This window comes from Theropithecus gelada, chromosome 4 (genome assembly GCF_003255815.1).
Source record: "Theropithecus gelada isolate Dixy chromosome 4, Tgel_1.0, whole genome shotgun sequence".
Taxonomy (NCBI): Eukaryota; Metazoa; Chordata; class Mammalia; order Primates; family Cercopithecidae; genus Theropithecus; species Theropithecus gelada.
In genome coordinates this window covers 81745784-82295592 of record NC_037671.1, presented here as the reverse complement: position 1 = coordinate 82295592, position 549809 = coordinate 81745784, and the positions used below count along the sequence as shown (strand labels likewise).

Sequence of the window (549809 nt, the reverse complement as noted above, 5' to 3'; positions counted from 1 at the left end):
GTGGCACATATACACCATGGAATACTATGCAGCCATAAAAAAGGATGAGTTTGCGTCCTTTGTAGGGACATGGATGCAGCTGGAAACCATCATTCTTAGCAAACTATCACAAGAACAGAAAACCAAACACCACATGTTCTCACTCATAGGTGGGAACTGAACAATGAGATCACTTGGACTCAGGAAGGGGAACATCACACACCGGGGCCTATCATGGGGAGGGGGGAGGGGGGAGGGATTGCATTGGGAGTTATACCTGATGTAAATGACGAGTTGATGGGTGCAGCAGACCAACATGGCACAAGTATACATATGTAACAAACCTGCACGTTATGCACATGTACCCTACAACTTAAAGTATAATAATAATAAATAAATTAAAAAAAAATCCAATGTTTTGAAAAGATGGATAATATAGCACAGGTTTTTGTGCCAAAAACTCCAGTAGAAAAAGCAGTGATGCAGCATAGAGATGGAATAATTACAGGAGTGAAGCCTTTGAAAAGGTGAGATGGGATAGGATCCTGAGCAAACAGGATGGCCTTAATAATGGTAGGAAAATTTCTTCTCTTATAACAAGAGGGAAGGCAGAAGTTGTGGGGAAAAAAAAAAAAAGATGCAGATGGGTTAGTGGAATTTATATTAGAATGATGAAGTAGTTTTTACCGTTCTGCATCTACTTCTTTTGAAATTCAAGATTAGATTATCAACAAAGTGTGACAGAGGAACAGGTGTGCAAGAGTGAGGAGAAAGAAGATGTAAAATTGTCCTCTCTGAGAATAGTAAGTTAAATTTGCTAAGACATCATAGTGGGTGGTAAACGTCACAAGAGAAGAGTGCCAGTTGGAAATTTGCAGCCATAAATAGTAAGTAAATCTTATCAACACTTTTTGTGATTTTTCTAAAACAATACTTTTGCCAATCAGTAGCAGTAGGCATCTCTATTACCTAGATAGTATTCTTGAAAAACCACCTTCTGCTCAAGGAAACAGGTTAGAAAAATGACTCATTTTAGGTCTGGGGCAGAAAACTTTCAAAATAGACCTGACATTTGATCATAACAGAGCAAGGAAGCCATCAAAACCTTCTATAGTCATGTCAAAAGGACTCAGGGGACAGCATGAAGAGTCTTCCACTTGCTCAAGATGAAATAATATGAATATCAATAAGGAAAATAACTATAATGGATTGAAACACATCAAATATGTTTAAATCCATGAGTTCAAATTGATCAAAAAACAAAAAAAACAAAAAAAACCCAACAACAAAACCATACACACAACAACAACTAAGTGGAAACTTCTGAAGAAATCTAGTTAACCAGCTTTTTAATTTAAAAACTGATAAAGAAAATCGAGCGTTTTTTCTTTTTCTATATCAGCCATGTCTTTGGATACCCATAGATGTGGTGAAATTTCTTTTTAAAGGGGTGTTCCAGTAAATAAATAATGAATGATATAATTGGAATATCACCATTTTGTAATTCCAGATTAATTCATGAACTTAGACATTTAGCAAAATAAGCTACTAACATCACAAAAAGGAATACCAAATATGGTGTGCCTTCTGATAACATCAAACCATGAAATGTCTTGTCCAAAAAAATTGAACATGAATCTGATTATGCTTCTAGATTCAATTTTCTATTACCAATTTTCCAAGAATACAGAAGAAAGATTAACATGTTAATCTATATGGTAGGGATTTAATTAGCCAAATCCATATTAAGGGAAACTCTACCAAATTAAACAATAGTGCCTACGGAAGGTTTATGATTTGGTGATATAAAACAATACATTAACTATAAAGGAAGTGATACCATAAAAGTGAGGATAGTGGTTACACTTAGAAAGGAAGAGTCTTTGGGAGAAAACATGTGGATAGGTTTTGGGTAGCTGGCAAGATTCTGTTTAAATGAATATTATGTAGAAAGGTGGTTGTCTTATAACAATTCATTAAGCTGTATGTGGTTCTTTATATCTGAGTTATATTTAACGATACTAGAGGAAAACTTTTAAATGAGGATAAGGCATTTACATATTTTAAATTCTATTAATTTAATTTGTGAAGTTACTTGTTAAGCTTTTGTAGGAAATGGGAGGGACAAACAGTGTTAAAGACTTGAGAATAAATAACAGAGTTGCAAACGGCAACTAAGATCACAAATCAAAGAAATCAAGTGAGCTCTACATGAAAGAGCTGCTCAGCATTAGTCGGTCACTTCAGCCATCTCTAACACATGTTCTCATCTTCGTGTTGAACATGGATTAAGTGGAATATACATTGAAAATGCCTGTTTACAGATGCTTCATGTTGCTTTTCAAAGTGCTTTTATGTATATTATATCATGACAGATTCTAAATGAATTTGTGAGTGGAACTGATAATGCTATCTAAATTCTCTGTACATAAAAATAGTGAATGTTTATTAATTTAAAAAATTTTAAAATATCTAAGAAAACAAACTTCCCTTTACTGTAGATGTCAATATATTATTTCAAGTAATTTTTCCCTTACTTATAAGAGTTCCTGCCCCTTATTTAAGGAAATAATGTTCACCAGTTTGATAAAAATTGAGATATATTAAATTGTTGTTTGAGAAAATGTTTAAGATATTCATGATAGTTTGACAGGCCTGAAGTAAATGTAAACTACTCCTTTTTTTTTTTTTTTTTTTTTTTCCTGCCAGAGGTCTCTTTATTAGTATCCACGATCGAGGGCATATTGCTTCGGTTCTTAATGCATGGCCAGAAGATGTCATCAAGGTAAGTTATCATGTTTTTCCATTATGGCAAATTTTTTCTTTTTTCTGTCCCATAAAACGGTTTAAAACATACTGACAATTCTCATGATAATAGGTAGCATTCATTAGCTTTTCTAGTGAATATCACCTAATTTATATCCTTTTGATTTTTACATAGTGGGTTAATTATATTCTGATGCCATTTAGATACTAAGTTTTCCTATTATTTCTATCTAATTTCTTAGTACCTCCATTCTAAGTAATGATAAATGTTGAATATGTGAGAGCATCTGAATTTCTTTAAGCAAACCCTTAAATTCTATCTGTTGTGTTTAATTATCCACTAGGAGGAATCCAAGTAGGCAAGAAAAAAAGTCTGTTAATTCATTTCTTTTATTATTATGACCTTAAGTAGCTCATTTGACTTCCCTCTGTAAGTGAGCTAATGAAAATAAAAGTAATAATAGTACCTGACATTTGGTAGCATTCCGAATGAGACTTTTTACATGGATTAGCTCTTATAATAATAATAATTGATTGAGGAAAGAAAGGCGCAGATGGGTTACAAAGTAGCCTAAGATAGTGGTGGGAACTCCATACAGGCCCCAGAGCTGGCCTCTGAGTCCCTGTTCTTAGACACAGGGCTATGCCATCTTCCTTGTCTAAGGGAGTTGAGAAGTGTTTGTTCTCCCTTTGGTTCCCTCTTTCCTTTCTGTTGAGTGCCTAGCAACTTTGTGGTATCTTTTAGTACCAGGATGGAATAAATCAATGCCTTTTGGTGGTACAAAGGCACTTCAGGTATAACTTCTGAATGTAAGTCCACTAATGATCTTTTTAAAATTATTTTAATTTTTTTTGAGACAAAGTCCCACTGTGTTGCTCAGTCTGGTCTTGAACTTCTGACCTCAAGCAGTCCTCCTGCCTGAGCTTCCCAAAGTATTGAAACTATAGGTGTGAGCTACCATGCCTGGGTGATCTTTCCTATTTGAGATATTGTGGCTATAATGGATTAATTTGGTTCTGTAGGCCTCATGCTAGGAAAACTTGTAAATTAAAGTGGTTTTTGTTATTTCCAACGTCCTCAATTTTCTTTCTTTCTTTCTTTTTTTTTTTTTTTTTTTTTGCTTTCTCCACCTAAGTTGCTTCCTCAGCTTTTCTGCTATCAACAAGACCATGTTATCCAGATTCTGGTCTTAGAAACTACCCTAAGAAACATCTTAATTCTATAAAGCATAAATGTCTGGTCACCTAAGGATGTTTACTTTTAATCAGGATCTAAAGGAGATTTAAAGAATTAACAAGTTGGCTAGAAGTGGTGGCTCAGGCCTGTGATCCCAACACTTTGGGAGGCTGAGGTGGGTGGGAAGATTGCTTGAGCTCAGGAGTTTGAGACTAGCCTGGGCAACATAGTGAGACTCCATTTCTAGAAAAAATTTAAATATTAGCTGGAATGGTGGTGCATGCCTGTAGTCTCAGTTACTTGGGAGGCTGAGGTAGGAGGATCACTTGAACCCAGGAGTTCGATTCTGCAATGGGCTATGATCACACCACTACACTCTAGCCTGGGCAACAGATTGAGACCCTGTCTCAGAAAAAAAAAACAAAAAACAAAAAAGAATTAACAAGTCAATATAGGAAATAATTCTGCAGTAGAGAGTTCTAGTCAATATCCCTGTAATCGTAACAGCTAGGCAGAAAGCTATCACACCATGTTTCTTGTTTTTCCAACTAGCTGATCTCTACATCTTTAACTTTATTCATAGGCTACTTTTATCCTTTGGACTCTTAATATTGGGCCCTTACTGATGTTCTTATCCCTAACTATGCCCTCTTTTATTTAAAAGTCTTAGTGTAGTGCCTGGCACATAGTAGGTACTTAGTAAATGGCAGCTATTGACTGTAAAAGAATGCTGAAGATAGATAAGTACATCTTATATGGTCTCTCACTATATACTTGAAAGTACCCATGAAATAAAGTCAATTATTAGGCAAAATATAATCAAACCATGTGGTATTATAAGTGCCTTATTTATTCATTCTGAGGATATTATTATTTAGAGAAGGCTGGAATAGTTAAAAAAACTTTTATAGCAAAGTCGGAACTTAAATCCAACCTTTGATAGTTAGAAAGGGAAAAACATACTATTCTAAGAAGGGAACAGATGAATGTAGGTATCAAGTTCAGTAAGAGAATGGGGTGTTTTTAGACAATAAGAAAATTCACTGGCCTGACTAAAGCTGAATTAATATTGGAATATAGTGGAATTAAGATTGTTTAAGGGGTAATCAAATTATAAAAGGTTTTGAAATTCAGAAAAAGATTTAGATTTGAACAAATAGAATGTCATATTTAACAAAGAAATCACTTTGTATTAGTAATATTTGAACAAGGTTCACTGGAAACATTTTGGAGTAGTTTCAGGAAAGCAGGAAAAGATGCAAAGCTTCTGCATTTAGGTAGGCTATAAGAGGATGGGCCTTGGGAAATTAAATGAAGGGATGAAGATAGGACACATGGAGAGTATCTTTGTGTGTTCAGCAGAAATCTGCATATTTCATACAGAAGTTTCTATTCAGGTAATGCCTAGATAATAATTTGTATAGTGTGGTGAAGATTTAATTTCTGAGAAATGGACATCACTGATAGAATTGTAGTTGTCTTACTGACATTAATCCTGCAGTTGTGACTTAATGATTGTATAGAAAACATCCAACTGCTTCATTTTTCTGAAGCAGGAGATAAAGTAGGTTAAAAAAAAAAAAAAAGCAAGAGAATATTAATTTAGTGATAAACTACTTAAGTGACAAAACTTTTTTTCTTTGAGAGAATTGTTTTACTGTTAAAATCTACTCTTTTATATGGAAGTATTTATGAATTAATGCCATAAATGTACATTTGTAATAAAGCATAAATATCAAATGTCTCAAAACATATTTTAAAAACTTCTCAAACTACTACACATATAAATGTTCATGTATATGTATATAATTAAATAATATAAATAACTCTGAGAGAAGAACTTAGGGAATAAAAGTTATGAAGAAATAAGAAATAATGAACCTTTTTTTTTTTTTTTTTTTTGAGACAGTTTCACTCTTTTTGCCTAGGCTGGAATGCAATGGTGCAATCTCTGCTCACTGCAACCTCTGCCTTGCAGGTTCAAGCAATTCTCCTGCCTCAGCCTCCCGAGTAGCTGGGAGGCTACTCACCACCACACCCGGCTAATTTTTGTATTTTTAGTAGAAACGGGGTTTCACCATGTTGGTCAGGCTGGTCTCGAACTCCTGACCTCAGGTGATCCGCCTGCCTCAGCCTCCCAAAGTGTGCTGGGGTTACAAGCGTGAGCTACTGCAAGTGGACTGCTTTTTTTTTTTTTTTTTTTTTCATGTTCAAGACATATATTTAGTTTAACATAGATGAGCTATCAAAAATAAGTGAAAAGGTATGCCACTTGAAATTCCTTTTTCAGAATTTTGAAACCAAATAACACCTCTCTGTGTTTAAACACTTTCGATGAAATTTGGAAAGCATTTTATAAATTATTATTCAGGTCATAACTAAGCTAAGCTAAATGACTAAGCTAACTAAGCTAAATGACAATATTACTTTTCTTATAAAACATATCATTAAAAATATTTGTAAGTATAGGCAGGCCAAATGGACTTTACCTATGTAAAGATCACATTCATAAAAGTTATATATTATCAATGATATGTAAAAGTACCTCTATTTGTGGTAATGCAATAAATAAAACTGTCTGTTAAATACACTTTAGAAGTATTAGGACTTTGAAAATTTGGCCTTAATTTAATTTAAAAAACAAAGTTATAGTTCTCTGCAGTATTTATCTTTTTTACCTTAAATCAGGGCTAAGTTAACCCAGTAGTATCGGATTGCTTCCTCCAAAAGAGCATCACATATTGATCCATTGCTATTTGACATGAAAAATCTTCCAAAGACAAATGTATAGAATATGCAAAAATGATTTTCACCTACCTCCCAAATGTATTTGCTTTTAAGATAGTTTTGCAAGAGCTGAATAATATAGGTGAACAGGAAATTAAATAAAATATCTTAGAAATATATTTTAAAATATATTCTGCAATGTGGTATGGTGAAAAGAGCACTGTACTAGGAATTAACATATGTGGGTTTCTGGTTCTTTGATATTAACCAAGTAAATCACCTTAGCGAAATTATTTCAGTTCTCTGATTTTTCAGTTTCCTAATTTATAAAATAAGAGGAATAGATGGAATATACTTTAGATTTCTCTTTACTTCTAAAATGCTATGATGTTAGCTCTGATGAAATAATAGTAATAATAGCTATAAATTTTTAAGAATTTGTAATGTACCAGGTACTGTGGTAAGTTCTTTATATATCATGATTTCATTTTATGTAATCATAGTTTTATTCAATTTACTAATATTTGTTGATTGTTTACTGTGTGCCAAATGCTGTACTAGGTGCTGATGTACAGTGGTAAGCAAAAAGACCCAGTTCCCAATTTTATACAGCTACTCAGAAAAGTACATTTATTACTCCCAATTTACCAATAAGAAACAGAAGCTTAAAATTCACCCAAGGCCAAATAACTGACATTTTCCCACATTTCTCTGAATATGATGAGTGTAGCAGTTTGTAGACTAATAAATTGTGTTTCATAAGATTGGTTTTGTTTAAATTCATATAATTGACATGAATCAGAAAGATATTCAATAATGATATCAGATTGGTTTTGTTTAAATTCATATAATTGACATGATCACAAAGATGTTCAATAATGATATCAAATTACATCGAATTAAAATCTCCACATGATTAAAGTATATGCTTCATAAATATTCAAGTTAATTAGAAATAAACTAAGCAGGCTGGGCGCGGTGGTGACACATGCCTATAATCCCAGCACTTTGGGAGACTGGGACGGGTGGATCACGAGGTCAGGAGTTTGAGACCAGCCTGGCCAACACAGTGAAACCCTGTCTCTACTACAAATACAAAAATTAGCTGGGCATGGTGGTGAGCGCCTGTAATGCCAGCTACTCGGGAGGCTGAGACAGGAGAATTGCCTGAACCTAGGCGGCAGAGGTTGCAGTGAGCTGAGATCGCGCCACTCCTCTCCAGCCTGGGCTACAGAGCAAGACTCTGTCTCGGAAAAAAGAAAAAGAAAAAGAAAAAGAAAGAAGGAGGGAGGGAGGGAGGAAGCAGACAAAATTCATTAAATCTAGTGGAAAATGTTCAGGTAAGAGAAGTAACAGACTGTACTGGACATGTTTCAAAGATATCAAGTGATTATAGGAGTTAAGGAGAATGGGTCAGATTGTTGTAAAAATAGGAGGATAGTGCCAGGATGCATAAACTAAAGATCAGAGCATTTAGGGCAGAGGTGTAACCTCCTCAATCTCTTCAGTAACTATGCAGTAATTTACTAAGGACACTCTTGCTCAAAACCACCTTCTTTTGGTTCCTGGTGTGAGCTCTTATTTCCTTATGCTTTACCTACTTGCTCCTCTTGATTGAAAACTTAAGTTATTTGGTATGTTTGAATCTTTATGTGCACGCATGCCCTTCTTTTTTCAGTAACCTAATTAAGCATATTTATAAATCAAGTTCATTTCTTCACCTTATTCTTCCACAATTACAATTTATAAAATCTTTTTCATATATATTCAATTTATGTTTTTTTAACAGCTTAATATTTCACTAGTAGTTACTTCAGAAGTAGAGTCAGAAATTGTGTCTCAGGATTTGTGAAAACCTGTTAATAGGTAATTTTTCTTTTTCTTCTAGGCCATTGTGGTGACTGATGGAGAGCGTATTCTTGGCTTGGGAGACCTTGGCTGTAATGGCATGGGCATCCCTGTGGGTAAATTGGCTCTATATACAGCTTGTGGAGGGATGAATCCTCAAAAATGTCTGCCTGTCATTCTGGATGTGGGAACCGAAAATGAGGTAATTTATTTACGTCTATAAGGCAGCTATGTACCTTTAAAAATGGCATAAATCCTTGCATTTTGAACTTATTCCAGGAACTTCATAAAACTCATTCTTTTTTGTCTGGTTCTCTCTCTCTCTCTCCAAATCTCCCTTTAGTATTATTAAAAAAAATTACTTCTCCTGTTCTCCTTTTCCCATCTTTATAATGTGATTAATCTTTTATCTGCTTCCCTAGTGCCTTATGTTGCTTTGATATGTATTTTCACCGTTATTCTATAGAGTATATGTTTTACTTTAAGACAATAGTTTTAAAAATTATTTTTTTATTATATAGGAACTAATCCCATGGAATTTATTAAATTAATCAGTCTGAAGTATTCTTGTTTTAAAAACTATATTGAACCTAAAGTAGATCATTTGGAGTTTAACTTTTCTCATTCATGACTTTATATTTTAGAATCTTAAAGTCATATGTTAAGTACTACTTTTTTGCTCATCCTTTACTGCTAATATTTAGGATTAGTTAGCTAACTAGATACTAGAAGTTAAATGTAGAATTCTCTGAAATAGAAATGAAAGATAATAGTCAGTTAAGGATGAACATTTAAAAAGTTATTTACAAATTTCAGACCTAGGTCCCAAGCAGATATATCATCAAATAAGACCATAACACAAATACGTACATGCATTATGTTTATTTTCTTTGTCTCCTTCTAAAACAATTGAAGTTAAAACTTTTGATCTGTAAGTAATGTGAAATATATTTTTGCATGAACAAAAATATATTTACAATAGTGACTTAAACAGTTATGTTTTTTAACATACACATAAAAAGTTATAATATTTAACTTGATCTGTGCATGAATGCTCACTTAACCTTTATCAAAGGATACATTTTGATAAAAATACATTGCTTATCTGGCATTTTCTTTTCTGATACCAATAGGAATGGCTTAGAAATTATCAAAGCTGGCTTCTTGACCTCTTTAAACAATTGTCCTAAAATTGTGTGTATACATTGAACATTAACATTTCGTCTTTAAGCCAGGAGAGTTGGTGTGTACCTACAGTCCTAGCTACTCAGGAGGCTGGAAGGGTAGGAGGATTGCTTGAACTCAGGAGGTTCAGGATGCAGTGAGCCATGATCATGCAATTGGACTACAGCCTGGGCTACAGAGTGAGAGCCTGCTCTAAAAAATTTAAATTAAAATAAAATAAATATATTTCTACTTTATTTTAAAAATATATTTTAAAAATTGTTCTGTGATAAGTTGCATTGACATAAAATAGTTAATTTCTTATTTTTGATTTTTTTTTGTTTGTTTTTTGTTTTTTAAGAAGGAGTCTCACTCTGTCACCCAGGCTGGAGTGCAGTGGCGTGATCTCCACTTACTGCAACCTCTGCCTCCCAGGTTCAAGCGATTCTCCTGCCTCAGCCTCCCAAGTAGCTGGGACTACACGCACGTGCCACCATTCTTGGCTATTTTTTTCTATTTTTAGTAGAGAGGGGGTTTCACCGTGTTAGCCAGGATGGTCTCGATCTCCCGACCTCCTGATCCATCCACCTCACCCTCCTAAAGTGCTGGGATTACAGGCGTGAGCCACTGCACCCGACCTATTTGTTTTTATTTTCTTTAAGACAGGATCTCACTGCCGTTGCCTAGGCTAGAGTGCACTATCATGATCATGGTTCACTGCAGCATCAATCTCCCATGCTCAGGTGATTCTGCCACCTCAGCCTCCCAAGTAGCTAGGACTACAGGTACATGCCACCACAACTGGGTAATTTTTTGTTTACATTGAAATCAAATTTTAAAAATCACAAAAATAGGTAATACATCTTAAAAATTCTGTGGAGAAATGAGGAGGAATATATAATGACAAAACAGACGTGCAAAAATGTTAGAATTTGGCTTTCTTTTTTTTTTTTTTTTGTAAGAGATAGGATGTTGCACTGCCACCCAGGCTGTAATGCAGTGGCAATATCATAGCTCATTGCAGCCTTAAACTCCTGAGCCCAAGTGGTCCTCCTGCCTCAGCCTTTCAAGTAGCTTAGATTTCAGGTGTGCACCACTACACCCAGCTAATTTTTTTAACTGTTTTTGTTTTGTTTTGTTTTGTTTTTTTGTTTTTTAAGACGGGTTCTTGCTATGTAAGTTGCCCAGACTGGTTTTGAACTCCTGGTCTCAAATAATCCTCCTACTTCACTGGGATAACAGTGAAGTTTTAAACAGTTTTAACCCTGTGCCATTTATTGAGTTTGTTTGTATAATGTGGACATTATAAAAGGCTGTGCACTAGTGAAACTGTAACACTAGGACTCTTGCATTGATTGTATTATATGAAAGAATTAATTTCATGAGCGAGATTGTTTTATATTAAAGAATTGATTTCATGAAAGTAGGTCTTAAAATTGCCAAATTGATGGTTGTCTTCAATTTTCTACATTATCTCTGTTTAGTGTATGTTTCTTTCCTCTTTTGGTATTCATTGCTTTTATGTTATTACATTTCTATCCAGTATCTTACTTCCTCAGCCTGAAGAACCCATCCACCTATCCTTCACGAAATTTCTTAGTTTACCCAACTGTAGATCTAGCTTTTTCTCTCTCTCTTTTTTTTTTTAAATTAAGACATGTCTGGTTCATACTACATTTCAGAATTTTTAAGCTGATAATTAGAAAATAATCTGATTATCTAAATGAATCTACTGTTAAAATGCTGTGTATTATTTCTAGAGATTTTGCTTACTGCCATTGGACTTTCAGGAATATTGAGGGAAGAAAATTAAGTGAATGGTGAAACTTTAACTCTTTGACAGGTCACCGGAGAATACCTTTGTCACTTTGAGAGTGACAGAGGTCTTTGAGAGACCTTTCTGAAACTCCTCAAATTGCATTTGGTATTATACCAATATTGAGTACCTACTCATTATGTTAAGTGAAATAAACCAGGCACAGAAAGACAAATATCCCATGTTCTCACACCCGAGCTAAAAAAGTTGATCTCATGGAGGTAAAGAGAAGAACGATAGGTGCCAAAGACTGGGAAGGGTGTGTATATGTCAGGGTAGGGAGTGGGAGGATGAAGAGAGGTTGTTAATGGGTACAAATATGTCAATTGAAGAAATAAGTTCTAATGTTTGATAGTAGAGTAGGGTGACTACATTTACCAACACTGTATTGTATATTTCAAAATAGCTAGAAGAGAGGACTTGAAATGCTATCAACACATTGAAATGATACTCAAGGTGGCTGGGCGCGGTGGCTCATACCTGTAATCCCAGAACTTTGGCAGGCCAAGGCGGGCGGATCACCTGAGGTTGGGAGTTTGAGACCAGCCTGAGCAATATAGAGAAAACCTGTCTCTACTAAAAATACAAAATTAGCTGGGCATGGTGGTACATGCCTGTAATCCCACCAACTTGGGAGGCTGAGGCAGTAGAACTGCTTGAACCCGATGGCAGAGGTTGCAGTGAGCTGAGATCATGCCATTGTACTCCAGCCTGGGCAACAAGAGCAAAACTCTGTCTCAAAAAAAGAAAAGAAAAGAAAAGAAATAATACTCAAGATGATGGACTCCCTGAATACCCTGACTTGATCATTACACATTCCATGCATGTAACAAAGTATCACATGTACTCCATAAAAATATACAAATTTATCTATCAATAAACAATTTTTTAAAAAGTATTGAATATCTGCTATCCATCAAAGCCTAAGCAAAACCTAGATAATATTGGCGTAAAAAATGTAAGATTTTGCCAGCAGGATGCTCTGAATCTAGAAGAGGAGATACACATGTAACTAGTTTCAGTATGTATTAATTGCTTTCTTTGGTAAAGGCATTTGAAGGCGTTTAGCAAACCAATTCTCTGACAATTATTATATACTCTTGTTATCGGTGAACAAAGAATTGGACAAAACATACAAAGCAAGGAAAGAATGAAGCAAGAAAAGCAGAGATTTATTGAAAATGAAAGCATACTCCACAGAGTGGGAATGGGCCTGAGCAGCCACTCAAGGACCTGGATACAGAATCTTCTCAGGTCCGAATACCCCCTAGAGGTTTCCCATTGGCCAATTGGTGTTCACCCCATTTAAATGAAGTGGTGGCCTGCAATCAGTCTGATTGGTTGCTTTCTGCAACCAATCAGAGACTGAAGTGAAGTTACAAAGGTCACATTCCTAGCAAACATCTGATTGGTTGTGGAAAGTAACCAATGGGAGGATAAAGTAAAGTTACAAAACTGCGTTTCTATGCAAATGAAGGCTTGGCCCACAGTCAGTCTGATTGGTTGTGGACAGCAACCGATCAGAGGCTGAAGTGAAGTTACAAAGTTACGCTCCTGTGCAAACGTCTGATTAATTGCAAAAACCAACCAATCAGAGGTACTTTGAATTTCTCATCTGTCAGCAGAAAAGGTAGGGGTTTGCAAAGGGAGTAGCCTCTGGTCATTTTGTTACTTAGGCATAGAAAGTTAGGGTTTTCCTTTCAATTTAGTTCTAGGAAGTCAGTGCAAAACGGCCTTAGGTTCCCTGCCTCCAGACCCTATTCTCCAGCCTCATTCTTATTCTTAAACTCTGTATTACTGTTATTTTGTTGCATCTTGTCCTTTTAAATAAATCATATTTTGGGAATCTAATTGTTAAAATGTATACTAGCAAATGATCAACTAGACTTCTTATTCTAAAAGGAGAGTAAATTATTTGTTCCCTTTATAAAATATAGTTTAGCTCTACCCAGAGTTAGTTAAACTACAAAATTTACAGGTATACATACTCTTCAAGACTGCCCTCATTTCTGCCATCAACTGCAAGTTCAAGAGCTTCCCACAACCAACTTCAGGCTTGATAATTTGCTAAGACTCAAAAAACTCACTGAAAGCTATTGTACTCACAGTTACAGTGTATTATGGGTGAAAGATAACACATTAAAATCACACAAAAGAAGAGATGTATAGGGAAGAGTCTAGAAGAGTCCCAAATGGGAAGCGTCCACTTTCCTGTAAAATCAGGACATGTTACCCTCCCAGTACAGATATGAAATATCAACATGTGTCCCACTGTTCAGAGTTTTATTGGGGCTCCATTACCTAGTCATGATTGATTGATTGATTGTCCAGGTGGTTGAACTCAGCCTCCAGGTTGGCCTATACTATATGACGCAAAGGCCCTACCCCAGATCACATGGTTAGTCTTTCTGCAATGGCCAGTCTTCACCCGGTGACTCTCAGTTATGGTCGCTAAGCTACTAGATAAAAGGATTAGGCCCTATTTAAACTGGTTGAATGCTTGTAAACTGTCACGAGTCCATCCACAGAATAAATAAAAGTATAAGAGATAAACAGACAAAAAGGAAAACAGATGTAAATTTTATTGTTAAGCAGAATTAAGTTTTAAGCTCAGATAAGATTAAGGATTTGATCATCAAGCTTTTAAGGAAATATAGTTCCTATGCTATATAAACTGTCCCAGAGCGTATTACAATTGACAGCTTAACATTTCAGTTTTTAAAAAGAGCATAACCTTGATATCCAAACCTGGTAAAAAAAATTAGCACATAATAAGAAATTGCTAAGCAGTCTCATATTTACCACTGCTCCCAGTTTCACCACTTACTAGTGGTGTTTCTGTGTTTGGCTCATGTAAAATGAGTAATTACCTCATAGAGCTGTCATGGTTTAATACATTTAGAATGCTTAAAATTGTGACTGGCATTTTGTGAGCACTTAGTAAATGTTACCTCACATTAATATAGATGTAGAAGCAAAAGTTCTTTATAAAATATTGGCAAGTAAGATCTTGCAGAATATTTTAATGTTGAAATAATGTTTGAAATCTATTCAAACCATTAGCTACATCATAATTAATGGTGATATATTAGAGGCATTATTTTAAAAGACAGGACACCTGTTATCACGGCTGTTCTCTTTTTTATCATTCAGAAAATTCTAGCCTGTGTAATAAGACAGTAAAACAAAGGGGATATAACTGACAGGAAAAGACAAAATTATCATTATTTATAGGGAGTATGTTTATTACTGAAACCCAAGAAAACCAACTAAAAAATATTGTGGTCAAATTATAGCACTCAGTAAAGTGGCTGCTTTAAAACAAATATTGAAAACTTAATAGCTTTTCTATGTACTTGTAATAACCAGTTAAAAATTAACTCATTCACAATAGCAACAATATTCTATTCTGCTATTCTGCTAATGTTATATAGTATTTGACATTTTTAAGCAAAGAAATAGTTACATATTATTTGGTTAATCAGAAGAATTAATTTTGGGGCAAGTATTTTTTTTTCCAAAAACTGATCAAGGTATGCTGCATTTATTAAGCAAAATATGTTTTCATCTTTGACTCAATTTGCCCTTAATTTTATTGACTTTTGAGCTACACATATCAACTGTATTCCATTAGCAATACAGTACTTTTCAGGGTAAAAATAGAAGCTGTGTAAGATTCTGGATTAACTTTTCTGTTGCTTAAAATAGATAGAAATACTCCAACACATAACTTTCTGTTTGAGCTCTTGGAGTGAAGATATGTTAGAAAATTGTAGCCTGTAAAACATCCTAATCTAAATTTTTATTGTCTTTAACTCATAATGTGTGGTGAAGAATAGAAAAATATTTGGAATCAACTGAGTTGCCACTCATAATGTTCTCATTTTATTCATTCTGACATTTTGTTTTTTGTATTTATTCTTTCACTGCTGCTTTACTGAGAAGACAGAAGGAAAACTTAATTATGACTGAGTCTATGAGTTCGTTTAAAATGTAATGGTGTTTTTATGTAGTGACAGTTTCACATGTGGAAAACTGATTTTAGTCAAAATGTTCCTGTAGTAATACTTTTTAATCTTAATTGCTTTTTTGAATCTCTGCATAGTTTTACACTTCATAATAAAAATATAGAAACTACTTGATAATAACACTTAGTTTCTTATCCAGAATAACCTAGCAAATTTTAATAAAAGTAAATCCCCTTTTAATACAAATTATAACTGTTTTCCTCTTTTATCATACCTACGTGTACTGGATAGTAATGAAAATAGAAACGGAATTAGCTGCCAGTTAATAAGACACTCTTCACTTGCCATAAAGATACACTTGCCTGACTGCTTTTAAGCTTCTGCAGCTTTCAACTAAAGGAAATTTGAGGAACTAAGACACCAAAACAGAAGTACACAGAAGTACTTGGCTAAAAAATATTGTTATTCTTTTATTTTTATTTTTTATTTTAATAGCTTTAAGGGTACAAGTGGTTTTTGGTTACACGGATGAATTATATAGTGGTGAACTCTGAGCTTTTAGTGTACCCGTCACCTGAAAAACATTGTACCCAATAGATAATTTTTTATTCTTTACCCACCTCCTACCCTCCTCCCATCTGAGTCTCCAGTGTCCATTATACTGCTTTGTATGCTCCTATGTACCCATAGCTAAGCTTCCATTTATAAGTGAGAATATGCGGTATTTGCTTTTCCATTGCTGAGTTATTTCATTTAGGTTAATAGCCTCCAGTTTCATCCAAGTTGCTGCAAAGGACATTGTTTTATCCTTTCTTACGGCTGAGTGGTATACTATGATATATATGTGAAAACTTTCTTTATCCACTCATTGGTTGATGGGCACTTGAGGTTGATTTCATATCTTCACAATTGTAGATTGTGCTGTGATAAACACACGTGTGCAGGTGTCTTTTTGATATAATGGCTTCTTTTCCTTTGGGTAGATACCTGGTAGTGGAATTGCTGGATTGAATAATAGATCTACTTTTTGTTCTTTGAGAAATATCCATATTGTTTTCCATAGACGATGTTCTAATTTACATTCCCAATAACAATGTATAAGTTTTCCCTTTTCACCACATGGTGCCAACATCTATTGTTTTTTTGACTTTAAAATAATGGCCATTTTGATTTTGTTAAGGTCGAAAATACTCTTATTCTTTAAGTTAATAATACTAAGTATTAAATTAGGTAGGGTGTTTGTGTTTATATTTTCATCTCATCTTTCATCTATTTATTTCACAGTCCACATTTTCTTTAATTGTGAAGCAGTTACTATATAAAATTTACTTGTTACCTGAGGTAAATTTTCTTTAGAGCATATCATGTTTGATTCCTTCTCTCTTTTTTTTTTTTTTGCTGTTGCCAAATATTTCCATAGAAATTATGTTGATTATATGTCTATTTTTTCTTGTATATGACTAATATTGAGGCTTGCTATTTGACTAAAAATAATTTGAGTAGAAGTTCTTTGTGTTCCCTTCATGCTTCTTTGGACATTATTGTGTCTTAAAGAACCTTTTCATGTGTTATATGGTATATTCGTTTTTTAGGGTTATTGTAACATAGTGCCATAGACTAGGTGGCTTAACTGACAGAAATTTATTTTCTCACAGTTCTGGGGGCTGGAAGTCCAAGATCAAGGTGTTTGTAGGATTGGTTTCTTCTGTGGTTTGTGTCCTTGACTTACAGATGTCCATCTTCCTCTGGTGTCTTAATATAGTTTTTCTTCCGTGTATGTCTGTATCCTAATTTTCTCTATTTTTTTTTTTAATTTGAGATGGAGTCTCATCTGTTGCCCAGGCTGGAGTGCAGTGGCATGATCTTGGCTCACTGCAACCTCCTCCTCCCAGGTTCAAGTAATTCTCTGCCTCAGCCTCCCAAGTAGCTGGGATTACAGGCACCCGCCACCACGCCCGACTAATTTTTGTATTTTTAGTAGAGATGGGGTTTCACCATCTTGGCCAGGCTGATCTTAAACTCTGAACCTCATGATCCACTTGCCTCGACCTCGCAAAGTGCTGTGCTGGGATTACAGACGTGAGCCTCCGCACCTGGCCAATTTTCTCTTCTTAAAAGGACCAGTCATATTGGATTAGGACCCACTCTAATGACCTCATTTAACTTAATTACCTCTTTAAACACTCTGTCTCCAAATACATCACATTCTGAGGTACTGGGGTTAGGGATTCAACATATGAATTTGGGGGCAACACTATTCAACCCATAGCACATGGTCAGTCCTCAAGAGGTCATGGGCAGAACGAGTAGGAGAATGTCATTTCTGCATAGTTATTCTTTCCTTATTAAACCATTGCTCCAGGTCTCAGCTTTTCTGTGTCTAGTTTTATGGTTAGTCTGGCCTCTGATTGATGTGTACAGTGTACCCTAATATAGAATCCTTATTGGAGGTTGAACTGGCAAAGTTGAAGAGAGATCTTTCCCATTTAGACAGTTCCCCTGCGTGTTCCAGAAAGTAGTCTTCATCTTTGGCATGAACCGGCTATGTTGGAAAGAAACTGAATGAAGGAAAACCCTTATAGACTTTGTGTATCTTCCAGCCTGTCTACAGAATCTGATGTTGACACTAAAGTGTGGCCTGTGTTTGTTTTCTATTGCAGCTGTAACAAATTGTTACAAACTTAGTGACTTAAAACAACATAAATGCATTTTCCCTATAGATGTGTAGGTCACAAGGCCAACAGTCTCAAAAGGTTAAAGTTACGAAAGGTGTCAGTATGGCCATATTCCATTTCTTGGCCATTTCCGGCTCCTAGATTGCCTGCATTCCTTGGTTCATGGCCCCCTTTATTCATTTTCAAAGCCAGTAATATAGCAGCATTTCTCTGGCCTGCTTCCATCTTACATCTCTTTCTCTGACTTCAGCCAGGAAAAGTTTTCACTTTTAAGGACTCACCCTTAGTCACATCTGTAAAGTCTCTTTTAGCACATAAGATAACATATTCACAGTTCTCAGGGATTAGAGTGTGGGCATTTTTGGGGTAGGGAGGGGAGTCATTATTTTGCTTATCACGTGGTACCAACTATAGTATCATCATCTGTCCTTCAGCCCGCCTTCACTTCTACCCTTTATCCTTTTATATTGCTTGCCACTTCGGACAAGTGGTCCTGTATTGGAATGAATACCAGTTCATTACCATCATTAGTAAAGCCAGGGGAGAGAAGAAAATTCTCAACTCCCAGAATTTTGGTTTGGAGTTTCATTTGCTTGCTCTTTGTGGTCTCATTTTGCCCCATCCTCTCTAAATTAGAAGATCATAATAGGTTTTATCAAGAATTTATTTATCTATTTCCTGAGACACTACACTAGTGCCTTGGGAAAGAGAATGGAGTCTTTCTGTAGTTTGATTTTATACACACTATAACTAGCAGGAACTCCTTGAAATTTTGAGGTAAATTTTAGAAATACTTATTGTATAGAACAAAACAGAAAATTTATTTGAATGAGACAGAAACCTAGTAGGAAGTAGAATGGTTTTATTTTAACTTAGTAATACAAGTTCGAAATAACTTAACAATACCAGTTCCTCACCACTTCAGAATTATCAGGGGCATGTGTTAAGAATGCAGAATTTTGCACCACACTCCAGACATACTGAATCACAACTAAATTTTAATCATTTTTATTTCTAGCACTTTTTAACAGTCATGCCAGCTCATATGCATGCTGACATTTTAGTGGTACTGGTTTTAGACTCACCTGAATGTGATGGTTACTTTGCTTATTCTTGTTGATAACACGAGCCAACAAAATAGCAAAACTTATATATCTTTATAGAATCCGTAACAAAAGAGGAGAAATGGTAACAAAGAAAATAATTTTCTGTAGATTATAAATAAAGTTTAAAAATAAATGCTAAAATGAGGAATAGTTACATTCGTATAGAAGATAAAGCTGTATAATGTTCTTAATATTTAAAGAATACTTTCAGGTCGGTAAGAGAATATTAGACTAGGCTCAGTGACTCACATCTGTAATCCCAACACTTTGGGAGGAGACTAGGCTCAGTGACTCACATTTGTAATCCCAACACTTTGGGAGGCTGAGGTAGGAGAATCACTTGGGCCCAGGATTTGATAGTGATTAGTATTAACTTCAAATAAATGGATGCTTCAGTTATAAACTCTGAAGGGTCCAGAATTGAGATAATGTTAACAGTAAGATAATTAGTATAATTACCAACATATACCCTCCTTATCTCCTTTTTTGAGCTCTCTTATATTTCCATATGTCTTGTTCCTTACTTTTTCCCCAATCTTTTTCCTTTTGTCAGGCTTGTAAATTTTCATAAGTCTTCAGTGGCACCACATGCATTTAATGTAACACCTTGTGCTAAAGAAGTTCCACCCTTTTTTAAGTGCTTGCTTAATACCAAGTGTTTATTCTCTAACAGTGATCTATTGAGTGTTCGCTCCTGACAATAAGAAGTTTTTAATCCAGTAAATTAATATCACTTCTGTACCAGTCTACTTTGTCTGTGGAACCATTATCAAAATGGAATAATGTTGTTAAATTGCTTTTTGTAGATACTAATTTTTTTGTCAGTCAAATCTTTGAGAATGCAGTCATTATTCAAGCCTTAATTATCTTAATTAAAATTATGAAATTAAAAAAACTTAATTTTTGACAGGGACGTTATTATGATTGGAAGAATTTTTTTTTATACTTCGAGTTCTGGGATACATGTGCAGAACATGCAGGTTTGTTACATAGGTATACACGTGCCATGGTGGTTTGTTATACCCATCAACCTGTCATCCACGTTAGGTATTTACTAATGCTATCCCTCCCCTTGCCTTCCACCCCCTGACAGGCCCCGCTGTGTGATGTTCCCCTCCCTGTGTCCATGTGTTCTCATTGTTCAACTCCCACTTATGAGTGAGAACATGCGGTGTTTGGTTTTCTGTTCCTGTGTTAGTTTGCTGAGAATGATGGTTTCCAGCTTCATCCAAGTCCCTGCAAAGGACGTGAACTCATTATTTTTTATGGCTACATAGTACTCCATGGTGTATATGCGCCACATTTTCTTTATCCAGTCTAACATTGATGGGCATTTGGATTGGTTCCAAGTCTTTGCTATTGTGAACAGTGCTTCAATAAACATATGTATGCATGTGTCTTTATCGTAGAATGATTTATAATCCTTTGGGTATATACCCAGTAATGGGATTGCTGGGTCAAATGATTTTTCTGTTTCTAGATCCTTGAGGAGTCACCACACTGTCTTCCACAGTGGTTGAACTAATTTACACTCCCACCAACAGTGTAAAAACATTTCTATTTCTCCATGTCCTCTCCAGCATCTGTTGTTTCCTGACTTTTTAACAATTGCCATTCTTACTGGCATGAGATGATATCTCATTGTGGTTTTGATTGGCATTTCTCTAATGAACAGTTATGATGAGCTTTTTTTATGTTTTTTGGCCACATACGTGCCTTCTTTTGAAAATGTCTGTTCATATCCTTTTTCAACTTTCTGATGGAGTGTTTTGTTTTTTTTTTTTCTTGTAAATTTAAGTTCCTTGTAGATTCTGGATATTATCCCCTTGCCAGATGGACAGATTGCAAAAATTTCTCCCATTCTGTAGGTTGCCTGTTCACTCAGATGCTAGTTTCTTTTGCTGTGCAGAAGCTCTTTAGTTTAATTAGATCCCACTTGTCAATTTTGCTTTTGTTACCATTGCTTTTGGTGTTTTAGTCATGAAATATTTGCCCATGCCTATGGCCTAAATGGTATTCCCAAGGTTTTTTTCTAGGGCTTTTATGGTTTTAGGTCTTATGTTTAAATCTTTAATCCATATTGAGTTAATTTTTGTATAAGTTGTAAGGAAAAGGGTCCAGTTTCAGTTTTCTGCATATGGCTAGCCAGTTTTCCCAACACCATTTATTAAATAGGGAATCCTTTCCCCATTGCTTGTTTTTGTCAGATTTGTCATATAGCTGTAGATGTGTTGTGTTATTTCTGAGGCCTCCGTTCTATTCCATTGGTCTATATATCTGTTTTGGTACCAATACCATGCTGTTTTGGTTACTGAAGCCTTGTAGTATAATTTGAAGTCAGGTAGCTTGATGCCTCCGGCTTTTTGTTTTGTTTTGTTTTGCTTAGGATTGTCTGGGCTATATGGGCTCTTTTTTGGTTCCATATGAAATTTAAAGTAGTTTTTTTCTAATTTGATGAAGGAGGTCAATGGTAGTTTGATGGGAATGACATTGAATCTATAAATTACTTTGGGCACTATGGTGATTTTCACAATATTGATTCTTCCTATCCATGAGCATGGAATGTTCTTCCATTTGTTTATGTCCTCTCTTACTTCCCTAAGCAGTGGTTTGTAGTTCTTGAAGAGGTTCTTCACATCCCTTGTTAGCTGTATTCCTAGGTATTTGATTCTCTTGGTAGCAATTGTGAATGAGAGTTCGCTCATGATTTGACTCTTTATTTGCCTATTATTGGTGTATAGGAAGGCTTGTGATTTTTACATATTGATTTTGTATCCTGAGATTTTGCTGAAGTTGCTTATCAACTTAATGAGTTTTTGTGCTGAGACAATGGATTTTATCATGTCATCTGCAAAGAGAGACAGTTTGACTTCCTCTTTTCCTATTTGAATACCTTTTATTTCTTTCTCTTGCCTGATTGCCCTGGCCAGACCTTCCAATACTGTGTTGAATAGGAGTGGTAAGAGAGGGCATCCTTGTCTTGTGCCAGTTTTGAAAGGGAATGCGTCCAGCTTTTGTCCATTCAGTATGATATTGTCCACCGGTTTGGCATAAATAGCTCTTATTATTTTGAGATATGTTTCATCAATATCTAGTTTATTGAGCATTTTTAGCATGAAGGGGTGTTGAATTTTATCGAAGGCCTTTTCTGCATCTATTGAGGTAATCATGTGGTTTTTGTTATTGGTTCTGTTTATGTGATGGATTACATTTATTGATTTGCATATGTTGAACCAGCCTTGCATCCCAGGGATGAAGGGATGAAGCCATCTTGATCATGGCGAATAAGCTTTTTGATGTGCTGCTGTATTCGGTTTGCAAGTATTTTATTGAGGATTTTTGCGTCAATGTTCATCAGGGATATTGGCCTGAAATTTTCTTGTTTTGTTGTGTCTCTGCCAAGTTTTGGTATCAGGACAATGCTGATCTGATAAAATGAGTTAGAGAGGAGCCCCTCTTTTTCTATTGTTTGGAATAGTTTCAGAAGGAGTGGTACCAGCTCCTAGTAGAATTTGGCTGTAATCTGTCTCCCTGGGCTGTTGTTGTTGTTGTTGTTGTTGTTGTTGTTGTTGTTAGACCATAATGACTACCTCAATTTCAGAACCTGTTATTGGTCTATTCGGGGATTCAACTTCTTCCTACTTTAGTCTTGGGAGGGTGTTTGTGTCCAGGAATTTATCCATTTCTTCTAGATATTCTAGTTTATTTGGTAGTTTATTTGTAGTGGTGTTTGCAGTATTCTCTGATGTTAGTTTGTATTTCTGTGGGATCAATGGTGATCTCCCCTTTATCATTTTTTATTGTTTCTATTTGATTCTTCTCTCTTTTCTTCTTTATTAGTCTGGCTAGCAGTCTATTTTGTTAATCTTTTCAAAAAACCAGCTCCTGGATTCATCTATTTTTTAAGGATTTTTCATGTCTTTATCTCCTTCGGTTCTGCTCTGATCTTAGTTATTTCTCATCTTCTGCTAGCTTTTGAATTTGTTTGCTCTTGCTTCTCTAGTTCTTTTAATTGTGATGTTAAGGTGTCAATTTTAGATCTTTCCCCCTTTCTCTTGTAGGCATTTAGTGCTATAACTTTCCCTCTAAATACGGCTTTAGCTGTGTCCCAGAGATTCTAGTACATTGTGTCTTTGCTCTCAGTGGTTTCAAAGAACTTATTTATTTCTGTCTTAATTTCATTACTTACCAAGTAGTCGTTCAGGAACAGGTTGTTCAGTTTCCATGTAGTTGTGTGGTTTTGAGTGAGTTTATTAATCCTGAGTTGTAATTTGATTGTACTGTGGTCTGAGTGAGTGTTTATTATGATTTCCTTTCTTTTGCATGTGCTGAGGAGTGTTTTCCCTCTAATTGTGGGGTCAATTTTAGAATAAGTGCCGTGTGGTGCTGAGAAGAATGTATATTCTGTTGATTTGGAGTGGAGAGTTCTGTAGATATCTATTAGGTCCGCTTGGTCCAGAGCTGAGTTCAAGTCCTGAATATCTGTGTTAATTTTCTGTCTTGTTGATCTGTCTCATATTGACAGTGGGTGTTAAAGTCTCCCACTATTATTTTATGGGAGTCTATGTCTCTTTGTAGGTCTCTATGAACTTGCTTTATGAATCTGGGTGCTCCTGTATTGGTGCACATGTATTTAGGATAGTTAGCTCTTCTTGTTGAATTGATCCCTTTACCATTATGTAATGGCCTTCTTTGTCTCTTTTGATCTTTGTTGGTTTAAAGTCTGTTTTATCGGAGACCAGGATTGCAATCCCTGGTTTTGTTTTTGTTTTTGTTTTTTTGCTTTCCATTTGCTTGGTAAATCTTCCTCCATCCCTTTATTTTGAGCCTATGTGTGTCTTTGCATGTGAGATAAGTCTCCTGAATACAGCACACTGATGGGTATTGACTATCCAGTTTACCAGTCTGTCTTTTAATTGGGGCATTTAGCCCATTTACATTTAAGGTTAATATTGTTATGTTTGAATTTGATCCTGTCATTATTATGCTAGCTGGTTATTTTGCCCACTAGTTGATGCAGTTTCCTCAAAATGTCAATGATCTTTACATTTTGGTTTGTTTTTGCAGTGCCTGCACTGGTTTTTCCTTTCCATATTCAGTACTTCCTTCAGGAGCTCTTGTAAGGCAGGCCTGGTGGTGACAAAATCCCTCAGCATTTGCTTGTCTGTAAAGATTTTATTTATCCTTTACTTATGAAGCCTAGCTTGGCTCAATATGAAATTCTGGGTTGAAAATTCTTTTCTTTAAGAATGTTGATTATTGGCCCCCACTCTCTTCTGGCTTATAGGATTTCTGCAGAGAGATCCGCTGTTAGTCTGATGGGCTTCCCTTTGTGGATAATCCGACCTTTCTCTCTCACTGCCCTTAAATTTTTTTCTTCATTTCAACCATGGTGGATCTGACGATTATGCATCTTGGGGTTGCTCTTGTCGAGGAGTATCTTTGTGGTGTTCTCTGTATTTCCTGAATTTGAATGTTGACCTGTCTTGATAGGTTGGTGAAGTTCTCCTGGATAATATCCTGAAGTGTGTTTTCCAACTTGTTTCCATTCTCCCTCTCACTTTCAGGTACACCAACCAAATGTCGGTTTGGTCTTTTCACATAGTCCCATATTTCCGGGAGGGTTTGTTCATTCCTTTTCAGTCTTTTTTCTCTAATCTTGTCTTCACACTTTATTTCCTTAAGTTGATCTTCAATCTCTGATATCCTTTCTTCTACTTGATTGATTCAGCTATTGATACTTGTGTATGCTTCATGAAGTTCTCATGCTGTGTTTTTCAGGTCCATCAGGTCATTTATGTTCTTCTCTAAATTGGTTATTCTAGTTAGCAATTCCTCTGACCTTTTATCAAGGTTCTTAGCTTCCTTGCATTGAGTTAGCACATGCTCCTTTAGCTCGGAGGAGTTTGTTATTACCCATCTTCTGAAGCCTACTTTTGTCAATTAGTCAAACTCATTCTCTGTCCAGTTTTGTTCCCTTGCTGGTGAGGAGTTGTGATCCTTTGGAGAAGAAGAGATATTCTGGTTTTTTGAATTTTCAGCCTTTTTGTGCTGGTTTTTGCTCATCTTCATGGATTTATCTACCTTTAGTCTTGGCTGTTGGTGACCTTTGGATGGAGTTTTTGCATGGTCATCCTTTTTGTTGATGTTCATGCTCTTTCTTTCTGTTTGTTAGTTTTCCTTCTAAGAGTCAATCTCCTCTTCTGCAGGTCTGCTGGAGTTTGCTGGAGGTCCACTCCAGTCTCTGTTTGCCTTGGTGTCACCAGCGGAGGCTGCAGAACAGCAAAGATTGCTGCCTGTTCCTTCCTCTGCAAGCTTCCCCTGAGAGGGGCACCTGCCAGATGCCAGCTGGAGCTCTCCTGTATGAGGTGTCTGTTGACCCCTGCTGGGAGGTGTCTCTCCGTCAGGAGGCACAAGAGTCAGGGACCCACTTGAAGAGGCAGTCTGTTTCTTAGCAGAGCTCGAATGCTGTGCTGGGAGATCTGCTGCTCTCTTCAGAGGCAGCAGGCAGGAATGTTTAAGTCTGCTGAAGCTGTGCCCACAGCTGCCCCTTTCCTCAGGTGTTCTGTCCCAGGGAGATAGGAGTTTTATCTATAAGCCCCTGACTGGGGCTGCTGCCCTTCTTTCAGAGATGCCCTGTCCAGAGAGGAGGAATCTAGAGAGGCAGTTTGGCTACAGTGGCTTTGTGGTGCTGCAGTGGGCTTCACCCAGTCCAAACTTCCCAGTGGCTTTATTTACACTGTGAGGGGAAAACTGCCTACTCAAGCCTCAGTAATGATGGACATCCCTCCCTACACCAAGCTCGAGTGTCCCAGGTCAGACTACTGTGCTGGAGCAAGAATTTCAAGACGGTGGATCTTAGTTTGCTGGACTCCATGGGGATGGAATCTGCTGAGCAAGACCACTTGGCTCCTTGGCTTCAGCCCCCTTTTCAGGGGTGTGAATAGTTCTGTCTCGCTGGCATTCCAGGTGCCACTGGGGTATGGAATAAAACTCCTGCAGCTAGCTTGGTGCCTGCCCAAATAACTGCCCAGTGTTGTGCTTGAAACCCGGGCCCTTGTGGTGCAAGCACCCAAGGGAATCTGCTGGTCTGTGGGTTGTGAAGACCATGGGAAAAGTATTGTATCTGGGCCAGAGTGCATGGTCCCTCAGGGCAGGGTCCCTCACAGCTTCCCTTGGCGAGGGGAGGGAGTTCCCCAACCCCTTGTGCTTCCCGGGTGAGGCGATGCCCCACCCTGCTTCTCCTTGCCCTCTGTGGGCTGTACCCACTGTCTAACCAGTCCCAGTGACATGAACTGGGTACCTCAATTGGAAATGCAGAAATCACCCACCTTCTGCATTGGTCTTGCTGCGAGCTGCAGACCGGAGCTGTTCCTATTTGGTCATCTTACCCGGGAATCGAGAACTTTTTAACTTTCTGATTTACTTCAAAATCTCTGTCTTGTTCATAAATCTTTGTAATTGACTACATTGTAGTCAGACTTCTTTATGGTGTATACTTTAATCATTAACATGGGAAAGGAGGGAGAAAAGAGAAGGAGAAACATGTAACATTTTTTTCTCAATTTTGTTATTTTTCTAATTCACATTTTAGAAGTCTAAATATATTCTAGACGTGTAGAAAGTATTTTAATTCTGGCAGTCATTAGTAGCACATTGGCACTTCAACCTCAGCTGCTCAGAAGCCTGCCAGTAGATTGTTTAGAGTTTTTATGCCTTAAGGAACAGCTGCACTTTATAGCAGCACTTGGTTTCAGTTTTTACATTTCATCTGAAATACATTTATGTGATATAACTTGTTAACTTTCAGCTAGCTGGAAATCCTTAACTCTTCTTATGCAATACATTATACATAGGATATACTGGCCAAACCAAAACAATTTCATAATGACAGAGAGTGACATTACTAATTACAACAGGACAACAAGTGTGAAGAAAGGCTATCATTTCTATTGGCTTTAAGTAAACTCCTCTTCAGATTATTCTTAACATCCGAAGGTTTAACCTTCTTAACATCACCATCTCAGTGGCTTAAAACAATTACTGTTTTATTAATGTTTATGATTCTGTGGGCTGGCAGTTTGGACTGGAATGGCTAGGAAGGCTAGGATGCCTGGCACAGCTGGGCCTTTCTCCACATCGGTTCTCATTCTTCAGAAATTGGTCACATTCCACATGCAAAATGTGCTCATCACCATCCTAGGATTTCAAAAGTTTCATCCCACTAATAGCAGCAGGTCCAAAGTTCAAGATATTGTCATCTAAATCTGGTCTAGATGCAAATGACGTTTCTTGGGTTTTGCTCCTTGGTGGAACTCATTTCTGTGTTCCCACACATCAAACATACAATGGTGAGGCAGGGACAGAATAACCACCATCAACATTCTCATTCAAAGCTGGAGGAGTAGGAATCATATGGCTCTAAATAGTACATAGCAATTCTGAAATCTCACGGGACACATGTTGCCAGGCCACCTACATGGGGAAGAGAAGGGAATATTCTTTGAGTAGGGCCCATTCAGTTTCCTCAGGGTGGTTCTGTAGTTCATGGTTCTTTTTTAGGCTTTTGGTTTTGCCCTCTGGGTTCTTGGCTCTGTCCTCTGAGATATCCTTCCTCTTTCATAAGAAATGATCTGTATTAGCAGCTGAATAACTTTCTCAGTCTGCTTACTGACTACAGAAAATTGAGGACCCAGATAATTAATTTTCATTTTGAAGTGTCTCAATCTTAATAATCCAAGATAGTACCATGCCCTTAAAAACTCTTTAGGCCCTCTCTGTATCAGATTATAGTCTACTCAATGTGACAGAGGCTCCATTCGCAATTCTTTTCAAAATAGGCTCCTTCCTATATTGGCTGGCATGTCGGAATGTTATTCGACCAGTTCCTTTTGTCTAGTTAAGGTGATCTATTAGTCTTCACTTTAAATCATTCAGAGATTTCTGAAAAAGTTATTAAAACCACATACTTAATTTGATCTTTGAAGACCTTATTTTACTATGCACATCTTTTACCAGCAAATCCTGTGTCCTATATTCCTTCAGTTTTGCTCACAAACTGAACATTTTCTTCTCTAGCTCTTCTCTGTTTTAGACCTTATTATATAGCCACAAGAAACCAAGTCAGCATTCTGCCTGGAAATCTCATTAGCCAGATTCACAAATTCATTATTTCAATTTTCTCTATTCTAGGTTACTGAAGGTGTCACTTTGGTCTTATTTATTTATTTATTTATTTACTTATTTTTGCAGGTTATTCCCAATTTAAGTCTTTTTGAGTTTCTTTCCGCAATATTTTGTATTTTCCAGTGTGCAGGTCTTACACGTATTTTCTTAAATATGTCCCTATGAATTTTGCATTTTGGGCTGGTATTATAAATAGAGTTGTATATTTTGTTTCATTTTTAACTGTCCATTGCAAGTACAATTGATTTGTGTATATTTACTTTATAACCTGTGATTATGTTAAGTTCATGTATTTTTTTCTACTGGGATTTTTTTTGGTAGATTTCTTAGTATTTTCTATGTACACAATCGTGTGTACAAATAAAAGAGGTTTTGTTTCTTTTTTTTTTTCAAACTATATTTCTTTCTTTTTCTTGCCTTATTGTAATAGCTAGGGTCTCCAGTATAGTGTTGAGTAGAAGCGATGAGGGTAAATATCCTTGTCTTGTTCCCTATCTTAAGTGTAGAGCACTCAGTCTTTCACTGCTAAATATGCTACTAGATGTGGGTTTTTCATAGATGTCCTTTATTGCATTGAGGAAGTTCCTTTCTGCTTCTAGTTTACTGAGATTTTGTTATGAATGGGTATGTTATATTGTATTTAAATTATATCTCAATTTCAAAACTGATTTAATAAAAGTGATATTACATATTATATATACCAAAACTTATACAGGGCAACGTTCTTAGTTTAAGAAACAACTTAAACTGTGTAAAGTTAAAAAGTTTAAGAAAACAGTAGTAAAGGCTAAAAATATTTATTTTAAAGTCTGTTAACTACCATAGTAAAGGTAAAATAAAACTGTTGTTTGATGGTTTTGCTTTTGGAAGTGTAAAATTAAGAAAGGAATTGCTATCTTTCCATTCTTTAAGCTAGTATTTCAAAACTAAATGTTATTTCTCTGTGTGATTGCCTTTGTCTGTAAAATCTCAATTGAACTTTTCTAATTAACACAAGTGAAATATTTTAATTTTCTTTTGTTTTCCTCAGAATAGTCTAGAATGTTAACATTTAGGAATTATTTTTCTTTCCTTTTTTTTTTTTTTTATTGCGACAGAGTCTCCTTCTGTCACCTAGGCTGCAGTACAGTGGTGTGATCTCGGCTCACTGCAACCTCCACCTCCCAGGTTCAAGTAATTCTCCTGCCTCAGCCTCCCAAGTAGCTGGGACTACAGGTGCGCACCACCACACCTGGCTAATTTTTGTATTTTTAGTAGAGACGGAGTTTCACTGTGTTAGCCAGGATGGTCTTGATCTCCTGACCTCATGATTGGCCTGCCTCGGCCTCCCAAAGTGTTGGGATTACAGGTGTGAGCCACTGCTCCTGGGCAGGAATTATTTTTCTTATTTGGTGTATAAATACTACAATATATTCTATGTAACATTAAGTAATTACCCTGTAGGTTAAATTCTGAATCAGTATGGTAAGATTTTATTTCTATTTTTATCCCTTTTATACAGATTAAGAAACTAAGGCTCAATAAATGACTTGGTTATAGTTATTTCTCTTTTTATGGTACTTTTTAAAATAGGAGTTACTTAAAGATCCACTCTACATTGGACTACGGCAGAGAAGAGTAAGAGGTTCTGAATATGATGATTTTTTGGACGAATTCATGGAGTCGGTTTCTTCCAAGTATGTATCTTTATTTTATCTATATTTTAGTCAGTAACAATAACGTGACAGACTATTAAAAAATCAAAGATTTATGCAATATGGTTTAATAATTAGAAGTAATTTGAATGCATATATCCTATCTATTTCCTCATAACTGTTAACGGACAAATGATAATATCATGTGTCTATCCAGAAAAGATTATCTCCGTTGCTATCCCTGAATCTACTTTTTTTTTACAAGAATCTTTAGAACCTGTGGCTGTTGAAATGCATAATTATGGTAAAGGAGACAGTGACCAGTGACTAAATTACCTGTACACCTTTTTATGTTTATTGACAATCTATACTTTCTGGTTGATGGTGAAATCTGATCTTCAGTCATCTTTGTGGCTGATATTTGACTCTTTTATGGTCAACCACCAGCCACAAAGGAAAAGCAGAAAAAGAGGTGGGGATTGAGCATGAGTTGGTAGAGTCCACAGGGGTCCAGAATGGAGCAAGAACAGGGCAGTCCATCATGATCCACACATATCTGATTAAAACTATATTTGATTAAAATGCAGTACTATATAGGTTGAGTGTCTCTTATCCAAATCACCTGAAACCATTAGTGTTTATGCAGATTTTGAAATATTTGCATATATATAATGAGATGGTACCCATATCTAAACACAAAATTTATTTATGTTTCTTATAAATCGTATACACATAGCCTAAAGGTAATTTATGCAAAAGTTTAAATAATTTTGTGTGTAAAACCAAGTTTATGTACATTGAACCATCAGAGGCAAAGATGTCACTATCTCAGCTACCCATGTGGACAGTGTATGGTTGTTTGGCATCACCATTATCCCTGGCTCTGAATTTTATATGCTACCAATAAGCACTCATTTTTTTGCACTTATCACACATAAATCCTTAACAGCAAAAAACATAGTTAATATACCATTAATGCAATGAAAAACATAATGTATTCAGGGTAACTTGCGGCATCATATCAGCGCTCAAAAAGTTTCAGATTTTGGAGCATTTTGGATTTTGGATTTTTTGGATTAGGGATGCTCAACCTGTATTTTCATCTTTTCAAGTAAACATTTGATTGTGGGCCAGATGCTATAGTAAATTTTTCCATTTTTTTTTCCAGAAAAGAGGCTCCCTCCATAATTTAGTAATATATTCGAAGAGAATTTTATCACACTGACAGTCATCCCTTGGTTACTGTATAACCACAGAAACCACATGCTATTTAAAAACACATATGTTGCCTTGGTTTTTCTTAGAAATAAAGTCATCACTAGAATTAACTGTAACTAGAGATGCACTTCTGGTTTCTTTTTATTATAATGTTTATTTTTAAGAAGTTGTATCCAACAGCAGAAAGTGCTTTCATCAGCTTGCACAACATTTAGAATGCATTTAACCTCTCATTACTCAAGGTTTTAATGCTGAGTACATTTGTCAATTAGTATGGACTACATTTTAGAACCACATGCTTGATTTATTTATTGTAATTATTTAACCTATTTCATTAAACTATACTTATTTATAGAAATAGTTGAGAAACTCTGCAGTTTTTTTGAGGTCACATAATACAGTTAATTTCTAATAGCTTTTCATATTTAAAGTGGCTTATCTTGTGAAACGCTCATGTAAGGTTTTGAAATTATCCAACTTCTCAGTAGCACCATTAATCAAGAGATTGTATAGATAATAGTGTAAGGCTGTATAAAAGGAATGGAAATGCAATCTGGAATAAAGTCTATCTAAATGAGACAACTTTAATAAACAGACACTGCTAACAAGTTAGGTACACGTAAGTGCTGATGAAATAAGGGGAGAAGGAATTTTTATTATTGGGAACCAATGAAAAGCTTTTGGGAAAAAATGAGATATGAGTGAATTTTGAATATTTTGTGTCAATCCAGAATCAGGAAAACTGTTGTTTTTTTAATGTGGAATTGAGGAGTTACCTAAGTTCTTTGTAAGGAAACAGGGATTGACAAGTGTCAACAATAATTTTAAATGTAGAGATCACCTATAAATCAGGGGTTGTAGTTCCAGAGAAAAATGCGAAAGACTAAAAAAAAACCTCTGTCATAACATTGTTTCAGGAAAATGATTTAGATGTGAAACCTAACACTACCCAATTAAATTGAGAAGTTGTACTGAAGATAAACCCAAGATTATTTTTAAAAGAAACATAACTTAAATTCAAAGTGGGAAATGATTGTTACAGGTTACCTAGACATCAGACTCTGAGATAGAGTTTATTAAGGAGTACCCTTGGGCTGGGCACAGTGGCTCACACCTGTAATCCCAGCACTTTGGGAGGCCGAGGCAAGCGGATCACTTAAGGCCAGGAGTTGGATACCAGCCTGGCCAACATGGCGAAACCCTGTCTCTACTAACAAATACAGAAACATTAGCCAGGCATGGTGGTGTATGCCCGTAATCCCAGCTACTTGGAGGCTGAAACACTAGAATTACCTGAACCTAGGAGGTGGAGGTTGCAGTTAGCCAAGATCACACCACCGCACTCCAGCCTGGGCAACAGAGCAAGACTCTTTCTTAAAAAATAATGATAATAATAATGGAGTACCTTTGGGATAAACCTCTTTGGAAGAAAGGGCGTAGTACAGAAGTTATAGTGCAACATGGACCCACCAACAGCCATGGATAACTTAGTTGGGACCACCCCTGCATGCTGTTTAGATACTTACATGGACATTAATTTCTGCCCATCAACCTCCCCCTCTTTCTCCTTCAATGCCCATCAACCTCCCCCTCTTCCTCCTTCAATGCTATGTTGGTTTTTTTATTTGCCATCTTGGTAGGTTTGGGGTAGAGCAGCTTCAAATTCTTCCTCTTGGTCTTCTCCACAATGAGGATTTGATGAGAGTCTTGTGGCACTTACCAAGTCTGTCTTTTCTGATTACACATTTAGGGTCTGAGGAATCACCACTAGGTGGATCTGTGGTCACAGTGGACCTATTTTGAGCCAGACTTTGGCTGGGGCTCCATTTATTACTGGCTCCTATAAGCCTCTACTCTAAAAGGGAAAGGGGAACAGCATTTTGATGCTTCAGGTCACCAGGTATCAGTGTCAACTGTGTGCTCATTAGTCCTCAAACATTTGGATAGTCCTTCTCCAGTGCCCAGTTACTTGGATAAAGGACTGTAGTTCCCTGTGGATAAATATTGGGGGGATTATTATCCTGTACTCTTGTCATGGTGTTAAAAGGTTCTTTCTTCTGGGAACTAGGCCTCTTCTTCAGTTTGTGGGTTCTGGGTCTAAAAATTAACTCAGGTTTGGAAGCTGAGCAAGAGATTGTGACTTCACTGGGGCAGCTACACTCAACTGTGTGGTCATTCATCTTTGGTTTCTTTTGATGGTAAATATTGAGTAGTAGCTTTGTTAGCTCTCTGTTTTGCCTCTAGGGATGCAAGATTCCATTAATTATCTCAATAATGTTTTGTGGGTTAGCCAGCCACACACACACACACACACACACACCACTTTTGCCGCTCTTATGATAATTGTGTCTACCTGGCTTCTGATGGTTAAGCATTCTCACTTGGTCTCAGCATCCTCATTGCTATCAGTCAGCCTGGTTATATATCATCCTTTTCTTCTGTCACTCCTGACCTTCAGGGGAGAACCACCTCTGAGATTTTTAGTAATATTGGTGTCTTCTCATTGGCATATTCCTTATGGCTTTGGGAAATGGTGTGTTTTCTGGGTCTTCCTGTGGTATATATTCATCTTAAGGATTTTCTGGCTTTTACCTCGTATCTATATACCAGACTGCCCAGTTCTCTGAGCCTTGCAATCCCCTCTTCTGCCATCTGCCACAGCATTCCTGGCATTTCAGTCATATGAGTATCAGCCATTAATTTGTCCATATTTCTAGGAACCATCCTAGTAGTGAGTTTGGACCATCTTCTGGGATTCTTGCCCATGTTAAATCCTGCATCTCAAGAGAGTGCCTGCAAATCAGTAAGCTCTGCCTTTTCTTAGGTTCCAGCCCTTTTAATCAAACACCCTCAACATTTAATTCTACATGTATTCTCCTGGCTAATACAAACTATCTAGGTCTTGTGGCTCCTTTGGGGTAAAGTCTCTTTCTTTCTTTATTAACTCTAGTGTGTCCCAGATAGGTTATATTGTGATAAAACCTTAGTTATTGGCCCAGGGATCTGCAGGGGAGGCAGAGGTAGATGGTAGTTAAGGGGCACATGTTATCTTATAGGGATGAAATCTCTATCCTTATTGTCCCAAGAAAGAAGGGGAAGGCCACTTTGTGAGATTAGAAAGCTCTGGGGGAATCTGGGGATTCAGGATTTCAGAAGACATCAAGCCAGACATCCCATTCCATGTGGCAAATTCCCATTCTTTTCTAACTAGGATTCTGACTTAGCAGATCTGCTTTCATTGAGTTTGGGAGCGTGAATATTCTGATGATTAAGCCCTGTTTCTGGACATCAACTTTCTTTACCCAACAGCTACAGAAGCTGAGAACATCTTTGTATTTACAAAGAAGGCCCTCTGGCTTTCTTCTTGGCAGTTACTTTCTCTGAGCTTTTTGTGTTTTTTCCATTGTCCTTATAGTTACTACTTCTCTCGTATTTCTCAAACATCTGAAATACCATTCTAACTAAGATGTTCCCTTCCCAACATCTCAGCTCACCTCTGGTGAGTTTTAATAGTTGGACTGCTACCTTGGACCGGGTGTGTGCTCCATCTTCTACCAGTGGTGGGGTCCTCATTACCACTGTGGCAGTGAGTTAACTAGCACCAAAGCCCCGTCTTATTACCAGCTTTCTCAGACTATTCCAAGATTAGGTTACCTGGGAGGCACATTTGGAAATGAAGTTTAGTGTTTAAGAAGTTTTTAAGAAGTGCCCTTGAGACTAAACTCTGTGGAAGAAACAGCAAAGGAAGCAGGAATGGGCAGAGGGAGAAGTTGAGCTGCCTGCAGGCACGATGACAGCTTTCCCTGATCCTGTGGGGAACTCTGAAGCTACAGTGGCTTTTCAGAGTTGTTACCAGCTGGGCTGAGATGGTCAAGGCTTTATATTCCTGCATCAGTTAGTCCCTGGATGTAGGTCACTCTGGGGAAGAGCGTAGGTCATGGTCTATGGTGAAAGGACTCTGCAGCTGAGGCAACCCCCAGGACAACAGTGGGGGATCTGAGAGGCATATTATGATATTCAATGTAATTACTGAATTCGGAAAGTAATGATTAATTAGCTTGGATATTAATTAGCATCTCTAGTGGAGTAGCACAAATCCATTTCCTAGTACTGGCCTGTCCAATAAATGTATCAATTGGGCCTAGTAATTCTACGTCTGAGTATATAGGTTAAGAAAATACTTTAAGAATACAGGTAAAGGAAAAATTTGAAGCCCAACATACAGAATTTCTTCTCTTTGCTTCCAGGATAGCACACTCCCCTTGCTTTCCTCCTACCTCGCTGATTGTTACTTTGTACTTTTCCTCAGTTTATTCCTTTTCATCTTCCCCACTCCCTGCCACCTATATGCATTAAAATGCTTCGGGGCTTGAAGCTTGAAACTTTTCTTTTTGCTATTTATCTCTACTTCCTTGATAATCTCATCAAGTCATACATCTTTATATTTGTGACTCCCAAATCTTTATCTCTAACCTGTACCTCTTCTCTGAACTTCAGAATCCTGTGGTAAAACTCTTCCTTGACATTTCTACTTAGATCTGTAATAGACATAGCATTGTAACACGTCCAGACTTGGACTCCCAATCTCCCACTCACCCCCAGCCCTGCTCCTGTTGCAGCCTTTCCCATCTCAGTAAATGGCAGCCCCATTCTTCCTGTTCCTGCGACTAAAAATGTTGGAATTACCACTTTGTACCCAGGCCACCTGCAAAACTTAGTAGCTTTAACTTCAGAATGTATCCAGAATCTAACCTTTTCTCATTGCCAGTATCATTACTTCTCTTATCTGAACCTCTTTTCCCTGGATTATTGTAACAATTTTTTAACTGTTAGTGAAATTCTGCTTCCTCCTTTATTGCCCTTTAGCCTGAAAATTCTATTTCACTGCTTCCTCCTTTATTGACCTTTAGTCTGTCCTCAACTCAAAAGCTGTGATGATTCTGAGTTAGGTAATTTCTCTGCTCAAAACCCCAGGAAAGCTTATCATTTTATTCAGAATAAAAACCAGTTCTTGCAATAGCATAAAAGGCCCTGGGACTTCTGGCTTCCTGTTACCTTTCTCACTTTATCTCCTGCTAGTTTACCCCTCCCTTGCCCAATTTGTTGTGACTTGTTTGCTATTTTTCTAATTCAAACTAGGTCAAAGCTTGCCTTTCTGTCTACTTCTCATCTTTACCATACCTGCCTCTGCCCAGTTTTCCACATGACTAGCTCTCTCACCTCCTTTAACATTTCGTCAGATAGCCTTTTCTCAGTAAGGCCTTCTTTGTCCAACCTATGTAAAATTTTACCCTCAGTCCACTTTCTTCTTTTCATACCTTTATAAATAGCTGACATATTTTATATTTAATTATTTATGTTCTGTCTCTATTCATGTACTGTTAAGTTCTATGAAAGCAGGGAGTTTTCTTTTTCTTCCACTGCCATATCCCTAGTTTCTAAAAAGTTATCTAGTATGTGATAAGTACTCAATAAATATTTGTTAAATAAATGATAGAATTTGATTTGTTTTGTTTATATAGCTTAAAATGAAAGGTATGAATGGAAGAACTTATTAAAGAATTTCTTTTCATGTGATTGAATTTCAGGAAATATTAAAGCTCTTAAATATGTGTGTTTGTTTTCATAGTTGTACTTCTTATAGTATCCTTTTTTTTACAGAATCAGTTGCCCCTGAAAATTAAAGAAATGTAGAGGCAACTTCAGCTTTACTGCCTAAAATTCTCTATATTAGAATTTCGTTAATTATTATTAACTAAATGAGAACAAAAACTTTACCTCAAGTAAGCTTTAAAGAACTAATATTAAATTTTTAAAATGGAATAACTAATATTCAACAGACTGTATTTTAAATTTTTTTCTTTTTTATTTTAAATGACAAAAATTAAAAGTTATTGGGAAGCACTAAGAATGGCCATACACATGGTTATTATACTACACCCTCCTTCAACCTTGGCTGCCATCACAAATTGTTCTGTGATCTGTCACATAAAGTTTAAGAGAAATAATCTTAGTCTGAAGCCATATCATCTGCCATTTGCTGCCAGGTGTGATAATGGGGTTTTCATAAAATTATGCTTTTTTTTGCTGAGTATGGTTGAACAAAAGTCTTGGCTGTATGCCTGAAACAGACCAGACTAGTCAGAGAAGCTATCAAGTTGGTAATCGTCCTTGAGGGTCACATATCAGATTTCAAGATATATAGCCCCTGAATTGTCATGGCCAGATATACTAAATTTATTTTTTTAATTATTAATATCCTCTTTTCTAAAGAAGGCATCAGATATGTAAATTAATATGTACTCTTCACCCTTACTCGGGGTTGCAGTTAGACAGAGTTTCCCCAACTCTACACTAAATCCTTGGCTTCCTAACAGGGAAGGGCCTTTTTCTACTGCCCTCTTCTTTCTGCCATTTCTTCTGCAGTTAATATCATGGCTGACTTTCTGTGCTACGTTTTTCCACCCATTCTAATCATTGCTTTTTATGCCTGATCATTTTTTAGATGATGAGGATGTATTTATAACTTAGGTGATTTTATCTATAAGTCTGTGAGGCTCTTTAGATTCCAGCTGTCACTTTGATCAGCATGAATTACTTTGCTTTTCATAAGAAATTTAATGAAATCATATGATTATATGGGATACCACCTGCTATTCTTCCTTGTGGACCCAAGGTGAAATAACCCACTGAAAAAAATAAAATGCAAAGAATGTCTGTCAATGTGAAAAAAATCAGCAGTCATGTTACTAGGGAACATGACTCAAATCAGGTTTCTGACTCAGAATTTTTTTCCATTTTCCCATCCAAAGAAAGATCAGATTCACAATTAACTATAGCCATATTTTCCTTAAGATCCCAACTATTTCTATTTATACCATTCTCTCTACTTTTTTTTCAAGTGAATAAAAACTGGTGGGTCATGAAAGAATTAGAAATCTAAAGGTATGCATTATGTGTATGTATGTATAAATACATGTGCACTTATATTCCATAATGGATTTAAAGTGGATATATACTTCAGTATTTTGATATTTGATTTACATCCCTGTCAGTATCCCAGTCCAACCTTGGAGAAGCCAGAACTTTAGCAAGTCAAGTTTACTGTTTCTTTCTGAACATGGTTTACAACTCTTCTTTTTAGATACTTTTTGTGCCTAATTCCATTTTTTTCTAATCAATTGCATAAATTCCACCATTCCTTTAATATGGATATAAATGTTTTACACTGTTTTTATTCTGGTTACATGAGTCTTGTGCTTGCATTATTTCATTTAGCCCTATTTTCCCTACTAGAATATAAGCTGTGTTAGAAACAGTACTGTATTATCAAGGGATTGCTTTTTTCTGACTATCCCATATTATATTTTACCCTATAGTAGGCATAAAATAACTGCTGTTGAAAGCATTGTTTAAGCATTGAGTCTAATGTTCCTGAAACTACAGTGACATATATCTGAAGTAAAGTTAGCTCCCCAACATAAACTAGAGAAAGTCACAATTTTCCAAATAAAGGGTCTCTGCCTATAGTAAACTAGAGATTTGAGTTTTAATTATGTAGGTACATTTATGTTTTAGGTTGTAATTTTATCTAAAGAAAATAAACATTTTAATCAATTCCTGTTGTATCCATTGTCACCTATCTTTTTCTCTTGGAATTTGTAAACATTGACATTTATATAGAGAAAGGCCTTAATATTTTATCTGAATTTATTAAAGCTAAATTGTTAGATTATTAAAGATAATCATTATGATTTGAAAATAATCTGTATACCATGTTTCTTTTCTGTATCTCTCTCTTTTTATTCTCTTTTTTTTTCTTTATTATTATTATTATTATTATTATTATACTTTAAGTTCTAGGGTACATGTGCATAACGTGCAGGTTTGTTACATATGTATACTTGTCTTAACTTTCATTTAGCAAGATTAAGCCCAGTTTCTTAAAAGCTTGTGCTTCTTATTGTTTTCCATCTGTATTCCTACATGTAATAAATTAGAAAATAAGAATGATACATCTGCTCATTGGTAACATAAAATAGGAGACTTAATGTGATTTCTTCCGTTATAGATTAACCTAAAAACAAAACAAAAAATGCTATCAATAGCAATATCTTGTAGGTTAAAATAAGATCTTTTGTTTATAATAGTTTTTTCTTGCCATCCTTAATTTACATGTATTTATAGACTAAGGTAAAGCAGTTTACTTTTCCTTTCTAAAGACCATCTATGTGGCTGGTTTGGGGAAATCTTATAACAATATTAGAATGAAGTACATATATTTTCATTATTAGAGATTAAAGATGCTGAAAGGAAAAGAATAATTAAAGAGGCAAAGTTAGAAAATTGGTTTAGGGGTAAGGTCAGAAATTAAGGGTACTGTTTTGGTTCTCTACGAAATTGAAACCCTAATTGCAACTTATATCGTATCTGGACCTAACGTTAGTATTGACAGTCAGTGCATTTCAGTTAATGAAAGCCAAAGTCCTTATAATGACCCTCAAGACCTGATATGGCCCCCTTCCTCACCTCTGTGATGCGCTCACTTTCCTGCACCCACATTCTCCATGCTACCTGTACTGTCATTGAACTCTCAAGGCATGTTTCTAACTTAGAATATTTTCACTTGCTTTTCCCTCTGTTTAAAATATTCTTCTCCCAGAAATGTGTTTGGTTAAGAACTTAATCTTTTTCATATATTAGCTCAAATCTTAACCTTCTTCTGAGTTTTACCCTGACTACCCTATGTAATACTGAAACCTGTCCCATCTTCTCCCCACCCAGGCTCTCCTGATCACCCTTGTTTTGATCTACTTTTCCTTTTTTAAAATATCACTTATTACCATTATTCATTTATTATGTTTATGCTTATTGTGTGTTTCTTCCACTAGAAGGTATACTCTCAAGGACAGGGATCTACTTTGTTCATTTTATGTATCAATGCTTGGCACAGAGTAAATAAACAATAAATACTTGTTGAACTGAATTGAGATACTCAAAGGCAGGCCATGTAAGACAATGTGAGTGGTTTTGCAGAAATCTTTCACCATTACTAGAAAATTATTTCATTTAAACATGCCTTATTTTTATTGAATTACTAGCATCATTTTTATGTGGAAAGGAGAGCCATCAGCACATGGTTAGTGATGAATGCCCGATTGTCTCCGGTCCCAGGAGCAGATTATCCCTCAAGGAATTAGAAGTTAGTTCTAAAGTTAGCATGTTACATAGAGTAATCTAATGACACTTAATGCAAGTTGGTAGTAAATATTGTTTGAGCTGATATATGTCAAAGTCTCATTATTTAAAGCTACAACAAAATTTGTGTAAAATTTGCCATAATCAAAATGTAAAAACAAAATAATCATTCCTATTGCCAAGATGATCACATTCTGGCTAACTCAGTTTTCCATGATTTGACTGTTACTGTTATTTCACTAACTATAAAGTAAGCCAGAATTAACACAGTTTGCCATGTTTTTGATTTAACTATGATGTAGTGATTAATTCTCAAGAGTGTTTTTCTTTGTGGTATCCACAGATGGTGACCCACTTTTTTCATATCCTCATTAAAATAATATCATATTCCACATATACATGGTAAAAATGCCACATTTGTGAATAGAAAACAAACAAAAAAAGCAACTGTTAAATTTTTCTTGACCAATATTGTTAGATTGGGATGTGTAGAAATTTAGATGGAAAGAAAGGCTCATCCTACTGAGCACATGTTGGAATGGTGTTTGTTGCCTGGGACAGGTTTGCAGTCCATTTCTTCAGAGGTGTCATAGAATGACATTTCCTAATTCAGTTAATTTGCCATAGTTTGGAGCCTGACTCTCAGCTCAGGAAGTTTAGAAATCTAATTTTGACAGCTTGCAAAACCCATATCTCAGGTGCATGTGATAAGTAAAACCTGCACTTTGGAGTCAATCCTCAGCTCCACCAACTAGTACATTTGTAACCTTGGAAAAATTACTTACCTTCCCCAACGCTTAATTTTCTTGCCTGTAAATTGGGGGAAATAGTAGTAGTACCTTCAATAGTACCTTTAGACAGTTGTTATGATGATTGAGAGAAAATATATAAAACAAATTACTTTTATCAAGTGCTATAAATAGTAACTATAATTTTTATTTTTCAGGAAGGATTACTAGGGTCAATAATTTAGTTAAAAGGTATAGGCTGGCACATTTGGCTTAATATTAAATGGAGCATTTAATAGTTAGAATTGTCCCCAAATAAAATAATGTATATGAAAGTACTTGTGCATAAAAATTACTCAGAGGTTGTTATTCCTTATTGTTTCTGTTGTTAATATTATTTATGAACTCGCCATCACTCTAAGAACATGGACAGATGTGCTTAAAGATATAAATATTTCTACTTTCATGTGAGATGATGGATTAGAATGAAATGTCTCTAAAGTATTCCAACTTTAGGATTCTATGAAAGTGCTAAAAAAATCGTACTTTGTTTCAACATTCAGGACTGGTTGTTTCATAAAATTCAGTGATTCAACCATGCTTGTGATCATTATGAGTCAGTTGAAATTGATCATCACAATATATTTGACCCAGAGGAATAAACTTCTCTTTCAACATTGTAAATTATTTTGTTTTGCATAACAAAACAACTTTAATAAACTTCAGTAAACTTTAGCTTTCCCTTGCTACCCAAAGTTTATTTCATAAAGAGCTCAAGGGACAATTAGCAAAGTAAATAATTCAAAAGAAAAAAAAGTTCACAAAAAGTTTTTATTTGCCTTGCATCCTATACCCTGTGCTACATATTAATTGTACAATTAGCTTCAAAGTAAGTTTGTAGTAAAAATTACTTTCACAATAAAAAAGGTACATAGATACAAGCAACTATCAAATTAACTTTGCAAAGAATAAGATGTGGGTTTACATAAGCCGTTTATGCCAATTGACTAGACCAGTTCTCAACTCTCTTTTGTTGAAACATCTGTATCAGTATCATCTGATTGTATTCTAAAGCAGATATGGAAATAATTTATTCTCCTTGGGTCTCTTCTATGACCCCATTATTGTCCTGTGCATTTATCTTAAGAGCAGATTCATTATTAAATCTATCCAGACAATTCATCTATCATGTCCTTGATCCATTTCCATAACCATAACCCAGTTTCTATAACCATAACCCAACTTGACCTTTTTATATCTTTACACCATGTCGGTAACTTCTGATTTTCTTTAGGATCACATTAATAAGTATTCAGGAACTTACCTTTACCCCGCTATTGACTGTATTCACCTACATATAAATACCTTTGTGATCTGGCCCATGCACTTCACTTTCCTGTCTTGCCATCCTCCACCCTTCCGTGTATCCTTTACACCATTGTATAAATAAATAGTTTTAGTTGCCTGCGCATGTCATTGTTCTGTCACACTTCTCCTCTGTATAAACTGCTCCTTCTTCCCCTACTGCTTTTGCTTATTTAATTCATGTTTATCTTTCATCACTCTAAATATCTAGACTGGATTAGAGAAGTTTTCTGTATAGTATCCTAGCATCTATACACTAAAATAGCATGCATCACACTGTATTGTAATTATATTTATTTATTTGTCTTAGCATTAAGTCATCAATATATTAGAGGTCAGGGCCTCGTTCTTTTCTGTCTTCCTTTATAATATATGTTGTTACTGTGATACTTCGTTTTAATAACTTGCAGTTCAGGAGTACATGTGCAGGTTTGTTATATAGATAACCTTGTATGATGGGGGTTTGTTGTACAGATTATTTCATCACCCAGGAACTAAGCATAGTACTCGTTAGTTACTTTTTTTGCTCCTCTACCTCCTCCTACCCTCCTCCTCTAAGTAAGCTGCAGTGTCTGTTTTTCCCTTCTTTGTGTTCACATATTCTTATAATTTAGCTTCCACTTATAAGTGAGAACATGTGGTAATTTGTTTTCTGTTCTTGCATTAGTTTGCTGAGGATAATGGCCTCCAGCTCCATCCATGTTCCTACAAAGGCCATAATCTCATTCTTTTTTAAGGCTGCATAGTATTTCATGGTGCTTATGTACCACATTTTCTTTATCCAGTCTTCTATTGATGGGCCTTTAGGTTGATTCCATATCTTTGCTATTTTGAATAGTGCTGGAGTGAACACACATGTGCATGTGTCTTTGTGGTACATTGATTTATATTCCTTTGGGTACATACACAGTAATGGGATTGCTGGGTCGAATGGTAGTTATGTTTTTCGCTCTATGAGGAATCTCCACACAGCTTTCCACAACATGTGAACTAATTTACACTCCCATCAGCAATGTATAAGTGTTTCCTTTGCTCTGAAACTACACCAGGATCTGTGTTTTTTGATGTTTGATTAATAGCCATTCTGACTGGTGTGAGATGGTTATCTCATTATGGCTTTGACTTGCATTTTTCTAATGATCAGTGATATTGAACTTTTTTCTTATGTTCATTGGCCGCATATATATCTTCTTTTGAAAAGTATTTGTTGGCTGGGCATGGTGGCTCGCGCCTGTAATCCCAGCACTTTGGGAGGCCGAGGTGGGTGGATCACCTGAGGTCAGGAGTTCAAGACCAGCCTGGCCTACATGGTGAAATTCCGTCTCCAGTAAAAATACAAAGATTAGCCAGGCATGATGGTGGGTGCCTGTAATCCCAGCTATTCGGGAAGCTGAGGCAGGAGAATTGCTTGAGCCCAGGAGGTGGAGGTTGCAGTGAGCTGAGCTGAGATCGTACCATTGCACTCTAGCCTGGGCAACTAAGCACAACTCCATCTCAAAAGAAAAGAAAAGAAAAATATTTGTTGATGTCCTTTGCCTACTTTTAAGTGGGATTGTTTTTTGTTTGTAGATTTAAGTTCCCTATAGATAATGGATGTTAGACCTTGTCAAATGCATAGTTTACAAATATTTTCTCCCATTCTGTAGGTTCTTTGTTTACTCTGTTGATAGTTTCTTTTGCTATGGAGAAGCTCTTTAGTTTAGTTAGATCCTATTTATAAAGTTTTGCTTTTGTTGTGATTGCTTTTGGCATCTTTGTCATGAAATCTTTGCCAGATCCTATGCTCAGAATGATATTTCCTACGTTATTTTCCAGGGTTTTTATGGTTTGGGGTTTTATATTTTAGTCTTTATTGAGGTGATTCTTGTATATGGTGTAAAGGAGTCTCAGTTCAATCTGTATATGGCTAACCAGTTATCTCAGCACCATTTATTGAATAGGGAGTCCTCTCCCCACTGCTTGTTTTTGTCAGCTTTATTGAAGATTAGATGATTGCCTGATACCAAAACCTGGCAGAGAACCAACAGAAAAAGAAAACTTCAGGCCAATATCCCTGATGAACATTGATGCAAAAATCCTTGATAAAATATTGGCAAACCAAATCCAGCAGCACATCAAAAAGCTTATCCACCACAATCAAGTCGTTTTCCTCCCTTTCATCCCTGGGATGCAAGGTTGGTTCAACATACACAAATCAATAAATGAAATCCATCACATAAACAGAACTAAAGACAAAAACTGCGTGATTATCTTAATAGAAGCAGAACAGGCCTTCGATAAGATTTGACATCCTTTCATGTTAAAAACTCTCAGTAAACTAGGTATTGATGTCACATATCTCAAAATAATAAGAGCCGTTTATGACAGACCCACAGCGCATATCATACTGAATGGGCAAAAGCTGATTACCCTTGAAAACTGGCACAAGTCAAGGATGCCCTCTCTCACCACTCTTATTCGACTTAGTATTGAAAGTTCTGTTCAGGACAATCAGGCACGAGAAAAAAATAAAGAGTATTAAAATGGGAGGAGAGAAAGTCAAATTATCTCTGCTTGCAAACAACATAATCCTATACTTAGAAAATCCCAAAGTCTCAGCCCAAAAGCTCCTTAAGCTGATAAGCAACTTCAGCAAAGTCTTAGGATGCAAAATCAGTATGCAAAATTCATAAGCATTCCTATACACCAAAAATAGACAGAATGCCAAATCATGAATGAACTCCCATTCGCAGTTGCTACAAAGAGAATAAAATATCTAGGAATACAGCTAACAAGGGAAGTGAAGGACCTCTTCAAGAAGAATTACAAACCACTGCTCAAGGAGGTAAGAGAGGACACAGACAAATGAAAAAACCTTCTATGCTCATGGATAGAAAGAATCAATATTGTGAAAATGGTCATACTGCCCAAAGTAATTTATAGATTCAATGCTATTCCCATTAAACTACCATTGACAGTCTTCACAGAACTAGAAAAAGCTACTTTAAAATTCATGTGGAACCAAAAAAAGAGCCTGCATAGCCAAGAAAATCCTAAGCAGAAAGAACAAAGCTGGAGGCATTACACTACCCTACTTCAAACTATACACAAGGCTACAGTAACCAAAACAGCATGGTACTAGTGGAAAAAAAAAAAAAAAAAAACCAACAAAAACAGACACATAGACCAATGGAACAGAATAGAGATCTCAGAAATAAGACCACACATCTCTAACCATCTGATCTTCAATAAACCTGACAAAAACAAGCAATGGGGAAAGGATTCCCTGTTTAATAAATGGTTCTGGGAAAACTGGCTAGCCAGATGCCGAAAACTGAAACTGGACCCCTTCCTTACACTTTATACAAAATTTAACTCAAGATGGATTAAAGACTTAAATGTAAAACACAAAACTATAAAAACCCTAGAAGAAAACCTAGGTAATACCATTCAGGACATAGGCATGGACAAAGATTTCATGACAGAAACATCAAAAGCAATTGCAACAAAAGCAAAAATTGACAAATGGGATCTAATTGAACTAAAAAGCTTCTGCACAGCAAAAGAAACTATCATCAGAGTAAACAGACAGCCTACAGAATGGGGAAAATTTTTGCAATCTCTCCATCTGAGAAAGGTCTAATATCCAGAATCTTCAAGGAACTTAAACAAATTTACAAAAAAACAAAAAAACAAAACAAAACAAAAAATGCACAACCCCATCAAAAAGTGGGCAAAGGACATGAACAGACACTTCTCAAAAGAAGACATTTATGTGGTCAACAAACAAATGAAACAAAGCTCAACATCACTTATTGTTAGAGAAATGCAAATCAAAACCACAAAGAGATACCATCTCATACCTGTCAGAATGGTGATTATTAAAAAGTCAAGAAACAATAGATGCTGGTGAGGCTGTGGAGAAACAGGAACTCTTTTACACGGTTGGTGGGAATGTAAACTAGTTCAACTATTGTGGAAGACAATGTGATGTTTCCTCAAAGATCTAGAACCAGAAAAGCCATTTGACCCAACAATCCCATTACTGGGTTTATACTCAAAACAATATAAATCTTTCTATTATAAAGATACATGCAAGCATATGTTCATTGCAGCACTATTCACAATAACAAAGATAGTGAATCAACCCAAATGTCCATCAATGATAGACTGGATAAAGAAAATGTGATACATATACACCATGGAATACTATGCAGCCATAAAAAGGAATGAGATCATGTCCTTTGCAGGGACATGGATGAAGCTGGAAGCCATTATCCTCAGCAAACTTACACAGGAACTCATAAGTGGGAGATGAACAATGAGAACACGTGGACACAGGGAAGGGAGGAACACACACTGGGACCTGTCAGGGGTGCGGGGGCAGGGAGAGCATCAGGATAAACAGCTAATGCATGCAGGGCTTAATACTTAGGTGATGGGTTGATAGGTGTAGCAAACCACCATGGCACATGTTTACCTATGTAACAAACCTGCACATCCATCACATGTATCCTGGAACTTAAAATAATATTTTTTAAAAAAGATTAGATGGTCACAAGTGTGCAGCCTTATTTCTGGACTCTCTACACTGTTCCAGTAGTCTCTTTGTTTGCTTAGGATTGCCTTGGCTATTCAGGCTTTTTCATGGTTCCGTATGAACTTTACAATAGCTTTTTCTAGTTATGTGGAGAATGTAATTAATAGTTTGATCGGAATAGCGTTTAACCTCTAAATTGTTGGGCAGTATGGCCATTTTAATGATATTGATTCTTCCTCTTCACGGGCATGGAATGTTTTTCTTTTTGTTTGTGTTGCCTCTGATTTCCTTCCGCAGTGTTTTGTAGTTGTTAATATAGAGCTCTTTCAACTCTGGTTAGCTATATTGCTAGGGTTTTTAAATTCATTTTATGGCAATTGTGAATGGGATTGAGTTCCTGATCTGGCTTTCAGCTTGGCTGCTGTTGGTGTATTTTTATGTGCAGGTACTTTTATATCCCTTAGGTAGCAAGGGAGAGCTAAAGTTTATTGACGTATATTAATGTTATTTTCTTATGCAAAAGAAAGTAATTTAAAATGTTGAATGAGGAGTCTATTCCTCTGAGTTAAATATGTTGTGATGATCAATTTCAACTGACTCATAATGATCACAGGTATCACTGAATCACTGAATTTTATGATACAACCAGTCTTGAATGTTGAAACAAAATACAACTTTTTAGCACTTTAATAGAACTCTGAAGTTGGAACACCTTAGAGATGTTTAATACAGGTGATTTTTATGCATTGATTTTGTATCATGAAACTTAGCTGAAGTTGTTTATCAAATGAAGGAGCTTTTGGACTGAGAAAATGGGGTTTACTAGATATAGAATCATGTCATCTGCAAACAGGGACAGTTTGACTTCCTTTCTTCCTAATTGGATGCCTTTATTTCTTTTTCTTGCCTGATTGCTCTGGCCAAGACTTTCAATACTATGTTGAATAGGACTAGCGAGAGAGGATATCCTTGTCTTATGCCAGTTTTCAAGGGGAATGTTCCCAGCTTTTACTCATTCAGCATGATGTTGGCGGTTGGTTTGTCATAAATGGCTCTTATTATTTTTAGGCATGTTCCTTCAATACATAGTTTATTGAGCATTTTTAACATGAAGGGATGTTGAATTTTATCGAAAGCCTTTCTGCATATATTGAGATAATCATGTGTTTTATCTTTAGTTCTGTTTATGTGATGAATCACATTTATTGATGTGTGCATGTTGAACCAACTTTGTATCACAGGGATGAAGCTTACTTGATCGTAGTGGAGTAACTTTTTGATGTGCCGCTGGATTCAGTTTGCAAGTCTTTTTTTCTTTTCTTTTCTTTTCTTTTTTTTTTTTTTTTTTTTGAGTATTTTTGCATCAGTGTTAATCAGGGATATTGGTTTGAAGTTTTTGTTGTTGTTGTGTCTCTGCCAGGTTTTGGTATCAGGATGATGCTGGCATCATAGAATGAGGAGGAGACTCTCCTCAATTTTTTGGAATAGTTCCAGTAGGAGTGGTACCAGCTCTTCTTTGTACATTTGATAGAATTTATCTGTGAATCTTTCAGTTCCTGGGCTTTTTTGAGGGTGGTAGGCTATTTATTACTGATTCAATTTTGGTGCTCATTAATGGTCTGTTCAGGGGTTCAGTTTCTTCCTGGTTTAGTCTTGGGGGGGTTTATATGTCCAGGAATTTATCCATCTCTTCAAAGTTTTCTAGTTTGGGTGCATAAAGGTGTTCATAATAGTCTCTAGTGGTTATTTGTGTTTCTGTGGGGTCAGTGTTGACATCCCCTTTGTTGCTTCTAATTGTGTTTATTTGGATCTTATCTCTTTTCTTCTTTATTAATCTAGCTAGCAGCCTATCTGTCTTATTAATTTTTTTCAAAGAACCACTCCTGGATTTGTTAATCTTTTGAATAGTTTTTCATGTCTTAATTTCCTTCAGTTCAGCTCTGATTTTGGTTATTTCTTGTCTTCTTCTAGCTTTGGGGTTGGTTTATGGAGGCTGGAGAATTGCTCGAACCCAGGAGGCAGAGATGGCAGTGATCTGAGATTGTGCCATTGCACTCCAGCCTGGGCAACAAGACTGAAACTTCCATGTTAAAGAAAAAAAAAATAGATTTCTTGAATTGGATTTCAGTGTTCTTCCAACTCTCAATGATCTTCATTCCTATCCATATTCTGAGTTATATTTCTGTCATTTCGGTCATCTCAGCCTGGTTAAGAATCCTTGCTGGAAAACTCTGTGGTCATTTGGAGGACAGAAAATACTCTGGCCATTTGAGTTGCTCAAGTTCTTGCTCTTTTTTTTCTCATCTCTGTGTTTGAGTGTTCCTTTAACTGCCATGTAGATTGAGTACAGTCAGTAGAATTCTTTTCTAGATGTCTCTAGAGGGCTGAGCCTTTGTGCAGAGTCTTTATTTCTAGCTGTCTTCTTGTCTTTGATTTCACATGGGGGTATGTTACCAAAGTATTTTTTGGTGTTGAAGTTTTGGAGTGTGATCCAGTAGGGGGCACTTAAGCATAATGGTCAGTAGGTAGGCTCTTAATCACGTGGCTCCTCTATATTTACCCACAGCTGCAGCCGTGCTCCCTCTTAATGCTCTGAAGGTGGGTTCCTCTCCTATTTGAATGCTGGCTACAGATTGCAACTTGGCACTCTGGGACTGCACGCCACAGCTCTGGAGCAATCTCAGTGTTTATGTTCCCTCTCCGACTTGGAAACAGCAATGGTTGTTTCTGAGGGTCTTTCACTTCCCCTTTTCTTCTGGAGCTCTACCCCAGAGAGATGTGGCGCTGCAACATATCAGTGTAATTGGCCTGGGATAGGGAGACTGCGTTGCCTATTGATGAGCAGGGGGTAACTGTGGGAGACAGATTGGCCTCCCCTCCTTAGGGTAACTGCAGCTTGCTGGAGATGTGGATGAGGCATGAGATTGGCCTCCCCTCCTTAGGGTAACTGCAGCTTGCTGGAAATGTGGATGAGGCACTTAGGGTCTTTGCTCCTTACCAAGTCTGAGGACAACAGGGGCAGTACCGCTGCAGAGGCAGTGGCAGAAGGGCTTTTAGTTGCCCCTGGGTGCTCCACGTCCAAGAATTGTTTAGCTGCTGGGAGTGTTCAGCCAGGGCTTGGGCAGCTGCAATGCTGGCCTGAGCAGGGGACTCTGCTTGTTTGGGAGCAGGGGATCGAGGGCTCATCAGGAGGAGAGACCGCTGTCCTCTCTGTTTGGTGACCGTGGGTGCTGCAAGCTTGGATAGAATACTTATTAGGTGGTCAACAACTGGTTGTTCAATGAGGGCTGAGGTAAAATCTTAGAGTTGGAATGTCAGAGATGGTGTGTCTGAAAACTCTGTAACCTTAAGGGAATTGGATGATTACCTGAAATTAATTCAGAATTCTGGATGAAATCGTGTTTCTTTTTTCCTATGGATTTACAGTGTAAAATTAGCAGTTCTTAATAAATGAGCAAAGCATACATAGAGTAGTTGTATATTTGTCTAGTGTTTTTGGAAAAGTATTGTGTATGTGTTTCAGTGGCATAAGAATTTCTTGCATAGAAAGTAAAAGTTTAGCCTCATGCATGTCCCATACTTAATATATAATTTAATATGCAAACATTTATGTTGTTTTCGGGTTACAAATAGTTGAGGATAATACCAACCTTAGCCCTATTTTAGTTTTCTTATTTAAACTCTGGATTAGACTATAACTGTAGTCTCTGCCTAGAAGTATTTATAGCTAATATTAATCTCAAATGCACACAGATAGTAAATAGATGCTACAACTAAATGCAAAAGAAGAATTAAAATGAGTATAGTAGCTCACTTCAGTAATATTTTTTATAAAACTGACTCTGGAGAATTTTTATGTTAGAGATGTCATTTGGAAATAGGAATTGGGCAAAAGAGAAATTGAGGAGATACCCTGAAACGAAGGCAAATGTAGTGAAACAACTGAGTCAGAAGCAGATATATTATGACAGCTCCTTTCACTTAGTTCATTTCACCCCTTTCTCCATCCCACACATTTATGCAATTGATTTCCTGGGCAAAATTCATTTCTATTCTATTCAGTTTATTTTTTTTTTGTCCTGGTTAAAGTGTTAGGCACGACTGAATCTTCAGTTTCAGTAAAACATACCTAAATACCTAAATAAAAATTTTGCCTATGGGAAATTGTAGTATTATTTCACTCATATGCAATATCTAAAGTAGGCAAAATCATAGAAACAGAAAGTAGAAACAGAAACTAGAAAGTGGTTGCCAAAAGCTGGGGGAAGAGAGGAGGGAGAATTAGTATGGGTATAGAGTTTCAGTTTTGCAGGATGAAAAAGTTCTAGAGATCTGTTGTACAATGTTGTGGATATACTTAACATTCCTGAACTGTACACTTAAAAATGATTACGATGGAGGTAGCTTCCAAGATGACCGAATAGGAACAGCTCCGGTGTGCAGCTCACAGTGAGATCGATGCAGAATATGGGTGATTTCTGCATTTCCAACTGAGGTACCTGGTTCATCTCATTGGGACTGGTTGGACAGTGGGTGCAGCCCATAGAGGGTGAGCCGAAGCAGGGTGGGGTGTCACCTCACCCGGGAAGTGCAAGGGGTCAGGGGATTTCTCTTTCCTAGCCAAGGGAAGCTGTGAGTGTCTGTACCTGGAAGAGTGGTATGCTCCTGCACAAATACTGTGCTTTTCCCACGATATTCACAACTGGCAGACCAGGAGATCCCCTCCCATGCCTGGCTAGGTGGGTCCCACACCCATGGAGCCTTGCTCACTGCTAGCACAGCAGTCTGAGATAGACCTGGGACACTGAAGCTTGGTTTGGGGAGGGGCGTCTGCCATTGTTGAGGCTTGAGTAGGCAGTTCTGTGCTCACAGTGTAAGCAGAGCGGCAGGGAACCTCAAACTAGGCAGAGTCCACCACAGCTCAGCAAGGCCTATTGCCTCTCTAGGTTCCACCTCTGGGGGCAGGGCATATATGAACAAAAGGCAGCAGACAGCTTCTCCAGACTTAAATGTCCCTGCCTGACAGCTCTGAAGACAGCAGTGGTTCTCTTAGCACGGCATTTGAGCTCCGAGAACAGACAAACTGCCTCCTCAATTGGGTCCCTGACCCCTGTGTAGCCTGACTGGGAGATACCGCCCAGTATGGGCCGACAGACACCTCATACAGGTGGGTGCCCCTCTGGGATGAAGCTTCCAGAGGAAGAATTAGGCAGCAATATTTGCTGTTCTGCAGCTTCTGCTGGTGATACCTAGGCAAACAGGGTATGGAGGGTACCTCCAGCAAACTGCAATGTAACTACAACTGAGGGGCCTGTTAGAAGGAAAACTAACAAACAGAAAGGAATAGCATCAACATCAACAAAAGGACATCCACACCAAAACCTCATTCATAGGTCCCACCATCAATGACCAAAAGTAGATAAAACCACAAAGATGGGTAGAAACCAAAGATGGAATTTTCAAGGCTGAAAATTCCAAAACCCATAACACCTCTTCTCCAAAGGGACACAACTCCTTGCCAGCAAGGGAACAAAACTGGATGGAGAATGAGTTTGATGAATTGACAGGAGTAGACTTCAGAAGGTCAGTAATAACAAACTTATCTGAGCTAAAGGAGCATGTTCTAATCCATTGCAAGGAAGCTAAAAACCTTGAAAAAATATTACATGAATGGCTAACTAGAATTACCAGTGTAGAGAAGAGCTGAAATGATGGAGCTGAAAACCACACTACAAGAACTTCATGAAGCATACACAAGCTTCGGTAGCCAATTCGATCAAGTGGAAGAAAGGATATGAGTGATTGAAGATCAAATTAATGAAATAAAGCAAGAAGACAAGATTAGAGAAAAAAGAGTGAAAAGAAACGAACAAATCCTCCAAAAAATATGGGACTATGTGAAAAGACCAAATCTACATTTGAGTGGTGTACCTGAAAGTGACAGGGAGAGTGGAACCAAGTTGGAAACACTCTTCAGGATATTATCCAGGAGAACTTCTCCAACCTAGCAAGGCAGGCCAATATTCAAAATCAGGAAATACAGAGAACACCACAAAGATATTCCTCAAGAAGAGCAACCCCAAGACACATAATTGTCAGATTCACCAAGGTTGAAATGAAGGAGAAAATGTTAAGGGCAGTGACAGAGAAAGGTTGGGTTACCCACAAAGGGAAGCCCATCAGACTAACAGTGGATCTCTCTGTAGAAACCCTACAAACCAGAAGAGTTTAGGGGCCAATATTCAACATTCTTAAAGAATTGTCAACCCAGAATTTCATATCCAGCCAAACTAAGCTTCATAAGTGAAGGAGAAATAAAATCCTTTACAGAAAAGCAAATGCTGAGAGATTTTGTCACCACCAGGCCTGCCTTACAAGAGCTTCTGAAGAAAGCACTAAACATGGATAGGAACAGCTGGTACCAGCCACTGCAAAAACAGGCCAAATTGTAAAGACCATTGACGCTAAGAAGAAACTGCATCAATTAATGGGTGAAATAACCAGCTAGCATCATAATGACAGTATCAAATTTACACATAACAATTTTAACCTTAAATGTAAATGGACTAAATGCCCCCAATTAAAAGACAGACTGGCAAATTGGATAAAGAGTCAAGACCCGTTGACATACTGTATTCAGGAGACCCATCTTACATGCAAAGACACACGTAGGTTCAAATAAAGGGATGGAGGAAGATCTATAAAGCAAATGGAAAGAAAAAAAAAAAAAAAAGCAGGGGTTGCAATCCTGGTCTCTGATAAAACAGACTTTAAACCAACAAAGATCAAAAGAGACAAAGAATGCCATTACATAATGGTAAAGGGATCAATTGAACAAGAAGAGCTAACTATCCTAAATATATATACACCCAATACAGGAACACCCAGATTCATAAGGTAAGTTCTTAGAGACCTACAAAGAGACCTAGACTCCCACACAATAATGGTGGGAGACTTTAACACCCCACTGTCAATATTAGATCAACAAGACAGAAAATTAACAAGGACATCCAGGACTTGAACTCAGCTCTGGACCAAGCAGACTTAACAGACATCTACAGAACTCTCCACCCTGAATCAACAGAATATACATTCTTCTCAGCACCACATCACACTTATTCTAAAATTGACCACATAATGGGAAGTAAAACACTTCTCAGTAAATATAAAAGAACAGAAATCACAACAAACTGTCTCTCACACCACAGTGCTATCAAATTAGAACTCAGGATTAAGAATCACACTCAAAACCGCACAACTACATGGAAACTGAACAACCTGCTCCTGAATGACTACTGGGTACATAACGAAATGAAGGCAGAAATAAAGATGTTCTTTCAAACCAATGAGAACACAGACACAACATACCAGATTCTCTGGGACACATTTAAAGCAGTGTGTAGAAGGAAATTTATAGCATTAAATGCCCACAAGAGAAAGCAGGAGAGAAAAAAGTCCACAGCCAAATTCTACCAGAGGTACAAAGAGGAGCTGTTACTATTCCTTTTGAAACTATTCTGATCAATGGGAAAAGAGGGAATCTTCCCTAACTCATTTTATGAGGCCAGCATCATCCTGATACTAAAGCCCGGCAGAGAAACTACAACAACAAAAAAGAGAATTTCAGGCCAATATCCCTGATGAGCATTGATGTGAAAATCCTCAATAAAATACTGGCAAACTGAATCCAGCAGCACATCAAAAAGCCTATGCACCACGATCAAGTCGACTTCATCCCTGGGATGCAAGACTGGTTCAACATATGCAAATCAATAAACGAAATCCATCATATAAACAGAACCAATGACAAAAACCACATGATTATCTCAATAGATGCAGAAAAGGCCTTTGACAAAATTCAACAGCCCATCATGCGAAAAACTCTCAATAAACTAGGTATTGATGGAATGTATCTCAACATAATAAGGGCTATTTATGACAAAACCACAACCAATATCATACTGAATGGGCAAAAACTGGAAGCTTTCCCTTTGAAAACTGGCACAAGACAAGGATGCCCTCTCTCACCACTTCGATTCAACGTAGTATTAGAAGTTCTGGCCAGGGCAATCAGTCAAGAGAAAACAATAAGGGGTATTCAAATAGGAAGAGAGGAATTCAAATTGTCTCTGTTTGCAGATGACATGATTGTATATTTAGAAAACCCCATCATCTCAGCCCCAAATTTCCTTAAGCTGATAAGCAACTTCAGCAAAGTATCAGGATACAAAATCAGTGTGCAAAAATAACAAGTATTCCTATACACCAATAACAGACAAACACAGAGCCATGAGTGAACTCCCGTTCACAATTGCTACTCAGAGAATAAAATACCTAGGAATACAACTTACAAGGGATGTGAAGGGCCTCTTCAAGGAAAACTACAAACCACTGCTCAAGAAAATAAGAGAGGGCACAAACAAATGGAAAAACATTCCATGCTCATGGATAGGAAGAATAAATATCATGAAAATGGCCTTACTGCCAAAGTAATGTATAGATTCAATGCTATCCCCATCAAGCTACCACTGACTTCCTTCACAGAATTAGAAAAAAACTACTTCAAATTTCATTTGGAACCAAAAGAGTCCACATAGCCAAGACAATCCTGGGCAAGAAGAACAAAGCTGAAGGCATCACACTACCTGACTTCAAACTTTACGACAAGGCTACAATAACCAAAACAGCATGGTACTGGTACCAAAACAAATATATAGACCGATGAAACAGAACAGAGGCCTCAGAAATAACACCACACATCTACCACCATCTGATCTTTGACAAACCTGACACACACAAGCAATGGGGAAAAGATTCCCTATTTAATAAATAGTGTTGGGAAAACTGGGTAGCCATATGCAGAAAACTGAAATTGGACCCCTTCCTCACATCTTATACAAAAATCAACTCAAGATGGATCAGAGACTTAAGTGTAAGACCTAGGACCATAAAAATCCTAGAAGAAAACCTAGGCAATACCATTCAGGACATAGGCATGGGCAAAGACTTCGTGTCTAAAACACCAAAAGCAATGGTAACAAAAGCCAAAATTGACAAATTTGATCTAATTAAACTGAAGGGCTTCTGCACAGACAGCAAAAGAAACTATTATCAGAGTGAACAGGTGACCTACAGAATGGAAGAAAATTTTTGCAATCTATCCATCTGAGAAAGGGCTAATATCTAGAATCTACAAAAACAAATTTACAAGAAAAAAGCAAACAACCCCATTAAAAAATGGGCAAAGGATATGAACAGACACTTCTCAGAAGAAGACATATATGCAGCCAACAGACATATGAAAAAATGCTCATCATAACTGGTCATTAGAGGAATGCAAATCAAAACCACAATGAAATACCATCTCACTCCAGTTAGAATGGCAATCATTAAAAAGTCAGGAAACAACAGATGCTGGAGAGGGTGTGGAGAAATAGGAATGCTTTTACACTATTGTTGGGAGTGTAAATTAGTTCAACCATTGTGGAAGGCAGTGTGGCGATTCCTCAAGGATCCAGAACTAGAAATACCATTTGACCCAGCAATCCCATTACTGGGCATATACCCAAAGGATTATACATCATTCTACGATAAAGACACATGCACATGTATGTTTATTGCTGCACTATTCATAATGGCAAAGACTTGCAACCAACCGAAATGTCCATCAATGATACACTGGATTAAGAAAATGTGGCACATATATGCTCTGGAATACTATGCAGCCATAAAAATAGGATGAGTTCATGTCCTTTGCAGGGACATGAATGAAGCTGGAAACCATCATTCTCAGCAAACTATCACAAGATCAGAAAACCAAACACCACATGTTCTCACTCATAAGTGGGAGCCAAACAATGGGAGTACACGGACACAGGGAGGGGAACATCACACACCGGGGCCTGTAGCAGGTATGGGACTAGGGGAGGGAGAACATTTGGAGAAATACCTAATGTAGGTGACAGGTTGATGGGCACAGCAAACCACCATAGCATGTGTATTCCTATGTAACAAAACTGTACGTTCTGCACATGTAACCCAGAACTTAAAGTATAATTATAAAAAAAGATTATGATAAGATTAGTGTTACATATTTTTTACCATAATAAAAATGTTTTTAGTATTCACTGATGAAAATTTTCATAAAAACAGTTTCTAAAGGATTGTTGAAATATTCAGTGTTATATACTAACCTGTTTTATTATTTTTACAGTTCATATAAAGTGCTTGGACTAGTGCCTATAGTAAGTGCTTAATAATATTATGATTGAATACATAACATCTACTTTCCAAAGCAATTTGATGCTTTCTTTTTAAGCTGTTTTTACTGAAAGGGTACTTGCACTGTAACTCAAAATGATCTGATGTAGTTCATAAGGGCTATTTATAGTCATAGAGCACTGTGAGGCTACAAGGAAAATTTTAATATAAATATACATTCTTCAGGAATATTTTATGCTTTGTAACGACTAATTTTCCTTGAAATAGCCAGCCTGCTCCTGTGTTTATCACTTGTTTGTGTTTTTCTCTTAAATGTTATAAATGCAAAAGAATTGCTTTCAAGTATGCCTTTTATATACTGCTGACTACTCATAAATATTAGGTATTAAAAAGGATATTTTCTTCTAATTTAGATATTATGAGAAGGTAACTTAATTTGAATTCATTGTTGCTTAATATTTAAAAATATCTTTTTAAGTGTAAGAATAAATAATTGATATGTATTCAAATATTAGCATGGATTGAATCTTCAGGAATTGAAGAATGATTTTAACTATTGACATCAAGAGAGAAAAATAGAAAAGTGAAGGAAGCATTTTTTTTCTCATTTTGACTATGACACATCAAAATACCCACCTGGTCTCTTCCATCAGTGTTAATAACAAGAGTCACAGCTAGTACATTTGTTAGTTATGTTCCACGCCTAGTTCTAAATGCTTTAAATTATTTTTATTCTCAAAACAACTAGGAGATACTTACAATTATTTATCTTAATTTTTCAGGGTAAGAAAACAGAGGCACAGAGTAACTTAGTATAGCTCCAATCAGAAAGTGGCAGTCTGAGACTGAAATCCAGACTCTCTGGCTCCAGAGCCCATACTTTTAATCAGTACACGACACTCCTGTCTTATTTAAAGAAATCTAATTCAGATATGTCAAGTGCAAACAGGATGGCATCTCTAGTACATTCTGAATGGGTGAAAATAGAAATGACAATGACTGTATGCTTTTGGCTGAATTTTAAACATGAAGATAAGCTGTACCCAAACAACTGTAAAAAACAACTATGGAAAACTCGGTTATTCAGTTGAAAATTATGCATTCTCCTCTTTTCCTAAACATAACTTCCCTAAAAAAGACAGAACAGTTTGATAATCTTTTATCGTACTTGAAATTCAAACAAATGGGAAATTTATGTGAATTCAATAGAAGACTCATTCAATGACATTCCAAATCCTGCTATTTCTTGTACACTTCAGGTGCACTCCCACCTCAGGGTCTTTGCTTTTGCTGTTCTCTTGAACCTAAAAACTCTTCTAGGTGTCTCCATGCCTTTCTTTATCCCTCTCTCCTCTTCTGCAAGTCTTTACTAACTTGTCACCTTCTCAGTGAAGACTTCCCTTCAACATTTGCATATCTCACAGTGGCTTTCTCCTTCTTCCTTCTTTACAGCACATATCACCTTATAACATGGTATATAGTTTACTTATTCTTATTTATTATCTGTCTTCAACAAGTACAATAAAAACTCTATAAAGGTAGGGATTTTTTTTTTTTTTTGTCTATTTTGTTTACTGCAATATCCCCAGAGTCTGATTGCAAGTAAGCACTCACTATAATTTGTTAAATGTATTCACTTTATCTCTGGTTTCAAAGTAGTTTACATTAAGATTTATCTGACAGTCTAGTAGAATTAAGGCTTTTATGCTTTTAGATGCAGGCAAAAGAACAAAAGAGAGAAAAACCAATCCATTTTGTTTTGAATAGTCCCTAATACACATACATTTTCAATAACTGTTAAATATATATTATACTCTCCTGGTTAAGGTTGTTGTATTAATCAGTTTTATAATATATTATACCCTCATTCACTTATTTTCAGTCTAATGTTAAGAAAAGACAAAACAGGAAAACAGATCATCATATCAAAAGATACCTGCACTCATATGTTTATCGCAGTGCTATTCACAATGGAAAAATCATAGAATCAATCTAAGTGTCCATCAACAGATGATTGGATTTTTAAATGTGATAAATATATACCATGGAATACTATGCAGAGAGATTATTTACTTCTTCTTTTCCTATTTGGATGCCTTTTATTTCTTTCTATTGCCTGGTTGATCTGGCTAGGACTTGCAGTACTATGTTGGATAGGAGTGGTGAGAGTGAGCATCATTGTCTTGTTCCTGTTTTTAAGGAGAATGCTTTCAGCTTTTGCCAGTTTAATATGATATTGGCTGTAAGTTTGTCTTAGATGGCTCTTATTATTTTTAGGTGTGTTCATTCTATGCCTAGTTTGTTGAGGTTTTTTATAATGAAGGGATGTTGGATTTTATTGAAAGTTTTTTCTGCATCTATTGAGATGATCATATGGTTTTTGTTTTTAAATCTGTTTATGTATTCCAAGAATAAATCCTCCTTGATCATGATGTATTAACTTTTTATGTGCTGCTGGATTTGGTTTGCTAGTATTTTGTTGAGCATTTTTGCATATGTGCTTATCAGTGATACTGGTCTGTAGTTTTATTGTTGTGTCTTTGCCAGGTTTTGGTAGAAGGATGATGCTGGCTTCATAGAATGAGTTAAGGAGGATTGCTTGCTCCTTGATTTTTTTGGAATAATTTCAGTAGAATATGGACCAGCTTTTCTTTGTACATCTGGTAGAATTTGACTGTGAATCCATTTGCTCTGGGTTTGGGGGGGATTTTTTTGGTTGGTAGGGTTTTTATTGCTAATTCAATTTTGGAAGTTAATATGGTCTTATTAGGGTTGCAACTTTTTCCTGATTCAATCTTGGGAGGTTGTGTGTTTCTGGGAATGAATCTATTTGCATAGAGGTGTTCATAATAGTCTCTGAGAATCTTCTGTGTTTCTGTGGAATTGGTTGCAATGTCACCTTTGTTGTTTTTGATTGTGCTTATTTGGTTCTTCTTGCTTTTTCCTTGTTAATCCAGCTAGCAGTCTATTGATCTCGTTCCCTCTTTCAAAAAAACAACTTTTGATGTCATTGATTTTTTGTATGGAATTTTGGGTCTCAATTTCATTCACTTTTGCTCTGATTTTAGTTATTTATTTTCTTCTACTAGCTTTAGGGTTAGTTTGTTCTTGTTTCCCTAGTTCCTCTAGGCATGATGTTAGATTGTTAATTTGAGATCTTTCCAAATTTTGATGTGGCAAGATTAGGGAAATTTTCTTGAATTATTCCCTCAAATCTATTTTTCACGTTGTTTACTTTTTCTCCTTTTCTCTCAGGAATGCCAATAATTCCTAGATTTGGTTGCTTTATATAATCACATATTTCTTTAAGATTTTCTTAATGTTTGGGGATTTTTTGTTTGTTTTTTCGTTTTTGTTTTTTACTTCAAGTTCTGGGATACATGTGCAGAACGTGCAGGTTTGTTACATAGGTATACATGTGCCATGGTGGTTTGCTGCACCTATCAACCCATCATCTAGATTTTAAGCCCTGGATGCATTAGGTATTTGTCCTAATGTTCTCCCTCTCTTTTCCCCCTACCCACTGAGAGGTCCTGGTGTGGGATGTTCCCCTCCCTGTGTCCATGTGGTCTCATTGTTCAATTCCCACTTATGAGTGAGAAAATGCAGTGTTTGGGTTTTCTGTTCCTGTGTTAATTTTCTGAGAAAGATGGTTTCCAGCTTCATCCATGCCCCTGCAAAGGACATGAACTCATCATTTTTTTATGACTGCATAGTAATCCATGTTGTATATGTGCCACATTTTCTTTATTCAGTCTGTCATTGACGGACATTTGGGTTGGTTGCATGTCTTTGCTATTGTGAATAGTGCTGCAGCAAACATACATGTACATGTGTCTTTAGAGTAGAATGATTTATAGTCTTTTGGATATATACCCAGTAATGGGATTGCTGGGTCAAATGGTATTTCTGGTTCTAGATCCTTGAGGAATCGCCACACTGTCTTCCACAATAGTTGAACTAATTTATACTCCCACCAACAGGATAAAGTGTTCCTATTTCTCCACATCCTCTCCAACATTTGCTGTTTCCTGACTTTTTAATGATCGCCATTCTAACTGGAGTGAGATGGTATTGTGGTTTTGATTTGCATTTCTCTAATGACCAGTGATGATGAGCTTTTTTCATGTTTGTTGGCCACATAAATATCTTCTTTTGAGAAGTGTCTGTTCATATCCTTTGCCCACTTTTTGATGGATTTGTTTGTTTTTTCCTTGTAAATTTGTTTAAGTTCTTTGTAGATTCTGGATATAGCCCTTTGTCAGATGGATAGATTGCAAAATTTTCTCCTATTCTGTAGGTTGCCTGTTCACTCTGATAATAGTTTCTTTTGCTGTGCAGAAGCCCTTCAGTTTAATTAGATCCCATTTGTCAATTTTGCTTTCATTGCAATTGCTTTTGGTGCTTTAGTCATGAATTATTTGCCCATGCCTGTGTCCTGAATGGTATTGCCTAGGTTTTCTTCTAGGGTTTTTATGGTTTTAAGTTTTACATTTATCTTTTTTCTTTATTTGTCTGCCTTGATTAGTTCAAAAGACTAGTCATCAAGTTCTGAAATTCCTTGTTCTACAGGGCCTAGGCTATTGATGAAACTTTCAATTATATTTAGAAATTCCTTAAGTGAGGTTTTCAATTCCAGAAGCTCTGATTTTTTTTTTTTTTTTTTTTTTAAGTTGTATTATCTCTTCCTTCATTTTCTGGATTTTCTTATAAGTTTCTTTGTGCTGACTGAGAAAATTTGGTGTTTAGTTTTCTATTTTTTCTCTCTTTTCTCTTTCTCTCTCTCTCTCTCTTTTTTTTTTTTTTTTTTTTTTAAATTTTTTTAGACAGACTCTTACTCTGTCACCTAGGCTGGAGTGCAGTGGCACAATATTGGCTTATTGCAACTTCTGCTTCCCAGATTCAGGTGATTCTCATACCTCAGCCTCCTGAGTAGCTGGAATTACAGGCTCCCACTGCCACACTTGGCTAATTGTTGTATTTTTAGTAGAGACGGGGTTTCACCATCTTAGCCAGGCTGGTCTTGAACTCCCGACCTCTAGTGATCTGCCCACATTTGCCTCCCAAAGTGCTGGGATTACAGGCGTGAGCCACCATGCCTGGCCAGAAGTTTGGGTTGATTTCCAACCTTGTTTTGACATTTTCTTTTTTTTTAATTATTATTATACTTTAAGTTCTAGGGTACATGTGCACAGCATGCAGGTTTGTTACATATGTATACATGTGCCATGTTGGTGTGCTGCACCCATCAATTCGTCATTTACATTAGTTGTATCTCCTAATGCTATCCCTCCCCCGTCCTTCCACCCCATGACAGGCCCCGGTGTGTGATATTCCCCACCATGTATCCAAGTGTTCTCATTGTTCAGTTCCCACCTGTGAGTGAGAACATGCAGTGTTTGGTTTTCTGTCCTAGGGATAGTTTGCTGAGAATGATGGTTTCCAGCTGCATCCATGTCCCTACAAAGGACGTGAACTCATCCTTTTTTATGGCTGCATAGTATTCCATGGTGTATATGTGCCACATGTTCTTAATCCAGTCTGTCACTGATGGACATTTGGGTTGATTCCAAGTCTTTGCTATTGTGAATAGTGCTGCAATAAACATACGTGTGCATGTGTCTTTATAGCAGCATGATTTATAATCCTTTGGGTATATACCCAGTAATGGGATGACTGGGTCAAATGGTATTTCTAGTTGTAGCTCCTTGAGGAATCGCCACACTGTCTTCCACAATTGTTGAACTAGTCTCCAGTCCCACCAACAGTGTAAAAGTGTTCCTGTTTCTCCACATCCTCTCCAGCACCTGTTGTTTCCTGACTTTTTAATGATTGCCATTCTAACTGGTGTGAGATGGTATCACATTGTGGTTTTGATTTGCATTTCTCTGATGGCCAGTGATGATGAGCATTTTTTCATGTGTCTGTTGGCTGCATAAATGTCTTCTTTTGAGAAGTGTCTGTTCATATCCTTCACCCAATTTTTGATGGCGTTGTTTGATTTTTTCTTTTAAATTTGTTTGACTTCTTTGTAGGTTCTGGATATTAGCCCTTTGTCAGATGAGTAGATTGCAAAAATTTTCTTCCATTCTGTAGGTTGCCTGTTCACTGTGATGGTAGTTTCTTTTGCTGTGCAGAAGCTCTTTAATTAGATTCCATTTGTTAATTTTGGCTTTTGTTGCCATTGCTTTTGGTGTTTTAGACATGAAGCCCTTGCCCATACATATGTCCTAAATTGTATTGCCTAGGTTTTCTGCTAGGGTTTTTATGCTTTTAGTTCTAACATTTAAGTCTCTAATCCATCTTGAATTAATTTTTGTATAAGGTGTAAGGAAGGGATCCAGTTTCAGCTTTCTACATATGGCTAGCCAGTTTTCCCAGCACCATTTATTAAATAGAGAATCCTTTCCCCATTTCTTCTATCAGGTTTTTCAAAGATCAGATGGTTGTAGATGTGTGGTATTATTTCTGAGGGCTGTGTTCTGTTCCGTTGGTCTATATCTTTGTTTTGGTACCAGTACCATGCTGTTTTGGTTACTGTAGCCTTGTAGTATAGTTTGAAGTCAGGTAGCATGATGCCTCCAGCTTTGTTCTTTTGGTTTAGGATTGTCTTGTCAATAAGCCCTGAAGTAAAAATTAGTTTAGATAATGTAAGAGGATATAGAAAGAGTACCTAATAAGTAATGTTGTTGGATGAGTTATCAGAGATGATGTCTCACTTATCTCTTCTGGCTTTTGTAGAAAGAATGATTTAGTAGTAATTGTTCTTTTTTAAGTGCCAAGCCACATGAAATTAAGATTTGAGGCATATTTTTGCTCACTTTATTCATTTTCATTCCCTATAGACCCATGATGTTTTTAAAAGTTATATTAAACATCCATAAAATTTTACCATGGCATAAGTCTTCCTAAATGTGCATATATATTTGAAAAGCTTTGAAGTATTTTTTCACAAGGGAATAGTTTATGTTCAAAGACTTGGATAGCTATCCTAAACACCTTTAATGTGCTAGATATATGATCTTTTCTTAGCATGCTCTTCAATATTTTTGTAAAGTTAGATACAGAACTGCAAAACAATATAGTAGACTTCATTTTATTTGTGAGATGGTTGTTAAAGCAAGTTGACAATAATAAAAATGATTTTATTAGTCCTCAACAGGGATTAAATATTCTCCCTTTTAATGTCAATTAGTTTATTCCTTCAACAAATATTGAGTATTTGCCATATGGCAGCTTTTGTTCTAGGCACTGCAGATACAAATATATTATTATGAATATATTCAGACTCACCTGCACAGCTATGTTATGTCAACTAATACCTAATTATATGTTCATGGTGAGGCAAAGGCTATAAAATTCTGACACATTTCCACCTGTTTAGCTACTGTAGTTGTTGGAACAATTCTTTTAATTTTATGGACAGCATATTTTTTTATTTACCATCTGCCAAAACATGGACAGCAAAAAGAGCAGTTAGTGGAGACACAATGTGAAATATATGTAGCTCCAAAAGAGAAGTTTAGCAGATATTTCAAGTAAGAAGTTAATTCATTTAAGGAGAAACAAATACTAACCCGAGGTTCATTTTCTCTCTGGTTTTAGCCTATCAATTGTATACTTGTTTTTAAAAAATGTTTAGTGGTTGCCCCAGAGTTTATAGTATACATTTATAACAAATCCAAGTGTACTTTTAGATAATACTATGCTGCTTCGTGAATACTGCAGATACCATATAACCGAGTATTTCCAGTTCTTCCCTGCTGACGGTTGTAACATTGCTTTCATTTGTTTCACTTGTCCATAAACTATAATTATGGCATATATTGTTGCTGTTATATTTTTGAAAAAATATGGTTATATGGTTATTTGTTAGGTCAGTTGAGAAAAAGAAAAATATTTTGTTTTACCTTAATTTATTTCTTCTCTAATGCTCTTCCTTTCTTTATGTGGATATAATATCCTACGTAATTCCTGACTTATATAATTTTCTTTTTAATCTTTTAATATTACTTGCAAGGCAGGTCTATTGACAAGAAATGTCTTCATTTTTTGTCTGAGAAAGTCTCTATTTCTCCTACAGTATATCAGTATATTACATGATGCAGAATTGTAGGTTGTTGGGGTTTCTTTTCACAACTTGAAATATTTAACCCCACAGTCTTCTTGCTTGTTTGGTTTCTGAGGAGAAGTTTCATGTAATCCTTATTCTTCTTCCTGTGGAGAGTTTTCTTCAAACTTCTTTCAAGATTTTCTTCTTCTCTTTAATTTTCTACACTTTAACTCTGATATGCCTATGTATAGATACTTTGGTATTTATACAGCATGATGTTCTTTGAGCTTCCTGGATCTGTGCCTTGGTTTCTGTCATTAATTTTGTAAAATTCTCAGCCATCATTACTTCAAATACTTACTTCTTTCTTCTCTTTCTGGTATTCGCATTGTGATTATTTTACAACTTTTGTAACTGTCACACAATTCTTGGCTATTCTGTTACTTTTTTTCTCTCTCTCTCTTTTTTTCTCTTTGCATTTCAATTTTGGAAGTTTCTGTTGACATTTCTTTGAGCACACAAATGCTTTCCTTGTGGTGTCTGGTCTACTGATGAGCCCATCAAAGGCAGTCTTTATTTCTGGTACTGTTACTTTGATTTCTATCATTACCTTTTGATTCTTAGAGTTTCTATTGCTCTGCTTAGATCACTTAGCATATTAATCATAGTTATTTCAAATTCCCAGTCTGTTTATTCCAAAATTTCCACCATATCTGAATCTCATACTGATGCTTGCTTTGTGTTTTTGGACCATATTTCTTGCCTTTTAGGATGCCTTGTAATTTTGTTGACAATTGGACATGATATGTGGGGTAAAAGGAACTTAAGGGAGATATATCTTTAATGTGCTGGTTTTTGTTTATCTGGCTAGGAGTTAAGCTGTGTTTAATGTTTGCTGTAGCTGTAGTATTAGAGGCTAAAATTTCTTCAGTGTCGTTTCTATCTAACCTCTCATCTTTGGATTTTTCCAGAGTCTTCTGAAATAGACTTTGAGGCTAGAATTTGTTTTACTGTAATCTGCTGTTGTTCTACCGGCGCCCTGTTGGGGCAGTGATAGGGTGTGTGGGAAGGGGATGTTTACTATAGTCCTATGATTGGCTGTCAGTTTTTTAGTGACCCTGAGTTTTGAGTATTTCCTTTCCTCCATTTGAAAGCCCAGGGAGGACTGTAGTTGGATATTTCCCCTCCCCCAGTTTAGATAGGCTTTGGTGAACCCCATTAAGTTAGGATCTGGCAAAATAATTTCTCTCAAGGATAGGTCCTATTAAGAAGAACAGAATGCTCCTGCATTTTAAAAAAAATGATTACTAGGCTGGGCACAGTGGCTCATGCCTGTAATTCTCGTGCTTTTGGAGGCTGAGGTGGGAGGATTGCTTGAGCCCAGGAGTTCAAGACCAGCCTGGGCAATGTAGGAGGACCCTCATATCTACAAGAAATTAAAAAAAAAAAAAAAGACTCTAGCCAGGCACCAGGCATGGTGGCAAGCAACCATAATCACAGTTAGTTGAGAGGCTGAGGCAGGAGGATCACTTGAGCCCAGGAGTTCTAGGTTACAGTGAGCTATGACTGTGCCCCTGTACTCTAGCCTGGGTGACAGAGCAAGACCGCCTCTCTAAAAATAAAATAAATGTAAACAGTCAAATTTTTAAAATGGTTACCATTCTCTCCCCACTTGCTGGAAGCACAAGGGGGGCTTTTCCTCAAATCTTCAGTCAAAACCTAATGAAGCTCCTGGAGACAAAACTTATGAAAGTGTGGAGGCCCTCATAAGACTGGACCTCCTAGTAGTTTTTAATTTGTAAGTTAGTATACACTGAGTCTCCAGCAATTCATTAATTACAGTTTAAAGCTTTGCTACTGATACTGGCTCTTGCTGCAGGGTTCTGCTTCTGGGCTTCTGCTCAAGGCCGTGATTCTCTGTATTTGCCTGTCTTTCTAGTTTTGGGGGCAACCTAATGCATCATGATGGATTGAGTTGTTAACTTGTAGTTTGTTCAGCATTTTTCTTGTGAGATGGGAGTAACAGTTTCCAAGCTTTTTACATGTAAGAACCAGAATCTCTGAGCCTAGATTCAGAATTCTAGGGTTCAAATGGCAGGTGGTCCAAGAAGATAAGCAAGCTTTGTGGCACACTGAGTTGAATTCCAAATCTTGCTTTTTTTTTTTTCTTTTTCTTTCTTTCTTTTTTTCTTTTCTTTTCTTTTTTTTTTTTTTTTTGGAGATACAGTCTCACTATTGCCCAAGCTGGAGTTCAATGGTGCGATCTCAGCTCTCTGCAACCTCCACCTCCCGGGTTCAAGCGATTCTCCTGCCTCAGCCTCCCATGTAGCTGGGATTACAGCCATGTGCCACCACGCCAGGCTAATTTTTGTATTTTTAGTAGTAACGGGGTTTCACCGTGTTGGCCAGGCTGGTCTCGAGCTCCTGACCTCAAGTGCTCTGCCCGCCTCAGCCTGCCAAAGTGCTGGGATTACAGGCGTGAGCCACCAAACCTGGCCCCAAGTCTTATTTTTGTTCTTAGTTTTAGTTTGATAATCTAAGCTGTAGGTTAGAGTGTACTATAGGAATCCGTTCCCCATGTTGTGTTACCTTAAACAAAACGGTATTCTAACTATTCTGCCATAACCCTGAGTCTCTCATCTTCCTTGGCCTGTGGCTCTCCATGACATAGAGCCAACATACCTGTAGTGGACATTGGTTTTCAGTTGTGTTTTCTGCTCATGTAAAATTACTGGTTCATTCTGATTAAACTGGGGGTGCTGAGGCTAGGCCTGCTGGGGAATTTATACCCAGATTCAAAAGCCATTGAGTTTCATGTTATAAAAGAAGTTGTGTAGTTAAGGGGTCAGCATTACACAACATACAGGCAGTAAATATAAGAATGTAAATATTCTCTTTATAAAAGACACATAACGGATATGTAAGTACCCAGGCTTGTTTTGTTTGGTTCACAAAATATATTAAAAGTTTATTTAAGAGAATGTTTGGCCGGGCGTGGTGGCTCACGCCTGTAATCCCAGCACTTTGGAAGGCTGAGATGGGCGGATCACGAGGTCAGGAGATCGAGACCATCCTGACTAACATGGTGAAACCCTGTCTCTACTAAAAATACAAAAAATTAGCCAGGTGCAGTGGCGGGCGCCTGTAGTCCCAGCTACTCGGGAGGCTGAGGCAGGAGAATCACGTGAACCCGGGAGGCGGAGCTTGCAGTGAGCCGAGATTGCGCCACTGCACTCCACCCTGGGAGACAGAGCGAGACTCCGTCTCAAAAAAAAAAAAAAAAAAAGAGAGAATGTTTATTGCTGTTTTTTTCTTCTAAAGAAATGCCATCTTACACATTCATCAATTGTTAAATATTTCTTTGAGGTGGGATGCGGTTTACTTTAATACAGATGGCTGGCTGGCTTAAGACAGTATGCTTAAATTCAGTTTTAAAATCTTAACCACTTAACAGTTTATTGCAGAGCTACAGAACTGCAGTGTAGCATATAAGTTATTAGTCTCTTTCTTATAGCAATTTGTTATCAGTGACAGAACTTTTTGTAAGTAAATCAGTGATAATTCTAAATGACCAGGGAACCTGAAACTGTGATTATTAGGTTATCTTAATAACCAATAAGAAAAATTAAAATTGTTCTATGACCTTTAAATTTTTTTTGTCAAAACATTAAAAGCTCTCTTAATGTTGGTTATAAGTATATTGGGAAATGAAAAAATAGTAAAACTAATTTTTTTTTAGTATATTGTAATTGTGAACATCAGAAACATTCAGAATTAAAGTTTTATTTCTTTGTAAAAACTTTTCAAGGGTAGTTTGAACCCTTCTTGACTTGTTTTCATTGTATGGAGCAAGAGGTTTTTTATGCCTTGGCAAATTATCATACTCCTTTCCAAATGTGGATAAGCTGTCCACTTTTGATGTGTGCATTTTTAATGTCATGGAATATCTGAGAGGTCTTTTAATGTGAAGGTCTTCGCTGGCATCACTGCTCCTGGGACATTGTCATGCTTTGCATCACAACTACTTTCCTGAGTTTATAAAGTTCTCCTGGGTATGAATTTCACAGCAGAATCTTTATTTGCACCAGCAGTTCACCAGATAGCTTAACATTATCAATTCATGCTGACTTTTGAAACAAAGAAATCAGCCTTTACTGGAGGTTAGAGATTCATCTTCAGTCTTCTTGTAATTACTGTTTTCAATTACTGTATTCAGAGTTGGTGCTTGGACCTAAATGCTAGCCAACTGCATCGTGAATTTGTTTTATTATACAGTCTTCAATGCAAAAAAGTCAGTGCTTCCTTTCAACCCTAGGTGACTTTCTGTATGTTGCGCAGATTAAACTAAAAAAATGTCCGCCGGGGCGCTGTGGCTCACACCTGTAATCCCAGCACTTTGGGAGGCCGAGGCGGGCGGATTACGAGGTCAGGAGATCGAGACCATCCTGGCTAACACGGTGAAACCTCGTCTCTACTAAAAGTACAACAAAATTAGCCGGACGTGGTGGCGGGCGCCTGCAGTCCCAGCTACTCCTGAGGCTGAGGCAGGAGAATGGCGTGAACCCGGGAGGCGGAGCTTGCAGTGAGCCAAGATCGCGCCACTGTACTCCAGCCTGGGCGACACACCAAGACTCCGTCAAAAACAAAAAACAAAAAACAAAAAAAAAGTCAAAACTATTGTACCTAATTTTCAAAATATTCACTGGACTTTTCAATATGGTTTATACTATAGCTTCATGTAGTGGTAGGTTTTTTTTTTATTGTTTGTTTGTTTGAGATGGAGCCTCACTCTGTCCCCCCAGGCTGGAGTGCAGTAGCACGATCTAGGCTCACTGCAACCTCCAACTCCCAGGTTCCAGCGATTCTCTTGCCTCAGCCCGTGTAGCTGGGATTACTGGCTCCTGGCACCACATCCGGCTAATTTTTGTATTTTTAGTAGAGACTGGGTTTCACCGTGTTGTCCAGGCTGGTCTCGAACTCCTTACTTCTTGTGATCCGCCCACCTCGGCCTTCCAAAGTTCTAGGATTACAGGCATGAGCCACTGAGCCCGGCCAGTTTTTGTCCTATCTTAACTTTGCTGTTACTATTTTAAAATCTTCTAGTCACATCTAATTTCACTTCCAGTGTCACTTTTCATTTCTTCGTTGTACTTTCCTGGGGCATTTTTGGAAATTTTCTCTTTTGATTAAATATTTTTGTAAAATATCGCTGGGAGTTTATTACTTGGAGACAACACAATTACATACTTTGCTGTCTGTACATGAGCTGACTAGCAGACATATGATGAAAAATCAGTAATAGGCTCTGAAAAGAAGTGACGTAATTCGTCACTGATCGTAATGTGCATCTCTTACTTATGTAGTGATTTGTAAATAGCAGCAAGCACTTCTGGTTTGGTATATTTTCCATATCAGATTTCAAAATGTAAATCAATTGCTTACTTGTTGGTTTTAAGTCCCAGTATATGTCTTATACTCTGAAATAAACACTTCTAGATGTATTTTATGTTGATGCTTAGTGGTTGTTTAAATGGCCTTCTATCCTGGAATTAAACTACAAAGATTCTCACTTATATTCAACAAAAGCAATGGACACTAAATAGAACTGAAACAACCTTTTATGAATCCTTTGAAAAAAAAGGTTTTTAGTAAATTTCTGCTAAATTAACTATTATAGGTTCATCTATAATATACTATTTATATGTTTACATAAAGAGAAATTACTACCAAAAGATCAAATCCTTCAATTTTTTTTTAATGTTCCCTAGAGTTGAAGAGATGGAGCATTTTTATAAGCTCCTGTGCTTCCTTTTTTTCATCTATCCACTGCTTAACTTCAGGCAGTATTTTTATCAAATATGTTCTTTTTCTCTATTATCATGGCCCAAGATACATGTTCCATTTATTCTTTTTAATTTAACCGTGGGCATGAACACTTATCAATATGGTAAGAGAAATCAGAATGGAAATTTAAAAAATCAGGTAGCAAGCATAAAATAGTTTCATATTATTATTCTCCATATTTCATTGTTAGCAGAGCATTAGGTGACAATATTTGAGTATTAGCACATCAGAGGAAAGGAGCCAGATTTTGGAAAGGTAGCAGTGAAGGTCAGGGATACGAGTTTGAAAAAAGAAGGGATTAATAGGGCCAAACATAGGGAATCAAGCAAGATAAGCATTTAACAGTTTCCACTGAAAACTCACTTTTACACTATAAAAGTAGGATACTTTCACGTGAAGGGGTTAAAAGGCACTTAACCAAATAACTGAAAAGGTCAGTGGAGCACTGGTGAGTATAGTTACAAAGACTTGGCAGAATAAGACTTAACTGAAGCAGCAGAGATGGTGTCATATAACGTTCGTTTCATAACACATAACATGAAGTAGATTCTTGTCAGCTGACACAAAATCTTCTTTCTAAAATGGTAATGATTTTACCTGATTTGTCACTGTAAAATCAATCATCTGAATCTATTAGTATAATTATATTTCAGGAGTTTAAAGGAAAATCAACCTATTTTTTATATGTAAAAAATACTTCATCGCAGAAGAAAACTTTCTTTTTAATCATGGAATGTTGCTTTAGTTCATGGAATAAGACTTAAGTTTAGGATTTTTGTTGGAACGTAAGTGTTGAGTTAGGTGGTTGATTGTTTTAGAACCTTTTAAAAGCTTTTTAAATCTTTGTTTAAAAGTTTTTTAAAAAACAAGTTTTAAAAGAACTTGGAGAGCAGTTTTTAAACCAAGGTTCTTATGAAGCCAACCTAGAAAAAACAGCATTCCTGTATATTTTTAGTCAATTGTTTATCTTTATTGTTTTATACAAGATTTGCTCATAGTCATATTAAAACCTTCTTATTTTATGTCTTCTTAAAAGGGATAATTTGAAATTCTCAAATTCTCATTTTAGAAAGTAATATTACAGTTTTATATGGTGTCTTTTGCCTATACTCTTTTTTTTTTTTTTTTTTTTTTTTTTGAGACGGAGTCTCACTCTGTCACCCAGGCTGGAGTACAGTGGCACTACATTGGCTCACTGCAACCTCTGTCTCCTGGGTTCAAGCAATTATCCTGCCTCAGCCTCCCAAGTAGCTGGGATTACAGGTGCCCGCCACCATGCCCGGCTAATTTTTTTATATTTTTAGTAGAGACGGAGTTTCACCATGTTGACCAGGCTGGTCTTGAACTCCTGACCTCTGGTGATCCACCTGCCTCAGCTTCCCAAAGTGCTGGGATTGCAGGCGTGAGCGACCACGCCCGGCCCTTTTGCCTATATTCTAAGGAGCTATTAGTTGCTTTTAGAGAATTAGTTTACATGTAAAGATTAATTCTATAAATACTCATGTAAATATTAGTATAAATATATACACATATAAATATTATCTGCATATACAACTACTAAATCTATAAAAGAGACTAATTCTGTGAACATGATATGTATGTCCTCAGTTTTAGAGGAAGCTTTATTTTGCATTTAGTTGTTTGAATCTAATCCTTGGACTTAGGGAGTAAGTGGCTTACTGCATTGCCTTTCCAATCACCCCTAAAAGAAAAAAGCACAGCTTTCCTGAAGTATAGAACCATGAGAATATTTGCAAGCATAATATGTAAGTCTCCCCAACTTTAACCTGAGTATCCTTTGTTTCAACTTCTTCTCTTTCATATGGTTTTTAAAAATATTACATACCTCAATTTTAAGGCCTGGAATGTTGTTTTTAGATAGAATTAAAGTATGTTACACACAAATTATCTTCTGTAACACTTGAAATTGGTGCCTTTAAAGACTTAATACATACCAATATGGAAATTCAAGATAGCACATTATATTTCAGAAAAAAAAAATTCTTCTCTGTTAGGATTTGATGACAGTGTTTAGACTTTTCTATGTCTATTTACAGTAAAATTTTCTAGATTCGTTCATTTGGTAGCCCTGTTAAGGATATTTCATAGTCATATCTTCAGGATCCTTTAATATATCAGGTAAGTTGGTTTAATGATGGCCACGTTTTAAAATGAGCACAAAAAAAATAGACTGAGTAGTATTTGATAGCAAAACAGGGTAACTGTAGTCACCTGTGCATTTTGTGCATGAAAATTTGAAATGCAAAATTGTGCAGTTTTAAATAACTAAGAGAGTGTAATTGGATTGTTTGTAACACAAAGGATAAATGCTTGAGGGGATGGATACCTCATCTTCCATGATGTGATTATTATGCACTGCGTGCCTGGATCAAAATATCTCATGTGCCCCGTAAATACATACACCTACTATGTACCCACAATTTTTTCAAAAAGTAATAAAAAATAAAATGTTGCCCTTACTGTCTTAACATTTTTATTATGAATTTGAATATTTTTACTTGAAGTTATAACTTCCTATGTCTTTACATTCCTTGGTATGTGGAGAATTTGGAATGTCCCATACTTAATATTTTGATTTGCCACCAGGATTGCTCTGAATCTGTATTCTCCTTTATTGCCAAGTTTCTTCTTAACTGGGGGTTTGAAAATAAAAACTTTAACCTTTTTTTCTGGATACCACAGAACCCACAATATGTTACTGTTATCAGCTTACAGAAAAACGCAATGACTAATATGTGACTAATGACTGATGTAGTTGATACGAGAAAGACTAATCATATCAATGACTAATATAGGTTCATATGAGAAAGAGCAATGGGGACCTCTTTATTCCACATATGCTTATTATTCAACATTGCCAAATTTCAAAAAACCAATTGCAGCCTCCATGTGACTCAGTTGTAGCCACATTCTCCCCTTTTCCATTAAACTGCCACACAGTTCTTTTCACTTATGACCTGATAGAGCCACTCCAGGAAAAGAGAAAATTGTTTTCAGACTATTCGTGTCTGTAAATTGTCATTTAACTTACTTTGTTTTTAAATTTTTATCCCTTTCAAATTTTCTGGAGCTTTGTGAAGTTACTTATTACTTAATAATCCTATCTTTGGAAAGAGTTAGTGCTGTATCAACAAGTAATCCTGAGGTAGGAATAGTCCCAAATTATGGGCCCATTCATCTTGAGATCTTTTCATTTTATATTACCGGAAAGTAAAAGCAGCTTTCCTGACATTGTAGTGTGGGTTTTCTAGTTAGATTTTTTTTTTTAACTCCTTCGCCTAGACACAACTTTACTTCATTTGAAATTAAATTTTTTTTGGTTTTGATTATAAATTCATATTGTTTGTTTAAATTTTCCCCTCCTAAAATGACATTCTTATGTTATTTATTAGTGTGGAACAGTCGTGAATCATTTCCTTTTTATTATAAACTGTTGAACAACTTAGAACTTTTCTTACTCTGTTTTAAGAATAGCATGTGTAGAGTCTTTTCAGTAATCTTTTCCACTCTTTTGGAGTGTGAAAAGGTATTTTCTAGTAAAATAAGAATGAGAAAGTCCACATATTATGCATCCTCTTTTCAGAGATTATTAGTTTATAGAAGCATGTTAGGGTTTAGATAACTTGAATGCTGAGTAAAGAAACTCCTTTGTTGTGCTTTGCCAAGTGTTTCCAAAATCAGTTAGTCAGGATTGCTATTTTTGCAAAATCCCAGTTAATGCCCTCCATTAGCATGCAGCTACTGCATGCAGTAGTGTGCAGTTCTGAGAAACCCAGTTTCTTGGGTGTTTCTAATCACTATAGGATACGGTGATCACTTTTGCCAGAGAAAAGTATAATAATTAAATAGGATTTGTCCTATAGAAATATCAAAAAAAATTTTTTTGAGAAGGCTTTAGGGAGAAAAGAGATTTTTAAGTAGAGTAGGTCATTTAACAAGAAATCTGGGACCTGATTTGTTCTGCAGTTTAGCTAACAACTTCAAAAAGAAAAGGAATGAAGAGTGGCAATTTAGAACATATAGAATGTAAAAAGAAGATATGGTCTGATAAGAAATATGTTTTTAAATGTGTATGTCTTAGAAAAATCAAATAGGAATTTATTATGCAAATCGACTGAAGTATGGTAATATCATTCATTTTACTTACATGAGTACAGGTCACCCCACCCCTTGCCCCAGAACCATTTTTTGGTGTACTATGTTTTTTCCCATTAGATGGATTAAAGAATGAGATATATGATATATTTGTAAAAAAGCATTACAGAGACCTATAAATCCGGACCTCTGGGTCTATATGTCACAAGAAGTTTTGGAACAATACAGAGGTTATTTTTCTTGCTACAGAGTAATATAGAATTTTGGAATGAGACAAAGATATTTTTAAAAGTTAATGAAGACTTTTATTTTTATAAACACCTACATATTCCAGAAGTTTACATTTGGCCAGCCTCCTAGTTTAAAAACTGAAGATAGGCACTAGAATCTCATTGTAATAAATCTGTTTGGGTCATTTTGGAAGACTTAATGCTCTTCCAAATTCTCATTAACCTAGTCTCCAAGGACAAGAGCACAACCAGAATGCATTAGTTACTGAACTTCTATCCCAATCTCTTTTTATAGATAGATTCTTTTAGGCCTGTAATTATTTCAAATTTTATAAAATTATTGATGTAAAAAGGGGGAACAGTTGGGTATACCTGAAAAAATGCATTTCAGGAGGGAAAGCCAATTAACCAGTTTAGAAAACTGGCTGTATTTTGACTTGTGCATTGTCTTAGTAACGTTTTATGTTATTGTTTGACTACTTCGTAATACCTCCCCTAAAATAAACTAACAGAACAGTCTCAAGATTTGTATATTATGACATCTGAATATGGTGTACTTTGTGATAGAAAAGGCATATAATCAAAGCCTCCCAAGAATATTTCTGAAATGTCACAATTAATATTCCTTAATGTTACTTGTATATACACTTTATTATATATGTGTTGTATATGTATTATATACTTGCATATACAGTTTATTATAGGAAAAAACAACACAAATGATAGAGGAACAAGATTTAGAATATAAATGAATCAACTGAAAGGTAATTAGACTGGAACTGTTTATTAGCACTGAGTATTTCATTTGGGATCATATTACCTTTCCCCACATGCTATAGTAACACTTACTTAAATATACACAGATATCTAAGGAAAGGACCAGTAAATATTCCTGGGTCATTGTTTACTCATTTATGGTTTCATGCACCACCAAGCTTACTCGCAGCTCTTGTGATAAACAACAAAATCCCACTGGGCAAACAATAACTAATGTTTAGTGAATCCTTATTATGTGCCAGAGTTTGTTCCAAGGGCTTGTATTAATTTAACCTCTCAAAAGTGTGAGCCGGCTACAGTGGCTCACGCCTATAACCCCAGCACTTTGGGAGGCTGAGGCTGGCAGATTGCTTGAGCTCAGGAGTTCAAGACCAGCCTTGGCAACATGGTGAAACCCCATCTCTACTAAAAATACAATAATAATAGTAATAACTAGGCATGGTGGTGCACGCCTGTGGTCCCAGCTACTTATGGGGCTAAGGCTGGAGGATCGCTTGAGCCCAGGAGGTGGAGACTGCAGTGAGCTGAGATTGCACCACTGCACTCCAACCTGGGTGACAAAGTGAGACTGTCTCAAAAAAGTTTAATCTCCAACACTAGAAAGCAGATCAGTGACTTTCTGGGGCCCTTGCTGGACTGGGGATTGACTGAGGTGGGCCACAAGAGAACTTTTGGGGATGTGAATATTCTATACCTTACCTTTGTAAAGGTGAGACATAAGATACATTTATCAGAACTTACCTAATTGTATACTTAATAGGGGTACTTTTATTTTATGTAAATAATACATCATTTAAATTAATTTAAAAGAAAGCCAGGCACAGAAAAAGTCTTACCCTTAAATAAAACTACTATAGTACCTTATTGTTTATCTAGGCAACTTCATAGATTTTATTATTAATATTTAGATTTCCCAAGCATTTTCTTTATAGGATTTGTCCCATATAAATATCAATTTTCTTATTTTTGAGAAGGCCTTAGGCAGAAAAGAGACGAGTAGATCATTTAACAAGAAATCTGGGACCTGATCTGTTCTGCAGTTTAGCTAACCACTCCAAAAAGAAAAAGAATGAAAAGTGGCAATTTAGAACATACAGAATGTAAAAGCAGATGTATTTTCTTTATAGAACATACCACTTTTGTTCAGTTTTCATTATTCAGTATAAACTCTAATGGAGTATGAAAAAAAGAATGTGACACTTGAATTGGTCACTTAGGCTGTCTGAGTGAGGAGAATGTTGGACCTATTGGCTTTTAATAAAAGACGATCAAATGTCATCTATCTGTGTTCTTGTTCTGCTAATATTTTTCAATGGATATCACATATACGTAATATCTGTGTTTAAATATTAAAAGAAAACAATATATGAGAGATTTATTCAGTATTTCTTTTGACCTTATTAGTCTATTAGTTTCAGAAGTGAGAATGGAATTCTAATGCATTTGCAAACATGAACCATAATTATCTGTTTCAGAAGTTACTTATGTTTCTTGCACATCTCTGGAAAATAGTTGGACCAGAATACTCCTATCTGGAAAATGCAAAGTTTATACATCTTGTCATGTATGCCTCATTAAGAGACATAGTTTTATTTAGACATTTTTCATCAGAGAGGCTAAAACTGTTCTCCTCTGACTGGACTGCACTGAGAGCAAAATTATCAGATTTTTATTTCCTCACTTTGACTAATCAAGTTACTGACAGGGTCAGGCTTTTTCAAAACCTGAATATTTTGTTAGTAATCAGTGGCCTTATTTGATCTCTGTTGAGTATCCTTTTTCCAATTCTTTTTATTGATTTAGAATTGCACAAGGAATTCTTAGAGGGGCAGTGGAGAGACTTGAGATGTTAACCCAAAAGGCTCAATTTGTTTGTAATCATCTGCTGGATTATTGGGTTCCTTTTAGTAAGTATTGTTTTAGGCACAGAAATTTCTTGTGTTGGTTTATGTTTCTCAGTGATACCGGAATAAAATCATTAGTTTAAAAATGATAAATTGTTGAGCTTCCATACATCCCTATGTATGTTAGTAAACTCAGTAAACTACCAAAATTACCCTTCCTACATGATAAACTACCTACAATATAGCTTTGTTAATCAGATTATGGAAGTTTGTCAATTTGGCAGAGACGAAGTTGCATTCTTGAAAAATTAGGCTGAAATATAAAAATACTTGTTAATTCAAAAAAGTTCGAGAGTCATTCATAAATGGTTTAATGTGAAAAGAAGTCCAAATGATTATTAGGACTATATAGATGGCCTCATGTTTTGTCCCTAAAAATTGTTAGGAATTAAGCAGAGACTCTGCCAGTAGAATTCTAATTTTAGTAGTATGTCAGAATACATCAACTAATTATTGCACTATTTTAAGGGTGGGTAGAGGTTGGCATGCAGGTAATTGTACCCATACTGGTACCAATGGAAACAATTCTAAAACAGTTTGGGCTTAAATATATTCAATACCACTGGATGTATGACGGCTTACTTCACGACGTCCTCAGTATATGAGAGGAAAAGAGCTTATTTATAAAACAGGGAACATAATATTTTGGCATTTTATTAGTATTAGACAATAATATTGCCATAAGAAACACTATTAATTTGGAATTATAAATAGACATAACTCAGCACATGTTACTGATAGGTGAGTGCTAATTATGGGAGATGGTTAGTATTCAGACTTTGACATTATTCCAGGTGATTGTGCCAGAGAAGCTAGATTTGTACTTTACATTGGATTTGTGCTTTCAGCTATTTCTAAATGTACCATTCTGATTATTCTTGAATAATGTGCATGGATTTCCATTACTCTGTGGTCTAAGAATGGATATTAGCTTTCAAAGTTTTTATTTTAAGCAGTTATACATGCACATTCCTTTTTTAATTTTTATTTTGATTTTGAGATTTCACTACAAAATTGTTTGTTTTTTTAAAAACACAGACCTGAATGATTGTTATCTTTTTCTAAGTAGTACTCTGGAATGCTGTACAATGATAACTGCTAATGTTCATAATACTTTTGGAATGCCTCTTTGAAGATTATGTATAGAACCTACAAGCAATTTTTTTAAGTATCATAATGGTGACATTTCAGGAAAAATCCTTTCAGGTGGATATTAACTTTTGAGAATAATCAGAATGAGAATATTGATCCAATTAGTATTCATATTCAATAATAGTTCACAAAATACTTGTTCAAATCTGTTATTGCCAGTAAAGAAAAAGGATAGAAAATTACCTACAAGACATAACTATCAAGCAATAAAATTGATTTTAAATTCACCTTGTAGTTGAAAGTAGTTGAGCAGTTGCAGCATCATTGCATAAATATATAGTCTAAAAGTGTGCATGGAAAGATAAATAACATTCATATTCATTTGAATACAGGCATACCCCAAAGATATTGCAGCTTTGGTTCCAGACAACCACAATAAAACAAATATTACAGTAAAGCAAGTCACATGAATTTTTTGGCTTCTCAGTGAATATAAAAGTTATGTTTAAGGCCAGGCCCGGTGACTCATGCCTGTAATCCCAACACTTTGGGAGGCCGAGGCGGATGAATAGTTTGAGCTGAGGAGTTTGCGATCAACCTGGGCAATGTAGTGAGCTCTTGTCTCTACAAAACATTAAAAGAAAAATTAGCCAGGCACGGCGGCACACTCCTGTGGTCCCAGCCACTAGGGAGGCTGTGGTGGGAAGATTACTTGACCCTGGGATGTTGAGGCTGCGGTGAGTTGTGATCATGCCGCTGCACTCCAGCCTGGATGATGGAGTGAGACCCTGTCTCAAAAAAAAAAAAAAAGAAAAGAAAAGAAACTTGTGTTTACACTATACTGTAGCATATTAAGTATGCAATAGCATTATGTTTAAAAATTTGTATACCCTAATTAAGAAATAATTTTATTGCTATTAAATGTGAATGATCATCTGAGCCTTCAGAGAGTCATAATCTTTTTGCTGGTGGAGGGTCTTGCCTTGATGTTGACAGCTGCTGACTGATTAGAATGGTGGTTACTGAAAGTTGGGTGAGTGTGGTAATTTCTGAAAATAGGACAATAATGGAATTTGCAACATCAGTTGACTCTTCCTTTCATGAGAGATTTCTCTGTAGCATACAATGCTGTTTGACGGCATTATATGCACGGTAGAACTTCTTTCAATATTGGAGTCAATCCTTTCAAACCAGGTTGTTCCTTTATCAACTGAGTTTATGTGATATTCCAAATCTAAATATTCTAAATTATTGTCATTTCAACACTATTCATAGCGTCTTCACCAGAAGTAAATTTCATCTCAAAAAAACACTTTCTTTGCTCATCCATAAGAAACAATTCTTCAGTCATTCAGGTTTTATCATGAGATTGCAGCAATTCAGTCCCATCTTCAGGCTCCACTTCTAATTCTAGTACTACTTGTTATTTCCACCACATCTGCAGTGACTTCCTCTGCTAAAGTCTTGAATCCCTCAGAGTCATCCATGAGAATTGGAATTAGCTTCTTGCAAACTCCCGTTAATGTTGATGTTTTGACCTCCTTCCATGAATCGCGAATGTTCTTAGTGACGTCTAGAATGGTGAACCCTTTCCAGAGGTTTTCAATTTACTTTGCCCAAATTCATAAGAGGAATTATGGTCTAGGGTAGCAATAGCTTTAGGAAGTGCATTTTCTATATAATAAGACTTGAAAGTTTAAATTGCCTCTCTATGCATGGGCTGCAGAATAGATGTTGTGTTTGCAGGCATGAAAACATTGTTCTTGTACATCTCCATCAGAGCTCTTCAGCTGGCTAGGTGCATTGTCAATAAGCAGCAATAATTTGAAAGGAATCTTATTTTTCTGAGCAGTAGGTCTCGGTAGTGGACTTAAGATATTCAGTAAACCATGCTGTAAAGAGATACGTTATCACTCAGGCTGTGTTGTGTCATTCACAGAGCACAGACAGAGTCTATTTAGCATAATTCTTAAGGGATCTATGTTTTTCAAAATGGTAAATGAGTATTGGCTTCAGATTAACGTCACCAGCTGCATTAGACCTTAACAAGGGTCCTATTCTTTGAAGCTTTGAAGCCAGGCGTTGACTTCTCCTCTCTAGCTATGAAAGCCCTAGATGGCATTCTCTTTCTACAGAAGGCTATTTTGTCTCCATTTTTAATCTGCTCTTTAATGTAACCACCTTGATTTATGAGCTTAGGTAGATCTTCTCGATAACTTGCTGCTGCTTCTACATCAGTACTTTCTGCTTCACCTTGCATGTTATGTTATGTTGTGTTATGTTATGTTATGTTATGTTATTAGAGACAACTTTTTTCCTTAAACTTCACAGATCAGACTCTGCTAGCATCAAATTTTTCTTCTGCAGTTTCCTTACCTTTCCCAGCCTTTATAGAACTGAAGAGAATTAGGGCCTTGCTATGGATTAGGCTTTGGCTTAAGGAGATGTTGTGACTGGTTTAATCTATCCAGATCACTCAAACTTCCTCCCTATCAGCAAAAAAGACTTTTTTTTTTTTTGCTTTCTTATCATTTATCTGGTCAATAGTGTAGCACTTTTAATTTACTTCAAGAATTTTTCCTTTGCGTCCACAACTTGGCTAACTGCCTGGTACAACAGGTCTAACTTTTGTCCTGTCTCAGCTTTCAATATTCTTTTCTCACTAAACTTAGCCATTTCAAGCTTTTGATTTAAAGAGATGTGTGACTCTTCCTTTGACTTGAACACTTAAAGGTTATTGTGGGGTGTTACTTGGCCTAATTTCAATAGTGTTGTGTCTCAGGGAATAGGGAGGTTTGGGGAGAAGCAGAGAGTCATGGGTATGGCCAGTCAGTGGAGCAGTCAGAACATATACAACATTTATTGATTAAGTTTGCCATCTTGTATGCAATTATAGTGGTAACATGAAAGATCATTGATCACAGATCAACATAACACATATAATAATAATGCAAAAGTTTGAAATATTATGAGCATTACCAAAATGTGACAGAGACACAAAGTGAGCACATTCTGTTGGAAAAATATGGTCCCAATAGAGTTGCTCGACAAGGGTTGCCACAAATCTTCAATTTGTAAAAAAAATTGCAGTATCTTCAAAGTGCAGTAAAGCAAAGCACAATAAAATGAGATGTGCCGGTAATAAATTCTGATAAACTTATCTGAAAATATTTTGTATTCTTACAGTATGAAATAAGATAGAAGGTATCTTACATTACAGAAAAAGTCTACTCTACCATAAGAGGCTATTGGACTTATTTCTTCTGGATTTTTCTCTTAGATAGCAATACTCACTAGCATATATTTTTTTGAACCTTGGGTGTTTTTTAACCTTCCTGATCATTAGTTATTGCTAAATGGTCTCTGAGGACATTTCTAGATCTAAAATTTTATGACTGTAATATTCTTCAGTAAAATAATGTACAATTCTCTTTTCTGCTGAATATGTGACCCTTAGTGTTTTGTAGAAGTTGCTGGCTTTTAGAAATAAACAGTTTGATTCAGACTAAATGGAGAAAAAGACACAGATTTAGTGATTCAAACTACAGAAGTAAATGACATGATTGAGGTTGGAGATGAGGTATTTACTGGAACATGCATCTGAGGAGACCTTTAATTCTCTATTGTAAGTTTGCAGATGGAGTTTATAAAAGCATTTTCTAAATTTCGGCATCCCTTATATGAAGGCATTTTAGGCATAATGAATGGTACAAACTGGAAATAGAAGATAAGAATACAGTGGTATGTTGAAGCACAGATAAGTCCTTTAGAGCCAAAACTTCTCTGAGGATTTGAGCCTGTACCCACGCTGCCTTCAGCTCAGAGGCCATGATGTTCCCTCTTTCGCATATTCATCTCCCCATGCTGCAACTCTGCAGTCCATCAGATGGCCTGTGCACGTAATTAGAAAGTTGCTTCACATTATTGTTATACTCGGTTGCCTATTAAAATGTAAAAATAACATGTCATTTGTCTCTTTTCATGTATGCCTCACGTATTTCATGCTTTTTCTTTTCTTTTCTTTTTTTTTTTTTTTGCGATGGATTCTCACTCTGTTGCCTAGGCTGGAGTGCAGTGGTGCCTTCTCAGCTCACTGCAACCTCCGCCTCCTGGGTTCACATGGTTCTCCTGCCTCAGCCTCCCGAGTAGCTGGTATTACAGGCGCCCACCACCACACCTAGCTAATTTTTGTATTTTTAGTAGAGACGGGGTTTCATCAGGTTGGCCAGGCTGGTCTCGAACTCCTGACCTCAGGTGATCCATCTGCCTCGGCCTCCCAAAGTGCTGGGATTACAGGTGTGAGCCACCACACCACGCCTGTGCTTCTTCATACTTCATGTTTTGTGCTTTATCTTCCCTAAACCAGACTCCCAACACTCTTCTTCTCAGATCTTTGTACTGTTTACCTGGAAACCCACACTTAAACAACAGGCTCCTTTACCTCCTCACTTCCTCGCTGGATGTTCCCTTTACCACCTTGCTTTCCTGAGAAATGGCTCTCTGAACATGGGAACAGGCAAAGAGTTCATGACAAAGATACCAAAAGCAATCACAACAAAAGCAAAATGTACAAATGGGATTTAATTAAACTAAAGAGCTTTTTCACAGCAAAAAAATATATATATCTCAACAGAGTAAACAAAGAACCTACAGAATGGGAGAAAATATTTGCAAACTATGCATTTCACAAAGGTCTAATATCCAGAATCTTGAGGAACTTAAACAAATCTACAAGAAAAAAACAACCCCATTAAAAAGTAGGCAAAGGACATGAAGAGACGCTTTTCAAAAGAACATACATACGGCCAATAAGCATATGAAAAAAGCTCAATATCACTGATCATTAGAGAAATGCAAATCCAAACCATAATGAGATACCGTGTCACACCAGTCAGAATGGCTATTATTAAAAAGTCAAAAAATAACAGATCCTGGCAACGGTGTGAAGCAAAGGAAATGCTTATACACAGCTGGTGGGAGTATAAATTAGTTCAGCCATTGTGGAAGCACTATGGAGATTCCTCAAAGAAATAAAAGCAGAAGTACCATTTGACCCAGCAATCCCATTAGTGGGTATATACCCCAAAGAACACAAATCATTTTACCACAAAGATACATGCACACATTTTTTGGCTTATTGGAGCACTATTCACAATAGCAAAGACGTGGAATCAACCTAAATGCCCATCAATGATACACTGGATAAAGAAAATGTGGTACTTATACACCATGGAATGCTATGCAACCATAAAATAGAATGAGATCACATCCTTTGCAGGAACATGGATGGAGCTGGAGGCCATTATCCCTAGCAAACTAATGCAGGAACAGAAAACCAAGTACTATATGTTCTCGCTTATAGGTGGGAGCTAAAATGATGAGAGCACTTGAACACAAAGAGGGGCACAACGGACACTGGGGCCTAGTGTCCATGTGTTCTCATCTCCACCCCAGAGGCTGGAGGATCAGAGGAGGAAGAGGAGCAGAAACAGTAACTGTTGTGTACTAGGCTTAGCTTCTGGGTGATAAAATAATCTGTACAACAAACCCCCATGACATGAATTTACCTATAAAACTACCTTGCACATGTACCCCTGAACCTAAAATAAAAGTTTAAAAACAACAACAACAAAATAATAAAATCACAAGGGAAAAGGTTTCACAAATTTTGGAGACAAGGAGGATTTTAAAAATTCTTTTTAGTAAAATATACTAAATAGCAACTTTAGTTATAAACGGAGCTTCAAAGTTTGTTGAATTTTAAGGAACTCAGAATCTCTTAGGTTTGCTATTTTTTTTTTTTTTTTTGAAAAGCAGAAAACACCTAAACACAATGATTCCATTTTGCTTGTGATTTTTTTTTTTGTCCTTGCTATAAATGTTGTGTGATTTTTGATACTATAGATACTTTTACAGAAAAAAAATACTAAATAAAAATGGTTGGAAATACCGTTTTAATTATTTATCTCTCATTCTAAAAGAAAAAAGATTCATAGTGTAACGTTTCTTCAAGTCCTTGGTATCATTTTGGAAACAGAGTTATTTCTTTGAAAGGTCAGCAGCAGAGATATAAATTTAGAAGTCATTTGTGTAAAACATGATTGTCATATCCTTAAGAATACAAGAAACTTGAGGGGATGACTATATGGGGGAAAAGAATGAATGATTATGGCTGAATCTTTATCATTTCTGCTGTCATAAAGAATAAGAAGTAACAGTAAAATATAATAAAAGGAAGGGTAAGAAAAATGAAAGGACTGTCTAAATGTTACAAAATAATACAGAAGTAAAGTAGTAGGAACAAAAGCCATATTGCTATGAAAGAAGTTAACACATCCATCTTCTTTATTGTTACCTGCAAGGAAGAATTGAATTCCAATGGTTCTTGGCCAGAGATAACTTGTGTCAACTTCAGATTACTTATTCTAGCATTCAAGACCATTCATAATCTGAAATTCAGCAACCAATACTGATCTTCTAAAGTCCTTGAAGCTAATGTTTGTCATCTCCCCAGTACAGATTTTGAGACCACTATTCTATGATTGATTCTTTACTCCACTCTTTTCCTTATTTGAGTTCTACCAAGGCCCCATCTTAAGCCTCACCTAATTCATGTTGTTTTCCCTCAGTGCTTTAGTGATCAGTGTGCCACTGCTTTTGTTTTTAATCTGAACCTCCTTTAAGTTATTTATTTGCATCCTTTTGTCTTCGCAATGAGACTGTTTCCCAGTGAGCATTTCCAGGGCAAGATCCATGTTTCTTATTTGCTGCTTAATTCATTGAGCACTCTCAAGCTTCAATACATTATCAAAAATGAGTAATTTGGAATAAGCTATCCCTAAGGTACTCATCAGAGCTAAAGTGCACTAGATCTTGAATGTTCCTTATGTAGTAAATCCTATAAAACATTTTACTATATCTCAGGAAAAATTAAAGCATACTTGGTTAACCTTGTTACAGCAAATTCTTGATCATTTATAATCAAAGAAAGGTTCATGTTCTCACCAATATCTGTTCATATATTTCCTATAATAAAAGGACCTGGTATGTTGAATGCATACAAATGCTGTTTTGCTATTAATAGTTTTGTGATAAAATTATAACACCCTTATTTTATCAGTGCAATCTTTTCAGATGTAAATATCTATTCATTTCATTGACTTGATAACTCTGTTGGTGCTCAGTATATATAGCAGTGGGCCCTGTGGTTCAGTCCAGACCTTACCACCTATTAGCAGTATGAACTCATCCATGGCTTTTAATCTTACTGAGTTCATTTCTTTATCTGTTAAATGGATAATAACGCTGCCTTCTTCACTGGGTTGCTGACAGAATTGAGATAATCCATGTAAAGTATGAAGCCTAGTGCCTGACACACAGTGCTAGATATAGTGATTAGTCACTGCAATAAGGTATTTGTCAGATTTAACAATGCCACAAGAGCAAAATCTCTGCAGTTTCTACATGTTAATTTTATGGGTGCTATTTCTGTTAACTTTTAAAACTATTTGCACCTAGTATTTTATGTGGTATTTTGATCATAAAATAGTAGGTTCTTTTCATAGTTATGTAGAATTGAATTGGCTAACTTTTCAGTGTTCCACTACTTATAATTTTATAGTGACAAAGTGGGTTCAAATTGGAACTAACTATCCCTTACGTGGCTTTCTTTTATTATATGATGCAAGATGTTTGTATCACAAAATAAATTCAGAATGCCTGTCTCTAAATCTTTAGGAGTCAAATCAGAGTTAACTACCAGGTAGAGAAAAGTCATGAAACTAAAACTGATATATAGTTTCTAAGGGATACTTCTAAAATAAACTTTTTTAAATGATAAGGTATCCCGTACACCATTTTACTACCTATGCCTATTCCCAGATTTCACTTAAGAAACATTATAAATTTGTAGCCTGACCACATTGTGTCCTAAACATTGAAGGCAAACCATATTGTAGGATTTCATTGTAACCACAGAGAAATTGTAACAAGCGCAAAACCGCAGAACCAAGTAAGTAGTAGATCCGGGAATAGAATTGAGAAGGCTCTGATTCCTCCTCACATACTGAGACCACAGGGTTCTGCTCCTTCTGAACGTAATGACAGCTCATCCAATGTTTCTAGACCATCGGTATATGATACATTAGGAGCAAACCATACAGCACTCTCCAAAGGCTCACAGTCTTTACTTTCTAAAGGCCTGCTTGGAAACCAGAGAAGTAGGAGGAGCCATTACAAGCACCTCATGATTATTGACTGATATTTGTGTTTGGGGTACTTAGTTGCTATGACGAAGTTTGCTTCTCTGCTAGGTTATAAAAATGTGATTTGTAACCATAGAAATGGTTTTACCAGTTTCTAGTAACATTTTTATAATTAGTAATACAGCTAGCTAAAGTGTTTCCTTGGAGGATGAATGGCATCATACATAAAAGGAGTAGAAAAAGTTTATGTTCCCTTCAAGAATTGACCCCACTATCCCATTTTACTTTTAAATTGTTGCTTCTTTTTGTCTTTAGTGATTTACAGAGCACTGAAATGGTTGTTTTAAATATTTTGTCTTGCAATATTGTTGCTGTTTGGGGAATGAATTTGCCAACCTCTTCACTGTGTCATGCTAGAAGTAGACTTATTTTTATTACTATTTTATATGGATAAAAATTGCTTGTATTTCCCAACATTTTACCATTTTATTATACATAGACCTTTTAAACTGGTATTATTTTTGTTCTTTCTGAAATATGCCTTTTAGAAGTTTCTTTAGTAAAAGTATTTTGATTTTTATTTATCTAAAGATGTCTTAATTTTATTTATTTTTAATTTATTTTTATTATTATACTTTAAGTTCTGGGGTGCATGTGCCAAATGTGCAGGTTTGTTACATAGGTATACATGTGCCACGGTGGTTTGCTGCACCCATAAACCCATCGTCTACATTAGGTATTTCTCCTAATGTTATCCCTCCCCTAGCCCCCACCCCCAAACAGGTCCTGGTGTGTGATGTTCCCCTCCCTGTGTCCATGTGTTCTCATTGTTAACTCCTACTTATGAGTGAGAACATGCTGTGTTTGGTTTTCTCTTCTTGTAATAGTTTGCTGAGAATGATGGTTTCCAGCTTCATCCATGTCCTGGCAAAGGGTATGAACTCATACTTTTTATGGCTGCATAGTATTCCATGGTGTATATGTGCCACATTTTCTTTATCCAGTCTATCATTGATGGGCATTTGGGTTGGTTCCAAGTCTTTGCTATTGTGAATAGTCCTAGAATAAACATACATGTGCATGTGTCTTTATAGTAGAATGGTTTATAATCCTTTGGTTATATACCCAGTAGTGGGATTGCTGGGTCAAATGGGATTTCTGATTCTAAATCCTTGAGGAATTGTCACACTGTCTTCCACAATGGTTGAACTAATTTACACTCCCACTAACAGTGTGAAAGCGTTCCTATTTCTCCACATCCTTTGCAGCGTCTTGTTTCCTGACTTTTTAATGATCACCATTCTAACTGGCGTGAGATGGTATCTCATTGTGGTTTTGATTTACATTTCTCTAATGACCAGTGATGATGAGCTTTTTTTTCACATGTTTGCTGGCTGCATAAACCTTACTGTTGAAGAATAGCTTTGTCTAGGATGACAGTTATTTTCTCTTAGCCCTTTGAGTATATTATTTACCTGCCTGTGGCTTCTATTGTTACTATTAAATAATTTTAAAAAATCTGTAGATTTTTAAATGGCTATAGAGTACTTATGTGCCAGTCATTGCATTGAGCACTTAATGTTTATCACTTCATTTAATCCTGCTAACAACCTTATGGTAATAGGCTGTTACTATTCTCATTTTTCTGATAGGAAATCAGAGGCACAGAACAGTTAAGGATGCACAGTATATAAGGAGGACTAGATTGATCCCAGGAGCTCTGACTCCAGAGCCTATGCTCTGTAATAAACCAGTATGACAGCCAAGTAAATACTTGTAAACCAGTATGACAGCTTGTAAACCAGTATGACAGCCAAGTAAATACTTAAAAAGAAGGATAAAAGATGGTTAATAGTACTAAATATTAAAATTACTATAAAGCTATAGGAATTAAAGCAGGGAGGTATTCTTTTCTTTATAGATTAGTAAGATAATCATTACTGTTAGACTATATTACTGAGCAGTACCGATGTGGTATACCTGTGTGCCTGTGTCCTCATCTATTAGATGAGAATAATAATAGTATTTACTTCATAGAGTGGTTGTGAAGAGTAAGTGTGCATGTGTAATATCTTATAAAGGAAAACGTATTTGTTGTCATCAGCAGTAGTAGAATAAAATAAGAAAGCACAGAAACAGACCCTACTATGTATCAGAATATAGTATCTAAATATAGGTGATGAGGAGAAGGATGGACTGTTAAATAAATGGTGCTGGCATAGTTGGGTGATTATACAGAAAACAGAAATTTTGGTATAGCTTGCTTTTTTAAAATCTATGGCCTAACAGTAAAAGTATACCAGATTTAGAGGTTAACTATTTTCTAAATCTGTAATATAATTAGAAGAAATTTTCATTAATAGTTAAATAAATATATGTAGAGGAGACTGTTGTAAGCATTTCATCAAAGGAGAAACCATAAATAGAAGGACTGAAAGATCTAACCACATAAAAATTTAAAATTTATTTGTGAAAACAATTAGGAACACTGTCTAAATAATTAATGGTACAGTGTACTACATTAGAAAAACTATTTGCAACATATGTAACAGAAGGTACTATTTTTATGAAATAACAAAGAAAACAACTATAACAATAGAAAAATGAGGGGATTTAGGATCTCCTTCAAACATTTATCATTTCTTTATGTTGGGAACATTCTGAATCTTCTCTTCCAGCTATTTTGAAATATACCTGATTTTATCATTACATATTGATGCATATATCAAAACGTCGTATGTACCCAACAGATATGTACAACTATTATGTATCCATAATAATTAAAAATTTCAAAGATAGCAGTTTAATTAGAAAAGGAAAATCAAAGAAAGTGATGCTGCTTAAAGACATAACCTAAAATAAGAAATGTGTTTTTATACCAGCACCAAAGATGGATAAAAGAAGCTGGTGACTCTAGACTTTTATGGGCATAATAAAGTAATAAAAATGAAAAAAAAACAATAGAAAAATGAACAAATGAACATATAATCTTCCAGAAAGAATTACAAATGACGAATAGACAGATAAAGATGCTAGGCTACACTAGTAATAAAAATAAATAAATAAAAAGTTAATACCAGCTTTCACCTATGACTTTTATAGTAATTTAGAAAGATAGTCTACCCAGGATAAATATATAATTATATATAAATTAACATAATTGAAGGGAAATAACGGACTTACAGAGTTTTTTTTTTTTTATTGTATCAGAAGGAAAAGAAAGAAAACTCATCTGCCTTGTGATATCAGGGGGTAGTGGTTTGAGACTGTCCTTGAATTAGAATGTTGACAAGAAGTGAGAAATGATTGCAAGGTTTAACATTCTCTGTTATGAGACGTTTGACATCAGGGGGAAGAAGCATAAGTAACTATAGCTTTGATTTTGTCATAGTCAAGGGAGGTGGTTTTAAAATCAGGTAGTCCTGAAAATGCTTGGGGACAGGAAGGGACCAGTGGTAAAGGAGAAATCGGAGTTGTTAGTATAGAGAGGTGCAGTTGATTCAGTAAGGTCCATAGGGAGGTTCAAAACAAGGAAGCAAAAATCCTTCTCACAAGTTGAGGAAGAAAATAGAAATAAAAGTACAAAATATTTTAATGTAGGGGGAAACTGAGAAGGTTAATATTATTCTCTCTAGCATTGATCTTAGTGACGTAGTGACTGGTAAGAGACTTGGGAGAACAGGAGAATAAAAGAAGGTTTGTGAAAGCTGCTGCTGTGGTCTAATCATTACTGTTACATGTTAAGTTGTGTATGTTGAAATGTAGTTGCCATTGTGAAAGTATTAAGAGATGGGGCCTTTTGAGAAGTGATTATTAAGCCATGAGGCCCCATCCTTCATGAATGTTTTATCAGTGCCGTTATAAAAGAGACTGAAGAAAGCATGTTTACCCCTTCTCCCATGCAAAGATGTAACAAAAAGGCACTATCCATGGGGAAAAGACCCTCACCAGACACGGAATCTGCTGACACCTTAATCTTGGACTTTCAGCCTCCAGAGCTGTGAACAATAGATTTTTATTGTTTATAAATTACCCGGGCTGAGGTATTTTGTGATTGCACCTGCTTTGGAGATTGTGTTGTGGACCAGTGACAGATGAAAACAAATATTTCAGGATATTATTGAGATCCTGGCTGAGATTCAATAGCATTGATTTATGTGCTATCTTAATAGAAAAGGAGATTCGGAATGATGGAGAACAAGGGGACAAGGGTGTCTAAGGAGACAGCCAATACACTATTTCGATAACTGTCTTTGCATACAGAGATGAAGCTAGATGGGAGAAATGGAAGGGCCACAATGAAGATCTGACTGTATCTTTCACTACACCCTTACATTTACTACCACGTTATAGCCAAACACGGCTTTTAAACCATTTTTTTTAAATTTATTTATTATTATTATACTTTAAGTTGTAGGGTACATGTGCATAACGTGCAGGTTTGTTACATATGTATACTTGTGCCATGTTGGTCTGCTGCACCCATCAACTCGTCATTTACATCAGGTATAACTCCCAACGCAATCCCTCCCCCCTCCCCCCTCCCCATGATAGGCCCCGGTGTGTGATGTTCCCCTTCCTGAGTCCAAGTGATCTCATTGTTCAGTTCCCACCTATGAGTGAGAACATGCGGTGTTTGGTTTTCTGTTCTTGTGATAGTTTGCTAAGAATGATTAAACCATTTTTTTAAACACTTTTTCTTTTTTATCTTTCACCTCAGTTATTTTGCTTCTGTTTTTCCTCAGCTTATAAAACCCTACATCTCTACTTTTGAAATTATAACTATTCATTAAAACTCAGTTCATTGGTTGCTTTGTCTTTGATCACAGCCAGAAGTGATATCTGTCCTCGGAACACCTATCATTCCTTGTTTATACCACTTTTATCTTACTTTTTATTTACTTCAAAAATTTTTGTTTCTACTAAAAGTTAAATTCCTTAAGGAAAGGGAACATATTTTGGTCATTTTGTGTTATTTCACGGTGCCAACACAATGCCTTTTCTGTAGTAAGCATGTAGTAAATATTTGTTGAACAGATATTATATTACATATTTATACTTAAGCAGCAAGACAGAACCTTTAAAAGGAAATATGTTTTCCTATTTCTATGGGCTAATTTTAAAAGTTTATTTTTAAATAGCATTTTATTAGCCTCTTCTAATATGAATGTTTGTGTCCTGTAGGTACGGCATGAATTGCCTTATTCAGTTTGAAGACTTTGCCAATGTGAATGCGTTTCGTCTCCTGAACAAGTATCGAAACCAGTATTGCACATTCAATGATGATATTCAAGGTAACAACATTTTCACTGCATATGGATCAATAACATGTCAGAAATTAGTTCATAATTTTAATAATGATTCAAATTCAATCAATATATGCTGAGTACCTTTCAAATTCCAGGAAGTATGCTTGCTGATGTCATGTACTATTTCTCATCTAGTTGCATATATTTGAGAAAAGTACTCTCTGACTCTATAATATACCATATTATCCATTAGCTAGAAAATAAGCTCCAAGAAATCTGACAAAATCCCTGGTGATTATGGCTAAACAAAGAAGGAAATGTATGAGACCATATTATTCATTGTTTAAAAATAAAAGTGAATATACTTCTCTCTTCAGACTATCTTAGGCACAATTTTTATGCTTTACCCCAGCAGGAGCTGCATTTTACTATTTGTCTTTGATTGTAGATGCTTGGCTACCTGCTTTTGTCTAAGTTGCCAAATTTTTTCCTCTTTAAGTTCTAGTTTTTTAATCCTCTCCAGATCCATGCAGAGCCCACCCCCAATACACATGTCTTACTATGAGAATCTTAGGGATTCTGTTTCATTATTGGAAGGTAGGGGGAAAGCACAGGTAGATGTGCTGAGGAGAAATACCATAAAGAGTTTTTGCAACTTGAAATAAGATTGCAAATGGCTTCCATTTCACTAATTCCAATGAATGTTTTTCATGTTTATCTTACTTGAATTTTCAGCAGCATTCCACATTGTTGACTCACCTTGTTTCTTGAAATACTCTTTTTTGTTGGCTTCCATGTCACGGCATTCTGCTGATTTCTTCTTACCTCTTTGGCTGTTTGCCTTTCCTTTTTCCTCTGCAAGTTCATCCTTTCCTGTCTAGCTATTAAATGACAAAACACTTCATTTTTAAATGACCTGCTCAGTGCCAGGTCCTTTTCTTTTTGTTCTGCTTTATGTTCTTAGGTATATACTCCAAGTCCACACATTCAGTTAGCAAATTTATATTGCCAGTCCAGACTTCTTCGTATTCCAGGTCTATATACCCATGTCTTTATTTAAAATCTCCTCTTAGGCACCTGCAACCCCAACACTTTGGGAGGCCAAGTCAGGCAGATCGCTTGAGCATAGGAGTTCGAGACCATCCTGGGCAACATGGCAAAACTCTGTCTCTATAAGAAAATATAAAAATTAGCCTGGCATGATGGTGTGTGCCTGTAGTCCCAGCTACTCGGGAGGCTGAGGTGGGAAGGATTGGATCCCTTGAGCCCAGGAAGTCGAAGCTGCAGTAAGCCATGCTCATGCCACTGCACTCCAGCCTGTGTGACAGAGCGAGGCCCTGTCTCAAACAACAACAGCAGCAGCAGCAATAACAACAAAACTCCTGTTGGGTATCTCAGTTATCTCATACTTAACCTAGTCCCAAATCAAACTCTCATTTCCCCACCAAACCTGACCTTCTTCCAGTGTTCTCATTTTCAGTGAATTGCTGATAGCTCCCTCTTCAGCTTTCCCACCAAATACAGTCTGTCACTAAACCTTTCTCATTTCCTGTCATCAAAATCTGTGTTTTTCATAGAGTTCTCCTCATCACCCTAGTGTAAATTACTATCATCTAAGTAATCTATACACATTTACTCTTGTTTCCCTTTCTTATATGTTTTCTGCATAATATCTCTACAGTTTGTCAGATGTAGATCTAAGTGCTGAGGTTTTTGTGGTGAACAGAGATAATTTTCTTTTGCTATAGAAATCTGATCTTATTATTTCTTCCTCAAAATAATTTGATGGATTTTCATTGTACTTAGGATGATGGGTTTTCATTGTACTTAGGATAAAGATGAAAATCCTGAATGTGGTCAAAATGCGTGATCTGACCCCTGTTTCTCTCTTCAGCCATTCTAGCCACACATCCCTTCTCAGGTCCTGAAATGAGCCAAGTTTCCTCCTATTTAAGGGTCTAGCCAAATGTTGATCTCTCCTTCTAGAATACCCTTTCTTCCCCTCTTCTAATCTCATCTCAGTTATGACATTCGTCAGTAAACCCTTCTGAATTTCTGGGTCTGGGTCAATTCCACCTCATAGGCTGCCATAGCAGTAATTATTTTTCTTTTTTCCTTATCATAGTAGCATTTTTACATATTTATGCAATTTTTTTTTGAGACAGAGTCTTGCTCTATTGCCCAGGCTGGAGTGCAGTGGTGCGATCTTGGCTCACTGCAACTTCTGCTCCTGGGTTCCAGTGATTCTCTTGCCTCAGCTTCCTGAGTAACTGGGATTACAGATGCATGCCACTGTGCCTGGCTAATTTTTGTATTTTTAGTAGAGATGGGTTTTCGCCACATTGGCCAGGCTGGTCTTGAATGCCTGAACTCAAGTGATCTGCCCACCTCAGCCTCCCAAAGTGGTGGGATTACAGGCATAAGCCACCATGCCTGACCTATTTATGCAATTAAAAAAAAATTAGTATCTCCATCCCAACTAAATTTTAAGCTCTGTGAAGGCAGGGAATATGACTATTTTGCTCATCACTGTATCATTAACTTGTCATTAACACAGCCCCAAGCCCACAGAAAGTATTTAATATTAGTGGAACGAATCAATGTAATATGTCTAAAGCAGGAGTTGGCAAACTACAGCCTGTGAGCCAAATCTAGCCCACTGCCTGTTTTTGTGAAGTTTATTGCAACATAGCCATGCCCACTTGTTTATATATTGTTTACAGTGGCTTTCATGCCATAATAGCAGAATTAAGTCTGGGATAGACACTGAATGGCACACAAGCCCTAAAATATTTACTCTCTTGCCTTCTATGAAAAGAGTTTGCCAACTTTTGATCTAAAGAATTAAACATGAAGGAGTTGGGAGAGTTGTACTAAGGAGTTGGTAGGTTGGCTCGGGTAGGTTTGCATTTGGAAAGATTACACTGTCTTCAGTCTAGAGAACAGGACTGAATTGGAGAACAGGACTGAATTTGAAGGCTATTGCTGAAATCCATGATGATGGCATCTTGCTCTAAGAAAGTGCTAGTGAAGTTAGAAGTAGACAGATAATTAGTTGTTGATAGTGAAGGTGAAGAAGGATCTAAGGATGGAGCCTAGGTTTTTGCCTTGAAGAACTAGAAGAATGGCAAGGCAGAAACTGAAATGGATAAAGTAGGAAACACTCTTACATGTAGATGTTAAGAGCATGGACTATAGAGTCATACTGATTTGCTTCGCCCTTTACTAGCTATGGACTTTGACCAATCTACATAACTTCTCTGTGTTTAATTTCTTACCTGTGGCAGAAAGTTACATAACAGCTTCTATTTTTTTCTTTGAAACAATAGATCAGAAGTTTGAGGAAAACAAAAAATATATGTAATAGTCTCCAATTTTTCTTTGAAATAACAGGATTGGAAGTTTGGGGAAAATTAAAAGAAAAAACAGATCGGAAAGAACTATTGTAGAGAACTAGAGAGCCAACGGATTATGAAACATAAAAGGATTCAGTCAGCGGACACTGCAGATTTAGTTGAAATTAATATCGTAAATGTATCATGATGCTGGCTGAGCAGCTTGAATTCAACAGTTCAGGAAGAGGCAAGGCCACAGTGAACAGCTGGATTCATCTATGTTAGATATTTTATTGTATTTGTGCAAAGAAAGGACAATGGGATAAGAGCTAAGGTTAAAGTGATGACCATGACACTGAGCTGGATAGAGAAGGAAGTGAAGATAAAAAGACTGTTAGATGGGGGAAAGGCCTTGACATTCCAGTAGGGTTGAAGCATGGGTATAATAAGGATGATTGAATAAGAGACCTGGGAAGATAGGAGACTGTAGATCACGAGTAAAGTATTCTAATATAGTACTTTCAAGGATTGGTTCTTGGCAAGCACCAAGATGAAATTTAGAAGGAAGTCAGCCAAAGTGGAATAAAGGTGAATGCTACTGGAAATGAGATGATCAAAGAAAATTTAAATGTAAAATGGGGATGATAATGTTTCTCTCATGGAGTTTACATTGCGGACAAAATAATTATTTGTAGAAATATCCTATAAACTGAAAGGTACTTTATAAATAATAATTTTTAGGCCAGGCACAGTGGCTCACACCTGTAATCCCAGCACTTTGGGAGGCCAAGGAGGGCGGATCACGAAGTCAGGAGTTCGAGGCCAGCCTGGCCAATATGGTGAAGCCTCGTCTCTACTAAAAATACAAAAATTAGCAGGGCATGGTGGCGCATACCTGTAGTCCCAGCTACTAGGGAGGCTGAGGCAGAAGAATCACTTGAACCCGGGGGCAGAGGTTTCAGTGAGCCAAGATCGTGCTTTGCAGTGTAGCCTGGGCAATAGAGTGAGACTCCATCTCAAAAAAAAAAAAAGAAAAAGAAAAAAGAAAAAATATATACATAAAATAATTTTTTAAATTCACTGTGCTTAAATATTTAGTATTGCAGCTATATACATTTAACGACTTTAAAAATCCCGAGTCTTTATTTCTTTTGACATACATGAAAGTAACTGGTCAAATCTTTCTTTTCCCCAAATTCTTTGTGATGTTAATAACATTGTTCCTTCAGTGCCAACTTTCATGACAAAACCTGCTTAAGTTATATAAACTGTATTTTATTCTTTTTTTATTAAATTTCTTTTTGAGTATTTATAAAAAGTGGATATTTATGGGATTTCAGAAATGGAATAATCTGGAAATTTCCAGGTGTTAAGAATTGTGAGCTATAGAAAGACAGCCTGATTTTAGTGTTATTTGCATTAGTCTATTTTCACACTGCTACAGAGAATTTTCCTGAGACTGGGTAATTTATATAAAGGAAAGAGGTTTAATTGACTCACACTTTCTTATGGCTGGGGAGGCCTCAGGAAACTTACAATCATGGTAGAAGGCAAAGGGGAAGCAAGCACCTTCTTCACAAGGCAACATGAGAGAAGGAAGAACTTCCAACCACTTATAAAACCATTAGGTCTCCTGAGAACTCACTATCACAAGAACAGCATGGGTGAAACCGCACCCTGATCCAATCACCTCCCTCCTTCAACACATGGGGACTACAGGTCCCTCCCTCAACATGTGGAGATTACAACTCAAGATGAGATTTGGGTGGGGACACAGAGCCAAACCGTATCAGTATTGCATACTAACTTGAAGATACCATGTATAGTAATGATAAAGTGCCTCTGGTACTACAAATACATACTTTGTAGACCAGTGTTTTTAAGTCACTTGTCAATTCATTTTGCAGTGTTCTCTAAAACAGCCGCCCGTAAACTGTTGAACAAAACTATAGAATTCCTTTAATATTGTATATCTTCTGATTTTGTGGGTCTCATGTAAATGTCCATACAAAGTTAAAGACCAGTATTAAATAATTTCAAATCATCATGCAGAGTTAATAGGAAACAGAGTTCAGTTTAAGAAAACGAATGCTAAATTCAAATTATCAAACAAAACAAGCAATTAGGGTCAGGATTTCTATCCATCAAGGCCAGGAATTTAGAGGTCAGGCTCTGGGGTACATCAGAATTAAAGTCTGGAGCACAGGATATCAGAAGCAGGAGCCAAGCCTAGGTCAAGAGCTGTGCATGAAGGAGCCCTGAGGATCCATAGCAGAATATTCCCCCCAAGCAGTTCACCACAGTAGAGGCATTAAATAACTAGTTTTTCACTATGACTAATTTGGCCTAAAATATAATCTGCACATATAGAGTCTATTTATTTCCATATATGAATTTTAAACTATTAATGCCTTAGGAAACAAAAAGATAAGTTTGAGAAAAATATGTCTAATCTGTGACTAGAGAAAACCTTTGGCAAGTTATTGGGGTTCTGACTAGAAATGACCAAACCATTTTGTGAGCGTCATATAAAATTGTGCCTTTATGACACATTTTCTCCGTATGGTTCTTTTTTACCTTTTTAACCTTATATTCTTACCATTATGCCCACAGATGTAATACTTTCCTCTCTGCAGGCACAGAAATTGCATTCCAGTGCCAACAAAAATAATTATCTAACCATTACAGCCTTACCATGTAAATAAATGTGTTTACACTGGACGCTTGGGTGGACTCTTTTCTTTCTTTCTTTTTTTTTTTTTTAACAGATGTGTCATTTAAAGATATGATTTATGAAAAGTATTTGATGAAAATTACATATACTTAGAATTCTACTAAGTTAGTTATCTAAAATAACCTTAAATAATATAGATTTTGGTTCAAAATGTATTTTAGACATGAATGCATTCTCATTATAAATTATTTTAAACTGGAAAAAATGCACAAATTGAATCTATTAAGAAATTGGCCATGCCGGGCGCGGTGGCTCAAGCCTGTAATCCCAGCACTTTGGGAGGCCGAGGCGGGTGGATCACGAGGTCAGGAGATCGAGACTATCCTGGCTAACATGGTGAAACCCCGTCTCTACTAAAAATACAAAAAACTAGCCGGGCGTGGTGGTGGGCGCCTGTAGTCTCAGCTACTTGGGAGGCTGAGGCGGGAGAATGGCGTGAACCTGGGAGGCGGAGCTTGCAGTGAGGAGATCACGCCACTGCACTCCAGCCTGGGAGACACAGCGAAACTCCGTCTCAAAAAAAAAAAAAAAAAAAAAAAAAAAAAAAAAAAAAAAAAAAAAAAAGAAATTGGCCATGTAATTATATAATCTGAAGACAATCAGAATTCAGCAAATTCAGACTGAAAAAAATAAGGTTTCAAGCTCTAGTCATTTAAAGTAAGTTAAAAAAGAAATTTTTCTTTTCCTAATAGCCTCTGGAATGGCTACTCTGTAACATGACACTCTAAATATTGCACATATAAATTTTTGCCATAATAAACTAGTTTGACTGTTAGTATTTTTTAAAAATACATTTAATATATTAGGCTACATTGTTGTAAATATAGTGAAATCTTATACTGAATGCTTTGATAATTGAAAAGATCAAAATCACAAAAGAATGCCATGGCCAGTAAACATATTTTTGGAGTTTAGCCTTACTATTAAGTTTTAAAAAAATTATTGAACAGCAAGTGAGAAACTGATTTTCTGTAACTTCAACTTCTTTCTCTCTATTGCCTTCTTCCCCTTAGTCTATGACCATAGACCGTATTTAAATTGCTTTAAGTCTTAAAATTATTGCCTCAATTCTAATTTCTTCCCTCCAGCAACCCATGTCCTTCTTCCCTTAAAAACTTAAAAATAAGATATTTCCTTCAACTTTGTTTCCCTCCCACCCCATCTCCATCCTCATCCCATTCTTCCTTTTCTTATCTAAGCTTCTCCAAGGAGTACTCCACACCTGCTCTCCCTGTTCTTCACCTTTTATTTCTTCCTCAGAATACTGCCATACATCCTCAGCCCTAACATGCATGCCACTAAAAACAGCTCTCTGATAGGTCACAAGTGATGTGATTGCAAGATCCAATAGCAATTTTTCATTTCCTTTCTTGATTGACCTTTGTTCTTTGTCACTACTTCTCTCTGTTTTCAGGTAACTATATGCTCTCTTACTTTCTCTTACCTCTTTGACCATTTTTTTTCTGTCATCTTCCCCATATCACATTTTTCTGCCTTCTATTCCTTAAATGCCCATGTTCATTTAGGTTCTGTCCTTTAGTCACTCACTCTGAATAATGTTATCATTCCTCATGATCTCAATGCAACTACGTTTTAAAATTCTAAATATTTATCTGTGGCGCAGATTATATGTAACTATTTCTTGATGTTGCCACCAGAGTAACACATAACAGGAAGCACAAGCTTTGTGCAAAAGCTCAAAATTGAACCTCCTAAATCGTTTACATACCCCCAGCCTCAAATCTCTCAAACCCATCACCCACCACTATTCACTGAACCATCTGCTACCTATAATATTATATATAGCCATATATACCTATAGGTACTATTAGTATATAGTAGAAGGCCCTACATGATCTGACCCCAAAACTTCTCTAGCCTCATATGACTTTGCATTCTAATAATTTGTGTTTGCTTCAGCAGCACTGCACTACTCACAGTTTCACATGTGTTTTATGTTCTCTCTCCTTTTATGTTTTGGAAGGCTGGTTATACAGATGGAGCTTGTATTCTGAATCTTTACTGTAAGGTGACTTGGTTGGGCCATTTCCTTAGGTAATCTTCCTTTTCAGTCTCTTTGGATTCTTTCTCTTACACTGCTGAGATTCCACAGAAAAGATTTTTCCAATCTCTCTCCTGATACTACCTTTCTGCCAGTGTTCTTTGAGTTAAGTAGGAGAAGACTGGAGGGTCTCTGTATTGAGTATGTAAACTTTCAATTAATCTTGTTTCCAATACGGCATCCTTGTCCTCAATTATGCCTGGTGTCTTATATTCCAGTGACCCTTTCCAGAAAATGAGCCTCAAGCTTTCTTTCAAACTTCCAGAGTGTGGGGAAGTTGGCTATCTTCTAGAAGGAGAGGGAAGCAGATCTGGGTTTTAACTGATATATATATATATTTTAATTTTGAGACAGTGTCTTTTTCTGTTGCCCAGGCTGGAGTGCAGCAGTGCAGTCATAGCTCACTGCAGCCTCAAACTCCTGGGTTCAAGTGATCCTACTGCCTCAGCCTCCCAGGTAGCTAGGAATTCAGGCATGGACCGTCACACCCAGCTAATTTTTTAAAAAAGTTTTTTGGGGGTAGAGATGGGTCTCTCTATGTTGCCCAGGCTGATCTCAAACTCCTGGATTCAAGCAATCCTCCTGCCTTGGCCTCCCTAAGTCCTGAGGTTACAGGGCATAAACCTCTGCTCCCCAGCCTTCTTAGCAGATTTTTGACCAGCTTCCTATTTTCACCCTCTCCCTTAAACCACTTCCAGAGGCATTTGGTGCTGCCTATACCTGGGTTCTTGAGAGTTTTGCTATATCAGTCTGGTCACTTATTCCCCACTGCTGGCCAACAATTCAGCTTTCTCAAGTCTGCTAAGTCAGTTTGCCATTTGCTCATTTAGAAGCCTGTCAGCTTCTAAAATATTGTTGCTACCCTTTTCTCTTAGTCTTTTTAATTTTTTTTCTTTTCAAAAAAGCAGTTTTCTATTGTTTAGTAGAGTTTTTTTGGGAAAGGAATACTAATTGTGTGTTCAATTTTCCATTTTTTACAGGGAGTCATCCCTGCCTCCATGTCTTTGCATATGCTTTTCCTACTCATTGTGTCCTCCTGTCTGAGGTTCTGAAACTCTTACATTAATCTTTCAATACTGTGTTCAGGGAGTATGCACTCTCAATGCCTTGACCTTTGCCTAAATTCACCCCTCCCCCTGCTACTTCTAGTTCTTGTATTTTACCCAATCTATTTAGTAGCACACGAGGATTATAATTATTTGATTACATATTGATTTTCCTTACTAAATAGATACGTAATTTTTTTTTTTTTTGACACGGAGTCTGGCTCTGTCTCCCAGGCTGGAGTGCAGTGGCGCAATCTGGGCTCACTGCAAGCTCCGCCTCCCAGGTTCACGCCATTCTTCTGCCTCAGCCTCCCATGTAACTGGGACTACAGGTGCCCACCACCACGCCCGGCTAATTTTGTTTTGTATTTTTAGTAGAGATGGGGTTTCATCGTGTTAGCCAGGATGGTCTCGATCTCCTGGCCTCGTGATCCACCCGTCTCAGCCTCCCAAAGTGCTGGGATTACAGGCGTGAGCCACCGCGCCCGGCCTTATATATGTAATTTTAACTGGATTTCACAAATTATTGCATTAGTAGAGGCTATTCTTTGATAAAAGGTGAGACTTTTATTTAACAACCATATGTTGTTATGTTTATGTTTATGTTAAAGTTATGTTTCTAAAATGTTAAGAAAGATTCGATCTGTTTAGTATCTTGCTAACAGGGTTAAGTCCTCTTTAAAACTGATAGTACAGGTGGGGCTCGGTGGCTCACGCCTGTAATCCCAGCACTTTGGGAGGCTGAGGTGGGCAGATCACCTGAGGTCAGGGGTGTGAGACCAGCCTGGCCAACATGGCAAAATGCTGTCTCTACTGAAAATACAAAAGTTAGCTAGGCATGGTGGTGGTCACCTGTAATCCTAGCTAGTCGGGCAGCTGAGGCAGAAGAATTGCTTGAATCTAGGAGGCGGAGGCTGCAGTGAGCCAAGATCGTGCCACTGCACTACAGCATGGGCGACAGAGCGAGAGACGCCAGCTCAAAATAAAAATAAATAAATAAATAAAACTGATAGTACGAAGATAAACCTAAGCACACATTCTGTCTGATTTATAAAAAGCTTAGTTTTAAATCCTAAAGTAAAAGTTATTATGGAATAATTTATTGTAAAAATTTACAGTTTTATTAAATTTCAGTTTTCTACATGTATTCCCTTCTCTGCAATGAAATTTAAATCAAGGTAGTACCAGGCCATGTACAAGAATCATGTTCAAGTTAAATTTTTGATAGTGCTAAAAATATCTTTCTGATTTTATTAATTCTATAAATGGAAGATTAGTGTTTACATTATTTTCTCAGGAAATATGAAATACATCTTTAGGCTGGGTGCGGTGGCTCACACCTGTAATCCCAGCACTTTGGGAGGCCGAGGCAGGCAGATCACGAGGTCAGGAGATCGAGACCATCCTGGCTAACATGGTGAAACCCCGACTCTACTAAAAATACAAAAAATTAGCCGGACGTGGTGGCAGGCACCTGTAGTCCCAGCTACTCGGGAGGCTGAGGCAGGAGAATGGCATGAACTCGGGAGGTGGAGCTTGCAGTGAGCAGAGATGGTGTCACTGCACTCCAGTCTGGACGACAGAGCAAGACCCTGTCTCAAAAAAAAAAAAAAAAATTGAAATATATCTTTAAATATAATGTGTGAACTTAACACATTTTGAGTTTTGAGTGATCTAGCATAACCAGATGAAAATAAGGCACCAAATAGTTAGGATATTTTAGATTATTTTGTGTCTGACTGTAAATGTCCAATTCTATGTAAATAAAAATAATAATACAAATACAGTGACTGCTGATGATGCTTCAACTTTGATGCTTCAACTGGTTAAATCTTATAGAAACCCTTAAAATCATAGAATCTCACAGTTGGAAGAGAGCTTAGAGTTCCTCAGATCCAAACTTCTGGCCAGTTTACTTCAAAAGAACCCAAGACAGAGATAGCTTGAGCTACTATTTCTGAATAACTTCTTATTTAGTAAGTGGATATCTATACCTCTCTTTCTAATTTAAATTCTCTTTCATCTGTTTTATTACTCTAGTGAATATATCTTGCATGGGGAAAATATCATTCTAATCATGTCATGATATATTCTCTACATACACTAGCCATATTTTTGCATAGATTTTCACTTTAAATAATGTATAGAAGAGTGACTTTTTCATAATATATGACTTAGCACAGTTCATAATTATTGCAGTAGTGACTCTAAATTGCATGCATTTTATTTTTGTAGTACACATTGTGATCCTAAATAAAAGACACATATGGGATAAACAGGCCTTTAACAATTATTATTTATTGTGTTCTTATTTATGACTACCTAATTATGCAAGAAAGAAAGATTGAATAGAACAAATTTACTGATAGTGAAATGTTGAATATCTTTGATACTTGACATCCTTAATGCTTCATCATTGTGTCACTCATCAAACCTAGTCTAATCTTTGTTTTAACCATAATGTTAAATAAGGGTATTTAATGTTTAGCTAGGCTTTACTACCCAGCTGAGTGATGTAGGAAACATTGTAAGTAGAACATTAACTTAGAGGAGTAAAGTATAGATACAGCTGGAAAGTGCCGCAAGAAGCTGCTGCTTTATTTCAGGCATAAGCCATAAAGAAGTTGATCTGTGTAATTACACTCAAAGCAAGAGAACTGCTCTGTGATCTGTGAATGCTTATATGGTAAAGTAATATAATTGGAACTGGTGAAGTTTTTATGCCTATGAGACATGATGAGGAAAATACAATTTTTATCTTAAAGAAATTAGTTTTGTCTAGCACCTTTGGGATCCACAGTGATTGCCATAGGTAAAAAGTCTATTAAATAATGCAATATAATTAGATTTTAATTGCTATTAACATTAAATTCCAAATGTATCAAAAATATGAGCACCAATACCATCATCAGCAATAATTTACTATGTGCCTTCTGTGTGTGAAGGGGATAAATAGATTTCAAAACCTCAAGAGTAATTACATGGCAGAATCTAATAGCACGTATCACTCTTTTATATCATAAAGTAAAACTACTTTACATATGAGGAAACTATCTATTTGATGTATACAATAATTTCTCTAAATTCTTTCAGCTAGTCAGAGGGTTGTTGAACTGGAATCTGAAGAATCCAGATCCCATCCTTTCATTGATTATGTCACTAAGATAAGTCACAGAATCTTCTTTTAGGGAAGTTTTCAAGAATAGTAGTAAGCTGCTATCTTAAAATATTGATGTCAGTAGCCTGAGAATTTTACCTCATATGCAAGCATGGGATAAGACAAACACAGGTTTCTCTTCTGTACCAGCTAACTTGTTTTATGATTATTTCAAGATGTGAATAAAAGCTTGGAAATTGGCAGAATCTGTTTGAGGATTACTCAAGGATATTTATAACTTGTTTCAGGAACAGCATCTGTTGCAGTTGCAGGTCTCCTTGCAGCTCTTCGAATAACCAAGAACAAACTGTCTGATCAAACAATACTATTCCAAGGAGCTGGAGAGGTATTTGCCTTGTATAATACTTATGTTCTCCTAAACTAACATATAATTAGTGTTAATTGCTCATTAACTCAAGATTTGAGGTATTCTTTCAAACTTTTAGTATATTATGACTGTAGGCTTTATGGAAGATTCCCAAATTAAGTATTGAGACATATTAATCATTCACAGGATAATTTAGTACAGAAGTATTGAGATATTTTTCACAGTTTTAAATTTGTAGTATTATCAAATGTTGCCATAGGTATTTGTTATGCATATCTAAGGTGCCATACAGGAAAAGTTTCCAGTGTATGTGTATATATACAAGCCTTTAAGTATTTAAGCTGGTTTATCTGATACTGGCTTTTAGAATACTCCAGTGTTACAAATACAAATTTTTAAAATTTGACTCACAATTCAGTGTGTACATATGTAACTACATATGTGTTTTTAAGCAAAAATATTTCGAATTAGGGATTTATAGTACATTATTACTGTTCACATGCAAAAATCCCAAAATATTTTAAATTGTCGGAAAGAGACTGCAGCAAGACCAAATTATGCTTTGTTATTATTTGCTTAATTTAATAATCTGAAAGAAGAAAACTAGACTCCTATAATAATAATAATACACCACCAAAATAGAAATTAAAATATTAGTTGAGTTTGAGTTTCTTAAGGGAAAACTGCCAAAATCTCTTTAGAATTATAGAATGTAAGTAATAGAGAAATATTTTGTGGCTGTATATATATATATATATATATATATGTATGTCTGTATTTCAAGAAACTTTAAATTTTCAAGTTGAATATGATTATGAACAAAACAGTATATTACACTGGTAGATATTTGTTTATGTTGTGTTGGTTTTCATTTTGCTTGTTTTTAGATAAAACAAAATATGTGAAGTTAGAACTCAAATGCCAAGATACAAATATGTGAAAGTATTCAGAATGAAATCACAAATTCACTTTCACATTGAAATAAAAATCAAGACTAACTGACAGCTCATTAACATTTGAGTTCTCTATTTTGTGGATTATTACATGCTGTATTTAACTTTAGTAAACGTCTTTGAATTTTCAAAGGGTTTGATGAATGGATAGACCAGTTCTTGATACTCAACTAGGCAGAAGAATTCATGGTTGGATGATTCAAAACCAGCACTTGTTTGTCCCTGAAAAGATATTGGAAATTTCACAGATAATTATAAAATTTACCAAATACCAAGGAAGTTGATTCCTTTAATCTTTCAGTAAATTTCACAGCACTTTTGGTATCCAAATTAGAAGAGTAAGTAGATGCTTGGAAACACTTTTTTTTTTTTTTTTGTCAGTTTCATTCTGTTGCCTAATTGGTCAAGTTCCCATCCAAATGACCAGGCTTCTTTCTTCAAATTCAATTAGAGGAGCTTGAACCTAACAATAAACAATACAGTTCAATGAGCAAGGTTGACCAGTTCATTATTTTAAATTCAGTATTTTTTCTTGGAGCAAATCTTGGTTGTATTAACAGGATTAAATACACTGACAATCAAGGATATCACCAGTTTATCTGTGGCCAAATAGGAAGCCACATAATAGTGGTTCTGTTGTAGTAAAAAGGGTAAATAATTGCTATTTGGCTTAACCTAAATGTGACAAAAATATTTTGTTCCCACCAACAAAGACAAAATGGGGTGAAATGTAACCCTTAATAAGATATCATGTAGAACAACTTTAAAATTTTTTCTTTTCATCACTGAGGCTGCCCTAGGGATTGCACACCTGATTGTGATGGCCATGGAAAAAGAAGGTTTACCAAAAGAGAAAGCCATCAAAAAGATATGGCTGGTTGATTCAAAAGGATTAATAGTTAAGGTAAGAATTTTTCATTTTTAACCAGAATAAAAATCAATATGCCATTCTGGATGACCATCTCAAAGACTACTCTGTTTCTACAACCTCCCTTTACACTGTGTTAAAGAATAACCATTAAATACAAATGATCGTGTCATACAGTAATACTGATACTTTCCTGAATAAAGAAGAAAACTATGGCTTAGGAACAGATTCCATCTGCAGTGTGAGTCAGCTCCTTACACCCCTTTGAATTGACAGTCCATTTGAATTAGTTTCTCTTTCTTTCTCTCTCTCTCTCTCTCTCTTTTGAGATAGGGTCTCACTCTATCACTCAGGCTAGAGTGCAGTGATGCCATCATTGTCACTGTAGCCTTGACTTCCTGGGCTCAAGTGATCTCTACCCCCACCTCAGCCTTCTGAGCAGTTGGGACCACAGGATGCCGTATCCGGCTGTTTAAAAAAAAAAAAAAAAAAAATTGTAGAGACAAGCTCTCACTATGTTTCCCAAGCTGGTCTCAAACTCCTGAGCCCAAGTGATCCTCCTGCCTCAGCCTCCCAAAGTGCTGGGATTTACTGGCATGAACCACTGCACATGGCCAGTGTAGTTTTAAATTTAGCAATTTGATAATGATACAGATGAAACACCTAGATATAGCACTTTTTATTGAGAGTTGGTGATCAAATTGTACATTAGCTAGAAAGAAGTGAGGAAAAAATGAAACAGCTACTCTTTACCTGCTACTTTCTCTCAATGAAATTCTTAAGGGTTTGAATGGGGATTCCTGAGAGAAAACTTTGATAAATAGCTTGTTTGAATATTATCTTACCTGAGCTTGAGTTTCTCCATCTTTAATAGAGATAATAGTACCTACTTCATAGTATTATTGTGAGAACTAAATAAAATTAGGTTTGTGGCCATATTGCTATATAGTTATAAGGCATTACTAATACTTGTGCCACCTGTGCATATCAATCATTCTTTAAACTGCTAGAAAAAAGTACATATAAATCCCCTTCCTATGTGAAGATGAATGACTAGGAATAACTAATGATAAGCAGTGTCTTCTGGAATTTAGTATAGAAATAAATGTGAATGTGTACATACAGACTTTCTGGAAAGCTGTTTTATGTGTATTCAGAGCCTTTAAAAGTTTATATTTTTGAGCCACTAATTTCCATTCAGAGAATCTATCCCATGGAGATAGAGATATATACAGTGTTTTATGTATGAGGATGTTATTGCAGCATTATTTACAATAATGATACAGTTTATCACACATTAATTATAATAGTGATATGTTATACTTACCTAAATAAAGGATGATTGTCAAATGAATTGTGGAATAGCCGCATTAATATATTGTATAGACTTAAAATTGTTTTCAAAGAGCAATAAATGACATGGTAAAGGATTCATAATATAATGTTAGGTGAAAAAAACAAATACCATAGTATATATTACTTTTTATTTAAAATATAGCTGTATATAAAAGTCATAGAAGGAAATATATCAAATTCGTATTACCTTAAAACATTATTTCTAATGTCTTTATATATTTTGAATTCTTAGTAATCTTTTCCTTTAAAGGTAGAAAAATACTTCTTTTTAAAATTCAGTATACATAGATATATTTTTCTTTAAATGAAGAAAAAACATATGCATAACTTTTTGTAGCAAATATGTATATATAAAGACAGAGACCTTCAGTATGGATTTCTTGGCTGAAAAATTGCTATTGCTTTGAAGCATCAGCATAACTATAAAAATTTGTACACTGTCATCATGTGACAGATTGTGGGCATGAAATAAGAACGTTTACTGAATAAAATCACCTATGGATTGGGTGTTGTTCTAGACGCTGGGGATTCAATAAAGCCCTTGATCTCAGGAAGCTCATAGTCTAGTGAGAACAATTCAATCCATGAGTTACAGAACTAGAACCATATGAAAGTGTTATAAAAAATATGTTCATGGTGTCAGGGTGCACAGGAAATGATGCTCCCAACCGCACTAAGGAAAAAGATGGGAATACTGAGGAAGATATCAAGACAAGGTGTCTTTTAAGCTAAGTTGGAAAGGAAGAGTTAGGAGTTTATCTAAGAGTTAGGGTCTCCATAGATATCTTGAATTTCGTATATACAAAACTGAAACGAAGTATGATGACAAGTTCACTGAGAGATCTTGATAGAAGCTAAATATGGTGTCTTTCGTCTCTTTGTATCTTCAAAGTTCTATACAATGTGTAGTACATACCTGACAACAAATATTTTGTTAATAAATGAGTTAATAAGTGGCTTTACAGACAGGAGAACCAGCATGTACAAAATAAAATATTTTGGTATAAGGGACATTTATAGATTAGAAAAATATTTTGGTATAAGGGACATTTATAGATTAGAAAGGAAGCAGATGACAAGAGATGAAGGACTTTCCGAACCCCGAAGATGAGCAATTGAAGAAACCTGTGCAGGGGGGTTTGCCTCTCCTTGACTCTGATGGCATTGTGGAGGATGGATTGCAATGAGGGGAAACTGAGAAAAAGAACTAGTTACAAAGCTGTTGCAGTAATCCAGATAGAAATTAATTGGGGCGTGACCATGGAGGTGAGTGAAAGAAACTTAATTCAGTAGGTATTTAAGAAATAGAAGTGACATACTGAGTAACTGATGAAATATGGAAAGAGGAGTAGGGTAGAGTGGAGGAAGGAGTCTAGGTGGACTTGTTGGGGGTCTAGTAAGGAATGAAGAACAGACCAATTTAAGTGAAGTAACAGGATCAGTTTCACACATAGTAAGTTTAAGGTGCCTGTGGAGACCTCACACAGAGATGTCCCATTGGCAGTTGGAGATAAGGGACTGATACAGAGGAGAAGGGTCTGGGTTGGAGGTAGGGATCTGGGGGTCATCATCATGTGAATAGTAGGAATAGTAGGAGCTGTGGAGAAAGCTACACAAATTGTTCTCCTTAGGGATATAAAATATTCAAGAGTCCAAAAAGTGGAAGTCTATGTGGTTTTATTTTATTGTCTCTGATGACATTTTTACCTGAAATCTGTGTAAAAATATATATATTTTAGCATCTCGAATAATTTTAACACACATTTACTGAGCTGAGATTCCAGAGTCCATGGATATAATACTTGAAATAACTGTGAAGTTGTTGGCTAGACCTAGTCAGTCTCTCTTACTTCATGTCTTTTACTTGCCAAAATAAAGAAGTTCATATATTCTGCTTGCCAAGATAAAGTTACATTTTAAAAGGTTGTTATATATTTAACAGCTTGTACACTATTTAATATAAAAGACACATATTAAGTTTCAATCACTTTTTCTTTCATGCTTTTAAACAGTCAAAATCCTTATATTGACTTTTGTTGCAGAACTGTCTTAGAATAACCAGTAAATTAGTGTAATCCTGTTTTCAAATTTACATGATTCTTTTGTGTTTTTTGTCCTTCATTCTTAGTGCTTTTACATCTCCTGAGAACCAATAATAATCATTTTATTAATTTTATTAACTTGTAATTGTTTATAAAATGTAAAAATACCATAAAGTTTTAAATAAAAAATTTTCTTGGTGAAACTCCACTTTTTAAAAACAGCACCTCAAAAACTAAAATATGAACTGTGAAATCAGCTCATCTTTGAAGTTATATCATCATCACACTAGATAATTATTATTCCAGTGTATTTTCTCTTTCAAGTTTCAGCATCACAGCCATAGCATTTTCCATCATTTACCCCATATCCATATGTGCAGTGGAAAGAGTTAATGCTATAGAATACCAATATTGTAAATAATTCATCCATATCACTAAGGTTAATTGAAGTCAATTACTTGGTTATGAATCATACTCAAATATCTTTATACTTTAGTATATAGTACTAAATATAAGATACCTTAGTTTTTATAGTGGGAAATAATTTATATAGTAATTGTGTCAACTAATATTAATACATTTTAATGTAAAATTAATACTTAGTTTTAGAAAACCTTCCAAAATAAAAATTAAAGTAGGAATAAAGACAGTGAAAAGAGGATGAAAAGGGAACGTTGCTAAGTATTTGCATTTTGCAGTGATGATTTAGAGCATTTTCAGGGAGGCTAAGAAGCCACAAAACAAACCAGGTTTACTCTTTGTCTTAAATAATTATTTTCACTCTCACTAATAAACCAAATTAATGCTAAGACAAAACATCAAAATAAAAAGTAGGATATTAAGAGACCTTATGAAGGATAGATTTCATCTAACCCAGAATGAAGCTGTAAACTGGCTTGAATTTTGTTTTTATTTTTATTTTATTTTATTTTGTTTTGTTTTAAATAATTTTGCTCCACTGTATTTTTCTGATTTATAGTTAAATGGTTAGCTCTTGTAGAAAGAGATGGTCAACAAAGGTATATTGTATGTTATAAAGGTAGTTTTGACAATATAGTTATTTCATTCCTGAGAGTATAATCTACAGGTTGAGGGCTTGAAACTACAGACTATGTAGTTTAATAACCACATACATAATACACTGTGGTTTAATAAAAAAGTCTAACTCCAAAGAGACTATGTAAGCTGGTAAAAAGTTTCTGGCTTGATTATTTTCTCCCTCTTTTTCATTTCATATAGAGTATGATCAATGCATGTAGACATTAAAAAGAACAGAGGCCAAAGATTATATGCATGAGTCTTAGAAAATTATGAACATTGATTTTTAACATACAAAATTAAATACTGATGGAGTTCACCGCCTACTATCTTAAATTAAAAACACCCCATGTGCCTTACTATACTTTTGTCACATAATTTATCTTTGCTTAATCTGTCCTGAGATGATGAAACACAGCTCTGGACTCTTAGCAAGTGCACATACCTGATTTACAACAATTGCAGTGAAATGCTACTGACTATGTGCTGAGAAAACCCTGTCTACAGATCCAAAGAAGGGCCGGGTTCAACTCTGGTAAACTAATGACATGCCAGCAAAAATAGGCCAGTATATTGGGGGTAGGTAGTCCAACTGGGGCTTGTGGAAGAGTTTCTCTAGTCCCTGTATGTAGGAAGGAATAAATATTTATCACTGGTAATCTAGAATTAGTTTACTTATACCTATCCCGGGCTGTGGAATGATAGCCCAAAATCTTGGCAACCTTTGCCCCCGTTCTCCTCCCTACACCCACTACAAACATAGGTGCTTTTGAAAAGATGGTAATTCAATGTGGTTATATCTTCTACGATATAGTAAGAATCATCATAATATAAAGGAATAGGGGAGATTAAAGTAATAATGTCACAAATAAAGTTTCAGCTATCCATAATATGTTTGAGGTAATTAGAGACTCTTGAAAAAAAGAGAGAGAGAAAAGACGCATCATAGAATTTGGGATTTCTGAGGTAAGAGGTGCCCACATGCACTTTGCCAAAAGAAGGCAAAAAGATTTCAGCAAGGGATTCTGAAAAGGGAGAATAAAGGGAAAAGACATCTCATCTCCATACCAGCTGAAGTTATTGGCATAAAGAATATGTATTCCCAATCAGATTTTGAAAAATAGAGAAAAATAAGCCATTAGTCTAGAAAATAGAAGTCCAAAGGTACAGGGAGTTGCCTCAGTATTACCGGATTTAGAAAAGGTTGTCACATTCCAGTAGTTTCTTTAAACTAGATCATCAAATTAATTTTGAAAATGATAGAGAACACACTTGGGAGACCTTGTGTGTGTGTGTCTTGATTCTTCTGTTTTGCCAAGTAAGACCTTCAGTATTGCTAGTATTACCATTTCATGATTCCTGGCCTGTTTTCAGCATTCTTTCAGCATTTGTAAGTCATACCAGGAATCAAGCCTTTGAAGGTGTTGCCGTGGGTAATTTATGCTTCTTAGTAGATGGAATGTCTTCTGGCTAAGTTCTGGCTTCAGTGTCTAGGAGCTGCCAGTGCGTATACTATGATTAATAAAGATGTTTATGATTAAGCATGTATCTTTTTCTTTTCATATATATTCATCTGTCTTCTTTATTATTTGTTTCCCATTCTAGGCAATTTAAATAGTTTTCATTATATCTCAGTTTGTCAGCCAAAAAATCTGTGACTTCCAATTTATCTTATTCTATAGCTTTTCTTCTTTAGACTCATTATTGTATACTTTTTTGAAAACGTAGCACATAACCTTTTAAAAATGCATGTGGTAGGGATATCATAGATCATTCAGTACACTGATTCTCAAAACTGGCTAATCATTTCTTTTTTTTATTTTTATTTTCTGAGACGGAGTCTCACTCTGTCACCTTGGCTGGAGTGCAGTGGCGTGATCTCGGCCCACTGCAAGCTCCACCTCCCAGGTTCACGCCATTCTCCTGCCTCAGCCTCCTGAGTAGCTGGGACTGCAGGCGCCTGCCACCACGCCCAGCTAATTTTTTGTGGTTTTTTTAGTAGAGACAGGGTTTCATCATGTTAGCCAGGATGGTCTCAATCTCCTGACCTCATGATCTGCCCGTCTCAGTCTCCCAAAGTGCTGGGATTATAGGCGTGAGCCACCGTGCCTGGCCTACAGCAGACTTTTAATAGGAGAAAATATACCAAAACTTTAAGTGCTGGAATTACGATTTTTTTCTTCTTCACAAAAATTGTAATTGCAACAACAACTAGCATCGAGCTCTTATTATAAACCAGGTACAGTCCTGAGTGTTTTACATATATTACATTTCATTTACACCACAAACAACCTGATGAGGTAGAAATTCTTATTATCCTTATTTACAGATGAGGATACAAGCACAAAGAGGTTCATATGTTGCAAATTTTTTTATAATTCAGTATATTGCTTTTAAAAACAGAGCCTGGCATGGTGACTCACGCCTATAATCCTAGTGACTCAGGAGGCTGAAGCGAAAAGATCACTCCTGAGGCCAGGAGTTCAAGACAAGCCTGGGCAATATAGCAAGACCCCCATCTCTTTAAAAAATGATAAATTAGCCAAGCATGGTGGTGCATACCTATAGTTCCAGCTACTAGAGAGGCTTAGGTGGGAGGATCCCTTGACCCCAGGAGTTCAAGGCTACAGTGACCTCTGATCCACGGCACTCCAACTTGGGTGACAAAGTGAGACCTCATCTCAAACAAACAAACAAAAAAAACAGAAATAAAATGATAATAACCCTTTAAAGCAAGAAAATTGTACCATCTTCATTATTAACAACTTGCAAAAACTATGACATACTATTTGTTAAGTTTTTGCCCAGGGTGATTCTGTGCTATATTGAAAAGGCTTTGAGTTCCAGTACAATCTCTTGCCTTGAGCAAGTCCCTTAAAGCCTCTGAATCTGTTTCCACATATGTAAAATGACTATGCTTATACTTGTCCTGCTTCTCAGAATTGTTGAGGGGATCAAATGAAATATGTGAAAACAACTTGTAAGTCATCAAGTACCATATAAAATTAGGCAGTAATTTATTATGTAGTCAGATCTTTAAAATTTGCAGCCAGAATATTATAATTAGATGTTTACTAGATAACACATGGCATATTCATAATTGGAACATTAAAAACAAAAACATAGAAAACAAATACTGAGAATATCTAACATTGACATAAATATGGCTTCAAATTCTTTTCTGAGTCAGTGGCATAAATCGGTAGTGCTACAGCTGAAGCCAACTCAAGATTCTGAGACCTGCTATAAAACACAATGTGTGGCAAACAATATTCTCTAAATGACATTTTGCATTGCCATTTGTTAATGCTAGTTCTCACATATCTGTAAAATTAGGGTTTTTAATATCAGTTAAATGAAGGACTTTGTTTTGTTCACTGTTACATCTCCATTGCCTAGAACATTGACATATAAATGTTTGTTGAAAGAATGAATGAAATAACATTCTGACAATTGAAGAGACTTTAAGAATAGCTGTAACACATCATACATAAAAATGTTAAGCACAAATGTTTGTAATATATATACTGAAATTTCTTTGACCCGCACATGTTTGACAGATTCTTAATTTTTTCTCATTTGCTTTACTTAGGGACGTGCTTCCTTAACACAAGAGAAAGAGAAGTTTGCCCACGAACATGAAGAAATGAAGAACTTAGAAGCCATTGTTCAAGAAATAAAACCAACTGCCCTCATAGGTAACCTTTTTCTCCTCCCCCTTCCCCCCCGCCCCTTATTTTGACTTGATTGGTTTTATTTACTACCAATTTTTGAGGTATAATTTAGTCTTTTTGAAATTCTACCCCTTTGAATTCAAAAAACTACACATTCGCTCAAGCGACAGTACCCTGTAGAGACCTAGATTTTTCACTTTAGTCCTGTCTTCTTTCTCTTACTGATCTGAGCTGAAGTGTGTGGCCCCCTCCTCTAAGTGTCAGCCTGCTAATACCTGGCACATTCAGCACTTTTGTAGGCTTGATTACTCCAGATAGACAGTGGTTCTCAAATAAGAGGGATTTTTGCCCTGCAGGAAACATTTGGCAATGTCTGGAAGCTTTTAGTTGTCTTAACTAGGGTCGCGGGGTTGGAAGGGGAGTAAAGGGAGGGGCTATTGACATCTAGCCGATAGAGGCGGTGGAAGGATTCTACTAAATATCCTGCAGTGCACTGCACAGCCCCTGTGACAAGGAATTATCCAGCCTAAAATGTTAATACTGCTGAGGTTGAGAAACTCTGAGGTAGATAAGACCCTCTTGGAAGACAGGGATCACATCTGACAAATCTTTATATTCCTTATAGCACTTAATACCGTACTTACACATTGCATGTGCACTGCAAGACTTTAAAGTGGTTTTAAAAACTCAAAGGAATTTATGAATCTTTATGTCGTGCATATATAATTTTGGTTTTTACCTTGTATTATACTCCATTCCAACAAGCTCTTGTGAAACAGATGACAATGTTGAAAATAATGATGATAACTATAATAAAACAAGTACTTATTCCATGACAGGAATTTTACTAAGTGTTTAATATTGTTTTTACAAAATATATTCTGTCAATAATCTTATTGTTTTTCATTTCCATTATGCTAATTGCTTTATTCTTCTGTTAAAGTTATTTCAATGGGTGGTACTTTACTTTTGCCATTGAATCAGATGGTTGTCTTAAGTGATAGCATTAGTTTATAAAACTTAATTGCTTTATAGCCTGACAGACTGAAATATACTCATAGAATTGCTTATAAAGAAAGTATACATATTGGATACAAATTTCCAAGTGATTGGTCACTAACTCAATGTATTATAGGAGCCAAATCTTATCTTTAATTTTTAATAGGTATTTGTAGATTTGTGACCCTAAGGATTGTAAGGATTGTTGGCATTAACAAACGTGCCTCTTTTTGTCACTATAATACAAATAGTCTATACAGCATTTTGTTTAGGATCTATTAGAAAATGACATGACAGATATCATTGATTTGGGGCATGGTCTTCTTGTGTCAATTAACCAATGATAGTGTTAATTACCAGCTTCATTTTTCTTCATTAGGAGTTGCTGCAATTGGTGGTGCATTCTCAGAACAAATTCTCAAAGATATGGCTGCCTTCAATGAACGGCCTATTATTTTTGCTTTGAGTAATCCAACTAGCAAAGCAGAATGTTCTGCAGAGCAGTGCTACAGAATAACCAAGGTAAAGTAAAACTATAACTGATACTTGAATAATCACATTTTTATTCATTATAGGGAGGCCTAGGATATCTCAGGTGCTTACTGTTTAAGTTTAAAAATTATACAAGAAAAGCACACAGATCAGAGGGATAAGAACTATTTCCTTTTCTAGAATGTTGTATATATCCTCTTCTTCAACAAAATAAAATACATATTTTAATGTTTTACTGATAATTTTCCATAAACGATTTGGAAATATCTAAGATTTACACATAAAAGTTAAATAGAAAGGAAGATACTTGTTTCTAGAGGCTTATTAAAATAGCTTTTAACTAGCTATTCCCAAACACTGAAGCGTACAATGTAAAACCACAACCTTATTTTTGCTTTGCTAAATCCTGGGTTTGGGTTTTGGTACTATGGGTGGAACATTTGGGCAACTATCTTGACATGCAGCCAGATTGGGATAGGCGTCCTCAATGCTTCAATATTTTACTGTGATTCATTTTATACCATGTTTGTACTAATATATATTTGGCTGATATGCTGAAAGGAACCTTTTTCCCTTAAAAGACTTTAAAATATCATTACAACAAAATAGAGGTTGAGTCATATCTATCTAAAATGTTTATTTTGGAAATAAATCCAAAATGAACTAGAGAGGTAAACATGAAAGCTATGTCACTCTGCACTAACTGGAACTTAATGGCTCTATTTTAATCATATATCCTTAAATGCTCAATACTAGAATTAATGATTTTTTTTTTTTTTTTTGCAAGGAGCCACTCCATTATGTATCCCTCTTATTTGGGATGGCATCAATGTTCTCACTAATTTTAATTTTTATCTCATCTCTAGATTGGGGAATTTGCCCCACATTATTCAGTAGTCCTTAAATCCTTAAAGGAAAAAAAAAGTCCTTTGAGCAACAACGAAATTTTAGCATCATGCCTTGCACATATGTGGCATATAATAAACAAGTATTTAATTAATTATTTTGTCTTAATATCTCTCAACAGGCCTCAAGGGTTAAGAGACTTATCTATAATACACATAAACAAAATTAGCCAAATTTATGTAGTTGTGTTTTAAACTTTGAATGTGTCTGATATAAATGTAGGCTTCAAGTCTTTCTTATCATCTTGCCTAATAGTCTATGTTTTTCTACATAAAACATTGAAAATTATTTTGAGGATGAAAATTTAGACACTGGTTTGGCTAAAGGATTAGAGAAAAAGGAAAGGTCTGCCTGTTGCTGGATGTGAGTTTCTGCTACTGCAGGCACAGGTGAAGATAGGAAAGGTTAAATTACAATATACAAAAAGACTATTGAACCATAAAAATACAATCCGAAAATGGTATGGGGGATTTCCTTCACTATGTTAATAACATATATATGAGAATATTTAGCTAGCTACAGTACTATCATTTATTTAATGACATTTCTCCTTAAAATATGGTGATTCTAGAAAGGCAGGAAGAGTGGGAGTGAAGGAGGAGGGGGAGATATATAATGTTACAGGCCTCTTTCTCAAATATAATTTTCCGAAACCTTTATATATGAAGTAATAATTTAGCTACATTAGAAAGTTGTTTATAACAAAATGTTTTATCTGCTAAAGAGCTTAAGGTATCAAGTTTGTCTGAAAACAAAACCGAATTCTGTGCAAAACATAAGTGTCTTATAAATAGCTAGATGAGAATTTCTGTTTTTCTGCCTCATCTATTTTCATCTTTTTATGTCTCAAAGAAGGTTGAATTTTTATGTTATACAACTTTAAGAACAACTAAAAGGTATATTATGACATTTGCTAAAAACAGGTTAATATTAATATCATTATTTAGACTCTAGATCCAAGAGATATGAAAGTTAAAACCCATTGTGTCATCATTTAAACTGTGCCTTGGGGATTTGATGCTTTAGACTTTTCAAATAGATTTCTTAGACTGTGACGCTTTATTTTTTGAGGGTTTCTGATTCCTACTTTGAAGCCTAAATACTCTCAACTAGATATCCACTCTCACCATCACAGACAAATATTGTTTTGATTAGCAATATGAAATGCGGCACCTAACAGGCCCTTAGTTAATTACTTTTTTTTTTTTTTTTTTTTTTTTTGAGATGGAGTCTCACTCTGTCACCCAGGCTGGAGTGCAATGGCATGATCTCGGCTCACTGCAGCCTCCGCCTCCCAGGTTCAAGCGATTCTCCTGCCTCACCCTCCTGAGTAGCTGGGATTACAGGCGCTCACCATCACATCCCACTAATTTTTGTATTTTTAGTAGAGATGGGGTTTCTTCATGTTGGCCAGGCTGGTCTCCAACTCCTGACTTCAAGTGATCCGCCCTCCTTGGCCTCCCAAAGTGCTGGGATTACGGGCATGAGCCACCATGCCCGTCCAAGTTAATGCCTTTTTAAAGCAAGCAATAAATGAGATTCTTCAAAACAATTATGACAAAATATTAATACTAGGCAAAATGAAGACAATTGTTGAAAAATACTGATAACTTAATCTTCCTCTTCCTTGCCAATTCTACTCCTGCCAATGAGTTTGTTTCCTATGTGATTCTCCACATAACTCTTTATTTTATTTTATTTTTTGAGCTGGAGTCTTGCTTTGTCGCCCAGGCTGGAGTGCAGTGGTGTGAGTTCACTGCAACCTCTGCCTCTTGAGTTCAAGCGATTCTCCTGCCTCAGCCTCTCGAGGAGCTGGGCTTACAGGGACCCACCACCACTCCCCAGCTACTTTTTGTATTTTTAGTAGAGATGGAGTTTCACCATGTTGGCCAGGCTGGTCTCAAACTCCTGACTTCAAGTGATCTGTCCCTGTTGGCCTCCCAAAGTGCTGGGATTACAGGCATGAGCCACTGTGCCCAGCCCACACAACTCTTTACAATATAGAAATATGTATGATTTTCCCAGTTTTTATTTTGGAAATGTGTTGATTCCTAAAGCCCAACCTAAAATATCATCATTTTCAATACTTAAATATTAGCCCATCATTTTTTATCTTCAGATGTCTATCGTTGGAAGCCTATGTAAAAATGGTTGATGAGCCTATGGGTTGAACCACTGCGGAGAATAGAGTGATAGTCTTAGGGCATACTGTACTTTGCATGCTCCTCCTGGATGTAAAGAGTAAGACAGAGAATAGTAATAATCACCCATTCCAGAACTGGTTGTACAACATCACAAAAGCTTGTCCAGACTTATTAGCAAGTTGATAAAAAACTAGACTTCTTTCTAAGTAGTTATAATTTAGGCTATGGGATAGTTCTGTTATAATACATTTGTTTTAAAATATTCTGCTTCTTTTAAAAGTGAGTTGTATGTGTCTTTGTTGTAGGGACGTGCAATTTTTGCCAGTGGCAGTCCTTTTGATCCAGTCACTCTTCCAAATGGACAGACCCTATATCCTGGCCAAGGCAACAATTCCTATGTGTTCCCTGGAGTTGCTCTTGGTGTTGTGGCGTGTGGATTGAGGCACATCACTGATAAGATTTTCCTCACTACTGCTGAGGTATTGTAAAATCCTCTAAGTTTACCAAGGGTTTAAAATACCAAGTGTGCTCAGCCTAGGTTGTCTAATGTTTTCTTTATCTAGCATCTCAGCTTACTCTCTGAAAGAAGTAAAGTCTGAAGAAGAGGAAATCTTTCCCAGTGGAGAATAAGGGGTGGGTAGCATGTTCCTACTGACTCACAAACAAAAGGTTCTTCTTCAGTAGACATTAGAAAAATTGTGTTTTTGATTTCTTAAGAGGAACATTTTTGTGTCTTCACACATCAGATCAAGTTCTGTGACAGTGATGAGACAATTAAAAATATTGTTTCCAGGGCTGTATGTGGTAGCTCATGCCCGTAATTCCAGCACTCTGGGAGGCTGAGGCAGGTGGATCACTTGAGCCCAGGAGTTCTAGGCCAGCTTGGCCAACATGGTGAAACTTCATCTCTACTAAAAATACAAACATTAGCCGGGCGTGGTGGTGCATGCCTGTGATCCCCCGACCCAAGAGGCTGAGGCAGGGGAACTGCTTGAACCTAGGAGGCGGAGGTTGCAGTGAGCTGAGATCACGCTACTGCACTGCATCCTGGGCTACAGAGCTAGACTGTTACCTTAAAAAAGCAGAAAAAAGAATTGTTTCCAAATGATGATTAAGTGGTAAATATTTCCCTGTTGAGAAATATACAGTGCTTAATAATGAATGGCATTTTGAAGGTTTAAAGTGGAAGTCTGATATGGTATAGTGAACATGTTTATCACTCAGGGTTCAGTACAGGAAACAGAAACCACCCTAGTATTTAAGCGGAAGTTAAATCAAAATAGGAAATTAGTTGTTTATAAAATCATTAAAAGAATAGGAGAAGTGAGCTCTATCTGGGCCTTGAGGAAAGATTCTCAGAACATCACAAAGCAGGCCCACTGGGGAATCTTGTACTGTCATGAACTGTGAAAGATCTGAAATTTTACTCTACTTGCAAGCTAACAAGTTAGCCACAATTTCATAGATATTGACAGAAAACATGAAACTTTTAGGTCAGAGACAAAGGGCTTTGATACTTCCTAGCACAAGAGATATCATGAGCTGTATGTTCCTATCAGCTTCCCTCCCCATCCCAAGCCTCAGCAGGATGATACAGTGATTGGGCATATATTTGTAATCATGAGCTTTTGGTAATCGGAATGTTCATCAGGTTGATATATTTTCAGATTTGAACAGGTTACCATTTGTGGATGAGAAACTTGAGTGAATTTCTTCTCTTACGATTAAACCTTTGCAGCTGAACTGATCCAAAGAACTTGATTGATAATCAAATATTTTTATCCTGCAAATATTCTTTCCATTGTGAAGAGGAACCCCAAGAATATAGACAAAGATTCTTATGTTACTGATGTGATCTAAAGGAACATAATATTGGTGGCTAGCGCCTGGCGTCATTCTATGAGAACAGATGCTTGGAAGCAACAATGTACTCCTGTCGTTTTCTTCACTGTATTAAAAAGCGTTCCAGCTGATGTCTCAGGTTTTCTTTAACTCAGAAAATCTTGTTAAACATAAATGGATGTCTGATTACTAAGAGAGCTTGTAAAAGTTGTTTTTGCATTAAGGAAAATGTAATCATTGTCTTTTAGAATAGCCACATCAGAGTTTTGGTTATTTGTAGTAGTCAGTGTTTTCTTTCCTAAATAACTCCAGCACCCTCTAGTGACAAATTCCATGAAAAATATTTTCAATTTACTCTCCAAGAAAAGTAATAATCACTACCCAAAAACAGTTTGAAGGAAAAAAAAAAAATGTGGTGTTATCAACATACCACATCACTAATTCTTATCATAGCTAGTGATCTCTCTGGCTGTATCTTTTGGCCTTTCTACTGGTTTTCTCTTAGGCTTCAACACAATATTCTGTTTTTATATCATCTCAATTATGTCCCCACTCATTATTTTCTTTGTCTCCTTTTCATCTCCCTCTTAAGAGGTTTTTTTCTAGTGTTCATTTTTTGTTAGCAGTTTTTTCTTCTCTTTTTCTTATGCTTTCGAAGATCTCATTCATTCATTTATTTCTGTTATCTTCATTCTAGCAGTGGCCAAATCTGTGTATCTCTATTCTCATCTTTTTCCGTATCTCCAGTTGCCTGTTGGGTAATTCCACAGACACGCCCTGCTGTGTCCTTAAACACAACATTCTGAAAGCCTTACTTATCTTTCCTCACTCCCAGCATTCACATTTTTATTAGTGATACCCCCTTTCCAAGCAGGCAGCAAAGCTTAGAAGCTTGACATTCTTTTCAGTCTCCCTCATCCCATAGCCTTCAAACACACCATGCATATGTATGCCTGTGTAACTGCTTTATCTCTTATCCTGCCTGGAAAGACCTGAGAATTATTCTCCAATGAGCTAAGCTTGTCCTTTATGGTGCTGCTTAAATCCCACCACATCCTGGGATCTTTTTGTGACAAGTCTAGCTCATCTTGATCTTTCTCCTTAGTCATGGCTGTCTTTATTACACACTTTGACATTTAATTTTATTTCTGGTTATGATACACTCGTGAGAGCTTCCTATTGTAAAAGATTAGGTGTTGCCTTTATAACTAAATTGTAGATTATCGTTGTTTTTTTTTTTCTTTTGAGACGGAGTCTCGCTCTGTCACCAGGCTGGAGTGCAGTGGTGTGATCTTGGCCCACTGCAACCTCCAGCTCCCTGGTTCAAGCAATTCTCCTGCCTCAGCCTCCCAATTATCTGGGATTAAAGGCACATGCCACCACACCCAGCTAATGTTTGTATTTTTAGTAGAGACGGGGTTTCACCATGTTGGCCAGACTGGTCTCGATCTCTTGACCTTGTGATCTGCCCGTCTTGGCCTCCCACGGTGCTGGGATTACAGGTATGAGCTACCGTGCCCGGCCTGTAGATTATCTTTTTTAAAGACAGAGAGTCTTCCATATACTTCTTTTAAAACTTCAGTAGCATCTAGCACAATGCTAGGCACAAAGCAGAAAATTAGTAAATACTTTCTGAATAGGATTAAATAGAACTACTCATGTATCTTAGCAAGAAGAATAAATACAATACCACAGACATTCACTACCAGATGGCCCCAAAAAGAAGAAAAGTACTTCTTGTCTACATTATATTTTGTAGTTAACAAGAGTAATATGTAGGAGATATATCTGAATTTTTTGTTTTGCAACCACAAATTTAATAACTGTTAGAATTATTGTCAAAATACTAGTTGGATCTCTTATGGAACTGGAAATGTCATGGGTTAGTACCAATCTCAAAGAATATTTCTGGACATTTTTATATCATGAAGGGGTTTTTGGCTTTCCTGGCACTGTAGACAGTCTTCTGGACCTCTAGTGATCAGCCCTTCTGTCCCTGTGTGGTCTATAGTGTATCCTGGGAATAGACCCCTCACCTCCTGTTCATACCTGGGAGACAAATCTCAGCCTCCTATCTTCACACCACTCCTCCTGAATCATGGGCTGGTGTCTTCTCATCTGCCCTGCTCCCCTCCTTTCTGATATCTTCTCAGAGGACCCTTTAGATAATCATCATGGACAATAGTATCTAGAGGAACCTTTTCCTTGCTTAAGATAATTGGAAATCCAACTGCCATAACAATGTCAGAACAAAATAGAGAGAGATTATTTTAAATTAGCCACAATGTCATTAGAGAGAGACAACCAAAGCACATCAAAGGCAGCAAAGTTTTTTAATAAATGATTTAATTAATGAGAGCCAGGCTAGGACTCTTGTATGCCCCCTCCTTTTCCCCCTAGAATCAATTCCTTACATTTAGTGCATCTCCCCATGGTCACCTGTTTGCTACTTGATTTTCTTTCACAATTCTTTGGCTCCTTCTTTGTTTGACAGTCACACATGGAGAGTAAGGATTCAGAATGATTCTTCTTTACTTGGCTATCCTGTGACTGTCTTCAGTCTCTTTAGAATAACATTTGTGACCGGGCGCGGTGGCTCAAGCCTGTAATCCCAGCACTTTGGGAGGCCGAGGCGGGTGGATCATGAGGTCAGGAGATCGAGACTATACTGGCTAACATGGTGAAACCCCGTCTCTACTAAAAATACAAAAAAAAAAAAAAAAACTAGCTGGGCGTGGTGGCAGGCGCCTGTAGTCCCAGCTACTTGGGAGGCTGAGGCGGGAGAATGGCGTGAACCCAGGAGGCGGAGCTTGCAGTGAGCCGAGATCGCGCCACTGCACTCCAGCCTGGGAGACACAGCGAGACTCCATCTCAAAAAAAAATAAATAAATAAATAAAGAATAACATTTGTGTGGCATCCTAGAGAAGAAACAATGACATTGAATGCCAGCAGTGTGCAGGTGGTTATGGGTGGAATACACATATTGTGTCGTATAAATAGTTGAAACAACTTGAAGTTGATTCGTTATAGAACTTGCCCCCAAATCAAATAGCTAACAATCTATACACTGTAGAACCAGATCTGACACCAAAAGTTATTTTGCTTCCATTTGGCTATGTGGGCTGCCTATTAGTTCTGTTTTAAAACAAAATAACTGGCCAGGCATGGTGGCTCACGTCTGTAATCCCAGCACTTTGGAAGGCCGAGGCAGGTGGATCGCTTGAGCTCAGGAGTTTGAGACCAGCCTGGCCAACATGGTGAAACCCTGTCTCTGCTAAAAAATACACACACACACACAAAATAAATAAATAAAAAATAAAATTAGCTGGGCATGATGGCACACCCCTGTAGTCTCAGCTACTCAGGAGTCTGAGGCGGAGAATCACCCAAGCCCAGGGAGACGGAGGGTTGCAGTGAGCCAAAACCATGCCACTGCATTCCAGCCTAGGCAATCTGAGTGAGAGCCTGTTCCACATACATACATACATACGTAAAACAAAATAGCTAGGTTTCATTGAATACTTTTCTGACAGACACTGTGGTAAATTGTTTGCTGGCATTTATTTAATCCTTATGAATTAGGAACTATTATTAGTCCTATATTACTGATGATAAAACCTAGGCCTAAAAAGGTTAATTAATTTGCCCAAATGCAAACAGATAGTAATTGATGGAATTAGAATTCAAACATAGGTCTACCTCACACCAGAGCCTGAGCTTTCAACCACCATGCTCTGACATCTTTGTAACATTGTGCTATTCATTTTTTTTCTATCCAATTAAATAACGCTACCTGACACCCAGAAAAGTTGTTGCTTAACATCTAAGAAACTGTTATTTAAATCTGCCACATCTCCTTTGCAGAACAAGAATTAACAAAAATTTTTAAAAGTTTCAATTCAGTGGAGCAATTAATATAAAATGGTTTTATTTTGCCCCAGTTATTGTTTTAAATCATTCTCCACCAGCTCTCCCTCTTGTTTCTCTTAGTGACATTTTGATAAGAGCCCATAACTTTCAGTTCACCCATTCTTTTAATATTCTTTTAATTAAATACCTAACATATGCTAGGTATTATTCTGAGTGCTGGGAATATATCAGTGAACAATAATTAAACATCTGTGCAGTTCAAAATGTTATATCCAATTCAAATGTCCTGTGCTCTCCTTGCAGTAGGAGAGGCCTGCAGTAGCAGGTAGAGAAAACCCATCTGTTCTTTCACTCTTTCTCTGATGCTAGCACTTTGAGCAATTTGTGGGTAAATGTTTGGCTCGACTCTGAGAAACCTCCTCCCTCTTTTTGTTAAGGCCTACTTCTTAAATGTGTTGGAGACAAGAAGGAAGAGCATGGAAAAGGGCAAACATCTCTTTTATTAACTCAATTATTAACTCCTCTAATCCTCTCTTGCAAGGTCTAAATCTGGCCCTCTGATGTAGGATGTCTGGCTTCAGCTTAGCTTCCTTATACTTCTTCAGGTCTCCAGGGATGCAGGGGCCACCGCTGCTGTGGCCACTTGACCTTGGAAACTCATGTACCCATACCAGATCCACTGATGGGAATGCAGACAGCTTACAGCCACCCTGTCTGTCTGGCTCTCCCTTTCCCATTCTCTTCTCTGCTTAAGTACACATATCTATAACTGCTCAAGCTGAGTAGGGGAACACAATGCCCCCAAGTCTTTCCTTGAGGACACCATCAGCCTTTAAGAAGGAGTAGCATGCACCAAGAAGAGGCGAGGAAAAAGCCACTACATTACCCAGTAGGCCAAACCATGGTTCCAGCAAATTTCCCTGCCTCTCACCAGCTCAGTCTTCTGGAAGGGGATGGCTGTGGTTGTGAGGTTGGCAGGGCTGATTCCACTTCTGAGCTAGATGGCAAGCCCCACTTATTTGGTGACTTCCTGATAGTGTGGAATAGTTAATGTCTCTTTGTCCTAAAATTTGGGACCCTCACCACTTCTAGGGCAAACATCCTATTAAAAAGGCAAGAAATTAATGAGTTAAATGATGAGTTTATTATAAAATTGTGGTCAACACTCTACAATTATATGTTATAATATTTTGTATAATATATAGAGCAATACTAATCAAACAAATAGTTATACTAGTAACTTTACCTCCCTCTCCCTTCCCCCATCTTACCTCTGCCTAATTGTCCCTGGTCAGAAGTCCTTAGTCACTGATAGGATTTAACTCCAGACTCCTTTTTTGGCATTGATAATGCTCCAGTCCTTATTTCTGTACCCAGACCCTCTGTTCCCCCAGGTCAGCACACTTGGGTGTGCTGAGTCCAGCTCACACACATCTCTGCCTTTGGTCTCTGGTGTGTTTTTGTTTGTTTGTTTGTTTGTTTTTTTGTTTTTGTGTGTTTTTATTTTTTTGTCTGGAATGCCTACCTGCTTTCTGTTTGTCTAACTCCAGGCTTTCTTGTAGGTTTGCTTTTCAAGCCACTGTGCACTATGAGGCCTTCCAGAACTGCTCTTTCTTGGGATTTCTTAGCACCCATATTTCACCTTTAGCCTAAGCCGTCTTCTCTTTCAGCGTTCTCTTTTTCTTCCCATACTCTGTTTCACTAAATTATACATCTCTCAAGGACAATAACACTTTGTTTTAGCTTCTCTGTAGTGTTATGCTTGTTCAGTTCATATATATTTGCTGATGGCAAAAAATAATATTTTGGAAATAATTTCATGATTTAAAAATCTAAAAGATATTAAGATATACTGAAAAATAAATATTTGATTATTTAAAATGTTACAAAAGAGGAAGGTTTCATACTCCCTCTCTGCAACCACATTTTCATGGAACAAAGGCCCAGGTATAAACTGTTTTAGATTTGCCCCCATCTAGAAATTTAATCAAAGTCTTAGAACTGGAGAGAACATCAGGGTTACTGAGTCTCCCTCTATGCCTTAGGTTTCAATACAAAATTTATCACTGTTTGATTTGGAACTAGGGAATGGTTTGGGGACAGCAAATATTGAGGCTAATTAGGTGATTTAGATAATCCAGAGTCTGTGTAAAATTAAAATCCTACTTGTAGTGAGACTCTGAACTAGCTTTCTCAGCCTTTTGCTCTACCTCCTGCACAAGAATATGACTCAGAGTTGGGAGTAATGGTGTGCTCAACCTCGGATAGCTGTCCTCCTCTGCTTTTAAGAATCCATTTTCATTACTCTATCATCTGCCTCTTTCTTTCTTTTCTTTTCCCTTGTTCCCCTAATGTATCAGTTGGAAAGTATCTAGCATTTCATGGTACAATAGAAAAGGAAGTGGACTAAAAGGAAACCTAGATTCTATTCCCATCTTTTTCACCAATTGTGTGATCTCACACCTCTCTGGGCTTAGTTTCTTTGTTGATAGAAGTGGGGACGAAATTAGATAATCATATTAATGTAACTGGTTTTTGTATGGACCATTATATGTAACCATTTACTTAGTTATTTGCATACCTGCCACATTGTATCGTGTGAAGTATCAACACTTTTTTTCTTTCTTTTTTTTCATAAGGTTATAGCTCAGCAAGTGTCAGATAAACACTTGGAAGAGGGTCGGCTTTATCCTCCTTTGAATACCATTAGAGATGTTTCTCTGAAAATTGCAGAAAAGGTAAAACCACCCTTGTTCAAGCTTCATTATTTTTCCTTCCTTCTCTTGCTAAATATGCATTTTTAAATGTTAAAAATCTGCTTCCTTGAAATGTATATCTGTATCACCTCACTATGTCAGAAGTCAGAGAAATGAGGCACATTGACACTGTAGAACTTAGGAGCTACATTTGCTCCTCAGAGAAGAATGGAAATATTGAGCTGAATAATTAATTTCCCTCTCTACCATTGTTTTTTCTTCTAAAATTTAAATAATTCATTAGGGGTTTCTGTCAGCCAGATTTCTCCCACTTCACCTTTTTAAAGTTATTCTTTTCTATATCACATTAGTCATAATTACCAAAATATTACAGATATGGTAGAGTAACATTTAGACCTTGAACCACCATCCATATCCATGTCACTATGATATATGGCATCATAAATGACAGATCACAACTGATAATACTGGGTGGAAGGCAAAATAAAGAGGGCAAAGAACTTGAAAGCCGTTGGGGTGGCAGATGAGCTGCTGAAGGAGTTTGCCAAGAAGAACCCAAAGACAGAGAAATTTTCTGTAACTAAACTGGAAGATAAGTGAACTTTTTTTTTTACAGTGTAATTGTATTAGTTTTCTTGGGCTGGGATAACTACATACCACTGTTATGTAGTAACTATTTTTAAGTATTTAAGCCACAGACTGTGAGGCTTAAACAACAGAAAACTGTTTTCTCATAATTCTGGGAGCTGGAAGTCTAAGAAAAAGATGTCCGCAGGTTTGGTTTCCTCTGAGGCCTCCCTCCTTGGCCGGCAGATGGCTGCCCTCTTTCTGTGTCCCCGTGTGGCCTTTTCTCTGTGTGTGTACACCCTTGTGTGTCCAAATTTCCCCTTCTCATAAGGACACCTGTCAAACTGGATTATAGACCATTCTAATGGTCTCATTTTAACTTAATAGTCTCCTTAAAGGTCGTATTTCTAAATACACTCACATTCTGAGGTACTAGTGGTTGGGGCTTCAACAATGAATTTGGGGTGGGAGGAACACAATTTAGCCATGACAGTAGTTACATGTTTAAATTGGTGTTTCTCTACCTCAGTGTTGTGGACATTTTGGGTCAGTAAGAGTCGTGGGGCTGTCCTGGGCATTGTACAGTCTTTAGCAGCATTCCTGGCCTCTGCCCACTAGATGTCAGTAGCATCTGCTCAGTTGTATCAACCAAAGCTGTTTCCAGACATTGCCAGGCATCCCCTTGGGGGCCAGATTGCTCACGATTGAAAATCACTAGCTTAAGCTATTAGCAAGTTATCTGAACAACACCATTTAAGAGTCACATATCATTATTTATCTTGTTGACTGAAGGTAGAGTCTTAGAAAAAGAAGTAATTCTCCAAAAACCTTTACATAATAATGTGCTTGGTTATCTATTTATGAAAAAGTATGTTCATATATTCTACTAATATGTATCTGCTAATTTTTAAGTAGTTTAAATTATTAATATACTGAATAGCATATCATCATTTTAAGTTCATTTTAGAGATTTAAATGCAAAGGAGTTAGCTTATGATTTTAGCTTATGATTTTAGTTAGCAAGGGACAGCAAGGGAGTGCCAAAAGATTCAGATATCACACCTAGAATAATGGAAGAATACAGAGTGCATACACAGAAACTGGGAAATTAGAACAAAGAACCAACCAACTTCAGAGAGGAAGATATGTAAGTGGACTGCAAGTTTGAGGTATCAATGGCACATTCAAATGTACCATTTTATCAAGTAGATAGAAATGACTGAAACTTAAAGAAAGGCTAGATTAAAGACCTGGGCATCTTCTGCATGTGGTAACTGGTGAATGTCTAGGAATGGATGGAGTTGCCAAGAAAGCAAGTATGGAAAGGAAAGAAAAATGAGGATAGAATATAGTTTATTATTCTGTCTAGAAGACAGAAGAAAGATGCCAGTTCAGAAGAGAAGTGGTCAGGATTTTAAGAAGAGACTCCAAACTGAGCATGTCAAGAATTAGGAAAGAGATAACTTCAGAATGGGAGTGGAAATTGTGACCAACACAGCCAAATCCTGGAGAGAAAAACTGATGCAGACTTTTATTTGGTACTTAACAAGTTATCAGAGACTTTTACAAAAGAAATTTCAAGATGTAGAAGAGGTTCAGAAGTCAGAGAATTAGGAAAGCAATAAAAGACAAGCCACTCTATCAGAGAGTTTGGCATTGACAGGACAGAGAAAGTGAAGATTTCACTGAGAGACGGGGTTATTTCTATGGTATATCTGGGAGCAGAAAGAGGAGATGAATTTCCACATAGTCTATGTCAGTAATGAAACAATGTGTTTTGTTATAAAATTAACATAGCCATCTTAAACAGGCCCAAGGGATCTTTTTGGGGTGATGAAAATATTCTAAAACTGAATGTGGTGATATGGTTGCACAGCTCAGTAAATGTACAAAAATAATTTAGTTGTACACTTAAAATGCTTGAATTTTGAGTGAATTATATCTCAACAAATCTGTTTAAAAAGTAATAATACCACATTATAGGCACTTTGGAAAACAAATAGAGAAAAGGAAAATAATCAATATCCTACTTTTCTAATGTAAGCATTAGTTTTTCCTGTGTTTGTTTTGTGTCTTTCATTTGTTTATTTTCTAACATTATTATAATTATAAAGTAAGTATACATATTGTTTCCTGCTTTTTCATAGACATTTCATAATACAGCACTGTATTCATAACCTTAATTGTTCATAAATGCATAGTTTTACATTGAGATGAGATACTTAATCATTCTAATATTTTTTGAAATCAGACTTATCAAAATAAGTCAGTCATATAAATATTATTTTAAGAACTGGTGTGAATTAGACTGGGCATGGTTGCTCATACCTGTAATCCCAGCACTTCGGGAGGCCAAGGCAGGTGGATCACCTCAGGTCAGGACTTTGAGACCAGCCTGGCCAACATGGCGAAACTCCTCTTCTAAAAAAGTACAAAAATTAGCCGGGTGTAGTGGTGGGAGCCTGTTATCCCAACTACTTGGGAGGCTGAGGCAGGAGAATTGCTTGGTTTTTGTTTTGGTTTTGGTTTGTTTTGTTTTTGAGATGGAGTTTCACTCTTGTTGCCCAGGCTGGAGTACAACGGTGTGATCTTGGCTCACGGCAAACTCTGTCTCCTGGGTTCAAGTTATTCGCCTGCCTCAGTCTCCCGAGTAGCTGGGGTTCCAGGCGTGCACCACCATGCCTGACTAATTTTGTATCTTTAGTAGAGATGGGGTTTCTCCATGTTGGTCAGGCTGGTCTTGAACTTCTGACCTCAGGTGATCCACCTACCTCGGCCTCCCAAAGTGCTGGGATTACAGGCATGAGCCACTGCGCCCAGCCGGAGAATCGCTTGAACCCGGGAGAAGGAGGTTGCAGTGAGCTGAGATCATGCCACTGCACTCCAACCTGGGTGACAGAGTAAGACTCCATCTCAAAAACAAACAAACAAACAAAAACTGGTGTGAATTAAATAGTATATATGAAGCGATTAATTTTGATGAGGAGAATCCATTTAAGAAAGTAGGGAAAAAGAAGATGTATGAAGGTACTGAGGAGATAGTTTGAGTTGGTCAAAAGGGAAATTAAGATCATTTTCTCTGAGTAGTTGAAATTTTCTCCTGCGATATGATGTGATGATGTGATTCTCCAGTGAGTGATGAGAGTCAAATGGAAACTTGAAGACGTGGGAAGGTTTAGAATTGCTTTTTGGGAACCACGAGAGGAAGTTTTAAGAAAAGAGAGAAAAAAGTATAATGTGCAGACTAGAAAAAAACATAGCACCACAAAAAGTTTACTGCATGGTTCTAGGATGCACAGCCACAAAAGGAGAAAGCCAGCTCTGAGGGGTCCCCAGACAAGGGACTAGAATTATGCATGAAACATAGGACATGATGACAGGAGATTCTGTGACACTGGCAAAGAGTGCTGATCCTGACTGTGGTGTCCAGATGATTAGCTGAGCAGGATCACGAGACCCTGGGGTACAGGAAGAGATTTTGTAGGAGGCTGTGGTCAGAATAAGGATTCTTGAAAATTCAAGGTTCAAGTTTAGCAGGACTAGTTAGATATTTATTTCAAGTTAATTGTCAGTTAGGTCATGACAATACTTTGAACACTGGCTTCTCTGAGAAGTCCAGATGTGATAGTATTTGAATTAGTCTCACCTATTCACACTTTCTTTAGTTGCTGGTGTCATTTTTCTATCTCACTATATGATTTATAATTGCATTTTCATCTTACATCTTCATTGCTTATATGTGCTTTTATTATAAAACACTTAACGTTTTTGCAAACATAAGATATACAGTGCTTTTGAAATGGATACAAACTTCCACTCACATGGGCTCACCATTATCTGTATTTATTAAAATAATTAATATTCTTTTCTTATATCTAGATTGTGAAAGACGCATACCAAGAAAAGACAGCCACAGTTTATCCCGAACCTCAAAACAAAGAAGCATTTGTCCGCTCCCAGATGTACAGTACTGATTATGACCAGATTCTACCTGATTGTTATTCTTGGCCTGAAGAGGTCCAGAAAATACAGACCAAAGTTGACCAGTAGGATAATAACAAACGTTTCTAACTCTATTAATGAGGTCTTTAAACCTTTCATAATTTTTAAAGGTTGGAATCTTTTATAATGACTGATAAAATGCTTAGATTAAGATTTTACTTTAACAGTCTAAAAATTGATAGAAGAATAACGATATAAATTGGGATAAACATCACATGAGACAATTTTGCTTCACTTTGCCTTCTGGTTATTTACGGTTTCTATCTGAATTATTCTGCCTACATTCTCTTTAAAAGCTATTGTACCTACTACTGAGATACTCATCGTTTTTATACAGGAAGCTAATGGGAAGACCAAAATTAGTAATAAATTGATATAACCAACATTAAAACCCATAATTATTTTGTTGACCATTTTGTTAAAATCTACTTTTCAAAAAAAAAAAAAAAAGGTAGAAATGAATCTAGGCATAGGCGAACTTTTGCTAAGCAGAAATAACATTACTTTGTTGCCTAGAGAAAGATAACTTCTCAGGTATTTTTATTCCAGTCCTAGATCATACATGTTCTTTTGTGCAACCGAATTTTAACACTTCTAAGAAAGAGAAAGATCACTGCTGTTTACAATGCCTTGTACAGCCTTACATTTTAATATTTTTTTGTCATTGTTACATCTCATAGAGTAAAGCTCTTATTACCTTGATCCTGAGTCAGAAATCCCACCTGAAAGCACCTTTTTTTCCCCTTGATCAAGCATCCTATCCTTCAGCTACCATACTGTTGCTACAAGGACTTTGTGGACTGTGGCCCCTGTCCAGAGGTTGGCACCTTCAGTTCAGCACAGCCTGAACAGTGAGAAGGTCTGAAAGGAGAGTATATAGTTAAGATCCTTGAGAAAGGGCTGCCTGAGGAACTGACCTCTTAAAGATCTCAGGAGTCAGACAATTTAGGTTCCTACTGGAGTTACCTGCCAGAATGGCCTCTTAATTAACTCAGGTAACTAAGAACTAACTGTGTTATAATCATCTCACTTTTCCCTGAATTTGGAGAAAGTATTATAATTAAGTTCCCAGTATCAGAAATTGTCCTTACATAAGATTAAAATATCTTGATGACCAATACCATTCTATGAGAAAGAGTAGTTATATGCCCAGGCTGTATTAATTCACTTCAGAAACTAATGTTTGAAGTAATGGAAAAAATTTTAAGTTATAAAACTAAGGTGCAATGACATTTGCTATTTATTTGTAGAATTATTTGAAGAATTTTGTTTTCGAAGTAATGCTTTAAGGAGTATAAGATGTTCAAGATAAATTATACTATAAAATGATTTTATTGAAAGTTGAAGGTTACACATATTGTTTTAGGTATAAGCAGAAGAGGTTAAGGTATTTCTAAAGGTAACTTATAGTCAAGAGTTTCCTCAAAATAGTTATTTGGAGAAGAATCAGAATGTTTAGGTATTTCTTGTCTGTTTCTATGTTGTCTTATAGCTCTAACTAAATGTGTTTACCTATGCAAAAGATTTATTAAAGCATAGAAAAGGTGAATGAATAAAATATAAAATAATTGTCCTTTTTTCTTAAAATGTTACATTGTAATGCTGGGTCTTGGGGTCATATGATTATGTATGATGAATTTCTAAAATATTCTAATAACTGCTAATTTCAGTAGGAACATCATTCATTCAAAACATATGTGGTTGGGCACAGTGGCTCACGCCTGTAATCCTAGCACTTTGGGAATGTGAGATGGGCAGATCACCTGAGGTCAGGAGTTCAAGACTAGCCTGGCCAACGTGGTGAAACCCTGTCTCTACTAAAAACTACAAAAATTAGCTGGGCTTGATGGCTCATGTCTGTCATCCAGCTACTTGGGAGGCTGAGGCATGAGAATCGCTTGAACTGGACATTGCAGTCAACCAAGATTGTGGTACTGCACTCCAGCCTGGGGGACGGAGTAACCCTCTGTCTCAGGAAGAAAAAAAACAAAAACAAAACAAAACAAAACAAAATATGTAATCACGTATTCTGAATACTGTGATATGTGAGCCACTTCCTTGTCCTCAGGGAAAGATAATGAAATAAGCATTAGATAGTTACTTACTAAGTGTCAAGTATCCCACATACATTATTTTAATGTAGTCTCCTCACTTTCCTTATGAAGTTGATATTTTAAGTAACTGGTCAAGTCCACAGAACTAATAAATGAAGAAAGTAAGCTTTATATCCATGTTCATCTTTCTTTATAGTTTGTTCTCCTTTCCCTAGGCTACAGTCTAGAACAGCACTGTCCCATGTGTAATTTTAAATTTTGTAGTAGCTTCATTAAAAAAAGACACAGGTGGAATTCATGGTATTAATATATTTTTTTAAACCAATATATCCAAAATATTATCACTTCAACATGTAATCGACATAAAATTATTAAGATAGTTTATTTTGTTCATACTGTCTTCAATGTCCAGCACGTATTTTACACTTACATTTTAATTCAGTTCAGACTAGCCACAGGTCTCAGTAGCTACATCTGGCGAGTGACACCGTATTGGACAGTGCAGGTTTAGAAGAGACAGTTATATACCAATAGCTGTAAGACTGCATCTCCATGAGAGAAGTGAAGTAGAAGTCTGAGGGAAATGTTTACTCAAAAATATTTTGGTAAATAATGCCTCAATAAAGTAGATAAAAAACTAATTTGCGCCAGCCTGTCTTCATAAGCCAGCCATGCATATTAGGAAGGGAGCACAGCCCCAGAACAAGAAAATTATTTAACAATTTTTTATAGAACGCTCACTTCGCTATTAACCAAAGAAATGTAAAATGCTACTGGAGCACACATGGAACAAATAAATTATATAGTGAGAAGGAGATGTCAGGGAAGAGGATATAACAACATTAATGTTAAGAAAATTAGACAAAAAGAAAAATGGAAAAAAACAGATAACTTTATCACAAAAACAGAAGAATTAAATGTACATTCTAAATGTAAAAAATAAATTATCTGAAATTAAGAATTCATCAGACAGATGGCTTAACGCTGACTAGAGGTCATAGAGGAAAGGATTAATGACCTCAAAGGCAGGTCGTTAGAAATTACCTACATTTTTTTAACTTTTATCTTAGGTTTGGACTTACATGCAAAGGTCATTATATAGGTAAACTTGTGTCATGGGGGGTTTGTTGTATGGATTATTTCATCACCCAGGTATTAAGCCTAGTACCCAGTAGTTACTCTTTCTGCTTCTCTCCCACCTCCCGCCCTCCACTGTCAAATAGACCTCAATGTCTGTTGTTCCCTTCTTTGTGTTCATGAGTTCTCATCATTTAGCTCCCACTTATAAGTGAAGATATGTGGTATTTGGTTTTCTGTTCCTGTGCTAGTTTGCTAAGGAAAATAGCCTCCAGCTCCATCCCTGTTCCCACAAAAGACATGTTCTCATTCTTTTTTTATGCTGCATAGTATTCTATGGAGTTCATCTAACACCTTCTCTTTATCTGATCTGGCATTAATGGGCATTTAGGTTGATTCCATGTCTTTGGTATTGTGAATAGTGTTGCAGTGAGCATTTGAGTGTGTGTGTGTGTGTCTTTATGGTAGAATGATTTATATTCCTCTGGGTATATACCCAGTAATAGGATTACTGGGTTGAATGGCAGTTCTACTTTTAGCTCTTTGAGGAATCGCCATACTGCTTTCTACAATCGTTGAACTAATTTGCACTCTCACCAACAGTGTGTAAGTGTTCCCTTTTCTCCACAACCTTGCCAACACTTGTTTGTTTGTTTGACTTTTTAATAATAGCCAGAATGTCACGAAGCCATTCTGACTGGTGTCACAATGAAATGGTATCTCATTATGGTTTTTGATTTGCATTTCTTTAACGATCAGTGATATTGAGCCTTTTTTCATGTTTGTTGGCTGCACATATGTCTTCTTTTGAAAAGAGCCTGTTCATGTCCTTTACCCACTTTTTAATAGGGTTGTTTTTTTCTTGTGATTTTGTTTAAGGTCCATATAGATGCTGGATATTAGACCTTTGTCAGATGCAAGTTTGCAAATATTTTCTCCCATTCCGTAGGTTGTCTGTTTTCTCTGCTGATAGTTTCTTTTGCTGTGCAGAAGCTAAATTTAATTAGATCTTGTTTGTCAATTTCTGCTTTTGTTGCAGTTGCTTTTGGTGTCTTTGTCATGAAATTTTTGCCTGTTCCTATGTCAAGGATGGTAATGCCTAGGTTGTCTTCCAGGATTTTCACAGTTTTGGATTTTACATTTAAGTCTTCAATCCACCTTGAGTTGATTTTTGTATATGGTATAAGGAAGGGGTCTAGCTTCAACATTCTACATGTGGCTAGCCAGTTATCCCAACACCATTTATTGAATAGGGAGTCTTTTCTCCGTTGCTTGCTTTTGTTAGCTTTGTCAAAGACCAGATGGTCGTAAGTGTGTGGCCTTATTTTTGGGTTCTCTATTCTGTTCCATTGGAATATGTGTCTGTTTTTGTACCAGTACCATTCTGTTTTGGTTACTGTAGCCCTGTGATATAGTTTGAAGTTGGATAATGTGATCCCTCCAACTTTGTTCTTTTTGCTTCATATTGCCTTGGCTATTCTGGCTCTGTTTTGTTTCCATGTGAATTTTAAAATAGTCTTTTCTAGTTCTGTCAAGAATGTCATTGGCAGTTTGATCAGAATATTATTGAATCTGTAAATTGCTTTGGACAATATGATCATTTTAATGATATTGATTCTTCCTATCTTTGAGCATGGGATGCTTTTCCATTTGTTTTTGTCTTCTCTGATTGCCTTGAGCAGTATTTTTCAGTTCTCCTTTAGAGATCTTTCACTTCTCTGATTTAGCTGTATTCCTAGGTATTGTATTATTTTTGCGGCAATTGTGAATGGGATTGCATTCCCAATTTGACTCTTGGTTTGGCTGCTGGTGATGCATAGGAATGCTAGTGATTTTTGTACATTGATTTTGCACCCTGAAACTTGGCTGAAGTTGCTTATCAGCTGAAGGAGATTTTGGGCCAAGACTATGTGGTTTTCTAGATATAGAATCATGTCCTCTGAAAACAGGGATAGTTTGACTTCCTCTCTTCCTATTTGGATGCCCTTCATTTCTTTCCCTTGCCACTTGCTTTGGCCAGGACTTCCAGTGCTTTCTTGGATAGGAGTGGTGAGGGAGAGAATCCTTGTCTTGTGCTGGTTTTCAAGAGGAATGCTTCCAGCTTTTGCCTATTCGGTATGATGTTGGCTGTGGGTTTGTCATAGAGGGCTATTATTATTTTGAGGTATGTTCCTTCAATATCTAGTTTACTGAAAGTTTTTAACATGAAGGTATGTTGAGTTATATCAAAAGCTTTTTCTGCACCTATTGAGATAATCCTACGTTTTTTGTCTAACATAAACAGAAAATTTCCAAATGGAAGCAAAAAGAATGAGCAAGAAAGGAAAAAAAGAGAGAGATGTTGGCTAAAATTAGGTGGTATAATATATGTGCTATTGGGTCCTGTAAGGAAAGAAAAGAGATACTGGAGTACAAATATTTGAAGAGATAATGGAAAGGAATTTTCTCAAATTAATGAAAAGCATCAACTGCATGCTATTGCACTCTAGCCTGGGCAACAAGAACAAAACTCTGTCTCAAAAAAAAAAAAAAAAAAAAAAAAAGAAAGAAAGAAAGAAAAAGGAAAAAAAAGCTAATGGAAGAAATAGAATAATTTTAAAATACTTGATTAATGCAAAAGAAAGATAAAGGAGGAACAAAGAATATAAGAGCGTAACTCCTGGGATAAATATAAAACTAATAGCAAGATGGTAGACATAAACCCAACTTTGTTGGTAATTATGTTAAATGCAAGTGAACTAAACACTCTATTAGCAAAAATTGTCAGACTGGATTTTTTTAAAGATCCAATTATATGCTGTTTATATATTTCTTGTTGTTATTATAGAGATGAGGTCTCACTATATTGCCCAAGCTGGTCTCAAACTCCTGAGCACAAGTGATCCTCCTGCCTCAGCCTCCCAAACTGCTGGGATTACAGGCATGAGGCATCATGCCCAGCCTACAATTATATGCTGTTTATAAGAGACATACTTTAAATATAATTATGACACAAAAAGTTTTATGGTAAAAGGATGGCAAAAGATATCTCATACAAAGAGTAAGCCCAAGAAAGCCGGTGTGGCTCTATTAATATCAGAGAAGTATACACTTCATGGCAAGGCATATTACCAGAGATAGTGATAAATGGGTCAGTCATTAAAGACACAATTCTTTCTATGCTTTTAAGAAAACATCTTCAAAATACATGGAAAACAATGGCAGAAATAAATGGTAAAATATACACATTCACCATAATAGCTGGATATTTTAACTCACCTCTCTTCATAATTGAAAAATTATGATCCATAAATAATTAAGTCAATCTGCAGCCAGGCACAGTGGCTCACACCTGTAATCCCAGCACTTTGGGAGGTCAGAGGTTCAAGACCAGCCTGGCCAACATGGTGGAACCCCATCTCCACTAAAAAAAAAAAAAAAAAGACAAATTTGTTGGGTGTGGTAGCCCAGCCACTCTGGAGGCTGAGCCAGGAGAATCACTTGAACCTGGAAAACGGAGGTTGTAGTGAGCCAAGCTCATACCACTACATTCCAGCCCAGGTGACAGAGCAAGACTCTGTCTCGGAAAAAAAAAAAAAAATTAAGTCAATTTGTAAAAGAAAAGCAAAGGGGGAATTACTCTATAGATAGTTGCATATACATCAAAGTCATGGTAATATACAGGACAATGGAATGGAATAGGAAACTCACAGGAATATGAGTTACCAGGTGATACAGTTTGACTGTGTCCCCACCTGAATCTCATCTTGTAGTTCCCATAATCCCCACATGGAGTAGGAAGGACAGGTAGGAGGTAATTGAATCATGGGAACAGTTACCTCCATGCAGTTCTCATGACAGTGAGTGAGTTCTCAAAAGATCTGATGGTTTTATAAGGGGTTTTTCCCCCACTTCGCTCTGCACTTCTCCTTGCTGCTGCCATGTGAAGAAGAACGTATTTGCTTCCCCCTCCTCCATGATCCTAAGTTTCCTGAGGCCTCCCAGCCATGCTGAATTGTGAGTCAATTAAACCTCTTTCCTTTATAAATTGCCTCGTCTCGGATATGTCATTATTAGTAGAGTGAGAACAGACTAATACACCAAGCTAGCACAAAAATCAATAGATAAAGAACAGAATGCTTGGTAAAAGGACTGGAAAAACTGGCCCACAACATGGAGAAAATTAAAACTAGAACCCTACCTTACCCTATGTGAAAAGGTAGACTCCAGATCGATTAGAGACCTAGGTATGAATGGTCAAAATATAAAATTAATGAAAATTAATGTAGCAAAATATGCTTGGAACCTCATAAACACAACTATGTGGTAAAATGGGATATATTATCTAAGGAAGGGAAGGTTTAGGTGAATCACATGGCTGCTGCCATAAAACAGTGTAAAGGACAAGGAATTCCAGGACTGTGAGTTGGGGTGGTTGCTTCTAGTAGGGATGGATACATAAAGAAATATAATTTAGGCTTGAGTCTAAAATCCTCAGCTCAAAAATTTTAGACTGAATTCTCAATCTAAAAACCAGGAAAAGTCCCATGTTTTGCTAACAAAATATTTTCTCTCTTTCTAGTTATTAATGCTGAAATAATTGAAAACCAAGGTCATACTTAATCTTGCTGGTTGCCAAATTATATTAATACCATGAGTTAAACTGACATCCTCATTAGGCCTCTTATGTAAAACGTAAAGAGTATGGACCAAGAAACAGTAGGACCTTGATTTGGAATGGGGAAGGGGATTTGAAGGACTCATAATATCCTAAACTAGAGAGAACAATAGTCCAGGTTTCAGAACTGAAAGTCCTGTGTCCCAGGAAACCCCTCAGTCCCAGGAAAACTGGGATAGTTGACATGTTCTCCTCTGCTAATCAAAGCAGGAGCTCTTCCTGTCTAAAGAGGTTGTTACTGCCTTGCTAGAAGATCCTATAATGACTTCACCTGAGGTATTGGTTACCTTGTAAAGGGAAACCAATTTGCCTACGCTTCTCCTCCATTATTCTCATTATTTCTATACACCCCAAATCAGATTCCAGCATGAGAGGGGCTGTGGTGGCTAGAATTTAAAAGGCAAATCCAGAAGGAGGAGACTTATGCCAAAAAAAAAAAAAAAAAAAAAATCTAGACTTTGCTCATATATATTGGCAAAAACCCAGAGAAAAATGTGTGAGATTCTCAGAACATTACACTGACAAGGAGAACCATAATTTTGGATAGGGCAGAAATGATTGATAGGGTACACTTGCCACAGATTCTGGATTCTGTGTGCTGCCTTGAGCAGTTGGGGGTGATTCTACTTGTTGGTTCAGTTAGTTGAGTGAAACATGAACTTAATAATGGTCCACATTAAATGAAATTGAGAATGCAAATATTCCTTAAATAATATAAAGCCATTCAAAGATTTATAAAGATAGGAATGTTGGAGTGGATTTGTTGTGTGCAATCTGACTGTCCTAATCTATTAATCCCCTAAGTCTCCTTGGAGGACCTATCAATGACACTCCTTTCACTAAGGCCTTGAGAGAAATAACACTGGTGAGGGGAGTAGCAGCATCTATGAAAATCATTTTAATGATGCTTCTCTTTAAGCTAGGAAGGCTTGTGGAAAATGTTATGGTTAAAAGGGGTTCCCGATTTCAATGGAAACATCAGACTCTTGGGGTTGATACAGGCTTAATAACATTTAGTAGCAATTAACAACTGCAGACAAGGTGAAAATAGTGATTGTAATAGGAGTAGGTCCAGTGTAATCAGGAGTTCAGCCCACAGAAATATTGGTTTTGGATAACCCAGGGCCTCCTGGCCTGAAATGCTATTCAAAAAATTAACGAGGTGGCATACGTACTAACCAAGAAAAATTGATACCATTGTATAAAACTGATACAGCCATGCCAGTAAATACCAGCTATATCCCAGCCTGGCCTAGGACCAAATACATTGGCAACAACATAGGTCCTACTTGATATATATAACAATAGCAGAAAAGCCTGACTGGAGCCACCAAGATACAGTGTCACCAAATTGCCACAAATAGATACGAGTGAAAGACCCCTAAAGATGCAGAACTCTATAATTATATCATAAATGTGTTCCCAAATCTTCCTTTGAGGCTCCCATTTGCTAAGATAACAATGTACTGCAGAAAGGAAACCATTAGGCCTTTTGGAGGTCATCTGGGAGCAGCTCTGAAAAAATATAAATTTCTCGGGTCTCTGAAACCATTGTGGTCTATGGAACAAACTATATGTTATAGGAATAAACCCATCCCCCAGTTATTTTTCCAGTGAAGAGTTATAATTTATTTCTTCATCCTCTGTGGCAATATACTCACACTGGATCCCTGATCCATAAAAAGAGGGTTATTGTATTAGGAAGTATGAAGAGATTTGCAGAGATGAGTCCCACCATCAAAAGCTTTAAAAGCAGCAGGAGTGTGACTCTTATCATGTCTTGCTTTAGCATGATCTTTGGCATACGTAGGAGGAGACAGATGGGTCTCTAAGAATGACTTCACAGGCCAGGATCAGTGGCTCACGCCTGTAATCCCCACACTTTGGGAGGCTGAGATGGGCGGATCACTTGAGGCCAGGATTTGAGACCAGCCTGGCCAACATGGTGAAAAAACATCTCTACTAAAAATACAAAAATTAGCCGGGTGTGGTGGCATATGCCTGTAATCCCATCTACTCTGGAGGCTGAGGCATGAGACTCACTTGAATCTGGACGGCAGAGGTTGCTGTGAGCTGAAATTGGGCCACTGCACTCCAGCCTGAGTGACAGAGCGAGAAAGCGAGACTCCGCCTCAAAAAAATAGAATGACTGCACATATTCCGAAACTTAATCAGATGGTGATTCCAACTGCAGCTGCTGTCAGATAAGTTCTTTTTCTTGGAGAAAATCAGAAAGTAGCTGGCTATTGATTTGGTCAATGCTTTTTTGTTTTTCCTTTATTCCAGTAAGAGTACTTGAAGCATTTACTGTATCTCAGTAAGCAGCAGTGTAGATTGTCTTTTTCCAATGTTACATTAACTTTCTATGTCAGAATATCAGTCTTGATATCAGACCTTTGATCAGCTTACCACTGTACAGGGCAGCATGCTGTATGCCTCCAGGTGAGATTCTGATAGGACCTGGAGAATGGAGTCATGTTTCCTGGATGCCTGGTAAGATGTGTCATCCCAGAGAGTGAATGATAAATCCCATGAAAGCACAGAGTCTGCAGCCAAGTTTTGGAGAGGTGCAGTGTCTGGTACATGCTGGGATTTCCCCTTCATCATGAGGAACAAATTGTGTACTTTATTCCTTCTGTAACTAAGGAGAACTCTCAGTGATTGGTGGGTGACATGGTTTGGCTGTGCCCCTATCCAAATCTCACTTTGAATAGTAATAATCCCCACGTGTCAAGGACGGGACCAGGTGGAGATAATTGAATCATAGGGGTGGTTTTCCCCATACTGTTCTCGTGGTAGTGAATAAGTGTCACGAGCTCTGATGGCTTCATAAAGGGGACTTCCCCTACACAAGATCTCTTGCCTGCCCCTATGTAAGATGTCTCTATGCTCTTCTTTCATCTTCTGCCATGATTGTGAGGCCTCCCCAGCCATGTGGAACTGTGAGTCCATTAAACCTCTTTCCTTTATAAACTACCCAGTCTAGGGTATGTCTTTATTAGCAGCATGAGAATGAACTAATACAGTGGGCTTATTTAAATTCTGTGTACCCAGCTCGAATTCATTCGTGGATTGACCCAAATGCATCTACTTTTGACTGGGATTAGAAAGAGAGGTCTCTCTGGCTGGTCCAGGCTGTGGTGAAATTAGTTCTACCATGTGGACCTTATGAAGGAAAGCCAGTGGGCTCAGAGTTTCTGTGGCAAATCAGGATTATGTATAAAATCAGGAAGTGTGAGCAACACTGTGCCCTCTTCAGACAGTAACTATTCTTTTAACTTACTACTGGGCTACTTCAGATAAAAGCAAGTGAAAAAAACCTATTCAAAAAGGTTCCGTGAAGGCTGCAGACAGACACCATGAGAGCCTTCTCAAGTTCTGAGAGGGGATGGATGGCATATAAGCAGTTATATGTGAATGCTCAAGTTCACAGGCAATGTATGTTTGATTTAATAAGGAATGTTTTAGAGGTCCCTGTGTCATGGTCTGCCAACTCATCTGACCAACTCAATTCACTATGCAGGTGTCCTCAGCTCTTAGCCTGGTAAGAGTTTACCAATAAGGAATGAAAAGCAAAGAACATACTTGACGATATGCCTGATTTAATTCAGCAAACTTTAAAAAGACACTGCAACTTTTATAAATGAGCACATTTTCCAAATAACCATTTAAGAATATAATATACAGAATATACAGATTCTTAAGTTACAAGCAATAGAGACTGATTCTGATTTCCAACAACAAAAGGAAAGATGCTGGGTCATTCAAAGGAAATGCCAAACAGCTGAGCATTCAGTAGGCTAGAATAAGGTGGCACTAGAGGTTTAAGCAGCAAGAGCTCACAGCCATCTCTCCAGGAGGCTGCCAGAGGACAACTGAATTCCTATCACTTTCTCCTCCCAAATCACAGGGAAGGGGCAGTTTCCCAAAATAAGCAGTGTGTGTAGGGGGAGGGGGTTGGGGAATGCTGGACTTTTATTATGTGCTCATATCAGGCTATGCAAACAACCAGCAGACTCCTATACATACAAAGTTGAGTTTTGAATTATACATGTACTTTTTTTTTTCTATAAAACCTACACTTCCCCATAATACTATCTGCATTAATACTCCTGATAGGAAAAAAGTATTGCAGAATGCTCAAATTAGGCTTATAAAAGTAGGTTCTGAAAAATCTCAGCAATAGCTCCAGAAGCACTAGAGTTCATAATCTAGAATGTATTCCCTTTTCTTTACACTTATCTTTATGTAGCTACTTTTGCTTATGTAATCAGGAAAAACACCTCTATGAGGTATGTTGATGGCACATATTGATTCATTTGGATGGAGTTACATCTGTTGAAGGCCTAAAACTTGTAAATGCTAATTATACTTACTGATAGCTTTGTGGAGACTGTGGGGAAAAATATTCCTATACTTTGTTGTTTTTAGTGCTGGCAAACATTAAGACATGATTCTTTGGCAATGTAAGTCCTATTTCTTCCCTTTGCATATACGCAAAGTGTCAGGCTCCAGCCTGAGTTCCAGCACAACCCAGGCTAGGATGGAAACATGAATGGCAAGCTGGAGGACCTGGCGGGGCAGGCCCACAGCGAGTGTTGAAGATCTGAGTTGTGCCCTGAGAGGAAACTCACTGTGACCTAAGAAGAAAGAGGCAGTACAAAGTGGACCCAGTTCTAAGGCCTCCTGGGGATAGGGCCTCCTGGTCCATCATGTCCTCTCCATAGCCCAAGGACACGGCTGCATCCATGGTACAGAGGGTAAAACCAGAAGATAGTTTCATCAGAAGTTCTATAGGCTCCCCAGCACAAGCAGCACTGTCTGACATCTAACAGGATGTGTTACAGAATGGGGAGTGAGGTGTTTCCCTCCATCTTCCTAAATCCCAGCACCCAGCTTTGGCATCTGGAGGGGACCCAGAAGGAGAATGGGATGCCTCCCGGGAAAGGGCAGCAGTAGCTGACTACAGAAACAGGGAAAGCTGCTGAGGCTGCTCAGGACATCTTTTAGCACATGAGACTCACAGAAATACTTGGGGCGGGATGGAGAATGAAAAGGCTTGGCAAGAGCTACTTAAATAGGCGTTAGTTTTTAATCATTAAAATAAACTCTCATTTTGAAAAGCCTGGTGAAGCCTGTGGAGCTTGGAATTTTCAGAGGAGATGGCAGTAACATCACCAGACTGTAGAATTATATATATATATATGTTTTTCCCAATAAGGTAATGATGCAGATATCCACACTGGTACCCTCAACACTCTCTTGCCCTGTATAGTAATGCATACTGGCACACAGGCAAAGGTTGGATTGAAACGGGAATACTTTATAGACAAGGACCCATGTATTTATCTTTTCTGGATAAGAATTAAACTAATACTGGTATCAGGATTGCTAGTATCATTAACTGATATAAACAGCCAGAACATGTAGCATTGTGGGTCATCTTTTAACTCCTGGGACTTCATTTCTCTGAGTCCTTTGCCACTGCTATTAGGAGCTAGTTTTACTAAAATACTCAAAATATGAGTTTAAAGTAAGAAATGAAGTAAACAGGCTGGGTGCAGTGGCTCACACCTGTAATCCCAGCACTTTGGAAGGCCGAGGCGGGTGGATCACATCACGAGGTTAAGAGATCGAGACCATCCTGGCCAACATGATGAAACCCTGTCTTTACTAAAAATATAAAAATTAGCTGGGCATGGTGGTGCATGCCTGTAGTCCCAGCTACTTGGGAGGCTGAGGCAGGAGAATCACTTCAACCTAGGAAGCGGAGGATGCAGTGAGCCGAGATCGTGCCACTGTACTCCAGCCTGGCGACGAAGTCAGAGTCCATCTTAAAAAAGTAAACATGTCCTTCCTGTTCTCATTTTAAACTTGATTTAGACTTCCAATAATGAAAGACAAGTGGGTGTGTCACATGTATGCTAGCAATGTGAAACAAATGCTAATCATATTTTTCAATTCGTAACTGCAGTTTGATTTTTGATGTTAGCTATGGGCTTTGGATCACCCTTCAATCAAATCAGCTTCACAAGTTAAATGGATTGTTTTTATTAATTTACAATGAAATAGTTTTTGAATGACTTAACACAAGAACCTAGAGATAACATCACAATTGCACTGTTATAAAGTTTAAAGGCCTATTCATTTCACTATCAGTTGAAATTCATTACCAGGTGAAAATTTGGGAGCTGGGTTTTGCACTGAGGATGCTACACAGCCACCAGCCTTTTTATTTTGCTCTTAATAACAGAAATACCGACTTAGTGAAATTACAAGCATAGGCCTCTCAATAGCTTTTTACGAGTCTGAACTTTTGCTTTCAATACCAAATAGTATCTGAAAAACATGCTCACTTTTGTGCTTCTTGAGAAATTCTAAGAACTGGCCCAGATTCATGTGATAGTCATTCCTTAATCCATAGTCACCATGGGCCTCAAGGAGTAATTCTTCAAAAGAATGGAAAAGGCGCAGGTCCTCACCATTTCCTTCTGTCTCCACGCTTTCGGCATGCTTACAAGAAATGTGCTTCCAATTGGGGTACCTAATTGTGTGCCAGAACTCCTCACAGTGCTCTTTGAAACCCTCTACACAAATTATACCAGGCTTTCCTGTCATGCAAAATCCAGTCACATCTAACCTTTTCCCAACATCCAAAATCTTTTTCCTTAGGTCCTGCTGATATATATGGTGACTGTAGATCCACATTCGGAGGAATGTGTTCTTGACTGGCTTTGCTTGTGTAGATGGTTCATACACAAGCTTTCTGCTCAGGAAATAAGATGCACTGTTGTCCTGTAGCCACTGGATTGCTGCACATACGCAGAGCTCACCTGGATCAAAAGTCCCTATGTAAGAAGTGAGACCTTTGTTGAGAAGTAGCTGCTGATGTCTGTCAAGTTCAGATGACCGTCCAAACAGCTGCAATGCTACATAGGGGTAGCTGTGAGGCATGGTCACTTGCAAATCAATTTTCACCTTAAAATGAAAATCAAATAGATTTAAATACCATAACATCCCATAAGCTAGTTTATCAATAGCAACTGCATGATTTTGAGAAATGTTATTGCTACTATTAAATGACAGCTGTGTACCAGGTACTTTACATACACAATTGCTTCCTTTTATGCATTAATTATTTCAATATTTATTGAACAACTACATGTGCCAGGTGCCCTTGTGCTGGGATAAATAAGTGAATAAGCCAGACACTACTTTTGCTCTTCATGAAGTCCAGAGCCTAGTGAAGGAGACACACATTAAACAAATAATTACACATAGCAAGTATTTAATTTCAATTGTGAGAAGCATTACCATGGAAAAGTGGAGGGTTCCATTGAAGTGTGTAACCAGCGGGACAGAATCCAGTCTGGGGAACCAGGAAGTTTCCTGACAACTGAAGGATGAGTAGGAAATAGCTACAACAGTGGTTCTCAAATGCCCAGTCCGCGTGTTACCTATGCTATGCTAATGTTGCTGGAGATAAATGGATCAGAAGATGGAGGTAAATTCATTTTTAGTCTTTAGATTTTTCCATCCGTATTTGCTTTCTGTGTTGTGCCATAAAAAAATCCACTCATTTACTCCTTAAAAGCCAGTTTTGTTACAGGAGATATTTAGATTTATGAAAATCATGATACATGTGCAAGGTAGTCCAACTGGATGAGTGAACAAAATAATAACGGCATAAGACTGCAAGATAGCTTCAATAAAAACTCCAGGTATATTTGTTAAAAAGGTGTGTATGTTTACATAAAATTCAAGATATTTACTGAAGACAATTTACAGAACATTCCATATCTTTCAAACAAGGTAATATGCACCCGGAATATTTCTATCTTTCCTTGACAGAAAGCTGTTCCAGATGTTTCAGTTAAAAACTGGGCACCTGGCAAACACTTAAATCAGGGCACCTACCTTGGGCTCCTCAATCTGGAGCGTAATTACAAATTCGATTTTTGGCGGCAGCGCCTCCCTTGTGCCTTCCAAATACCTCTTTATATTCGTCAGGGCATTTACATCTTCAAGTTTTACTTCTCCTTGGTTAGGAAACATAGAAAACAGCATTTCCATCTCCAGTAGCTGAAGCTGAAGGCTTTCTTTCACTGAAGCAGACATGTTGCCTCGCAATCAACCTGCCTGGAAACCTCACAAGGCTCAGGGACGCTGGGTTTGTCAATGCCAGCCGGTGTCCAGCGAAATTTCCCGAAGGTCCCTTTACGTGGAAGCAATTCTGCAGGAACGCTTTGCACCGAGAGCTAGGGGCACAAACCGGACACTTACACTCTTCTTTATTTCCTGACTTCAAAATCTAGTATGCACAACATCCCCTAAAACACTCCGTTAAAACCCATATTCTGCGTACCCGGGCTCCGGGCTCCCGCCTCCCGCACCCCGCACTAGATAGGGGAATCTGCACTTTCAACAGGTGTTTGGAATTGTCCCGCTGCAGGTGGCAGGCAGACACTTGCAGCCGCTCTGCAAGCCTGAATTCTAGGAAAGGCTGGGGCCCGGCTTCCAATCCCACCCGGGGCTCGGGCTTGGGCGGAGCCAGACGCTGCGGCGAGAGAGGCTGCAGTGCCGGCGGGATGGGCTCCGGGTTCCCCAGCCCTGGTGTTACCCCCAGCGCCAGTCGCCACCCCTGGGTCTCGGACTCGCGGACCGCCCCCCCTCGCCACGCCGGGGTGGCCTTTTCGCTTGGGCCGCATCCCAGGGCTCCGGACGCTTACGATTCACTGGCCTGTGCCCCGAGGGACCCAGGATGAGGGTAGGGGGTGTCTCAGAGGTCATTAAATAAAAGATGTTTACAGCGAGCTGGGGGAAGGGGGTACCGGGGGAGACTGCGGCCGGAGAAGGCTTCCCGGATTCAAAGGTTTGGGAGATGACCTCGACGTCGGAGGGGGGATGCGGGCCGCCGGCGGCGCTCACTGTGGGCGAGGTCGCCCTGTCCGAGGCCCAGCGACGGGGCTGATACCCCACCCCCGCCCCTAGCCAAGACCACTAGGAACCCCGGCTTCCCAGGAACGCAGGGTCTGCCGCCCCCAGATGCCCGGATTTGGAGGCGGAGGCTGCGTCTCCGCGGCTGCAGTGCTCTGAGGGCCCGCGACCCTCGGCCCCAACCCCCGGGCCACCGCTGGGGCCTCACCCTTCCTGGTCATTCAATGGAAACAGCCCCAGAGCCCGCTCGGAACCGCAGCCGCAGTTCCTCAGGCGCGAGCTGCGCGCGCCCGGCGGCGAGGCGGGGGCGGGGCCGGCGGACCTTCCTCCGTCGTGATTGGCCGGGGGGCGCGGCGACAAGCCGGAAGCCACGCAGGGCCACGTCTACGGTTCTGAGGACTGGGTCTGGCTGCTGCAGACGTTGTCGCTTCGGCGTTTCTCCGCTGCGTGTAGGTGTAGGGGGCTTCCTGACCGAGGTAAGCTGGGCCCGAGGCTCGGAGTTGAGAAGGGAAACTACCGGTCGGCAAGGGCTCGGTGGGAGCGGGACAGGTCAGATTCTCGGCCGGACGGAGGGTCTAGCGGGCCGGCGCGACTGACCGAGCGGCGGAGCGCGCAGGACACACCTTCAGGGCCCTGCGCCCCGCGAGCGGGCTGCTCTCGGGCCCGGCTGCGGGTCTCCTGCCTGGGCTCTGGTCCGTGGACCTAGGCGAGCACCTCAGGGTGGAGTGCCAGGTAATTCGAGGGTAGGCGGGAGAGAGGCACTAAGGAGGTTTGAAGATTGAATGGAGAGTAGGGGGATACTCTTAACTTTTTGAGTGGACTCTGGATTTGGCAAATGTGCTTTCAATAAAGGCATTCGCAGACGCGTTGAAAGTAGTTGTAGGACCTGAAACGCATATTATCTGGACCTTTTTTTTTTTTTTAAATGGCTTTTTGGAGTTAACAGGACTGGTTTACACCCTTATGAATAATCATGACACGTAACTGACTGCTCAGTTTTTACAAATATGTATTTATCCTTAGGAAAGAGATTTGACCACTGTCTTGAACTAAATTAGCTTGCCGAATGCCAGCTTTTTCCAACTGGACAAAAGTAACTGTTTTTCACCATTTCTTGTAAGTTCTGTTCATTGAAGCAATGAAGGACAATAAAGAAAACAAGATTATGAGGCTAGCAGCTGGAGGACTGCTCCTCATCTCTGGGCTAATTGGGAATTAATTGACCCAGGAAATGTATAATGTATATGGACTGCTGAAGGAAAACTACGGACTGAGGTTGGAAACCCCAAGTTCCACTTAATGGGAGTATCCCAGAGAAAGCAGTATTAGTGGGCTAAGGGCCGATGTTTTTGTTCTTGTTGTTTGTTTGTTTTGAGAGGGAGTCTCGCCCTGTCGCCCAGGCTGAAGTGCAGTGGCGCGATCTCTGCTTACTGCGACCTCCACCTCCTGGGTTCAGGCGATTCTCCTGCCTTAGCCTCCCGAGTAGCTGGGACTACAAGCGCGCGCCACCACGACAAGCTACTTTTTGTATTTTTAGTAGAGACGGGGGTTTCACCATATTGGTCAGGCTGGTCTTGAACTCCTGACCTCGTGATTCGCCCGCCTTGGCCTCCCAAAATGCTGGGATTACAGGTGTGAGTCACCGCACCTGGTCTGTTTGGTTTGTTTTGTTTTGAGACAAGAGTCTCCCTTTGTCACCCAGGCAGGAGTGCAGTGGCGCGATCTCAGATCTCAGCTCATTGCAACCTCCACCTCCCGGGTTCAAGAGATTCTCCTGCCTCAGCCTACCTAGTAGCTGGGATTTCAGGCGCCCGCCAACACGCCCGACTAATTTTTTTTTGTATTTATAGTAGAGAGGCGGTTTCACCATGTTGGCCAGGCTAGTTTCAAACTCCTGACCTCAGGTGATCCGCCTGCCTCGGCCTCCCAAAGTGCTAAGATGACAGGTGTGAGCCACCGCTCCCGGCTGATGTTTTATTTTTTAAAGTAAAGGAGAAAGGTGGCATTCTTTAGGAAGAAGATATTGCTAGTTTTAGAGCAACATCGTAGAAGGGTGTCCCGATTGTCCTTAAGAAAATGGAAAAAGATCTGGGTAGTCTTGGAGAAGAAACTGTTGCCTTTTGCTTTTCCTTTGAGGATATGTCTCTGTAGTTTCGGAGAAATAGCAAAAGAACCACAAAGATTTCTCAGATATTTGGGGATATGTAGTTCCAGTCCACTCAAGAATCTGACTTTAGGCCTCAATCCATCACCAGCTATCTATGTTAATTTAGGTTAGTTTCCCCTTTTGTAAAAGGAAATGATCTTTGAGCTCATTGGAGTCTCTGAATAGGTGTAAAATCTTCATTTTAGTTGAGAGTGGACCAATTTAAGTGTGCCCGGGTCCGGGAATAGTCCTGGAGCTAAAATGGGAGGAGAGTGGGGACAATCTGTTATCTGCCCTGAGTCTGCCCAGGAGTGGACAATACAAGTTGGGCAAGATCTTCTAGGTAATTCTAACCCACAGGACTTACTCTCCTGCCCATTGCTCTGTCAAACATAGGGTTCTTTGAGGAGGTTCAGACTGAGACAGACCTATTTGTTTGGGGTGGCAGTTTTTGAAGCAAATGGTTTCTTGAGAGGTTACTTGTTATGCCTGAAACAGTATTTCTTAATTTTGTAGACATGGATTTAGGTGCTATTACAAAATACTCAGCATTACATGCCAAGCCCAATGGACTGATTCTTCAATACGGGACTGCTGGATTTCGAACGAAGGCAGAACATCTTGATCATGTCATGTTTCGCATGGGATTATTAGCTGTCCTGAGGTCAAAACAGACAAAATCCACTATAGGAGTCATGGTAACAGCGTCCCACAATCCTGAGGTAATGGGTTTAGTGCCCTGATAAAGCAGACCCTTATTTACAATACCAAGCCTTAGTGTCTGAGCAGTTTGACCTAAAGTACAAATTCTAATTCTAGGAATGTGCCTTCTCTTTTTTTTTGAGACGGAGTCTCGGCGGGAGTGCAGTGGCCGGATCTCAGCTCACTGCAAGCTCCGCCTCCCGGGTTTACGCCATTCTCCTGCCTCAGCCTCCCGAGTAGCTGGGACTACAGGCGCCCGCCACCTCACCCGGCTAGTTTTTTGTATTTTTTTTTTTTAGTAGAGACGGGGTTTCACCCTGCTAGCCAGGATGGTCTCGATCTCCTGACCTCGTGATCCGCCCGTCTCGGCCTCCCAAAGTGCTGGGATTACAGGCTTGAGCCACCGCACCCGGCTTGTGCCTTCTCATTTATATGTGCTTTGGATGTGAAACCACTTTATTTATTTATTTATTTATTTTTAAGAGCGTGATCATTAAGCTCATGATTCCTAAGGGTGTGGAAAGAATGAAAAGATACTGTCTTTTTTTTGGAGTGTTCATATTAGAGAAATAACAATGTTCTTCCAAATTTATTGATTTAAGACATGTTTGGTAATTGAAAATTGTTTCCTTTGTTAACTTAGCAGTGATTAAAGATATTGGGGATGGGTGAGGGAGGGTAAAGATTTGAAAAGAAACTTTTTGAACATTTTCAGACAGGTTTTTATAGCTCGGCAATAATTTCTTGTTCTGAATGAACAAACAGGTGAGCTTTGGCAGAATATTGATGATGCCTGATGGTTCTAGTCTTTGTGACAGATTTTAATCAAAGTATTCTTTTTGACACAATTATTTTTTCAGCTTTATTGTGGTATAAGTGATAAATAAAAATTGTATATATTCAAGTCATACAACACCATGTTTTGATATGTGTATACACTGTGAAATGATTAATACTATCAGGCTAATTAACATATACATTACCTCACATAGTTACCTTGTTTTGTGGTGAGAATACTTAAGATGTACTCTCAACACATTTTCAATATATATTATTATGAACTGTAGTCACCATGCTGTACATTAACATCTTCCAGAACTTATTCATCTTATAACTGCAAGTTTATGCTCATTGGCTAGCATCTCCCCATTTCCCTTACCCTCTAGCCACCACCATACTACTCTCTGTTTCTGTGAGTTCCACTTTTTTACATAACACATGTATGTTATGATCCTGCGGTATTTGTCTTCATGTGTCTGCTTATTTAACTTAGCATAATGTCTTCCAGATTCAACCATGATGCAAATGTCACTATTTCTTTTTTAAGGCTGAATAATATTCTGTTGTGTATATATATACCACATTTTCTTCATCCATTTATCTGTTTATGTGCACTTAGGTTGTTTCTATATCTTAGCCAACCTTTTGACACAATGTAATTGTTCTGTATTGTCTGTAGACCATTAATACAGGGTTTGAATAATATGCTTCTATTTGATTGCTTGGGGTGTGGGATTTTTGCCTTTGTAGCTAAATCAGCAGCAAGTTAAAGTGGTGTAGGTCTGTGAAGGATTGTAACCTCCTCTTCCCCTAAACAAGGGCATTGTTTGTCCAAATATGTGATCACTATAAATGTGTAAATGTCTAAATATGTAAATCACCATAATTGATTGACCGATCGACTTCTAGGAAAAGCCCCACATTTATTGCTAGTTCCAGAGGCATTCTCAAAATGATTCTCGTTTCTTTCAGGTGACATTCACTGTGAACTACATTTTCTTTCTAGGAATTTGAGCAGAACAGTGTTGGGAGGCAGTTTTCACTTTCTGTCCCACCTGCTGGTTGACAAGCTGGCTAGTGTGTTCTTGGAGTTCCAAGTCATAGTGAGAAGGATCTCTGTGTGCCCTTATTCTGCTCCACTTGTGCCCTAGTCAGTTTATTGATAGTGAATGCACAGATCACAGCCTTTTACAAAGGCTAGTGTGGCATAGTGTTTTTAGGCGAGTCGGATAGACTTGCTTGTTTTAATCAGTACTGACATTTATTAGCTGTATGGTCATAAGCAAATTACCTAACCTCTCTGAAGCTCAGTTTTCTCAAAGTAAGATTGGACTAAAAATAGGATTATTAGTTTAATTGATTTATGTGTGTCATGAGGATTTAATGAGGTAATAGATACATGAAATATCAGTATTAATATTTGGTGTTTATTGTTGAAGCTGCTCAGCCATCACTGTCTTTGGTTGAAGGGAAACAGCTTTTGCATTCTACTCTCAACTCAGCCTCATGAGTATGCACAGATTGCTTGTTTGTTTTTCTTTTAAGGAAGACAATGGTGTAAAATTGGTTGATCCTTTGGGTGAAATGTTGGCACCATCCTGGGAGGAACATGCCACCTGTTTAGCAAACGCTGAGGAACAAGATATGCAGAGAGTGCTTATTGACATCAGCGAGAAAGAAGCTGTGAATCTGCAACAAGATGCCTTTGTAGTTATTGGTAGAGATACCAGGTGATGATAAGAGTTACTGGTTAAAAAAAAAAAAAAAAAAAAAAAGCTTTGGGAACGTGATATAAACGATTGTATCAGTTTTAATCCAAGACAAATGGAAAGAAGTAAAGTGGAACTACCCTGAGTTGCATGTCTACCTGCATGACCTTTTTAGTAGGATGTGGTAGCTAAGTCACAACTGCAGCTTGGGGTTTGGAGTCTGACTCTGGTTTGAAACCCTACTCCAAAACCCAAGCTGCAGAATAATATATGGAAAATACTTCCTGACACAAGAGAAGCACTGAATAAATGTCTCCCACTCCCTCTGTAGGTTTTTTTTCTTCCCTACAGAGTCATAACACATGATTTGAACTCATTATTTTTAAAGATTTACTTTGTAATCTGTGTTACTATTGTTTCAAATATTTATATGATTTTTCCATGCTGGAGCTCACTGAAAAGTATAATTATTATTTCGCAGCTTTTGCCTTCCTTAACAAAAATGTATTTTTGTAAAATATTAGATGAAAAGTATACTTTGCAACAGTAGCATTTCCTTTTGCATAAGATCTGATTTTAACCTGAGATTCTTTCAAAAGGAAATTTCTACTCAGTCTCCAATACCTGGACTGGTTTTTCTTACCCTCTGTTGTGTTACCAGAGGGTTTTCCAGATACCGATGATAGTAGCAGAAATAGCCAAGTAACTTATGTTCTGAAGTACGTTATCCCACCACAGTAAAGCCATCCCACATGTATTTGGTTCTTAACTATTAACTAATCTAAGTGATAAAACATCTTTTCCCACAAGGCAGTTTTTTTTTTTTTTAATTTTTTTTGACATGGAGTCTTGTTCTGTCACCAGGCTGGAGTGCAGTGGCACAATCTTGGTTCATTGCACCCTCCACCTGCCGAGGTCAAGTGATTCTCCTGCCTCAGCCTCCCAAGTACCTGGGACCACAGGCGTGTGCCACCACACCCAGCTAATTTTTGTATTTTTTAGTAGAGATGGCGTTTCACCATGTTGACCAGGATGGTCTCGATCTCGTGATGCACCCACCTCGGCCTCCCAAAGTGCTGGTATCACAGGTGTGAGTCACTGTGTCTGGCCAAGGCAGTTTTTTAATCTGTTTTATTTTCAGATAGATAATTTGTTCTGACTTTACAAAATGGAAAACAGGTTCTTTATCCTTGGTGGCTTAATACAAGAACTGTCTTATACATACTGTGTATATTCCATGTTTATTGTTACTGTTCTTAGAGTTCAGACATGTTGCTATAGTCAAACTTGAAAAGGTATTTGGGTATGGTGTGGTTAAGAGTGTCCTTTATTTTATAAATTCATTTAAAAGCCAAAATTTTTCCAAGAACTAAATTGCGAAAGGTTATTGGAAAATGCTTCTAATTTACCAGTATCTTCAGAGTTTATAGCTTTCAGTTCAGATACAAGGAACTTATTATTTTGAAATTTGTGACATGTAATTTTGGCATTTGCTTGCAGAACCAGCAACCCTGCCAGTTTCCGGATGGGATATATTATTTTCTTCCTTTTCTTTCCTAGGCCCAGCAGTGAGAAACTTTCACAATCCGTAATAGATGGTGTGACTGTTCTGGGAGGTCAATTCCATGGTATGTAGTTATCCTGAGTTGGAAATTAAACAATCTTTAAAAAACTTCTATTTACAAAAGTAATGTATATTTATTTAGAAAATTGTGAAAATACAGATGAACAAAAAAATATTTAAAAAATGAACTCCTGGATACAAAAATACTAACTTTAAAAATAATCTTCCAGGTCGTTTCTGGGCAGGCATGTTTTGTTTTACCTATGGCAGTACTATAGGAGATTATAGGTGGGAAATTCTGAACAAATACAACTTCCTTCACTTTGGTAAGGCTGAATTTCCTCAAATAAAAACCTTTTTAAGTACTTGAAGATGATCATTCTGGGGAGCTTTGTCAATATTAGGTTTTCACTAATAGCTGGTCTCCTGTGAAATCAGCTGTTACCTGTCAAGTAGTGATGGGCAATATCTTTGACAGGTAGTTCTTTATGTTATATCAAATGACAGAGAATTAAATGAAACAACACACTAGGATCCCCTTCTCACACTTTGTCTATTGTGAAGGCACTGCCTCCACTATGTTTTGAGGTGAATATTTTCCTGGTGTGAGATCTTTCTCATTAAAACAAACATCCACTCTTGACCTTTGAAACCTCCTTTGACTGAGTTCTGACTGTGTTCCCTTCCTGCACAGTCAGTCTGGCCTCTGTTGAGGGCTTGCTCTGCTTACCTTGTCTGTTTTCTCCTCTTCTGTCATTCTTCAGCCTTCTGCAGGTGAGTCTCTATCCTTACCTCTCCGTGAAATAAATGTCTCCCCAGCCCACCCCTGGCATCCATCTGCATTGTTATTGCCAAATCTTGTGGATATTGTAAAGTAGGGATTCTTAACCAGGGACCTCTGTGGCATGTCTGGGACTGCTGCAGAGGACCTGTGGATCTCATGATACGATGTACAGAGTGTTGTCCGCAGAAGCGCTTTCCCTGGGAGTGTACAAGTACCTCTGCTCAGATACTCAGAGGGGGCTGTGATCTAAAAATAATTTTAATAATTTATGCTTTAAAGTTCTTACAGTTGAAGTCTTTGTAGCTTTCCATAATGTTAAAGCTCTTTCTTTGAGCTTCTACTTGGCCACTATTCCATATTGGTCTTCTCTGTTGGCTCCTCTTCTGTCTCTTTCGGGGAGGACATTCCTCGGGACTTTCTTTCATTCTGCATGATTTCTGAATGATTATCTCTACTGCTATAGCTTGAGCTACCTTATTTATTTATTTATTTATTGTTTGAGATGGAGTCTCACTCTGTCGCCAGGCTGGAGTGCAGTGGCTCTATCTCAGCTCACTGCAACGTCTGACTCCCTGGTTCAAGTGATTCTCCTGCCTCAGCCTCCTGAGTAGCTGGGATTACAGGCATGTGCCACCACACCTGGCTAATTTTTGTATAAGTAGAGATGGGGTTTCATCATGTTGGCCAGACTGGTCTCGATCTTCTGACCTTGTGATCCGCCTACCTTGGCCTCCCAAAGTGCTGGGATTACAGGCATGAGCTACTGTGCCTGGCCTCATTCATTTATTAATTCATCAAACATGTTTTACTACCTGCTGTGTACCTCCCTCTAGTAGTCTGTTTCTGTTTCACTGTGTATCACAACCCATAGTAAGAAACCCATTATGTGTCATGACATGTCAATGTGTGCTTGTATGTATAACTGAAATAATAGTTTGAATAAACAATGCTCTTCCTTCCTACATGACATGCAATCATCTGTTTAAAATGCACAAATGCTGGTTTGTGTCTCAGTAAATTCCATGGCCCATTGGCAGGCTGTGGCCTGCAATTTGTAAAGCATTGGTCTGAATGGTGTCCTCCCTTAGGTGGCCTGCTTCTATCTCGTGTTCACCTTGCCCCAAACTATTCTTTCTGTCATCCCCAGAATGCTTGTCTTTTTCAGCATTTTCATTCTATCTCTAGAACGATCACTCTTCTAGTGTTTTAGTCTAGAAAATGTTGAGGGTAATTTTTTAAAGCTTTCCTTCATTTCTCTCTTCAGCTTAGTGTATTTCAGGAAATGAAAAAAGGTTAATGTAGGGAGAATGGGGGTTAGGAGAAGAGTAGGGAGGTAAGGTGGGCTAATTCATACGAAACCTTGGAGGTCATGGCAAGAACCTGGGCTCTATTCCAGATGCAGTGGGACTCCATTGAAGGATTTTATGCAAGAGAGTGATATGATCACATTTTCATTTAAGCCAGTCCCTCTGTTTGTCTTAGAGAGAAGGGAAAGGAGAGTTGTAAGAAGGAAAGAGACCAGCTAGGCCACTCTTGAAAAATTAGTATTGCATTCAAAGGATTTTGTGGTATATGGGGAGAACAGAACTGTGAAGAACACATTCTAGGTTTCTGAGTTGATGAGTTGGATAGATAATCCTTTTCATTGGGTACATAAACTAGTCATTTAGTAAATGTTTCTTTGGTAATTTTGATATTGGTCATAAAATTATTTTGTTTCTTCCTTTAGCATGTCTTTTAGAATAATGGGTTCCTCTAGTAAACACTTTCATTAAGCTAACCTAAGCTCTTATTTGCATTTTTTGAGCTTCTCCATCTCCTCCCATCTCATCATTATACCAGAGCTAAGGTTGCCTTCATAAGGTACCATTTCTATTAAATCACTTCAGGGCTCAAGAATTTAAAGTGACTCCTTTTTGCCTCCAGTCAAATTGTTGTGTTTGAGGTTCAGGTCCAACTGACAGGTTTAGTCACTGAATATTTACTTATTGGTTACTGGTCCAGTTTGCTATCCATTTTTCTTTGTTTTTTGCTCATGGTGCTTTTCTTATAAGTTAGCTATGTTTAACTGTAAGCTGGTTTTCTTTCTTTTTTTTTTGAAAATTACGGGATGTTTTTGAGGTTTACAATGAAAGTACAGTCCTTTGGTAAAATTTAGTCTTTGGCTTCTGCTGGGTACCTGGGGCACTGGCTGGGTTCACTTTAAATTGATTCATGACAGGCCGGGCATGGTGGCTCACACCTGTAATCCCAGCATTTTGGGAGGCCGAGGTGGGTGGATCATTTGAGGTCAGGAGTTTGAGACCAGTCTGGCCAACATGGTGAAATCCTGTCTGTACTAAAAATACAAAAATTAGCCAGGTGTGGTGGTAGGCACCTGTAATCCCAGCTACTTGGGAGGCTGAGGCAGGAGAATCCCTTGAGCCTGGGAGGTAGAGGTTGTAGTGAGCTGAGATTGTGCCAGTGCCCTCCAGCCTGAGCGATACGGCGAAACTCCATCTCAGAAAAAAAAAATCATGGCAAAGTTCCTTTGTACTCCTGCGGTTATGTATATTTGGGCAGGATATTCATGCGAGGGCCTGTGCTTGGTAATAGCTCTTCAAGAATGGGTTTTCCCCTCTTCCCTGCTTAGTGTTAAGATAACTGTTGTGGGAGTGGTGACATGGGGTGATTAATTTCTGACTCATCCTCACACTGAAGGTATAGTTCTTTGGGATTTCAGCTTCATGAGAGTCTTCTACTGGGTTCTGCATCTTAGATCACCGTGGGCTTTTTTTGCTCTGAAAACCGTAGCTCAATTTCTAGTTTAGAGGAATTAATTCAGAACAAAACTGACTTCCAGACTAGCTTAGATCTTGAAGTTCTTGCCTTCAGGTATGTTTCGGCCTGATAATTCTGTAACTTGTCAGCACTGTAGTTCTTTTTAAAAGGAGATTTTTGTCTTTTATCTAGCATTTTAGTTGTTTCCAGGAGGACGATTCATCTGAATTATGTAGTTTGCAATGTTACTGGAAACAGAACTCAATTATTACTTGTCTATATTGCTTTATATTTACATTATTACCTGTTTATATGTAGTGATTTTTTTTTGGCTACTAATGGTCATTTATATTTCTTTTTAAGATCATTTTTATGTTTTCTAAGATGTCTGAGATGACAAAAAAGGATTTGTCACCCTGAAATTCCTACGTATGAATGCATTTAAACTTTTTTCTCTTTGTTAAGAAATGTGGTGAATTGCTTTTTGTATTTCTACGACAGATTATGGCTTGTTAACAACACCCCAGCTGCACTACATGGTGTACTGTCGAAACACGGGTGGCCGATATGGAAAGGCAACTATAGAAGGTTACTACCAGAAACTCTCTAAGGCTTTTGTGGAACTCACCAAACAGGTGAAAAGTTTATTGAACATGGTTAGAGTTCAAACAAATGAATAAAGTAACATAGTCTACTGAACAGATTATCTTTTTGTCATACCTCCTCCTTCCTTTTCCAAAAATGCTGCATATCTCCTTTTTTGTTTTGCTCTAGGGCTGCTCAAGGTTCTGGTCTATGTATCCTGCTAACTTACATTGGTGTTTACTTGGCAAAGCACGTAGTACATTCTGAGATCCTTTGGGGAAGAAAACATGGTGGGGGTCTTGACGATGGTTATCATAAGTATTCATTCAGATGAATTTGATCTTAGTTAATGTAGGTGCTATTGGCTTAATACCTGAGGCATCTACTATTGAGATTTTCTTCTAGGTATATTGGCTTGTTAAATGTGGAGAGATTTGAGAAGTATAATTCATTTGATCAACAAATACTGAGTGTATGTCCTTACCAGGCACAATTAACTAAAAGCCCTTGCTCTCATAGAACTTAAAATTTGGGGTGAGGATAGCTGGGAGAGGAGACAATTAGAAAAAAAACAAATCTGCCTGATGATGTTACTACTATAAAAAGGATGACATGTCATTACTGCCCATTTGTCTGTGTGCTTATTCTTGCATTTGAATGGCTGCCTTGTAATATTACTTTTAAGGGACCCTGTTAATTGAGACTAAATTTTAATAAAGCTCTATGCTATCAGTTGTTCAATCAGCGAAACTCTTCTATTGTTCCAGGTGTTTTTAAATTTTACTTTAGTGTTTTATAATTTTAAAAATTGATAAAATTAATTATAATTGATAAAATATAAAAATTAAAATAGATGAGTTAACTGAATATTTACATATGCACATATGTATATATGCTTTATATTTCACATTTATTTTTATAACTTGAAATTTTTCTTCCATGTGTCTTTTTCCTTTGTAGGCTTCCTGCAGTGGAGATGAATACAGATCACTTAAGGTCGACTGTGCAAATGGCATAGGGGCCCTGAAGCTAAGGGAAATGGAACACTACTTCTCACAGGGCTTGTCAGTTCAGCTGTTTAATGATGGGTCCAAGGGGAAACTCAATCATTTATGTGGAGCTGACTTTGTGAAAAGTCATCAGAAACCTCCACAGGGTATGTCATACTAGCACTGTAAAAATTTGTTTTTAATGCTCTTTGAGGCCAATCTCACTTATAAACGAAGGTGGTAAAGTGAGTTAAGAATCATGCAGCTAGTCCTGGCTCTGCCACATTTAGACACTGAGAAATCTTCCCATTCTCAGAGCAATTGAAACATGGTCTGCTCTCTCTGCCTGTAAATGACACCACTCCTCATAGTCTACAGGAAATCAGGTGGGGAAAGCAAAGTCAGGAAATGGCATTCTAGAGCAGTGGTTCTCAAACTGGCATGCGTCAGAATCACTTTGAGGGCTTCTTAGCACACAGATTCCTGGGCTCCACTTCTGAGTTTCTGGAGGTCTGGCATAGGATTTGCATATGATAGAAATTTGCTTTTTTTTTTTTTTTTTTGAGACAGAGTCTCGCTCTGTCACCCAGGCTGGAGTGCAGTGGCCGGATCTCAGCTCACTGCAGGCTCCGCCTCCTGGGTTTAGCCATTCTCCTGCCTTAGCCTCCCGAGTAGCTGGGACTACAGGCGCCCGCCACCGCGCCTGGGTAGTTTTTTGTATTTTTTAGTATAGACGGGGTTTCACCGTGTTAGCCAGGATGGTCTCGATCTCCTGACCTCGTGATCCGCCCGTCTCGGCCTCCCAAAGTGCTGGGATTACAGGCTTGAGCCACCGCGCCTGGCCTAGAAATTTGCATTTCTATCAAGTTTGCAGGCTTTGTTCACGGTGCTTGTCTGGGGATCCCTTTTGGAGAATCAGATCTAGAGGGTAGCATAGTAAGTATTATTAGATACCTTGTCTGAATTAGATATACTATGGAAAGCGAATGTAACTGCTTATACAGTTGTTAGTAATCAGTGTTTTCCACTCAGTGCAGAGTAGGAGGAGGAACTTTTCTTCAGATTTTAGTTGTAGTAAGAGGTGTTCTGGATTTATCTGCATTATAGACCCTACATTATTTGCTTAGGACAAACCTGACTTGCAGTTATGTTTTGTTTGGCTGCATTTATGTGTTTGTCTGTGTGCCACTGTTTAAAAATTCCGTGACTTCTCTTACATATTGGAATCTCTAGCATCTCTTTACCAAAATCAGAAAATGTTCACACATGGCATTAGTCCACTGCAGTCAGATAGATGCTGCCCCCCTTAAATAGGACATGCATTCTAGAACTCTACAGACTTCATCATCCAGTTGCCTCATTCATTCATGTTATTATGCCTTACTTAATAAGCATTTAAAATGTCAGTGTAGTCAACCAATTTGAGCTCCTTTTCATTAAATTGCTTGTTTTGACATTTACTTGACAGTTCAGTTCTGCCACTTATTTATCCACTTATTAAATACTGAGCTCTTACTCTCTATGCTCTAGGCTTTGGGACTACAGTATGAACAAAACCATAGTCCTTGCTTTCCTGAAGCTTGCATCATGTCCTTTCGTCAATCTTATGATCCCATCCGTGACAAAAGCCTTTTACTTCTTAGTTGCCTCATGTTGGATTTGTCACTCTGCTGCTGTCATGGCTAAGGAATAGCCAAATTTTCTAATAAATTTGATGCTACAATTGCTGAGATTTCAGCAACTTTATGTAAATTTCATAAGCCAGTTATCTCTCAAAGTTATAATTCTTTGCTCTTAATTACCAGTGTTTCTTTTTATTGGTGGTATGAACAAATAAAAATCATTTCTGTAGAATTAAAGCACATACCTCATCTAGTGCTGATTATTTTTTCTATGTAAAGGAGATCACGGTGCTAGGTAAATTACATTCAGAAATGTAGCTTTCAAAAAAATTTTATGGGATACCTGTCTAGCCAAACCAACCTGCTTATAAAATGGAATTTTATAATAGTAGCATAGCAAATTTCAGCATAGGTTTTGAATGCTCCTTTTTTCACTTTGCAGTGAAAGAATTTGACCTGTAAAAATCACTAATAAACTATGTACTATTTAAAGATTATAGTTAAAGATTAAGACATTGATTTTTAGGAGGATAATTTTAAGAGAAAATTCTAAAACTCTTTATAATAAATTCTTAGACTGAAATGCATGTAAATTATCCTGTGTGCTAGGAATGGAAATTAAGTCCAATGAAAGATGCTGTTCTTTTGATGGAGATGCAGACAGAATTGTTTATTACTACCATGATGCAGATGGCCACTTTCATCTCATAGATGGAGACAAGATAGCAACGTTAATTAGCAGTTTCCTTAAAGAGCTCCTGGTGGAGGTATGGTTGGGGGATTGGCTACCCTCTAAAACAAGACTTAGTGAAATAGTTCCATATTTTATTGTTATTTGTCAGAAAGGCAAAATTTATGACAAATTCTTTACATTAATGGGCAGAAAATTCAAAAAAGAGCAGTGGTAATACCCAGTCATTTGAACATTTGAGGCTTTGGAACTTGAAGGTACTCTTTTCTTCCTTATACTGGCCGAGTTTTGTGATTTGAAGCTTTAGGAAGTTTTGCTTCCATCATAATTGAAACTTTGATGAGAGTTCTGTGGTCACTCCATAAAAGCCCTAAATTCTAAGAGGAAGTCTCATCATCTGATATATTAACTGATTATGATAAGCTTAGTAATGTGAGATTTGTTTCATTTTGCTATATTAGAAATAAATCTCAGGCTAGCTTTAAGTACACAACATAACTGGAAATTTCCAGGCTGGAGTGCAGGGGCGCGATCTCGGCTCATTGCAACCTCCGCCTCCTGGGCTCAAGCAATTCTTCTGCCTCAGCCTCCCAAGTAGCTAGGATTACAGGTGCATGCCACCACACCTGGCTAATTTTTGTATTTTTAGTAGAGATGGGGTTTCACTATGGTGGCCAGGCTGGTCTCGAACTCTTGACCTCAGTTGATCCACCCACCTTGGCCTCCCAAAGTGCTGGGATTACAGGCATGAGCCACTGTGCCTGGCCAGATACTTTTATTTAAAAAATTAAAGAGGTGAAGATCAGGAGATACAGGCTTCTTAAAAGAGGATTTCTCATAGAATTGCTTTAAATAGTGCTCAAATGTATTTTAGGCTTTTTTCCTGGTATACATGTGAATTTTCAGTCAGACATTTATGGCATAAACTAAGGCACAACTAAACTGACTGATAATTTTGTTAGCCTTTAGAACTCTCATTATATTTGTTTTCGTAGACGATACTTTTGATGGCAAGTTAAGTATTACTGTTTTTGTCTAGATTGGAGAAAGTTTGAATATTGGTGTTGTACAAACTGCATATGCAAATGGAAGTTCAACACGGTATCTTGAAGAAGTTATGAAGGTATTGAACCATTTTTGTTTTCTGGTAGTTTGTGAATTAATATCATGTATCTTGAAGTTATGAAGGTATTGAACCATTTTTGTTTTCTGGTAGCTTCTTAATTAGTATCATGTTTCTGTGAGGAAGATACTGCCTTCATAAAAGTGATTATGTTGTAGTGCATGAAGCTGAGCTGCTGTTCATGTAAAGGTAAAGAGAAATAAATAAGAAAAAATTTAGTTTCCTTGATGAAAAAAGGAAAACTTCTTTCCTTTTCTTGGAGTTTTCCTTTAGAAAACTTGTGAATTCTTTCTCTGCACCTTTGTAATGAATGTAAATCTTTCTAAAGGCCTAATAAGCCAGTTTTACAGCTCAGGAATATTTTTGTTTAAGGTCCTAGAGTCACCAACTTCAAATATAAACATCAAGGAAGATAGCTCACCTATCTCCCAGTCGCAGGAGAGTTTAACTTAGGTGTTTGGGTCCAATTTGTAACTATCTACCTGTCACAGAGGTACGAAAAGTTTTATTACTCCCTTAGAGAAGGGCGGTTAACACAGGTGGCCATCCCTATTACCAGGTAAGTTTAGGATAGACATGTGTGACAAATGGTGTTGTCAAGTTTTCCTGTTTGAGGACTAGTGTTAAAGAAAAAATAATTCATAACACTTGTTAAAATGGTAAAGCAGACTTGATTCAGGACTGTTGTGATAGGTACAGGGACTAATGTGATGGAGTTTTGCAGTGATAGGAGAAAGATTGGGCTCAACTCCAAATATAGTAAGGAAAAGTGGGGTTTTATAGCCAAGGAGCAGGGTGTGTAGGGGCAGGTGGTGGTCAGTGGATGAAAAATTACTGAGAGGAAACATGAGGGTAAGTGGGTGGTATTTTGGCTAAACTGATCTAACAGGACTTTTGCTGAAGGTAGGCCAGCGCGGTCACATACTATCTGGGGGATGGTGGAGAATAAGAACTCAGATCAGATGTCCCGAGTGGTCATATATCAGGATGAGGGATTCTCGCTAAGCTCACTTAGCATGACTCTTATTAAAATCGGGCTATTGGAAGACAAGCCTAAGGACAACGCCTAGTCAGGCTTAGGTGAGCCTGACTAAAGTTTGGTCAAGGAGAGAATTTTTGTCATTAGCCATCTTTTATCTTTGGAAATTGGATTGGAATGTGTCTGCTGGTTATATTAAAGAGTGAGCATTTATCTTTGCTATCTCTTAGCAAATTAGCTTGTGATTGAACATCAGTTTGGCTTAATACTTATTCAGTAATAAAACTGTTTCTTGCCCTTTTTTTTTGGAGAGGTTTTCTGGAGTGGTGGGAGATTTCTGTTTCTAATTATTTCTCTGGTGTCCACCAGATGACCACCCTTGGCACCACACTGCTTGATCGGAGAGTTACCAGGGTTCATGGACAAAACTGGAAGCCTGTTTGCCTATATTTTCTCATTAACGAGCAGTTCTCCAACTTTTTTGTACCTCGTTTCAAGTTCTGGCATTTATACTACTTTTAGTTACCTTTCCATTCTCTAGAAAGCAGGAATTATAAAGTCAGATTCCTGCAGAATTTGGACAGGTAAAGTGAATGAGGGCAGCAGGTGGCTAAAAACAGGGAAGTGTGCCAGATGATGTCAACTGTAGTCACACACTTCAAGAGAAGCAGGAAATCTGAATTTTCATGTGAATTTCCAACTTTTTAAAAAAGAAACAGTGTCTGACTGAAAATTTACATGTATACCAGGAAAAAAGCCTAAAAAAGAAACAGTGGCTGAGCAAAACGAAATATATCTTGAGGCTGCTAGTTTATGACCTGATTTTAATGTATGGTTATAATAAGCTCATTCAAGGGATTCCATCTGGGACCCATTTGCCTGCCTGTCACAGGGATTGGGTTATTTCACAGTACTTGGGTTATTGCTTTAGTATTTTCATTTTCTGTCTTAAACATTTATTACAGATAAAATAACCTAGTTTAAGAAACTGTTACTTCTCAACTCACTGTCTTCCAGATGAAATATTTTTAGCTCTTGCCATTCCTGAGGTCTCCTACATCCAATCGAATGCTGATCTTTCTTTTGCAGTTTTTCTACTATCAGTCTTTCCTTAACCATTCTTAAAGCTCCCTCAGATCCATCCATTCTTGACTTTCCCTATTCACTGTTGCTGATCCAGCCACTATTTCTTACTGGGATTAGTCCTAGAAGCCTCCTGATTCCATTTCTTAACCTTCTCATTGAACTTGCCGCTGTTTGTAAACGAAGTTTTATTGGAATAGAGCTATGTTGATTTGTTTATGTATGGTCTGTGGCTGCTTTTGCACTGTAATGGCAGAATAATTGTGACAGAGACCATATGGCCTGCAAAGCCTAAAATACTTACTGTCTGGCCTGTTACAGAAAAAACTTGCAATTCTGCTCTAAGCTATTCTCCACACTGTAGCTAAACAGCTTTCTAAAACTGTTAGGTCATGTCACGCCCCCACTTGTAATCTTTCGTGTCTTATAAGGAGACCCTCATCTCTCTCACCGTGCTTTACCCCTGGACACGTGCTTCCAGAGTGTGTTCACACTCCCATTGTATACATACCATTTTGTATTTTAATGCTTAATCGTCTTCCTCACTGGACTCGGCCCCAGTATGTTTTGATCCCCTTTGTGTCTCTGGGATACTCGGTATGCAGGGAACATTTGACATCTGAGTAATTGCTGTATTTCTTTAAATACATGTGTTATAGGTACCTGTCTATTGCACTAAGACTGGTGTAAAACATTTGCACCACAAGGCTCAAGAGTTTGACATTGGAGTTTATTTTGAAGCAAATGGGCATGGCACTGTAAGTTCTCTTAATTACAGTTGGCCTTAGGTGGCACTTTTCTTTATAATGAGATTTCTGTATCTGGGAGGTAATAATAGGTAATATTGTACTTTGTTGAAATAATTGGATGTGACAAAAAGATCCTTTGGTTATCTCATATATTGATGTATTATGAAACTGTGATACTCTTTTACTTGGTAATGATTCTTCTTTCAATGTGAAGAGATACACTAAGGTGTTTTGAATAGTTTTTTTTTTTTTAACTTTACAGTTCTTAATTTTGTTATAAGCATGTTGTCTATGCACTTTTCGGCTGGTCATAGGAGAGGAAAAGAAAAATTCAGTCGCTATGGTGAATTGCAAAGTGTTGGAAAGTTGATAATTAATAAGAAATGAAAATGAATTTAAGGTAACTAGTGATAGGCATATAAAATGTTTCAATTTATATTTTACATAAAATTACATTTTAAAGTGTATCGTTTTTTGTAGATTCATAATTTCAGAATATTTTAAAAATGTTTTTATACTCACCTCATTTAATGAATGCACTTGAGGTGGCTATCAGAACATTTGAATCTAAGCCGAATAATTTTCCTCATTAATTTAAATTGGCTTTTAGAGGGCATAAATATAAAAAGGGGAAAAATAAGTTCCTGCAAAATGCAATTAAGATATAACTTTAGTGATCTAATGGAGAAGTTGGTAAATTATTTTCTAAAGGGTAGACAGTAAATATTTTTGGATTTTCAGGCCATAAGGTCTCTGTTACAGCTGCTCAACTCTGCTGATCTAGCTTAAATGAATGGGTGTGGTTGTGTTCCATTAAAACTTCACAAAAACAGGTGACTAGCCTGTGCCTTATTTTATCAAGAAAAATGTATTTCATCAAGTAGTTGAGCATAGTATGCTAATCTTGCTCAGTATTAGGCCTCTAGAAGGCAATAAAAAAGATGGGTAAGGTATTTCCAAATGAGGTAAGACTCTTGAGGAGCATGATGAATTATATATTGTAATGACTATCCATCATATTATTTGCCATATTTTGATAAATACTAGGAACTCTTAATTTTGCCTAGCTCATACCCTTAAGTTTTAGAATAAAACTGTACTAGTCGCAATGAATTATTTCCTTCAAAGTATAAAGGATACAGACAGGCTCTAAGTAACCTGGTTGCACAGAAATGACTTAGCTGGTTGAAGGGAAAACATGAACTTATTGTGTGTGTTCGCCTCTTGTCAAGGTGGTGTTTTCTTTGTAATCAGATGTTTAAATTTTTATAGCCAGTTATATAATCCACAAATAAAATTTTTCCCCTAGTACTATCCTCTGGGTTTTAATGTGATCTTACATTAATTTCATACATTTTAAGGCTGCCACTATTTTTCCCCTCAGTTTCTCCAGATTGACAAGGAGGGAAAAGTGGGTTAGCTAGAATAATAGTATTTATGACTAGGTTTTGGATAGTGTTTTGAGACTGATTTTATATGCTTTTGCTGCAGGCACTGTTTAGTACAGCTGTTGAAATGAAGATAAAACAATCAGCAGAACAACTGGAAGATAAGAAAAGAAAAGCTGCTAAGATGCTTGAAAACATTATTGACTTGTTTAACCAGGTCAGAACTGATGGGGCAGTGGACTCTTGGTTACCTTTACTTTATTCAGAAGATGGATAGAACAGAGTGTGGGTGCATACAAAATTAGAGACGTCCTGGCCTGGTGGCTTCCTTGCAATAGTGGTATATTCAGTTGAGATTTATAATGAAATGGAATGACAGAACATTTTTTAATATGCTTCCCTTCCCCTACATCTTATGATGGGAAATTTCAAGTATATTGAGTAGCTTCTACGTAGGATCACAGATTCAGCTACTCAGTGTATACATACATATTATTATTTTTTTTTAACCAAACCTTGAGGAAATTAAGTAAAAATAACTGGTTGTCAGGCCAGGTGCGGTGGCTCATGCCTGTAATCCCGGCACTTTGGGAGACCGAGGCGGCAGATTAGGAAGTCAGGAGATCGAGACCATCCTGGCTAACAGGGTGACTATTTCGTCTCTACTAAAAATACAATTAGCTGGGCATGGTGGTGGGCACCTGTAGTCCCAACTACTCTGGAGGCTGAGGCAGGAGAATGGCATGAACCCGGGAGACAGAGCTTGCAGTGAGCCGAGATCGTGCCACTGCATTCCAGCCTGGGCGACAGACAAAAAGAAAAAAAAAAATAACTAGTTGTCTCATTGACAAAGGACATACATGTGGGTTAGTTGGGATTGGGGTTGGAGTGTCGTTTGGCAGTGGAAAAGCAGTACTCAGGGTAGAGGAAAGCGATTCAGTTATTTGACTGTCTTGCACACATTGGACACTTTATATACCTTACTGTGTAATCCTTGCAGTAACACAGGGAGAGGTGTTACTGTAATTCCCTTTTATAAGTGAAGAAACAGAGATCTGTCTTCAGTCATATCTTATACCGAAGCTCATATTTCTCCATTTTATCTTGATGCTTTCTATCATTGTGGGGTAATATCTCAAAAGGGATGTAATTATAAAGAAAAATGAGTGATGGAATGTTAGGCTGAGCCTTAGAGTTATCCAGTCTAATTTCATTTTATAGATAAGGAGTACTAAAGGCAAGTTTCTCAAGAGCTAGTTTCAGTATTCTGTGTTACACCTTTCATTGTCTTCCATGGAGATCTCCATCTCATTGTTCATATTTATCCATCCACAAAAACACTTCAGTTAATCATGCTGCATGTGAGAAAGCATAGGATATAGGCTGAGTATCTCTTATCCAAAATGCTTGGGACTAGAAGTGTTTTGGGTTCCAGATTCACTGGATTTTGGGATATTTGCATATATATAATGTGACATCTTGGGTGTGGCACTCAAGTCGAAAACACTAAATTCTTTTGTTTCATATATGTTACATACGATTAAAGGTTTTATAGAATACTGCAAATTTAGTGCATGAAACAAAGTTTGTGTCTACTGAACCATCAGAAAGCAAAGGTGTCACTCTCAGCCATCCATTGCACAATCTGTGGTTGTTTGGCATCACCATCATTCCTGACTCTGAATTTATATGCTGTCAATAAGCAACATTTTTTATACTTATTCACACACAAGTATTTAATAGTAAAAAATATGATACATATCTGGCATGCATGGAAACGATATATCATAGCTGAAGGAGGCTGAAAGAGTCTTTTTCCCTTGGGGATGCTGAATGAACTGTGGGCCTGCCTTTAGTGGGGTTTTTTGTTTTATTTTGAGATGGAGTCTTGCTTTATTGCCCACGCTGGAGTGTAGTGGCGCAGTCTTGGCTCACTGCAACCTCTGCCTCCCGGGCTCAAGCAGTTCTTCCTCAGCCTCCTGAGTAGCTGGGATTACAGGTGCCCACTACCACACCTTGCTAATTTTTATATTTTTAGTAGAGATGGAGTTTTACTGTGTTGGCCAGGCTGGTTTTGAATTCCTGACAGTGAGGTCAGGAGTGCATTTGTTTTTTTATTAAGAGACAAGGTCTTGCTGTGTTGCCCAGGCTGGAGTGCACTGGATGTTCACAGGCATTATCACAGCACGCTGCAGCCTCAAACTCCTAGCTTCAAGTAATCATCCCATCTCAGCCTCCTGAGTAGCTGGGACTGTAGGTGTGTGCCACCACACCTGGCAGTTGTATACCCACATGACTGACCTATCACAGAAGGCCAGGTGTGGAATTTTTCACTTGTGACGTTATTTTGGCCCTCAACATGTTTCAGATTAAGGATGTTCAACCTGTACTGTGATTGGTTTTCTAAGAAAAACATCCATTTCCAAGATTTGCTTGTGTTAAGTGGTTTCTTCCATTTGTTTCCCCATTTTGCAGGCAGCTGGTGATGCTATTTCTGACATGCTGGTGATTGAGGCAATCTTGGCTCTGAAGGGCTTGACTGTGCAACAGTGGGATGCTCTCTATACAGATCTTCCAAACAGACAACTTAAAGTTCAGGTGTGAGAGAAACTTTAAAATAACTTTTTTGAATATTAGCTAAGTAAAACCTATTATACCAATTCTATGTCTCACTGACAAATGTTTCCTATTTCATTCTATACATACACACATGATACACAGAAAATAAGGCCTTGTGGGCCGGGTGCAGTGGCTCATGCCTGAAATCCCAGCACTTTGGGACGCCAAGGTGGGCAGATCATGAGGTCAAGGGATTGAGACCAGCCTGGACAACATGGTGAAACCCTGTCTCTACTAAAAATACAAAAATTAGCTGGGCGTGATGGCGCACACCTGTAGTTCCAGCTACTCAGGAGGCTGAGGCAGGAGAATCACTTGAACCCGGGAGGTGGAGGTTGCAGTGAGCCGAGATCATGCCATTGTACTCCGGCCTGGCGACAGAGTGAGATGCTATCTCAAAAAAAAGAAGGTCTTATGATATCTAACGGTATTATCTTACAGCTGAAAAAAATTATAGAGTAACTAAGTTCATTTACTTAACATTCTATTGTTTGAGAAGTATTTGGTTTCCAACTTTATTATATATTAAATAATATGAATGACTGCATCACATTTTTAAAGAGATTTTATTATGGAGAATTAAAAACAGATATAAATGTAGAGAAACAACATAATGAACTTTGTGTACCCAGCTTCAGCAGATTTCAGTTATTGCCCTATACATTCTCCATACCCCCTCCCAATACTCTTTTGGGTATTTTATTTAGAGACGAGGTCTCACTGTGTTGCCCAGGCTGGTCTCGAACTCCTGAGCTTGACTGATCCTTTTCCCTTGGCCTCCCAAAGTGCTAGGATTACAGGTGTGAGCCACTGCGCCTGGCCCCAACATTATTTTGAAGCGAAACTCAGATCCCCTGTCTTTTTTTTTTTTTTTTTTGAGACAGAGTCTGGCTCTGTCGCCCAGGCTGGAGTGCAGTGGCCGGATCTCAGCTCACTGCAAGCTCCGCCTCCTGGGTTTACGCCATTCTCCTGCCTCAGCCTCCCGAGTAGCTGGTACTACAGGTGCCCGCCACATCGTCCGGCTAGTTTTCTGTGTTTTTTTGAGTAGAGACGGGGTTTCAACGTGTTAGCCAGGATGGTCTCGATCTCCTGACCTCGTGATCCGCCCATCTCGGCCTCCCAAAGTGCTGGGATTACAGGCTTGAGCCACCGCGCCCGGCCTCCCCTGTCATTTCAAGTGAAAGTACTTACTCTGCATTATGTTTAGTTCACAGAATACTTCCTGAGGGAGAGAATTCAGATAAATTGCTCACTGATTTCTGTACATGTTTATGTCAGTTTACACATTCACCAACAGAATCTGTGAAAGACAATTGGAGGTACTAAAAAATGGCTGTTGATTGTTCTGATTATTTTTGGCATATTTTAAGAGATTCTTATCGGCCTTCTTATATAATGGGCTACCACTTATCCTGTTTTTATGTGTGATATGGGACTTAAAGTCATGTCGTATTTACTGGCCATTATCTTAGTGGTAACTCTAAGCATTTGTGGAAATATTTTTTGTCAAAGGTAATTCTTTATAGATTGAAGAAAAAGAAGAGTTGTACAAATGTTGAAATTAATTACCCTGATCTGGGAGAAATAAGAAATTTTAATGTAATTTTATATTTAGTCTGGCACTTTTCGTAGAATTTATGTTTAACAGGTTAAGCTTCTGAAAGGAAGTGTAATATGTAACAAATATGAAATGCTTGCACTTAGGTTGCAGACAGGAGAGTTATTAGCACTACCAATGCCGAAAGACAAGCAGTTACACCCCCAGGATTACAGGAGGCAATCAATGACCTGGTGAAGAAGTACAAGCTTTCCCGAGCTTTTGTCCGGCCCTCTGGTACAGAAGATGTCGTCCGAGTATATGCAGAAGCAGACTCACAAGTAAGCTGGGATAGTTCTATTGAAAAAGAGCCTAATATTAGGTGATACAGAGGCAAACTATTTTAATAGTTTTTAGAATCTCACTATGATGATTAGGCTTTATTTTGTTGAGCCTTTTAGGTTCACATTAAGCTACAAAATTATTTTCACCAGCAGTAATTATAAAATTGAACAAAATTAGACCCACTCAGTTTATTTCCCCAAATATTTTTGACTTATTCTAGACTTCTGAAAGTATCATATTTTTAACCATGGCAGGAATAACTAATAAATACTTAGTTTATGCACTATAAGGTAGATGATCCTTTTCTTTTAAAAATATAATCTTGTGACATTATGAAAACAACCAGCTTTATAGTTCATTTCTAAGTCCACTGATAGCATTCTGAACTCTTGATTTGTTTTTCAAAATATTTCCTTTAAATGACAGCTTTACTTTGGTGCCTGTTTCCCTGATAGGGGTCAAGACCTGTGGTCTGGATTTTTATTATTTGGCCTCTTCACATACTCCTTAAAGTATCTGCAAAGCCACGGCAGACTAAGCGTGCTGAATAGGGAATCAGGAGGAGACATTTGGCAGCTTTCTTCCAGAAGCTTAAGCCATCTTAGAGTCTAATGAATATCCATGATGGATGAGGAGATGGCAACAGAGGCAGTAATACTTACTTACTGTTAGGCCAATTGTGGACTAAGGTTTTATTGAATTTTTTCAGTTTTGGAATGATAGCTATTTTTATAATCTGAATTGATTAAAAACTTACCTTTAGAAGAATTTCATCTGTTTTCCATTTATTTAAGGGCCTTGGAATTTGTTACTGAAAGATGAAAAAAGATTTTCATTGGAATTTGTTAGTGAAACAAAATCAAGAATCACCCCTCTCTTCCCCAGAATTCCAAGTAACATGGTCTTGCCCATGTTAGACACATGCTATGTCTTTCTCATCCAATCTCTTTTAATGTAATTTGCAGGAAAGTGCAGATCACCTTGCACATGAAGTGAGCTTGGCAGTATTTCAGCTGGCTGGAGGAATTGGAGAAAGACCCCAACCAGGTTTCTGAAGATAATTTTCATATTCTTGAGAAACTGGACTTTTTACAAGTCTTTACAAAACTGTCAATAATAATGGCCCTACTAAGAGATTTATAATCATAATGTTTACAATGCAGCGTACTGGATTGTCTCTAGATCTGATTGTTTTTCTTAAACACTACCAGAATAATTCTTTGTGAATAGGTAAGCCTTACACTTGTTAAAGAAATTTACCTCTAATTTCAGGCTCACTAATATAAAATACTGGGGCTTAAGTATACAAGTCAGTCACTAACTGTACAGTTTTATGTGGGGAACAATTCATGCAGACTACTGGAAAATTAAATCTTATTACCAACTCCTTGTGATATCTTTGCCATCACCATCACATGAGCAAGATGATGTTTTGCAGCATCCCCCATTGCTGATACAAATGGAGAGGGCAGAGAAGACTTTATACAACTAGTTTTTCCATTGCAGAGTTTTAAGAAAGATTGTTAGATGACTTACCTATATGACTAATCTATATGACTAATGCCATCAGGAACTCAGAGGTGTGAAGAGGGGGTTGTCCATCCCTCTTCCATACTGAGACTTATAAGGATGCATGGTCCAGCCTTCAGTTATTCTTCACTGCTCTTGGTGAAGGTATGTGGGAAAAAAACTAATTATAATACGTTTTCCAGCCTCCGATGGAGAAGGAACACCACACTGATACCAGAACATGGTTACTAAAGAAAAGAGAAAAATCCCCAACCAATCTTAATTAAACCAAGCCTGAAACCAATGGAAAAAAAAAATGGGTAGTGTATATTTTGCAGGTTTAAGACAACTCAGGACAATAAAAACAATGGACTTTACATGTGTGTATATATATAGCTCTCTTAGGCACCATAATCAGTATGAGCCAACAATATTTAAACTTGATTCAGGCCACATTCAGACATTTGCTCTTATATACAAATATTTAAATTAAATACAACCTGAAATGTGTTCTGTTACATACAAAAAAGGAAAAACTATACAATGCAGAGCAGTGTATGTGTTTTAAATAATTACATTTACATATAAGTTAAATGGAACCACCGGTGGTGCTCAAGTTTTTATCATCCCTTCCAGAAAATCTTTTTCTACCATCTCTTCTATTTTTTGCCTGGCTTTGCTGGAACATGGTTTGTGGTTCTCCAGTTTCATGTCCTTATTAGGGAAGACGTTTGAGTAGAGGATAGGACTCCCTGAGTGTCCTCCACATCGGCTTGTGACTTTGCTGTTGAAAACTTGACTGAGCACATTGAAGAACGGCAGGAGCTGCTCCATGCTGCGCACGGTGCAGATGGTGAGCAGCAATTGCCCTGGCTCCCAACCCAACGTTCTCCCTGAGTTGTCTTCCTCTGGATTTTTCTGCAGAAAACAAAAAGTGAACTGGTATTAACAGACAGTGTGGTTAGAAAAATTAAGAAGATATAAACATTGGCAGCTGGTCAAGAAATGAATACAAATGACATTACGTTTCTACTCCTGACCTGATCAAAACCCTTGGTGCTTCTGAGACCTTTTACTGCCATTTCTTAGTTTTATATGGAGCAGTCTTAACACTGTAGTAATAGTTCCCAACTAGAATGCACAGATAAGCTTAGTTAACAGAAATCGCTTTGAACAGGAATAGAGTCAAACATAAAAGTTTTATGTTGTGCTTTGTATTTACTCAAAAAGCTCCCAGGTTTCTGAACCCTCACTACTGTAACCAAGGACTAGGTCACAAAATGACTACAGAAAAAAGGAACAAAGTGCTCTATACATTTTATATCCCCTTTTATTATAAATAGTTAATTCCCTTTTATCTAGATAGCCTAAATTTGCCATGATGGTAGCAGTATCCAAAGTGAATAATTACTGTCAATACTGCATCACAGAGAAAGGAAGGTATCCCTCAGGAGAGACACTGCTCTCTCCTTCTGGGTTGTGCTAAACAACAGGGAGGAAAGCTGGACCTGGAGTCAAAGGAATTGGTTTAGTGTGCTGGCTCTGCCATACTTAACGACATCCTTGGGCAAGATACACAAAGGTTCCTCACTTATAAAATGGGACAATCTAAACTAACTTTTAGTAGAGAAGTCAAATGAGAAGGTATGTGAAAACTCTGCCAACTAAATATAAACACAAATAATTTGTGTATTAAGAGGGTAGTTTGAGAAGCCACCTGAATTACACAAACATAGCTACAGACATCATTCTGTCTAGAGAAAGATATGAGAGAACTGAGGTTGGTTGAACTTGGGCAGAATCACAGACACAATACCACACTAAATAAAGATAATGAAAATAAGCAATGAACTAGACAGAAGAAAGAAATCATGAAGACTTAGGAAGAAGAATTACAATCTGTCATATTAACAAATGGAGTTTGCCTTCTAAGATCAGATGTTGCTCAGAAACTTTCATTGTTTACCTAATAATTTAGTATCACTAGTTTCTTAGTGGGTCAAGCAGATACAAAATCCAGCTTATTTTCTTCTATGTGCTCTCAAGCTTGTTGCTTATTTTACAGTAAAATCCTGAAAAAGGAAATTAGGTTGGTGCAAACGTAATTGCGGTTTTTGCATTGTTGAAATTTGCAGTTTTATATTGGAATACATTCTTAAATAAATGTGGTTATGTTATACATCATTTTAAGCACATTTCTCACTTTTTTTTTGCTAATGACTTACTTGCTGTTTGTTTTAGACTGTGGAAATGATGTTAGACAAAAAATCAAATTTGAGTGATTTTCTGAGTTCAAAATAGGTTATAAAGCAGCAGAGACAACACACAACATCAATAATGCATTTGGTCCAGGAACTGCTGACGAACATACAGTGCCGAAACAGTGCTGTGATGGTTCAAGAAGTTTTGCAAAGGAGACTAGAGCCTTCAGGATGAGGAGTGCAGTGGCCAGCCATCGGAAATTGATAATGATCAATTGAGAGCATCATTGAAGCTAATCCTCTTACAACTGTAAGAGTTGCCCAAGAACTCAACGTTGACCATTTTATGGTCGTTCGGCATTTGAAGCAAATTGGAAAAGTGAAAAAGCTCAAGAAATGGGTGCCTCATGAGCTGAGTGAAAAAAATACTAAAAATCGTCGTTTTGAAGTGTCATCTTCTTTATTCTATGCAACAATAATGAACCATTTCTCGATCGGATTGTGACGTGTGCCAAAAGGTGGATTTTATACGAAAACAGGCGATGACCAGCACAGTGGCTGGACTGAGAAGCAACTCCAAAGCACTTCCCAAAGCCAAACTTGCACCAAAAAATGGTCATCGTCATTGTTTGGTGGTCTGCTGCCAGTCTGATCCACTACAGCTTTCTGAATCCATGTGAAACCATTACATCTGATAAGTATGCTCAGCAAATCAATGAGATGCCCCAAAAACTGCAATGCCTGCAGCCGGCATTGGCCACCAGAAAGGGTCCAATTCTTTTCCATCACAACAGTGGACCGCACGTCGCACAACCAACGCTTCAAAAGTTGAACTAATTGGGCTATGAAGTTTTGCCTCATCTGCCATATTCACCTGACCTCTTGCCAACCAACTACCACTTCTTTAGGCATCTCAGCAACGTTTTGCAGGGAAACTGCTTCCACAACTAGCAGGATGCAGAAAATGCTTTCCAAGAGTTCATCAAATTTGGAAGCATGGGTTGTTATGCTACAGGAATAAACAAACATTTCTCATTGGCAAAAATGTGTTGATTGTAATGGTTCCTATATTGTTTTAATAAAGATTTGTTTGAACCTAGTTATAATGATTTAAAATTCATGGTCCCAAACCGCAATTACTTTTGCACCAAACTAAAAATATATGTTAAAATGGAAGAGTCCAGGAGCAAACCAAGAAAAGATCACCTACTTCTTCATCATCTCTGGTCAAAAACCAAAAAACTTAACAGCTATCACTTAAGTTTGCTTCCTAGCAATTATTTAGGTTCCAGTCTAGATTATAGGATATATAAAACTATCTTTCTTTCTTTCTTAACTATGACACTGGCACCAATGAGAGTCCTGTGACTGACTTTCACATTTCCACCATTACTCAATTACTGGTACCATACCACCTCTAATCCCCTAAATCAAACTGCAATTCAGCAATAAAAGGCATACAGAGATGACTTTGTCATGAAGGGAAATGAATACCCTTGCACCCTCTATATAGCAAACTTCCAAATGTAAGAGAACTATGGGGTAACCTTTTGTTTATATTCCTACCAAGATGAGCCTTTAAGAGAAGGACTTATTACGCTCTTGACCGAGAAGAATACACTTGATTCAGAGTTTCTGATGCTCTTAATGAGAACTATCTGTGTCTCAATATTAAATAAAGTCAAACATTTCCATACAAATGATTTCTCCTTTGACTTCACCAGTCTACGCTTGAAAAAGACTTCCTTCCTGTTTACCTCTCTTGTACTTGTTGACATTCAGACCTGGGTTTGTGTCTCAATATTTGGCAACTTTTCCTGCCATATCATAAGCATGAAACAGCCACCCTCACCTGATTCTTGGCCATCTCCAATCCCTCCAAAATCACTGTCTTAAAGTCCTCCTCCTTGTCCTGTGGAAGGAAAGAGGAGAACTCACAGCCTTTGTTCCAGTGAAAAGTATGCTTGGCCATGAAGACCTTGTTTAAGGTGATTTGGACGGGAAGATGCCTTTCAATCAAAATAGTTTTATTCTGTGGGACAAGTTTTGGGCAAAAGACTGTCATATTTATTATTTAAAGGAGGGGGGGTCTTATAAAAATTCTCATTACAATGAAATGCAGGCATAACAGAAAAGGACATGTGCCTGGGGTCATATTTGCTTCTGGATTTGTCATGATTACTTGCCCAAACTCTGAGATATCAAAGTGAAAAGTACCGAAGTCCTATCCTGAACTCAGGACCCAGCTTACATCCTCATCTCTGTCCTTTTATTAAGCTCCTACAGAAGCAACTAGGAATTTAAGTCAAGTTTCTCATGTAAATTCCTTCCAGCAAAATCTCTTTAATCACTTTCTTCATTCCATTTCTGTAGTTAACGGAATTCAGTTTAAGAGCTGCTGCCTGATTAGGAGGACTCCAGAAGACTGGAAAATTTCTGAGCACTCAAAGCACACACTGCATACTAGATCTCACCAAATAACCTAGCTGACTCCCAAATTGTACAATTTGATTTTGAAATTTGTTGAATGTAAAAGAAAATTTGACAAAAGGTTAATAACAAAGGCCCAATGGCGAGCATACCAGTTTCACTGCTGGTAGGTTCTTGGGCAAAGATCTGTAATAAATTAGCATGATGCATACTGAAAGATAAAAAGTATATAAGACACAATATTTTACACATTTTATTTTCCTACACTTTTTAATGGTATAATATGTTTTAAGTAAATTCCCACTTTTCCCCTTAAATAATTTCTCTAAGAAGATGCTTTATATTAATGAGTCAGAGCCAGTTTAATTTTGAGCACTGTTTTAAAAACTGCAGGTTGGGGGGGTCTGGCAATCTGTACTTAGCATCATCACTGTGAACTACAAAAAGGAAAATATCTCACATGTTAAGGGCAAGAACTGTTTTGTGAAACTTTAGATTCGGTTATATAGCTGTATTCGATCAGGATAAGGAATGCATTTCTGAATGTAGGTTATAATCAGAAAGTGAAAAATACTTAGAAAATGAATTTTAGCATATATATTTTATTTCATACAGATAAACAGAATGAATGCTAATGATTATTTCCTTTATTCTGACCGAGGTTCTAGCTTGATTTCAATGAAATCTGACTCATATTTTACAAATTTAAAATGTATAATCTTCTTACCCATTGATTAGTTCTGTTGAAACAACTCTGACACGTTCTAAAAATCCCTCTTGTATTGCATTTTTCTCAATCAACTCATACTTTTGTTTCTCATCATGGCGTTAAGATGAACATTGTATTACATTCTCAAGTTTTTGACATGAAGATTGTTCAGGACTACAGTCTTAAGTACTCACATGTATGGTTCCAAGGTGTTTCTTTTTTGAGGGGAAAATATTTTAAGGTAGATGTTATTAATGTACAAAAGCCTTCCTTTTTCTTCTCTTCAAAAAAAAGAATAACCGCATATTCCTTTAAAATACTGCAGTATGTTTTCTAATGTCTGGAAATATGAGGCTTACAGACATTAATTCTTAAAACCAGGGATTTGTTTTCAAAATAGCTCAACTTGATAACGTTCTCAGTTTCCCAGGAAGTATTTAATAAATACCTGACTAATGCAACATGTAGTGATGTAAAACAAAACAATCACAAAAGAATGCGATACCTTTGCTCTTTTCCGAAGAAGTTTTGCTAGTCGTACCACGTAAGGTTTAAATTCTCGTTGATGTATACCCTGCCTTCTGACTTCCAAACCTGAATCATCTGAGGCTTCTGGAATAAAGGCCCATCGGTACCTATGTATAGAATAATGACATCAGCATCAGTAAGACAGACTTTGTGCCATCTAAGATTAGATGGCATAATGCAGTAGAAAGATCATGACCCCACTGCTTATAAAAATTCAAATGCCAGATGTGCCACTTGTAGCCTGGTCACTTTGGGTATGTTTCTTAACCTCTCTGAGCCTTCATCAGTAAATAAAGATACTACTACCTCATAAGGTTGTAAGGAATAAATACGAAACTTGTAGTCATCATTACTTTTTTCATGAGCACAAAGCAAGTACTCAACAAATGTTTGTTTCCTTATTAGCGAATAGGCAAAATGTTCTTAAAAGGAACATGTTTTCATTTAGCTTATCTCTGTACTGTAACATAACAGTGTGGCAAAGACTTGATTTTTCAACATATTTTTCAACTAGGTCAAATGTTCCCTAGTTGCACAGTAAAGGAATAAAAAACTGAACGAATTTAAGAAAAGTAGGGCTTTCTTTGCACTTCTCTTGAATTTTTATAATTTTGTCTTTCATAAGTAATATCCGACCATGGGAAAAATTCAAACCGTATAAATGGGCATACCAAAGAAAGGTAGTCTCCCCTCCCTGCATAGGATCCATCAATGTTGTCAGCTTCGTAAGTCCTTCCCGAGAGTTTATGCCCAAAAGAGTACATATTTACACAACCCTCTCCTTTAAAAAAACATGATCGCTGCCTGTTTTGATTTAATTATACATGTAGGATATATATATTTGATATTAATTTCATATCTTGGAGGTAATTCTGCATCATATAAAACTTCATTCTTTTTAACAGCAACATAGTAGTACACCAAAGCCAATGTCCTAGATTGTCCAATTTCTTGCACTTACAAAGTACCACGATGGATACCCTTATGTAATGCTTATTTATTTTTGTGCACATCTGAGAATATAGAGGCAGGATAAATCCTCAGATGTAGCAGAATTATAGGCTTAAAGAGAATATATATTTTAAATTTTGGTAAATATAATCTCTGAACAATTGGACAATATCAGTGTATACTTCCAACAAGAATAAGAATGCTTCTGTTACTAAAAGTAAAAGGAAAGCAACTTTCAGATCTTTACCATTCTGATGGTTATCCATAATTTTAATTGGAAACTCAGGAGAACAACTGAGCAGCTTTTCCTATGTTTAGAAACCATCCTATAAATTATTAACTGTGTTGCTCATTGGCCCATTTTTCTACCAGATTATTTTTATATATTACGCATTTTAGACTTTTGTCATATACACTGAAAATATCTTTTGCCAATTCATTGCTATCTCTCAAACTTTATAGTTACATGGATACTTTTAAATTTATATATAGGAAACTTATGAAATACTTTGAACTTTCCAAATATGGATCATGGTAAGATATTACTCTTTCAAGATAATTATGAAAATCTTCACATTTTCTACTTTAAAGATTTTTATTTTTAGAAAGATACAAGGTTTTAAAAAAACTAACTAATATAATGGCATGTTTCCTTCCCTTTTGTAGTAACATCTTGACAAGTAAAGAGATAAACTTATTTTGGTTCTTGTCATGGAAGATAAAGAGTCAGTATCATGAGCATACTATTTAATGTCCCTCCAAAAGCACCTGAGAATAGTTATCACTTTTGTGAAGGTAAGTGTCTTGGTTAATATTGGCCACTTTCCTACCATTCTGTTTAGTATTCTTTTCTGGAATTCCTTAGGAGTAACATCTGTGTAACAGATACCCAACAACTGAAATTCATCAAAAAGTAGATATATATGGTTTTCAAGTAGAAGAGAAAATTAAAGGAACTAGAATGACTCTAAAAAAGTAATCTCTAGTTCTTATCATTAAATTTAATGAAAAGTAAGCTTGTAAAATAGCAAATTTTGGAGCATGTCCAAATAAAAAACAGAAAAAGCTCAGTAGCATACTCTTTATCCTATTATTTCCATTCCAGAAGAAAAATAAGACACAATATTATAAATTAATACGTTTTTGATCTCGTGGATAAATTCTCATACTACCTTAACTACATTTTGATAATGTTACATAGATTACCCATTATTTTTAAAATTTATATATGAAAAACCATAATTAAATAAATATTTTTGCCACTTAAGAAGGCATTGTGAGCATTAACTTTTATCAACTTTTCCCCTATTTCTTTCAGTTCAATTCATTATCATCTAAGATAAAACTGCCTCCTTCATTCTAGTCTTGCCCATCTCCAGTCCATTCTCCACACTACACAGCCAAAATAACCGTTCTAAAATTCAAGCCTAATAACATCACTTCTTTCCCAGCAATACTGATCTCTCCACACTTCAGACGTATCACGTCTGCAGCTGCCTCTATCTTCCTTCACTCTCCCAGCTGTCATTCTTCACCACCTCAGGTTAAGACTCCCCTGAGGGCCTTCTCTGACCTTCAGAGCTAGTAGGGATCTCTGCTATGTGGCCTCAGTGTGTCTTGTACATGAGCTACCATAGTATCAGTATGTCTCCTTCCCTGGACTTGAAGCATGTGAGTTATGTACCCCATTGTCTCACATCTGGAGGTACTCAATCTGTTGACTGAATAGTCTGTTAATATATCCACATTGACCATTTACTTCCAATAACTGTGCTGTGCCAAAATAATTACATTTTAGTAAAAATTATGAATACTTCAACTTACACAAACATCTTTTTAATTAGTCATAGATGTCAGTGACCAAAGCAAATGCACTTTCAAAAATATCCATTTAATATCCTTGCTTTTACTTACATCTGAAACTGAGGAAGGTTTTCAGAGGGCAATGCGAGAGCCAAATCCAAAAATTTGCAAGCAGAGAGATAGAGGTTTAACCACCGCTGGCTGTTATATGAAGTAGAGAAGCCATTACCTCCTGTGTACGTTGTCTCCAGACCAGCCACAGAGGGCCCTGAAGTCCTGTAAGCAGGAGACAGACTGTCAGCAGCTGGACCCATTTACTCACAGGAATTCCTAGAAAGATCTAAAAGTGCCAGCCAATATTTTTCATAATCATCCTGAGATAAATGTGCCAGTAATTGCTAAGCAAGGTCATGATGAAATGTCACCATTTTCAAATCAAAAATTTACTTTTCTTCTTTAAGAATGTAAAAACAGTACATAGACTGGGTGCAGTGGCTTATGCCTGTAATCCCAGCATTTTGGGACGCCAAGGCGGGTGGAACGTTTTGAGCCGAGGAGTTTGAGACCAGCCTGGGCAACATGATGAAACCCTGTCTCTACAAAAAATAAAAAAACAAACAAACAAACAAAACCCCCCCCAAAAAAACCCTAGCCAGGCATGGTGGCACACACCTGTGGTCTCAGCTGCTCGGGAGGCTGAGGTGGGAGAATCACCTCAGCCTGGGAGGTCAAGGCTGCAATGAGCCAGGATCACACCACTGCATTCCAGCCTGGGTGAAAAGAGTGAGGCCCTGTCTAAAAAAAAAGTAGTACATAACTTGTATTACATTCAAGAAATATAAAAACTGTAAAAGCAAGAAACTTCTTTACTCAGTTTCTGCAAAGATGAGAAAGTTCTCTATAATAATAAACAGTTATTAGTACAGGAGATCCTTTTTATAAATCTACTACTGAAGAAGAAAATATATTCAAGAAACTTGGTCTTAAAGGAACTTTTCAATTTACAAATTTGTGTAAATAAAAGATTATATTTAGTCATACATTAATAAACTGGCTCTATTAAAAAGAGTAAAAGTACATTAAATTGGGACCATCTGGAAGATCTGCACATATGGATAGCCTGGTTCCAGGTTACCTACCATAACAGAGTTGGCTATATATTGCAATATTTCAGAGACCAGATCTGACTTACCAAAACCAGCCTGACTCATGCAGCTGAAACAATACTGTACTGCTTTAAATTAAATTTGTGTCTAGAGGCCCAAGGCAATGAATGCTGATGGCTTAATCCAATCTAAAGTGCTTAAGGAATAAGTGAAATTACATTATATCCAAATGTAATCAATTACATAATAATATATAAGTATTCAAAAAAATACTATCTATATTATCCTAGATGCTGAGTAATATTCTGAATAATTTCAGGATATTAAAAAATGGACAAGAATATATTTAAATTACATATTACCGTGAAATATCTTCATCAGCAGTGAGTTCCTGCTCCATCAGTAAAAATACTTGTACCTGAAAATGGTGAAATAAGTGAAATAAATGTTAAATGTTTAAACTGGATATTTAATCCTTTCAAGTTATCTTTAAGTTGTATTTTCATTAACACAAAAATTTTAGAATACGTTTTCAGAATCTTTTAAATTATAGTTAGTTTCTGAAGGTAAAACTGCAAATTTAGCCACATAGAGCTAAATCTTGGTGAAATTGCTTGCTAATCATTTGGTGAAATCCAGTGAGATGAAGGCGAGCTTTTGTTTTTAGTGATTATGGAACAGAGTTACAGTTATTAAAAAAGGAAAAATAGGCCAGGTGTGGTGGCTCATGCCTGTAATCCCAGCACTTTGGGAGGCTGTGGTGGGCAGATCACAAGGTCAGGAGATCAAGACCATCCTGGCTAACACTCTGAAACCCCATCTCTACTAAAAATACAAAACAAAATTAGCTGGGCATGGTGGCAGGCACCTGTAGTCCCACCTACTTGGGAGGCTGAGGCAGGAGAATGGCCTGAACCCAGGAGGCGGAGCTTGCAGTGACCTGAGATCGCGCCACTGCACTCCAGCCTGGGCGACAGAGCGAGACTCCATCTCAAAAAAAAAAAAAAAAGGAAAAATAAAAGAAATATTAAAGCAATTATATTTGCAGGGAAACTATAAAGCTAGATTTACAGAGAGATAGATTCCTTTTCCTTTCTTTACCCATTCCTCTTTCCTAACTCCCCAAATCATTCTGATGAGGATGAGGATGAGGATGACTGGGTATGGTTTGAGGAGGGGAACAGAAGGGTATAGGTGGGACCTGAGAAGGTTTTACTGTTTGATAGGTTACAAAATCTCTGTGAAAGTCTCTCTGAAGCAAGTTTAACTGGGGTAGGTGCTGCACTTCAAGAGTGAGTATATGTAATATGTCAGAGCAGTTAAATCCAGCTCGGCCATCTCGATCACTAGAGGTATTGCTACAGCTATTGTAAATAGGTCCAGCTGCTATTGTCAGGACGGTAGGCCTTGACAGAGTTAAAAATGTAGTGTAGTACAGACTAAACACTAAACCAGATCCAAGAAAGTAATCATTCACAAGGAGCTGGCCATCCATCTGTGTTGCCTATTTGTAAATTTAAGCTGTATGGAAATGGAATCTGACTTGTTTTACTATTTTCAACTGTAAAAAAGTATCAGTAACTGGTTTACCTACAGCTCAATTCTCTCCCAATATTTGTTGTGTCTAGTAAGCACATGGAAACTAATCACTGTTTTATCATTTAGATTTATAACCTGACTGAATTAAAATTAACTCACAAGTTCTGTAATCATGGTAGGCCAGAGTGAGGTAAGATGTTGGGGAGACATTCTTAAAAGTAATACTCTGAAAAACAGGAACACTTGAGAATGGAGAGTTGGCACCTGTGGCAAACGAAGACTCTCAACCAATCTCTCTGAAAGAAATGCAAAGCGTTTTCAGTAACTAAATAATCTTTATCACATAAAACTTTCTATATCATCTGGTCCAGTACTCTCAAACTATCTGTAGTAAAGGATAAACTTAAACAAAATTCCAAACTGTTGGAGATATTTTCATAAAATAATGAATAAGAAAACTCCAATTTAACAAAGATACATAGAATACAAATGTCATTTTCTTATTAAGCAGATTCTGTCAAATAGCAAATCAAAGTTTAAAATGTTTACTCTAAATTTTTGTACTTATGGATGGGATAACAGACTGGTTACTGGTTCATGGACCATACTTTCAGTAGCACTGATCTAGTCAAACAAAAAAAAAAAATTATAGGGACAAATAGTGTACATTTTGTATATCTGAAATTAGGAATCATTTGTCTTCTGGGAGAAAAGAAAATTCTCCCTAGAGAGTGACAACTATCATGTTCCCATGTTGGCTCCTGAGGCTAGAGGCTTTAGAGTACGCTGACTCGAGCAGCAAATAATTCTGTTCTGGATAAATCCCCATTGTGGAGCTATTTGATGGTACAGGGTGATGATGTGTGTACTGATAACCTTCTGGACACAGAAGGTCACCAAACCCGCTTAATGAAGTTACCAAAAATATTACATAATCCCCCTTGCAGTTCCCAAATTACAGATCTCCAGGTATTACTTCTAGCCACAATTTCCTGGCTTTACCTTGTATTTTGGTCTTCTCAGAGTACACAAATTCTTGTCGACAAGGAGAACATGCTAACATGCCTGCCTGCAGCAAAATCATCTTATACCTCATCTTCAAACATGAATTCCTAAGAAATTTGAACTAAACAATAAAATAGAGACCACATTTAGGCAAGTCCTACAACTCAGTGATGATTTCTTTTAGATGCTGGCATTGATAATTTTCGTTGTTTCAGTAGAAAAATTTCTAATTCCCAATTGATCTACACTTGATATATTTTACCCAACTTAGAATTTAGAGAAGTATTTTCTAAGGAACCAAAATCCTATAGTTAGAGAAGATAAAGGGTTTTTCATTTTTTACCTTGTATATCTGGAAGATATTTCTGGTACTGGTCAATTTCACTGCTAAAAATAGCAAATGCTAATCTTTTAAGAAGCATGGCTCTCTGTTCTAGCTCCACATCACGGTTTGCAAAGAGATTAAGTGAACTGCTTTGAGCCACTGCTACGCGTGCTGAAAAAGCAAGTGAAAGAGACTGTGACACTGTCATTTGAAGAAAGATTATTCTGTTGTTTTAAAAATAGCTATATGCTCTATGACATCCAAAACTGAGAGGAGCTTGGGGTACAAAACTTGATGCCCCTCTCTGGGGCAGACAGGCTGGCAAACAGATCCAGCATACGTAAGCCAGAGGACCAAAATGGTAGGAGTTTTGATGGAGAGGGGAAAATTTAGAACTGCAGGTTTTAGAAGGTAAAACCACTAATAATACCATTTATATAAAACCCTGAGGAAACCCTTTAATATTTGAGGCCATCTGCTTAAATCCTTCTTGTTACTTTAAAAATACTTTCTGGTATAGCCTTGCCTACGTACCTCTCCTTCCTCAAGTCATTACTCACCCTCGACTCATTCTGCTGTAGCCACATTGTCTTGTTTGTCATTCCCACAATGCACCCAGTGTGCTTGCATCCCAAGACTTTTGCAATTTATTTGTATTTTTCTTCGAGATGGTATCTTGCTCTGTCACCCAGGCTGAAGTGCAGTGGGCACAATCATGGCTCACTGCAGCCTCAACCATCTGGGCTCAAGCAATCCTCCTGCCTCCTGCGTAGCTGAGACTACAGGTACATCCCACATTTGGCCAATTAAAAATTTTTTTTTGTAGAGCTGGGGTCTCGCTATTTTGTCCAGGTTGGTCTCAAACTCCTGGCCTCAAACAATTCTACTGCCTTGGCCTGTCAAAGTGCTAGGATTACAGGTGTGAGCCACTGCACCCAGCCAACCTTTGTAATTTTTGTTCCCTATTCCTGCAATATTTTGACCCTAGGCCTTCTCATGGTTGGCTTCTTTAGTTTCACCTTGTATATGAGCTGTTTAGCTGTTATTTAAAATCCATCACACATTGCCCTATTTTATTTCCTTCACAACTTTTAAAATTTGATTAAGGTTAGTGCAATGAGGGGCCCACTGTTGTCTTTTAATAAACATTTGTTGAATGGATTAATCTGAACCTTAAAACAATCCTATGAAGATAAAACAGATATTCTGCCCTTTTTCCAAATAAGAAAACTGTAGCTTTGGCTAAAGAATTTGTTAAAAAATACTACAGAATCATACAGTGTCACTGCTATTTAAGTTTGATAACTTTCAAACGTTTTTTAAAACTCTTTTTTTCAGATGAAATTCTAAATGGAATCCTAAACTATAAAACCAATCAAGATAAGAGTAGAAAGAGGGGGTGTGGGGTGATTCTGCCCTTCTTGGCACCTTTCTTCCTTCAGATGAAATAAACAGAGCCCCAGATATTTAAAGTGACTTGTCTGATAAGGTGGATTCAACTGCCTGCCTTTTTCACTTCACCATCTGTCAGTTTCTCATTCACTGAATAATTATTTATTGAGTGCTATTATGTGCTGGGTATGATGCTGTGTGATGAGGAAATAATTAGACATGGCCCCTTCCTTCCACTAGTAGCTGCAAAAGGACAAATAGTTTTACTTATTATTTATCACTTAAGTTGTCCTCTGTAAATTTTAAGATTATATTCCCATGGCATATAGAAAGTAGTGTGCTTTCTCTAGAGCATATATCCCCACCGACCCTTGACAGAGAGCTCATTCAGTAGTCTCCTAGTCTCCAGAAAAGAGTAAAAGTAAACAGAAAGAAGCAATCATGTACAGGAAAGAACTTGGATTGTCATCCCATAATACTCACTCATCAAATCTCTAAATGTTGTTTTATCATGTGTCATCAGATTGTCCATAATTGCTCTCCAACTGAAAGAGATAAGGATTACATGTAATTAAGATTATGTTGTTACTGTTAAAGAACAGTATTCTAACTTTCCAGGGGAGTAGCTGATGTCAACAGACTGTGAGGTGCATTATCATACTGAATACAAACAAGAGGACAACTTACTGATTAACACAAGAGGCATCCATCTGAAAGAAACTGGGATCCATAAAGAGGTCAAAAGCTTCTTTTTTCCAAGCTCTCCTTGTGTACTGATACCCACTAAGACTGCTGAGCAGCTGGACACAAGCTCGATAACTAGGGGCATTATGTGCACTACAAGGAAGAAAAACCACCTTAACCTATATGTCCTAACTTTAATCATCCTATCAAGTTATACATAAATGTTCACATTTGCCTAAGACAGTGACATGAAGATATGAAATAAAAAGCACCATAAGAAAAATATTATATGCATTTTAAAAAAATAATTATAATTCAAGGTAAAAATGTCATTTTGTAATAATTCTAGAAATGGCAATAAGGAACAGAACTTGTTTCTAGCAGGCGATGAATTAATTAAAAAAACTATTTAAATAATAATAGTACCTGTGATTTCTGAGGTAGGGCACAACATAATGCATAATATTTACAAGTAAAGGAATAACCCGCTCCTTTTCATCACTATAGAAAACCATATCCAAAAGATGAGCCAAAACCTATAAAAACAAAAAATGAAGAGTAACATATGAGGTGAAACTGATGTCATCCCAAGGTACTGATTTTCAGTTTGTTAGAAAACCTAGACTACCTAAAATTAGAAAAATCTAAAATTAAATCTTCCTGAATCATTTTTATGTTAATAAGTTTTTCCACCATCTGGTTTTTTGTACATTGTTACTATAGGATATAAATATGGGCAAATCTTGCCATTTCCAACTGAGATAGGGAAGTACAAAAAAGAAAAGAGTTCAAGAACCTTCTGTGACAGTGAGTAAACAGTGAATTTAGTACTAGAAACCACAGTATTCTTTTATCCCTAACAGCTAAAATGTAGTTTAGAAAAAAAAAACAAACAATTTAACTGGACTGTTGAAATTCCAAAACTGTCAATCAACAGCTATTTGGCCATAGTCTTATTGTTCGGATCTTGTAAAGGTCACTATCCACATCTGCAAAGAGGAAACAAAATGGCACGTGTATAATAGGATATAAAAAAGAGCCTGTCAGACAATGTACATAGAAATGTTTGGTAAATTGTAAAATACATTATAGTGGCAGGCTTTAGATCACCTTCACTTCTCCCCATGTTGGGCGCGGTGGCTCATGCCTGTAACCTCAGCACTTTGGGAAGCCGAGGTGGGCAGATTACCTGAGGTCAGGAGTTCGAGGCCAGCCTGGCCAACTTGGTGAAACCCTGTCTCTCTTAAAAATACAAAAATTAGCTGGGTGTGGTAGTGCACACCCATAGTCTCAACTACTTAGGAGGCTGAGGGAGGAGAATAGCTTCAGCCCGGGAGGTGGAGGTTGCAGTGAGCCGAGATCACACCACTTGACTCCAGCCTGGGCAACAAGAGTGAAACTTCATCTCAAAAAAAAAAAAAGGACATGGAGAAGGGGAGCAATATCTAAATTTATCACTAACGTTTGGCAAACTAAATAATCCAAATACATAAAAGGCCAAAACTTTGTATTTGTTAATTCTATATAGTGATTTCTAGAAGCACAAAATAGTTTCTCAAATTATAAATTTCTCTATAAAAATTACTTGCTAATTTTTAATAATGAAACAGTCTACTTGAGAGTTCATGTGAAAAAGCTTAATATTTACCTCAGAGAGTAATGTCAATGCATGGACACTATATACAGAAGGAGTTATGTTTGCAGTTTCCATTGCAGGTGATAACATATCTATAAGAGAAAATTAAAGATATGGCTAGTTCCCACTGAAAACAAAGTTTATATGTGTATATGTGTGTGTATGTGTGTGTATATACATGTATATATGTACGTGTATATATAATTCCCACTGAAAAAAAGTTATTTGTTATACACGAGAAAAGGGATAAATTTGTGGTACTTATAGTGCTAGGCAAAATGATTTCTTAGTAAATATATGCCTGCTTACAGATAATAAACCTAAATGAATACCTTCAACATCAGATTCCAAATTGGTTCCATCTACCATTATTTTGGGAGAAGGCTTAACTTCAAGATTTCGTCGCAGCCACGTTGTTTGTTCCAGAGAAGAACCAGCAATTACACCAATTGCATCCACTATTTTGTGAGTTACATCCTAAAAAATTAAGAACTACATATGTACACACGTGCACACTAGTTATGAACTTCTGTAGTTTATATTTCTGATCATAGATATTTTACAATAGACATTACTGATTCCCATAGAATGTTCAGAGTTGAAAGAAACTTCAGTTTATCTTATTTGACTCTCTCATTTTCAAATTGAGTGCACTGAGAAACACTTTTGACAATAGCTCTTAACTCAGACTGCCTTACCTGAAGGTCTCTTTGGTCTTTTTTATTTTCCAAACTAGGGTTTTTCATAATAAACTCATTCAGAACCCTAAAAGGGAAAAAGAGAAAACAGAAACGGGAAATATCAGTCTAAAAGAAACTAATGTGATCTAATTTCTCACCATGAGTTAAGTGGCTTAATGCTCTTGATTTCCATTTTAAATATTTAATATATGTATATATCCTATGACTCAACTGAAATTCATAAACATATTCATTAAAAGACGCTGTATAAGGATGCTCAAAGCAGTATTATTTGTAAGAGCCCCAAAGTGGAAGGAACCCAAATGTCCAGCAAGGGCAGAAAAGATAAATTGTGGAATGTGGCCAGGCATGGTGGTGCATGCCTGTAGTTCCAGCTACTTGGTAGGCTAAGGCAGGATAATTGCTTGAGGCCAAGGCTGCAGTGTGCTATGATCATGCTGTGAATAACCACTGCACTCTGGCCTGGGAAACCTGGCAAGATGGCAAGATCCCATATCAAAGAAAAAACAAATTGCAGAATGCTCAAACACTAAACAACAATGAAAATAAATTACAGATATTATAATTACATGAATGAATCTCATAAACATTATGTTGAACAAAAGAAGCCAGACACAAAATATTTATATATACTTATAGTTCAAAAACAAGGCGAAATCCATCTTTGGTGTTAGACTAGTGGTTACATTTGGGGAAAGAAAAGAATAGTAACTGGGAGAGGTGCAGAGGGACATACGGTGATTTGTTTCTTAAGTTTGTAATGATATAGTGGTATGCCTGCTTTTTACAAACTTTGCATTTGTAGAGTTGTGTACTATTTGTATATTTTTTCGATATGTGTTTTATATATAAACAGAAAAGTTTAAAAAATCCTAAATTGTAACCTAGAAACGATTTCTTACCATAACACATTAAAAATAGTCCATGAAGAAAAAAATTTCCATTTTCATTATTTGCTAAGAGTCTACTCAATATTCACTCTGACATGATTGTTTAAAAGATAAAATATATGCACAATTACTTCCAAACTAATATGTAAAATGAAACTAAAGAGCAACCCTCATCAACTTCTATTTTTTAATTAGGTAATTTTAGAGGATCAGTACAATGGTTGGCAAAAAGGTAAACTGACAAATTTTAAAAGGAAATTGAGTTTCTAGTATAACTGAAAATGTTCAACTTCCAACTTTTAGTTTTAACATTCAGAATATGCACATGTTAAAAAAGAAGAGGATCCTTCATTCTGAAAGGAAGAAAAAGCATGTGAGGAAACAGTAAAATATTGGAGGGGAACAGCTACAGATCATAACAAATGAACTTAATTTTTTGATGAAATTAGCCAGCAGGGTTATTTGGTGATGATTCCAACAACTGTACATCCATTCCCTCTCTGAACCTATGACAACTCCTGTGTAGCTGGGACTACAGGCACGTGTGACCACGCCTGGCTAATTTTTAAATGTTTTGTAGAGACAGGGTCTCCCTATGTTGCCTAGGCTGGTCTCGAACTCCCAGGCTCAAGCAATCCTCTTGCTTCAGCATCCCAAAGTGCTAGAATTGCAGGCATGGGCCACCGCACGTGGCTTCTTTCTTTCTTTTCATGATCGAATATCCTCAAAGAGGAATCAACACTTACTTTCCCACACTAAGCATTTGCTGTTAACACATCTGTGCTTCCACCTCTACAAACCCTCTCTCCTAAATCATCAGATCATTGGTGATTAGATAATCAGGATGCCTGTCCAGATTGTCAACAAACAGCCTTTTATTATTCCTCACCTTCCTTAACCTCTCTGAAGGTGTTAACCATGCCCTCTTAACCTCCCTTTGGTTCTGGAACAATTAAATGCCTGGTTTTCTTCTAACTTTTTGATACTTCCCTTTCTATCTCCTTTGCTGCCCTCTTCTCCTTCTTCATCCTGTTCTTTCAATCCCATCAATAGTTGAAACCATCCCCACACTTCCCACTTGAAACAGAATTCCTAGTCTAGCTTCTTTCCCCTCTGATCTAGCCTACTACTAACATGCCAATCGTGTCTCTCCTCAAAAACCTGCAACCTCTCCCACTCCCTTTCAAGACCATATTCTTTAAAATAAAATTCAAGATCCTGCCCCATCTAGCTCCCATCTCCCTTTTTCACCCAGCCTTATTTTCCACTATACCACTGCCTGTACCCTGCTCTATTACCAAACCAGACAATGTACTTTGCCCCAGAATACCCTTCCCCTTCCTGTTTCACAAAGGCTTTCTGTGCCCACCACCTCTATCCACTTATCAGGTATTTACTGGGGACCTATTAGGAATCAAGAATAATGGCAAGCAAAAAACTGAGACTGTCTATGACATCCCAGTACTTGCAGTCATGGGTGACTAACATTTATCAAATAATTATATAAATCATTAAGATAAAGCAGGAAACTCCAAGACACAGAGAGAAAAATTTTCCCAGCCTGTTTAGGTTTGGGGCCCAGCTCAGGTGTCCCTCCTCTATGAAGTTCCCCTTCAGCCATGCTACATCACCCCCCCCTCCCCTTTCCATCCCACACTCCCCACCACCACAGAACAGCTACTGTTGTAACAGTTTTATGTTAGTGTACTTACATTTTGTATATGTATAAACATAAGACTGTTTCCTCCTCTCACCCTGCCTCCCACTTTCTTTTTCTTAAACAGGCCTTATATATCTAGTTTTGCATCTCAAGAATACTATGAGAAGGTAGAGAGATCACTGTCACCTAAAACATCTGTTATTAATTCTTGGCAACTAGGACAATTAACATTATCCTTTTATTTGAAATAATATATTTAAGTGAAATTGCTTACCCAAGTATAAGAAACTGCCCTGGAGCTGGAAGACTCAGTTGTATAGAGTCTTTCAGAAGTATCAACAGTGACGCCCAGCTATCCACTAAATTGGGCACTGGAATTCTGCAAGATAATACAGTTTACACAAAAGCCACAATAAACTATGGTTTTCTAATAGTTTGTGGAACATTCTCGAAATTTTTATAGACAATGATAGAACAAAATTCCTAAAAACTTCATTTTTACTAACATTAATTAGTAAACCAACACAGTTAAAATATCAATACAATTTCTTCTTTTTTTTTAAAATAGAGATGGAATTTCACCATGTTGCCCAGGCTGGTCTCAAACTCCTGGGATCAAGCTTTAGTGTTGGGATTACGGGCGTGAACCACTGCATCTGGCCCCAGTGCAATTTTTCTTTTTCTTTTTTTTTTTTGAGATGGAGTCTTGCTCTGTTGCCCAGGCTGGAGTGCAGTGGTGTGATCTCAGCTCACTGCAGCCTCCACCTCCCCAGTTCAAGCAATTCGCTCCTGCCTCAGCCTCCTGAGTAGCTGGGACCACAGGCGTGCACCGCCACGCCCAGCTAATTTTTGTAGTTTTAGTAGAGATGGGGTTTCACCATGTTGGCCAGTATGGTCTTGATCTCCTGACTTTGTGATCCGTCCGCCTCGGCCTCCCAAAGTGCTGGGATTACAGGCGGGAGCCAACACGCCTAGCCTGCAGTTTCTTAATCTAGACATTTTTCTGTTGAAATCCCATTTGTCACATGGGATCTCAAAAGTAAAATACGACTGCAGTAATTCTCAGTTTAACTACTGATATCACAGTCACCCACTCCCTAGCCTCGTCTCTCCATTTCCCTCTTAGTTCTTTTTCCTTCACCTTTTAAGTCTCTACCTCATGTTATGGAAGGCTGTCAACTGAACATTAGTCTTTGACCTGTAAAACTAATGAAGACTATCTTTGTTTCAGTCTGACCTTAACCCTAACACTTCTCTGTATGTAAGTTCAGATTTTAGGTAGTCCTTGCTCTAGGTCACAACCAGTTTAAATACACTCAGTAGCCTGACCTTATAATGCTAGTCATAGAATACAAATGGAGGCTGAGTTTGGTGAATAAAATGGAATTATAAAGGAGGATGAAGAGTCAGGTTCTTGAGTAAGAAGTTATAAAACTCAAATCATAACTTCTGTTCACAGGTCAATTAAATGCAAAATGCAAAATAAGATATTTCATGTAATCATTCCTAACATTAAAAAAGCAGAATGAATTACTGTATGTTCACCTATACCAAAATAATGGATTCAGTTGCAATATGCATAGTTTCGAGTAGGTTCAGCTTTTCATTTATGTTTAAATGATTTTATCACAATTCAGTGTTTTACTATCTAGGAATCGTCAATATCCTTAGGTCTTTAGGTTTGTAGGATATACATGGCTGAGTCATTAAGATGCTCATTACTTGTGTTAATATATCCATAAGTAATGTTTCTCTGTTTCTAGCAACATAGTAAGGAGAGATCAATATCAGTAATCTTACCTTTGAATATAAGCATAGAAAAACTGAAGCATGCAGACTTCCAAAGAAAGATGTTTCTATAAATAAAAGAAATCAATTTTATAGTGAAGAATGCTGCCTTTTCTTTTTCATTGTTGCAACTTTGTATCTTACTGCCAATTTTTAATTAAAAAAATTAAAAGAACAAAATAATAAATTTTTCATTAATGAGCCATGCAGCTCTCTTCCACTTAGTAGGAAAAATTCATAACACAAGAGCTATTTTAAAAGTTGAAAATAGATGGAAGGAATGGAAAGATTGTCAATTTTTCCTTCCATATATCAGAAGTTGACAGTCCACCACTCACTTTTAAATGATTCATGTACTCTGTAAGTATCAACACTATTTTAGGTAGCTTATGCTTGGTGCTATTAGAATTGAGATTTTTAATGAAATGCGTATTTAAGTCTTATTACACATATATGTTCAGTTAGTGTAGTTCAAATTTGTGATCAATTCCTAAGAGCTTTAAATATAGCCACTAAATTAAAGATAGTGTTGAGTGTAATATATAATAAAAATAAAACACCTGCCCTTGGAAGTTAATGAGAGGCTGGAGAATGATATTGATGACCACTGACGTTTATCAATTTGTGCTTTTTTAGTCCCAACTATTTCCTTGAAGGTTTCCCGTTTTACCACACAAAGAAAAATCAAGTGTCTAATAGATTCAGAACTTAATAAGGGGACACAGGTTGGTGGCACAGGATGGTGGATTGGCTCTAATTTGTTTTCATATCCCTCATGTATAGCTCAATGTCTGGCACAAATAGGTACTCTAAAAACAAACTAAAAATCCTATGACAAATGCCCCAGTTTTTATTAAAAGCTTAATAAGGACACTGACTATTCACACACATCTTACTCCCTTTGGAAACTCAAGATAAAAGGAAAACATAATTCAACATTTTCAGATATATGTCATAATTCTTTAAAGGATATGATTAAGTCTATTTTGGCTTGGCTCAAAGTCTAATGTTTGTAGCTGGTAAATACTTTCTGAGAAAATACGACCTCTTGGTATTGCTTGAACAAAGAGCACAAAAAGTAGAAAAGTCCGTAATATTCCTAATTTGTAGACTTTTATTTTTGCCTGGAGACAAAGCAATGTGTGTGCAGAGACTATGTCATTCATAGTGTGGCCCTTGCATAGCACAGTATTACACATGGTCAAGAAATGATATTGACTAGAACTAAGGTTACAGCAAAATTTGGGGAGTTCACAGAGTTAAGAGATTCATTCAGAAAAGAAAGCAATAAGGAAGCTGTGAAAAATGGCAACAACTGAGAGAAGCAAATCTTGAGCTCTGGCTTATGTTCTTTAAGTGACCAGAAAAATCTCCCCTGAGAATTTTAGTCACATGGTCCCTGACTGCCTTTGAGGAACATATGAAGATATGAGCAGTTAACTGCTCTTCACTGACTACTGAATAATCAGAATAGCAAGTCACTACAAATATTGATAATTGTTTTGATTGAAGCAGTGTGAGGGCCACATGCAGCCATCTCTGCAATCTGTACTATATTGAAAGGACATTATTGTACAAAAAAAAAATCTTACCAGCATAATTTCTGAAACAGAATTGTAAACACATGTGAAGAAGAGTTTTTTCTTACCTTGTCCTTGGCTATGGCTGGTGGCTGCTTTAAAACTTCTTTTACAGTCTGGATAACAGTTTCTGCTCTCATGACACTGATTGAACGAACCAATTCCACTAATAAAAGCTGTTCTTCACTGGCTGCAGGAATGACCTAGGTAATAAATCATTGTATTTATGTATGTATGTGTGTATATAAGTCTTTTAGGGGAAGTTACAGAATTAAGAGAGTATTTTATGACCTCTTCTTTTTTTAGATTTTATAGAGATGAGGTCTTGCTATTTTGCTCAGCCTTGTCTCAAACTCCTGTGCTCAAAGTGATCCTGGTGCCTTGGCCCCCCAAAGTGCTAGGATTACAGGCATGAGCCACCGCACACAGCCCTGGCCTCTATTTAAGTCCCTTTATTAAAGACCTCTTCAAGTCCCTTGACTACTGTAGGCAAATTTTACTTTTATTTTTTATATATATATATATTTTTTTGTTTTTTGAGATGGGGTTTTGCTCTGTCTCCAAGGCTGGCGTGCAGTGGCTCAATTACAGTTTACTGCAGCCTCAACCTCATAGGTTTAAGCGATCCTCTTGCTTCAGCCTCCTGAGTAGCTGAGACCACAGGCATGCCACTATGCCCAGATAATTTTTTAATTTTTTGTGGAGACAGGGTCTCCCTATGTTGCTCAGGGTCAAAATTTATTTTTTTCTAATCAATACATGTTCATCACCTCAAAAAATAAAACAGAACAATAAGCTTTATAAAAAAAAATGGTATTGTCCTATATCTCTTCCCATGCCCCAAAGCAACCATGCTCAACTCTTTAAGTTCTTTTCCATTTTGTCTAAATAACATACAGTACTATTTTTCCTATTTCCCGATTTTCTTTTACACATTATCTATTCATTATTTTGGAAGACAAAGATGTAGCTCTCTCTTACACTTTTCTACCTATCCTGCCAACACTGTTGTACTGTATTTTTATTTAAATCCATATCTAATGTTCACATGATTATTTGTGGTTGCACTGTGTATTGTACTAGCATTGTATTTGTTTTATGGTACAACTTTTTGTTTTTCCTGGAGCTAATTGCTTTGTTTGCTTCATTTTCTCTGCACCTATTAAAAATTCATCCCTAAATGCTTCAACTGTAAATCTCTAATTACATATTCAAATACTTCAGGTAATTAATTTGTATCTTTTCCTCCCTCTCTTTTTTCCTTGAGACATTTCTGTTAGATGTCTTTTTATTCTACCCTGGGTTGATACTCTCTAGGTTTGCTACACAGTGTCATCTTGCTATCTCTCCTGTTACCATTATCTCAGAGATTCCCCTTGCTGTCTCTTTTGTGTTGGAACCCCTGTTTCTTGGATCTCCCGTCTTCTTCATTCTTGGTTTATTCCTCCTCTGGTGGACTTACATCTTCCAGTAGCCGCGAAAAAGTGAACTGATAGCAATTTTCCTTGCTGCTGTTGTTGTTGCTGAGACATTGCATAGCTGAAAATGTTCTGAGTGACAGTTTGGCTGGAGATAGAATTATGGATTGAAACTACCTTCCCATCAAAATTCCCAGTGTTGCTGTTAACAAATCTCATCTTTATTCTTTTGAATGTGACCAGTATTCTTTCTTCAGAAGATTTTAGGATCTCTTCTTTATCTCCAGTGTTCTGAAATTACATGCTAATCTTTGTGCAGATCTCTTTTCACAGTGCTACACACAATCTGGAAACATATTTATTTCATTCCTGAGGAATTTTATTGTATTATTTCTTTGTATTTTTCTCCTCTTGTTTTTAAATTCTGCAGAAAGACACTGGGTCTCTAGTATCACTTCTCTAATATTCTTATCTCTTTTCTCCTGTTTTCCATATCTTTAAATTTGTATTCCATTTCTGGTATTTATCCACTTTCTGTTCCAACCCTCCTAAAAATATTGCTTTTTTTCTGCTGTAGAATTTTTAATATCCATGAAAAATTTTAATTTTTGGAATGGTCTTTCCTATACTCTCCCTTTCTACCTCATGGTCTCACCCACTGAAGGACATTATTATTATTTACATTTTCTTCTGTTATCTGCATTGTTTGACTTTTAAAAATCTAGCTGTTTCAGTCTGTCTATCACATTAGAGACTTTATGTGACTGATAATCCTTGGCTCTCTATTTAAATATGAGGAATAATAATATAGCTAATATTTACACAGTGATTAAATGCTAGGCATTGCTCTATGTGAATTACATATTATCAGCTATAATATACCTGATAATCCTCCTGCCTCAGCCTCATGAGTAGCTAGGTCTACAGGCACATGCCACCACACTTCACTATTTTTATATTTTGTAGAGACAGGGTCTCATGAGGTCTTGAATTCTTGGCCTCAAGCAATCCTCCCACCTTGGTCTCCCAAAGTGCTAGGACTGTAGCTATGAGCCACTGTGCCTGGCTTCAACATGCCATGTTAAATCAAGTGTTCTTTACTGCTTCTAAGTAGTACAGGATTTAAATTTTCAATGTGAGTGCTATCTACTACTGCATCTTCACATGCAAATAATGTAATATGGTGTGAATGTTTATTTTGATTACTTTAAAAATGTAAAAGCACAAAAATAAATCAGGAATTGTTAGGTGGAAAAAAATCATATTTTTTATATAAATGTAAGTTATACAATAGCCTTACTATTCTAATGTACCGTGATTCGTTTTCAATATAGAGCATTTCTCTTGAGCTTTGAAACTCAGAAAGCAACAAAATTCACATACATAACTCAGCTAAGACCAACGGCAAAGTGAGACCTCATCTCTATGAAAAAAAGTAGAAAAAAAAAATTTGTAAATTATATTTAGAAACAAGAACTCTTTGAATTATCATATCATAATAAACTACAGTCAAGATGAAAATTTTTCTCCATATCCTTGCTTTGGACCCTAAATGACTAGCACTTAAAAAATATACTGTACCATATTACCATTTCTATTTAGTTTTAATATCATACTAATTTCATTTCCACATAATATCTTTTATATTTGACCTCAAATTTTATTTTTATCTTTATTTACTTATTTTTTGAGACAGGGTCTCACTTTGTTGCCCAGGCTGGAGTGCAGTGGCGTGATCTCGGCTCACCACAACTTCCGCCTTCTGGGTTTAAGCGATTCTCCTGCCTCAGCCTCCTAAGTAGCTGGGACTACAGGCGTGTGCCACCATGCCCAGCTAATTTTTGTATTTTTAGTAGAGGTGGGGTTTCACTGTGTTGGCCAGGCTGGTCTGGATCTCCTGACCTCATGATCTGCCTGCCTCAGCCTCCCAAAGTGCTGGGATTACAGGTGTGAGCCACTGCACCTAGCCTTGACCTCAAATTTTAATCAATACTTAAAGAAATTAAGGCAACAATTTATCTAAACCTGTCAACAAACTTTTGCTTTACACTCCAATCTACCCCGGCACCACTGCAATATATGGAGAAGTGAAAATTAGCATGTACTCACCAAATGCAAAACAAAAAGTGCCAAATGTCTAAATACATACCTTGGTCCTGGTGGTGGTTTTATTCTGTCTTCTTTCATTCCACACAAATGCAATGGCAGCCATAAAGTGAACACCATGATTCATTGAAATAGGGCCCAACAATTCAAGAATCTGTTGTCTCAAGTTCTAAAACAGTTTGAAGCAAATGAAAGTGAAATTAAAAAAAAATGAAAACATTTACAACTAGACTGCATTTTTGGTTTCTTTGAAATAATATAGTACTTACAGGTTTTACTATATAAATAACACTAGAGGAAACTTTAATTTAAGGGCTACAACATGACTATAATTCTGAAAGAAAAACAAATCCTATAAAATGATGGCTACCAATCAGCTAAATACAAGTCTATTCACTGTGAAAAGATACTGGAAAAACACAACACATATAAAATTCGACTTAGCAGGTTTGACATAGAGTCCTTTAAAAAAAGGTGAGGGATTCTATAATTATAAAACAACTTCTGTTTTATTTAAGTAAAACAAAACATAAAAAGTATAGCTTAATCCAAGCATCAAAACTTAGATCAAATGTCCTAATGGTTCCCACCCTTATCCTTCTCCCAATTCCCTATGTGTTCCCTTGGATCCCAGATCCAGGTGGTCTGGTCTAGGAGTAAAATTAGGTTATTGAAGGATGTCAATTTGACAACTTGACATGGCACAGCATTTGGAAAATATCAAGCAAGGAAGAAAAAAATTAAAAATCAATAATTAATCCCATCATCCTGAGATAATTACTGATAAAATGCAAACTTTATTCCTTTTTCTACAGATAACATTTTTTATATAACTGAAAATATGGTATTTGTTCAATTATGTAACATCCCTGGTTTCACTGAGCTTTTGAGCCCTTCTCCATCCAATAAGAATTCTTCAAAACCATGAATATTAGTGGCTATGTAATGAAACACTGAAAGGATAATTTAAACATTCCCTAATTCATTGTTTAGGGTCTCTCTTTTTTCTGCCATTAAATAATACTATAATGAACACTTTGTATATACATCTTTGTATAATTTCAATTACCTTAGAATTCACTCCTAAAGTAGATTACTAGGTCAAAGACTATGAAATCTTTAAAGCTGTCTGTACATATTGCTAAATTGTTTTCTAGGAGGGCCTTGCATATTAAAATCTCAATTTAAAATGCCCTAAAAAAAAGGAACAAAGTTCTAACATGTATGAATGAACCTTAAAAATATGTCACGTGAAAGAAGCCAGACACAAAAGACCAAATATTATCATTCCCTTTATATGAACTTTTTCAGAAAAAGCAAATCAATATATGGAGAGAATAGATTAGTGGTTGATTGGGATTAGGGATGGGAACAGGGAGTGAGTGCAAATGGCCAGGAAGAATCTTTGTGGTAAAGGACATATTTAAAAATTGGACTGGTAAAGGATATATTCAAAAATTTAAACTTTGTAAATTTACTAAAAAAATTACTGAATTGTATACCTAAAAATGGGCAAATTCTGTGACATGTCAGCCATAGCCCAGAAAAACTGTTAAAAATTATTTGATAATTAATCTATGCAGGGTCCTGTAAATGCTACACAAATTATTCACATATTCTGAATATAATCTTTGGGAAGGTCCTCAAACAGACTTCTGAGCTCTACAGATTAAATATGAATTGTCTAACCTTTGTAGCTCCAAGATTAATAGTGGTAACAGATGCGGATGCAGCAATAATCATCTTTTCTGAAGAATCGGCTTGATGCAGTATGCTCCAAAGCAGTGTCACAGAGGACATGATCATATGAAGGATTGAGAGGATTCCACTGCGTGCTTCAAACAAGTGTTTCTGGTCTACATTGACCAAAAGCTATTAACAGTTGGGGAAAAAACCTCATTACTTACTGAGATTTACAAATGGAAATATATTAGACCTCATAGTCTTTCAAAAGAAGTCAAATATTTATGCAGTCTTACTTGGTGATACTGTGTAGTTGGATCCAACAAACAGTAATGGATAATGGCTGTAATCCCTTCCAAAAGAGTAAGAATCATATCTGGTGGAATAACTGATGCCATCCACAGAGGCCTGAAATAAAATGCATTCATTTAAACACAAGTTTTATGATAGTATAGTTCATATTTTATCACTAGGAAATACTCACAATGTGTCAGGTACATAGAAAATGTGCAATAAATACTAGATTAATAAATGGCTAAAAGAATAAATCAGAGTCTTTTATTTCCTAATCTATAAAATAAGTGAGTTGGACTAAATATACTAGAGTTCCTCTTGGCTAAAGAATTCTATACAAAATAAACACATGATGGCCAGTGAATCTCTAGCCACTGAGGAATGGCAGGCATATTAATATTAAACAACAAAGGCAGTTTTCTTATTATTTTACATGTGGAAACTAAGGTTATTCTGAAAAATGAGATAGTCTACTGGAACTAATTTTTCAGACTTCATGTTAAGCATGGGGACTCAGATTGAATTTGCCACTAAACCATGAAAATCCAAAACAAAAAACAAAATTGGATGGAAAAGATTTGTAAATTTAAATTATTTTCAGTCTAAAACTGATTTGCACTTAGATAAAGCAGACAAAACCCGGGAAACCCTTTCGTAAGCTTCCTATTAGTTTTGCCAGCTCAGGCAAGAAGAACATTGAAATTAATTTCAGTCCTTGGAAGAAAATAAGCCTGTTTAAATATTCCTTCCCTTTTCCATTTTAGATTCTTTTACTGATACTTTTCCTCGAGCCACATTTTTTTTTGTGGAAAATAATATACTATTTGTAACCTACCAAAAACCACTAATTTATTTATTCAAGTTGTGACCAACTTTCCAGACATTAAGCAGTCACTTATTTAAAAAATTTCAGTACCAATAAAGTTAAAAGTCACCTCTTACCTACTGTCAGATAATCCTGTTTCGTATTTGTACTGCTGAATTAGATTATCTAGATTTCTGCACAGTTGTAGTGTCACAGAAACAACTACTCTCTGTAGAACTTTTCCCATGTAAGGCAGAGTAGATGTGATTAAACCGATCCATTGTGGGTGCATCTTACATGCACAGTGCTGATGCAAAGCTCGTATCACTGCACAGAGGAACATGCCTTGACACGTGATTGGCTGAGCATGCAAATACTGAAGAGAAGTCATGGGTTGATGGGGACTGATGTGTTCCAAGTCAGATATACCAAAATCAAAACCTGTTTCATTCTCTTCAGGAATAGTCATCACTCTGTGTTCTAGAACAATCAGCCTCTGAAGCACCTTAAGAAGTTGTGACTGCAACGTGCTGCCATTGTCAAATTCATCCTCTGAAAAATTAATAAGGCTGTCCTCTGAGAAACCTTCTTCCACAGCAACCATGTTCTTACCTGCCATTTTTTCACTATGCCATTTCTGAGCACTAAAGATAGATGACAGCAAACAATGAAGAATCACTTTCTGAACTTTGCACTTAGATAACATATCAGAAATAAAACTAGGGAAACCCTTCGCTGAGCTTTCTATTACTTTTGCCAGCTCAGTGAAAAGTAGTGTCAGAATTTCTATGCTCATCATCTGCATGTTTCGATTGCCTATTAAATCTTGTGCAGTAACCTTGACATGGGTTGGGTAATGGCTACGCATGTAATATAGGCAGAGAGAAATAAGAATTTCTATGTACATAGAACTCCGGAAGTTATGATTTGAGTCTACTGGAATGTGACTATAAAAATCTTTGCCCATAACAGAAATCCGGTGTCTGGCCAATAGATTCTGAAGGAGAGACAACTGAGGAGTATATGCATTATTTACACTAGTAGTTGAAATGGCATTTACAAAAGCAATAGGGTTAGTTTTCAAGATGGCTTTGATGGCAGAGAAAGCATACAAAGTCCTGGATGAATCATACAACTGGAGATACAGGAGCACATGTTGATAGAGAGGGTGAATGTTGAAACTGGGAGATTTCCGAGATCCTGGAGAACCCATGTCACTTTCAATTTCAGAAATGTCTCCCTCTCCACAGCTATACCAGTTCTCTAAATCCAGACCATCACTAAAGAATACACTGGTTTGTTTGAGTTTTTCATTGGAAGATTTTTTCTTGTCATCATCCTTTTTTCTGGCAAGTTTTACTTTAGGTTTTGCTCCTGGTTGTTTACCTGACTCCTTAACTATTGTTTCCTTCTCCGAAACTTTTTCTGATAATTTTTCTTTGAAGCTGAATTGAATACTACTGTGACTCCTTTGTCTAGATTTGGTTTCTATGGAAGCAAAAGAAGAGTCATGAAGAGTGTGTGTGGTTCCTGAAATACAAGGTGAGGAGCTATTCCTGGATATTCCATTTGCCACACACTCATGGCCTCTCTCTGCAGACACAGACAGAAACTGAGAACTTTCATTACTCAGCAAAACATTCTGACTCTGTTGAATAGAGTCATCTTCAATTTTAATTGTCTCTTCATCTGGATCTGTATCACTGCACTTTGGGGGCATAGCTTCAATTTCTAATTGAGATGTAACTGATGCAGATTCCACTTCGAGGCCACTTACAACTTTACATATCAGGTCAAACACTACCTGCTGAACATCATCATCTGGGGAGCTTTCCTTTAGCATTTGAGAATCCTCTTGGGCATTCACGGTTTCAGGATCAACTTCATAACTCAAGTTGTCCCCTGCAGAGGACTGTGAACATCCCGAATCAGAACTCTGAAGTATTTCTATCTGTTGGTCTGGAAGATCAAAATCAGACACAACCATTGGAATTGTCTCACTGCTGGTACTTAGGAGGGAAAGTCTGTCACTTAATGGATTCACAGTGAGACTAAAGTTCTCTATTTCATCCATGGTAAGTGGCTTTTCACCATTTCCCTTCGATGTGATGAGTTGTACTTGGCTCACTGATATATGAGAAAAACAGTAAAAGAAGAAAAATGCAAAATGCATTAAAATAATTGAAATGTAGACTGATCAAAATTTTTAATCATTAGTGTCATCATCTACTTATATTTTCCTACTAAAATTACATTTTATTTTATTGCAGGTGAAAATTTTATTTTTCCTCCCTAATACCTCACTTTAGTTATGCTGTTTCTAAACTCTCTAGGCCGGGCGCGGTGGCTCACGCCTGTAATCCCAGCACTTTGGGAGGCCGAGGCGGGCGGATCACAAGCTCACGAGATCGAGACCACGGTGAAACCCCGTCTCTACTAAAAATACAAAAAATTAGCCGGGCGCGGTTGTGGGCGCCTGTAGTCCCAGCTACTCGGGAGGCTGAGGCAGGAGAATGGCGTGAACCCGGGAGGCGGAGCTTGCAGTGAGCCGAGATCGCGCCACTGCACTCCAGCCTGGGCGACAGAGCGAGACTCCGTCTCAAAAAAAAATAAAAAAAAAAAAAATAAAAAAAAAATAAACTCTCTAAAGAGTTTAAAATTAGCAGCAAACCACAAATATATAATTAATTTCTGTATTTCTTAGGTGGCATACATTAATGACGTTCTTCTTTTAGAAAAGGTGGAAGGCTTAGTGACATACAAAATAGTACATACCAAATGCTAGCAAATTTAGGGAAAGAATCATGATACCATTGATGAGATCTGGCACTGATCTCAGAGAGGAGGTGAGAATTCAGCAGAGTTCGATAAAGCATTAACAGAAAGACACTCTGGCAATAAGCAGGGTCATACAAATTCTTACAAGATTCAGAAGAAGCAGTGGAAAAGAAGCCAGAGAGAGGAACCAAGACTCTGTAGAAACGCACTAGAGATGAAGCAGGAATATGACAGTTTGGTTTCAGCTTCATCACTTACTAGCCATGAGACTTTGAGAAAGCCATAGTCTTCCAGGCATCAGCAACCTGCTCAGTAAAATGATCTTTTCATTACAGACCCCACAGGGTTTGTCAAGAGACAAATGACATATGTGAGAGTCTTTTGTCCCTTAAATAAAATAAGGGGACATTATCACTGTATAGAAGGCATCACTCAACAGTTTATAAAGTATGGACTTTGTAGTAATATAGTAACAGTGAATATTTAGGCATGTCACAAACATGTCTACATCTGATGGTCATAATAAAACCTTGAAAGTTGGGCATTATTCTTCTCCTAAAAGATGAGGAAAATGACTCATGAAATACAGAATGTGTATTACAGGTTTACTATAAATTCCCATTGAAGTATCTACAGAGCCTGTAGGACCAGAATTGCTAACTAAGCTCTAAAGATATTTCCATCAAAACTGAAGAATGTCTCTAACCAGAGCTGTGCCTGATTCCTGCCCTGAAAAAGTCAACTGAGAGACCCATATCCTCTACGATGGTCATTGACACAGTACATTCTGACATGGTCCACACAGCATTGCTAGTGCATGAGGAGGGGAGAAAATAAGCCCATGGAGAAAATCTCACATGCACTTCTTCCACCAATTACTGTTATATTCACTTATCACTTTATTTTGATAATTCTAAATAAAGCTGTCTACTTCTATGTGATATTCACCATTGCTGCAGGCAAAATTTTGCATGAAATGCTTGTCATTGTCCTCTCCTGGATAACAGGGAGCCTTATTCCAATAACGTTCTGCTTGTACACGCTGTACTGAAACCCTCTGAGTTTTTGGATGAAGCAGGAGCAATAACAATGGTTCCAAAACTCGTGCAATATCATGTCTTTGTAGGACTTGGTTCAGCCAGGCTTGTCCCACAGAGCTAGTAGAACCATCGAGACTGTTAAGGCTATCTAACATGATGAACAGTGACCTAAAATAAACACAAATAATTAAAATAAAGAACCAAACATCTACCTTGTCACACTCTTTTATAAAATCAATAAATTGGGTTTCTTACTTTGAATTAACTATTTTGAAGTAGTCATACTTCAGGATAAATTTTGATCATAGCATTTTAATAATCTTAATCCCAATAGTCTCAGTAGGCATAAGAAAGGAAAAAAACTTTTGCCCTTCTAAAAATATACTTATGCTTTGAAATTTCACAAGCATACATTACTAAGATTAATACTGAAGAATTGAAAAAAAATATGATTAGTCTTGTTTTAGGAACATTTTCCTGTTCATATTATCAAGCACTGAGCCTTTGGCAAGTCAGCATTACTCCATGTTGATCCATGTTCCTCTGCTCACACTATCCCTGAGTCAAAGCTATGTGCTTAATTCAAGGAAAAATCTGTGAATGGTATGAAAGTGTGCTTTGGAATCAGAAAAACCCAAGATTCAAATCTTTTGTGTGTTGTTGGGCAAGTAACAACTTTTCCTGACCTCTGTTCCCTCACTTGTAAAATTAGGAAAGATAGTTGTCAAATAAGAGATGATTATTTATAAAGTAAAGGTTCAATATATTCAATACACTGTAGGGGTTCAATATATGGTTCAGTATCAGATCACTTAAAAATGGTAATGCTGGTTGAAAAGCACCAGCTGAAATAACGTTCAGTAGAGGACAATTCTGATCCTGAGCTGAGCTTGAACACAGATTCATGGCCACCACTATGAGACCGGCTGGTGAGACTACCTTATGACAATATGTGAATCCACCTAAAAATGGCAGCTCCTTGGAATTTAATGCAGATCTGATATCTGAAGTCACCTATGTAGTCCAGACAAAAACCAAAACCACTCTCAGGCAGCTACAAGTTCTCTGGATTCATGGAAATAATTTGTTAGTGTTTTCGGCTATAGATTTTAACAAATCTAGTTTAGGCAGAAGATTGAAAATAATTGCTTGAGAAACACATAATCTACTATTTATATGCAGTTTCACTAAATGTGAATATAGACTCAAGAAAGCTGTATCCATTGCTTTATCACTAGCATTATCATTCTAAGTAATGCACCTAGAATGGTGCCTGACACCTCGTAGGAATGTGATAAATAGTTGTCCAAGGAAGGGAAGGGAAACCAGGTACTCCAAAACCAGAAAGTAAATATCTGGTGGATGAGTAAAAATGCCATGCATTTTAATACAGTTTATGGTTTTCAAAATAATAAATTCTCTTTATAAAATTTATAAATTGCTATCTCCTACACTTGCCAAGCTAGACAGTAGACTCAAGGAAAGAGGCAACATTAAGCTATCTTACTGTGAAATCTTAATATAAAATGTAACTGACCTGTCAAAAGAACGTACAAAAGATGAAGATTTATTTATATGGAGATCTCTCGTTAGATGCCAAAGAACTGCAAACTTGGCATGTGCTTCCATCCTTATTTTCTGAGGAGAAACATGGGAGCTTAAATTATGTTCTTCTCTCTTGAAGATACTAAGTGATTTTAGTAAAATCAGAGTACTATTTAGGAGTACTGTATTACGTTCAACGTCCACAATATTCAAACACACATTGCAATAAACTTTATTTCTATTCTTTATGGAAGCAGAAACACAGAAAATATGTAAATATGTACAGAAATATTAAACTTAAAGGTTATCATCTCATCCTGTCTCGTAAATAATTATTCCTGAGTTTAGACTTTAAGTAATGAGCTTACTAGATTATTGTATAACAGAAGAAAAAAGTTACTAATGTACATACATCTGGAGTCCAGAAGGCACTTCCTCCTTCATTTTAATATAAACATTTAGTTGTCAAAATTGATTTCATTGCACTATATATTTTTTGTCCCAGAAATGATACATTAAACCCAAATGAGTTTTTCATCACTTATAAGCTGGTTTGACTCAAAAATTTAAACACTTAAATATTATTTCTACAATAAAAATATCAAACTACTTTTGAGATTATTTGGAAAAAGATTAATAATGGGTAAAACAATGTAAAAATAAATTATTTAGAACAGCAAGCACACTTGGTATTAGATAATAAATATGTATTAATATAAATCAAGTAGAAATTGTCACATTATCAAAACTTTTGAAGTCTTTCTTTAGCATTTATGGATCCTTTAAGCAAAAGCCCCAAGAAACCAGACTGCAACTTCCTAAATTGCTTGTGATAGTTGGGAGGCATGCTTGTTTTTTCTGTGAGCTTAATACAGGCTTTTCTTACGAAGCCTGCATTTGTATCAACCAACAGAAATGTAAAAATTAAGCAGTAAAATATATTTTAATTTTTTTCATGGATGTACATATTTATTTAGAACCTGGGAGTATTTCTTTAAAAATGAAATGCTACCCAAGTGAAAATAGGCATATAATTTGTCCTAGATTTATATTTAATGTAAAACTTAAATTGTTAGAATACAGTGCTTCCCTATTTCTGAATAATTTTGAAAAAAAATGTGTTATAGCAGAAATAGATTTTTAACATTTTTCTTGGAATAAACTTTTCATTCCTTTCATTTACTCCTTCATATAGCACTTTCTCCTCTGCCAAATGTTTATTTAACACAATTCCTTTTTTGAATATGACCCACTCAAACACACTAGCATTTTGAGTTTTTTAAAAATAGGACAATATACTTCTAAAAGGTCTTCAATCAAATCTTCTATTTATATTACAGAGCAGCACAGGAAGACCACAAACGTCATTAAATTACCCTGATGAGGTTAGTCAAAATGATTATTCCAGCTTCTTCTCAGGCTAACTGAATTATATATCACACTTCATATATATTAGAATACAAAATTCTTATTTTGGATATGTAGTATAATAATGCAAATAATATAATCTCACGTATTAGTATTCTATAGCTTATAAATATAATTTATACATTATTTCATTTCATATATATTAGTTAATAAATCCATAAGTTCCATAACTGAGGCCACTGGTTCCTCTTTAAATGATCCAAGAACTGAGACCACCAATACTAAACATCATTTCCCATAACTGTGTCCTGAACAAATAAATAAATCCAGCATTTGATTTTTGTTTTACTTTTCATATTACTGATGCTTTTGTAAACAACTTTCCTCTAGAAAGAGTTGAATACATTTATTTTAAAGATATTAAGATCACTGTGAACAAAGCTATTTTCTCTTACTCCTATGTTAACTGCAATAATTTCCCTAAAGTTTTCTTAACTTACTTTTTAGTATAGTGTGTGTGTGTGTATGTGTGTGTCGCGGGGGGCGGGGGGCGGGGGGCGGTGTGCACAAGATAAGAAGAGGATTTACCTTATCTTTATGGGTTAACTGCTGACTTATAACATCCTCACAGATGCTAGAAGAAGGAACTAAGTTATGTAATTGATAAAATAGTTCCACACTCTTCTGGTGATGCTGAGGTGTCCCATCTCCCAACTGGTCCCACAATGTTAAAGCTACATGCTATAAAAAAGATGTAAAAGTGACAGTCACAATACCATACATGAAAATTTATTTAACAAATATTTCTTATTAGGTATAAATGAATGTCTGCTGTCAGATCTGAAAGGTTTTTAATATTCTATTCTATGGGGATGAGGTTACTAAGTGCAGTCTTCCATGTACCTACTTGCTGATCACCCAAGGCCTTGGAACCTTTTATGATAGTCCTGTAATGATATTTGTTTTTAGACATCAGGCATGTTGTCTGGACATGGTGGCTCATGCCTGTAATCCCAGCATCTTGGGAGGCCGAAGCAGGAGGATCACCTGAGGTCACGAGTTTGAGACCAGCCTGGGCAACACGGCGAAATCTTGTCTCTACTAAAAATACAAAAAGTTAGCCGGGCATGGTGGCATGCACCTGTAATCCCAGCTACTCGGGAGGCTGAGACAGGAGAATTAATTGAACTCGAAAGGCGCAAGTTGCAGTTAGCAGAGATTGCGCAACAGAGCGAGACTATATCTCGAAAAAAAAATCAGACATGTGAATGTTTTCTGCAGGGCCCAGGTAAGACCCCATTTCATTATTTAGCGGTGTTAGTAAAGTGATGCTAGAATAAACTATCCTTAATAAGATACAAATCCCACATTGAATGCAATTTAATATTCATGGTTGTATATTACAGAGTGAAAAATAATTCATAGTTGAAATATCCAAACTACTTAAAATCTATAAAATAGATAATAGGTATTTCAGAGCTACGTATGTTAACGCAGCACTTGATCTGTAACAGCATTAATAATAATGCAATTAGTAATAATAATAATGCAATAATCTTCAGGATTCACTACCACAATATTATAAAATCCAACTCTAATCTAGCAGGAGGAAATATCTGAAGGGGCACAATGACTTGAAATCACATTTTAAAACTTTTTTTTAAACGTACAGTATAAAGAATCTACCTGCTTAAGATGTATACAATCCAAATCTACTTGATGTTTGATATAGAGGATAATATTTATACCATTGGGGTAGAAATCAAAGACTGAGTTTTCCGAATTTTTTTCTGAGTGACTTTATACACCACAGATGATAATGAGACAATATGACGAGTCAGAAAAACTTTTCATGAGAGTTTTGGAGTGCTAAGGTTTTACTGCATGAAAAGCAAAAGTGCTGCTCACGCCTGTAATCCCAGCACTTTGGGAGGCTGAGGCGGGCGGATTACTGAGGTCAGGAGTTTGAGACCAGCCTGGCCAACATGGTGAAACCTCGTTTCTACTAAAAACACAAAAATTAGCTGGGCATGGTGGCACACGCCTGTAATCCCAGCTACTAGGGAGGCTGAGGCAGGAGAATTGCTTGAGCCAAGGAGGCAGAAGTTGCAGTGAGCCAAGATCGTGCCACTGCACTCCGGCCTGGACGACAGAGCGAGACTGTCTCAAAAAAAAAAAAAAAAAAAGCAAAAGTGTCACAACCACTTAATCTGAAAGTAAGTTCTACTGTTCTCCTCTTTTTAGCTGAAATTGTTTCCTACATGGCTTCAGTGCCCTAATACTTCTCTTTATCCTAATATTATATTCTTATTTTTCTCCCCACTCACAAAATTGGGAATAAGATGGGGAGAGCAGTATGTCTATCAGCTGTGGCATCATTTTCTATATGGCAAGACATATTAAGAGGTGTTTAATGAAGCTTTATTATCATTTTAAAAATAATCCTTAAAGCAAACTAGGTCAAGTATCATACATGGCTGTAATGATCATCATCATGTATGCATTTCTTAGAATTTACCTTGAAAAATTCAGTCTTCTCAGCTATGTACCTCAGATTGCCCTGAGTGAGGGGAGGTCTAATAACCACAGCGACTCTTCCCTGGTTTGGACTTAAGGGTTGTGCAGGCTCTACACTGTTGATGTTTTCCCCAGTGACCATGGCCACAGACTGTGTCAGTCCCACCAGGTCCATGACTAGTGAAATAGCAACACTCTGAACACTGAAATCACTTGCTTGGCTGCAAGCATTCATCAGAGTCTGGAGCCACTGTGGAGGCTGCACATGCTCACAGTCTGAAACAAAAGATGGTAGCAATCAGAGTTCATTATACTAAACATTTCACACACACTCTAAGTTAATTTCAAAAAATAAAGCCACTAAATACTTTTAAGGCCTTGATCTGTTAACAAAACCATGGTTTCTCACCTAGTCTAGAGCTTTAATAAAGTAGCAACCATAATTTATTATACTTTTCTTCAATATATATTTTTCTTATGCCAAGTCATACAATCCATTATCCCGTCCCAAAAACCAGTATATTGATCAATAAGCATTATATAGTATTCACTGCACTGTGTGTGTATATATAAAAATCAAAATAAAAGTAAACATGTTACTGGTCATAACAAAGAAAATCAGCAGATCTACTGCTACACTATTTTTCTCCAGAGATTTCCATTTCAGCTCCAACTTACCTGCAAGCAAACTGTGAACGACATCAAAATCACAAAATCTTCCAATATATCAATCTCCCCATAGCGACAGTATTCCATTTTAAAAAAAACTTGCAAATTAAAACATTAAAAAAAAGTAACTGGCTAAAAAAATCCGTTTTAATGAATGCCTCTTTTAAAAAGAAAAAACATACTACAGAAAATACTGAAATATAAGCAAAACTGAGATGACCTTACCAGTCTCCAGTTTTTCAGAACGTAACTCTGATGTATGGTTCCCCTCAGCGATGTAAACTGGGAAACTTGAGCACTCTAGGAAGAGCTGACAGGCAGCAAGGAAGGCAGAAAGGTATTCTTTAGAAGTTTTTTGTTTACTTATGCTTCTCTCTTTTACATCTCCTTGTGAATTTCTGTCCCATTTTGAAGTCTCTCCTTGTTCTCGACCAAGATCCCCCTGATGTTCTGTAGTCAAAGCCTGAGAAAGAGAGTTATTCTGAATGATGTAGAGGTTGATAAGTCTGGTAAGAAACTGTTGGACATACTCCAAGCAGCACTGCATTGCAGTCTTTTGGGCTGTCTTCCCACTTCGGGTTGCTGTCCCCTGAGTGACTACGGAAGGGGTCTGGATGATGGTTTCTTCAGATCCCACAGTGGATGCTGTTTCTGTTTCAGAGGATGTGCTACCAATTGGGATGGTAGCTGCCCCCTGGCCCTCACTCAGTTCTCTGTCAATATCATCAGTTCGGTCTGCTTGATATTGTATAAACTCAGTGAATCCACTCTCTGATGATCGACTACTTGGTGGATTTTCTCCGTCTTCAAACACTTCAGTAGGATTTTCATGAGAAACTGATGATATCTGTTAGAGATTTTTAAGAAAGCAAAAGGCTGAGTAGCAAAGTGTACATATTAGGAATTAGAAATGACCACTTTTGAGAGATGTTTTAGACTATTCACAATTTAATCTACCCATTCTGTTGACTCTTACAGCAGCCCCTACACCGATTTATTCATTCTCCAAGTATTTATTATGCACTATACACACAGCATACATAAGGTTAGATTCTTGAGGACAAAAATACATATATAAAAGTCTCTAGGATCTATATCCTTGTTTTCAAATGGTTATTTCACCTACTTCATGAAATCACTTTCCTAATGTCTAAAAAATGCCAAGAATGAGATATGTAAGGTTAAAAAATGACATTTTAATAACTACAAATAAAATCTAATAGCTCATCTGTTCAGGGCCACATGAATGTGAAATTTTTATTGAAATGTGTAAAGTGCTAATTAAATATTTGTCTTTCAGTGAATAGTTATCGAATTCCTATCATGGTGCCAGACACTGTATTAGGTAGTAGAAATAAAAGGAATATTTTATAATCTAGAGGGGAAGATGAGAGACAATTAAATTACAATAAACAACAAATGAACCGGTTCCTGGAGTAGAACTGGAGGGTATTAGCCTTTTACTCCCTACAATAGGATAGAGTAAGTATAAATATCAAGGATATTTTCTGGCTTAATTTAAGTAAAAGTTATATGTAAGAATTCCTTGGGTGACTGAGTCAGAATATAATAGCATCATGAACTAAATGCTCTGTTGCCCAAAGCTGGGCTTCACCTAATGTTCCTTGCCTCAGTGAATGAAACTTTTCCTTGAGTCAGGAAGACAGAAACCTAGGGATCATTTTTTGTACCTTCTTCACCCCTCCTCCCCTCCCCACTTTCATATCAGTAGAGGCATTAAGGGTGCAGGCCTTGAGTCAACTAGGGCTCTGCCATTCACTAGTTATGTGATACCTGGCAAGTTATTTAACTTCTCCAAACCACCATTTCCTAATGTGTATAATTGAGGGACAGTAATTCCTACATTTTACAATTACTATGAGGATTACATAACGGTATATATAAAGCACATGGCAAAATGCCTAGCACCTAGTAAACACTCATGGTTAGCAATCATTACCCTTATCAATCTATTGCTAAGTCCATTTTTCCTCCTAAATATATTGCTAATCCATCCATTTCTATCTTTACTCCTCGTATCTTATTGGCACAAGTTATCACCACCTCTCACCTGCGCTACTATAGGTCTTCCCACATCTGTTTTTGTTTCTCATCTACATTTCACACTGCAGCCAGAGTAACTTTTCTAATACACAAAAGTAATTATGCCATTTGCCTTTTCCCCTCAGGGCCTTCCTGGTGCTCCTAAACAACAAAAGCCCTAGAACAGCTCAAGGCCCTCTAAGACCTGGCCTCTGCCTATCTTACAGCTGCATCTCTTGTCTGCTTGGTGCTTGTCTCTGCCTAAGAGCCTTTGCAAAATCATAGCTGAGAAAATTATGACAGTGAACGATATCAAACCTAATTGACCTCATCTTGCTTCTGTCCTCTCAACTGTCCTTGTTCATTCCTGGGTATAGGCTGAACTAGCCTTGGGAAAGAATTTAGTTTGTAGTTTAAAGCTAAACTGTTCTTGTAAAACAAATGAAAGACCACCAGCTACCAGGTTAGAATGAGAGGAGCTGGAATTCTAAATATTACCAGCCATTATTCCAGAGGTCATAAGATTTTCAACTTCCCCAATTACTCTTGTAGGTAACATCACTATGTGAACCTAAGATCAGCCTTTTGATGTCTTTTCAGGTTTTTGCATTTCTAACAACTGAATGGCCTCACCTGGACCTGCCAACCAGTTCTGTGGCCCCCACCCAGGAACTGATTCAACATAAAAAAAGCTTCTACTCCCTATGATTTCATCCCCAAGCCAACTAATCAGCACTCCCAATTCACTGGCCCCCTACCCACCAAATTATCCTTAAAGACTATGATCCTCAAGTTTTCGGGTAGACTGATTTGGGCAATAATAAAACTTCAGTCTCCTACATAGCCGGCTGTGCATAAATTACTGTTTCTCCATTGCAATTCCTCTGTCTTGATAAATTGGCTGTCTAGGCAGCAGGCAAGGTGAACTTGTTGGGCTGTTATACTTCTTCCTCTGTCAGGTGCTCTCTTTTTACCTCCCTCACCACACCAGTTCCTCTAGGGCTTCACTCAAACACACCTTCCTCAAGAAAGCATTCTTTGGCCCCAGCGTAGGTCAGGTCACCCCATTTTCCATATTCCTACCACTTGATTATTTTCCTTTGTACATTTATCACAACTGTAATTAAATGTGCACTTACTTGTATAATATTTCTCCCAATTAGAAAGAAAGGACAGAGAAGGGGAGAGACTATGTCTCGCTCACCACTGGATAGCCAGCAACTAGCACAGTGATAGCAGCAGGAGACAGACAAATCCTAGGCAGCCAGCGACGGGTCCCCGGTGAAACCCCACATTCAAGCCAAAGACAGTTTAAAGCCTAGCTACAAGTCCTGCATAAATCCACAGACCAGATTGAGACCCTCTCTTCCCATTTGGCACACTTCCCTCTGATTGATCCCCACTCTTCACCTATTTTACATATACCTACCGTTCCCTAATTGGTTATTTATACTGTTGTGCTCACCTTTGAGTGGTGCCTTTGTTTTAGCCTCTTTTGTGTACTCACAAACCAATCAGCACAAAGATGTGCTGTAAGTGTAAAATGCACACTAGATCTTGAAGACAGTACAAAAAAGAATGTAAGCTACCTCACTTATTTATATGACATCAATTTTATATAGATTACATTGAAATGATAATATATTGGCTACAATTGTCTGAATAAACTAGAATTAAAATTAACTTTACCTGCGTTTTACTTCAATGTGGGTACTAGAAAATTTTGAATTACATATGCCATTCACATGATAACTTCTACTGGAAAAGTACTGATATAGATAATTAAACTGCCCTATAAGCAAAAGCCTACAAAAGCCTACTAACATTGCATTTGGATCTAGGAAAGACTCACTATTATTTCAATGCTTACGTATAAGTGATTTTACTAAGTAACTTCTGCTTTGAAGAAATGTAAATGGTCTAATACCAAAAATAATAGTTAAAATTACCTTTTTGTCTTCCCATTCTTTGACTGAATTGTTCTGCCCACTTGGAAACTGCAAAACACCTCCAGTGCTAGCAGATAACAGTGGAGGCTGAACCTTGCTAAGGATCTTTGAGCAAAGTCTGAGAGAATATGTGAGTTCAGACAAGTGCAATGTCTGGAGATGGCTTGTCAAGGCAGAAATCATTCTGAGCAGCAACTGGGGCAAGTGTTCTGTCTGGATTTCAATATAAGTCTCCTGAAAACAAAAGTGAAATGAAAAAAGTTTAAACAATGTGGAACCCAAAAGTTACATTTTTTAATCTATATATAAATAGGCAATAATTTTACTCATCTGTAATGTTTTATATGCATCATGCTGTTAACACTGTGTATTTTATTACTGATGCCTTATAAAATTTCTATTCCCAAATTCTCAATTTAAATACTTCAAAGCATGTATTATAAAATAACCCCAGTTTTATCTGCTATATTACTAAAATTATAATATAACAAAAGTAAATAGAATTATTTAAAAACAAAACAGGCTGAATGTCATACCTGACACAGCACCCTCATACTTCTAGTAGGCTTCAAAATGAGAAAGCAAAGAAGTGAGGAGAGAAAACAGAAGGGAAAAGATTTCCAAGTCTTCATTTAATAGAAATAATATTAATATAAATGCAGCATTAGACCACTACACACTAAACAGTTACGATTTTATAACATGCAATTATGAAGTTTACCCCATGTATTTTTTATATGTATATGTCAAAGGAGAAAACACTTGAAAGATTTTATGAAAAAAAGCTTACCAAAGAGGAAAAAAATCAATTTAATTTTAAAGATGAAATGTATCTGAAGGCTTGCCTACAACATGAAATATTTGAACTATGTTATTAGATGTCCTTGATATTTTCTTACCAAGGTGGTCTTACCAAAGAAACTATGTCCAATAAAAAATCCACCAGTAAGCAGAAATTGGTCAGCTGTAATTCAGATGAGTCATTACTATCTCCAGGTCCAATCTGAAGTCTGGCATGCAGTGTCCTCCTAAAAGGATGAAATTTACTTTATCAAGTATACTGTCAAGTGATGTGAATACCTGTGACAGCATCATCATCCTTCTAATGAAGGCCAAGTCAATACTGGGTCACACACAGTAATGTTTTTGTGATGACAAATTCTATTTCCCCCAGGACACTGTACCTCTTCGTGGAAAATTCCCAAAGCAAGATACCTAGGCTGAACCTCTCCCTACAACTCCTATCCTGCACTTCGAAGTGTTCTGAATGGATCTCACTTTCTCGGACTTATTTCCCATTGCTTCCTGTACAGGTAACACCTCCTAGTTAACACTGATTAATTGCTACTTGATTTCTAACCTTGGGTCTTAAAATAGGCTCATTTGTCCTTCTGTACTACTGCCCTCCCCAGTCTCATTTTTCCCATGATCAGAATGCATCTGTCCTTCAAAGTCTGAGATCAAATGTTACCTCCTCCAGGAAGCCTCTTCTGATCCAAGTAGCAGAGATCATTCCTCCAACAAACATTCACATTAAATCATAGAAATCCTATATGACCATACATTGCCCTCCACTCTGAAGACACAAAGTAAGAATATAATATAGTCCCTGACCAGCAAGAATATAAGCATGTAGACAAATAAATGCAACAATGTGACAGTGTTGGCGGCATCGATTCTGATGGGAGAATTGAGGGAAGGAAGGAAAGGTGGGTAACCTCTACATAGGATTTTAGCAGGTGGGCAAGGGGAAAGAGTACTTTAGAAAGAATAGCACAAGTGAAGTCTCAGCAGCATTAAAGTTAACATGCTGCTAACTTTTAGAGAATAGTCCAGGTTGGCTGAAGAAGTGTGGATGTGTGCATTTGTGAATTTGTAGAAGGTAAAAACCCAGGGTAGGGTCAGGTGACAAAAAGATACGATTCCTACATTTTAATCTATTAAGACATTTATATTTTTTAATACTAGGAATATATACATGCATGTCTTATTTGTTCCCACCACAAGATCTTTGAAGACAGGGACTGTCTGTCTGCCTAGCATGATGCTTTTTAACTGGGTGCTCAACCTCTGCTGAATAAGTCAAGAACTTTCTAAACCATTAAAGAGATTAATGTATAGGAGCAACACAACCTTTTTTATTAAAAGACTTCTAATGCCCAGATCATATATAATTACATTTTTTTTTTTTTTTTTTTGGAGATGGAGTCTCACTCTGTCGCCCGGGCTGGAGTACAGTGGCCGGATCTCAGCTCACTGCAAGCTCCGCCTCCCGGGTTTACGTCATTCTCCTGCCTCAGCCTCCCGAGTAGCTGGGACTACAAGCGCCCGCCACCTCGCCCGGCTAGTTTTTTGTATTTTTTTAGTAGAGACGGGGTTTCACTATAATTACATTTTGACTACATGCTCCTGGGCCTTGAGTGGTTAATCTGGTTGAGAGAATCTGGTCTAGAAGCCAGAGATTCCACTCAGATTCACTAGTAGCCAAGGGTTTTCAGACCATATTTTTTGCTTTATTTCCTAAGGGGTAGAAGGCTTTTATCACTGCCCAGTGACAGTATGGATTAGTTCTAATGGCTTCTAAAAACACAAGTCAGGCCAAAAAGTTTTTTGTTAATCAAAATGGAAATCCTTTTGGAAAAGTGTGCTGAGGCAGCAGCCCAAAATTTGCTGTCTTTTCTACAATAATGAAAAACTACATTACTATAGACTGAAGAGGGAAAATTTTTAATCTACTCTGGTGTATGAATAACTGATCTCTAAACTCCCAATTCTAAGAGAATATGATCAATGATTTTATATCCTATGTGACAAGGTAGAGTCAGATTATGAATAATAAGTAACTAACAATTATTAGTAATAGAATGTATAAAAGAACATTCATTAAATTTAATAACTTAAAAATACCCAAAGGTTAGCTTTGGATGTTACTAAATTAAAACGAATGAAAGTTTAACATACCTACAACATTCTTCAAACCAACGTGCAACATAATCCCACATATAATAAGGTTCGAAGGAATTAAACAGAAGGTTAGCAGTTTTAATCAACTCTGCTGTTTTCTTATTTTCTCTTAATTTACTGAAAAAAGAGAAAAGAAAACAAAAACTAAAAAATATTAACATTTATTTTTTCAAATTTAAATTTGAGTGCAATGCCAGTACACATTCCTAGGTAGTTGCTAGAAAATGTGCTAGTAAGAAGATTGCAACAAATAATTTTTATCTACTGCCACTCTATTATTTTATGTGCAGTTATTTTTCCAAATTTGAATTTTTGTCACTCAAATATCAAGATCAGAAATTAGACTTTCATAGCTTCTGCATAATAAAAAAGACAAAAGAACAAGAATTTCTTTTTGAACTATTTAGTGTGTAAGACTGTAAATTTGGCAAAATTCTTTTATTTCCCTTGGCACATACAAACTGAGTAGTGATTTGATTTTCACAGCCTTGATTGTGAAGAATTTTGTCTGCTTCCCTGTGCTATTCAGGATTTTCTTAAGAAAAGTTTATTTTGACCAGTTTCAATCAAATTATTATTCTTAGTTTGAAAAACAACAACAAAACCAACTAGTGCTGTTAATAGCCATTATTACTGAAATTGCATCGGGGAAAAATAACTTTGTTATTTCAAGTGGCAACCCTTTAGCTGATTAGCTATTTTCTCCTCCTGTCTTTTGTAACAATTAAAACAACTGTCTTTATATAGTAAGGTACTGTCAATACAACTAGTATGTCAGTATTACATCAGCTTTACTAGTATTAAATCAGCTTTACTTATTAGAACACAAACTTCATAGAGTAGGATCCCAAGTTATTATACTTCAAGTTTATATTAGGTGAATACATATTATGTCTTCATGTCAAATTTAATTTTTTGATAATCTACCTGCTTAACTGAGCATGATCCTTGCTGAAGGGTGGTTCTGTTTGAAGATCCAACTCTGCTTTGCATTGAGAATATAATGTTCTAAACACTTCAATCAGGACATCTTCTAGAATTACAGGTCCTAAAATTAATATTCAAATTAAAGACAGTAATTAATCAGCATGAGAAAATCATGCTTATCTGAAAATTGGCCCAATTAAACGATGTTTTAAAAACAAGTATTTTTAAAATAGTATTTCTTCAGAAGCTAAGCTAAATTCACATTTCTTTGAGAAGGTAATGTAAGATATTACATAACTGAACAAATATTTAAAGTGCAGATTGACACAATAGAAATTACAGAATCAGAGAAACTGGTTTTGCCACTTAATAGTTCTGTTACATTAGACAAGTTATTTAACTTCTTTGAGCTTCAGTTTCCTCATCTAGAATGAGGATAATACCGAAATTTACAGGACTGTTAAGGGTTAGAAAAAATATTTGTAAGATTGCTAGCATAGTTTCTAGAATATAATAAGTATTAAACAAATGCTACTTGTAATTAGTGTTATTAATTTAAATAATACTAAAATACATAAGGCTAAATTTTCTTGCTATTACAGATATCACCTCCTTAAAAAATTCCTGAGCTTCATCTGTTATCATATAACAGCTAAAAAAACCTCTCAAGACCATTTATATAATTCAAGTTATTCTTATATTTTAAAGTTTTCATTTTTAAGAAATGGTGAGAGGACACCTGCTAAAACATCTGTATATAACTTGAAGATATTACATACTTTATGATTTCATTTTATTGTTGCAAATATTTATGTTTTTTCCTAATTTCTGTCTCAAGTGCCATAATATATAGGAAATATACAATGAATAAAGAGAAAACATGCAAAATAAAGGGAATGTGGAGAAGAAAGTTGAGGGATATAACTCAAATATTTTTCATCAAGTCCTTGGATTCTGTGAACTATAAATTGGTCATGATGGATAAATGTTTTAATTTCAATAATATAATCAGGATTAAGAGAAGCTTAGATAGCATCTTTAAAGTGATTCTTCTGCTACATACATACCACAGGACAGATACGTAATAACGTATCAGCTGGATGAATACCTGTATCTTAACTTTGTAGAGTGAACTTTCAGAAATTGAGAACTTATATTTAAAGGCCACCTCAAAATATAACGATTTCCCTGATGACTCTTTTTATTTTCTCATTCACACAAAGGTACCACACATGACCTTATGCCCTAGGACAGTATATATTACCTAGCTCAGGTTTGTCCAGTAAACTGATTAAAATGCGAAAAGGCTTTAGATCCTGCATTAGAGTGTTCTCTTCTCCAAATCCATTCACTTGTAAGATTCCCACCATTGCCTTTAAAAAAGGAAAGTACACTGGTCATTTAAGTAAACATATTCAAAGATTTTTTCCTTAAGAAAAAGTACTTTTAAATGTAACCATATATAATGGAGATTTATACCCACTATTGCTTTTCTGAAGCCTTTCGCCAACCCTGGCCTTCTTACTCTGCTAGGAAAAAAATATATTTATCTATCTTGAGAAAAAAGTGTCTAAATTTTCTTTAGACATAGTGGAATATCAAAGAAAATTTAGAAAAATATATTCATGAGGTGAGTGTTTTCCCTACAGATGAATTTCTATTTAAGATCATCCTTCTCAGAACTATGCCACATTATCATGGCAGTTTCTGCTATTACACAATTATTTTCCCGTTAGTGACTTAACAACGATATTCTTATAACCTCACTCTTTTAAAAATGCTTCCGATACCATGTATTTTTTTCTGTTTATTTCAAATATCTTAAATAAACATAATTGAATTAAAAATAATATGAAATAAACTTCTCCAGAGCTTCACAGGAAATAGCACAGGTCCTGACTCATTTTTGGAAAAGCTCCAACTTTCATTGAGCAGAAGGTGAGAAGCTGCAACTATGTTTTACTAAAGCAATGAAAACAACAAAGTAAGAGAAAAAAAGTGTTTTGTCTTATGTGGCAGTCTAACATACGATTATTATTTTACAGGCATTTGCTTGTTATAAAAATTCTGGGGAAGTTTGTAGGTCTTGTCTCCATCCCTTCAACTGTGAATTCAATTAAGGCAAGACCTTGTCTTATACTTTTTCAGTACCTGTAGTGGTCAGTAAGAGACCAAAGAATAATGAAAGTATTCATTACCTGGACCAATAATTCTTTTGAAAAGGTAGTGAAATAGTAAGTGGCATGTTCTTCGGGATTACTGTGTCTTGTGCTTCTGGGTCCTATGATAGCACCGTTGTTATCAAAACCTCCACAGAAACAAATCACAAAATTACTTAAAATGGAATTCTCAAAACTGTTGTTCACTAAATACCAAAACAGCAAAATCTCAAAACAGCACTAAACACTTACCAATTAGTAGCCCATTCAATGTCAGCAAGAGAGATCATTTTAGATAGTTTAATAAAGGGAAACCAATTCAATACGTAAGTATCATAGTATTCTTCCAGAATAATCCTTTTTTTTTTTTTTTGGCCAATTTTACTCACAGTGAAATAACTGGATACTCAGAACATCCACAATAAGTTATATTATGTCCCCTCACTCTAGGCAGTAAAGAGTTGTGAAGACAGACAAAACACACAAAAAGCATGGAAAACCAAAGTGTACATATGTATTACTGCCTGAGTGGGACATTAGTATGATGTGTAAGACAATGGTACTAGTCCTGATTCCTTTGATGAATTCAAAGTTTTGGATAGTATGCCAGCATTTTGATTATCAGCTCATCCTTCTTTGCCTACTAACTTACAGTACAACCACCTCAATTTGTAAGGGGAAAAACATCTTGTTAAGGACAAGGGAACATGACTTTATGAATTCAAATAGCCTCTTCAACTATAAAGCTGCTGAAATTTCTTCATACAATACACAACTAATACTGTTTATATTTTTATTGTCCATTTACACAAGAAATTTTAGTTTTTAAATTCAGGAAATACATACAACTTGGTAATACTTATACATGACAAATCTCCCTCCATTTTTTCCCCAATTATGACCGTAGACATCAAATACCTACCAAGAAGCCATGCATAAAGTCTTCGATTCAGAGACATATCCCTCCTTAGCACTACATGAAGGGCTGCTGACAAGATCCTGATCATATCCGGTCGAGTGGCCTGGAAGTTAGGAATATGGTTGTATTTAACAATATACAATACATATTTTTTTCCTCTTTAAATTTGCCCTGAAATATGCTTAGAACATTAGGGCGTATGGAGTACTTTCATGTATTATTTCAAACACAGGAATTATTACTTCCATTTTACAGATTAGGACACAGAAAGAAAGTTAGATAACGTGGCTATTTAGCTGCATAACTGAAATTATAACTTAATTATTTTAACTTCCAGTTTGAAGTTCTTTATCTATATAATAAAAGCAAATTCTGACATAAAACAAATAAAATGGAGCAAGACGGAACAGACACAAGAAAATCATATGCCATTAGTCTTTCACATTTATAATGCTGTCAACTGGCTATAAACTCCTTAGAAGGTCACCATCTTCATCCACTCAATCGTCCATTCTTTTTAAAAATTTTTATCTTGCAGTATTTTAAACATATTGAAAAATACAGAAAACAACATAATAAACCCTTTTCTACCAATCATCCAGCTTTAATCTTAATTTTTCTCTCATTTTGTTCCACATCCTTTTAAGAGAAATAATTTTTTTCTTTTTTCCCAATATCCTTAATTCAATGTTTAAAAAAATGATTAAAGGAGATCTGGGTTTTAGCTAAAAGAGGTAAATTTATAAAAATCATAATAGAAGAAAAGCAACTAACTTGCTATTAATTTTAAGAATACTGCCAGATAATTGCTCTACAATAGAATCTTGGAATCTGAGAATTAGACAATAATGTGGAAACTGACTAGTTTAACAACCACTCTATAAGTAAAGAACCTAAGCTCACAGGTTCTTGAGGTTTTGGATAAGTGCTTAGCCAAATTCAAATGCTTGGTTAGTGACCCAGCTAGATGGAGAACTCACTTCTCCTTAATCACAGACCAGTGAACTTTGTCTTATTACCATGCTTCTTGATAGAATTAGAAAGGATTCACCCAGCTCATTTGTTTTAAAGGAACCTTAGAGAAATAACTGAGATGATACAGAACACAGATCATGAACAACTGACAGATTAGGTTCATGCCTTTGAACACAAATGTCTTCTATTGATCTGTACAATTCTGAAAGTATGGTTCAAGACCCCTAGGTATCTCTAAGACTTTTTCAGGGGGTCCATAAAGTAAAAACTAGCTATTCATATTCATAACAAAACTATGCATATTCATAACAATACTAAGATGTTATAGGGCTTTTTGTTCTGTTGACATATGCCCTGATCATGCAATAGTGGATAAAACTGCTGGCACCTTAGCACGAAAAGAGGCAGTATAGCAGTAGCACCCACTATACTTGTAATCATTATACTTTTACTGCTATGTACTTGTAGTAAAATCAAAAAATAATATCAATCCTTGAGTGCATGTCTTTTAATATTCTGTATAATAGAGTGAAAGATACACTTAAAGTATTTCTGATGTGGCCGGGCACAGTGACTCATACCTGTAATCCCAGCACTTTTGGAGGCCAAGGCAGGTGGATCACAAGGTCAGGAGATCGAGACCATCCTGGCTAATGTGGCACCTCATCTCTATTAAAATTATAAAAAATTAGCTGGGCATGGTGGTTGGCACCTGTAGTCCCAGCTACTCAGGAGGCTAAGGCAGGAGAATCACTTGAACCTGGGAGGCGGAGGTTGCAGTGAGCTAAGATAGCGTCATTGCACTCCAGCCTGGGTGACAAAGCAAGACTCCATCTCAAAAAAAAAAAAAAGTACTAAATGTACTTCTGATGTATACTGAAGTATGATGGTTGTCTCAAGGAAAAGCAATCGTATAACTGAGTTGTGAGCTTAACTGCCAGTTTTTTCAAAGAATGCCATTTTTACCTGAAGAATTACTAATACGAACTATGATTATTCAGGCTTGGACATTTTGTAGTCATTTTCTCAAAGTGAGCCTGTCATTGCAAGGAAAATAATATTAATCATGACAAATAATAAAAGTTGAGCTTCTAAGAGAAAAGCAGAATTATAGAAAACTTGCATTTAGACTGAAACTGTATTTTTGGGGTTTTTTTTTTTTGAAATGGAGTCTCGCTCTATAGTCCAGGCAGGAGTGCAGTGTCGCAATCTCGGCTCACTGCAACCTCTGCCTTCCAGGTTCCAGCGATTCTCCTGCCTCAGCCTCCCAAGTAGCTGGGGTTACAGGCATGTGCCACCATGCCTAGCTAATTTTTGTATTTTTATTAGAGCATGGGGTTTCACCATGTTGGCCAGGCTGGTCTTGAACTCCTGACCTCAAGTGATCTGCTTGCCTAGGCCTCCCAAAGCACTAGGATTACAGGTGTGAGCCACTGCATCTGACTGAAATTGTATTGTTTTGATTTGAATTGGTTGAAAGCTTCTCAATACTGGGATTAAAAGTTTCTCCCAATATCTAAAAATCTTTACTGATGAGATCAGTGGCAATAGTAATAAACATGATTAATCTTGTATAATAAAATGTGAAAACATTTGGAAAATCTGCATAATTCAATAAGCCAGTATTTCCTTAATATCCAATCATGATGTTACAAAAGCACATATGACTGAAAGATCCACTGAAAGTACAAGATAGACCAGTGGATTTTAATGGAATAGAATATGAAAAGTTCATTGATATAGTTTAAGACACAATATTGTAACTAATTTTTAAAATCTATAGCTTCAAAGTTTTCGTATAATATCAAAGAATAATTTTAACAGAAAATGCTACTGAAATACTCCTCGATTTTCCAACTACATATCAAGGTGAGATCAGATTTTCTTCACATACTTTAACCAAAAGAACAAATCACAATAGACAAGCTAACCAATACAAGCAAAAGATTTTTGAGGACCTTCAGTACCTTTAAAGAGTGTAATGGGGTTCTACAACTAAAGCATTTGAGAACTTCTGATCTATCCAACATAAGATATGAAGATTATATTGTCACAAAATCTTTAAAAGTACAAATGTCTCCCCATCTTATTTTGGGAGAAAAACTACTCTTCTTAAGAAAGCAGGAAGTAGAAGATGTTAGTCAAAGGATAAAAAATTTCAGATGGCAAAAATAAGTTCAAAAAGATCTATGGTACAACATGGTAACTATAGTTGTTAGCAATGTATTGTATTTTTTTTTTTTTTTTTTGTGAGACGGAGTCTTGCTCTGTCACTCAGGCTGGAGTGCAGTGGGGCGTTCTCGGCTCACTGCAAGCTCTGCCTCCCAAGTTCATGCCATTCTCCTGCCTCAGCATCCCGAGTAGCTGGGACTACAGGCGTCAGCCACTACGCCTGGCTAATTTGTTTTTGTATATTTAGTAGAGATGAGGTTTCACCGTGTTAGCCAGGATGGTCTGATCTCCTGACCTCATGATCCACCCACCTCGGCCTCCCAAAGTGCTGGGATTATAGGCGTGAGCCACGGCGCCTGGCCACAATGTATTGTATTCTTAAAAACTGCTCAGAGTACATTTTAAGTGTTCTCACTGTAAAAATGTGTGTGAGGTAATGAATGTTAATTAGCTCAATTTACAGATTCCAGAATGTATACATATGTCAAACATCATGTTGTACAGGATAAATATATACAATTCGTGTCCATTAAAAACTAAATTTAAAAAAAGAAGTTGCTTCTTGATTACAACTGATATCACCATCTATTTCTAATATGAAAAAAAGTCTATTATAATTTCAAAGGTGTAAGTACTACAGATTTGGGTGAGCTTTCCAGGAAACAAAGAAGTGTAGCAGTCCATCTCACTGCTGAAGTTCCCAACAGCAATCATCCTTTTGGGATATGGTAATGAAGGCACTGTTAAGTCACAATTATAATAAAATCCATACTCGGATTGTATTCTATTATATGTAAGACATAGAAAGAGGGAAAGTGGAACACTAAGGTACCTACATCATAATTCTTATTCAGTTTGATACAGTTAGAGGGAGAACTGTATTAGAATTGGGTAGAGTAGTGGGGAGAAAAGTATTAGAATTATAAGATTATTAGAATTGGGTGTATACTTTTAAAAAACATTCAACGAAGCTATTGTTTTCATAATACCTATTATAGAATGTAAGAATCTAGAACATTTTGGCTGACAGGATTACAGAGAAGGCAGAGTAAGAAAGTACAGGCTGAGAAAAGCTTAGGAAACATTGATATGTTAAGATTACAAATTAAGTTACTCTTGAGTCTACTATGACTTAATTCCTCAGATCTTGTTGAGACATCTGTCAATTGAGGGCCTAATGATGTTGAATGCCTGAAAGGTAAGAAAGCAATGGGAAAAGTTCAAGAGTGAAAGTCAGTAAGTTTTTTGGATAAAGATCCAGACAGTACATATTTTAGACTTTCAGATAACATACATTGCTTTGCCATATTCTTCTTTGTTTTCTAAGCCTTTAAAAAAGCAAAAACCTTTCTTAACTTTTGGGCTGTTTGGCCATCCCTATAATAGAGCATTGCTGAATTTAGATTATGCTAAGATGACTCAATAGTTGTTTTTGTGAAAAGCCAGAGGGCAGAATAAAGTCCCTTGGTTGAAGGGTGAAAGTCTCAAAATAGAAACAGAGTGGTTTATGTTCCAATTAGTGAAAGTATAGACAATGAAGTGTAGAATTATTTAGTTACTAATATTTCAATATCAAACTAAATAAAAGAAAAATGTTAATAAAATAATGAATAAAAAATTGGCCAGTCATAATGAAAATTCACTACAGTTATCTATTCATCGCAGTTCTTATGAAAACCTCAAATAATAGTCCTTTTTAGGAATAAATAAAGGTTTAGAACTCAAAGGAATTTAGATCATTTCTTTTAAAATTATAATAATTTTAATGATTTTATATTTTTATTAATAATGATTAAGTTCTAGGAATGAACTTCGTTTATGATTTGTCAAGTTAGTTGCACTTATTTGTAATAAAAGTACTATAGAATATCACAGTGACTAAACATGTGGCTCTTAAGTTATAGTCAACTCTGCTAAGGATCTGGCATGCATATTAAAATCACCAAAACAAGATAACATAGTATCAGTACAGATGATGGCTGGGTAGAAGGCCTGGGTCTCAGTCTTGGCTTACTCAGAGTTAGCAATAGAGAACCTCTTGCTTTTTATATGTTACAACTTTTTTCAAAAGTATGAAATAATCTACTTCAATTACCATATTCTTATCAAATAAGTGAAGCTTTTATCTTTAGGTTTTTTTTTTCACAACAAATTCCACTCCTTAAAAAGGAACTTATTTTCTACGTGCTTACTCATTTATACAAGAATTCAACACACATGCCTTTAAAAAAATAACTACACATTATCAATCTATAGTTTTCCAAGAATGCCTTATAATAATATCAGCGTTAATATTTTACCTGACTCATGTGGAAAGGAAAACAGAAGAGTATGAGGTCCAGTGTGCTTCTCTGTACAAGTACACTTGAGTCTTGCACCGAAGTACTTACTGCTTCTACCTGAAATAACAGCATCTTTAATCTATTGTCTATTATGCTGAGAATTTTTTGCCGTGAAAATGTAACAACTCTTCATTTTCTCAAAAGTATGCTTCTGAGGATCTAATCAATAATTAAAGATATTTACATTATTTTGAATAGTAAATATATCATGATGGTTTAAAAATTAAGAAGTACATAAGACTATACAGCACAACTTCTAACCAACTTCCGTTTTGTAGGCAACAGTTTTACTAGTGAATATTTCCGGCAAATACAAGAAAAACACCATACATATATTCCAAACCTGCCTTTTTCATTTAACATGTTTTAGAGATCTTTCCTTATTATTAAAGAGCTTCATTTCTTAATGGCCAAAGTATTTTATTTCATACATGAACTCTAATTTATTTAACTAAGTTTCTAATCATGCGGACTTACACATTTCTAAACACTATTGTAAATAATGTTACAATATATAATACTTACATAACATACATCTGTAAGATAAATTGCTCAAAATAGAATTGCCAGGTCTTGGGGTATGTGCAGTTACAATTTAAACATCATAATGCCGTTGGGCATGGTGGCTCACCCCTGTAATCCCAGCACTTTGGGAGGCTGAGGTGGGTAGATCACTTGGTCAGGAGTTGGAGATCAGTCTGGCCAACATGTTGAAACCCTGTCTCTACTAAAAATACAAAAATTAGCTGGGTGTGGTGGTGCATGCCTGTAATCCCAGCCACTCGGGTGGCTGAGGCAAGGGAGTTTACTTGAACCCTGGAGGTGGAGGTTGCAGTGAGCCAAGATTGTGCCACTGCACTCCATCCTGTGTGACAAAGTGAGACTGTGTCAATAAATACACAGCATAATGCTTTATATTAGGTTTCTATCACTTTATATTCCCACCAGTTTTACATGACAATTTGTTTCTCCACATGCTTGCTTATATATATATATATATATATATATATATATATATATATATGTTTTTTTTTTTTTTTTTTTTTTTTGTATTTTTGCCCATCTGACATGAAAACAGGCTTGGTGTAGCTTAAACTTTTATTTCTTTATCACAATGTTGATCATCTCTTCATGTCTGAATTATTTTTATTTCCTTTAAGTTAATTATCTGTTCAAATCCATTTTCTACTTGTTTTTATTTGTCTATAGTAGCTCTTTGAATATTAGAAAGAATACTCCTTTGACTGTGATATTTGGGAATTATTTTTCCATGTGTGTCATTTGTTTAAATAAGTCAAAAATGATTTGTTTAAAATTTCCATTAAATCATTAAAAAGAAATTTAACAGTATATTTTAAAACCTGAATTTAAAAAGTGTAGCCATTTTGGAAAATAGTTTGGCAGTTTCTAATAAACTTACGCATTGAAGAAAAAAGTAAATCTCTGGTACCTTGGATTAGATAATGGTTTCCTAACTATAACATTAAAAGCACAGGCAGCAAGAGAAAAAAAATTAGATGAACTGAACTTGATCAAAATTAAAACTTTTTTGCTTCATGGGACCCTATCAAGAATGTTAGAAGACAATCTACAGAATGGGGGAAAATATTTTCAAATCATATATGACAAGGGTTTAATATCCAGAATGTATAAGGAACTCCTACAATTCAACAACAAAAAGGCAAATAATCTAATTTTTAAGATGGACAAAGGATTTGAATAGAAATTTATTCAAAGAAGATATACAAAGAGCCAATAACCAACCACAAGATGTTCATTGTTAGTCATTAGGGAAATGCAACTCAAAATGACAATGAGAACACTTTATACCCACTGGGAGGACTATGATAAAAAAGACAACAACAAGTGTTGGCAATGCTGTGGAGAAACTGAAATCTTCATATACTGCAAGTGGGAATAAAAATTGGTGCAGTCACTTTGGAAAAAAGTTTGCCAGTTCTTCAAAAAGTTCGACAGTTACCAAAAAACTTGGAAATGGCACTACTAGACGTATACCCGAAATAAACGAAAACACATGTCCATACTAAAACTCATACATGAGTGTTCAATCGGGCATTATTTTTAACAGCCAAAAAATATAAACAACCCAAATGTCCATCAGCTGATTAATGGTATATGAACACAGGCCAGGTGCAGTGGCTCATGCCTGTAATCCCAGCACCTTGGGAGGCTGAGGTGGGTCGATCACCTGAGGTCAGGAGTTTGAGGCCAGCCTGACCAACATGGATTTAAAGAACACAAAAAATGAGTCCACTTATATACAGTATGGTTTATGTAACATTCTAGAAAAAACAAAACTATAGAAACAGTAAACAGATCAGTGTTTCTAAGGGCCTGGGAGTGTAGAGGAAGGGGAGTGACTGAAAAAAAGGCACAGAGGACTTTTTAGGGTGATGTAAATATTCTGTATCTTGATTGCAATAGTGGTTATATGACTCTATGTACTTGCCAAAATTCAGGTAACTCTACAGTGTAAGAAGGGCTAATTTTGGTGTACATAAATTAACTTCAATAAATCTAATCAGAAATATGCATTAAAATATCAGTAATGTCATAATCATATGGGGAAAAAGTAAATTATGATCAATCAAATTGTTTAATTTTTCAAAATGATCCCTGAGGGTTTTGTATTCCTTGCTCTTATTAAGAGTATAGCACTCTAGAGATACAAAGCTTGCCCTCTCTTGTTAATCTTGAAATTAAAAAGAAAAATACTGTATAAGTAAGTAATAAATGTGATTTTTTCCTCCTATTATCTTTCACTATCTGTTTTAGTACATCTTCTCACATAAATTCCATACGGAATCTGGCTGTATTACTTTATCTAAAATTCACTTCTTATAAAGAAGGCTATGAGGCCAAGGTGAGAGGATCACTTGAGGCCTGAAGTTAAGCTTTTAAAAACAATAATTATTATTTTGGCCTTTAATTTTCCTTGATAAATGTAAGCTCGATGAAAATAGGAACTTTGTTCATTATACAATCCTCAATATATGTCTGGAATAGTGTCTGGCTCTAAAGAAATATTTGCGAAATGAGCAACCATATTTTTAGACCTACCATTAGCTCAATATCACTGCCAATTATATAAAGTTGATCTTCCATAGAAAGCTTCCTGTTTAAATGGGCAAGAACATACGTGATTCCAGGTAAACGCACAGCAGGACTGGTGAGAAGACTACCCCACAGGGCACTGTAGAATGCTGACTGGTCCACAGCAGCAGCAACCTTTTCCAACAATGTATTTGTTCTGAGGTATAAATAAAGTGGTTTAAGAAGGGAAACACTTAGTCTCATATTTTAAAAAATAAATCGTTCTTTTCCAAAAATGTATGCAAACATCCATGTTATAGTCATATGTCCCACCCTGGAAATAAGTGTGATAGACTGAAAGAAGAATATACTTTAGAGTCAGAGGACTGAATTTAAGTCCTGGCTCCACCATTTACTAGCTGTATATGTTGAGGAAGTCACTTCATTGTTCTTAAAAGTTCAGTCTCCTCATCTGTAAAATGAAGAGAACAACAACAACAAAACACTCCACCACAAGACCTATCTACCTCACTAGGTTGTTAAAGTACTCTAAGTAATAAAATATCATATACATTTTAGTTAATAGTAATCCTATAGTAGAATAGATGTTCTGCTGACTTTCTACAAAATCTTAAAAGGACATTTCAAATCTTTCTTTTTAAAATCACACACTATAAAGTTTAAAACTTTAATGAATTAGATCTATGATAAAAATCAAAGATGCCTTACCACTTTAATAAGGAATACAGTTAAAGATTACTTTTTAGAAGAGGGAAGAAGTGGGGGGGTGGGCTAAAAACTACCTATTGAATACTATGCTCACTACCTGGGTGAAAGGATCATCCAAACCCCAAACCTCAGAGTCATGCAATATACCCAAGTAATAAACTTGCACATGTACTCTCTGAATCCAAAATAAAAGTTGAAAAAAATGACTCTTATTTTTAACATAAGATAAACAATGAGTAACATAAAAGTCTATTACACTGTAGCATAGTGAAGAGAATTTGATGAGTCACACTGTTTACTTGCTACTTAATATTAACACTGTAATTTCTTCTGGCCTCAATTTATCTATGTGGTAAAAGAATAACATTTACAAATTCTTTTATAAAACTTATATGGAATACCTAGCAAAACATTAACAAGATAAATCATAGGATACCACAGTTATAAGGATCATTATTCAATTTCTATGTTAAATTTTTAATTGTAACTAGCAGAGTTATAAGTGGTATCAAGTCCATGCTTCCTTTAGAGAAAAATAACTATTTTAAACAAAACTGATTTCCAGGCTAAATGAAATAATTTCATATTACATTTATGAAACTGTAGGCAAATAAGTAAAAAAGTAAAATAAATAAAAGAGGGTCGGATGCAGTGGCTCGCGCCTATAATCCCAGCACTTTGGGAGGCCAAGTGGGGGTGGATCATGAGGTCAGGAGTTCAAGACCAGCCTGGCCAAGATGGTGAAACCCTGTCTTTACTAAAACTACAAAAATTAGCCAGTTGTGGTGGCAGGTGCCTGTAATCCCAGCTACTTGGGAGGCTGAGACAGGAGAATTGCTTGAACCTGAGAGGCAGAGGTTGCAGTGAGTTGAGATCAGGCCACTGCACTCCAGCCGGGGTGACAGTGAGATTCTGTCTCCAAAAAAAAAAAAAAAAAAAATTAATAAAAGCAACTGATTAGCTTTGAGGACAAAATTATTTTTTCTCCAAGGAGCCTTTAAAAAGGTAATTCAATATATTAAGAATTAGATTCTTACTGCATGAGGAGAGCAGCTGAAAAACAGTAACTAGGCAATGTACTTGAATAAAGTATTTAAATAATTATGTCTACTCATAAAGTAAGTTTGGTATTTTCTATTTTTGCTACTTCAACTCAGTGTTTTAATAAGAATATTAGTAATGAGATATTAGAGATACTTAATGACATCATGCATTGCCTACAATTATCAACTCCCCAAAAATAATAATAGGGTCCAAACAGATCAAATAACTTCATTTGAACAGTTAGGTATCAAGAGTACCACGTCAACAGCTAATGAAACAGCACTGCACTGGTACTAAGCTATTTTTCCCCATTAGCAACTTAAAAATTGTTAGTGCATAGACTAATCTTCCATTCTTATCACTAATCTACATGTCCTATCTGTTATATTATTTTAAGTTATGGGTCACAATTTTCTTGAGTGACTTATATGTGCTTGGCAAAGGACTAGGTGATTTGCTATTAGAATAACACAAATAAAAGGATATTATGTTTGTTTTAAAGATGAGGAAACTGAATAAAGTTCAGACATTAAGAAAACTTCCCTAAGCTCAGTGTCTGTATAGGCAAGACTTCAACTCAGTATATCCACCTCCGAAGTCTATGCTTTTACCACTGGCTATATTTTCAGTATGATACACAGACTAAACTATAATGTTTCATTGCTATAGAAATATTCATGTGATATACTGAACTGTCTAGAATAATTCATTCGTGATGCTAAAACATATTTTACCTAAATATGCTTACTGACAAATCCATGACTTCAATTACATAACTGCACCAAATATGATCTTACCTCTCATAGTACTCTGATCCTTCTTCTAAGCCAGGAAGAATACCAGTAAGCAATCCCTGTAGACCAGGTTTCAGTGTTTTACCCAAAGGCAGATAATATATCTCATACAAACTGAGCAATGTTGGCTTCACAGACATGGCAGCATTTGCAAGAAGAGGAAATAATCCAGAACTATTAAAAAAAAAAAAAAAAAAAGGCGAGGAGAGGGAAGCAAAATAACTATACAATATTAATTCATACACAATTATATGTATAAATATTTTATTTATTTCTGATGAAAAAGTTATACTGATTGGCGTAAAATGATACCTGTATATTAATGACTACATCCATTAAAACAGACCAGTTCTCTCACCTGGGTTTTATACTTATAAACCCAGTAGCTACCTAGCTGTTTCACAAAGTCCTCATATTTCACAATTCCAAAACAGAATTCTCCCCTGATGTGCCCCAGCAAAACATGTGCCTTCCCTGTAATAACTGTCATGTCAAAATATGGCATCACTATCTATCTGGCTGACCAAAAAGCTATAAATCTAGGACTGATCCTTGACTCATGCAATCCTCCTGCCTCAGCCTCATGAGTAGCTTTAAAAATCTTCTACTCTAACCTGGCTGGGTAAGTTGGCTCATGCCTGTAATCCAAGCACTTTGGAAGGCTGAGGTAGGAGGACTGCTTAGGCCCAGGAGTTTAAGACTAGCTCAGGAAACATAGTGAGACCTCATCTTTACAAAAAATAAAAATTAGCTGGGCACAGTGGCATGTGCCTGCAGTCCCAGCTACTCAGGAGGCTGAGAGTAGAGGACTGCTTGAACCTGGGAGGTAGAGGCTGCAATGAGCTGTGATCATGACACTGTACTCCAGCCAGGGTGACAGAGTGAGACCCTGGATTCAAAAATTAAAAAAAAAAAAAATAATTTTCTACTCTAACCTGCAATCAGTTATCAAGGTCATCAAGTTCTCTCTCCAAGTCACTCTCCTAGATATTTTTTGAATATAACAAATTGTATCTCCACCAGATAGCTACCTAGAAGCAACTGCTATCGTATCTTACTCTTCATGTTTTAACATGTATTGGTTCATTATTGCCCTGAAGCAGCTCTCGGTAAAACCTTTCAATGAGTTCCCATTGCCAATGAGGCCTTTAACATCTTTTAAAAAATGGCTACTACATACCTCTGAACAGTCCATATATACTCACCAATTTTACTCCTGTGTCCATATATACTCACCAATTTTACTCCTGTACCCTCTGCTCCAGCTATACTGAAGAATTCCTTTCTAGTTCCTTTCAGAACCTTCTATGCTCTTTTTAGTGCCCATACCTTTCCATATGCTGCTCTGACAGATACAATTCTCACTCCCTTACTTATACCCTCTTTGGGGGATTCCCAAACTTTCAGGCCTCAGCCTAAGAAGCCATTTCCTTAGGGAGACTATCTCCTAATTAGACTAGGTTAGGCCCCCTATTTAATGTTCTCATAGTACACAATATTTACTTACCAAAACGCGCTTATCATTCTTTATTTGAATTGCTTAATGTCTATCTTTTCCAACAGACTGTAAATATCAGAAAACAAAGGACCATGACTATATTTTTATTTCTGTATCCTAAGTTTCAAGCACCATGTCCTGTACTTAGCAAGTGAAGAACAAATGAATTAGGAATCTCTCTTGCTCCTAGTTTATAAAAAATAGAAATCATCAAGTAAGAATGGCTTCAGCTTTCTACTCTTCTGTCTCTCATTTTAGGTACTGTTTGATCTAAAGATACAGCCATAGTCTCTCAGTCTCTTCCAGGCTACCTTTTTTCCAATGTGCCCAGGGCCATGACCCGCCTGTCCAGGGACCTGCATCATCCATTATCGTTTTTCTTTTCTGTAATTTCTTTCTTCCTGAACTGACATCTTTGCTTTTTAATACAAATGTACTCACATATTTCCTCATAATTCTAAAACAAGAAAAAAGTAACAGCAATAACCAAACCCCAAAATCTTTATTCTAACTAACCTTCTGTCTTAAAGCTACCATTCTCTATCAATTAAAATACATATATGAATTTCTTCTATTTATTACCTTCCATCATTAATCAATCACGATACTTCTACTCCCTCCGCTGAAACTGTTCTCATTTTGGTCACCAATGTCTACCAACTGCCAGATCCAATGCTCTATCTTCAGACCTTATCCTATTCAATTTAACATGTGATACTATTAACCAGAGCATTCTCTTGAAGCACCCTTCCTTCTTGACTTCCAGGACTGCTTTGTCTCCTGGTACATTTTCGCTTTTTTTTTTCTTAGACGGAGTCTCACTCTGCTGCCCATGCTGATGTGCAGTGGTGCAACTGGCTCACTGAAACCTCCACCTCCCGAGTTCAAGTGATTCTCATGCCTCAGCCTCCACAGTAGGTGGTATTACAGGCACTCACCACCACACCCGGCTAATTTTGTATTTTTAGTTGAGATGGGGTTTTGACATGTTGGGCAGTCTGGTCTTGAACTCCTGACCTCAGGTAATCCACTCACCTCGGCCTCCCAAAGTGCTGGGATTTACAGGCGTGAGCCACTGAGCCCAGCCTCCTGGTACACTTTCTATCTCTGACTCTTTTTCACAGGCTACTTTCCCCCACCTGATATTTAAATACTGAGACTCCTAAATACTCTCAAAATGTCCTCATTCCTTTTTTCCTCCTTGTGATTTACAATGTACCTAGGTAATTTCAATTATTCTCTTGGCTTCAACTGCCACCTAAATGCTGACTGCTTTACAGTATCTGTCTAATCTGCAATCCAGATTTGTATTACCAAAAGCTCACTTTACATACCCATCTAAATATTTTAAGGCATTCAAACTCCACTTCTAGCCTTCTTAGTAACATCTTTGTACACTGTATCACATTAAAAAGAAATAAGCTTGAAAAGGCAATATGGTATTACATCATGTAATAGGTTATAGAACTTTAAAAGCATTTGTATTTAATTACGTTAAACCGTAAACCTTGAAATGAAAAAATCATTAATTAAAAATAAACATATCTACATTTAATATAAACTTTAGTTTTTAAAATAGTTATACTTCAAAAAAGAATAGAACAATGATATCATTTACTCCATAACGTGTGTGTATGTATACAAGAATATCTGCCATATTTAGAAATGGTATTCTAGGTTTAATTTTATGTAACATACTGATGATAAAAATAGGTATACTACAAATGAAGAATAACTGTGCTGCTTAAACTTTCTGTTAAGAGGTAGAAAGTAGCAGGCATGAATTATGTAAATCTTGCTTTAAGAAAGGAAAATCTATCAATTATTAGATAATCACATGCAACACTGATTTGGCAATGCTCAGTTTTCTTAACATCATTCTTTGAATGTATTATTTACTACTATTAAAAATACCTTTACTGGCTTTACATACTATTTTTAAGACATCCATGCTCGACTGGGCGCAGTGGCTCATGCCTGTAATCCCAGCACTTTGGGAGGCCAAGGCAGGAGGATCACAAAGTCAGGAGTTCGAGACCAGCCTGGCCAACATAGTGAAACCCTGTCTCTACTGAAAATACAAAAATTAGCTGGGTATTTTTTTTACGGTGGTGGCATGCGCCTGTAATCCCAGTTACTTGGGAGGCTGAGGAAGAATAATTGCTTGAACCTGGGAGGCGGAGGTTTCAGTAAGCCAAGATTGCACCACTGCACTCCAGCTTGGGTGACAGAGTGAGACTCCGTCTCAAAAAAAAGACATTCATGTTCATTTCTCTTTAATATTTCCTTGCTCATTTCTCTTTAATAATATTTTGAAATATCAAAGAATTGAGTATAACAAATAGCATTTCTTTATTCATTAAACAAATATTTATTAAGGGTCTACTATCTGTCAGTTCCTCAGGATCCTGAGAATAGAGCACTTAATCACAGTAAGAAATCCCTGTTCTTTAACCTCATAAAGCTTATTTTTTGGAGAGTATATATGTACATATTTTAATTGCTTGCTTATTGTATCTCTTAACACATACATACATATCAGATGGTGATAAATGTTAAAGCAGAGGAGAAAAAGTTACAGGAGAATAACAAGGAGACTAGAGCAGAGGCAGGTTCTAAATAGGGTGGTCAGAGAAGGCTTATCTGAGTAAAAATGAGAGAGTAAACACATACACAGTAGAAAGGATCAGTAAAACTAAAAGTTGGTTTTTAAAAAGACTAACAAAACTGATAAACTCCTGATAAGACTGATCAATTTAAAAAAAAAGGATGGCTTGAGTCACCAATGTCAAAAGTGAAAGAGGAGACATCACTATAGATCCTACATGTTACAAAGATAAGAGTATATTATGAACTTTAGGCTGATGCACCTAAAAATTTAGTAAAAACAGGCAAATTTCGAGAGAAAAAACTTACTAAAACTGACATAAATAGATTTGAATAGTATCATAACTACTAAAGAAATTAATCTGTAATTACAAATCTTCCCACAAAGATAAATTTCAGATAAAAACTAAATAATTACACCAATGTTATGAAAACTGTTGCACAGAACAGAATAAGAGAACAATATGAAATTTAGCATAAGCCTGAAACCAAAATTAGATAAAAATGTAAAATCATAGCCATTCTCTACTAAACAAAGATGTAAAACTACAAAACAAAACAAAACAAAACAAAAACAAAAACAAAAAACAAAGTAAGCAAATCCAGTGATACAAAAAGGACTCTAAATCATGAGCCAACTGGATATATTCCAGAAATGAAAGGCTGATTGAACCTTCAAAATTATTTAACATTTTCTACCTGAAATGAGAAATAAGACAGATATACTTGACCCTCCTCTCTTTAACACTCTACTATAGACCCTAGTCAATACAATAAGGCAAAAAAAGATATAAAATTATTAAAATCGGAAAAGAAAACTCACCATTCACAGATAGTGTGACTATATCTCAAAATTCCAAAAGCTATTAGAAAGAACAAGTGAACTTGACAAAGTTTCTGAATACAATGTTAATACAGAAAAACACCTTCATATTTCCACATTCTAGCAGCAATATACTAAGCAAAGATTCCTCAAATAAGAAGCAAAAAGGACTACTTAATAAAAGGTTGATAAATCAACTAAAAAAAACTTTCTTCAAAAGACAGCATAAAGAAGAACTTTTGGTTCTTCAAAAATACCATTTAGAAAGTTTTAAAAGCTGCAGAATGAGGGAAATATAAATAGTTGGACAGTAGGGGTTTCCACTAGAAAGGAGTAGGAGGGAACTTGCTGCATTGATAAGAATGTTCTATATCTTATTTTGAATGGTGGCTACAAAATTGACTAAATTTGTCAAAACTTACTACACATTGAACATTTATGATCTGTTCATTTTATTGAATGTAAATTATATCAACAGTTTAAAAGAAAAGTTAAGTGGTTAAAAAAAGAAGAGACAGACAGAATTAGTGACCTGAAAACTAGGTCAGAAGAAATTCCTGAGAATGCAGCACAGAAGGACAAAAAGTTAGAAAATATGAAGAATGGTTAAGAGATGGAGAAGCCATGGTGGGAAGACCTAATAAGTGGGGAGAGAACAGATGTGAAGGTAATCTCAAAAGATAGTGGTTGCAAATTTTCCAAAATGGGTGAAAGGCATCAATTCATCAATTAAAAAAAAATTTTAATGGTTTTTTGAGGAAAAGGTGGTGTTTGGTTACATGAATAAGTTCTTTAGTGGCGATTTCTGAGATTTTGGTGCACCCATCACCCAAGCAGTGTATACTGTATGCAAAGTGTAGTCTATTACCACTCACCCTGTTACACCCTTTCTCCTAGGTCCCCAAGGTTCACTGTATCACTCTATGCCTTTGCATCCTCATAGCTTAGCTCCCACTTATGAGTGAGAAAATACGATGTTTGTTTTTCCATTCCTGAGTTACTTCATTTAGAATAATGGTCTCCAATTCCATTCAGGTTGCTGTGAATGCCATTATTTCATTCCTTTTTATCCAATTTATAGATTTTTTTAAAGTCCAACAAATACCAACAGAATAAATAATAATAATAAAAAAACCTACCTAAAAACATATCACAATGGAACAGAATACTAGGGATAAAAATGTGGAAGAAGGACCATTTCAGATAATAACTAAGCAAGTCCTCTGAGGAGCTGATATCTGATCAGAGACCTGGATTTGAGAATTACAGATCAAGAGAATAGCAAAGAAAACGAGGAATAATAAGCAAAGAGACCTGTTGACCTGAGTGGAATAAATTGGGGGGAAAATAATAATAGTTTAGTTTTAGTTTATTAAGAGTTGAGGTCACTGACAGAGCCAGGGTCACAGTACTTCAGGAATTATTCAAAGCCATATTAAAGCCTTTTTCTTATTTTTTTTTTCTTAAGTGTGCTGAGAAGAAGTCAATAGAGCTTTTTAGCAAGAGAGTAACATTATTTAATATATTAAAAAGATTACACTGGTACTATGTGGAGAACAGGGTAGAAGAGGATAAGAACAGATGGTGGATGAATGTTAGGTCAGTGATGAAGCCCAAGCTAGAGATGATGCTTAGACTGCATGCTGTCAGTGAAGGTTCAGGGAAGTAGATGTATTTGAGACATATATCAGAATAGTAGCTAACATGTATTAAGAACTTACTATAAGTTGCCCATTGCATTTTACGTATATGAAGTCTTTCAATTCCATTAACCACCCTATGAGGTTGATAATCTTATTTCTGTTGTGCAAGTGAGGACACAAACACAAACAGGTGAGGACAAAGGCCAAAGATAACAGAGCTAGTTTGACTCTACCATCTCTTCTCTCAACCACCATGAGACATAACTCTGAACAACAGACTATGTACACCAGAGGTGGGAAAACGTGGGTGGAGAAAACAAGGTAACAAGTGTGGCTCTCGGATCTGAGGGTTGTATAAATGGATAGATGGTGATACCATTTATTGAGCTTTAATATAGTACATTGCAGGAAGGTCAGGTTAATAGGACAAGAGGAAAGTTTAGTTTTAAACAGGTTGAACTTTAGTTGCCTTTCAAGATCTATATGGAGATGTCAAGTAAGCAGGAGTTTAAAGCTGCTGCCAGCACTGGAAATGTCCAGTTGGGAGTCAGCATATAGAAGATAAAACAGTTGTTACCACGGGCAGGAGGAAATGGGAAATGTCACATGAACAAATGTAGAGATCTAATGTACAACATGAAGACTATAATTAATAATATTTTATTTGGGATTTTTACTAAATGAATAGATTTTAACTGCTCCTGTCACATACACAAAAAATAGATAATTATGTAAGATGATGGCTACATTAATTTATCTATAGTAATTGTTTCATTATCTGTAGGTATCTCACATCATGTTGTGTATCTTAAATGTACACAGTAAAATTTAAAATAAAAAATAAATCATGGGTACGGCTATGTTTGCCTAACAAGAGATTACAAAGTGAAAATATAAGAAGGTGCTGCACTAAATGAGCCCTAAGAAACTCTGTGTGGAGTTTGGGTAAAGGAGGGAAGACTGGTAAAGGACACTGAGAAAGAGTAACTGAACAGAAAAATGTGGTACAATGAAAGCCAAAGGAAAAGACTGTTTTAAGCGGAGAAGAGTCAATGATGTTGAAAGTTGCTGAGAGATCAAGGTATCCTATCTTTTTCTCAGGCCAGTTTTCAAGCTTAAAAAGGTAGAATGTACTATAGTCTCAACAACTTTGAAGGAAAACTTTTAATAAATGGTATCTAACAATAAAAAACAAAAAGACATTAAAGACTGTTCTACATTTTTCTGAATCACTTAACTCAAATATTAAGATTGATATTTGAGGCCAGGCGTGGTGGCTCACGCCTGTAATCCCAGCACTTTGGGAGGCCAAGGCGGGCAGATCACGAGGTCAGGAGATCGAGACCATCCTGGCTAACACGGTGAAACCCTGTCTCTACTAAAAATACAAAAAAATTAGCCAGGCGTGGCAGCGTGCGCCTGTAGTCCCAGCTGCTGGGGAGGCTGAGGCAGGAGAATGGCGTGAACCCGGGAGGCGGAGCTTGCAGTGAGCCAAGATCCTGCCACTGCACTCCAGCCTGGGTGACAGAGCAAGACTCCGTCTCAAACAAAACAAAACAAAGAGTGATATCTGAAAACTTCTAATCATTAAGGAATTTTCAATTTTGTAGTTTTTAGTGAGAAAGTATAAAATAGTTTAACAATACATTTTCTTTATATTATTTGTGTATATATAGAGAGAATAAAATTATTCTTACCTATATAAAAAAAGATCTTTGGCAAGTCGCTTAGGTCCAATTATTTTGAAGATAATTTCATATGTTTCAAGCGCCTTCCGATGAACTCCACCTGGTAATGCTGGATGTAGACATTGAGCTAGGCGTTTGCCTATGGTCAGCTTTTTGGGTACTACTTGGTACTTTGCATTATTCTGTAAAACCTTGAAGAAAGCATTTTAATGTAGTTGAGAACGCATTCATTTTACTTCCATTTTCTAGCATAGTATTATAAAAAATGTTAATTGTAGATCTTTGTGTTTTGTTAGCTACATTTGCCTACATACACCATATTTAAAGTTAAAACTGAGGAAATGTTACAAACTTTATTAATTTGTTTAAAAAATAAACTCGTTACCTGTTAACAGAATAACATTTTTAATGAAAAATGATATTTTCCAAAACAAATTTATGGAGAAGAGAGGCATTTTAGATTTTTTTTGGTAAATTTTTAATATTTGATGTGAGAAGATAGCTGGAACATGGAATGTTACAGCCTTCAACCTATTTTTACTACTTTGAAATAAAGTCTGGCCTCACAATAGATATTTACAGTTACTTGGAAGAGGTATAACCATTGTCCCAGTATATCAAATTATAGTAAGTAATTCTAATGTTTATAAGAAAATCTACATGAGATTATCATTGCCCATTTGTTTTTATAAACTGATCTTTCTAGCTGGACAAAGCAACTTTTGCTTTATTTATTTCAACCATAACATTTCCTTAGAAATAATGGTCAGGGCAGAATTTCTGTACACAGATCCTATCTTATCAACCACTCAAAGGAGATTAGTTATATAAAGAAGATCTTATAATAAATGTAATCCTTTAGTTTGAACCTAGAATTCAGTATTATAATCAAGTATTGATAGAACGTCACAAAGTGAAGACTCAAGAATGAAGAGACTATATTAGAACTGGAATTTAGAAGAAATATACAAAGACTTATTTTACAGAGGAATAAACAGGTTGAAATATTAGGTTGGTGCAAAAGTAACTGGATTTTTTTTGCCATAATATATGAAATGACCAAAGGCAGTATAAGAGTGTGTGTGTGTGTATATATGTGTATGTATGTATATATAGGAGTATATATATGTATATATGAGTGTATATATGTATATATAAGAGTATATATACACACACACACACGTAATCCTTGTCTTGTTCCATCACAATTTTGGCTAAGTTTTATCGACAACTTGGGTATTCTTCTTTGAGTTATCTAGATACCATGAAATCTATTTTCATGAATATTGATTAATCTAAAAATTATGTACCTAGTTAGGCAAATTAATTTCCATCATTTAATGACTTGCCTTTAAAAAGAGTTCCCAGTATATCTTCAGAAACAGACTCTTCAGAACCCTTTAGAAAAAAAAGAACTTAACTACCTTTAAGCAAACTTGTACTTTTAGATGAAATTTCTTGTGGATGTTGTAAAGAAATAAAGAATTATTCAAACTTCAAATGATAAATGTTAGAAGTTCTAACATGTCAAACAGAAGCTTCTGCATCAAATTTTAAGACAAAACCTTGGCATACTGAAAATGATTATTTTTCTTTTTATGATATCAAAGTGATTATCTGTCATATCAGGTTGAAAACTAGCATCCTGGTGTGGTACTGTGAGTGAGAGTGTGTCTAGGTTTTCATCCATGGTTCCTGGCTCATAACTCCCACAGCCCTTATTATAATATTGGGGAACTTTGGGCCTCAGAAGCAGGCCTCAAAAAACAATTTCTCTCTTTTTCCTGCCCTCTGCTCATCTTTTTCTCCCTAAGGCAGGAATCTTCCTCTACCTTTCTATCTCAGAGCTGGCTGTAACAAAATTCTCTGGACTACTTGGTCTCATTGTAGGTCAAAGACCTCCATTTCAGAAGGGGTCCTGCCCCATACCCAGAAGGAACGAATGCTGTACAGAGAGGCCAAGAAAAATCTGACAGACGGGTCTTGCTGGGTTCCTCCACTTTGTCTGTTAGTATTAGATCAAATCTTTTATGTCCTAACACATTTCTACACAGCTGTTCATGCTTCAATCATGCCTATCCAATGAAGTCTCAAAAGGCCCAAAAGGATGATTAGAGAGCGTCCAGGCCAGCTGAACACATGTGGAGGTTCCTGGAGGGTGGCGCTCCTGGAGAAGGCATGAAGGTTCTACATCCCTTCACCCAGACCTCACCCAATGCATCTCTTCACTTGTATCCTTTGTAATGTCTTTTATAATGAACCAGTACCTTAAGTTCTGTGAGTCACTCTAGCAAATTAAACCTAAAGAAAGGAATGTGGAACTTTATAGCCAGTTGATCAGAAGCACAGGTAAAACAAACTGGGGCTTGTGATTGGCATCAAAAGAGGGGAACAGTCTTATGAGGCTCAGCCCTCAACCTGTGGGATCTGATACTATCTCCAGGTAGATAGTGTCCAAATTGAACTGCAGCACATCCAGTTGGTATCCACTGTAGAACTGCTTGCTTGCTGGTAAGGGAGAAATAATCACTTGTTTTAGGGTTATAGAAGTCTTCTGCATTGATTGTTGTGGTGTGAAAGCAGAGGAAAAACAATATGTATTCTTTTCCCCACACATCTTAGTATGTATTTTAAGACAAATTTCTTTCCTAATTTGTATGTTAAGCTATTTGATAGGCTGGGTGTGGTGGCTAATGCCTGTAATCCCAGCACTTTGGGAGGTTGAGGTGGGAGGATCACTTGAGGCCAAGAGTTCAAGACCACCTTCGTCAACATAGCGAGATCCTGTCTCTAAAAAAACAAAAATAATAACTAGCCAGGCATGGTGGCATGCCTGCAGTCCCACCTACTCAGAAGGCTGAGGTGGGAGGATCCCTTGAGCCCAGGAGTCTGCAATGAGCTATGATCATGCCACTGGACTTCAGCCTGGGTGAAAGAGTAAAACCTTGTCTCAAATAAAATAAAAAATAGGTTTTGGAAGACCACTCCTTTCCTATCTAAGCCCTTTAATATTTAGAAGCACTCTCATTCAATAACAATTAAAAAAAAACAAAAACAAAAAAAAACCTTAACTATGGGTATGCGGTGAAAAAAATTGATGTTTAAAAAATAAAAAGGTCAAAATGAAGAGCCAGAAGTTGATCAAAGATGCCACAACAATAACGGAATAAAAACCAGACATGTCAAGAAGAATTACTCAAGGACAAGCTGCAAGGCATAAGCAACTGCTTGTATATAATTGCCTTTGTAAGAAGTACCAAATTATAACTATAGCTTGCCAGGATAGAAAATGTTTCCTTCTGCTATATACCATTTGGAAAGAACACAGGAATTACTGCTTTCCATTTGTAGGAAATTCATTTTGCTGCCAGGAATTCCAGCACCATATCTGATGCTCCATTATGGAAATTTACTAGCCCTCATAGCATATTTGCTTCCTTTTCTTTTGTTTTTATAGCTACTAATCATGGCGATAACTATATATTTTTCAAGCACTGTTATTTCTTTGAATTAAAACTTCCAAAGCCTTAACAATATGCTTGACTACACAGGCATGCAACTCATGAAGAAAAACAGCACTACCAATAGTAATCTAAGGTTCATTTATGTTTTTGCATTCTTACTTCAAGATTTAGAGAAATCTAACAAGTACAAACACAGATTTCTAATTTTTACTCCTTTTATGAAATGGATAATACAGACATACCTTATTAAGTTTTCCAAGTGCTGATATCAAATCTGCCCATTCACTGGAGTATTCAAAATTCTTTAGTGCTTTGTCAATTGCGGCTACATAGTTTCTGTATTTGGAGTCACTCAATAACTCCAGCTCTTCTGTGTTCATCCTCCCACAACTTCCCACTAGAGACCAGTTCCAAACTCATGTAAAGTCATTACCTACAAAAGAGTTTGCAGGAGGAACCAAGGTTACAAAGTATTAAAATGGGTTCATATGATCTTACTACAAAGGTAATGACTAACTTGAAAATGTTTCTTACTGTTAGCAGTGGTTGAAACTCTCCTCAGCTAGTGTTCAGGGTCATGGAAGTATTCAAAGACAGCCTAAAAGATAACTACTTGTGTGTTCTTTCCTAGGAATTGGAAAAACGACTGTGAAAATTTAGTCAGTAAAATTTTCTTATACTTATTTCAATTTAGAAAATTTTATTATACTTCAATTTAGAAATCATGCTATTTCTCTGTCATATTTGTTTATGTAACATTTCTGATATATATGGGTGTGTGTGTATATACAAATATGTATACACATATATGTACATATATATACACACATATATGCTCCTCTACTTTGTTTTGATCCTAAAATACACTAAGTCTGGTTAGATTGGAAGAATCAAGAACACAGAGGAAGAAAGAAAAAAAAAATGACTCGGAGATCATTTTATTAAGTAGTAAGTGAGCATCTAATATGAAGGCTCATTAGCTGTTAGAATTAGACTTTACTTTAGACTTTACTTCGAATAAAACTGACAAGAACATGTGGTGGTTTAAAGTATGTCCACAGCTGAGTACAGTGGCTCACACCTGTAATCCCAGCTACTTGGGAAGCTGGAGGATGGAGTATGGCCTAAGGTCAAGGTTTCAAGACCAGCACTGGCAACACAGTGAGATCCTGTCTCTAAAAAAATAAATAAATAAAAATTAGCCAGGCAGGGTGACACCTGTAGTCCCAGCTACTCAGGAGGCTGAAGTGAGAAGACAGCTTGAGCCCAAGACATCAAGGCTGCAACAAAATATGACTGGGTGACAGAGCAAGATTCTGTCTCTATTAAAGTGAAAAAAACAAATTTACAAATTCTTTGATATTTCTTTGAAAAAGTGGTGCCTAATCCCCCAGCACCTTCGGGGTCAACTTTGTGACTCATTTCTAATGAAAAGAATAGGGTAGAAGAGACAATGTGTAACGGCCAACAGGTTATAAAAGCACTTTGGTTTCCTCTTTACTCTCTTATCATTAGTTCTGCGGAGAAGCTAGCTGCCACATCATGAAGACACTTTCAAAGAGCCCTATGGAGAAGGCAGGTCTCGTGACAAGGAGCTAAAGCTTTCTGTACAGCCATGTGATTGAGCCATCTTAGAAGCAGATCCTCCATCCTCAGCCAAGCCTTAATTTGACTGTGGCCCCAAATGGCATCCTGACTATAACTTCATGAGCAACCCAAAGCCATGATTACATAAGCTACGTCTCTCAAATTCAAGACCCACAGAAGATTTTGTTATAGGCCACTGAGTTCAGCGGTAATTTGTTATACAGCATTAGATAATCTAGGGTAATAGGAAGAATTTAATTAAGGTTCTACTTAAAAACCAGTGTGGCTCCCCTTTAATTTTTCTGGTATCCCAACTGACTTCTAACTAACTGGGTACCTTTCTTTAGAGCTGGGTGCATGGACCTACAGGAAGGTCTAAGAGTGGGACTTAGGGGATGCTAACACAATTCAACCAAGGTAAGAATAGTCTTTCCAACAAGTAGTTTGGGATAACTGAATATCCCATGTGCAAAAGAACAAAGTTGACTCCTTCACATCTACACAAAAGTTACTTTAAAATAGATCAGAGATCTAAATGTAACAGCTAGAACTATAAAACACTCAGAAGAAAATGTAGGATTAAATCTTTGTGACCTGTGGCTAGGCAAAGTCTTCTTAGAAATAAAACTGACAGCCAGGCACGGTGGCTCACGCCTATAATCCTAGCACTCTGGGAGGCCGAGGCAGGCGGATTGCTTGAGGTCAGGAGTTCAAGACCAGGCTGGCCAACATGGTGAAACCTCATCTCTACCAAAAATACAAAAATCAGCCAGTTGTGGTGGCTCATGCCTGTAATCTCAGCTACTCGGGAGGCTGAGGCAGGCCTATCACTTGAACCCAGGAGTCCGAGGCTGCAGTGAGCAAGACCACGCCACTGCACCCCAGCCTGGGCAACAGAGTGAGATTCCATCTCAAAAAAATAAAATAAATAAAATAAAATAGAAAACAAAAACACGAGCAACAAAAGAAAAAAAGAAGTAAAACTTTCATGTTGCAAAGAACATCAAGAAAGTGAAAAGACAACTGACAGAATGGGAGAAAACAAATCCTCCATACATCTGATGAGACTTTAGATAATAAAAAAACTCTTCAAAGTCAATAATAAAGAGACAAATAATTCAAAAGTAGGCAACAGATGTGTATGGACATTTCTAAAAGGAAAATGTACAAATGGTCTATAAGTACATAAAATGACACTCCACATAATTAGGGAAACAAATCAAAACCACAAGAATATTTCACGCTTACTAGGATGGTTATAATAAAAAAGATAGACGATAATAAGTGTGGTATGTAGAAACTGGAACCCTCATACACTGCTGGAGGAACATAAATTGATATGGCTCCTTTGGAAAACAGTCTAGTAGTAGTTCTCCAAGGTTCAACATAGAATTACTGTAAGCCAGAAATTCCACTCCTAGGTATGGTGGAGACACAAGAGAAATGAAAATACATGTCCACTCAAAAACTTGTGTGAATGCTCATAGAAGCATTATTCATAATAGCCAAAAGAAGAAATAACCCAAATATTCATCAACTGACACACAAATAACTAAAATACAATGGAATATTATTTGGTCATAAAAAAGAATGAAATAGTGATACAAGCTATAACACACATGAACCTTGAAAACATTATAAATGAAAGAAGCCACTGACATAAGACCACATAGTATATGAGTCCATTTATACGAAATGTCAAGAATAGAAAAATCTATAGAGATAAAGTAAATTAGTGGTTGATTAGAGTAGGGGGAGAAGAAGAAAAGAGGAATTGGTGTGAAATGGAGAATGAACTCAAAATGAATATAGGGTTTCTTTTTGGGATGACAAAAATGTTTTAAAATTGATTGTAGTGATGGCTTCACAACTCTGAATATATTGAATACCATCATATTATATATGAGTGTATATATACACACACACACACACACACACATATATATATATAGAGTTTGTTTTTGAGACAGAGTCTCACTCTGTCACCCAGGCTGGAGTGCTGGAGTGCAGTGGCGCCATCTTGGCTCACTACAACCTCCGCCTCTTGGACTCAAGCAATTCTCCTGTCTCAGCCTCCCGAGTAACTGGGATTACAGGCGCCTGGCACCATGCACCGGCTAATTTTGTATTTTTAGTATAGACGGTGTTTCACCATGCTGGCCAGGTTGGTCTCGAATTCCTGACCTTGTGATCCGCCTGCGTTGGCCTCCCAAAGAGCTGACATTACAGGTGTGAGCCACCACGCCCAGCCCATATTATATACTTTAAACAGGTGAACTGCATACTCAAAATACATGAATCACCTTAAATTACATGTAAAATTTACATGTCTTACATTTTACTGGGGAGAGTCTACTTCTTTCATAATGTTCTCAAACAATAGTTTTTTTAACAAAAAGGTTAAAAACTACTAGAGAATATAGCTAATGAGTAAAATCTGTTTGTATTGAAAAAAGCTACAAATCTTTTGATTTATAAAATCAAAATTTCCTTGGTTAAGGTTGTGCCAAAGAGAGGCAATACGAGTTTCCCAATTCTCTACTTCAATTATTTTATCCACAAAAATGAAAACAAGTCCCAAATCCTATCTTTGGAGAGAGTAATCACCTTAAATGTGATTTCATTTGACACGAAATGATTTTGCTTCAGCATATCATGTGCCAAGCACTATGTTTAGGTGCTGACTAGAGAGAACATCCCTGACCTCATGATACTTTCATTCCCAATTGGGACGGTGAGAGTAGTGAACAAAATAAGAGAGTTAATCTATTTTTCTCTTTAAAACTGGATATTTGATGCTAAGGGACTTAAAATAATACAAAGTTTATGTGGGGGGAAAAAACACAGTCATACAATACTTCTTCCTCACCCCCATCCACATTTTTGCTGTCTGTGCAGTTTCAGTTAACCTCAGTCAACCACAGTCTGGAAATATTACATGAAAAATTCCAGAAATAAACAATCATAAGTTTTAAATTGCATAGCATTCTGAGTAACATGACAAAACCTCTCACAGAACAAAGTGAATCCTCCCTTTGTGCAGCATATCCACGCTACAGATGACAACTGCCCATTAATCACTTAGTAGCTGTGTGGGTTATAGACTGTTGTGGTAGCACAGTGCTTGTGCCCTTATTTTACTTAATAATAGCTGTAAAGCGCAAGAGTACTATGCCTAATTTGTAAATTAAACTTTATCATTCGTATATATGTATAGAAAAAACCCCCCAGAATTTACAGAGTTTGGTACTATCTGCAGTTTCAATCATCCATTGGGGGGGTCTTAGAACATATCCCCGGTGAATATGGTGGGGGGTGGGAGGCACACTACTGTCCCTTCATGCTTTGGACTAAGAGCAGCAAATCAAACATAAAGCAGTATTGTGAAGTACTCTGAAGAACTCACAAGAAATAGGAACTTAAATATGTGAATCAAAATAATCTTAACCTTGCACATCAAATTAATTTTTGTTTTATATAAGGATTTGCTATGCAATTTTCCTACCAGGAAAGTTCTTTGAGAGCAGGAACTATGTTTTATACATGTCTCTATGCTGGACAACACATAACTTACAATAGTGAGGCTACAGTTGGACTCATGATCAATGTGTTTAAACATAATAAAAACTGGTAATAAATTTTAAAAGATACAAGCTATTTCATTATCAACCCATGGTTTCTAAAACTTTTAAATACTAGATTTAACCATAAACACACAAACACAGCATACACACAAAGCAGTATCTGCAGGTATGTTAGATACAAAAGACCAGCACATTAAACAAGTAAAGCCATAAACTTTGATAGCTAATTAAACAGTTAAATACTAACAGTAACATATACGGAATGAAGGTTATAGTGAACACAACCTAAAACATTTCTAGTTCTGTTTCTCAGAAATCAGAAGGATAGCAAAACCAGATTAAACTCAGGGGAAATATCAACTTGACTGGATTTTCTGAAAGCACATAAAATTCGTATAAAATAACTAAATTTCAATCAATGAATGAAAGAATGTACTTGTGGTAGATGGAATAAAACACATGCATACATTTTATCAGCAGGAACTTTTTTTTCTTTCCTTAGCAAGATTTCCAGAATAAGATATAAAATAGCATTCATTTTGAAGATATATAATACTCAGTGAATGAGGAAGATTAACCTGCAAAGCAATTTAGTAGTAATTTCTATTAATGAAAACAGGGGTTGTTTATCAGCCTAATAATATAATTTTTAAGCAATATTATCTTAACATACACATCCTTCAGATAATTTTTTCTTATTTGCTATAAAAAAGCCAATTAATAATGACCAGCTAAGTTTGTAAGGTTTATGACTCTTGTATGCATCTACAGCTAAAAAGTTTGTTCAGGTAATTAATTTGAACTTTCTTACATTTTTTTTTTTTAGGCAATAAATTCCTAAATATTTAAGTATGATTAAAAAGAGTTCATATAGCTTAAGACACACAAAAACACAGAATATTAAAAGCAATATCTTAAATTACTGAAAAATGAGAAGGGACATTTTGCAGAAGTTTCATCAGCAGAGCTGCAGTATTACTTTTCATGTGAAAAGATGGTTGATAGGGTTTGGCTGTGTCCTACCCAAATCTCATCTTGAATTCCCACGTGCTGTGGGGAGGGACCTGGTGGGAGGTAACTGGATCATAGGGGCAGGTCTTTCCCATGGTGTTCTCATGGTGGTGGGTGAGATCTGATGGTATTATAAGGAGGAGTTCTCCTGCACAAGCTTCTTTTTTTTCTTTGCCTGCCGCCATCCATGTAAGATGTGACTTGCTCCTCCTTGCCTTCCACGATGATTGTGAGGCTTCCCCAGTCATGTGGAACTGTAAGTCCGATTAAACCTCTTTCTTCTGTAAATTGCCCAGTCTCAGGTATGTCTTTATCAGCAGCGTGAAAACTAATACAATAGTCAAATCCTAGGACTAAAAATTTAGTTGTAATTCCCCAATGACTTTAATGCAAATAAAATTACTGATTATATGTCACAAGAGAAGTGTAAAGATACACCATCTTAAGCCTTTCATCCAATATACACATACAAATTGCAGTTCTCAGGTATTCTCCCCCATATTTTATTTTATAATGGCTTAGGTCAATACTTCTCAAAGTATCTGTAGTGAAAGATCAGTATTTCCACCCAACCCATCACTGACCAATACTTTTCTAAAATATAAAATCATGTGCTTTAGTTGTTGCAGTAATATTAAATTGCTATAAAAGTTTCTAAATGCTTACTTTTATCTCTGTGCTTATTTCATCATGTCTCTTAACAAAGTTTGTGAATATCACACTTTAAACACCACTGGCTTAGATCATAATGCAAATATAACGTATCCCCATGGTGTATCAAACTTTGTACCATGCCTCTTCTTCAGAATAAATACAAAATAAATACACATACTCAATAAAGCAGTGTTTCACAGAAACCCCAGGCAATGAAAAGACAGGCAGTAGAGGGTAGGGCCTCCAAGAACAGGAGTTAAAGTCAAGATGGCCTAAATCCAAATCCTAGCTCTAATACTTAGCAGTTGTATGACCTTGGGCAACATGCTTAATTTTGTCAAACCAGTTTTCCTTAGCCATTAAAGAAGATGAAAATACTTATACTTGAATGGTTGTCAAAATTAAATAAGTAACATACTAAAGTTATCAGAGTGCCTGGCACATAGAAAATGCTCAAGAAACAGTTGTCATCATTATTTCCTATGAAATCAAAACAACACTAGGAAGCAAGTACGTTAATTATGAGGGGTAGTAAGTTATAATTAAGCATCAGATGTGGCTCTGAATTTCTTGGCAGCAAACTGGAAAACTGAGGACTCACTAACCTATCTTGAATTGTCCTGTGAATATAAGTTAAAATGTAGAATTATTGCCAAACATGTTTTATGGCTTTGTGAAACTGTATATATTTAATACACGTATTTGATGAGTTTTGACTAGTGCATGCACCCACCCATAAACCATCACCACAATCAAGATTCTTCACTACAGTTAAGATACAGAACATTTCTATCATCTTAAACTTTATATCAAACATTTACATCATCTCTGTCAAATGAGCTGTTTTGTTTGAAATTAACTCCCTCGCCGGGCGCGGTGGCTCAAGCCTGTAATCCCAGCACTTTGGGAGGCCGAGATGGGCGGATCACGAGGTCAGGAGATCGAGACCATCCTGGCTAACACGGTGAAACCCCGTCTCTACTAAAAAATACAAAAAACTAGCCGGGCGAGGTGGCGGGCGCCTGTAGTCCCAGCTACTAGGGAGGCTGAGGCAGGAGAATGGCGGGAACCCGGGAGGCGGAGCTTGCAGTGAGCTGAGATCCGGCCACAGCACTCCAGCCTGGGCGACAGAGCAAGACTCCGTCTCAAAAAAAAAAAAAAAAAGAAATTAACTCCCTCCTCTCAATAACTTGCTACTTTCCAGGAAATACAATAACAAACTATTTAATATAACCAGAAAACTTAAAATAATAAAAATAAAACTTCTAGTTTGTTTGAAGTGATGCAAGTAAATCAAAGTTGCATTTGTAATCTTTCTTTTAGGGGCTGTTAATCATAGTTTCTCTGACTTGATCTTTAGTCCACTGGACAATTATTTGCAAATACTTTCAAAGTTACAACTCAGATAAATTGGACCTGAATTGTCATGAAACATAATTTAGTGTCATGTTTTGTTTCACAAATATAATATATATCAAATATAAAAATAAAGCAAAAAAGCTGTTTATGAAAAAAGATAAAAGCCGTAGATTTCTCTGGGCAAGTTATGCCCTGTGACAATTAGTAGGTAGTACAGATTTGTTTTTACACTTTATAGCGTAAAAAGCTAAAATTTAAATAAGAAAAGAAATATTGCATCATACCATCTCAATTTTTAAAGTTCATTTTAAATGGCGATAAAAAGTGAGTAGACCTCACTTCAGAATAACACCACAAAGATATTTTGGCTAGTTTTCTTATCATTAGCTGCATTTTCCCTTTCTCTTCTTCCTTTGCCGCGAAAGGCAGGGGGAGGGCTGAAAGAGAAAGATTCACTATTACTCAATTCTAAAGAGGTATCTGGGGACTAAGTGTTTCTAGCACATTCCAAGAATATAAATTAATGAATTATTGTAAGCACCACGCAATGGGGCAAAAAACCCTGCTGTTGATTATGGAAGAGAACAGCGGGGAAAAAAAGCTATAAGTAGATGCTCTTTCCAAACTTTTCTAACTAATGAAAAATTACCATTCAGTAATTGTTATCATCTAATAGATGTAACATTAATAATCTATTTCATTTTGGTCAACAGTTCTAGGTTCCAATGTTGGCACTGTCACTAAATAATCTTCAGCAATCATTTATTTAGTCAATTCATAAAGCCAGTCATTCCAGAAAGCTGGAAACTTCCCTTGAGTATTAAAAATATGTATGGAGGCCGGGCATGGTGGCTTACACCTGTAATCCCAGCACTTTGGGAGGGTGAAGCGGGCAGACCATGAGGTCAGAAGATCAAGACCATCCTGGCCAACATGGTGAAACCCTGTCTCTACTAAAAATAAAAAAATTAGCTGGGTGTGGTGGTTCATGCCTGTAATCCCAGTTACTGGGGAAGCTGAGGTAGGAGAATCACTTGAACCATGGAGTTGGAGGTTGCAGTGAGCTGAGACCACACCACTGCACTACAGCCTGGGGACAGAGTGAGACTCCATCTCAAGAAAAAAAAAAAAAAAAAAAAAAGGATGGAAGACAACACTTACTAAGTATTTTACGAACAGGTTATTGTCACTCATTATAAACCTGACGCTCTGTACTTCCCTAATCTGATCCAATCTCCCATGCTCTTACTGTTGTCTCAACTTTCAAATGGTATACACTCTAGGAAACTTCAGATATGTGCTCAACAGATCATTAGCCTTTCCTCTGCACATCCTGTCACCTTCTAGTCTTAATTATGTCATTCCTTTGCTTAAAACCCATCAATGGTTTTCCTCAAAGCTTGTCCTGTCACCTTCTAGTCTTAATTATTCTCGGAGGACAAGACCTCTTCTAACCTTACAGTGTACTTACTAAATACCAGGAACTGTTCGAGTGTTTTGTGTATTTTAATTAATCTCAGTTGATCCTTTGTAGTAGGCACTATTACTCACATTTACAAGTAAGGAAACTGAAGGACAGAAATGATATGCGATACAGCTAGTAAATGGGAGAGGTAGGGATTTAGACACAAGCAATTTGGCTTTAGAGTCCTAACTCTTAGTCATTACTCTTCACTTTCATGGAGGCTGTTTTCCTTCTCATACCTATCCTACCTTAGGGGTAAAGAGTGTGGAATCTTCCTCTTTATACTTATCTGACAAAACTCCAATCCTGGTTAAACGACATGTTTTGTTTGTTTGTTTGTTTTCAGCCTGAACACGAGCAACATTGGAGGAAAAATCATACAATTAGGTTGACTTGAGTTGAGAAGCACAAACTTCAAATAGGTACTCAACACTATCCTAACCCACTGTGTTTCCTTAGTAAACTTACGCTCTTGACACAACTATTTCATAACTTCTCTTCTCAAAATCCTAATACTGTCTTCCCTCCATCATTGCTAAAGATCTAGTTTCAAACTTAAGAAAATGGAAGCAAAAAGAATATTCTTACCTTCCCTCCAACAAATCTGTAACCTATCTTCAACTATACCCATATTCTCTACTTTTCTTCCCATTATGAAGGACAAAGGACCTTCCTCCCATTAAAGGCCTCCCTCTTGCTGTGTTTTGAATCTGGTCTCCTCTTGCCTTCCCAAGGACTATTAGCTCAGGCTCCTTCAATACTGTCAGTTTCTTTTCCTGCCTACAGCCTAAAGTCTACCCCCCGAATCTCTCATGGTCTAAAACTAAAAACCCATAGCCTTTCCTTGACCCCCACAGGCTCTCTGGCTGCCAACTCATTTCTCTATTCTCTCACAGCAAAACCTGAAAGATTTCTCTATATTTGCTATTTTTTTCCTTATCTTTTATTCACTCTTCAGACTACTTGAAATGCATACTGGACTGTCCCTCCAGGAAAAAAACCCATATAAAAATCACCCATAATGTGCTTTAACCAAAGCCAAAGGTCACTTCTGTAGCTCCTCATTTTATTCAACTCAGCAGTATTCAATACTTCGTTTTTGGCTTCCAGGACTCTTCCCTCTGAAGGTATGTTATCTCTTAGCGTCTCTTTTTCAGTTTATGTTGGCTTCTCTTTTCTATTCAATTTTAAATGCTGAGGTAGAGCTGACCCTTGAAAAACATGCATTTGAGTTGCATGGGTTCATTTCTTTGTGGATTTTCTTCCACTTCTACCACCTACACAAGACAGCAAGACCAACCTCTCTTCTTTCTCCTCCTATTCCTCTGCCTACTCACAGTGAAGACAATGAGGTTCATGAAGATCTTTGTGATGATCCACTTCCACTTAATGAATAGTACATATATTTTCTCTTATGATTTTCTTACTATTTTATTTTCTCTAGCTTATTTTATTGTAAGAATACAGCATATTACACATATAACCTACAAAATGTGTTAATCAACCATTTATGTTACCAGTAAGGCTTCCAGTTTAGAGAAGGTTATTAGTAGTTAAGTTTTTGGGGAGTCAAAAATTATATGTGGATTTTCGATTCATGGGTCAGTCCTACTTCAAGGTTCAATCAGGAACCCTCCTCTCTTCTCTCCCTTTAGGTTATCTCCTCTTGTCCTATAGCTCCGATAGCATCTGTTAACTTATGTGTCCTAAATCTATACCCGCCACTTTTCCTCTTCTATTATTCTAACCAGTTATAGCCCACTCCAGCACACCACTGATTCCTGCTTCTATTCTTGAGTCTGCATAATTCATCCTCCACAGAGAAGCCAGAGACACATTATGTCATTCCTTTGCTTCAAATTTGTCAATGGCTGGGTGCGGTGGCTCACGCCTGTAATTCCAGCACTTTGGGAGACTGAGGTGGATGGATCATTTGAGGTCAGGAGTTCAAGACCAGCCTGGCTAACATGGTGAAACCCCACCTCTACTAAAAAATACAAAAATTAGCAGGGTGTGGTAGTGGACGCCTGTAGTCCCAGCTACTCGGGAGGCTGAGGCAGGAGAATCACTTGAACCTGGGAAGTGGAGGTTGCAGTGAGCCAAGATTGTGCCACTGCACTCCAGGTTGGGCAACAGAGCGAGACTCTGTCTCAAAATAAAATAAAATAAAATACTCCAAAAACTCATCAATGGTCTTCCTAAAAGCTTGTCCTGTCACCCTCTAGTCTTAACTATTCTCTGAGGATGAGACCTCTTCTGATGTAGCAGAAACAGCAGCATCTTAGCTATACCCTAAATACAAATATTCTAATACAAAGCTTAGAATAATATCCAAACTCAAATACACCAAAATTTTTTGCATTGTAGGCATTTTGTTCTTGCTATTCTCTACATTTGAAATCTCTTAGGTCAACTCTATGTGACAAATTTCTTCCCATTCTCCAGTAATATCAAACCCTAACAAAAGCTCTTTCTGATCAGTCTAAGTAGCCTGCCTGGGGCCAAACTCTTATTATGTACCCTATAACATAACATTATTTCCTTGCTAGCATTTGTTACAGTTTGAAATTTTCCTATTTGTTTGCTTGTTTCTTGTCTATCATCTCTCACGGAATGTAAATACTATGAAGTCAATAGCCTTATCTTACTTGTTCATACCTGCATTGGCAGTCCCATAATAGTGGCTGATAAATAGTACGGCCTCAAATATAATCTGGATAAATGAATTAATCTATCAATGACAATACACTTAAACCATCTTAGTTTGTTTTCTCTGAGAAAAGCTTTGTAGAAAAAAAATAAAAAGCAGAACTACAGTTCTATTTCTTAACTGGTATATTCACACTTGACCTTACTCTCCTCAAATACAGAATACATTCACATGGCTATTAAGTGCTTTAAAAAAAAGATTGCCTAAGAACATCTATAAAAATGTACTATATCCGGTTACACTTTAAAAAAACTGGCTTAGTTTAATCTGTATTAAACATAACTATCTAAATGTGAATGAAGTCATTCCAGCCCTGTGAAATGAGATTTTTTAAAAATCGTATTTAGGCTGGGTGCAGTGGATCATGCTTGTAATCCCAGCACTTTCGGAAGCCAAGGCAGGCAGATCACTTGAGGCCAGGAGTTCGAGACCAGCCTGGCCAACATGGTGAAACAGTCTCTACTGAAAAAAAAAAAAATACAAAAATGAGCCAGGTGTAGTGGTGCGTGCCCGTAATCCCAGCCTCTTGGGTGGCTGAGGCACAAGAATCGCTTGACTCCAGGACGTAGAGGCTGCAGTGAGCCAAGATGGCACCACTGTACTCCAGCCTGGGCTTAAGAGCGAGACTCTGTCTCAAAAAAAATAAAATAAATAAAATAAAAAGCTACTTAAGTATGTTACTCCCAGATGTCGAAGTCAAATCTTTCCAAATTAATTAGATGCAAATCTCTAGCTGGAGAAAAATTTGGAAAAAGTTTTATTATACTTTATGTACTTATTTACAGTCATGCACTGCTTGATGGGAATATGTTTTGAGATGTGTTGTTGGGTGATTTAGTTATTGTGTGAACATTCATAGAACACGCTTAAACAGACCTATTGGTAAACCCTACTACACATCCTGGCTATATGGTATAACCTACTGCTCCTAGGCTGCAAACCTGTATAGCATGTTATATACTGAATACTGTAGGCAACTGTAACACAACAGTATTTGTGTACCTAAAAATAGAAAAGTACAGTAAAAATACAGCATTAAAACCTTATGGGACCACTGTTACACAGGTGGGCCATCACTGACTGAAATGTTATATGGCATATGACTATTTCTATTTTCACTTTAGGTCTCAGAAAAACTATACGAATAAAAACCTAAGACACAAGAGATTTAAAAGCCCACAGATCTGCCAAGGTGACAGTGAAGCTGATTTAACTTTACAATTTTATTTTTTACCAAGTAAATATACACAAAATTATATGTTATCAAAAATTGTCTCTGAATGCTATAAAATCAGATTCTTTCTCATTTCAAATTCTGTGATTTCTGGTACATATAGCAATATGAAAATCTTAATTTTAGAAAATACAAAACATAAGCACCATTTATAACCTGAAATGAGCCATTAGCAGGTAACTGGGATTCTACTTTAAGCATCAAATGGTAAATAGTTATAATAATAAACACTTAGACACATACCCTTGAGTTACAAAGGATCATCCTGTCTCCAAAGCACAGTAGCCAAATAAACATTTTCCACACATTATTCAAGATGATGATAATAATCACAGTTGATACTTACTTACAAATTACTCTGAGCCAGGCACTATGCCAAGCCCTTTCATGTGAATTATCTCATGTAATCTTCACAATACATCCATGAGGTACACACATGAATCCATGTTCATATAAGGCAATTAGTGTTCAAGGTGCCACAGAGAATAAAAGGAAGAACCAGGAAGAACTCTGGCAGACTGACTCCTGGAATTGGCCCTTAATCGGTATCTTTCTGAACTTTTTTTTTTAAACCACAGGTCTTAATTCTCCTGCATGGCACATTCTACCTCTCCTCTCTCATTAATCTTTTTCAAAAAACTTTTCTGGCTATATAGATTTTTTAGATATTGTACTTTAAAAAACATACGATAATAATGTAAATACATATGTTATTCTTCCTAGACCTTGAATGAAGCACAGGGACCAAAGCTCACCTCAAAATATCCCAAGTGGTTCACCACTCAGTACTGATAGTGTTTAAAATATAAGACAAAAATGATCATAATTCTGATATAGAAGTGTTTATGTTTGGTTGTTATGCATAAAAGAGTGGGTTTTTGGCCAGGTATGGTGGCTCACGCCTGTAATCCGAGCACTTTAGGAGGCTGAGGCGGGTGGACCACCTGAGGTCAGGAGTTTGAGACCAGCTTGGCCAACACAGTGAAACCCCATCTGTAGTAAAAATACAAAAATTAGCTGGGTGTAGTGGCAGGCACCTGTAATCCCAGCTACTTGGGAGGCTGAGGCAGGAGAACTACTTGAACCCAGTGGGCGGAAGTTGCAGTGAGTGGAGATCGCACCACTGCACTCCAGCCTGGGTGACAGAGCAAAACTAGGTCTCAAAAAAAAAAAAAAAAAAAAAAAAAAAAAAGGTGGGTTTTAAAAAATATAGTTTATTTATTTTAAATTGACAGATAAAATTGTATTATGTACAATATGTTTTGAAGTATATATACACTGTGTAATGGTTAAATGTAGCTAATTAACACATGCATTGCCTCAAATAGTTGTCATTTTTGTGGTGAGAACACTTACTACTCTTTGCATTTTCCAAGAATATATCACCATTAACCATAGTCACCACGCTGTACAACAGATTTCTTGAACTTATTCCTCTTAACTGTATATCCTTTGACCAACATTCTTCCATCCTGTCATTTTCTCAAACCACCCCAGCCACTGGTAACCACCATTCTATTCTCTACTTCTATGGGATATACTTTTTAGGTTTTACATATTGGGTGAGATCATGCAACACTTCTCTTTCTGTGCTTGGCTTATTTCACTTAACACAGTGTCCTTTAGGTTCATCCATGTTATTGCAAAGAACAGAATTTTGCTTTTTGATACCTGAATAGCATTCCACCATGTATATAAACCATATTTTCTTTGCCCCTTCATCTGGTGATGGACCCCTAGGTTGACTCCATATCTTGGCTAATGTGAATACTGCTGTTTATGTGCAGTTATCTCTTTGAGACACTGATTTCATTTCCTTTGGATATATACTCAGTAGTGGGATTACAGGATCAGGTAGTTCTATTTTTTCATTTTTTGAGGACCCTCCATACTGTTTTCCATAATGGCTATACTAATTTACATTCCCACCAACAGTGTGTTCCCTTTTCTCCACATCCTCTCCAACACTTACCTTTTGTCTTTTTGATAATAGCAATTCTAACAGGAATGAGATGATACCTCATTGTAGTTTTGATTTGCATTTACCTGACGATTAGTGACATTAAGCTTTTCTTCATATACCTGTTGGCCATTTACATCTTCCTTTGGGAAATGTCTATTCAGGTCTTTTGCACATTTAAAAACCAAGTTGTTTACTTGCTATTGAGTTGAGTTCCTTATATATTTTAGATATTAACCCCTTATCAGATGTATGGTGTGCAAATATTTTCTCCTATCCGGTAAGCAGCTTGTCTCTTTACTTTGCTGTGCGGAAGCTTTTTAATTTGACATAACCCCATTTGTCTATTTTTGCTTTTGTTGCCTGTGCTTTTAAGGTCATGGCGCAGATCAATGTCACATAGCTTTTCTTGTTTTCTCCTAGTAGTTTCATAATTTCAAGTCCTACTTTTTTTTTTTAACCCAAGTTAATTTTTTGTATATGGTGAGAGATAAGGGTCTAATTTTCTTCTGCAGTTTATCCAGTTTTCCCAACATGATTTACTGAAGAGAATGTCCTTACCCCATTGTGTATTACTGTCCCCTTTGTCAAAAACCAGTTGGTTGTAGGGCTGGGCGTGGTGGCTCATCCCTGTAAACCCAGCACTTTGGGAAGCTGAGGTGGGTGGATCACTTGAGGCCAGGAGTTGGAGACCAGCCTGGCCAACATGGTAAAACCTTGTCTCTATTAAAAATACAAAAATTAGGCAGGCATGGTGGTGCATGTCTGTAATCCCAGCTACTCAGGAGGATCACTTGAACCTGGAGGCAGAGGCCACAGTGAGGTGAGATCGCACCACTGCACCCCAGCCTGGGCAACAGAGGGAGACTCTGTCTCAAAAAACAAACAAACAAACAGTTGTTTGTAAATGTGTGGAATTATTTCTGGGCTCTCTATTCTGTTCCATTAGTCAATGTGTCTGTTCTTATGCCAGTTCCATGTTATTTTGGTTACAATAGCTTTGTAGTATATTATGAAGTCAGGTAGTATGACACCTCCAGCTTTGTTTTTTGTTCAAGATGACTTTGGTTATTTGGGGTCTTTTGTGGTTCCACATGAATTTTAGGATTTCCTTTTTTCTATTTCTGTGAAGAATGTCACTGGTATTTTGATAGGAATTGTATTGAATCTGTAGATTGTTTTGGGTGACACAGACATTATAAAACAGGGATTTTAATTCAATAAATGGCCATGGTGGAACTATATACAAGGGGAACTATATACAGAACATAGAAGACAAGAATCTATTCCTCCCTAGAAAATAATTCCTAAGAGGCAAAAATGCTCTGACGTGGGATGAAATACTAGAGAGGTACTGCAGGTTGGGTTACACATCCAAAAACAGTATTACAGATGTGGCTGTCTCCAAATTTAGGATGTCCAGGGCTGATGACAAGATTCTTGTTGGACTAGGAGTAAGATTTAGTGCACAAATTCTATTATTAAGCACCTAAGGGATACTTTATAGGACCTACTAAAGACAGGTTTTTTTCTCTTGGCAAAGGGAGATATAATTCCTGAGAGTTATTAGTTATGAGGGGACAAAACGATAGTTCAGAAAACAAATATATCCAAGAAGTTTCCCTTATTTTGATGAAACCTGTGAACGTCACTGATAGTTTAATATTCTGGTTTAGTCATATATCATTTTATTAACCATATCTATAGAAAGAAATAGTTGTGTGGATAATCTAAAACAGAATTCCAAACAACTAGGTTTTGCTTTTAGGATGTACCTGCTTTTTTCAAACATATCTTTCTAATGTTTCGTTTTTCTTAACATTAAAACGTTTGATTTCCCTGTGTATACATTGATTGGGTAGGGGAAAATGAAACAAACATTTTAGATGGCAAGGGAAAAAAATCAGCCTAAGAGTAAATATCAAAATAGTACACTTAAAGAACATCCAAATTATCTAGATTGAACACATTCTGTTTTGCTTTTATTAATAGTTTGGAAGCAGCAAGAAAACATGGTTTATTTTTTATATATAGCAGAAGGTAAGACATGAGAATAATGATAATAATGAATGCATTGCTATTCAGAATGATTAGGGAGGTGAAACACGAGATGAGGAATAACTGTTAACTATCCCACCGTGTTTTTCCAGCTTATTTGAAACATCACTTTTCATCAGAAAGTATCTTTCTCAAAGTATCTTTATTTGTAGCTATCATTCTTCATTTAATAATGACTCACAATAATTTTGCTTAAGCTTTTACATATGCTAAAACATACTACTAGAAATATAGTAAAATAAGCAAAAATAATTTTTATAGCATAATTAAACCCGTATTAAGCTAATCAAATCATTTGCAAAATAAAATCTAACTATTTAAAAATTAGTAATTTAACAATGTTTTCAGCATTTAAAAAATAAATAGTATGCTATTAACTTGCAGAGTTGGATTTTAAAATAAAGACTGGTTTTTACATAAGTTAACATAATGCCATACTATACATACTACCCAAACATTTTTCTATACTTCCTAGTGTGTTCCAATTTAACTAAGTATCTGTAAACAAATTTTAATCACAGCCAGTAGAAAAAAAATTTTCCCATTAAAAAAAAATCCCATGGAATTTTAACATTTATTTTTTATTTGCACATTTTATTAAGACCGTTCCAAAAGTAAAATCATAAGACAAAGCACACATGCAAAAATTCACTGAGATGCAAATTCAATCATGCCTATGTATTTAAAGGATAAGATCAAAATATTACACAGGAAGTCACCAACACTTTAGCTGAGTACTTTTATTTAAAGATGCCTTTTAAAAAAATGGTTCACGCTGAACACAGACCATGCATGTATATGTACACATCAGTTTCTAAAATCTATGAAAGAATGGTGACAGTAGCCTTGAACAAGGGTTAACTCCCTTGATGGGCAAAGGAAAGAAAACTAGAATTAATTTTGACAATATCAAGATACTTTACAGAGAAAAATGGAGTACAGCATACAGCAGACCTTCCCCCAGCTCCTGTAACCCTTCAGTGTTCATCCCCTCTCACGTCTTAAGGTTAAGATAACCAAACAAAAATATTAATAATGCTCATCATGAAAGAACAAAATAACTTTGCTGAGGTGTTAACTCTGTAAGAGAGAATTAACTCCAGATATTTTTGTAGATTCTGAAGCACGTAATAGAATGAGAACCAAAATAAGGTATTGCTTAATTATTGTAAAACCTTTATTCAGAATCTCTACAAAAAAATAGGCACCCTCCAAAATACTGATAAACCATAAACTGTTACTACACCTCTCCTCACTTTCCATTTCACAGTACCTCTGTTGTCAGAATATCACTCCAATACAAGAAATGCTGAAAAGTCTGTCAAGCACTGCTATAATTTTCTGAATTTCCTTTTTATCCTTCATTACTGTCAACAGCACATCATCTAATTACACAAGTTTGTACTTGTGCAATTTCATTTTGGAGTAGTTTTAATAAAGTCTACAAATGTGCAATTCTCAGAATGGTCTTTTTTTTTATTCACGCCTCCGATTTTATATCTGAATTATGTCAACAACCTATTTTCACTACCTTCACCTTCTCCAACAGCCAATTAATTGTACACAGGAAAAAGCAGGTGGAGCACGTTCCCTGCTGGAAGCTCAGAAAAGTACATTTGATAATCCCTGGAAAGCACTTTAGCTCAGTGTTAACTTAGCACATAAGAAGAGCTCTTATTATTGCTATAATTGTGACATTCATTTTCTTAGACATGAAATCCAAGCTGTTAGCCATATAATTAAAGTCTTCATAAAGTAGACCCATTCCTTCAATCTTATTCACACGTCTGTCCCAGCTAAGCAAAACCTAGGCAATTGCCCACTGTTCAAGACTTGCTCCCTCCCATCTCAGTGCCTTTACGTATGTTATTAATTTTGTGGATAGAATTTAATTTTCTATTAAATTATACTCAAACTCAAAATGCTATGCCTCAACCTCTTTGACCTGCCTAATTTTTAAATCAGTATCTTTTTCAATATTCAGAATAAGCTTGTCCAACCCACAGCCCAGAACAGTTTTGAATGTGGCCCAATGAATTCGTAAACTTTCTTAAAACATTATGAGATTTATCCATGAACTTTTTTAGCTTATCAGCTATAGTTAAGCGTTAGTGTATTTTATGTGTGGCCCAAGACAATTCTTCCAATGTGGCCCACGGAAGCCAAAAGTTTGGACAACCCTGATTTAGAGACATGGCTTACATGACAGTATAAAATGTAAAAAATGTACATACGCTTCATGTTTCTAAAAGTTTAAAGTCCTTTTTATTTTTTTGAGACAAGGTCTCATTCTATCACCCAGTCTGGAAAGCAGTGGCACAATCATGGCTCACTGAAGTCTCTAACTCCTGGGCTCAAACAATCTTCCTACCTTAGCCTCCTGAGTAGCCAGGATTACAGGTGGGTGCCAACATGCCTAGCTAATTAAAAAAAATTTTTTTTTTGTAGACAGGGTCATATTTTCTTGCCCAGGTTGGTCTTGAACTTGTGGCCTCAAATGATACTCCTGCCCTGGCCTCCCAAAGTGATTACAGGCATCAGCCACTGTGCTCAGCCTACACTCCGTTTTAATTTTTTTTTAAAGCATATAACATTTACCATCTTTTTTTAAAGGGGTCTTGCTATGTTGTCCACGCTAGTTTTGAACAACTGGGCTCAAGCAATCCTCTGGCCTTGGCCTCCCAAAAGTGTTGGGATTACAGGAATGAGTCACTGAGCCTGGGCAAAATTTACCATCTTAACCACTGAGTGTATAGTTCAGTAGTGTTAAGTACATTCATGTTGTGCAACCAATCTCCAGAACTTTTCATCTTGCAAACTGCAACTCTATATCCATTAAGCAACAATTCTATTTCCTGTTTTTATGAATTTGACTACTTTGGATACCTCATGTAAGGGGAACCATATAGTATGGGTCTTTTTATTATGACTGGCTTATTTCACTTAGCATAATATCCTCGAGATTCATCCATGTTGTAGCATGTGTCAGAATTTCCTTTCTTAAGGCTCAGTAATATTTCATTGTATGTAGATACTGTATTTTGTTTATCCATTAAACCATAGATGCACACTTAGGTTGTTTCTACCTCTTGATTATCACGAATAGTGCTGCTATCAACATGGGTGTGCAAATTCCTCTTCAAGATCCTGCTTTCAGTTCTTTTGGATATATCCAAAAGCGGGATTGCTGAATTTACAGAGTAATTTTTAAACTTTTTTTGAGGAATGGCCATACTGTGTTCCACAGGGGCTGAACCATTTTACATTCCTACCAACAGTGCCCAACAAGTTTCTAATTTCCCTACATCCTTGTCAAAACTTTTTTTTTTTTTTTAAATAGTAGCCATCTTAATGGGTGTAAGGTTAGGTATCTCCTTGTGGTTTTGATTTGCATTTATCTAATGATTAGTGATCTTCAATTTTTTTTTTGTCCTTTTGAGATGGAGTCTTACCATGTCACCAGGCTGGAGTGCAGTGGTGCGATCTTGGCTCAACTGCAACCTTCACCTCCCAGATCCAAGCAATTCCCTCGCCTCAGCCTCCTGAGTAGCTGGGACTACAGGCGTGCACCACCACGCCCGGCTAATTTTTTGTATTTTAGTAGAGACGGGGTTTCACCATGTTGGCCAGGATGGTCTCAATCTCTTGACCTCATGATCTGCCTGCGTGGGCCTCTCAAAGTGCTGGGATTACAGGCATGAGCCACCACACCCAGCCTCAACATCTTTTCATATATTTGCTGGCCATTTATATATCATCTTTGGAAAAATGTCTATTTAAGTCTTTGGCCCATTTTAAAATTCAGTTATTCTTTTGTTGTTATTGAACTGTAAGAGTAGCTCTTTATATACTGGGTATTAGCCTCTTATCAAACACATGACTTACGAATATTTTCTCCCTTTCCATAGTTTGCTTTTTCACTCTCTTGTATTCTCTGAGGCACAAAAAGTTTGAAGATTAATACAATCCTATTTTTTATTTTTGCTTTTATTGTCTGTGCTTTTGCTGTCATATCCAAGAAATTGCCAAACTCAATGTCATAAAGCTTTTCTCCTATGTTTTCTTCTAGGAGCTTTAAAGTTTTAGGTCTTATCTTTAGATCTTTAATCCATTTTGTGTCAATCTTTGTGTATGGTATAAGATATACAGCTTCATTTTTTGACATGGGGTTATCAGTTTTCCCAACACTATCTGGCGAAGAGGCTATCCTTTCCTGACTGAGTCATCTTGGCACCCCTGTCAAACACTGTTGGACCATATAAATTTGTGTTTATTTTGGGGCTTTCCATTCAATTTCATTGATCTATATGTCTGTCTTTTGCCAGTACCACACTATTTTGATTACTATAGCTTTGTAATAATTTTTAAATGCATTTTTTGAGAGCCACTCTTTTATTCCTTCTGTCTGAAACATTAAATCCTAACTTGACCTGACGAGAACCTACTTATCCTTCAGGTCTCAGATTTTATCCCTTTTGGGAAGTCTTCCGGGACCATTACACCATCCCCATAACACTCACATACACACCTCCTTCCTGTGAACTACCACTACACACTATACTTCCTCTATCATAGAACTCAACTTGCTTTATTGCAACTGAACTGTGACTCCAGGGGTGGTAATCCCTATAATAGAGAGACCTCATCTGTCATTTTAGCTGTCAAATCCCCAGCTCCTAGAAAAATGCCTGACCCATGGTAAATAGTCAATAAACATTATAAAAATTGAACGACGAGGGGGGCGCCCAAGATGGCCAAATAGGAACAGCTCCAACCTCCAGTTCCCAGCATGAGTGACACAGAAGACGGGTGATTTCTAAATTTTCAACCGAGGTGCAGACCGACACCTCACACTTCACACGGCAGGGTACACCCCTGAGAGGAAGGTTCCAGAGCAAGAATCAGACAGCAACACTTGCTGTATTCTATCTTCTGCAGCCTCCGTGGCTAATACCCAGGCAAACACGGTCTGGAGTGGACCTCAAGCAAACTCCAACAGACCTGCAGCTGAGGGCCCTGACTGTTACAAGGAAAACTAGCAAACAGAAAGGACACCCACACCAAAATCCCATCAATACGTCACCATCATCAAAGACCAAAGGCAGATAAAACCACAAAGATGGGGAAAAAGCAGGGCAGAAAAGCTGGAAATTCAAAAAAATGAGAGCTCATCTCCCCCTCCAAAGTAATGCAGCTCATTGCCAGCAATGGAACTAAAGCTGGATGGCGAATGACTTTGACGAGGTGAGAGAAGACTTCAGTCGATCAAACTTCTCAGAGCTAAAGGAGGAACTACATAATCAGCGGAAAGAAACTAAAAACCTTGAAAAAAGACTGGATGAATGGATAACTAGAATAATCAATGCAAAGAAGACCTTAAAAGAACTGACAGAGATGAAAACCATGACACGAGAACCACGTGACAAATGCACAAGCTTCAGTAACCGACTCGATCAACTGGAAGAAAGAGTATCAGTGACTGAAGATCAAATGAATGAAATGAAGTGAGAAGTGTAGAGAAAAAACAGTAAAAAGAAATAAACAAAGCCTCCAAGAAATATGGAATCATGTGAAAAGACCAAATCTACGTCTGATTGGGGTGCCTGAAAGTCATGGGGAAAATGGAACCAAGTTGGAAAACACTCTGCAAGGTATCATCCAGGAGAACTTCCCCAACCTAGTAAGGCAGGCCAACATTCAAATTCAGGAAATACAGAGACCGCCACAAAGATACTCCTCAAGAAAAGCAACTCCAAGACACATAATTGTCAGATTAACCAAAGCTGAAATGAAGGAAAAAATGTTAAGGGCAACCAGAGAGAAAGGTCGGGTTACCCACAAAGGGAAGCCCATCAGACTAACAGCAGATCTCTCGGCAGAAACTCTCCAAGCCAGAAGAGACTGGGGGCCGATATTCAACATTCTTAAAAGAATTTTCAACCCAGAATTTCATATTCAGCCAAACTAAGTTTCATCAGTGAAGGAGAAATAAAATCCTTTACAGACAAGAAAATGCTTGGAGATTTTGTCACCACCAGGCCTGCCCTACAAGAGATCCTGAAGGAAGCACTAAACATGGAAAGGAACAACTGGTACCAGCCACTGCAAAAGCATGCCAAACTGTAAAGACCATCGATGCTAGGAAGAAACTGCATCAATTAACAAGCAAAATAACCAGCTAATATCATAATGACAGGATCAAGTTCACACATAACAATATTAACCTTAAATGTAAATGGACTAAATGGTACAATTAAAAGACATAGACTGGCAAATTGGATAAAGAGTCAAGACCCATCAGTTTGCTGTATTCAGGAGACCCATCTCACATGCAGAGACATACATAAGCTCAAAATAAAGGGATGGAGGAAGATCTACCAGGCAAATGGAGAACAAAAAAAAGCAGGGGTTGCAATCCCAGTCTCTAATAAAACAGATTTTAAACCATCAAAGATCAAGAGACAAAGAAGGCCATTACATAATGGTAAAGGGATCAATTTATCAGGAAGAGCTAACTATCCTAAATATATATGCACTCAATACAGGAGCACCCAGATTCATAAAGCAAGTCCTTAGAGACTTACAAAGAGACTTAGACTCCCATACAATAATAATGAGAGACTTTAACACCCCACTTCAACATTAGGCAGATCAATGAGATAGAAAGTTAACAAGGATATCCAGGAATTGAACTGAACTCTGCACCAAGCGGACCTAATAGACATCTACAGAACTCTCCACCCCAAATCAACAGAATATACATTCTTCTCAGCACCACATTGCACTTATTCCAAAACTGACCACAGAGTTGGAAGTAAAGCACTCCTCAGCAAATGTAACAGAACAGAAATTATAACAAACTGTCTCTCAGACCACAGTGCAATCAAACTAGAACTCAGGACTAAGAAACTCAATCAAAACTGCTCAACTACATGGAAACTGAACAACTTGCTCCTGAATGACTACTGGGTACATAATGAAATGAAGGCAGAAATAAAGATGTTCTTTGAAACCAATGAGAACAAAGATACAACACACCAGAGTCTCTGGGACACATTTAAAGCAGTGTGTAGAGGGAAATTTAGAGCACTAAATGCCCACAAAAGAAAGCAGGAAGATCTAAAATTGACACTCTAACATCGCAATTAAAAGAACTAGAGAAGCAAGACCAAACACATTCAAGAGCTAGCAGAAGGCAAGAAATCACTAAGATCAGAGCAGAACTGAAGGAGATAGAGACACAAAAAACCCTCCAAAAAAATCAATGAATCCAGGAGCTGGTTTTTTGAAATGATCAACAAAATTGATAGACCACTAGCAAGACTAACAAAGAAGAAAAGAGGAGAATCAAACAGACGCAATAAAAAATGATAAAGAGGATATCACCACCAACCCCACAGAAATACAAATTACCATCAGTGAATACTATAAACACCTCTACGCAAATAAACTAGAAAACCTAGAAGGAATGAATAATTTCCTGGACTCCTACACTCTCCCAAGACTAAACCAGGAAGAAACTGAGTCCCTGAATAGACCAACAGCAGGCTCTGAAATTGAGGCAATAATTAATAGCCTACCAACCAAAAAAAGTCCAGGACCAGATGGATTCAGAGCCGAATTCTACCAGAGGTACAAGGAGGAGCTGGTACCATTCCTTCTGAAATTATTCCAATCAACAGAAAAAGAGGGAATCCTCCCTAACTCATTTTATGGGCCAACATCATCCTGATACCAAAGCCTGGCAGAGACACAACAAAAAAAAGAGAATTTTAGACCAATATCCCTGACGTACATTGATGCAAAAATCCTCAATAAACTCTGGCAAACTGAATCCAGTAGCACATCAAAAAACTTATCCACCATGATCAAGTGGGCTTCATTCCCGGGATGCAAGGCTGGTTCAACATATGCAAATCAATAAACGTAATCCAGCATATAAACAGAACCAAAGACAAAAACCACATGATTATCTCAATAGATGCAGAAAAGGCCTCTGACAAAATTCAACAGCCCTTCATGCTAAAAACTCTCAATAAATTCGGTATTGACAGAACATATCTCAAAATAATACTATAAAGACACATGCACACGTATGTTTATTGCAGCACTATTCACAACTGTAAAGACTTGGAATCAACCCAAATGTCCACCATTGACAGACTGGATTAAGACAGTGTGGCACACGTACACCACGGAATACTACACAGCCATAAAAAAGGATGAGTTCGTGTCCTTTATAGGGACATGGATGCAGCTGGAAACCATCATTCTCAGCAAACTATTCCAAGAACAGAAAACCAAACACCGCATGTTCTCACTCATAGGTGGGAATTGAACAATGAGATCACTTGGACACAGAAAGGGGAACATCACACACCGGGGCCTATTGTGGGGAGCAGGGAGCGGGGAGCGGGGAGCGGGGAGAGATAGCAGTAGGAGATATACCTAATGTAAATGACGAGTTAATGGGTGCAGCACACCAACATGGCACATGTATACATATGTAACAAACCTGCACGTTGTGCACATGTACCCTAGAACTTAGAGTATAATAATAAAAAAAATGAATGACAATAGAATATTCTCAGCTGGTAAAAATAATGAATTAATTCTATACACTGATTTTTAAAGTGCTAAGAGAGATTAAAAGAAGCAAGGTACAGAATAGTGTTCATAATATGCTACCATTTATATTAAAAGATGGAAAATATATATGAATTTGCATACATACAATATATATCTGAAGGAACAGACAACGAAACTAAACATTACTGCCTAGGAGACAGATGATAACTGGATGGATGAGGGCCCAGGAGAGGGAGTCTTTTCATTGTACAGATGTTCCTTGACTTATGGCTTATATCCACATAAACTCATCCTAAGTTGAAAATACCATGAGTGAAAATGCATTTAACATTTCATTTAACATTGCTGGGCTCAAGCAATCCTCTGGCCTTGGCCTTCCAAAGTGTTGGGATTATAAAAATGAGCCACTGAGCCTGGCAAAAATTTACTATCTTAACCACTGAGCGTACAGTTCAGTAGTGTTAAGTATACTCACGTTGATTCACCATTATTTACATCATTGCTTAGCCTAGCCTACCTTAAATGTGCTCAGAGCATCTATATTAGCCTACAGTTGGGCAAAAATCACCCAATATAAAGCATATTTTATAATAAAGTGTTGAATAGCTCATGTAATTTATTAAATACTATAACAGAAGGAGAAATCAAAATGATTGTATGGACACTAGAAGTCCAGTTTTTACTGGATGTCCAGTTTTTACTGGATGTGTATCATTTTTGCACCAGTGTAAAGTTGAAAAATCCTAAAGTCAAACTACCATGATTTGGGGACTATCTGTATACTTCCTTATACTTTTAAAATCATGTGAATCATGCCCTGTTTATGGTAATAAAGGGTGAATGAATAATGTTCCTGAAGAACATGAAATAGCAACTCTGTAAAATGTGGGGTTTCCTCCTTTCATCTCATAATAAATAACAAAAAATAAATAAAATCTGTATCTTAGGTGCTACATCTCAACTCAGAATCATACCCCCCTCCCAAAGGACCACGGAGACTAAGAATTTTGTCAAAGTGCTTGATTTGTTTGGTACATTAATTTTCAAGTGGCATTTTAAGTTCATCTTTGAATATTCTTTCCAAAATCATAATGAGCTGTACATATACTGCATACTGAGTAAATAGGTACTGTTTATGATTTAGATACATATTCACATACCGGCTTCTAACATGGGTTTCAATGATCCTCACTTCCTGATATTCATGCTGTTGTGCAATTCCTTATCACACGGAATTACTGCTGGCCTGTGAGAATAATCAATAGAACACTGCAGAAATAAAAGGCCATAATAGACACTGTAGCTCCCACTTTGATGTCTCTAGAATCACTTATTCTTGGGCAAGTTGGCCTCTATGTCATAGGGACACTCAAGCAGCCCTGTGAAGAGGCCCACATGGGGAGGAACTGCGTCTTTCCTCTAAAAGCCAGAAACAACTTGCCTGGCCAGTCCTGAGTGAGCCACTTTGGAAGTGGGTTCTCCAACTGCAATCAGACTGCAACCTCATAAAAAACTCAAGTCAGAACTCAAGCCAAATAACTTCCCTATCCCCTCTGAGAAAAATTGTGTGAGATACTGTTTTAAATCACTACATTTTGAGATAATTTGGCATGTAGTAATAACAAAAGTTTATTCCCAAATAATATTTTCCTTTTTTCAATCACAATCCCTATAACTTAAAACATAATGAAAGTTATCAGATTACATAAAACTAATTGGCAGCCTCAAGTTATGGAATCAGGTAGGTTTGGAGAACAGTGCTTTGAGGACAGCCTTCCAAAAAATGTCAGAGGCCATATTTTGTTTCTGGAACCCCTCATTCAGGCTCAAAAGTGAACTGCTGGCCAGGTGCGGTGGCTCACACCTGTAATCCCAGCACTTTGGGAGGCCAATGGAGGCGGATCACCTGAGGTCAGGAGATAGAGACCAGCCTGGCCAACATGGCAAAACCCTGTTTCTATTTTAAAAATACAATAAAAATTAGCTGGGCGTGGTGGCCCACGCCCGTAGTCCCAGCTACTTGGGAGGCTGACGCAGGAGAATCACTTGAACCCAGGAGGTGGAGGTTGCAGTGAGCTGAGATCACACCACTGCACTCCAGCCTGGGCAAAAGAGTGAGACTCCGTCTCAAAAGAAAAAAAAAAAATGAACTGCTAATTGGTGGTAATGCTGTATATAATAAGTCATTCAAACACATATTTCTTCCAAAATGTCAGACTAACTTTAAAGCAAGTACTGTACTATGTTCTATTTTTTCACAAGCCAGCAGGAGAAAAACCTCTCCAGGAAATTTTTAAACTGTTAAGCATGTATGGAAAAGCCACTGTGCCAGCTGCATCATGCTGAACGTAAGCAAAAAGCATAATCAGTGCTCTGCGATAGCATTTGGGGTATATAAGAAAATTCTAGCTATCTAGAATATTTGATAAAAATAACATATTCTAAAAGGTTTCAGGTAGCTGATAATTTACAGTAACTTTTCATAATATAATAGCACAATCAAAAGCAACTGAAAAATGTAGGGCTATTTACCTGTATAATTCAAAGGACTAACATTGCAGTGTTTTTATGATTTTCTGATTACAGTCAGCTGTCACTTCCAAATGATGACAGTTTACCTATACTGCTCCCTTTTTTTTTTTTTTACTGTAGAGAAGGAGGAAAGAAACCACTTGTTTGTGAAACAAAGACTATGCATCCAAGATGGCTCTTTCCTTCCAATTTTTGAGGCTGTACCCCAGAACCTTAGATTAACAGGAATCTCACTCCAGCCTGGACTACAGAGCTCCGTCTCAAAACCAAAACCAAAACCCAGGAACCTGACCTTTGGTGAGTAGCAAATGATTGTGTGTACTGATGAACTTATCACCACTCAGGTTAATTTTTTTTTTTTTTTACTTGGAAACAGTTAACACCAAATGAAAGGGTCTATTTACCCAAGCTCTTCGTTCATGAACACAAAATAACAGCAAACTTTAGGCTCACGATATGGATATATGCCTATAAGTAAATACAGTAACTTTAAATACAAGATATATTTTACAAAATAAGAGCAGGGAATTTATTTTCCAATCTGTTCATATGAAACTCCTTCCACAGGAGTAGAAGGTGTCATCTCAGAAGGAAAAAGTCTAGAAATGTCTTTGGCAGGATAAAAATATAAACATATAGCTATATAAAACTTAAGCGACGAGAGAAAAAACTAAAGGAGATAGGAGATTATTTTAACTTTATTACCTCATCTACTCATACAGGAGCTTTGCCAGATAAACATTATATTAACATTTCATCACTCCTGAATCAACAGTCATCACTTTGTCACATAACAGGTTCCCACTTGTTTTCAGATTTAGATTTTAGATTCAAATGTTTATCTTAAGGCTAATGTACCCTAATAAGAGGTAACATCAGTAACATTCAGAACATTTCTGAAAAAATAAAGACATATATCTGATTCAAGAATATTATCTTTCTACTGTTTTTTAAAGTAACTCTCTTTTTTACTATTTTTTTAAGGTAACTGTAGTACACTTTTTAATTTACAATTAAGGCTTTGTTTCTCAATTACTGCACAGGTAAAATTCTAAGGAATTTTCAAGCACTGATTAACTTAGTATCTACAAAAATTTGGGCCACCAACTGGAGAGATGTGAGATGATTTTATTAGATCTGAGGGCAGAGCTAAGTGACACTGAATTAAACGAGAAGGGGCCAGGCATGGTGGCTTACGCCTATAATCGCAGCATTTTGAGAGGCAGAGGCGAGTGGATCACCTGAGGTCAGGAGTTTCACACCAGCCTGACCAATATGGTGAAACCCTGTCCCTAGTAAAAATACAAAAATTAGTCCGGTGTGATGGTGGGTGCCTGTAATCCCAGGTAATCAGGAGGCTGAGGCAGGAGAATAGCTTGAATCCGGGAGGCAGAGGTTGCAGTGAGCTGAGATCACTCCACTGCACTCCAGCCTGGGTGACAGAGCGAGACTCCATTTCATTTAAAAAAAAAAAAAAAAAAAAAAAAAGGAGGTTATTTCCTCTTCATTCTCTTTCAGTTCCTCTGACTGCGTCAAGAAGAAAGTCTCAGTTTGGTGCCAAGATGTTAACACCACTGAAATTCTTGCCAATCTCACTTTTAAACAAAGGGCAAGTTGAGGCTTAGAGCCTCCTGCAGGCAATAGTTTCTAGCTAGAAATTAAGAACACTTTGATTTTCATTATTTTTATGTATCTGTCCACCTTCTGTTTATGATAAGTGCCACCTGCTTTTTACTTAGTAATTTCAAGCTTCCTTTAAAATATTACTTTAATAATCACATTGATATAAATATTAATAAGCAAACAGGAAGTATACCAAACAGGAAGATATGGCCAAAATTCTGAAGATGATATCACAACGACTGAAGTTTAGGAAAGATTACATTAATCCATTTGGTCAACAAATAAGTGTCGGCTATACGTTCGCCACTGGGTTAGCCACCACAAAGAACGGAGAAGAATGTTAAAAAAAAAATGTGAACAGGAAAGTCAGAAGAGGAGGAAATTAATTCAAAATGAGGTAATCAAAAAAAAGGTTCACAGGGTAGGCATTTGAGCAAGGTCTTAAAAGACAGGTATAATTTAGACACTCAGAAACAGGAGGACATTCTGAGAGTAAAAGTATAACAATATGTGCCTGAGTGGTGGCATCTTCCAAATCTTGATTGTGGTGGTAGTTACATGGGTGCATATATATCTACTAAAACTTATTGAAATGTACACTTAAATGAATGTACATCTGTGTATATAAATTTTTCCTTAATGAATCTGTTACTGTATCATTGACCAATGCAATGAAAGGTCATTGAGATTAAAGGCTTGGATAGCTTGGAGAGGAGGAAGTAAATACGATAAATGAAAAAGGGAAACCGCCAATTAAAGACAAAGGGATCGTATTTTCACATAATTCTCAATAAAAACTGTTAGCTATTACACAAAAAATATTAGCTTAACATTTCTACTTAATAGTTTTATTTCAGGGAGATAATTTACCTGAAATAACACTTATCTGTTAAAATTACATGTTCTATTCCCACCTCTCTTATCCCCAAGCAAAACTGCATTAATAGCATTCCCGCTAAGAAAGTAACAAATAATGAACAGAATATTCACATTGGTTGGGTAATAGTGACACTTAACAGACTTTAGCAAAACAGTTTAAGATTGTGTTCAGCACACATCCTGTTTGTAAAGCAATTTAGAAATAACTGTCTCAGAATTTGTGTTTTAGCCTTTAGCTCTTTTCCATGATATAAGCTCTTAAAATTATATAGTTATTACACAGTAAGCACATTTTGGGTGGCTTCTACCACAATTTCATTTTAGGAATTCATGACTATAAGGAGAAATCATCATAGCAAAAGTGATGCCATTATCAACAAGTCTTCACTTTTTGGAACTTTAAAATGACATTTTGAATAAAATCAATAACTCCACTCCACCATAAAATAAAATTCAAAACATGAATTATAGTTTACAAAAAAAAGTAACAAAAGCAGAATACGATAACTCTTCTGCCAATAATTAAAGCATTAAGACTCAGGGGAACTTAATTGTATTCTTAATATTTTACTAAGATAAATATTTTTCTTATATAAGTGAGTTGCCACTAGATCTTCATGCTCCAAAAAGCTTAAAATGACAGCCAAAAAATAAGCCTAATGCATGGACCTTTACAGTTGAAGAGGACTCAGCTCAAGTACAGCAGTTTTTAAATTTATATTCTATGTAATTATATTCTAAGAGTTGTTAACCAATTGGCCATGAGAAAATAGATCAGGTAAGTTTGGGAATGCTAGGATAACCTGGAGATTTACATGTATCAGCATAACAGTAAAGGTTTTGAAGAGTCCTGCCTTTATAAGCAAAAAAGTTTAACCTAGCTTAACCTAGTGTGCTCCCAAGTTAATTGACAACGAACACTGCTTCGGGGGAAGTAAGCCTATTAAATGGCTTTAGAACACTGTTCTGGGGGAAATACCAGTTTGGAAAACCCTGGTCTTTTCAAATTTCCTTAAACGAGGACAAAACCGAAGCCCAGAGATCACACCTGGCTAGTAGCAGATTAAAGGACTTGAATCGAATCTCTTCATTGCCTAGGCCAGAGCTCACTCCGTTACTTTAACTACAAAATAGGACTTCTTTGAATGTATACAATCAAACATTTAACTGACAGCACGTACCTTAAAGATTTGGGTTATGGTATCCCATTTTCTGGTTTGTGTATTAAATTGGGTGTTTTTAGTTCTTTCTTTCAGCACTAGGTCCTTAATAATCAAGCCCACGTGGAGATTTGCTACTGCTTAACAATTACAGAGAATGATTTAGTTATCAGTTGTGGCCGAAAGTAATCACTAAAATAAAGCATTCAGACTACTCGTGGTTTTAACTTACTCATAACTTCAGTCGGCCCACCTAAATCACTGTTATCTAGCAGGTGGTGAGTTACTTAGTACATAATGCTGACATATGTTATTCACTGTAGACCATATTAATACCCAGAAACAAAATTAAAATGTAAGAACTTATGTCTGCATAGACAATGGCCAACAACATCAAAACAGATTTTTGTCTTTCTACAGTTCAGGGCCTATTTGTTAGACAAACAGTTTCCTATATTTTTGGTAATTATCATTTTTTTTGACTGCTTTAGCTGGAGTCGAAGTCATTTTCCCAATCTTTACATTTCTCAAACGCCACAGAACTCTAAGGTAGTGTACAAATGTTCAAACACAATGTACTTAGCTTAAGAAAAATAGTTGTGTGCCATTTCCCGCCCCCTCAGGGTACAAGAATGGAGGAGGCCCGAACAAGTGACTATTGTTATGTTGCAACTTTAAAAGGCTTGGGAATCAAAGGTGATAATTGTTAACAACTCCCGTTTGACTCTTCTGACTTCCTCTTAATAAACTTCGGTACTCCTTTCTAAGCCCCCTGGAGAACATGAACCATCGCGGGCCTACGTGTCTCCTCGATGCTAAAAGAACCCACCAGCCGAGGAAAAGGCACAACGACTGAACTCCTCCAACAAAGAGGGTACTCCGCGCGCCTCCATCGCACAGGTGCGACCTCTGCCCCAGCCTTGCGCACAGCTCCGCGCCAGCAAGGGAGGCTCGGGACCTGCCCCCGGCCCCGCCTCCAACCTGCCTCACCTGGGGCCGCCCTCGCGCCTCTGCCCAGGCCAGGCCTTGGCCCCAGTTCTAGCCCTCTAGTCCCCGCGCAGCTCTCGATTCCCCGGAAACCAGAGGGCGGCCGACCAGTTTCGCGGCTTCTGGCGGGGCCGGAGCGGCAACACCCCCGACGCCACAGCAGTCAGACCCGCAAGGCGTCCCCGCGGCTCAGGACCTAGCCCGGCCAAGAAGGATGCTCAGAGCCGGCGACCAGCCTAGCGACCGCACTGGGGGCGGGGACGCTTTTACCTGCTGCTGGCTCGGCCGCTCCTAGCCGGCGCCGCTCTCCTGGCAACCACGGCAGCTACACGGAGACCGGGAGCCGAAGGGCCTAGTGACAGCTCCCAGCGTGCACCGCGCTCGCGCCCACGCCGGCGTCGACGTCTGCGGCCTTCGATCCCCGCCCCCGGTCGGCTTCCTGCCTCCCGGCGCCAGCTGTTGCCACAGCGCCCTCAAGTGGACTGTCGCTGGAAGCGGCCACGGCTACCAATTTCAGGAGTGGTTAGAAAGGGGGTTAGCAGATGTTTTCATTTGAAGGGATAATAGGAACTGAAAACAGCTTTTAAATATTATTGTAATAGTATCTCAATATTTCATATGAGTAACCTGAGGCCCAGAGAGGTTAGGAGACTTGTAAAGTTAGGAGACAAATAGTTGGTGTCAGATTTGGAACTATTTTGAGTCTAGAGCTCTATCAATCATATCTAGTTACTCCAAGGTAAATTGCACCGTTTTGCAAACACCATGGGGTAAAAAAATGAAAGTTTTTGCAAATACGTAATATATAACAATCTTTTTGCTTATATATTTATAAATATATAACAATCTTTTAAGCTAACAAAACAATTATAAAGAGTAAGCTGTGCTAAGGAAGTTGTGTATTTCAATATAATGTGTCAATATTTAAGCATTCAATAGTCTCGGATATTAAAGGAGGAAGATATGAAGAGTTGAAATCATCATCCTTCAAATAAATGAATTACTTGAGACCAAACAGTAGTAAACTTCATTTTTTAAAGTGAGTTGTTGCTTCCATCTATGATTTCAAATTATTGGGATAGATATAATAATTTGTGCATCAACATAATACACTTTAATCACCCCAAATACTGATTTTAGAAAAATTGTCTTAAGCTATTATCTTAAAACATGACAGGATTTATTTATTTAGAATTTATTTATGGTCTAGGCCGGGCATGGTGGCTCACACCTGTAATCCCAGCACTTTGGGAGGCCGAGGCGGGCGGATCTACCAAAAATACAAAAATTAGCCGGGCATGGTGGTGTGCACCTGTAATCCCAGCTGCTCGGGAAGCTGAAGCAGGAGAATCGCTTGAACCCGGGAGGCGGAGGTTGCAGTGAGTCGAGATTGCGCCACTGCACTCCAGCCTTGGCGACAGAGAGAGACTCTATCTAAAAACAAAACAAAACAAAAAACAGCAGTTCCTTGTTTTTAAGAAGTCCTATTGTAATTCTACCCTGGTCTTATATTTTAATAGTTTTTCATTATAAGTATTTACTGTGTCAAACTTTTCAAAACTATCTTTTAGTAGTAATGGGATGACAACTTCTCTTAGTTTTTACTTTTGTGAAAGTGAATAGTGGAGCTGTACATACGTAATCATTCTCATCTTCCTTTTTTACCCCCTAAAAAATGGTTAGTCCCGATAGACTTCAGCCATACTCTTTTGCATTAGGTAACAAAGAACTTCCTCATGTTTTTGCACCTGTTTCAATTTTGGAGTTATCCTAAGTTGAGAAGCAATGGCAAGTCAATTCTTGAAAATTTTGTTGCTTTAGACAGAGGCTAACAAATGACCCTTGTTCATAAAGAGACCAAAATAAAGTGGGTTTGGGGACAGGAATTCTGCTCTTGGATTTCCTGGGGACAAAGTCCACCTGTAACACCTGCCTCCATCACTTCCCTCAGTTCGAGTTAGCCAAAGGAGTGAACCTTGGGTCTGATTTTTATGGTCATTTCCAGGGAGGCTAACGCGCCAAGTCACGCTCAAAAGAAGCAGAGTGGGAGGATAGCTCCCCTCTCGCCGCCCACGTTTCTCAGCGCTGTCGGCCAAAGCCTGGTTTTGAAAATGCGCGCCCCGCCCAGGCCTCAGGGGGTCCCGCGCCTTCTCGGTGGTGTACTCTCCGGCCGGCAGGCGGCGCTGTGAGCCAGTAGGAGGTGTCAGCCAGGAGATCTGTCACAGGCGCCTGCGCCGCCGCGGGGCTGCTGCTGGTTGGTCCGCACGTGGAACCTCTCCTGGTCCTGTTGACCCGGGCCCCTCGGAATCTCCAGCTTGGTCCGGTCCGGGACTGGACGCCCGCCATGGCGGCTACTGCGGCAGAAACGCGCATGTTTCTGGAGGTGCGGAGACAGCTGCAGAGCGCGCTGCTGATCCTGGGGTAAGAACTGGGATTCTAGGCGCAGTACCCGGCTCGCTTTACTGCTGCCCGGGGATCGGGGGCTGGTGAGTCTCTCTCTGTCTCTCTCTGAACGAGGGATTTTGAGTTTCTTCTTGCCAGTTGCGTAGAGCCTCTCGATCACTCAAAGTGAAGCTTTCCCCTGTAGTCGCCTCCGCCACTCCCACCCCTACAGACAGTCTGGTATCTTTGGGTAGCTTTTTAGAAATTCAGGGTCTCAGCTCCACACCAGACTTAGGGAATCAGAACTTATATTTTAACAAGATTCCCAGGAGTCAGTCAAATGCACATTAAAATTTGAGGAACAGTGATGTAAAGCACTGTTGGCAGTGCCCGGCGTTTCCAACAAAACAATGCAAAAAATGATTTGTTTGCCTCTCTTCAGGATCCTGCTTACTGGATCAGTTCCTATGTGTGAGGTTCTTGTGTTGTAGATAACCTCGGGTCTTTCCCCCCAAAACTGCTCTTTGCAGAGAAACCACACAATCATTCAATAAACTGAGTTTAATGAACCTTGAAGAAAGGTTGCAGACTTCTTATTAGAGCTCGTTCATTTATTCATCTTCTGCTTTCCAGTGAGAACGGCGAGCTTGTTATTCGCTACACAAACAAATAACTTTTAGGGAAAATGTTCTCTATTTTGTTTGACAGCAGTTTTAATGATTTGTGGTCCCCTTGTCTATTCCTTTGTGATCGCTGTTTCAAACAGAGTAAGTTAAATGTTAAAATCCTGAGATTGTTATTACACAGTGCCACAGGTAGATTGATGCTTAATTTTTTCCTCTTTTCCCTAAATCTGCCAGATATCTGGTGTGGCCGTTTGGAATATGGCATGAGAACTGAGTTCAAACGCTAGCTTCCTCACAAAATTAGAATAATTTAATCTGAATTTCTTCAATCTTGAAATAGGAATAACACTTAGTACTCTGAATGTATTTATTTTTCTCTTTCAAAAATTATGAATTTGGGCAAATATCTCCAATTCTGGTGCACCTTGTAGAGTAATTAGGAACCCAAACTCTACCGAAATAAAACAAAAACCACACACACACAACAAACCCTCCCTTCCTCTCATCCAGGGGCCTTTCACAGTTCCCTTGGACTACTCCCCCTTGTTTAAGCAAGTTACACAGGTGGCTCACACCTGTAATCCCAGCACATTGGGAGGCCGACTTGGGCAGATCACGAGGTCAAGAGATCGAGAGTATCCTGGCCAACATGGTGAAATCCTGTCTCTACTAAAAATAAAAAATTAGCTAGGTGTGGTGGCACGTGCCTGTAGTCCCAGCTACTGGGGAGGCTGATGCAGGAGAATCGCTTGAACCCGGGAGGCGGAGGTTGCAGTGAGCCGATGTTGCGGCACTGCACTCCAGCCTGGCAACAGAATGAAACTCCGTCTCAAAAAAAAAAAAAAAAAAGGAAAAAGAAAAAAAGAAACCTAACTTTGCTGGACTTAGTTTTGCCATTTCTTGAACTACTTATAAATGGATTCATACAGTATATACCTTTTTGTTTCTGGCTGCATTCCTTCCATAATATTTTTGAGATTCATTTTCCATCTATGTGGCTGCATATATCAGTAGTCCATTCCTTTTTCTTGCTAAGTTTTCCATTGTATGAATATACCACAGTTCATTTATCTGTTCTCCTATTGCTGGAGGTTTTTCTTGTTTCCGGAGTTTGCTTATTATGAATACAGCTGTCATAACACTGTCATATAAATCTTTTTCTGGACATACATTTTTACTTCCTCTTAGGTAAGTACCAAACAGTGCAATTTCTAGGTCATAGGATAGATGTGTGTGTTACTTTGTGAGAAATTACCAAACAGTTCTCCAGAGTGACTGTACCAGTTTATACATTCAACCAGAAAAAAAAAATGAGAGTTTCAACTGCTTCACATTCTCACCTACATTTAGTATTGTCAGTCCTTTTAGTTTGAACCATTCTAGTGTGTGTAAAATAGTATCTTGTGGTTTTAATTTTCGTTTTACTGATGACTAATAATGTTGAGTGCCTTTTCACTTGCTTTTTAGCAATTCATATATGTTCTTTTTAAAAGTATCGTCTGATTTTTTTGCTGTTAATCAGATTATTTTGTTTAATTAAGCTCTTTATACAGTCTCAAAACAGGAGCTTTCTCATATAAATGCCTTGTGAATATATGACTGTTCTTATCTGTGACTTACCTTTTCATTTTCTTTTTTTTTTTTTGAGACAGGATCTCGCTCTACTGCCCAGGATGCAGTGCAATGGTGTGATCATGGCTCACTGCAGCCTCAACCTCCTGGGCTCAAGCAATCCTCCCACCTCAGCCTCTTGAGTAGCTGCTATACAAGTGCACGCCACCATGCCCAGCTAATTTTTGTATCTTTTTATAGAGATAGGGTTTCACTATATTGCCCAGGCTGGTCGTGAACTCTGGACTCAAGCGATCCGCCCACTTTGGATTCCCAAAGTGCTGTGATTACAGGTGTGAGCCACCATGCCCTGCTTCATTTTTTTTATAGTGTCCTTTGATAAACAGAAATTTTAATGAAGTCCACTCTGTCATTTTTTTTTTTCCACTTAAGGGTTAGTTTTTTCGGTGTCTTAAATCTTTGCCTACCTTAAGGCTGTGAAGATGTTTTGGCAGGTTTATTTTCTAGGAGTTACATCGTTTTAGCTTTTACATTTTGATCTGTGATCATGTTGAATTCATTTTTGTGTTTGCAATGAGGTAGGGATCAAAGTTCATTTTTTTGGTATAAGGATATTCAGTTATTCTATCACCATCAGTTGAAAAGGCCATCATTTCTCCCATTAAAATAACTCAGTATCTTCATGAGAAATCAGTTGACTTATACTGTTTGCATAGTGTGTCTTTTCTACCCTTTTAACCTTTCTTATGTCTCTCTGTATAAAGCAAAAAACTGTAAACATACTGTATTTCTCTAAAAATAGCATAAAACTATATGCTATTTTAAAAAATATATAGTTAGGTGATTTTAAATCCGTTCCGATGATCTGTGCGTTTTAATTAAAATGTTTAGTCTCTTTTATATTAATGTAAATATTGGTGTTCTTGTTCCTAATTACTATGGTTTGGATGTGTTTTGTCCCTATGTTTTGTCACGTTGATCCCCAATGTGGCAGTGTTGAGACATGGGGCCTAGTGGGAGGTGCATGGTTCCTGAGGGCAGATCCTTCTTGAACAGATTAATGCCCTCCCATGGAGATGGGTGGGTGAGTTCTCTCTCAGGAATGGATTAATTCCTGCCATAGTGGGTTCAAAAGGGTCTGGTTTCCTCAGTTTCCATTCACAGATGTAAAGATCTACTTATGTTAAGCCATCTTAGCATTTTGTGATAAACTTTGGCCATTCATTTATTCAATCCACAGATGTTTAATGTGTTCTTACTCTAGTGCCAAAAATTCAAATTCTAAGTGCTGAGAATATAGCCATGAACAGTAACAACAACAAAGACAAAAACACCTGCCTTTGTTGAGCTTACAGTCTAATGGTGGCAGTAGGGAAGAGTTGGCAGAGAATATACAAAATAAATATATATTTAATAGAAGTGGAGAAAAAATTAAACAAAAAAGGGATAGGGAGAAAAAAGTTACAATGTTTTATTTCAAACGAGAAAGTAACATTTGAGTATTAAACTGTAAGCGGTGAGGTGTAGAACTGACATACCTGGTGGGAGACAGTTTCCCTTTGAGAGAAAGTGAGTATGAAAGGGTGCCTAGTTCAGAGAGATGCGGATGAGGTGGGAGAACACATAATAAAAATCTTATGGCATTGTGCTGGTACATGTTTAATAACCTACTCTCCATGAAAATAAACAAAAGACAAACTGAAGTCTTGATCTGAAGCATTTGTTGATTTCTTTGGTATGAATACTTTCACCATGTATGACCTTCAGCCTACCAACTTGGTGAGGTGAGTTGACCTGCTTTGCAGAACTCCAAGGATTTTAACAACAGGTTCTCCAAAGCTTGTAGCAGCAGGGCCTACTATACCGCTGTGACTTAGGAACCATCGAAAGGACTTTAGCTTGTAGTTAGAGTGAGAGATGAAGTCATTGGATAGTTTTAAGCAGGTGTGATACCTGACAGAATACAAGTCAATGGTGAAGAAAGCCTCGAGTATGAAAGTATTGTATGAATTATGTCAATCAAACTTAGTCTTAAAGTAGGACATTCTCCTAAAGAACCATCATCCAACCCTCACAATTGGGAAATATGTTGCTACCATCTTACATCATTCATGTTTTGCTGGTTGCCTACATAATATCCCTAAAAACAGAAGAATCCAGTTCAGAATAATGCATTGCATTTCACTGTCGTGCTTCCTCTGTCTGTTTAAATCTAGAAGAGTTCCTCATTTTCCATTGACTTTCATGGTCCTGACACTTTGCAAGATGATAGTACAATCATTTTGTAGAATATCCTTCCATTTGGATTTGTCTTATGTTTCTTCAAGACAAGATTCAGATTTTGCATCTTTGGCAGGAATATAACAAGTGACGCTTCCTGTTAGGTGGCACATGATTTTGCTTTGTTCCATCAAATTGGTTATGTTAACTTTGAGCACTTAAGTAAGAGTGTGTGCCAGGCTTCTCTACCTTAAAGTTACTCTTTTTCTCTTCATAATCAATAATTGAAGGGTATTCTGAAATTATGTAAATACCGTGTTCCTCATTAGAGTTTCATTTTATTCAATTATGTGTATCGGTAAGGACACATGATTCTTACTGTGGGTTACTCAGTGGGTTTTATTTTTTATTTTATTCAATGGGCTACTCTTTTGCTCATATTATACCAGACATGGCCAAGGAAGTCCTTTCTGAATGGTTTCTGCATCTTTTTTGATATGTCCCTGTCATTCTTTGATTTCTTCATGTTCTAGCAACATGTTCCAGGCTTATTTCATTCTTTCCCTGTTACAGTGCTGGATGTAGTCATTTTACCAAGGAACTTTGTTTTTGGTTTGTTCATTTCATTTTTTAAAGCAGAAAATGGCCTTTACAAACCAAGATCTGGGCACGAGGTGTACTCATCACTATTGAGTGTTGCTTCTCCCAGAACTAGGGTATGTGTGTATAACTTATATATGATGTTTATGTATGGTTGTGCCTACATACATATGTACATACATGCATTTACAGCTATCTATATTACCGTATCTATTTGTAAACATTGAAAACCATGACTTCACACAGGTATTTCTACAGGTATTCTGCCCCACCACCATAAGGTCCATTCTAGTTTCCTCCCTTTCTCTTTTTGTAACTCCATTCTCCCACAGTAAGAATCATGGCCCTCATTGTCCTAGTGGCATTTGTTTATTTGGTCAGTTCCCTCTATGTAATTAATAGTCCGCTGGCATCCTTTGCCACCTCCCCCTGCTCATTGTTGATGCTCTCCTCACCTGCTTGGACCCTGTTATGGACTGAATGTTTGTGTCCCCTCAAAATGTACATATTGAAGCCCTAACCCCCAAAATGATGGTGTTAGGAGATGGGGCTTTGGGAGGTAGTTAGATTTAGATGAGGTCTTGAGGGTGGGGCCCCCCGATGAGATTAGTGTCCTTATATGGAGAGGAAGAGGCACCGAACTTCCTTTGTCTGCCATGTCTGTTATTTAAGCCACCCATCTATGGTATTTTGTTATAGCAGCTGAGCTAAGACAGGCTCTGAAACCCCATCCTGAGCTGGCCTCACCTCCTGTTCAGATTTCCTCCTCACCTGTCTTGGGATCTGACACCCCTGCTGAGTGGTCCTCCTGGTGGATGCCCTCCACAGCCTGCTTGGTTTCTCATATCCATGCTGGGCCACTGTGTCACCATCCTTGCACTGATGCCTCCCTTGCTTGGCCCTATAAAATGACTAAAGTTTTTGGGACTGGGAAGAAATGTGATAAACCAGAGATAGGGTGGCAATGGATACTTAGGAACCCAGTGGTAACCCTTGCGGCACTTGGAAGTGTCAACTCTACACAGTCTAGTTTGAAAGTCATTGAGGCAGCAAACGGACATTGTGTTATTTTTAGAGCAGTGGTCAGAGAACTATGGCCCATTGGCCAAATCCTACCTGCAGCCTGTTTTGGTGCAGCCTGTGAGCTAAGATTTGGATTTTTCTTCTTTATCTTTTTTACTTTTAGACAGGTTCTTGATCTGTTGCCCAGGCTGTCATGCAGTGGCATGATCATGGCTCACTGCAGTCTCCTGGGCTCGGGTGATCCTCCCCATCTCAGCCTCCTGAGTGGCTAGGACTGCAGGTGTGTGCCACTATACCCAGCTAATTTTTAAATTTTTTTTGTAGAGCCAGAGTCTTGCTATGTTGCCCAGGCTGGTCTCAAACTTACGGCTCAAACCATCCTCCCACCTTGGCCTCCCAAAGTGCTAGGATTAGAGGAGTGAGCCACCTCAACCTGCTGATTTTGCATTTTTTAAGGGTTATTTTTTAAAAAATAAAAATTAGAATATGTATTCTACTTTGAGACCATACATGGCTCATAAAGCCTAAAATATTTACTATCTGGTCTTTCACAGAAAAAAAGTTGCTGACGCTTGTTTTAGACGATCATTATTGCTTAAACACCATTTCTTGAAATTGGACTTTTGACTCGGGTTTGAAGCTGTTGTCCCTTCAAAAAACTCAGGTGCTTAATATTCTGTATTGCTAATTAAGTGCAGATCCATATGCTTTGAAAAGGAACTAGCCAGAAAGTAGTTGTAAGATTTTCTAAGGCAGATTTCTGAGGCCTCACCAAGATTCACACCTGAACACATCATCTGCCCTGTGTACTCAGATGACACTCAAGCAAATGACTTGCTCTCTGCACTTAGTTGACACCATGTGGATGGCCTGCTGTCTGCACTTAATAAGGAGCCATGGTACTTTGTACCTCTGTTGCAATGCTAAGCCTATTGCAGTTTCAGAGGAGAGTCATTTCCATACATGCCTTTGTCCCCTGTATACATTTGACATCTGGGGGCTTTTGATAGGGACTGTGTTTTACTCTTTATTGCCTATACTGAGTAATTTTTGTTTACTGTGAATTGTATTAGTAAGTCCTCTCACACCTGATATTCATACATCACTATATTATTTTCTTCATTAATTCCTTTTCTTAAAATTGACAAATTTTTCTCTTGTATCTTTGTTTCACCGAATCTTGGTCTCTTTATTAAAATCTTGTATATGAAATAACAGTACTTTGCTCTGATTTACTATAAAACGTTATTTTAGTGCTCTTCTCAGAAGGAAGAACCAAAAGTCTGTCCCAGAACTTGCATATTACGGTGACAATGAAGGGCACTCTCTGACCAGATCTAAATCTAGTGTAGGTTGCTTTCCTTTATGATCTGCTTGCTGCTGTTTTTCTGGGGCAGTGACTTTAGAGCCTCTATTGAAGAGGAACAAAGAGATCCTTGGCCATATTTGTTTCTTTCATCATGTGGTTTTCATTATGAGAAATAATTTGTTTGGGTTTTGTTTTTAATTACCAGAGAACCGAAAGAAGGATGTATGCCCATGGATATTTCCATAATGCCATCTTCACTCCAGATGAAAACCCCTGAAGGCTGCACAGAAATCCAGCTTCCAGCAGAGGTCAGGCTTGTACCTTCCTCTTGCCGTGGGCTACAGTTTGTTACTGGAGATGGACTGCACCTGCGGCTGCAGGCGCAAGCAGAATTAGGCACAAGTGAGTAATATTAGCACTTCTGCTTCTGTATTTACCTTTTAGTTATGAACCAAGGTGATTTTTCCTTTGATAACTTGAACTTTTCCCAGGTGAAGGGGTTGAGAAGCTGTAGGGTCTTTGTCAGCCTTGCCAGTTATTGGCTATATGCAATTGAACATGTTACTTAACCTTTATGAGGCTTCCTCCCTCCCTCCCTTCTTTCTTTTCCACCCACAGCAAAATTGAGCAGAAGGTGTAGAGATTTCCCATTTACCCACTGCCTTGTTTCTTTAATTGTAACATTTTCTGGCTCACAGATGGGAAGGTTAAATCAGATGGCAAGTGTATAAGACCTGACTGATTTTAAAGCATTACATGGAAACTTATTCAGTCAGCAAATATTTTGTTTGTGCTATGTGCTAGGCATCAATCTAGGTGCTGGGGATACAGAATTGAACAAGGTAGGGGAGGTGTCTGCTCTCATGGAGCTTACATTCTAATTGGTAGGAGCAGATAAGGAGCAAACAATTTAAATATTAAGAAAAGTGTTATGATAATATAAAACAGAATAATGGGATAGGGAGTGACTAGGGTTGGCTAAAGGATGATCAGTGAAGGCCACTGTGAGGAGGTGATGGTTGACCTAAGTCCTGAATAAGGAAATCCTATCCATGTGGTGACAGTTCCAAATAGAGAAAACAGTACACAAAGGATCGTGCAGTTGAGTTTGATACTTAATTTGATTTTGATTTTTACTATGCCTGTTATATTTACAACATTTTTGTAACTGGTATAATGATTCGGTAAGGCAGTAGAAAATTTGCTTTTTCTAAGACCTCGGGGTTATTTATTGAATAAAATTATTGGCTCATTACATCTATTACAATAGATGTACTATATGCTTTGGGGGATTAAAATTATGTTAAAGGGGGAAACAGGCTGTAAAAGACTTATGTTTATTATCAGAGAAAGATTGTAATTCTTTCAGCTGCACAGTGACACTTCACTGCTGCCTCATCTGTAATAAACCTTTTATCTGAGCAGTGTGGATCCTGGAGATGGGGTCAGCAGGAGTGTTTGGAAGAGCCATTTAGAAGATGTTGAGTATTCCCCTGAGTCTCTATTGTGGGCTTTTGTGAGCAAAGAGAAGATAGAGAGGGTTTCATTTCTTTTTTGCTGGAGAGCAATGTGTGCTCAAGTCCTGGGTTAGTGAATAACTGGTTTGAGTTGGACAGGGTTGGTTTTAGGAACAAGGGGTAGGGAAAAGAGATGGATGTCATGGCATTTAAATATTATAGGATGAATACTAGGAATGACTGTTGGAATAACCACCAAGCTGGGAAGTAGACTCCCTGAGTGCACCGAATAATGGGCAGAGAAAGTCTTGTTTCAGGGAGGAGGCCATGGGAGGCTGGATGTTGTGTTGTCATCACCTTCTCCTTCACAACAGTTACCTCTTTTACAAGAGTAACCACAGCAGGAATTTTGTGTTGGATCCCGAGATTTGGGAAAGGCAAGCATGAAAGCCATAGTGGAGTGTTTTCTGGGGCTGTGATGTTAGAGATGGAGGAATAGAGACCACCAGGGACATAGTATTGGGTTTTTGCCCATCCATATTCTGTATTCTGTAACTGAATATACAAATATCAAAACCGGAATTGTTTTTAAAAATTTAAATCCAGAAACATTGTTTAAACTATAGGACAAAATAAATTGATTGCTATGTGCTGATTGGCATATTTTTTGTGTTCATTGGTCTCCTATTTCTTTACACTTTTAATATATTTTACTCAAATGTCTGAAAAGGAAAACTACCAAAGGCCTGTTCCGTAGTGCGTGAAAGAGTATGCAAAACAGATTCCTCAGCACTTAATTGCCTGAGTGCTTTCCATATAATAGATGGTGTATAAATATTTACGGAATGAATAAATATGAATAGTTGTGTACTGGTGTGAACTTGAATCAAACTGTTTTGTAGGAAGTGACTTGAAAGTTTTAGCATTCAGTTTGTGTTTCAGCGTTTTTAAAAAGATGACTTTTCAATGCTAAGAACACCCTTTTAAGGACAACTATAGCAAACATCATACTGGTATACTGCTATTTTGAGTGTCAAACTGTCACCCTCAATGTGGAACTAGCTACAGTAGGATCTATTACAGCACGCGCATTAGATTGATCCCTGGCAGCAACACTCTGCCAGGATTCCTCTATATCAGAAGCTCTGAGTTTTAAACCCGACCCAGTGCATCATGCTAGGTGACCAGCAGAGGGTAGTGTTTCACTGAAAATTTGTTTGTGGGTCTGGAAAGAATATTTTGGATTCCTAGGTCTCCTTTTAATCTACTCAAAGTTAAAGAATAATACTGTTAATTTCACCTTAGTGCTATAGGGATTTCTGACCACCCCTTAAAAACTGTTAAGATTTTTAATTGCCAAGGCATAAACCTTCTAGCATCAGTTTTTTTAATCTTATATACAGAAAAACACAAACCAGATCCACATTGCTTGATTCTGATGGATATGAGCTCATTCGTTTAATTAGATTTTTACAGACATATTTTAGTTGTTTCTTTTAAATGAAAGTTTCCTTATTTCATAAAAGAAATAATGGAAACTAAGGGAACATGCTGCCTTATGCTGCTCTTACCATAGTGTGAGAAATACACATTTTTCCCCACAGCTTTCAATGTTTTACCATAGCTTTCGTTAGACATTGACTTTTGCTCTGGAATAACTGGACTCTTTTTGGAGCCATTCCATTCCCAGGGAGGTGTCCAATAAACATTAGTTTGAGATCTTTGTTCATTTGGTAATATGCTAGATTGGACATAAACCTTGTTTAAATAAAATTAAACTCAAATTTGGCTGGACATGGTGACTCACGCCTGTAATCCCAGCACTTTGGGAGGCCGAGGCAGGTGGATTACGAGGTCAGGAATTCAAGACCAAACTGGCCAAGATGGTGAAACCCCATCTCTACTAAAAATACAAAAATTAGCCGGGCGTGGTGTCGGGCACCTGTAATCCCAACTACTCAGGAGGCTGAGGCAGAGAATTGCTTGAACCCAGGAGGCGGAGACTGCAGTGAGCCAAGAGCGTGCCACTGCACTCCAGCCTGGGTGACAGAGCAAGACTCTGCCTCAACAACAACAACAAAAAATGAAACTCAAATTTAAGAGCTCTATTTGTTCACACCAATGAAACACTATTGTGAGACATAGCAGAGGAAAGCTGAGAATGTTGGAGAGCTATGTAGTTAGCTTGATGAGAGGGAAATAGTTCTTTTTCACTCATCCTTAATGTTGGTATTTATAGAATGAGAGAACTAACAAATGCTACATGCGTAATCTAGGGGAGCACCTAGCTCTGGAACACTTAGCAAAATCTGTTGTTTTCAAAAACACTTCATAATATTTGCTTCTGCTTGAGTCATCAGATAGTATTAATTAAATGTATACTTCTGGGTGGATCATAAACTGTTTATGGATGGTAATTTATTGTGGCTATTGAACTGTTTAAGTATGATAATATATTTGTTTCAATCTCTAAGATTAGCTATTTCATTGACTTCCTTTAGAACTGATTTCAATGTTTAATCAAAGCTCGCAAGCCCGAGAATGTTGCACATTTTATTGCCAATCCTGTGGTGAAGTCATAATAAAAGACAGGTAAGGAATATATTTAACACTGATTAATTCCATGCCTGGCAATGGTTATCTCTTTTTCTATCAGAATTTTTCAAGAAATTGCCAATGGGGTAGTATATGGCCTTAAAGTGAGAGCCAGCTCAATGTCACTTGGAACAAAATCAGCCACAAAACTTGCTAGCAATCAGAGTGATTAGCTCTTAGGGACATAAAGGGGAGCACTAGCATGCTGGCTTTGAGAGACGAGAGCTTATCTCGGCTGAAAACCTGTGCCGATCACTGAAGCACCTCCCTCCTGAAAAGAAACATGGGACCTGTCACATGTTTCATCCAACACGATGCTGAGTGACATTTTCCACATTTCAGTAATTTTTTCCACATAACAGAAGCTTTTGCACAAAAATTTTTTATTTGAACTATTTTTATCAGTGCCTTTCTAAAATCCATTTCCTATTTCTCCTGCTTATTAAAACAGAGCATACAGAGCACAAATTAACCTTTTCTCAATGATTAGGTTAATTTTATTATTTATTCTTGCCATGTGCTGCGATTGCCCTGTTGAGATGGGAAGGACTCTTTGCTGGTTTTTGTTGTTGTTGTTGTTGTTGTTGTTTTTGGCGGTTTTTTTTTGCAGTCCCAAAGGCTTTTTAATTTCTTTTTTTTTTCTTTTTTTGTCTTCTTTCTTCCTCATGTCAGCCTTCTTGTTTCTTGGGCACAAACCTTTCCCCCTAAATGACTCTTCAGCCACGAGTCATTCATAGGCTGGGGAGACAGATTAAATCCTAATTATTGTTAATAATATTTAAAGAATTTAGAGTTCTTTATTAGATGGGTTTCCTGAGCCAGGTTCCTAAGACTTAGAAGTAAGTGGATCCTTCCCATCTGAAACCTGCTTCTCTTCCAGTGTTCCTTATCTCAGTAATGCTGGACTTCTGCCTGTGTCCTCAAGGTAGAAACCTGGTGTAGACAGAAGTTCCTCCCTCTGGAGGCAGAGGAGTCCAAGCTTTCAGATTCCCCGAACTATACTGGAAGATGAAGAACTGTCTTGGGCTACGCATAAAATACACTAACAATAGCTGATGAGCTTTAAAAAAATTGCCAAAAAAAATCTCATGTCTTAAGAAAGTTTACGTATTTGTGTTGGGCCACATTCAAAACCTTTGGGCCATATGCTGTAACGTGGATCAGCTTGCTCTAAGGGGCTCCCCCCATAAATGGTCAGTTGCTAAGTTCTTTTGTTACTTTTTTCATAGCATGTCTAACATAAGTCCACTTTCCTCCACCCCAGTGCCTCTACCTTAGTTGAGGCCACTGTCTTCTCACCTAATTACACTTGTTGCACCAGCTCCTCATCCACTGAGCCTCCCTGTAGTTTTGTCCTCTCGTCTGACCTATTTTAGCACACCTAAGTAATTGTTCTCAAATGCATCAGGCTCTACTGGTCAGACCCCTCCATGACCCCCCATTTCTCCAGTATAAATTCCAGAAACATGCTACATTAGGACCTTTATGAGTTTACCTCTATTTACCTCTCCACCCTCACATTTTATATCTCTCCCAACCTATTCCTCCTCCCCCAAAAAACATGCCATTATTGACTGGCGTTCTGTACGCAGCTCTGGTGATCAATGTGCAGCCCTATAGGCTTTTCATGATTTTTTTCACCCTGGGGCCTTATGAAAGTGACTTCCTTTCCTGGAGGAATGCACCCCACACCCTCTCTCCCCCTGGTTGGCTCCTACCTGAACTTCAGAATTCAGCTGACAGGACAGGTACCGTTATGAGCCTTCTGTCAACCCTGGGTTGGTTTAGGTGCTCCTCTAAGGTTTATTTGCCTGTCTTCACAACTAAACTGTAGGCTTTCAGAGTGCAGATAATCTTCTTGTCCCCTGTATCCTTTATCCCTACTCTTTTGAGAGTGCAGTACAGTGTAGACCCTTCTGAGTCTGTCTAGTAGTACAGACTCAGAAGCCGGAGTAACTAGGTTTGCACCTGACATTTACTAGCTGTGTGACTCTGGGCAAGTTACTTAAGCAGTCTGTGCCTCAATTGTTTTATTGCAGAAATGTGGCTAACAGTAGGACCTATCTCATAGGGTTGCTAGGAGAATCGAGTGAGTTTAAGTGTTTATGACAGTGCCTGGCACGTGGCAACGTGGCAAGCATTCCATATGTATTAGCTACTGCGATAATTACTGTTCTTATCATCATCATCATCATCCCCATCCGCAGCATCAGGCACTGTCCCTCGTAAATAGTGTGCTCTCTATCAATTTTTGCTGGGTTGAATTGAATAAACGTTGACATGTTTGTTTTGGCCTTCTACCAACCTCTCTTGCTTGCTTCCTGATTTCTGGCAGTGTCCCAGGTAGATGAGATGGCACAGAGTTAGTCTGGCATAAGTGAGAGGTTACAAATGGAAGATCCTCAGAGTGACTGTCTTGAGTAAGAAATGAGGTGACTTTAAATTTGCAGAGGAGGGAACCTCATCTTTGCTTGGATTACCTAAGTGTTGAAGTTACTGCATGTACTTGGTGACAGGCCCACTTTATCCTGAAAGGTTCAGGGGATCTCAGTTTACACTGTAGTTGAACCAAGAGTGTTTTCCTTCTCTCAGTCTATTTTAGGCTTTGGTTGAATTCTCAGATGAAGTTTCTGAAACATTCATTCCTAGACAACAATGGGGATTCCTAGAAGTTACAGTTGGAACATGTTAAATCAGTGTAACAGTATTTCTGGGTGCTGCTTGCAGTAAAGGATATGCTGGCTCATTATTGGCGGTTATTTGTGTTACATTGGAACGGATGATAATATGAAAAATCTTGTATCTGTTGCCCCCATTTTTTCTGTTCAGGAACGGTATCTTCTGTGTCAGTCCCTTTTACAGTGATGGAACTGAGAACTAAAAGGGCAGCACTCACTCTCCCTAACCCTGACCATCGTCTGGCCCTGAAGGCAGGAGCAGGAGAATGGGACCTGGGTTTGAAATCCAGCTTCATGACTTAGTAGCTGGGAAATTGTGTTTGTACTACCTCAGGTTCTTCTAATACAGCCTTCTAATAAGGCCTATTTTCCAAACTTGTCAAGAGAATTAAAGGATATAACATATGTAATAGTTAATGCTCAACAAGGTCTTTTAAATTGGTTTTATAGATTTCTACACTCTTTTCCAAATTGTTCTTATTAGCAAACTAGCAAATGATCTAGTTTACTGTTTCAAACCTTTTTGTTTCAAGACTGTGATTCGCATACTCTGCATGTGCCAAGGAAATGAATTCCCTTTCTCTTTTTCTCGCTGAGAAACAGTGGACTTGACTTAGCTTTTGCCTCATTTAATCAAGTCTTACCCAAAAACCTTTTCATGTCACACCTGTGTGCCTGGCATATGCATGCCTCTTCAGTAATGCAGAGAAATCCTTAGTAAATGACTCAAGGCTTTGCTTACCTTTAACTCTTAGGTAGCTTGCCCTTTGACTGACTTGTATGGATAAAGATGCTTCCTTAAGTATCTGCACATACATTTCATGTTGACCATTAATGTCAAACCCAGTGTTGTTCTTATTTCTACCTCAGTTATCTGTTTTATGTGAGTGGTAAGGACAACTTTGTGCTCGTTAAATAGAAAACAAGACCAAAGGTTTTCAAAAGAGCATGTGTGTGCCAAAAATCAACTAATTGTAAACATATCTCCCAGGAAGGTACCTTGGAATATGTTGATTTATCTGTATTGGGAGCACCTCTATAGGAGCAGTGGAACAGAGTTAAGATCTGCTTACTGGCTAGTCTTATTATCTGGGAACATGTTACATTAATTTCCTGGGCTCCAGTTTCCTCACCTGTAAAATGAGGACGTTGGATTAGATAAACCTGTTAGAGTGCTATGAAACATGAAAATTCCCTGATCAATGAACCTCATTTGTATTTGCGGTTTCATGTACTTTGTGATTCATGATTATTTCGTAGTGTGGGACTAATGCTTATTCTTTTTTTTTTTTTAAATAAAAAAGGTTCTTGTTAATTATAGAAATAAGATGTAGAGGACAGTTTAAACAGTAAGACTCATTAATGGCTTTTAAATACTTACTAGCACCAGGGCACGTGATACCTGCTAATTACAGCAGGGCTAATTTTAAGGTCACTTGTTCTTAGCTATTTGTTGTGGTTATTCGAAACCAAATAATGCCTAATTTCTTTATAATTAAATTCTCCAATTTACATTTTACCAGATTAACAGTTTTTCTGTAAAATGTATGTGAATGTATGTAATTTTTGATTATGCTCTTGTTAAGATTAACGGGCCCTAATATCCAGCAACAATAATGAAATTTATTTTGTTGTGAATAGTCTAACAAACAGCCAAATAGTCCTTGTGTTTGGAATTTATATATTCTAGAAATAAATTCATCTCATACATGAATGAAATCAGTTGGCCAAACTTTCAAACTCAAGCCTTTTGATTTTCAGATGATTTGAAACAGAGGGGCTCTCCTGAGGTCTCTGGATGTTTCGCCCTGTTCTCCCTGTGCTGGCAGGGTAGTGCTAGGTGTCAGCCTAGATCTCATGAGGGCACTGACACCCTGGAGGGAAACCAGCAAGATGGGATCTTTGGAAACATGAGATGTCAGGATATCCAACCACTTGATTGAGGCACTTGGCAGACCAGCTACAATTGTAACCTGAAAATAACTACTCCCAAGAATATAGTCACATTTCTACAAAGAGGTTAAAAAAGAGTACAGTCACCAACTGCACTATTGGTAACACTGTACAAACTTTTGGAATAAAATTATACTTTTATGGCTCTAATCATACTATGTACGTAGTAGTATTAAAGTGCTAAGCTAGTTTTATAGGATTTGTGGCCTGCCAGTCGGAGAATGTCACCTGAATTTATCTAATTCCAGCAGCCTTATTTTGAGCTTTAGATAGTTGATGTTATTAATATTCTTAATGTCCGCTTGGTTATAATCCAATCTGTAAAAGCTGTTATTACCATTGTTATTATCTTATCACTGATTAATGGTTCATTTTAAAGCTAAGGAGCATAATTTTATTTTCTTTTGTATGTTTCTTTATTTTCACATTCTTCATTTTTCTTTACCTCTATTAAAGTTAAGGGGCGTACATCTTCTTCTGCATATGTTTAAGTATTAAACATCAATATCATTTGTATATTTTAAGTTTCCTAAAAGTCTGCACTCATGGTACATTAAAAATAACTAGGAAATTTTAATTTATTGTGAAGTTGTGTTGCTGTTCATTATAGAATCTTAAGCTGAGAGAAAATTCAGGAAATCATTTCACTGTTTTTTTGAGCTCCACTAGGATTCTACCTAAAAACTAACTTTGAAAAAGATGGTATCTATTTTATTTTGAAAGTTCTCTTGGGAAGTAGATCATATCAAAGTCTATTTTTCAGGGTTTTAGATAAATATGCTTTCAGTAAAGCAGTGATTAAAATCTTTTGTTCTGAAATGTTTTATGTTTTCTTCAAAACATCAAAAAAAATTTTCTGCTTTAAAAACTCTTTTATCTTTGCAATGACTTACAGATTAGGCACTTTCTTGCTTCTTGTGTCTTATGTAGATGGTTATAGTATATATTATAGCTTTTATTCACATGATAATGTAGTCACATTAAGTTTAAAATGTCATATTTTGTGTTAATGTGAGTTGTCTCCCAGATCTCTGTAAATCTTGGGGCAATTTTATTTCCCTGATCATGTAGGCGATTTTGCCATTGTTGTCTCTTGCACTGTATTGAGGGTTTGTTTATTGGCACTACATGCAATATGTCAGGAGACAAAAGATCTTAATGATGGAGAAAGTCCAGGAGCCTATTTAGGCCTAACTCCCTCCCACTCTAGACAGGCAATTTATTTGCCTTTTTCTTCTTCTGCTTCTTCTTGGTAAAATTCAAATCTGACCTGTTATTCCGCTTAAAATTCTGTAATGCTTCCTACGCACCTGAGGTACCAAGTCCCTACCCCTTAGCGTGGCCTAGAACACCCCACACAGTTTGCCACCATCCTACCTGCCCAAGTCTCCTCTATGGCTGTTCTGCATTGCCAGGGCAGGGAATATATTCTAAGGAAAAAGTTTGGTTTTGGAGGCAGGAAGACCTGAACTAAGAACCTGCCATTACTGGTCACCTCTGATTCTGTGAACTTATGCAGATTACTTAACATTTCTGAGCCTCACTTTCCTCCTCTGTATAGGAAAATGATATTTCTTGTCTCACAAAGTTGTTGTGAGCATTAAATGAAATAAGGTGTCTTTAGTGCCCACCAAGGGTCTTCTTAAGTTACCTAAATATGTGGACTCACAAGGCTACCACAGTCCACATTCTTTGCCGGCTTGCCAGCAGGGCAGCATCAAGAATTCCTCTCAGCAGGGGCGCTGCATATTTGCACAAGTGACAGCTCACATACATTTCTGGGGACTGTCATCTCCCAACACAGCGTAGTTCCAGGTACAAAGCATAAGCTCCACATCAGGGAGGAACGGGAGCTGCCCTGGCTCAGAAGAAGGCCTTTTGCCTTAAGCAGCCAGTATTTCTTGTAACAATTCTTGATATAGTTTGTAGGGTTCCCAAGAAGAGACTGCATTCAGGGAAGGCCAAAGTATCCTATCAGACATTTACAGCTCATTCATATTTCTTCCTGGTTCAGATGCAGTTTACCAACCAAGGATCATTTTTACCGTAAGCAGTGTTGCCTAGCAATATAGTCGATGCCTAAGATCTTACCTGGTTTCCAGGGTAACAGAGCTAGGTGGCTAAACCAAAGGTCAGATTCTCAAGCAGCAAGGGAAAAGGTTTGTTAACCCCTGAATTCCAGTGTGCAACAGATACAACCAGTGTGAAATGCTTCACACATTTTAGTTATCAAAATACACTAGTTCATTTCTTCAACAAATATTTAAGGGCTCATGCTATATGTTAGAAGCAATGTAAGACAACAGAAATACAGTGGCAAAGTAAATATATATGGCATCTACCTTCATATTGTTTCTTCCATGATGCCCTTAATTCCTTTCATTGCCTGGAGAACTACTATTTATCCTTCAAAGGCCAGCTCAGATATTACGTCTTCTCTGAAGTCTCTGTACAGTCTATTCCCATAGTGCTTTGTATATATTGCCCTGAATTCATAGATTGGTCTTGGGGATCCATGAATCTCCTAAATTAATATGCAGATTTTGTGTGCTTGTAGAAATGTATGTTTGAGGAAAGAGGCTAACACTTTTCTTAAATATTCAAAGGGATCTGTACTGCTCCCCCTGGCGCCACACACTCCCCCACCCACTGCAAGAGTTTAGAACCATTACTCTGTTACGAGCATTTATAACATGTGCTTTTGTTATTTGTTTATAGGTCCATATTTCTTACTAGAACATGAGTACCTTAAGAGAGATGACTGTATGTGTTCATATTTTGTGCCAGTAGAATGCCTTATTCATGGTAGACTTATAGGAAGTGTATGTTGAAAGAATCACTTCTCAGTACGCTTAACAGGCTCAGCACCTTGATGATACCAGTGGTGCAGTGTATACTAATTTCAAAGGAAAAATTCTTCCTTTTGTTAAACTAAAATCAGCCTTTCTTGTTTCTAGCTTTGTCCTCTGCAATTATAGATTGTGTACCCTCTTCTGAATTGTAATTGCCCTTTTATGTGACTCAGTTGATTGGGGAAATCAAAGGAAAATAGGGGGAATTGTTTAAAAAAAAAAGTAGCATTCACATCTTAAATATTTTTAACTTATAACATCTGAATGTACATTAATTTACTAGTGTTTGTGTTTTGTTAGGAGGAGGAACTTAGCAGATATCACCTTAACCAGGTTATCAAGATTAGCATCACTAAGTTGTGTTGATGTGATATACTCTCTGATATGATGTGATGAGAAGGGTACGTTTCACTTCTGTGAAATTCTTTCCCTAAATCCATACCACCAGCCTAATCTTGAGACGATATTAGACAAACTCAGATTGAAGAATATTCTGTAAAATACTTGATCTTTTCAAAAATCTCAAGTTTCTGAAAAATAAGGAAATATTGAGAAACTGTTACAGACCAGATGAGACTAGGGAGACATGATGACTAAATGCAAAGTATTATCATGAATTAGATCTTGGAACAGAAAAAAAGGATATTAGTGGAAAAACAGATGAAATTCAAAGTGTGTAGTTTTGACAAATCTACCATGGTATCATAACATAGTAACTTTAAGGCCAGCTGGGTGAAGTGTATATGGGAACTAATATATTGCCTTTGTAAGTTTTCTGTAAATCTGAAATTATTCCAAAATGAAAAGTTTATTAAAATATGGTAATAGAAATTATAGAAGAAAGTTGTTAGGTGATTTGACAGTTAAGACATGTAAACCAAAATAAAAGGCAGTAACACCAAAAAAATTTGTAACAGGTTAATAAACATAAGGCTAACAATCTTAATATATAACACATTTTTACAAATTAATAAGAGCATAGTAATACGGACCCTGGAAAATAGTCACTAATCACAATTCACAGAAGAAACACAGTGGTCTATAAGTGGAAAAACTAGATGAATCTCACCAGTAATTTAAGAGTTGCTAATTAAAGCAGCATTGAAAATACTTTCACCTATTACTAATGCAGAAATGAAAAAATGATAGTATTCATTTATGAAAAGGGTGAGTGAAAGAATTATAGATTGGCACAGCCTTTCTGGAAAGAAATTCACCAAATAGATGTTGGGTTTTAAAATATGCATACAATTTGTGCTAATCATCTCACACTTATATAAGATTCTTTCCAAGGAAAATAGATATGTTCAAAAATATTCTAACAGGAACATTCATCACAGAGTTATTGATAATGAAAAACTCAAAATCTAAATATCTAACGGTTGAGGGAATGATCTCAAAAGTTTTGATTATGGAATAGAATATTGTGAACTAATTAGGATTCATCTAAATAAAACAACAAAAGCAAGATATAGTATGTTTATTCACCATTCTCAAACTTTGTGATATGTACAGAGACATCTTTTGAACGGATGGCAAAGAAATACACTGTCATGTTTAGTTACTTATATCTGGGTAGTGAGATAAAAGGATGATTTTTCCTTGTTTATACCTCCTTGCATTTTCAAAATTAGTTATAGTGAGTATATATTACTTTTATAATTGAGGAAAAATTAGCATTGCAAGCCTTGTGGTTAATGAGTTTCTTTCATCTTTTATGCTCATTTAATTAAGAGAATGTTAGTTCCATTTTGTTCTGTTAAAAATGATTTTTCCTCTTTCCACTAGGAAGCTCCTCAGGGTGCTCCCACTGCCGAGTGAGAACTGGGAAGCTCTAGTTGGAGAATGGTGTTGTCATCCTGACCCCTTTGCTAATAAACCACTTCATCCGCAAGAGAATGACTGTTTTATTGGAGACTCTTTCTTCTTGGTGAATTTAAGAACCAGTTTGTGGCAGCCAAGACCTGAACTATCCCCAGTGGAGATGTGCTGTGTTTCTTCTGACAACCATTGTAAATTGGTAAAATATCATTTCAAACTAAATGCTAATTTAGAGGTTGTCTTAGATACTGGTTTCTTCAATCTTTTCCTAATTAAGGCCTTGTTACATGGACTGCTGTAAAGGCCAAAATTCATTATTTTCAACTGTCATCACTATCTCTGCTTTATCAAAACAGGAAGAGCATATGGCTTTAAACTAAAACAGCCACAGGGACCTGGAAGAATAAGGAGAGGAAGACCTCTGCAGTCATAGAATTGGGAGTGCTACCATTTTACAAACAAAATGCCCTGCTTTCTTATTCTTAGGACAATATTGCATGATTTGTGTGCATTTTATCCTAAGTAGTCTGATTTAAGTTAAAAGTGTTCTGTTGCTCCAGGATATCTACTATACTATTAGGCTGAGGTATTTTACTATTTCTGCCCACAGTCTAGACTTCTGCTGAAGTCATAAATGCAGATGTCATCAAGTAAAAAGAGGAATGGAGGAGCCCAGAAATGGAGATAAAGCTTGTGTTGCAGGGTCTGAATTGGTGCTTGACAGTGTGAGGTCAGGTGGTTCTTGCTGCGTAGGTTACTTTGGGAAGAAGGCAATTTTCTCTCACTGCAGAGAACACGTATTTTACTTTATTTTAAAAGAAAATTAATGGCATTGGCTTAGCCCTGTGAGAACTCATTCCACTGATGGCCAGTCAGTACAGATGTTATTTAAAAAGTAAAGAAAATCATTGCCAGAGAAGCATTTTAACATCTGATTATTGGTGGGAACGAAAACATTGTATTTTAAATTTCATTCAGAACTCATTTAATTTTTGTAATAAGAACTGAAACTGAGCGACTGCAGGAAATATGCAGTAGATGGGCAGCTCTTAGGTTGTAAATTAGTTTATAGAACTATTCTGAGGGAGACGAAGGAAATTCGTCGAATGTGGACGTTAAGTTGTTGTCAAAGAAAGTTATTTAAGTGCCTCATCTTACACTGTAAACAGAAATCCCTTAATCTAAATATGGTTCACTTTGGTGAAATGTGGTACTTTACATTTTATATTTTAAAAGGTAAATAGTAAGTTAATATACATTTATGTTATATTTAATATGATTAATTAAATTTGTATTTTAATCTAAATATATACTAATACTTTATGTGTTTTAAATTTCGTCTTTATGATTAAGCTATACATTTTAAAAATATTTGGAAGTTGTGAGCAGAAAAGTAGTAGAGAAAGATTAAATGAGAGAAGCCATGTTTCCCTTTTTAAATAAACTCAGCACTCTGTGCTGAAATATATTCTTCACATTTACATCTTTATCAGTTATGTGATGCAATTTACAAGAATTTCTCTTCATAGTAAACAGCTATCTTATCCATTAAAGAAAGACCCATCGTATTTTTAGACATTACAGTTTTAGTATCAAGGAGACTGTGGGAAATTCTGTACTATCATGACAAGCTGCTGTTGAAAAGATTTTCTTCAAGTTAGCCTAGATGAAAGTCCCTCTTTAATTGTATATTGTAGCAGTCCAAAGAGTGTGCCTGTGACCAAAATAGAAGCGTAAATTTGGAGGGACTGCGTAAACAGTGCTCTCAAGGCTCCTGTGGGAACAAGGCTGTTCTGTGCTATTGAAAACCTATTTCTCCTATCACCCAGTCTAGCCATCTAGCAGGGTTTTGAAATGCCACATAGTAACAAAGCATCCTAATGGTATCTCTTGGGAAATATTTTTTTGGTGAGACAATATCAAGGGTCCTTAGAAATTGAGACAACACAAAGGGAAACTAAAAGGGAGGACACAAGGCTAATCCACCTCTCTGAGCAGTCCTGCCCTGTCTCAAATATATTGACTTAATTAGTCCACAACAATGTCTGTCTTTGAGGTTTGCTCTGTAGAGTTCCCACACTATTAGGCTGCTTCATTACACAACTTGTCTTATTATTTCCTTCAAGGATAGGTGAAGAAAAATGCATTACAAACAGAGATTCTCTATAAACAAAATTTATGTGTTATATGTTTAATTTAAAAGATCTGCTTTTAAAAACAGCACAAACAAACGTGAAGCCCAACACTGTTTTTTTTCTTCCATAGCTTTTTAGAGTTTATAGTACTTTATTTGAGCCTTTGTCATTGCAGCAGTATCTACTTTTTTTAAAAAAGATACCTGCTGGAGATTTCCCTATTCATGTATTCATTTATCATCTCTCTTGTTCTATTTTGTGCCCACCCACATAATACAAATTTCGCATCTTGGGCCGGGCATGGTAGCTCATGCCTGTAATCCCAGCACTTTGCGAGGCTGCGGCGGGTGGATCACAAGGTCAGGAGATCGAGACCATCCTGGCCAACATGGTAAAACCCCATGGCGGGGGCCTGTAGTCCCAGCTACTCAGGAGGCTGAGGCAGGAGAATCTCTTGAACCCGAGAGGCAGAGGTTGCAGTGAGCCAAGATTACACCACTGCACTCCAGCCTGGTGACAGAGCGAGACACCATCTCAAAAAAAAAAAAAAAAAAAAAATTGTATCTTATAATAATGGGATGATAAAGATGGCATTTCTTCCTTTTATAAGATTCAAAATATTATTCAAGACTTCACTGTATTTTTTAAAGAACAAATAAAATTGATCTTTGATTACATTAATATTACTGCTAGCAAGGATGACTAACATCTTTATCTTTTTTTCTTTCTTGGAGTACTTAGTAATAATTAGTTGATTTTGGTAATTTGTTTTGTTAAATCCATAAGTGGGTCTTTTTTGTTTTCTTAGAAAAATGTGTTGTCAAACTCTGTAAGTATTCACAGTTATAAAAAGAATAGTATTGTGAATTTCAATATGGATTCATCATACTAGTATGCTTCATCTGCTCTTTTTTTTCCTGAAGTGCTTTAAAACAGTCTTGTCATTTTATCCCTATGTGTAAAATTAGGGATTTAAAAAATATAGCCACACTGTCATCACACCTGATAAAATTAACAATTATTCCTTAATGATACAATACCAGGCCATATACAGATTTTATCAATTGTCTTAAAAGTATCTTTTAGTGGCCGGGCATGGTGGCTCATGTAATCCCAGCACTTTGGGAGGCTGAGACGGGCAGATCACGAGGTCAGGAGATCGAGACCATCCTGGCTAACGCGGTGAAACCCCATCTCTACTAAAAATACAAAAAAAAAAAAAAAAAAAAAAAAACTAGCCGGTCAAGGTGGCGGGCGCCTGTAGTCCCAGCTACTAGGGAGGCTGAGGCAGGAGAATGGCGTAAACCCGGGAGGCGGAGCTTGCAGTGATCTGAGATCCGGCCACTACACTCCAGCCTGGGCGGCAGAGCAAGACTCCGTCTCAAAAAAAAAAAAAAAAAAAGTATCTTTTACTATAGGTTTGTTTGAATCCAGATCCACTCATGTGATTGAGATAATTTGGTTGTTGTTGATCTGATTTTTAAATCCTGATTACCTATGTTTGATAAGGGCAGAATCTTATTTTAAAAACAAGCAAACAAAAAATACTTCTCCTGCCCCCTTGAAAGACAAGGTGAGATGTTCTGTGATAGCAGTTATGAATGAAGTACATATCAGAGCACTTGAAAAAAAAAAATTCTGCTTCAAATAAAAAAATTCTTTATTCTCAAGCCTTGCTATTACAATACCAATATTAGTTTTTAGTAAAGCCCTTAGTTTTTGGTAACATTTAATGAGTATGATCAGATTTAACTTGTACAAAATAGTACTCTTAAAAAAATTTTTTTTTTTTTTTTTTTTTTTTTTTTTTTTTGAGACTGAGTCTGGCTCTGTCGCCCAGGCTGGAGTGCAGTGGCCGGATCTCAGCTCACTGCAAGCTCCGCCTCCCGGGTTTACGCCATTCTCCTGCCTCAGCCTCCGGAGTAGCTGGGACCACAGGCGCCCGCCACCTCGCCCGGCTAGTTTTTTTTTTTTTTTTTTTGTATTTTTTAGTAGAGACGGGGTTTCACCGTGTTAGCCAGGATGGTCTCGATCTCCTGACCTTGTGATCCGCCCGTCTCAGCCTCCCAAAGTGCTGGGATTACAGGCTTGAGCCACCGCGCCCGGCTAAAAAATATTTTTAATATCAACTTGGAGCCATACGGGTGTATGTCTTACTGTAAGAAAGCATTAAACTGCCAGAATGGCACCCTTTGTAGACCATGCTGGCTGAGTTCTCTTCTAACTGGACCTGAATAAATTGGCACCTTCCTAGGTTTCTGTGTCTGTCTCTTACCTCTCATGGGAATGACCCCATCCAGTTTCCCACCTGGGTCAGGCTCTGAGACCTGCCATTTGTGATGTGCCTGATAAGGATGTCATGCAATGGCCAGAGATGGCACACTGTGGGGCCCACTTTGGGAGTGTGCCTGGATCAAAGTTTCAGCCAGGACTGAACTGACTTATGAAGTTCACGTGTGCTTTTGTTTCCTCGGCAGAGACTTTTGAGAAAGGCTGCAGAATCTGTCCAAATACTGCCACTAGACCAGGAAAAATGGAATAAGTGTTTATGTTACTGAAGGTTAATTCAGTGTAGGAAGGGATTCATCTCAAAAGTTTCTAAATAGAAGAGCTGTGGGCATTTATGGATTTTTTACTAGTTGCATGTGTTTGAGGCTGGGGGAAAGAATAGGCCATAGAGGAAGACCCCAATATGAATTGTGCTGTTGCTCTTGACTTTGACCTCTAATTGAATATATATGTGTGTGTGTGTGTGTGTGTGTGTGTGTGTGTGTGTGTGTAGACAGAGTCTTGCTCTGTCGCCCAGGCTGGAGTGCAGTGGCACAATCTCGGCTCACTGCAACCTTCCCCTCCCAGGTTCCTGTGATTCTCCTGCCTCAGCCTCCTGAGTAGCTGGGATTACAGGTGCGTGCCACCATACCCAGCTAATTTTTATATTTTTAGTAGAGACGGGGTTTTCACCACTTTGGTCAGGCTGGTCTCAAACTCCTGACCTCATGATCTACCTACCTTAGCCTCCCAAAGTGCTGGGATTACAGGCGTGAGCCACTGCGCCCAGCCATTGAATGTATTTTTTTACATCAAGATCTGATAACACACACACACACACACACACACACACACAAATACCTCAAATAAAAGTTTCTTGAAGCAGTACTTACTCAGTGTTTGAAGCACTATCATATTTTCTGTTCTATTGTATTTCATTTTTTAAAAACACAGTAGACCTGGTGCGATGACTCATACCTATAATCCTAGCATTTTGGAAGGCCAAGGTGGGTGGATCATGAGCTCGGGAGTTCAAGACCAGTCTGGCCAAGATGGTGAAACCATCTCTACTAAAACTACAAAAATTAGCCAGGCATGGTGGCAGGTGCCTGTAATCCCAGCTACTAGGGAGGCTGAGGCAGAGAATTTCTTGAACCCAGGAGGCGGAGATTGCAGTTAGCCAAGGTCACACCACTGCACTCCAGCCTGGGCAACGGAGCAAGACTCCATCTCAAAACAAAACAAAATAAAATAGACCAAAAAAACCCAAAGCACAGTAATCCACTGAATTGGTTCCATGAATTGGTTCCCACTAATGGAGCACATGAGCTGTAATTTGGAAAACACTTAGCATAGTGTTCAGAAACATTAGCATCAGAAAGACCCAGATTCAAACATCAACTGTCAGTTACTAGCAGCACGTCCATGGAACTCAGTTTAAATGTACTTTTTATGCAACTTTTTAGGAAATTATTTATGCCAAGGAAAAAATACTCAAATGTATATTAATCAGTTAAATTTTTTTTCCTTAGATTAAATACACATATTATCCCACAACAGAAGTCACTGCCCTTCTTTACTTCAGCCTACACCTATTCTATGATTTCCCAGGAAAGGTACCCTGGTGTGTTCAGAGCTGCAGAACCTCCTTTTTCCTGCCCACTTTATATGGCTTCTGCCTTGTTGCAGTATATCTGGACGAGAGGAATGTTGTATGGTTTTAACAAAGGTGTAATTATGGATGTGAAAAGGCATATTCTTTGTTTATTGATTAGGCAAATGCTAGTTATTTTAATCTATATCTCAAATAATGAATTTGGATTTTTGAAGGTTAGGATTGTTTCAGGAATTGTCCCAGAGCACTACCTGTCTTTCCAGTTACCGTGCCGATCCTAAGTGGAAAAAATGGAAGTATATGAACAGAATATATATTGTTAACTTTTCACTTATTGTAGTTAAGGATTATAGGTTACTTTTACATAAATTACACTGGACTAGGAATCAAAATAGTGTGAGTTCAAGTTCTGATTCTTCTGTGTTCTATACACATGAGTTGAGGCAAGTCATCAACCCTGTCTTTGTTGCCCACCATCTGCCTGTTCTAAGTTATAAGGCTATTTGGAAGTGCTTTTTAGAAATGTAAGGTACCACTTAATTCAAATTATTTGGCAACTTTTGGATTATCAAGAAGTGGCTAGTTTTGGAAAAGTGAATCTGTGCTTTATTGTTTCTTAAGACTTGAAAAATTATCTCTGTGCATGTGAATTATGCATACAAGCTAAATGTATTCCCAGTATTTAGTAGAGGGCAGAATAAAATGTAAAGTTCAATGTATACTCTGGGGACTATGTTAAAATTATATATTCCTTTTAAGAAAAGCTGAATGACATTTAAATGACATTTTTCTGTTCTACAGGAACCAAAGGCAAATACCAAAGTAATTTGTAAGCGTTGCAAGGTAATGTTGGGAGAGACCGTGTCATCAGGTAAGAATTTCATAACAAGAAGCCAAAATGATTGGCTTCTTGTTTAAAAGCCAGAATGATATTTTATAGTAAATATATAGGAAAGATAGATGATTAATATATGCTGTAGAATTGGTGCTTTTCAAAATGGACCCCAACTAACACATCATCCAATATACCAAGAAGTTTGTATATTTTGACCTTCATAAGTACAGAGTATTGAATTTTAAGTATTAAGAACTTGAGTCATTTTCAGTGTTTCATAGCCTCTTTGTAGATATAAAGCAATAGTATAAAGTTTGTACTTAGGTCTATTTTAAAGAAAATTGGAGCTTTTCTCTCTTTCTTTCTCTCTCTCTTTCTTTCTTTCATCTTTTTTTTTTTTTTTTTTGATTTTACCTTCCTGGTAACTCACAAAACAGAGCTTTTTTCTTTAAAAAACTCCTCAGTCAGAAGAATTGGTGCCCAGAGATAGAGGAGTTGTTTTCTTGGCTGCCATCTGGCTTGGGGCTGTATTTTGGGGCTGGGGATGGAAGAGGACCTGTTGAAATGGAAGAAAAAACATTCTGAGTTTTGTACTTTGTCCCTTATTCTTTTTGTTTCCCAGTAACGTTGATTATATTTTATGTAAATTCTGTTATACTACTTTAAAATATTATACTGAAAATCCTGATAATTAAAATGCATTGCAATTTAAAGATATGGTTTACAGTGTTTAGAGAGCTGCAACATGCTGTGTCAGCTTGTGGAGGATGAATAATTACTTTAATACAATTAATTAGAAGATGTGATTTACGTGAAGCAATTGTACTTAAGGGAAGGCAGATGATGATTTTTTGTTTGTTTGTTTACTTGTTTGTTTAATCATCAAAATCTTATAAATAGTTACTTGTTCATGGTGAGCCAGAAAGGAAAAATGAGTTAGTAAATGATACCATCCTTAACGTCATTTTTGGAAAATGAAAGCAAGCTCCTGAAGCAATACCTTAGAAAATGTTAAGCCTTCTGGTTAAATAAGGTGAATTGATTTTTAAATTATTTTCTCCCTGAAGTCCTGTTAAAATGTCAGTTAAGGAATGAAAAGATGTATATCAACAAAGGCAAAGAAATGGAGAAGGTATGACAATGACATAAACAAGAGATGTAAACAAACTTTTTTGGAACACAGTTGGCAGCCTGGAGGGAGCTGCAGCTTTGGTGTCTGTAGATCATTTGAATAAGGAGTGGGCCAATAATCTCTGTAGAGCCCCAAAACGGGTCAGAATTTGGAGGCAGCAGGTAACAGGGAAGGCAGTCTGAGGCAAGAAGCTGGAAGCAGGATGATTATTTCAAAGTGTATATATAGAGCTACTAGACTTCTAGGTTTCCCACTTCATTTTCAACTTGCTTCAAGGTTGGAGATTGGAAGACCTCTCCTATACCCTTTTTTTTTAATAATGGAAGAATACCAACTAGAGAAAAGATTTGTAGACACTGATTCTTCGGTAACATTCAACCAAAAATGAGGTAACATCGATGTTCAACAAAAATGAGGTTAAGCTGAGCACAGTGGTACATGCCTATAGTCCCAGCTACTTGGGAGTCTGAGGCAGGAGGGTCACTTGAGCCCAGGAGTTCGAGGCTGTGGTGCACTATTATTGCACCTATGAATAACCACTGCACTTCAGCCTGAAGAACATAGGGAGACTCCATCTCTTTAAAAAAAAGAGCTTATATTCATTCATCCTGCTGTCAACAAACCTTGTACCTACACCCAAGAACTTTCTCTCAGCATTTCACTGCCTTACACTAAAATTGAAATGAATTGAGACTCACCAAATATTTGAGGAAATCTCCAACAAAAAAGAAACCAAGGCAATTAAATGATTAAGCAAGCAAATTAAAAGCACTGAGAAGAAACACATTATATATGCAGCAGAAGAAAATCTTTAAAAAAAATAAAATGCCCTTGAAGAAATAAACTAATATTGCTTCCATAATTCAGAGAATGTGGAATTTAAAAATATAATAGCTTCAGAAAAAAAAAAAATAAAGAATTGGAAGATAAAAGTAAAGAATTAGGCCAGAAATTAAAACCAAAAGACAGAGATTGAAAATTAAAGAAGAGGCCGGGCACAGAGGCTCACACCTGTAATCTCAGCACTTTGGGTGGCCAAGATGGGCAGATCACCTGAGGTCAGGAGCTCAAGACCAGCTTGGCCAATATGGTGAAACCTCGTCTCTACCAAAAATACAAAAATTAGCCAGGTGTGGTGAAGTACGCCTGTAATCCCAGCTACTAGGGAGGCTGAGGCAGGAGAATCACTTGAACCTGGGAGGCGAAGGTTACAGTGAGCTAAGATCGCGCCACTGCACTGCAGCCTGAGCAACAGGGCAAGTCTCCATCTCAAAAAAAAAAAAAAAAAAGAAAGAAAATTAAAATTAAAGAAGTACAAAACATATATATAATCAGTTAAGTTTCCTGAAGGTAGAGACATTGTCTATCTTGTCTATCAGTATGATCTCAGCACTTAGTGTAACGTCTGGCACATAGTGAGTACCCAGTAAGCATCTGTGAAATGAATAAGTAAATTGAGCCTTTCAGGACAACCAACATCTAGCTTATAGAAATTCTAGAAAGAGAGAATAGAGACAACAGAATGTAGGAAATTATCCAATACCAAAAATACAAGTCTATTTTCCAGAGCTAGGACTTCAGTTTCTTGACTGAAAGGGTCCACTAAGTACCCGCTGTAATTAGTAGAGGAATAGCAAGGAAGCCACCTCAGGCCACAGCAATGAGTAATTTCAGAACACCAAAGATGAAGTTTCCAGAGGGAAAAAGGCAGTTAATATAAGACAGATTAAGAATTAGAATAGCATTGAACGTCTTAACACCAGAGCTGAAAGCCAGAAAACAGTGAAGCAGTGCCTTCATAATTTGAAAGGAAAAAGATTTTCAGCCCAGAATTCTATACACAGTCAAGCTGTCAGTCAAATATGAAAATAATAAAAGCCATTTTGCAAATAACAAAGTCTCAAAACACAATTCTCAAAGGTTTATTTTTCTTAGTAATTCACCATAAAATATAAATCACCAAAACTAGAGATTCAATCTAGGAAGAGATGACATGGAATTGGGTAACAAGGTGTACAATAAAGGAAAGCAGGATAAGGAAGTCCCAGGGTAAGGAGTGGGCAGCAGGCCTAGAGAATAGCAGCCTAGATTGAAGCAAATGGTAGAGAAGATTGCAATAGAGATTTTTTTTTTTTTTTTTTTTTGAGACATAGTCTCACTCTGTTGCCTAGACTGGAGTGCAGTGGCATGATCATGGCTCATGGCAGCCTCAACCTCCCGGGCTCAAGTGATCCTCCCACCTCAGCCTCCCAAGTAGCTCGGACCACAGGTGCATACCACCATGTCTGACTAATTTTTAATTTTTTGTAGAAGTGGGGTCTCCCTATGTTGCCTAGGCTGATCTTAAACTCCAGGACTCAAGTGATCCTCCTGCCTCAGCCTTCCAAGTGCTGGGATTACAAGCATGAGCCAACATACATGGTTGATTTTTTTTTTTTTTTTTTTAGTTATAAAGTGGAATTGATAAATTATTTGATATGTTTGACCACATGTGTTTTAGTTCATTTTCACACTGTTGTAAATAACTACTTGAGACTGGGTAATTTGTAAAGAAAAGAGGTTTAATTGACTCACAGTTCTACATGACTCGGAAGTCTCAGGAATCTTACCGTCATGGCAGAAGGCAAAGAAGAAGCAAGAACCTTCTTCACAAGGGGGCAGGAGAGAGAGAGCAGAGAACTGCCACACACTTTTAAACCATCAGATCTTGTGAGAACTCTATCATGAGACTGGTGAGATGGTGCTAAACCATTAGAAACCACTCCCATGATCCAATCACTTCCCACCAGGCCCCAACTTTAACACGTGGAGATTACAACTTGACATGAGATTTGAGTGGGGACACAGAGCCAAACCATATCAACATGTGACAGATAATCTCGAGACAAACCATTTAATTATATGGAAAGAATTAGCTAAAAGGTGATTGAAGCAGTTATTCACTGCAGGAAGGAAAAAAGAAAGGTTGAACAAGAAAAGAAACATCTCCATTGTAGTATTATGGTAATAATAATGTAAACACTGAAAATTTACTTTGCTAAACATTGTAGTGTGATACAAAAGTATATTAGAAGGTCCATATGTGTGAGTTTGCGTGTGGGGTAGTACAAGAGATCTATACCCACATCTGTTCTAAAAGTAAATCACTAGGATTCCACTTCCCAAAATAGTGTCATGAAGAGAATGGGCAACTTTATTCTGTAGCAAACAGGTACAAAACTGGACAATTTAAAAAATTAATAACCATATTAGGGCACTAGAAGATGAACAAAAGTGAAACAACGGTTTTAGAACTATTTAAGTAATGGAAAACTGCTACTGGGAAAGAATAGCAAGTTTGTAATTTTTTTTGTCTGGGGAGGCAGACGGACCTTGCCACTTTATATCTTCCCAACTCAGGCAGGAAAAGCCCACAGCTTTACTGTCTATACATGGTGGGTTTGGTTTAGGGTAGGTGGTGGAGAAAGCAGAAATTCTAAGGAGGATATTTTGGAAGCAAAGTGATTGTATTAGTCCATTCTCACATTGCTATAAAGAAATACCAAGACTGGGTAATTTATAAAGAAAATAGGTTTAATTGGCTTATGGTACTGCAGGCTGTACAGGAAGCATAGCAGCTTCTGGTTTTGGGGAGGCCTCAGGAAACTTACAATCATGGCACAAAACAGAGGAGGAATGAGGCATCTCACATAGTGGAAGCAGTAGCAAGAGAGAATGAGGGGAGGTGCTACACACTTTTAAACAAGTAGATCTTGTAAGAAGTCACTCACTCACCATCACAAGTACAGCACCAAGGTGATGGTGCTAAACCATTCATGAAGGACCCACTGCCATAATCCGGTCACTTCCCATCAGGTCCCACCTCCAACATTAGGGATTACAATACAGCAGGAGATTTGGGTGAGGACACAGATCCAAACCATATCAGAGATATAGTTCTGATGTTTGTCTCCTTTAAATCTCATAAAATAATAAAATAATAATAAAATATGATTCCCAATTTAAAATAATACAATGTAATCCCCAATTTTTGAGGTAGGGTGTGGTGGGAGGTGTTTGCATAATGGGGCAGATCCCTCATGAATGTCTTTGTGCTGTCCTCATGATAGTGAGTGAATGCTTATGAGATCTGGTTATTTAAAAGTGTGTGGCACCTCTCTCCTCTCTCTCTCATCCCTGCTTTCACCATGTGAGACACCTTGCTCCTTCTTTGCCTTCCACCATGATTGTCAGGTTCCCAAGGTCCTTACCAAAAGCCAAGCAAATGCTGGAGGCTTGCCTGTACAGCCTGGAGAGCCATGAGACAATGAAACTGTATTAGTCTGTTCTCATGCTGTTAATAAACACATATCCAAGACTGGGTAATTTATAAAGAAAAAGGTTTAATTGACTCACAGTATCACATGGCTGGGAAGGCCTCACAATCATGGCAAAAGGTGAAGGGGGACAAAGACACGTTTTACATGGCGTTAGGCAACAGAGAGTGTGCAGGGGTACTGCCCTTTATAAAACCATCATATCTTGTGAGACTTACTATCACAAGAACAGGACAGGAAAACCCCGCCCCCATGATTCAGTGAATTCCCACTGGGTCCCTCCCATGGCACATGGGGATTATGGGAACAACAATTCAAGATGATATTTGGGTGGGGACACAGCCAAACCGTATCATTCTGTCCCTGGCTACTCCCAAATCTGATGTCCTCACATTTCAAAACCAATCATGCCTTCCCAACAGTCCCCAGAGTCTTAACTCATTTCAGCATTAACTGAAAAGTCCAAGTCCAAAGTCTCATCAGAGACAAGGCAAATCCCTTCCACCTATGAGACTGTAAAATCAAAAACAAGTTAGGTACTTCCTAGATAAAATGGGGGTACAGGCATTGGGTAAATGCACCCACTCCAAATGGAAGAAATTGGCCAAATCAAAGGGGCTAAAGGTCCCATGCAAATCTGAAATCTAGCAAAGCAGTCAAACCTTAAAGCTCCAAAATGATCTCTTTTGACTTCATGTCTCACATCCAGGTCATCCTGATGCAAGAGGTGGGCTCCTATGGCCTTGAACAGCTCTGGCCCTGTGGTTTTGCAGGATACATCCCCACCCAGCTTCTTTCATGTACTGTTTTTGAGTTACTGTGGCTTTTCTAGGCATACGGTGTAAGCCTTCTGTGTATCTGTTATTCTGGGGTCTAGAGGATGGTGGCCCTCTTCTCACAGCTCTGCCAGGCAGTGCCACAGTGGGAACTCTATGTGGGAGCTCCCACCCCACCTTTCCCTTCTGCACTGCCCTAACAGAGGTTCTCCATGAGGGCTGCAGCCCTGCAGCAGACCTCTGCCTGGACATCCAGGTATTTCCATACAGTCTCAGAAATCTTGGTGGAGATTCCCAAACCTCAACTCTTGACTTCTGTGCGCCACAGGCTTAACACCACATGGAAGTTGCCAAGGCTTGAGGCTTGTAACCTCTGAAGCCTGGGCCCAAGCTCTACCTTGGCCCCTTTTAGCCATGGCTAGAGTGACTGGGACACAGGGCACCAAGTCCCTAAGCTGTGCACAGCAGGAAACCATTTTTTCCTTCTAGGCCTCCAGGCCTGTGATGGGAGGAGCTGCTGCAAAGGTCTCTGACATGCCCTGGAATCACTTTCCCCATTGTCTTAGTGGTTAACATTTGGTTTCTTGTTACTTGTGCAGATTTCTGCAGCAGTAGAAATTCAACCAGGCTTGAATGCAAGGCCCATGGAAGTCCGAAATCCAGCAAAGCAGTCAAATCTTAAAACTCCAAAATGATCTCCTTTGACTTCATGTCTCACATCTAGATCACACTGATACAAGTGGCTTGAATTTCTCCTTTGACTTTGTGTCTCACATCCAGGTCATGCTGATGCAAGATTCAAGCAGGCTGGAATTTCCCCCCAGAAAATGGGTTTTTCTTTTCTACCTAATCGTCCAGCTACAAATATTCCAAACTTTTATGCTCTGTCACCACTTGAATGCTTTGCTGGTTAGAAATTTCTTCCGCCAGGCTGGGTATAGTGGCTCATGCCTGTAATCCCAACACTTTGGGAGGCCAAGGCCGGTAGATCACTTGAGGTCAGGAGTTCAAGACCAGCCTAGTCAACATGGTGAAACCCCCGTCTCTACCAAAAAATACAAATATTAGCCAAGCGTATTGGTGCATGCCTGTAGTTCCAGCTACTTGGGAGGCTGAGGCATGAGAATCACTTGAATTTGGGAGGCAGAGGTTGCAGTGAGCTGATATTACACCACTGCACTCCAGCCTGAGCAACAGAGTGAGAACCGGTTTCAAAAAAAAGAGGAAGAAATTTCTTCCACCAGATACCCTAAGTTATCTCTCACAAGTTCAAAATTCCACAGATGTCTAGGGCAGGGACAAAATGCTGCCAGTTTCTTTCCTAAAGCATAACAAGAGTCACCCTTGCTCCAGTTCCCAACAAATTCCTCATCTCTCTCTGAGACCACCTCAGCCTGGACTTCATTGTCCGTATCCCTATCAGCATTTTGGTCAAAACCATTCAACAATTCTCTAAGAAGGTTCAAATTTTCCCCCATTTTCTTATCTTCTGAGCCCTCCAAGTCTCTAGGAAGTTTCAAGCTTTCCCACATTTTCCTCTCTTCTTCTGAGCCCTCTAAACTGTTCCAGCCTCTGCTTGTTACCCAAGTTCCAAAGTTGCTTCCACATTTTCCAGTATCCTTACAGCAGCACCCCACTCTACCAGTACTAATTTACTGTATTAGTCCGTTCTTATGCTGCTAATAAAGACATACCTGAGACTGGGTAATTTATAAAGAAAAAGAAGTTTAATGGACTCACAGTTCCACATGGCTCAGGAGGCCTTACAATCATGGCAGAAGGTGAAGGAGGAGGAAAGGCAGGTCTTACATGGTGGCAGGCGAGAGAGCTTGTGCAGGGGAACCGTCTTTTATAAAACCATCAGATCTCATGAGACTTATTCGTTATCATGAGAACATGATATGGAAAAACACGCCCCCATGGTTTAATTACCTCCCACTGGGTCGCTCCCAAGATACATGGCAATTATGGGAGCTACAATTTAAGATGAGATTTGAGTAGAGACACAGCCAAACCCTATCAGAAACCTTTTTTTTTTTTTTTTTTTAATTAGCCTCAGGTATTTATTATAGCAATACAAAAACCACCTGCTGCACAAAGGATGATAGATGAGCTGAGATAACTTCTCTGCCCTAACACAACTCTAGCTGACTCCTAAACCTTGCATACACACAAAAAAATGGCAGGGAGTATCTGTTGTATGTATTTTCAGTAAGAATTGAAAGCTTAGGGGGACCTGTGAATTTGCTGTGACTTTGATTGCATTCCTCAATCCACATACAACTTGGGTAGCAGAAGGTAATTTTTGTAAGAAGCCTTACTGGCTTGAGGTATTTGAGTAGAGCCTTGCCCAAAATTATTTGCTGACAGCTAACCTATGCAGGTACAGTGGATACTTGCTAGGGAACTAGACTAAAAAAAAAAATTAAAACTGAGTAGAGACATTAGTGGCTACACACTGTGGGGAGATACATTTCACAGTTCGAGTCCAGGCCAGTCAATTGATTGCTATCCCAACCAATAACCAACAACCGTCAGAAGAGCAAAACAAAATCCACTGTTGCCACAACATATTGCACACAATGTCCTGCTTCTGTCTAAAAATTATTAGGTGTGCAAAGAAACTGAAAAGAATGTTTCATACTCAAGAAAAAAAGGACTTAATAAACAGGTACTTAGTAAACACAAATATTCGATTGAGCAGACAAACATGTGGAAGCAGCTGTTATAAATATGGCAAATATTTATATTTGCTTAGCATATTTAGCAATATGAAAGGTGTGAAGGTAGCTGAAAGGAAAAGGAAACTGTAACAATAAGTATATTTAGGAAAGACTCACAGTAAAATTTCTTAAAAAGTATTATAATTGATATTAAAAACTCAGCCAGTGGTTTAACACCAGATTAGGTACAACTTGAAGATAGAATTAATGAACAAAAGAGAGACGACAAGAAAAACCTGTTATTTAGCACAGAGAGACAAAAGGCAAAAAATATAGAAGAGAGAGTAAGAGACGTAGAACATCAACTATCCATTGTATGTTTAATCAGACTTCCAGGAGGAAAAGAAAGGAGCATGGGCAATATTTGAAGAGATAATTGTTGAGAATTTTACAAAAGTGGTGAAGAACAGCAATCTATAGATTCAAGGGACCCAGTGATTTCCAATTCAGTGAAGCCCTAGCAAGAAAAATAAAAATAAATCCATACCTAGACACATGCAAGTAATACTGTAGAATAAAAAGTGGGGATAATCTTAAATGCAGCTGAAGAAAAATGACAGAGTTCCTTCAAAGGAACAGCAGTAATGGAAGTCTGAAGACAGTGGAACAATATTGCCAATGTGTGCAAATAACTGTTGATCCTAGGACTTAATCTCAAGTGAAAATTTCCTTTAAGAATGAAGGCTAAGATAAATATGTTTTCTGACAAACACAAACTGGGATAATTCAATACTAATGGGTTTTTTTTTATTTTTTATTTTTATTTTTATTTATTTATTTTTTTTGAGATGGAGTCTCGCTCCATCGCCAGGCTGGAGTGCAGTGGCGCGGTCTTGACTCACTGCAACCTCTGCCTCCTGGGCTCAAGCGATTCTTCTGCCTTAGCCTTCCAAGTAACTGGGATTACAGACATGCGCCACCACGCCTGGCTAATTTTTGTATTTTTAGTAGAGATGGGATTTCACTATGTTGGCCAGGCTGGTCTTGAACTCCTGACCTCGCGATCTGCCCGCCTCGGCCTCCCAGAGTGCTGGGATTACAGGCGTGAGCCACCGTGCCTGGCCCATAGTGGTTTCTTATGAAAAGAAATTCTACCTGTATTCAGGTAGAAGAAAATGATCCCACATAGAAGGTCTAATTAAGTTCAATAAGACTTGATAAAATAGTGAATATTCAGATAACGCTTAAATGAATATTAACTGTAAAGCAATAGAAATAATACTTGTGGGATTAAAATAATGTAATTAAATTATAGATTAACAACACACGGGATAAAAAGGGTCACTTCTACTTTGGGAGGCGGAGATGAGAGGATCCCTTGAGACCAGCCTAGGCAACATAGTGAAACCTTGTCTCTACAAAAAATTGACCGGGCATAGTGGTGCATCCCTGTAGTAGTCCTAGCTACTCAGGAGGCTGACGCGGAAGGATCACTGAAGCCCAGGAGTTCGAGGTTACAGTGAGCTATGATCACACCACTGCACTCTAGTTGGGCAACAGAGCAAGACCTGTCTTAAGTAAATAAATAAATAAATACATACATACATACATAGTCATTTCATAAAGTTAAAAAGATTTAGTTTGTGTAACAACATGACTTCAAAATAGTAAATATTGACAGATCTTCAGGGAGAAATGGGTAAATCTGTCATGGCTCTCTATATATTAATCTATGAAACTATTTTATTTTTTTTACCTTTTCTGTGTGTAATATTGAGCAATTACATACTTTTTCAAAAAATAACTTTCTGTCTTATTAAAAGTTGTTTGACAACACTATTTTATTTTATTTTTTAAGAGATGGGATCTTACTCTGTCTCTCAGGCTGGAGGGCAGTAGTTCACTGAAGCCTCAGACTTCTGGGCTCAAACAATCCTCTTGCCTCAGCCTCCCAAGTAACTGGAACTACAGGCACATGCCACTCAGCCTGGCTAATTTTTAAAAGATTTTTTTTTGTAGAGACAGATTGTTGCTTTGTTGTCCAGGATGGTCTCAAACTCCTGGGCTTCAAGTGATCCTCCTGGCTTGGCCTTCCAAAGTGCTGGGATTAAGTGTGAGCCACTGTACCTGGCCAACAACACCATTTTTAATGACAGCCTCATTTTTAATTATTTCTGGTTTTAATTTGACCTATTTAAAATTTGAAATATGCATGGAATTATGTTGCCTGAATATCTGTTTAACCCATCCTCAATTTTTAGACACTTGTTTTCAGTATTTTTCTATTGATATTATTATGAGTATCACTATAGATAAGTGTTTTCATATACCAGTGTGTATTTTTTTGAAATAAATTCTTATATGTTTAATTATGGTGTCACAATACATATACAATTTTTTGTTTGTTTGTTTGTTTTTAAGACGGAGTCACATTCTGTCACCCAGGCTGGAGTGCAGTGGCGCGATCTCAGCTCACTGCAACATCCGCCTCCCGGTTTCAAGCAATTTTCCTGCCTCACCCTCCTAAGTAGCTGGGACTATGGGCGTGGGTCACTGCGCCTAGCTAATTTTTGTATTTTTAGTAGAGACAGGGTTTCACCATGTTGGCCAGGCTGGTCTCAAACACCTGACCCCAGGTGATCTGCCTGCCTCGGCCTCCCAAAGTGCTGGATTGTTAGTGAGATTAAACTTTCTTAGATTTTTTTTAGAACTCCAAGATGGTTGTGTTCACATTTATGTCTATTAAATATCTATTTAAAGTTTTCTGTAAGCAATCAGATAACCAGATTTAGTGAGAATTGTACATCAATAGAGTCATTGAGATTCTGGGTAGATTCTAATGTGAGGTTCACTGCATCTGTGTTTTGGGTGCTATGAGTAAAAACCCCTTTTCAGATAGGAGCACTCAAACATCAAAGGCAAGGTGGGTATAGTTAGCGTAATGGACAGAAAGTCATGGCAACAATTGGAATAATCTGAGTTATTCAGTCATATGGTGTTTGCTAGTTGATCATGGTGTTGTCTAGAAGTGAAATAGATAGCAAGCCTGCTAAAATCTTACTTGATTTGTATAAGCAGAAAGTTCTGTCAAGTGAATAAAAGTTGAGCTTGCATCATAAAAACAGAGAGTCCTGGCCCCTCAGTTCTCACACTTGAGCCTTTGTAGACCCAGGAACCCTTGAATGAAGGAAAGGGCAGATGCCCTCAATGAAAAACCCTAGTATGCTACCTAAAATTTATACTGTTAATCTTTCTCCCAGCCTTCCACAAAGGGAACCATGGCCTTTCTCAGGGTAACAGTTCCCCATGTGCACTGGGGAAAAGGAAATAATCACCCTTTTGGGACTGCTGGACACTGGTTCTAAATGAACACCAATTCTAGAAGACCCAAAACATCACTGTGGCCCTCCAGTTAGAGTAGGGGATGGGGTCAGGTGATCAATAGAGTTTTAGCTCAGGTCCATCTCACAGTGGGTCCAGTGGATCCCTGAATACTTCCTGTGATTATTTCCTGAATTCCAGAGTGCTTAACTCAAATTAACACACTTAGCAGCTGACAGAATCCCCGCGTTAGTTCCCCAACATGTGAGTTGAGGCTATTTTGGTAGAAAAGGCCAAGTGGAAGCCGTTAGTATACTGGGAAAATAGTATATCAAAACCAAACCAGAAGTCTTTTTCATTGACTTACAGGTTTGTAGCTATTCTGTAGAATTGAGGAAACCCAGTGACTAATTTCTATCTAAGTGCACTATGCCTGTGATGTGACAACTTTTATAATCTTCCATATGTGTGAGCAGAATCTCTGGGCATTATTTTCTAAAAAGACACAGAAGCTTCAGAACTATCTCCTTGTAGTGACCAATGCTTTGTCTTCTGAAACTAAGTAGTTTTGGGAAAATGTTTACTGAATATTAATTTTACCAGTATGTTTAATATTTAGTTTGGAATATCATAATTTGGAGTCAACAGGCCCACAATAAAATTATTAGTGTATTGGGGAGAGTCTTAATTTTCTTTTTTGTTTCTAGAAACCACCAAGTTTTACATGACAGAGATAATCATTCAGTCATCTGAGAGGAGTTTCCCCATCATACCAAGGTACAAATAACAAATTACATTTATTTGTAATTTCTTTTTTCCCCCTATTCAGACCTTTTTTTTATTTTTAATTTTTTGGTTTTGAATTTATTTTTTATTTTAATAGGTTTTTGGGAACAGATGATGTTTACTTAGATGAATAGTGATGATTTCTGAGATTTGGGTGCACCCATCACCCAATCAGTCAGTGTTCACTGTACTCAATGTGTAGTCTTTTATCTCTTACCTCTCCCCCCGCCTTTTCCCCAAGTCCTCAGTCCATTGTATTATTCTTATGCTTTTGCATCCTCATAACTTAGTTCCCACTTATGAAGGAGAACATACGATGTTTGGTTTTCCATTCCTGAGTTATTTCAATTAGAATAATAGTCTCCAATTACGTCCAGGATGCTGTGATTGCCATTATTTCGTTCCATTTTGTGGCTAAGTAGTATTGCATGGTATATATTTGTAATTCCAAATTTAGGAAAAAGGAAGTACAATTGATGATATGGGAATTCATTTTTATTCATACCTTTCTTTATTTGGAAAAGGAAAGAGAAAGCCTTTTAGATAGTTGAACCAAACCACACATATAAAAGATTTGAGGATTTAAAAAAATGTTTTGCTCCATATAGTGCTGTAGACAAATGTGCTCTTATAAATCTTCTAATTCTGAAAGTTTTCTATGCTTATTTCTATGTGCCAGATATCTAGAATTTTATCACCTAGTCACCAATAAGTTTTTTGAATAGCTTCTGATTTTAATTTGAATTATTTAAAATTTGAAACATAGGTCAGTTTCAAATGACTCCTGTGTTTTAAAAACATGGTACTTAGCCCCTAAATCTATTAGTGTTTTTATTTCTTTGACTCTTTTTAGTTTGCAAACAAGTTAACCATGATATGCCTTTATTCCTGTTTATTTGTTGATATCCTAAAATTATGGCAATCTGAGTATAGCCTTGAACTTTATCGTTATGTAAATACTTGGATTCTGTACCTCAGAGCTGACACTTTAGGGACACTTTCCATCCAAATGGAAGAAAATGTAGACAATACTGTCTGATGTTTGGAAGGAAATTTCTTGCCTCCTTTTGTAAGTTAGTTATTCTCTGTTTAATATGCTAGAGCACAAATGGAGTATTGACTTGTTCTAACATGGTATTTTTTTATTCAGTAGGGGTGAATAGTTAGGTTTGGTGTGGAAAGTGTATCAAGGATTGGAGAATAGATTTGAAGAAGAATGGAGCAAAACTGAATACATTAAACTATATTAAAATCCACATCAGTGTGGATTGTGAGGGAATGAGCAGTACATAGAAAAGTCTGGAATGTGGATGTCTCTGCCTTTTAGGTACCCTGTGGGTATTTTTTGCTTATCTTACCAGTTAGAGTTATTATGAGACACACGTTTTGAAAATTGATTTCTGTTCAAACAGGTCTCGGTTTGTCCAGAGCGTGATCACCCAGTGTCTGGTGCAGCTCTCCTCTGCTAGAAGTACTTTTAGATTCAGGATTCAAGGTCAGGACGACAAAGTGTATATCTTGGTAAGAAATTATTTTATCCAGCTTTTGTAGCCTAGGAATCCAAGGTCTCAGAATTCTTTAGTTTTTTCATTTTTTTTTCTTAATTCTCAGGTGTGGAAAATAAGTGATTAAAAATGTTAATATCAGGCTGGGCATGGTGACTTATGCCTGTAATCCCAGCCCTTTGGGAAGCCAAGGTAGGGGGATCACTTGAGGTCAGTAGTTCGAGACCAGCCTGGCCAACATGGGGAAACCTCATCTCTACTAAAAATACAAAAATTAGCCTGGTGGATGGCCCATGCCTGTAGTCCCAGCTACTCAGGAAGCTGATGCAGGAGAATCGCTCGAAGTCGGGAGGTAGAGGTTGCAGTGAGCCAAGATGATGCCACTGCACTTAAGCCTGGGTGACAGAGCAAGACTCCATCTTAAAAAAAAAAAAAAGTTAATATCAGTTTAATTCATAAATCAAACTCCCTTAATTTAATAGCAGATGATCAAGTGCCTCTATGTACTAGTTACTAGGGATACAGAGAAAATTCCTGATTCCTGCTATTTAGAAGCTCATACCACAAAATCAGGGTTTTTTGTTTCTTTGTTTTGAGATGGAGTCTCGCTCTGTTCCCCAGGCTGGAGTGCGGTGGCACGATCTTGGCTCACTGCAAGCTCAGCCTCCTGGGTTCACGCCATTCTCCTGCCTCAGCCTCCTGAGTAGCTGGGACTACAGGCACCCGTCACCACGCCCAGTTAATTTTTTTGTAGAGATGGGGTTTCACTGTGTTAGCCAGGATGGTCTCGATCTCCTGACCTCGTTATCCACCTGCCTCGGCCTCCCAAAGTGCTGGGATTACAGGCATGAGCCACTGCGCCTGGCCAAAATCAGATTTTTTACTCTCAGTTAGTAATGGCTTTTTTTTGGTCACTATAACACTATTCTGTCTCTGTCTTTTTTTTTTTTTTTTTCTATTTCGTACTCTTATGTTTAGAATATGTCCTATTGCTCCTGTTTGTTTTTTGTTTTTTTGAGATAAGGTCTTACTCTGTCACACAGGCTGGAGTGCAGTGGCAGGATTATGGCTCACCACAGCCTCGACTTCCCAGGCTAAAGTGATCCTCCCACCTCAGCCTTCTAAATAGCTGAGACTCCAGGCCTACTCCACCATTCCCAAACAATTTTTTAATTTTGGAGATGAGGTCTTGCTATGTTGCCCAGGCTGGTCTTGAACTCCTGGGCTGAGGTAATCCTCCCACTTTGGCCTCCTAAACTGTTGGGATTATAGTGGGATTACAGGCATGAGCCACCATACCTGGACTTCTTTTGTTGTTTTTAGTTGCTCTGATTCTGTGATATTTGAGAAATAGTGGCAATTTTTGAGGAAGAGGCTTTGTGGCTAACAATCATCCCAGCATGTACCACTAGAGCCTAATATTACACTGCCTCTATTAAAAATAGTGTCCTTCAGAAACAAATTTTGAGCATTTATCTGGATAACCAAGAATCATAGCCCAAATATCCTCTCTACTTCTACATCTATTTTATTCAACCAGTAAACATGTATGGAGCACTTCTTATATGAAAGACACTGTTCCAGGTGCTCAAGGTAGAGCCCAAATGCCTTTATGAAACTAAAAAGCTAATATGGAAACATAGTAACAAAAAAGAGGGAAGGGCCTGAAGTTGCTGTTAGGTGTGACTCTGTAGCTGGCCATCCCTTATGAGGACCCTATGTTCTTCTAATTGCAGATAATTTCTATGAAAACCTAAAATATTTTCTGACTGATTTTGATACTAAATATGCCTCACAGTTATCTGAAATCAGTTTTACTTTTTATTTTATTCTAAGATTTCAAATTGAAAATCAGGAGTAGGAACTTCTGAAACTTTCTAACATATATTTAGATTTTTCTTTTTTATAAAATATTCTTGAAACACAATCAGGGACCATGAAGAACATAAAATGTTCCTTTTCTTGCCTTGCTATATCATACTATTCAGGGGGCAATCAGTAATAACAGTCTGATATGTGTACTTCATTATTTTTATTCTTTCCATATACGACTATATATATGTACACTCACAGGTGTTTATCTATTTGTAAAAAAAAAAAAAAAAAAAAACCAGTATCATATGATTAGTGTTTTTCTGCAACCTGCTTGCTTCACAGTATGTATCTTGAGGATTGTTTTTGTTAGTTTAAATGTAGGTCTGGCTCTTTAATGATTGGAATTTTGCTGTATGGCTGATAAGACTGAACTGCAATGAAAATAATCTTTGCCTGTATCTTTTAGTACTTCTTTATAAATGGATCTTTCTAATGTAATATAGTATTAGAATTTGTGTATTTGAAACTCAGGTAATTATCACCTTGCAAAAAAAGTTGTACTAATTTATCTTTTATAGTAGGCATTCTTGGTGTGCCACCCAGACCCCATACTGGGTTGATGCACCCATTCCCAGCTGCTGACAGTGTTGGCTAATAATGGCTCACAGCTGCCCCCTTCTCCAGAGACTTCCTTTTCAGATGACAGGGGTTGCCTTGCCCAGAAGTTACCTGTCCGCCACAATCCCATCTCCCTGACTTACCCCTTCTTGGTCAGCCCACTGCCAGTGATTTGATCCTGGGGCACAGAAAGCTAGGGACTCTTGTCTCAAAGTAGAACAAACTCTGTAGGTGGGATTCATGCTGTAGAACTCCCCCATGGATCAGGCCAAAACCAGACTCCAGATGATTCTATATCCTTAATTAGCTCTTTCCCCTTCCTTATCCCATTTCCTTCACTTTTCTCCTGTGAGTTCTCCCTCAGTGAATCACATGCATCCAAATCCCAAAACACTTTACCAGCAGTGTATTGGAATGCCCACTTCAAACCCCTTTTCTGAACTAGATGTTATCAATCCTTTTATATTTGCCAATCTGATCAATGAAAAATGGTGGCACAAAATTTCACATTTATTAGTTACATTAAGATTCGAATATATGTTTATGTATCTTTTATTTCTTCTGTTAATTCTGTTCATATTCTTTGCCTGTATTTCTCTCGGGCTGTTTTACCTCCTTACTGAAGCTCTGTATATTATAGATAATAACGTTGTTACTTATGCGTATTTTCTCTGAGTCAGTTGTCTTTTTTTTTTTTTTTAACTTTATGTCAATTGCTCTACCAAGTGTTATATTTTGAAAGGCCTACCTAGCTTTAAAATTATGTACATGATTCTCATATTTATTTTTTCTGGGATTTTCTTAGTCTCTTTTTTGTTTTTGAAAAGTCATAAGATATGGATAAGGTGACAATATTCTTATACTTGGACTTTCTCTTCACATCTTTAGCTGTGGCTTTTAAATTCAGACAGTTTGGTGATTGAATCATTGAGAAATTCTAAATATATCAAAAAATTCCCATTGTTGGAAGACACATTGAAAGCAGATTCTAGTTCTGCCTGGAGTGCTATCAAGGTCCTCTACCAGCCATGCATCAAAAGCAGGAATGAAAAGTAAGTTGTGCATTTGTTTTCTCATCCACATTATGTTTTATCTTTTGTTGTCATGTTGGTGTTAAGAAATTAATGAATTAAATGCCACTATACCCCTTCCCTGCTTGAAGCTTCTAGGAGCCATACTGCTAAATATTATATGTTTAAAATAGGTTGAATTATTACAGATGATTCATGCTAATATGCAGAAAGCTTGCTTTTACCAAAAATTATTATTTTTTTCTTGTAATCTAAGCTGTCTGTACATATGGCTGCAGTACTAAATCCGACTTCAACAGTGATGAATGTTTACCAATAAGCACTTTCCAGGCATCAGGATACAATAATGAACAAAACACAGCCCCTACCTCTTAGCATTGTTGTTCTAATGGGGGAAGGCAGACCATAAACAAAACAGATTCTTATGTCTCTTACTATGTGTCAGGCACTCATCTAAGAACTCATAGGTCATTTAAGCCTAACAACAACCTGTGTGGTAGGTACTATTATCATCCCCACTTTAAAGATAAGCACACTAAGATACTGGTAGTAAATTACTCTAGTGAAAAATGAAACAAGGTAAGGTAGTTGGCGAGGGGTAGGATGGGAGTAGGATGTTGTCATTTTATATTGCAAAGTCAGGAAAGATTCCTTAGATAAAGTGATATTTAAGCAGATAACTTGAAGGAAGTGAAGTGCTGAGCCATATCTGATGGAAGATCATTCCCAGAAAAGGAAACAGCAGGTATTCTTATTGTAACAGAATCAAAGTTTGTACTTGTCCCGTACTCTCAGATGGGTTTAATCAAATTTGTCCTAAGGACGGAAGGATCTTAGTCTTTTTCTGGAAAGTAAATAAGACATTGAAAAAATTAATTACGTTTCTTATGCAAGTAGTACCAGTCATAAAAGATCCAAACACTAAGAGACATATGTAAGGTAAAATTATATCCCTCTCCAGAAGTAAAACGTTTGTTGTGTACTCTTCCACTTCTTTTTCCATTCATTTTGCACTTAAACGTGTATTTTTTTACACTTAAGCCCATGTCTTAGAGATTCTTTCCATGTCAGTGCTTGACATTTTATGAAATGGAGGTACTATAAATTACTTAGCCATTTTTCTTTTAATTGATATTTGGTTTATTACTTTTTTGCTGTTATAATTAGTGTTGTAATCTTGTATATTTGTTTTCTGATTATAAGTTTTCTATATTAGAGGAATTTCTAGAGGTACAATTGTTGAGTCAAAGGGTATGGACATTTAAAATTTTGAGAGGTAATATCAAATTATTTTGTAAAAAGGTATCATGAATTTATACTCCCACCTGAAGTTTTTATAAATGTCCATTACCCTAAATTCTCACTGAAATTTCCATTTAGATTTTTGCCTATCTGATGTGATTCTAAAGGAAACAGGTACTTGACACTATCCTTATATTTTATTGAGGCATGTCCAATGGATGCATCTCAGTTTTATGCTTTTGAGACTCTTTTTGAGGGCTTGGATTTTTTTTTTTTTTTTTGGTGCCCTTATACGTAGTCAACTATTAAGCTCTACATTGATTATATTTTCTTTTGATGTGTGTGTGTGTGTGTATGTGTGTGTATCTTTATATATTTAGGTTTATATAATCAAATTTATTAAAACCCTTTATATTCATCTTTTCTATTTATTGAAATGTGGACTTTTCTGACAGGTATGTTGAATCTTACATTATGATTATGTAAGTAATTTTCTTCTGTTTTGATTCTAGTTTTCACATTATATATTTTAAAGCTGTATTGTTAGAGAAATAAAAGCATGACAACTAATTGAGTATACTATCAATAGGAGATTTTGCTCTTCTTCAATTTAATGCTAGTTTTTGTTTCATTCTAATTTGCTGTGATGGTTAATAGTAAGTGCCAACTTGATTAGCTTGAAGGATGCAAAGTATTGGTCCTAGGTGGGTCTGTGAGGGTGTTGCCAAAGGAGATTAACATTTGAGTCAGTGGGCTGGGGAAAGGCAGACCCACCCTTAATTTGGGTGGGCACCATCTAATCAGCTGCCAGCATGGCTGGAATATAAAGCAGGCAGAAAAACATGAAAAGACTAGACTGGCTTAGCCTCCCAGCCTACATCTTTCTCTAGTGCTAGATGCTTCTTGCCCTTGAACATTGGACTCCAAGTTCTTCAGCTTTGGGATTAGGACTGGCTTCCTTGCTCCTCAGCTTATAGATGGCCTATTGTGGGACCTTGAGATTGTGTGAGTTAATATGATCATATATGTGTGTGTGTGTGTGTGTATATATCTTCATATATATGAAGATTTATATATTTATATATGAAGAGATATATATATATATGGCTTTTTATATATGAAGAATTAAATATATGTATAAAAAGATTTACAAATATATGTCTATATATTCTATTAGTTCCATCCCTCTAGAGAGCCCTGACTAATACGGATTTTGATACCAGGAGTGGTTCTAGAGGAACAGAATATTAAGGATAGAGTTCTTTCATTGGTTTTGAGGTTTCTGGAGTTGGCTGCTTAATATGATTACATCCAAAAATGCTAAGGTCTCTACTTCTGATAACATGGAGAACACTGATAGTCCTTGGCATGAACTGTTAACAGAGTTATGCACAGTAAATACATTTGACACTCCTGATTCACTGCTTATGAGAGGCAAGGAGTTTAGTGACTCTCTGCATAATGCCTTTGACTATATTAAGGAACATAATGAAGTTGGTTGGTTGCTCCTAAGTTCACTGGACAAAGTGATAAAAGAAAATGATGAACTCAGGGATTCTAACTCCCAGCTTCAGAAACAGATACGGAGCCTCAAATCTGCTAAGATTGCCTTGAGTGAGAATCTTATCTCCTGTAGAGAAAGAGTTGAAATTGTGGAAAATCAGACACAAGTTTATCATGTGAGTGACTGACCTGCAATGAAAAGTGTATGCACAGCCTCACCAGGTGTCTACTGTTAAAGTGAGGGGATTAATCGGGAAAAAATGGGACCCTGAAACTTGGAATGGGGATATGTGGGAGGACCCTGATGAAGCTGGGGATACTGAGCTTATAAACTCTAAGGAACCTTTCTTGCCAGAAGACACAGCTTCCCCATCCCCAGTAGTGGCAACATCCCCTTTCCAACCCATGCTGCCATCAGCATTTCCACCTTTGTCTGAGGAGATAAACCCTTTACTGCCTGAGGCAATAGCGATGGCCTCCCCAGAGGCGGTTTCCAAGCAAGATAATGTTGATTCTCCTCAGGAGCCACCCCCAAAACCTCTGTTTGCTTCTAGACCTATAACTAGACTAGAGTCTCGGTGGACCCCTAGAGGTGAGGTTGAGAGTAAGACCCATGAAGAGGTGTACTACAAGCGAAAAGAACTGCTTGAGTTTTCTAATGTATATAAACAGAAATCTGGAAAACAGGCATGGGAATGGATATTAAGGGTGTGGGATAATGGTGGAAGGAATATAGAGTTGGATTAGACTGAATTTATTGATTTGGGCCCACTAATTAGGGATTCTTCATTTAATATTGCAGCTTGGGGAGTTACAAAAGGTTCTAATAGTTTATTTGCTTGGTTAGCTGAAAGATGGATTAAAAATGGCCCACTGTGAGTGAGCTGGAAATGCCTGATCTCTCTTCGTTTAATGTAGAGGAAGGGATGGTGGAGTGGATTAGTCTCTTTAGACCTACTCATCCCAGCTGGGAGGGTCCAGAAGATATACCCTTGACCAATGCTTTGTGAAATAGATTTGTGAAGGCAGCACCTTCATCTTTGAAGAGCCCTGTAATAGCCCTTCTCTGTATGTCAGATCTAACAGTGGGAACTGCAGTCACTCAGCTACAAAATTTAAATACAATTGGAATAATTGGATCCCGAGGTGGCAGGGGCCAAGTGGTGGCACTCAGCTGTCAAAGGCAAGCTGGGCATAGCTACTGTGATGGACAGAAGAGGCAAAGCAGCAATCAGAATAATCTGACTCCTGTCGAACTCTGGCATTGGCTAATTACAATGTTCCTAGAAGTGATAGGAAGCCTACTGCATTCCTACTTAATTTATATAAGCAGAGAACTTCCAGACTAATTTGAATTATAAAAGCAGAGAATCATAGTCCCTTAATCAATTTCCAGACTTGAGCCAGTTCACATACCCAGAACCCCTTGAATGAAAGGGAGACCGGGTCCCCTTGAGGAAGGACCACTCTACACTACTGACAGTTTATGCTGTGAATCTTTCTCCCATCCTTCCCCAAGGAGACCTCCAGCCTTTTACCAGGCTAACTGTTCAATGGGCGTAGGGAAATGATCAGACATTTCAGGGACTACTGGACACTGGCTCTGAGCTGACGCTGAGTCCAGGGGACCCAAAATGTCATTGTGGTCCTCCAGTTAAAATAGGGGCTTATGGAGGTCAGGTAATTGATGGAGTTTTAGCTCAGGTCTGACTTACAGTGGGTCCATTGTGTCCCTGGACTTATCCTGTGGTCATCTCCCCAGTGCCAGAATGCATGATTGACATAGACATACTTAACAACTGGTAGAACCCCCACATTGGCTCCCTGACTGTAGGTTGAGAGCCATAATGGTGGGAAAGGCCAAATGGAAACCATTAGAGCTGCCTCCACCTAGAAAAACAGTAAATCAAAACCAATATCGCATCCCTGGAGGGACTGCTGAAATTAGTGCCACCATCAAGGACTTGAAAGATGCAGGGGTGGTGATTCCTACCATATCCCTGTTCAACTCTCTTATTTGGCCTGTGCAGAAGACAGATGGCTCTTAGAGAATGAAAATGGATTATCGTAAGTGTAACAAAGTGGTGACTCCGATTGCAATTGCAGTACCAGATGTGGTTTCATTGCTTGAGCAAAGTAACACATCTCCTGGTACTTGGTATGCAGCCACTGATTTGGCAAATGCCTTTTTCTCCACTCCTGTCCGTAAGGCCCACCAGAAGCAATTTGTCTTCAGCGGACAAGGCCAGCAATATGCCTTTACTGTCCTACCTCAGGAGTATATCAACTTTGTGTCATAATCCTATTTGGAGAGACCCTGATCACTTCCCTTCTTCAAGATATAACACTGGTTTTTTATGTTGAGGACAGTATGATGATTGAATCCAGTGATCAAGAAGTAGCAAACACACTGGACTTATTGGTGAGAGATTTGCGTGCCAGAGGATGGGAAATAAATCCAACTAAAATTCAGGGACCTTCTACCTCAGTAAAATTTCCGGGGGTCCAGTGGTGTGGAGCCTGTTGAGATATTCTTTCTAAGGTGAAGGAAAAGTTGCTGCATTTGGCCTCTCCTACAACCAAGAAAGAGGCACAATGCCTGGTAGGCCTGGTATGATTTTGGAGGCAACACGTCCCTCATTTGGGTGTGTTACTCTGACCCATTTATCGAGTTACCCAAAAGGCTGTCAGTTTTGGGTGGAGTCCAGAACAGGAGAAGGCTCTGCAACAGGTCCAGGCTGCTGTGCAAGCTGCTCTGCCACTTGGGCCATATAACCCAGCAGATCCAATGGTGCTTGAGGTGTCATTGGCAGTTAGGGATGCTGTTGGAGCCTTTGGCAGGCCCCCATAAGGGAGTCTCTGCTGTTAGCAGAGGCATCAGGATTTTGGAGCAAGGCCCTGCATCTTCTGCAGATAACTGTTCTCCTTTTGAGAAACAGATCTTGGCCTGTTACTGGGCTTTGGTGAAAACTGGATATTTGACTATGAATCATCAAGTCACCATGTGACATGAACTGGGTACTTTCTGACCTGTCTAGCCATAAAGTGGTCCTGCACAGCAGCATTCCATCATCAAATGGAAGTGGTATATACATGATTGGGCTCGAGCAGGTCCTGAAGGCACAAGTAAGTTACATGAGGAAGTGGCTCAAATGCCCATGGTCTCCACTCCTGCCACCCTGCTGTCTCTTCCCCAGCCTACACCAGTGGCCTCGTGGGGAGTTCCCTATGATCAGTTGTCAGAGGAAGAGAAGACTAGGGCCTAGTTCACAAACGGTTCTCCACGATATGCGGACACCACCTGAAAGTGGACAGCTACAGCACTATAGCCCCTTTCTGGGACATCCTTGAATGATAGCAGTGAAGGGAACTCTTCCCAGTGGGCAGAACTTGGAGCAGTGAACCTTGGATGGAAGGAGAAATGGCCAGATGTGCAATTATATACTGATTCATTGTAGCCAATGGTTTGACATGGTCAGACATTTGGAAGAAGCATGATTGGAAAATTGTGACAAAGAAATTAGGGGATGAGGTATGTGGATGGACCTCTCTGAGTGATCAAAAACTGTGAAGACAGTTGTATCCCATGTGAGAGCTTACCAACAGGTGACCTCAGCAGAGGAAGATTTTAATAATCAAGTGGATAGGATGACTCATTCTTAGCCTCTTTCCCTAGCCACCCTGTCATTGCCCAATGGGTCCATGAATAAAGTGCCCATGGTGGCAGGGATAGATGTTATGCATGGGCTCAGCAACATGAACTTCCACTCACCAAGGCTGACCTGGCTATGGCCACTGCTGAGTGCCCAATTTGCCAGCAGCAGAGACCAACACTGAGCCCTTGATATGGCGCCATTTTTGGGGGTGATCAGCCAGCTATTTGGTGGCATATTGATTATATTGGACCTCTTCCATCATGGAAAGGGCAGAGGTTTGTCCTCAGTGGAATACACACTTTGGATATGGATTTGCCTATCCTACACACAATGCTTCTGCAAGACTCCCATCCGAAGACTCACAGAATGCCTTATCCACCATCATGGTATTCCACACAGCACTGCCTCTGACCAAGGCACTCACTTTATGGCTAAAGAAGTGCAGCAGTGGGCTCATGCTCATTAGACTCACTGATCTTACTGTGTTCCCCATCATCCTGAAGCAGCTGGATAGAACAGTGGAATGGCCTTTTGAAGTCACAATTACAACAGCAAGTAGGTGACAATACTTTGCAGGGCTGGGGCAAAGTTCTCCAGAATGCCGTGTATGCTCTGAATCAGCATCCAGCATATGGCAGTGTTTCTCCCATAGCCAGGATTCATGGGTCCAGGAATCGAGGGGTGGAAGTGGAAGTGGCACCCATAGTGATCCACTAGCAAAATGTTTGCTTCCTCTTCCTGCAACATTACTTTCCGCTGGCCTAGAGGTCTTAGTTCCAGCAGGAGCAACGCTGCCACCAGGAGACAAAACAACGATTCCATTAAACTGGAAGTTAAGATTGCCACCTGGACACTTTGGGCTCCTCCTACCTTTAAGTCAACAGGCTAAGGAGGAAGTAACAGTGTTGCCTGCGGTGAGTGACCTGGACTATCAAGATGAAATCAGTCTACTGCTCCACAATGGAAGTAAGGAAGAGTATGCATGAAATACAGGAGATCCATTAGGGCATCTCTTAGTATTACCATGCCCTGCAATTAAGGTCAATGGGAAACTACAACAGCTCAATCCAGGCAGGACTACAAATGACCCAGACCCTTCAGGAATGAAGGTTTGGTTCACTCTACCAGGAAAAAAAAACACAACCTGCTGAGGTGCTTGCTGAAGGCAAAAGGAATACAGGATGGGTAGTAGAAGAAGGTAGTCATCAATACCAGCTATGACCAGATGACCAGTTGCAGAAACAAGGAATGTAAGTGTCATGAGTATTTCCTTCTCCTTTTGTTAAAAACACATTTGTGCACTTGTACTAAGAAAATATCTTCATCATACTTCCTTTTTCCTTTATCATGTGACATAAAGTTTATTGACTTCATATGAGCTTTTAAGTATTGTTAACTTTATGGAATAGAGGGTTGGGGATTGGTGCATTTCCGGTTGTATGAAGGATAGTTGTATTACGTTAGGCATAATTATGACCTTCTTATTGTTTTTATTTGAAGATTATGTATGATCTCAGGAGATGTGTATGGGTACAAGTTAACAAGGGATCGACTTGTGATGATTAATACTAAGTATAAACTTGACTGGATGCAAAGTATTGATCCTGGGTGTGTCTGTGAGGGTGTTACCAAAGGAGATTAACATTTGAGTCAGTGGGCTGGGGAAAGGCAGACCCACCCTTAATCTGGGTGGGCACCGTCTGATCAGCTGCCAGCATGGCTGGAATATAAAGCAGGCAGAAAAAACGTGAAAAGACTAGACTGGCTTTGCCTCCCAGCCTACGTCTTTCTCCTATGCTGGATGCTTCTTGCCCTTGAACATTGGACTCCAAGGTCTTCAGCTTTGGGATTTGGACTAGTTTCCTTGCTCCTCAGCTTACAGATGGCCTGTTGTGGCACCTTTTGATCATGTGAGTTAATACTCCTCAATAAACTCCCCTTTATATGTATTTATCTGTCTTATTAGTTCCATCCCTCTAGAGAACCTTACTAATACATTTGCCTGATGTTAATACTACTATATTTACTTTATAAAAAATTGTTGATTTGTTCTTTTTGTGTTTATTTTCACCTGTCTTGTGTCATTTAATCAAGTGTATATTGCATTAAGATATACCTTATGAACTGCGTATAGCTGGATAGTTTAAAACTCCAGTAGGAGAGTCCTTCTATTTTAATGGTGAATTTAATTATTCACATTTATTGTGATTTTGATGAATTTGGACATAGTTTGCTCTTTTAGATTGGTTGCCCTCTCTGTGTCATTTCTTTCCTCCAATGATTTGGAAGCAAAAAAGAACTTTTTTGTTTACTTCAAAATGATTATTCATGATTAACCTTAAAATTTTAATACACATTTAAATTTACTCTTTTTTTTAACTGTCAATATTTAGATTTAATTAGTATCCATACTCTTCACTGGAACAAGGAAAGACTTGGAGATTCATGTTTGTCTTTTTGCTCCCTCCCTAACCTCCTCCCTTTCCTATGTTGAATCCTTTGTCATTCTGATGATATGATGGTTGTATTTCTTCTTAAAGAAATATTAAGCTGAAGCCCTCCTCCATTTGTCTACTGTCATGCATCATGACCATGAAAGTTTTGTATCTTTATTATAAATACTTCCTTAAAAAGGTATGGTATTATTTGATATGTTCTCTTTTTGTGATTTTTTTTACTCAGTATTCTTTGTTTGATTTTTTTAATGTGATGAAGTATACTCTTTAATACTTCTTTTAACCTTGGACTATAGTCAATCTGTGAGTATCTGAAAATTTATTATACGTATTCTGTCTCTCCAAAAACCTGTAGGATTTTCTTTTTATCCTTGGCTTTCTAAGATTTTATACAGATATGTTTAAATGTGAGCATTCACTCAAAATTTTCTCTTATGTCATAATCTCTTTTTACAGATACAATCTCTGTGATAATAATATTTTTGCTTAAAGTCTTGTTGTTTCTCTATTAATGTTTTCCTTGGGTGTTGGCTCTTCTGTTTTTGAAAACAAAGATTGAGTTTGGTACCTGTCTTTCATGGTGGTGCATTTCCCAAATGTTTGATTATTTCACTAGAATTCCTGCCCTGAAATGTAAACTCCGCGTGAACCAGGACCATCTCTGTCTTGCTCAGCTAGATGAGTACTTATAAAAGTGCTCAAAGCATTCAATTAATGTTTGTGCAATGGTGCATGGTTTTCTGCTTATCTTTGTAATATTTGGTAATCATTATTTACCTATTGGTAACTGTAGGTTCTTGTTACCATAGCCTGCCTGTATGGATTAGTGAAAGATAACTCACAGGATATACTAGCATGCATGTACCAGTTTGTCTTTTGACAACTTTGAAGTATTAAGAAAAAGGAAGTGGTTTATTTTGCTGATTGTTATATTCATTATATGTAGAATCTTTACCTTTCCTTTCTTGAAGAGTATTATAAGAATCTGATGCACCTGCCTTATTACTTCACTCATTCTTAACAAATTCCTCTGACACTGGAAATATTGTGACTATAGTCTTATGTGTTCTCTTGTATTCAATTAGTAGATTTTTTAAAACTCCAACTGTCTTAGGGACAAGTTGACATCTAATAAATTAATTTGGTCACTTTAGTTTGCCTGTTGCTTATAACTACTTTTGTTGTATTTTTCCTCCTGCTATTGTTTGACGCTCTGCCCCCAAGGTATGAAGAGAAGTAGGTAAACATGCTGTGAGTTATTTACTTTGTCATTTAAGGACATTAGTGTCTTTTTGGGTGTGACTGAACAAGCTGTAGACTTCCTGGCATATTTTTGGCACAGGGGGTGGTGTATTAACTATTTTAGTCCAATTGGCTAGAACTGTTTTCTAGTGGAAGTGTGGATTGCCAGATGGTAGTCTAAAAGAGGAAAATAGCAAATGTAACTATGGTTTTATTTCCTTGAGCATACACCAAAAAGTGGCATGTAGTATTTTTAGAGTGTTCCTTCTTTCTAGCAATAGACACACATCTCTGTCAACACTCAACACTTTGAAGTGTATTGTTTTTCATCCTCCCCTCCTGCCCACTCCAGCTAGAGTTTCACATCTTGGTGAGCGCCAGTGGTTTTTTTTTTTTTTTTTTTTTTGTACTGCTCCACATTTTGTATTGGGGAAATAATTTATTTCATATATCACATTTTTTAGTTTACTTATCAGCATTTAGATGCTAAATATTAACTTTTTGGCTTTAGATTCTGTATTAACTTCTGTAGTTTAAGTCTGCCAATTCATCAGTCCACCTGTGGCCTCATATGCTCTAGACTGGGAGTAATTTAGCCTCACAGGAGACATTTGGCAATGTCTGGAGACATTTTTAGTTGTCACAACTTGGGGAACTACTGGCGTCTAGTAAATAGGGATGCTCTTAAGCATCCTTCAGTGCAAAGGAGAACTCCCACAACAAGGAATTTTTCAACCCCAAATGCCAATAGTGCCAAATTTGAGAAACCCTAATCAAGACATCTGAAATCAAACTTTGTCTGCCTTTTTCCCTCTGTGTGTTATATAGCCCACAATTTTCTTGAAATTGTGTTTAGGCCAGCAAATAAGAAAATCTTACTATCACATGAGCCAAAATGTCTTTTTCCTTATATTTTTTACTCTTTTTGAGACAAGGTCTCACTCTGTCACCCAGACTGGAGTGTAGTGGGTCAGTCTCAGCTCACTGTAGCCTCAACCTTCTGGGCTCAAGTGATCCTCCCACCTCAGCCTCCCAGGTAGCTGGGATTACAGGTACATGTCACCACACCTAGCTACTTTTTGTATATTTATATTTTGTAGAGGTGGGATTTTGCCATGTTGCACAGACTTATCTCGAGCTGCTGGGCTGAAGTGATTCACCCACCTCAACCTCCCAAAATTTTGGGATTACAGACATAAGCCACCGTACCCAGTGAGCCAAAGTTTCTATTAAATATAATCCACTTTAACTTTGTTAGGTTAAACAGAATAAGTGACAAAAAATATAAATGTTTATGTCACACTTCTCTTTTTTCTGTAAGGCAAATATGAAGAATAGATTTGTTTTTATTAAATATTGGTGAAGAATTTCATAGTTATCAAGCTCCTTGTTTTTGTATTTTTAGGAGAAAAAAGACTTAGGAGAATGCAATTAGTAGGGAGTAAAGAAGTGTTTTTTATTTAAGCTAAAATTGAATTCTCTTCACTTTGTAAGTTACATGAGCCCTAGTATTGGTATTGGTAGTGGTTCTTCCCACCTTTTTCAAAGGATAAAATATCTAATTTAGGAATGTGGAAATTTGAGCTGAGAAGAACAATTCTACATTTGACTATTATTAATAACAGTTTCTTACAAAATATATTGAGGAAAAAATGATGATGAAATGTTATTTTCAGCTTTAGTAAAATATAGAGACGAAACTATAAACTAGTTTGGTTTCTTTATTTTGCTACATATTGCTAAATATTATCTCTAAAATAGATGTGTTGTTTTAGCTTAAGATAGTTTTAAAAATATGTTATTTTTTCCAATGAAGTAAAAACAAATGTAACCACACCCATATATATTTTGTAGTCCTAGAATAGTATTAGTAGTTGTCTTTACTTGTAAAGTAGTATTTCCTTATCTTTTTTTCTTTATTTCAGCAGGAAAATTGAAACTCTAATTTTAAAAATTGTATTTAAAAACACATAACACATGCCATTTTAACCATTTTTAAGTGTATATTTCAGTAGCGTTAAGTATATTCTGTTGTTGTGAAACAGATCTCCAGAACAATTTTATCTTGCAAATCTGAAACTCCATACTCATTAAACCACAACCCTCTTTCCCACTCACCCCAGCCTCTGTTAACCACCATTCTACTTTCTACTTATATGAATTTGACTATATTATAGTTGACTAGAGCTGCCATAGCAAAATACTACAGACTAGATGCCTTAAACAACAGACATTTATTTATTTTTTCTGGAGGCTAAAAGTCTAATTTTAGAGGGTAAAATTCCAAGATCAAGGGTTGGTTTCTCGTGAGGGCTGTCTTCCTGGCTTGTAAATGACTGTTTTCTCTCTGTGTCCTCGCATGGCCTTTCCTCCTGTGCATGTCAAAGAAAGAGAGAGATCTCCTGTGTCTCTTCCTCTTCTGGTAAGGACAGCAGCCCTATCAGATTAGGGACCCATCTTTATGACCTCATTTAATCTTAATGACCTCCTATCTCCAAATACAGGGACATTGGGGTCCTATCTCCAAATATAGGAACATTGGGGTTAGGGCTTGAACTTACTAATTTGAAGGGGCACAATTCAGTCCATAACATTGGCTACTTTTGTTTGTTTGTTTGTTTGTTTGTTCTTTGAAACAGAGTCTCACTCTGTCACTCAGGCTGGAGTGCAGTGGTGCTATCTCTGCTCACTGCAACCTCTGCCTCCCAAGTTCAAGTGATTCTCCTGCCTCAGCCTCCCAAGTAGCTGGGATTACAGGCGTGAGCCACCATGCCTGGCTAATTTTTGTATTTTTAGTAAAGTTGGGGTTTCACCATGTTGGCCAGGCTGGTCTCGAACTCCTGGCCTCAAGTGATACACCCACCTCAGCCTCCCAATGTACTGGGATTATAGGTGTGAGCCACCGTGCCCAGTCAACATTGACTACTTTTTGATATCTCTTGTAAGTAGAATCATAGTGTTTGTCTTCCTGTGACTAGTTTATTTCATTTAGCATGATGTCCTCAAGTTTCATTCACATGGTAGTATGTGACAGGATTTCCGTCCTTTTAAAGACCGAGTATCTTTCCATGGTATGTATATACTACATTTTGTTTATCTTTTCATCTGTCAGTGGACATTTGGGTTGGTTCTACCTCTTGGCTATTTTACATAGTGCTGCTATGAACATTGGCGTGCAAATGTCTTTTTGAGGCCCTGTTTGCAATTTTTTTTTCTTTTAATTAAAAAAAAAAAAATAGAGACAGCATCTTACTATGCTGCCCAGGCTGGTCTTAAACCCCTGGTCTCAAGCGATCCTCAAGCCTTAGCCTTCCAAAGTGCTGAGATTTCGTGTGTGAGTCACCATGCTCAGTCTGAATTCTTTTGGATATATATATCTGGAAGTGGGTTTGCTGGATTATATGATAGTTCTATTTTTAATTATTTAAGGAACCTTCACACTGTCTTTTATAGCAGTTGCAGCGTTTTATAATCCTATCAAAAGTGCAGAAGCAGTCCAGTTTCTCCACATCCTTGCTAGCGCTTGTTGTTCTCTTTTTTTAAGAGTAGCCATCGTAATGGATGCAAGGTGATATCATTGTGGTTTAATTCGCATATTTCTGATGATTAGTGATATTGAGCATCCTTTCATGTTTGTTGGTTATTTGCATATCACCTTTGGAGAAATCTCTGTTTAAGTCCTTTGCCCTTTTTAATCAAGTCCTTTTAATTTGTTATTGAGTTGTAGGAATGCTTTATATTCTGGATAATAATCCCTTATGAGATGCATGATTTGCAAATATGTTCTCTCATTCTGGAGGTTGCCTTTTCACTTTGTTCATTGTGTCTTTTGATGCACAAAGGTTTTTAAGTGTGAGATAGTCCCATTTCTCTATTTTTGCTTTTGTTGCCTGTGCTTTTAGTGTCATTTCCAAGATATCATTGCCAAACTCTCCTTAATTCTGATACTCTGCACCTCATGTGGCAGAGACTGTCATTGCCTGAAATAACTTTGGAAATAAAATTAGGTGGTTTTGAGAAGATTTAGAGGAAATTGTCTTTTTGGTTGGTTAAAAACAAAAAAACACAAAGGTTAATTATGCTGATTTTATATCCAGCAGAGTATATAAGACTATTATTTAATAGTTGTGTAACCTGCTAAAACACTTTATGTTATCTTATTTGAATAGTGTGTGAATATGATGTTAGAATAAATGAATGAAGGAATTGACAAGTGTCACCAAATGCTAAAGAACGTGTTATTAAACAATCTCAAGTAAGTGTTTATTCCACTTCCCACTTAGGAGTCACAAGGTGACATTGTCAGTGCATCCCAGTTGGGTACATTGACTTTGCAGTGTAGGATGTACTTAAACTTCAGAAATGAATGTTCAAGTCTTACGTTTTACAATCAAGAAATCTGAGGACCAAAAAGAGAAATAACTTCAGTTAGTCAGTATGTTACCGATAAAACCAGAATTAGAGTTGGGTTGTCCTGATTTCAAATTCAGTACTTTTCATTGTATCATGTAGTCTCTCACCAGAAAATATTAGGAGATCCGAAAAGGCCACTATGAATGTGTATTTTTCCTCAAGAGAAATTCTCCTGGTAGTTTAGAATGTGTCAAACTTTTGATAACTCCCCAAAATATACTGCTTACTATACTATATTCAGTGAAATTTATGCCTCTTAATCTGTAACATCAGTAGCAGAAACTTCTGATTTACAGTATGTTCATATCTGATGTTATAGATCAGAATTTGTGGGTACAAATGTGATTTTCTTTAGAAGTTCAATGCCTTAGCTCCTTAGAACAAGAATCTATTGAATGGAAATTACTCTGAAGATACAGAGAAGTAATTAGGTGCTTATGGAAAAATATAAATGCATCATTTGAAATCACTTTTCACATATTTGTCTGTTAGTATTATCACCAAAATGTATACATCTAGGGACCATTCATTATTAAGCAAATTAAGTACGTACTTCTTTCATTTGTAAATGGCAAATATCTTTTTTAGACTTTTAAGTATAGTCATGAACTTCACAGTGACATTGCAATGACAGACTGCATATATGGCAGTGGTCCCGTAAGATTATAATACTCTATCTTTCCTGTACCTTTTCTGTGTTTAGATATGTTTAGATACATAAAGAATTACCATTGTGTTACTGTTGCCTACAGTACTCAGTGCAGTAATGTGCGCTGTGGGTCTGTAGCCTAGGAATAATAGACTATATCACTTAGGTTTGTCTGAGTAACTCCATGATGTTCACACAAAGACGAAGTTGCCTAATAACGCATTTCTCAGGATGTATCCATGTTGTTAAGCGACACATGACTGTACAATGGCCTAAACTAAAACTTGTTTTATTTGAAATTCCTATACTATCCATGAATCCAGTAGTAATAATAAAAGAAGAAACAGAAAATAAGGCATATAATAAAAGTGAGCTTTTTTTTTTTTTTTACTAGAAATTCCAGGTGTCCTATGAAAAGCAGTTATTCTCTTCAGATCGCTTCCTTGAGGAGAATCTGGTTTCCTTCTTCTGATGAAAAAATATGAGACAAATCTGATCATGACCTGTGAGAATAAAAAGGGCTTGGGGACTGCGATTGGGTAGAGGATGGAAGGGGAATCTGTATATAAAATTGTTTCTTCTCTGTTCTATGTTTTCTAATTGTATGTGAGATAGTTTTATGAGTCAGACCTGAAGTAGTTGTCTTAACCTTTCGTATGAGAAAGGTCTACGTTTTCCTTTTTTCTCTTTTTTATTACCTCCTGCTGTACTTGGTACTGTATTAATAAGTGATTTTGAAGCAGGAGAACAAAGATTTTGCCAAAAAGGAACTTATGGTCAAGTTAAGGCAACATGGTAAATACACCCCCAAAATGTATTCAAAAGACCAAAATCTATATAAATGCTAATGTCTTAGTCTGTTGTGCTGCTATAACAAAATACCTGAGACTAGGTAATTTATGACAACAGAAATGTATTTATCCGGATTCTGGAGGCTGGGAAGTCTAAGATAAAAGTGCCAGCAGTTCTGATGTCTGGTGAGGGCCCCATGTCTGCTTCCAAGGTGGTGCCTTGTTACTATATCCTTACAGGATGAAAGGGATGGAAGGACAAAAGGGCCCAGCTAGCCCACACCAGCCTTTTTTTTTTGAGATGGAGTCTCACTCTGTCGTCCAGGCTGGAGTGCAATGGCACAATCTTGGCTCACCGCAACCTCTGCCTCCTGTGTTCAAGTAATTCTCCTGCCTCAACCTCCCAAGTAGCTGGAATTACAGGCGCCTGCCACCACGCCCAGCTAATTTTTGTATTTTTAGTAGAGATGAGGTTTCATCAGGTTGGCCAGGTTGGTCTTGAACTGCTGACTTCAGGTGATCCACCCGCCTCAGCCTCCCAAAGTGCTGGGCTTACAGGGGTGAGCCATCATGCCTGGCCCACCGGCTCTTTTAAAAGGTGCTAATCTCATCCATGAGGGCAGAGCCATCGTGGTCTAATCGCCTCTCAAAAGCCCTACCTCTAAATACTGTTGCATTGGGAATTAAGTTTCAAAATGACTTTTGGAGAGGACACAAACATTCAAACCAAAGCATCTATGGAACAGGTTTTCATGGAGAACAGTATTCATTCACTGAATTAAAGAAAATAGAACAAAAGGTAGGAAGTACTGTCCCCCACTCCACCCCTATTCCAGGAAAAACTGAAAAGAGCTGGGCAGCAAAAACATCCACATGTTCAAATAGTGGATTCTAGCTAATGAAAGAGTATGTGGCTCCCAGAGGGCTTGGGAAGGTGGAGTGGGGGTCAGACACCTACTGTAGAGATGCTCACATTTATTTCTTTCAAATATTAGTTTCTACTCAACAGGGTGTTTTGAAAGAAAGGGTTCCACAGCTGAAAAAAAAAAATTTTAAGAATCACTGTGATATGAGGTGATATTTAAGAATCTGTGATATGCATTTCACCAGACTATGCTTGAATCCACTGGATTATGGCAAAGTTATGACTTGGAAAGCAACTACACTGAAGTTCTAATTGTTAGAATGGTCTTCCTTTTATTTGAGATAAATCTGCTTCCTAGACACTCTTCCAGAGCTGCTATTTTTTGAACATGATAGCTCTTCAGAGATTCAGGTAACCTGCTACTCTCTCCAGGCCAAACATTCTGAGATGGGGTGGCTTCAAACTTCCCTTTCCTTATACAATCTCTTTTTCCTTGTGGTCTTTCCCCTTTCCTATTACCATCTTGATTGCCTGTAAGAAGATGTTGCCCAGCATCCTGTCAATTGTGCGCAGTAAGAAGTGAACTGGAGAGAAGCTAAAGCTAAGGCTGCATCCTACAAGGCTGCTGTAGGAAATTTGTATATAAAGGGATAAGGCATTTGCAGTGAAGCTAGAGAAAAGAAGCTGAATTGTAAGAATCCATAGAATTTGGACAATTAATAGAAAAGTTTTCAACTTCAGGAATTAGAGAAGGTCATTGATTCATTCAGCAAATACTTATTAAATGTATAGTCTTGTGCTACATATTAGGAATTTAATATTGAGCTAAATGAGACCTTGTATCACAGACTTACTACAATCTAGCAGGAAAAATAAATAAATGCAAAACTGCAAACTGATTAGTGCTATGATGAAGAGATAAATGGTGCTATGAGAACAAATCAGATAAAAACCAACTGGGTCAGGATAGGAGTCCATGAAGAATTGATGCTTGGGCTAGGCACAGTGGCTCATGCCTGTAATTCCAGCACTTTGGGAAGCCATGGCTGGCAGATCATCTGAGGTAGGGGGTTCGAGACCGGCCTGACCAACATGGAGAAACCCCGTCTCTACTAAAAATGTAAGATTAGCAGGGTGTGGTGGCACATGCCTATAATTCTAGCTACTTGGGAGGTTGAGGCAGGAGAAATCTTTGAACCCAGGAGGTGGAGGTTGCAGTTAGCCAAGATCGCACCATTGCACTTCACCCTGGGCAACAAGAGCAAGACTCCATCTCAAAAAAAAAAAAAGAAAAAAAAAAAAATTGATGCTTGACTGCTACCTGAAGGATGAGAAGAAGTTTACTGTGAAGAGCTTCTAGGCAAGGGGTAGGAGGCAGTACAGTGAGTTCAAGGGACAGGAAAGTCAAGGTGACTAATAGAGAGAAACAGGCATAGGGTAGGGAAGAGACACACCAACTCAGGGACCCAAAGGGATTTGAAAGAGTTTAGTCTTTGTCCTAAGAACAATAAGAACCGATTGAACATTTTATCCAGAGAGAAGGAAGAGGTGGTTTAATTTAAGCTTCAGAAAGATTGTTCTGGCAGCCATCTAGAGAACAGTTGGATTTGGGTAGATCAGATAGGAAGCTATTGCAGTAGCCTAAGAGAGAGAAATTATTTTAGTTTGGACCTGGGTAATGGTAGCTGCGATAGATTTGAGAGATACTTATTAAGTAAAATTGCATACTTGGTGATTGATTGGATTTGGGGAATGGGCCGCCAAATACTGGGATAGATAATATTGGAAGAAGATAAAGTTTTGGGAGAAGATAATTGGTTCACTTTTGTACATGTTGAGTTGGAGGTGCATTTGAGTTGTTCAAGAGGGAATAGCAAATAGAATGTTAATATATAGACCTGGGGTTCAAGTGAAAGATTGGGGCTGGATTTGTAAATTTGTGAGTCATCTGCATATTAGTCATAATTGAAGCCAAAGGCATGAGTAAGATTATTTAGGAAGAAAGAATGGAAGACAGAGTAGTGAAGAACTCCCACATTTATAGGCTAGTTAAAGGAGGGTGAGTCTGGAAAGGAGATAGAGGAGTGGTGAGACAGAAGGAAAACAACAGTGTTGCTTTTTAGAAGCTAAGGGAGGAAACTGCTTTAAGAAGGAGAAAGTGGTCAAACGCTGCTGAGAGAGAGGTCAGTAAGATGTTGAATGTAAAACATGCATTGGATGTAGATTACAAAGGTTATTAGTGACTTTAGCAGGAATTTTCTTGTTGAGTGCCTGGGATGGGAGCCGGGGTGGAATGGGTGAGCAGTGAGTGAGAGGTGATATGCCAAACAGTAAGTGTGGACCACTGTTTCAAGAAGTTTGGCTGTGAAAGGAGAAGAACAGAGAAGAAGGGGATGAGAAGCTGACTTAAGGTAGGCAGGTGGGGTTAGACTCACTTGAGTCTATTTAAAAGCAACAGGGGGCCGGGTGCAGTGGCTCAGGTCTGTAATCCCAGCACTTTGGGAGGCCGAGGTGGGTGGATCACTTGAGGTCAGGAGTTCAAGACCAGCCTGGCCAACATGGTGAAACACCGTCTCTACTAAAAATACAAAAATTAGCTGGGTGTGGTGGTGTGCACCTATAGTCCCAGCTACTTGGGAGGCAAAGACAGGAGAACCACTTGAACCCAAGAGGCAGAGGTTGCCATGAGCTGAGATCGCGCCACTGCACTCCAGCCTGGATGACAGAGTGAGACTCTGTCTCAAAAAATAAAAAAGCCAACAGGGAAGGTCCTGTTGAGAAGAGGGTTATTACACATGAGAAAGAAGGTATGACTGATAGCAGGATTCCAGGACAAAATGAAAAGGTTTGGTATCTCAAGTTCTGGTGGAGCAACCAGCCTCAGGAGCAGGATAGCTCTCCTTTTGTAACAGGAAAGAAGGAGATCAGTATTGGAGTGGCTGGAATAGATTTGCGTATAGGTTTTGAGAAGATGAAATACTCGTCCTCTGATGCCTTCTGTTTTATCTGTAAGACAGGAGTCGAGAAGGAGGAGGCACAAGAGGCAGGAGGCACAAGAGGGAGGAGGCACAAGAGGGAGAAGGGATGAGGGTAGTGGACACTTGCAGATTTAAGGAGAATGGAGACTTAAAATGGTCATTTGGAAAGGAGATGAGTGAGATGACCAGAAATGTGTGGACTTGGTAGGCATTGTTCATTGCCCATTTGAGGTTCATGATCACAAATTCATAGTGATGTTAACCTTTCTTATGCTGTGACCTTTTCCAGCTTGTCATCTACTAAGCACAAGCACAGAGAAAGCAGACAGTTGAGATCATCCGGGTTAAAGTTTGGTTGTCCCCATGCAAAGAGTACTGTGTAACTCTTGTATTATTATTATAGTGATGGACTATAGAATCTATATGGCCTATTTTAATGACTTAAGAGTTGGAAAGAGGCTGTAGTTTTTAATCACTTACTGAAACTTAGATCTGGTAGAAGAGAAAGCTTTTAATTGTATATTTGAAGCTTCTTAAAAATGTTTTTTAAATACCAAAGATTATTGATGGCAAATGATCCTCTTAAAATATATTAAGAAAAACTCTAATCCCTTAATGGAGTTTTAGCACTTATTCAGACACATGCCCTGAGTTAAATTTCCTTCCAGATTTTCCATGTGATTTTTGTAATCCCATTTTGTAAGGAAATGTATTGGCCTAATGTGAGATGACATGTATAAAGAAAAAGGTGGGTAATCTTTAGTGTCTGCCAGATTTTTAATTTGACATTTGTCATATAAAGCAACTGCAATGTTCCTGTGGTTCTGCTTTTATTTTAGACATTGGGGTTGAAAAATGATCTTTGGATCCTAAAGTCAGCTGGAGTAGAGGGAAGAAGTCAGTTTCTTTCATTATCACTTGGGGACTTTTTATCCAGATCGCTGTAAGAGCCCTCCAGGTGCATGCACCTCTATTGCGAAGCAAAATAAATGGAACATTTCATTATTGGAGTTCCCACTGTTAAGTCTAGCTGCTGCTGTAACATCCATTGTGGGAGGAAGTGCTTGTCCCAGGCACCTATGCAAGGCTTCAGGCCAAAGGCCTCTAGCAATAGCGCTGTCCTCCATGGGACACCCTCTGCCTTACTGCGCAATATCAACACCCTCTGCCTTACTGCACAATATCAACTGCCAGAACCTTACTCTTGTCATTTTCTCTCCATGTCAGAGAAAACTCCCATACTTAAATCAGTCATTCCTAATTCCCCAGGTAAATGGTGAAGGCATTCTCCTTGTAAAATAATTTCAAATCATAGGGTCAAGTTCAAATCCCTGGACTACTTTTTCTAATTTCACTCCCGTCTATATAACCACTGTAACCAGGTTGCTGTGTATTTTTCCAGACCTTTACCTAAGCATATACATATATTTATATATGCCCCAGAAGTATATATAAAAACCATTGTGTTTTCCTTTTTCTTTTTTTAACATAAATAATATCATATACCATAGTGGCCTTTTGCAATTTATTTTTCACACAATATTATGTCTTCTCAGTACGTATAGATGTATCTCATTCTTTAAACCTATATTCCATAATGTATTTCATGATTTATTTCATTATTCTATTAAAGTTATTTTAAATTTTTCTTTGATACAATTCTGCAGTGAAGACCTTTGCACATGCCTTCTTGCGCACCTCTGCAACAATTTCTTTAAAGTGGATGGAAAGAAGTGGTGGTGGTATTCCTGGGGTATATTTATTTTAAATTTTTAAAAACTTTATTTTGGAGTAATTTTAGATATACAGAAGAGTTGCAAAGTTAGTACAGATTGTTACTGTGTACCCCTAACCCATATTCAGTTTCCCCTAATGAAAGATGATAATATTATCGTGACATCTTTGTCAAAACTAAGAAACCAACATTGGTGCACTGCTGTAACTACATTTCAGACTTTATTCACATTTCACCAGGTCTTCCAGTAATGTCCTTTTTTCTATTCCAGGATCTAATTCATGATACCACATTACATTAACTCGTCATGTCTCCTTTGTCTCCTCTAGACTATGATAGTTTTTCCTTGTTTTTCATAACCTTGACAGTTTTGAGGAGTATTGGTTAGGCATTTTGTAATATGCCCCTTCATGCCTGATGTTTTTCTCATGATTAGACTGGGTTGTGGGTTTGGGGAAAATACCATCACATCATATTAGGGTATCCACCTTCCATCACTGGCAATGTTAGCCTTGATTACTTAGCCAAGGTAGTGTTGGTCAGGTTTTTCCACCAAGCTACCCTTTTTCCCTTCCCATGCTGTATTCTTTGGAATTGAGTCACTAAATCCAGCCCACACTCAAAGGGCTAGGAGTGATAAGCTCTGTCTCCTGGAGAAAGGTATTATCTGTAGATTTTATTTGGAATTTTTATGTAAGAAAGATTTGTTTTTTCTCAATCGTTTGTTCCTTCAATTATATCTTAAGGACTCATGTATATTTATTTTATAATTTGGGTTATAATCCGGTACTATGCTATTATTTATTTATTTACTTATTTTATTGCTCAAATTGTTCCAGCTTTGGCTATTGGGAGCTCTTTTTGGCTGACTGTCACGTCCCTTTACCTAACCCCATACTTTTAATTTTTGAGCACCTCCTTGCTTCCTGATCTCATAAAATACTCCGGACTTACCTTATATTTTCGCATTTTTCCCTGCCTCAGCCCTAGAATCAGCCATAAAAGAAACCCTGGTTCTTTTTTATCAGGGGATAGAAGTGCTCCCTACTACTGATGTTTTTTGCTTTTTTGAGATGGAGTCTTGCTCTCTGTCTCTCAGGCTGGAGTGCAGTGGCATGATCTCAGCTCACTGCAACCTCTGTCTCCCAGTTCAAGCGATTCTCCTGCCTCAGCCTCCCAGTAGCTGGGATTGCATGTGCCTGCCACCACACCTGGCTAATTTTTGTGTTTTTAGTAGACTCGGGATTTCCTCATGTTGGCCAGGCTGGTCTCCAAGTCCTGGCCTCAAATTATCTACCCGCCTTGGCCTCCTGAAGTGCTGGGATTACAGGCATGAGCCACCATGCCTGGCCTACTGATGTTTTAAAGGTTAAGAGCTACTGTTCAGTTGCTCTCCTATAGGCTTTTCTAGTTGACGCCTTTGTTGTTCTCCTCATACCTGTTACAATACTTGACACTATTAGGATTACTAATTTTGCCCTGATAAAATTGTATCTTTTTTAAAAGACTGTTTCTCTGATTACTAGTGTGGTTGAACATCTCTGTTTGTGTTTATTGGACACTTGAGCTTCTTTTTCTATGAATAACCTGTTCATGTTCCTTTGCTTACTTAAGTTGGTGACTGTGAGTGTGTGTGTGTGTGTGTGTGTTAGTATTAATCCTTTATCTGGTTTTGATGAGTAGTCCTTTTTTCACCCTATCACTTACTTTTAAATTATATAATTTCTTTTGACATACAGAAGTTTTAAATTTTGATACTGTCACAATTGAAATTGAAGGCTTTTGCTTTTGTATTATGTTTAAGGAGATCTTTCTAGCATGTCCACGTATGTTTTTATTGCAATCATTTACTGAAACTGCTGATTCAAAGATCACAAATGAACATACCTGTTAAGCAAAATCATTTGCTTTTTCTCAATCCTTAGCATTTGGCATTATTCATGGTTTCTTCTTGGAAGTATGTTCCCTGGCATTCTACTGGTTTGCCTCTGTCCTCTTCCCTTTCCTCTTTCTTTTTACCTCTTCCCTTTCTCCTTCTCATTTATACTTTTTCCTTTAGCCTGCAAGCAGGGAATTCTCCCTGCCTTCTTCTTCCCCTTTGCTAAGCTCATCAGCTCTCATAAAGGAAACTCTAATTTCTGTTGAGTAGAAACATTCAAGCCTACATTTCAAGTCCTACCTTTCACTTAAGTTGTTTACTTCTCCCTCTTGTCTCTATGTTGTCTCTGCTGCGTATCCCACTAACTTCTCAAATTCAGTATGCCCAAGGTAGAAGAAACTCCTTACCATTCCTGGCAAATATATCTTTCTTCTTATTTGTATGTCTACCAATGGCATCATGATTCTCCTAATCACTTGGACTCAAAACCTAAAGTTTGCCTTTAATTGTTTCCCTCTTCCCCACATCCAGCCTGTTATGAAGTCATATTCACTCTGCCTTCAAAAGCTCTTTCACATCCATTCTTTTCTTTCTCTTCTTCATTGCATCAACCTCGTTCAGGTGTTTGTCCCTCTTCTTGCGATGTTTGTATGTATCTCTTCAACCTGTGTCACCCCTAATCCACCCAACCTGGTCATTGCAATCATACCCCTGCCTCTGTTTGCCTGTCGCAAATCCTTATCTCCTTGGATTAGTATTAGAGGTCTTCTAGAGCCCGACTCCAGTTTCATTCCCTAACCCTGCTTTCTCCTGTGTCTGTCATACTCTCTGTTATGTCCAATCAGAATGGAATACTGCTACTGCTCAAATGTTAATTCATCTATGCAGGTCATGTACAGTTCATTGTGTTTGCTAAGAGTGTATAATTACCCATGGGACTCAATTTTCTATTTCAATTAGGATCTTTTTTTTTTGGTAATATTTCTGTAAGGAGGGGATTGATATATAAATTAGTGTTTTGGTTATAAGTATTGCATGGGTAAGGTCTTCATTAACAAATATATTAAAATTTTTTCTTCTGTTGTCCATAGCTAATAAAGTTCTTACATCTTTGTGAATTAAATAAAAATAAATACATGAATACACAGAAATTTATTTTAGGCCCTGTGATTGCTGTTTTACTCCTATTTCCCTAGTGTCTGTTATTTCCATCATTTTTTTCCTTTCAGCAATTTCGAATAATACCTTTACTGGTGAAGTGACTTAACTTTGCTAATTTTATCACAGAGTTTGTTTCTAGATTAATGAAGTCAAAATAGGGAAATTGGCGAACATATAGTGTGTAGCACTGTGAGTCTTATATGATCATGGAACTCTTTTTCATGGTACCTCTAGGTCCAAAGAATACACTTTTGAGAAATTGTACAAGAATATCCTGTATGTCAGTGGAGTAGAGTGAATATAGAAAGAGATTTCCCCGTTATTAATTGGACCAAAGTTGGAAAATAAGAATTTAAGGAAGAAGATTGGAGAATGTACAGTTAACCCTCTGTCACCATGGGTTCCACACCCATGGTTTTAACCAACCTCAGAGGGAAAATATTTTGGGGGAAAAAATCCCCACAAAATTCAAAAAGCAATACTTGGATTTGTAGCACGCTGATTCCTGTGTTGAATCCACATGAATGAAGTGATCTGTAGGCATTGTATTAGGTATCATAAGTAATCTAGGGATGATTTAAAGTATACGGGAGGATTTACATAGGTTATATCAAAATATTGTGTCATTTTACATGAGGGACTTGAGCATAGGTGGATTTTTGCTGAGGGGAATCCTGGAACCAATCCCCTATGGATACTTAGGGATGACTGTATATTCACAGAGGGAAACCATTTTCTATGTCGGCTGATAGGTGTCAGTGTCTGCCAAATACAGCTTGGATACAGTCGTGCAAGAGGAAAAGATTGGAAGAGGACAGTCCTATGTTGGCTATTTCCAAGAGTGCCTGTACATCAAAGGAAGAGAATTTATATTTATGCATTTAAAATTAATATACTTTAAAGCACTTAAATAATGAATTATACTTTTGCTGACTCTCTCTCTTCCCCCTCCCCATTTCTTTCTCTCTCACAATAACCTAACACCAGAGATAAGGTGGAAGGTTTATTTATTTGTGTATTCATACATTCAGTTAACTGATACTATGTTAGGTGGTAGGTCTGCATTAGTAAATCAAAGCTACAAAACTCTTGCAGTTGTGGAACACATACTCTAATAATGGGACTTAATGGGACTAATCTGTACTCAGTGTTATGTAAACCATCACCACTTATCTGACAAACACCCAAGTGGCAGAGGTAGTTCTTAGTAAAGGACTCAAATAGAAGTAAGCTCTGGAATGGTTTATAATATGAAATATGTCAAATGACATCACTATGTATACCAGACTCTGATTGTTGAACCTGTCCGGTATGCTGGATTCCCAGAATTATAGATATCATGAAGAATTACAACTACTGGATCTGATATTCAAGTATACACACACAGCCAGGGACCCATAGTGCCCATTTCCCACAGAGGAAGAAAAAAGAAGGAGTGTAACTATTCATTCCAAAGCTATCATCTACTTTTAGCTCACACTTCCATTGGGAAATTCAGTTTCTCCTACTTTATACTCCCTTCCCTAAAGAATACAGATGTCGGCTGGGCATGGTGGCTTATGCCTGTAATACCAGCACTTTGGGAGGCCGAGGCGGGTGGATCACTGGAGGTCAGGAGTTTCGAGACCAGCCTGGCCAGCATGGTGAAACCCCATCTCTAGTAAAAATACAAAAATTAGCCGAACGTAGTGGCAGGCACCTGTAATCCCAGCTACTCAGGAAGCTGAGGTGGGAGAATTGCTTGAACCCAGGAGGCGGAAGTTTTAGTGAGCCAAGATTGTGCCATTGCACTCCAGCCTGAGCGATAGAGTGAGACTCTGTCTCAAAAGAAAAAAAAAAAAAAAATGCAGATGTCTTTAAATGTACAGAGTAACTATGAATCCCACTTCTTTACCTTGGAGACATGACCTATAAATGTTGGAGTGCTTATTATTCTGAGACATCTTGGAATACTTGCATACATTTTCTGTGCATGTTTGTGCTGGAATCTATTAAAACAAAAGAAAATAATAAAAACTTTAAACTTATCAGGGTTTTTTTTGTTTTTTGTTTTACATGAAGATCTTAATTTATTTATATATTAGGGACTTTTACAGGTGGCACTAATTAATGCCAATGTGACTTGTTCATTTAATTCTCTATGACTTTATTGATTATGTGTGGCAGCTCTACCACCTGAGGCTGTGTGCTTGGCAGGTTTATGCATACACAGAACTTGGGTGAAAAACCTTAAGGGAAAAATCCAGAAGTTGGGAATTCAGGAAATGCTTAGAAGATGGTTCTTTTTTCAGTTAAGAAACTAAATCTTAACTGCTTAGGGATTGCTATGCTTATTTTGTTCTTTTTTTAATTGTCAAAATGATAAATTTCTTAACAAAATTTATCCTTTTTTACCTTCTTATGTAAGAACTTCCTGCCAGAATTTGGGGGAGGAGGATTTACTCTTAAGCTGTGGGAACATAGTTTAGGAATTGTCATCTATTCTTCATTTTATAGTTTAATTCATTTATAAGAGTTAAAGGTTCTATTTAGATACGTCTAAAGATTGCTACCAAATTCACAAAATTGTTATGAAAAACTACTTGACCCGTACCTAACTCAATATAGTAATGAGTCATCCCGGGTATTTATGTAATAATTATGGTGCTAGGAACAGTGAGGGGTTCCAGGCAGATTAAACATAATACCGCCTTCTTGATATCATTGGGTTCCTTGGAGGTATTGATGGTTGTAAAATGTGGTTTTAAAAATTCTTTCATGTTCCTTTCTTTAAGAGGTGGAGCTTAATTTCCCTCTCTTTTGAGTGTGGGCTGAACTTACTGACTCACTCCTCAGGGATACAACAATGATGATATGACAGTTTTAATTCTGGGAGTAGGTCATAAAAGGCACAGTGGATTCTTCCTTGCTCTATGTCTTCAGCACTCCTTCTGTGGGAATCCAGCTGCCGACATGAGGACACCAGGGCCTATGGAGAGCCCATATGATAAGGAACTGAGGCCTCCTGCCAGTGGCCCTGTGAATGTACCATCTTAGAAGCAGTAACCCTATCCCCCATCCGGCCTGTGGACAACCATAGCCCTTGTTGGCATCTTGAATGTGTAAACCAAAAAGTATCTGAAATGGTTCTCAATCAATTTAGAAGTTTATTTTGCCAATGCTAAAGATACGCCTGGAAAAAAGGACCCCAAGTTCATAGGAACAATCTGTGGTTCGTGCCTTTTTCCAAAGATATTTTTGAGGGCTTCAGTATTTATATAAAGGGGAAAAGGGCTGGAGGGGAAAGAAGGAGAATACGGTCACATTACTGAATCCACATGTTGCAAGAGAAAAGGAGCAGGTAGAAGAATAGTTAATTATGTATTCATCTAGCGCTCAGTAAACTGGCACTTTACTTAAGATAGGGTGAACATAGAGTAGCTACCTGTGGAGATTTTTAACATTTTATCTGTAGCTATCTGCTTAGGAACAAAAGGAAAGGCAGGCCAGGCGTGGTGGCTCATGCCTGTAATCCCAGCACTTTGGGAGGCCAAGGTGGGTGGATCACCTGAGGTCAGGAGTTCAAGACCAGCCTGACCAACATGGTGAAACCCCGTCTCTACTAAAAATACAAAAATTAGCTGGGTGTGCTGGTGTGTACCTGCAGTCCCTGCTACTCGGGAGGCTGAGATGGGAGAATCCCTTGAACCCGGGAGGCGGAGGTTGCAGTGAGCTGAGATAGCACAACTGCACCCCAGCCTGGGTGACAGGGTGAGACTCTGTCTCAAAAAAATTAAAAAAAGAAAGGCAATTTCTCTCATGACCCAGGTTTTAGTTTAATTTTTTCCTGTTGGCATAGTGAATTAGGGTCCTGAGATTTTATTTTCCTTTCGCAAACAACTTCAGCCACATGAGAGATTCTAAACCAGAGCCACCCAGCTAAGTTGTTTGCAAATTCCTGTCCCACAGTAACTGTGAGATGTTTGTTAGTAACTAATTCAAGAGGTATGGCAGCAACCTGGAATCCTTGGACGTACTGGCTTCACTTCCAGCAAATTCCAGGGTATCAGTGACCTCTATAAAAAAAGATACAAAATTATGTATATGTATGTGTGCATTTGCTTGGCAAGTATTCATAACTTTTACCAGTTTCTAAAAGGACTCCTTAATCTCTGAAAGGCTAAAAATCTGCATTATGTGTTTTGTTCAGAGGAAGCAGAGAAGTGAGGCCTGGAAAATGAGTTAGAAAGGTTTCATTGAGGGAAGCAATATGTAAGCACATATAAGTAATTGATGTGTATTTTTTGACGATGGGATTGGATTAGGCTTTAAAAAGTAAAAAGAACTTAGCATGGGCATATGGGACATGGGCATATGGGACAGTTCCCTTTCAAAGTGTCCTTGATTGCTTTACATCAGGGGTAGGCAAATTATAGCCACTAAGACAAATTCAGGACCTTGCCCTGCTTTTATAATTTTAATGAAATACAACCATGCCTATTTGTATACATATTATTTGTGTCTGCATTTACCACGCTACCGTAGAGTTGAGTAGTTGAGATAGATGCCCTATAAACAGATAGTAAAATATGTACTATCTGGCCCTTTACAAAAAAGTTTGCTGACCTTTACTTCTAAATATTGAGATGAGTTTGGCATTCTTGTTGCATAAAAGTAGTAGCTAAAATTTATCTTTCTAACTGATGGGTGAATATACTACATATCATGTAGCCAACTGTCCCCAGGTAAGTAATACATTAACATTTGCTCCCCAAACCCCATTGGAGTAATTGCTTTCCTGGTCTAAGGAAGTGGCTATCTGGACAGGCTCCTGGAGAAATGAGATTTGTAGAGCAGAGGGCAGGGGTTAATGATGCTGCATCAGAGGTGAACACCCAGGGGCCTTGCACTGCTAACAGTTAAGCAGGAGAGGCCTGTGGTATTTGTTACTGTAAATGATCTCTTGCTTCTTCTGTATTTGTCTCTACTTGACATTTTTCTTTTCTGCCCAAAGAGTCTCATAAACCTGATCTATAAAAGACACATACATTATTTTGAAATAAGATGTTTGAGGGCTGGATTCTAGTCTATTTCCTTTCTAATTCTATTTTTGTGTAGTGTTGTGAACTCACTTGTCACTAACAGTTACTGATTGATTCTTCCAGATAAAGGTGATACTCACTTTAGAATTGGGCTTAATTCTGAGACTTTAAGTCTGATTTCTTTTTTTTCTTTTTTTGGTAGTTAATCTCCTGGTAACAGCTGGTTTTACTTTGTACCTTATTATTATTATTATTATTATTTGGTAGTTAATCTCCTGGTAACAGCTGGTTTTACTTTGTACCTTATTATTATTATTATTATTATTTAGTAGTTAATCCCCTGGTAACAGCTGGTTTTACTTTGTACCTTAGGTTCAAATGTGCTAAATGTTTATTCTTTAATATCTAAGATGTTTCTCAACTTTAGAAAAAGTTTGAGAAAGTTTAGAAAAACTAAAGAAAGGAAATGGCACATGGCAGACCATATCTATGTTTTATACAGTCTTTCATGAATACAGTATACAATATTTCTGCTGTGACAGCCCACATGCTCTATTTGAAGCTTGATGTCCCATATAGACCTCATGTGATTACTGGCTGATGTTCTCAGCAGGAAGAGCAATGACAAAATTCATTCAGCTGTATTCGGAGTTAATTGCTTAAGAGTTTTGTCTTCGTTGCTCGTTGTGTCAGTTAAAGAATATTTTTTTTTCTCACGTCTTGTACTTCACTGAGGGGGTCAGTCTATCAGTATTTTGGCTAATTTTCTAGAAGTTCTAACCATGTTCATAATTTAAGTAATTAATTTGTTATGAACTGTTTCAAATTTACAGTAAAGTTCCAGAACAGTGTAATAAAAATCCATTTTCTTACTCCCATTTTTAATAAAACTTGATAGGTAGGTAGATAGGTAGGTAGGTAGATAGATAGATAGATAGATAGATAGATAGATAGATAGATAGATAGATGATAGAGTTTTTAAAATAAAGCATTAACACAGTTGAAGCTTCCTCTAAGTTCATTCTCTTTTATCCTTCCCCAGAGGAAACATGTGTCTGAAGTATGGAATGTATCATTGCCAAACAAAAAGAATTTGTAAAAACTTCTTAGTTGCATAACTAAGAAGACTAGAGACTATGGACTGTCATACATACTTTTACTCAATACGAGTACTGTTGTATTTTTACTATTTATAAATATTAAAATTACATACTATTAACTTACGTGTTTTGAAACGACATATAAATGGTATCACATTGTATTTTTTGCAGCTTGATTTTTTCACTTCTGATTGTGTTTTTAAGACTTCTCCATGTTGACACATGTACTGTATTCATTCATTTTAATTGCTGTAAGATATTCTTTTGTCAGGATGTACTACAACTTATATATCTGTTATTCTTTCTGTGGACATTTAAATTGTTTTCAGTTTTTACATTAAAAATAATACAGCAGTGAACATTGTTCATATCTCTTTTGAACATGTGTGAGCTTTTCTCTTCTTTACGTAAGAGATGGAATGATTGGGCCTTAGAGTACATCTTCAGTATTATTAGGTAATTCCAAACAGCTGTCCAAAGTCGCTATATGAATTTACACCCACACTAGCATCATAAACATTCCCATTGTTTCACATCATGGTCAACACTTCCTCATTTTGTCAATTTGATATTTTATTGCTAAGAAATATTTTCCTAATTACTAGTATAGTTGAGCATTGGCTTTAATTTTTTATCTTTAACATTGTGTTGGAGATAGTAGCTAATGGAAATAGAAAGCAATTAGAGGCATAGGAATTGGAAAAGAAGAAGTAAAACTGTCTTTCTTGGGGGGATAATATAGTTATATGTCAAGAAAACCCAAAAGCATCCATGAGAAAACTACTACAAACAAAATAACTTACTAAATTAGCAAGTTATAGGTGAGGTGTGGTGGCTCATTCCTTTAATCCCAGCACTTCAGATAGCTGAGGTGGAAAGATTACTTGAGGCCAAGAGTTCAAGACCAGCCTGGGCAACATAGTGAGACTCTGTCTCAAAATAACAATAAAAAAAGAAAGAAAACATAGGAACACCCAATCTATGCAAATTTTTTTTTTGATTAGCCAGGTGTGGTGGTATAGTTCCAGCTGTAACACCTGTAGTCCCAGCTACTTAGGAGGCTGAGGTAGGTGGATAGCTTGAGGCCAGGTGGTCAAGGCTGCAGCAAGCCTTGATCATGCCGCTGGACTTCAGCCTGGGCGACAGATCAAGACTCTGTCTCATGAAGGAAGGAAGAGAGGAAGGGAGGAAGAGAAAGAAAGGCAGGCAGGCTTTTTGAAAGCTATTATACATATATATATATAATATAATTAATTTATTATATATAAAATAAAACTAACGCCTATGAAAAACTCTTTGTAATTCAAACCAGAGACCAAGACTAATAACTCCAATATATAAAAATCTACAAATAAAGAATATGTATGTTTAATACATGCATAGGTATATATATTATGGATATATATAAAACATAAATATATGTATAATCCATGCATATGTATACAAGATATATGTATAATCCATACATATGTGTAAAATATATGTATATATTTTTTCAAAAGTCACCTAGAACATATGGAAGAGAAGACCTTATGTACAATAACAACCCAAAAAAGAAATTAAAATGCTGAAACTTAACCAGAAGTGTCAAAAACATGTATGAGGAAAATTACAAAATACTTTTGGAAAAGAGTACAAAAGCATTCTTTTTTTTTTTTTTTTTTTTTTTTTTTTCAGATGGAGTCTTTCTCTGTCACCCAGGCTAGAGTGCAATGGCATGATCTTGGCTCACTGAAACCTCCGCTTCTTGACTTCAAGTGATTCTCCTGCCTCAGCCTCCCAAGTAGGTGGGATTACAGGCATGTGCCACCACACCCAGCTAATTTTTGTATTTTTAGTAGAGATGAGGTTTCACCATGTTGGCCAGGCTGGTCTTGAACTCCTGACCTTGTGATCTGCCCGCCACGACCTCCCGAAGTGCTGGAATTACAGGCGTGAGCCACCGCGCCTGGCCAGTGCAAAAGTATTCTTAAGCAAATGGAAGTATATACCATATTATTGGATAAGATGGTAACTATCATTAAAATGTCAGTTATCCCTAAATTAATATACAAATTCAATAAACTAAAACCCAATAAAAATGCCATCAAATTTTATTTTGTTTTTTCAGCTAGACAAGTTGATTATAAAGTTTGTTTGGAAACAATTGTTAGGAAAACCCTTGAAAATAAAAGAAATCAGAGCAAGGACTAGCCCTATCAGATATCAATATTAAAATGTTTTATTAAGATACTATAAGTCAAATAGTGTGATTCTGACCCATGAATAGACAGACCATTGGAACACAACAGAAATAGACCTGATTTCATATATAAGTATAATACATAGGAAAGGTGGCCTCTCAAACAGTGAGGAAATGTAGAATTTATAATAATTAGCTTTGGGATGCTGAGATAAATGCAAATAAAAAAATAAAATTTAATCTTTACATGTTACACGGGGATCCATTTCAAATAGATCAGAGGTTTAAAAAGAAAACCACATGGCCAGATGCGGTGACTGATGCCTGTAATCCCAGCACTTTGGGAGGCCAAGGCAGGCGGATCACAAGGTCAGAAGATTGAGACCATCCTGGCTAACATGGTGAAACCCCGTCTCTACAAATATTACATAAAATTAGCCAGGTATGGTGGCATGCGCCTGTAGTCCCAGCTACTTGGGAGACTGAAGCAGGAGAATTGCTTGAACCCAGGAGGCGAAGGTTGTAGTGAGCTGAGATTGCGCCACTGCACTCCAGCCTGGGCAACAGACCAAGACTCCATCTCAAAAAAAAAACAAAAACAAAAAACATGTAAGTAGTAAAAGAAAAGATGGATGAATTCTTCCATTACCTGGTAAAACCAGGTGTTACCAGGAGATTACCTACCAAAAAGATGTTAAAAGGTGAGGAAAACCTTTTAACAGTGACTCAAAATCTAGAAGTAGTAAGGAGAGATGAATTTGATTACATAGAAATAAAAAGAAAAAAAGACTTGTAACAAAAAACATCATAAACAAAGTAAAAAGATAAAGAATAACTATGAGGCCAGGCATGTGTGGCCTACACTTGTAATCCCATCATTTTGGGAGGCTAGATGGGAGGATCACTTGAGGCCAAGGGTTTGAGACCAGCCTGGGCAACATAGCAAAACTCCTCTCTACAAAAAAACAAAAGAAGAAGAAAGAAAAAATTTAAAAACAGCCAGATGTGGTTGTGCACAGCTACAGGCCTACCTACTTGGGAGGCTGAGGCAGGAGGATTGCCTGAGCCCAGAAGATAAAGGCTGCAGGGAGCCATAATCACCACTGAACTCCAGCCAGGGCGACAGAGTGAAACCCTGTATCTAAATAAATAAATATAACAACTATGAAAAACTCTTTAAAATATCAACCAGAGACCAAGGCTAATATCCCCAGTTTTTAAAAATCTACAAATAAAGAAGAAGAAGACTAACAACCCCATAGAAAAAATGGAGTAGAAATATTCACAGATACTTCATTGGAAAAGAAATGAAAAGAACTCTTAAACATAAAAATATACCCACCCTCACTCCTAATAAGAAATGTAAATAAAACTCTCCTGGGCTTTATTAGATTGGCAGAAATCCAAAAGTTTGACAACATATTTTTTGGTGAAACTGTGAGAAATGGGAAATCTCATACTTTGGTAGATATACAAAACGGTACAATCTTTACGGAGGAAAATTTGGCAAAAATTACAAGTGCATTTACTTTTTGATGGAGCAATTCCATTTCTATGAATTATTTCAGGGACACATTGGATAGAAATTAAAGGACACATGCATACAACTATTAATTTGAGCACGATTTATAAAATGAATGAATGAGTGAATGAATGAATCAAATAACCCAAATGTTCATCAGTAGGGAGCAGGCTGAATAAATTATATTCTTGCAATTAACCATACAACTATAAAAAGTAATGATGAATATGAGTATATACTACTCTGGTGAAGAAAAAAGTGTATAGTGTGCTATTGTTTATTGAAGAATGATAAAAATATGAACATATTTGCTTATATTTTAAAAATCAAAGCCTAAACTATAACATTTAAATAAAGTTATTTATAAAGGAAAGAAGAAAAGAGAGTGAACAGAACAAGGATACAAGTTAGGCTTTCAAAAATATATCTGATTTCATAGATTTGACTTGGGAACAAGTATGTATTTTACATAGTTATAAGGCTAAATATGATTTAAACCATCTCTAAAAATCCAAAGGAAATGGAAAAAAAAAATGAACTTAAGTGCATGTAGAATTGGTGTCATAAACACATGAAGAAGTGCTCCAAGAGACTTTAAAACACAGTCATTGGACTGTATATCTCTCTTAGTATATATCCTAATGACAAAAGAAACCACAAAAACATCTTAAGATTTTTTCCATAATCATATTACTGGTGAGAGTGTGGTAGTAATAAACTGAGACTGTTGTATGTGGATTTTAGGATAAGTCAAATAAGCAATTATGTTGGTGTCATGAGAACTGGGTTTTTGGCATGAGAGAGAAAATACTACAGATGCAAGATTGGTGAGATTAAATAAAACTGTTTAGTCTTGGATTTGGAATGGAAGTATTAAAATGAGCACATGATTTATTTTAACCTTTTAAAAAACCTACTACTTTTTAGCTCTATTCCCTGAAAAAGCCTAAAAGTATTGACTAACCCAGTGGCAGTGCATCCCTAGGGCTTAGATTATTTTGTCTCTAAATACCATTCCCTACTGAAAACAACCAGGGATCCAACCAGAAGTGGGTAGATCTCAGGATGTTGCATGTAGTGTACAAGAGCTTGTAATATCTTGTTATAATAGAAAAGAAGTTATCAAACATTATTAGGGTCATGTCAAAAAGGACTCAGGAGACAACTTGAATAGGCTTCACTGGCCAAAAAAATGGGTGAATTTGAGCATCAGTAAGGATAATAAGGATAAATCAACATATATATTTATATCCATGAGTTCATAATGATACCAAAAAGGATCAAAAAATGCATTTCAGCCAGGTATGATGGCTCGTGCCTGTAATCCCAGCACTTTGGGAGGCTGAGGCAGGAGGATCACTTGAGCCCAGGAGTTTGAGGCTGCAGTGAGCTATGATCATGCCACTGCATGATCCTGGGTAACAGAGTGAGACCCTGTTTACAAAGAAAAAAAGAGAGAAATTTCATTGGTCATTACATTTGGAAAATGCTATGAACCATCATAGCTTTGAAAACTGGGAGATAAATGGGAAGAAAATCAAACATTTATCTAGCTTTTCCTCTGTGAACTGTGCCTCAGAGTAACCCAATATGTGATTAGGGGAAGTTTTTTCATAGGCAGCTTCCAGTGAACAAATGAAAACATCGTAGAATTGGGCTAACACCATTTTCTGAACCATCATGAAATAATGGAACTTGGTGATGATCATCTTTGGATACTAACATCACAAAAGGAAAGATGGGGTGGGGTGGTGATTCTATACCTCCTGACAGAAGTGTATAGCCCCACCTATAAAGTAGTCTTCAAAATAGCAAACCCGATCAAGCTTCTAGATCTAACTACCAGTTTTTAGGAAATTCAGGGGACAGGGATATGTTAAATTATGCTATAAGGCTGCAACTGGCAAAATCCAAATTGGAAAATTATAGGACAATCAACTTGGTTTCTTCCGCAAAATATTAGCAGGAGGAAAAAAGATAGAAGGAAGGAGAGCCTACAGATGAAAAGAAACATAGGCTTTACCAACCAATTAATATGTGGACCTTATTTGGATCTCAAATAAAATTTAGAAAGTTAAAATGTTGAGGACATGTGAACATTTGATGAGGCCAAAGGTATTGTTATTATTTTTATATAATATGGATATGATAGTTTAAAATAAGTCTCTTAGAGTACATGTTGAAGTATTATGCATAATAGATTATATGATAGTATTTGTGGAATTTGCTTCAAAAAGATTCAGGGGTTGAGAGTATTGGGTGGGAATATACCTGTAATGGGTGGGAATATACCTGAAACAAGTTAGCCATGAATTGATCGTTGATGAAGCTGGCTGATGAGGACAGTTGTTTATTACACTGTGGTTTATACTTCTGTATATGTTTGAAATTTTTGATAAAACTTTTTTAAAAATTGGGTTAAATGATTTTCATTGAGAAACAGGGGCAGTTTATTATAGGTCTCTGCCTATTTCCTTATTACCTCATCTTTCTTGAAAACAATCACCAATGAAACAAGTCTTAGTTTTCATGTGACATTCCTGCAGCTGCAAATGGTAAGATGTACTTGAATTGGAAATCAGCTCTCCATTCTTTAACTAGATGTATATGCATTACTACTTTATTCCCTTTGAAAAGTGAGAATAATTTTTAAATATCCTACCATGCTTTAGCAACAGATTTTTTTTTAAAGGTTCTTCTCAACTTTTACATGGGTGTATTCCAAAAGTTTTTTCTAAGGCAACGTTAGAACTAGAAGAATGTTCTGTCAGAGAAATTATGTTGTAAACGTCAAGTAGGTTCTCAGGCCAGTCTAAGCAATCTATTAATGTATAACATAATGGAATTAAAAGATGACTGAATACTAGGAGTTCAGTACAGGCATACATTTAAATTTTTTTTTTTTTTTTAGAAAAATGCTTTCTTCATTGAATTCAGGACTCCAAAAGATGAGTGACTTTCCTACTACTTTATAGGTGGCATTTGTCTTGTTATACCACTGGATCATTTCGTTACCATATGCTTTGCATTCTGAAGGTGAAAAACAGTAACATTATAACACCTGTGACTTGGATGGCTCCCATTCATAAATTATATTCTTTTTTATTTATTTTATTTTATTTATTTATTTTTTATTATACTCTAAGTTCTAGGGTACATGTGCACAACGTGCAGGTTTGTTACATATGTATACATGTGCCACGTTGGTGTGCTGTGCTCATTAACTCATCATTTACGTTAGGTGTATCTCCTAATGCCATCCTTCCCCCTTCCCCCCACCCCAAAACAGGCCCCAGTATGTGATGTTCCCCTTCCTGTGTCCAAGTGTTCTCACTGTTCAATTGCCACCTATGAGTGAGAACATGTGGTGTTTGGTTTTCTGTTCTTGCAATGGTTTGCTGAGAATGATGGTTTCCAGCTGCATCCACGTTCCTACAAAGGACATAAACTCATCCTTTTTTATGGCTGCATATGTGCCACATTTTCTTAATCCAGTCTGTCATTGATGGACATTTGGGTTAGTTCCAAGTCTTTGCTATTGTGAATAGTGCCACAATAAACATACGTGTGCATGTGTCTTTATAGCAGCATGATTTATAATCCTTTGGGTATATACCCAGTAATGGGGTGGCTGGGTCAAATGGTATTTCTAGTTCTAGATCCTTGAGGAATCACCACTCTGTCTTCCCCAATGGTTGAACTAGTTTGCAGTTCCACCAACAGTGTAAAAGTGTTCCTATTTCTCTACATCCTCTCCAGCACCTGTTGTTTGCTTTTTAATGATCGCCATTCTAACTGGTGTGAGATGGTATCTCATTGTGCTTTTGATTTGCATTTATCTGATAGCTAGTGATGATGAGAATGTTTTCATCTGTCTGTTGGCTGCATAAGTGTCTTCTTTTAAGAAGTGTCTGTTCATATCCTTTGCCCACTTTTTGATGGGGTTGTTTTGTTTTTTTCTTGTAAATTTGTTTGAGTTCTTTGTAGGTTCTGGAATATTAGCCCTTTGTCAGATGAGTAGATTGCAAAAATTTTCTCCCATTCTGTAGGTTGCCTGTTCACTCTGATGGTAGCTTCTTTTACTATGCAGAAGCTCTTTAGTTTAATTAGATCCCATTTGTCAATTTTGGCTTTTGTTGACATTACTTTTGGTGTTTTAGACATGAAATCCTTGCCCATGCCTATGGTATTGCCTAGGTTTACTTCTAGGGTTTTTATGGCTGTAGGTCTAAAATTTAAGTCTGTAATCCATCTTGAATTAATTTTTGTATGAGGTGTAAAGAAGGGATCCAGCTTCAGCTTTCTACATATGGCTAGCCAGTTTTCCCAGCACCATTTATTAAATAAGGAATCCTTTCCCCATTTCTTGTTTTTGTCAGGTTTCTCAAAGATCAGATGGTTGTAGATGTGAGGTAATATTTCTGAGAGCTCTGTTCTGTTCCATTGGTCTATATCTCTGTTTTGGCACCAGTACCATGCTGTTTTGGTTACTGTAGCCTTGTAGTATAGTTTGAAGTCAGGTAGCATGATGCCTCCAGCTTTGTTCTTTTGGCTTAGGATTGTGTTGGCAATGCGGGCTCTTTTGTGGTTCCATGTGAACTTTAAAGTAGTTTTTTCCAATTCTGTGAAGGAAGACATTGGTAGCTTAATGGGGATGGCATTGAATCGTATAAATTACCTTGGGCAGTATGGCCATTTTCGTGCTATTGATTCTTCCTATCCATGAGCATGGAATGTTCTTCCATTTGTTTGTGTCCTCTTTTATTTCATAGAGCAGTGGTTTGTAGTTCTCCTTGAAGAGATCCTTCACATCCCTTGTAAGTTGGATTCCTAGGTATTTTATTCTCTTTGAAGCAGTTGTGAATGGGAGTTCATTCATGACTTGGCTCTCTGTTTGTCTGTTATTGGTGTATAGGAATGCTTGTGATTTTTGCACGTTGATTTTGTATCCTGAGACTTTGCTGAAAGTGCTTATCAGCTTAAGGAGATTTTGGGCTGAGACGATAGGGTTTTCTAAATATAGTCATGTCATCTGCAAACAGGGACAATTTGACTTCCTCTTTTCCTGATTAAATACCCTTTATTTCTTTCTCTTGCCTGATTGCCCCGGCCAGAACTTCCAACGCTATGTTGAATAGGAATGGTGAGAGAGGGAGTCCCTGTCTTGTGCCAGTTTTCAAAGGGAATGCTCCCAGTTTTTGCCCATTCAGTGTGATATTGGCTGTGGGTTTGTCATAAATAGCTCTTATTGTTTTGAGATATGTTCCATCAATACCGAATTTATTGAGAGTTTTTAACGTGAAGGACTGTTGAATTTTGTTAAAGGCCTTTTCTGCATCTATTGAGATAATCATGTGGTTTTTGTCTTTGGTTCTGTTTATATGCTGGATTATGTTTATTGATTTGCGTGTGTTGAACCAGCCTTGCATCCCAGGGATGAAGCCCACTTGATCATGGTGGATAAGTTTTTTGATGTGCTGCTGGATTCGGTTTGCCAGTATTTTATTGAGGATTTTTCCATCGATGTTCATCAGGGATATTGGTCTAAAATTCCCTTTTTTGTTGTGTCTCTGCCAGGCTTTGGTATCAGGATGATGTTGGCCTCATAAAATGAGTTAGGGAGGATTCCCTCTTTTTCTGTTGATTGGAATAATTTCAGAAGGAATGATACCAGCTCCCCCTTGTACCTCTGGTAGAATTCAGCTGTGAATCTGTCTGGTCCTGGACTTTTTTTTTTGGTTGGTAGGCTATTAATTATTGCCTCAACTTCAGAGCCTGTTATTGGTCTATTCAGGGATTCAGCTACTTCCTGGTTTAGTCTTGGGAGAGTGTATGTGTCCAGGAATTTATCCATTTCTTCTAGGTTTTCTAGTTTATTTGCGTAGAGGTGTTTATAGTATTCTCTGATGGTAGTTTGTATTTCTGTGGGGTCAGTGGTGATATCCCCTTTTTCATTTTTTATTGCATCTATTTGATTCTTCTCTCTTTTCTTCTTTATTAGTCTTGCTAGCGGTCTATCAATTTTGTTGATCTTTTCAAAAACCCAGCTCCTGGATTCAGTGATTTTCGAAGGATTTTTTGTGTCTCTATCTCCTTCAGTTCTCCTCTGATCTTAGTTATTTCTTGTCTTCTGCTAGCTTTTCAATGTGTTTGCTCTTGCTTTTCTAATTCTTTTAATTGTGATGTTAGGGTGTCAATGTTAGATCTTTCCTGCTTTCCCCTCTCCACACTGCTTTAATTGTGTCCCAGAGATTCTGGTATGTTGTATCTTTGTTCTCATCGGTTTCAAAGAACATCTTTACTTCTGCCTTCATTTCGTTATGTACCCAGTAGTCACTCAGGAGCAGTTGTTCAGTTTCCATGTAGCTGAGCAGTTTTGATTGAGTTTCTTAGTCCTGAGTTCTAGTTTGATTGCACTGTGGTCTGAGAGACAGTTTGTTATAATTTTGTTATAATTTTGTTCTTTTACATTTGGTGAGGAGTGCTTTACTTCCAATTATGTGGTCAATTTTGGAATAAGTGCGATGTGGTGCTGAGAAGAATGTATATTCTGTTGATTTGGGATGGAGAGTTCTGTATATATCTATTAGGTCCGCTTGGTGCAGAGCTGAGTTCAATTCCTGGATATCCTTGTTAATTTTGTCTCGTTGATCTGTCTAATGTTGACAGTGGGGTGTTAAAGTCTCCCATTATTATTGTGTGGGAGTCTAAGTCTCTTTGTAGGTCTCTGAGGACTTCCTTTATGAATCTGGGTGCTCCTGTATTTGGTGCATATATATTTAGGATAGTTAGTTCTTCTTGTTGAACTGATCTCTTTACCATTATGCAATGGCCTTCTTTGTCTCTTTTGATCTTTGTTGGTTTAAAGTCTGTTTTATCAGACTAGTATTGCAACCCCTGCCTTGTTTTGTTTTCCATTTGCTTGGTAGATCTTCCTCCATCCCTTTATTTTGAGCCTATGTGTGTCTCTGCACATGAGATGGGTCTCCTCAATACAGCACACTGATGAGTGTTGACTCTTTACCCAATTTGCCAGTCTGTGTCTTTTAATTGGAGCATTTTGCCCATTTACATTTAAGGTTAATATTGTTATGTGTGAATTGGATCCTGTCATTATGATGTGAGCTGGTTATTTTGCTCGTTAGTTGATGCAGTTTCTTCCTAGCTTCGATGGTGTTTACATTTTGGCATGTTTTTGCAGTGGGTGGTACCGGTTGTTCCTTTCCATGTTTAGTGCTTCCTTCAGGAGCTCTTGTAGGGCAGGCCTGGTGGTGACAAAATCGCTCAGCATTTGCTTGTCTGTAAATGATTTTATTTCTCCTTCGCTGATGAAACTTAGTTTGGCTGGATACGAAATTCTGGGTCAAAAATTATTTCCTTTAAGATTGTTGAATATTGGCCCCCACTCTCTTCTGGCTTGGAGAGTTTCTGCTGAGAGATCCACTGTTAGTGTGATGGCCTTCCCTTTTTGGGTAACCTGACCTTTCTCTCTGGCTGCCCCTAACATTTTTTCCTTCATTTAACTTTGGTGAATCTGACAATTATGTGTCTTGGAGTTGCTCTTCTTGAGGAGTATCTTTGTGGCATTCTCTGTATTTCCTGAATTTGAATGTTGGCCTGCCTTGCTAGGTTTGGGAAGTTCTCCTGGGTAATCTCCTGAAGAATGTTTTCCAACTTGGTTCCATTTTCCCCATCACTCTCAGGTATACCAATCAGACGTAGATTTGATCTTTTCACATGGTCCCATATTTCTTAGAGGCTTTGTTCATTTCTTTTTATTCTTTTTTCTCTAAACTTGTTGTCTTACTTCATTTCATTCATTTGATCTTCAGTCACTGATGCCCTTTCTTCCAGTTGATCGAATCAGTTACAGAAGCTTCTGCATTTGTCACGTAGTTCTCTTGCTATGGTTTTCAGTTCTATCAGGTCATTTAAGGACTTCCCTACATTGGTTATTCTAGTTAGCCACTCGTCTAATCTTCTTTCATGGATTTTAGCTTCTTTGCGATGGGTTGGAACTTCCTCCTTTAGCTCGGAGAAGCTTGATTGTCTGAAGTCTTCCTCTCTCAACTTGTCAAAGTCATTGTCCATCCAGCTTTGTTCCATTGCTGGCAAGGAGCTGCATTCCTTTGGAGGGGGAAAGGCACTCTGATTTTTAGAATTTTCAGCTTTTCTGCTCTGTTTTTTCCCCATCTTTGTGTTTTTGTCTACCTTTGGTCTTTGATGATGGTGACGTACAGATGGGGTTTTGCTGTGCATGTCCTTTCTGTTTGTTAGTTTTCCTTCTAACAGTCAGGACCCTCAGCTGCAGGTCTGTTGGAGTTTGCTGGAGGTCCACTCCAGATCCTGTTTGCCTGGGTGTCAGCAGCAGAGGCTGCAGAAGAGTGAGTATTGCTGAACAGCAAATGTTGCTGCCTGATCGTTCCTCTGGAAGCTTCGTCTCAGAGGGGTACCTGGCTGTGTGAGATGTCAGTCTGCCCCTAATTGGGGGTGCTCCCAGTTACGCTACTCAGGGGTCAGGGACCCACTTGAGCAGGCAGTCTGTCCATTCTCAGATCTCAAATTCCATACTGGGAGAACCAGTACTCTCTTCAAAGCTGTCAGACAGGGACATTTAAATCTGCAGAGGTTTCTGCTGTCTTTTGTTTGACTATGCCCTGTCCCCAGAGGTGGAGTCTACAGAGGCAGGCAGGCCTCCTTAAGCTGAGGTGGGCTCCACCCAGTTCGAGCTTCCAGGTAGCTTTGTTTACCTACTCAAGCCTCAGCAATGGTGGGTGCCCCTCCACCAGCCTCACTGCCACCTTGCAGTGAGATCTCAGACTGCTGTGCTAGCAATGAGGGATGCTCCGTGGGCATGGGACCCTCCGAGCCTGGCATGGGATATAATCTCCTGGTGTGCTGTTTGCTAAGACCCTTGGGAAAACACCGTATTAGGGTGGGAGTGGCCAGATTTTCCAGTTGCTGTGTGTCACAGTTTCCCTTGGCTAGGAAAGGGAATTACCTTATCCCTTGTGCTTCCTGGGTGAGGCAATGCCTCGCCCTGCTTCGGCTCTCACTCGGTGGGCTGCACCCACTGTCCGACACGCCCCAGTGAGATGAACCTGGTACATCAGTTGGAAATGCCGGAATTACCCATCTTCTGTGTTGCTCATGCTGGGAGCTGTAGCCTGGAGCTGTTCCTATTCGGCCATCTTGGAATCCTCATAAATTATGTACAGAATTTATGTAAGAGAGCAGAAATTTTCTGCATATGAATGATCTTGGTAATAAAAACCTATCTTCTATGCTGTGTTCATGCATTCTTTCTTTGATATTCACAAGAAAGCTTTGAAGCTTAAAGGGTAAATATTACTACCCCTATTTTACAGCTAAAAAGACAGCCTCAAAGGTGTGATAGAAAACACTTGGGAGCCAGGACTTGAGTTCTGGCTCTTCTGGGAGAAACATGTGCAAGTTCATTAACTGAACTTCAGTTTCCTTGTTTGTAAAATGAAACCCTATTTTACAATTATGTGAAAGAATTGGATAACATATAAGGTACTATGCAAATTTCCATTTGTCACTGAAGAAGATCATAGTAGGATTATTTTAATAAATGATCACTATGTTGACAAAAGCATCTGGAATAGTAAGGACACTCATCCATATGATATGAAATCACTGCGGGGACATGGTACTGGTATAAAAATAGACACATAGACCAATGGAAGAGAATAGAGAACCTAGATAAAAAGTCATATAACTGTAGTCAACTGATTTTTGACAAAGATGACAAAAATATACACTAAGAAAAGGGCACCCTTTTCAATAAATGGTGCTGGGAAAATTGGAAATCCATATGCAAAGAATGAAACCCTCTCTTACTGTATAAAAATCAAGACAGATTAAAGACTTAAATGTAAGACCTAAAACTATAAAAACATGAGAAGAAAACTTAGGAAAAACTCTTCTGGACATTGGCCTAAACAAAGAATTCATGACTAAGCCCTTAAAAGCACAAGCAACAAAAACAAAAATAGACAAATAGGACTTAATTAAACTAAAAAGCTTGTGTACAGGAAAAGAAATAACTTAGTGAATACACAACATGAAGAAGGGGAGAAAATATTTGTAAAATATGCAACTGACAGAGGACTAATATCCAGAATTTTCAAGAAACCCAATGCGACAAAAAACTCCAAATAACTCCATTAAAAAGTGGGCAAAGGACATGAATGGACGTTTTTCAAAAGACATGCCAGAAAATGCTTAACATCACTACTCATCAGGAAAATGCAAATTAAAGCCACAGTGAGATACCATCTTACACCAGTCAGAATGGCTATTAAAATGTCAAAAAAGAACAGATGTTTATGAGGATCCAGAGCAAAGGGAACACTTGTACAATGTTGGTAGGAATGTAAATTGGTACAACTTCTATGGAAAACAGTATTGAGACTCCTCAAATATAGAACTGCCATTCAATCTAGGAATCCCACTACTGGGTATTTACCCAAAGGAAAATAAAGCATTATATCAAAAAGATACATTCATTTATGTATTTATTCCAGCACTACCCACAGTTGCAAAGATATATAGTCAACCTAAATGTCCATCATTGTATGGCTGGATAAAGAAAATGTGGTATATGTAAAGAAAAGAATGCTCTTTGGCCATAAGAAGAATGAAACCATGTCTTTTACAGCAATATGGATACAGCTGGGGGCCATTATCTTGAGTGAGACAACTGAGAAACAGGAAGTCATATACTGCATGTTCTTACTTACAACTGGGAGCTAAATAATGTGTGCACATGGACAGAGTGTGGAATGATAGATGTTGGAGAGTTGGAAAGGTGTGAGGGGGGTAATGAAAAATTACTTGATTTGTACAGTGTACATTATTTTGGTGATGAATACACTAAAAATCTAGACTTCACCACTATGTAATATATCCATGTAACAAAATTGCACCTTACCCCATAAATTTATACAAATAAAAATAAATAAGAAATCAGTGTTGGAAGAAACTTGGGGAATGTTTAGCTTAGAGAAAAATCAGAAGAACCTGTTAAATGTTGTTGGATATTTTCTGAAGGGCTCAGGTTCTGAAGAGCAGATTTCACTCAGTTCAAAGAACTTCCTGGCAGTGAGTTTCCCTGTTATTGGAGTTTTTCAACAAAGACCAGAGAGCCACGTGTTAGGAATGTTGCAGAGGAGCAAAATTCTTCTCAGGTTAATGTCTACTCCAAGGTTCTATCATAGAAAATTAACACAATTTCAGAGTTGGGTTGTGATTCCTGGTTACCGGCCCAAAGTTCAGAGAAGCACTAATGATAATGGTCCTGTAATGGTATAAAAATTGCAAAGGATTATCTATATGATGATTTAAAAAAAATCATTTAGCAAGTATGTATTAAGCACTTACCATATTGCAGGATGATGTGCTAGGTACTGGGGCTCTTTTAAAAAGCCCTCTCTAGAGTTCAATTGTTGAACATAAGATTCTGTTCTGCTAGCAATCATTGTCTCACGTTTTGAATATACTGTTTCAGTTTTGATTTTCCCAGGTCTCATAAGGGAGGAGATAAAATGTTAACATTACCCACTATGTATGTTTCGTTATTCCAACTGATTTAGTTTCAATTTTGTTGGAACTTTCCTACATAGACTTTCATTCTTCAGAGTAGAGTCAAAATGTGTTGAAATGACCTCTTACAAAAAGAAAGGGAAAATAGATCACCTAGTACAAAATGTGTTTTTGCATCCTAGGCTCTGAGGATAAAATGTGGTTACATGAGTAACGTATCCGAACCTTAATGCTATTTAAACATACGGATGGGTGCATTGTGTGTATTTTGTGTATTTAAAATTGAGATTTTTGTTTGAACAGCATCTTTCATTTGGTGTACTTCATGGTGATTTATCATAATAGACCGATTTAAATCATCTGAAATACCGAGACATATGAATTTTAACAATAACTTCCCCAAGGCTAGAGAAATCAGCAGGAGCTCAAATTGCTAGGTAGACTTTTTTTTTTTTTTTCCAAACTCATATGCAAGTGTAAAACTTTTATGAGGCTGCTTTAACAAGGCCCTTTGGGACTTAGGGTTATTTATCTAAGCTCTTATTAAAAATGAAAACTTTTCTATGTTTAGCCCTGTAAAGCAAAACTGATCCTAACAATACTGTAAGCTGGAAGAGCAAACACTGTTCTCTAGACTGACTTGAAAATAAAGTCAGGAAACTTTGGGGTCTCTCCCCTGACATTAAGATAATAGAATAGTGACAGCAAAGCCAGTATTTCAAAGTCTCCTTTAATTAGGAAAATTTTACTCTACCGTGCTTGTAATTTAGGCTTTGACATGACTTACTGAAATGACTTCCAGCTCTAGAATCAAGCTGTTTCACTGAGCACTCCAGTGTCTCCATTAGCGTCAGCTTGCCCCAGGACTGTGTTGCCTGGCAGAAGATCTGGGAGCACCTTTTCATTTGTGGTATCTGCACTTGTTGAAGTATCTTTGGCTTGTGCCCTTTCCCACTGAGATGTGGGGCATGAGAGAGAGGTTGTTTCTGAGATTAATGTGCCAGAATCTCTCCGTACATAACCCAGCGGAAGAGCTGGAGCTGCTACAGGAAAAATTTTGTAATCTTGAAATATGTTCAGCCTTTTTGTAGGTATGTTCAGGTTTAATGAGTCTGGGTCCTATAGTTAATCTATTTTTAGACAAATCCTGGGAGCTAAGATTTTGTTGTTGTTGTTGTTGTTGTCATTTTTGTTTTGTTTTGTTTTGAGATGGAGTTTTGCTCTTGTCGCCCAGACTGGAGTGCAATGGCGCGATCTCAGTTCACTGTAACCTCCACCTCCTGGGTTCAAGCGATTCTCCTGCCTCAGCCTCCCGAGTAGCTGGGATTACAGGCATCCACCACCACGGCCAGCTAATTTTTGTATTTTTAGTAGAGACGGGGTTTCACCAGGTTGGCCAGGCTTGAACCTGCCCCAACACCCGGCTAATTTTTTGTATTTTTAGTAGAGACGGAGTTTCGCCATTTTAGCCAGGATGGTGTTGATTTCCTGACCTCGTGATCTGCCCGCCTCAGCCTCCCAAAGTGCTGGGATTACAGGCGTGAGCCACTGCACCCGGCCTACCTTTGCCTTCTTTAACCTTAGTAGTACTAGTGTAAGTCATTAGAAATAATATTTCACTTAGCAGAACCTGGAGACTCTGAGTTACTGCCTGTTTCAGAGGAAGTGAAAATGCTTCCCAGACAATAGAGGAGTAAGTGTAAAGCACACAGATGATGTTTCTAGGAAGGGAAGTACAAAACCACCAGCTGGCAATTATAGTTTAGAGTATAATGGAGACAAAGAGCAAACACCAAGAAGATGATGGTGGCAGAAATATTGGCTGAAGGTCAGAGGTAGAGGCAATACAAGTATAAAACTGACAGACTGGATTAAGAAAATGTGGCACATATATACCATGGAATACTATGCAGCCATAAAAAAGGATGAGTTCGTGTCCTTTGTAGGGACATGGATGCAGCTGGAAACCGTCATTCTCAGCAAACTATCGCAAGAACAGAAAACCAAACACCGCATGTTCTCACTCATAGGTGGGAATTGAACAATGAGATCACCTGGACTTGGGAAGGGGAACATCACACACCAGGGCCTATTATGGGGAGGGGGGATGGGGGAGGGATGGCATTGGGAGTTATACCTGATGTAAATGACGAGTTGATGGGTGCAGCACACCAACATGGCACAAGTATACATATGTAACAAACCTGCACGTTGTGCACATGTACCCTGGAACTTAGAGTATAATAAAAAAAAAAAAAAAAAAAAAAAAACTTAAACAGGTTGGGAGATGTCAGTATGAAGTTTGGGAACTTCTATTCTGAAAGAATCTCAGAGCAGTTGTAAATAGAGGGAAAATTGTATGTACGCTTGGTTTTCAATTCTTCAACATGAGCAGCTGTTTTAACAGTTGAGTTCTTAGCCACTGTCAGGCATAGAATATTTTAACTTTGGAAAACCCAACTGTTAAAACAGCTGTTTCGTCTGATTAGACTTAAGCTGGCTTTGATTAAGTTGCAAGACCTAATGGGACCATAGCACCAGGCTATTATGGTGCTACGATTTTATGATTTTATTGGACATAATAAAAAATCTGAATGGATGTTAGGTTGAGTGTTTGGTTGGATACTGACTCTCCAAAGAAGCCACATTCCCCGGTTTGTTTCTGCCAAGTGCTAAGGCAAATAGCATGGGCTTTTTTACCTTGTTCCTAGTTAATGAAAATTACCTGAAATAAATTTGCCTTACATTTCTTGGATGTGAGCTTTTTTCCCGGCACTTAAAAGACATTTTTTCCTGATTCTGTTAACATCTCTCTTAACCTCTTAATAATCTTCTCTTAATAATAGATAATATACCTACTCAGATCACCTCAAGTAGTCAGTCATTTGTGTTACTTATTTTGTATTCTTTGTTACCTAAGAAAAGAATTCGATTAATAGCAACCTCTAAATTTGTCAATTTGTAGGTAATAAATTTTTTAATATCTATAGCAACTTGACTGATGCTAATGACAAAAATCTTAAATTCCAAATTTAGCACCATAGGTACCTTTCTTCATGGAAAAGACTACTTTTTAGGTTAGTTTTTTTTAAAAAATCTTAATTTAAATAACAATTGAGTTTACTTGTTAAGATAACTTGATCAGTTTCTCATATAAAAAAGTAATGTGAATCCATATTTTAAAGCATTCAAAGATGTTTCATTTCGTATATTTTCAAAACAAAAGTAGTTCTACTTTGTATATATCACCAAAATAGTATATATTTCTTGTAAACTATTTGAAACAATACAAGAAAAAAGTAGAAGGCGGCCAGCAGAATTTTTATACTCATAGCCCACACTGACAACTACTGCCAGTATTCTGGCACTCTTCTTTGCTTGCACCTCTTTATGTACATATACACAGAAGGATATGGCTAGAAAATTTAGGTTTTCATAGGCTAAGTGTAGTTATATGTGCTGTTCTTTATTTTTTTTAACTTATCAAAATATTATGACTATCTTTCCATGTCAGTTTAGATCTACAGTCATCATTTACGCATTGATTTTTAGAGGTCTCATACTTTAAAGCAATGACTTATTTTTGCTAGTTTCTAAAACTCAATATTGTAAGTAATTAGGAAGCAAAATTGAAGAATATGCTTGGAGGTCTTAATAAAGAGATGAACTCAGATATCAAAAGTATAATTTTGCTGCTTTCACTGAAAAATGTATGTGTTTATCTTATTAAACTAAAGCAAGTTTATATATTTTAGATATCATCAAAATTTAAGCAAAAGTATTTTGGTTATAAATTATTATATTTTTGTTATTTTAAAATAAAAAATCAGCATTTTTATTCAGATCATCTGGAAGCATTGTGCTTTCTTTTTATAGCCTAGGATACCCTAGGCTGATAATTATAAGCTTTCCTCACTTTAACATTCATAAATATTTCTCATTAAATGTATGAATTGATTCAGAGGAGGAAAGTTGTTTTAATATTCACAATATGATGTTTTAAAAAATAGTACAAGTTGGGTTTTTTAAAGCTTTTTTAACATTGGTAAATTCAGATGCCTAACTACCTTTCACAGCTTTCTTACAATTACTTTACATTTCTAGAATACTGATTTCTTGAGTAGCTATATTTAACTCCTTCCCCACCCCCTGCCACATAAAGTAATACAGTCAGCCTTCAGTATCCATAGGTTCCTCATCAGAGGATTAAGCCAACCACAGATGGAAAATATTCAGGGATTAAAAAAAAATAAAAAATTAAAAAATTAAAAAATACAAATTTAAAAATACAGTGTAACAACTATTTACATAGTATTTACATTGTGTTAGGTATTATAAGTAATCTCAAGATGTCTTATATGGGAGGATATGTGCGGGTTATATGCAAACACTACACCATTTTAAGGGTGTAGTGAGCACCATGGATGTTGTTATATGCAGGTTGTTGTGGGGGATCCTGGAACCAATCCCCTATGGATGCTTAGGGATCATTGTGCACACATATAATGTGTGTACAATGTACAGTGTGCTGCTGCACACTGTACAGCAGCAGTCCCCAACCTTTTCAGCACCAGGGACTGGTTTTTATGGAAGACAGGTTTTCCACAGACCATGGTGATAGGGGGATAGTTTAGGGATAATTCATGTGCATTACATTTATTGTGCACTTTATTTCTATTGTGGGTTGGTGCAAAAGTAATTGCAATTTTTGCCATTACTTTTAATGACAAAAATCCCAATTACTTTTGCATCAACCTAATATTGTTAGGTTGTAATTCATAATGAGATAATTATACAACTCACCAGAATGTAGAATCAGTGGGAGCTCTAAGCCTGTTTTCCTGCAACTAGACAGTCCCATCTGGGGGTGATGGGAGACAGTGACAGATCATTAGGCATTAGATTCTCATAAGGAGCACACAACCTACATCCCTGGCATTCACAGTTCACAATAGGGTTCTGGCTCCTATGAGAATCTAATGCTGCTTCTTATCTGACAGGAGGCAGAGCTCAGGCGGTAATGTAAGTGATGGGAAGTGGCTGTAAATTCAGATGAAGCTGTGCTGGCTTGGCTCACAGGCCGGTATCGGTCTGTGGTCCGGGAGTTGGGGACCCCTGCTGTACAGGGTTGATTACCCACATTTTAAGTGTCTTTTTTATTCCTTGGAACCAAAAACTGAGGCTAGCCTCTTCAAAATGAACAGAATGTAGATTAATGAAATCCAACTATCAGAGATAGTTCATTGTAAGGGTGTCATGACAAGGAAAGAGAAGCTAAGAATTTTACAATTTTTAATAAAAAATAGTGGCTTTTGTAAGTTTTAATGAAATTCTTCTTAGGTTTTAAAGCTGCCTTTTAAAAATATTTTGTTCTACCTCAGAAAAATTTAGTAAACATTTTTCTCTTTGACTCAAGATACTCTTCAGGGAGGAGATGCCTTTTAGTGCATAAAGTCTTTGAATAAAACTGGATCATATTTTCCAGTTTCAAGAATCAGACCTCGCTACAAGTCAGCTAATGAGTAAATAACAGATATAAAATTTAGAAGACTGTCAGGACTGACCTGGTAGATTTTGTTGGTTATATTTATTTTATGTAGGTACATACAAATCAAATTCTTATAGGAGAATCAAATCCAAGTTGGTAGAAATGAATTTTTCTCTATGCCAAATAACTCTGGAAATTGATTCTCCTACTTTAAATGGGTGTGGCCAGTTTTGTCTTTTTTTTTTTTGTACTATAATGTTGTGTTGCCTTTTATTCAGTCATACAAATTTGGGGATTCCTGAATAAGCTTTTACCTGTGGCAGAAACAACAGATTTCAGAACATTAGTAACTTCTCATTTATATAGCTTTTTAAAATAATTTTATAGCATATGCTTTCAAACAATACTCTTAAACATATATGTTTTCAACGTTAACTGGCAATGATTTTATTTCTATCATAGCTTATTTAAGAGAACAGTTACTTTAGAAGGATAGACTAGACATGTATTTCTTTTTAAAAATATAATTTTTGGTTATGTGGATGATTCATGTTCAGATTTCAAAGATAGAAAATATCCTAAAGTGCATTATTTTATTTATATCACTTCTTGAAATTATAGCAGTCTGCAGCATAAATGGTACAACAAAGAATACCAAACTATATTTTTATGTACATTTATATTTATAGAATTATGTACCATTTTTAAGTATCTTAACTAAAACCAGGGTATTTCCAACATATAACTTATGTTTTTATATGATTATTTTTAAGAGCAGACTTAAAATCAACTCTACTAGAGTTACATTGACATGTGACTTCACAAATGGTATAAAGGCTTAAACTTGAGGGCATTTTCCAAAATCAAGGGCTCTTGCACAGGGGGCATGAGATCTTGATATCTGGATTCTCATCTCTTCCCATGGAGGGAGGGACAGAATTCTTAGTCATTAGGATTTGTCTTCTAATGGGTCAGAGAAATCCACTTATAATTTAGGGTTATGAAATTCAGTCACTAGTAGCTAAGATACCAAGATTGATCGGGCCTCATTCATCTGAATTGAGTTATACCATTGCCAACTGCCCTCTTGTGAAGGAACGGTATCTGGGTTTCCAAAGGAAGGGCATCCAAGGATAGACTTGGGAAGAGATATAAAGGGAAGCCAAGGATACTGAAGATGATGGTACTCTGTGAGGGTAGGAATGGAACTCTGTGGTTGCATATGATGCAGATAACCAGAACCCACCCTGTTCTGAAGGCATGGGCTGAGAGAGCTCTGCTAGATCATCTTTCTCTTTTCTGCTGAGACCAGACATGGTTTCACCATCTATCTCTGGTCTCATCATCTATTTCAGCACTCCAACCAATTTGAATTGAAAAATGGAGACCTATACCAGTTCTAGGAAATCATCAAAGAAGAAAACGTCAAATATTTTGAATACCTCTAATACAACTCCAAATAAAGCATCTATAAATAATGCCATTTTATCAATACTAGTAGTATCAATATTAATAATGTAAATATATTTCCTGACTTTTTTTTTAAATTCTTTCTGGCAAAAATAAACTTTAAAAAGACATCAAGAACTATTTAAAAAAATAGAGACCAGGTGTGGTAGCTCATGCCTGTAATCCCAGCACTTTGGGCGGCCAAGACAGGAGGATCGCTTGAGACTAGGAGTTCCAGACCCTGACTGGGCAACATAGCAAGACCCTGTCTCAATATTTTAAAAAAAGAAAACATCTTTAATCCTTGCTGTGTACCTTATGCATCCTAAAAACTTTGCATTCACGCTAGCAAAGGACTTCCACTTTGGGACAGAGTAGGTAATGCTGATCAATGAAAGTGTCAGCTGAGTTTGGCCTCTATGGGACAGGGAATCTAGTAATGCCAAGTGTCAGATTTACTTATGAGAATGTTATTAGAGTGGACCTAGTTTATTATGTCTCAACCCACATACTTTGACTGCCAGTTACTTAGGAGGGTGATTAGAGGATTGGAAATGCACTTCTCAGCCTCCCAAGTTTTTAACTGATTTCCTCTGGTAATATAATAGATCATAGTAAAAATGTGAGCCAAAATACCTTGTTTTTGAAAACTTTTCATAAGTGGTTATATTTATTAATGTGCTAACAAATATGATATATAATTAGAAGTTAATTCAAAATGGAACTGTTTTAATTATTTTGTCAAAAAAATGGCAAATTAGAAAAAGAGAATTTTGACTGAAAAGCCGTGATCCTTACTCAGGGTTCCACGAGTCTTGAAAACATTGTGCTAAGTGAAAGAAGCCAGACCAAAAAGGCCACATATTGTATGATTCCATTTATATAAAAGAAGGGAATGAATGGACTTGGAGAGGGGGGTGATCTGGGAAACACCCAAAATTATATGCAAAATCGTCTTTGTAAAATGAAAGTTGAGGGGAGAGAGTCCCTAGTTTTTTTTGTTTGTTTGCTTTTTGTTTGTTTGTTTTGAGACAGAGTCTTGCTCTGTCATCGAGGCTGGAGTGCAGTGACGTGACCTCTACTCACTGCAACCTCTGCCTCCTGGGTTCAAGCAATTCTCCTGCTTCAGCCTCCCGAGTAGCTGGGACTACAGATGCCTGCCACCACGCCCGGCTAATTTTTTGTATTTTTAGTAGAGACAGGGTTTCACCGTGTTAGCCAGGATGGTCTCGATTTTCTGACCTCGTGATCTGCCCACCTCGACCTCCCAAAGTGCTGGGATTACAGGCATGAGCCACCGCGCCTGGCGGAGAGTCCCTAGTTTTAACCGTATTGTCATTGAGATCTATGACCTTCAAAATTGTTTAAAAATCACTACTTGAAAACCTTTTTAAAAATGAATTTCTGTCCTTTGTCCTCTTTTTATAAATTCATATAGGTTCTTTCTGTCAATAAGGGTTTCTGCCCTCTGCCTGTGATTTTAAAATTTTTTTGTTAGCGATACAATTTTTTAAAATTACAAAACCCTTATAGATTATGGGTTTGTAGTAGTTTTTTAGAGTTTTTGGCAATATTTATTTTATTTTTACATATATGCCTGTAATACATCTTGAATTTATTTTTGAAAATGATATAAGATAGACTTTTAAGTTTATTTTCTTCCAGATGAGTGGTTATTTGAACTATCACCCTTAATAAATAATCAATTTTTCTGTCCTCAAATTGTAATAGTATATCATGGGTAAACACCATAGAAATATGTTACATTTCATTGGGGTGTATTTTTGGATTTTGTGTTTTGTTCCATGGATCTATGTTGACTTGATTACATTAGTTTTATTATATGTTTTGGATCTGGAAAGCAAGTATGCCTACGGCATTCTTTTTGAAATGACCATGGTCATTTTCAAACATTTATTCTTGTGAGTAATATTGTTTTATCCAGTTCCGATGAAAACCAACCCCTTTGGGATTCTAACTGAAATTACATTAAATTAAAATATAAATTTTGGGACCATTGACACTTTTATGAGATGAAGTATATCTTTCCATTTTTTCATGTCTTGTTTTACGTTCTTGAGTAAGGTTATATAGTCTAACTTCTGTAGCTCTTTGTCTTTTTTGTTAAATTTTCTAAGTTTATTTTGTTTTGTTTTTAGAGAGGGTCTCACTCTGTCACTCGGTCTGGAGTGCAGTGGGACGATCTTGGCTCACTGCAACCTCCACCCCCTGTGTTCAAGAGATCCTCCTACCTCAGCCTCCCAAGTAGCTGAGCCCACAGGCGTGTGCCACCATACCAGGCTACTTTTTTGTATTTTTAGTAAAGACGGGGTTTCACTATGTTGCCCAGGCTGGTCTCAAACTCCTGAGCTCAAGCAATCTGCCCACCTCGGCCTCTCAAAGTGTCGGAATTAGAGTCGTGAGTCACTGCACCTGGCCTCATTCTAAGTGTTTTTATAATGATGTTCTTATTGTAAAAGAGAATGTTTTTCCTATTTTTAGGCTTCACTTCCGCCCCACCCTACCCTACCCCCACCCCCATCCCTGCCCTATGTAATAGAGAGATTCTTGCTTTTTACATAAATATCTCGGGCACATTTTCTTCACTCTTGTTAACACAGTCTCTCAGGCTTTCTAAGTAAAACAGTCATATCACCAGGGGAAAAGGGGATTAATTTTAACATCTCCTTTACAAGAAAATGTTAATCAATGACAGTGACCACTCCTACTTCCTGATTTCAATTGTGATAATTGTATGTTTTGCCATTTATAATTTGATTTTGAGTATTGCTTACAAACTGATGAGGAAAGGCCTAATAATTAAGGCTACTGATGGCATTCCTGAAGTTGTACAATGAAGCACCTCTGCAAATGACTCAACAAAATTGAAAATAAGATAAAATTTTTAAAATGCAATTCACAGCAAATCCAAACAGCCAACAAATATATGAAAAGAAACTCTAGTTCACTAAAATTAAGCAAATATAAACCAGATGAATAGCACAAAATAATTTTACTTCCATCAAACTTTAAAAATCCCAACTGTTAGTTCATTGTTGGTGGGAGTATGGGGCAAAGAGTACTCTGATGACTGGTTGTGGAAATGTGAATTGGCAGACTTTCCAGAAATATCTATTAAAATTAAAAAATGCATGTACACCTCAATCTGATATTATCGCTCTTGAGATTCTATTCCAAACAAATCAGAGTACCAGAATGTAAAGAAATGTAAGCAAGGACCTTATTGTAATATTGTTCATAGCAGGGAAAGAAAACTGGGAGAAAAGATAACCAAGGTGTAGTATTTTAGACGTACACACCTTGATGTGTTATATAGCCATTAAAGAGAGTGAATTATTAGTCCTAGAGCAGTTGATTTGAGGGCAGAGAGTGGTCAGTGGATAGTGAGGGATGGGGTGGGGGACAGGGGAAGTAGGGAGAGGTGAGGGAGGTTAAAAGGGGGAGAATGCAGTACAATATGGGATTTGGCAAATATTTCTTAAACAGGACACAATAAGTGGTAAGCTTCAAAAATACAAAAGCTTGATTACATCAAAATTAAGAACTTTTTAAGCATGTGCTTATCATATGACCCAGCAATTGCATTTTGGGGGCTTTTATCCTAGAGAAATGAAAACTTAATGTTCACCCTGAAACCTGTACACAGATGTTCATAGCAGCTCGTAGTGTTATAATAGCCCCAAACTGAAATCAGCCCAAATGCCCTTCAGTAGATGAATGGATAAACAACTGTGATTATATTCCATGGAAATTTACTCAGCTATAAAAAGGAATGAAAGCTAGGTATGGAGTTGAGTGGTCTGTAATTGCACCTACTATGGAGACTGAGGCGGGAGGATTGCTTGAGGCCAGGAGTTTGAAACTAGCCTTGGCAATATAGTGATCTGTCTCTTACTTTTTTTTTTTTTTTTTTTAAACTTAGTCTGGTGTAACAGTGCACGTCTCTAGAACCAGCTTCTCAGGAGGCTGAGGTGGGAAGATCACTTGAGCCCAGGAATTCAAAACTGCAGTGAGCTATGATCACGCCACTGCACTCCAGCCTAGGTGACAGAGCAGGACCCCATCTCTTTTTAAAAAAGAAAAAAAATATGAACTGTTGATACAATTATTTGGATGAATCCTGAGGGAATTATGGTGAGTTAAAAAAAAAAGAAGACTACATATTATATGTTTCTACTTATGTAACATTCTTGAAATAACAAAATTATAAAGATGAAGAACAGATTAGTAGTTGCCATTGGGTAGGGAGTGGAAAAGATGGGGAAGGGAGGTGGTTGTGCCTCTAAAAAGTTACCTTAAGAGATCCTCATAATGGAACTGTTTTGTATGTTGGCTGTTCGGTGTTAAAGTGGTCACACGAGTCTGCACATGTGAAATAATTGCCTAGAAGTAAATGTACAGAGACACACACAAATGAATGCATATTTAAACATGAGGTTTAAAAAAGGTTGGTGAATTATATCAATGTTGATGTAGTTATCCCAAATGTTACCATTGGGGGAAGCTGGGTGAAGGATAGACAGCATCTCTGTATTTCTTACAAATGCATGTGACTCTACACTTATCTCAGAATAAAAAGTGGGAAGAAATGGTTTAAATATTTAAAATGGAAAAAATTAAGGACAAGGGAGAACAGATGCCAGCTTGACAGAGTAAATCATTTGAGGCTTGATTTTTCCATTTGGGGCAGGGAATTGAAATAAAAGGTTAATAAAATAGAAATAAGCATGAAAAAATATTTTTAAGGTAGTGAACTACATAGTATAGAGGCCAATTTGTCTCACATTTTGTTTGCAAGTAAAAATTTTCTAGAATTAATTACAATAGCAACCATAATATGTTTGAGTTTCTGTTGGGAATATTTACTAGTTCTACTAGTTCACTGTTACATAATTAAATCAGTGCATTCAACATTCATCTATCTTGATTAGAAAGAGCCAAATAGATCTATAGGTATCCCTAAAGCTGATTTAATTTTTCCACAGATTCTCTTTTTGTTACATTTATCATAAAATTTGTTCTTTTAAAGGGTACAATTCAGTGGTTTTAAATATATTCACAAGGTAGTATCACTATCTAATTTCAGAATATTTCTGTCACCCTAAAATGAAACTCTACCCACTAGCAATCACTCCCCATTCCTCCTTCCAGCCCCTGACAACCCCTAATCTGCTTTCTATCTTTATGGATTTGACTATTCTGAGCATTTTATATAAATAGAATCATACAATATGTGGCATACAGATGAGAAATGCCTTAAAAGACATACCAGTCAGTTGCGATATATGGATCTTATTTAGTCCAAACTCAAACAAACTGTAAAAAAAAAAATTATGAGTCAGTTGAGGATATTTGAGCACTAACTACAGACTTGATATGAAAGAATTGTTACTTTTTTCAAAGTGTAATAAATTATATTCTGGGTATTCTTTTTAAAATAATCTATCTTTAATAATACATACTGAATTATTTCCTCATGAAATGAATGATATGTTGTCTGGGATTTCTTCCACAATAATTCAGATGGGTTGGTGGGTGGCGTGTGGAGATACAAATGAAACAAAGTTGGCCATGTGAGAATAATGGCTTGAAACTGGGTCTTGGGTACATGGGGTTCATTACACTTTTCTCTCTATTTTCATATTGTATTTGAAATTTTCCATAATGAAAAGTTTTTTAAAATCTGAAGAAGTAGCTGGCTTCTTTAGATGGACTTCTAATTATTATGTTCTTAATGATATCACTTCTAATTATGCAGTTTCTGACAGGCTTGTTTGTAGGGTTGTTTGTAGGGTGGATTCTCTTCTTCTTCTTTTTTTTTTTTTTTTTTTTTTTTTGAGATTGAGTTTTGCTCTTGTTGTCCAGCCTGGAGAGTAATGGCACTGTCTCGGCTCACCACAACCTCCGCCTCCCGGGTTCTAGCGATTCTCCTGCCTCAGTCTCCCGAGTAGCTGGGATTACAGGCATGCGCCACCACACCTGGCTAATTTTTTGTATTTTTAGTAGAGATGAGGTTTCTCCATTTTGGTCAGGCTGGTCTTGAACTCCCAACCTCAGGTGATCCACCCGCCTCAGCCTCCCAAAGTGCTGGGATTACAGGCGTGAGCCACTGTTCTCTTCTTTAATGAAAGTGTTCCCAGTCTAATTTCTGTGTTCTCAGCGACTGGTGTCTTGCAATGATACAAGCATTTATAAAAGACAAAATTTCTTATTTTTTTGGCATGAAGTAATACATTTAATTTTGAGACTGCCTTATTGGTATCTTATTTAAATGAGAACCATTTTCCCCATGCTTCTTGATGTGTGGGAGATTTGCCTTGACAAACTTACAGGTCATATGGACAAAGTTTGAAAGGCATAGTATTTAGGAATTGTGCACTTGAATTCTCTCAAGAGCCCTCTAATTCAAAGAGTATTAAAGACCAATTTTGCCTTTTGTGATTTAAAAGGATCAAATTTTTCTTCTGTCATTTTCAAAGAAAAATGTTCTTGTGGATACTGTTCATTACTTAATGAACTTTGTTTTGACAAACAGTAGTTTGTGTGTGCATGTTTTCAGGGTCTATTTTTATTTAATTAATACTTTTGAAATACTTTAATGCAGTCAATATGGCTAATCAGAACAGACATTCCAATATATTTAGATGTTTCAAAACGTTGTATTCCTAAGAGTGGCTTATAAGAATTTCAAAATTTTGGTTATGTATTAAATAGGTGAATGTTTATAAAAATTCTGTCACTAAGTTGTTGTCATTTGCTTGTTTTGCTAGTTTGAGAGCTTAAATTGATGGGTATATCATTGGTATAGCTTTGAAATTGAGCATCTAAAATGTACAGGTATAAGCAACATAATATTTCAATATCTTTAATACGCTCTTTGCTTTCTTAGGTTCTTCTAGGTTTGAAGAGTTCAAATTATCTACTAAAATATGAGAAATGAGGTTTAAGTTAAATATTTTCATCTTGAACTCTCTCATACATACCATTTTTTTCTTCTCTACACAATAATATGTTGGATTCTTTTTAAATATTTTAATTTGGATAGAGTTGTTATATCATTTCTGTTTGTCATTTTAACCTGTGTTAGATTAAATGACCTCCATGTTTCCTAGAAGACTGTATCACCTTTCTATTTACTCAGGTTCTTTTCTTGATGTTGATTGGTTTGATTCATTCTCAATTTCACCATTTTTGTTAGAAGTGATAGAAAGTGACCTTTTTTCCCCTTCTCAATGCCTCTTTGAAAATAGATAGGCCATAGTTGCCTCTCTAGGGAATTTTGACAAGGCAAAAGTTTAGAAATAAGGATGGTGTGTCCTCTACTTGTATTTTGGTCAGTTAGACTAAGGTCGTCTGACTGACAGTTCTGGTCTCCTAGGAAAGCTTTTCCTCTCTCAGTACTTTAAAAATCACAGAAGTAAGTTTCAATTGATGTTTCATTCATTGTTCCTTTTGAAGTATCTTTCTTATTGACTTATAGTGGATAATTACTGATTTAGGTCCAATAGTCTGTGATGTCTTTGTAAGAAATACCAGAAATGTTCCAGATTCTGCCCTATGGTTGTTAAAATACTTGTATCAACAGACATTTGTATTGATATTTAATGTCAGTTGATACTGAATGTCAACTCAATTGGGTTGAAGGATGCAAAGTATTGATCCTGGGTGTGTCTGTGAGGATGTTGATGTTGCCAAAGGAGATTAACATTTGAGTCAGTGGGCTGGGAAAGGCAGACCCACCCTTAATCTGGGTGGGCACCATCTAATCAACTGCCAGCTCAACCAGGATATAAAGCAGGCAGAAAAACATGAAAAGGCTAGATTGACTTAGCCTCCCAGCTTACATCCTTCTCCCATGCTGGATGCTTCCTGTTCTCAAACACTGAACTCCCAGTTCTTCAACTTTGGGACTGGGACTGGTTTCCTTGCTCCTCAACTTGCAAACAGCCTATTGTGGGATCTTGTGATTGTGTGAGTTAACACTCCTTAATAAACTTCCCTATTTATCTGTCTATCTTATTAGTTCTGTTTCTCTAGAGAACCAAAACTAATATAGTCATGGGCAGAGTTGCAAGTGACACCTCTGGCTTTGTCAACATATGTCCTAAATTCCACATAATGAGTTTGGTGATTGTTTTAGGATATACTGTATAGATTCAGTATGCTAAGTCATTTCTTCCTCTTTCCATTTTGTTCTCTTTTCTTTATTTCTTTCTCCCTAAATTAAAAAAAAAAAAAAAAAAAAAATGAAAACTTTACCTGAAGTTTTGAGGGAAAGTTACCTGTAGTTCTTATTCTCCTAAACAACTAATTTCATTTTTTATTTATTACTTCCTTTGTTCATATGTATGAATGCTTCCTGTGATTAAAGTAATATTTTATGTGATTGAAATTACAGAGAAAGTTTATAAATCCTAACATTAGAAATAAGTCCTGAGACTCATGAAAAACATACTGTGGGAATAGAAATAGCAGGATGAACATTAGGAATTTGAGCCATATTAGACCCAGCTAGTTTGTCTAATTTCAAAAATAAGATTATTCAAATTATTTTAAGATGAAGTGTTTTGAGATATCTAGAACTTACCCTATAATTTGCCTTTGGGGTTTTTAATCTCTTTGGGTGGAATTAAATAATGCTTAATATACTTTTGCCTTGTTCATGGAGTATTAAAAAGAATAGGATTCAGATGGTAAAGATCATGCTCGAGATTTTTTTTCCTATCATTTATTGGCTCTGTGATCAAGATAATACTCATTTCCTTTATGTGCTTCAATGGGAATAAAAATTGTTAAATCACAGAATATTTTAAGGATTAAGTTTAAAATGCCAGTGTTGGATTTACATACCATGCAAATGTCTGTAATTACATAGAGACATGGGTAACTAACTTGATAACTAATTGTATCTTTTTTGTGACTGTGGTTATCATTACTGTAACAATGTCCTTCTGTATAAATTTTGATAGTTTGATACATTGGATAGGTTGTGTAGCTGACTCAAAGGTCCTGTGAGGAAACTAGGCTCCTGAGTGCCTGTCCATGATCACTCGCTCGTGAGTGACAAGGCAGTGCCAATGTATTTTTATTTCTATTTAAGTGTCCATTTTTGATAGGTCGTACCATAGCCATTTAGCAGCATGTTGAAACTTTTAAGCAGCATTTAAAATTTCCTTTGTCTGAACCAGAAATCACATCAACAGCATAATGTTAACTTGTTTCTGATTACAAAAATAACACTTGGAAAATAAAAGTGTAAAGAAGAAAATGTAAAAACCAGATTATTATTTTCCTGTAGTGGAAACAACCGTGAGTGTATTGCCTCTTCATCTTTTTTTCTCATCACATGGTTACTTTCACTTACTCTAACATGAGTATTTTTCAATGTCTATTTTACCACCTTTCCTAGTCAAGTTTTGAAGTAAATACACACACACACACACACACACACACACACACACACACAAAATAAATTAGCATCTTTTTTGTTTGTTTTTTTGAGACAGAGTTTCACTCTTGTTGCCCAGGCTGGAGAGCAATGGCACAATCTTGGCTCACCGCAACCTCTGCCTCCTGGGTTCCAGCAATTCTCCTGCCTCAGACTCCCAAGTAGCTGGGATTACAGGTGCACACTGCCACCACACCCGGCTAATTTTTTGTGTTTTTAGTAGAGACGGAGTTTCTCCATGTTGATCAGGCTGGTCTCGAACTGCCGACCTCAGGTGATCCACCAAATAACTTCTTAAAAAAAGGTCAAAATACTCAACTATATTTTGCAAGCCAAAGGGTTATCTTGCAGAAGAAGTAGGCACTTGCAGATTCAGTTATTAAAATCCTACTTATGGTTTGCTTGGAGAGGATAATATATACAGTGTCCTCAAGAGTCATTGTGGTGTGGTGCGAATAGCGCAGGCTTTGCATTCGGGCTGACCTGACTGAATCCTGGTCCCACTACTTGCTAACTGCATGATGTTGGACAATCACTTAACTTCTCTGACCTTTGGTTTCCTGTCTTTAAAATGGGATGAATGATGCATACCATTCAGGGCTGCTTTAGGATTAGAGACAGCAAATATAAGTAAAGTGCCTGACCTGGTGTCTGGATGTGTTAGCCATAGGATAAGTGATAGTCAGAAGAAACCTAAGGCCTTAGGCTTACAAAACTGAAGTAATTTTGTAAAAATTAAAGGCAACCATGTTATAGCCATAATTAACTAAGTAACTGTGTCTTCAAAATATTTATTTACATAATTTACCATTTTGCCTTTCTCTTGCAAATATGTTACTGCCCAAAGAGGAATGGAAAATGATGAAAAAGTAACTGTCTGGAAATGCTTTCTACCCTGGCAGGCCATGGTCCAGGCTACAGTGTTTACCTCATTTCAGGAAAGTCGAAAGCATGATGGGCCTGGAATAGGTCTTAGAGATTCACTGATGAGTTCCCAAGGAACATTCACAATCCAGGGCAAGAGATTCAATTCAGAAAATGCAAAAACCTTTTCACCACACTTTTTAAAAAAATTCAGAATAGGCTTCAGTGAACCCTATTGTGGGTGGCAGGAGTTGGGGTCAGGGGTATAAATTCTGAAAACTTGAGTTGTTTTATTGAACATAACAAATGTTGGGGAAAATTAAAAAGGTATTTCTTTTAGGCAGTAGGAGGTTAATACCTGACTGTGTCTGCAGAAAAGCAACATTGAGGCAACTTTTAAATCTTTATTTCCAAGTAAGACGAGAAAGTTAGAGGAAATCACTCATGTCTGATCTAGAAAGAATTAGAGACATAGACATATCCCAAATAAGAATACTAGTAAGGTATTTGTTTCCTTTATAAAAACTTGCCTAATACCATACTTATATCACTTACAAATGCCTTACTAGTACGTAAGTGATGTAAGTATGGTATTAGGGAAGTTCTTATAAAGGAAGCAGGACAATATCTCTAAGAAAATGATACGTAAGTGGGTCTCACAGGATGAACAGAAATTCAGCAGCAAGGATAACTGCCTTCCAGGCCCAGTTAACTGTATATGTAAGTCAACAGTGGATTATGGAGAGCATGAGGAAGGAGTGTGGGTGGACAGTGAGCTTAGAGCCACTGCACTAGTACTAAGTTTGAATTACGGAAAAGACAGCAACGTTTTAATTTACATTGAAGAGAAATGTCGAAAATGTTATATAATGAGTAAAAGCAAAAAGAATAGCAGAGCCAGTCAATCAATATAAGATGATTATTTTAAACACAGAAAATACACTTAAATGTGCCTTTGCCTATGAAGGAGTGAAGGACATGCCATCTCAAAATATGTCAGATTGGTATATTGATTGTTTAGAGGTGAAAACTTTGGAGAAATTAGAATTTCATGAGGCTATGTGGACGGGATGCCTTCCTGAGCTAGGAGCTTCTGTATACAGAAGAGACACTGAATGAAATTGCCAAGATGATGATGTATATCCCCAAGGAGGAACAACTCTTTTCTTCCCAAGACTGCAAGCCTATTTCCCAGAGGATTAACTACTTCCTGTCAGGAAGGCTAGATGAAGACTTCCTGGAGCTGCCTTTCTTCCACTAACAGGACCCTGGGACCTGTAGGAGCACCCCATTTGGGACTGTGAGGTGCTTGAAGGGGTGTGGACTGGCATCCAGCAGTCACTAACACGTAACTGGTGTGTAAAAGGCAGGCATTACATTAGAAGCAGAGTCAATCCTTTTTTTGGAGGTCCCACTGAGATAGGAACTTGGATCACTGGATTCAAAGAAACAGAGCCAATTCTTAAGATCACTTGGTGCCTTAAAGACACGCATTCCAAAGTGGAATGTGGTTGAAGAAAGTGGGCCAGGTGGTTGAAGAAAGCCATGTGGGAGCTCAACAAATCCCAAGGGCTTATTACGATGCTGCAGATGGTCTCCTTAGCATCTCAGCTCTTCTGCAAGGAAGAGCTTGGGTGTTAGGCCTCAGAGGCTGTAAGGTCCTTGGGTTACAGAGCAGGGGAGAATGAAGTTCTGTGACCCAGGGGTGGAGAGTACACTCTAGGTTTGCAGGCTGGTGGTACTCCCAGAGGAAAGCCAAGCTGCTTCTGTTGTGAGCGGATCAGCAAAGAGCCTCAGGCTGAAGGGAAAAGTGCACAGAGGAAGATATTTTACAAATCAGGTCAGTTTAGGCCAAGACTTATTATGCTCTACAAATTTTGAGGGGAGTGGGGAACTTTTTACAAACAAGTAGGGGTCTTGACATGTTATATATAAAGATTAAAATTTTTGATTTTTCTAAAAAAAAAAAAAAATTAAAGGCCAAGGTTTGTCCTTTCCTGCATGCAGCAAGTGATCAAGATCCCTCTGGGAAGAGTACCCTCTCGATACCAAGGTGAGAAAACAGCGCTTATCAGCAGAGACTTGGAATTGGAGGCTGCCATGGACCTGAATAAACATATTTACCTTATCTTCCATCTGTTTTACACACCCCCACACCATATATCTCCAGTGACTCCCCTAGAAAATTTACTTCCTCTAGCCAGATTTTCCTTGTCCTGTTATGTTCCTCATACTTATCACTCTGTGCCTAAAAATGTATAAAAGCATCTTGCTTTGGCCACTTCTTTGGACTTCACTTGCTTGTAAAGATCCCCATTGACATGCAAAACTAATAAAATTTGTAGACTTTTCTCTTGTTAATCTGCCTGGTGTCAGTTTGGCTCCCAGATCCAGCTGAAGAGCCTACTAAGAGCTAAAAGGGCAATGAGGGTGATCTGTTCTCCTCTACACTAAAATTGGACCAGTGTCTTATTCCAGTCCAACTAGTTGGCCAGTGCTTCAAAGGAGAGTGAACTGCATTACCCCACATCAGAAATCTGTTAGCATAATAAGTAATCCGATTGATAAAACATCTAAACCATTTGCCATGACTTGTTCTGTAAAGTGTTTAAAATCCATCATGCCCCGAACCACTGATTCTCTCCAAGTTTTCATTATTCACCACTGATTTGGTTAAAGATCGCTTTTCAGAGAGAAGTTTATAGAAGTGGCAAAAAATACATATATATTTATATAAACAAATATAAATATTATATACATATATCTTTAAAATTAGTGATAGACACTTTGGTCGCAGATCAGATAGGAAATAAGTAAATAGAAAAGTTGAAAACCTAAAACTCATGCTATTCTTATTACTTTATTTTCTCATAATTATTTTTTGATGTTTTCCTTTACTGTAAGCACTAGATGAGGAGCCAGGAAGCCAGGATTCTAGACCCAGCCATATCGCTTTCTACACATTGCCTCATCTCAGACACATCCTTTTACTTCTCTAGCCCTTGGTTTCCTGATCTCTAAAATGAAAGGATTTTCAAATAGGTTCCGCAGGATATAGCAGAGATGCTTCAAGGGCCACTCTGGAAGATGAAGGGAGGCCTCCTGCCAACCTTTCCCCTTCAGACAGAGCAGCTTCACTTTTATTTGTATTGTAAGTTGGGGCTGTTACAAGATTTTTTTTTTTTTTTTTTTTTTTTTTGACAAAAGGATTCTGTCACTTTTTAAAAGTTTGAAAATCACTGAGCTAAATGTTCCATAAGGGCCTATCCAGCTCAGAAAACCAGTTTCATAGCTGTAGAATGGGGATAACAATAGTTCCTTCTCTTAGGTTTCTGAGAGGTAAACAAGATATTACATGTAGAACAGGGCATAGAATGTAGGGAGCATTCAGTGTGTTAGCCGTTAGTCTCTGCCACCCCTTCCCCAGCGGGTCCCACACAACTAAGACAGCATTTCCTGTGACTGCATACTTCAGAGTATGAAATGATGGCCTGAAAAATTGCCTGATCCATCTGCTTTATATCAACAACACCATAAAAATGTCTTGGACATGTTCTCTGTGAATTTTTAATATAGTTTATTTCTAGTTTTTGTACTTTGCCTTTTTCTCTCACAATTGAATTTTCTTCTTTCATTTCAGATTTTTAAAATAATTATGATAATGCATTTTTGAAAGTTAATGTGTTGGTGTGTTCCAGACTTGTCAGCTTGTGGGAAAGTGACATCAGCGTCCACCCGCTAACCCTGCCCTCTGCAACCTGCTTGGAGCTGCTGTTGATATTATCAAGGAGTAATGCCAATCTGCCTTCATCCCTTCGCCATATGAATTCCTTTCAGGTGAGCAATGGCTTCTTTTCTAGGCTGTGATTTCTCAGTTTTACTTGGAATTATTTTTCAAGGATCCTCTCTTTCACAGGAGATAGCCCGTGGAATTTCCCAGTTTCAAATCATAGCAATAAGCATAATGCATGTATTGCTTTGTCTATATGTTTTTTGTTTGTTTTTTGGAGGCAGAGACTCGCTCTGTTGCCCAGGCTGGAGTAAAGGGGCACAATCTCGGCTCACTGCAGCCTCCGCCTCCCAGGTTTAAGCAATTCTCATTCCTCAGCCTCCCGAGTAGCTGGGACTACAGGTGCATGCCACCACACCTGGCTAATTTTTTGTATTTTTAGTAGAGACAGGGTTTCACTGTGTTGCCCAGGCTGGTCTCAAACTCCTAAGCTCAGGCAATCCAACTGCCTTCCAAACTGCTGGGATTACTGGCATGAACCGCCGCATCCCGCCTTTGTCTATCTTTTTTTAAATAAATGAACAAATAGAGGCTCAGAATTGACTAGGTAATTGTCTAGTTGTGGCAGAACTCACAGCTCTATAACTCCAGGCTTTGTTCTCCAGCTCCCATCTTCCTTCTGGAAAATGGCCAGAAGATCTGGCAGACATTTGTGAATGCCACCTCCCTTCTGCCAAGTTTGCAGGAGACCCAGGAATCTTAATCATTATTAGTGGGTTTGCTGCTGTTAGCCTGAAGTCAAATTGCCAAATGGATGTTTAACAGGATTGGTCTGTCTAAAGGTGTTCTACTTTCCGAGCCATTTCCCTCTCTCTCCTTAGCCCTCTCCCTTATCACTTCCCTACTGGCCTTGATATTTATTTGTTCTAGTCTAAGTCATTTCTGCAAATGTAGACTGGCCAGCAAGATGACCAGTAGGAAAACTCCCAACCTCCCTCACAGTCAGCTAATTGTCAGATGAGGTGGCAAATGAGAATTAAATGTTAACTTGTGGCTTAAGTTGTGGCCCTATCACTACTACATATAATTGCACGTATCTGCGACTCTTCACAATGGGAAAATACTCACAAGCCCTCTGGTGCTAGTGGTAATACAACGTACGTTGCTGAGGAATATATAAACATGGGATTTTTCTACTTCTGGGTTTTTAATGTATCGTAAGAAAACTTCAGGAGCATTGTATATTGCTTGGTACCTCTGTTATATGGTAAAACAAGATGTGGATTTTCGTATGAATCATATCTCAAGAAATAGAGAGAAAAAAACTGCTCCAATCTTATTTACATTCTTCTCCTCTTGGAAATCTGTTACATGGATTGTCTCTGTGATGCTCTTCCTCTTTCTGAGCCTCAGGCACTCATAGAGTACAGTCTTTGGCCTTAGCATGCCTGTTTGTTTTTGCTGTCCGTTGGTCAACTCCAATCCTGGTGTCTCAAAGGGACCTTAAATAACATCTTCTCATTTTGTAGGAGAGGAAATTGAGATCTGGAGCAATGGATTGAGTTGGCCAGGAAACACTCAGTGGGTCAGAGACCAAACTGGACTCACTCACCGGGGTTACTCCATCTGCCACCAACTGCAGTGCCCACTAAGGTCCTGGAGGTGGAGCGGGTGTGAGTGGTGGGTGGAGACAGGTTATTAGATCTGCCGTAGAATGTCCACAGCCTCCCCTTATTTTGCAGTAGTTTGTATTTATGTTATTTATTCATATACTGCCTTAAACCAGATATGATTTAAAAATCTGTGTATCCATATTTCTTTAAGTTCTGCTCATGGGATTGAATAATGCAAAAGTTTGTATATGCCCACAAACGTTCATGGAGGGAGAGACAAGAAACTTAACAGTTGTATCTTTGAGGAGTGAAGCTGAGAAATAATAATTTTTTATTTTACTCCTTCCCTCATGTACTGTTTGAAATTTGCATGCCATGGGTGAGTGAGCAGCAAGAGAAATGACTGACTTAAAGGATTTTATGGCATATTGAGGGAAATAGGACAGTCATCCATGTCTGATTTAACTTAAGAGTAATTTTATTACAAAATAGCCTCAACACAAGTCTTAAAGAAATTAAAGGTATAAGAGTAATCTAAACCAAATATGGGAGGTTTGAGAGGAAGACCAATCTATATTTCTTCCCTGCGAGACCCAGGAGGCCTTGCTCCCTTTAAGGATGTCATCTCAATCTCATGGAAGCACAGGTGCATGAAGCCTGGCCTGCAATTGGCGGCATTAGTGTGGTCTTAGCACCTTTAATTAGAGGAGCTCTTAGAGTGGTCTGAATGTTAATTACTCAATGCCCTTTTCTATTGGTGATTGTACTTCCTGTGGTTTTAGTCCCTTTTCTGAATATTACTGTCAGAAACACACATGCTTTCCCAGTATCACAGATAGAGAGAAACTCGGCAGAATCTTATGAGCTAGTTTGGTCCCTGCTATCACCGCTGGAAAGACGTATTCTTATAAGGAACATACCAGGAATCATCTTCCCTATGCAGGTCCTCACTCCCAGATGAAGGATCAGTGAAAATGGGGGAAAGTGTGTGTCAGGATTAGAAAGATGCTCTGCTTTTTCATCTTTGTACCACCCACTTCATCATGTATTATAATGGCAAGGAATGGGGCTTCTAATTTTGCCTGTGTTTAGGATTTATTTTTTTAATTGGAAACTCAGTTTCATGCACATTTTTTAAGAGCTATATTGGCAAGAGCTATAAAATAGCAGAATGACACTTGTTAAAGTTTGCTTTACATTTCCAGTTCTCTTATTTTCTGGCTGAGTCACTGTGAGCAGTGCTTCTTTTTCTGTAAAGCTGTCATTTTAGGATTCACTTGGTGCTCCTGCTTGAGCTGTTATCACTGCTGAATCTCCAAAAGAAGAGTTTATCTTATTAATTAAAACAACATGATATGAAATTGTAACTTCTTAAATTACACTGTAACATTTCTCTCAGGCCAACAGGGATCTCTTTTGGTGGTTTTGTCACAATTATAGCTTCCGCTCTGTTACAGTACCTTACTATTTCTAATGTGATTATAAGCCAACAAAATGTAGGATTTGACTGAGATTCACTGACATATTGCTAAGCATATACTAAGTTGTTGCAGTGGTCCCAAGAAGATGGATGGACTTATCATTCCTTATCAAGTCACTTCCTGCTTAAAATTCTTCCGTGGCATCCTGTTGCAATGAAAATAAAATCCAAACTCCTTATCTTGGCCAATAAGGCCGAGGAACATCTTGGCCCTGCCTCCCTTTCTGACCTCATCTCTGGCTCTCTCACTGTCACTCGGCTCCAGGCACACTGGCCCTATCTCCCTGTCCTTATCATGAGCTGGTTCTGGCTGTAGGATCTGTGGACTGGCTGTTTTCTCTGCTACTGGGAGAATACTCTGCACCAGGTCTTTGCATGGCCAGCTGCTTCTTGTCCTTCAGGTCTCAGTTCAGGTATCCCCTCTGAGGAGAGGCCCAACCTGACCCCCCTTCTTCACATCACCATTACTCTGTAACCTTACCTTGTTTAATTTTCTTCAGAGCACTTTCCACTCTTTGATCTTGTTCATTTATTTGTTTGCCTTTTTCCTCTACTAAAATATGTGTTGAATGAACGAATGAGGGAATGTCTGTTTTTGTTCAATATTGTGCCAACAGAATTTAGTATAGTGCCTGGATGTAGGAAGAAGTTAATAAATACTGGATGACTGGCCAGATGGCTGGATGGGTGGATGAAGGCACAATTAAAATGCAGATGGACACAGCCATGTGACATTCTAGAAATCTAAAAGACTGAGCTGGGTTACACAGAGGTATGTACAGTACACACTCAGGGCAGAAGCAGCAGCCCTTTCTCTGCTGGGGCAGTACTAGACTCAACAGATAAGGTCTGGATTTAAGACATGTCAACAAAGTTGAGCACAGATGGGTATCCACATTGAAACTGCAACCTGGTGTTTTGCACAAATGAGAAAAACTCAAAGAAGAGTTCAGCCCTTAGAAAGAGCTGGCAAGACTCAGATAAGCAAAATAATCAATATATAGGATGGGACTTTCTGGTTACTGGAGACCACAGTACCACAGTAGGGAATATGGGAATGATGCTCAAGCTTTTGTGTCAGAAACCAAGGCAGTCGGCATTAGAGGTGCAGATGGGTCCTCTGGAGCAGGCAAGTTGCAGCCTGTTGACGTTATTGCCGTTGCTAGTTTATTTCACTCTGTGTGCTTCAGAACTCTGGGGTTAGGTGGCACAAGGCCATTTCCATACCCATCTTGCTGGGCAACAACCAGCTCTTAACCTGAAGTCCTGCAATGGCAGCTTTAAATCTGGGTAAGATGTCTGCAAGGTAGAATCTTAAAAGCAACCAGGTTGGAACCAGGACTGGGCAAGAGCTGCTGGTTTTAATGGCAACTATGTATTTTTCCTAGAATCCTGGCCTGTTGCAGCTAGAAGGAATAATAAGTCTAATAATCTATTTTTATAGATAAGGAAACACATACCCAAGAAGGTTAAGCTGATATTGGAGACTGAAATTCTGATTTCTTAGTTGTGTTTTTGTGCTACAGAGAGTATGTTGACTTCTCTTTGGGAAGAGAGGGGATTTTTCTATATTTAGCATTTCTCTGGCCAAAGTAGCTCACACTTGTAATACCAGCACTTTGGGAGCCAAAGCAGGAGGATCACTTGAGCCCAGGAGTTCAGGTCCACCCTGGGCAACATAATGAGATGCCATCTATATAAAAAATTAAGAAATTAACAGGTGTGCTGGCATACTCCTGTAGCTCCAGCAAATCAGAAGGCTGAAGTAGGAGGATTTCTTGAGCCCTGGAGGTCAATCCTGCAGTAAGCCATGATTGCGCCGCTGCACTGTGGCTTGGATGACAGCGTCAGACCCTGTCTCAAAAAAAAAAAAATTAGATATTAATAATCAGACAATAATAATATAAATTATAATAGCCAATTTTTTTTGAGTTCTTTCTGTTTTCCAGGTACTGTTCTCAATGATTTGTACTTAGTAGCTCATTTCATTTTCATGACACCTCCATGAGAAAGGTATATTATTATTTCCATTTCCATTTTACAACAGGTGCAGAAACTGAGCCACAGGAGCACAACGTGCCCAAGCTCACACAGCTAATAAGTAGAGGAACATGAGGTACAAGGCCTGGCTCCAGAACCCCTATTCTTAACCACTAAATAATGTTAACCTCTTTTAATAAGGTTGGTTAAACAAAGTTAGATGTTTTTAAGTGGCATGACTTGTCAGCCTCTTGCATGTGCTTAAGGGGTAGTGTGATCCTCCTAGTTGAGGAATATAGTAAACATTATTTCCCAAATGCACTTGATAGCAGGGAGACTTTTTCCAGGGCATTTTATGGGTTTAATGTTTGCAGAACACAGATGAGGAGACACTGTTCTATCTCTAAAGACCCTTATGTACATTCTTAGTGGCAGCCTTCCTTACCTCCACAAGAAGTAGTGCTGCAGTTTTAGAGGCTGATTGTCAGGAGGATACCATCTCTTCTCTTTTGAGACTAGATGGTTGTCCTTTTGGTCAGGGCCTCTTTGGTCAGAATGGCACAGTAGGAACAAGATCTGCCTTTGGCATTCCTTGGTACACACTGAATCAAGCCTGAGGCCCAGAAGGTCCCTGGCTGAGCATTGCTTTCCCACCCTGTACCTGTTCCCAGTTCCATTTCAACTGGCACTCATCCACTCTGTACACCGCGTACCAAAGTAGTAACATGGCAAAGGGTTCTGCTGGTAGATTGAGCCCTCTGGCCAAGCTCTGCCTCTCTCCTAACTTAAGGATTGACTCCCACTGAGAATGCTCCAGAAGAGTCTTCCTTGGAACATATACTCAACTAAGATAAGGAAGGAATGTTTCATAGCCTTGGTCCCTGAGTGGAGGAAACCCTTCCTGTTTATTCCCACACCTTACTTCATTAACTCCAGCTCCAACCAGCTGCTCCAGGCTATCTAAATGGTATGGATAGAATTTTTAAGGGCATAGAGCCCCAGGTAGATGACAATGTTTTCACAAACACTTGCCTTTTTCAGATACTTGCAATTCCCATTTTATTTATTCTTAATTTTTATGGACACATAGTAGGTATATATGTTCATGGGTCACATGAGATATTTTGATACAGGCATACAATGCGTAACAGTCACATCAGGGCAAATGTGGTATCTATCACCTCAAGCATTTATGCTTTGTGTTACAAACAATCCACTTATACTCTTTTAGTTATTTTTAAATGTACAACTAAATTACTTTTACTGTAGTCATCCTGTTGTGCTAGCAAATATTAGATCTTATTTATTCTTTTTTTTTATTATTATTCATTAGTCATCCCCACTTCCCCCATCCCTCCACTACTCTTCCTAGCCTTTGGTAACCATCCTTCTACTCTCTGTCTCCATGAATTCAGTTGTTTTAATGTTTAGATCCCACAAATAAGTGAGAACATGTGAAGTTTGTCTTTCTGTGCCTGGCTTATTTCAGTTAACATAATGTCCTCCAGTTCCACCCATGTTGTTGCAAATGACAAGATCTCATTGAGTTTTATGGCTGACAAGTAGTCCGTTGTGTATATGTACCACATTTTCTTTATTCATTCATCTGTTGATGGACACTTAGGTTGCTTCCAAATCTTGGCTCTTGTGAATAGTTTTGCAATAAACATGGGAGTACAGATATCTCTTTGATATACTGATTTCCTTTATTTTGGGTACCTACCTAGGAGTGGGATTGCTGGACTTTGTGGTAGTTCTTGAACTCCTGACCTCAAGTGATCCACCTGCCTCAGCCTCCCGAAGTGCTGGGATTACAGCTGTAAGCCACTGTTCCTAGCCGGTAGTTCTATTTTTTTTGTTTTTTGAGTAATCTCCAAACTCTTCTTCATACTGGTTGTACTAATTTACATTCCCACCAACAGTGTATGAGAGTTCCCTTTTCTCCACATCCTTACTAGCATTTGTTAGCCTGTCTTTTGGATAAAAGTAATTTTAACAGGTGTGAGATGATATCCTGTTGTAGTTTTGATTTGCATTTCTCTGATGATCAATGATGTTAAGCATCTTTTCAGAAACTTGTTTGCCAATTGTGTATATTCTTTTGAGAAATGTCTATTCATATCTTTTGCCCATTTTGTAATCAGATGATTAGATCTTTTCCTATAGAGTTGTTTGAGCTCCTTATATATTCTTGTTATTAATCTCTTGTCAGATTGGTAGTGTGCAAATGTATTGTTCCATTCTGTGAGTTGTCTCTTCATTTTGCTGATTGTTTCCTTTGCGATGCAGAAACTTTTAACTTGATATGATCTCATTTGTCCATTTTTACTTTAGTTGCCTGTGTTTGTGGGATATTACTCAAGAAATCTTTGCCCAGTTCAATGTCCTAGAGAGTTTCCCCAATGTTTTCTTACAGTAATTTTATAGTTTGAGGTCTTAGATTTAAGTCTTTAATCCATTTTTATTTGATTTTTGTATATGGCTAGAGATACAGATCTAGTTTCATTTTTCTGCATATGGATATCCAGTTTTCTCAGACCCATTTATTGAAGAGACTGTCCTTCCCCCACTATATGTTCTTGGCACTTTTGTAAAAAAAATGATTTCACTGTGGATGTATGGATTTGTTTCTGGGTTCTCTATTCTATTCCATTGGTCTGTGTGTCTGGTTTTATGCCAGTACCGTGCTGTTTTGGTTACTATAGCTTTGTAATATAATTTGAAGTCAGGTAATGTGATTCCTCCAGTTTTGTTCTTTTTACTCAGGATGGCTTTGGCTATTGTGGGTATTTTATGGTTCCATATAAATTTTAAGATTTTTTTTCTATTTCTGCGAAGAATGTCATTGTTTAGATAATGATTGCATTGAATCTGTAGATTGCTTTGAGTAGTGTGGACATTTTAACAATATTCATTCTTCCAGTTCTTGAACATGGAATATCTTCCCATTTTTTTGTGTCTTCTTCAATTTCTTGCATCAATGTTTTATAGTTTTCATTGTAGAGATCTTTTATTTCCTCAGTTAAGTAAATTCTTAGTGATTTTACTCTGTAGCTATTGTAAATGGGATTACTTTTTAATTTATTTTTCAAATTGTTCCCTGTTGGCATATGGAAATCCTAGTGATTTTTGTGTGTTCATTTTGTCCCCTGCAACTTTACTGAATTTGTTTATCAATTCTAATAGTTTTTCATTGAAGTCTTTAGGTTTTTCTAAATATAAGATCATATCATCTACCAGCAAGGATAATTTGATTTGTTCCTTTCCAGTTCGAATGCCCTTTATTTCTTTCTCTCGTCTGATTGCTGTAGCTAGGACTTCCGGTACTATGTTGACTAAGAGTGGCAGTGGGCATCCTTGTCATGTTTCAGACCCTAGAGGAAAGGCTTCTAGTTTTTCCTCATTTAGTATGACACTAGCTATGGGTCTATCATATATGGCTTTTTTTATGTTGAGGTATGTTCCTTCTATATCCAGTTTTGTGATGGTTTTTATCATGAAGTGATGTTGAATTTTTCCAGATGCATTTTTAGCACCACCATCAATTGAAATGTTTATGTGGTTTTTGGCCTTCATTCTGTTGATATGATATATCACACTGAGTTATTTGTGTATTTTGAATCATCCTTGTATCCCTGGGATAAATCCTACTTGGCCATGAAGAGATATCTTTTTAATGTGTTATTGAATTCAGTTTGTTAGTGTTTTATTAATGATTCTAAATCAATATTGTTTAGAGATATTTGGCTTGTAGTTTTTTTTAATGTGTGTTTGTTTAGTTTTGGTATCAAGGTAATACTTCTGGCCTCCTATAATGAGTTTGGAAGTATTCCATTCTCTATATTCCAGAATCGTTTGAGTAGAAGTAGTATTAGTTCTTCTTCAAATGTTTGGTAGAATTTGGCAGTGAAGCCATCAGATCCTGGGCTTTTCTTTACTGGGGAACTTTTTATTATGACTTCAATCTCATTTGGTCTGTTCAGGATTTTTTCATGATTCAGTTTTGGTACATGGTGTGTGTCTATGAATTTATTCATTTCTTCTAGATTTTCCAATTTATGGGCATATAGCTGCTCATAGTAGCCACTAATGATCCTATGAATTTCTGCCGTATCAGTTGTAATTTCTCCTTTTTCATCTCTTTTTATTTATTTCATCTCTTTTTATTTATTTATTTTATTCATTTATTCTCTCGTATTTTCTTAATTATTCTGGCTAAAGATTTGTCAATTTTGTTTGCCTTTTCGAAAAAACCAACATTTTGTTTCATTGATCTTTTGTACTGTTTTCTCCATTTTAATTTCATTTATCTCTGTTCTGATCTTTACTATTTCTTTTCTTCTACTGATTTTGAGTTTGGTTTGCTCTTGCTTTCCTACTTCTTTAAGATGAATCATTAGGTTGTTTATTGAAGGTTTTTCTTCTGTTTTCATGTACGCATTTACAGTTATAAACTTCCCTCCTAGAACTGCTTTTGCTGTTTTCCATAGGTTTTGGTATGTGTGTTTCCATTATCATTTGTTTCAAGAAACTTTTCAATTTACTTCTCAATGTCTTCATTGACCCACTGGTCATTCAGGAGTATATTGTTAATTTCCATGTGTTCGTATAGTTTTCAAAATTCCTCTTGTTATTGATTTAAAGTTTTCTTCCATTGTGGTCAGAGAAGATGCATGATGTTATTTCAATGTGTTTTGAGTGTTTTAAGACTTATTTTGTGACATAACATGTGGTCTGTCATTGAGAATGATCTGTGTACTGAGAAGAATATGTATTCTTCAGCACCATAAGATAGGGCAAGAAAAAGAAAAGAAAAAAATTAAAAATTAAAAAAAAATGTGTATTCTACAACCATTGGATGAAATGTTCTGTATCTTTTAGGTTTATTTGGTCCATAGTGCAGATTAAGTTTGATGTTTCTTTGACTATTTTCTGTCTAGAAGATCTGTTGAATGCTTAAAGTGGGGTGTTGAAGTCTCCAGCTATTATTTTATTGGAGTTCATCTCTTTCTTTAATAATATTTTCTTTACATATCTGGGTGCTCCAGTTTTGGGTGCACATATATTTATAATCATTATATCGTTTTGCTGAATGTACCCTTTTATCATTATATAATGACCTTCTTTGTCTCTTTGTATAGTTTTTGTCTTTAAATGTATTTTGGCTGATATAAGCCTAGCTACTTTGCTCTTTTTTGGTTTCCATTGACACAAAATATATTTTTCCATCTTTTTATTGGAGAGTTTACTTATATTCAGTGTTGTTATTGATAAGTAAAGATTTATTCCTGCCATTTTGTTATTTGTTTCCTGTTGTTTTGTGGTCTTCTCTTTCTTCTTTCCTTCCTGTCTTGATTTTAGTCAAGGTGATTTTCTCTGGTGGTATGATTTAATTTCTTGCTTTTTATTTCTTCTGTGCCTGTTGTATGGTTTTTGATTTGAGGTTACCGTGAGGTTTGCAAAAACTATCTTATAATTCAATATTTTAAGCTGATAACAACTAAACACTGCTTGCATAAACAAGCAAAAAGAAAACTAATAAAAACTCTACACTTTAACTTTGTCCCCCACTTTTTAATTAACTTTTTAATTTTAATTCTTTGTTGTTTCTGTTTATACCTTATTGTACTGTCTATGTCTTGGAAAGTTGTTGTAGTTATTTTTGATTGGTTAATCTTTTAGTCTTTCTACTTAACAGTAGTTTACATACCACAGTTACAGTGTTATAATAGTCTGTATTTTTCCGTGTACTTATTTTTGCTGGTGAGTTTTGTACCTTCAGATGATGTCTTATTGCTCATGAACATTCTTTTCTTTCTGATTGAAGTACTCCCTTTAGCATTTCTTCAAGGACAGGTCTGGTGTTGAAATTCCTCAGTTTTTGTTTATCAGGGAAAGTCTTTATTTCTCCTTCATATTTGAAGGATATTTTCTCCAGATACACTACTCTAGGGTAAAATTTTTTTCCTTCAGCCTTTTAAATATGTCATGCCACTGTCTATTGGCCTGTAAGGTTTCCACTGAAAAGTCTGCTGCTAGGTGTGTTGGAGCTCCATTGTATGTTATTTGTTACTTTTCTGTTGGTGCTTTTAGGCTCCTTTCTTTATTCTTGACCTTTGGGAGTCTGATTATTAAATGCCTTGAGGTGGTCTTCTATGGGTTAAATCTGGTTGGTTTTCTATAACTTTCTTGTACTTGGATATTGATATCTTTCTCTAGGTTTGGGAAGTTCTCTGTTCTTATCCCTTTGAATATATTTACTTCCCCTTTCTCTTTCTCTGCCTCCTCTTTAAGACCTGTAACTCTTAAATTTGCCCCTTGGAGGCTATTTTCTAGATCTTGTATGTATGCTTCATTCTTTCATTATTCTTTTTTGCTTTTATCTCCTCTGACTGTGTATTTTCAAATAGCCCACTAATTCTTCTGCTTAATCAATTCTCCTATTAAGAAACTCTGATTCAATCTTTAATATGTAAGTTGCATTTTTCTACTCCAGAATTTCTTCTTGATTCTTTTTAATTTCAATCTCTTTGTTAAATTTATCTGATAACATTCTGAATTCCTTCTCTGTGTTATCTTAAATCTCATTGAATTTCCTCAACACAGCTATTTTGCATTGTCTGTCTAAAAAGTTGCATATCTTTCTCCACCAGGATTGATCCCTGGTGCCTCATTTAGTTTGTTTGGTGAGGTCATGTTTTTCTGGATGGTCTTCATGTTTATTGATGTTTGTCAGTATCTGGGCATGGATATTAAAAAGTTAGGTATTTATTGTAGTCTTCACATCATGGGCTTGTTTTTACCTGTCCTTCGTAGGAAGGCTTTCCAGGCATTCAAAAGGACTTGGTGTTGTGATCTAAGTCATAACTGTATTAGGAGACTGAAGCCTAGTAATTCTGTTATTCTTGGAGACTCATAGACTCACACTGGCGTGGTGGTCTTACATAAGATCCAGAATACTTCTTTGTATTACCTGGCAGACTCTTCTCTTCCCTTACTTTCTCTTAAACAAATGGAGTCAGTCAGTCAGTCTCTCTTTCTCCCTCTTTTTCTCTCTTCCTTTCTGTCTGTCTATCTGTCTCTGTGCTGAGCCACCTGGGGCTGAGGTGACACAATCACCCCTGTGGCCACCATCACAAAGACTGCGCTGGGTCAGACCTGAAGCCAGCACAGCCCTGAGTCTCACCCAATGTCCACTATAATCAATACTTGGCTAACACCTATGTTTGCTCAAGGCGCTAGGGCTCTGCTATCAGCAGTTGGTAAAGCCAGCCAGGCTTGTGTTCTTCCCTTCAGGGTGGCAATTTCCTCCAGGCCCTGGGCTGGTCTAGAGATGCCATCTGAGAGCTAGGGGCTGGAGTTAAAAACCTTAGCAGTCTACTTGGTATTCTGTTCTGCTGTGGCTTAGCTAGTCCTTGAACCATGAGAAACAGTCCTTCCCACTCTTCCCTCCCCTTTCCACAGGCAGAAGAGCCTCACTCCATGACCACAACCACCAGAAACCCATAGGGAGTATTGCCAAGCTACTGCTGATGTTCACGTAAGGCCCAAGGGCACTTCGGTAAACTTGTGGTGAATTCTGCCAGACTGGGATTCACCCTTCAGGGCAGTGGGCTCCCCTTTGGCTCAGGACAGGTCGAGAAATGCTGTCTAAGAACCAAGTCCCGGACTCAGGACTTGCTTTGTGCAAAGAACCTGCTTTGTGCTCTACCCCACTGTGACCAAGCTAGTACCTAAAGTGCAAGACAGAGTTCCCTTTACTTTTCCCTTTCCTCAAGCAGAAGGAGTTTCTCACCACAGCCATCAGAGTTTCAAATGTGTTGTGTCTCAGCTGAAGTCAGCACCTCTCAGAATCTCACCCAAGACCCACAGCTTACTACCTGGGTATCCCTACTGGTTATTCAGGGCCCAGGGGCTCTTTAGTCATCAGGTGATAGGCTTTGCCTGGACTGGGTCCTTCACTTTACAGCAACAGATTCCCTTCTGGTCCAGGGTGTGTCTACAAATGTCATCCAGGAGCTAGGGCCTGGAATGGAGCCTTACAACTGTGATCAGTTCTCTATCCTACTGTGGCCGAGCTAGTATTCAAGAATCAAAATAAAAATCCTCTTTACTCTTCCCTCTCCTCTCTTCAAGTGGGAGGAAGAGGTCTCTTTTGGAATTGTGTTGCCTAGAGTTAGGGGAGGGGTGGCACAAGCACTCCCTTAGCTGCCCTAGCTAGTTTCTCAGTACTTGCATCACCCCCGAGTCCCCTTGCTCCAAGCCCAGCTCAGCATTAAGACTTGCAGTCCCTGTGGTCTAGGTTGTCTTTCAAGTTTATTTATGGCCCCACAGCACTTCAGCCCACGGTAACGAAGCTGACCCGAACTCAAGTTCCCACTATGCTCCCTCCTTGTGTGGGCATCACCTGAGTTCCACTTGGTTTTGCTTTCCACTGTAACAGGGAAGCACTGAGTTTAATGTGAAGTCTCATAATTACTGCACTCTCCTCCTCTCAAGCACACAGATTTCTCTGAGCTATGCAGCTGCTGTAGGGGAATGGGAGAGGGGTGGCATTGGCAATTCGAGACTGTTTCCTATTTCCTATTCTTTTCAGAGATATGAAGTTAAAATCAGATACCATGAGAGTCCTTACCTGATGTTTGGTTCTTTTTTTTTTTTTTTTGGTTGAGACAGGGTCTCACTCTGTCACCCAGGCTGTAGTGTAGTGGTGTGATCTCAGCTCACTGCAACCTCCACCTCCTGGGCTTAAGCAATCCTCCCAGCTCAGCCTCCTGAGTAGCTGGGGCTACAGGTATGTGCCACCTTGCCCAGCTAATTTTTGTATTTTTAGTGGACATGGGGTTTCGCCATGTTGCCCAGGGTGGTCTTGAATTCCCTGGCCCGAGCAATTCTCCTGCCTCATCCTTCAAAAGTGCTAGGATTATGGGCATGAGCCACTGTGCCCAGCTGATTTTTGTTTCTTATGAAGATGCTTTTTTGTGTGTAGATAGTTGTCAAATTTGGTTTTCCTGTCAGGGGCACAATGGGTAGGGTATTCTATCCCACCATCTTCCTTCAACCCTCCAAATCAATCTAACTCCCATTTTTAAAAAGTAAGTAAAGGTGAAAAAAGTAAGTAAAGTGGGCAAGTGTAATTATTTAACTACCAAAATGTGAGGCTATGTTTTAAATATTGGTCTTCAAATTCTGAATCTATTATTTATTCCACCTCATGACAGATACATCAAAGAAAATGCCAGATGGTCCTCTTTGACAGTCTTGTGTCTTGTATAACTTATTTTTACCATGTGGAAGCAACAATATCTCTTTCACTAATGTCATCCTTTAGAGAACAACAGCCTTCAAACATGGGAGCAGTGTGAGAAATAATCTCAAGCATTAAACGGATTGTGGCAAATAAGTGGAGCGTCATCAAAATAGTGTTCTGTATATGTTGTATAGTTTAATCATATAGTGAAAATATGTCAAAAAGAAGAAATAAAAAGCTTTATGGACTTTATTACCACCTGATAATTAGGGTTGATCGGGATATTTCCTGTTCTAGAGGGACTTGAAATCATACACTGTTCTGTGGTGAAGGGTGAAGTAATTGAAGCATCTTGAATATGAGACCCACATACTATTCTAGACAAGGAAATTCTCCATTGCTTGTTACTTATCTGTAATTTGATTTTAACTTTAAGAAACTCACTGATACTTAAAATTTTCATCTTTTTCATGATGTAAAAATCATATATTTAACTTCACAATTATTCAGATGTAATAGTTTTATAATTATCTCATTCAGCTAGTGGTTTACTACCTGTCAATATCTGTATCAAAAGAAAAGAAAACAAAATAATATGAAAATTAGATTTAGTCATTTTGCCATTTATTGGCAGCTCAGGTGAAAAGCTTTGATGATATAGAAGTTTAAAGCTGTGGTTTAAACTTAATGTATTAGTTCATTCTCATGCTGCTATGATTAAATACCCAAGACTAGGTAATTATAAAGAAAAGAGGTTTAAGTGACTCACAGTTCAGCATGATTCAGGAGGCCTCAGGAAACTTACAATCATGGCAGAAGGCACCTCTTCACAGGGCAGCAGGAGAGAGAATGAGTGCAAGAAGGAGAAATGCCAGATGCTTATAAAACCATCAGATCTCATGAGACTCACTCACTATCATGAGAGCAGCATGGGGGAAACTGCCCCCATGATCCAGTTATCCTCCACCTGGTCCTGTCCTTGACACATGAGGATTATGGGAATTACAATTCAACGTGAGATTTGGGTGGGGACAAAGAGCCAAACCATACCATTTTGTGCCTGGTCCCTCCCAAATCTCATGTCCTCACATTTCAAAACAGAATCATGCCCTTCCAACAGTCCCCCAGAGTCTTAACTCATTCTAGCATTAACCCAAAGTCCAATTCCAAAGTCTCATCTGAGACAAGGCAAGTCCCTTCCACCTGTGAGCCTGTAAAATCAAAAGCAAGTCATTTACTTCCTAGATACAATGGGGGTACAGGCATTAGGTAAATACACCCATTTCACAGGGGAGAAATTGGCCAAAACAAAGGGGCTACAGGCCCCATGTAAGTCTGAAATCTAATAGAGCAGTCATTGAACCTTAAAGTTCCAAAATGATCTGCTTTGACTCCATGTCTCATATCCAGGTCATGCTGATGCAAGAGGTAAGCTCCCATGCTTTGGGCAGCTCTGCCCCTGTGACTTTGCAGGGTGCAGCCCCCCTCCTGGCTGCTTTCACAGACTGGTGTTGAGTGTCTGTGCAGGTGCACAGTGCAAACTGTCAGTGGAGCTACCATTCTGTGGTCTGGTTGATGGTGGCCCTCTTCTCACAGCTCCACTAGGTAGTGCCCCAGTGGGTACTCTGTGTGGGGGCTCAGACCCCACATTTCTGCTCCTCACTACCCTAGCAGAGGTTCTGCCTGAGGGCTTTACCCCTGTAGCAACCTCTGCCTGGACATCCAGGCATTTCCATACATCCTCTGAAATCTAGGTGGAGCTTCTCAAACTTCAATTCTTGACAACTGTGCACTCACAGGGCCAATACCACATGTAAGCCACCAGGGCTTGGGGCTTGCACCCTTTGAAGCCATGACCTGAGCTGTACGTTGGCCCATTTTAACCATGGCTGGAGCTGGATAGGCAGTGGCCACAAAACCATTTTTTCCTCCTAGTGCTCTGGGCCTGTGATGGGAGGGACTGCCCTGAAGGTCTCTGACATGGCCTGGAGACATTTTTCCCATTGTCTTGGTGATTAACATTCTGCTCCTTGTTTCTTATGCAAATTTCTGCAGACATCTTGCATATTTTTTCCCCAGAAAATGGGTTTTTGTTTTCCATCACATTGTCAGGCTGCAAATTTTCTCATCTTTTATGCTCTGCTTCCCCTTTAAATACAGGTTCCAATTTCAGATCATCTCTCTCAAGGTTAAAGTTCCACAGATCTTTAGGGCAGGGGCAAAATACCTCCAGTCTCTTTACTAAAACATAGCAAGAGTGACCTTTCTATTCCAGTTCCCAATAAGCTTCTCATCTCCATCTGAAACCACCTCAGCCTGGACTTCATTCTTCATGTCACTATCAGCATGTTGGTCAAAACCATTCAATAATCTCTAAGAAGTTCTAAACTTTCCCACATCTTCCTGTCTTCCTCTGAGCCCTCCAAACTGTTCCAACCTCTGCCTGTTTCCCAGTTCCAAAGTCACTTCCACATTTTGGGTATATTTATAGCAGTACCCCACTCTACTGGTACCAGTTTACTATATTAGTCCTTGCTTGCTGCTATAAAGAACTCCCTGAGACTAGGCAATTTATAAAGAGGTTTAATTAACTCACAGTTCTGTATGGCTGGGAACGCCTCAGGAAACTTACAATCATGGCAGAAGGTACCTCTTCACAGGGCAGCAGGAGAGAGAATGAGTGCCAACAGAGGAAATGCCAGATGCTTATAAAACTATCAGATCTCATGAGAATTCACTCACTATCATGAGAGCAGCATGAGGGAAACTGCCCCCATGATCTGATTACCTCCACCTAGTCCTGCCCCTGATGCATGGGGATTCTGGGGATTACAATTCAAAGTGAGATTTGGATAGGGATGCAGAGCCAAACCGTATCACTTAAGAACTTAAAAAATAATAATATAATAACTTACAGGGACTCCTAGAAATAGATAAACAGAGGCCTGGGAATTCTACAGGTAAGTAACAACAATGGGCTATAGAGAAGAGGAAGTGAAGTTTTTGTCTCTGCACTCTTTTTTTTCTATATACTTTCAAACATTGTACTACATAAATGACCTCATCTGTTATATTCCACTTTCATCTCTGGGTGAATTATAGCCATTATTTTTTTTAAAGTAATGTTTTCCCCTAATTATAAAAAAAAAAAAAAAAGAAACCTTTTATCATAAAAAAAATTGGAAAATTCAGAAAAATGTGAAGAGAATTAAGATCACTGGGAGTAACCAGTATTGACATTTTAGAGATTTTTTTTTCCTTTTTTTTTTTTTTTTTTAGAGTTGCTCTGTCACCCAGGATAGAATGCAGTGGCACGATCTCAGCTCATTGCAACCTCTGCGTCTTGGGTTCAAGCAATTCTCCTTCCTCAGCCTCCTACGTAGCTGAGATTACAGATGCCACACCCAGCTGATTTTTGTGCTGTTAATAGAGATGGGGTTTCACCATATTGGCCAGGCTCATCTTGAACTCCTGACCTCAAGTGATCCACCGGCCTTGGCCTCCCAAATTGCTGGAATTACAGGTGTAAGCCACTATGCATGACCATTTTAGAGTAATTCTTACTAGTATTTTTAATGTCTGCTTATACACACACACACACAAATATATATATTAACATAAAATTGGGCTCATTGAAGATGCTGCCTGGGGCACAGTACTGGCAATACTCTGCTCTTTCCTTTGTTTCATCTCCCGGCATGAAGACATATACTTTTCCCAAGAGACTATCAATGGGCCTTGGGGACATTATATATGAGGGTCTCAGGGTCCTGTTTTTAGCTGCGAGTGGGAAGGGAAGAAGGGTGTGGGTGATTCCACATGTCAAAGGGCTTCTGTAGTCATGAAGCAGGCAGACCTGAACCAAGATGGGCAGGCACTCCCTAGAATTTTCACTCAGCACTTGTGGTAATCCACGTGTGCATCCCAGGGAACTGAGATGGGAGTGGTGTTGGCACCCTCGGATCCCTGGATGCGTCCACTATTTTTCCTTTCCTGTGAATGCCTCTGTCCTCAATGTGCAAAGATAATCGGGAGTTGAGTGCTACTCATTATATTTAGGAACTTTGTTCTCAAAGGTAGTGATTACTGTCCTATTTTCCATCTCTCTCCTCAAAACAATTTCTGAGAATTACCTCAGCATTTGGATGTGAAAGATGTTGTCATCTTCATTCCTTTTTGCCCTGCAGGACATTCTGTGGTCTGGGGAAATAAGCAGGTATTCTTAGTTGAATTTAGTTCTCTAGTCTGAATTGTCTCTTCCTCTGCCTCCTTTCATTTTGGACTCTCCTTTTTGCCATACTCTAGAGAGAATGTGGAGGATGGGGCCAGGCAGAGAGCCTGGAGGTTAACCAGAAATTTAGCCAGATCCACGTTGATGCCACATCACATCTTTCAAAAGGCCGATTCCCTACCCAGTTACCTGCCACTTGACTTGCCCCTCAGACGTTTCTGTCGCTACCAAGGAGTTGAGGTTGTGGGCAAAGCTGGATAGTTTCTGTGCTTTCTGTAGCACTTGGTAGGGGAGGTCTGAAGGGACTTGGGATGCTCTGCCGTTTGCTTTATTGAGAGAAGCAGGGATGATGTATAGCTTACTAAGTCTATAATTATGTTTCTTGTTTTGTTTGGTTGTGTTTAGTAAGTTAATTTTTTCCTGATTCTAAAGGAAATACAGTCATGTATCACTTAATGATAGAGATACATTCTGAGAAACATGTCATGAGGCATCACAGAGAATGTCATAGAGTGCACTTACACAAACCTAGATGGTCTGGGACAGCCTACTGCACACCTAGGCTATGTGTTATGGCCCATTGCTCCTAGGCTGCAAGCCTATATGGTATTGTACTGAATACTGTAGGCAATTGTAATACAATGGTAAGTATTTGTATATCAAAATATATCTAAACATAGAAAAGGTATGGTAAAAATATGGTATAAAAGATTAAAAAGTGGTACACTTGTATAGGGCAGCTCTGTTATAATCTTATGAGACTACAGTTGTACATGTGGTCCCTTGTTGATCAGACGTCATTATGCAGTTCATGACTGTATGTACCCACGATAGACAATGTGGTATGGGTTTTTCATTAGCAAAATAATACATACTTTTACTTTTAGCAAACTAAAAATATAGAATCTTAAAATTGAACCAATGGCTACCTAGCCCAATTCAGTCCATCTGTCCTTCATGGTGGGGAGAGGAGGCCTAGGAGCAAGGCCTGGCAGGCTCTGGGCAGCCTTTGTGATTTTAGAGCACTCACCTTCTCTTACCTCAGTATCCTTAACACAGAAATAGGGATAAGGAGAACTGGAAGACAGATAGGGTTTCTCTAATTCTATAATGACATTATTATGAGTGGTACTCATTCTTTTTTTTTAATAGACGGGGTGTCCAGTCTCACTCGGTCACCCTGGCTGGAGTGTGGAGTGTAGTAGCACGATCGTAGCTCACTGCAGCCTAGAACTGCCGAGTTCAAGCGATCCTCCTGCCTCAGCCTCCCATGTAGGTGCATGCCACCACACCAGATTATGGTACTAGTTCTGAAATGTCAGTGTACATGGGAAGCTTGTTTAAAATTTAGATTTCTTAGTGATCTAAGAAATTGGAGTCCTAGCCAGAGAGATTCCGATTCAATAGCCCTGAAGTAGAGTCCAAAAATCTGCATTAACAAGCATCCAAACGTGTATATGATAGGGAATTTCAAGAACGAAACTGTAAGAAACACATGATAAGAGAATATACACCAACTAATGTGAGAAATGAAAGAAAGTATTTTAATTATAACAAACATCTAGTCACTAGTCCAAATAGCTTAATTATTTTCCCCTTTTCTTCACTGCTCCTTATTAACCTGCACTTAACACAGTCTGTATTGCACTAAACTGAATAGTTGTCATGAAGTTTATATTTTTTCTTTTCTTTCCTTCTCTCTTTACCCTCAGATGCTTTGTAGAATCCTTGTGTTACCTCTGTCACTCCTCTTTCTGCCATTGCTGTGAACACCCAGCATGCCCACATCTCCTGGTCTCTGGGCTTCTTGCTTTTCTCGGGGATGTGCAGCCTCTGTAGTCCCCTCTCTCACTGCACGTGTCAGACACTCAAGGTCTAGTCTGGACAGCTGACCCTCTTCTAGGCAGATAACCCTCTATGGATCCCAGTTTCTTTATCTGTGGGATGAAGGGTTGGGTTAAATTACATATGTAAGTGTTTTTAAAGTTCCTTTTAAGGTAGAGGCACAGAGTCATTTTTGTCTGTTCCCAGCTGTTTTTAATTTATTCACCCAGTCTGTGTAATATAACTGTATTCCTTAAATGTTATAGAACCTTATTTCTTGTGAACATCCTGGAAGTGTTTAACTGAGGAAAAATAGAGATAAAGTCAGATTACATAGGGTTGTTGTGTGTGTGTGTGTGTGTGTGTGTGTGCGCGCGCCCGTGTGCTTTCCAAGAGAAAGGAGTTGATGCTGTAAGGCCTCCCTAACAGCTGCCAGGAAGGGACAGGAATGATGGGGTTAGGGTGCCCTCTGGCCCTTGGCTCTTCCTGCCTCTGAGACATAGGCGACTCTTTCATGTGGAGGCTAGCAAATGAAGAACCCTGTCCGACGGCCTGTGTGTCACAGAAACTTGGTATATTCTCTGACAGCCCGTAATTTCTCCCCTTTCCTCTTCCTTCTCTACCCTCCCTTCGGCTTTTTGCACTTTTGGCTTCCCCTTTTATTTTTGACTCTGGTTCTTGATGCACATTGAAACACGTATGACTTAGGAATTTTTCAGTGATTTTGTCTTTGTATTTTATTTATAAGTATAGTGACTCCAAGAAAGTGTTCTAAAATGTGAGCCTCTTCTGTTGCCTGGAGCTGCTAACGAGAGGACTTCGTTCTTTCCCACACACTGAGCATGGCTGTGTTCAGTCAAGTGGCTTCCTGGTGGTGGGTCTTACTTCCTTGGAAAGGAGGCTAAAGATATATGTCTGCTTTTAGAAACAAAGTGGGATCAAGACTGAAATAACTGAGCTTGCTTCACTCATGGAGGGAGCTGCTGTGTTGTTCTCAGGAGCTTTTTTTTGTTTTTTGTTGTTGTTGTTGTTTTTAAGACTAGGTCTGGCTCTGTCGCCCAGGCTGGAGTGCAGTGGCAGGATCTCAGCTCACTGCAAGCTCCGCCTCCCGGGTTTACGCCATTCTCCTGCCTCAGCCTTCTGAGTAGCTGGGACCACAGGCGCCCGCCACCTCGCCCGGCTAGTTTTTTGTATTTTTTAGTAGAGACGGGGTTTCACCGGGTTAACCAGGATGGTCTCGATCTCCTGACCTCGTGATCCGCCCGTCTCGGCCTCCCAAAGTGCTGGGATTACAGGCTTGAGCCACCGCGCCCGGCCTGTTGTTGTTGTTTTTGTTTGTTTTGTTTTGTTTTGTTAGAAGGAGGAAACAACAGCCTGGGGAGGATATCAGCCTTCAGGGGAATGTGATTTGGAAGGTGAAACTGTTCTCAAGCCTCCATTGAGAACCTCTTGTGAGCCCTCCTGGTAGTGACTAATCATTTCAGCAAAGTTAGAATATTTCGAATAGAAGAGGTATTGGGGGATCTTTTCTAGTCTAAATGAGAATAAGCCAAAGGAAGCATGGGAAACAAGAATGAAATTATTTTATTGTCCCTTTGGTCCTCGCTCTTATAGACCTCATCTATGGAGCAGTAAAGAAAAGGGCCTGCAGTGGAAGTGGAAGATATGTTTGGGCTCCTTCATGACTGTTAGGAAACCAGCAACCAGCGTGACTGGACCTAAGTCACTTTCCCTGTCTATACCGCAGTGTTTTCATTCCTCCTGCGCTAAATTGATTCTAACTTCTAGTAGTTGAAAGTCTGACAGAAGTGTAAGAGCTGGTGGATTAAATTAGCCTGAAGAAGAAAAATTATCATCCAGTTTGCCCTCCTCTGAGATTAGCACATTGCTTCTTTGGGGGTTGGAGGTTGGAAGTGATGGTCACAAACCAAGTGACCATGTCTGGGCAGCAGGGAAGGGGCTTCAATAGGGGCTTAATGCAGTTAGCATCAACAATTGGCTTTCAATAATTTAAGACAGTGTGACTAATCTGTAGCATACAAAGGTTGTCTGGTATATAGTCTAAAGCCGTGATAACAGAGCACAAACTAAATTGGCAGAATAATGTTTCAGTGCTGGCTCCTTTTCTTGACTCTTTAGAACTGAATGCAGTTCTTCATTTTAAAAAAAAACTTACATGTGTCCATAGTCCCTATATTTCTGGTTCTCTTCCTGCTGGTAGTAAATTATTGTTTTCTTCTGATTTAACTTCAGCTTGAAAATCATTTGTAAAAGCAATAAATATTTGAGACATTGATGATTTGAAACATCAGCTGCTTTTCATTGAGTCCCTCAGATATGCTAATGTTTTTAGCAGAAATCAGAGCACTTAGAAGACTTGGTTTTTGGTATTTTTATTTTAAGTAGCAGAGTTAAATCTGTTTATATTACATTTTTGTGTTACTAATGTAATTGGACTTACGTCTACAATCTTTGGCAGGGGCAGGATGGAATGTATCTAGGATTTTCTAGCAGAGACTAAATTGTTCAGTATATTTACTTTTTTAAAACAAAGACCTTACCATTGTTTTTTTTGCCACCTATTAGGCACATTCCGTCCTCTCACCCCACATTTCCCTATTACTATTATCTATTGTTTTTCCTGGTTTCACTTAAAAACACAAAAATTCATTATTTTATATATTTTCATGTTCACTACCTAATACATATAGTTGTCAGGCTTTTGTTTTCTTGCATCTCACTTCCTGTAGTATTTCTGTCACTGGCAGTTTGTGAATGGGAAACTCTCTTAGTCTTTGTATATCTGGAAACGTCCTCATTTTGTTCACACTCTTTAGTGATGGCTAAGCTAAGTATAGAATTCTATACCCCTTTTCACTTTGAAGATCTATCACTCATTGCCTGCTGACATCTATTTTTGTTGATAAGACAGCTGTTGTAAGACTATTTGCTATTCCTTTGAAGATAAACTGTCTTCTTTCTTTTTCCTGCTGGCCTGTAAGATTTTATCTTCATGCTTCATATACTATAGATTTACAGTGATGTCTTAAGTGTGGAGTTTTAAAATCTTATTCTGGCCGGGCGTGGTGGCTCACGCCTGTAATCCCAGCACTGTGGGAGGCTGAGGTGGGTGGATCACGAGGTCAGGAGATTGAGACCATCCTGGCTAACATGGTGTAACCCCGTCTCTACTAAAAATACAAAAAAAATAGCCCGATGTGGTGGTGGGTGCCTGTAGTCCCAGCTACTCAGGAGGCTGAGGCAGGAGAATGGTGTGAACCCTGGAGGCGGAGCTTGCAGTGAGCCGAGATCGTGCAACTGTACTCCAGCCTGGGCGACTGAGCAAGACTCCGTCTCAAAAACAAAAAACAAAACAAAACACAAAAACAAAAAAAAACAAAAAAAACCCTTATTCTATGTAGCACTCTGAGAATACATGGAAGAACTGTCTTTAAGTAGTTTTGTAAAATGATCAGCTATTATATATTAAATTTCCATTATCCCCACCCCCATTTCTTCATTCTGACCTTCTATTAGACATATATTGGTGATGTAGTTTGAATATTTGTCCCCATCCAAATCTTACGTTGAATTTTAATCCCAGATTTTGGAGGTGGGGCCTGGTGGGAGGTTGTTTGGGTCATAGGGGTGTGTCTCTCATGAATGGCATGGGCTATCCCCTTGGTGATAAGTGAGCTCTCGCTCTGAGTTCACACAAGATCTGCTAGTTTCAAAGTGTGTGGCACCCCCATCCCTCTTTCTTGCTTGCTCTGCTTTCTCCATGTGATGTGCCTGCTTCCCCTTCACCTTCTGCTATGATTGTAAGCTTCCTGTAGACTCCCTAGAAGCGAAGCATATGCCAGCACCATGCTTCCTATAAAGCCTACAGAACCATGAGCCAGTTAAACCCCTCTTATTTATAAATTACCCAGTCTCAGGTATTTCTCTATAGCAATTCAAGAACGGCCTAATACTATTGGAGTCATTCTTGCATTCTCCTTGCCTATTCCCTTGTCTCTTAACTGTTTTTTCATATATATATATATATATATATATATATATAATTTGTAAGTACACACTCATTTTTATCTCAGAGCTGTATCAGAATAAATCCTGAGTACTAGATCTTCCAGTTCACTCATTCTGGTGTTTATCTCCACTATTGAGTTTTATTTCAGTGGCTATATATTTTCATTTCCAAGATACCACATTTTAAAAATTTCTGTGAAGATATTAAGCATAGCCTACAACTATTCTGAGTTTGTTCTGTTATTTTATTTTTTTCTGAAAGTGCTTATTCTTCTACTTGTTAATTTTGTGGCTAACTTAGATATCTTCATGGGTTTTGGAATTTTGCTTTGCAAGCTTACCTTGTTTAACATCTGCTTTCTCCTCCTTACTTTTTCCCACAACTTGCCCCACCCCCATGATAGTTTTGCAGCTACTTCTGCATCTATGTCTGTGTTTTTCTGTTTCTCTAAATGAGGAGCCCCAGGTGAGCCATAACTTCCAGCATTTGTCAGCAACAATTTTCACTGGTTTCCTTTCATAAGCCTCACACAGTCTAAGTCCAGCCACTCTGTTAAAAAATTAAAATAACAGAACAAAGTAAAAATATTTACAAGCTGTGTTTAATGTCCTCATTGTATTAATCCATTCTCACACTCCTATAAAGAACTGCCTTAGGCTGGATAATTTATAAAGAAAAGAGGTTTAATTGACTCACAGTTCCACGTGGCTGGGGAGGCCTCAGGAAATTTCTAATCATTGTGAAAGGGTAAGCAAAGCATGTCTTATATGGTGGCGGGTGAGAGAGTGTGTGAAGGAGGAGCTGTGAAACACTTATAAAACCATCACATCTTGTGAGAACTCACACACTATCATGAGAACACCATGGGGGAAACGGCTCCCAGGATCCAATCACCTCCTACCAGGATACTCCCTCAACATGTGGGGATTATGGGGATTACAATTTGAGCTGAGATTTGGGTGGGGACACAGAGCCAGACCATATCTCATAATGATTGTTTTTAATTTGATACCTTGGAAATAAAAAAATAAAACCTTAACTTTAGCCCCACTAGGCAGTTCCATGGCTTTAGCTCTGCCTCCACACTGTGTGCTTCTGGTCTATGCAAGTGCTTAGCTTGTTTTCTGAGTATAGCTATGATTTGGAATTCTCTCATTTTATATTTTATCTGTCATTGCCTGATACTTGAAGAAGGCAAAGACTTTTAGTGTAATCTTCGGCTGTCTATGATTTAACCTTGGTTTTCATTTCATATCTGTAGAAGGCAAATAACAACTGCCCTTCCCATCTGTGAAACCACTTTGTAAATAAAAAAGACAAGTTGTGGCCATTTGTATAATTATTGGTATCACATTTTACCACTACACTCTACCTATGGAGTCAAAGATGTTCAGGATGGGTAGGTGGCATGCTGGGGGAATGAAATACCTTAGGTCATAATAGACTTAAACATCCCTAAAGTTGTCTGGTAAATGTTGTCAGTGGTTTAGTCCACAAATTGCAGAGTGCTTTCTACAGGTAAATGGATTGTGACTGTATATTTACTTTTAGAGTTGCATACAATGAAAATGAAATTGTTTTTCATGACAATAAAGCTGGCTCACTATTCACTGGATTGTTCCATTTTTCTTAACTCTGTTGTGATGGTATCCAGAACCTATCTTGCCATTTGCTGCTTAGGTGCTTTATAAAATCTGTCTAAACTAAAGATGGACTTGCTCTGGATATAAAAGAGTTTGTTAAACTTTGTCTTTCAGGTGCTTATCACCATCATTGCATAATGTTGAAGGCCTAGAGAGTCATACTGTGAAGATGATGCCTTTTATCAGTGTTATAAACCATTTTGTTTGTATCTTCCCCTACCCCCCGAAAAAAACCCAGATCGGCTTGGTCAGGTAGCAGGAATCAACAAGAGAAGCCACTGCCTGAATTTGACCCTGGATACACAAAATTAAAGGTTTTCCCCTCTCATACTGTCACATTCTTTATAGCAGACAACTAGAGCCCTGATTTTCTCTTTTAGCTATGTTTTATTAATTGAAAATTTGTGTTCCTCTCTCTCTTCATGCTCTAGCATGGTGTCTAAAAATTCTCCATACACATTTCCTGGTAGCAGAAAACAATGGCAATTGTGTAGTAATCAGTTTCCCAAACTAAAAACAAGAAACAACTTTCCAATTAGGAAAACACCACACAAAGCCACACCCTTAGCATTACTTATAGGCAGAGAATACAAAAACACAAATTGCTATGGATAAATAGGGAAAAAACATGAATAAGTTCCAGTGTTCAGTTCCTCACACTTCTTCCCCACTTCCATTCATGCCAGGCTTCATGGAGGGCAAAGCAGACCAAGATAAACTGCGAAAACAGAAGAGATAGGCTAGTGACAATGCCTAAGAGTGATTTGGAATGGCCACCAGAAAGATTGAATTTAGCCTAAATTCTAAAATGCTGGGAAAATGACCAAGCAGATCACAGCATGGAATATAGGGAAGGGATTTTAAGGTCACATGATTTAAAAAGCCAAAGGCCATATAGGACCAGATACACCAGTTAAAGATACACCATTTTATAGGACCAGAGACTATTCAAATGAACAATCATCATTTAAAAGGATAGGTATCATTTAATGCGTCAGTCTTCCAAAGCATTATTTCCAGTGAAACTACTCTGTATGACACTATAGCAGTGGATATGTGTCACCATATGTATTAGTCTGTTCTCATGCTGCTGATAAAGACATACCCAAGACTGGGTAATTTATAAAGAAAAGAGGTTTAACTGACTCACAGTTCAGCATGATTTGGGAGGCTTCAGGAAACTTACAATCATGGTAGAAGGGGAAGTGAACACATGCTTCTTCACATGGTAGCAGCAAGGAGAAGAATGAGAGTGAAGGTAGGGGAAGCCCCTTATAAAACCATCGTATCTCATGAGAACCCACTCACTATCAGGAGAACAGCATGAGGGTTACTGCCCTCATGATTCAATTACCTCACACTGGGTCCCTCCCATGACACGTGGAGATTATGGGAACTACAATTCAAGGTGAGATTTCAGTGAGGACGCAGCCAGACTGTGTCATTTCACCCTAGCCCCTCCCAGATCTCATGTCCTCATATTTCAACACCCAATCCAAGTCCAAAGACTCATCTGTAATAAGGCAAGTCTTCTCTGCGTATGAGCCTGTAAAATCAAAAGCAAGTTAGTTACTTCCTAGATATAATGAGTGTACAGGCACTGGGTAAATACACCCATTCCAAATGGGAGAAGTTGACCAAAACAAAGGGGCTTCAGACTACAAGCAAGTCTGAAATCCAATAAGGCACTTATTAAATCGTAAAGTTCCAAAATGATCTCCTTTGACTCCATGTCTCACATCCAGGTCATGCTGATGCAAGAGGCGGGCTCCCATGGCTTTGGACAGCTCTGTCCCTGTGGCTTTGCAGGGTACAGCCCCCCTCGTGGCTGCTTTCATGGGCCCTGGTGTTGAGTGTCTGTGGCTTTTCCAGGTGCATGGTGCAAGCTGTGCACAGTATAAGCTGTTGGTGGATCTACCATTCTGGGTCTGGTTGATGGTGGCCCTTTTCTCACAGCTCCACTAGGCGGTGCCCCAGTGGGGACTCTGTGTGGGGGCTCCAACCCCACATTTCCCTTCCACACTACCCTAGCAGAAGTTTTCCATGAGGGCTCCACCCCTACAGCAAACTTCTGCCTGGATTTCCAGGCACTTCCATATATCCTCTGAATCAAGGCAGAGTTTTTCAAACTTCAATTCTTGACTTCTGTGTACCCACAGGCCTAACACCACGTGTTAGCCACCAAGACTTGGAGCTTGCACCCTCTGAAGCCACAACCTGAGCTATACCTTGGCCCATTTTAGTCATGACTGGAGCAGCTAGGATTCAGGGCACCAAGTTCCTAGGTTGCACATGGCAGAGAAGCCCTGGGCCTGGCCCACAAAACCATTTTTTCCTCCTCGGCCTCCAGGCCTGTAATGGGAGGGGCTGCCATGAAAGTCTCTGACATGCCCTAGAGACATTTTCCCCATTGTCTTGGTGATTAGTATTCAGCTCCTTGTTACTCATGCAAATTTCTGCAGTGGGCTTGAAGTTCTTCCCAGAAAATGAGTTTTTCTTTTATACTGCACTGTTAGGCTGGAAAATTTTTAAACTTTTATGCTCTGCTTCCTGTTAAACACTTTGCCACTTAGAAATTTCTTCCGCTAGATACCCTAATCATATCTCTCAAGTTCAATGTTCCACAGATCTCTAAGGCAAAGGCAAAATGCTGCCAGTCTGTCTGCATAGCAAGAGTGAATTTTCTACTCAAGTTCCCAACAAGTTCCTCATCTTCATCTGAGACCACGTCAGCCTGGACTTCATTGTCCATATCACTATCAGCATTTCAACAAAGCCATTCAACAAGTCTCTAGTTTCCCGTATCTTCCTGTCTTCTGAGCCCTCCAAGTCTAGGAAGTTCCAAACTTCCCACATTTTCCTATCTTCTTTTGAGCCTGCCAAACTGTTCCAAACTGCCTGTTACCCAGTTCCAAAGTCGCTTCCACGTTTTTGGGTATATTTACAGCAGTGCCCCACTACCCAGTATGAATTTGCTGTATTAATTCATTCTCACACTGCAAATAAAAACATGTCTAAGACTGGATATTTATAAAAGAAAGAGGTTTAATGGACTCACAATTCAGCATGGCTGGGGAGGCCTCAGGAAATTTACAATAGTGGCAGAAGGGGAAATGGAACATGTGCTTCTTCACATGGTGGCAGCAAGGAGAAGAATTAAAGGGTGAGAGAAGCCCCTTATAAAACCATCATATTTCATAAAACTCACTATCACAAGAACAGCATGAGGGTCACCACCCCCATGATTCAGTTACTTCCCACTGGGTCCCTCCTATGACATAATGGGGATTATGGGAACTAAAGATGAGATTTTGGTGGGGATGCAGCCAAACCATATCATCATATATTTGTCCAAACCCATAGAATGTACACCACTAAGAGTGAACAGTAATGTAAACCGTGGACTTTGGGTGATAAGGATGTGTCAATGTAGGTTCACCAGTTGTAACAAATGTACTGCTCTGTGGTGGATGTTGATGATGAGGGAGGCTATGCATGTGTGGATACAGAGGGAATATGGGAATTCTATGCACCTTCCTTTCAATTTTGCTGTGTACTTTAGAAAAAACAGTCTATTTCATAAAAATAGCATAATTTCTGGAGAAGGAAAAGAGTAAAAAGAAAAGAAGGGTTTTTTAGCAATTGGATGAAGAAGGAGAAAAGAAGAAAGGGGGAAAGCTTAGAATTATGTAAGAGAATCACAAAATCAGAGGACTCACTCTCCACTCCCCCAACCAGAACAAACACACCAACAAAAAAACCCACTAAAGTACCTTGACTTTGCTAGACTGACAGAAAAGGGCATCTTTTGAAAGAGGAATTTTTAAAAACTTTAATCTCATGAAAGTGAAATTAAAATCAGTAAAGAAATTTTGTAAAAAATAGGAAATCTTCAGACTTTTAGTAAGAGAAAGCCCTTAATTAGTCCCTTAATTATCAAAAAAGCTTAGCAAAAATTACAGTTTTTCAAAACACAATTAAGTGACCTTTTCCCCACAAAAGTCTTAGTTCCATGGTAAGACTGCGAATTTTATTAGGTCAGTGTTGATCTCCATCAGATGTGATTAGGGCCCAGAGTTATGTAAGACAAACATGACTGTTGAAGAGTCACTCCTATGAATAAGAAAGTCCTTAAGAAAGGTTTAATTGTTCTGTGGACTGAATGGATATCTTACGTTTACCTGAAGAAAGATTTGTTATTTTTATGATTTTGATGATGATGTTTTTGCATCCTTGGATTTAGATCATACAATCAAGCAAGAATCATAGTAGCCATAGTTTTATTTTGGTCGCTATATGGTTCTTTTGGAATTATGTTTGAAATAGTTATGTTTGAAATTATAATGCAGAATAATTGATTAAACTACTAGGTGTTTGTAGTCACTTCTGTATAAAGTTGGGACTAGCTTTTGTTATGCATATCTTTGTTAGAATAGTATTTCTATAAGACATCAAATTTATATTACTTCACCTCACTACAGCTTTTTTCCCTAGAAGAACATAACTCACCATATGGACAGAGACTGCTGCTGTTTGGATTCCCATGGATACCTTTATCCAGCATTTTGTCAGAGGGGAAATTGCCTTATACATAATCTGAAATAATTGAAATAATTGAAAGTATAATGAGAGCCAATATTTAGAAGCTCCCTTGTGCTTCTTTCTACTCTGCAAATAAAATGATCACTGAATGCATTCATGTTTTAAAATTTAAGCAGACTTGGTAAATGAATCTTGTTTTCTAAATGTGCAGAGGGGCTAATATAAGGTGGTTGGTGTCCCTAGAACAGGTGTTAAAAGATCTTTTTAAGCTTCTCGATACATTTGCAAATTTACCATCATGAAGTGGCAATTTGCAGTGTAGAGCTGATTACAGAAATCAGGATATAGTTGAAATGCATTTTTTTAAAATTCATCATATTATTGCCTATTCCTCTGCTTTTTTAGGATACATACAACAACATTAATAATGTTCTCAGAAGTCCCTGAGAGATTTGTTGCCTTGTTTTATTTTTAGTGGTTGACAGGAATTGGCTTTAAAATGAAAGTCATTCATATGTGATTCCCAGGATCCATTTTAGCATCTGACCATATTTTGCATTCTTATTCATCATTTTAAAAAGCAAGACTTTATTTTTATAGCAGTTTTAGGTTCACACAAAAATTAGGAGGAAGGTTCAGAGATTCTCATATACCCCTTACCTCTACATATGGATAACCTCCTTCATTACAACATCCCCCGCTAGATGGGTACATTTGTTACAGTTGATGAACCTACATTGATACATTCTTACCACCTAAAGTCCATAGTTTACATTAGGGTTCACTCTTGGCATTGTACATTTTAAGACTTTGAAAAAATATATAATGACATGTATGTACCAATATAGTATTATACAGAGTATTTTCACTGTCCCTAAGAATACTCTGTGCTCTACCTGTTCATCCTTTCCTCCCCCCACAACTACTGGCACCCACTGATCTTAATACTGTCCGTATAGTTTTGCTTTTTTCCAGAATGGCATTTGTCTTTGTTCACAGATGCCATGATTATCTTATTTAAAAAATCCTGAAGAATTAAAAAAAAAAAGAAACCTCTCAAAACTAATAAGTGATTATAATAAGATTGTAGGATACAAAGTTAATATACAAAAGCCAATTATTGCCTTCCTACATACCAGCAATGGATAAGTGAAATTTGAAATTAAAAACACCTTTTACATTAGCCCCCAAAAATTGAAATATGTAGATATAAATCTAGCAAAATATGTATAAGATCTCTTTGAAGAATACTGTAAAACTCTGATGAAAGAAATCAAAGAACTAAAAAAATGGAGAGATATTCCATGTTCATGGAAAGGAAGACTACATGTGGTCAGGATGTCATTTCTTTCTAACTCTAGATTCTCAATCCATAGATTCCATGCAATCTCAATGAAAATCTGAGCAAGTAATTTTGTATACGTTGACAAACTGATGCTAAAGTTTATATGGAGAGGCAAAATACCCCAACTAGCCAACATAATATTGAAGGAGGAACAAAACTAGAGGACTGACACTACCCTACTTTAAGACTTAATATAAAGCTACAGTAATCACCACCAGTGTGGTATTAGTGGAACACACACACACACACACACACACACACACACAAATAGATCAATGGAACAGAACAGAAAGCCCAGAAATGGACCCGCATAAATATGGTCAACTGATCTTTGACAGAGAAGCAAAAGCATTTCAACAGAGAAAAGTTAGTCTTTTTAATAAATGATGTTGGAACAACTGGACATCCACATACAAAAACAATGAATCTAGATACAGATTTTATACCCTTTACAAAAATCAACTCAGAATGGATCACAGACCTCAAAGTAAAATACCAAACAAGTAAACCCTTAGAAGATAAGGTAGGAGAAACTCCAGATGGCATAGCATCTGATGATGACTTTTAAGATACAGTGCAAAGGCATACCCCATGAAAGAAAGAATTGATAAGCTGGACTTCATTAAAATAAAAATTTCTGCTTTGTAAAAGACACTAGAGAACAGAAAGAGAAAGCCACAGGCTGGGAGAAAAGAAAACAACCTGATTTTAAAATGGGCAAAGACCTTCAGAAACATGTCACTAAAGAAGATATACAGATGGCAAATAAATATATGAAAAGATACTCCACATCACATGTCATCAGGAAAATGCAAATTAAAACAACAGTGATAAACTACCACACACCTATTAGAATGGCCGTAATCCAGACCACTGACAACATCAAATGCTGGTGGAGCAACAGAGATGTTCTTTGATTGCTGGTAAGAATGCAAAATGGTACAGCCACTTTTCAAGACAGGTTGGCAGTTTCTTAGAAAACTTAACATACTCTTACTGTATCATCAATACCAAAGGTGCTCAAACTTATTTCCACACAAAAACCTGCACAGGGATGTTTATAGCAGCTTTATTCATTATTGCCAAAACTTGCAAGCAACCAACAGTCTTTCCATAGGTGAATGAATAAACTATGACACATCCAGACAATGGAATATTATTCAGTACTAAAAAGAAATGAGCCGTCAAACTAGGAAAAGGCACAGAGGAAACTTAAATGCATATTACTAGGTGAAAAAAGCCAGTCTAAAGAGGCTACATACTGTATAGTACCAACTATATGACATTCTTTTTCACTTTTTATTTAGATTCCACTCCATTTTACCTTCAAGTTTAGAAGTCACAGTCAGCTAAATTCAAAGGGGCTTGAGTAAAGCAAGCTGGGATTTCCTTCTTTAGGAAATATTTTTGAAAGATGATCACTAGACCATTGTTTTTATATCCTCTATTGAGGAAGGGAGGTGGGGAGATTTTTTAATAAGATTTTAGGCTATAGAGCTAGAAATGTGGTGATTTGAATACTGGTTCTATCATGTACTTAACCAGCTGTGTGACCTTGGGAAGCTTTTTTTTCCACCTAAATGAGCATTTAGTCTTTACTTAGTAGGAACAAAGTATAGAACCAAGGAATATTACTTATTTAATATTTTGGTAATTTTGTGGGGTATTTATTGTTACTCCTCATATTTTAGAGGCTGACTTTGTCATCGTTCCCCCTATCAGTCAGGAGTTCTTAAAAGCAGCAAAATCCTCTCTGGCTAGTTTGAGCAGAAGCAGGATTTAGTGAAGGATATTGGGCAGTTACACATGCAGCCAAGAACAGGGCCCAACATGCCATCCAGATTGCTTTTAGGCAAATATCACTACATTATTTACACCGGTGACTCTACCCAGATGTCCTCAGAAAGAAAGATACTTCCCTTCCATGGTCACCACAGGATAGGATGGATTCCCCATGTTTCCTCCTTAGGTTACTTACTTCTGAAGCTAATCCTGAGCCGGATGTCTAATCAATAGGGCCTGATCATGTGCTGCTGTCCTGGCTTCACAGGAAAGCTGAAGAAACAAGTTTTCTGGCTTTTGACTTAAAGAAGTAGGGTCTGTAAGGAAGGAAATTCCTGACATTTTGAAAAAGTGCTGGGCAGGCAGAAAATATGGCAGTACTCCAAGGACATTTTTGCTTCAGTAGATGGATTCATAAAGATAGAAATGTGTTCAAATTAAAAGGAAGGTGACTTTGGTTTATATTCCTTCTTTGAATGATTATTTTATTTTTAAAGTAGACTTTGCTTACAGGTATATCTGTATCAATTGCCTTTATCATTCACTTTTTTGTCCCTATATACAGGGACAAAGAGCTATTTGAGGCTAGCATTGCAATGGGGGACCATGACTGGAGACTGCCTCTCTTTGAACATTATGCAAGACAGGTTGCAGATTGTCAGCTTGCTATGTTAATACCATTGGAAAATATCAATCTGTAGGGGCATATGCAACTGCAACATAGCTGAATGAATTTGTGACTCAGAAGTGGGCTCATTTAGGCACAGCGTGTATGATGACCAATAAAGATGAAGTTCCATATCTTAGGAATGCATGACCAGAAAGCCAACAAGGATTCTAATAAAATTTTTAGTTAGGTTCAGTCAAAAGAAGGATAATGTTTAATATAAATACTATGCATTTTCTATATTCTGCCTTAAATTGGACAGTTGAACTTCAAAATATTTTTGAATAAATGGATGAAAAATATTTAAAGGAAACAAATGATATTATTTAAAAATGCAGAACAAAATGAGATGTATGCCTTTATTTTTCAATTTATGCAAAGATTCAGCGATTTTAAAGATAAAGCTAATACCCTGCTTGGCAAATATTTTTAAATGATATTCTATGAATGGTAATTAATTTACAAATTACTTAATCACTTTCCAGTGTGTATAATTGAATTGAGAGACAAAATAGTGTTTTGAATTTGTGATACTAGAATCTGTGAACAAAGTTACTATGCAGTTGTCATAATAAATGCTACTTTTTATACAACAAATAAGTTGTTCTGTAGTAAAGATTCTTGTCCTTAAGCTTTGGCTAAATATCTGATCATTTCCTAAATCAAAATTTTGAATATTTTTGAGGCTTTTGACATTTTACCAAATTATTCTCTAAAACATTCATATCAACTTATATTTCATCCAAGTAATTTTTTTTTCAGTTAGTAATTGTAAGCTCTGCAAGAAAATGGCTATATCTGGGTTTTGTTTTGTTTTTCTTTTTATTTTTATGTACCTTTTCAAGTAAATATTTTTGAATAAGTTAGAAAAATGTGTTTAATAGCTGCCATTTGTGGACTTCCAAGTACTTTTCTCATTTCTCCTACCTTTTTTAATTTATATGCTGCTTGTGCATATGCATACTTCTGCTTAAGAAAAAAAAAAAGCCTCTTTTCACTGCTTCACCATTTTGAAGGACCAGGTACACAGTGAGGGTGTGAATGTTCTACAAAGAATATTACAAGCTGAAATTTATTTTTTTACTTTTGACTCTAGGCTTTTAAAACACACACTTTTTTTGCTGCATTTAATCTGTTGATACTGTGAATTGCCTGTAATAATTTTCAAATGTTAAATTAACATTCTTGAGTTAAACTTAACTTGGTCATGATAGGAAGGTCATGATATAAATTCATATTTTGCTTCTTGTCTGTGTTTGTGTTCAGAGTCTAGATAAGTGACAGAATTTCCTCTTTTATTTATTTATTTTTATTATACTTTAAGTTCTGGGTTACATGTGCAGAATGTGCATTTTGTTACGTAGGTATACACATGCCATGGTGGTTTGTTGCACCAATCAACCCGTCACCTACATTAGGTATTTCTGATGTGATCCCTCCCCTAGCCCCCCACCCCTCACAGGGTCCCAGGCCCTGGTGTGTGATGTTCCCCTCCCTGTGTCTGTGTGTTCTCATTGTTCAACTCCCACTTATGAGTGGAACATGCGGTGTTTGGTTTTCTGATCTTGTGATAGTTTGCTGAGAATGATGGTTTCCAGCTTCATCCATGTGCCTGCAAAGGACATGAACTCATCCTTTTTTATGGATGCATAGTATTCCATGGTGTATATGTGCCACATTTTCTTAATCCAGTCTATCACTGATGGACATTTGGGTTGGTTCCAAGTCTTTGCTATTGTGAATAGTGCTGCAATAAACATACGTGTACATATGTCTTTATAGTAGCATGATTTATAATCCTTTGGGTATATACACAGTAATGGGATGGCTGGGTCAAATGGTATTTCTAGTTCTAGATCCTTGAGGAATTGCCACGTTGTCTTCCACAATGGTTGAACTAATTTACACTCCCACCAACACTGTAAAAGCATTCCTATTTCTCTACAACCTCTCCAGAAAGCATTCCTATTTCTCTACAACCTCTCCAGCATCTGTTGTTTCCTGACTTTTTAATGATCACCATTCTAACTGGCATGAGATGGTATCTCATTGTGGTTTTGATTTACATTTCTCTAATGACCAGTGATGAAGAACATTTTTTCGTATGTCTGTTGGCTGCATAAATGTCTTCTTTTGAGAAGTGTCTGTTCATATCCTTTGCCCATTTTTTGATGGGGTTGTTTCTTGTAAATTTGTTTACGTTCTTTGCAGATTCTGGATATTAGCCCTTTGTCAGATGGATAGATTGCAGAAATTTTCTCCCATTCTGTAGGTTGCCTGTTCACTCTGATGATAGTTTCTTTTACTGTGCAGAAGCTCTTTAGTTTAATTAGATCCCATTTGTCAATTTTGGCTTTTGTTGACATTGCTTTTGGTGTTTTAGACATGAAGTCTTTGCCCATGCCTATGTCCTGAATGGTATTGCTCAGGTTTTCTTCTAGGATTTTTATGGTCCTAGGTCTTACATTTAAGTCTTTTATCCATCTTGAGTTGATTTTTGTATAAGGTGTAAGGAAGGGGTCCAGTTTCAGTTTTCTGCATATGGCTAGCTAGTTCTCCCAACACCATTTATTAAATAGGGAATCTTTTCCCCATTGCTTGTGTGTGTCAGGTTTCAGACTTTCCTCTTTTATACTGTCTGTGGGTTTTTAATATCAAGGTTTTGATAGCCCCATAAAATGACTCAGAGAGAGTTTCTCCTTTTTCTGTTTTTGGCAGACTTTATATAAGATTGAAATTACCAGTTTGGTAAAATTCATTTGTAAAACTATCTGGGCATGGTGTTTTCTAATTTGGAAGAATTTTTAAACTACCGATTCAACCTTTTTAAATGTTTAAGATGATTCAGGCTTTCTATTTCTTCTGGAATCAGTTTCAGTAATTTCTGTTTTTCTAGGGATTTGTCCATTTCATCTACATTTTCAGAATTTTCATAAAATTTGTTCAGAATATACCTTTTATGTTTGCTACAACTATTATCTGGTTGTATTCATCTTTCTTCTACGGTGTCCAATCTCTTATTTGTCTAATCCATTAAATTTCTGGTAGCAAGTCTTACATTTTTTCCTTTCTGGATATACTGTTTGGTTCTTTTTCAAATCTGCCCGTAAGTTCTGAAAGTCTCTTGTAGCCTAGGCATACTTTTGCTATTTCTTTTATTTGTTTATACATATTACATATTCTTCCTGGTGAAAATGTCTACAGGTTTGCAGGTCTGGTTGTGTAAGTTGTTTCTGTTGACTTGCTCACATATTGGGTGATTTTATGACGGCAAGCTCATGTTCTCCTTGGGACTTCAGGAGGGTTCTTCAAGGCCTGGATGAAAATATGTTCCTGCATAGAGGACCGTTAGTGAGGCCCCATAAATAGTGTGAAAATTCCAACCCCAAACATGCCCATGAGTGTGCCTGTGATCAGGAATTCTCACGAGTGCCTTTCTTCTGACCCTCCATGCCACATTCTGAACTGAGGCTGAGACAGGCAAATTGCTTCATTCACCATCTGCCTCTAAAAGGTAGATTTGTTTTTCTCCAGTTCATTTACTATGGGAGAGTGGTATGGAGGAAGAAGGAAGCATCTCAGGGGTGTGTGATCCAGTGTCCTATTTTGCAGGGCCCCAGGCTTGTCTGCTGACCCTCAGTCTTTCATATGTTTAAAGCACAAGCAGTAGTCTAGACCTTCCAGGATGGGCAGAAGCCTCAGGGAAAATTCTGTCTTCAGCCTTGGCTTACTAAGAGGTTTCAGGAATTTTTCCTACCTCAGAAGATATGGTTATTCTCCTGATAGCTCACCTATGTGTTTAAAAGATTTTTAAAAAATATTTATTTGGGGCCAGGTGCTCATGCCTGTAATCCCAGCATTTTGGGAGGCCGAGATGGGCAGATCCCTTGAGCTCAGGATTTCAAGACCAGCCTGGGCAACATGCTAAAGCTCAGACTACTAAAAATGTAAAAATTAGCTGGGCATGGTGGTGGGCACCTGTAGTCCCAGCTACTTGGGAGGCTGAGATGGGGAATCACTTGCACCCAGGAGGTTAAGGTTGCAGTAACCTGAGATTGTGCCACTACACTCCAGGCTGGGCATCCAGCCTGGGCAACACAGCAAGATGCTGTCTCAAAAAAAATGATAATAAAAAATAAAAAATCAGCATTTTTAGTTTTCTATACTAAGAGGGCTTCCTCTGACATCAGGCTACCATGTTGGAAAAAATGGGAGTTAAATGTTTTCTTTCTTTCTTTTTTTTTTCTGTTTGTTTTCCTAAAAGAGAAATGGGAGTTGTAAATCTTATGTGGTAACTTCATAGGAAGTTACATATATGGGTCAACCTCAATTTTTGAGATCACAGTCAAGAGAGAGGAAGTAAGTGAAAAGGTAGCAGTGGCGAACATTTTGGGTTGATTCTTAGTAATGTATGGGGCTTTATACCAAGTGCTTTATTAGGAAGATCTCATTTAATCCACCATCACAATTCTATCATTCCCATAGTAAAGAAGAGGACACTGAAACTTTGGAGAGGTTCAAATCACTTGCCCAAGGTCGCACAATGAACAGATAATTCATAATGTTGACCTTGGGTTATCAAGAAAAGAAGTCATGCTAGATGGAATCTGTTTATATTTGGTGCATTGTTATTTTTAAAGGCAGCAAAATGTGTAATATATCTTAAATTTTCATTTAAATGGTGCTATTATAGATCAGTGTGGTCTTACCATATTAAAAAGATAAGTGTATCAAAGGAATGCAAAAGCCAATTTACCTTGCCTCTTACTACTTTGTCTCCTCTAAGAAAAATTACTCTTAAAATACTTTCCAAGGATTTTTCTGGATGTCATATCCCAAAACACATTTGTTAGCCTGGATAAGAAGAGAAAATTTGGCCAAGGACTTTAAAGATTCATTACTAAACATGGATCCCCTTTGTTTCATAATTCATCTCAAACTACTTCTCTCCCACAACTTCAGTCAACTGTGTGGCATTTGGTTATAGTGTTAATAGATACTTCTTCCTATGAAAGTGGTTTCTTAATATGATTTATATATACTTTTTCCATTTGAAGCATAATGTTATAAATCAGACTTGGAAAATGTAACTTTCATAGTACAGAAATTTCATTTGGTGATACTTAAAGTACAGTTTTCTCAAGTAGTGTTTTCAATGAACCTTCTTTTTCTTGCGTGACATTGTTTCTCAATTGCCAGTATTTTGGGATAGATATTGAAACTACAATATCTGTGTGTTTTTCTTAAGCAAGTTCTCATTCTCCTAAAGTAACCAGGTCCATCAGTCCAGGAAAATCAGGAAAGGTTGTGGGGAGGACACTCCTTCCCTAAATTCAGAAGTAGGCAGTCTCCCTGGTGATTTTACTTCCTCTATGCCATGCTAGTAATTTAACCTGGTGCTGTTACCTCCAGGGTCTCCACTGGCATTCTTATTATCATCTGTCTTTGCATGTCCTGATACTTCTTTTTTTAATTTTATTTTTTATTTTATTTATTTGTTTATTTATTTATTTATTTTGAGACTGAGTCTTGCTCTGTCACCCAGGCTGGAGTGCAGTGGTGCGATCTTGGCTCCCTGCAAGCTCCGCCTCCCTGGTTCACACCATTCTCCTGCCTTAGCCTCCCAAGTAGCTGGGACTACAGGTGCCTGCCACCACGCCCAGCTAATTTTTTGTATTTTTAATGGAGATGGGGTTTCACCATGTTAGCCAGGATGGTCTCGATCTCCTGACCTCGTGATCTGACCACCTTGGCCTCCCAAAGTGCTGGGATTACAGGCATGAGCCACCGTGCCTGGCCAAGTCCTCATACTTCTAAGGCCAGCCACTGAAAAAGGGCATGGGTCACCACCACTTGGGAACTTAACCCACCCCTCTTCTTATTAATACTTACATCCCGAGAAGTCTACTTTCTCCTCTTGTGGCAGCCACTTCCCTTGCCTCTGGAAGCTTGGCCTTAAGGATGGGTAAGGGAGGCCAGGATTCAATACACTAGGGTCTTTTTCCCCTTTCTAAACATGGGGGAAGAGGAAGAAAGTGGAAACTCTCATATAATGCTTTTGTGAATGAATCTGTTACCAAAACACCAGGGGATGGATCTAACTCCTGCTACTCTCTGCACAGGAGGCCAATCATGGAGATGAGCATTACCAGGGAAGAGGCTTTATTTGGGTGCTGCAGCTGATGGGAGATCAATCTTAAATGCATCTCCCTGACCAATTAAAATCGGGGACTTATATGTACAGCAGGGAAGGAATGTAACTACATGCAGGTAAACAGGAATTAGGGAAAAGAGAAGAAATCATGACAGATGTGAGGGGGTTTGGCTTCTCATTGTCTGGATCTGGTGAGTTTCAGTTCCTTGATACTATCTAGGAGGCCTGAAGAAGGAATTCAGATAAGACCAATGTAAGTTTTAAGATCAGGAAGGTCAGTTTCTATGTTTACTTAAAAAGACTGTAAATATCAGTTCTATGGGACAGTTAGGCTGGTTTCAAATCCATAGCAACAAAGGAGGCAGTACACTAGTATGTATCTCAATAATTCATCCTGTTACACTAAATTCTATTTCCCATTGTACTTTAATTATTTAAACTACTAGGAACCTGTTCCGGAAATGATTTGTTTTGTTTTTCAGCTTTTTCACTGAGTAAACTCAGATGGGTTTCTTAATACCTGATACCATCATTTTCTCATTTGTAAAATGACTTCAGAAACTTGTACCTTTATGATAAGTCATACATATGAAGAGCATGAAAAGCTCAGGTTGGTGAAGGGTTCATATGACAATAAGATTCAGGAAATGAAAGATTTTTTGTTTACCCTTTACCTTATTTCCCTGGTGGATGGGTAAAAGAGCATTGTTCTTTTAGAAATTAAAAGACAACTTGAAGAGAAATATAAAACCATTCCCCAAAACTGAAAAGATAATCCATTTTCTCCCTTCATCCATTTCAGTCCTGTTTGTTTTACTGGAAAGTACATGAGTCCTTGGTTCTTGTCTTACTTGGAAGAAAGAATTTGGCCAAGAGACAAATTTAGCAAAGAAAGCAGAGAATTTATTGAAGGAAAATAAAGAGCAGGGAGTTTATTGAAGGAAAATAAAGAGCAGAGAGTTTATCAAAGGAAGTAGAGTTTAAGAGAGGAGCAGGCTGGTCTGGCTGGAAAACAGCTCCAATAGCAGCAAGGGTTAAGCAGTGGCAGAGTTTAGAGACAGCACACTCTGAAAGACAAGGCAGAGTGGGCCGCTGGAAAGAGAATGAGCCAACAGCCCTGAGAGTTCTGCGTTGAGGTTTTTCTTACATCGGACTCTAAGTTCCTGCCTCTGTCTTAAGTCTCTGCCTTTGTCTTTGTCTAGTTTCCCGCTTTTGCCTTAAGTCTCTGCCTTTCCCCCACCTGGTTCCCATTCCAGGTTTGTGGGATTCTCCCTTACTGTCAGTTGATACACAGGTACAGGCTCAGTGTTAGATATGAATCCTTCCTAATTGTGCTGTTGCTCATTACCATCAACTCAGGGAAGTCTCATAGTGGTTAAATATGTACTTATTGCACCTGTATACCTCTTAGGAATTTCACCGTTGCCCTCTTTCCTTCCTTATCAGCATGTAGCTAGCTACCTTCTGACAGCTTAACTGCACAGTGAGCAATTACTGGGCATCTTAAGGGATGTTCAAGGGTGTTCCTTCCTGCATATGTATTTTCCCCCTCTCTGCTCATATCTAGCATGCATGTTTCGGGTGGTCTCTGGGATGTGAGATTTTCCAGACCTACTTTGCTCAGGGGCTTCCCCCTCCTGTTCATGTCTAGCTATCTGCCTGTCCTAACATTTACACTAGTCTTGCCCTCCTTCCTTTCTCCTTTCTTCCCTCCTTTCTTTCTTCCCAGATGAGCTCCTGTAATCTCTCAGGAGAGTGCAAATTCATTTCCTTACGAGAATTTACATCTTTATTTCAATGCTGAGAATATGAATTGGGAAAAAGCTCTCATTTTGAACTGTCATTTTGTTCCATATTCCTTAGAAAAGGAGGATAAAGCAAGATTTGGAGGCAGAACCTTAGCTTTTCTTTTGTTCTCTAAGTGCTCCCAGTCTCCCTCTCTAAAATTGTCAGTGTTCATTTTTAGACTCAGTAGGGGAAAGTGGCTTTTAATAACCAGTGTCTGACTTCTTGGTGCAGGAAGCTGGGTAGATGAATTGAAACATTCTAAAACTAAATAAAGTTGGTATCAGGGGGGTCCAGCTGAGCACACACAGGTGTTATGTGCAAGTCCCCCTAATTTGTTGCCATATCAGGAAGTGATTGTACCCTCAGCTGACTTTAAGCATGAGATAGTCCTTAGTACTGGAGATAGATCCCATTGGTGTTTGTTTTTCCTGTTTGAAAGTTACACTTGAAATGTATGTAGATGTTATTTGTCTACAGTAATTTTCTTGTAAGCATTGTATCTTCTCCTTTCAGTCAGCAACACAATATTTATTCATTGCGGTACTCACATATCTCAAGTTCAACTCAACATTTCATTTATCGAAGCTGAATAAAATGGCTACATAATTTACCAGTTATTAAAGTATTGTGATTGTGCCAGTCTTCAGTGTGAACATCTGGAAACTAAATAAGATATGTGACCTATGGTCTTCTATGTTATCTTACAGCTGCTGTAGTAATAGTAGTTAAGATATATTAATGTAAGAAGTAAAATATTATTACATACTTAGATGTCAGTAATGTTAAATACTACATGAGCCTTGCTATATTTAATAATTGAAAATGACATAGTGGATATTTTGACACAGATTTACAGAATCTCAGAAGGGGCTAGACTTGGACAGGATTGGAGTATGGGCCTAGAAATTGGAGAGGTGTGGTGTGAAATTGTAACCCTTCCACACACTGGCCACAGGACCTCAGGGAAGACGTCTCGCCTGTATAATAAGAGTATTACTTACCTTATGCATATTGTAATGATAAAGTCAATGAATATATGACAAGTCCTTGGAATATAATAAATACTAAATAAATGATTATGACTTTTTTCCCTATGACTATGCCATTTCTAGTTCTAAACATCTACTTCAATGACGTTAGAGGCCAGGCTCCTATCTCCCAGCCCCGTGCTCTGTTGAACTCTTGTTCAACAAGCTGTGTCATATACCTAATATTAGGTATTGTAAAGGATATCAAAGGAGACAATAAGATCAACACTGATATTTTCATCGCTTCCTGCTCTACCTGTTGTCACATAGCATGACTAACAGCTGCTGAAGTGTCTGTCTCAGTTTCCAGTGAGATCGTAAATTTCTTTTAAAGAAGATTATCATCTTACACTTTTATAAGGTAACTTGCAACACCTGGAACATTGCTGAGTGTAAGCCCAGCTGTTCAATGAGAGAATGTCTTTAAAAATTATAATTCAAAGAGAGCATGTTGACAAGAAGAAATGGTTGCACCTGTGGTGAGCGGGAGAGGTAGAGTTGGACCAGCTGATCTCTCACTACCCCTCCCACCCCAGGGTTCTGCCATCCTTCAGAAACACGTTCAGTGAGGCAGGTGAAAGCTAAAGAAGACATATAAAACTGGTTGGTGGGTGGTCATTTCTCAGTATGGTACTTATTTGTGAAGTCATATATTTCATATTTATACTTGAATTTTGTACAGACTCATACAGGCCCAGTCTGTGATCCTGATGTTTATAATGGAATCTGTAAGAGCAAATTATTTTGATATTCTTGCGAGCTGCTGCTAATGTTATAACTATTTTTTTCTGTGATCTCCTGTAATCTACTTTCGCCATATTATAGCTCAAGGTTAATGCAACACAAACAACATTATTTAGGCTGTGTCTTAGGGGCATGAAGCTCTAATTTTGGCTGAAAACGACCAAATATACTGCTTCCTAAGTGTTATTGCTTTTTGCTAGATCTCATTTTTCCCTATCCCAAGTTAACGAACATTCTATAAAACTTAAAACTTTTTGCTTCTAAAAATATGCCCTCAAGTCTTTATTGTCTGAAGAATAAAATGGAAGGGAGAGCGTTCCACAGGTTATAAAAGAGAAAAAGATGGGCAATCCACTCAGGATTTCAGGTACAACTATAGCAACACCCAGGCCTTTGGGATGAAGATCATCCTGTGAGAAGCCAGGGAAATGGAAAAAAGTAATTTCCATTATCCTCTCAGGATGAGAGAGGATGGACATAGGTACCTTTTTATAAGCAACTTCAGTTCCTCGCCCTTATTTTCTTACCACCAGCAGGCATTCACAAAGATGTTGGGAAGCAAGAGGTATCATCTTGATTGCTAAATGGGGAAGTAATCGAACAGCAGTAGATAGGGGGCTCTTTGCAGAATGCTATAAATTATTTTTTCAAAAATGAGTGTGGAGGTCACAGCTTTGTTAATATTGTATAGGACAGTCTAACAATGATATCAGTTCTCCTACTCCTGGCAGTAGAAGCCTTTCCTTCAGCTAATGGAGCAGAACGCTAATTTGGAAAGCAGGGAGAAAGTAAAGTCGCCCTGCTTGACGTCGAGGTGCCACAGTGGAGTCCACTTTGCCAGCCAACTTCTCCCTAGCCCATGTCATCTGTGTCTGCACTGGACACGTTCCCACTTGCAGCACCTTGGAAATCACTGGTCTGATTGCTTTGGTCTCTACCCAATCAATTGCGTTTCACTTGGTTTTGCTCACTAACACCTTTAAGAATCTGATAAAAGCTTTGGGTCTTATTCCTTTAAAAAAGTGCATCTGTGTGAAATTTTGCATACTGTTTCAAAGCCTTCATGGACTGCTCCACCATCACCAAAGGCACATAAATTCCTCAGACCTAAGCCCTTTCTAAAAGTCAGACTGCATCTTTTTCACACTAAACAAAATAACAATAAACAAAAACAAAATTTAACTCTAACCACCTAAACACACTATACCTTCATCATTTTCAATTAGTTTTGGAGGAAACTGAAAGAAACCTAGGTTCTGGTTTTAGCTCTGCAGCTAGTAGCTAGATTGCCTTCAGCAAGTCATGTAAGACATTTTTGGGCCTCAGTGTCTCTGTCTCTTAAACTCTAGTGTTCTGTGTTCAGCTGTAGTCGTCTGTAATTCTGTGAGCCAAAGTAAGGTCACATGAAGTCAGTAGTCTTCTCTATGACCGAGCATATGCTGTTTGCATCCATTTATTCATTTTTAGCTTATGAGGGAATAGCCTTTCCATTCACTCAGGCTGATGTGAATGTTGTAGTTGATAAGCAGGGCAATATTGACATATGTAAAAAGACACTTTCTGCTGTTCAGTTTGAATCCTTAAGTTCTGGGTTCTTTTTGTTTTGTTTTGATCCAGCTATCCAGTCCTCTTCCTCACATTTCCATCACCTCCATCCTCAAGCAAAAATTTAACTGATTTATCACCTTCCCTTCCCTTGACTCATTTACAGTAATACACTAATACCCTGAGTTAAGCTGTATCTAAATACGTTTGGATGATAGAGGAAAAGGTAATGGTGACAGGTAAAGCCCAGTGAATGGAGTGCTAATGTAAAGGGGCATCTATGGAGACAATGAATAAATGGGTCCTTAGGTAAATGAAGTAGGAGCACAACTCAAGAGAGAAGAGGGGTTGGGTTAGGACATGTGATACACTTCTTTTACAACCTAGTTATCCTCAAAATACTTGAAATTAACCCTGTCATTCCTTTTCTGAGAAAAAAGAATTCTTTGCCTGGGGCAGTCATTCTTCCCAGGCTGTAAAACCCAGCCATCATAATGATGCTGCTAAAATTATAATTTATTGGGCATCAACTTTGCAACAGGTACAGTGATAGAAACTTTGTGGATTTTAATTCACGTAATGATTATAACCACCCTTTGGTACTTGTGCAGCTATTTCTGTTTTTCACATGAGGAATCGGAGGCTTAAAGAAGCTAAGTCAAAGCCATATAGGCCTCAAACCACAGAGCGAAAATCTAAGCACAGGTTATTTGATTCTAAAGCCTCTTTTTCCCCACTGGATTGCATAGCCACTGGGCTTTCAGTTAATAACTAGTGAAACAGTCCTGTAAAACTGTCCACCTTAGCGAATCTGCTTGCAGGTAGGTTTATTGTTACTGCAGCTCATCGTCTTTTGCAGGTAAATACAATGTATGAGATCATTTTTGAGGGGAGTGATGTGCCTAGAATAGAGAATAACCACTGACAAGATTCTCAGGATTTTTAAAAAAAGGTTGTTTGTTGTTTTATTTTGATTTGCTTTTAATTCATCACTCTGCCTGGCACATTGGAGGAACCCAATGAATACATCCAGAGGATGACTACGTGGATGTATGAGTGAATGAAAGGCAGTTTATTCTACAAGGCTTAAATGAACTGATTTTGCAACAGCTAATACAGAAAGCAAAATTTTAGCATTATACACTAGTATGACTTTATTTCTACATTTCAGGAACAAAATATCATATAACTTTGCACATAATTCTTTGAAGCTCTTGATAGGTTTTTTATATTCTACTTCCCAAATCCTTTTGTGTAGTTATAAGTCAAAAGCAGAGTATTACATCACTTTCATTGGAAAAAAGACTAATTTTACATTGTAATGATTGTACCTGTTCTGTGACAAAGCCTTGATTTAAAAAAAGAAAACTTCCAAAAATTCCAATTTAATAGCTCAAAGAAAAAAGATTGTCTCTAGGAGAACTAGGACACAATTTTATAGTTTATTCATTGTAAAATTGGCCTTCAGTGCTAAAATGGAAAAAAGGATGAATGCAGAAGAAAAAAGCATAGAATAACCGACTAAGCTCGAAGGTCATTAATGACACTAAGAGGAATAAAAATGATAAAGTGTACATAGAAAATCATATTCTGTGAAAAATGAAATAGAATTGCTCTTAGCAAGAAAAAAAAAGCATGGAAGAAATCTTTTTAGTACAGTTGAGGGAAGAGAGGAAGGACTGTGTGCCCAAATGAGTAGCTCTGTTGGAGCCAAAGAACGGGTTCTAATCGTTACCAGAACTTCAGAGCAAATTTCTTAAAAATGTAGGTCAATAAGAGCTTATAGTTAAGAGAGAAGCCTGGTTTCCTGGAGACATGTTTTCTGTTCCCTGGAAGAAAGTCCAGTATCAGTCAGCCTGTGAATTCAAATGTGTGATTCTAAGGAGGTGCAGCATTAATTGGAGCAGCTGCTAGCACAGGAAGAGTGTTGAGCCTTTCTGACCGATGACAGGAGAAAGCTTTAAGTAGGGTAGATATCAGCTCCTCCCATGACTTTTCCTGAGATTATAAAATTATCAGTGTAAATGTCATGGTCCCCCTTCCTGATCCTGTACATCCCCTTTTTTTACCCCCTCACCTTCATTGGGGAAAATCATTCATTATTTAGAAGGCAGCAGCACTAGTGAAATGCTCAAACTCACATCATTTTTGCAAGAGCTGACCAATGTGTTTAAATGAAAGTCTCAAATAAAATCTGTCTCACATGTGGCCCATGTGCTGAGTTTAAAAGGTCACTATGGGAAACTTTCAGCTAACCTTTAGCCTCTGTGACTATATATTACCTAGTTCAGACTTGTAAGAAGTGTTCTAATTTATAAGTTTTATTTTCATGTAATTAGAAAAACAACAAAAACCAGTTACTGTCTCAAATGTTTGGGCCCTTGTCATTCCATTTAGAAGCAGTATATTGGTAATGGAGCTTTTTGCTGTGTCCCCAAATACTGCATTTCAAAGCCTCAACTCTGATCCTTTACCATGTAGGAAAATGATTGGAGAGTACACAATGAACTGATGATCAAGTCTTGCATTAAGGTAATAAATGAAAAGACTGTGTCACAAAATCTATTCATGTCCACCCTGGGTTTTTTTGTTTGTTTGTTTTTTGTTTGTTTGTTTTTTGTTTTTGCCGAAGTGTTCTTGCTGTGACCTACTTCTGCAGATAAGAAAAATGATTTTGCCATCCTTCTATGACATTATGGCTATAGTGAACTGTTCCCAAGTGTCTTGGTGTAGGTGGCCTTGTGAGGATACGCATTAATTATTTTTAGATTGCTGATGCATCACCTCTGTGGTGTCTATATTTGTCTTCTAAGAATGCATCATCACTCTCTAATTATAGGTGATCTGGTGGGATTAGATCTTTTGGGTTAAACAGACTAGGATGACACAAAATATGCATGGAAAGTAAACATTTGAAAAAATTGGTGAGCCAGTGATTGTTAAGATCCAAACTATACTGCAGTGTTTAGAATAACACTCAGAACAATCTTCACATTGTCAGTGTCACCACCTGCCTAATTCCTACATTTTAAATCACTTTGCCAATTGAGTTTATTTTTATGTTTTCAACTTGAAATTTATCACCTAATTCTAATTCTTGGACTCTTGCAATGTTACCCCAACAGCTTTTGTTAAAAAAAAAAAAAAAAAAAAAAGGAAAATCACCATGGAATCTCTGGGGCTCTGCTCTGTGACAGCCATCTCTGCAGAACCAGGAGAGCAGTGAGGGCTGTGGCACCTTGGTCTCAACTTTGAGGCTTGTGAGGCAGTACAGAGCAGAGCTCTGAGCAAAGTTTTAAAGAGCAGATCATTTTCTGGCCAGGATGTTTTGCCAAGTAATATGGAAGTAATAGAGTACTGGGGTTGAAAATAAGAAATCTCCCAGTCTCTTTTCAGCTCCATCCTATAAAAGGTTATTTTCTCTGATGTGGATGCAGAAAAGTAATAAACCTAGATTCTAGTTATATAATTAAGTTATCCAATCATTCATTCCAGGCAACAAATATTTACTGAAAACCTTCTGTGTACAAGACCTCATAGAGGGATATACAGAGATTTAGATAAGACATTGCGCTTCCACATGAATGGTCCTTTTGCAGGCAGGAGTGGATACACAAGGGTTTTATTGGGAAATCTAAAACACAAAGTGTCGTCAAGAAGAGGCATTTGGTTCCCTTCTCAGTGTCTGTGTCTGTGGACTGTGTCACAGGCAAGGTGTGGGAATTTAAAATCACCAGTGCTTTTCCTCTTTTCTTGAATCCTAGTCTAAGAAGTAGCTTTCGGGAATCACAAATTCAAGTGTTTAATTGGTGATGAACATAAAGCTGGAGCATTTGAACATGTTGAGGGTAGTGACCAAAGTGCAAGGGTGCCTTTCTTGTCCCCCAAGATCACTTCTAAAACTCAGTGCCATTTTAAACAGTTACGTTGGGAGGTAGGGGAAAGATCGCATCCAATTTCATTCCCCTACTGTGCAGCAGATGTGCCCACAGGAACAACTGCACAGTGCGATGTTGTCAGGTTTCCAAAAGAATTTAGCTAATGGGCTTCATTGCTCATAGACCTCGAATCCCAGAGAATCAACATGAAGGTGACAGACAAGTACAAAACTTGAAGCTTCTAAGAGTGAATAAGTGATGAAGTTTTGTGAGCAGTTTTTCCAACGTGGGAGTTCTAATTTGCCCCACCCAAAATTTGAAGCAGCCTTGCATAAAGGGAAAGAAAGCAGATGTGAATGCTTATGTTAAAAGTCAGCTAATTTAAACCTAAGGAAAAAATTCTTAGCTGCGGAGAGGGCCAGAATATTGAAGGAGCTCTGCAGCATCTCCTCTGGAGGCATTTCTGAATAATATCTCTCTTGAATGGCTTAGCTGTACAGGTAATGGGAAAAGCTGACTCAGGGCTGCCTCCAGGCTTAGCAGGGAATATATTCTGGGTACCATTGTGAGTAAGGCCTGAAAATCACTGACAGAAAGGCTAATGTTATACAGTTCAGATTCCCCCAAGGAAGAAAATGTTTATGCAATTCAACCTTAGTAACCTGAGTTGTAAGCTACTTGTTTTCTGCAAACATCAGAGTTAATAGTACCTGTACCCTGAACTACTAGTTTATGGCATATTTTTGGATCCATTTTTCTTTCCACTTAAGAACAACTTTTAACTTTGTATCAGGAATGTTCTCTTAGATTCAGAGAGAACCACAGAAATCAGTTGGCAGTTACTGTGACCTGTGGGACAGGGGTAACCCCTTCAGAAGTCCTCACCCAGCTGCACACTTGCCACACTCCCTGTGACTACTTCAGACTGCATTAATTGAGCACAGAGCCATGGGGCCAGGGAAAGTGTGGCACTACAGAGAGGGGCTTACTGGGAAACCTGGGCTGACTCACCTGCCTCCTGAGCCAGGCCCTGCTCCACTCCCACACTTCTTTATGCCCCCGCTTTATGACCCCAGGACTGTCTTTGTGCCCTGGCTGTATAAATATTTCCCTGAGGCCTTCAGGAAGTTTCAAGTAGCATAGTACATGAATAAGTTATGCAGTGAAGGAAGGAAAGAAAGGAAGAATGTATTTGAAAGGAGAGTTGTTAACATTAAGTCCTATACCCCATCCGTCTCCTAGTATTTTTTAATAAACATGTATTAAGCACAGTTTGTATGTGTAATGTATTTATTGAGCAGTTGAACTCATAGGATTGAAATATGAAATTTTTTCCCCCAATCTTCAACCACATTTTGGAGTTAGGAAAGGTGTTGCTGAGTTCTTTTTGTTTTGTTTTGTTTTGTTTTATTTTCTTATTTCAGTAACTTTAGAGGTACACGTGGTTTTTGGTTACGAGGATGAATTGTATAGTGGTGAAGTCTGGCCATTAGTGTCACCCAAATAATGTACACTGTACCCAACTATTCACATTTTAAGATGGATTTTTTTTTTTTTTTTTTTAAATTGTAGAGAGCTGTACTGTTCATCCTGGGCCTGTAACTACCAGATGCCAGTAGCATTCCCCTAGTTATGACAACCAAAAATGTCTCCACACATTGCCCAATGTCCCCTGGTTGAGAACCACTAATACACACCCATGTAACCATTATCCAAAAAGAAGATTTAGATCATATCCGTTTCCCATAAAGTTCCCTTCAGGTGTTTTACAGTTAATCCTCCCTCTTTGAAAACCACTGTCTCTATTTTCTATCATCTTAGATTCATTTGGTCTATAATTGGACTTTGTATAAATTGAATCATACAGTATGTACTCTTTTTTGTCTCAGCCTCCCACTTAACATAATGTTTTTGCAATTTATCCATATTACTGCATTTATCAATAGTTCATTCTTTTCTGTTGCAGAGAAGTATTTCACTGAATAAATATGCCACAATTTGTTAATCAGTTCTCCTGTTAATGGACACTTAGTTTGTTTCCTACTGGGGGCTATTTTGAATAAGGCTGCTGTAAATATTCTGTTAAAATCTTTTTGTGGACCTGTTTTCATCTCTCTCAGGTACATATCTAGGAATGGAATTGCTGGGTTGTTAGAATAGATGTATATTTCACTTTCAATAAACTGCTAAACACTTTTGCAAAGTGCATGTGCCATTTTACACTCCCAGCAACCATGTCTGAGAGCTCCGGCTGTTCTGTGTCTTCATCAGTGACATCATTTGGTGATGCCAGTCTTTTATTTAGCTATTCTGGGTATCTCATTATGATTTTTCGTTTGCATTTCCCTAACGACCAATGATATGAGCACCTTTTCATGTGCTTTATCTTCTCTTGTGAAGGATCTGTTTTAAGGCTTTTTATCATTGATTGTAGGAGTCCTGTTCCCCTCCTACATCCGCCACCACTACCCGTAATTGGTTTGAGTTTTACAGGAAACTCAGGGACGGAGAAACCTTTGGCCATCTGAATAAATTTGATCTAAAATATAAAAACCACTGTGAAACATGCCTTCTGGATTTTGTTTGTTTGTTTCCATTTCCAAACATCCTGTGAGTTTATAAAGTATTTTTCCTTAGAGATTAGAAATACTCCTCCTAATTAGCCAGACACGTATGCAGAACTACTTTAATTTTCTATGGCATAGCCTTCCAGTGCTCAAAGCCCCTACACAGCAACAGCCCAACCTCATCCACAGCTTTGACAAGCAAATTAACGCAGGAACCTGTCCCCACATAAGGCAGTGAGTCACTTTTATAATTCCATGCCTAAGGGAGTTTTGTGGTGAGCCTTTTTTTGGAAGCAGTTATTTCTCCCTCCTCCCTCCATTTTTCTTTTACCCATACAGGAATGTCTTTACCTAGTTTAAAAAGAATTAAGTTCTCTACCTAGAAAGATCCTTTTTTCCATTCCTATTTTCTGATAATAAAGCTTAGCTGTTTCCTTTTAATTACAGTGGAAAAGGGAGGGACTTATGAACTTTCTTTTGTTTTAGTTTGTCCAATAAAATGACTTCAATTGTTAAGATGGTTTTAACTGTTCTACTTAGCTAACCGGATAGAAAGATTCATCTCTGAGTAGTTTAGGACCTTGTTTCTAAATAGGATACAAGGACCCTTGAAGCAGGGTGTTTTCTTGCTGCACTTTGAAAAGGAAAGGCAGTGGCCTGCAGAAGGGGAATGGCTTGTGTTATGTGTATACGTGAGGTTAAGTGTTCAAGGGCTTTGTAAGCAGTAAGGCAGTCTCCAGATGTGGTAGCTAAATACCATTCCCCACTAAAAGGAACCACGTTTCTTGGGAAAATGGCTGATTCTATGTCTGAGATAAGAAATGTACAAGACAAGACTGAGTTCTGTCTTACCATAAGGGAGGGAAAAAGTAATCAAATTATTATAAACTACTAGGATCATGTCAAAAGGACTTAGGCTCTAAGTTGAAGAGGTTCTTACTGACAAAGATGGGCAGGTTTGCGTATCAGTGAGAATGACTGCTGTGGATTAAAGCATATCAAATATACTTCAAATCCATGAATTCGTAAGGATACTAAAAGCATAAAAGTGGTCACATTTCAGTCTTTGGAAAACTCTGCAGAACAAAAGGCCTGATTTCTTTGAAACACAAATTGCAAATGGAGAAAAAAGGAAGGAAGAGGAACCTATTATTTAAAAGCAATGTAAAAGACTTATTAGTTGTGATACTTGGATCACATTTGGATTCTGATTTAAACAAATGCCAACTGTTAAAAAAAAAAAAAAAAGTATGAGCTAGTTGGGAAATTTGGTCACTGACAGGATATTTGGTTATATTAAGAAATTATTGATATTTTAAATGTGATCATGGCATTGTGGTTTTATTTTTATAGTAACCTTTCTTTTAAAGATACATGCTGAATTATATGTGAAGTAATAGGACTGGGATTTGCTTCAAAAGAGGTCTATGGCAGGGATTTGAATGAAACAAATGGCTGTGAGCTCGTAATCATTGTTTCTGAGTAATAAATATATGTAGATTTGTTATATCTTTACTAGAGAATATATTAATATTTGAAAATTTTCGTAAGTTAAAAACAAAACCAGTTGAGTACACTACAGATTGTTACTGTTAAGAGTTTATTGAAGAACAAAAGCAGATGTTTGAACAGGGAGAGAGGACTGCTGGGATGACTAGACTTGAGTAAGGAGCTGTATATTGCTGGCCTTGTTTGTTGGTATGTGGCACTGAAAAAATTAATATCCAGTGATCTAACCTGCCCCCAACATTTTTCTATCTTTTGATTTAGTGAAAAATATGTGGCTCTTCCTTTCACTTGAACATTTAGAGGCCACTGTAGGGTTTTAATTGGCCTAATTTCAGTATTGTTTTGTGTGAGAGACTAGGGAGGCCCTAGGAGAGGGAGAAAGACAGGGGAATGGCTGGTCATTGGTTCGGACAGAACACACAACATTTATCGATTAAGTTTGTGGCTGTATATGGGCATGATTTGTGGTGCCCCAAAATAATTACAATAGTAACATCAGTGATCACTGATCATAGATCACCATGGTAGGTATAATATTAATGGAAAAGTTCAAAATATTGAGAGAATTACCAAAATGTGATGCAGAAAAATGAAGTCAGCACATGTTGTTGGAAAAATGGGCACCAGTAGACTTGCTTAATGCAGGGTTACTGCAAACCTTCAATTTGTAAAGAATGCAGTATCTGCAAAGTACAATAAAGTGAAGCAGAATAAGTGAGATGTACCTGTAATAGTAAAGGACTATTCAGCCAAATAGTTTCATATATTAAAGATCCATGGCTTAATCATTAATCCTGGATTCAGAGTTGAATTTCTCAGGAGTGGATTATGTCAGCAATCCAGGATGTGCTGCTTTGAATCCCTAGGAGTGCTGCCCATTACAAACCTTTAGACGCCCCCTACACAATCCAATCCAGTCAGTGGCCTCTGGGCTTCAAGTTATTTTTCAAGAAGCAGGTGATATTTTACACTAAGCAACCTACATTCTTATATTTGAAAATGCTATAGGTTTATAGTTTTTTCTTCAGATGCAATATCTGCAATTTCAGTGACTGTCACTGGTAGATGTTTTGTTACTTAGGGTAATATAGAAAAAAAAAAGCCTTGGATATTTTATATACACAATTAGCCATTTATGCTTCTCCTTTAAAAATAAACAAACATGAATTTGTTTATTAGCAGCAGACAGCAAAAGAGATGCATCTGGAGCAATATTTAAAAGAAACACTTAGGTTTAGTATAATAATATTAAGCTCTTCCATTTATCTAAGGCCTCATCTGTGCCTTGGCCTGCTGGGCCATTTATGTCCTTTATTACTAATCCCCACAACCACTGGTGGGCAGAACTGGAGGGAGCTAAGGCTCCAAGAGGCCATTCAGCTAGTAAATGTCAGGAAGGCATTCAATCTCAGCTCTCCCAAGAGCTTATATTTTTCTGCTCTCCCACCACCTCTAGCAGTGTACAAACTGCTGCCTTCTTACACTAATCTGTTTTTACTTCTCTCTGTGTAATGTACAGTAGTCCTCATTTAACGTGCTTGATAGGTTCTTGGAAACTGTAACTTTAAGTAAAATGACGTATGGCAGGTCCTTGAATAATATTGTTTCCTTCATCGTCATTTCATTATAACTTTGATGATAAAAAATTGGTTCATTATGCTTCGTTTAGCTTAAAGTCAGAGCTTCTAAAAACCTGTCAAGAACATTAACTGAGGATTTACTGTACTTTATCTCCAATTCTCCTGTCTTTTCATATCAATTAGAATTCACCTTTCTGCACCTTCCTTGTAGCCATCTGAGACTTCCAACTTCTCATGAAGAGTCTACCACCTTGAATGCTGAGAGCCTTTTTCTAGTCCCATACCCTACACTGTTCTTGACCTGGAAGAGTTCAGTGAACAGTTCTGTGTAAAAGAGCCCCCTTTGTCTTCCACCTGGCTAAAAGTAAAAAAGCCAAGGCTTCTGGTGAAACATCCTACAGGATCCTCTTCGGCTTTTCAGCTTGTTCCCCTCTGTTGGTATGACCGTTTATAAACTCCTCATAAGCCATTATTTACCCCTCCTTTAAAACAAACAGGCTAATTACTGTTTTGTGATCCCTCTTTATTTCCAGCAAGTCCAAATACTAGACTTAAGAAATAAATGTTCTTTATTTTTAAATGGCTATATTAGCATGTTTTTCTTTTTGAAATTTGCATGTCTTAAGTATATTTTCAAAGGAATGTCTGAGTAGCAAATGGCTAAAGAAAATGAGTATCTGGTTACATTTTGATCCCTTTCTTGCTAGACCTTACCTGTTATTTAATTATTCCAAGTCATAGTCATTTTTACTGAACTGATTCAACTATGCTATACTATGACATATCCAGCTTTCTAAACTTAACAAAAATTCCTTCCCAAGATTTCAGGCCAATTTGTCATCTATCCTGTTGGCGCTCCTCCTCTGACAGAAGTTTCCTCCTCTAATCAAGTAATCATTTTCTCTTAAAAGTAGGATTTGCTTTGCCACTCTATCTCTTCTTTCTCCTCCTTGCCACTAATCCAAAAGAAGTAATCTACTTTCTTCTCAAAAAATAGGGTGCTAGCTGGGCGTGGTGACTCACCTGTAATCCCAGCACTTTGGGAGGCCGAAGTGGGAGGATCACTTGAAGCCAGGAGTTAGAGACCAGCCTGGGCTACAAAGTGAGACCTCATCTCTACAAAGAAAAAAAAAAAAAAAATGCATGCATCATGTCAACTGCTACTAAATCTGGTTTAAAATTGGATTATGGATTCCTTCTTCAATTAAAGTTACCATAGCAATTATCTCTCACCATAATTAAATGGAAGGGAGCTTCTATGATGAAATGAATGTGAGGCTTAGAGACAAAGATCTGCTCGCACCCCTAGTCTCGTTACTAGCTTACAGCCATGAGCAAAAGTTACCTAACTTCTCTGACCTTTGAGTCTTCACTTATAATTTGGGTAGAATTAAATTAGATATTTAATTCAAGTGGATTTTTTAAGGATTTAGTGAGATGATACCATGCTTGGCACTTGATTTCTTCACTGTGCAAAAACATATTAACATTTACTAAAGCACTTATACAAACTACTGAAAAATTTAAACAGTCTGTTGATAGGTGTACTGAGTTCTATACAATTTTATCACCTGTGTATGTGTATCCACCACCATAGTCAAGACACTGAATAGTTCTATCAAAACAGGAATCCCTCCTGTTGCACTTTTATAATCACACCCTCTCTGCCCTCTCCACCATCCTTAACCCCAGCAATCATTGCAATCATTGCTCTGTCCTTAACTTGTAAAATTTTGTGATTTCAAAAATGTTATGTAAATGGAATGAAACAGTGCGTAACCTTTTGAGATTGTTTTTTTTTTTTCACTCAGCATAATTCCCTAGAGATTCTTCCGAGTCTTGTGTATTGATAGTGGGCTGCTTTTTGTTGCTGAGCAGTGTTCTATGGTGTGGATGTACAGCAGTTTAACCATTCACCTGGGCTGATTCCAGGTTTTGGATAGTAAAATAATGCTGCCTTAAACATTCGTGTACAGATTATTATGCGAACATAAGTTTCTATTTCTCTGAGACAAATACCTAATTTGCAGTTGTTAGGTCATGTAGTAATTACATGTTTAGTTTTAAAAATAAACTGCCAAACTGTTTTCTCGAATGGCTCTACTCTTATATTCCCCTCCTCAGCAATGTATGGAAGACTCAGTTTCTTTGCCAACTTTTGGTGGTGGTACCGTAGCTTATTTTAAAGCCAAATTTGTGACCATTTTCTTTACCTGAGCTAACCAACTACATTTGCTGGAGACCCATGTGGAGTGACTAGATTTAGAAAAGAATGGAGTTATATGTGATATGCCACAGTCTAGTCATATGCCACATCAGGGCACATCAGAAGCTGTCTCTGCTAACTCCCACCTCCCAGAAAATTCATTCACTGAACTTTCAACAGACTAACTTTATATGATAGGTCAATTTGAACTTGAGACATTGGCCCCTTCAGTCTCTACATAGTGAACAAAAAGGGCTTGGCTTTCCTTTTGTCAACAGTGGGCCCAAGCTCCTTTATTAATATTGGGAAGTTGAACTGGACATAATTTGTTTCTTTCTCCCTTGTTTGACAATTTTATTGTCTTCTAGAGGAAAAAGATGTTTTTTGAAAATATTTTTGGGCACCCAAATTAGCACCTTTGAGTTTGCACTGGTCTAGAAATGAAGACACTGGAGTAGGAGTTAGAAGACCTGTGTGTGAGTCCTCGCCTAATTAGCTATGTCACTTTAATCCAATTCCCTTCTCGAGGACAGTTTGCTCAGCTGTATAAAATGGCTGGACTAGATCAACAGCTCTCAAACCTAGCAAGCATCAGAATCACCTGGACAACCTATTAAAACACCCCTTGCTAGGCCCCATCCCTAGATTCAGTAAGTCTGGAGTGGGCACAGTAATTTGCCTTTCTAACACGTTCTCAAATGAGGCCAGCAATGTTGGTCCAGAGACAACACCTGAGAAGCACTGGGCTGGAGTATTTTAAAGTGCTTCCTGGGACTGTCAGTCAATACCGCCCTCTCCCAATCCCTGCTCCTCTGTCAAACTCCTCAGATTTGCTTTCTGGTGAAATAAGTTATGCACTTACTCTTTTTTTTTTTTTTTTTTTTTAAATGATGCAGATGTGTAGTAAAATATAATGCAGCAATTAAAGATATCCTAGAATAATTTTATTTGAAAATTACCACAATACATATTACATTTAGTTTTAGAAGTGCTATTTCACAAAACAGCTATATGGAATTGTCCAGAAAACATAGAAATAAAAATCTAGAAATATATATCCAAAATGTTAATAGTAGTTATCCCTAAGTGATGTAGCCACAAATTTTTTCTTTTTGTGTTGTACCTTTCTGTGTTTTGTAAGTTTGTCTATAATTCATATAATCATAAGTCACATATTTAAACAGGAATTATAGTAGGCAATATAAATCTCAACTTCTCTAAGTTTCAATAATTACAATAAAGACCTTGTTGAATGCCAATCAATAGAAGTAAGGCTTTTTTATTTCTGGTGTGAAATAAAATTGTCCAGGATGGTTTTCAAAGGCAGGTATGACCCTGCTTATCCCTTTCTCTTAAAAAATGTGTTAGGTCACCTTTTGCCATTCTTCCTACTGGACAGAATTCTTCACTCGTGCACAAGTAGCCCTGGCCTCAGGGCCACTTGTTAAGTATCTCAATACTGCCCACATAGTGTTTCCATGACACTTTTCCACTGATAACTAGTGGGATCCATAGTCACAACCTTACAAGCTATTTCCTCCTTTTTCCTTCACAGTGCGTCAGAAAGCGTTTTGTCTGCATGAAGCAAGTTTTCTTCTTGGTTGCATGTCTGTTAAAAGAATTAATATTTACAGCTAAAATAGGAATTAAAAAATTGCCACTGAAATAAATCTGTTTAAATGACAGAACCCATTCATCTGTGGAAATCTATTTTGTTCCACAGTATAGGGGTTCATGGCCCCTCCTGGGATTTCTAGTTGTTCTGATATCATAAGCATACTATTTCTTCACCAGCTGTGCTTCTTAACCTTAAGGTAAGAGTGGGCATGATTTCCTTTAAATATGATATATTAAAATGGTTTTGCTGCTAAAGTCACCTCTCCTTAAGCAACTGAAAATATTTCAGTTAATTGATACTATAGAAAAGCACTTTATTTCTGAGCTCTAGAAACTCTGTTTCTGAATAAACTTGTTTGGTCAGAGGCATGTCACCAATTGGGCAGCACAGTGGTGATTTTCAAAACACCACTCTAGGCCAAAGCTGCAGCAGTGCCACTGTTCCCTTCTGCAGGTTCTTTCCTGTGGCTATTCCATAGGAAGGGGAAATTAAAGGGACTTTTTGATTTGTGAGTGTGTGAGCATGTATTGAGGTAGCACCATTTTATATGTTGTGCTTTAACACCCACCCATATTAGTATCCTCGAATGATTTCCTTACAAATGTTTTGTGCTTCAGAGGCAGTATATTTTTATGTAACATCGGAAGACTGCTATGTAAATGTTGGCCCCATGGGTTTGTTCTCATTAGTAAAGTTACCGAATTTGCTTTATATGACTGGGAGCATCAGAACTGCTTGTTCACTACAGTGTTACAATAGCACCATCCAATGCCAACAATACTGTCCGTAGTCCAGGTATTCTAGAAGTGAGGAGATGTTCATGTCTAGGACTTACTTGCTTTGTTGAAGAATAGGATCAAGATCCAGTAACTGCTATTGTGGTCCTTGATTTCAGCCCCATCTAGAGATGAAAAGCCACCAGTAGTCCTCTTCTCTCTGCCACATACACATCTCTTAAAGTACTTCTCATCCTGTAAGTGAACTGCTGGCCTTCTACCTAGATGTCTGCAAGAAGACATAACAAGGCTCAGCCTAACTTTTTAAATCAACAAGCTGTTTAGTTTATGTAAATTTTCATAGTACATCATGGCTTAAAGCAAATACAGGGTGAAAGTTTAATTTATAGATACCCATCTTTTTTTCTCTCTCTACCTTTTAAAAGTTCTTACAGAATGTATGCAGAAAGCCCAGGGTTGGAGGGCTACACTGATGTTCCCTTAGTCTACTGTTTCTGTCCTTTACACACATAATTGTTGCCAATTTGGAGGGACAGGATTTTCTTCCTCATTGGATTGCTTCTCACATTTTTGGTGTTTTGTTTGGTCCTTCCTGTCTGCCAGTCATTCATTTAGCAGGCCAGCATCCTAGGAGGATCAAGTGTGTGCCAAACTCTGTGCCATGCCGGGCTTTATGGCTCTCTTTGCCTCCTCCAGGGTAGTGTCTCAGGAGGCTCTCTTGCTTTCATAACACAAAAATAGTCTTGTTTCTCCCAGCAGGTGTTAAGGTCCATCTTAAATTTACTACACCTTATTGGAATCACCTAATTCCTTGACTACCTCTCCCACTCTCATTTCAGCAGGAGGCGGAAATTCCTTCTCAGTGTGCTCTGTGGCTGGAACAATCAGTGTCACATAGGAGATAATTACTGATTGAATGAATGAAGCTAGCCTCCCAGCCCAGAGAGAGAAATATCTTTAAAGTTTTTTTTTATTATACTTTAAGTTCTGGGGTACATGTGCAGAACGTGCAGTTTTGTTACATAGGTATACATGTGTCATGGTGGTTTGCTGCACCCATCAACCCGTCACCTACATTAGGTATTTCTCCTATTGCTATCCTTCCCCTAGCCCCCCACCCCCCAACAGGCCCCAGTGTGTGATGTTCCCCTCCCTGTGTCCATGTGTTCTCGTTGTTCAGCTCCCACTTATGAGTGAGAACATGTGGTGTTTGGTTTTCTGTTCTTGTGTTAGTTTGCTGAGAATAATGGTTTCCAGCTTCACCCATGTCCCTGCAAAGGACATGAACTCATCCTTTTTATGACTGCATAGTATTCCATGGTATATATGTGCCTCATTTTCTTTATCCAGTCTATCATCAATGGGCATTTGGGTTGGTTCCAAGTCTTTGCTATTGTAAACAGTGCTGCGATAAACATACGTGTGCATGTATCTTTTTAGTAGAATGATTTATAATCCTTTGGGTATATACCCAGTAATGGCATTGCTGGGTCAAATGGTATTTCTAGTTCTAGATCCTTGAGGAATGGCCACACTGTCTTCCACAATGGATGAACTAGTTTACACTCCCACCAAAAGTGTAAAAGCATCCCTTTTTCTCCACATCCTCTCCAGCATCTGTTGTTTCCTGACTTTTTAATGATCGCCGTTCTAACTGGCATGAGATGGTATCTCACTGGTTTTGATTTGCATTTCTCTAATGACCAGTGATGATGGGCTTTTTCTCATCTGTTTGTTGGCTGTATAGATGTCTTCTTTTGAGAAGTGTCTGTTCATATTCTTTGCCCAATTTTTGATGGAGTTGTTTTATTGTAAATTTGTTTGAGATCTTTGTAGATTCAGGATATTAGTCCTTTGCCAGATGGATAGATTGCAAAAATTTTCTCACACTCTGTAGGTTGCCTGTTCACTCTAATGATAGTTTCTTTTGAGAGGAATATCTTACAGTATTTATCCAACACAAAAAGTTGAGTCTAGGGTATCGTCAACATGGGTGCGATTAATGCCAAATTAGTGAGTTAGTAAAAACTACCTAATCCCAGTATTATTTTAAGACCTCAAGTATATTTGCTAGATGCTAGAATAGGTTGTAGTTTTTAATTTTATTTTTGTTTTTACATTTATATTGTATGTTTTGTATAGAAAATTTGGATCTTGGAAACTAGATTTTATTTTAATTAATTAATTAGTTTATTTATTTTTGAGATGGAGTCTCACTCTGTCACCTAGGCTGTGGAGTTCAGTGGTGGGATCTCAGCTCACTGCAACCTCTGCCTCCTGGGTCCAAGCGATTCCCCTGCCTCAGCCTTCCAAGTAACTGGGATTACAGGCACCCACCACCGTACCCAGCTAATTTTTGTGTTTTTAGTAGAGAGGGGGTTTCGCCATGTTGGCCAGGCTGGTCTCGAACCGACCTCAGGTGATCCACCCACCTCAGCCTCCCGAAGTGCTGGCATTACAGATGTTAGCCACCGCACCTGGCCAAGAAACTGGATTTTATAATATAAGGGCATAAGCTGTCCTTGTCCTTTTCCTTTTCCACCATAAAAACAGCCTGTTTCAGATCATGATTTTGAACATGCACTGGACAAAAATATATATCTAAAGGAAAGTTTTATGTTTTTTTTTTAAGTCAACAATGTCCTTTTTAAAAGGAACATTTTTGTCTGTCTACTTAGTGTAGAGTCCTTTCTAAAGCCTTTCTATGTAGCCAGCCTTGATGATATATTTTTTTAGTGATTGAAATTCTAAGGCCAGGCAGAGTGGCTCACGCCTGTAATCCCAGTGCTTTGGGAGGCTGAGGCGGTGGATCACGAGGTCAGGAGTTCAAGACCAGCCTGACCAACATGGTGAAACCCCATCTCTACTAAAAATACAAAAATTATCCAGCGTGGTGGCATGTGCCTATAATCCCAGCTGCTCAGAAGGCTGAGGCAGGAGAATTGCTTGAACCCAGGAGGCGGAGGTTGCTGTGAGCCAAGATGGGGCCACTGCACTCCAGCCTGGGCAACAGAGCAAGACTCCCTCTCAAAAAAAAAGAAAGGAAAAACAGAAAGAGGATAAGAAATTCTAAGTCAATGTTGAGAAATCAGTTAATATAAATTTATCTAGGGTAAAATAACATTAAAAAATGTTTAACGTGTCACACAAAGGTATTAATGCATCCCAAACTTACATTTGGTCAATGATACTGTGTCCGGAATTGGTGGGTTCTTGGTCTCGCTGAAGGGCTCCTCAAGTGCCGCCAGAGTGGATGCCGAGGCCGAGGAGGCGCCGAGAGCGAGGGCTGCTAGCATGTTGTCACCTCTCAGTACATCAACCTGGCCATGTTTATTGTGGTTTAAGAAGATTGTTTTTAGATGATTACTCAAAGCAGAGACATCATTGTTAGACATCTTAACATCCTCTCCCTCTCTCCATTTCCAAGTATAACTATTCAGGTGTACAGAACTAAGTCAAATCTTATAACCAACAGGAAAGGGTTGTCTTTTGTTTTTTAAAATAATTATTTAGACTTTGTAACTATGTTCCAGAAATATAACAACCAACAGAGCTTTAAGCTGCAGCTATAGTCATATGCACTGAGAAGCTTTAAAACTTTACTTTGGGGAATAAAACTAAAAAGATGAAATATAGAGATCTTTCTCAGTGTAGTGGAACAAAATAAAATTATCCTCTCTTAAAATAAATGGCAGTTAGGGGAAGTAATTTCTCCTGTCATGGATAAATGGTAGGGAACACAAAATCAGCATTTGAAATATGTTAACTCACAGTGTTTTAAATATAAGGAATAAAATGCATTGTACAGTACCTGTTCCCAAGAATGGCTGCAGTTTCATGTTAAGTCTTTAAAAATACATAATGTGCTCAGCAAATGAAACTATAAAAACTAGATAAAAAAAGACATTAAGCCAAATTTTAAACTTTTTCTTTTTTACTGGGAGGGTCCATTTTGTGTTATTTAATTTAATCAGCTCAGCCTCTTTTGTAGTTGTTCCTCATCTTGAGTTCATATTCGCAGGCATGCAAAAGAAACCTTTTGATAGTTGAGGCAATACCAAAGATTGGAAGTCTCTAAGCCTCTGTAGTTTTCTGTCATTCATCTGTAAAGTTATAGTGGGAAAAGCACAGATTAGAAATCAATTTCTTTCTAAGCCCACCATGTCACTTAACAGCTTTGCTACCTAAGCAAGTTTCATACGTTTTCTGAGCTTCTATTTCTTCATATGTAAAACAAAGTTTCAAATGCCTGCTTTACTAAACCATAGGACTGTGCTGCGAATGAAAAAAATCAAAGTAGGCTTAATAAGGTGTTTTACAAATTTCATGTACATCCTGTTAGAATTCCCATTTTGTGGGTGAGGAAAGGCTGAATGGGGCTGGCTGATAATTCTTTGTTATAGGGGCTCTCTACATTGTAGGAGAACGTCCCTGGCCTCTGTCCACTGGATGCTAGTAGCACCCCCTCCCAGTTATATTGACAACCGAAAATGTCTCCAGATACTGCCAAACACCCCTCAGTACACAAAATCACCTCAAGTTGAAAATCACTATTCTGTATAGCTAAAATTCTTAACCATTTTCTTTTTTTTCTTCTTTTTTGAGACGGACTTGCCCTCTGTCAGCCAGGCTAGAGTGCAGTAGCGTGATCTCGGCTCACTGCAACCCCTGCCACATGGGTTCAAGTGACTCTCATGCCTCAGCCTCCCGAGTAGCAGGGATTACAGGTACCTGCCACCATGCCTGGCTAATTTTTGTATTTTTAATAGAGACAGGGTTTTACTGTATTGGCAGGCTGTTCTCAAACTCCTAACCTCAAGCCATCTGCCTGCCTTGGCCTCCCAAAGTGCTGGGATTACAGGCCACTTGAGCCACTGTGCCCGGACTCTTAACCATTTTCGTAATGTCATTTATCAGTGTTACCCTTATGCTAAGTATTTCCTGGTTGGAATACTCCATGACATGGCAATTTTCAGAATTAAAAAGGAGATAAATGGTTTCTTCCATTGTCTTTCTGTCTGAATATAAGCAGTGGCATTGTCTTCTTTGTACAGTTGTGAGCTTCCTGTCCCTGTAAACTATGTAGAAGCAGAATGTTGCCTGCCAGGGATGCTGCCCACAGTGAGCCCTAAGTCAAACTCAGTGACGTCTGGTCTTCCTTCCCCTGTTTATTATAACAGGCTCTACTGGCCTCTTTTCTCATCTGTTATATTCACAGACTTCTAATATCTCTTGTCAGCTGAGAGACAAGGGAAACGCATGGATTTTCCTAATCATTATTATTAGGTTTTGAAGGGAAGGTGAGTGTTAAAGACAGAGAGAGTCGGTGGCTCTACAGCAACGCAGGTTTTATGTCCAGCACAGACCTGCAGAGGTGGGGGACCAGCTGAATGCCAGCTAGAGCTCACCGCTGCTTACAGGCTGGGGTATTTATAGGTATGGGCGGGAGGGGTCTGGGCAGTATGGCTTGCTGCCCGGCAGGATATTGATAAGATGTTCCTATGATCAGGCGGTTTGGCCCTTTTTCCAGTGGGATGTCATAGATGTTCCTTGGGCCTTTGTCCAGCAAGATATGATAGGGATGTTCCTTCCGTTGGGCCGTTGCCCGGCAGGGTATGATAAGAAAGTCAGGTGGTTGGGCAGGATGTTTCTCATGGTCTGAACCCCCATGGAATGTTTTACTTTGACCAGGGTCAGTGAAATGGTAGCGGGGCGGGGCTTACCAAATGGTGCAGCTTGAACTAACAGTGATGTCATTTGAGCTTCACAGTAAGCTCTTGAGGTTTGCATCAGTTGTCCATGTTTACATTTTGTTTAGGAATCAACCTTTCCTCTTTGCTGCTCCTTCCAATTCGGTGTTCTCTTGATAGAGAAACTCAGCAGGAAGTTGATACGGAAACTCAGCAGGTGCCTTTCTCACCAGCACCGTACGGAGGGTAACATCCTTCTGAATTGCTCAGCATAAAGCAGATACTTTCTGCCCTGTGTGACCCTCCCTTTTCCTTTTCTTTTAACAGAGATAGTTAAATACACACCTGTTTTTACTGCATTCGGGGACTTAAGGACAAACTTTCCTGATGCTATTGACAGATGTCCCATACTTCCCCAAGAGTAGAATGTTTTTACTTCTCTTGCTCACACCTAATACGAGCTTCCCAAGCCTCCCATACTTCACGATCTATCTCTGCTCTCTGCTTGACTCTCTTCCTCATGCTGGCACAGTTCCCAATGTATTGTCACCCCTGAACTAAACCTTTCTGAACATTTATGATTGACTTTGTTATGTTTGTTTCTGTTTTCAAAACTATTGGGAAATTAAATACATTTATTTAATCTAGGCCTCATTACATAGTCTGAAAATATTTTGTACATAAGACTGTGTGAATTCGTTTTTTTAACTCTAGGTTTTAAGATGAATTGCTGCTGACCAATCAATATAAGTGAAAGTATCACCATGACCTAGGAGAGACTGGTATCATTACCTATAGGGATGAGGACCTGGAATCGCCCAGGAATGAGATTCAGAATTCTAAATATGGAAGGTCCAAAACAATAGTTGTGAACCAATGGGAACGAGGACTAGGTTACTTCATGGCAATATAACTTTAGTTTCAATTAAAACTCTTTTTCTCCTTTAAAATGCATGTGAATCATCTTAATTACCATATGGTTCATTAAAAAAAGACTAATTGGCTCCTGCTGTAAAATACAATGTCTAGATCCACTAAGAGTCATTTTTCTGTTTAAATAAGTGTATGTTCTTATTGACCAGACTTACCTGATTCTGATTTGATGTACATGCAGCCATTTTGTCATATTATAGAAGTAAAGCACTGTGGGTTTTTCTTCCTTCTCCAGGTGGCCTTTTTGAAGATGTAACTATGAAGCTGGGCATTCTCCTCCCCTGGCAGACAGCTCTCAAGCAGGAGCACACTGAGGCCAGCAGTCAGCTCAGGAGACATCAGTTACAAAGACAAGAACCAGAGCTATGGGCTTAGAGCATTGCATTGAAGTTTAAAGTTCACTTGTTTGCATATATTCTCTAAGAGAAGAGTTAACTTTAGATCCTTGAAAACCCAGGACTGTGAAGAAAGTCGTAGTAGCAGGTTGAGGCAAGTATAGAATTTACATCTCTGTTTCCCACAGAGAGGAATATTCACATATGTGCTGTGTCAGCACCACCTGGAAGGTTATTAGCTAATGGAGACCCATCTGTCCTGTGTGGAATCCAGTGAGGAATTTTATTGGTGGAACTGAATGTTAACTGCTATAAATCTAGGAAATAAACTTTTAAAGAGTTTCTTAGGATCATTTAAAACAAATTTTAAAAAAGAAAAATAGAAAACATTTAATACTTTATTCAGAGGAGATGCTCAGTAGATGTTTGTTGAATGAATGATTATCAAATCAAAGGATTTCCCATTTATGCAAATCTGCATGTTTCTTTTGTTATTTCCTTTACCATACACTATTGCAAATTAATAAATATACCGCACTAGCATCCTGTTACAGAGTTGTTCTATTCTTTGTGTACCAGCACAAGTGGTGAGGAAAACTTTGAGTGAGAATGATGGAGCTACTGGGAATCCCACAGAGTACAGGCTAGCTCCTAATTTCACAAAGAACGTTTGAAACTTGCCTAGAATCACACAGCTAGGATCAAAGCTGGGACTGGAGCCAGGCAGGTCCATCTCCTCTGCCCAAGATCTGATCTATCTCTCTCTGACATCCTCCTTTCCTGCTCCATGATCAGGAGGACAGTCTCTGGATTTGCAGATATCCTTGCTGCTCAATTGGCATTAATCCCCACAGACCACCTAATACATCTTGCCTCAGAAACCCTGAGTTTTCTATCTGCAAGTGTTCTAACCTTTTTTTTTTTTTTTTTTTTTTTTTTTGAGACGGAGTTTGGCTCTCTTTGCCCAGCTGGCGTGCAATGGTGTGATCTTGGCTCACTGCAGCCTCCACCTCTGGGGTTCAAGTGATTTGCCTGCCACAGGCTCCCGAGTAGCTGGGATTACAGGCACCCGCCATCACGCCTGGCTAATTTTTTGTATTTTTAGTAGAGACGGGGTTTTGCCCTCTCTACCAGTCACCAGAGGCAGGTCTTGAACTCCTGACCTCAGGTGATCCACCCACCTTGGCCTTCTAAACTGCTGGGATTACAGGCGTGAGCCACCACGCCCGGCCTCTAACATTCTTAACACAGGTGTCACTTGGTGTTTTATGATTGGGTGAACTTTTCATGATTTCTTCCTGGTAGTGCAACCAAAACATTTGTCTCACTGGCAGAGCAGTGGTATGGCATTCCTAATTCTGTAACTTGTAGACTGACATAGGAATAATACCCAACTGTTGATCCTGCAGAGTCATTTCATTGAGCACAGTTTGAAACGCTGAAATTCTTAGTGATACATCCAAGACTCACAGCCACAGAAGATAATTAGTTTGGCTTCACTTAAGCTACTAGACTCCCAAACATCACGCTGACTTTCCATGCTTTAGATTCCTATCTGTCAGTATATAGCAGGGTTCCTCAGCCTCAACACTGTTTACATTTTGGTCTGGATAATTCTTTTTGTTGGACACTGCTCTCTGTGTTGAAGGATGTTTAGCAACATCCTTGACCTCTACCCACTAGATTCCATTAGCACAGCCCCTTCCTTCACTCCAGTTGTGTTGACCAAAAATGTCTGTATTGTTGTGATTGACAAAATTAACTACAGCTGAGAACCACTGCTGTAGAAGATATGGCCTAAGAAACAAGATTTGGTGACTGTCTATAGAATTGTGTATTGCCCATGCCAGATTATTACAAAATCTGAATCTTTTTCTGGCATGTAGCCTGACCTTAGTATACCTTTTTTTTTTTCACAAATGAATATATTAGTGGTGAATGCCTTTATGCATGACTGTTTCTTATAGTTCAGTTTGTATTGGTCTAACGATGGAAATTGGAATAACTTAGATGAAGCAGAGTTCGGCCTGTTCATAAAAAAGAATTTTCTTCTGAGATACTTTTTCTCCCTCTGGAAAAACGCAATGGCCATACTACCATACTAATGTATATTTATGATTTAGATCCTAAAGGTGCTTGTGATTGCACAGATAACTCTGTACTGCTCAAAAAAAACCCAACTAGAAGAATATTCTAATTTACTAAACTTGCCTCCCTAAGAAAGTCAAGTTGAATCAAATGTAGTGAGACACCCTCATCTCACCTCTTCCTTAGGCCTTAGGAGGAACCAAGCCAGCTTTCTTTCTGATGGCACAGTGTGGGGAGTGGAGGTGGAATGACCATGACCATGAGAAGCTCTAAGGGACAGAGGTAAGAGGAGGTCATGCTACACACACATGCACACAAAGAGCAGGTTTCTGGCGACACTATAGTTACTGTGCTTTAAATTGCATCTGTCATGAATCACATAAATCTTGTCATGGTGAAGTTCCCAAGCTCAACAGGTCTCCATTGGATCTTCCACAGCTGGGAAGGGAGGGCCAGCAGAGCTGAGCCAGTGCTCAAAGTGCGTTATTCACATCTAGTCACTGGGTAGGCCTGAGGGGTAACATGTCTGTACCTGTGAGAGTCTACTTTGGGGCTATAGGGCATGAAGGGAAAAGGGAAATGGTCCTTTCTATCTGTTTGTTGCTCCGGGTGGGTGAATTGGTGTGTATGAGATACATGCACAGAAACAAAGAGACACAGGGATAGCATGAAAGACATTTAAATTTCATTTTAAACCATGCTGGGAGGGCTAGACAATGGAAGCAGGCTGTACAAAATTAATGTTGACCCTTGGAAGTCGTTCCACATTAGCCTCCTGTGTCTTGTGAGTATAATTCCACAATCTATTCAGTAGCATTCTTAGATAAGGATACCACAGAATACAGACATGCTATTAATTGGTTACCAAGGAACTCTTAGTAAAACACCAAATTTCTAGTCCCTTTTTTGTGTCTCTAAAATCTGCTGTAAACAAGTGGTTCTGTGAACTTGTTCTTATCTAGTATAAAGTTACAGTAAAATTACAGTGGATAGACCCTGTTGAAAACTTCTGTCGGCCACTCATTTTGAGAAACCTATATAGGTTTCTTCATTCAGTGAGGACTTTTAGAACATCTACTGAATTTCAAGATAGTTACGGGTACTGCAGATGGAGACAATAAGACAAAGACCTTGCCCTCATCGAGCTTACATCCTCATGGAGGGAGCAGACAAAAAAGAAGTACTATGTTTTATCATAAAATTATTATATGTAATTTCTGCAAAGCACAATAAGACAAAGATGGGTTAAGAAAGATTAGGTGCTATTTCAGACAGTGATGGCTCAATTGAGCTTAAAGTATATATATACTTTATATATATATACTGTTGGTACCATATATAGTTAAAATAATCCAATTCCATCAAGAGCTGCATTGTTAAAGACCAACAGATCACATACAAACTGCAGCCTTGCATCATTTTGCCAAAAGTACCTTCACTAAACAAGGATCTGCCAATATTAGCAAAGCATGTTTGATTCCATAGATACCAGAAAAGAGAATCTGATTAGACCCAGACATGCTGATGTAACTGGCCTTGTGCAGGCATTTTGGTAATTAAGTCTGCTCAGTAGCCACTGTTGTAAAAAGTGCTGACAGTGTTAAATAGTTTTCCTTTTGCATGATAGATAAAGCCAACCTAGTTGCTGTTCCTGTACATTTGTTTTTGTGCCTAAGGTAGACTCAAAAATTAATTGAGATCTGCATTTCATTGTTATTCAAGAACGTAGGAATGATTGGTATGCTTTAGTCTATAGTTAGAGAAGAATCACCATTAACATTACCCATCAGAGGACTGTGTCCCACTAGATGCTTATTTAAGAGTTCTACACATTCTTAAATCTTAAATATGCAAGACCACTCAATATGATTTAATGTAACCATTTCTCTTGGTTTGCATTTTAAGATGCTTTTACATTTTAAGGTACATTTTACCTTTTATGATACATTTTACATTGTAAGATACATTTGAGATTTCATCTACTGAATCAGAGCTCATCATCAAAACTTAATCTGGGAGAAAAAGTAAGAGGGAGTTAATGGAAATCAGTCATAAGAGGTAAATCTTCCCAGTTTTAAGAAAAATGGCAACACATAATTGTTCAAAACAACATTTTAAAAAGCATCTAAACTGTACTACCATTCTTTTAAAAATATGTCCCTATTTCCATTCTGGAATAAACTAAACCAATTTGTTCTCAATCCCGTTACATATAAATTATGAAACCCATTTTCAAGGCCACACTTATTCGAGGATCCTTTGGTTACAAGGTACAATAAGCAGAGTGCAGGATTTGTATCCTACTTGTGTCTTTTAGTAGCCTTCCTGGGATCTTTGGCAGCCTTTCTGGTCAGAATGACAACTGCTGACCAGATGAGTACATTTTCTTTATTCACCTTTCTCCCCTGTTATACACAGCCTGATTAGTTTCTTTCTATAAATATTTCAATATTGTTTTTTGATCCCTTTCTAACATTTCGTAGATTAAAACTATTTTCTATTTTATTGTTTTAGAAAAATGGTGAAAATGATTTTTATTGTCATAATTTCTATGCACTCTATTTGTGTTTTGGTTGCAAATTTCAATATATCTGCTTTTTTAAAAAAAAACCCTAAATCATAAACATCATAAGTGGTTAACTTACTTTCAAGCAGTAGCAGCAGTAGATTGCCTATATGGAGGTTCTGGCTGAACTCTTCCTAGACTCAAGGAAATCAGGGCTTGTCACCCTTTGCCCAGTACCCTTCTCAGCCTAAAAAGGACATGGCAGGCTTTCTGCAGATTGGGAAAGAAATTGTAAAAACAAAGCGCTTTATAAGTGCCCACAAAAATAATGGAATCTTCTCTCTTTTTTCACTGGAAACCAGTGAAGGGAACCAGTCTTTGTGAAAAGGATCTCTCAGACCTGTTCCTCCCCTTACATTTCCCACACTCTCTTCCTCTCTTCCTAGGCAATACCATTTCTAGAAAGAAGAGCCAGAAATGCCAGCCTTGATCACTCTGTGCTCCCTTCCCTGAACCCACACTTGGGTTGATCACTGTGTGACCACTTCACTTGAAAGTTTATCTTCATAGGATGGTGATATAAGTATCAAAATTAGTCATCATTAGTTTTAAGTTCCATAGTAGTACATATTAGACTCAGAAAGTATACCATCCAATATTCTTTTCTTCGAGATGGAGTATCGCTGTGTTGCCTAGGATGGAGTGCAGTGGCGCCATATTGGCTCATTGCAACCTCCATCTCCTGGGTTCAAGCAATTCTCTTGCCTCAGCCTCCCGAGTAGCTGGGATTGCAGGCATGCACCACCACGCCCGGCTAATTTTTGTATTTTTAATAGAGATGGGATTTCACCATATTGGCTAGGCTGGTCTCGAACTCCTGACCGCAAGTGATCCGCCTGCCTTGGCCTCCCAAAGTGCTGGGATTATAGGTGTGAGCCACCGCACCCAGTCCACTATTCTTTCTGGAAAAAAAAAAAAAATACTGTCTCCTCCAATACAGGGGTTTTTTGTTTGTTTGTTTGTTTGTTTGAGACAGAGTCTCTCTCTGTGGCCCAGGCTGGAGTACAGTAGTAGTAGCACGATCTCAGCTCACTGTAGCCTCTGCCTCCTGAGTTTAAGTGATTCTCCTGCCTCAGCCTCCCAAGTAGCTGGGTCTACAGACACCTGCCACAACACCCAGCTTTTTTTTTTTTTTTGATATTTTTTAGTAGAGACGGGGTTTCACCATGTTGGTCAGGCTGATCTCAAGTGATCCACCCACCTTAGCCTCCCAAAGTGCTGAGATTACAGGCATGAGCCACCGCACCAGGCCCAAATACAGGTTTTTGAATAATAAACCCAATATAGGGCACTATAATTTCTCTGAATTGTTCATTTGATTATACATACTCTGTTTAGTGCCAATGTTAAAAAATTATTGAAATAAGGTGCATAGTGTAACAAAAGAATTGAAATAAAATTCCACATTTCAATTCAATACTATCTAAAAAGTGATGACGTCAAGAAGAAACAAAATAGTGACCAAGCACAGACACTTTGTCTAGCACAGGCAAGAGATATTTATTGTTGATATCACAAGAAAATGAAGTTGAAATATATTTTTTAAATTTCTAATGAAATCACCAGTAAGTTAGAAATGTGTGTGTTAAAAATCACTAGAGGAAACAGAGAGAACTTGATAAAGAAAACACATTTCCTACGTATCTTTCCAACCCTGTGACAATTGCTCCTGGCAATTTTAGAAGAGCCAGTTTCAATGCTTGTGTTTATTTATTTCCCTTTATTCCATCAAGCCAAGTATGTTCTCTACATCAGGGGTCTCCAACCCCCGGGCTATGGACCGGTACCAGCCTGTGGCCTATTAGAAACCAGGCTACACAACAGGAGGTGAGTGGAGGGTGAGGAAGCGTCACTGCCTGAGTTCCACATCCTGTCAGATCAGGTGGCATTAGATTCCCATAGGAGGTGAACCTTGTCCTGAACTGCACATGAGAGGGATCTAGGTTGCGTGCTCCTTGTGAGAACCTAACCAATGGCTGGTGATCTGAGGTGGAACAGTTTCATCCCCCTCCACCGCAGGTCCATGGAACAAAACCAGTCCTTGGTACCAAAAAGGTTGAGGACCGCTGCCCTACGTAAGCAAAGGCTACCACCTGTGGTTGTGCCACAGTGGTTGTATTCCTTACACAGACATAAAGTGTTCCTGAAATGAGTACTGTCATTAGAGATTGCTTTGTATGAAAGTAAAATTAAGAATGGAGGTGAGAAAAAACACACAAGAGAAACCGGCAAAGCAGTGAGTGATGATATCAAACTGCTGGTGTGGACCTTAGCGGTTGTGGAGTACAAAGAGGGCCCTCCCAATGGACAGAGAAGGCATCCTTGTCTGCATGAGGCAAGATTTTATGTGGGCCTTAAGTGATGATTAAGATTTGGAAAGATGGGAAGAATGAGACACTCTGGAAGAATGAAACTTTGAAATAGTAAGAACATTTGGCTAGATTGGAGGACTTGAGATTGGACTGTGAATAAGACAGGAAATCTTGTTAGATTGTGGAAAACTTTGAATGTCATCATGAAGCTGGAGAACATTCTCCTTCCTTCTGACTTCTGAGTGCTCAAGCACAACATGAACAGAAAATATACATTTTTTGTACCCTTGAGGGCTTTTTGAGCTCTAAAATGTAGATGCAGTAGTTAAGAGTGAGAGGGTTCTAGAATCCGCTTGCCTGGATTGAAATGCCACCTGTGCAATCTTGAGCAAGTTCTTTAAGCTCATCTTTAAAATGGGGTAAAAAAAAATAGCATTTTTCTCATAGGGGTTATTTGAGCATTAAATGGGTTAATGCATGCATAATGTTTAGAACAGCACCTGGCACACAGTGTGCAATACATTTTAGATACAGTGATTATTCTATGAATTTGCTGCTCTGCCACCCCTCCTTGTCATCCCCTGTGGAATTGATTTTCTGAAGTTTTAAGCAGGAGAATAACATAAAAGTGATGCACTAGAAAAACCAATCTGGTTGCAGAACACAAGGTAGGTTGAGGAGAAGAAGAAAAGACCTTTTGTTGCAAAACAAGAAAAGGCTTCCCAATTCCAAAAAACTGTCAAAAAATGTCTTGACCAAATAGCTTTGTCAGTGCTTTTTTTTTTCCTATTCTACCTTTACTTATTTGTGAAGGCCACTAAAGGTACAATGGAATACATAGTTTTCCATCTCTAGTCAGCTTTGCTCTAACTAGGGACGTGACAACCCATTCTAAGCATTTTCATACAGATATTTTAAAATGAGATCTTTTTCAGAATCTTCTCTTGCAAGCAAAAAAGCTTTCGCAAAAATCTTTAAGTGAGGAAAAGAATCCAGAAGTCTCTGACCAGGCATCCTACAGGGATGCCCTCTGGACTGAAGTTCAATTTACTTTTTATATAATTTCCAAAAGTACCAGGAATCTTTTTGTTCAGTGTCACTGGTTCTCAGGAGAACAAGGCAAAGGATCTTCCCTGGTGAACCAGTCTGACTTCCTTCTATTCGTATTTCCCCATGTATTTTCCTTCTCAGAATTATGCTGTGGGATCACCCCAGTGTAAAATTTCAGTGTTCCTCCTGAAATACCATGATGGGAAAGAAGTTGTTGACTATGCTACTGAATTTCAGATAAGTGAGCACTTTTATTTCTATTAAAAGAATAATTCAGCACATTCTTGAAATGAATTAGGATCTAATATTTGAGTAACCTGTGTATATGGAGCCGAACATAGGGGAGTAGACAATGAGGTGAGATGAGCAGGAATAAACCCTATTTATCTGATTCTTATCCTAATTTACCATTGAAAGTCCTGCCGCTCCCTGCAAAATACTCTCTAATTATGTCTAGGGTGCCCTCTGGGGTGCCCATATGCATCATTTGCCTCATGGCATCTGCCACTTTGTTCCTTTTTTTCTCCAGCGTCATTTGGTGCTGATGATCTTCACTGCTGCCCCATATGAGGTGTAGGTGCCTCTACTACCTGGGAGCCTCCAATGGAGCAAAGGAGTGAAACAGTCTTGGAAACTTCAATAAGCCAAAGTTACACTGTGTAGGGTATAGACCAAAGGAGAAGGTTGATCCTCTCCACCATGTGTTGCACTTTGTGACACAGATCCCAAAACGGGTGTTGCCCTGCACCCCAGGGTCTATAATTATAGTTTCTTAGTGAAAGTTGCTCTTTTTAATGTTTTAAAATTTGAAATTATCCCAGCCCAGGGGCTAGACTTGAAAACAAATTTCGAGTACCATATAATCTAACACTAGAACACCATTTTTGAACCAAACGCAAGTTCAGAATTATCTCTTCTTCCAAAATGAGGTTCTCCCAGAAGTTCTCTTGGTCCTGCATGTAAATATATTCAGGGCAGAAATCTCAGGTATTAGTACTATTTGGGTTCAACCTGGGGCTAAAATTTAGTTATTATTGTTTTGCCTGTTCTACCTTTATAGAAGTGCTGTAACACAAGTTTTGACCATTCTTGTTCTCTTTCAGTTTTAAAGCAGTTATGTAGAATTACCAACTTTAAGTTTGTGACTATGGCTATGTTAGATTGAGTTGATTTTTGCAACTCCTTTCTATCCTGGGAAAGCTGTCTTCTCTGTGTCTTAGATTATTCAATTTTATTTTACTGAGAAAACTGCTGTGGAGCAAAACTTTCATGTGGAGATTCCAACTAAACTTGGGAATCAATTTATAATGATTCTTGTGTTTTATTTTATGTAATAGAATTAAGGAACAGTTGAACTTTTCGAAGGGTGGTCACTCTTTGAGGGCAGGTCCAGTGTTTTATTCATCTTCTTAATCCTGTGCTTAGCACAATGCCTAATGTAGAGAATGAATTCGGTAAATGTTGGCTTCATTAATTACTCTATTGGGGACATTCATATTGGAAAACTAGAAAAGTTGGGTCAATAGGGTATGACTGATTTGAGTTAATCCATTCTTACAAAATATGAATCTCTCTGGCTGTTAAAAGGTTCTATTTCCTTTAAGGTTTATTTCCAATATCACTTCCTCTAAGAGACATTTTCCTTATTCCTCCCAGACTAAAAACATTTATTTCTGTTTTGAGAATATACTTTTCAAAAATAAAACGACTAAGTATTTTGTGCTGTTGGAAATGTATTGAAGACATTTGCTCATGTGTAAAATACAGATGAACCTTCACTTCTTATTATATTAAATGGTCATAATGACCAGGTTTACGAGTTCATTCTATGTCCTGACTCTTTCTTGACCTGTTTTGGAAACTTTGTGTAAAGTGGCCCTTTATCTTTTATTAATTCCAAAGATGACAGACACAGAAATTTATTGTCTAGTTAGTAGAAGCTGCGTTCTCTGATTAGCTGCCTTGCCCTTTTTGAAGCTTTGATTTATTGGGGCAGAGCAAGCACTGGCTTTTGTATGTGATGAAAGGAAACTAGGGTGAGGAATAATTTATAGTTCTCTCTTTGTGGCTGAAAAAAAAGTAAAGGTTATTTTCATTATATTGCTATAGGAACTGATCTAAAACAGAAGAAAGATACTGTAATAAGTAGAAACCCGAAGAATGACATTGAGCTACTGTTTCAGATAACTTAAAAACGTTGTTGAAGTCGTAGTTTGAAGCAGATTGGCCCTTCTGCTTCAAAATCTCTTATCTTAATTTTACAGAGAACAATGTCTTTTCCAGTCTGGCATCAGCTCTGTGCAGAGTAGCATTTCTGCAACTCTCAGGCAAGTTACACTTGCCAAAACAAAGCATAGGTGGAAGGTAGCTGGGAAGAACTGGCTGCTAGCACTTTTAGCCTGGGAAAGTGCTGCCAAAGAGGAATCCAAAATAGAGGTGCCAAGTATTCAATTGTCCACAAAAAAACAGTAGCAAACATTAGACATTACCACATTTTTTGGGGGTTTCCCAAACTTTTATTTTCTCCTTTTATATATTCCAAAAAGCCTTTATTTTGATGAGGTGTTTTGCTATACGATCCCTCTGTTAAAAGATTTTAGGAAAGCCCTACAGCATGAGAGTATTTTCTGTAATAGGATAAAATGGATTTCCCCTTCTAAGCCAGTCAAGCCTTTTTTAATCATCACAGTGAGGGTGCAAGCTTTTCCAATCTCATGGATAATTCCAAATTCAAACAAACGCTGGCTCCTAGAGTCAAGAGTAAGTATGATTTCAGGATCTTGTGTAGAGAGCAAGATGAATGGTAGGAATCAGTTCCTTTGGAGAGCGTTGTAAGTGGAGAGCAGCAGCAGGGACAAATGACAGGAGGAAGGAACGTTCTGGGTGTGTTCGTGGAATAGTAAATAATTTGACTTAATAACAGTTGATATTTTTAGGCATTTCCAATATGCCAGGTATTATTGGCATTAATTAATTTGTGGGAACATTATACAGAAGATACTTTTGTTATCACCAGTTTATATGTGAGGAAACTGATGAGGCTTAGAGAAATCCAGTAACTCACCTAAGGTCATACAACTTAGAGAGAGGCAGAACTAGTATGTGATTCTAGGATGACTGGGTTCTGCATGAACTGTTAACCACAGTGCTGTCCATAGCCTTCAGCTGGGACAGAGAAGAGGGCCTTTTTTTCAGAGGAAGAAAAAGCAGTAGAGAAGTGACCCATACTCTGGAAACTGTAGAGCACTCAGCCTCTTTTTCTAATAGTGTGCTGGACGTCTCCATATGAACATAGTATCTGCCCTTCAAATCCAACTCATCTAAAAACCAAGCTCATTATCTCTTCCTCCCCTTGGAGGTGGTATCCAGGTTATGGCATCATCACCAGATGCTCATGCACCCAGGCCAGAACCCTTGGAGCCAAGATACAGCCCCTCCTCATAATCCTCCTCCTCTGTGAGTCTGTCTCTGCCCTCTTATTCTAGTCTGATTGCTGCTTCTCTGCTTCCCACCCTCATATTCCTACCTGGCGGCACTGTCACAACTACCAACTTACCAAAGTCCCTTTCTCCCTACCTCCTCCTAACCCCAATGCATCCTGCAGTTGCTGGCTAGAAAATTTTCCAAAATCATGACTCTGATCATGTCACTCTCCTCCAAACTTCACGGCTCCCTCTTACATGCAGGATTCTCTCCAGACCTCACAACCTGGCTTTCAAGGTCCTACACAGCTGAATCCTGCGATTGACTGAATGTTTCTGTCCCCTTAAAATTCATGTATTGAAATGTGAACCCTCAATGAGATGGTATTAGGAGGTGGGCCTTTTGGAAGGCAAGTAAATCATGACAGAAGAGCCCTTATAAATGAGATAAGTGGCCTTATAGAAGAAATTCCAGTGAGCTCTCTTGTCTTCTTTCCCTCACATAAGGACATAACAAGAAGTCAGCAGTCTGCAAACCAGGAAAGAACCTGTACCAGAGCCCAACAATGATGGTGCCCTGCTTTTGTACTTCCAGGCTCCAGAACTGCGAGAAATAAATTTCTATTGTTTGTAAGCTACCGAGTCCATGGTGCTTTATTATAGTAGCCTGAGCTGACTAAGACAGGTCCTAACCTATCTTTCTGGCCTTTTTGCCCACAATTCCTCACTGATGTTAACTTTCTGAGCATGCTAGCCAGGATCCCCTGAGGCTTCCCTCATGCTTTCTATTCTCCTCTTCACACCTTGTTAATGAAGTGCCCCTGCCTGAAACACGTCTGCCCAAACCCATCCCACTTCTTAAAACCTTTCCTCATTCTTTCAGGTCGAATGAGTTACTCCTCCAGGTCCCTCATAGCATTTGCTTATACCTCACATTCCCTGTATTATGTCATAGCCTTTTGGGTTGAAGACGTTCTCCCCAATTACACTACAAGACGTTTATGATGAAGGACCCGGTCTTATCCATTAGTGTGATTTCACTCCTTAGTAGTAAGTCTACTGAAATGCATTTTGCTGAAATGAAGACAAAATCACTTGGTCCTGAGTAGAGGCTACCTTTGAAAATGACCTTAATGGCCCCTTCTCTGAACTAGAAGATAATCCTTGATAAGACACCATATCTTGAAGGAGTAGATAGTTACGAAGCCACATGGGACAGGGTGGCTTAGAAACATACCCAGAGCTTTTTACTGTGCAAAGCCCAAACTAGGCTAATTAACTGAAGTGAAAGCAGGAAGAAAGTTTACAGAGTTATGTACCTTGGCATTTTCTTAACAATGTGGATATTTTTTCATAAAAAGGGGATCCTAAATCATTTTCTACTCTTCTTGTGTGTGTGCAATCGTCACGGGGCAAATATGACAGGATGCTAGAATGCCATACAGAATAAAATCCATAGATATTATTTTTTTAATTATATATTGACAAATTGTATATATTTATAGGGTGCAAAGTGATGTCATTTTTTAAATATAATATGCCATAATTAAATCAAGTGAAATAATATATCCATCATCTCAAGCATCTCACACTTTTTGTGATAAGAAAATTTGAAATTTATTGTTTTAGTGATATTGAAATATACAGTACTCGGCCAGGTGTAGTGGCTCATGCCTGTAATCCTAGCACTTTGGGAGGCCGAGGTGGGCAGATCACATGAGGTCAGGAGTTCAAGACCAGCCTGGTCAACATGGCGAACTCTCCTCTCTACTAAAAATACAAAAATTAGCCAGGCATGGTGGCTCATGCTTGCAATCCCTGCACTTTGAGAGGCCGAAGTGGACAGATCACTTGAGGTCAGGAATTTGAGGCCAGCCTGGCCAACATGATGAAACCCTGTCTCTACTAAAAGTACAAAATTTATTAGCTGGGGATGGTGACACATGCATGTAATCCCAGGTATTTGGGAGGCTGAGGCAAGAAAATCACTTGAAACCAGGAGGCAGAGGTTGCAGTGAGCCGAGATCACACCACTGCACTCCAGCCTAGGCGTCAGAGTGAAATTCCATCTCAAAAAAAAAAAAAAAAAAAAAAAGAAAGAAAAAAGAACTATACGGTACTCAATTATTAGCCATATTCACCATGTTGTACTATTGATCTAAAAAAATATCTAACTGATGATAGTCAAAGGGACAAAGCCTCAGTTAGATGGGAGGAATAAGTTAAGTTTATTTTGAAATTAATTCCACAGATATTATAACCTACAGGCACATAAAATGCACTACCAACAACACAGAGGAGAAATGAAAGTAATCTATAATAAATACTCTGCACTTTAATATGGGAATGTTCAGCTTAGGACCACACTGGAAGACCTGGGTAGCAGGCTATGCCTACACCACACATGTGCAGCTGCACGTGCAGACTCACACAGGTGGGTGGTCTCAGTGACTCACTCTAGCGGCATCTCAGGGCAAGTGCCAAACCAAACACAGTGAAATCTCCCCTCAATACATGGTAGTTGTAAATCTGGAAAATTCCATGTGTATTAAAATCATGCAAAACACATACTTCATTTTTCTGCATAAAATGGAGTTAGATTCTGGGCTCAGATAATTATAAAAAGCGATCTCACCTATAGGAATGTCTGACAAAACATCCAGTATTTGTGTGGGATGTAGAACAATTCTTTGATGGGCAGTGCTGTGCTGTGCCTTGTGGAAAATTTAGAATCCCTGGCTTCTCCCAAATGCCAATGGCACTCTCAAATATTACAACAACCAAAAGTAGCCCCATCAATTTCCAACATGGCCCCTGGTAGGCAAAATCATCGCCACTAAGAACCCCTGACCTAGATGACTGGGTTTATGAGGAGGTAGACTCAAAAAATTTAAGTGAATCACCAAAAAATTGCTAGGAAGTGGCAGGATCAGAACTGTATGTGTAATTCACATCTGTTGACTCTCAATCCAGTGCTATTTTGTTAGGTATATTCACACACATATAACCATAAATGCATGTTACATGTATATATAGATGCATACACATATGATAAAATTTGTTTTATTGAGAAATTATCTAGTCAATATTTGACTACATCTGAATTTCATAAAAGCCTGTTCTGACATTTCAATTAAAATTAGTTCAGTCATACTGCTCAACTTAGGAAACAGGTATGGAACACAGGCTAAAGGCAGGAAAATGTTGCATCTCCTAATTACTACAGACTCTTCCATTTCTATGTGACTGGCTGGGAAATGAGACCACTTTTCCTCTGAAGCAACCACTTTCTACTGAGAACAACTGCAGAGGTAGGGGAGTCCCCAAGACCACCCTCACTTCTGACACCATTACAAGTTTGGGGTCCCCAAGATAGCCACAGACTTGAAAACTTGCTGGAAGGATTCACATAACTCACTGAAAGCTTTTATACTCACAGCTATGATTTATTATAGCAGAAGGATACAGATTAAAATCTGCAGATGCCAGAGACACAGGGAGCAGAATCCATATATGGAGCTTCCATTGCCCCCTCCCAGCCGAGTCATGGACAATGCCAGCTTCTCCCAGCAAGGATGTGAAACAATGTGCACAGAGTATTGTCAACCAGCGACGCTCAACTGAGCCATCGCTTCCAGTTTGTATTGGGGCTCAATTACTTAGACCTGGCTGCCTGCCTTAAAACTGACCTTTAGTCTCCAGCCCCTCTAGAGCTCGAGCTGATACCATGTGACTCACAGCCCCAACTTGAAATCACATCATTAGGCTGTTGGTGTGGCCCAGACTCTCAGGCACACAGTGACATTCATATTAGGTAGTACATTCCAAGGGCTTAGAGATCCTCGCCCAGGAGCCAAGAGCAAAAGGCAGATGGCTCTTGAGTAATAGACGATCTGTCTGCTCATAATACTGGGATCTCAAAGTATAAGGGTAAGTCGGAAAAAAATTCACCTCATACCCTCCTCCAAGAGAGTGCAAGGATATTTACCTTGGCACCAAGCAGTGACAGAAAGAGGGAAAGCTATCCCTGAGATATTACCACAAGCTAATCTTGACACAGATTTGCAACCCAGCCTCCCAGATTTGCAGTCCAGTAAAACCACAGGTTGTAAATTTTGTTTAAATTGGCCTTGAAGTGGTAGTGCCTCCTAGCACTTGCAGAAGTAAATTCCAGTCCTCTCTGGAGGAATATGCCTTTATCCTCGGCCTCAAAGAAGTCTCACCATAAATTTTCTGGGGGAAAAAAAATGAGCAGCTTATAACAAAAAATATCTAAGCACAGTAAGGAAGTAATACCCAAGAGTGGGAACCAACAGAATAAGAGACAGCAAAAACAGACCTGCAAATACTTTAGATATCAGAACTATCAAAGAAATGATCAAATAACCATGCTTCCTCTTTTTAAAGAAATTTAAAATCTTAAATACTACAAAAGACACTAAGAGAGCTTAGAAAACTGAATCTATAGAGTTTTCAAAGATTTGAGCTTCTTCACGTAACACACACACGTAGACAATAAGAAGAAATTATTGTTTATAGAGCTGTGGATTGGTTATTATAGAGCTGTGGTTGGTTGTAGTCAAAAGTGCATTCTAAATTTTGGCCTTCTTGATTTAAAATGTAGAGATCTTATGATAAATATTACTCAGTGCTATTTTAAAAAGAAGTGTAAATACAGCTGTTCCTCATTTACTATGCCTCGCTTAAAAAATAAAATTAATTGGGTCTAACATTTATTAGCTAGTTGCCATTGGACAAATTATTTAGTAACATTAGTCTAAGTTGTCTGTGAAATGAAGATAAGAATAGCATTGACTTCATTTTTAGTAAAATGAGGATGGGGATAGCATTGACTTCCTAGGAGTACTGTGAAGAGTAAACAAGATGATGCATGTCAAATGCTCGGCACACTTGGCTTATAGTAATTGATCAATACAATATGGCTTTTTTTTAAAAAAAAAAAAAAAAGGAAAATGTAATGTTTTAAAGATGACAAATTATGGGCAACTATTTGCTTGATAACAGTATACACTATGGTTTTCCTTTAAAATGAGGTTTATTAATATGCTTTCATTAAAACATTATTTCACTCCTGAACAGAAAAGTCTGCCATGGAGGCAGAGAGGGGAGCCAATGGGACCCATTGTTTTGTGTTTACCTTGTCAGGTCATTATATTCTTCCAGTTCCATTTCCTTCTCATGTCTTGCTTTTCCCTTCCCTTCAGTTCTCATGTCTTTCTGCCCAGTGAACATATAAACAGTTGGACAATCTTTAGCAAAATAACACTTAAAACATGTGAAAACTATTTTATTACCTCTTCTTTGTTGCTCAAGTTGAATACATCAGCTCATTTAAACTTTTTACTTGGCCAGTTTTCCAAACCGTTAATCATCACTATTTTAGAACCTACGCGAGTTTTATCATATCCCATTTAAGTGTGGAGCCCAAGGAAGACATTCATTCAGTGATGTTCTGACTAATGCTGACTCATCTGGAAGGTGAGTGTCCTGCTCCTACTTATGTTTCCTAGGATAGTATTGTGCCCAATTTTATTCTTTCAGGGGTTGGCAACTGAAAGAATTTGGCCTGTAGGCCAAGTCCACCCATTGCCTGTTTTGGTAAATATGTGTTATTAGAACACAGCCACCTGTATTCATTTAAGTATTGTCTGTATCTGCTTTTGTGCTGCAACTGCAGAACAGAATAGTTGTGATAGAGACCTTAGGACTCATCAAAGCCTAAACTCTGGCCCTGTGATCACTGAGTGTCAACTTGATGGGACTGAAGGATACAAAGTATTGATCCTGTGTGTGTCTGTGTGGGTGTTGCCAAAGGAGATTAACAATTGAGTCAGTGGGCTGGGGAAGGCAGACCCACCCTTAATGTGGTGAGCACCCTCTAATCAGCTGCCAGTGAATATAAAGCAGGCAGAAAAACATGAAGAGGGAGACTGGCCTAGCCTCCCAGCCTACATCTTTCTCACGTGCTGGATGTTCCTGCCCTCAAACGTTGGACTCCAGGTTCTTCAGTTTTGAGACTTGGACTGGCTCTCCTTGCTCCTCAAGCTTGCAGACAACGTATTGTGGGATCTTGTGACTGTGTACGTTAATACTTAATAAACTTCCCTTTATATATTATATATACACTATTAAGTTCTGTCCCTCTAGAGAACCCTAATACAGGACCGTTGCAGAAAATGTTTGCCAACTCCTGCTTGAAAATGTTACTATGCCATATTTACCCTGGATGCCTTCTCTCCAGCCTCATCTCTCTCTCCTCTTGCTCTCATCTCTCTATCGCCTCATATCTTTCTTCAACCTCTCTTGTCCACTATGTTCAAGCCACACCTGCCTCCTTTCAGTTTCAGGAAAACACCAAGACCTTTCCTGCCCGGGGACTTAGCACAGGATATTTGCTCTGTCTGGACAGCCCTCTCTGTCTGGAACAGTATTCTTTCGAAAGCGGATTGCTTCTCATTGCGTTCCAGCTCATATCTCAGAGAGGTTTCCCTAACCACTCTACTGTAAATAGTTCCTTCTCTCACACATCAGTTTTTCTTTTTCACATTACTCTGCTTTTTGTTCAAAACACTTATCACAACTGGAAGATGTTTGTTTATTTTCTTGTTTAAGGACCCTGTCCCCTCTTGTTCTGTGAGTTCCCTGAGTGAGAAACAATGTCTGTTTTGTTCACCACTCTATCCCCAGAGCCTGGTACATAATATGTGCTCAATAATAAATTGCTGAATAGATCAACAAATAAGAGGCAAATTTGCATGTATAATGACCTTCCTTTTATTTTGTAATTTGGACTTTCTCTTTAAATGTGAGTACTCTGCTTTGATAATGTTTGTTATATTTTCTCTCCTTTGCTCCAAATTATCAAGGTCATGTTGTATTTAAGGTTTTTTTCTCTCCTTTGTGGTAATTTCTCTCCCAGCGTGATGCCATTTGCAAATTTAATGAATACTATTTGGTTATTTATGTGGTTAGGAGCAGAATGAGGAAGACAGGCTGTACTGACTGCTCTGCTACATTTGGGTCATTTCAGTAATAGGAACACTGAATCTTCACAGAGAAAGTCTCAGCTCATTCCTGAATGAGATGCCGAAAATAATGTATTAGAATATTAATGAATACCTCATAAATTGCTTAATGTTGGTTTCTGGAATATTTGTACATTGATGCCAGTATACATTTTGATTTCTAGAAAAGCATTCCCATAAGCCAAAATTGATTATACTTATATGTGTTAATTACAAAAATTTTCTGCAGTAAATATCTCTTCACAGTAAAATGAGATACACTAGAGAAAATTGGAATTCTTATGCAGTGTAACAATTATGGTTCTGATTAAACTGTGTCTCTGCTTTGCAATGATGATCTGGCCAAAATGAAAGCTTTTCTATTGCTGGCTCCACTGTACACATCTCCTCACCTAACACCCCATCAAAACAGCCCCCGAGGCAAAATCCAACAGCTCCTTAACAACTCAAGAACACTATACAGAACTTAGAAAATGTAGGTAGGGCCAGTAATTCTCAGAGTGTTGTTCCCAGACCAGTAGTGGCATCACTGGGAACTTGTTACAAATGCTAATTCCTGGGCATTCCTACTGAATTAGGAACTTGGTGGACTGTGTTAGAGAAAAGCTGTGCCACGACCCTTGTTAAAGATGGTAAGACAGACCTTATTCAAAGGAAGGTCCTACAACAGGGTTTTGTAATAGGAGAGAGATTGGGCTCAACTCCAAATACAACACGGATGAGTGGGGATTTATAGCTGTATTAATCAGGATTCTCTAGAGAGACAGGACTAATAGCATAGATGTATATATGAAAAGGAGTTTATTGGCCGGGCCGGGGTGGCTCAAGCCTGTAATCCCAGCACTTTGGGAGGCCGAGGCGGGTGGATCACAAGGTCAGGAGATCGAGACTATCCTGGCTAACATGGTGAAACCCCGTCTCTACTAAAAATACAAAAAAACTAGCCGGGCGTGGTAGCGGGCGCCTGTAGTCCCAGCTGCTTGGGAGGCTGAGGCGGGAGAATGGCGTGAACCCGGGGGGCGGAGCTTGCAGTGAGCCGAGATCGCGCCACTGCATCCAGCCTGGGAGACACAGTGAGACTCCGTCTCAAAAAAAAAAAAAAAAAAAAAAGAAAAGGAGTTTATTAAGGAGTAGTGACTCACACAATCACAAGGTGAAGTCCCACAATAGGATGTCTCCAAGCTAAGGAGCAAGGAAGTTCTAAAACCTCAAAAGTAGGAAAGCCGACACTGCAGCCACAGGCTGAAGGCCTGAGAGCCCCCGGAAAACCACTGGTGCAGGTCCAAGAGTCCAAAAGCTGAAGAACTTAGAGTCCAATGTTGGAAGGCAGGAAGCATCCAGCACGGGAGAAAGATGGAGGCCAGAAGACTCAGCCAGTCTAGTCCTTCCACATTCCTCTGCCTGCTTTTCTCCTAGCCGTGCTGGCAGCTGATTAGATGGTGCCCACCCAGATACAGGGTGGGTCCGCGTCTCTCAGTTCACTGACTCAAATGTTTATCTCCTTTGGCAACACCCTCACAGACACGCTCAGGAACAATACTTTGTATCCTTCAATCCAATCAAATTGCTACTCAGTATTAACCATCCCAATAGCTAAGGAGCAGGGGGGCATCAGAGGATGGAAACTTACTTGAGGAAACATCAGGAATAAGGGGAAATTCTGGCTAAAGGGACCTAAGAGGATTCTTGCGGAAGGCAGGCCAGGGTGATCAGACATCACCTAGGGGATGGTGGACGATCAGATATTCAGGGTAATCAGATCTGCAGGGTGGAGAATTCTGGTTCAGCTGCTTTAGTAGGATTCTTGCCAAAATGGACAATGCAGACACAAACACAGAAGCTTAAAAGCCAGGGTCTCATTGAGAAGAGAGTTCAGAGGAGGCTGACTGGAATTTGGTGAAACAGAGTATCTTTGTCAGGTGGTGGAGAGGCAGAGGAGAGACGAAGTCAGCCATCTGTGTTATTGTAACAAACCCAGCAGAAGAATCTAAGACAGGTGAACTACTGAAGTAGGCAGAAAAAATTTATCCCAGGTGAGGTTTAGGTAGGAAATCTGTGTTTTAACTCACTTATGTAAAACACAGAGGTCCCCTAGCTAAGTGTGCTAAGGCGTGAAGCTTTCCAACTGGGTCCACTCTTGTCTGATACCTGCTAAGGCATTGTTTCTGGGGGGAGTCTCCAAAAGTCAGCAAATTTCTTCTCTGATTTGGAGGGCTTTTCTTCAGGTAGGTTTTACACCCACGTCTCCTGACTCAGCTATGAGTAATAATTGGGCCTGGACCATTCTTCTCTGCAGTCTACATTATACACTTACTCGCCTGAACTTTGACTTTCCCCACTTTTTTTTTTTTTTCATTAAAATTGACCTTGGACTCTCCCTTGTTAGACTTGCTGTACCTTGAGGGTTGAAATGGACAAGAGATTTTTACTTTTGAATAGTTCACAAACTTTAGCGTGCAGAATCACTGGATGCCTGTTAAAACAATTGCTGGCCGGGCGCGGTGGCTCAAGCCTGTAATCCCAGCACTTTGGGAGGCCGAGACGGGCGGATCACGAGGTCAGGAGATCGAGACCATCCTGGCTAACACAGTGAAACCCCGTCTCTACTAAAAATACAAAAACTTAGCCGGGCGAGGTGGCAGGCGCCTGTAGTCCCAGCTACTCGGGAGGCTGAGGCAGGAGAATGGCGTGAACCCGGGAGGCGGAGCTTGCAGTGAGCTGAGATCCGGCCACTGCACTCCAGCCTGGGTGACAGAGCAAGACTCCGTCTCAAAAAAAAAAAAAAAAAAAAAAAAAAAACAATTGCTGACCTCCCTTGATCACCACCAAGTTTTTTGATTCAGTAAGTCTGGAGTGGGTTCAAGGATCTGCATTTGCATAAATTCCCAGGTGATGCTGATGATGCTGGTCTGGGGACCACAGTTTGACAACTTCTGTTCTGGAAGAGTGAAAATTCATTTAATTCATGAAACAGTACTCAAAAATTTTAAAACAGATGTGTGTTTACCAGGTATATTAGTCTTTTCTCACGCTGCAAATAAGGTCATACCCAACACTGGGTAATTTATAAAGTAAAGAGGTTTAATTGACTCACAGTTCCACATGGATGGGGAGGCCTCGGGAAGCTAAAATCATGGCACAAGGGGAAGCAAACACGTCCTTCTTCACATGGTGGCAGCAAGGAGAAGTGCTGAGCGAAGAGTGGGGAAAGCACCTTATAAAACTGTCAAATCTCATAGCAACTCACTCAGGATCATGAGAACAGCATGGAGGTAACTGCCCCCATGATTCAATTACCTCCCACTGGGTCCCTCCCATGACACAAAGGGATTGTGAGAACTATAGTTCAAGATGAGATTTGGGTGGGGACACAGCCAAACCATGTCACTAGGTACTTATCCAAAGCATATCCTAACATGGAGGATTTTAATTTTTTAATGCTTTTTTTTTTTTTTCCAGCTTCATACTAGCCAATATGGGAAAGAGCTGATGGTATGCTAGAATTCACAGGTGCCAGGTACAGAAAGCTGTACCCAAGAGATTGGATATCTCTTTCCAATTCTGTTCAGCGACATCGTGTTGATAGCTTGAAATCATCCATGGCAGCAGAATCTATATCACGGAAATCAGATAAGCATTATAGATCGCGGTTTCTCTTCCACTCTCCCAAACTGATTCTTTAACATTTACCAGCACACTACTGGGAAGAACCATAAATAATGAACATACAGGATAAGATCTGAAATGTCCTTGCAGGAGTACAGATATGAATTGGACAAGGGTTGGGAAATGAAATTTGTAAATGTATATGTTCTCCAAGAAAATGTGAAAGGGAATGATGAGGTCAAAAAGGTGTTCAGCAATTGCTTAGGGAACATTGAGAGGCCAGAAAAGTGTACTCTTTAAGGGATGGGCTTTGGAGTTAGATACACCTGGGTTGGAGTCTGACTCCATCACTTATTGTCACTTATTGTATGTGATCTTGAGTAGGTCACCTGACCTCCCTGATTTTAATTTCCTCATTTTTAAAATAGAAATAATGTGTTGTTATAAGGCTTACATAAGAGAAGTAATTTTAAATCTAGCATGATGCCAAACATACTTGTTACTTTAATTCAGGAAATGTTCATTATTATTGCTGTTTTAAAATTAAGTATAGAGGTTGCCAACATTCTGTCAACAAATATTTACTCAGCACCTTTTATGCACCCAATACCCTGTAGACACCATTAATAAGTTGTGGTTACTACAGTCTAGGAGTTTACAATGTAATGATCCCATCACATTTTCAATCAGCCTGCAAGAAAAGAGAATTAAAATGTAATTGTTTAGGTATGTATGCTAACACTTTGAAATATAAATATTGACAGAAAAGGAAAGAGATCCAAAATAATTAATAGGATTATAACTAAAAGGAACAGAGGCTATGAAATATAGTGTGAAACGATTGCTCTTTCTGATCATGCCTTAGCAATAACTGAAAAAATTTCTCAGGCACTAGGATACTTTGCAAAGAATACATAGAGGATTAAAAAATCTCGTTTGAACAAGAGAGAATGTTAACATATGATTTAAAATGATTAAAAGCAAGAACGTTTTGTCTCTTTTCAGGATAATATAGAATAGTGTGACATAACACAATATGAAATGAAGAATATTAATTGGCTTACACAATGAAAACACTATTTGAAATATAATTCTATAACAAGGGGACTATTCATTTGGTTTTTCATGATTCCTACCAAAACATTTGCTGAAATTTTCATGTATCTACAGTTGACAATGGAGGACTTTTAACTCATACTTTTATAAATATATAAAAATAATTCATTCAGAATCAATTTACTCTCTATAGAGAGTAATATATATTGCTATACCTTTTTAAAAATGTAAACATATATAATACCTATATATACTACTGAATGGAGTTCTGAGGTCAATATCATGTTCTTTTTCATTAAACATTGGACAATCATTCTTATGCAGACATCCAAGGAAAGGATCTCTGTTTTGGATTCCTCTTCTCCCCGTGTTGTCCAAATTCAGCTTGTTTTCTTTCTCATTTATATCCTGTGATCACTTCTCTTCTCACATGATTCTGGTAGAAGAGTGTAGGCTTGTGTTAAAACCACCTAGATTTTGTCACATATATGCTATGCGATTTGGGGCAACTTGACTTATTTGAACTTCAATTTTACCTTTTGTGTGATGGCTAAAATAATACTTCAATTTTATAGGGTTGGTTGTGGAAATTAAGACAACACATGTAAAGTACTTTGCATTCTGCCTAACACATGGTAAACACTCATTAAATAGTGGTGGGTTTTGTTTTCTCTTTCCTTTCAGGGTTCTTACTACTAGTTACAACTTGTTTTCAGTCAATGAATATGCAAATGAAAACTGTTCATTGTAAGCATAGCGTTTACAGAGGTTCTTCCTTCACTATGCTTTGCAAAATGCTGGCTGTCTGCCTTACTAGAAAACTATAACTTGAAAATTTATCTCTTGCCGTTGTTAAACTCTATTTTGTAGCTCTCTGTCTAACCTCAGTATTCCCTGGCTAGGTACTATGGCCTGTCCTGGATTCTCCATTTAGATGGTAGGAGTTTTTTCTTGCTAAGAAATTTTTCTTCCTTTGGGCCCTACATAATAATGGATGTCCTTCAGGCATGGTGGCTCATGCCTGTAATCCTAGCATTTTGGGAGGCTGAGGCAGGAGGATTGCTTGAGCCCAGAAGTTTGAGACCAGCCTGGGCTATAGAAAGACCTTTCCTCAACAAAAAATAAAAAATGAAAAAACAAAAAAATAGATGCCCATCCCAGTACATAGGTTCTAACACTTCCCGAAGAACCACATTAAATATCCTCTGTGTATTCCTGAAACGCTAAGGGGAAGAAATGGACCCAGAGACTTTAAAAACTAAAATATATATTCCTAGTTGCAGAAGTATTTAATGGAGATGAGGCTTGGGGTGGATGGAGGCAAAGAAATTTAAGTCAAAGCAACAAAAATTAAAATGCAAATGAAAAGTTTAGATAATGTCAAGAAGATGAGAAGACAGAGAAGTTCAAGCAACAATAAAGGCCTCATCCCCAAAGTGTAAAGGGACAGAGAAAAGTGGGCAGTGATTTAAAGAGAGAAAAAGAAAAAAATGAAGATAGTGTCAGGAACAGTTTCAAAAGAAAGAAATACAGAGGATTTGGGGCTCTGAAGGAAACAAAGAAATGAGCTGTAGATGTTAGGCACTTTGATTGAGGTACAGACAGGATGTGGTTCCTTGTCCTTATGAGGGGACAGTTTTAAAAAACTACATGTATACTTTATCTTTTGCAGTTCCTCCTACTGTTCTGGAGAACATTCTTTGCCTTGGGGAGGCTGAAGATTGTTATAGTGGAAATACAAAGTGGGAGGGGGTGTGTGTTGAGGCAAGGGTTGGGGAGAACAAGATAAAAAGAAAAGCAAGAGATTTTAAATTAGCTCCTGAAATCCAAAATAGGATTTTGCAAGAAGACACAGCTCTTAAAAACCAGACTTTTTTTTAAGGCAAAGAAATTCTCTGATTCTTATATTTATCACTCATGTGTCAAGGCCTAATGGACCTTGACTATCAAGGTACATTTGATTGAAGTCCCAGAATGGAAGAAGTGTTTGAGTTGAGCTCCTATACGAAATCCTGGGTCATGTGTGACCAGATGGGACAGAGAAATTTCTACCTGCTCCTAAGGAGGGATATAAGGGGCATGGCCAGGTTGTATCACTGGTGTGGGCAGAACTGACCTTGTGGCCAAAGGCAGAGGGGGACAGTCTGGACCTGGAAATGAATGGCCAATATTAACAGACCTCTGAGGTTCTGCAGACTGACAGGAGCCAGGGCAGAGCTGTCTCAGCAGCTGGGCCCTAGCCTGACAAGCTGAGAGAAAACAGCTGGCAAGTGTACCAGACCCCCTTCACAGTCACAAAACAAGTCAGGATGGTTGCCCAAACCTTAGGCTGCTTTCTGAGTGATGAGAAAAAGAATGGTTGCCAAGAAGAATGGCCAAGGCAGTAGAGCAAAATTCTTTTCATAATATAGTTTTTAAAGACCAGAGCCAAAATTAACTGATGGGTACTGGTTTTACCAAAATCAGCTTTCCAGATTTTTAGTGTATTGGTCCATTATCACATTGCTACAAAGAACTACCTGAGACTGGGTAGTTTATAAAGAAAAGAGGTTTAATTGACTCACGGTTCCACAAACTGTACAGGAGACATGGCTGGGGAGGCCCCAGGACACTTACAATCATGGCAGAAGTGTGAAGGGGAAGCAAGCACGTCTTCATACGGTGGCAGGAGAGAGAGAGAGTGCAAAGGGGGAAGTGCTACACACTTTCAAACAACCAGCTCTTATGAGAACTCTATCATAAGACAGCACTAGGAGGATAGTGCTAAACCATTAGAAATCACCCCAGTGATCTAATCACCTTCCACTAGGCCCCATCTCCAATACTTGGGATCACAATTCAACATGAAATTTGGGTGGGGACACTGAGTCAAACCGTATTATATAGAAATTGTGCTTCAATGATACATATGTGAAAATACAGAGTGCATGATAGGTCAGATCCAGCCAGTGTAGCAGGGGAAAAAAAAAAAAAAAAAAAAGAGTTGATTCCAGAGTACATGATAAGAGGGAGTTATACAGCTTATCTATAACATGCAGCTCAAGAAAAGGCATTGACAATTTAAAGCAAGACATATTAATATATTTGTCTCTTTATAACCAGGCAAAGGTGTGGTATGGTATCACTTAAGTATACGGGTGTTTGAGAACCATGAACTCAAACCCCATCCCAACTCATTCCTCCTACACACTACAGCAGCATTGCCATGATGAGAACGTTGCTGGGGGAAAATGTAAGTGATAGGGGAGATCCCATAAGCAAGGTGACTCATGGAACATTTACTGGGGATTCTTCTGAAAAACATGTTTACATCAAATCTAAAGGAGAAGAGACAGGAAGAAGAAAAGGAGAAAGCACCGTGAAGATGGAATAAGCCAGAGCTTCAGGTGAAAGCAACAGAAGGGTTGGCTCAACAACCATCCTGCCCAGTTCAGTTTTATCTGCTAATGAGAAGAAAAATGAGCATCAGTGAAGGAGAGGGAATTTATTCACACATGTGATCTCTCTGGGTTCTTCGAACTCTGGGGCTTTGATTGATCCATCTGCTAGAACTGCCTTAAAAAAAAAAAAGGAAAGAAATGAAAAGAAGAAAAAGCACAACAACAGGAGCAGCCGAATCTATGAATTACTTGATGCCATGGGCAGAGATGGGCACCTTGTTGCTTCTGGTCACTGCATGGCTGTTGGAATTCAACAGTCACAGCTGTTTCCTGTTCACTGGACTGGATACAAAACAGATTCAGGAAAGGGTTAGCTGCCCACCCAATCTAAGTTATCTTGAAGGCTAACACTCAGCTCATCGGGCAGTAACTTTCCATGAGGGCAGCTGGAGTTTGTTTGGTTTTATTTGCTTTTTCACTAAATAGATTATGTGGGCCATATTTCTAGGAGAGATGGGATTTGGTGGATACCCAAGCACAACATATATTTATTTTGTGTTAAACTAGAATAATGTGTTATATGAAGAGGCACTAAACTATAATAAAAATGACCTTGATTTAACTTTGAAGCCAAACATTTGCAATTTGAAGTAGCTGGTAGTTAGGAGAATGACACCTGGTACTTATGCAGGCATGTTTCAAGAAAATTTATATTCTATGAATCTAAACTTATATTAATGTCAATTTATTCACTGACATTTATTGAACTCTGTTAGCCCAGTTACAAATAGTAGTCTTCTCTCACCTTGCTGATTGAAAAAGGGAGGCAGAAAGAGGGTAAATTACCTTCTCCGGACTACTGGCTTAGTGGCACAATTAGGATAGGAACACAGAGACATTTATCTGGTCTCAGGGATCTGACATTTGAGGCACAGCAGAAGCTATGTTGCAATTTCCAACTCCTGTTTGCTATAATTGATACCTGTAGAAATCTGTGACTTTAAGGACATAATGTTGCTTTCATGAATCATATTTACCAGATTATTTATTCATGGGTTATAGATTATTTACAGACCATAATTGTGAATAAAGCCACTGGAGCTGATCATGCCATGGCGATTAGCATTACATTAACATGTGGGATGATAGAATAAAAGCAAGCAATTTTGTCAACAGAAGAGGATGCCAAAGCTGAACTGATAGTGCGGATAGCTTCTAAAAATTAGAGGATTTGCCAGTCCTCTACTATAGGCCTTTGAGTATATTAGGGAAGCCCGAGAACACAGACATTGAGGGGTATAAAATAGAGCTGCCCACAGAGAGAACTGAGTTCTCATTTGGAACAGAAATAACTGTATTATGAGCTAGAGGATTTGCAAGAGAAGCTTGCATGTGGATATTCTGCATATTCAAATGATTCACTGTGCATTTAAGTTTTACATGGAATCCTTTACATTACATCAAAGGCCTTTACTTTCTTCTCTTATCCATGTATAGAGAAAACATACATGCATTATCAACTCAATGGTTATTTCATCTTACTGTAACACGTAAAGAAATTTATTGGCAAAACACCTCACAATGGTGTTTTGTTAGAAAACTGAAGGCCATCTGTGCTGGAGTCTCCAGGTAGTGCTTCTTTCTTCTCTTTTGTTCTGTAGAATTGCACTGGTTCATACTCTCTAACTTTCAGCAAAAAGCAATTTTGTAAATGGTGCACTCAAATGCTCTGATGAAGTTATAACTGATAAAGGCACTGAGACGAAGATGCTGCAGTGAAAAATGGGGCACGTCAAAGAAAACTGATTCGTAATCATAAAATGCAGACAAGGAAGAATAAAGTGGTGTGTGTATTGCAGGCTGTCAGTTGCCCACTTCCAGGTTTGTCCACAGCCTGAGGGCATTATATCTTGTCAGAAGTGCTTGTGGATGCTCATCTGTCAACACTTGTTCAATGTCAAATTGTATCAGAGGGTTCAGTCTCCTTTTGGACTTCAGTAGTCATCTCTCGGCTCTATTATATCTCCTTTGGTTAAATGAACTTTCATTTCAAAACTGTCAGGCTTTTTTCATGCGTCCCTTTCCCCATGGAACTGGGAATCTGGGCTGGATCTTAAAGCCATATATACTGTTGCTTTCTTTTAACAATGACCTGACACAGATCTTTAATGGAAAATTCCCATCACCTCCCAGAATACATATGACGCAGCACACTCCTTCCCCAACTTCTGTGCCCCTTCATCTAACAGTCTCCCTGGCAGGGTTGAAGATTTTGTCTTCACTTGTGAAAGCCAATTGCTTTACCCTTTTCTGTTGTGGTTCTTTACGACCACCACTACCATGCAGGGGTGCTTTTTTTCTCTTTCCCACTACCATTTCCTTTTTTGTTTCCCAGCAAATTAACCCCCTTCTTTAAGATTCATTATCTCAGAGCCCTTTCTAATTTATTACTACCTGAGACTTTCTTTCCAGACATTATATGAATTAAACTGCAAATCCTTTCATGACGAAATGCCTAGAAATTCTATATGAACAATTTTTTAAACCTCTCCTTTGAATGCATAGATGAGTTGATAAAACATAATCTCCGTAGAGAAAGTGAATAGAAAGTCATATTTGACACCGTAGCAGTTACTGCTATTTGTGTGTGTGTGTGTGTGTGTGTGTGTGTGTATGTGTGTTGGGGGGGTGCCAGTAGTCATGAGAAGCTAGGGATATAGACTATAACACCATGGATCGACAGATGATGAGATGTGGGGACTGTAAGAGACAGGAATTGGAACTGAGATATATGTATAAAGCTGGGACTCTTGAAGGGCAACACTTAGTAAAAGAGTGACTAGAAAATAAATATGCTCACCCATGCAAGGAAACCACATGGCAGCGTCACTAGCTAAGACTGGTTGCTTGGGGACAAAGGCTCCCCTGGAGAACTCTATAATCACAGGCTTGCCATCTCATGGTTTGTGATTCAAATATATACTTTTCTTTATGATTCATGAACCCTCAAGCTGAGATACAAGGTGAGAAGTTGTCACAGGTCAGTGAAACCCATGGGTACCTGGGAAAAGCAAACACACAGCCTAGGCCAAAGTGGTTTCCCACAGAAATAGATCCTCTAAAGATGAGCTCACAATCTAAAATTACAAAATATTCAAGGAAATAATTTACCCTGAACCAAAATCAGTAAAGACAATAAATAAATATCAAGATCACAAGCCTAAGAATTCAGATGTTACTTTTATCCATTAGACTTTTAAAAGGTATGTTAAAATGATGAAAAGAAATATACTGCCAAAGAGGCCAAATAGAACTTCCAGAAATTGAAAATGTAAACACTGAAGTAAAAACTGAGTGAGCATTTTAAACAGGATATTGGACACACCTGAAGAGTGAATTCATGAACTGGAAGATAGATCTGAAGAAAACTATTTGTACTGAGACGCAGATAACATTACGAATGACATAAACATTACGAATGACATAGTTTATCTTTTGCACTCTGTTATGTGCCATGTACAGAGATTAAAATCTAGTCCCAAATTTACACTTCCAAAAATTGCCTAATGTTGTATAACCACCTTCTGAATGATCAGAAACTCCTGAAGGGAGGCAACTAAAATATATTTAGTGTATCAATCAAGTTCTCATCCCAAGTTCTGCAATATAAGTACCAAACAGTAAAGTTAAGGATCCTGAGAAAAAGGAAAGAGAAAAGATGGGCATTTTATCTACTTATATGACTATATACATAACAGAGCGAGGAGGAAATGATAGGTAGATGCCATAATTCTTACTTCTGCAATGGCATGAGCCATGGTTGATATTTCCTTCAGTTAGCACCTCAGACTGTTGACTTTCTCAATGAAGCCTTCGTTTCTGAGGAATATGAACTCCTGGTGTCCAGTTTGTTTTGGATTGCAAGACCCTTCTTTGCCTCTTGGCTTAGTAGAGGCACCCCAGATCAACTGGATTCTAGCCAAAGTCTTCCTGCCCCCAATTTGCAGAAATTATTCTGTTTCTCCTAGACAACCAGGATCAAACACCACTTTGTTTGTTTTATCTGGTGTCCTCAAGAGACTAACTGAGCAGATGGCAGTTGCCATGTTCAATTTAGTGGTATTATTATTAAACCCTTTGATGGCAGCATTTCTCCCTTGGATTTGAAAAACTTAAGTCATTAGGGGTAAACAGTAATGGAGATTGGAAATGAATATTTTGTAAATTAGTCATGAGTTGTAGCTATAAAAAGGACCAACCCTACTCACCCCTTCAGTGCTGGAACTCCTGTTTCCTAGCCAGTAATTGATTGCTCTTCAGAACATTTACCAAATTCCACAGGAGAGCATTTTGAGCTTGCAAAGTGTTAGATACTGGCTGATATAGTAACTGAGTCTTTAATAGGCAATTCCAGCTACATATGGGTAATGAGCAAGCAGATGTGACCAATGAATTTTTATAACATTTCCTTATTTCTTTTTATAGTTAAAAGGACTTTCTTGGCCAGAAGCAATATTGTGTGATATTCCATGAGGATGAAAAAGCCATCTAGTAAGTCTATGGTAGGTGCTACTTGAGGAGATATTGAGACATGGAAGGCATACCCAAATCCAGAATAAATGTCTGTTCCAAGGATGTAGCAGGATTCAGTGTAATGAATCTGCCGCAGGTGAATTCCTGGTCCAATTAGAGTATTCTACCTTACTGGAGGGGTCAGGGTCAGTAACTGTTGTTGGTAGACTTGGCACCTGACTCTGACAGTAACTTAGTCAACCATAGTGAGAGTAGTTCTTTGTTGATGAGCTTGTGTATAACCTCTGTCCTTGTCAATATGGATGATTTTAGAACCCACTGAACAAGGATGGGCTGGCTGGAGAAAGAGGCTAACTAATACCACAGGTTAGCTGAGCTTCACCTGACAACTGAGAACCTTCTCTGCAGTGGAGGCATTATAATGAGCATCTCTATGAGACACAGATATTTTTCTTGACATCAATCATCTGATCCTGTTTCTTCTAAGAGCTTGATGATCTCTTAAATCTAATCAATCTGCCCTTTTCCTAGCCAATATGGACAAAGACATATACTTGAAGTTCTGCCTACTGGAAAAAATTATCTCTTCCACTTCTCTTCCTGAGTGGGCTCTAATATCATGGAGGTGTGTCTCTGCCTATTGTCAGCCACAGGTGTCTCTTTTATATCACTGCATCATAGGAAACTTTCCACACAGCAATGTGGGCCCATGAAGTAAGCTGAGGGGAAGATGGCAGCATGGGAGATTCAGGCCTGCTGGAAGGGTAGGCAACATTCTTATTCAACTTTTTTTTTTGAGGATCTGTCTAAGGCTGGTCTCTAATACACTAACTTCTCCTTGACTGTGCAGTGTATTGTTTGCAGCCAGTTTAGAGCTAGGTATATCTGGTAACACCAAGTTTATAATGGTCAGCTGAGTCCCCTATCACCAGGTATACCATGGTTAGCAGGGCCCAGTGGCAATCAAACTACTGTCTTCCAAAAGAATGACAGCTACATACCAAAGAGGATGCAGTTTTCTCTCAGATTCTTTGGAGACTTCATTGTGATTCTTCTAACGGGAATTTCTGCAGCCATCATATATTATCTTAATCTGCTCAAGACATTTAATTAGCCATAGCATTGGCTGAGTCATGGGGATCAAGGTGCAGAGAGCTGTTTGCGGTGTAGCTTGGACAAGATGAAGACTCTTCTCTTGCTCTAGGCCTTAATCAAATTAGGCAAAGTTTCAGGTAACCAAATAAATAAGTTACGGTGTAAATATAGTTTATATTACTTCAAAAATGCAAAAATTCCACCAAGAATTGTATGTACAAAATATTGCAAGCTGTTTTTTATTTTGGAAGGAATATGCTGAGCCAGTCTACTAGTCTGCCAAAAACTTTACTGAGCTTTCAGATTTTTATACTTTTGTGGAGGACACCATCCATCTTCTGATGAGTCTGGCTTCTAGGCAACCAGCTTCTTTTTGCTCTTCAGGTTGTATTATTACCAACAATGTGATGGACCAGGGAGGTATCTTGTGGAATGAGAAATAGTCAGATCCTTGAGAAGTAAATTGTGGCATAACACTGAGGAGGTGCTGTGTCCTAACATGGAATAACAAAGATGCACAGCAGGTCCTTGAATAACATCACTTTGTTCAATGTTGTTTCATTATAAATAAACTTGATGATAAAAAGAAGAATTGATTCTTCGCTGGGGCCTCCGTCTGTGTGAAGTCTGCATGTTCTCCCCATTCTGTGTGGAGTCAGGTACTCTAATTTCCTCCCACAACCCAAAGATGTGTACATTATGTTAATTGGTATATCTTCTAAATGGTCTCAGTCTGAGTAAGTGTGTGTGTGGGTGTGTGTGTGTGTGAGTGCATCCTGCAGTGGAATAGTGTTGGTGCCAATTTTATGCTGTGATAGGTTCCATCCACTGGCAACCCTGAACTGGAATAAGTGGGTTAGGAAATCAATGACTGAATGAATAATGAATTTTGTTATAGTCCAATAAAAATTCATAAAGTGTACAATAATCATCCAAATGAATGACAATAAATAATGCCGGATGAAAGAGCTCAGTGAGCCTGCCATATTTGTTATTGTGTGGTTTTGAACTGTGTGGTGGTAGGAGGTGCTCTTTTCAAGTTTTGAGTTGCAAACACTTATTCCTTGATGTAACCCATCACTAGGACTGCTGTTACTCACCAGTTCACCAAAACCAGTAAATAATTATCTAGGTAAATAATTACCTTACTTGCTTCTATTAATCTTTCTTAAATGTATATGCAGCTCACATTTATTTCAAATGTTAATACTGTAAGTGTTTTGAGCCTTTAGAAGTTTAACGATGATTTTGTGACCAAAAATATGCTATAGGAACTTAGCTCCTTTTTATATCAATTAGCCTATGATAAAATTGGTTTCAGAGCATGTTGTCTTGCATAAAGTCAGTTTCCAAGAACTTATTGACAACATTAAAGGATGACTTACTGTACTAATCTTTTTCCAGGGAAGCTATTGGTTTCTGGTATTTTCTGCTTGTTGGGATTGAAAAAAAGTCACTGGATCAATAACTGGTTATTAGGTATCTGTGGTTGTATTAATTTAGTCCATTAAAAATATTACATCTGGAACAGTAGCTTTTATTGGAGTCATCAGCTAATTCAGGTTATGAAAATTCACTATTGCTCTTCCAAAATCAATCATGTTTTGCACTAACTAAACTAGAGAATTACACTGAGCATTTTATAATTACCACTCTGCATTTTCCAGCCTTCCATGGTAGCAATAATCTCTGCACTTCTCCTACAGGTGTAGTATTGTTCTTGACTTACTATTCTGTATGGAAAGAGAGATAGCCTCTGCATGTCCCTATTTTTCTATAGCTCTTACTCTATGAGTTGAGGATGTAATGTGAGTATTTTTCTAGCTACTGAAATGTATTCAAACATTATGGTCAGGACCTGGGGAAATAACCATGTAATGGGATGAGGGTCACACACAGCCAATTGTGAAGGAGATTCAAGTGAAAATTATTTTCATGACATGTGGCTCTGGGAATATCATAGACTGAGTGTGTGTGTGTGTGTGTGTGTGTGTGTGCATGTGCATGAAGGTCTTCTTATTGGTGACTAAAGTTAGATACTTCGTAAGACATAGTTCTTATGTTTTGGAGTTTGAAGAAAGTAAGGAAAATTTCCAAAGGACCAGAAAAAAAGGAAAAGCTGTGAGGACTTAAAAAGCAATTAACACAGAAGTAATGAGGGATTCCAACAAAGGCAGGAGCCAAATTGTCACTGCTACCAAGAAACTGTGCTTTGGTCTGGTGAAAAGATGTATGTGGGAAGTTGCTAAACTTGAGTGTCCCAGGTTAAGTGTAAGAAACTTGAAGGTGATTTAAGCCATCATAGAGGTTGGTAGCCTATCCTGGCTTGTGTTTGATGGAAACCAAATCCACTTTGGTGAAAATGTCTTTATTTTATGCTGTCATGTTTTCCATTGATCAAGATCAGCCAAATATGAACCCACAGAGAAAGATTACCAAACATGCAAAGAAACTAAACCATATCAATGATAGCTAGCATAGGTAACATACAATACATACGAACCCTCAAAGAGTTGAGACATGATAATCATAAAATATAGTTGCATAAGATGTAGGATATAAAACAACATTTTATGAACTATTTAAAGAAATGGAAGATGGAACAACAAAAAATGTACATGCAACAAAGCACTTAAAATTTTCCAAGCATATATAAAGAATATCAAATGTAAATTTTAGACATGAAAAATGTAGTTGTTGAAAAACAGAGGATAAGGAACATAATAGATATAAAAGAATAGAAATAAGTTAATTTGGAGACAGACTTGAAGAAATTAACTAGAATGCAACACAGAGAAATGGGAGGTGTAAAATGAAAGAAGTATTAAGAGATGTGGAAGATAAAAATAGAAGGTCTAATACTATGTCCCTTGTGACATATACAAGAAACAGTAGCAAGAGATCCACCTGGGAGATCATTAGAAATTCAGATTCAGCCTTACTGCTGACCTCTTGTATCAGAATCTTTATTGATTAGGAAGCTCCTCAGGTAACAATATACACCCAAGGTTTGAGAAGAAGTAGGTGAATAAACGTATAGTTAGAATCCCAGACTGAAAATAAAGAGAATGGAGAAGAAGCAATATTTCAAGAGATAACAATTACACATTTTCCAGAATTGAGGGAAGACATGAATCTATTTCTACCAAGCAGGATATCTATCTATCTATCTATCTATCTATCTATCTATCTATCTATCTATCTATCTATCTATCCATCCATCCATCCATCCATCCATCCATCTATCTATCTATCTATCTATCTATCTATCTATCTATCTATCTATCTATCTATCTATCTGTCTGTCTTCTATCTACTATCTATCTATCTATCTATCTATCTATCTATCTATCTTCTATCTACTATCTATCTATCTATCTATCTATCTATCTATCAATCATCTATCTATCTGTCTTCTATCTATCTATCTATCTATCTATCTATCTACTATCTGTCATCTATCTATCTATCTATCTATCTATCTATCTATCTATCTATCTATCTATCATCTATCTATCTAGATTGTAGTGAAACTGTAGAACACCAAAAATCAAAAGGAAATCACAAAAATGACCTAGAGAGAAAAGACACTTGGACTGCTGACAATTGACACTACAACTGTAACTTCAACATCAACAACAGAAGCAGAAGAGACTGGAATAATATCTGAAAAGCAACTCTTCTGTACCAACCAAAACTATCTTTTAAGAATAAGATGAAACAAAATAAAGTAATTTACAGAGAATCAAAAACTGAGAGAATTATCCACATATCATACTTAGGAACATCTAAAGGATGTATTTAAGAAAGAAGAAAGATTATTCTAGAAGAAAGAGCTGAGATGTGAGAAAGAATGGTGAAAAAAGAAATCAGTAAAGTCATTAAACAAGTCAAAACAAACATTTTTATAAAGTGATATCTAATTTGTGAAGGCTTAAAACAAAGGGAAGGATTAAAAATACTTGACAACTAATAGGTAAGTTGGGAGGGGTGGTTAGAATTAATTTTTTTTCTTAAATTTTAATTTCTTATTTTTAATTTTGTAGGTATATAAAATATATCTTTTTGTTCATATTTATAGGATACATGAAATATTTTTATACAGGCATACAATAATCACATCAAAGCAAATAGGACATCCATCACCTCAAACATTTATGTTTTCTTTGTATTACAAACTATCCAATTATATTCTTTTAGTTATTTTAAAATGTACAATAAATTATTGTTCACAGTAGTCACCCAGTTGCGCTATCAAATGCTAGATCTTAATCATTTTCTCTAACTATATTTTTGTACCCATTAACCATGCTCCCTTCCCCCACCTGCTCAACTACCTTCCCAGCCTCTGGTAACCATCATTCTACTTTCTGTCTCCACTTGTTCAATTATTTTAAATTTCCCATAAATAAGTGAGAACATGCAAAGTTTGTCTTTCTGTGTGTGACTTATTTCACTTAATGTTCTCCACTTCCATCCATGTTGCTGCAAACAACAGGCTCTTGTTCTTTTTCATGGCTGAATAGTACTTCATTGTGCATAGGCATCACATTTTCTTTGTCCATTTATCTGTTAACAGAAACAGGTTTCTTTCAAATCTTGGCTATTATGAGTAGTGCTGCAATAAACATGGGAGTGCAGACATCTCTTCTATATACTGATATCCATTCTTTTGGATAGATAGCTAGAAGTGAGATCACTGGATCATGTTGTAGTCCTAATTTTAGTTTTTTGAGGAACCTCCAAACTGTTCTCTATAGTGATTGTGCTAATTTACATTCTCAGCAACAATGTACAAGGGTTCCCTTTTCTCCACATCCTTGCCAGTATTCACTGTTACCTGTCTTTTGCATAAAAGCCATTTCAACTCAGTTGAGATGATATCTCATTGTTGTTTTGATTTGCATTTTTCTGTTGATCAGTAATGTTGAGCACCTTTTCATATACCCTTTTGCCATTTGTATGTCTTCTTTTGAGAAATTTCTATTCAGATTTTTTGCCCATTTTAAAATCAGATTATTAGATTTTTCCTAATGAGTTGTTTGAGCTCCTTATGTATACCAGTTATTAATCCCCTGTCAAATGGCTATTTTGCAAATATTTTGTTCCATTCTGTGGGTTTTCTCTTCACTTTGTTGATTGTTTCCTTTGTTATGCAGAAGCTTTTTCACTTAGTGTGATTTCATTTGTCCATTTTTGCTTTGGTTGCCTATGCTTGTGTGTATTACTCAAGAAATCTATGCCCAGTCCATATCCTGGAGCGTTTCCCCTATGTTTTCTTGTAGTAGTTTCATAGTTTGTGGTGTTAGATTTAAGTCTTTAATTTTGATTTTTTTTATATGGCGAGAGATAGGGGTTTAGTTTCATTCTTCTGCATATGGATATCCAGTTTTCTCAGAACCATTTATTGAAGAGACTATCCTTTCTCTGATGTATGTTCTTGGCACTTTTGTAAAAAATGAGTTCACTGTAGATGTATGAATTTGTTTCTGGGTTCTCTATTTTGTTCCACTGGTCTATGTGTCTGTTTTTATGCTAGTACCATGCTGTTTTGGCTACTATAATTTTGTAGTATAATTTGAAGTCAGGAAACACATTAGTGTTTCTTCCAGTTATGTTCTTTTTGCTCAGGATGGCTTTGGCTATTGTGAGTTTTTTGTGGTTCCATATAAATTTTAGGATTGTTTTTCTATTTCTGTGAAGAACATCACTGTTACTTTGATAGGGATTGCATTGAATCTGTAGATTACTTCAGATGGTATGGACATTTTAACAATATTGATTCTTTCAATCCCTGAACATGGAATATCTTTTCATTTTTTGATATCCTCTTCAAATTCTTTCATCAATGTTTTATAGTTTTCATTATGGAGATCTTTCACATTTTTAAGTTAATTCCTAAGTATTTTATTTTATCTGTAGCTATTGTAAATGGGATTGCTCTCTTGATTTCCTTTTGAGATTGTTTGTTGTTGGCATATATAAATACCACTGATTTTTGTATGTTAATTTTGTATTCTGCAACTTTACTGAATTTGTCAGTTCTAATAGTTTTTGGTGTATTCTTTAGATTTCTCCAAGTATAAGATTATGTAATCTGCAAACAAGGATAATTTGACTTTCTTTTTTCTAATTTTGATGTCCTTTATTTCTTACCCTTATCTGAGTACTCTAGCTAGGACTTCCATTGCCATGTTCAATAACAGTGGTGAAAGTGGGCATCCTTGTCATGTTTCAGATCCTAGAGGAAAGGCTTTCAGTTTTTTCCCATTCAATGTGATACTAGCTGTGGAGCTCTCATATATGGTTTTTATTGTGATGAGGTAAGTTCCTTCTATACCCAGGCATTTGATAGTTTTTGTCATGAAGGAATGTTGAATTTTATCAAATGCGTTTCAGCATCAATTGAAAGGATTATGTTTTTTTCTCTTTATTCTGTTGATATGATGTGTCACATTGATTGATCTGCATGTGTTGAACCATCCTTGCATCCTTGCATTAAGTCCCTCTTGGTTATGATGAATGATCTTTTTGATGTGTTGTTGAATTCAGTTTGGTAGTATTTCGTTGAGGATTTTGCATCAATGTTCAACAGTGATATTGGCCTATGTTTTTTTCTTTTTTATATATGTCCTTTTCTGGTTTTTGTATGAGGGTAATCCTGGCCACAAGGAATACATTTGAAACTATTCCCTCTCCCTCTAGTTTTCAGAGGAGTTTGAGAAGGATTAGTAATAATTCTCCTTAAATGCACGGTAAAGTTCAGCAGTGAAGCCATCGCATACCAGAATTTCTTTTGCTGGGAGTCTTTCTTATTGCAGCTTTGATCTCATTACTTGTTCTTGGTTTGTTTAGGTTTTGGATTTCTTTATGGTTCAATCTTGGTAGATTATATGTATCTAGGAATTTATCCATTTCTTCTAGGTTTTCCAATGTATTGGCATATAATTGTTTGTAATAGTCTCTAATTATGCTTTGAATTTCTGTGATATTGGTTGTAATGTCTCCATTTTATCTCTGATTTTATTTATTGGGTCTCTCTTTTTTTAGTTAGCCTGGCTAAAGGTTTTTTCCCATTTATCTCCTCCTCCTCCTCCTCCTCCTCCTCCTTCTTCTTCTTCATTTATTTATTAATTTAATTTATTTATTTATTTTTTTGAGATAGGGTCTCCCCCTGTTGCCCAGGCTGTAGTGCAGTGGCATGATCATAGCTCACTTACAGCTTCCACCTCTTGGGCTCAAGTGATCCTTCAACCTCAACCTTCTGCATAGCTAAAACAACAACTGCGTGAGATCACGCCCAGCTAATTCTTTGCCTTTTTGTAGAGATGAGGTCTCACTGTGTTGCCAAGACTGGCTTCAAACTCCTGGACCCAAGTGATCCTCCCACCTTGGCCTCCCAAAGTGCTAAAATTACATGCATGAGCCACCATGCCAGGCCTGATTTTGTTTATCTTTAAAATAAAGGCTAACTTTTAAGTTTTTGATCCTTGTGTTGTTTTCTTTATTTCAAATTCATTTATTTCTGCTTTGATCTTTGTTATATCTTTTCTTCTACAAACTTTGGGTTGGGTTTGCTTTTGCTTTTGTAGTTCTTTAAGATGCATTGTTAGGTTGTTTATTTGAAGTTTTTTTACTTTTTGTATGTGGGTGCTTATAGCTATAAACTTTTCTCTTAGTACTGCTTTTGCTATATCCCATAGGCTTTGGTATGTTGTGTTTTCATTATCATTTGGTTCAAAAAATTTTTCAGTTTCCTTCTTAAGGTCTTCTGTGACCCACAATCAGGAGCATACCATTTAATTTCCACGTGTTTTCAAAGTTCCTTGTGTTATTGATTGCTAGTTTTATTCCATTGTGGTCAGAGAATATACTTGGTATAATTTCAATTTTTTTGAATTTTTAAAAACTTTTTCTTGTGACCTAGCATATAGTCTATCCTTGGTAATGATCCATGTGCTGAGGAGAAGAATATATTCTTCAGATGTTGGAGAAAGTGTTCTGTAAATATCCATTAAAACTATTTGGTTTATAGTGTGGATTAAGTCTGATGTTTCTTTGTTGATTTGCTGTCTGGATGATCTGTTCAATGCTAGAAGTGGGGTGTTGAAGTCTCCAGCCATTATTTTATTGATGTGTATCTCTCTAACTCTGACAATATTGCCTTATGTATCTGGGTACTCCACTGTGGGTACGTATATATTTACAATTGTTATATCCCCTTTCTGAATTGACCTCTTCATCATTGTATATTATAATAACCTTTTATGTCTCTTTCTATAGTTTTTGTCTTGAAATCTATTTTGTCATATGTAAGTATAGCTACTCCTGCTCTTGTTTTGGCTTCCATTTGCATTGATTATCTTTTTCCATCTCTTTATTTTCAGTCTATTTGTGTCTTAATAGGTCAGGTGTATTTCTTGTAGGCAGCAGATCACTGGGTCTTGCTTTTCTTTTTTAATCCATTCAGCCACTCTGTGTCTTCTGATTTCAGAGTTTAGTTCATTTACATTCAATGTTATTATTGATAAATAAGGACTTACTCCTGCCATTTTAAAATTTGTTTTTTGGTTGTTTTATGGTCTTCTCTTCCTTCTTTTCTTACTTTCCATCTTCTTTTTAGTGGATGTGATATTCTCTGGTGATATGATTTAATTTCTTGCTTTTTATTTTTGTGTGTGTGTATCTGTTGTATATTTTTTTATTTGAAGTTACCATGAGGCTTATAAATAACTCATTATTATAAACTGATGACAACTAAACATTGATTGCATACATGAACAAGCATATAGGAGACTAATAAAAATTCTGCATTTTAATTTATCCTTCTGTTTTTAACTTTCTGTTGTTTCTATTTATATTTTATTTGTACTTATATGTCTTGAAATTTATTGGATTAAGAAAATGTGGCACATATACACCATGGAATACTATGCAGCCATAAAAAAGGATGAGTTTGCGTCCTTTGTAGGGACATGGATGCAGCTGGAAACCATCATTCTTAGCAAACTATCACAAGAACAGAAAACCAAACACCGCATGTTCTCACTCATAGGTGGGAACTGAACAATGAGATCACTTGGACTCAGGAAGGGGAACATCACACACCGGGGCCTATCATGGGGAGGGGGGAGTGGGGAGGGATTGCATTGGGAGTTATACCTGATGTAAATGACGAGTTGATGGGTGCAGCAGACCAACATGGCACAAGTATACATATGTAACAAACCTGCACGTTATGCACATGTACCCTACAACTTAAAGTATGATAATAATAAATAAATTTAAAAAAAAAAAAAAAGAAAAAGAAAATAGTATCACTTAGAGATTTTGATTTCTATTGATGTTTATGCTGATATATAGAACCAAAATTCTATATTGACCTTGTATCTAGCAAAGTTTTCAAACTCAGTTATTAATTCTAATGATTTATTTCCAAATTATCTTAGAAATTCTCTGTAAAAAAAATGATGTCATCTGTAAATAAAGTTTTATTTACTTTTTCCCAAAAAAAAAAAAAAAAAAAGAAATTTGTTGTAGTTATTTTTAACCAGTTTATCTGTTAGTGTTACTAGTCAAAATATGAGTAGTTTACACACCACAATTATGGCATTATAATATTCTGTTGTTTTCTGTGTAGTTACTATTACCAGTGAGTATTAGACCTTCAGATGATTTCTTATCACTCACCAATAGCCTTTTCTTTCAGATTGAAAAATGCCCTTTAACATTTCTTGTAGGACAGGTCTGATGCTGATGAAATCCCTCAGCTTTTATTTGTTTGGGAAAGTCTTTGCTTCTGCTTTATGTTTGAAGGTTATTTTTGCTGGATATACAATTCTAAGATAAAAGTTGTTTTTCTTCAGCACTTTAAATATGTCATGCCACTCTCTCCTGGACTGTAAGGTTTCCACTGAGAAGTCTGTTGATAGATGTATTGGAGATCCATTGTATGTTATTTGTTACTTTTCTCTTGGTGCTTTTAGGCTCCTTTCTTTATCCTTGACCTTTCGGAGTTTAATTATTAAATGTCTTGAGGTAGTCTTATTTGGGTTAAATCTGCTTGGTGTTTGATAAACTTCTTGTACTAGGATATTGATATCTTTCTCTAGATTTATGAAGTTCTCTCTTACTATCCCAGTGAATAAACATCCTACTACCCCCTCCTCTTTAAGGCTAATAACTCTTAGGTTTGCCTTTTTGAGGCTATTTTCGAGGATCTCATATGCATGCTTCATTCTTTCATAATTCTTTTTTCTTTGGTCTCCTCTGTGTATTTTCAAATAGCCTGTCTTCAAGCTCACTAATTCTTTCTTCTGCTTGATCAATTCTGCTATTAAGAGACTCTGATGCGTTCTTCATTATGTCGATTGCATTTTTCAGCTCTAGAATTTCTGTTTGATTCTTTGTAATTATTTCATTCTCTTGGTTAAATCTATCTGATGGGATTATGCATTTCTTCTGTGTGTTACACTGAATTTCATTGCATTTTCTCCATATGGCTGTTCTGGATTCTCTGAAAGGTCACATATGTTTGTTTCTCCAGTATTGGTCTCTGGTGCCTTTTTTAGTTTGTTTGGTGAAGTCGTGGTCTTGATAGTCTTGATGCTTGTGGATGTTTGTTGGTGTCTGGGCATTGAAGAATTAGGTATTTATTGTAGTCTTCACAGTCTGAACTTGTTTGTATCCATTCTTTTTGGGAAGGCTTTCCAGGCACTGAAGGGACTTGGGTGTTATATAAGTTTTTGGTCACTGCAGCTATAGCTGCATTATGAGATACTCCAAGCCCAGTAACACTGTGGCTCTTGCAGACTTGTACCAAGGTACTACCTTGGTGGTCTTGGATAAGATCTGGAAGAATTCCCCGGATTACCAGGCAGAGACTCTTATTCTTTTCCCTTTATTTCTCTCAAACAGAGTCCCTCTGTTTATGCTGAGCTGTCTGGATCTGGGGGAGGAGTTACACAGAACAGAAGCACAGAATCCAGCACAGCACTGGGTCTCCCTCAAGGCCCACAGTAACCAGTGCCTGGCGACTTCCTATGAAAGTTCAAGGCCCTAGGGCTCTACAATCAGCAAGTGGTGAATCCAGCCAGGCTTGTGTCCTTGTTTTCAGAGTGGCAAGTTCCCATAGTTCCCAGGTAGGTTCACAGATGCCATCTGGGAGCCAGGTCCTTGAGAGGGAAACCTTAGGAATCTACCTGGTGCTCCATTCTACTGCTTCTGATCTAGCCCCCAAGCCACAAGACAAAATCCTTTCCTTCTTTCCTCCCCATTTTACAAGTAGAGGAATCTCTCCCAAAGGCTACCACCACCCCAGTCACATGGCCAGAGTTGTCTGGCAACCACTGATGTTCATTCAAGGCTCAAGAGGTTTTTAGTCGGCTTGTGGTGATTGCTGCAAGGCCTGGGTCTGTCCTTTCAGAGCAGTGGGCTTCCCTCTGGCCCATGGCAAGTCCAGAAATACTGTGTAAGAGCCAAGGCCTGGAATTGGGGACCCCAACAGCCCAGTTGGTGCTCTACCCCACTGTGGCTGAGCTGACACCAAGGTAAATTTTGATTCCTATGAAAGTGCTTTTCATGTGAATAGTTCAATTTAGTGTTCCTGAAGGGAGGACAACTGATGAAGGCTTTTATTCAGCGGTCTTGATCCAAAGTATTTTTTTAAAAATTAAAACAAAAAAAATTTTTTTAAGAAAAGGTCTTATTATGTTCATCTTTGAACTTTATTGATGTAGGTGTTTATTGCTATAAACTTCTCTCAACACAGCTTTTGATGTATCCCATAAGTTTTAATATGTTGTGTTTCCATTTTCATTTGTTTCAAGAAATTTTCTTAAATTTTCTTCTTAATTTCTTCATTGACCCAATGATCATTCAGGAGCATGTTGTTTAATTTCTATGTATTTATAGTTTCCCATCTTCCTCTTGTTATTGATTTCTAGTTTTATTCCATTTTGGTCTGAGAAAATACTCAATATGATTTTATATTTAAAAAAATTTTTGAGACTTTTTTGTGGCCTAAAATATGGTTTGTCCTGGAGAATGTTCCATGTACTGGGGAGAAGAATGTATATTCTGAAGCTATTAGATTAAATGTTCTGTATATTTCTATCGGGTCCATTTGGTCTAAAGTGTAGTGTGAGTCCCTGGTTTATTGTTATTTTCTGTCTAGATGATCTAATGCTTAGAATGGGGTGTTGAGGTCTCCAGCTATTATTGTATTGGAGTCTATTTCTCCCTTTACATCTAATAATATTTGCTGTATATCTGGGGTGCTTGAGTGTTGAGTGCATCGTGGGGTGCAATTTTAAATTGTTATATCCTTTTGTGGAACCGATCCATTGAAGAATAGTATTTTCAACAAATAGTACTGGGACAACTGAATATTCACATGCAAAAGAATGAAGCTAGACCCTTACCTCACACCACACACAAAAATTAACTCAAAATTGATCATAGACCAAATGTAAGAGGTAAAGCTTTAAAAAAAATCTCAGAATAAAACAAAGGAGCAAGTCCTCTTAACCTTGCATAAGCAAAAATTTGATAGATATAACAGCAAAAGCACAAGCAACAAAAGAAAATTTAGATAAATGGTGATGTATCAAAATTAAAACTTTACTGCTTTAAAGGACAATATCAAGAAAGTAAAAGGACAGCCTCCACAGAATGGGAGAATAGTCTTGCAAATCATATATTCAATAAGAAAGTCTTTAGAACCAAGAATATATAATGAACTATCACAATTCAACTATGAAAGGATAAATAGCTCCATTTAAAAATGGGAAAGGATTTGAATAGATATTTCTACAAAAATATATACAAAAAATAACATCCAATATAGCACAATGAATTACTCATTAGGGAAATACAAATCAAAACTGTTAGATAACACTTCATATCCACTAGGATGGCTATAATAAAAAGATGGATAATAACAAGTGTTGATGAGGATAGAGAAGCTAGAACCCTCATATATTCTGGTGGGAATGTAAAATAATTCAGCTGCTTTCAAAAACAGTGGAAGTGTCTCAAAAAGCTCGACATAACAGTTACCATATAATCCATCAATTCTAATCCTAGATATATACCCATGAAAATTGGATGTTCATTCAAAAACTTGTACACAAATGCTCATAGCAATATTGTTGACAATAACAAAATATGGAAACAACCCAAATGTCCATCGATTGATGAATGGATAAATGCTATGTGATTATATTCATATAATGGAATAGCATTTGGTGACAAAAAGGAATGAAGTATTGATATATGCCATGAACCTTAAAAACTTTATGCTAACTGAAAAAAAAACCAGACACAAAGGTTACATATTATATTATTTCATTTGTATGAAATATCCAGATTAGGCAACTTCATAGAAATAGAAAGTAGATTAGGGATTGTCTGGCTGGGGGAAAGGGATAATGAGGAGTGACTGCTTATGTGTCTGAGCTTTCTTTTTAGAGTAATGAAAATATTCTGTAAGTAGATAATGGTGAAGGTTGCACAAGTCTGTGAATATTAAAAACCATTGCATGATATGCTTCAAAAGTTTTAGCCTTGTGGAATGTGAATATCTCAACAAAGCTATTATTAAAATAAAAATAAAATTTAACCCAGCATCAGGGTATAAACCAATTGGGGTGGATGAAGAAAGCAGAATAGCCAAGTTAATAGATTATTAATTGACAAGGGCTTAAGCTCAGTGTTAGTGATGCCAATGGGGTCAAATGCAAGAACCATAACCAAAGTTAGACTTCAGAATGTAGCAACTCCAATTGCCAGAGAAGTGAGAAAGGGAAGAATCAATAGGCTTTGCTCCTGGGTAACTCAGAGAATGGCTGTGCCATGAAGGAGTGAGAAGCTGTCAGGGGTGAAGGGGGTCAATGTGATGTCCAATATAGCACAATGAATTACTCATTAGGGGAATACAAATCAAAACTGTTAGATCTGAGTGGAATGTGAAACAGAGTAAAAAAGAGATGGCTAAAAACCACTGACTGCCTTTACTTAATATAACAGATAACTTTTTTTCAAGAGAGGGTCTCGCTCTGTCACCCAGGCTGGAGGGCAGTGGCATCATCTCTGCTCACTGCAGCCTCTGCCTCCCGAATTCAAGCAATTCTCCTCCCTCAGCTTCCAGGGTAGCTGGAATTACAGGCATGCATAATGACATCCAACTAATTTTTGTATTTTTAGTAGAGATGGGGTTTTACCATGTTGGCCAGACTGGTCTCCAACCCCTGGCCTCAAGTGATTCACCCACCACACCCTCCCAAAATGCTGAGATTACAGACATGAGCCGCCATACGCAGCCACAGCTAACTTTTATATAGAACTTGCTGTGTGTCAGATAGCATCCTAAGCACTTGACATGTATTAATTCAGTTAACCCCTACAATGACTCTATGAGGTACAGACTATAAATATCTCCATTTTAAAAGAGCAGAAAATGAGGCTCCGAGAGGTGAAATAATTGCCCAATATTGAGCACGAACTTATCCTGTAACTTCTATACTCTATACCACCTTTTTAAGTAACAAAAAGACACCCATCATTTATAGGTAATATTCATCTCCTCAATTCACAGGTATTATTGATAAACCATTTGTTTACAAAAATGCAAATTATCATGGAGTATTTTAGTCTTAATTTGCATAACTTTATTTGGGAATCTATCTGAGAATAAACCAGACACCTTAGTAGCAAATACACTTGCTGTCACTGAAGTTTGACACTTCAGGAAGATGTGGAAGGCAAGTTTCAGAAGGATTCAGGTATTAGCCAAGGGTAGAGCTGATGTCTTCTCATATACCCTCAGAGATATTTGCATTCTCTGTGAAAGAAATTCTGCCCTGTTGATCTCTCTGACTTCTGTAACATTTTTCTGGAGAGCCTGAGATTTTATTTCTACTAGGTATTATGAGTTTTGTAGGTAACTTTCTGGAATGATTTTTAAAGCTTAATTTGCAAAAGTAATGTTTCCTTTACTTCTAATGGTTAGTGTATTCCACTAATATTTATAATGACTTACTTCTATCACCCACTATGAGATAATTATATTTCCTTTACTTCCTTTTTCAAAAGGAGATTACATTGTCTCTGTATATTCCTATGAATGAAGGCTGTTGGAAAAATGAATCATGCACAGGATACTGGCCCTTGCATGGCTGCATAAAAGAGTGCCTCAGTTCTGAAACATTTTCCTACATAGAGATAAGGAGCCCTCACAGCCTGTGCTGGGCATATCGTCTTGTTTGGGAGTATCATTTTCTGCTCCAGGTTCAATGTATACTTTTTCTTCTGTGTAAAGTGTGTGCATCCTATGACACCTGGTCAATCGCACTGCTATTTCTGTTTCTTGCAGGGGAAGAAATAGAGTCCTTCACCTATAGCACAAGAGGGGCCCATGCAGACCATCTTCCTATGTTGGCTGTATGACAAGACCTGCTCTTCATGGCACCTGTTTGAAGCCGAACTTGCTCTGCTTCTTCTCTATGAGAGGAGAGCGTTGTTCCATTCAGCACCTGTGTGAATCCTGTCTTTCTTGGTGATGCTTTCTTGGTGACTTGATGCAGTGAGGTGACATCCTGAGACTGCTGCTCCCGGTGGTAGGCATTGTCATGCTCTTTGCTGTCCTCCCTGCAGTGGACTCCTCCCCTAGAGGTGGTAAGAGGTGTCATTTGCTTGACAAGGACCAAAATGCCACCTATCTGAAGAGGCCAGAGACCAAATACTGGGACTGTTAGGTTAATACCAAACTTCAAGAGCTAAAAATCAAAATTCAGCGATATTATTTTAAAAATATAGATAAGCAAAAAGGAAAAACTATTTGTAATCCTGCCACTAAAACACAACTACTAATAGGATTTTGAGGCCTATCTTTCCAGTTTTTTTCTTCTTTTTAAATATATATATATATTTAATATTTATATAAATATATATAAATATAAATATAAAATAAATATATATATATTTAAAAAGAATAGTTCTAGATTTACAAAAAGGTTGCAAATATAGGATAAAGATTTCCATATACCTTATACCCAGTTTTTCCTATTTTAACATCTTACGTTAGTATGGCATATATGTTACAATTAATGAATTGATATTAATACATAATTAATAACTAACTAACATTTTATTCATATGTCTTTAGTTTTTACCTGATATCCTTTCTGTGTTCCACAATCCCATCAGGATGCCACATTACCTTTAGCTGTCATGCCTCCTAAGGCCATTCTTGACTGTGACAGTTTCTAATACTTGGCTTGTTTTTGATGACCTTGATAGTTCTGAGGAGTACTGGTCAGGAATTTTGTAGAATGTCTTTTAATTGGGATTTGTCTGATATTTTTGTCATGATTAGACTGAGGTTATGTGTTTTTGGAAGGAAGACCACAAAGTCACAAAGGCAAAATGCAATGCTGATCACATTGTATCAAGGACAACATACTATACACATGACTTATTACTGTTTAAGTTAACCTTGATCACCTGGATGAGGTAGTGTTTGTCAGATTTCTTCACTGTGAAGTTACTCCTATCCCACAGTATACTGTACTCTTTGGAAGAAAAGTCACTATGTACAGCTCAAACTTACGGAATGGGGAGTTATGCTCTACCACCTTGAGGATGAAGTATCTATATACATTATTTGAGATTCTTTTGCACGGGAGATTTGTCTCCTCCATTTATTTATTTATTTATTTAGTCATTTATTTACATCAGTATGGACTCATGGGTATAGATTTTATACCTCGGGTTGTAATTTAATACTATTTTACTTGTTTTCTAGCTCAAATTGTCCCAACTTTTGCCACTCAGAGCTCTTTCGATTGGCTGTTGTATGCTTACCCTTTGAAATACCACTATAATGTGGGTTTGTTTTGGGGGATTTTTTTTGGAGTAATTTTTTACTTTCTGGTATTGCATTTACTCATCTTCAGTGGGTCATATTCATGACCCCAGGCCTAGAATTGGCCATTTCTTTAATGAGCTTTTGTCTTTTAATGAAACGATGACATTAGAAAGCAAGATCTGGGCACTAGGGGTGTTTATTAATATGGGGGTGCCATTACTTCTAGGTCCTTTAAGCAGAAGAGAGCAAGAAAACATATATATGTATATATCAACATGTGTGTGTGTGTGTATATATATATAATATTTCTATATGTAACCATCTATACTTATTTTAAGCTAAAACATGAGTTCATACTGATTTCTCCAACTCTAATTCATTACCATAGTGATCATTCTAGCTTCCTCTTTTTGCTTGTCAAAAACCTCCCACTCCAGCAGTGAAAAACCTGGCTCCTACCATCTGCCATCCATTTACATATGCTTTAATCCCAGTATACATGTATAACAGAATCAGAATTGTTAACCTGTATTCCCATGGAAACAACTTTATTAGCTGGAGTACAGTAGTTATATGTAATTTATTTTGCCTTTAGTCTTCCTGTATTCACTCACTTCTGAACTTACTTATTAGTACCTTTTCTCCCCTACCCATTTTACTGAAATTGTTTTATACATTTGTAGTAAGTTAAATTCTTTTGTCACATTCTGCATTCCAGGATCACATGCTAAGATCCCCTGAACTCCTAAATGCCTTTTTAAAATTTTTCAACCATTGAGGTTCACTCTTTGTGTTGTAAAGTTCCATGGGTTTTGTCAAATATATGAAGAGATGTACACGCCATTACAGCATCATACAGAATAGTTTCACTGCCTTAAAAATACTGTGCTTCACCTTTTCAACTCCCATTCCTCTCCTTGAAACCCTGTTAACTATTCTAAAATTGTTTTGCCTTTTTCAGAATGTCATATAATTGGCATCATACAGTATGTAGCCTGTTCAGACTTACTTTTTCACTTAGCAATATGTGTTTAAGATTTATTCGTGTCTTATTATGGCTTGATAGCTCACTTCTTTTTGTCACTGAATAATACTCTACATTTTACCATTGAATAATTGTACTACTGTTTATTCATTCATTTGTTGAAGGACAAATTGGTTGCTTTCAATTTTCAATTTAAACTTGCTAGAAACATTCACATGTAGGTTTTTGTGTGAATATAAGTTTTAAAATCTCTTGAGTATGTACCTTGGAGTGCAATTGCTGGATTATATGGAATGACTATGTTTAGCCTTGTAAGAAACTGCCAAACTCGGCCAGATGTGATGCCTCATACCTGTAATCCCAGCACTTTGGAAGGTTGAGGTAGGAGGGTCACTTGAAGCCAGGAGTTCCAGACCAGCCTGGGCAACAAAGAGAGACCTCATCTCTACAAAAAATTTAAAACTTAACCAAGCATGGTGATGTGTGCACCTGTGTTCCCCGCTACTCAAGAGTCTGAGGTGGGAGAACTGTTCGAGCACAGGAGCTTGAGGCTACAGTAAACTATGATTGGTCGTGCCACTCCACTCCAGCCTGTCTCTTAAAAATAATTAAAATTCAAAAAATTAGAAACTGCCAAACCCTGATTCAGTACCATAGTTATCATTCTAGCTTCCTCTCCTTTCTGCTTCTAAATGATCATCCCGTTTTGTATTCCCATCAGCAATGAATGAGAGTTTTTGCTGCTCCACAGCCTCAACAGCAATTAACGTGATTAGCCTTTTGGATGTTGGCCATTCTAACAACTGTATAGTTGTATTTGTATTTCATTCATTCTTTCTTTTTTTTGAGACAGGTTCTCACTCTGTTGCCCAGGTTGGAGTGCAATGGCACAATCTCAGCTTACTGCAATCTCCACCTCCCAGGTTCAAGTGATTCCCATGCCTCAGCCTCCAGAGGAACTACAGGTTCGTGTCACCACATCCGGCTAATTTTTGTATTTTTTGGTAGAGACAGGGTTTCACCATGTTAGTCAGGCTGGTCTTGAACTCCTGACCTCAAGTGATCTGCCCACCTTGGCCTCCCAAAGTGCTGGGATTACAGGCGTGAGCCACCACACCTGGCCATTCATTGTTATTTCAATTTGCAGTTCATGACAGCTAATGTTGAACATCTTTACATATGCTTTTTTTGCCATTTGTATATTTTGTTTGGTGAGGCATCTGTTGAAATCTTTTGCTCATGTTTTGGTGAGTTGTTTTCTTATCGTTGAGTTTTAAGACATCTTTGCATATTTTAGATACAAGTCCTTTATCAGATATGTTTTGCAAATATTTTCTTACTGTTTGTGGCTTATGCTTTGATTCTCATAACTGTCTTTGACAGAGCAGAATTTTTAAATTTTAATACAGTCCAACAATTATTTTTCTTTTATAGATTGTAATTTTGGTATTATATCTAAAAACTTATTGCCAAACTCAAAAATCACATAGATTTTCTTTCCAGTCTTTTTTATGCCTATATATTTTATCAACATGAGATTGTACTGCATATACTGCACTACAACTTGCTTTTCATTCTTAATGACATATTGCAAACTTTTCTCACACTGTTAGATATTCTTCTAGAGCATCTTTTCATTAACTGCTTGGTATCTTCTTACATAGATGTACCAGTATTAAGTCAACCCTCTCATGTTGAATAATATATTTTTAGATTTACTGAATCATTATACACATTTCTGAAAAATTGTTTCAAATTAAAACTTATTGGATTAAATAAGGGGTTCTTAGTCTCTGAAGTGAAGAAACAATTATAGCCTTTCGTTTCTCCTTCCACAGATATTTAATGAATCTGGGTGAGGTATGAGGTTTATGAGAGGCTCACTCTATTAAAACCTGGGATTGCAGCAGTGAACTGGAGTTCCTGCCCTTAGGGAGAAGGTTATGTTCTAGTAGAAGAGTCATAAAAAAACAAAACAATATGACTTTTGATAGTTATCATTGTAATAAGGAATACAAAGGAGGGTAAGGGGGTAGTGATTGAACGTGTCTTGAGGCTTTAGGCAGGAAAGACAATGAACACATTAACGACAGGTAAATTGGAAGAGAAAAGTGTTAGAGGCTGAGAAATCTTGCTGAGATTTCTGAACTGCTACAGCAGGAGTAAAGAAAGGCAGAGCCAGAAGGTTAGAGAATATAGAGAGTGAATTTTCAAAATAGGAGCAATTCTGAGCAATGACAAGTGCCCCAGTGTGACTGGGGAAGGGATAGATGGAATGACAAAAGCTACAATCAGTGGAACTGTGATGAACCATTAGGTTAGGGTCCTGAATGGTCATCTGCATGAAGTCTCACAGGATGGCAGCGGAACTCAGAGTTGAGGAAAAATTCGAGCAGGTCAATGAACGGTTCAGAATGAGGTGGAGTCACTGGAGGTCAGAGCTGACGGAGATGAGTGGAGGAAGAAGTCATACAGCCGGCCAGGCGCAGTGGCTCATGACTGTAATCCCAGCACTTCCGGACGCCGAGGCGGGCGAATCACCTGAGGTCAGGGTCTCGAAACCCCGTCTCAAAAAAAAAAAAAAAAAAAAAAAAAAACCAAAAAACAAACATTAGCCGGGCGTGATAGTGGGCGCCTGTAATCCCAGCTACTCGGGAGGCTGAGGCAGGAGAATTGCTTGAACCCGGGAGGCGGAGGTTGCAGTGAACCGAGATAGCGCCACAGCACTCCAGCCTGGGCAACAGAGGCTCCGTCTCAAAAAAAAAAAAAAAAAAAAAAAAAAAAAAGACACATAGCCAAATGGCAGTGCCTTAAACGGAATGGGGATTTTTGTGCAATACAACAAAACCCAGCGGTCTGGAAGTGGCAAGTATGACTTTTTTTTTTAAATGCCGACTCCAATTCCCAACCCCTGGGCTCAGAGTAAGAAAATGAGCTAGAGCTGTCTCCTGAAGCCTGTCAGTGGTAAGGAGCAGCCATCTTAGGCGAGGGGGGTTTTAACCAGGGCAGTGAGGCAGGGAAGGGGAAGGAGCTTTCTGTGAGGAGCTGAAGGGTGCAGGGCAGCTTGTTTATCATGTTTCAGTGAAAATCTCTGTGAAGGAGGGAAGCGGTGAAACCTGAGGGAGGAGAGAGGAAGCACGGAGCAAAACCAGGACGTGGGTGGAGGACACAGGTGATAAGAGTTGCTTCTGTTCTGAGCCATAGCCAAGGAAAATGTAGACCTCAAGGTTTTAAAGGAACTCTGGGAGAAAGTGCCTTGATGTCAGCGCAATTTGAAGCTCAAATGAAGCTCATGGTTAGCGTCCTGCTGTGGTCATTAGGTCAAATTGAAGCCATTTCTGGAAAGCGATAAAGTAAGTCATGCTATAAATCACATTATAGGCAGTTGCTTATAGTCAGAGGAGAACAAAATCGTTTAAATACCTTCAAGCACTTCAGAAATGCCCATTTATCCTCAAATTGTTTTAATTACAAGTCACTCAGAATTTCTTTAAGGCAATTCCCTTGAGAAACTGTCTAAATTATACTTCCTCACCTTACCTGCTGGTAGTGTGCACCTGAAAATAATGGAACTGTATTTCTTTAGGTATGTTTAATAATTACAAAATCCACTTGACCACCTGTTCTGAAATAGCATGTGCCTGTGTCACTCTCACCCTATAGCTATTTTCCTGTGGGCCAAAACAAATTCTCCTGAGTTCTCCACTCAAGTTCCAATATTTCTTTGTGCTTCCTCTCCCCTCTCCCAATGGCTCTAGCAGTGTAGGTTGGAGGAGAATTCTGGCTAGTCTCACCTCCACAGGGAGAGACAGTATTACGAAGCATTAATGCCCAAATTAGGCGACAGGTCATGATTTTCCCACAACTGGAGATGGCAGGTTTTTAAACATTTTTTAAAATTTGTAACCTACCTTTTCATCACATAAAAATGGCAGTTTTGAAGTTATTTTCCTATGCCTAGATCATCATTCTTGAAATGCTACTCCAGTGTTAGGGAAGTGATAAGTTCCAATACATTTGCCATATTACACAGGAATAGTTTCGTATTTGAAAGAGCCTGAATCTAAATATGTAGTTGTTGCTATTAAGTTTACTATATTTGAACCTATTTGTCTTAAAAAAGGGTATAACACAAAATGTAGTTAAATATGTATAAAATAATAAAAATAGGTAAAATAATTGTAGATAGGAGAATATTTATAAATTTAAATGTCTAAAATGACATTAATTATAGAAATATGTAAAATGTACAAATAAGAGATGTATAAATAAAATATAGTTAAAATCATTAAGGATTCTCTGTTATATGTAGTCACAATAAGATTTTGAAAAAAATTTTGGAAAGGCTTTTTTTTTTGACTCTACTAATTATATTTAAATTATTTGTCAAGAGTTTGGTCCAAGTGCTGTAAATATATTGTTTCTTTTGTCATAATTTTCAGTTGAAAGGCTGGTAGCCTTTTCAGTAACATAAACTTTTGGAGGGGATGACCATTACTTAGGATAGGAGGAAAAAACCTCTAAACAGCAACAGTAACTTCCCAATTTGATATAATTTGGATATTTGTTCCCTCACATCTCATGTTGAAATGTAATCCCCAGTTTTGGAGGTGGGGCTGGTGTGAGGTGTTTGGGTTATGGAATGGGTCCCTCATGGCTTGGGGCTGACTTCACAATAGTGACTGATTTCTTGAGAGATCTGGTTGTTTAAACGTGTGTAGTACCTTCCCCCACCACTCTCTTGTTCTTGCCTAGTGAGATACCTTCTCCCCCTCTGCCTTCTGCCATGATTGTAACCTTCCTGAGGCCTTGCCAGAAGCTCATGCCGGTGCTACGCTTCCTGTACAGCCTGCAGAACGGTGAGCCAATTGAACCTCTTTTCTTATAAATTACACAACCTCAGGTTTTTCTTTATAGCAATGCAAGAACAACATAACATACAAATTAACAAACACGTGGGGCCAGTTAATAAAAAGTCAGGCTCAAGAGGTCAGGGGAGACAATCTTCCTTAGGTTCCAAGAAGGTTAAAAAAATTAAACTGATCTGGAAAAAAGTAGTATGTTAAAATGAACTCCCTGTACTAAAACCAGAAAGGGAGTAGCAAAATTGAAATACAAATATACCAACGCTTATGGGAGGACATTCTACTGGGTTGATGTTGTCTCTTGACCTGAAAATTAAGAGTACTTCTGTGTAGGCTGAATCTCCCTTCCCCCAAATAGGTAACAAGTAAGCTTGCAGTTGTGTCGTGTGATATGCAACGTACCCAGAGAATATTGTATAAGGGGATTCAGAATCTTAGTCTACTCTGTTGGCTTAGTAGATTGTCAACCAAGATTCAGCCAATCTTGAATCTACTCTGTTGGCTTAGTTCAGGTTAGCAGCCAATCTCCATATGACAATTTTGTTTAGTATAACTGAACTCATACAATGAAATGAATTTTGGGGGATCAGGGGCATAATATTTTGGACTGTCATCTCAGTAGATCTGGAAAGCACAGCATTGCATCAAAAAGTATTATTCCTGAAGTTTAAGGTCTCATAGAGTTTGCCTTGCTAGGTTTTGAACTTGCTTGAGGCCTGTCACTCTTCTTTTTCTCTTTTGTCTCCCTTTTGGAATGAAACCACCTTTGCAAAGATAATGACAGTGAGAGAGATCTAACATGACTGACTCCATCTTGCTGCTAGTCTCACAGGCTGGCTGTCCTTGCTCATTCCTGGGTGTAGGCCAAGCTAACTTTGGGAGAAATTTAGTTTATAGTTTAATCTTAAAGCAAGGATGATAATAGCCCCTCCCCAAACTAAGCTGCCTTTTGTAAAACTAATGAAAGGCCATGAGGTTAGGATTATGAGAGGGGCATGAAGTTTGCTAAAATGTAGATGTAGTTAAATGATACCAACTATTGTTCTAGAGGTCACAAGATTTGTGACTTCCCCAATTACTTCTGTGGATAATGTCACTACTGTAGAACTTAAGATTGGTCTTTTGAGATATTTTTCAGACTTTTGCATTTTGGCAGATGACTAACCCCACTCACAGGTCACTGACTCCACCCAGAGGCAGACTCAGGGCACAAGTACAATTTTCCACACTGCTATGATTGCATCCCCAACCCATTAGCAGCACTCATTCCCTAGTCCCCTGCCCACCAAACTGTCCTTAAAAACCCCTAAACTTAGAGCCTTTCGAGAGATTGAGTAATAACTCCATCTCCTGCATGGCCAGCCTTGCATCAATTAAACTATTTTTTTATTGCAATGCCACAGTCTCACTGAATTGATTTTGTCTGTGCAGCAGGTAGGAAGAACTGGTTGGGCAATTACAAGAATGGGATATCTCTTCTATGCCTGAATCACCATTGTATTTTGGAAGCACTAACTTGTTTGGCTTCACAGGTTCACAGCTAGAGAGAAATTTTACTTTAGGACGAATAGTACCTTGAGACTTACCCTTTTCACATTTATATGATATTGAGATGAGACTTTGGACTTTAGATTTTAGAGTTGATTCTGGAATGAGTAAAGACTTTTGGGGCTGTTGGGGTGGAATAAATGCATTTTTCATGTGAGAAGGACATGGATTTGGGGGAATTAGGGGCAGAATGTAATAGACTAAATGTTTATACCCTCCCCACCAAATTCATATATTGAAACCCCCAGTGTGATGGTGTTTGGGGATGGGGCTATGGGAGGTAATTAGGTCATGGGGGTGCAACCTTCATGATGGAATTAGTACCCTTATAAAAAATGATATGAAAGAGCTTGCCTCTTTTTCTGCTCTCTGCCATGTGAGGCTACAACGAGAAGATGGCCATCTGCAAACCAGGGAGAGGGCCCTCACAGATGCTAGATCTGCCAGTGCCTTGATCTTGGACTCCCCGGCCTGCAGAACTGTGAGAAATTGTTAAATTGTTTAAACCACCCAGTCTCTGGTATTTTACAGCAGCCTGAATAGACTAAGACAATACATATAAAGGGCCATAAGTGGTCTAGAACTGAGACTTAATTGAGCGTAATGTGTGAAATGTGTAGTTGTCTCAAAAAACTATTTATATCCAGTGACATACAGAGGAGTCAAAGAACCTTCTGGAAGCAACAGTAATAACCTGTCTTTTGCCGTGACTTTCAAGGAAGTTCAGGTGTGTGTGTGGGCATGTTGTGATAATGAGGGTAAAGGACAATGGAATTCAGGTTTCATGTAGGAACAGGGGGGATGCTGAGGGTCTGAGGAAGTTATAATTTCAGATATATAAGAGAGAATGTTACATACACTTGAAACCGACCCTATCCAGCCAGGAGGAGTGTTTTTTGGAGGAAGCCCGTGTCTTTTCACTTCGAAAGATTCTACCAAGCTCCCAAGACTCCAGAAAATGGGAGATCTACAAGGATCTGTACTTAGCATAGCAGAAGCCAGTGTGGCACAGTTAGGACAGCACAGGTGACAGTTCAGAACCAGAGGCCAGCAGAGGTGAGGAATGATGGGGGTCTTCTGATAAGCTGAGGTCACTGGTTGCCTGCTAATCACAGATCATGTATTAGTCTTTGCCTAGTAACCTCAGGGATGGCTTTGTGGGGCTAGAGATGTTTGTATCTTTATTTTTTATTTTATTTATTTTTTTTTTTTGAGACGGAGTCTGGCGCTGTCGCCCAGGCTGGAATCTTTAATCTGAGGGCTCTAAATCTATGCTCTTTCTGTTGGGTCTGCATTCTTCTGTATACCATGGTGGTGATGGCTGGGGGTTGAGAGGTGGTAGCAGTGGGTATAAATCTTGGTTGGAAGAAACATTTGCAAATTGGAGTTGAAGTTGAAAATACATCTACTATTTGCCTAACCAGATGGTACTTCCTATGTAACCCCTCTAAACACTCCCTACTTGCAGTGCCTCAGGAATAGTTTAGGAGTATTTCTGTTTAACCATTTCATGCCTGATATCATGTGGGTTACATTTGCTTTAAACTGTATCTCTTCAGACTGGTATGTCTTTGTCACACAGAGTCTGATCACTCCCGAGGACTTGGGAGACAGTTTTGAAAATTCATTTCTAACCGGGTGACCATCTTGTGGTGCTTATACAGATTTGATATTTTCGATCAAGCTACAAAGAACTACTAGTTCCAAGGGAGCTTATCAAATTATAGAAAATTACTAGTTCCAAAGGATGTTATATGGTGCTCCCTGTAAGTTTGTGAATCACTTGGTTAAATGATGTAAAACAAGTTTCTTTATTGCACTATTTTTCAGGGTCTTTAATATGCTAATGTACATTGGAAAAAAGAGAAGATGATATAATATTAGACATTTCACTAATTTATTTGAATATTTTTCACAGAATACTTATTAACATCTTTTTCTCACATAATTATAGTTAATAACTTTCAGGATAATACTTTTCTAAGAAATAAAGTTAGAGAAATATTGTTTTACAGAAATTAAAAACATTAGCCTGACCTTTTGAATTTCTATCAACCCCTGGCAGAGCTGAGCTATTATTTCTAGGTAATTCCAGCTTCATTAACAAGATTATATTAGCCAAATTACCTCTCTGAGCCATTGAGGAACAATCTGTCACCTCCTGTCCTAAACTTCCAAATTATTATCTTGGGAATTAACATCTAGTTCACTAAAAGAAAAACGGATTCTCCCCAGTGGAAGAACTCCAATTGCTTGGTTTATAGTCATGGTTATACAGTTTTCCTATTTTTATTAATTTTTTTTTAAAAAATTGCTAAAACAAGAGTAATTTGCCTAGTTTTACTGTTGAGTTTTAGAAATTTGTTTTATTATAATTTGGTATAGTAAATAGTCATTTTCCAGAAGGATGATTGTCAGAATCAGATCTCTTTCTTAGCCAAAAATAGGAGCAGCCCAGACTGCTCTTTCTCCTGCTTGAGATGGCATAATTTATGAACAAAGGGCCTTTGAATGTGATGTTCCCAGATGGAGGCTTTCAGTAGAGCTTGAACTTGCTGGTTCTTTAAAGTTCTTCTAGGAGTGAGAAATAGCTCAAATCATGAGTCTCTAGGTGGCACAGAATCTTACAATCTCCAGGTACTCATGGTTGGGGGACAGGTGTCTGTAAGGACTGTGGATAATGTAGTATGTGATACAAAGGAAGGGCAAAAAATTAGCATGCACTCTCTGATGGGTTAAAAGAAAAGCCCTGCGTGGATGTATATTTTTAAAATGGTATACGTGACCTCAAATTGTGGGTCTACAAACTGTTTTACTTTTACCTATCTAGCAAGTAATCATTTTGTAGACACAAAGCAATATGCCGCCATTTTTTCAAGGTATCTTTAAAACCAAATATTTGATAATCCATCTAAATATTTGAAAAGTGTTTAATTAATTGTTTACTTTTATGAAATGACACTGGGTAATAGGATATTGTATTAGTCAAAATGGTCTAGGTTTTCTATGTTAACAAATACCTCCAAAACCTCAAAGGTATAGCCTAAAGATTTATTTTTCATCCACACTATATTGATAGCATAAACAGGTTCATCAATGGGTAAACTACAAATCTGCTCCCCATAATCTTGACTCTGGGGTCAGGCGGGTGCAGTAACCTTTACCTGGATCATTACTAGCTTTGTGACAGAGGGGGAAAAAGACAGTAAGCCATACGCTGGCTCCTATAGCTTCTGTCCAGGAGTGACACAAGTCACTTTGGCACATTTCATTGGCTGAAAAGAAATCACAAGACCAAACATGACATCAATGGGGGTGGCAAAGTATAATCTTTGCCCAAACAGGAGCAGTGAATATTTTTGAACAAGAATGCAGTTTACCGTGGAGATCCTGACTTTGTGTTAAAGGGGTGCAGGCTATAGGGGACAGGGGAGGATAGACTCAAGGAAACCATTGCTATGCTAGAAGTTGGGTGCCAATTCTAGTCTAGATGCTCTTGGGTCCAGCAGCTCATTTTTTTATCTTACTTTTTCAACACACACCAATCCCCTCAATGCTTGAGTGTCCCAGCTCCTGAAGGTAGGTTTCGAAGTATTCTGGTTCAGTCTAGGCAGATCTTACAGCGTAATCTTTGCTTTGGAGGTTGTCTGGACTCCAGAAAACGTGTGCAGCTTTGAAATGGCTATAAAGCTAACCTTGAAGTGCCAGAGCATTCAGATGTCAGTGCCATCTTCTTGCCAGCATGGCAAGAACCTTTTGCCATGGCTCCTCCTCTGACCCATAGGCATGCTAAAGAAATCCTGGGTATGAGTGTGTGTATGTCTATGGGGGGATAACGACCTAAAACCTACACCACTCTTTCTAAAGAGCCAGAGGAGCCCTCATTGAAATACAAACTTAGTAGGCACCCCACAATTCCTGAGCTTATGAGAGGAGAAGGGAGGGTGAGTAAATTTGACTTTTTTTCATCCAGAACCATTATTTTATCCAGAGTAACTCCATTTTTACTGCTTACCTAATTGGGAAGCCTCACAAGATTGAGTTTGTGAATAGAAATCTATTGAAACCACAGTGTTACAGAGCATGAAGGCAGGTGCTTAAATCAGATAAATATAGAAATAAAATTTAAGGAAATTTCTACTTGTAAAAGCCTTTAGAGCAGCTGGGAGTGGTGGCTTACGTCTGTGATCCCAGCATTTTGGGAGGCTGAGGTGGGAAGATTGCTTGAACTCGGGAGTTTGAAACCAGTCTGGGCAACATAGTGAGACCTTGTCTGTACTAAAAATTTTTTAAAATTAGCTGGATATGGTGACTGGTGCCTGCAGTCTCAGCTACTAGGGAGGCTTAGGCAGAAGGATCACTTGATCCAAGGAGATTGAAGCTGCAGTGATTGCTCCACTGAATTCCAGACTGGGCAATAGAGTGAGACCAGGTCAATCACTCAATCAATCAATCAATCAATCAATGCCTTTAGAGCCTCTTTTATTAAGAGGAGATGATATGTATTTTCTTTTTTTAATTGAAATTTTATTTTACTTTATGTTCTGGGATACATATGCAGAACGTGCAGGTTTGTTACATGGGTATACATGTGCTATGGTGGCTTGTTGCACCTATCAACCCGTCATCTAGGTTTTAAGCCCCACATGCACTAGGTATTTGTCCTAATGCTCTCCCTCTCCTTGGCCCCACCCCCCAACAGGCCCCAGTGTGTGTTGTTCCCCTCCCTGTGTTCATGTGTTCTCATTGTTCGACTCCCACTTATGAGTGAGAACAGGTGGTGTTTGGTTTTCTATTCCTGTGTTAGTTTGCTTAGGATAATGTTTCCAGCTTCATCCATGTCCCTGCAAAGGACGTGATCTCATTCTTTTTATGGCTGCATAGTATTCCATGGGGTATATTTTCTTTATCCAGTCTATCATTGATGGGCATTTGGGTTGGTTCCATGTCTTTGCTATTGTAAATAGTGCTGCAATTAACATATGTGTGCATGTGTCTTTATGGTAGAATAATTTTTATTCCTTTTGGTATATACTCAGTAATGGGATTGCTGGGTCAAATGGTATTTCTAGTTCTAGATCCTTGAGGAATCACCACACTGTCTTCCCCAATAGTTGAACTAATTTACATTCCCATCAACGGTGTAAAAGCGTTTCTATTTAAGGAGATGATATATATTTTCACTCACATATTTAATCTTTCAGTTTAAACCCATTTCCTCTCAACCTGTCATTGGCAGTGACCTGGAAAAGCATTTGTGTGTGTGTGTCAAAAACAGTATGGATTTTATCCTTTTTGCTCTTCTTTCAACTCTGCAACCACTTCTTTTGGGACTTTTAAGTTGTACTATATATTTTTATTTTAAAACATTAAAAAAATTACAGAATATTTGTAAGCCCATTTCAAAGACTATTTTTTCCTGTAGCACTTAAGGATAAGCTAGTAACCTAACCGTCATCACTTCTGTTTCTTTAATTTCCTACAAACAAGAAGTCTCTTACATAACCACAATATAATCATTATATTAAATTGAAAATGCTATCATAACAAAGTTTCACAGACTGGGTGGCTTAAACAACAGAAATTTATTTTGCTCACAGTTCTGGAGGCTGGAAGTCCAAGATCAATGTGTTGGCAGCTTTGGTTTCTCCTGAGGTCTCTCTCCTTGGCTGGCAGATGGCTGCCTTCTCACCATGTCCTCACATGGCACTCCTAATATCTCTCTCCCTCTGTGTCCAAATTTCCTACTTTTATAAGGATACCAGTCAGACTGGATTAGGGCCCACCCAATGGCCTCATTTTTTTTTTTTTGAGACGGAGTCTCGTCCTGTTGCCCAGGCTGGAGTGCAATGGCGCAATCTTGGCTCACTGCAAGCTCTGCCTTCCAGGTTCAAATGATTCTCTTGCCTCAGCCTCCTGAGTAGCTGGAATTACAGGTGTCTGCCACCACGCCCTGCTAATCTTTGTATTTTTAGTAGAGACAGGGTTTCACCATGTTGGCCAGGCTGGTCTCGAATCCCCTATCCTCGTGATCTGCCCACCTCGGCCTCCTAAAGTGTTGGGTTTACAGGCGTGAGCCACTGCAACTGCCCACTCAGTCACTTCTTTAAAGGCCTTATCTCCAAAAACAAAAATCACTTCTGAGGTGCTGGGTGTTAGGCTTTGACATGTGAATTTGGGGAGAAGGATACAATTCAGCCATAACAACCATCAAAGTCAGGAAGTTAACATGAATGAAGTATGACCATCTTCAGACTCCATTCACCAGACGTCCTAATAATATCCTTTATAGCAAAATAATCTAGTTCGGAATCACAGGTTGCATTAAGTATCATGTCTCTTTAGGCTCATTCCCTCTGGAGCACTTCCTTAGTTTTTTTTTTTGTTTTTTGTTTTTTTTTTTTTTTTTTTTAAACTTTCACAGCTTTGCTATTTTTGAAGTTACAAGTCATTGTTTTTGGAGAATGTTCCTGAATTTAGGTTTGTCTGATGTTTTCTCATGATTAGGTTCTGATTATACATCTTCTGCAGTAACATCACAGAAGTGATGCAGGCTTTTTCTCATTGCATCCTCGCACATGGCACCAATTCTGATCAGTTCCATTACTGATGATGTTCACTTTCATTGCTTGATTAAAGTAGTTTCTGCCACAATCTTATTCCTTTTTCCTCTGTAATTAGCAAATATTTTGTAGGACGTTGTTGTGAAATTGTAAAAATATGTAAATATTATACTTTCAATTTGCTTGCATATTTATTTATAACTTGATTTTCTCAGGGTTTCCTAATTCAGTGCATTTTAATTCATTATTACCATTAAGTATTTTAATGACCCAGTTGTCTTAGATATGACCAGTGGGAACCCCTTCAGGATAATTTCTGGATTCTTTTGAAATATCTCATTCATTCTGTGAGCATTTTCTTGTTTTCTGGCACAACAAGATATTCCCAGCTCATTTCATGTTTTCCCTGCCCTGGCCCTGGAATTAGCCACTTTTCCAAGGAGCTCTCATTTCTTTCAGTGAAGAATGGTATTTAGATCTGAGTGCTAGTATGGTCCTTGCTACTGGGATAGCAATATCAGTAGACAGAGCTAGAGAATATAAGTGTGTATGTGAATACATACATGTATACAAACATTTATATATATATGCACGTATATATATATTTCTGTATGAAAAAACGGACACACTCACATACACATAAAATTATGAGTTCACCCTGATACCTTCCAATCCAACACCACAGGCCTCATGCTAGTTCCCTCTCTTTTCATAGTGGTATTTCCCTTTTCTGACAGGGAGACACCTGGTACCCATTATGCTTAATGTATTTTTTATTTGATCAGTTCTCCCAAAAGTCACGAATTTCTTATCACAGCTGCCTCACCCTTCAGTGGGCAGGTTCCCTTATCACCCAGCTCTGGCTCTGATACCCCACACTGGGTCCTTCCTGACATGTATACCTTCCTCATCCTCCTTGGGCTTTGATACCTGCTGTGGACCACTGTGCCTCCTGTCCCCGTCCTGGTCGGGACACGTATGTTATTCTGTCCCACCTAATGGCTTTAGGACTAAATTTCTATGGAAGGGAAAGGAATGAAAGGGGAAGTGGAAGATCATGGGTCTGGAATCACCTTAAACCTATGCAAACTATAGAATTGTATCTACAGTATTGTTAAGCATGTGAAAGTACCACATAGCCCAGAAAGAATATATAGGGTTTTTTTTTTTTTTTGGTTGAACTAATTGCACATGTTACCATGTTCTTTCTGTCACATATTCATAATTAATGCTAGCTTCTGAGTTTGACTCTCAAATAAGAAGAGATATACACCTGCTGGACAATGTCAGTTACCTAGAAAGTACCCAAGAAGGGAAGTGCACTAGGAGTTGTCCCATCTTGTATCTGTGCGGGAAACCACTCTGGTTCTTTTAAGCAAGCAGTAACTCAAAGAACAAGTATATACCATATGGCTAGGACCTGTGGACGCTGCTATCTTGGATTTGTAGAATTCTTTCTTAAATACTGTATTCTGGGGAATGTTCATATAATGCAAATGGGCTAGTTATACATGACAGCTACAGAAGAAACAAAATTAATAATAGATCAGAAACGAATGCTATTTGCTGTTCACAATTTTTCAAAACATGGCATTTGCCTATACATTTATTAATGTGCATGTGTGGATAAATGTATATGTAGTGGAATCCATTACAAGGTAATGTTACCTGACAGTCACACTGGGCCTTATTGAATCAGAAATTTTACTGTATTGAATTACAATTTAGGGAACATATTTTAACAGCAGTATTATAAATCCATCTATTTTAATGGTATCTCACTGTAACAATATAAATACTGTCAAGTATTAGTCTTTATCCTCTATAGGAATTTGTCATCTGAACAGATTAACAGTAATCTTTGCTTGTGTGGTTGTTCATTTTAGTATTTTTATGGGAAAATGTACAGATATGATATTGTATATAAAAATAGCACAACCAGATATCTATACAGAAATTAGCATAAATGAATCCTAATTCTAGAATTTACTTTCATGAAAGAAATGAGATTCATTTCTTTCCAAAAGGACACATTAGATAAGAAATATAAGAAATCCAATTAGTTTCCCATACCCTGCTTTCATTCTCAAACTATTTCATCAGAGCTGCTGCCTTGGTACTACTGCTTGGATTGGGTAGGAGAGCCAAATGTCTAGCAGGCTTACTCAGCCACTCCTAACACTAAGACATGAAATATAACCTGTATTTATAATGCAGTTTGAAAACATTTGCTTAGAATGTGTTTTTCCCCACAAGGACAATTACATTTAAGTTAAAAACAGCTGATTCTGGAGGGGTGTCTTTTTGTTTATTTACCGTATCTTACTGGAAAAAAAAATTCTGATTTTCTTGAATTCTCTTTATATTCAAGGTAGTTGGAAAAATAACTATTTACTTCCGTTACTTCTATTCCTGCTTTGGAAACTGTTCTTTTTCTGTTTTTCTTTTTTTCATTATGCTTTTCACTGCCTTTTGTCCTTCTCCTTCCTTCCCTGTCTGGGTTTTGTTAGTTCATATCCTCTCTGGATACGGTCAGAGTCATCAGTGATGGAAAATGTGACTGCCAGGAAGTCTACCTTCATCTTTAAAACTAAATAACTTGACAGCCTTTTAATTTACACTGTTGTCAGAGATGGCATGGAACATTTAGGGTTTGTTACTGATTTCTGACATTTACTCATTGAACAGTGTAGCAAATGAAATCCAGGAACTTCATATTGGTAAAAAGGCATACTAATTTTTTAATAATACATGTCTTTTAAAGTTTTTCTTTTAAGGAACTGTGACTATGGCCTTCTAGAAATGAATATTTTTGAGAGCTATAAGAATGTGTGTCTAGTCCTTGTGACAAATGACTTATAGACAATTGACCAGTTGGAAAAAGCCTAGAAGCTATGTTATCTGTAAATGCAACCTTCAAATTCCAATATTTATGAACAGGTCTCTCACACTTTACCATGATAAATGATGTCACAGGAAATAATTAAAAATGACCAGCTTTTAAAATAACTTTCATGTCTACAATTCTTTAGACCCTATGACTCAGGAATCACCTTTCCCTTATATGATGTTTGGTAAACTTCAATGTGTGTGCTGTATTTGATATCCAGGATTAGCTTGTTTCTTTTAAATTGTCTAGGGATGTGTCTAAAACATAAATAGTTTAAAGGTCAATGGAAATTTAAAAATCCAAACATCCAATAGAAAGTATAATGAAATAACAAATCAGAATTAATTTTCTCTTATTTTTCATCCACATTTACTTTGTAACATAAACCAGCTTTCTAGGTTAATAGATACTTATGAGCTAATACATATTTGATGTTAACTGTTACACAAATGTATTATCATTTAAAAATTTTTTAAATCCTTTAAAAATTTTTATAAACAAAGCTTTCTTTTTAGAAATCATATCCTTTTCGATAAAAATCATTTTTATTTCTTTTCTTTTTTTCTTTTTTTGAGACAATCTTGGCTCACTGCAGCCTTGACTTCCCAGGCGCAAGCCATCCTCCCACCTAAGCCTCCCACGCAGTTGAAACTACAAGCATGTCCCACCATGCACAGCTAATTTTGTTTATTTTTTGTAGAGATGAGGTCTCTACTCACTGTGTTTCCTGGACTGGTCTCCAACTTCTGGGTTCAAGCACTCTTCCTGCCTTAGCCTCCCAATGTGCTGGGGTTACAGGTGTGAGCCACCATGCCCGACTGATAAGCAGCATTTAATATATATTAATATATAAATATAATATATATAATTAATACATTAATACAATATAACCTGTTCACAGAAGGCTGAATGATCATATAGCCCAGTTATGGCTACCATTTATTAAACATTTATGACACATTAGGCTCTTTCATATAGCTCGTTTAATTCTCATGTCAACTCTACAGGTAAATAACATTATGTTTCTTTTATGGATAAGGAAACTGAGGCTCAGTGAGCTTAAGTAATTTTTCCATGATCCACAGATAGAAAATGATAGAGTGATATAGAAACTTAAGTCTTGCATTTGAAAAATCCATAAAAACCCTACCATTATACCACATAGGCTGGAATAAGTTACAATGCAATTTCACATGTATTTATCTCTTAAACCTGCTCTCACTGTTTACGTTCTGAAATCTGAACTATGGTTCCTAGGCTCATGCTTTCACTTTTCTCTATATTCAGTAAGTATTATAGAAAATTATGTAGAAGTATTTCTATTGAACATAATAGCCCTCCAATAAATACACTCAGCCCTCCAGATCCACAGGTTCCTATCCAACTGTGTGGATGCAACCAACTGCAGATTTTACAAATATTTTAAATATTTTTGAAATATTAAAACAATCCAGGAAGGTCCACAAAGCGAAATTTGAATTTACCATAAGCCAAGCACTATGTTGATTCCTTGTGAATGAAGTGATATATAGGCATTGTATTATGTATTAAATGTAATTTAGAGTTGATTTAGAGTATACAGGAAGATGTACATAGTGTATATGCAAATACTACCGCATTTAATCTAAGGGATGTGAGCATCCGTGGATTTTGGTATTCAAGGGGGATCCTGGAACAAATTCCCCATGGATACCTAGGGACGATTGCATTTACAGACTGAGTGCAGAATTGATCCTAGGACAATATCATTTTTCTCTTTTTAAATGTACCTTAATAAACACTGATCTGTGGAACATTGCATGTTGATGGAGACTGGACAGTTCTGGATCCCAGATCTCTACAGCAGCATACAAAAAAATAAGGCATTCATTGCTGATGCTGAAACAACTTCTCCTCCCTGTGGACTAGCTCTTAAGCCACAATGACATTTTACAAATACAATATTATTCAGCCAATCATTTCCCAAGATATGTGGAAATCTGAATGCAGACCATGTTTGTGTAAGTCTCAGTACACTTTTATGTCTGAAAAGTGAATTCAGTGACAGTTGTTACAAATGTCTCAGCCTCCTTTTGAAAGGCATCTCACTAAGGTCAAGAATTTAGAAACTAACTTTTTGTGCCTTTGGTCTCTGTCATGAAAACTTGAGGCTAAACATATTTGTGCTATGCAAACATTCAAAACAGCAGCTAGGTACTACATGTTTTAATGTAATTTTTATCTATGATATGCTGTGAAAATATTTCTAAGAAAACACCTATCTAACTGCTGTTTGATTGGAAACTTCTCCATTATATCAATTGTATTGAGACACTGAATAATAAGTACACTTTTTACTCCTCATTGGAATTTCTTTCATTTTTTTCCTTAGTTTTCTCATTTTTCCTAAACGAGATGTGCTTGTCACACAAAGTAATTATTAAGCATTGTGAGATTTGTGCTTCAATTGGAGATAAAAAATAAGATGCAAATGAGGTGAAAATAAGATTAAAACATTACCTCTTTGATTTCCATGGTTGAAATCAAAATGTCTGTTTACCTCAAGTACCCATCACATCATCTTTTCCTTTCTGCACGACCACAGTGGTAGAGGACGAAGCTCGCTCTCCTGCCACCATGGAGCCCAGAAAATTGCTCTCTTTCTCTTGTTTGTATTTCTGTACTCTGCACTAGTTGCTACCAGAGGTTGGCAGCAAGCATGTTAGAAATGAGACTAATGCTTTCTATTTCAAGTGGGTGATGGAGGATCCTAGAGGTAAAAGCTGCCCTTGAAGAGCCCACTTCATCTTGTAACAAGACTGCGGCCCGTCCTACTGGAATCTGGGTTACCGTTGGAAACCCAGTTTGTTACTTAGAGATGTGAGAAGTCTTGATTGACCTGTCCTCCCTCTATGGCTAATAGAACTGTCAGATCTCCTGTCACTCGGCCATCTCCAGCCCTGGAATATAATAAAGACCTTGAAGGTAATACAGGAAGTGGAGCATCCCAAGGGTATAGCCTTCTCAAAAATAAGGCTGCTTGTTGAACCCAATATTCTACTTCAAATGTTTGAATTCATAGCAAAGGGGAGTGAACTTGAAATAGCCTTTCTTTTGAAATCAGTATAATTTCCTTTTCCATTTCAGCATGTGCATATCACTTCAATCTATGAATGTCCCAAATGTAGCAATGAAAAGTCGAGCCTGGCAAGGTGAGAAAAGATAACTCAGAGGAGGCCATGATTTGTGTGTGTGTTTGTTGGGGATATGAGCAGGTAATAGTGGTTAGTTGTAAGGGGTGCTTTGTCTGAAGGAAAGCAAAAACCAAGGTTTTGGTAAATAACTATTAAATTCTATTCCATTTATTGAACCAGGCAATATACATTGAGCTCTTGATCTTAACTGGTATCATTCCCTCTGCTGAAGTTAGAGACAGAAGATCCCCTGACAGAGATGATTAATATTCACGAAACATTCATGTTCTCTCCTTAACATTTACATCCAGTGTCCCTTGCAGTGATGTTTGAACCATGAGACTAAGTTCTCATCAACGGAAGCTGAGCAGAGATAATAAACCATTTCCAGTCCTGACTGCTGAAAACATCTTAAGTGACTCTCCAGGTCTCTCTTCCCTTGCCTTTTGACCTTGGAGGCCACGAGTTCCAGATGGCATCACTACAAGGGAGGAGCAACCTGGATTCCTGGATTTCTGCTTAGAAGAGGACTGCCCTGGAGAGCTACCCAGTTACACTATGAATAAGTGAAAATAAACTTTTATTTTATTAAGCTGATGAGATTTCACGTTTGTTATCACATAGCATGGATTATCCCAGGAGTTCTCAAAATGTGGTTCCCAGACAGCAGCATCAGCATCTCCTGGGAATTTGTTAGATATGCATATTCTTGAGCTCACTTGAGGTCTAGTAAATCAGAAACTCTGAGGGTAGGACCCAGCGATCTGTGTTTTAGCAGGCCCTGCAGGTGATTCTGATACACTCTAAAGCTTTGAGAACCATAGGTCTAAATTACCTCATCAATATGGCAGAATCCTTGATCTCAAGGATCTCACGGTCTAATAGGCAGAGGCCCTTGTATCCTAACCTCCTCTCAATTTTCCCAAGGCCCTCTTGCCTTCACTGAAACCAGCCCATCTCCTGAGGACAGGACATTTCTTATAGCTATCTTAAAGTAGTGCTATTTATTCTTTTCCTACTCATGCCAAACCTGTGGTTGGTGATGAAACAAACTTGTTATCTTTGCTTCTTCCAACTTAGCACTCCCTTACCCTTTTATAAGAAAAAGTCTTTTGAAACGCATGCCATTCAGCTCTATCATTCTTTTTATTTCCTGGTTTATGTCATTTGGCAGCCTCTGGGTATCCATTTATTAATGACTTTGGCACGTGGATCACAGTCTTCACCTCCACCATCAGTATGGATCATTTCTATGCACGTTTATACTTGTTTAAATCTCTCTTAGATAAAATAAATTCCTGAACCTCACATAACCCTCCTACGTTTTTGTCCTGTTTCTCCTCTCCCTATTCACAATCAAATTTCTTGAAAGAGTTGTCTATAATCATTGTCTCCATTTTTTTTCACTCCTCTCAAATCCATTGCAATCTAACTTATGCCCTTAACAATCTACCAAAATACTATTTGTGAACATCACCAATGTCTTCAATGTAGCTGAATTCAGTGGATAATATCAGAGCTCAATTACCTGACCGGATTCTGATACCCACAGCCTTCTATTTGAGGTAATCTCTTCTCTCAACTTTTCTTATACACTTTTTTGTTATTGTAAATTTTCTGACCAGTTCTTCTGTGTCCTTCATGCATGCCCATCTTCCTCAAAGTATAGTCCTTGCTCCCCACCTCCTGTTTTACCTCATGCTGTATTTCTCCCCTAAGGAATATCAGCCCAAACTATATTTCAATTACCATGGATGCCCAGATGACTGACAAATGTATATTTTCATTCAAGACCTCCTGTCTAAATTCAATCCCATATGTCCAACTGTGCCCTCACTTCTCTTGATATCTCAAGCATATCTTAAACCCAACATGTCCAGCCCAAAACTTAGAATTTTTCCATATAACACTCAGCACTTCTTATCTCAGTAAAGGATATTCTCATCAGTCTATTTCTATTAGCCAGAAACCCATGAGTTGTTCTTGATGCTGACTTCTCCCTTACTCTTCGTATCCAACGTATCACCAACTCCTGTTAATGTGATCATGTTGAATATCTCTCAAATGTTCCTGTTTCTAACCTTTCCACCAGCATCATTCTTGTCCAAGCTATTATTCACTGTTATCTGGATCACTACATTTGCCCCTCAAGTGATGTATCCACATCTATTCTGTGTCATCTCATTCTTTTTTTCTAAAAATCTTCCAGTAGCATCACATTGTTCTCAGAATAAAGAAGAAAATGTTTATTATCCTATGACACCTCTTATATATTAGTCCTTCTTTCCTCTTACACCTCACTTCACACTCTTCCTTTTGGTCTCTTTCTAATGTTTAGCTGTGTGACCTGTTGCAAGTTACTTCACTTCATCGATTTTCAGATATCTGTAAAATGGTGACATTAATGTCAGTTTAATTGGACTTGCTATCTGAAACAGCATATCATAAATGGTAGGAGGGGTTCTAGTAATTATTAAAGATTTGCAGCAATTCTAATTCTGAGTTTAGATCCCTGATCAAATGGATTGTTCAATACAGATCACAAAATACTATGCTGCAAGTCATCTGTCTTCAATGTTTTAGCAGGACCATTTGTGATGAGAAATATAATTCCTGAGGAATTCTGGGTGGATCCTCGAGATGTGTGATTCCTCCCAGTCCTGAAAATGCTGCACTAGACAAGTCACACACATCTTTAAGGATTCCTTGCTGTAAATTCTCTTGGTTGAATTAGCTGAGTTGAAGATTTCTTAGCTCAGCAGTTCTTCTGGGTTTCAGTTTGGGCCTGCCGTCAATGATTCACAAAGAAAACATTAAAGTTAGGTTTAGATCATAAAAAGGCAATGTGGATGCTTCACATAGTGGGTGTAATTAGATCAATTACATGAAGTCTCAAGGTAATTATAAATGGAATATATATATATTTAAGTTCTGGGGTACATGTACAGAATGTGCAGGTTTGTTACGTAGGTATACATGTGCCATGGTGGTTTGCTGCACCCGTCAACCCATTATCTACATTAGGTATTTCTTCTAAAGCTATCCCTCTTCCAGCCCCCCACCCCCGACAGGCCCTGGTGTGTGATGCCCCTGCCCCTGTATCCATGTGTTCTCATTGTTCAATTCCCACTTGCAAGTGAGAACATGTGATATTTAGTTTTCTGTTCTTGTGATAGTTTGCTGAAAATGATGGTTTCCAGCTTCATCCATGTCTCTACAAAGGACATGAACTCATCCTTTTTTATGGCTACATAGTATTTCGTGGTGTATATGTGCCTCATTTTCTTTATCCAGTCTATCATGGATGGGCATTTGGGTTGGTTTCAAGTCTTTGCTATTGTGAACAATGCCGCAGTAAACATGTGTGTGCATGTGTCTTTATAGTAGAATGATTTATAATACTTTGGTATTAACCCAGTAATGGGATTGCTGGGTCAAATGGTATTTCTAGTTCTAGATCCTTGAGGAATCACCACATTGTCTTCCACAATGGTTGAACTAATTTACACTCACACGAACAGTGTAAAAGTATTCCTATTTCTCCACATCCTCTCCAGCATCTGTTGTTTCCTGACTTTTTAACGATCACCATTCTAACTGGCGTGAGATGGTATCTCATTGTGGTTTTGATTTGCATTTCTCCAATGACCAGTGATGATGAGCTTTTTTTTCATATGTTTGTTGGCTGCATATCCTTTGCCCACCTTTTGATGGAGTTGTTTGATTTTTTCTTGTAAATTTGTTTGAGTTCTTTGTAGATTCTGGATATTAGCCCTTTGTCAGATGGATAGATTGCAAAAATTTTCTCCCATTCTCTAGGTTGCCTGTTCACTCTGATGATAGTTTGTTTTACTGTGGAGAAGCTCTTTAGTTTAATTAGATCCTATTTGTCAATTTTGGCTCTAGTTGCCATTGCTTTTGGTGTTATAGTCATGAAGTCTTTGCCCATGCCTGTGTCCTGAATGGTATTACCTAGATTTTCTTCTATGGTTTTTATGGTTTTAGGTCTTATGTTTAAATCTTTAATCCATCTTGCGCTAATTTTTGTATAAGGTGTAAGAAGGGATCCAGTTTCAGCTTTCTGCATATGGCTCACCAGTTTTCCCAGCACCATTTATTAAATAGGGAATCCTTTCCCCATTTCTTGTTTTTGTCAGGTTTGTCTAAGATCAGATGGTTGTAGATGTGTGTTTCTGAGGCCTCTGTTCTGTTCCATTGATCTGTATATCTGTTTTGGTACCAATACCATGCTGTTTTGGTTACTGTAGTCTTGTAGTATAGTTTGAAGTCCGTTAGCGTGATGCCTCCAGCTTTGTTATTTTTGCTTAGGATTGTCTTTGCTATGCGGGTTCTTTAATTTCATGTTGCTCAAATTGTTTCCAGCTTGAGAAAATGTCATGCCTGGATCTGTCTTTGCTATGCGGGTTCTTTAATTTCATGTTGCTCAAATTGTTTCCAGCTTGAGAAAATGTCATGCCTGGATCTTTAGGTCCATTATTTATCTAACATCTATCCCATGTTAACCTTTTGGATGATACTTATTTGGAAAAACTAACTGAAATATATTGTCTTAAAGGACCATTGAATATGGGATGCCAAATGAAGCCTATGTGTTTGTTCTTTAAAATATTTTTCTTCCCTTTTATCCTCTAACAATATAAATGTAGGAAAGAATTAGAATAGACCTATTAGTATCATCATGCAAAATTAAGAAGAATTAATAGGCCACACAGTTCCAGCATGATGATTCTAGTCACCCTGGTGATGTGCATTTAACAGATTTTTCAGGGTCGCATGTAATCTACCTGGGCACTTCCATGTGTGAACAAGATGCCATGAGGATTTTCATGACATGGACTGGTTCCTTCATTGACTTAGTGTAATAACTGGTCTTTTTAACTATATAAATTATTATTATTTTTGTTCTGAAAGAAGCAAGTCAAAATCATGTTAAAATCTATGAAAACATTATCATTTGCCAAAACAGCTGTGACAATAATGAAACACCTTCATTTATTTACCAATGGAACTATAAACTGAAAAGAGCTTAGTGAGTAAGGATGAATACAATGTCCTTATATATGAGTTCCTGACACAACAAAATGGGTACAACACAGTGAAATGTGAAATAACATTGTTTTATTACTCACTATGATCTACCCAGCTCTATTATATGAATAAATGAACCACAGACAATTGACAGGGCAGGAAGGCCTAGTGGGTCTGCTTAATAAAAAGACAAAGTGAAAACTATGAAGGTCTGGGTAGAGTATTTTGGGGGAAACATCCTATTAAAGATACTCATGGAGCCTGCCAGGGGGCCCTCAATGTTCAGATAATCTAAGAATCACTTTGGTAACTAGTGACTGTCTTGTTAATAGAAATACCTCTTCACCATTGGTAGGCAGTAAGTAATCTTTTTCATAGATTAGCGAACTTCCATTAAATTCTACAAGTACTTATTGAGCAACTATCATGTATGTGTTTAGTATTGTGTCAGGGACTGAGAATGCTAGAATTTAGTATTGTAAGGCTAATAGCAGCTAAATAGGGAGATGTCACATCTGATGACCAAATAGTTAATAGTCAAAAGCTGTGAATTATTTTCTAAATTAATGGTATACATGTTATACATGCTTTAAGAATTACAAGGGGGATGAGAATGCCATGAGATGCAAAATATTGAGGTCGGTTTCATGTATGATGTGAAGTTTGAACTCTGTCTTGACTGTCTTGGAGAACAGATAGAATTTTAAATGGGAAGAGAGGAATGGAAGAGACTATTCTTTGATAGAGACCAGCTTGAATAAAGTCACAATGATTAGGTAGACTAAACCTGAATTTCCAAGACATGAACATAACCACCTGGTTGTGGTGAAGGACTCACGTTTAGAAGAGTGAGAGAAAAAGTTTTTGAAAGATTTATTCAAGATTGCTTCACTAGTAACTGCAAAACGAAGACAGAGCCTGGTTCTCAGTTTTGTTACTCATGCTTTCTTGCTTTAACATGTAATCTTCCTCTTTTTTCTCTCCACACATAATTCATCTGTCCCCCAAATCCACTTCAAATCCATTTATATTTTCTACACATCTTCATATTATATTGTGTAGACCGAAGCTTATTAGCACATATACTTGATATGAATTCTTATCCAAGCACTGAATACAGTTTGCCCCTACTGAATGCAAAAGTTGGTTACTTTTAGCTGCTTCTTAAGTATTATAAGTATTTTTTTTTTAAGGAAAATAATTATTTGTATGATATATTGTCTGGATACCTGACTTGAAGCAAATATGAAGGTCTTACATAGGTGATTATGCCACATACACCGTGGTTTTGTACACAGAAGATGCTCAATTTCTGAATACATAAATATATGAATAAATACGTGTAGGCTTCCTTACCAACTTTAATCCTTCTAGAATGATTGGCATGTGTTGTTGTGAGTTTAGAGATTTCATAGTGAATGAGAGGATTTTAACTTATGCAACAAACGAGAGAGAGAACTTCCTAGATTACTTCATAGACAACTTGGCTCCTTACAAGTACAATCAGAAGTAACTTTTATAAAAATTATCAATGAAATATAGTCAAATTATAAAAAAAGTTATATTTTACTAGTCATGAATTAGAACAGAAGTCTACATCTATTATTTATTAAATTGTCTCAGTCCACCTCTGGATGTGGCTTGGAATCATTTCCATGTGGCTTTTTCTTTTTTTTTTTTGATGGAGTCTCACTCTGTTGCCCAGGCTGGAGTGCAGTGGTGCAATCTTGGCTGACTACAACCTCTATCTGCTGGGTTTAAGCAATTCTCCTGCCTCAGCCTCCTGAGTAGCTGGGACTACAGGTGCGTGCCACCATGCCCAGCTAATTTTTTGTATTTTTGGTAGAAATGGGGTTTCACCATGCTGACCAGGCTGGTCTGAAACTCCTGACCTTGTAATTCACCAGCCTTGGCCTCCCAAAATGCTGGGATTACAGGCATTAACCACCGTGCCTGGGCAATAATGTGGCTTTTCTATAATAACTGATTGAAATTTCCTGTTTCTTTGGACTTCAGGAAGCTTGGGGTCAAATTTACAACCCAATTATAATTGTTCATGCTGTACCTTTGTGTTTGATTGGAGTTTTAGAATGCATTTGTCATATTGTGTGTGTTTTTGCAAAAAATGCCTCCAATTCTCTGTTAAGAGTGATAAGATATAAAGGAGTAAACATTTTTAAAACACATAGCCTGTTCCAGGCACTGTGTTAGATATTGCAGATGTAAATCAAAACTTGATTAATAAATCGTAGAAAAGAATATTGAAGCCTAATAAAAATTGGTAAAATTTCTCCATTCCCTGAAGTTATGTCAGTTCAAAGAGATAATATGGCAGATAGATGGAACCATAAATTTTCATTGGATGTTGAAGTAGAAAGGACTAAAGAGGGTATTTAATACAGTGTTTCCCAGATGTGTTACATAGGGCACTACTGCAGAAGATAGTAGTCATTTTGGGCGACAGAGCGAGACTCTGTCTCAAAAAACAGAAAAAAGAAAAGCATAAATATAAACCCTTTCTGTGGTCAAATAATGGCAGTGCAGGCAGGGCGCAGGCTCATGCCTATAATCCCAGCACTCTGGGAGGCCGAGGTGGGCGGATCACTTGAGGTCAGGAATTTGAGACCAGCCTGGCCAACATGGTGAAACCCTATCTCTACTAAAAATACAAAAATTAGTCAAGTGTGGTGGTGTGTGCCTGTAGTCCCAGCTACTCAGGAGGCTGAGGCAGGAGAATCTCTTGAACCCAGGAGGCAGAGGTTGAAATGAGCAGAGAGTGCACCACTGCACTCCAGTCTGCATAACAGAGCAAGATTCCATCTCAAAAATAATAATAATAATAATAATGGTAGTGCAAAATTAATAGTAGGCAACATGGCTGGTGCCTTGGGAAAAATTAAGGAAGTGGTTTCAAACTACTGGTTGTCATTGCCACACACTTACAATTTAAAAAACAAAAGGCCAGTTTTACTTAGGATCTTCAATAGAGTAGTATAAATTTGTTTTTTATTTATACTGTTATTTATACTGTTACTAAATCTTGGCTATTGAGCATACATGTTTTTAATCCTATGTGACTAAGTGGAAAGTATGCATAGAAAACACTTCTACTGCATGTGAGTTATGATGGTTATCTTGAGGAAAAGGACTTGTGGAGTTGAACTAACCATATTTTTCTTGGAACACCATTTTCAGTTGAAAGAATGACTAATGCACAAACTGTTGGTATTAAGACATGACTACTTGGCTAATTTTATTTTTTTAATGAACAAATTGGTTCTGTCACTTTAAGGAAAACTGATAGCATTTGTTGCCAGTGATAAAGTTTGAGCTTGCAAGTGACAATTTGAGTTTTAGAAAATTTGTATTTGCCACCATGAACTTGATAACTTTCCAATACATAAAGACTTTTCTGATGAGAATGGTGAGGATATTAATGAATGTGTTTTTGATAATACATAATGAAATGCACCAACATTTGGGAGATCTCCATAACTCAGGGAATCAAGATAGTCCTAATGTCACCAAATTATGCCTGGGTAAAAGATCCGTTCAAAGAGTGAGAAAGAACAGTGGATTTTAATGTGACAGAAAATAAAAGTTCATCGATGTGGTTTCTTATTCCACATTGCAGTTAACCTTTCAGAAAGGAACACTTGTTGAGTTTCGCCGTAGTGTAAAAAGAGGGAGAGCCACAATTATCTGGAAGAATATTAAAACACTCTTCCTTTTCTAGATCATAGATCTTGAGATGCCAGATTTTCTTTATATGCTTTAACTAATGCCACATATCACAACAACTTAAATGCTGAAGTGGATATGACATCCAAGCTGTATTCTGTTAAGGCAGGCTCAAAAAAGATTTTCAAAAAGATTTTTAAAATGCAACTCTTTTCATAATTTCATTTTTTAAAACAAACTTAATTTTTCTAAAGTGTTTATGATAATGTGAAGCTTTGTTATTTTAAGGTGGACAAATATTTTTAAATTCTCTCAGTTTTAGTTTTTAAAAGAGTATCAGTAGAAATAACCCATGTAAACAAAAGCAAATTGAATTCTCACAAATTTTTAAGGATGAAAAGGAACCATAGGACAAAAAAATTTGGGGACTGCTGTCCTAGAAGAAACCTCCTGAATCACATGCATCTTTATTTGGTCATATGAAAATTAAAATCAGCACCCATATTTCCATCTCAACCAATGTTTAAAAAAAGCCATAAGAAACCTCAGTAGTGTTACAACTACTAAAGCTAGGTCCAAACATTTACGGAGAATGGAAATCCTGAAATATTATTCTTGTATTACTTTACCAAATATACCATGTGTTTATGTATCAGATAAAAATTCTCAGCTGGGCGTGGTGGCTCATGCCTGTAATCGCAGGATTTTGGAAGGCCAAGGTGGGAGGATCACCTGAGGTCAGGAGTTCGAGACCAGCCTGGCCAACATGGTGAAACCCTATCTCTACTAAAAATACAAAAAAAAATTAGCTGGGTGTGATGGTGGGCACCTGTAATCCCAGCTACTAAGAAGGCTGAGGAAGGAGAATCGCTTGAACCCAGGAGGTGGAGGTGGCAGTGAGCCAAGATCGCACCATTGCACTCCAGCCTGGGCGACAAGAGTGAAACTCTGTCTCAAAAAAAAAAAAAAAAAAAAAAAAAAGATACCCGGCAGGATGGTCAAATAGGAACAGCTCCAGTCTGCAGCTCCCAGTGAGATCAATGCAGAAGACAGGTGATTTCTGCATTTCCAACTGAAGTACCCGATTCATCTCACTGGGACTGGTTAGACAGTGGGTGCAGCCCACAGAGGGTGAACAGAAGCAGGGTGGGATGTTGCCTCACCTGGAAAGCACAAGGGGTCGGGGAACTCCCTCCCCTAGCCAGAGGAAGCCATGAGGGACTGTGCCATGAGGGACTGTGCATTACAGCCCAGATACTACGATTTTTCCATGGTCTTCACAACCCACAGACCAGGAGAGTCCCTCAGGTGGCTACACCACAATAACCCTGGGTTTCAAATACAAAACTGGGTGGCAATTTGGGCAGACACTGAGCTAGCTGCAGGAGTCTTTTTTCATACCCCAGTGGCACCAGGAATGCCAGCAATACAGAACCGTTCCCTCCCCTGGAAAGGGGACTGAAGCCAGGGAGCCAAGTGGTCTGGCTCGGCGGGTTCCACCCCCACGGAGCCCAGCAAGCTAAGATCCACTGGCTTGAAATTCTCGCTGCTAGCACAGCAGTCTGAAGTTGACCTGGGATGCTCCTGCTTGGTCGGGGGAGGGGTGTCTGCCATTACTGAGACTTGAGTAGGTGATTTTCCCTCACAGTGTAAACAAAGGCACCTGGAAGTTTGGACAGGGTGGAGCCCACCACTGAGCTGCAAAGCCACTATAGCCAGACTACGTCTCTAGATTCCTTCTTTCTGGGCAGGGCACTTCTGAAACAAAGGCAGCAGCCCCAGTCATGGGCTCATAGATAAAACTCCCATCTCCCTGGGACAGAGCACCTGGGGGAAGGGGTGGCTGTGGGCGCAACTTCAGCAGACTTAAACGTTCCTACCTGCCAGCTCTGAAGAGAGCAGCAAATCTCCCAGCACAGTGCTGGAGTTCTGCTAAGGGATAGGCTGCCTCCTCAGGTGGGTCCCTAACACTGGTGCCTCCTAACTGGGAGACACCTCCCAGCAGGGGTTGACAGAGACCTCATACAGGAGAGTTCCAGCTGGCATCTGGCAGGTGCCCCTCTGGGATGAAGCTTCCAGAGGAAGGAGCAGGTAGCAATCTTTACTGTTCTGCAGCCTTCACTCATGATACCCAGGCAAACAGGATCTGGAGTGGACCCCCAGTAAATTCCAGCAGACCTGCAGAAGAGGGGCCTGTTAGAAGGAAAACCAACAAACAGAAAGCAATAGCATCAACATCAGCAAAAAGGATGACCACACAAAAACTCCATCCACAGGTCACCAAAAGCAAAGACCAAAGGTAGATAAATCCATGAAGATGAGGAAAAACCAGTGCAAAAAGGCTGAAAATTCTAAAACCCAGAACACCTCTTCTCCTCCAAAGGATCACAACTCCTCACCAGCAACGGAACAAAACTGGATATAGAATGAGTTTGACAAATTGACAGAAGTAGGCTTCAGAAGGTGGGTAATAACAAACTCCTCCAAGCTGAAGGAGCATGTTCTAACCCAATGCAAGGAAGCTAAGAAACTTGATAAAAGGTTAGAAGAATTGCTAACTAGAATAACCAGTTTAGAGAAGAACATAAATGACCTGATGGAATTGAAAAACACAGCACAAGACCATTGTGAAGCATGCAAAAATATCAATAGCTGAATCAACCAAGCAGAAGAAAGGATATCAGAGATTGAAGATCAACTTAATGAAATAAAGCATGAACAAAAGGTTAGAGAAAAAGGAATGAAAAGGAATGAACAAAGCCTCCCAGAAATATGGGACTATGGGGAAAGACCAAACTTACATTTGATTGGTGTACCTGAAAGTGACGGGGAGAATGGAACCAAGTTGGAAAACATACTTCAGGATTTTATCCAGGAGAACCCCCCCCCAACCTAGCAAGATAGGCCAGCATTCAAATTCAGGAAATACAGAGACCACCACAAAGATACTCCTCAAGAAGAGCAACGCCAAGACACAGAATCATCAGATTCATCAAGGTTGAAATGAAGGAAAGAAAAAATGTTAAGGGCAGCCAGAGAGAAAGGTCAGGTTATCCATAAAGGGAAACCCATCAAACTAACAGCGGCTCTCTCTGCAGAAACCCTACAAGCCAGAAGAGTGTGGGGGCCAATATTCAACATTCTTAAAGAAAATAATTTTCAACCCAGAAATTCATATCCAACCAAACTAAGCTTCATAAGTGAAGGAGAAATAAAATCCTTTACAGACAAGCAAATGCTGAGGGATTTTGTCACCACCAGGCCTGCATTACAAGAGCTCCTGAAGGAAGCACTAAATATGGAAAGGAACAACCGGTACCAGCCACTGTGAAAACAAACCAAAATGTAAAGACCATTGACACTATGAAAAAACTGCATCAACTAATGGGCAAAATAAACCAGCTAGCATCATAATGACAGGATGAAATTAACACATAACAATATTAACCCTAAATGTAAATGGGCTAAATGACCCAATTAAAAGTCACAGACTGGCAAATTGGATAAAGAGTCAAGCCCCATTGGTGTGCTATATCCAGGAGGCCCATCTCATGTGCAAATACACTCATAGGCTCAAAATGAAGGGATGGAGGAAGATTTACCAAGCAAATGGGAAGAAAAAAAAAAAAAGCAGGGGTTGCAGTCCTAGTCTCTGATAAAACAGACTTTAAACCAACAACGGTCAAAAAAGACAAAGAAGGGCATTACATAATGGTAAAGGGATCAATGCAACAAGAAGAGCTAACTATCCTAAATATATATGCACCCAATACAGGAGCACCCAGATTCATAAAGCAAGTTCTTAGAGACCTACAAAGAGACTTAGACTCCCATACAATAATAGTGGGAGAATTTAACACCCCACTGTCAATATTAGACAGATCAATGAGACAGAAAATTAACAAGGATTTTCAGGACTTGAACTCAGTTCTGGACCAAGAGGACCTAATAGATAGCTACAGAACTCTCCACCTCACGTCTACAGAATATACATTCTTCTCAGCACCACATAGCACTTATTCTAAAATAAACCACATAATTGGAAGTAAAACAATCCTCAGCACATGCAAAAGAACAGAAATCATAACAAACACTGTCTCAGACCACAGTGCAATCAAATTAGAAGTCGGGATTAAGAAGCTCACTCAAGCCAGGCGCAGTGGCTCAAGCCTGTAATCCCAGCACTTTGGGAGGCCGAGACGGGCGAATCACGAGGTCAGGAGATCGAGACCATCCTGGCTAACACAGTGAAACCCCGTCTCCACTAAAAAATACAAAAAAAATTTAGCCGGGCGTGATGGCGGGTGCCTGTAGTCCCAGCTACTCGGGAGGCTGAGGCAGGAGAATGGCTTAAACCCGGGAGGCGGAGCTTGCAGTGAGCTGAGATCCGGCCACTGCACTCCAGCCTGGGCGACAGAGCGAGACTCCACCTCAAAAAAAAAAAAAAAGAAGCTCACTCAAAACTTCACAACTACATGGAAACTGAGCAACCTGCTCCTGAATCACTACTGGGTGAATAACGAAATTAAGGCAGAAATAAATAAGCTTTTTGAAACCAATGAGAACAAAGACACAATGTACCAGAATCTCTGGGACACAGCTAAAGCAGTATTGGAGGGAAATTTATAGCACTAAATGCTCACAGGAGAAAGCAAGAAAGTTCTAAAATCAACACCCTAACATCACAATTAAAAGAACTAGAGAAGCATGAGCAAACACATTCAAAAGCTAGCAGAAGACAAGAAATAACTAAGATCAGAGTGGATCTGAAGGAGATAGAGACACAAAAAACCCTTCAAAAAGTCAATGAATGGGCTGGGCACGGTAGCTCACACCTGTAATCCCAGCACTTTGGGAGGCCGAGGCAGGCGGATCACGAGGTCAGGAGATCGAGACCATCCTGGCTAACATGGTGAAACCCCGTCTCTACTAAAAATCCAAAAAAAAAAAAAAAAATTAGATGGGCGTGGTGGCGGGCGCCTGTAATTCCAGCTACTTGGGAGGTTGAGGCAGGAGAATGGCGTGAACCCCGGAGGCAGAGCTTGCAGTGAGCAGAGATCGCACCACTATACTCCAGCCTGGGTGACAGAGTGAGGCTCCATCTCAAAAAAAGAAAAAAAAGTCAATCCTACAGGAATACAAACTATCATCGGAGAATACTATAAACACCTCTGTGCAAATAAACTAGAAAATGTAGAAGAAATGGATAAATTCCTGGACACCTACACCCTCCCTAGACTAAACCAGGAAGAAATTGAATCCCTGAATAGACCGATAACAAGTTCTGCACTTTCTGCAGCTATATCCCAGAACTTAAAGTATAATAAAAATTTTTTCCAGAAAGCTTAATAATATTAATATTAAAATAATGTTGGTATCCAGATGAAAGCTGAGACTCAAGAGATATCAGGATAAACAGAAATTCAGTACTAAGGAATACATTCATTATTCTTTCCCAATGGCTTTTTATTCATGGAATTATGACATCTGACAAATCGCTGCAGGGAAAGTGTGCCAAATGAGTTCCCCTGTTTACAGCTTGTAGCAGGCTGGTGTCACACAAAAAGAAGATGATACATCTTTCCCACTCTAGATTGTTTCTACTCATAAAAGGAAGCTGCTCTCTCCCCATCCCTACAATGTTTGACTTAGATCACAACAGCTTAATGATGTAGTTGCTTGATGAGTTTATGGAAACAGAGCAAGGAAGATGGAGTTCCACTCATGGATTTCTCTGCAATGTGATCTCACAGTAGCCAAAGCTAAAGAACCTTGTTTCTGTTTTCTACAGGTTCCACTTTTTGTGTCTCCAAATTGCCCTCTGGGTTTTTCTGATTAAATTAGTGCCACCCTCTTGCATGTTGCTGTCTAGTGGAGCCTTTCTGCTCCAGGTGTGTTTCACAGACCGGCAGCCCTGGCATTCCCTGAAATTTTTAGAAACATAGACTCTTAGGCATCACTTTAGACCTCCTGAATCAGAATCTGCATTTTTTTTTTTTACCACTTAAATGTATTTTATTAAGTAGATTGAACTCATTACAAGTACTGTTTCTTAGACATTTAAGGTAGTATACGTTTTTGCCAAATGGTGAAAAACAAATTAAATAATCTTCTAAATGGCCTCCAGATTCCATGTGTCCTTTTTTTCATACTTTCACTATTGTTTTCCCCAAATTATCTCCTTTCAGCATTCCCATAAATGCAGCTGACATGTTTTCAAATTCTTCGATGATATATTCCTTGTCCGGGATTTTACCCTCTGAGACCCATTTCAATAAGATCCCTAGGTTATCTGTATGTTTATTCATGTTGGAGATGCACTGTTGTATATCAGATGATTTCGATTATGACTGCAATTTGAAATCTCCTAGGGAGTTAAAAAAAATCCTAACACTTGGGCTATACTGCCTAGCAATAACATCAGAATCTTTGACAGTAAGACACTCCCTGAAGAACAGTATTCTACAAGCTCTGACAGTGTCACCTTTTTCTACTGTCTCTATTTTTCATAGATGCACCTTTGAAATTATTAATGGAAGTTAATGGGAAAACATAATTCCCTTCACAGATAGCTTTTCAAAGGCACTGAGTTGCAGGTGGCGTAATGGTAACCATCTGGGCACCATTTTAACTATCCCTGGACAGTCCTTCGTGCAGTCCTCAAATTTCCTCCAGCCTTAAACCTCTCTGTTTACGTCACCGAAAGACATCCTGTGGGGAAAGCTGGCTTGCCATTCAGTGTTAGGTTGGAACAAGAAGGTTCATTAAACTTTTAGCAGATCAGAGTTCACAATCTAAAATTGGACCTAATTTCCTCCTTGCCAAAGACCTTTGCTTAGAACTGGAACTAAGTACAGGTGTACCACAGAGAAATTGCCTGTTTGATTTTAGACCACTATAATAAAGCAAATATTACAATAAAGTGAGTCACATAAACTTTTTGGCTTCTCAGTGCATGTAAAAGTCATATTTACCTAAGTACTACAGTCTGTTAAGTGTGCAATAGCATTATATCTAAAAACACAATGTACACATCTTAATTAAAAACTTTATTGCAAAAAATGCTAACAATCGTCTAAGCCTTCAGTGAGTCCTAATCTTTTTTTCCGGTGGAAGGTCTTGCCTCAATGTTGATAGTTGCTGACTGATTAGGGTGGTGGTTGCTGAAAGTTGTGGTGGCTGTGGCAATTCCTTAATATAAGACAACAATGAAGGCTGGGCATAGTGGCTCATGCCTGTAATCCCAACACTTTGGGAGGTCGAGGCGGGTGGATGGCTTGAGCTCAGGAGCTTGAGACCAGCCTGGGCAACATGAGTTAACCAGACCACATATCTACTAAACAAACAAACAAACAAACAAAAAAGCTGGGCGTGGTGGTGCCTGCCTATGGTCCCAGGTATTTGGGAGCCCTGATTGACTTCCTTTTACAAAAGATTTCTTTGTAGCATGTGCTACCGTTTGATAGCATTTTACCCACAGTGGAACTTCTTTCAAAATTGGAGTCAGTCCTCTCAAACGCTGCTGCTGCTTTATTAACTATGTTTATGTAATATTCTAAATCCTTTATTGTCATTTCAGCAATATTAACAGCATCATCATCTCCATGAGTAGATTCCATCTCAGGAAACTCTCATCCATAAGAAGAAACTCCTCATCCATTCAAGTTTTGTCATGAGATTGCAGCAATTCAGTCCCATCTTCAGGCTCTATGTCTAATTCTAGTTCTGATAGTATTTCCACCACAGCTGCAGCAAATTCCTCCATTGAAGTCCTGAACCCCTCGAAGTCATTCATGAAAGTTGGAATCAGCTTCTTTCAAACTCGTGTTAATGCTGATATTTTGACCGCTCCCTAAGAATCACAGATGTTCTTAATGGCATCTAAAATGGTGAATCCTTTTCAGCAGATTTTCAATTTACTTTGCCAGATTCATCAGAGGAATCACTGTGTATGGCAGCTATAGCCTTACAAAATATATTTCTTAAATATTAAAACTAGAAGGTTGAAATTATTCCTTGCTCTATATGCTATAGAATGGATGTTCTGTTAGCAGGCATAAAAACAATATTAATTTCCTTATGCATCTCTATCAGACCTCTTGGGTGACAAGGTGCATTGTTAATGAACCGCAATATTTTGAAATAAATATTTTTGTTTCTGAGCAGTAGGTCTCAACAGTGGGCTTCAAATATTCAGTAAACCATGCTGTAAACAGATGTGCTGTCATTCAGGCTTGATTGTTTTATTTATACAGCACAGGCGAGTTGATTTCACACAATTCTTAAGGGTCCTAGGATTTTCAGAATGTTAAATGAGCACTGGCTTCAATTTCGAGTCACCAACTGTATTAGTCTCATTAAGAGAATCAGCTTGTTTTTTGAAACTTTGAAGCCAGGCATTTACCTCTCTCCAGCTAAATCAAAAGCTATCATTTCTAGCTTTTGATTTAAATTTGTTTTTGAGAGATGTGCAACTCTTCCTTTCACCTAAACTCTTAGAGGCCATTGCAGAGTTATTAATTATCCTAACTTCAATATTGTTGTGTCGGCCGGGCGCGGTGGTTCAAGCCTGTAATCCCAGCACTTTGGGAGGCCGAGACGGGCAGATCATGAGGTCAGGAGATCGAGACCATCCTGGCTAACACGGTGAAACCCCGTCTCTACTAAAAAATACAAAAAACTAGCCGGGCGAAGTGGCGGGTGCCTGTAGTCCCAGCTACTGGGGAGGCTGAGGCAGGAGAATGGCGTGAACCCGAGAGGAGGAGCTTGCAGTGAGCTGAGATCCGGCCACTGCACTCCAGCCTGGGTGACAGAGCAAGACTCCGTCTCAAAAAAAAAAAAAAAG

At 37.7% G+C, this 549809-nt stretch overlaps 5 protein-coding genes across 14 annotated transcripts in view; 3 read left to right on the top strand and 2 right to left on the bottom strand.

The window, feature by feature from the left end:
* The window catches only part of ME1 (malic enzyme 1), a 240954-nt gene extending 106499 nt beyond the window's left edge, over positions 1–134455 (top strand). Inside the window, exons 3-13 of one of the 2 annotated variants that reach the window (XM_025382567.1) lie at positions 2689–2764; positions 8538–8699; positions 29985–30088; positions 92700–92809; positions 105347–105444; positions 107170–107283; positions 115276–115381; positions 116736–116878; positions 120204–120377; positions 128251–128349; positions 132775–134455. In XM_025382567.1, the coding sequence (XP_025238352.1) occupies positions 2689–2764; positions 8538–8699; positions 29985–30088; positions 92700–92809; positions 105347–105444; positions 107170–107283; positions 115276–115381; positions 116736–116878; positions 120204–120377; positions 128251–128349; positions 132775–132945 (1357 nt within the window). In that variant the 3' untranslated portion in view covers positions 132946–134455. The remainder of the gene's footprint in view (positions 1–2688; positions 2765–8537; positions 8700–29984; positions 30089–92699; positions 92810–105346; positions 105445–107169; positions 107284–115275; positions 115382–116735; positions 116879–120203; positions 120378–128250; positions 128350–132774) is intronic. The other variant, XM_025382566.1, reaches the window with a different exon arrangement.
* Positions 134456–146720: 12265 nt separating this feature from the next.
* Positions 146721–149961, bottom strand: RWDD2A (RWD domain containing 2A). Of its 3 annotated transcripts, none has more exons than XM_025381663.1 (3): positions 149831–149961; positions 148603–148943; positions 146721–147663 (listed from the first exon to the last, which is right to left on the bottom strand). In XM_025381663.1, the coding sequence occupies exons 2-3, from the start codon at positions 148801–148803 to the stop codon at positions 146986–146988; spliced, it is 879 nt and encodes a 292-aa protein (XP_025237448.1). In that variant the 5' UTR covers positions 148804–148943; positions 149831–149961; the 3' UTR covers positions 146721–146985. The 3 variants fall into 3 exon arrangements, with proteins under 3 accessions (XP_025237448.1, XP_025237450.1, XP_025237449.1); XM_025381665.1 differs by having other exon boundaries at positions 148000–148943; positions 149831–149917; XM_025381664.1 differs by having other exon boundaries at positions 148603–148724; positions 149831–149889.
* Positions 149962–149987: 26 nt separating this feature from the next.
* Positions 149988–179187, top strand: PGM3 (phosphoglucomutase 3). Of its 2 annotated transcripts, XM_025381661.1 has the most exons (14): positions 149988–150098; positions 152285–152490; positions 154796–154980; positions 156520–156587; positions 160569–160702; positions 161613–161808; positions 163873–164030; positions 164994–165077; positions 167799–167897; positions 169380–169493; positions 171752–171874; positions 173600–173773; positions 174743–174824; positions 177588–177935. In XM_025381661.1, exons 2-14 carry the CDS (start codon positions 152287–152289, stop codon positions 177764–177766), a joined length of 1800 nt encoding a protein of 599 aa, XP_025237446.1. In that variant the 5' UTR covers positions 149988–150098; positions 152285–152286; the 3' UTR covers positions 177767–177935. The 2 variants fall into 2 exon arrangements, with proteins under 2 accessions (XP_025237446.1, XP_025237447.1); XM_025381662.1 differs by lacking the exon at positions 152285–152490 and having other exon boundaries at positions 173600–173777; positions 174743–179187.
* On the bottom strand, positions 175593–282007 carry DOP1A (DOP1 leucine zipper like protein A). 2 transcript variants are annotated; one of them, XM_025381659.1, is made up of 40 exons: positions 281894–282007; positions 248766–248858; positions 248474–248664; positions 244777–244958; positions 236512–236682; positions 233969–234158; positions 230846–230944; positions 225402–225501; positions 224519–224601; positions 223585–223693; positions 222321–222441; positions 221391–221510; positions 219343–219457; positions 218966–218995; positions 218430–218663; positions 214663–215284; positions 213770–214044; positions 211840–211992; positions 209876–209976; positions 208247–208506; positions 204658–206647; positions 203718–203829; positions 203428–203610; positions 201782–201907; positions 198283–198417; positions 196647–196702; positions 195121–195225; positions 192294–192360; positions 191928–192072; positions 191608–191687; positions 190386–190495; positions 189963–190112; positions 189759–189820; positions 187902–188054; positions 186713–186849; positions 185377–185432; positions 184020–184184; positions 181132–181261; positions 179340–179399; positions 175593–176204 (listed from the first exon to the last, which is right to left on the bottom strand). In XM_025381659.1, exons 3-40 carry the CDS (start codon positions 248609–248611, stop codon positions 175899–175901), a joined length of 7431 nt encoding a protein of 2476 aa, XP_025237444.1. In that variant the 5' UTR covers positions 248612–248664; positions 248766–248858; positions 281894–282007; the 3' UTR covers positions 175593–175898. The 2 variants fall into 2 exon arrangements, with proteins under 2 accessions (XP_025237444.1, XP_025237445.1); XM_025381660.1 differs by lacking the exon at positions 179340–179399 and having other exon boundaries at positions 224519–224628.
* A 1837-nt stretch (positions 282008–283844) lies between these two features.
* UBE3D (ubiquitin protein ligase E3D) lies at positions 283845–463732 on the top strand. 5 transcript variants are annotated; one of them, XM_025382816.1, is made up of 11 exons: positions 283845–284044; positions 291561–291757; positions 295314–295404; positions 299847–299910; positions 304679–304910; positions 311531–311600; positions 324480–324549; positions 325971–326079; positions 329385–329548; positions 396459–396597; positions 463090–463663. In XM_025382816.1, exons 5-11 carry the CDS (start codon positions 304875–304877, stop codon positions 463108–463110), a joined length of 609 nt encoding a protein of 202 aa, XP_025238601.1. In that variant the 5' UTR covers positions 283845–284044; positions 291561–291757; positions 295314–295404; positions 299847–299910; positions 304679–304874; the 3' UTR covers positions 463111–463663. The 5 variants fall into 5 exon arrangements, with proteins under 5 accessions (XP_025238601.1, XP_025238599.1, XP_025238600.1 ...); XM_025382814.1 differs by lacking the exon at positions 299847–299910 and adding an exon at positions 286444–286535; XM_025382815.1 differs by lacking the exon at positions 299847–299910 and having other exon boundaries at positions 283845–284006; positions 463090–463732.
* Positions 463733–549809: the final 86077 nt, after the last annotated feature.

Excerpts from the sequence above, each read along its gene's own strand:
- RWDD2A (XM_025381663.1), bottom strand. The coding sequence starts at position 148,803 with ATGTCTGCTTCAGTGAAAGAAAGCCTTCAGCTTCAGCTACTGGAGATG. Across the intron at positions 147,664-148,602 it reads TCCAGATTGAGGAGCCCAAG|GTGAAAATTGATTTGCAAGT; the intron begins GTAGGTGCCCTG and ends TTTCATTTTAAG.
- DOP1A (XM_025381659.1), bottom strand. The coding sequence starts at position 248,611 with ATGAACACAGAAGAGCTGGAGTTATTGAGTGACTCCAAATACAGAAAC. Across the intron at positions 192,361-195,120 it reads GGGCAGTTTCTTATACTTGG|GGTTCTGAATGAGTTTATTA; the intron begins GTAAGCAATTTC and ends TTTCCCTTTTAG. Across the intron at positions 190,496-191,607 it reads CATTGACATTACTCTCTGAG|GTTTTGGCTCATCTTTTGGA; the intron begins GTAAATATTAAG and ends TTGTTTTTATAG.
- UBE3D (XM_025382813.1), top strand. The coding sequence starts at position 283,968 with ATGGCGGCTACTGCGGCAGAAACGCGCATGTTTCTGGAGGTGCGGAGA. Across the intron at positions 304,911-311,530 it reads CTGACAACCATTGTAAATTG|GAACCAAAGGCAAATACCAA; the intron begins GTAAAATATCAT and ends TCTGTTCTACAG. Across the intron at positions 324,550-325,970 it reads AGTTTCCCCATCATACCAAG|GTCTCGGTTTGTCCAGAGCG; the intron begins GTACAAATAACA and ends CTGTTCAAACAG.
- PGM3 (XM_025381661.1), top strand. The coding sequence starts at position 152,287 with ATGGATTTAGGTGCTATTACAAAATACTCAGCATTACATGCCAAGCCC. Across the intron at positions 152,491-154,795 it reads CAGCGTCCCACAATCCTGAG|GAAGACAATGGTGTAAAATT; the intron begins GTAATGGGTTTA and ends TTTTCTTTTAAG. Across the intron at positions 160,703-161,612 it reads TTGTGGAACTCACCAAACAG|GCTTCCTGCAGTGGAGATGA; the intron begins GTGAAAAGTTTA and ends TTTCCTTTGTAG.